The following is a 524664-nucleotide window of genomic DNA, read 5'->3' as shown; positions in this document are numbered from 1 at the left end:
CATCTGCAGCTAACAGCATAAAAAAGGAAACAAAGTAAGCTGCTAAGTGTTCAGATCATGTAACATATATTTCCACTTTAAACCTAGAATGAAGATCTGAATCAGACTTGTCATAAACACTTCTAATTTATCTGAATGCTGATGCTGTGGCTAAATGGTGTAAATGATTTTCAAAAGACAAAATGTTGCGCTCAGCCACACTGGTGCAGGTCAAACCGCTAAAAAAGGCCAGAGTTTGATTGCATTTCCTCAATCCTTTGCCCTTCTATATCACAGTTTCTCAGTTCTTTTGTTTTTCTCTCATTTTGCAGTGTTCCAGTTTCTACTTATTGTGAAGCTTTACTCAAACTTTGTTCACCACAATGTTATCAGCACAAAAAATGAAATATGCCCTCAGTGCCTCAGTTTAATGAAGTCTTTTATTTTCATTTTCTTCATAGTACGATGACGGAGAGACTTCCGTGCAACATAATATTCACTGATCCAGAGATTTCAGCAGCTTACCTTTCCCTCTCCAGTGGGCCTGGGAAGCAAATCCAATAGTCCACCATATTTCCGGTTAAATTCTGCCATCAAGGCTTTGTAGGGGTTTCGTATCATGAGGATGCTGGAGTCGAAGGCTTCGATTTCTTTCCTGCCGCTCTCATGTGTCTTAATGCATATTGTCCTCCCACTCCGCCAGTGGTCGCGCTCCCCTTTAAATCCTGTGAAACAGCCCAGAGTGACTTTATAGCATCCACGGTGGTGCATTCATGGCTGAGCGTCTGTGAATCGTGTGTCAAAAACATGCCGAGGCATACCTTTATTGTACAGGGAGCCATCAAAGTAATAGCTGCCGGTGTAGAAGCCAGTGGCGAGCTCTATAAGGTGGCGAGCCCAGGTGTTGCCAGCTCCAGGGAAACTGGCGAGGGCCACCAGCTGCTTAGCACGAGTGGGAAGGAAGTGCCGGTCCATGCACCGATTATCTGACAGTGGACAAAGATCAGCCGATTAAATGAACCTCAAAGTTTAAAATTAATACTGAAAATCAGTCACTTCCTGCGTATTTACACAGTTTGTAATAACAGAACAGAATTATTAAGTTTCAACTTTGGATGATTATTATAGAAAGAAAAAATGTCAAGGCGGGCTTGTTTTATTATATTTTTCTCCACAAAATATCACCTAATAACTTCAAACAGTCTCCCAACAACTCAAGTTGACCTGTCTGTTTCCATCCAGACTATTACACCTTTTAGATATACAACATTTGTGTTCAATTTGTAATAATTAGGGTTTGAATTATTGAGTTATGTCTCAGTCATGCAAGTGTAAAAACAATCTCCTTAAAACTTGCAACAGGATGCAACCTGTCTCCAAATATTCATGATCCAGACCAACTGCAATCTCTCTCAGACACTCTGTGAACAAAGCAACTGACTGCAAGGGGTCACAAACCAGACAACAACATCTCAGCTTCACAGCACTACTGTCTTCCCTAGTAGGGTGTAGCATTGGGCCAAAACCATGTGGTTTTTCCAACTGAAACCAGATTTAAAGCTAACACATTCAGACCTCTGACAGGTTCCCTTTTCTGGGTTCAGCTTGCCAAGAATGATCACATGAAGTTCATTTCACACAGCAGCTGATTTTTGTTTTGTTTGTTCACAGCAACCTCCATTTCTGTTTACTGCAAAGTGACTCTGCTGATCCAAGCCACATCTGTCCACTGCATTAAGGAAACACAGCCCACAACAACGCCTGGACTGAAGACAGACCTATTCTGGATTTTTGAGTTTCATAACAATATTTGGAATAACAAGAAATACAGCGATAAGCATGCATGTGTCTGGAACCCAAGATTTTACAGTCAAATCCAAGAACATTCATGATGATATGTTTTAAGTAAACGTTTTAGAGCATAAACTATTAAAAAATTGCAAATTTACAAAAAAGGAAAAAAACAAATAAAAATGTAAAGTTATAAATAATGTTCGTATGATTTGCAACATCGAGCGTGCATAATGGCACGAAAATAAGAATTTAGTGCGTGTGTGTGTGGGGTGGGGGGGGGGGGGGGGGGGTCAGGCAGAAGAACTCAGAAGTGTGACTTCCTCATATGTCACCCATCCCTTTGCTGTTCGTGTGCATGTCTGCAAACTCCAGACAATAATATCACAGCCATTTTTTTTCTTAGTGCCCTCTGCTCCTGCTTAAACTGCGTGGACACACTCGGGTGTTTTCACACTTGCATCCTGTTTGTGCGCACACAAAATGCTGAGACTTTTTTTTATTTCTGTTTATTCCCGAAATTGTTCAACATGTTGTGGTTTTAAGCTTTGTATTTATTTTTAGTTTTTCCAGCTCATAACAAGCAAAATATCTCAGTATTAGGGAAAAAGGGAGCCACAGTGGGATAATTATACCTTGTTGTGCAAACAGAAGGTTATTATTTTTACTTCATGACAGAAATGCAGAAAGAAACTAATTAAATTGGAGCCAAAGTGCTTTGGTGTATTGCATCTGGGTTTCCTAAGGTAGGGACCCTGCCCACTCCATATGAATAAGTGGTTCATGTCTTCATTCCTGTGTGTTTTTCAGGTTGGTATACCAGGAAACCATACACACACACACACACACACACACACACACACACACACACATACACACACACACACACACACACACACAACCTTTTAGCACTAGTGTAATGAGTCTTTTTAGGGACACGGCTGTTTATCTTAGTTTAGTCTGTTGCCATGGCATCTTAAGAAAAAAAAGGCAGGAGCTATGTTACAAACAACGCTTTTTTAAGCTTCATAATGTACCGATAATCTGTGTGTGTGATTTGCGTGTATTTATTTTCAATACTGCGACGCTGAACCCTTGGCATATGGCACAGTGCTGATAGTGTTAACGCTGTGACTGGGTTAAAGTTTAAAGTGTGACGCTGGAGGTTTTTTTAGTTTGTAATTCATTTGATGTTGTGAGCTCAAATGAGAACAATCATAGTTATTTAAAAGTAACTCTGAGGCTGTGATTTATGCTGTGAGATACCTGAAATATTAACTGGTTGAAAGTGAAGCCTCCTGAATGAATCTCAGTGTTGATTTGGTTTATACAGTTTTGAAACTGAGCACGAGTTACGTCTGTTGTTGACATAAAGGAAGTATAGCCAACGCTGGACACTAGAACAAAGGAACATGTGGAAATTTATAACAGGGTTTATAAGTCATGTTTATAACCAACCAACCACTTGTTACTTTGGTACAACTAGTCCTGGGACTCGTAACATTAGTTCACTGCTCTTTAGTCAATGAGTTTGCATAAATTGCAGCTTTTCCCCAATATTTGGTTTCTGGTCAAACAGGGAACTCTCCAAGCGGACCGAAGTGCGTCACTGCAAACCACACCAGAACAATCAGTCTGCTTACTGAGCACATGTGTCTGGAGAAGAAGCATAGACAACACATTTACTCCTAACATTTGTATTTATATATCTGTTTCCCTCACTTCAGTTTGCTAAAAACTGTGCACACTGCATTCTCCCTGAATGCAAAGTGTGCTTGGCAATGGGAAGGCGTGTTTATTCAGATTGTCAGCACACACCTCTTAGCCTCTGGGCTGGATCATGCTCCCACCATAAACAAACCACTATGGAGTTCCTTTGGAAGTACAACTAAAGCCACCTCCTCCAAATTAGTCTTGGTGGTCTCGTCTGTACCTGAATGTGAGAGTGCAAAGCTGACATCTATACAAATGAATCCCACCTCTTTATCCATTTCTCTTTATGTGGTTCTGAAGTCAATTATCTCTTCCTTTAGCCCAACTACTCCATGAAGTTTCCTAAAAACCGGGCTGATAGCTTTTGGATAGTGTGGAGGTACTCAAAATGTACCTGCAGCTCATAATTAGCTTAGCAGAGGAATTAAATAATTGATACTAGCGCAGGTGATATAGTTTTTATGTCAGTTGACAAAAATCCACGATAACCTTTTGGCACGTTGTAATTCAAGTGGTCTAAGAGGGAACTACACTCCTGCACCTCCTCTGGGCTCTGTTTTCAAGAGGCACTTCGACCAATCAGACGTCATTTTAGACGAGTAGCAGCTTCAAGAGTGAAGTTTCAGGACTTTGCCTACAAAATTTAAAAACATGAACTTGTCTAAATGAAGCTTACACACACGTTTAATAAGAAAGATCTGTATTCAAACATCTGTCTGCTTCTCGGATGTTTGGTAACTTATCTAAGCTTTGCATCAGTTCCCCTTTCCCACACTGTCAAGCTCTTTGCAAGATCACAAGTCCAATTGTCCTTCTGCCTGCCTTCTTCAGGCCAATCAGCCGCTACTCCATGTACTTTAAATATCACTGCGGATTTTTCATTTTCCTTTCCAGATGCCTTCATGCAACCAGCTTCCTCCCCTCTCCCATGTCAGGCTCCATCCAAGCCTCCATCTTCATCTCCATCACCAGCATCTAGATTCCGAGGGGTTTTTCCCTAATCCCTATCACTGCTGGGATTCTGCTGCGTCCAATTGACAGATCTGGATCTGATCTATAGATCCCATTCTCATCACAAGTGATGATCACTATTGTGAATTCTGGGCAGCTCAACAGAAAAGTTGGCATCTTATCTAAATGAGAGGCACATGCAAGTAGTAGAAGCTAGAAGGCCAGTGAGTAGTCCAGATGTAGCAGTGTGAGTTAATAAGGAAGACAACCACAACTTTTTTTTATTGCACATCACAGAGTGCTATAATCAGCAATGCAGTCAACATAGAAAGTAAGCAACTGTGGAGCCAGTAAATACATAAATATGAGTTGAGTTGAATTCCATGCTAGGCGCAAAACAGCACTAACTTAATATTAGAGTGTAAGATGCACGTCTGGTTGAAGGGGCTAAGAACAGATGTGGCAAAGCTGCAGGAGAAGAACTGTTGATTTTTAAATTCTGTGATTTTTGAAATGATCTTCTTCACTGCATGATCACATCTTTAATCCACCACAGATTCATGCATCTCATACGTGGAATCATCTACAGCTCAGGGTTGAACAGTCAGTGCCAAAATCATTTTGCAAACTTTGCACGACATGTAAGTTAGACAAAGTTCCGGCTCATGCTGACACTTTGCACTTGAATACCACATGTGTTATCATACTTTAAATTGAATGTGCTAAACCTCAGAGTCTGACTTGGACTTCCCACCAACAGAATGTGGCCAACTTCAACACATGTGTGGCTTTTCAGCCGCTGCCAGGAAACACTTAAATTTACCTTGAACCTGTGTCTGGTAGACGACAAAGTACTTGTCGTTTCCACAGCTTTCAAACTCTTCCCCTTGGCACCGATTGAGACACATGCCCTCGTCCTCCAGCTCATGCAGGGAGAAGAGGGGCGTTGGGAATCCGCAGTAGCATCGATCTCCAGCGAGCACAGCCAGCGATTTCTCCTGGAACACAACAGCCATTATAACACTGAAGACACACTCGCGCAGCGTACAAATCCCCAACATCCACTCACCCTCTCTGTGCACATGTCCACGCACTTATCCACAGACATGTTCTGGATGACCGCGCTGAAGGGGAGAGCCAGTGTGACATTGTCTGGCCGGTGGAAACACCCTTTGAAAATGGCACTGCCATCTGAAACAGACAAAACAAGCCAGACTGTCACTTACCAACACGAAAGAACACAGAGACCCTAAACTAACAGCAGCACTCGTGTTCCTGGGATGACTTGCAACCTCAAATCCTCTCTGTGGTCTGATGTTGGTGAAGACAACACATCACAAAAGCTGCTCTTCTCCTTCATGTGTAGGTCTTTTTTTTTTTACTTTTAATTTGTTATTGACCTTTTTTTTCCAGCCTGCTGAACCTAACTGAAAAGATAAATTAGTTTTTATTCACGATGGAAATGTTTCTCGCACTGCACCACAACTTTAAAGGGTGACACCCAGATTTAAGTCACTGCTAAAGGAAATCTAAACATCCATTTCACATTATTGCAGGCTGTCAACCTGTCAGCAGCGCCAGTATAGAGTACTTACGAAAATGTCTCTGTTGTCAACAAACTGTTAAGAATTAATGACAGAGGAGAGAAACCAAACAAGCGCTGCTTTTCACTGTGACAGACAGTGTGATGAAGACACCTTGCTTGCTCAGACATAGCCAAGTAAAATATGCAAATGGAGCTTCGTCTCTTTGGTATTCCTTCCTCTCAAAGTTTATAGTGTCACTACCAGTAAACAAGACTATTGAGCACTCGCTCCTTTCCTTTACAGGAAGTATTAGTGATCAGTGGTGTCAGACTTTAAAAAAAAGAGAATATCCCCTTTATAAATTAGTTCTAGTGCTGTGTGTGTGTGTTAAATGTTTTATTTATTTTCGACCTTGTTCTCTGACTTAAAGTTGTATTTTTAATGCCACGTTCTCTCCATGGATCCTGTTTGTGTTACCTTTCTGTGTTTTAACATGCTGCAGCTATAAATCCATCCAGCTATCACAGAAAATGAGGTCTCAATAACAAAGAGTGCATCAACGATGCATCTGTGCTCAGTTATTATAGCTTTTAAGAGCTGGGATTTACTCGGCAAAGCTTGCAAAACAGCTAGCACATCACATTTCCTCCATTTCCTCTTTGATGTTCTGAGCAGCCCTCACATGACATGAGATCGGGGTTAGAGGTGAAAATGCCGACATGAAATGCTTGCGCAGCAGTTAGATAGAAGGATTAAAAGCAGAAATGAGAATAATAACAAACAAACAGCAGAGGAACAGAGGGGTGCACTGTGAAGCAGGTTCAGCATAGCCAAACTTTCTTTGTGTCAGCTGGCTCAACAATTTCTCAAACCCCCAGTCAGAGATAACGGATATCGCCACGGTTGCTATCAACTGTCTCTGTTAATCCAGGCTTCCCGCTTCTCACATAAAAGAAGGATTCGGACGCATTATTAGACTTTTCGTCCACTCAGAATTGATCATTTGAGTGCCGCCTGCTTCAGTCAGAGACATTATGAGGAGAGCAGGTGATAGAGATTGAAAAAGAACGGGCTGTAACAATGAAACAGCAAAAGGAAGGCCTGGGGGCATTCAGGTTTTACAGTGGCCCATACCCCAAAACAGGAATGTGGAAATTACATTAGAGTGTGTCCAATTATTTCAACTGATTTATCACAGACTGGTCAAAGTCCTAATCTTTGTTTAGCAGCCATGGTTTCAGCAGAGTAAAATCAGGTCTAGGATCGCGTATAAAAGTATTCATTTTATGCATGATCTACTGAACTGTGACCATATATGGTGATTTTTGTACTGCAGTCTTCTAGCAGGTTCCTTCAGCTGTGCCAACATTTTTATTAGGTTGCATCTATAAAATGTTTTCCTTCAGGACTTGGAGCATGTTGTGATTATAACCTGCTGTGCACCAGGTTATCTGTTCAGCATAAAGCTGAATGTACCAAGGTACAGCCACCTTCGTCACAATGAGAACCTTGACTTTAAGCTTGAAATACCGCCCTAACCCAATAATCTTGCTTTGTAGTGCACACCTCTGGAGAGAGCAGTTTGAGCTATGAAAATATTCACCACATATCTGCATGGTAACTCTCTCTGATCTCACAGTATTTCCAAGAAGCAGGAGCCCAGAAAGAGAAAAAGGAAGAGTGAATGCAAAAGGAAAGGGTGGATAGAGTCACCCCACCATGTGTTCGGGACTTTTTTAGATTATAAGAAAAAAGTTCCCACAACAAAGCAACAAAGCAAGCCACAGTTTTATAACAGGTATAGCAGGAGAAATAATTTTTAGACACCCTGCTGAATTTGTTACAAAGGAAAGATTTTTCTGGATGTTTGGTTCATATTCTGTCTCTCTCAATTAAAATTCAACTAGCATACGAAATAAAGACTGTTCATTAGTTTGTAAGTGATCCAGCAGGGAATCAAAAAATTAGGCATATTCTGTACTATAAGATCATTACAACTCCTGATAATCAGCTCTTTCTCCCAAGACTGAAGTTTTCCACTGGCAGGCAGTCGGTGTTTAGGATGAAGACCACAGGCGGCTGGGCTGTGTAGGTAGAGCAGCTCTCCGGGGAAAGAGGTAAACACAACAGAGCAGCCTGCTCCCGACTGTGGCAATAAAACAAATCTTTTCCCTCAAAGTAGCCGCGGGTGTTACACTCCTGAATCAAAATTACATCTTTGTGCCTAAGTACAGACTCTCAGGACACTCATATCTAATCAGATCCATCTTAGAAAAGGGACCCAAGTTTAATATTTTATTTTCAAATATCAAATTCTATTTTTATGGCAAATCTATAATGAAATTAAACTTTTTGAAGGTTCCATTTAAAAGATTCATTTCACATTTATTTTAGACTGTGAACCTGTCAGTGTTGATATAGAGTATTTATATCAGCAGTAGTAAACACTTGACGTGTTGTGTTATTGGATATGCTGATGCCAGACTTACAGCGGCGCGCTGACTCCTGACTCAGCTCCAGCCTATAGATGGACAGTCTGTTGGGCCCTCCGCACACGTTGCTCTTCTCTCCTTTGCACTCCATGTTGCATTCGCTGTCTGAAGCATTGGGCGCCTGGATCTTATGACCACAATAGCACTCTGCGCCAAACTCCAGGCCTGCATACATATATCCCCTGGAGGGAAGAGGAAAAAAAAGGATTAGCATTGTTAGCGTAGGGAGACAGAGGGGTTTAAGTGATCGTTTTGAGCCTTCATTATGTTCCTTAATCCTCCACAGGCAAAAACAGTTCATCCTCTGGAGCAGCTGGGAGAGCTGTAATCAATGGAAACAAACCACTGATGTGGTTTGTTTCCACTGATGTGGTTTGTGCATGAAAATATTATTCAAGAATAATGCATCGCTGTGAAAACGAGAAAACTTATGTGCTTTGCAGGCGTCTTAAGCAAAGCCAATTATAAATGTGTGCAGTATACTAGAATTTATCACACAGGGCCTCTCCTCTCCGTACTGTTGCCTGATGAAGGATCTGACTCCCAGAAGGCTTTTCAGGTGCAATTAGACATCGAACATGCATACCTCACACAGGAGAAATCCCCAGGCTGTCAATCAAACCCAAACCCCTTTCCCCCCTACGATGTGTTGCCCCACATTTGTTTGTCTGCTTTTATTAACCCGCTACTCTAGCAAACGTGGCTGCAAGAGGCAAGAACTAATAGGAGAAGGAGCTGAAAACAGGCATCTCTCTCTGCTCCTATTCTCTGCTCTGTGAATCAGTCATGGGTGTAATTCAGTGCATTCGATAGAGCCATCCCTGGTACTCCACAGGGAGGGAGGAGGGAAAAAAAAAGAGGTGAGAGAAGGATGGTGAGGTATTGCGGAGAGTGAGACGGGATGAGAGGATAATGGGAAACAAATGGAGGAGAAGTGGGGGAGATGAATGGCTTGAAAACTGGAGCGCGTATTTTTACTACATGAAAACTGTGGCAGTGCAAAAAAAACCCTAAAACAAAACAGAATTTTTTTGGCAATCAGTGAAAGAATACTTGCATTATAACAAACCGACTGATGTCTTTTTTACCTTATAAAACATGATATAAATGCAAATGTAATTTAATAAACGGCCTGAGGCTTTTTGTTTTGTTTGCTTTTTAATGAATGGTCTTTAATTATAAACCAACGCCAGCGTGACTCAAAACCGCAGTTCAGTGTTTCAACAAAACAATCACATTTCTTTATAATATGCAGAACTAAAACACAGTAAAAGCTGAGCACTGCATAATCTTAGAGGCCTGAAGAGGCCGTGTCAAAATCTAGTTTTAAAGTCTTTATCACGTCGCTTGTCTCATTTCGTTTTGTACGTTGTGTTCAATGTTCTACTCAAGCACAGGAAAACTATTCACGTACACAAACAGGGAGGTTAATGGTCCGGTTAGCTCATTTTGCCCTGGGCCGCAGTAACAGATTAATGTGGCCATAGCTGAACGGAGGCCAAGGAAGGGGCAGTCCAGTTAAGTTCTTCCAGCAAGTTGTTTGTGTGCCATGACTACAATTAAATAGAAAAAGGGTATTTTTGAAACTGCAGATCCAAAGTTGGGAGGACTTGGATGCCTAAAATATCATGTGGTCTGTGGTGGAGCATTGGCTCATACTTTAGTCTATTCCAAGAGCATTTTCAAACATTTTCACACCATAAGCAAACATATTCTGTCACGTTGAGTCAAGAATGAACTTTGGAACTCAAAAAACTGTGAAGGATTTGTTATATGTGATATAAAATGTGATATGATTGGGAGCCTGTGTGCAGCCACAAATGGGCCTGGAGGTCATTTGCTTGGTCTACTGTGCATCTTTCCTCGTGAGCTTTTCTCTCTCTTTCATTTATTTATTTTTTGCTTTTTTAGCTCAGTTACGATGGGAAAGTACCTTTTGATCTCCTGCAGGTTTTTTATCTCCCCTTCAGCTCTTTTGTAGTGGAGGGTTTTTTTTAATTTCTCAGTAGGAATCAAAAGACAGCAAAAAAAAGAAGGTTAACTTGCCTAATGGATGATTTTTTTTGTTGTTTGCTACTGTCATACCTTTCTGCACAGTTGTCCTGGCAACGAAATACAGTCATTTTTTTTGTAGTCAAAAAAGGAAACTCCTCTCAGAGCTCTTTTCTGAGTGTCATCAATGTAGCAGCCGATGTACTTTGCTGAAAAAGGAAAGAAAACACAGTTGGTCGTGTGTGCAGATAAAACATAACTTATATGTACATAAGATTACATTTCTAACGTAACAGCTCATACAGAGCAATCAAAACCCTTTGTCAGAAGTGTCAGAGGTGAATTTTATCCACATTAGAGTCCTCACACACAGCGTCACGCTGTGGTGACATCGCACATGGGAGTCCAAACTGGGGCAGAAGCTTTATTTATTTATAAAGACAGATATCCCCTTCTAGTGGCCTGTAACTGTAGTGGCAGTCATCTCTCTGCATTTTTCAGAAGTGTGTGGGGGCTGGGCTCTAGTGAACCTCTGCAGAGGCATACAATGACCCTCTAACAGCTTCTTGCCTCTCATTAGAACAACGTTCTCGTGTTTAACCGGGCTACACAGACCCTACCAGCAAACCTCTCACCATCTGTGCTCTGCCATTACCCCTTTAAACCTCTGTTAATAACTAAATGGGGAAAAAGCATAGAGTCCCCTGCATTATCTTAATTGTGCTGGTCTACAGGCCTGCATTTGAGCAGCATGTTGTGCACTGCAGCGGATGGTAATCTACCTATTGTTGAGCTGGAAAATAATCTGCTTTTTGATGGAGGGAAATGCAGATTTGATGAAACAGCATCTCTTGTTTTGAATAGCACACTTCTGCTTCGCATTACACGAAGGTAAAGGATGAAACGGCAGATGCAACTGATACAATTATTGTTTTCAATCATTTTAGCATCTTCCGAAATGACCTCATTGTAGCTGGTGAATCACATTTTCCATAGTGCTCCGAGTATATCCTTTCTCCAGCCTACTCCTGTTGTCTATTTGTGCAGCATACATCTGTGCAATTGGCCCACACAGCAAAAATGTGCTTATGCGCCGTGGTCTGCATCTTATCGCAATATTCCCTTCAAATTAAATTTGGAGCCAAGGTGAATTATTACATTTGGAGTAAAAAGAGAAGGGTAGAAAAACTCTTAACCCAAACACAGCCACCTTTGGAAGACAAAAGGCTCTTAAACACTACATATTAATGAGTGGCGCTGGATGCACGAGCGCAAAAGATAGCTTTGAGGTTATTAATTACTCTATCATCACGTTCGGCTGCAATCCCGTGAGGTTAGAGTTTCAGAAAAGGGCGGCGTGGGGGTGGAGGCGTGGGGTGGCTGAGTGTACATTGTAAACATGTTTGCTTTGCTCCCTCTGAATGCAGAGGGGGCTAAAAAAAAAAGGTTATTACCACTTGTGCATTGTTTTATAGTCTAAATTTGAATTCACAGCAGGTTACTGTGCTGTGACTCAGGGATTATGACCCGCTTCACGCTTACAGATGTTGGGAGTCTTTCCCAGAGTTAAAAATCAGGAGGGAACTCTGCTGTTGTCATAGCACACATAACACAGATGGAGCAGCAGTCCCTCACACTTATGTTTCATCTTTATGGCAGTTTAGCTCTCCCACCTGGCTGTACAGCTTCTCTGGAGAAAAAAAAAAACAGGAACCAACATCACTAAAAGGTAGTTCAAACAAAATCTGTCTGTTTATTTACGCTTTTTTCAAGTGTCTATTTTAGGATTTTATAGATGATTAAATAGAAACAGCCAGATAGCATGTGCTCATTCCCAGCGAAGTTATCTCCCTGCCAGTGCGTGAAGATTATCACAGCCGGACTGAGGGTTTCTCGCTGGCTGAACGATAAGGGAATATTATTTCTTTTTTAAGCACCACTCAAAAAGTCACCTGACAATTAATCTGCTTTACAGGTTTAACACAAAGGGAATAATATTTTGAAATACAAAATAAAAGGTAAAAGAAGTTCCCACCTGTACAGCAGGTAGTTGAACTTTAATTCCACTCGACTCTGAGGAGACTTAACCCTCTAATTTCCAAGTCTACCGTGCATTTCCATCATAAAGGTGCTTTTTTCCCCATTAACAAACCTTCTCACTGCCATATAGATTCCTTTTATTTAAATAAGAGTTCAAAAGTGTAGTAACACGAGATGAGCTGTGAAGTGTAATTGAGGCACAGATGCTGAAAACATGCCACAGAGAGAGTAAAGCCTCTTCACATTTCACCAGTGAAATTGTGATATTTCTGTGTCTGGACTCCCATTGATGAGCAAATGTTTCTAGCTTTCAGTAGTGGCACCCGAGTGTTTCGAACTCATGCTGTTTTGTATTCTTCCTCCGTGGCGCTGTTGCTCTTTGAGTTTCTTGCACTTATCTAACGACTGTGGGTAAAATGTTACATGTTAACATAAGAGGGAAAAAATGGTGTTACTACTTTTTTCTTAAGGACTTAACTAGTTTATAGTTTTCTCTTGTGTTTCGCCATGAAGATAGGAGCAACACAGGGGTCGTTTTTTACTTAATAAATGCATATGGCAGAAATGTGAACTGTTGACTTCGTTTTCAAATGTTTGTGCTTCATCCGAGAGCAAAGAAAGTGATAGACACGATACGAAAATCAGAGAGGAGGAAGAGAAAACAGAGCCAGGAGCAAATTTGTCCATGTTTCATTTTAAAAGATCTTTGTCCTGTTCAAGCTCAGAGATGTCAGCTGCAGGTAGACACATTCCAGCCTTACACCAGTGTTTCCATAACACATTATGATTTAATAAGCTGGCACTGAGTTTACATGTAAACCTTTTAAGATGGGATTGTGCACATGAGCCAGATAAAGGGGTTAATCCCACAATCGTCTAATCGTTTGGTTGTTGTCATATCAGTCAAAATGTGAGCATGTGCAGAACATGTGAAGGAGCTACAGCTGAAGCACAGAGACGGGGAGATCCTTAAAGGATTTATTCCGGAGAAAAGACATAATTATAATTATCATCTCACTCCACTCTGAGGAGATCTCCCACATGACCAATTACAGCTAGTAGCGTCGAGTCATTAAGATGCAGCAGTTTGTAATTTTTGGGATCTGTTTCATTTTAGCACAAAGTGGGACAAAAGCAGCTTGTGAGTATGCCAGTGAGCTTCCATTATGACTGGGCCTGCAATAAAAAGTTCAGCATTTGTACCACTGCTGCTGCTATGTTGCCAATTTAGCATTTTTCTCTTGCAACATATTGAAAAGAGTTAAAAAATGAAGCAGTTAAATGAAAAGTGCGATAACAGCGTACCATATATGACAAATGGAGCCTCTCCCAGCTGACATAATGCATGACTCGACGTTCACCCTGGACAGGACTAACCACTGAACCATATTGTTTAAAACTGCTTAAAAGAGACATTTGCTAACTTGCTTTGAGATGTAAAAGAAACTAAAGGTTGTGGCTTATTTGGAAAACTCCCCAGCTAAAAAAAAGTGCACAACTGCAACAGCGGTTTTCACCCACCTCTTCCATCATCCAGGTCTTTGGCATTGCGTCCTTTCAGCGCGCGGTTCCAGTTGCTGGTGTAGTCTCGCCCCCTGCCCACCATCCCAAGGCCCTCCTGTCTAGTTTTCTTCATCCAAGGGGGACCGAACCTCCGTCCACTTCTCCGTTTTTCCTTAAACACCCTACTCATGAGGCCAAGTCCCCGAGTGTCCGATGAAGCCCAGCTGCCCATCTCCGAAGCTATAAGAGAGTCTCGGCCTCCTCGGGCCCCGGGACCGTTGTCCCCGACGAAGCCAGCGTGCAAAAAAACGAGGCTCCCGGCGGTCAGGTAGAGGAGGATGAGGGAGAAGAATCGCACAGGTTTCCTGCGGAAGTAGCGCTGTATCTTCAGCAGAGGCTTGGCCATGCTGGCTCTCCCAGCCACTCAGACACACTCGCCCAGTGATGAAAAATCATAAAGATGAAGAGTCAACACCACACACAGCCCCACTGGGCACCAGCTAAAGCAAAGATAAAAGTCAATGAAAAAGTCTTAGACCTGCATGAAGGTCACCCAAAAAATAACATGTCTTTTCCCTTGTGGATAAATCTCCAGTCTCATAAGGAAGGCTGCTTGCATCTGTGCTGCTCTGCCGGTTGTGAGAATCTCTTTCTGCTCCCACTGACAGACCTGCCCTGACAGCCGGCTCTGGGGCCACGTCCTGAAAGGTGAGTGGCTCCAGGTGAAAGATGATCGCTCAAACGCTGCTTTCACTTCAGTTATCAGCCTACAAAGATGCCACACCAGCACCGCAGTGGCACTTTCTCCCACACTGTGCGGAGGGAAGAGGGTTTTATTTATCAGCTGAGCTGAGATCCTTTCAGCTCTGTGCGGCCGGCTATTCACTGAGATGATCCGGGAGAGAAAGGGCGTGCCTCACCATCTGCAGTGAAGACACACACACACACACAGGGTGAATAAACATACACCTGAGTCAGTTTCATCACATGTGGAGTGGAAGAAAAAACATGTGCAGGTTACAAAAGGATAAAGAAGGCAGATCTAAAACATCTTGAAAAGCTACAAATCAATCCGAGAAAAGACACAGAAGCCGAACACTGAAGCATTTCCTTTACAATACTGTTGGTCCATGCAGTTCAACTTTGTTATGCAATGCAAGCGATCTTCATTCTTCTGTCAAACTCACAGCAAACAGAAATACCAGATGGAACAAAGACAAGCACAGAAAATTAAATAACAGGATTCAAAGCAATTACGTATCTTGGAAACGACTCTGTTTTTAACCGTTGCGCCAAACAGTCATAAAAAATTAACTCTACGAGCCTCAGAGTGCTTTATTATCTTTAATAAATTAAGCTGAGCAGAAAGGACAGGAGAAAATAAAACAAAGCTCTACCCCGCAGCATTTTCTTTAAGATCTATTGTCTGTGGGAGTTTGTGGGAATTAAAGACATTTGTGTAGATGACAAAAAAAAGCAAAAAAAAAAAGCATCTTTTAAAGAATGCAGAGGTTAAAAATCTGGAAGATTAAGGGTGGTCATCCATAAAACACATGCTTTCATGATTCTGTTTAAGATTTACTGATGGCTCCATTTTGGTTGTGTGTGTTTCGGGATGGCTGTATCCCGACTTTCCAAACTCTCTGCAGCTTCTCTCAAAGGAGTCTCTGTTCTGGGACGAGCCCCAGAGGCTACAGTCGGATGGTGTAACGCAACACTCCTCAAGGTCAGGGAATTTTCCAGAACATTTGAGGGGACACTCACCCATGTGACTTTTCTGTCTGTCTGCCTCAGGACAAATCTGCAGAAGACTTGTCACCTGAAACCTAAATGGCACCGCAGTCCCCCCCACTTCCCCTTCTTCTTTTCCCCTCGGTAGTCTAAGAAGACTCTGGGACCCTCAAGGAGAAAAAGATTACATTCATGTGCTTCAGCCTGACACAAAGACGGCCCTCATCCTGTTTGACATCTCTCAAAACTTTGCCTGGATGTGAGGATGGCTTCCATTACCGATGTCTCTCCGCATCTTGATTATTGTGTATTTTGTTCATTTTTAGGATCAGATCTCTCTTCCACAGATAAAAACACGAGACGTTCTGAGATGTTGCAGTCATGTTCACGTCAGCTTTACGAGGACACAAAAACAAACAATGGAGCTTCAAAAAATGTCCGAAAAATAACATCTTAGAAGTAAATCTCTGATGGCGCCAAGTCGCTGAGTATGAACAAACAAATTCACAAGAGATTTAAGTAACTGTTTGACATTTGGGGGAAATGCATTAATTTCCTTTGTCTGTAACCTAATTAACATCTTTATTGTTTGATCTGTACACAAACAAAAACGCCTGCTTCTGCCTGTTAATTTTTCCATCCCCTAAGAAAACAAGTACGATAATAAACTCTTCCTTTAAACGTGTCTGAAATGTCATCCTTTCATTCCCATGAAACAGCCTCTTTTCCACAATAACGCAGTTACACAGTAAGATAATTCCTCAACAGCTGTATAAACACTGTTGAAAAGTGACTCCTGCACTCCAACTCCACATTGTAGCCACAATAATTTATCATTCCTGCGTCAGTGTTTCGCTCCCGGTCGATGGAGAAAAGATATTCCTGGACGACTCGGCGACTGCTAAACAAGCTGGTGTTTGTTTCAAACCGAAAACTGTTTGCCCAGGAGACGCTGAATCATGTCGAAGCCAGGGTTATGCGGTTGAAAATCAAACTGCGTATTACATCATGCTTACTACCCCTACCTCACCGAAGACAAAAGCACAAGTCTAATAATTTGCACCGGTCCTTCCTGAGATCAGGCTGCTTGAAGGCCACGGGGGTTTTGAGTGGGGCTGTTACGTTTGCCGCAGCTTAAAATCAGCGTTCTCTTCTGAATCGTATAGTAAATGGATTTATGAGAGCAAACGGACACGTGTGACATCTAATCACTCTCCCTCTCATGAACACGACAGGACCACACACAAAGGATAATTACTGCTGTTAATAATTCATGGTCCCCCCTCCCCAGTTACCAAAGTGAAACTGAGCTCTACTTGTGGTTAATTTGCAGTAACAAAAGTGTAGATGCATGCTGCAGCTGCATGAGTCCCATGTTTAAAAAACAGGCAAGTACACACTTTACTGTGCCTCTAACTCTGCCAGTTCCAGCACAAGTTAATGTTAATATAATATATGTCTGTGTGGATTTTTTTATGGTAAAATATTCAATTTTTCACAGGAAAAGTCAAAAGGATCACTATTTAGATGCAAAATCTTTACAAAATGAGTCAGATTATAAATATTTGCTGAGATATTTCAGACAAAAGTGAAGGTCTGACTGACCAAATAACACTGGCTAACCTCCCTGACCCCAAGTATGAGCCCACCGTACTTTGCAGCTTAATTAATCACATCCTTTCTTCTGGGAGAAAATAGGAGAACAGAATTGAATAAAACAGACACACGAAGAAAAAGGAAATGCAGACAGACAAGAGACAGGAGGAGCTGTGGAGGTCTTTTTTTTTTTTGCCAGATCACCGATATTACTCCAGTGGAGTGGGCACAAACTCACTGACTGACCGTTAATTCACATTCATATTAAATGAGCCAGCAAATATTTAATCAGAGAGGATTTCAGGACGGAAACGTCAAAGTTAATCTTCGGCAAGCAGGCGGACGGCCAGCTTTGCTTTTGCTGCAGGCAAACGCCGCCACAAGTCAATCCATAAATATTCTTCCTATGGGACTCGTTGGGCAAGGAGAGGAATGAGTGTTTCACCTCTACAGTCAAGAAACAGACAACTGTCAACTAGCACGGACAAGTGGTGGCTTCAAACAAGGAGCGATGGGAAGAAATCAGTCATAAAATATCTGTGCTCTACTCTGCCTTTGTTTGCAGGTTGTTAAATGTTGATGCTGATCACCTGAAGTGCACAGATCGGGTTTGAGAGTCTTTTCATCCTCTCAGCTCAGCATCAATTTTCATGTTCCTGATGAAAGATTCAAATATTGTCCATAAACACTTTATTGCTGCAAAATGTACTGAATAAATGCACATTCACAGCTATAAACAAAACACCACCCACATGCTAAACTGACCATAAGCTGAGCAACCGCCTCTCCACATTGTTAGAATACTTTATGCAGTTAAAGACTCGTAAAAACAACCATGCTGCGACAGAGATGATACCAGCAGGAAAAAGGCTCTATTAGAGTGGTTATGCAATACTTGATTTTGCATAACTGTTCTGATTCAGGACAGGAAGAGAAAAGTTATTTCACACCCAACAAGATGTGATCTTTAGTAGATTTGGTTTTTAGACGTGTTATACTTAGTCATGACCGGGGCAGAAAAAATATCCAGTTATGTTACATGACTCTGGAGATCCTTTCCAGGTCGCCAATTTGCTTTGCTTTCGTTCTTTTCACCAGTTCGTGAAGTGCAAATCAGCTACGGAATCAGCTATGATATCCTCCCACAGTTTTTAAATGGGAAAAATACCGGAAAACAAGTGTTTGGTAAAGCGAGGTTGTGTTTGGTCCGCAGTGGGGGGAAATAAAAAGCAAGGACAGTCATTAACAATGCGTTTGCACACGAGGAAAACACACACTGCTGTGATGGAAACTAGCAATATCAACAGTGGCAGGAAGAAGAGGTTATCAGGACTCTGGTGCCAGCATTACTGGGAGGGGAAATCATTTGAGGTTTCTTCTAATGCCCTCTTTGTCCCTGTTTGTACAACTTCGAGTCCCATCCTGTAAAAGAGCCGTTCTGTGGGACGTCTTCTTTCCTTTAGCAGCAGAGGGGGTTAACAATGATAGCGGCAGCAGCCCTGACCCTCCCCTCACCCTGGGGCCCGTCCTTCCGCTCTCCTGGTGTGTTTGGCCTGCCAGTGCGCATTAGCTATGACTGTCAAATCACATCAAACTAAAGATCGCATTCCTCCCCCGGTGACATTACTAAGCATGTTTGTTTTTACACGCAGATTCTTCCATTCATCCGGCTGCAAAGTTGCCTTATTGCAGGTCTGAATGAAATGTCAAAGCAGAGGAGTTATTGAGAGCTCCTCTTTAGCATAAAGTGTGCAAATGTGTTTATTTCAACATTGGTTTTAGGTGTTTTTCAATGAAAACTTTATGGAAGACATCTGCAGTCTAGAAAAAGATCCATCTCATGTAAAAACTGAGAAAGCTCAAATAAACCACTGCCAAAGTTTTGCTGATCTGCAGAAGAGATTCAAGTGGCTTGCTCAGCACAGATGGCAACTCTTAGGAGCGCATGACCCCTGAAAACTGGAGTGTGAACATGACTGTGTCGAGTAACAACAGGATTATACTGCCAAAGCAGTTTTCTTCCTTTAGCGTTTGGCAAAAGCTGCTGTGGTATGTGCTACAGTTTTGGCTTCCCATCTTGTTGTAAGCCATTTTAATTAAAACTGTGTTTATCTCACTGTGTGTTCACATTAGTGATTGGCTTAATGCCCAATACACTTCATTAGTGGTGGCCACTCACAAGGAAACTCATCAGCAAAGATGCAAGAATCACCGCACGGCGACAAATCCCATGAAGTAAAGCACTCTGCTCACAAACGTTTTATTACGAATGGTTCAATTTTAAACTTTCTCCCAAATCCAACAACATAACTAGGAACCATCACATCCAGCAGGCTCCTGACACCTCAAAGTATCACTTAACATATCCTGTGATAAAGTTTCTAAATATAATGCTCCACTATCAGCGCTGCCTTGTAATGCATGCTGTTTATTATTGACTCGTCTGTCTAGAACCTCTGTATGTCTGGATATTTTTAAAAATGTGAACTATCTGATAAAAGTATGACAGAATTTGAGTATGTGTGATTAAAAGTGTGTTAAAACTGACTTGGGATGATGGCGTGCTTAAAAGCGAATAATGTAAGCTGTTAGATTTCGTGTGTTTAGACTTTTTCAGAATTATCTGTTTAACTTCATTTTAGGCTTGAGCAACAAACCTTCGGACACGCTGTAACGTGTAACTTAAACATTGTGATAAAAGCTCTGAAGCTCTGAGTTATAGAAGTTCCATGATGTGCAGCCGATCAGTGTATGAATGTAAACACAGACCGTAAGGTTCAGCAGAGGTTTACGTGACAGAAATAATGATGACACGACGCACATGTTAGCCAAGTTTTAAGAGGATACAAAGTTTACAAGAGGACCAGCACTACCACTTTTATTATTGAGAGCATATTTCAGGCTGACATAATCAGCATGTGTGTAAATAAATGATGATAGCAGATTAATAATCCACAAATATTTGGCTTTCATCCACCAAAGTTCAAGGTCAACTCAATGATTTATTTGTCAAATATTTACAAATATTGTCAACATATGGAATAGCACCATATAGGATTTAAAACTCCGTGAAGCGCTTATCGTGGTGGAGGGGTTTGTGTGTCCCAGGGATCCCAGGGGCTACGTTGTCTGGGGGCTTTTACCCCCTGGTAGGGTCTCCCATGGCAAATAGGTCCTGGGTGAGGGACCAGACAAACAGTGATTCAGAAGACCCTTATGCCCCGCCCTGGAGCCAGGCCCAAGGAGGGTGCCCGAGGGCGAGCGTCTTGTGGCCGGGCCTTGGTCCATGGGGCCCGGCCGGGCACAGCCAGAAAAGGGGACATGGGCCCATCCTCCCGCAGGCCCACCACCCGCAGGAGGTGCCGTAGGGGTTCGGGTGTATTGTGTGCCGGGCGGCGGCCAGGAGCGGAGGCCCTGGCGGACTGATCCCCGGCTACCAAGACTGGCAATTGTGACATGGAATGTCACCTCTCTGGTGGGAAAGGAGCCTGAGTTAGTGCGTGACGTTGAGAGGTACCGGCTAGATATAGTCGGGCTCACCTCTACGCATGGCTTGGGCTCTGGAACCAGTCTCCTGGAGAGGGGCTGGACTCTGTCTCAGTCTGGAGTTGCCCCTGGTGAGAGGCGGCGGGCTGGGGTGGGTATTCTAATATCCCCTCGGCTTGCTGCCTGTACGTTGGGGTTCTTCCCGGTGGATGAGAGGGTTTGTTCCCTGCGCCTTAGGTTCGGGGAACGGGTCCTGACTGTCACCTGCGCTTATGCGCCGAGTGGCAGTTCAGAGTACCCAGCCTTCTTAGAGTCCCTGGGTGGGGTGCTGGAAGGTGCTCCACCTGGAGACTCTGTTGTCCTGCTGGGAGACTTCAATGCTCACGTGGGTAACGACAGCGAGACCTGGAGGGGCGTAATTAGGAGGAACGGCCTCCCTGATCTGAACCTGAGCGGTGTTTTGTTATTGGACTTCTGTGCAAATCACAGTTTGGCCATAACGAACACCTTGTTCGAACATAAGAGTGTCCATAAGTGCACATGGCACCAGGACGCTCTAGGCCGCAGGTCGATGATCGATTTTGTAATCGTATCACCAGGTCTGGTGATACGATTACAAAATCGACCATATGTTCTGGACACTCGGGCAAAGAGAGGGGCTGAGCTGTCAACTGATCACCACCTGGTGGTGAGTTGGATCAGGTGGCGGGGGAGGATGCTGGACAGACCCGGTGCACCTAAACGCGTAGTGATGGTGTGTGACGCTGCTGCATTGAGCTGCGGCTGCAAGATGGTTGGTGCCTGTTGTTGTCATGATTCGGCTGTGTGGCAGGCAGGAGAGGACCCAAACGCAAACTCACGGAGACAAAACGTAAACTCAAAAACACAGCTTTAATGCTGGCAAAGGGTGAAACACAAAAACAGTACTAAACTAAACTGGGAAAGCTAAACATAAACTATACCAGGAACCACGGGGAGAATCACACACAGCATGAGGGAGACTACGACACAGAACTGAGGGAGACTCAGACAGAAATACACAGAGGGTTAACGAGGAAAGTGGGAACACACGGGGAACACAGCTGACACAGATGACCATAACGAGACAGGGCGGGGTGAACATAACACTGACGGGAGACGGGCAGAGTCAAACAGGAAGTACAGAGGTTCAGACAGGAGGAGAGAGAACGCGGGGAAAACACAGACATAACGGGCTGGGGGGAAACATGGACCAACCACAAAGGGAGACGAGGGCTCATAAATACACAGAGGGCACACAGGGGGGAGAGAGAGCACGGGGAGAACTTGGACATAACGGGCAGGGGAAACGTGGAATAAAACATAAGGAGAGACGAGGGCTCACAGATACACAGAGGGGCACACAGGGGGTAAAAGCCACGAAGGGAAAACACTTAGGGAACAACACAACAGGGCAACTCAGGAAACATGGCCTAAATAGGGAACAAAAAATACAAACATACAAGAAAACTAAGAATACTGGGCCAACATGGCCCAGGACCATGACAGTACCCCCCCCACAAGGGCTGGCTCCCGACAGCCAAAACCCGAGAACCAAGACAAAAACAGAAAACAACCCACCCAGGGCGGGAGGTGGGGGACCAGGACGGAGGGACCAGAACAGGAAACAAAAACGAACAACAGAAAACACAGGAGCACAAGACCATAGTACAAATAAAGTTCAGGGGGCCGACCCAGAGCCCACCGGCACAAAAGTCCACGGGTCGCACGGTCGGGGGGCCGACCAGGCGGGTGGCACAGGTGACAGAGCTGGTCCGGAGGCCGGCCGTGCGGAAGGCAGCGACGAAGGAGACGACGGGGCAGTTCAGGGGGCCGGCCGCGCGGAAGGCAACGGCGACGACGTGGAAACAGTTCAGGGGGCCGGCCGCGCAGAAAGCAACGGCGACGACGTGGAAACAGTTCAGGGGGCCGGCCGCGCGGAAAGCAACGGCGACGACGTGGAAACAGTTCAGGGGGCCGGCCGCGCGGAAGGCAACGGCGGCGACGAAGGAGCAGTTCAGGAGGCCGGCCGCGCGGAAGGCAGCGGCGGCGGCGAAGGAGACGACGGAGCAGTTCAGGGGGCCGGCCGCGCGGAAGGCAGCGGCGGCGGCGAAGGAGACGACGGAGCAGTTCAGGGGGCCGGCCGCGCGGAAGGCAGCGGCGGCTCTCCAGTGTTAGGCGTACTGTCCATGGCCCAGTGGGCACAGGACCAGACGAGGCAGGACCAGACGACAGCGAAGCACAGGCTGGAGCTGCGCCAGACGAGGACGAAGACTCGGACGAGGCTGGGCCGGACGAAGACTCGGACGAGGCTGGGCCGGACGAAGACTCGGACGAGGCTGGGCCGGACGAAGGCTCTGAGGCTGCAGCGGACGAAGGCTCTGAGGCTGCAGCGGACGAAGGCTCTGAGGCTGCAGCGGACGAAGGCTCTGAGGCTGCAGCGGACGAAGGCTCTGAGGCTGCAGCGGACGAAGGCTCTGAGGCTGCAGCGGACGATGGCTGGACGGGCCCCTCGGACCCTCCAGCGGAGACAGATGGCTGGACGGGCCCCTCGGACCCTCCAGCTGAGACAGGAGGCTGAACGGGCCCCTCGGACCCTCCAGCTGAGACAGGAGGCTGAACGGGCCCCTCGGACCCTCCAGCTGAGACAGGAGGCTGAACGGGCCCCTCGGACCCTCCAGCTGAGACAGGAGGCTGAACGGGCCCCTCGGACCCTCCAGCTGACGAAGCGTGAGGCTGGTGTGGTTCTCCGGAACCACCAGCTGACGAGGAAGGCTGCTGGACGGGCTCCTCGGGCCCTCCAGCTGACGTGGCATGACCAGTAGGTGCAGAGACCACCGGCTGAACAGAAGGCTGAGTGGGTGACGGAACAGATGACTGAGCTGAACAATGGGGAGCTGGCTGAGCTGCACAGTGGGCTAAGGGCTGAGTTAACGGAAGCACAGGAAAGTGTACTACAGACTGGGCTGCTAACAGCGCTAATGACTGAGCTAAAGACTGAAAGGCATGCAGTAGTGATGGCGGTGTGGATTGTAGACCGAATTCTCCTGAGCCCTTAGTAGAAACAGGGACGGGTGCAGGCACATGCCGGACACTGGCCACTCCCACCCGAGGAGTAGGTACGGGTGCGGAGACGGGCTGTATCCTGGCTGACCTCACCCTGGGGACCGGAACAGGCACCGGCAACGGCTGGGCAACTGCCCTTCCCACCCGAGGAGCTGGTACGGGTGCAGAAAGGGACAGAGCCTCAGCCGGCCTGGAAACCAGAGCGGGGACTAACTGGGCCTCAGCCTCCCCCACCCGAGGAACTGGTACGGGTGCAGAGGTACGCTGGGCCCGAGCTGCCCCGGGAGGAGAAACACGAGCAGGAAAAGGAGCAGGCTCAGAAAAAACAGTCTTAGAAACAGCAGGCTCAGGGTCGACAAAAATAGATCTGTCAAAAATGAACCCGCCGTCCACTTCATGTTTTGCAGTCTTAGTATTAGCAGTCCTTGTTTTAATAGTTTTTGAAATCCTTGGGTTAACAGTTGTAGAGTGAGCCGACTTGGGGATGACTGAACCGGACCTGACAAAACCCGAACAGACGGAACCGGAACTGAGTGTGTTTGACCTGGTAGAGTGGTTCACAGTTTTCCCTTTCACAGCATTTACAGCCTTTGGCGAGTGCTTATTGTCTGTGATTTCTCCCTGTTCAAAGGGAGCAAAATGAAAAAACTTCTCCCAGTCTATGTCGTCGTCCATCAGGGACACATCGACAGGATCAGGAGTGTGTCTATTGTTCTTAATGTCCAGAGAAGCGGAAGAAGGATAATCAGTGTAGCTCACCACCGGGAGTTGCTTAACATGGTCCATCTTATTGCGGCGTGTGCGCCGCTTCCTACGGGGAGGGGAAGCGGGCGGAGAGAATAGCTGAGCCTCCGGCGTGCAGAACGGCGACACGGAGGCTGGAGCGTGGGCAATTGAAGGGACGCGGAGAATTCCCACCTGAAGCGGCCGCGGCTTGGGTGCAAGTGAAGCGGCAGGTGGGGGCTTTCAGCAGCTCCGGGGACCACCGAGAGCCAGCCGAGTTCCTCGGAAAATCCGCCCGTAGTCAGGAGCGCGCCACGGCCTCAAGCAGAGCTCCTCCTCTAGCTCAGCAAAGGCAGCATCCTGACGCTCACGCAGCTGAGAGCGGTTTGCTGGGTCCATGTAATGGTCGTAGTCTTCTGTCATGATTCGGCTGTGTGGCAGGCAGGAGAGGACCCAAACGCAAACTCACGGAGACAAAACGTAAACTCAAAAACACAGCTTTAATGCTGGCAAAGGGTGAAACACAAAAACAGTACTAAACTAAACTGGGAAAGCTAAACATAAACTATACCAGGAACCACGGGGAGAATCACACACAGCATGAGGGAGACTACGACACAGAACTGAGGGAGACTCAGACAGAAATACACAGAGGGTTAACGAGGAAAGTGGGAACACACGGGGAACACAGCTGACACAGATGACCATAACGAGACAGGGCGGGGTGAACATAACACTGACGGGAGACGGGCAGAGTCAAACAGGAAGTACAGAGGTTCAGACAGGAGGAGAGAGAACGCGGGGAAAACACAGACATAACGGGCTGGGGGGAAACATGGACCAACCACAAAGGGAGACGAGGGCTCATAAATACACAGAGGGCACACAGGGGGGAGAGAGAGCACGGGGAGAACTTGGACATAACGGGCAGGGGAAACGTGGAATAAAACATAAGGAGAGACGAGGGCTCACAGATACACAGAGGGGCACACAGGGGGTAAAAGCCACGAAGGGAAAACACTTAGGGAACAACACAACAGGGCAACTCAGGAAACATGGCCTAAATAGGGAACAAAAAATACAAACATACAAGAAAACTAAGAATACTGGGCCAACATGGCCCAGGACCATGACAGTTGTGGTGGTAACCCCGAACCAAATGGTGGACACCAGAGGTGAGGGGGGCTTATCGGGCTTGGTTAGCCTGTGGGACTTCGGAGGCAGCTGACAGGTACTGACAGACCAAGTGGAATGCGGCTCGGGCAGAAGCAAAAACTCGGGTGTGGTAGGAGTTCGGAGAGGCCATGGAAAAAGACTTTTGGACTGCCTCGAAGAGATTCTGGCAAACCGTCAGGCGTCTCAGGAGAGGAAAGCGGTGCTCTACCTGCACTGTGTATAGTGCTGGCGGAGCGCTGCTCACTTCGACTGAGAAAACTGTCGAGCAGTGGAAGGAATACTTCGAGGACTTCCTTAATCCCACTGACACGTCTTCCGAGGAGGAAGCAGAGGCTGGGAATGAGGGGGATGACCAGCAAATTTCCGGGGGCGAGGTCACTGAGGCAGTTAAACAGAGGCACCAGAGAGCCCCTGGTGTGGATGAGGTCCGCCCCAAGTTCCTGAAGGCTCTGGACGTTGTAGGGCTGTCCTGGCTGACACGCCTCTACAATGTTGCGTGGCGATCAGGAGCAGTACACCTGGACTGGCAGACCAGGGTGGTGGTCCCCATTTTTAAGAAGGGGGACCGGAGGGTGTGTTCCAACTTCAGGGCCCACGACTCGGCCCCGGATAAAGTGGAAGAGGATGGATGGATGGATTTAAAACATCAAACTGATGATAATGTTCTGCAGAGCTTTTTAGATAGCCTTTGTTTCTTACTGCCACTGTTTGTATTGACAATACACAGGCATGTAGGGAATCATACATGAGGATGCTAAATATCATGCTACTTTCTTGTGATTTTGTTATAATATATATGAATACATGTACAAAGTTCCTGAATAAGTATAATATCTTTGGAAAACAAGATAAACGTGACCAAAAACCTTTACCAAACATGAAGGCTACACGTGTATATCTATAGCTACATAAACAAAAAATAATTATACTCAGTATCTCAAGTACATGAAAATGGGTTTCAACAGGACAAATTAACAAAATCCTGCACTGTGCACTTGTTTTTACTGCACCACAAACCTCTTAAAGTAAGTTCAATGAGAACAAATAAAAAAAATGAACACATGTAAAATACAATGCAAGTCCTTTAAATGTAAATATTGCCCAGACAGAGAGCTGCCTTGGGGGAGGTTTGTGCTTTCTCTTGTTTGTGCTTCTGCATGTTGTTTATTCAGAGAGGTACATTACGACGGAAGTTCAACACTGCCATGCTTTCTCAGGGTTAGCTGGCTTAAAAAAAAAATCCAGTTGGCAATAACCAGTGTCACATCTGTGGTTATCAACTGTTTCTGTGTGCTCGCTTAAAAAGGGGCATTTCACACCTCATATGACTCATCTTCCACACAAAATGAGTGCCGCCTACTAAATGGTAAAAAGAATCTACGAAGACTACAAAAAATATAACAGCAACCATGTTGAAGGAAGGCAGGACATGAATGCTGCAGAAAGCGTAAAATAAGTTTATTTTGAGTTAATATATTTATTCTAACGCTGAAACATTAAAGCTTACGTCCTATAGTGAAATTTATTTTATTGATTCAACAGGTATTGTTGGTGTTCTGACACATATAAAAGTATGAAAGCATTTTCTGCACATTGTCCTGCACATTCCCAGTAAAAAATCGATGCATTAGTATTAACTAGTATTAAAAGAATTGGTGAAAATGTGCCATTTTCAGCAGTTTTTAAAGTGAAACTCCTGACCATTTTTCCATTCACAATCCAACCAAATTGTGGATTTGGATCAGAGTTAGCCACCTGAATGTACAGAATATATATCACTACATCTTAAACCCACAACTGCAAGCACGTAAACATTTGGAGCACTAATCTTAGCACTGAAGAAAAGAAAGGAAACGGTAAGCCTGCTAACAAACACGACACACACACACTCACATCTTTTTTTCTCATCAGAGATAATAATTGTAAAATACGACCTTTGTCAAATCACATCCTGCCCTGGAGAAAACTCAGTCCCGACCACTGCATCACTATGAATCATCTAACTGCTTAATTATTAGTTTATCAGCATAAGTTTACGGAGAGACACTACGACAACAATCATTCATCTTCCCCAAAACAACACTGAGAAGTTAATTATTCAATTCAGGAAAAGAGCGTCTGCATGATATTTCAACATGTACGTGACATTTCTTTTTCTTTGCCAATGTTAAACAAGCAGTCGCTGTATTCCTTCGTGTTGTTATGAAATGACTGTTGTACCTGGCCCGGTTAGTTAACCTCCCCCAAAAGCCAGTGGTAATTATGAACAGCATTACATTTGTTATTGGAGAGAGCTGAATGCACCAATGAAAGGAAAACAAAGAACAACCCCCCCAAAAGCTTAAAAATTAAGCCCAGGATGGCAGGGAAAAGGCATCATTGTAATCCTGATAAAACTCCAGGTCCATTAAGCTCAGTGGTGACTTTTACTCAGAAAAAGAAGAGGTAAATTAAAGGGTCTAAAAATAATGTAATCCTCTCCTTTGACTAGCCCACAGTAGCATTAAGCTGCAGAGCTTTAATAGAGTCACTGATGATCATGAACATTTCCACCAGAGCAGAGTGATAAGCAACTTATACAGTGAAAGCAAAGTGGAAGTGATAGAATAATAGCTCTATTGTGACTGCGGACACAAAGCAGCAGAGTTCAATTAGGAACGAGCAAAAAGCCAAAATCCGGATTAGCACAAAATTTTCTGTATATTTAAAAGAATGGAGAAAATAATGAAATAAGAAAAAATAAGTTGTTTGACTCTATTTCGGGAGAGAACAGCTGGAAATGTTTTTGATGCCAACCGAATGACAGTTCTGGTATTAATGTGTCAGCAAGCTCCTAACAGAGATAAACATCCCAGATGCCTGCTGTGTGACTTTCTGACTCACCCTCGCTAGCTGCAGCACCCAGATCCCAGTTGGCCACATAGACGGGCATTTGAGAAACAATCACTTGAATTGGTTCTCTTTAATGGCTTCATAAAAGAAGTAATTATTCTGCAGCGGGAAGGCGCTGTCAATGGGAGATCAAATGATGTCTTCCACTATCCAACCTTAACAAAGCTCCTCATTCAGGACCTTACAGAGTATCTGCAGCTTTTTCTCAAAAAAGGAAAAGAGCTTGGTTTTTTGGTTTTTTTGCCCCACTTCTCTTCTCGCACCTTCACTAAGCACACAGGATCTCTGCTTTAATTAAAAGTGAATTCTCAAAGCTCAGCTCTGCTGTGAATCTCAGCGCTCTCTGCTTGAATACGCTTAAGGAGGGGATTGCGGAGGGTTTTCAGTAAATGTTTAGTTGGTGAGGAGGAAGAAGAGGAGGAGGAGGAGGAGTGTTGGAGGTAAGGAGGGGAAAAGTCGTGTGGAAAAATGGAAAGTTTCAACAGTCAACAATTAATCTAAAAGCACAAGACTGATTCGCTAGAGAAAATGTAGTTATTTATTAAGAGAGAACAAGGCAAGAGCTTAGACTTTAGAAAAGTGCAGTGCTGCAGCACTCATGAACGTGCATTTGCCTGATCTGTATTTGGTATCACTCATTATCAAACATATTAATATTTATGGGAATCTGTTTACTATTTGTGAGCTGGATTTTTGAGTACTCTTCATTTAGTGCCCACTGTTACCATCATTGTTTGTGGGAAACATATTAGCATGGCTAGGCTAATGCCGCCTAGTGGGCACAGGAAGTGATAAGTAACAAGTTTACGCAGCAGCCAGTTAGATTCCAGGACACATGGTTATACTGTTGATGTCCTTAATCAAGATTCCGTCCAGACTTCCGCTTGAAAGCATGAAATGCGCCATCGATATGGATAAAAGAGTGAGGACCACGTCATCTCTGCTCAAAGCTTTAATTCTTTTTTGTTTGGGAAAATTATACTTTGAGGGGAAATGAGCATAAATAATCTGCTAAATTGTATTCTCTGCTTAGTGCCAGAAAACAACACTAGCATCACTCAGGAGTGTGAAAAACAAGGCCAGGGACCAGAATAAGCCTGGCAAAGACCCCAATCCGGCCCACTAGTAACCTTTGGAAAATGTGATGAAGGGCATCATTTCCTGCTAAACAATTACAAATAAAAACCATGAAAGTTCCTGTTATTTTCACTATCTACCATAGAAATTATAGAAATAAAGTGGGTCCACAAAGGGGAAAAAAGGAGATTTTCTGGGCAATGAGCTGCCAGAACTTTTTCTGTAATTTTACAAATTTATTTATTTGTGCTGCATTTACTACATGACCATTTTTTATTTTATTTTTTATTCTTCTTTGTCTTATATTAAATGGGATTAAATATGTAATTAAACATCTGACACACTGACAGAAATGTGGGTTTGGTTCGGCCCACTTAAGATCAAAGTGGGGTTTATGTGGTCCACTGAGTTCTAACATGAAAGGTTTAGAGGCCTTCGTTACTTATTTATCAAAATAAAATGTTGTGTTAGTGTTAGCACTGCACTCGTCCATGATGCACATAATCCACCGTCTTTGCCAAGACAGTTGACCAAACACAATTCGGTTTTCTGCTATTCCCTCTTGCTGAGTGAAACGGCAGTGCTAGAGCTCATCTCTGATTTAAAGACCACTTAATGTAGAAACAACAAAGGGGACTTACTTAGAATCGGCTTAGCAGTTTAGTTGTATCTCGCAAAAAAAGACCTCTACATAAGTCATTGGGAGGAGGTCAGAAAGAGTGGAGGGTGTATAAAATGCGGGGTTTCAGAAGAGATGAGAGCTCTGGATCCTCAGTCCCACATGTTTTTGGCAGCAATTAGTTATAGCATATAAATGGACTACCAAAAACAGAGCTGGAAGAACAGTGACTATTGGATTTGCATTCACTAAGCGGACAGAATAAAACAACTGCCAACGCAAGCTTGTGGTTATCTAAGCTCGTGTGCATCTAAGCATATGCTCGCCATCGTGTTTTCCGTGCCGGCTTGGGTTGGCCAGGAGATGTTTTTACATGTTATTGCCCACGAGTGACCACAAAAAAATGAAAGAAATTTGACAGATGAGAAAAAAAGCTGAATTATCCCTTTACAAGTGCAAATATGCATTACTCTATTTTTTTTTTTTTAGCAGAATCACTACTGCAGATCAGAGGTTTGACCGCTTTTCGTGCTGAAAACACCAAAAGGAAGCATCTTTCGTTTGTAATGATCCGAACTGCATCCTCTCGTACTCATGGAGTACGGCTTAACTTATTCCCCGAGGAAGATGTTGACACAACTGTCCTTGTGTATCACACAGCTCCTTCTGGACCGCTAGGCAGAGTAAGAACAGAAAAACAGTCGAGTGCTTGGTGGTGCAGCAGGAGGGGAGACAGACCCTCCACTGTATGACACGCATTCAAGCTCCCATGTCAACGAGCAGCCACTCTGCTGAAGTGTCTTTAAGCAAAGAGCTGGATCCTCCAGCACTGTTGTTCTGCAGCTCTTCACTCTCACCTCCCACAGCAAGGGGAAAATGAAAGGAACACTGTTGTTATTGTTACGCAAATACAATGAACAATAGAGCAGACAGGAAATACTCGTTAAACGAAACAATCATTAACGTGGGTTTCAAACGCTCTGAAGACACTTTTGTTTTTACGCCATAGGTATTAACAAAATCTCACTTCCTGTATTCTGAAGTCTTTTCTGGTTCCTGTGAGGAATCACAGTGGTCTAAACCCTACGCAGCTGAAACTGCTGTCACTTAAAGAAATCATTTCAAATTTATTGATTAGAGTTTTTTTTTAAAATAAATTAACTTTGACGTTTGAGTGCTACATATGTCTGGAACACTCCCAACATGATTAAAGAGGTTACTCAGCAAGCTGTGTGGACTATAAAAGGTGATCCTGTCCATGGCACCACATGCTGGGATGACTTCAGCAGATATAAAATCTTGAAACTGCAAGCTGCTGTCTCAGCATGAAGCTCAACAAACAACAGGATTCTGTAAAAGACTCGAGTATGTGGTATTTTTCCACTTCATTCTGTCACTTTATGTGCTTTTTAGATTTAAAGAAAATTCTCATTCTCTTCGGCGCGAGCAAAAACTACACCAGCATGTCTGTTGCCTAACATTTCAATGCATGTGAAACGTCCCTCATTCCTATTTCTCCAAGTATCATCACACAAAATATATATGATGAATGTGATATTATTGCATTGTTATTTGCTACATTTCACCCTTCCATCTGATTAATGTAGAAGCTAATCTGCAGTGTCTGCAGAAATACATTATATTGCATTTGTTAATAATATACCTTATCTATGAAATCTGAACCTAAATAGGTGCCAGTTAGTAAAGTAAAAAGTGTGACATTTTCTGGGAAATATATAGCGGAGGAGAAGCAAATAAATGCAAAACGTACCTCAAAATCTTTTGTAAGCACTCAGCTGGAGTCCACTACATAAAAGCATACGTTTTCCCAGAAAGCGGATGAAATGATCCGTTTTGCAATTCTAAAAAGTTAAACAGCAAACATCTTGAGCTAAGTTCCTTATGAGATTGCAGTGACAGTTGAGTAGTTATATATGTTGAAATAAACCACGAAAAAAAACATCAATGTTTTCAATTTACAGTGTTTGCACAGACCGCAGCCCCAGCAGAGCAGAAGCTTATGCAGCCAAAGCATATGTTTTGAATCATGACTGAAAATTATTTTCTCACTTCACTGGAGAAATGTTCTCCTGCCGCTAGTATTGCAGAAGTCTATATTGCATTTACCACCTACACAAACAACCCACAGCAGAATCTCAAGTAACTGACACCCATACTGGTGGAGTGTCAAAACAGCAACTTATCTGCACTGAACATAACAGCAGCCTCGTACCGACTGACTTTATTTTACTTTACAAAAAAGATAATGAAAGGATAGCATGACAACAGTCTGCTCATCTGTCGTGGAGCGCTGTTGTACACAAGCTGTTTAGCAGTTTTTGATGAGCTGTTCGGTGTGAACAATTACGCAGGGCAGTGAGCTGGGTGCAGTGGTCTGGATGCATTCATCGGAGGAACATGAAGAGCGTACATATAATAGGATGCTCTGTAAGCACGCCTCGCAAAATGTGTAGTGAACCGCGCGCCTCATCAGCATCGCGCAAATCTGCGTGCAAAAGGTCGAGCAGCACCAGAGGCCTACTGTCAACATATCTTTTCCAATTAGATATGAAGATTGTTAGAGGCCTCGCTGCGTTTACGTTCTATTTTTATTCAAATGATGGTGTTGTTGATAAGTTGCTGATGTTCTGATGTCCTCGCTGTCGGTCCCGTCAGTTCAATATTCCCATGACTGAACACTGATAATAACCACAGCAATAATGTGCATGTCAAATTCACACGTATTTTAAGACTGGGGGGAACTACCGTAAGTGGGTTTTTGTGTAGGAGTATGTTAAGATATGCACTTCCTTTACTTAAGAACTTTTCATTAGTTTCTTTTTCTTTAATGTAATTTGGCAGAATATTGAACAGAATTTAGGACAAGGACTATCTGCCTTCTCTAAATTCTGCTTTGTTTTGAAAATCAAATCCTTTGAAGAAAAGGAAGAGAAAGAGAAAGCTTACACTTTGTGTGTGCATGTCTGTGTCTGTGTGTGGTAATGCAGTGTTGTGCCACACTATTTTGATGTGCAACAAAATTACCATAACATAAATTATTTAAATTTTAAGGTGACAACTTGGTAATTATGTGAAGATTTAGGTTGAGGTCAGGTTCACAGGAGTTGAGGTTTATTCGTTTTGCTAAATTGGCAGCAGGGATTTAAGAGTCTGCTGTCTCCCCAACACCCATATTTTTATATTTCCAATTATAAATCTTTGCTTCAGCTAAGAATGTTAATGTAAGTCACAAAACAATGCTTTCACAATAATCTGGTATAAGCCACGAGAAATAACTCCAAGAAACCAAAAATAAATTATGCAGGAATTTGTTTTGCATGCTTGCAAAACTGATTTTTGGCAAGAAAAAGCGTTGTTGATGCTTTGTCCCACTTTGAGTTTTCACATCTTACTTCAGCATTAACCCAAAGAATATATGTAATGCAATAACGGGGTTTGTCTTTAGAAAACCATGAAGAAAATAAATAAGTACAAAGTGCAAAATTTAAAACAAACCAAGTCAAAATCAGGTCTCCTGGTTTCTAAATAACAGAAACAGGAACTAACACAATGGAAACCAAACTAAGTAAAGCTGAAAAGAATCCATCTGACTTAAATCTGCAGATATCTTGGTTTTGCTGCATACTGACAAAATGCCAAACACTGTTTGGCCGGAAAGGAGTGGCCTGGGAAATAAAAAGAAGATCACTTCCTGTGGATGCTGTAATTATGAATCTTCACATATCCCTCAAACAAAAATATGGAAAAAAATATTTATAAAAAACCAAAATATAATCATAATAGATGTATGTGTTTCAAATAAATAGATTCAAAGTAAGCAAGTTATGCATGATAATACTGGACAAACAGAGGAAAAAAATGAAAGGACGCTTGTATGGCACCTTTGGAAGTTTGAGAAATGCTGACGCAGTGGTGCAGGGTTGTATTGTTCTGATAACAAGATGCACTGTGTATTATTGAAAGTGACAGAGCATTTCAGGGCAGTGGTATCCTATTGCATTGTTATGTAAGTGTTGTTTGAGACTAATAAAAAAGATAGAAGCTGGTATCTCCCATGCACACAGCCCTTCTGCTTCGAGGGTTGAAACAGAAGCAGGTTCATTTAAAATGAGGTTGGTAGGGGCTCGTCAGACCCATCTTCTCCCGCTGTCTCATGAATTTCACTCTGACCAGTATATCTTAGAGATTCTTGTTTTTCCCAATGGCTTATGCTACGGTAGACGTAGAAATGGCTACAGTATCTGGGGATTTCTGACAGCTGCTTGCTTTGGGCTCGCAGAAAGGAGCGTGCCTCAGTGCTGCAGCCTGTATGAATAAAATATGATGTGCACATAGAGTAGTGCTTCACTGTTGCTCTGATGCAACATGGAACAACATCTCTAAAGCAAAGGAAGAAAGAAGAGAGCTGCCTGTGTTTACAACTGAGTATGTGAGATACAGAAACGGAAGTCTATGAAGCAACTGCGTGACGACAGTGAGGTGCTCAGTAATTTTCCCAAGGAAATTCTCACATTTCAAACATGCAGTTGCATTTATTTAAATTCTCCGTTCACCTGGGCCCCAAATACACATTTACTCACTTCCTTCTCCTTCTTGTGGTGCAAAGAGCTTTGGTTTTTATCTCCACCTCCCTAAGGGACTGTGCATTAGAAGAAATAGACCCACTGAAGTCTGCGGACTAAGCTGTGAACACAGCAAAAACAAAACAAACACAAAAAACACAGAGGCGAAGATTTATCATGGAGTACTTTGGATTATGAATTCTTTAAGGTCTGGAATAAACAGAGAGCGATTAGCCCCTCTAAAAGGCCCTGTAGTTAATCCAGGAGAGTGCTGAACATTCGAGCAGTCATTTCCAGGCTGGGTTACTTCTCATGGTTTCTGCATTTACTGCTCTGCATGTGGGAAATGTTGTGGAGATGATATCTCTAAAAGAATAGACGTGATAATGCATTCATACTGTGTTAGGTCAAAAACAAATAAACAAGAGACTGCAGGAACTGATTAGAGCCTGATCTGTAGCATATTTAAGTAGTAATTGTGCAGATGACACAACAGAATTCCCATATGCTGCAAACTACTTAGCATGCAAGCAGAGAAGTCTAAATAAACAGCTGAAAGTTGTGGATAAATAGCTGAAGTGTCACAGTACGAAAGGAGAGCTTCTTGAACAATTCCAGGATGTTTTGTGTGGATTCACGAGGGCAAGTGTTTTCTTAACGAAATAACACAGAATAACTGCATAAAGTAATTTCTTCAAGAGGCCGGGAACCACTAGAGTCGAGAGCCTGACACTGAAAATAATGTGTTTTGAGCCGAGTCTGAGTGCAGCCAGATCGCGTTTAAGTTGCCAGTTGACTGAGGAGAGGGGCTGAACTGGGAGTCGGTGAGGCACCGAGTGAAAACTCGAGCTGAGTCATCCTACCACCCCCGAGCAACCTGGGAAACATCTGCACCATCACCGAGAGAGGGGAGGTGATGAGGGTTGACATGGCGTGGCGATGGGCTCGTGCTTGACCAGGCGTGGTGCAGTCACTGCGTGTGATAGCTCCCAACATCTCATCCAACCTGAGCAGCATTACTGACAGATGGAGAACATTAGCACAGAGGAGGAGTTCATGTGTGCGCGCTCTGCTCACTGCCAGATTCAGAAAAGTAGCCGATAAGGGGATAGACTTAGCCGCTTATCCTGCTTGCTGCTGGAAATTAATGGAACAACATGTAAGGCTGAGTGTAAGAATAATAAGCCCCTACTTTAGGCGTGCCGTGTATAAATAGGCGCAGCTTGGTTGCCGATGCACATCTTTCAGATGAGATCCCAGGAGATGCAATTACTGAGCAAACAACTGTGGTAAAAAAAAAAAGTGCAAGTATTTACCCTTTAATGACACACTCCCAACAGGAAATGAGTGAAAGTAGTTTATCCATTTAAAAACCCGAGTATCCTGTTATTTCACGGGCAGATGAGTGGTTTGGGGAGGAACAAAATGATGCACATTTTGATTTGCCCAAGTAGTTCATTTTACAGCAACCTGACAAATTTCTCTAGCAAGTGTGACGGCCCAATTAGGGAGCAGCATGCTGAAAGGAGATCTGAAGCCAGCGCTGACACTGACTGCACAAGTTGACAGACCCGGAGGGGGCTCCACTCCTTCAGATTCTTTATCACACCGGGGCTCCTGCTGCTGTGCTGCAGTATTGTTGGGACAGGGTTTATCAAAATCTTCTGACATCCTCTTTAAAGCACAAGCTTGTCTAATTCTTTACGGTGCAGTCTGGAAGTGGATGGATGTGTTTTTACAGACTGACTAACACTGCTTGGAGTTATGTTCCCAATGCTGAGAGAGCACCACAGGGCTGGAACATGGAAGGAACATCTTCTTTATTGACCTAATAAAACTAATCAAAGAATCCCAGTGTTTTGCTGTCATTAAATTATACTTTGTAGCCAATATCTTTAACGACACTGTAAACAAATTACGTCTTGTTATCTCAACTCCCACATTACTCAGCTTCCTTAATCGGACTATAAATAACTTTTATGTGAAAAACTCATTTAGGACTATAAAAGGCAGCTTTTTGGTTAAGGTCAAGAACATTACCCAGAGACTTGCACGCAGGCATGCGGTCAGACAGTCTTGGTCTCCGGTTCCTAAAAGCGGAGTTAGTAAACTACATTTTTTCCCCCATTTAAAGCCTCTCCTGTTGCCAGATTGGACTTCTGTTGGGGCAGCAGGTATAAAACACAGAGCCCAGCAGTTTAACACCAACAAAAGGCTTCTTGTGAAGCAGAGATCGAGTTGAAGAAAGAACAAGGAGGTCTGCTACTCAAGGTGAACAATTACAGTAGTGATGTACTAATCCCGCCGACAGGCAGAGTCTCAAGGTCAGCTGTAGACCACAGAAAATGTGTCTTTTAAAGTCACCTTTTTCTCCTTATCGTCTGCTCCTTATCTGTTTCCATTTTACCCAATTTACACTCTATTTACCCTCCCTCTCAAACACCTACAACATCACGCCATCTGACTAGACGTTAGCAATCAGACAGCTGCGAGGCAGCCTGATGGCACAGAGAACAAACAAGGAGCTCGAGACCCTGACACAACAGTAAATGTTTTGATAGTTCCAGTTCAAGGACAAAGCTTTAAAAGAGAAGAGCGTGTTTTCCACATTGGGTGAGTACCAATCTATGTAGCCAACAAAAAAATCTGTTTAATTACAATTATCTGCTGAGAAAATACACCCTGTGTTCAGAAAACTAAAGGACCTGATTGCACGGTTAAGCGCGGGGTGAATGCAATTTGACGGCAGGTGTTGCTTTTGGATTGCACGAGAGGTTGGCGGTCGCATTTCAACTTTGAACTTTAAATTTCCACAATAACTTAAGAGTAACATGCAAAAAAAAGAAATATGGTTCGTGTTCCAGAAACCAAAAAAAGGTTGCAACTGATATTTAGCTGCGCTCGAATAATTATGCACTGTGCACTTGATTAAGATATAAAAAGTATGCAATAATTACCCACTGAATGTCTTTGCCTCTGTTTAAAAACACACTCGGTCTGCCAGGATGTAAGGAGATCGACGACATGCAAGCACATAACCTTGCACTGTGACTCAGACAGATACAAACAGAGGCCTCATATTAGCCTCGGTTGGATTAAACATGTCCTCAGTAGGGTGCCTGTGTCTGTCTGAGAGAAAAGCCTGAACAGCAGGTCTCTGAGTTCAAAAATATAATTGGCTTTTACATTATATTCACTCACTGCAAACTGACTGTGAGCACTGTGAAAGGTTTTTTCACCTGATCATCAGAACAGAGACAAAACAGATCGACTTGAAGGTGGTAGACTATATCGTCTAGATGTTTCCTTTTTAACATCGAGGTTGCTTGTCTTCTTCTTCCTCAGTTTATTTGAGCCTGATAAGTGCATCTGCAAATTTAATATCTTTGGACAAAATCCCCCACACTTGACTTACAGATTAGTCTTTCGGGGTTTCCCAGCTTTGTCTGATGTCTGCCTCGCAGTATTTCCTCACCACCTGTCTAGGCTGTCATTATCTGGCTACGTCTCACAGAGGAAGTCTGCCGTTGTGAATAATCCTGGTATAAGCTGAAAATCTGGCTGAAATGTGCACACGGCGAGGGTGACCCACTCCTTCGGCCTGTGCAGCCGTAACACAGTTTTAAAGATTATCCTCTTTCTAAAATCAACTCTTTCTTCAAGGAAACTGAAAAAAATCAGTTACTGACAAACATGAAGGGACAGCGCTAGTTGTGTTTGGTATTCACATCCATGCCACTCACTGTGAAACTACTACTGTGTGTTTGAACGTCAGACACTATAAACAGTCGAAAACCAGCCAAGTATTTAATGCTAAGCTATTTTTGTACACGCTCTAATGAGGATCTTGACATCCTTTCTTGACGGTAATATATCAGGAAGGAGCGCACCATCCAGTCTAGTGGTGCTGCACCACCCTCACGTCACTGTAATGGCTTTCACAACCACGCAAACTGTGATTCCTCTGGCGATCTTCAAAGCTTGCGTCCACTGGATGCGATCCATGGCACGTCCCCGACAGGTCGCCAAGAGGATGAAGAAATAAGCGCTGGAGGAATTCAAAGCCTTCTCCCTCTGCCGCCAGTCACCAAGTCACTACACAAAGGACTTCATATGTAAGCACATTCAGGTTTCTCACAGTTAATCCTGTGTGTGAAAATCATTCACATTCAGCATCAAGTTAAAAAGAAAACATTTTTTCTTTCAGGATTTCATCTTCATGGTCACCAAGAGGATCCTGGAGATACAAAATGCGGTGACTTTGACCCTGATGATTCACTGCATCGGCAGCAGAATCTATTTGACTGCTGTACAAATATGAATTTCAGCCATCAGCATGTTTCCCTGACGTCTGTTCACTTCTGCCTGAGGGAGGACTGAGCTCGTGGGAGAGCACAGCTAATGTTAGCAACAATAAAATCTATGCGATTTTATTTTTAAACGAGCATCAGCAGGTTCCTGCCTGGCACAAATGAAACCACAACAATATTCAAATGCAGCAGAAACGCAGATTTCCAGTGGTTTCCGCTCAAATAAAGTGAAATCGAAAACGGTTAGGTAATATTTTACAGTGATGTTCACAGTATTGATCAATTCAGCTTGGACTAGATTCAGGAGCTATGAACTGAGTGCCATAACAAGCGGTCTGTCAGGCTCTATGCTTTTTATTTACTGCCATGACAAGTGCTGAAACACCAGCATGACCAATTAGTCCCATTCATCAATTGATTTTTGAGCATTGTGATCCATCTTAACAGCCACTACGCTCTTCTTCTCCCACCTCCACACTCCACAATGAGCAGTTTCTCAATACAGTGAACACCAAGGTCATCAGAAACAAGAAGGGTTACTGGAGGTCGCTCAATGTGCATAATATTCTGGTAATGCTGAGGATGAATGATTAAATATAAATTACACATTTACACTGTATTATTTTATTGTTTCTTGATGCAAAATCTCACTTGTACACTTTATAAAAGACAGTGGAAATGTTTTCAAACCGAGGTAAACCTAAAAAATATTCAGTACACTGCAAAACACTTGAGAGAAGCACTTTAAGAGAACCACATAACCTCAGGTACAGAGACAAACATCCTTGAAAATACTAAAATGGTTTCCCAAACCAAATAAATAAACGGCTATGAATACAGGCCTCTTTTCAGAGTCTCGGTTTGCAGCTCTTCAAAAAAAAAAAAATAGCAGGTGGGCTTTAATGAAACGCCAGGATCTTCACACAAATGCTGAAGGGGTTCTGACTGTGGCCACCAGACGGGCACCTGGTTAGACTGACGCATTTTTAGCGACCACTGCGCTGAGGAGACAGCAGAAGACGTTGCATTAAAAATATAAAACATTCACTTCCGCACTGGGTTAGTCTGCAACTATGTTAAGAGCAGAATAGCTTCGAAAATCTAGTTCAAATGGATATTTTTAGTACCGGCGGTTCAGTATAAGCAAATCATATGGCCAGTCTTTTCAACAAGTGACAGTCAAATTCTGCAAAAACCATTTCTGAGCTGTGGTTTTTGGTCTGAATCACTATTCCAGAGCAGCTGCACTGCGAGAACATCAGGACTTCTGCAACACCAACACTAAGCAAGCAAGCAAGCGCTGCTTTTGCAGGACATATTTCGAGCTGCTGCAGTGAAAAGGGAAAAAAACATATATATGTGTCCTGTGTGTGTGTGTGTGTGTGTGTGAGTAGTCTTCGGGCTTACCTTGAACATGAGTCAGAATAAGGCTCTCAACACAAGCTTTGGTGTTGTTGCAGTTCACAGGACGCAACTCAGCTCAGGATGGATGGTCACCCCTCGGGCTCAGACATGATTCATATCCACGATAACTCGGCCAAAAATGAAGAGCACCATACTCTCAGAAAAGCCCTATAGTGCTAATGTTAGTTTGTCAATCCCATTAGCCCGTACAGTCTCTCTGTGCTGCTCAATAATCTGCTGTAGTGCAGATGAACCGCTACGCGCTTCCAGCTCTCAGTCCGAGGAGAAAGAGGGAGTAATGTTAATGGCCTCACCAATGGACGAGCCCCTCTGAAACAGTCCGGTCTTCGCTCCGGTGGCTCCAGTCATCTGTTTGGGTCAAACAGCGAACGCATGCGGTGAGTCGACTTGTCGTTTCTGTCGCCCGTCCGATTAGAAGAGGGCTGTTTGACGCGGCGAAGAGGCAGTGCCGCCGCACCGTGTGCCCTGCGCTCCCACGCGGACCAACAGCACTGCCTGCTGTACTTAAAGAGACACAGCAGAGCACACAGAGGCGCAGCAGTCCCCGCACTCCTCCCGACGCTCAAGCTTTCCGGGCCACACAGGTGACCACTCAGCGCGGCGACGATGCGCTCCCCTGCGGATAAGCTGATAAAAAATGCGATTTTCATTCAGGATCAGGTGCAGTGTTTGCACATGCAAGCGGTCTGCGTGGGTTATATGTTCTGCGATGGATCGAGCATCCAAAAGTTTGGGTATCCTTATTTAGGATTCTCCAAAAGGCAATTTTAAGGCCTCGTTTTGTTTTGCTTTGCACATTTTCATAACTTGGAAAAGCAAAGTTTTGGAAAGCAAACACTTTCCAAAGCTTGATAAACTTCCAACATGTTGCCTAGCAGCCTGAGCAGTTTGTTAGGCGCTCAAAATGCTCACAAAACACAAACGATTTCAGGTAGATGTTTCCTCAGCTCAAGAAATAGCATGAACCTTTGAGGTTATGTTGAGGTATGAACACCAAGGAATCAGGGTGGCAAGTAAGGCAACTGTGCAGCCACGTCTGCACAATAAGACCTTTATGGAGGAGTTATCCAGGCTAAAAAAAGTCTTATGCATTTTAAGAAGAAAAAAAATCCTGTTAACTGATGAAGATAAAACTGAATTTTGGCTGTGAGTAGGATGTAGATTTTAATGAAAAGAGCACAGCGTCAGCTGCTAAGCACAAGGAAAGTTGGTCATGTTTTGGAGCCAGCAGCATGGGATAAAAATTGATTCAACTAATGCCAGAAAAATGTAGAAGCAAACGCCACACTATGTGAAAAAAATAATAATAATGATGATAAGCTGAATATGAAAACAGGACAGCTTTTAAAACAGGATCATAGTCCTAAGCACACGTCAAAAACTCACAATCGGTTTCTTCTAGAGGAAAAAACTGAAGTTTTTGTCCTGTGTTCAGTTCACCCAACCCACCCAACATTTACTGAAAATCTGTGGTCAAACCTTTGAAGTTCATACAGGAAAACCTCAAAAACTCACACAACCAGAAGCCTTTAACTTCAGAGGGGAAGTTAAGTTCTGACATGAGAGCTCAAGACTTTTGTTTTCTTGTTTGTTTGTTTTTTGAAACTCTAATAGAATAGAAATAACATAAATTCAGTGCAGTGTATATAACTCCCTGCTGCTCATCAGAGCAACTGGAAGCATGAAAAATAATAATAAAAACAGATATAGCTGGTAATAACATCAGTAACAGTGGTGGTGGTGTGTTTGTGTGTGTGAGTGGGCGGGGGGTTGTCTGCCTGCTTTGCATGCTGATTTTAATCCTTCCTGCATCGGCCTTCACAAACACACATCCAGATGTTCAGCTGTTCCTGCTCCACATAGGATTTCAAGTCCGATCGGGGTGATCATCCATTCTGCTTAACCACAAATCTCTTTGTGTGTAAACTGCACTCTTCAATCACTTTTATTGTTCTGTCCCTGACAGTCGCTGCTGTTAAATCAATGGCTTAAAGCAAGTGCATTACACAGATCCTTAGGGGTATGAACACAAATATCCACATGCAGAGACCACATGGGGTATAATATAGAAGATATACAGGGATTTTTAAAGTCTCCAGTCTACCTGTTTCTGAAATAAAGACGAGTGTCAAACTGAGGGATTAAGAGTTAAATGAATGACTACTGTGGGTTTGTCTCATCTGTGAGGTTAGTTAAAGACTGTGTAGTCCCTGTGTAGCTCCAACACCTGCTGTTTGGGCGAACCACTTACTGCAATTTTAACGCTAGTCTGTCCTTAAGGGATGATGTGCTGACACAACAGAGATGACTCTGCATATTTCAGCAGCATCAATTCAGTGGTAGGTTGTTTTCTGTAGCCCTGTCACCTGCAATTACACTCTTCTTCATGGTGACTCAGCAATGGACAAGTGTGCAGTGGTGGTATTGCTCACGATGAATCAAGCAGACAGGATGGGACAGTAGCCAAAAAAAAACGGACTCTGTTATTTCAGGATTGGTGGCTTGATTAATTCAAAGAATTTCTTCTTTTTTATTATTATTATTATTTTCAAGGATATACAGACATGCATTGGAGGTCAGGAGTGGGGTATAAATCACGTGGTGCAAGAGATAAAACTCCAGGCCAGCCAACAGCCCTCATACATCATGAGGCAGCAGTCACTGCGTTGTAAGTCTGTGTGTGTATGACAACCACTGGTTTATATCCCCCTCAGATTTCAGAAAACTGAAGTAAATAGATGATAATGGGTTCATTGTGTAAATCAACGCTCTCTCATGGGGATACGTTGGCGGGGAACTGAAAGAGGAGACAGAATTTTCCGATTGTAACCGTCTTCTGATGGCTCTCTTTCATGTCGCCATCTGACAAATGGACCAGATAGCACACAGCCCAACAAAAAGCTCAGCCGCTGTGAAACTTTTTTTGATCCCTCCATGATTCACTGAAATATTCAGATAGAAAAAAAAAACATCCCACATATCTCAAGAAAGACCATTCTTTGACAGATCATTTTAATTCATGGGCCCTCATTCAACCTCTTTGTGTTCAACTGTGTCCCACCGAAAATAGTCAGTGTAACATTTTGGACTGTTTGCAAAGCTTCGTATGATGTACTGAAGCTACGCTTTAAGAAGACCCTTACATTGCTGCTAAAAGAATGGAAGAGATTAGCTTTAGGTAAGTTGCCAACATCACATGCAACTGAAAAAAAACTCATACTGATGTCAAAATGATGTCAGCGTGTGCCGCATCACCCACAGCTTTCAATGACACTTTTGTCAGAGAGCCACTGTGACTGTTTTTAAGGCGTGTTTTGAAGCACTAAGATCCACTTAATTGTCACAAGAGATAAGAAACAACAATACAGCTGGGAATGACAGATTTGCCTCCATCACACTCAATGAATAGTCAACACTGAAACTGCAGCTCATCAACTTTGAAAGCAGCTGACATCATCTAAAGTGCACAGGCAGAAGTACGAAGTACTGAGGAAACTGTTCAGCCTGAAGATTGTTATTTCCATTAGATAGATAGATAGATAGATAGATAGATAGATAGATAGATAGATAGATAGATAGATAGATAGATAGATAGATAGATAGATAGATAGATAGATAGATAGATAGATAGATAGACTTTTCTTAAGTCAAGTGTATGAGGGTAAAAGGGCAGAAAACATTCAGAGGATTAAATTTTGTTGGGGGAAAAAGGGGGGGAGACGCCACAGGATCATAAAAAAAACTCCAATCAGGCTGAATTAAGGGTGTGCTTATGCAAAACCATGGGACACTAAAGGCTAAAAAAAATCTATCTTAGAGTTGTGCAGATGAATTTGTGTTTTTGGATAGAATAATGACCTAAGAAAATTGTTGAAGTGATAGGAGAAAGTTCAATAAGGACTAATAATTTAAAGGAACAGAACATATAACCTGGACTCCAATAAAGCTACACAGCAGAGCGGAGCCCAAGAGTGTTAGGAAGAAGAACAGGACCCCCACCCCCCATCGGAGTCTAGACACTGATGGTGGCAGAGATGAAGCAGGTGGTGACTTGGATGAGTAACTCAACTCTAACTGACCAGGGTGAAGTGTAGATGGTTAGGAGGGGGGTTGCTCTAATGAAGTTCTGAAAGGAAGAATAATAGAAAAGCACTGAGATTTAGAGCACATGCGACAGAGGCTGATGAAGGTAGAGAAGGAAATGACTGGGCCAGAGTGATGAGGACAGATTTAAGTTTGAGAGGGTGTGGAAGCGTAAATAATGTAAAGAATAGACTAGCAGCCCAAATACAGGCCGATGGGTCAAGCAGAAGTTTCATTTTCAGTGGGAGAAACGTCTCATCGGTCATCCAAGTGACTTCTTCAGTACCAGCTGACTTCAGAGTTCCCCAAAAATATGTTTGCATAATGACCTGAAACTGGCACCCCGGACTAACAATGGACTGTGAGTTCAGCTTCCTGATTATAAGGTTGGGGAATGGTTGGCTACATTTTTCTTTTATGGTTGTGTAGTATTCCTGTTATAGGTTATTGGTTATAGTGTATTCATTTATTCATTGATTTATTGCTGCTGTAATTATGCGATTAAAGTGTTTGACTAATGATCTCTTATCTGTCTTACTGCTGACTTTTTAAAAATCGAGCCAAAGTTTATTAATCACCTCTGCCCAGCCCTGAGCCTAATGGAGGTTTCTTCTTGTTAAAAGGGAGTTTTTCCTTCCCACTCTTGCCAAAATGCTTGCTCATAGGGGGTTGTCTGATTGTTGAGGTTGTTTCAATTATTGAAGGGTCTTTACCTTACAGTTTAAAGCATCTTCAGGTGAATGGTGTTGAGATTTGGTGCTACTGTATATAAACAAAATCTTATAGATGGTATTCATATGGCATATGTTGAAAAGACTGCAAATAGACTGACTAAAGCCTGCCATCTTTATAATAATGGATTGGCTTTATATAGCGCTTTTCAAGGCACCCAAAGCGCTTTACGATGCCACTATTCATTCACTCTCACATTCACACACTGGTGGAGGCAAGCTACAGTTGTAGCCACAGCTGCCCTTGGGCAGACTGACAGAAGCGAGGCTGCCATATCGCGCCATCGGCCCCTCTGGCCAACACCAGTAGGCAGTAGGGTAAAGTGTCTTGCCCAAGGACACAACAACCAAGACAGAGAGTCCAGGGATCGAACCGGCGACCTTCCAGTTACAGATACGCTTCCCAACCCCCTGAGCCACGGTTTCTATATAGATGGCCCCTGTCTTCACCATTTTCTCCTGCAATATTGCTGATTGTGCTTACATCTCAATCGGTTGATAATCGCAGGTCATGTTTATCGATTTTTTATTGTGGTGATTTTTTATCTGCCTCATGGCCACTCGATACACCCAATTCCTGCAGTGAAATCTCCTCAGTGTGATGCATTTTATTTCAGTGTCATTATCTTTCCTAACTGCTGATAAACCTCACAATTTATTTCTGAAGTATTTTTCATTTATCCGACACACAAATAACACAATCGATAAGTCCAGTGGGTGTGCACTCTGTTTGACCTTTAAACCAATAAACACTTGCCTCCACAGGCAGCGCCGTTGGACGAGCTGCAGTTACATAAGCAGGTTTTACTGACTCACGTTATGAGTAATTTCTTTGTGCGAGGGTTTACTAAGTGTTACATTTTTGTAATGTTTTTTACTGCCATTCAAGCGCGCGTGAAGCTCAGGGGCTACATGTGACACGTCGGTCACGTAGTGAATAGAGAAGCTGTTTGTGTCATTATTTTATCCATTTGCACTCTGTTATCAGTGTTGTGACGCTTATACAGTCTTTGTGTTGATAATGACAGTCTGAACACACTGTACTTTGTCGCTTACAGGAAGTTGGGCATCAAGTATCAGTGATAGGCCGTGATTTAGTTTATGCCAAAGTGCTCAATTAACACAAACAAATTCCTAGTGTTTCTGTCTATCTGGGTCAGTTATGCACCGTCCATTCTGTATTCAACCGTAGCCTTCAGCTAAAATATGCAGCACTGTGAAACCTGATTAGGGATCTTTCAGAAAGCGCAGTGGCAGCAGCATGACATACAATGTTGTAGGATAACGAGCGGTGATGAAATCTCCGGAGATAAAGTTAATGTAGTGGACGAGGGTGTAAAAGAAATTAGGTTCTGGCTGCTATGTTCTTCATAAAGGGTGAAAGGAAGGAGCAGGTGGAGCAGGAGTTAGTGAGGTAGCAGCCCTCATCTATAAAACCAAGTGATGACTGCTGGCATTAATAATTCAGCAGTCTTTCTGAAAACTACCAAAAAATAGATCCTGCATTATTTAAAGGGCACACTGAATTGATTATGCGTATCAATTGGTAATGAGATTATCTTAAGCGTTCAACTTACAGTGGCACCACGGCAATCAAATTCAGCTTTTAATATAGATTTTACACCAACAAAAACGCTCTGCTCGGAGGAGTCAAGCTGTGAAATCAGCCACACGCTGTAATTGCTATTCAGGAGGTGTCTCAATGTCGTTGCTGCAGCGCTGGGTAGTGTTTCCGAAGACCTACATCTTTCCTTCATCATGAAAAAAATCATGATTATTTCATCAAGTTACATTTGATCTTTTTGACTCTGCTGGAGATTGTATCTTATTAGATGCGTCTGACACGATTTGGGATGTTTTGCTCACCGATCCGATTTCTGTGATGCTCGGCTGTCAGCATCACAAGCACAGTGCTGCAGCTTAAACTTAATCACACTCTTGATGAAAACGCACTCTTGTGTATTATGGCTGCAACAACCGTGGCTGGAGACATGTTTTGGGGGGCTGTTATCTGTTCTACTTTTGTGAACACGTTCATGTTAACTTTAAAATGCCTGGAAGGAATTTCTACAAATAATTTGGCACCGATGTTGACTTGGACTCAAGGATAAGCTGATAACTGATCTTTTTTGATGATAGTTGTATTTTCTTTAATTTATACATACTTGTCTGACGATAATCACCTACATTTATTACAAATGTGCTTGTTTTACTAAAGCCTCTAATGACACATTCCTCCATAATAAATAGATTATACAAATGTTAGGAACAGCAACATTTCCATTTAAGCTAATTTCAACAACCTGAATAATAAACTTACATTTTTGTTTTAAGAACCAGAGACATCTAGAACATGACTAATACTTGACACATGCTTTCAAGGGGCTTTGTTATGGGCCCTCATATCTGCCAAGCTGTCTGAAAGCTCCACCTCTTCGTTGATGTCTGCACTGAGTCTTGTATTATTAATGACTACAGTGTGCACAATAAAGACAAAGGAGAGTTGCGAATGGCTATGTGTGTATGTGTTTGTGGCTGAAAGTGAAATAGTAAGAGAGATTAGGATGAGAGTGTGTCATGGAGAAAATGCTACTACAGTTTGAGTGAATAGGTAAATGTGTTTGCATACGCATTTAGAAATTTATAAGAGACAGGCTCATGTGTACAGTTAGGTCCATAATTTGATGGACATGGACATAGTTTTTGTGGTTTTGCCTCTTTACATCAGCACAGTGGCTATAAAATCAAATAATCAAGATGTGATTGAAGTTTGGACTTCAAGTTTTAAGTCTGTGGGTTTAAAATTGTTCAGCAATTACAGCTCTTTATATACAGTCCCCATTTACAGAGGCTTAGAAGTCAGAAACCACCTTCAGTTGCGGCTTGTTTGCGGGTCTTTCTGCATTCATTTAGTTTTGTCTTCAGCCAGAGAAAACCATGGTCTGTGGGGCTGAGATCAGGTGACTGACTTGGGTAGCTTTTGCAGTATGCTTTGGGTCATTATCTCTTTGCACTGTGACTGGCTGAGAGAGAGTGGAGCCCTGTACTCTTACAGTTCAACTCGTGCTTCTATCAAAAGACATAACATCAGTAAATACCACAGCTCCGATTCTACTGGCAACCATACTGCCTCTACCATGTTTACAGATAATCTGGTATGCTGGAATTCTCCATATTTCTTTCTTAAAATTATTTTGTTCATCCTGGTTTATCTGTCCAAATTTTTTTTTTTCCAGAACTCTGCAGGCTCATGTAGATGTGCTCTGCAAAAGTATAATCTAACCTTCCGACTCCTGAGTGTAACCAGTGGTTTGCACCACTTAAACACCATGTATTTACATTCATAAAGCTCTTGATTGTTGACTTTCCCAGTGATGCTCCTGAGTACTCCTTGAGAGTTGTCTTTCTACCTTTGTGGTCTTTCAGGCCTGTTAGTGTTGCTGAGCTGGTCAATGCATTCATTCTTTTAAGGATGTACCAGATTGTTGACTTGAACTTTGGTTTTTGGTCTTTCTCTGAGAGGTATTTTTTGATTTACCAGCTTAATGATGGTCTCCATCAATTGCACCGACCTCATGTTTAAAATTACAGGGAAAAGATGTAAAATAACACTTTGAATCAACCTAATGTCTGCTTCATTTGTTATAAAATAATTAGGGGACAGGCCTTGTCTGGCCATGAAACTGCATGTCAGTCAGTTAGCTAATTAACTCTGAGCCTCTGAAAATCAGGAACTGTGTACAAAAATGGCTATAATTGCCTGTAATTGTAATTGCACTTCAATTGCAATATCTGATTTAATATCCACTGTGTTACAAATGCAAAACTACAAAAATTGTGTCTTTGTCCAACAAATTATTGACCTCACTGTAGATAAAACGGCAGAATTTTAAAAATGTCTTTTAGGGATAGCAGATAAAATGATCATGAGATGAACAGCAGCTAGATTATGTTGTACATAAAATAACATCTAAAAATGCCCCATTATATGAACTTCCCTCCTAAGTATTGTCAAAGCCACTTACAGCACAATTACAAAACAGTGTTACAACATTATCCCTGTGTGTGAAAAATAATAAACCTGTAATCTTATTACAGTACTTCATGCGTTCCATCGATGCTTTCACATCCAAAGCAGTTTACTGATTTGAACATATTTGTTCATCCCAGCCGCATGCTGCATTAACCTACCTTTTTCCATTTTTTGTGCTGGTCTAGTGTTTGTATTTTAATGCCATGTGACAAAAACTCATTTCGGTATTTGGACTTCGTGACTCTTCAGGAAATTGCTAAGTGTCAAATTCTTAAGCCAGACCTGCAATGCCAGCCTTTGAGTGATAATTATAGGCCCTTAAAATCACTCTCACCCACATTACACATATTCAAATTCAAGGCAATTCAAACACAAATACACACACGCATACATTCATATCATAGTGAGGACATTCATTGACATTTTGACATTAAACCCTAACCTAATTGCAACCCTAACTCTAAATTCTTTACTGTCGAACAGCTCATTAAGTGAGGCTTGAACTGAAAGACAAACCCGTCTTTATAATGGTAAAAGTAACAACACACACACCAACTTGTACCAGTCAATATGAGATCAATGTGTGTGTGTGTGTGTGTGTGTGTGAGTTATTTGTTTGTTTAGAGCGCTTACTCTCCATGCGTATGATAAAAAATACAGATTTCAAAGCAGCTGTCAAGTGGAAGCTCAGTCGTGTCACCACCATCCATTCTGAACGTCCCCAGGAGAGCTGACCCACTTCATGGTGCAATTTGTCTCAGTGACATCCTCCTTCTCTTCTGTCTTTTTCTGCCACTGTCGCCATAAATAAGTGCAGATGACCTCAAAAAGGAAGTAAAGTTAACTTCTGTGTGTGTGTTTTTTTTCTACCCATGATGGCACTGTTCTGACAGTAAAATCAATAAGGATCAACAGGAATCCACACCTCTGTCGGCGTGACACAGTTATCCCTGCTTGGCCCCGACTCTGATCTGCTTCAATTCTTCCAGACACCTGCACAGATTCTGAACGGACCGAGAGCGACCGCAAAAAATGTGCATGAATGTTAATGCTATAAAGTGGTTTCTCTCCATAGTGGAGATAAGCTTGACGCTGATGTTAACATGTTGTTCAACTCCCCAGAAAATGTTGTATTTTGTAAATTTATGAACTCAAAGCACAACTTCAAGCCTGCTAACTAGCCACATGTATGAGTTGGAGACTTAAAGTAGTGGCTGTATGGGGAAAAAAACATTATGATATGAATAATTTTCCTGTTCTTTCATACCTTGGCTATGTAAAATGGGAGTCTCTTTTACATGTTTAATTACTGGGTGGTTGGCACAGCTCCACCAGCTCCGGTTTTAATGTTGGAGCTGGTGGAGCTGTGATACAGCTGTGATACAGATTTTTCTGTTGAAACTTGCTGTTCTCCTTTTGTTGGGTGACAGAAAAGTGGAAATATTGCACAAAACTCAGTTCTATAGATTTATTTTTTTAACACCCTCGTGGCTGCTTGGGGTGTTCCCCATGGATCAGTGCTTAGACCTTTGCTGCTTCATCAGTGTTGTGGGGGATGTTACAAGAATATAAAGCTGAACCATCTGTTGGGGACTGTTTAAATCCCTGCGAGGTATCGGCATCCACAATGTAGGATAGACTTTACTCAGTTAAAAAAAAAATTGTGCCCTTGACAGTCATCTGTATCAATGTTTTACAAGTACAGTGGATGCACAGAAGTTACATTTATTAGTGTGTCTGTGAAGGTTCTCAGTCATCCAGGTCATCGTAGTCAAAGGAGCTTGCAAAGAAAAGCGTCTGGACTTCTTTAAGTTGCTTGAAGACGTTTCACCTCGTTACACCACGTTTCACCTCAGGTTTAAATCTGGGACTCCCCACCATTTGACCTTAGAACTGAAGAAGCTTCTCGGATGAGAGGTGAAACATCTTCAAGCAACTTAAAGAAGTCCAGACGCTTTTCTTTGCAAGCTCCTTTGATTTATTAGTGTGGTAGATTTGGAGAATATATTTTTGCAATACTTGTAGAAAATTGTATCGTGTTTGGGAAAAAAAGGGGGGTATGGACTGCAGAACAAGTGAGGCTGAATTATGGAGGTGTTTCACGAAAATCTATTTAAATTGAAAAAAGGCAAAGGCACCGCCCCCTCAAGTCAAACAGAGTGCAAATTTAGACAGACAATTTAGGCATGCAGAAAAACCACAAACCTCAGGGCCATATTCAGCTCTGTCAGACTTATGAAAAAAGACCTGAATGCCTGTGCAAACTCATTAAGTTAGCATAGAAAAAGTAGTTTATTACTGCATCCAAGGAGATGGGAAAAGGGGAAATAATTGTGTTTCTTGTGGCTATGCACAGAAAATGTTGTGTGTCTTTTGCAAGGCATCTGTTTCAGCCTCGTCTAAAATCCAGTGAGTTTCTTTCCATGAGCAGAAGCACAACTCTTTTTTTCTGCCACGCTCCTGCATGAACAAAGCAATACATCCATTCTATACATGAGTTATTATGTGCATGCATATTCAGAGACACCTGCAAAGATGCAACTCTTTCCCCAGCTCACTCTCAGGACTTTTTGACAGCGTACCCTATTAATGCCCGTCTGTATATTTTATATGCGCTTCAATGCCCCGGCACATTTACCACCCAGTTACTATTTTCTATCATCCCATTAACCTGTTCTCTCCTCTCTGATTCATCCCTCCTGCACACCTGCAAATGCAACCCAGAGGAGGCGGGCGTATAGCACATTCTCAGCTCAAGCATGTCTCTTCATTTACTTCTTAATTATTAGTTGAGTTGGGAGTTATGAGTAGGCCTCTTTTAGATTTTGACTTTATTAGTTTAGTTTGCTTATATTAGTTTAGGAGAGCAGTCTGAATCAGACAGTTTCATGGTGTGGGTGGTTTGTGCTCTTCTTTCTCTTTTGCTTTTGCTGGGGCTCCTCTTCCCCTCGGGTCTTCTCCGCATCTCGTATGTTAGGGTCCTTTAAGCCATGGATTTAGGGACCATGTCACTATATCAATAACAGAATTTACTAGCCATATTCCTGTCAAGTAACTTGTACTTGTATCATGTTAATTATGTGGATCTGAAAATTCTAAATAAACTCTAATGTTGACAAAGAGTTTAGATATGGTATGTCCACAATTTCATTCACGTGGTAAAGTAGTATGGCTACAATGTCAAAGAAAATGTAATCTGTAAAAGAGCCAAACAGTAGTTCACATTTTTGACAAAGGTCAACAACTTATGCTGTGGGCTGCGGCCTTGTTATCAGCAGGAGGTGAGCTGCATTCAGCGACAGACTTTAAGCCTGAAAGAAACCACCCAAAATCTGCACAAAGCCAAGCAACAGTAGCTTCAAAAGCTTTTCTCTGCATATGGATACTCATGCACAGCCAAGATACACTAATGAGCACTATATAGAGTTAAAGTTACATAAACAAATATGCTTTTCCACGCATGGTGGACAAATTATGTCAGCGTTAATTATATACAGAAGAGGTGCTAAATGTTTGAATAGGCTGAGCATTCAAGCAACCAGCAGTTCCTGATGTTGTTTGCAGCAGTCTTACCAACGGCCACCAAAGTTTTGCTCAGTGCACATCAAATAAACCACAGCGGCAAGCAAATGAGCATTACAGATGCAGTGAAGAACAGATTTGCTTTAGAGATTTGTTTCTGCAAAATGAAAATGTGCTCAATGCAAATCAGCAGCCACACAGAAACTAGTTAAGAATGTATGCAGAGGCGTGAAATAAAACAGCACTTCAGGCCTTTATGACATTACTGTTAAAATCAGACTTGGGTTTGTGTGTACATAGTTGTATTGCTACATCGCCTATGTTATTCACAAGATTGCTCAATATATCCTTAGATATGTGTGGGTGACATCCTCCTCACAAGTATATATGTAACCTCTGAGGCAGTAGACCATATGCATAGATACTCCTGTGGCTTCCTTTGATTAAGAAACTAAGTAGTTGTAGCTGTATCATCATGACACATGTATGTCAGTTGAGTGGATAATGAGGAAAAAGTCCCCTTCTTTGATGTACTACTTTGTGTTATTCTCAGCACCACTCCTGTGACCAGTAGCAGCAGGCATATAATCAACTTTGATCTCCACTTCTTTTACTTAATCATTTTCTGTCTCACCCTCTCTCGCACACATACAGACCCACACAGAGACATGCACCCTCATTAAAATTAAACCAGATGTGATCCTCTTACTTTCTATTAGTAGTCTGCAAGTTCAAATTCAAAGTTAGATGTTGAAGTAACAGAAAACTTGTTTACGAGGAAGTGAAATTGCTAACATTTCAAGTTTCTTCTCAGGCTGTTATATTTTGAGCCAGTGGTTTTCCTGGAGCACCACACAAGCTAGCGCTACTCAAGAAAGGCAAGATAAGATCTGAAACACCTCAAGCAGGTGTATCAGTTGCTGGTTCACCTCATTTCCTGGCACATATAAATGTCTTAACACCTCCAAACATGAGTTAGACAGTGGCCCATCTTTGCCTCCATTGCCCATTCAGGCTTGCAAACACTTCCCCTTTGCTATGGATAGCCATTAATTTACTTCCCCTTGGGTCACACAGTCTATAGCTATTGATCAAACAGCCTCCCAGCACTAATTTAGTGCCTGTGACACATTCTGTCATGAGGGAAGCAGGAAGGCAGTATTGATTAACATACAGTTCTGCTAGGACCACTGCTGCAGCACTCCATGGCAAGGGCATAATTAACTTCCCAAAGCTCTTAGAGCACTGCATTCAGCTCTGCTCTCCTTTGCCTCGAGTGTTTCTGCAGCTCACTGCATTGACCACAGAGACAGTTATCAGGACCTCAGCTCACAGTGGAGTCATTAAATCTAAACATGTGTACTGGTGATACTCGTAGACAGTACAAAGAAGCGATTTACTCAGTTCCATACTAACATATGCACATAGTCCCATCAGTGCATAAAGATGTCTCACCAAATGATTGCTAAAAGCTAATAATTTTGTCACTGAGGTGATTATAACTATGCAGATATATACGTACATATATACACATATATATATATACATACATATACACACACATATATATACATACATATACACACACATATATATACATATATATACACACATATATATATATAAAAAACACCCAGCACGCCCCTGCGGGCGGTTTATCCTTCAAGCTCGGGTCCTCTACCAGAGGCCTGGGAGCTTGAGGGTCCTGCGCAGTATCTTAGCTGTTCCCAGGACTGCGCTCTTCTGGACAGAGATCTCCGATGTTATTCCCGGGATCTGCTGGAGCCACTCGCCTAGCTTGGGAGTCACCGTACCTAGTGCTCCGATTACCACGGGGACCATCGTTACCTTCACCCTCCACATCCTCTCGAGCTCTTCTCTGAGCCCTTGGTATTTCTCCAGCTTCTCGTGTTCCTTCTTCCTGATATTGCTGTCATTCGGAACCGCTACATTGATCACTACGGCCGTCTTCTTCTGTTTGTCTACCACCACTATGTCCGGTTGGTTAGCCACCACCATCCTGTCCGTCTGTATCTGGAAGTCCCACAGGATCTTAGCTCGGTCATTCTCCACCACCCTTGGGGGCATCTCCCATTTTGACCTCGGGACTTCCAGGTTATACTCGGCGCAGATGTTCCTGTACACTATGCCGGCCACCTGGTTATGGTGTTCCATGTATGCCTTGCCTGCTAGCATCTTGCACCCTGCTGTTATGTGCTGGATTGTCTCTGGGGCATCTTTACACAGCCTGCACCTGGGGTCTTGCCTGGTGTGATAGACCCCAGCCTCTATGGATCTTGTGCTCAGAGCTTGTTCTTGTGCTGCCATGATTAGTGCCTCTGTGCTGTCTTTCAGTCCAGCTTTGTCCAGCCACTGGTAGGATTTCTGGATATCAGCCACCTCCTCTATCTGCCGGTGGTACATACCGTGCAGGGGCCTGTCCTTCCATGATGGTTCCTCGTCTCCCTCCTCTTTCTTGGGTTTCTGCTGCCTGAGGTATTCACTGAGCACTCGGTCAGTTGGGGCCATCTTCCCAATGTATTCTTGGATGTTCGTTGTCTCATCCTGGACTGTGGTGCTGACACTCACCAGTCCCCGGCCCCCTTCCTTCCGCTTAGCGTACAGCCTCAGGGTGCTGGACTTGGGGTGAAACCCTCCATGCATGGTAAGGAGCTTTCTTGTCTTTATGTCAGTGGCTTCTATCTCCTCCTTTGGCCAGCCTATTACCCCAGCAGGGTACCTGATCACGGGCAGGGCGTACGTGTTGATGGCCCGGATCTTGTTCTTACCATTCAGCTGGCTCCTCAGGACTTGCCTGACCCTCTGCAGGTACTTGGTGGTTGCAGCCTTTCTAGCGGCCTCTTCATGGTTCCCATTTGCCTGCGGGATCCCCAGGTACTTGTAACTGTCCTCTATGTCTGCAATGTTGCCTTCTGGTAGTTATATATATATATATATATATATATATATATATATATATATATATATATATATATATATATATATATACATATATATATATATATATATATATATAATGCTGGCGACTTCAACCACACCAACTTAAAGACAGTCCTCCCCAGATTCCACCAACATGTCTCCTGCCATACCAGAGGAGACAAGACTCTAGACCATGTGTATTCCAACCTGGCTGGAGCCTACAAAGCCACACCCCTCCCCCACATTGGACAATCGGACCATCTCTCCCTGTTCCTCACACCTCGGTATTCACCACTCATCCAACGTGTGAAACCTGCTGTGAGGACAATTAAAGTGTGGCCAGAGGGGACAGACGCAGTGCTCCAGGACAGATTTAAAAACACAGACTGGAATATGTTCACCCACACAGACCTGGACCAGTACGCCTCATCTGTACTGGATTACATCTCCAAAACCACAGACAGTGTCACCACTCAGAAACGGATCACCATGTACCCCAACCAGAAGCCTTGGATGAACCGGGATGTTCGTCTCCTCCTGAAGGCCCGCAACACCGCCTTTAGGTCAGGAGATGCACACGCCTACAGTACAGCCAGGGCTAATCTAAAGAAGGGCATCAAAAAAGCCAAACACCATTACAAAAAGAAGGTAGAAGAACACTTCTCCAACTCCAACCCCCGACGCATGTGGCAAGGACTCCAGACCATCACAGACTACAGGACCACCAAACCCTCCCCCGCATCCTCTGATGTCTCCTTCCTCAACGAGCTCAACAACTTTTATGCTCGTTTTGAGCGAGGGAACCCCACAACCACAACCAAAGCAGACATGACGCCAGACCACCAACCTCTGACTCTCTCCCCCACCGATGTAGGAGCGGTGCTGAGCAGGATCAATGTCCACAAGGCTGCAGGCCCTGATGGCATCCCCGGGCGTGTTCTCAGAGCGTGTTCTGGGGAGCTTGCAGGAGTGCTCACAGACATATTCAATCTGTCCTTGGCCCACGCTGTGGTACCGGCCTGCTTCAAATCCACCTCCATCGTCCCGATACCCAAAAACTCCAACCCATCTTGCCTCAATGATTACCGCCCAGTAGCACTCACCCCCATCATCACTAAGTGCTTAGAGCGACTGGTCCTAGCACACTTCAAGTCCTGTCTTCCCCCCACCCTGGACCCCCACCAATTCGCATACCGCCAGAACAGGAGCACAGAGGATGCAGTCTCCATCGCAATGCACTCTGTCCTCTCACACCTGGACAACAACAACACCTACGCCAGAATGCTGTTTATAGACTTCAGTTCAGCATTCAATACAATCCACCCCTCACAACTCATCAGGAAACTGACAGACCTGGGCATCAGTTCCCTCATCTGCAAATGGTTACTGGACTTCCTGACCAACCGCCCCCAACATGTCCGGCTGGATAACCGCTGCTCATCTACCATCACAATGAACACCGGTGTACCACAAGGCTGTGTGATGAGCCCTTTCCTCTACTCCCTCTTCACCCACGACTGCAGACCTGCTGATGGTTCCAACACCATCATTAAGTTTGCAGATGACACCACGGTGATTGGCCTCATCAGTGACAACGATGAGGCCGCCTACAGGGAGGAGGTGGATCGTCTGGCTGAGTGGTGCGACAGAAACAACCTGCTGCTTAACACCGAGAAGACCAAGGAGCTCATCGTGGACTACAGGAGGAATGCTGACCCACATCCACCCATCCACATTAAGGGGACGGCTGTGGAGCGTGTGAGCAGCTTCAAGTTCCTGGGAGTCCACATCTCCGAGGATCTCACCTGGACGACCAACTGCTCCAAGCTGGTCAAGAAGGCTCACCAGCGCCTCTTCTTCTTGAGGACTCTGAGGAAGAACCACCTGTCCTCAGACATCCTGGTGAACTTCTATCGCTGCACCATCGAGAGCATCCTGACCAACTGTATAACAGTCTGGTACGGGAACTGCTCTGCCTCGGACCGGAAGACGTTGCAGAGGGTCGTGAAAACTGCCCAGCGCATCGCCGGAGCACCACTTCCTGCCATAAAAGACATCTACAGGAAGCGGTGTCTGAAAAGGGCTGGGAAAATCATCAAAGACCCCAGTCACCCATCGCATGGACTCTTCACCCTCCTGCCCTCTGGGAGGCGCCACAGGAGCCTCCGGACTAAGACCACCAGGTACCGGAACAGCTTCTTCCCCACAGCTGTCAGACTCCTGAACTCTGACTCCTGACATCTGACCCACGTTAAACTCATGGACTGAACATACACACCACAATGGACAACTGTACCCTCAAACACACAATAATAACATGGACTGAACCACCACTCACAACCACTAGCACTTTATATAGCCTCTGTAGAAACTATCTACACCCTCACTTATCTTAACTGCACTACTGTATAGCTCTGTGTAAATAATCATTCTGTACATTCGATAATCTTTAATGCCTACAACTGTTTACAACTTGCATAGTTCCCATTTCTGTATAGCTGTATATCTCAGATTCTGTAAAGTTATTTATTTCATATTCTGTATAGTTTTTCATATTTATATCCTGTTCATAGCCTGTACATAGCTTGTACTCACTACAGCCTGTACATACTTATAGTTATAGAATATTCACAACATACTTCATACCGTGTACATTATAACATACCATAATAGACCCATTTCTGTAATATACTCACATATCTATATTATTGCTAATATATATTGTAATATATCTATATCACTAAAGCACTTCTGGATGGATGCAAACTGCATTTCGTTGCCCTGTACCTGTGCATGTGCAATGACAATAAAGTTGAATTCTATTCTATTCTATTCTATTCTATATATATATATATATATATATATATATATATATATATATATATATATATATATATATATATATATATATATATCATTATGAGCACAAGTATAAATAACAAGTGCTGTATGCAGAGATTTCTCAAATCTCATCTTGCATTTTTTTTTTTTGCTGCTATGCTGCCCCCTAGTGACATTTGAGGTATTAATTCAGATAAACATTTGCACACTTCAGCTTTTTACACAGACAGCGCCCCAAAATCACAACATAGTACACATATGATTTTTTTAAGGAGGGATAAAAAAAAAAAAATTAATAAGAATGAAACCTGATATATTCAGCACATCACAACACATGGCTGCCCATCAAATATAAGCAAGACTTAAAACATTTCTGAACAAAATGATCAATTATTATTATCAATATTTTTAAGTTATTACATTAAAAGAGTTTTGCAATTTTTATGCAGGTCATATTAAAATTCCAATTAATAAAAACTGTAAACATTGACCTCTTGTGTTGACAGAATTGATATTTAATTTATAAAAACTTTGTAAAATGTATAAAACTACTGATAAAAGTCTTATCACCTTCTTTGTATTAGTTTAATTTCAGTTCATACGGTCCGTCATCATTATAGATTTGGTCTAAAAAGGCACTCTTTGAATAACTACCAAGGAATTCTGACATTCAGGCCTGTACTGTAGTGCACAAGCTTTTAGCCAATCTCATATGATGGCATCAGTGCAATATTGATGTGTGATTTACTTACCAAAAATATGTAATTTAATTTTTTCTACTTACAAAACAAGACAAAAAAATTAACCCCGTGATGTCACAGTCATTATCAGTGTTGTTGTTATTTATTTCATTTTTTAAAATTGTTCTCCCAAGTTCTGTCAATCAGGACGAAAAAGTGAACATTATAACTGACAAACCAAAATATTTTTAGCACAGAACGTCTCCAGAACACAGGACTGAACATAAGGTCATGACTGAGACCTCACAGAGTTAAATCAAGGCTTAAAGTTCCAGCACTGGCTGAACCATGTTAATTACATTTAGACTGTGCTCTAGAGACCCTGGATCAGACATTAAAAACTGTACTTTCCACTACAGTGCAATCTTAGAGATAAAGCTTAAAGATAAATTTCTAGTAAACGGAAATTTTTGGCTTCTCCTTCAAGAAAAAATAGAAATAAAAGTCATAAATTATCAGCTGTTTTGGGGTCAAAACACAACCAACTTGAGTTACCAAATAAGTCCTTCCCCACTGAAGTTATTATAGACTTGTTACCTAGATTCTGTTTATAGCACTAGCTCAAAGGCCCCACTTATAACGTCTAAACTCTTGTGGGTTGCCAGCTTCAGTTTGGTTAAAAATATAATCAAACCTTCCTCTCATGGTTAGACCAGCTTATCCTTTATAGCAGAGGTAGGCAATACATTTTCTCAAGGGGCTACAGGAGTGGGACTGTGGATGGCCACACAAAATAATTGCAAAAAAATGGCACATTTCTGCAAAATGTCCACTTCAAACAGAGTGATATTTCTACTTTGGTTGTAGTTTAATACTTCATCTTCCTTTGTCTTGATCAGTAAGATTAATCTAGTCTGTTTTGGTCTTCTCAAGTGCATTAAAGTCAGGGTCAGTGGCTGACAGTTGAGTTAGACTTCTGTCTACAAACCCCTCTGAAACCCTAACACCATAACTTTACGTGTGCCTCGCTGGAAACGTGACTAGACTTGACATCAGCACAGCTGTTGTGACTGGCCTCTTCAGTGCTGTGAATTCCTCTGCATGTGCATTTTCTGCTGCTTTTTCACCGCATTTTTTTAATTTAAATGTGAAGGACTGCCTCTTCAATGCCAAATGCAAGACCTGCATCTGAGAGCTCTGGAACGCCCTCGCCTTTCTTCATAAAACTAAAATTTCTGCTCTCAGGTCCTACATTTGTTTTAGCACTTTGCCCCGACTGAGTCACCTGACAGCTGTGGTAGCCTATGTCACCTCTCCTCCAATAGTGCAACAAACTGTCAGTGATTCAGTACTCTTGCCCTGATGAAGTTAACTATTTGAGTTAAAATATCAACAAAATGGTTAATTTTTAGCAACATCTCTTGGTGTTGTTTAAGTCAGTGCTCACCAAAATATGTTGGTGCAAAATACCACCTCAGCTCCAGCCTATCCAAGCATGGAGTTACTCCACGTGCCACTGTCATAGTCCCTTTCATTCTGTGCAGTGCTGCCAGTTCAATTTAGTTACTGTGACTTTCAGGTATTTTGTTAGCACCCTTTTTTGTCCTTCAGTGTCTCTTGCGTCAAGTTAATCTTATTTCTCTGTCCAACGTGTCTTACTTCCTGTTTTATTTTGGTAGCTATTGCTCTCTGTGTTTTATATTAATTGTAGCTTTCCTCCAGTCTGTGTTCCCAACCTATACCTTCTGTATATATTTTTTCAGTCCTCCTATGACACATTACCTGTGTGAGCTGTGTGTTCCCTCACTCTGTATATTTCTTGCCTTTTGCATTCCCCGACTCACTCTTTGGAGTTTTTGACTTTGTACATTTTCCTGATCGACCTGCATTAAATACTCATTTTTAAGTTTGACTCCTACCTCCTGCATCTTGCATTTGGGTCTGCTTCTTTTTATTATTAGGAAATATTAGCGCAGCAACTCTCCAAACTTTGCTAAAAGGCTCAGATGTCCATTCCTGCTCTGCATCAGTCATGTGCTTGTATTTGCAATTGCTTTGTAAACCTTAAACACAGCAATATGCTCTCATCAAGCAAAGCATGCAGCTTTACCTCTGACTTCAGTAAATAAATATTTACAAATCCAGGTCTCGTTAAAAAAAAACTATATTCTGCATCAAATATAATTTTTTAAAGAATATTCCTTTCAAAATAAAATTAACACATTTTGTAAAAGAAAAAACTGTAAGCCATTCTCTGTTTGTTGGATGAAATGGGACAAACTGCGTGATTTATACTTTTTCACCTTTGAATCCTAAATTCTCCTTAAACTCTCACAGGCTCGACAGGGAGAACCAAGGGGTCAAATTTGGCCTGCAGACTATATGATGTCCAGGTGTAACCTGCTAACCCGCTGACCAGATCACATCTGTCACACATCTATAGAACCTGTATTTTTCTGCTTTCATATTTGTCTTCTGTCAATAGGAGGAATATGTCTGCTTCCTGTTCATTGGACCAAGCCTTTTCAAACCCATTTCTTTTGTTGATTTAAAATTAAGTATTAAGTATTCAACTCATAAATGTAGTGACCTAAAAGGCTTGTGACTGCGTCTACGATAGATCCATTATACACTCTTTAACCCCACAGACTCACTGATGTATACAATGAACTTTACAGCATAATGAACCAATCGTTTTAAACAATTACTCGCTCCTCAGCCACTCCTACCCAAAATAAAATAATTTTAAAATTCATCTGGTGAACAAAGCCACAGATTTTAGTTGCATTCTTTGTAAAAGGTGCAATGGGTGACTTACTGTATGGTTTTGAAGTCGCCTACAGGTTAAGTGGCTCGAGTTGTTAAAGTATAAATGCAGAGTTAACAACAGCTCTTTGGATGTAACTGGGATTAGGTTCAAGGTTCTTTATTATTTGTCACATGCATAGTTATACAAGTATAACACACAGTGAAATGTAGCCACACAGTGAAATGTAGCTATGTAGCTAAATGTAGATGTAGTATCATGTAGATTATGATAGAAATGGCCCAAAGTCTGCTTATTCCAGGCCTTGTATGTGGTCACTGTGTCAGAGGTGGCACCGAACTGAGTAATTTTTCAGACGCCAGGTTGTCAAGGTTTTGTTTTTCCGGCAGGTGAGCCATAACATTCAGGTCTATTGTCGGAGTCATAGCTGTTTTCAGTCTCTGGGGATTAAAGAAGGTAAGGCTTAAGCAATCATCAGTTTGAAAGTAATGTTCAAGCAAAGATTTAAATAAATAATCAGCAAAAGGACTATCCGTAATATCTGACTGTCACTGGAGCCACTAACCCATCACCGAACACTGCCCTTTTTATCAGCATGATTCAAAAGTCAATGGCCGTGTTTGTTCACAAACATTTTACCGCACTACTGTGAAAATGTGACACTAGTTCCCAGAAGATTAGGCAGACTGGCTTTAGTCATGTTCTGATCCACCAGCAGGTCAACATTTGACCAAACATTTTAAAAAACAAATCTTTGATAATACATAAGTTTCTGTCACATCCAGGAACAAAGCAATGCCACTGGATTAGGTTTAAAGTTTGCTAATTAACATGCTAGAATAAAAAAAGTAAACATATCGAATAAATAAGCCAAAGTCTGTACAATCATATTTGCTTACCTGAAGAAGGGATCCTTTATTGTTATAGATCTCTTGTATTGCACCAAATGGGATCCATACTATAGAGACCAAAGAGACGCCCCAGCCCACCCATTCAGCCCACACTGGGTACTCGTACTTCCCATAGTGAGCAGGAGTGTACTGAATAATGCTGGAAACCAGTATGCACTATATAGAGAAATGAAGAACAGTCTTATTAACTACTTTACTGGTGGTTTTAGGTGCATTATTTAAACAGGACTCACCAGCACCAACATGGGGCAGAGCAGCAGCCAGCAGACTCGGAAGTAGATATTTGGACTTTTTCCTAGCATCCTCCTGATCATTAAGGAGATACGTGGGATACCTGAGAAAAAGAAAGAGTTTAATTATTTAACCCCTTCTTGCAAAGCGTTTTGGCAGGTGTCCACAAAAATATTAAAAATAACCCACAAAGCAAGCACAATCGAGCCAGATATGGCATGCCATCGCATAGACAAGGCCATCTATGCCAAGCCCGGCCCATATCTGGATGACATACATCTTATCATGCCAGAAGTCAACCAGCAGTGCCGGCTTGTTGCCAGATCTGGGCCAGACCTGTTTGCTATGTGGGTATGGCCTTGCCAAAGCTCGCATTGATGTGCCAGCCTGGATGAGCTGCACTACCTGAGCCAAATGTGTGGGTTGTAGACTCTGTCTCATGCTACCACTAGAGTGAAATCACCGCCAGCATTCAAAAGTGACCAAAACATCAGCCAGAAAGCGTAGGTACTGAGAAGTGGTCAGTGGTCACCACCTGCAGAACCACTCCTTTATTGGGAATGTCTTATGCTAATTGCCTATAATTTCTATTCCATTTGCACAACAGCATGTGAAATTGATTGTCAGTCAGTGCTGCTTCCTAAGTGGACAGTTTGATTTCACAAAAGTGTAACTGACTTGGAGTTACATTGTGTTGTTTAAGTGTTCCCCTTATTTTTTTTAAACATAAACGAAAAAGTGAACTTCATGTGAATTTTACCAAAGATCCAACAGATGGCAACAACCTCAAAGAAAGCCAAGAACACAAGAGAAACCACAGCAGTGTAGTGGTCCATCAGCTGAAACACGTAGATACCTCCCTGTAAGTAAAAGACAGACCTACATGACAAAACAGTGACTCTTACCACATCCCCAAATGTGTTTCCCTGAGAAGTGTCTTACATACTGTACCTTGGTAATGTGAGAAATCCCCAGTACAAAGCAAACAAAGCACACAGCCAGGACCAGCAGCTCTTCTCTCTTCAGGAAAGACAGAATTTTGACTCCAAATTCATCCTTTATGTATGTCACAGCTACCTCAACTGCGCCAAACTGCAGAACAAAAGATTTAATACAAACTTAATGGTTATCTGCAGACCTTGGAGTTTTAAATCATAATCACAGTCATTCAGATGTCGTACATGTTTCTCCTTGTTTAGCCTGTCTGTCTTACTGTCTGTGTTGTGAGTGGCAGATATGGCAAGACTCAGCCCTCAGTTCTCTAGCACTCAGCCTACCAGCTCAACTCAGACAGACGAGCATTCTCCAGGCTTCTCAGCCTGCATGCTCTATCTCTCTTGATCCATTTTAGCTTCATCTTAACACTTGTATATTTACATTCAAGCCTTTTATATTAAAGCAAAAGTAGTATGGTAATAAAATATCCAAACAGTAAAGGCAAACCACAGTGAGGGTAAGAGACCTCTTTTGATACAAGTGTACAAATGTTTCCTTTAAATTCAAAAGTGCAAAAGCTAAAGTTTGATGTAAAACATTAAGTGTACAGCGCTGCAGATGTTTAGATGTTTACCTGACTGTCCACACCCAGACACAACAGCATGATAAAGAAAAGTGGGGCCCATAGCTGAAAGACTGGCATGGTTGAAAGAACTTCAGGGTACACAACAAACACCAAACCAGCACCTGAAATATAACACAACAGAGGACTTGTTGCTATTTTACAATGCAGACATATACAAATGCAGGATATCCGTTGCTATTCCAGCTTAAGTTGGCTGTGCTGTACTGAGCTGTACTTTAAATGTGTGTTATTTGGAGCATATTTTGAGTTCTGTTAAAATATAAACTGGGATCCATTCAGTGACATGCACATATTTCTTTGCTTGGCAAGAGTTATGAGATAAATATTTAGCTTAGCTCAGTTTATAGTGAAGTAAAGGGCTCAGACATTTTTAAAATAACCCTAACTAAAGTGTAACAAAGCACAACAAGGTCCTTCATTCATGACATGAGCTCCTGAACTCCCTGGAATCATATTGCTAGACAATAATATTTCGCCTGCACGTAGAAATTAGCGGCAGCTTAAAGAAGCACACTGCAAGACTGTAGTTGGAGACTCGGGAGGACGAGAGAACAAAACTAGTGTACAGTGAAAAAATATTTGCCCCCTCTCTGATTCCTAATATGTCACTTATTTGCAACACTTGAATGTTTCAGATCATCCAATACGTTTAAACATTTGACAAAGATAACCCAACCCAAGGAGTGAGCCCAACTCCTGAAAAACATCCCCACACCACAATCCACTAACCTTTACACCGTTGTCCTGGCAACCATCAAACCCAGACTCGTCCATCAGAAACGCAAAAGCGTGATTTGTGACTCAAGCGAACATGTCGAGTGGTGCTGTGATTTACACCACGTGGGCTAAAGCTCAGGAGGTAGCACAAGTCACCTACTGACCAGAAGGTTGGTGGTTCGATCTCCATCTGCTCCAGTTTGCATGCCAAAGATACTAACCCCATGTTGCTCTATGAATGTGTATGTGTGTTAGATAAAAAGCCCTTACATAGAAAAAACCCATTTCATTGCCCCGTAGTTCTGTAGCGATGGAAAGTTAGCGACCCATTCTTTCAGTCGTGTTTGTAAAAGCAGTCTGAATGCCTAGGTGCTCGGAAGTTATTGGAATTCAATGATTTGGATGGGTGAGTGAATACTTTTGGTAATATAGTGTATCTAACCAGCACAAACTGCAATCAAGCATTCTTGTCTAAGGGGCACTTATTAAAAATTACAATTTGTGAAGAAAGTTCAACCAATTAAGAGCAAAGTGATTTTTCAAAGTGAATCAGACCTCAACATCTGATGACAGCTGACAGGAACAATTTGACATTGAGATCAGAGGATTTTATCTGAACACACGCAATCTCTGTCTTTAATAACTCACTGCTTGACTGCTGATGCTTAAATGTTGCTTAAACACTTAACAACACTTAACTAAATTAAACTACACTCTCTCACACAGGCATGTATACACAAGTTATGTACTCAAAAAGGGCACTTGAAAGATTTAGTACTGTTCATTAAGCTGAGAAAGTCTTGCAGTTTCGACTATAGTATGAAAACTGAATTTGCCATAGTGCAGTTAGATTACTTACAGCAACAGACACACAATTGTTTGTACAGGCAGTTGATGAATAGTACTCCTTATAGTGAATACAGTGAATTTTCCTTATATAATTAGTCGGGAGCCACTTTAGGAAACTGCATCCAGATGTGCACATCCTGAAATATGCCTTTATTTTCCATGGAAAGAAGAGACATGTTCCAAGGACAAGGAAAACAAACATCAGCTCTTAAAACAAGCCTGGGATCTGTCTCCAGTCTTGAACTATGATGATCTATCTCTCTTCTTTTTAAAGTCCTCAAGATAAAACAAAGCTACAAGTCTGATGTTGTTTTCAGGGACTCACCATCTGTAGCTATGTTGTCCACTGGGAGGTTATGTATATGAGACATGTAACCGACAGCTGAGAAGATCACGAAGCCAGCCAGGATACTAGTGAAAGAGTTGGCCGCTGATACAATCAGTGCATCCCTGGGAAAGAAAAAGGACAATGTCTGTGAAATGTAGTTTATTGCTCTCGTGTTATTGTCAAGCTCGCACTTTATCAGAAATGTCTGAGGCCTTCAGTGGTGCACATGCAGCATTAGCACCCCAGGATCTTTAACAGCAAAGCAAATTTTGAAGGAAAATACAATTTGTTCCATAAATAATTTAACTTTGTTCCCCACCTGCTGTGAGCAAAACAGCTATATAACCACATGCCCTCAAATCACAGGCAACCAAGACCACTGCTGTTCATCAAGGAAACTGTCAAGTTTACAGTAACATGCTGTGTCTGTATTAACTACAAGAAAGAGGGTGATATAGCATCTTTTAATTTACTGTGTATTGAAGTCAAGTGAACCCACACTGTTCTTTTTCAGCATTTTGTGTCCATCTTATTAAAAAATGACTGCTTTTTCCACTCTGTTTGAGCTTTTTTTAGACAGAGTGTTATGAATGCTTACCTGAGAATGTTGTTGTTGAACTTGTTGTAACTTGCCATTGAAATCATCGAGCCAAATGCTATTCCAAGTGAGTTAAACACCTGGGCAGCTGCATTAAGCCAAACCTGTGATATAGACAGAGGAGAGCCGAAGATTGATACGAGTATAGTTTCATTTGATTTGGATTTGAAGGCCATGGAAATGTATTTTCTTTATAAGCATCTTCCTGCAGAGGTGAACAGTCTTGAGTGAAATCAGATGAGAAATCTATACGTTGTGATTTTCAGCGAACAAAGTCATGTCAAACATCTTTGTACACTGCCTGCAGTTTAGGAGCTATTGTTGCTAATAACTAATTACAAACAATGAAACTAACCATAATACCCATTAACATGTGACCTGTTGTGGTGGTCTGTGGTGTCCTGCACTGGGGCGCTGGCAGCAGGACCCCTGATTGTTGTCTGTATGATGGACGTAGTGAAGGAGGACATGCAGAGGATTGGTGTGACAGAGGAAGATACTACAGATAAGGTGAGATAGAGGCAGATGATCCTTAAAGGACCCAGTCAAAAGAAAGAGAAGAAGAGGTATTTGTCATGGTCTTCCTATCCTCACTGATTTTCTGCCAAGATTTGTTTCTTTTTCTCTCTCTCCCAATTCTACTTTTTCTGCATAATCCATCATACAAAATGTAATCAAATGGAAAAGTCTCTTTTTAAAACTTGTTTTATTAGTTTTAATTTTTTAACTTTATGCATCAAGCAAAAATTTTATTATATGCAACATTCTCTGACTGGAAGACATTTGTTTAACATTTAAACCTATTTTCTGCACATTCCAGCACATAAAATAAAATATTTTTTGTGTTAACACTTTTGTCACTTTTTATGGAATCAAACTTAAAGTAAGGTCAGTACTTCCACGCTTTAAACGCTGCACGCTCATACTCTCTCCTGCACTCGATATATTATCCATTGTTGATCTGCACACAGCTGTTGTCAGGAAGGTAGCACTCGCTTACATCACTGTCATGAGACATTCTCGCAAAAAACTCACGGTTTTAGTAACGCAGTAAGGCAGCGTTCCTACGGGAAAGTAACGGTAATCTAATTGCAATAGTAATCCCTTATTTTACTCGTTACTTGAAAAAAGTAATCGGATTACAGTAACATGTCGCCCATCTCTGGTGGTGAGCCAGTCTGTCTGAGAGTGTTTGCTTTTAAAAATACATATTTTCCCTTCTTACAGTCATGTTGAAAACAAGGATTTCACAGGAATAACTACACCTATGATTCAATAGCTTGAAGCATCTTTAGCAGCGATAACTGAAGTAATTGTTTTCTTTTATCAATTTCTCGCATCATTGTTGCAGAATTTTTAACAATTATCATGTTAAGGAAAGACTATAGAGTTGTAGTTCTTTGGGTATTTTTTTTGCAGCAGTTTCTACTAGAGATGGACCGATCCGATATTACATATCGGTATCGGTCTGATACTGACATAAATTACTGGATCGGATATCGGAGAGAAATAAAAAATGTAATCCGATCCAGTAAATATCAAAAAAGCACCTCACAAAACTTGTGACATGGCATATCTCGGCTCATAACCGTAGCACGTCGGAGCAGTGTGCCTCACGTGATAGAGCGGCTGTGGCGTGCAAGACCTGTGCAACTGCCTCTCTCTCTCCCTCCCTCTCCTGCTGCTACTTCAATCATGAAACTGATTAATGATCAGCTGATCGGCTTTTCTGTCGTGAATCCGTCTCTCTTGTTTGTTTATCGCCCACTTCGCACCAGAAAGAGGAAACCAGAGGCTGAACAACAGCAGCACGTTTAAGCTTGATAATCTGTTGTTAGAATTTTTTTAATATTACTTTCTACACCAGGATCGTTTTTCTACGTAGCTGACGGCTGGTAACTGTGCAGGGGCGGATCTAGCAAAGTTTAGCCAGGGGGGCCGATAGGGCATGAACAGGGAAAAGGGAGCACAAAGACATACTTTTCTTTCTTATTCTCATTTAAAATGTCTAGCTTTTAATAAATAATTATCTAAATTATTCTCATTTAAAATGTCTAGCTTTTAATAAATAATTATCCGAATCTTACACCCAAAGTTTTAATCTGATGTAAAATGTATAGAAGTCCATTACTGTATATAGTAACTATTAAGTCTAATATACCCTAGTAAGCTATAGTACTTTTTCCTTTGGGAAGGTACCATCTGTGCAGTCTGCAGTTCTGTTGAAGAAAGATGTTGAATCTATTTAATTATTCTTGAAAAATAATTGATTTCTGTGCATTTTTTTTCACCCTGCATCAAATTAAAGTTGATTATGTCGATTAAGCATCATGAGGTGGAGGGTGGTTCCCTATTTATTTTTTTTTTGCTGGGAGTTTGCAACCCTATTAGTTAGGTTGCTTATTCTTTAAAATACCAGAATAGGGAGGATGGAGTAGGTTTAAGTTTATTAGATTGATCAGTTTTGCTGAACTATGAAATATTTTGGGTGCAGTGTATTTTTTGCATACAGGTATAACAGAATAGCTTTAGTGTTTGTTTGTTTTTAAACTTGAATATTATACAAAATGCAGCAAGATATTAAAAAAAAAATTTTATTGATTAAAAACACACTATATCGGATTCATATCGGTATCGGCCGATATCCAAATTTATGATATCGGTATCGGACATAAAAAAGTGGTATCGTGCCATCTCTAGTTTCTACATGCTTTTCTTTTCACATCACTGTATGTGGCCAAGGAACAATCTCAACAATCTCAACAATCTCAACGTTTAAAGAGTCCATGGCTGAAATAACCTTTTCAGGTCGGGTCTGGCATGCTTTAAGATTGACCCTTGAACAGACACAAGTTAAAAGCCTACTCTTTCAAAAGGGACACTTCAAGCTTCAAAGAAAGAAAAAGGTGGCCTGATTTGTTTTTGTACGCAGACCAGTACAAACTAGTACAAATTGGGTTTTGGTACCAATGTTTAACCAACATCTCAGAGATAAGTAGTCTCACCTTCACTTCAAACAGTTTGCTCCACACCGGTGTCACAAAATAGAGGATACCATTCTTGGCTCCAGGAAGCTGCACATTGTTGATGAGCAGGGCAAACAGGATGAAGTATGGAAACACAGCAGTGAAATATACTACCTATAGAAAAAATGGCAAAAAAAACCAAATGGTGAATGTCAACTTGAAATCCCCCTAAAAAAAACCTTCATCACAATCACCATGACACAGCAAAAGTCATTTTTCTCACCTTTCCTGTGGATTTGACTCCTTTAAATATACATAAGTACACAATAACCCAAGCAAAGACAAGACACCCAAAGAGTTCCCAACGAAGACCACCTAATTCTTCAATACCGCGAGTCTTTTCCAGAAGTCTGTTACTGTGAAAAGGAAAGAAAAACATGCGACTAAAGTATCTTCAAATACCCAGAAAATTCGAGATAACTGCGATTAGAACATATTAGTAAAGCCTGACCAGCATGCAGTACAATGCACTCACAGAGAGAAGAAAAAACTACAAAACATTTTGAGTTAAACAACAAAAACTGCTTTAAATTTGGTCAAAGACACTTTGCTAATGACTAATGACGGTTTTCAGTAACTTTAAGAAGAAGAACACAACATGATTTGAGCGAGCACTGCTTATACAGCACAATAGTGCCATACAGAGTGAGCTGCAAGGAAGTGACGTCTTCTCACTCAAAGAACTGTTGGCTAGCAGACTGCAGGTGGGTATCATTGCCAAGAAAGCCACTCGAACAGTTTCCAACAGCATTCCAGGTGTTGTTGCAGGACTTCCAAGGCAGAGTCTCCATTCCGAAGGAGTTGAATAAATAGTAAAGTGCCCAGCTCATGAGCACATTATAATACGTGCAGAAAACGAAGGAGATAACAACTGTGGCCAGACCAACACCTGCAGAGTGACACGTGGGGATAAAGAGAGTAGTGAGAGACAGCTCTACAGGAGTCATGCCAACTGTGGGAAAGAAGCTGTACGCGTTGCTTTATTCTCATACCCAAAGCATTACTGAGTGCCAAATACTTGGGCCTGATAACAATGGCATATATCTTTTGTAGAACAACCAGAGAAGAGCCAGTATCATTAATAACCTCTGCCCAGTTTCCCCAATACACAGCCACAGACGAGACAAATTCCTGGGGCCTTTGAGTAGAAATTACGCCGTGTTGTTCAGCAGGTGAATATAAAAGACTACTGAGTGAGGTGAGATCAAAGCCATTCAGCAGATGTAAATTATTCAGTCTTTTAACACCTGTGGTTCTGAGCTGCGTGTCAGGTTTCAGACTGGGGCAAGTATATGTGTAAATACCAAATGCAAGTTTCAGCCTCCTCCTCAGGGAATTCAGAACAATGACTCGGTTAAAGAGCTCCCTACTGGAACAGGTATACAGAGTCATTAATTAGCTGAAATATCAGCCCTTTTAAATACAACAAAAAAATCTGTTCATTTGCTGAGTCAGACCGTTTTATGTGTTGAGATCAATGGTTAGAAGACTATGCTGCCATCTTTCAGAATACACTTATTTGTGTGCTTTGGGAAAGTCACTTAAATGACAGCTAAAAGTCTGTAATTTAACACTCGTACAGTTGCTTTTCTTCATTTTCTAGTCTGTTTCCTAAATAGAGACTGTTGGTCATCTAAGCAGAGGTACTGAGGATTAAGAGACACAGTTTTGCACCTTGAGATTTTCAACTTTTGCACTTTTTTTGTCTGCCAGTTGTTTTTTATGGACTTTTCGTGAATTTCTGCTGTTTATGTAAGATTAAACATTCACTGGAGTATTTTTTTTAACACTTGTGTCTGTACTTCTACTTAAGTAAAAAAGCCTGTATTTCTGCCACCTCTGCACAGCTGCTGCTCATTGTCGAAAGGCTGGAATGCCACGCGCCACAGATCCATGTCTGTAAAATATACATGTCTCCATGTAGTAAAATGTGGAGGGGGAGGCAGCTGAATAACAGCTCTGAGCAAAGGAAAACCCTCTAATCTCCAGGATCAGTGCGAACCACTGCTTAGTAAGTGAGCTCTACTTCCTTTTGTTATCACCTGTTTGCCTCTTTCACACTAAATATTATTTCATATTATATTATTTCACACTGCCAAAAAATCTGAAACAGTTCAACTAAAGAAAAGCAAGGCAGAGTAATTAAAGTATTGCTAGGATTAAGGATTAGTGGATAACTCAGACATGGGTATATTTGCTATATTTGTGATATTTGTGGGCAGCTGCATCATGGATCACAGGTACATGACAGTAAACTGCACTCAAATTGCACAGGTGAGTCATTCAGAAGAATATACAAAAAAAAGACTACCTGCTTTGGGCCCCTGTTTAGCACAGACCATTAACCAGGAAGAAATGAGCGATAAATCAAGTGAAGGACCCAAACGTTTTGACCGGGTAGATAATCTCTGTCCTTAAGGAGATAAGAAAACTATGGAGAAAAATCCTCAAGTTAGAACAAGAGAGAAAGCATTGTCATTTCACACCCACAAGTAGAGATTGTTGATGGCTGGTCTCTTGTTTGATTTAGAGGGATTTGGACAGACTGTTGGTCCTCTCAGAGTCCACACTTTTCATTTTCTGGAGATGTAAAACTGTGGGAATGTCTCAGCTTCTATATATTTTTTAACAACAATCGAACTTTAAGGAATATACTGATCCACTTTATTGGCCTTTTTAATGAACTAATGCAGACTCAGAGAGAACATCTTCAGTCGCTCATGATTGACTTAATTATCACGGATTTTACTGACGTCAACTTGATGGTTTGAAAGGTTCAATCATACCTCACAAAGTTAAAATACATGCAGTCACAGAGGTTGAAAATTTGGCTAAACAAGTTCTCATCCATCAACATGAAAAAATATGAAAGAAAATAAAGCAGGATTTATTCAAACCAAAGCATTAAGACACCTGCATGCCTTCACCATGGCTAAATATGGATAAATAATTTAAATCTTTATCTGAGATCCTTTTTTACTTTACACTGAATGGTAATGTGGGCTTCATGGCTGGAGGAAAGCAGAAAATCCACACATGAGGTCTGTCATGTTTTACATAAATTATTCCCGTTTTTCATGATTGTCAAGTTTTTTAAAAAAAAACTTGCTTCTGTCAGGGTGTGGCAAGATTTCAAACCATCTCACTCTCATACATGGGTTGACTGCACTTTGTGCTTGGTTGTCATTATAAAGTGTGTTGCTGTTTGTGTTTCTTAACCCCTTTGCAGCTTTAACTCATCCTTGGCTGAAGACTTTTCTTTTTTCCATTTCTGTGTGTCGTCTGATTCATATGCTATGTTTTAATGTTGACAGCAATTATCTTTGAAATAAACACAGATATAATCTTGTGTTTTCATTGTGCTACAAATTTTAAATACATCAAGCTTGTCTGACCTCTTCTACAGTTATCTGGGTTGGTAGGGCAGTCCATTTTAGAACTCACTGTTTAGACTCTGTATTGATCAGCTGGAGTTTCTGGTGCTGTTGGCTAATAATTAAATATTTGTCTGCAAATATATGAGTTGGACTCTTGGTTTTGGATTTTGAAATCTATTATAAATACATACAAAGAAAAACCGTGTTGTAAAGGTGGTCCAACAACAAAAATAAATAAGTCCTGGATAGTAACTTACCTTTCAACAAGGGACAGATTTTGGCGAAAGCATGCACAGGCCCTAAACGAGTATACTGCCCAACAGTAAACTCCATGAAGAGCAGAGGAATGCCACACACGAGCACCATGGTAAGATAAGGAATCAGGAAGGCACCTGAAGAAAACAAAATTTAGCAGGTTTACACCTCTTCTGAATAAACCAGCTGCAGAAAATTCCAAATAAATACTGCTGCCAATGTCCAGATGACAATTGTAAGCTCACAGTGATTGTTTTATAGTAGTCATATATTTATAATAACTAAGTAAGTAACTGCTGAATATCCTCTTTAACAAAATCTAGACAGCTTCTACACTGTTTGGAAGTTAGTGTTTGTTTGTTCCTTTGCTTGCTTGTTTTGCTGATCATTTATGCAACAGAGTAAAATTTCCACTAGAGGCAGAATTTTCTTGTATAATTTTTTTGTGATGATTATCAAAAAGCATACAGCTGATGCTCAGTTTCTATTTCCTAAATGCTGGTGTCAAATATTTTATTATTATGATAAATGATTATGATATTTTATACCAGAGCAATGTCATTTCAGCCCCAGATTTAAATGTTTCTGTCACTGTGCTTAAGGAACTCACGCACATGTATGTGCCACTTTTCAAATATGTGCATGAGGAAAAATAGCAGGAGCTGTAATTGCGGGTGTAAAAGTTTGAACAAAGTGTATCTGAGCATTATTGACGAAATAATGATGAAAAATAGCATAACTGAAAACATAACTAAAAGTAGAAAGTAAATCTGAAATGTACAGAAAATGTGTTTCTTTTATGTTTGTGCCCATTTCTACTTATTTATTGAAGTAAGTATGAAATATTAAAGTCACTAAGAGTTAAACCCTTTTTATTGTCTTTGCATTTTCTCATTCAATTTTATATTACCAGTCTTTGGAAACAAATAAAAAAAATCCATAAAAAACAAATCAGTAAATAACTAAATAACCCTTGCTGACCACTTCAATGTTAATCTACTGTTTAACAGACTACACAGTCACTGTTACATAACTGAAGAATCACGATAAATGATGGAGTGCAGGTAACCAATCATATCATATGATGATGATTTTTTTCAGTCCCGCCATGCAGAAGCCTAATAAAATAAAAAATAAAAAACAGTAGCTGCTGCTATGTTTACGGTCTGCTTCGTGTTCCGTGTCTTTAGCACTCTTACCTCCACCGCTGTTGTAGCACAGGTACGGGAATCTCCAGACATTACCGAGTCCCACGGCGTAACCCACCGTGGACAGGATGAACTCCAGCCGGCCGCTCCATGTGGGTCTCTGAGCCTCTGCGTCTGCGGTCATCTCGAGATCTGCAGTACCTGATTCCCTGCTATCAGAGGTTTCCCGTGAGTTCTCCACACCAAAATCCATTGTAGCTTAGTGATGAAGGTAAAGAGGGTTTTATTAAATCAAGATGATTCGCGCTTTAATTTGGCACAACAAATAAGTTGACTAGATTTGGTGGAGTGATGTAAAGACAAGAGAAAAATGAACTTCTAGAGGGTCTGAACCAAAGATGTCTGAGGATAAAAGGGGATGATATGCGCTACCAAGACAGCAACGACATCCCAACAAGGACTCCTAACCCAGACAGGTGTCATGTATGTCAAGGCAAAGCCCACTCCTTCTTGTGTAAGCCTGCCTTTTCACCCTTTTGCAGGTGTTGCACAACACCTGGCTACTGTCAAACAAGTGTGGGTGTTTTGGATTGGCCCGTTCCCTTTCTTTCCAAAATAAAGGTCCAGAATCCCACCCTTTTCGTAATTGACAGACACATAAAAAGAACCATTAACTAAGTCTTCTGGCTGGTTTCAGCACAAAATAAATATGAATGTGATTCAAAATATTCCACATCAAATGAGGAGAAAATTTTAAACAGGGAAAAAAGGACAAGCTGCCACCCACGTGGAGTACACTAGCCCAGACAGTGGTAGATCGTCTTGCATCCCTCTTTTATTTTGAAAGGAACCCGTTAACTCTATTCCTGCCCCCGCTCCGCTTTACTGGCCTAATGCGAGTTTGAATCGTATGAATAGATCACTGGCTTTGTTCGGTGTAATATTTACCATGTAGACCAGTTTCCTTTACTGGCATAGGGGAAAACTCATAAAGAGGGATTACTCTAGCCAATACAAAGTTGAATTGAAGGTTCTTTTAAAGTGGTTTTATTTATAATCCTTTCTGCTCTTTTTACAAAATCTATATTGGATGAGTGTGTGCAGAGTTTTATTGCTTAAAAGCAAATACACTATTCTACTCTGTTCTATAGGGTTTATGTTCTGTAAACGTGTGCCACAAGCTGGTTGAACCGCATCCTTCTATACCTGACCCGAAGACTAATTTAGCTGTCAAGTAGCAGCCAATCAGAACGCTCCCTGCTTGCACGAGGAGACTGTTGGTGGTTGTTGGGAAAGGGGAATGGAAAGAGAGCATTGAAGGACTGTAGCATTGATTTATTCCTCAAAGATGATGGTGTGCTTTTGTATGTGTATGCGTGTGTGTGCATGTATGCAAGCATGCATGTTGGTAACCAGTAAGCAAATCCAAGGCATGCTTTCCATGCGCTTAACTGCTTATATTGTGTTTCTGACAACCTAGCTTTGTCCAACTTTGCAACATGTCAGTTGGTTAGAATGGCCTCATCAGATGGTTTCGTTCCTGTTTATTAGCTTGTAAATTTTGACATTAGAGCAAGTTCATATGATTTGCACAGTTTAGGCGTTGCATTGCTTTTTTGTTGCATTGTTTTGATGGACAGCAGGCAAGAACTACCGCGTAGCACCACACATTATATAGAGGCCTCCTTGTTGCGTTTGGGTTATTTGTTTTTAAAGTTGCAGTGTTAAAAATGTCATCACTAGATTTCAGTAGATTGCAGACTGCTGTCAGCTGTTCTGTTTTCTTAACCCTCACAATTCAAATACATAGTTTTTGATGGCTATCTGTGGTGAATGTAAGCTGTCAGTCCCCTGTTTACCTCGGCTGTTAGTAGACTGCAAAACTTTGTGAAAGGAGTAAATAAATGAGAAGAAATCAATTAGGAAAAAAATATAATGTTCATGCACATTTTCATGGGTCAGAGCCCTGACTTCAGTGCAAGAGATGAGGCTTGAGGTGTGTTTTCTCTTTCCTTCACGTTTTCACTTTTCTGGTGAAGAGCCGCCCAAGATATGAAGGCAAGGTCTTTCATATCTTGAGTCTGAAAGTACAGCCATGAATTAAAACGTGCTTCTGCATTATGTTTAAGTTCACTGGCAAAAAGAGAAGTTTGTGTCTAAATATGTTATATTGCATGTTTACACAGCAGATGTAAACCTAGTTTATTATGTCATTTGTTTCTTGTTACAGAACCAACACACACAGAAGGAAGACCTGAAGTGTAGCTTGCTCCTATTTTTCAATACAAGAACATCTGCTTTTTAATCACCGCCCCCTGCTGGCCACTTTTTAATGAACCAACAGAAATATACAGGGTGGGCCATTTATATGGACACACCGTAATAACATGGGAATGGTTTGTGATATTAAAGTCCTGTTTGTGGCACATTAGTATATGTGAGGGGGCAAACTCCTCAAGATGGGTGGTGACCATGGTGGCCATTTAGAAGTCGGCCATCTTGGATACAACTTTTGTTTTTTCAATAGGAAGAGGGCCATGTGACACATCAAACTTATTGGTAATGTCACAAGAAAACAATGGTGTGCTTGGTTTCAACGTAACTTTATTCTTTCATGAGTTATTTACAAGTTTCTCTTTTTTCACAGCCATTGACATGTGGAAGAGGTGAACACGCGAGGAGCGGATTGAAATTGTGTTGATATCTGGTGAACGCAGTAAGGTTCAAGGTTCAAGGTTCAAGGTTCTTTATTTGTCACATGCATAGTTATACAAGTATAACACACAGTGAAATGTAGCCTGACACGCTCCTCGACATGTGCAAAAATTGTGGGGGGGGTAGAGGAAGAACATTATATATATGTATATATATATATATAGTATATACATTGGGTGAATGTGCAGTAGTAGCAGCAAGCAGGTGAATTCTGTACATTAATATGAATAGACATCTGACTATTTTACAGGATAGACTATATAAACATATTTAAAATTAAAGGAATTTGAAATGTACATTGTTCCTTGGTTTAGTGTCTGGAAGAGTCCTGTCTCAGTCAATTATAGATGATGTGAGAGGGCGGGTGTGTGTGTTTAGGGCCCGGATGGCTTGGGGATAGAAGCTCCTCTTGAGTCTCTCTGTCCTTGCCCGGATGATGCGGAACCTTCTACCAGATTGCAGAAGTTGGAACAGTTTGTTGCCAGGATGGGACGGGTCCTTCAGTATCTGCGCTGCTCTAGTCCGGCATCTCCTGGTGTAGGTGTCCTGAAGCGGGGGGAGAGCAATCCTGCAGCAGCGTTCTGCTGTACGGATCACTCTCTGGAGAGCTTTTTGGTCCTTCACACAGCTGTTCCCAAACCACGATGTCATGTTCTGTGTGAGGATGCTCTCCACAGCGCCTGTATAGAAAATCCTGAGGATCTTTGGAGAGACCCTGAACTTCCTCAGTTGTCGTAGGTGATACAGGCGCTGCCTAGCCTTTTTGGTCTGGACCTGAATGTGGGCAGCCCATGTCAGGTCTGAGGAGATGTGGACACCAAGATACTTGAAGGACTGCACCCTCTCCACTGGAGCTCCATTGATGATAATGGGCTTGTAGTCTCTGTGCTGACCCCTTCTGAAGTCCACCACCAGCTCCTTGGTCTTGCCGACGTTCAGCTGGAGGTGGTTGTCCTGGCACCACGATGCCAGATTCTTCACTTCATCCATCGTTGTTGGAGATGGCACCCAGCACCACTGTGTCATCAGCAAACTTCACAATGGTGTTGGAGCCATGGGTGGCCACACAGTCTGAAGTGTAGAGGGAGTAGAGCAGTGGCGAGAGGACACATCCCTGAGGTGCTCCTGTGTTGATGGTGATGCTGTTGGAGAAGCACCTGCCCACCCTCACCACCTGAGTTCTGCCAGTGAGGAAGTCCAACACCCATGCACACAGACGGCTGTTAAGTCCCAGATCCCTGAGCTTTGTGAACAGTCTGCAGGGCACTATTGTGTTAAACGCTGAACTGTAATCAACATAATAGTGTTGTGTCAGGATGTGTATGGCAGCTTCATTGTAAGGTCCATCATGACTATTGCAGTGTAACAACAAATACTGCCAAATATAATGTTTACCTTGTTTAAATAACAATGAATGGGCTTTCACGCAGCTGCATTCTAAAATCAAGAGCCAAAGACTTAATAATAAGCTTATCGTGAATATCGTCCTGGCTACTGTAAACTCTCCACTCTCAGTTTATTCTACCTTATCTCAGTTTTTCTCCATTACTTTAATGCACTGTTAACAATAGCCCCATTTTCGTTAATATGCCACACAAATATTGAACCATGTCCCACGCTGCAAAACAGGAAATTAATGTTTCAGCCACAGTCAGTGAAACTGAGGAACTCATGACGCATTCATGTTCCTGCCTGTATACTGGCCCTTTTACGTAAACTGAAGATTGAAGACACAGTTCTACAATTTTCCCAGTGTTGTGTGGCTTTATTTTGAACATGTTAAAATAACATAACAAAAACAAAGAAAACAAAGAAACAAGCAGAAAAAAATCAATGTGACTGTACTGTACTGTACAATGGCTATTTCTGAAGACTACTTAAAAAATAACAAGAAAGCTTGGCTGACAGAGGCCAGGCTGTGCTGAAGAATAAATGTGGACATCAAGCTTGTTGAACTGCGCAAACTGTTTTTTGCTCATATTTCCATATATATTTGCACATGTTTCAATAAATCACTACACCTATTCCCCATTTTCCAAGCAAGACATAATGAAATGAGGTGCGGCATGAGATTTCACAGCACTGTACTAATACTGACAGATGTTACAGTGAATAAGCCACATTTTTTTTTCAATAAACAAAACTGTATAAATTTTTAAAATCTTAGTACATACCAGCATTTGTGTTGAATGCTTTGAAACTAAAGCTCATATGTGATTTAAAGGGAAACTAACTCTTTAAATTCAATCGCCTAAAGGTCAACTATGAGTCATGAATCATGTTATTGTAAAAAATGCTTGAACACACCGTCTTCTGAATTTGGAGGTGTAAATTATAAAAGAAATATTATTCTGCATGGAGCAGAGAAAAGCAAAGAAACAACACGTGCACTTTGCCAGTTTAATGTGTGCTTAAATCTTCTCATTAGGTCTAATACCCTTTCAGTAAATAACATTCATTGCTATTCTGCCTGTGTTGAAATGGTTTTAAAGAGATGATGCCTACTGATTTCAGATGCTGCAGTGAAATTATTGTTTTGCCCAGCCCAGTATTATCAGTGAGCCTTGGCTATATAACAGAAATAAAACAATTTAGAAGCACTTTAAAGGCTGACTTGTTCCTACAGTTAATCCCGTGTTTTGCATTTAAATAGGAAAAGTGCAAAACACAAATTGTAAAGCAAACCCTTACTGATGATATAGCAGTCATTTATCTTTTATAACATTTTAAAAGAATTAAATGAAATTTTAAAACAGAGATTTCTTTGATACAACTGTAGAACTTCAGGAAAGACACTTGTCTTGCGTCTTATTGTACTGTACTTACTCTATTGCTTTAAGAATGCAATAAGATCTGATGATTATATTATCCTTAATATATTATGACGTCAACACTTTGAAAGCATCCCATCGTTTTTATGTCGCGACAATAACATACAATAACGTTTCATTTCTATCCACAAAAGCCTAGCAACCACATAGCAAATCGTTGTGTAGTGCGGTGATATTGGCAGTAGATGGCGCCACTGTTTTTTCTTTCGCGTTTGGGGCCAAATCTCAGTTTTCTCCTTCTTCCAGGTGCGGAGGTTTGGCCTTTCCGCTCTCCGTACAGGAATGTGAGCACTGCATTACGTCAGTCATCCTGCCAGCGGCGAGAGAACAGCTCCGTCCAGGAGGTCTCAGCTCACTGCTTTCTCTCTCTCTCTCTCTGTGGAGGATTAAAAGGCGTTTGTGTTTTCTTCCTGCTGTGTTTAGAGGTGGGAATCTCGGACGGGGAAGAACGAAAGCGTGAAGCGACTCATGACAGCTCTCCTCTTCAGTATGAGGAGTTAGTGAAAAAACAAAAAAAGGGACCTGAATATCGACGACACTCTCGCGGAGTAGATGGAGGAACCAGGAGGTAAAGTGGTATTTCACACTGTACCTTTACATTGAAGTGATGCTACATTGCAGTGATGTAAAAGAGCACCATCTCTCTGTCTGAAGCGCTCAGCTCACGCAATGTTTTTATCTTTAAAAACTGGGCTTTTTGGAGACCGAGCGCAGCGGCGCGATTGTTCGCTCGCTCAAATCCAGATCCCAGTTAAACCAGTATTGCAATTTTCACAAGAGGTTTCTGCGCTACACCTATTTACATGGGAGGCTCGTTTCTTTCTTTGCAGATAAGTGTTACTGTGTGGGCTGTAGAGGAAAGATTCAAGACTCGTTTCAAATGAAAGTCCTCCAGGACACTTGGCACAACGCCTGCTTCAAGTAAGTGGCTGCAGACCCTGATTTTAAGGACCCTCATTACTGTCATGAGCACAGTTTTGTCACTCATACTCCGATGACTGGAGACTGTTTGTGTATAAGAAGGAGGTGTTAGCTCGCGCTGACACAGACAGTTGTTTGTGTGATTGATTTTGTGTGTGTGTTTGTAGTTTACTCTGTTTGGATCTACTTACAAATGGACCTGTGGATAATCCCAGAATTTTCTGTTCTGTCGCCTAAACACAGACTCGTGTCTGTTTTCAACTGTTCTCCATTGTTTTTGTGCACAAAATGTACTATGTAGAATGTCATTCGGCAGTCCCAGCTGACAGATCGCCTCCCCAGGAGAACTTTGCCCCTTCTGCTCTTAAGCTTAATGATTGCCGCCGTGGAGATGATGTGAGCTCTCTGGTTCGTACAGGTCACTGACCATATTTTTGTGTGCAGCAGTAAACCTGCAGTTTGATGCCAACATACTGCACATGCCAATATTATATAACACACAGAGGATTTTTCCCCATGGAGATCAGTTGAAGGTTGTTGTTTTTTTCCTCCGTGTTAAATAAGGAAGCTCAGGTTGTTTAACAGGAATGACATGCGGTATTTCAGCTTACTGCGGGATCACAGTTGCATTTGCTGGGTCGTATTTAACTAACATTATAAAACTGATCAGCCAAAGCTGGCTGACTGAATCTGTGAAATATTGCTCATTAGTGAATGTTTTTTTTTCCCTCACTCACTCTATCTCTGACTGAGAAGGCGCACCTAACACACACAAGTACACCCAAAAATGTGTTTGGTGTTTGGGAGTGGATCAGGGTTCCTCTGGCACTAAAAATAGAACGCATTTAATATTTTCTAGGTTGACTGAATCTTACAGCTGGAAAAAAAGGGACTTTTAAGCCAGTATGTATGTGGCCGTGTCCTTGCACAACCTTTGATTTCACTCTTTTAAAGCACACACTTCTCAATAACACACAAAGCCTATTTATCTCAGCAGCAAGGTTCCTGACGCAGCTGCGTTACTCACCCTTGATGCTCTCCCTCCCTTTGTTCTTTTATACCTTTTCACATTTTTGGAATTCCTGGTTATTTCTTTGTCTAATAACTTCCCTTCTTTAAAGTTTCTGCATATATGAAATATTTTGCTTGGGTGTTTGTTTTGTTTTTTTTCTAAGCACCATTGTAAGCTGATGCCATCGTCGCTCACATTCTTTGCAAGACATAACTCGTTAAGCAAACAAAAATAAAAATGTCCTTGCAGATGTGATACCCTGTGGTGTTCCCATTCTCTATTGTCAACATGCTGCCCCTCTGCCCTCCGTATACCTCCACTTTTTGTAACATTCTTGTGAGGCGGCGTCACTCTTGTTCCAGTAAACCTGGCAGTGTTATTCAGGCCTATAGGTAATGGCACGTTCAGCTCTGCAGCGTTCTGCATTCCTAGACGGCGAATCAGAGATGTGAGCTCTGTGTCTCAAACACTACAGAAGCCTTTGTGTTGTTGGCTTTTTTTTTTTTTTTAGACAAAACTATTTCCTATCTTGTTCACTGCTTTCCACCTGCATAACTGCAGATCTTATTGCATTTTTTTCTATGGTTAAAAATAGAGTCTTTCCCATACTGGGGAGAGTTGTGTAACCAAAAATAGAAGCCACAGCTAGATTTGTACAACGCTACTATTTTTCTTTTATGCCTTCATTTACATTTTGGTGTCGCCTCATACTTATATGTGCATTATAGACTTTAAATTCAGTGAAATTCAACAATTGTTTTGCTTTCAAGGAAAACAACCCCCCAAAAAGCCTGCTGCTTATGTACACCTTTACAGAGCACCGGGTGCACACGAGCATTATTTAGAAGATGTGGATGAGTGGATGTTTGCGCCTCATTTAGCCTACCTGTGAAGACATTCCATCTGGATGTGCTGTTGGAAGCAGGCCAGCCAGTGGAGGCTGTAAAGGATGCTTTGGAAAATGTGGAAAGTCTTATGTCCTTCTTGTGGAGGTTACTTAGGGTACAAGCAGCATTGCAAGTACTTCTCCTGATGGCTGTGTCCTCTATTGGCATAATAAAAGTTGAAGGTGTTGACTTGGCCTCCAAATTCTCCATATCTGAGTCCAGCCGAGCAGTTGTGGGGTGTGTCCAGGATAAACGGGTCTGATGGAGGCCCAATTTCACAACTTTGAGGACTTAAAGGAGCTGTGGTGAACTTGTTGGTGCTGATGCTGTTGCACACAGTGAAATACGCCTTTGTCAGGCTTTCAAGGCCACATGTAAAAGATCATCTCAGTGTCTATTTCTATCATTACTGCCACACTTTAACAAAGGACTCCAACGGCAATGCATATTTAAGGAAACAAGTAATGTTTACTGTGTAGTGTTTGTGCAGCCAAACGTGACTGTAACCACCTGAGTTAAGTGCACACGCCCATTCAGCACCATGTATACGAGGAATTTAGGTGTTTTTATAAGCTCACTTCCATTACTTAATGTAGATGGTAAAAGGAACAAAATGTACAATACCATACAATTTTGTATATGAATGCTTTTTGTTCAGAACAATTTTTTCTTTGTATGTTTGTTTTCTCTCCTCCACCGAGACACACAGTATGTTGTACATTCAGTATTTTTGAAGAAATACACCTTCTTTTTTTTCTTATTTGTAACTATTGTATCTAGCTGAAGGGACAATGAGAGTGTTGATACCTCCAGCCGTTGTTGGTGCTGTGCTGACATTACTTGTCTGTGTGCTACAGTTTGACAAATACTGAATGTTTCAGGCTGATGGCAATGTCTGGGTGCTACAACAATCAAACATGTATAGTGGCCTGTATTTATTTATTTATTTATTTATTTATTTATAACTTAGTCACTTTATTAGGTACATCTTGTCAGTAATAGGTTGGACCTGCTTTTGTGTTCATAACTGCCTTAAGTCTTCATGGCATAGATTCATCAAGGTCCTGGAAAATTCTTCAGAGATTATAATCCACACTGATGTGATAGCATCACGCTGTTGCTGCAGATTTCTCAGCTGCACATCCATGATGTGACTCTCCCGTTCCACCACATCCCAAGGGTGCTCTATCAGGGTGAGATCTGGAGATTGTGGAGGCCATTTGAGTACAATGAACTCATTGTGATGTTTAAGAGACCAGTTTGAGATGATTTCAGCTTTGTGATTATGGTGCGTTATTTCACGGGAAAAAGCTTTAAGACCGGGCAAAATATTAAAAGTTGGCACTGTAATTATATTGCAGCAGAAACGAGTCAATAATAATATAATGCAGCATCTGTATTTTCTCCCACTCCTAATGATGTTTGATAACGCTATTAATCATTTAATGAAAATGCCAAATTTGTGTAATATTGCGTCACACCCAGACATCAGATGTTTGGCCTTTTAGTGCAGTTGTGGCCACAGCAGCTTAGCAAGCATTACTCATGCAATCTTGACTTCAGGATAATTGTTCTGCTCTGTTACTCCTCATCACAGCACAGTGTGATACACCGGGCTGTATCTTGTGTCCTTTTCTTTTATGTTGCTTTCATGTCAGAGGAAAAAGGTTTGTTTCCTGACACAAATATGGATCTGTTTCATGTCACGTCCTCTCTGCCTCAGAGCCAGCTGTTCCCTCATTCTCCACTTTTCTCTCTGCAGCACAGACACAAACATGTGGTCTTTCCTCCAAAGGACAGCTCCTTCTTAAGTAATGCCAGAAAACTCTGAAATATCTGGAGTCTGTGCCAAAGTCAATAATCCTGGATGAACTATACCTACAGTGGAGAGAACAACGTGATACGCAGGTCTCAGCTGAAGACTGGAGCCAGCACCAAAAGAATAAAAATGCGTACGATAAGCATTTAAAATAATGTTTTTGTCTTCATCGAGAATCTGATGCTTTTCACCTAACTGGCAAAATAATCATGCTGGGAAGCACTCTAAACTGAAAGTAGTTGACTGTTTAATATTATAGACGTTCCTCTACGCAGCCAGTATATTATCTCACATCTGCTGTTAGTTTTGTGCATAAGTTCAAGATAAATCAATGCAGTGAACAGCTTTTTCTTTCCTGTTCAAGTGCAAATAGTCGACTGTCCTGACGTCTCTTTTTCACTGTGACTCATTTGTCTACTTGTCATCACCAAGACATCAGGATTCTTCTTCAGATGAATGTGTAACCAAGGTGGAGAGGGGGGAAAAAAAGCTTGAGGAATCATTTGCAAAGTCGGGCAAAAGTGGCTCCAGAGGCTTCAGTAATCCGATCTCTCATAAAGTGGCTCATCCTGGTTCGGGCCCTGGCAGTTAAATCTGCTGCCATCATTTTTGCATAACCAGTGCAGCTTGTTCAAGGAGCGCTCAGTGCCTGCAGGTGCTTCCCAGTCTGCTGGTAACTTCAGCATTCTTCACTCTGAACATTTTGTCTCAGTCTCAGGCATTAACGTCCTCTTACCTCTGCCAAATATCAGTTTCGATTAGCAGCTAGTCATTTAACAGGAGCAGCAGTCGGCACTATTTATAATAGTAGTGCTAGCTTTTACTATCACGCTTTGTTACACTGTTGAAGGAAGAGAAGTACAATGAGAGACACTCAGAAATCCTAAACCCCAGGATGGGTTTCTGAGCTAATGTGGCTAACGGCATGACTTGTTAGTATTTAATATGACCTACCTAAGAAAATGAACTGTAATCAAAAGCTGTATTATAGCCCAACTGGATAATTTGAGGACTTTGCCTCTGTAGAGTCTTATCTTGAGCCTGCTTATAGGTTGTGGTCCTGAATCCCATTAAGCACTGAATAAGGACTTGGCAGCTATACAGGCACTGCGCAGTCATCAAGTAAGAAAGGTTCTCCCAAATCCAACATCTGCTTCTTCAAAACTGGAGCATTTTTATTTAGTTAGTTACTTTTGTGATCCCTGCCTCTCTAACAGTGCAAGCCCCAGGGCATATCAGCTACAAGGTATTCGTACTGTTGTACACCTTGTAAAACAAGGCATGTTATATGTGTGGAATTGACGATTGGCAAAGCGATCAGAATTCTTGTTACAGCTTTTCTCGTGTGATGCTTTTACTCATTTATTTTATTTTAAAGACAGTTTTTGAAAAAAGAGTTCCATATTCTTGAGACATTCATTGATTAATCAAAAATTACACTGAGATCCGTTAATATTTTTTGGTACATCATCAAGTATAAATGGTATAAAACACTGATATGGCACTGTGGTGTCACCCTTCGTTTTTGGACTCCACATTTTGAAGCTAAGCTGTAGCCATGTTTTTGTTTGTTTTTTTTAAGCCAGCTGTTACCTTTATACAGTTGAAGGGTGGAGTGCGATTCAGCAAACGTGGTTCACATGCTGCATTTATAAATTGTGTGGGTGCAACACAGACACACCTATCAGCTTATTAGTTCTAAGCAGTGGATTAATGTAATCTTACTCGCCAAGCAGGAGCACAAGCTTCTAGAATGAGCCAGCGAGCACGCAGCAAGCCATATCATTAGTCAGATAATCCATTTAAAAAGCTCCAATAGCACACACAATGAAGAGGTTCAATCCAATGACCACATAATTTCCTCAGGGATTAATAAAATATTCTGATTCTGATTTCGAAGGTCTAGATGATGCTGATAACAGATAACTGAATTATATCCATGGATGAGTTATAGAAAGTTCAGCCCCTAATATGATTTTCAAAGCTGTGAAGTTTTTGTCACCCTTTTTGGCTACTTGAGGAGTTGCAGTTTTTGCTACTTCTGCATTCGCTGAATTTTTCAGTTCCAGACGTTGACCCTTGATTACAAAGGCAGAGTGAGGAGGGTCTGCCAAGTGCAACAGAGTTAATGGACGTTTCACAGGACGCAGCACGTACAAACAAAAGTCCAAAGTTTTCATTCTTTATGTTTCTTGAAATTTTAAAAACTGCTAGATTAACAAGCAAAACTGATTTTATTTATCCGTGTTTGCTTATTTTTGATTCATTTTTAACTTGTAGACATCAAAGTCACTTGTAGCACGTTTGCAACTGATTAAACTTCTGATTTAAAAACGTCAATATTTTTGCAAGAAACTGTCCATTAGTGACAGTCCACATGGCGTTATCACCACAGAGTAAAGGTTTTAAAGTCAGCAGCATCATTGAGGGGGCAGATTTCACTGGCTGACTGGCCACGTTGCAACTCTAGGTATGTGTGGCTGCCCTGACCTCACAGGTGGTTTACTGGATGAGAATTTAGGGCAGTTTGGATTTGGTTTTTTGGTTTGTTTTCTACATTGTGCATGAGAAACTGTTCAAAAAACACACCTTTTTTTTAAGAGATATTGCGGATGCTGAAGTTAAGATAAGAAACATTAGAAATATTGGAAAATCTGGGTCTTTATTATGTAAATGCTTGGCTGCTTTTGTGCACAGTCAGTATTCTCTATCAGCATCTTTGGCTGGCTTTTCCCCTGCTGTGTCTCACATGTGTTGTACATCCAACATCCATGCAGTCAAACAGGCTTTTGAGACTCTGAGCGCCTTCATGTCATCATAGACATCTGCTTCACATTTCAAAATCCATTCTGAAATCTTTTGTTCTGCCTCTGTAACCCTGAGTGTTGGTTTTTTTTCTGTCTCCTTAGATGTTCTGTGTGCTGTGACCACCTGACTAACTGGTACTATGAGAAGGACGGCAAGCTGTACTGTCGCAATCACTACTGGGAAAAGTTTGGAGAGCTCTGTCATGGTTGCTCTCTGCTCATGACTGGACCTGCGATGGTAAGTCTGCTGCTTTCATTCTTTTACTCCATTGTATGGAGGGTCTTTTGTTTTTCTTTTTTTAAGCTGTCGCTCAAAGACACTGGAATCTGAGCCAACACCTAATCAGCCCAGACTCCACTAATTTTACATCTCCAAGCACTCTATGGCCTGTAAAAACATTTAGATAACATTGTTAGTTGCTTTTGGCTGAGACAGCACATGTAAGCTTGGGTGTGGTATGTGAAATAGATGCACATCTCAGGCAGTCAGGATGCAATTAAAGGTGCGATCAGGTTGCATGTTTTTTTTTTTTGGGAGGGGGTTGTGTCTTGTAAATCCAATAGAAGTTTTTACACAACATTGGCTGGGCTTCTTTTAATGCTTACATGACACGCTGACCTGGCCTGGCACTCAGCCCTCTTGTGTTAAAGACTTGAACATAACAGAGTTATCCATACTCTGGTGTAGAATGAGAATTACAACCCGCCAGATCGGTTTTTTTGCTCTTTGCGCGTCTGGTACGTTTTGTTTTTTCTTTTGGAGACTCTCAACACTGGGTCGAGACTGTTTGACCACTGCTGTTTGCATGTGATTGCCTGGCTTTCAGCGTCTGTCTTGCCATGATCTTATAACACCAGTTGCCAACCTTTTCCCTGCCTACTTAAATAATGCCAGAAAGCCCACAGACCATGTTAGTACGCTCTGTTCCTGTTTCTGCTTACTGCTCCAGATTACCGTGCGTTAAAAGGCAGGGGGCAGTGTTTTTTTGTGGCAGTTATTACATTTACAGATGAGTGATACTTCACATGGGCTGCTGCTGGACTTAGCAGAATGCGGTCTAGACTTTACTTGTGAATTACTTTCCCCCCCTTGAGGCCCCATTATGTTCCCTCTCAGTGCAGAACTTCTCCACAGTTCTCTGTTAATGCATGCCACACTCTGCCACTCACATTATGATCCGTACTGATGGTATAAAGAACAAATGCGCCTGCTTTTTGGGGTTTGTTTCTCCACAAAGAGAAAATGTAATTAATAAAAAATATAAAGGCAAGTTGATCAAAGTAAAGAAACTGACATCCACTAAATTTAACCCAAATGTCAGGCAGCATCGATTTTTTTTAATATCTACAAATCAAAAACCTAAAACTGAGGTGGCCACAAATGGGGTCACTTCTCTAGCATGGAGCCAGGCTCAAGTTTTTCTTTTTGCCACCAAGCAACACACATAATGGAGTCCTCTATTTGGTTCTGGCATTCTGCTTCATCAGCCAGCAAAGCCAAGTGTTTTTGGCAGGGCATAGCTGGCACCGGAGCCTCTCAGCCAGAAAGAAAATCATTGTGGTCCATCAGCGGAGGAGGGTCATGCAGCGCTGCTGCTTGTTAAGTATTCAAGTCCAGAACACTATTGTTTCTGTCCTGGTCCAGCTGATTGTTAGTTCATTGATTCTTTGGAGATGTTTTTGGAATTCAGAGCACCATGTTTATGATCAGTTTATGCAATCCCGCTTTTGTTTTCCACTGTCATATTTTTCTGCCCACAGCGGGGTCACCGTTAATTGTCCCTCACTTTGATCTGGCTTTGCCAAGTTTTTACTGCTCCGCACTGCTGTCTGAGCCTCAGGCAGGTTTGTGGCTGCTCTTAGTCACTGGTGGATTTTCTGTTCCTGGCTTAAAGGCAGGGAGGTACTGACAGACTCCTGATATGTCACAATGATTTGGCTGACATCACTTTAATCTCTCTGCAGCAGCAGGGAATCCTTTCACAGCACGAAGTTTCTGACTCAGAGCTGTGGCAATAATGTGGGAAAAATACTGAGCAACTCCCCATGTGCTCATTGCAAATAGCTGAGATAACTAATCCATAGTTTTAGGACTTTTGTTTGCATCAAAGACAAACAAATATCAAAGCTTTTGATTTATTTTTTCTATTCCAAAACGGTGAGAAAATGAGTTGCTGCTCTTCTGCTGGTGCTCCCTTTAAAGGTCACCATAGCAGATTATCTTCCTCTGTCACACCAACCCTCTGCATGGCCGCCTTCATTACATCCATAGTTAAACCAAGCCCTGGCAGGGTCCGATATGTTTGATCTGGCAAACATTTTATGCCGTATACCATTCCTGACGCAACTCTCTCCATTTATCCGGGCTTGGGACCAGCACTAGGAGTACCCCCACCGCTACCAAGCTCTGCTCACAGCTTGAAAGCATTAATATTGAAATCTAAAATCCCGTCCATTCTAGCACTGTTTTGAAAAATCTGTCCACACAAAGAGGCCACATCAGGAGCATGTCGAAACAAGAGATGATGATATAACCCTAAATTTCTAGAAATGTTCTCCAATCAGAAGTGACAAATAAGAACACGGCACACAGGCTGATGGCAGAAAAAAGGGGTTAAAGGTGCACGGTTCTGAGGTTGCTTTTATTGTCCACTTGTAAACACAGAAAATCAGTTTCTCTAAATCTTTATCCTGGAAGATTTTTTTTTAATTCTCCTTTTTCAGTGACTTAGTCCATTCACAACGACCGTTTTAAGGCCAAAATGCATAAAACAAAATACCCATCCACATGTGGACAGGGCCTGAAACACATGGTTGTATTGGGCAGGTTTTGATAATTAGCGGTCTGGTCTAACAATACCAGGTGAATGTAATCTTTAAACCCTCTCAAGTCCCACTGATCCCCCCCCCATTAACTTTCAATCGCTTTCACTTTATCCTCCTCGCCGCCTCCTCCTGTTTTTTCTTGTTGGGTACAGTTTCAGCACTTACTCCCATTGTTCCCAGGTCCACTATTTCAACTAGCGGGAAAACAAAAGCGCCATCCTCTTCCTGTTTTGGTTTCACAATCAAGCCTTCATTTTTGTACCTGGTTGTAGACAAAACTGTCCAATGTGTGCAAGATTGCTAGGCAAACACTTTAAGCCCAGGCATTTTTGTGCAATCGACTTGTATTTCATCACAAGTTAAAACCAAAACTTTGTCTATTGCCTATTTAATTACATAAATAATCCTGAAATCAACATTTTACTTGTTTGCAAAGGGTAGACATGATCTCATCTTGCATGAAAGGGATGAAAACAGTGTGATGAAACTGAAGTCCTGCATGCATGTCAGAAAGGGAAATCGATGACTGATACTCAGGCAGTGTCGGTGAGAAGCAGCTGAAAGTTTCAGACCATTGAAAGGGAGAAAGCCAGTAAGACGAGTGTGTCAGATCCCCAGAGGGTGATGTCATAGCAGATTCCAGACAGGCTGAGAGTGAAGCAGGTGTTACGGCTATGTCACCGCTCACGGTGGGAGGGAGGAGGGCAGAAAACAACACGCAGCTCACAGCTCACCAGCAAAGCACAACAGAACAAGACAGCAGGCTCGTCGCATTACTTCTGAATGGAGAACTAGCCCGTTTGTTTCTGCTTCCAGGTGGCTGGAGAACATAAGTACCATCCTGAGTGTTTTGTTTGCTTGAGCTGCAAGGTGGTCATTGAAGACCGGGACACCTACGCTTTAGTCGAGAGGTCAAAACTGTATTGGTAAGTCACCTGCACTGGATTTCTTTAAAGCTGTTTGTTGAGAACTGCTTAGAGTAGCAATTGTAGGGCCTTAACGTACATGTCTTGGTATGTAGGCTGATTTTCATAGTCTTTAAGTAAAGGTTGTAAACTCATTTATACACCACTCCGACAGCCGTCCCATGAAAAATTAGCCAGGTGCTTCCAGCTAACGCCACCAGAGTGAACTGATTTTATTTTTATAGTGTCTTTAGAGTATTTAGTGAAGCCAGATACATTTTTACTTTCATGTTTAGAGTATTTTAAGTTTTTTAATTAACAATCATTTTCCCAGCATTCCTAAGCACTCGGATACACAGATATAGATAATGGGTATTTTATTGATCACACATGGGTAATTAGTGTACATAAAATAATATGTACACTATAAATCTAAGAAAAACCACAGCATAACTTCACTCATGCCTGATGCGGTTTCATCAGTGTGCCATATCTAAACTTCTATTTAACAGCCATAAGCTACACTCACGAGTGTTAAAACTTGACTATATTGGAAAATTGCTTTGATCCAGGAGTAGTCACAGCTTGGAGTCATATACTGTACCTCTTTTTGGTCAGCTGCCTGTCCCACATGATGATATGAGACTTAAAAATTTACCCAGAATGCAGTGTTTGAATTTTTATATCCAGTGAGTTATCGCAAAAATGGATAAAGCAGCCGATACACTAAAGCTTGTTTCTGTAACTCTATGGCACTGATATTAAATTGGTGCAATATTGATAATAAAGCAAAAAGACCTGTTGAGCAAAGACTAGATTTTACTTTAGGTTGCAACACTTGGTTGGTCTAAACTAAACTTGATCTTATGTGTTTTTCAACCCTGGACATTTCATGTGGTTCTTCTGCTGTGATTCAGTTTTATAGTCCTTTAATTAAAAATCCTTGTCCCCTCTTTTTCTAGAACGTCTTACATTTAATTGTACTGGCCAATGCCAGGAATGTCTTAAAAAGTTAATGTTCACCCTCAAGTATGTTTGCTCACGATTAGTTGGTCACTTCTGCATGACTTCCTGTTACTCTGTGCCCTCTGAACCAAACTTTAATAAAATGTGCTTCTGCATTCTCCTGGTGTGAACAGCGGAAAGTGCTACAAGCAGGAGGTTCTCACACCCATGTTGGAAAAACGCTCGTACGACTCGGTCCTGGACTCCCTGCCCCACACGGTGACCCTCATCTCGATGCCTTCTGCAGCCAATGGGAAGAGAGGCCTCTCTGTGTCAGTGCTGAGGGATGTCAATGGCTCAGCGAGTGTTCAGGTCAAAGAGTAAGTGGGACCTCGTGATGTCTGACTCCATGCCTGTCCTCGAGGCTCTGTGGGAACAGCATGAGTAATGCTTTACGTAACGTTGATTATAGGTTGACTAAATAGCAGGTGTGTGTAAATAAGCCACTGAAAAAAAAAGTACTTATTGACAGATTAATAATATATGGGAGTTTCTCGAGTCCTGGTGTCCTGGTGGGCAGACAGGACCGGCTGTTTTTAAACCAGCACATTTATTTCATAGTCCTCACTTACTCATGCTGCTGCTGTTTTTCAGGGTCAGAGGAATGCTTATTAGTCCAGAGGTTCGAAATGCCATCCATGTTGGAGACAGGATTCTGGAGATCAATGGCCTTCCTGTGGCGACATTGATGGAGCAGGAGGTGGGCTTACATATTATCTCTGATACTTATGGAGTCATAAGTGAAGTCATTCAGCCAAAGCCAATTAGTTTCATCGTTAATGCAATTCCTTGAGTGCACTTTTGCATAGCAATGTTGTTATACAATCGCTGCACATTTGATTTTTGACATTCTTCCCATTCCTCGATCGTTTTTACATAAGCTGGGAGACAAAGGTGTGTAATGACTGCACTTATAGGCTCATTCCCACGATCTCAGCGTTTTTGTGTTCGACTGGTTGGTTCCTTTTTAATATTTTTGTTATCGTTAAAGATAACGAAAATATCAGAACAGAATTTCACCAGAAAAATAAAATAATGCATTAATGAAAAGAAATACACAATAAAAGGAAACTCATGTTGTTGCCCAACATGAAGTAACTGACATCATCATGAGCTTATGAATAGTTTGCTGCTGTTGAATGAAGACTAACTCACAGAACTTGATTTAGCTTCTTACTTTACTCGTACCATTAGCTGGTCATCTTTACCTGTAAGACTCTGCTGTGTCAAAGGGTGAACAGAGACACTATTATAACATTGCATGAACTGGGCTTTTAGTTTCCTTCTTCCTCAAAGCACATGGTGCTCAACACTGGGATGGTTGTTCCCTTTAAACGTAAGCATATCTAGACACTCTGATCACAGTAACTTGGTCACTGCTGTCAGCATGCATGTCACACGTCCTGCAGTTTATGTGGTGGGAGTGTTACCACCTACAGTGCTGGACTTGCGTCACACAGGCTGAGCCAGTACAAAAACTATGACTGCACCTCAGATTTCACCATCAGTTGTCATTTGGATAAGCAAATACCAGACTTAAACAATTGACGTTGAACCAGGGATCTTTGACTGATGCTTTTAAGCATCAGTTTTGAATATAGTTATAAATTATACTGGTATTTATTTATTTTTGCAGTGTTGTTTAGGAAGTTTTATTACATTGCCATCAAATCATCCTAAAGGTGAAGGATGATAGTTTACAGGAAGTAATTGTGGGATTTGTTGTTAAAAAGCCTGCAAATAGTGTAATTGTGGAAAATCCATTAACCCTAGTTAATAAATATATATATATATATATATATATATATATATGTATATATGTATATGTGTGTGTATAATTTTTTTTTTTTCTAACCAGGTGGATGATCTTATTCACCGTACCAGTCACACGCTGCACCTTCTAATAGAGTATGACCCAGTCAGGCATCGTTTGGACCGGCTAAGGCTGGAATCACCAGGGAACCGGCTAGGAGTCCCAGCCACCTCCCGCATGCGCATGTCCTCACCATCTGACACGGTGCTGGAGAGGACAGATGTGGTTGACGATGGCACACTGAAAAGGAGGTCTTTAAGGTATGTTACAACAACCAACAAGCATGCAACTTCCATATTTTGGAGTCTGTAATGAAGAAGAGATCAGGGATGCGAGTTATCATTAATGAGCTATGTTGTGTTTCAGGCGCAGTAACAGTATATGCAAGTCACCGGGACCAACTTCTCCTAAAGACCATCCATTTATTACACGAGACATCGGGCGCTCGGAGTCCTTGAGATCCTCCACTAGCTGCTCTCACCGCATTTTTCGTCCATGTGATCTCATACACGGAGAGGTCTTAGGAAAAGGATTTTTTGGACAGGCGATCAAGGTGGGTCCTTTACTCTTTTACTCCTGCCATCGAGCAAGTTTTGTGAACTTCATGTAATTCATGTGTTCCTTCTGTCGCAGGTGACTCATAAAGCCACAGGCGAGGTGATGGTGATGAAGGAGCTGATCCGGTGTGATGAGGAGACCCAGAAAACGTTCCTTAAAGAGGTTGGTAATCTGCAGCAGGAGCCTCTGATTAGTCACAGACAAAGCAGAGTCCACTGTCTCTGTATGGAGCTGTTTATTAATACACACCACTAAAGGCACGGCACATGACCCAGTAGTTAACTCTTTGTATTTGTTGTTGTTGCCAGTGTCTTGTGGAAACGCATTAGCTTGACTTGTATTTTATTCAGTGCTTTTTATCCCACAGACTCTGGTGTAAATCAATTTGGGATCATCTGCTTATAATAATCTGGAGCTTTTTTCTTTTTTTTTCTGTCACACATCTAATCTTCAGGTCAAAGTAATGCGAAGCCTTGACCATCCCCACGTTCTGAAGTTTATCGGCGTGCTGTACAAAGACAAAAGGCTCAATTTGATTACTGAGTTTATTGAGGGCGGCACGCTGAAGGATTTCATCAGAGACATGGTGAGTCTAAAAAGCTGAAACACTCCTCACCCATAGTGAAGCAGAAAAACAGTGGCAGGGGTTATGTAGGGAGGGGAGGGAGGGTGGTGACCTGGAGTAAACTCTGCACTGATACAGGGCTCTGGACTCTATAATTGGCTGGGTTGCGTATCAACTGACCGGCACGTGGAGTGAGAAAAGTTATAGAAAGTGTTCTCAGGTGAAACTTGAAGCAGTCGCGCTCCGCTCCTCCCCCCCCCTACTGCCAACGCCTATTCAGCACACACCCCACTGAGGAGAGTGAGGGTGCTTTGTCCCTAATGAGGCTTAAAGCATGTGGGGGAGGACAATTTTAGATTTAGTTTATTTCATAAAGGTCTAATTTCATTTAATATAGCTGTCTCCTACTTGGTGTAAAATCATTATATTTAACGCTGTTATGGTCTCTCAGAGAGCTTCTGTTTGTCTCATTGCTTTTTCTTTTTCCTGACTAACAGGACCCGTTTCCATGGGAGCAGAGGGTGAGCTTTGCAAAGGGTATCGCGTCTGGCATGGTGAGTTGGCCTCCTGCAAAGAGCTTACTAGCTGCTACTGTCACCTGACTGTATGTGTTCAAACGTCCACATCTATTAGATATTAAGTGCCACAAATGAGACGGAGAATGAAACTAATGAATTCAAAGAAAAAATGAAGTTGAAAAACTATAACCATTAAGCTACTGTGTAACAAAATGCTTAACATAGCTGTAGATCAACCGCATGCCGTGACAAAATGCAACCCTTTTATTCATCTTGTAAAGATCTGATGAAATCCGCGTTTAGAAGATTTGAGCAAATGAATCATTTATTTTTGAATTTACTTGGGATTCTCTGTGTTTACTTGACATCACTTTCCCCTTTTCGTTTTTAGGCCTACCTCCACTCAATGAGCATCATCCACAGAGACCTAAATACTCACAACTGTCTGGTTAAACTGGTAGGTGGCATTTCATCTTAGAAGCAGTTAAACATGGTGAAGTGTGAATGGTTTTTATTTCAAGAATGAGCAAAAGCTGGGTTGTAAGATACATTAAAACTTAGCAGACTCCAAAAGAAGACCAAAGAGCATTAAACATATTTGGGATTTCTTGGCATTATAAACCCTGTTCTCTCCTATCCTGGGTAACTAGAGAAGTAAAACCCTCGCTTGTAATCATTCAACAGGACAACACTGTAGTCGTTGCTGATTTCGGACTGTCCCGACTCATAGTAGAAGAGAAAGTTAAACCTCCACCTGAAAAACCTACCAATAAGAAGCGTTATAGACGGATTGATCGAAAGAAGCGGTACACCGTTGTGGGGAATCCTTACTGGATGGCTCCAGAGATGCTAAATGGTGAGTGGACATTAAAAAGGGGGAAAAAACAGGAATGAGAGCTTAATTTGTACCCATTTTGTAATTACATTTATTTATCTGTTATTTCAGGTAAACGTTACGATGAGAAGGTGGACATTTTCTCCTTTGGAATTGTTCTCTGCGAGGTAAGACGCTGATTTTTACTCGGTTTACTCAAAGTAATGGCTTAACGAGCACATTTTGGGGTTAGATGACAGACCTTGCATGCAATTAAGCCTTTCAAAGTAAGCACTGATGCATTTATGTGTGAAAGCATTGTATGCACATCACTATCTGATTGCCTAATGTTTATCCTCCTTACTGTGATTCAGATCATTGGACAAGTCTACGCGGACCCTGAGTGCCTCCCCAGGACTTTGGACTTTGGCCTAAATGTTGGCAAGTTTGTGGAGAAGTTTCTCCCTGAAGACTGCACACCAGCCTTCTTTCCATTGGCTGTAGCCTGCTGTGACCTCACACCAGACAACCGGTGAGCCACAGCTTTTGTTTTAATGTATTACAGATTTCATTTAACTTGTTATCAAAAGTTAATGTTCTGCAGAGTTGCTGACCGGTAAGGTAAAGTTCTTAATAACCTGAAAGAGTCAAGAGATGTGGCCATATGAGAACTGTATCTGCCTTCACTCGAGACGGTATGCGGCCTTTTAATGAAACTGGTTGTAGGAGGAGGAGTGAAACAAAAACCCTTTCAGATGCCATCTCAACCTGCTCGCTGAGAGACACGCCTCTGCTACCAGATTGCTTCCTCATGTTTTCTCTCAACCTTGTCAGTCTGGTTTTAGCCTCAAACCCCTCTCTGTGCCCTCGTTGACCATTCCTTTTTCTCCCTTTTTTATTCCTCAGTCCACCTTTTCAGAAGCTTGAGGACTGGTTTGCAGCTCTGTCTCTCAATCAGGAGCTGGGAATCCCCCTGCCAGCCGAACTGGAAGAACTGCATCAGAGCCTGAGTCGACTTTATTGGCCTAAAGACGGCTCTCCAAACCAGAGCTCCGATCAGTCGTTAACCCCAGTGGCAGCCTCTCCAGATTGCTCGAGCACGACAGACAATGGCACCTAGGACTTCTACCTGTTCTGTCTGTATTTACTTTAGTGACACCTCTGACCTGCTGCACTGTGGATGTGTAAAAAGAGGAAACTTGTATTGAACCCGAGCCGTATTAAAACTGGATAACCTGAGGTAGCTGGATCAATCTGTGTTTTTGGGACTTTAACCCTGTGAATACCAGTGAACTGCAAAGATGGTGCAAAAACATTTCAGAATTACAAGTGTTTACTAATTCCTCCTGTGCCACTCATTACAAAGAAGATTGTTCACTCTGTATAAAGACAAAAGAAAAATGTCCTCCCTGGCAGAGGGAAAGACTCTTTCTTTCTAAGGCGGAGGACTTTATGCTCCCACGTGACAACAGTTTTATTTTCTGTCGGGTTTCTTTTGGCTCTGGAGTTGTTGTTGCTGTGTGTGGAATGCACAGATCGGTCCTTGCCCAACAGAGGAGTCACTTCACTTCAGCGGCAAAGAAAACAAAGATCCTTGACAGTCTAGCTCATTGGCATGCTCAAATAAACAAGGCAGGACAAAAAAAAAAAAAAAAAATAGGTGTGACCTTGGGCAGCAAAGAAAGCAAAACACACCGCTGCTGCTGAGAATTCACACATGATGGCAAAGAAATGTTCAGATTATGTTTATTCCAAGCATCACTCATCTCATTTTTGACCATGGATCTGTGTACTTTCTAGCTTAATTATTTTAATTATTTTACCAAAATGTTGAACGAACACCGTGCAGATGTTTTATTTCTGTCGGGGGAAAAAAAACGGGACAAAAGCTCTTTTGCAGTTTAGGACTGTTAATAATGATTGTCGGACATAATCATGCAAGAGCTGACTGTTTGGAAAAAGAAAAAAACTGCCTTTGTACAGGACTGGATATTTTCTCCACTGTATATAATTATGTACATATTGTAGCACTAATTTGACGTCTTGTTTTTTTTCTTCTTTTTTTAATGGGACTTCTAGATTTGTATATTTTAGACATTTCGTCAGCGAATGACATTTTGGCCTTTTTTGCTATCATCATTCAGGGTACTGACAACCAGCTGTAACCACTATTATTTATATTAATGTAGTGTTTCATAAATAAACCTTCTGAAAGTTGCATTTTTAATTATCATTAATCAGGTGCATGGCATCAAACGCTCTGAAGAGCGACAACACGGGGCGCCTAAGTTTGTGAATGCAACAACTCGAGAATGAGGCGATGTATGATTTTCAAATTCATACATAGGTGCAGCTGTGACCTCAAAGGCAAGGTCAGAGGTTAAGTTATCTAAAAAATCTTGTGAATGCAGTGACTCAAGATGGCAGTCTCCTGGGATTTTCATTTACCATACATGAATCTACTTAGGGCTGAGGGATACTGGTGGCCATCAGTATTTTATTTTATTTATTTTTTGTCTCAGAAATGTAGTTTAATAAGCTCATTATTGTCAACTTAGGTCTTTAGTTTTAAGATCTGCCACTGGTACTCCTACTCATGGCTGTTGCGTGATCTCTGGCAGTTGTCAATCCACGTGCATGGTGCTGACCTGTGAGTACAGGTCCCACTAAAGAACACCAGGTCCTCATGGAGTCTGTTTCTGACAGTTTGGTCAGAAACATACACATCATCAGCCAGCTGGAGGTCATTTTGTAAGACTCCTGTTGTGCTCCTCACGTGAAGGATTTAGATTCCGTTACCACCTGCAAGATTGTTCCCTTTCAGTGCACGTGTTGTCCCTTTTCATTTGTACCAGAGCAGGTGGAATGGATCCACAAAGGTTTAAGTTTTCTGATGTTTAACTGATTTTGTCCTATAAACAGTCAGCTAAACCTAAGCCTCAGTGTTGTGTTTAAGAACTGCCAGCAGGGGGAGCCAGTGCACAAAAACTTCCTTCCTTTGAACAAATCAGCTCTATTGTATTGTTTACTTTATTGCAATAAATGTAAGAAAGAATATAGTGAGTCCAACACACCTTATAAGTTGTACTTTTAGCTTTTTTATTTATTTCAGTCTCGGCAGTGAAAATCTGCATTCATAAAAATACAAGTTCTAAATCCAAACGCTGAACAAAAGTATTTTAAACACACTGCTACTATAAACAATGATCGCAGCCAGTGCACAGACACTTAAAATAACGGAGCAGCAGTAACTAAACATTACCAGTGATACGGATCCAGCAATAATCACAAAACAAGACGCTCTGGAGTGATTGGATCATAACAAACAACATAGTAACGCAGTGAAAACTACCATTGCAAAATCTTGATGATGTCTAACGTTTTTAATCATTCTCAAGCAGTCATTTTAGTCCTGTTTTTTTAAGACACAATAAAAGCCTCAGAAGGGGAAACGTACAACAGGCAACCATACACATGCAATCATGTTCTCGAGTGTTTTTATGTGAACACCTAAACTTTGGACTGTTTCTACTATCTACTCCATTCCTGTGTCAACTCTAAAGCATCGCAGTGCACACCTCAAAAGTGTCAATCTAATCTAGACCTCTTCAGCTACACTGCCCTGCAAAGACAGATTTTTATGTTTATTTTATTTTTTCTAAACGCGTCTGGTCTGTGTTGCGGCAGTGCTATTTCGTCTAACTACTGTCTCTCGTTCATCCTGAGAAGACTCTGGAAAATTTCCTGTCACTCCTTAACCTGTGAAAAAAAAAATAGCAAGTCTTCTTTTTCACGTCTTCCCGGGACCACCATCGATGTTTTCAAATCAAATTTACCCGTCGGCTGAACACGAAAAACAAATCTCCAGGAACATTATAAAGGAAATACATTCAGAAGTATCATGCTAAGGCAGTTTTTTGAGTTATAGACCTTCCCTTGTCTTTAGTGGGCCTGTCTTACCTCACACTCCCTCATCCTGTCTCAAGAGGGAGACTATTTTTGGACCACATCTGTATCACAAGTGTGCACGCAAGAAAAAGCGGTCTTTGTGCGCACAGGTTTCTTGTCTGTGCCTCCCCGCCAGCACAGCCAGCAGGTCACTACAAATCAAAATAAACCAGATATCCATCACATAATCAAACCTCCCTTGAAAAGCAAAAGGTTATGAACATTTTCCCCGTTCCAAACAACACCTCTTTACACACTGGTGTCATTACATATTATTATAAACACTGACTTGATATTCTTATTGTTATTTAAGAGAATAGCCCTTATTCTCTTGGCTATCAAAAGTATCAGATATGAACATTAAAGACCTCCAGACGTGCTCATTAACAACAGATCCACTGTAATGGGTTTCTAGTTGTTAAGGCTGTGTCCACTGTGTGTGAACTTATCTTGTTTGTGCCTCACGTGTTAAGAACAAATACAGAAAGGACAAAGCTTCATTCAGTTCAAGTCTCCGGAGACAACACTGCCCCCTGCTCCTTTAAAATAGACATTACTCAGGGAGGTGGAAAGGAGAAACAGGGAGATGGGAGTGCTTTGGTCCATAAAAGAAAAGAAAAATCATCAGGAACTAGATGCCCGCTCATGCTCCAGGGGTACCGGCTTGCTGGGCCATGAGAGGGTCTCCGCCATCCGCGTCGTCCTGCACGGGAGTGGTCTCATGCTCTGCTGTGATAACAATGGTGTTTTCATCTACAAGCTCACAGGTGGGATTGGAGAAAGCCGACAGGGGCAGGGTGATCCTCTGCATCTCACGCTCATAGACCCGCTGCTCGTGCTGCTTCTTCAGGTCCCGACCCCTGAAGGCAAACACAAAACATAGATCGGTTATGATATCTCTTTATATATAGTTAACCCTCAAAAGATGAATCTGCAATAACTGATTTTTCTAAATGGATTTTTGTTAATTAACAGTAGCATTTGTTCACTCTCCCTTTTAACTCTTAGCTATCATGCAAACAACCAATCACAGTCAAGTCTTGTTTTGTTTTCAGCATCATGAAAATATCTATCATTCGCATGCACTCAGAAGCCTTGTCGCTGATCCTACACACTGTATTTCTGGGCGTCACACAAGCAGCATATTCACGATAACGGTCTTCAGAGAGCATACTGTACGTAGATAACACAGCCTGTTACATGAAGCGCTGCATTGTCAGCAGTGGGACAGATGGCCAGAGGAACCCAGAACTCACAAGCTGGCAGGGAGTTTATCTACTCCAAGGCAATGCAGCGACGGGAAGCAGCACGAGGTGACCTTCTGCTGATCTGAAGCCAAAACAGGCCAATATACGCCTATCTGCCTGCTCCTGTGCTGTCTTTGCTCTGCCTTGAAACACTTTATATCACCACAAAGTCTTTAGACTTTTCACAAATTTCCATTTCTTTTTCAGGACCAGAGGGTTAGCGATACACGAGATGTAAAAAAAGATTACTTGTACTTAATGCTACAAAATGAATCAGTGCACTCCTGGAGGTAATCCAAATGGATGGTGTTTGGGGTAGAAGGGAAGCCTCGAGGGGATCGGTTTCCTTGTCAATAAGCTATCTATTCCCACTGCAGGCTGTTTCCACTGGGATATAGTGTGCAATCTTTGCCTGGAGAAGTCTGGGGTGAAATCTTTCCTCAGCTCTTCTTTTAGGTGGCATAAGATAATGCAGAGTCAGTCAAGGACAGCGAATTGCAAAGAATGTAAGCATGTCTCCCACTCATCAAACCCATTACTGGTGGTGATGCTGCCACTGTATGCTGAGGCCACTTATAAACCCTTTGACATAATATGCTTCTCCTCCTTATTAGTAATCACTTCCTAATAATAGAAAACGAGGACGGAGCAGCGCTAATCAGATAGGACAGCCCAACACAGATCCGGGAGGGCATTTTGTGTTTGCCAAAGGGAACCCGAGTCCCCTCTTTCGTAACATCGGGGCTAACGTTTTGCACGTTACATAACTGTACGCTTCCTGTCCTATTCAGCCCCTCCTGCTTAAAATAAACTGCAGGCATTTCATTTCATGCCACGTTTGCCCTCATGTTCTGTTGTGGTTTTTGTGAGAAAGCTCATAAAACTGCTGCCTTGCTTCTGAGAAGAACAACAGAGACCATCGGTAGGGAATCTGTTTAATAGTCGATGGCCTAAACTTAAGAGTACGCCGATGACACGTGATGTCGTGTGAATGAATCATTCCGGTATTCCTCCTCCACCTTTCAAAGCTATCAAAAACACTACAAGCCGGTTTAAACTGGACGATGCAACTCTGAAGGATCGCATTTTGGCTTTATCTCACATCTAAGTAGCTCACCATCCATGAACAGACAATCCTGAACATCCTCATGCACACAAATCCCTCTGATACTGAACCAGCTGGCTTGCTGTGAGTAAGATGCTCACCTCTTATAGAAGTAGCCCACTGTGATGCCCACTCCAAGGACGATTATAATCCCCATCATGATGATAGCAAGGACATATCCTGAAAAACAAAAGGAGAAGAGGAAAATGGTTAAAACAGAAGATACAGATATATAAGAAAGACTTTCAGCTCCTTTAAAAACTAAACTGTGTAATTTATAATTAAAACGTATTCAAGCTGCAGGTTTGTGCACAATGCCAGCATCATACATGTTTTTAAAGTACAAAAAAGCACAGCATACCAATAGCGCCAAGGTCCTTCTTCTTTTTTGGGCCTGTATGAACTCGCTGGCTGATCCCCATCACTGGCTGCAGAGCTGGAACATCTCCCCGCGAAGCTTTGGCTGGCTGAGCGCTCTCTGTGGAGGGAGTGGTTGCTTTTGTGCTGAGGGATTCAGTCTTTGCTGGTACGGAAGAGGTTTGTTCTAAACATACAGCAAAACAACCTTTTAGTGGTCTTTCCCCAAGTCATGTTTTGCCATATAACAGAAGTAATAGGTTGGTTTTTTGGCCATAAAAAACTTTTTAGTATACTGAGGATGCTTGCTAATCTGTGAAGGCACTATTAATGCTAAACATTGCACAGTGATGTGTAATGTAAAAGTAGTAACAGTCGTTTTGGAGAAACATATGCTGCCATTCCAGAATGTGAAGTCATTGCATGTTTGAAAAGGCAATTCCAATGAACATCCTGCACAGACTACAGCAGCATGTCTGTGTAGTAAAACACTCTGGGTCTGAACTCTGGAGACTGACCAGATGATCAGAGGCAGTCTCTGAACCTGGAGTTTTTCCATTTCCTACCTTTTATCTCTACTTTTACATGAAGTAGTTCACTTTGGCAACCCTAACCCAAGAATATGTATTTATGCTTTTAAAACCTAATATATAGTTTTATTCTTTAGTGTGTGGCGATACTTCAATTTGACCAGAAGTGCATCGTCTGGACCATGTGGTGTCCAATTACTGCTGGTCCAACAACATTACCGCTGACGCAAAAACAGCGGTAATGTTGTGGCATGACGAAAGCTCTGAGATTTTTCTCAACAAACTGTTGGGATGTAAATCAATAGGGGACTGACGAGCACGTGCCTTTTGGGTTGTTTTTTTCCAATGTAGCAGACACAAACAAGCCCAGCACAGCCAACTGCCACTCCAACAGATGACAACCTCTGCTCTTTAAATCTTTTGTTCCCCGTTTCCTCCACAGAACTTGTTTATCAACTCTGCCCCAGTTAAAGGGCAGGAAGTCATAAACTGATTCAGCCAATTAGCTGCTGTCTCCGTGGGAAAAACCTCTCCTCTGTGCCAATAAGCTTGGTGCTGGGCGTGGTCAACGACTTTCCCCAAACAGAAGTTTGAGAGGCGTGCGCTGGTGCTTTGTTATTGTATGACTTTTGTTAGCTCCCCAGAAGAGACGGAGACAAAGGTCACGCGAGATTCCTCAGAGTAACTTAACAGCGACCAGCTGACCTACTACACTCTTAAAAGCAAGTCATCACTGATCCATCTGCAATGAGACTGGAACAAGTTTTAGACATGTGCCAGATGGAAACTTTGTTTTTTAAGTGATAAGAGTTTCCAACTTGGCTGCACACTTTTTGCATTGACTAATAAGTTTTACCTCAAGCTGAGAAGCTAGAAAACATCATTATTAGCAAAAAAAAAACAACAACAAAAAAAAACCATTTCTACTGCAAGGCCAGACAGTGCAGCTTATTTTTGGCCATGTTTCTACAAATGTCGAATTTGTTGTGCAAATGGCAGTTGTACTGTGCATACAACTCGTATAGTATTAATAATTACCGCTGTGTATAGGGTTTACCAACCTTTGCATGTCTCAAGTGCACAGGATTCTCTCTGAATTGCTCCATCTGGGCCAGCAATGTAGCACCAAGGCCTCTCAGAGGCGTCTGGGTTTCGGCAGTAATTGTGATCTCCAACACCTACGGGAGGAATGATAAAAAAAAAAAAAATAGCATGTGTCTGATACCGATACCTTGTAGAAATAAAGGCCAATCTCTACGTGTCTGTCCCCACTGTGTGGATTCATTAATCATTAACACTACTTCATCACAGTACAATGAACGGCCTGGTATGAGCACAAACAAAGGAAAAGAGTAACTGGTGCATAAAATAGGCCACTTAACACCATCAACAGGCACAGATGCTGAAAATTCACATCTTTTATTGTATTTCACAGCCTTTCCTCTGATTTTGCCATGTCAGCACCTCAGCCAAGATGTTCCATGCTGTTTGTTATCCAGCACGGAAACTGTTGTGCCCAATAACATCTGTGACATTTCAAATCTGACTTCATTTTAAGGGGGGCATTAGATCTAATATATTTTTGTACCTTTTTCTGAATCTGGATGGATTGTAACATCATAGTCCCTTGTAGTATTGGTCCAGATTAGGCAGCTCAGACCTGAGGAGGAGTTCTGTTGTTCTCCTCTGTAGTCCACACCATGGGATCTCACGCAGTCTGAGCGAAACAGCAAAACAACAAGTGAGCGCAAGACATGAACTTATTTGTGCAAAGAAAACGAAAGGATAGAAAAATAATATAAACATTCACTCGGAGCACAGCTTTTAGAAAAACAAAAAAAGAAAGAGGAATTCAACACACACATACATAAAAATCAGTCTATAAAGCACAAGTTTACCTTTTTGGTCTCCATTTGATGCCCTGCTCTCCACCAGAGCCACGCTCAGGAAAACAACGTGCAAAGAGAAAAACACTTTGCAGAGCTGACGGGCTGATTTCACAGACAGCATTTTCCCTCTACACCAAAAATGTATATATATATATATATATTTCAATATATACAAAGTGTTTCCGATGGAGGACGAGCCTGTGCTGGATTCAGACACACTGCCCCTCTTGCTGCAGTCCCAGCCCTTGTTTTTGTCAAGACGAGCTCTCAGCTTACTTCGTAAACAGCCTTCTGCGGTGGAGGCGGTGGTGGTGGAGGAGGAAGAGGTGTCCTTTGCAGTGCAAACCTCAAGGTCCTAAAGCCTCACCAGATTCCTATGCAAAGCACACACACACACACAATGAACATGCACAATGAAGAGCATACCCTGAAAAATAATACGTGCAGCCTTGATAAGAGATTGTTTTGCTTAAGCTGTGAGGAGAACTTATTTCTCTCCCCCCCAACTATCGAGCCTCGATCCTGTTCCTTAACCAAGACTATTTTCCACACTTACAGCCTTTTCTCTGGTTTCCTATAAATAGCTGCTCCACTTTTCCATTTCCATGAAAAAAAAAAATTAAAAACTTTTCCATTTTTAATCCCTCTCCAACTGCAAGGTCTTATCTGGCTCTAACTACTTGGTGCATTTATCCAAACTCCCTCTTCCTGTTTCCCATGCTTCCTCTCCACCCCAGGAGGCCTTCTTTTTTTTCCCCTCCCCCCTTGTTTTGTTCTTTTTTAGGTGGATATTGTCAGAAGTTGACTCTGCTGAACCTAATAAAGCAGGGCTGCCAGTTGTCTCTTCCCGTGCACAGGGAGCTGTATGCTCAAAGCAGAGTGGAGGCCTGTGCCATTGTTGGCTGACTAATAAAGAGGGCAGCCAACCCGTGACTCAGTCAATGTTCACTCAGCCACTTTTCAAATATATGCTTACTCAGTTTTCAGGCAATCAAAAGAGCAAACAGTGAACATGTGTGCCGTACGCTCCAGTACACTCTGGCCTCTCTGGATCTAATCATTTTGTCTCATTGAGACTATCTATGTCATAAACACTTTCACTTTTTTATCAGCACGACTTTCTCCAGAAATGAGCTGCTGTAAAGAATTCTCCTAAGAAATTTCTCTCCATCGTGGTAAGGAATCAAAAAGTCAACATGACCATTCGATTATAGTTTCTCCAACCTGATGAGGAAGACTTCCTTACCTTCAGAAACGTGTCTGAGTCCTATCTGAAATCGACTAAATTATAATAAATATGCCTTGTTGGAGATTAAATGAAAGAAATCTGTGAAAACACATGTTGGCATTGTCTGCATTCATCTTTGTTCTCCTCCACAGAGACCTGCTGCGCTAAATGTTCACGTTAAAAGGCTAAACCTCCTGAAATGTTCCAGCTCATGCATATAAATGAAACTACAAAAAGCTAAGCTGAACAAGACTGATTCATCAAGATGTCAACTTTTTGTCAATTTTATTTGTTTAATTATCTGACAATACTGAGCAGTTACAGCCTAAATCTGAGTGATCTGAAGCTTTAGGCTGTGTAAGGTTGACCATTCACATTGAGAATCCAGATGCCTGTGCCTAATATTTGATGATTTAAAGGTTTGGAAAATAATAGTAAGCAGCACTAATCATATTAATGACGAACATTTTTCCAAAGTATCACCCTTAAAAAAGTTCTTGATTATATAAACTGCATAAGCTTCTTTTTTTTTTTTAAATCAAGATACAAGAAGCTGTCATTTCAGATTTCATATAAGATTTAATTCATTATAAAAAGAAAACAAAACTAATTGTGGGTATTTTCTCACTGCAAACGCAAAGATCAGCTGGGTACCTGTGGTAGAACAGTGGAAAAACATGACGTCCAAACAGTGCAGTGCACATACGTCTGTATTTATTTACACATCACATAAAAGGGGCTTCGCATACATGGTCTTGTTTCACGTTGCCATAGTTAATCATTTCATTAGCAAGGGCACGGGCTTACTGAGAACCCAGAGACTGTCAGTCACAAAGGCCGTCAGAGGCTTTTCTTGAAGCAGATGGTCATTTTCCAGTTTCATGCACACTTTGCCTCCAGGAGGAAATCTCCAACCGTCATGAGCTTAAACTCACTTCTCATACTTTGTTTTCAAGTTTAAGGGGAATAAAGGAGTGTTCAGTCAAAAAACACAATTAAAATAGCTTTTCATTAAAAGTACACTTTTATATTCAGGCATGTGAAAAAGCTTTCAAGACTTAAAATAACAAGATTATTAAAAAGTAGGAAAGTAAAGTGTGTTTAAAACTAAGGAAGGGAAGCATGGTTTTGTTTTTGTCTGCAGCTGCAAGCTGTAGGCACTATTTAAACTCTTAAAGGATTCTAGATAGAATGATTATGTTTGTCCAAATATGGCCCCCACACTTGTGTTCTCCTGCTTCCATTATTTAAAATGAGCCGGTATCAACACGGTCCACACGGTTTCCTTTGAGGCTCATGCTAATCTCACAGTACTCAGGTGTGGATTTTGCTATGGCTCATAGAAGACACATTGCGTAAGTTTAATCTACGAGCCATTAATACAAGCTTATAGTCATTACTGTTGCATAACCTAGATGCACACAAGTGCAGCGCTTCATATATGCACAGTGCAAGCACATATAGAGGTAGGTTCAGATACAAATAAACTGATAATGCTGCACTACTAATCATGTCCAATCACAGCATGTACACCCGCTTTGATGTCCCTGTTTATCTAATAACAAGGGCTGCCCATCTCAAACAAAAGCAGTGATGTAAGACTGCTCAAGTGTGCGGTCTATTGCAGGGCAACCGCCGGCTCTCAATCACATTCAAGTCCATAATCATCAGCCCTCATGTGGTTGGAAAGGGAACACTTATCCAGGCAGAAGGCCTCTAATGGAACAATAAACCATGCACTGTATTCCCCTGGTGGGTAGCAGGCAGATCATTTCTCCAGATGCTGTTGCATTACATCACTGCATCACACTGAGCCTCACTGCTGTCGATGCTCAGACACAGCAAACTTGTAGCTGGGAAACTGTTTATGGTGATCAAAGACAGACCTGCTATTCTAGTGACTGTAGCTCTACAAGAAATGAACCAACCCTCAGAAAATGTTATTAAACTTTATTAAAAGGCATTGTATCATTAACATCCCTCTAGAGATTAGGAGGAGCAGCTGTTTTCTTTTTCTTTTCTTTTCTTTTAAGCATATGTTCAGTGGGCATGAAGAGCCTGGATGGTCTCTTTTCTGTAGCACAAATATTATAATGCCCAGAAGTGGTAGCAGCTCTTACATAACCTTGTACTGCAGCATCAGGATCCGCAATACTCATTCACGCCTTGGGCCTTATAAGAGTATGCCATCATCATCATTCTTCAAGTGTCTGCAGGTAATTTTATCCACAGCCACATCAGCCAAAAAGGCTCTGCTCATTGAGCGCTCTGTCGTAGTGGCAGCTCTCCAGCCACAGCAGCTGTCAAAGCAGAAGGAAAGTGGACACCGTTCTGAGTGAGTACACTACAAACGTCCTGTAAATGCGTGTTCACGGATAAAGGATCACAAAGGTGTTGTATACAATTAGATGTTTTCAGTAGTCGGAGGAGGAAGGCAGCCCTGGTCAACAGGCCACACAGGGTGCTGTGGAAACGGGGGTCCACAAGGAGAGCCAGCCATAAGGGGGTCAATGATTCAGCTATAGAAAGAATAAATAATTGAATTATAACATTGAAAATTCACAAATATGCAAGAGTATGTATATGGCGTTTGGCATGCTAATGTGGCACCTGGCTGGACTTCTTTGCAGACTGCAAGGCCGTCTACCACCTGTGCAGCATTGTCCTGTGCCCATGAATTCAGGCTCCGTGCCAGAGAAGAGGATTGAGAGTACTTTTCAGCCATCTGTAGCAGGTAAGGCAGTACATGCACGGACATCACAGAGGGCTCTGCAAACACATTGGCCTCATCCTGCTCATACAGACTGGAACACCTGAGAGAGGAAGCAATAAGCCACACGCAGTTAATATGGTTATATGGTTACGTTTGTACAAATGCATTGATTCAGTGATGAAACGTACCCCTCCACCGAGGCCTGTCTCAGCACAGATCTGAGGTCAGACTGAGGCAGGTGACACATCAGCACCTCCAGTGTGCCAGGAGCATCCCAGCACTCCTCTAGCAGCACATCCAAGAGGAATGGCAGAGCTTGATTGACCTGCATAAGGTAGACATTCCTCTGGCTTTGGCCTCTTCTTGCATGGTGGAGCACGGAGGCGAAACAAGCCGCTTTAATCCTCACCTCCTGGCTTTGGTCCTGCAGCAAGTAAAGGCCTGTGTTGATCAACCTAGGAGGGAAGATTCAGTGTTCTGAAGTCTTGCTCATCAGAGTGCATCACCTGAAGACATGCTTTGACTTCCTTAATACCTGATCATAATGGGAACCAGAGTGCTGTATTCTTTCATTGTGTGGCTCATGAGTGGCGCTCCAGCCACACACAGAGCTTCAGCGCATGCTATCCTGAGCACTTCAGGGACGTCTGGGGCCCAAAGGCATTCCAAAATACCACACCAGCGCTGGATCATGGATATCTTTAGACTGATTGGCAAAAGAAAAGAAGAAAATTAGGACTGCAGTGAGACGTACTCCAATATGGGACTTAATAAAGAAATAAAGTGGGGCAATAAAATGTGTAAAAACCTGGATTGTGGCCAATGGGACAGCAGCAGGCTAGCAGCAGAGAAAGCCTGGGATAGAAACTCTGGCCCGCCTCTCTGGTCCTCCAGGTCCCTAAGCAGCAAATCCAGACACTCAAGCAGAACTGGCTCTTCCAGTGGGGCCAAGAGCACAACACGCTGGGATGAAGCGGTATCACCTCTGGCCATCACTGCCACCAGGGCTGCGAGGTAGCTCCTGCAGTACTCCACACTGCGGCTCAACAACGCCTCCCTTAAATTTGCCTGGAAGTGGATTTGATTGTAAGACGTTCAGGTTCTTTTTTGTCTTTTAACAGATAATTTCTCTTTATTTTCAGTTTACTGAATGCAGTGCTTATGCATTGTTACTAAATCAGATAAACAGGTAAAAAAAAAAAAACTGCTGGAAAATAAACACCAAACCACAAAAGAATCATCTTTCCCACTGTCTGCAGGTATTCAGGATCTTATCGGATCTTTTTTAAAATGGGTGAGTAACACTGGCAGGAAACAATGCAGTTGGTTGATTTAGCGATAACATAACACACAAGTGATATAAAGGGAATATATCCTCAGCACGACTGTACTAGAGTCGCCCTTTTTCCAAATTATAATAGTGTACGGGCACACCCTTTCTTTTGCCAGCTGTCAACCTCGGCTGGCATTATATTTAAGATTATCTTTGGCTCCAAGGTTTCCTCTCATTGTATTATAAGAAGGTCGTTACAAAAAAAGCTGCTCGGCTGGTTTTGGGAAAGTCTGCTTTCTTTGTGTTGCCTCAAGTGTAGGGAACAAATCACGTTTTACCTGCAGCACCCTCTGGACCACTTCTTTCAAGCCAGTCTGCCGCAAACTCTGCCCATCCAGGACCCATGCAACCAATGTGAGTCTAAGATCAGGGCTCGCTGAAGAGAAGTTCTCCCAGATTTTGCATGCCCACTGTTGATCTGCACATAGAAAGTGAATGGCTTTTTCATGGAAGGATGACACCCCAACCTGTGGAAACAGGTATAGACAGGCTCAATACAGAGCGGATTAGGCAAAAACAAAGAAAGACTTGTGGTAAAAGCAGCCGCAAATATATTTTCTGAATCAACTAGATACTGAGTGACTGAGATCAAGAGAAGAATCCTTAAAATTTTTTTAATTATATCGATAACAGTCACATTTGTGCTTATTTTATATAAAATGAAGGAGCTACATTTGCACCAGCCACATGTATCAGGCTTTGGAAGACCTTTTATGGGCCCAATAAACGGGTTAGTAGTTCACACACCTGAAGACTCTGCTGAGGTGTTTGGAGGTGACGCAGGAGTGTGCTGCTGAGATCTGAAAGGTAGGTCTCACAGCAGAATCTTCTAAGAGCATCGACCACATCGAGATAGACTGCTCTCACCAGGGGGCAGCGTTGAGCTTCAGTCACCATCCACAGCGACGCTATTATCCTGCTCAGCACCTCAAACAGGTCATCTGAAGGGGCGCTGCTAATGGAAACGCAGCAGGATTTCAAAACCCGACATTCTGATGAATGAACAAAGCCCTTTGAAAGCCTGAAAGTGTGAGATGAAAGAATAAAGAGCTCTTTTAAGTCTCACCTGTTGCCGCAGAGAGCTCTTTCTAGAATAGCTTTGATCTGCAGCAGCTGTCCATGGAGCCGGTTGTGAGAGCACTGCTGCTGTGGACTGGGAAGTTGAGATGTCAGGTTGATGAGGATGTTCATGTACTCAGAGGGAGGAGTCATGGCAACCAGAGCCTTTGAGGCCATCATTCTCACACTGTAAATCGGACTGGCAGACAGCTGGAGTAAAGGAGGCAGGAAGTCTGACAAAGTTCTGGAAGAAAGGAGGAAAGCCAGGAGATTCACTTAATTAAATATTACTCAATACAGAGATTTATTAATGTGCAACTAACATATACCAGAAATGTATAAATGAAACAAAATGCTGACCTATACAAGGAACATTTTGATGAATATACTTATTTTTATTCTTGTCAAGAATTCCAGCAAAATGAGATTGCTTCTTTCTAAATGTTTTATTCTTGCTCTCAGTAGTTATGGTAGCTAGCTATAGCTACATATTTACTGTGCAGACATGAGAGCAATATTGATTTTCTTATCTGACTTTAAGCAAAAAACCAAATGTGAAAATTTCCTAAAATGCCTTCCTTAAATCGCTGGTCTTCAGTGACATTGTAAAGTCACTGTAATGTTTCAATCTTACTTCTAATCAAACTGTTTAAGAGAAATGTAAACATTACACACTCTGCTGAGTCTTGAACACCGGGCTGGAGTTGGGCTAGCAGAGTGAGAATAGGGTAGAGCGAGGGTTTGAGATGTAGCTTGGCCTCATTGGGTGGACCCTCGAGGTCTTGTGCCGACCCTCTCAGCTCGCCCAGGAGGAAGGGCTGGAGTGCAGGATAGTGGAAGAAGAAGGCAGCAGGAGACATAGCATGCTGCGTGGGGCCAGCCTCTTCAGAGGTCGACCGCTGGCCGAGCATTCGTGTGCAGAGAGAACCTGGAAACAGAGGATATTTAGGGCTGAACTTAATAGCCGTATTCCTCAATAATCAAAATCTGTTTCTTCTTTAAAAGGAAACTGAGGTATTTCTGGTATTTGTACAAATATTTTAAAATGGAGAAAACAAAGTAACAGTCATGATGAAAAACTACAAATACATAGTAAAACTAAAACTCTAAATGAGTGAGTGTCTCACTGTAAAGTTGCAGAGCAGCGTTCCTCATGGCCCAGCAAGGAGAGCTGAGCAGAGTGAGTGACAAGATAGCTACATCTGACGCAAACTGAAGGATAGCTGCTCCCAAAGCCGTGCTCCGCACCAGAGCCTGCAGGGTGTGCACTGCACACACCTGTAAGAGGAAAGCACAATTATTCCACCACCTCTGCTGTTTTTTGTTTGGTCTTTTTTAATTACAAAAACCAACATCTTCCCTCTGTAGCTACGCACCTGTGGCAGGTCCAACGTTTGGTCCCAGTCATCATTTAGAGGAGTTCTGGCTGTTTCCAGCAAAGTTTGCATACTGTGGGCTAACAGTGGTCTTGCTTTACTCGCTTCCTCTGCAGACAAAATGCACAGGATCAGCATAGGCAACCCCGCAGCCCGCCGGGTCACAGATGTAGAACGAAGACACTGAACAACCTGCAGTCCCTGTAAACAGAAACGAGTGGAAAAACTCAGTCTAAAAGCCAACAATCCGTGTAAAGCTTTCAACCCGGGAATGCACCATCACTTACTTTTTTCAGCATTTGGGCTGGGATATCCCTGAGCTCTGGATCACTGCTGCTCAACAGAGAAGCGCAGAACTTTGTGAAACCTATACAACATCCCTCTACTGCCCCCTGGTGAGGAAAAAATATAGTTTCATAAAGTTTAGAACATCCAGACTCAGTGCCTCTCAGTGGGCTCTATAAAACTTACCCAGTGACGGCATTTGAGAAGAATATTCTTGAATATTTCTGCAGCTTTGATTAGATCCTGTTTTGTTAGAAGGCACTTGCTGGGTTGTTTGGATTGTGTAAGAATTTTCTCCACCAAAGAGCCTAAAAATATTCCTATTTCCTAATCAGAAAACAAATAATGCACATTTATCAAAGTGGTAAAAACATCTTCAACGTTCAGCAATCAGTTTGTGCATCTACATCTACAGCTATACCTTGAGGGAGACCCAGCAGCAGGTGAGAACAAGGCTGTGCTCTTCAGAGAGCAGGACACACTCCTCTCCCTCTGCCTGGCCACCTGCAGATGTTTGGGCTATCAGAGAGCTGATGGCATTTCCCATATCACAAAAGGAAGGCGGTGCATCTAGGACGAGACAGAGTAATTTCTCGAGAGGTGTAGAAATAAATCTGAACTAAGTGAGAAGTGTTTCTGCAGACTGTTCTGTTACCCTTCTCGCTGGCACATGCTTCCGGATCTCCGTAAAGAACACCGAGCAGCAGCAGAGAGATGTTCTCCAGCAGGCCCAGCACCTCCATGTTCAGACTGGGGTCAAGTGTGTCATATACACTGTTGGGTGTCTCAAGCAAACACCTCTGAAGAGCACTTAGAGCACCTGCAACCCAATTCATGACAGGATTTAAAGGACTGAAACTTTTTTTGAGGTTTATCTTAAATGTCTCTCAGTCTCACCATGTATAGGCTTTTCTCTGGCAGCAAGCATCATGTCTGCCTTGGCTGTTAGATAGTGCTCCTCGAGCTCCTTCACCAGGACTTTAACCATGCAGAAGGCCTTTGAGTTACTTTCCCTACTGTTCAGCCTGCAGCCCTCACACTGGTGTTTTGATCTACAGTGACAAAAAAACGGTAATTAATTTTCTTCCTGGTGTCCCCAGAAAAAAAAAAACGGCACAATGGATCCGATCGTCACACCACAGTGAATCTAAATAGTCCAATCAGAGTCCAAAATATACAACGAATAAATGTCATCAGTGAGAATGAAGCGGTTTTTAAGCAGTTTGTTCCAGTTTGATGTACATTACAATTATCAATGCTAAAAACAAAGCTCTGTTTTTATGTAAAACATTGCATGTCTGGTTTCATAATACTGTGTCTCCTTAGTTCATCTTACCTGTGAATACAAACAAGTATTTTCAAGCCACAAAAGTTTCTTATATAAAAGACTAAACTGCACGCCATCCTTTCTGCACTGTTCTTCAATGAGCAGTGGCAGCTCTGTTTTGAGTGAGCTGGCTCTTATTAAGCGTGAGGTGAGAACAAAGCTTCTGGTACGTCTGTAAATTTTAAAAAAAATCACATGTTCTTCTAGTGGAAATGTCTTTTTATTTTAGCAACTATATTACTAATCTGAGTTAACCCTGATTTATGTTTTTTCACAGAGTTTGGGTGTTCAGTAACTTCCCCTGCCAAAGAAATCTCACTACCTGTGAAGCATTTTCTAAAGTTCCTTTGTATTATCAGCAGGCAATGCAAACTGTTCCTTTGACTGCCAACTGCGTCTACACAATCAGGAGTTTATGGACCTACAGCATCATTTAAAGAATCTTATCATTTCAATTCTCCAAAAGCAAGAAAAGTACTGTAGCATTGGGAATGCTACAGTATTGTGCAATAGTGACATATTGCAGGGGACCAAAACACACCACTGTCTGCAACTCTTAATTAATCAACAGCTTGTGCTTTGAATCCACATGCCAAAAAAAAGAAATATGATAAGAACGACAACCTTTAGAGAGCAGTTCTTACTTCTGAAGGAGGATCTTCATCATCAGTGCTCCCATTTGGGCCTCCTGCACCCGGGGACTGCATAGAAGCTGTTTAGTTCTCGTATGCAGCACTTCAGTGAGATCATCTAGAAAACTGGGTGGAAAAAATCTCAACAATAACCCAGCAGCGAGCTCCCGAATCTGGGGGGGGGGGGGAGGAATTCCTTATATTCAGCTTCGATTGATTTAAACCAATTAAAATTTCAAGGTAAGAAACGGCATCTCTACCTCATTTGTAGAATCTTCCAAACAGCTGAGAAGTACTAGCTGTTTCGTCCTGCAGAAGAAATCCCACTGTCCTCTCTGTCTGGCACAGCTAATGAGAGAACTGATATTTGCTGCAAACATGTTCCACAGATATCATTAAAAGCCAAAAAACAATAAAAAACAGGAGGGAAAAAATCTGTTAAGTGTAGAATATCAGCAACACATTTTCCAAACGTACCCGGAGGTTGTCCCTTCTTCCTGTCTGGGCTCCAGGTGTCTGTGCAGGTCTCCAGCACTGCTGAGAGCAACAGCAATGCCGTCTTCTTTCTCTGATAACTGTGTCCTGGTGCCAGATAGGTGTATGGAAGCTGACTCAGCCATTCCACAAATCCTATATGACATATGAAAAGAAGAAGTCACTCACCTACGCACTGTTCAAACCTGTTTGAGACTGCCTATCAATCAGAAGAAGCTGGCTTAAAGGAACGATCGCCTTAAAGGGAGGAGAGTTTGTTTCATACAGAGGACCACCTGACTGCCCTGGTGTAGGTTAAATGGGGATTATTTTGAATTGTGAATCATGCAAAGCTACTCTAGTATAGTCTAAGGACAAAAATGGGGAACTAGAAAGGTCTCATTCAAAAATGATGATTTTCTCACCCATTCCCTGATCTAAGAGATCCTGTGTCCTTTCCGAGTGAGAGGATTCTCCTTTCTTTTTGCCCTTCTGTCCTCTGACATATGCCAAACAGCCATCTCTGATCCGAATCAGAAATTTCTTCACTCCAGCCTGAAAATGTTGGCGAAAAGGCGAGGAGTCGCAGTTTAGATTCTGAGGTATGAACGTCCTCATGATCGCCATCTCCTGTGGAGTTGGTGTGTCTTTGGTCTTCGGGCAGCAGCAGAGCAGATTGAGAGCAGCAAGTCGTACTTTGTCATCTGCAGATCCTAGAGCTAGCTGGAGGGTCTCTAAGGTGGAACTACCCTGAAGGGCCCAGAGGGAGTCTCCAGTTACAGCTCGATAAGAGCTCAAGATGCAGGCCCAGGCGTGGAGGTGACCTGGGGTGTATGGGTCCAGGGAGGCCAGCATGTGGTCCACAGCAGAGGGGAACACCTGGAAGGTGCAGGGTAATAACTGCGTTGCACTGTTGTTCTGTAGAAGAGGCACTTCAGATGTCAGCGCCTCATGAAGGACAGATTGCCAACGCCGTGCCCAGTGACTCGCCAGATCCAGCTCCGCGTGTGAAGAAGAGCCATCACACAGCTCTCGCCTCTGCTGCTGGATCAGACTTTTATAAAGCTCTGACCCACACGGTGCCAGGTGATTGGTAGACAAGCACTTCAGGAGATGACTGGATATTTCAGGACACTGATCCAGCAGCTGAAGACAGGAAGGGCAAAAGAAAGACAGAAAAAGTAAACAAAGACATGGCCAATAATGACTAGCTCGCAACATTAATTAACACTGTAACTGCCTTTAAATTCTCACCTTGTCAGTACCCAGATACGGCAGCAAGGCGCACAGGCGATGATACTTAGCTTTGGCTTCCCAAGGTAGCTTCATTATTCGCTCGAGCAGAGTAAGATAAAGAGCCCTCTTTGTGTCACAGAACTGTTTACAGTCCATCTCATAGAGATCCAGCAGCAGAAAAAATGCACTGCGAGCAGTTTCTGACACCCCGTCCACCTGCAAACGCACAGTACGACAACCCTGGCTGTAATATGACTTTATTGAGCAGCTAATATGACATCAACCAAGACAGAATATAAACAAATTTGATTCCAATTACAGTCTATTTTAAGTCTTTTGTCTATCAGACATAAAAATATACAAGACAAACATGGTTACTAAAGAATTATAGAGGAGAGGAGTAGAATATGATAGGATATTTTTTCTGCTCCCCTTTCCTCTGCCTATCCTACTCCTGTCCTCTGTAATTCTTTCCATATTGCCAATTTTGTCTATCGAAGAGTTTGAATACTAAAAACATCCCACTTCACTTAATAATAATAGTTCTGTTCTCACTGGGCTTTCTGCATTGGTCCAGATGAGGTGAATGAGCTGCTGCAGCAGAGTGCAGTTGTCAGGAAGAAGGCGAACACGTGTCACCTTCCACAGATCAGCCAGACATTCTTTCACCTTCTTCAGCCATAAGTTTAACACTGCAACAACACCTCAGGTTTATGTAGGCCACCGAAGTGTTGCAAAGCATGAACAAACAGCTTAGGCAGCAACTCACCTTCGAAGGCAAAGTAGTGACAATCCAGCTTCTCCTCGCACAAAGTAAACACCAGAGGAAACAAACCGTGCAGCAGCAGGCGATTCTAAAGAGAAAAGTTTGGAAATGAAAGCAAACACAACCACAATGCATGCTCTGAGGTGGACTTCAGGTAGATTTACTTCTGGGGCGTCCTCATGTGAACTGAGCAAAATGTGAGGTCGACAGCAGGTCAGGAGACCTCTGCAAACAGCCAGTCTGGCCACTCCATCCTTCTCTGCAGGGTCGCACTGCACCCGGAGAACACCGACAGCCAGCAGCCAGGGCTCTGAGAAATAACAGGAAGTGGGAGCTATTCAGCAACGAGTGTCCACACACTTACAGTGTGCTGTAGAATCTGTGATAACACATTGTGTGCATAGTTTCTGATCAATTTTTAGACATAGTGCAACATATATTACATGTATTGGCAGATGTTCGCTTGGGTAAATATCTGTTCAAATTCCAGTGCTTGATTTGCTTCTACATTCATGTCACTGCTTCCATACCCAAGTGAGAGACCTGTAGCAGACTCCAGGCTGCAGCTCCTCCAGCTCCGTTCTCTGAGGCTGTGTTGATCAGCATGGCCACGGCGGTGCCGGCAAGAAGACGAGTGTCTCTGTTGCAGCACTGCACGACAGGACGGAGTCAGCATTAAGCTGTAACAGCTGACATTTATCCCGTAAGTGAGTGATTAATTAATTCTTTAGAAACCTGTCCAAGTATTATGGCCATAAGGGTCTGCAGGATCTTTTGCACTGGGGCTCTCTGTTCCTCATCCCACACCAGAGGAGCAACATCACTGGACAACAGCTGGAATATCTGCAAACACACCTGCAGAGATTACAGTTCTCCGGTCAGTGACAGAGGTCACGCAGTAAGTTGATGGTGATCCACACTGCTCCTCGCATACCTTGACTGTAATGTAGCACAGTGGTCCATCTCTCAGGGATTCTTGCTGCAGTGCGACAGGGAGTAACTCAGACACTTTGTTCAGCATGGACATGTACGACTCTCTCCACACCTCACGGCCAACAGTGCTGTCTTCCAGGAACATACAAGCTGCAGACAGTGTGTATATATATATACGCACAGGAACAACAGTTAAACACAAGTTAAAGGTGGCAACTTACTAAAAATAAATGTAAGTTTAAATTTGTTCTGACCTCTTTGCAAATCCTCAAAACACAAAATCTGAAATGAAGACAAGGTCAAAGTTGGCTGCAGTCCTTTTATGGAAATGTGCGACAAACCAAAGCGAAGTGAGGACTCTGTACCTGGTCACTGTGGACTACGGAGTGGAAACACTCACGGGTCTCTCTAAAAACCAGCTGGTGGTCCACCTTTGCTAAATGTTGCAACATCTGTTAAGGAATAAAATAAAGGTGTAAATGTGCCTTTCTGTCTTTAAGCTGAGAACAGCCACATCGGACACAAAGTACAGCCAACCTGGTCCACTTTGCGACAAGCTGTGGAGATGCCGACCATCTGCAGCTGCGTGGATATGAGCAGCCTGACGAGAAGTGTGAGATGGTCGTTTTCTAAACCAGACAGCTGTGCTTCAGAAAGTTGTCTCAGCAGCTGGACAGCTTCCTCCAAGCAGCGCTCCTTGCATCTCTTCACGCCGCTCCTGTTCACGGAAGCGCACTTATTCAGCCAAACTTTTCAGAACAGCATGCAGTGTTTTAGAAAATAGCTATGCGTGCCTGAGGTGCAGCTGCTACCTGGACGATTCAGACAGTTTCTGAAGAAACAGCCTCAGAGTCCGGCTGACGTTCTCAGCTGCTTCATTCTCGGAGATCACACAGTCCTGCAGACTTCTCAGCAGCTCTTCAAACCCCAGCATCATCACTCCGATTCCACAGTACAGATGTGTACTGTTTCCAGACTCCCAGCGAGCACGTTGATTTACAGGTCACGTGACAAGACTCTTCTTCTACTATTTTTTAGAGCAGCTGTCATCGCAGACTTACAGCCACATGCTGCCACCTAGAGGCCGAAGTATTATTGTTGCTATCCATAGATTTTCAAATTTGAAATGTACTGGTTTGCAAAAAAAACAAATAAGCAATTAAACAAAACAACAACAACAAAAAACCAAACAAACACAAAAAAAATAGTGACAAACTTTTATTATTGGATTTTATGTGTAGTTTTGTTTTGTGACACACACAAGTGTGACACGTCTTTAATTACTGACCCTTTTGCTAAATATTATATATACTGTCCTCAAATGTTGATCTATATATTGTTAATATCTTAAGTGTTTCTAGTTGATTTTGTGATGTACTTTGTATCCACAGAATCGTGGGATGTATTGGAGAAAAATAAAATCAATCAATCAATCAATCAATCAATCAATCAATCAATCAATCAATCAATCAATCAATTATAATGTAATATTTTGGTATGCTTTTCTTCACCAGAGGCCAGTGAGGTTCTGAGTGTATAGGTATAAATCACTCCTGACCAGATGATGTCGCTCTTTCCGTTAAGCGAGATCCTCTCCGGTCTCATCGTGGGCTGTGATTGGTTAAGGACGTTGCTAGGACATCACGAACAGTTTACAAATATGTCGACTTCCTGAGGCGAACCAAATGGCTAATGTGGTCGTATTATTATATTCTTCGTTCTTTACACATGTTTTACTCTTCGCTTGCTTGGCTTACACTCAAAACATTGTCGGTAAGACCTTATATTTAATTTGCTTTGAAATAGCTGACGGTACCTTCGCAAAACCTACCTGAGAAACGAGCAGTTGCTAATTTTTTAGTGAATTTTTGTAGCTAATATGTGACATAACTGTTTTGAAAGTTTTCCAGCCTTCCTTTGTGATTACAACGGGACCAGTGGTCACTGCAGTTTTGCTGGGAAACACCTCGGGTGTCTCTCTTAGCCTGAGGACAGTTTCTCCATCCAGCACAACAGGTAAAAGCTCCAGGACACATATCTTCTTTGGTCCCCCAGCCCCCCAGCATGGTCTGGCGGTGATATTGTTGTACTAGTTTAGACACGAAAAAACAAGTGTCTTCAGGTTAACTAGTTAACTGCATTTTAAAAATTCCCAGCTTAGAAACTCGACAGAATGAGAAGAATTTAGCAGTAGTAGTGTTAATTTTGGACGCATTTGGTTGTTGTTGATGGTTTCCTTTTAACAGGAAACATTGGTTCTCCATCATGTGTAGCAGAAGAAACAAATTGGGTCCTCACAAGGGAGCAGCTGGGAAAGGTAAGAGACTTGTCCTGTCCTTTTTGTGGCATAAAATGGAGAAAATACACACCAGAGTTGTTAGAAGCATGAAGTTTATTTCAAATATTAATTAATGAATTGATCTGAGTTAAAAATGTACATATAAAGTGAGGACAGGATGATGTGGTGGCTCTCTCAAGTCAGCCTATAATAATTCATTCAATAATTCCTTGGGATGCACCATCCCAGAATAAATGAAGATTATAAGTTATATTTACAATTTCAAAGTGCTTTTAAGTTTGCTGTAGTTCAATTTACATCAGTAATGCCTGCTGTTGAATTTTTAGGATCTTTATTTATTAATTTTTAATTCTGGTCTGCTGTGATATGTGATGAATAGAAGACCTATAAATCTATAAACGAGGAGAATAATTGTGATTTTCACCAAATCACTCTCGATCAGAAAAATAAGAAGCGAAGAAATGTATTATATAGATTATACTTTTTTTTTTTTCTTTCTTTAAAATTCAAACCAGTGAAGTGATATTGCATTTGCAAAGAAGTGATATTTTCACTGGTGTTTTTTGTTTATATGACCTGCCTGAAAAAATAAGGCTAAACATACATTGGGGTTACACTCTAGTCCAAATTCTAGATAATAGTGTTTTAGACATCCACTGTCGCATTGATAAAGTCTATTTTCCTGAGTCATTATACGCTCATCTTCACTCTTTTCCTTGACCACATGAAGCTTTCCATAGTGATTAAGGAAAAGTGGTTAGGAAAAAGAGGTTGAAGGTAATTTGTTAGACTACTCAACTCCAACCTTTATCTGGTGAGGACAGTTAGCAGCCAGCTAAAGACAGATGAACAGTGAAGATATGCAACAATGATGAAGTAAGACACAAGCACCTGAGTTAATTACAACAAAAATTTAATTTCATAAAGTTGATCCTTGGACATGCATTTTCTTCATGGTCTTGTTTGTCTCATTTGGTGTCCCAGTCTGCAGTTCGAGTTCATCTAAGACTGAATCAAAGTCTGCATTTATGTGGCAACAATGATACAAACACAGACTGCTGTGAAAGAGCATTGTGCATCCTGGAAGCCCTTCAGGTGTCTGCCTGTGTGGACGGTACACCCCAGGCATCGCTGCTGATCCAGGCTAAGATACATGCCCTGTTGGTTCCTGCTAATCCTGGATCTGGTAATTCAAATGAATCTTGTGTCTCACTGTAATGTGCTTTCATTTAAAAAAATTTTTTTCAAACAACAAAAATTGAAATCTCCATTTCAGATAATAAAACAGTTATTCCAAACCAAGTGTACCAGCCCCTGGGCCCTTGTCCTTGTGACCTGACATCCGGAGCGTGTGACATACTCTGCTGTTGTGACACGGTAATATTTTTTAAAAGACAGGTGTGGATGTCAGACAAATATTTTCTTCTGTGTTGATCATCAAGTGATTAATTTGTGACTTCCCCCTCAACAGGATTGTTCCAATGAAGATTTGAAGCTGTTCTCATCCCATTGTCTGCCAGGACCCTTTGGTGGGCAGGTCTCTCCTGCTCCAGATTATCAGTGTTCTGTGCAGTCCACAGGAAATTCCCCAGATTGGTTTCCATTTTTATGTGTCAACTCTCCCCCTGAAAACAACCCTTACCTTGGTCACTTTTACAAAGGAGACACAATGTGAGAAAGGTTTAAATATATTTCAGTCTTGCAACTTATCAAGGAATTTCATGTGTCATGTTATCATCATTTGTCTTTTCACCTGTCTAGTGCACCTAAGCTTGGTCCATCATTCCAAAGTCCAGTTTTACCAGCTCCAGTCCCAGTTGATGTTTATATTCAAGGAAGTCCAATTTTCACATTAAATGGCCAATACTTCACTGTTCCTCAGGTTAGTGTTAGCGTGTACAGTGGCCCCTCGTTTATCGCGGGAGTTACGTTCTAAAAATAACCCGCGATAAGTAAAATCCACGAAGTAGCCAACTTTATTTTTTACAATTATTATAGATGTTTTAAGGCTGTAAAACCCCTCACTACACTCTTTATACACTTTTCTCAGACAGGCATGAACATTTTCACACTTTTCTGTCTTGTTCAAACACTCTCAAAGTTCAAACCTTGTAGAAAAATAAGTGCAGTATAATAGAATGAAACCAAAGGGACCCGCAGGTGATGACATTTCGTCGACATTGTTGTGTTTGTTGGGGAGAAAACTTACAAACATACAGTACAGCACTTCAGAGTCACGCTGCTAGCGATCAAAGATTTATGTAAATTTGACAAGCTGAACGCACTTTGTACTGTACAGGAGTAACGGCACGAGATTGATTGACAATGGTCAGCTAATCGGGACACAGAACACAATGCGTTGTAAAAAGACAAAAAAAGCACGCAAAATTGCACCTCAAAAAAATCCAAGAAACAGCAAGGCTGCAAAAGGTGAACCGCCATATAGCGAGGGACCAGTGTATTTAATGCCTTTTATTATAGGAATGTTTTATATGTAAGTATTCCAAAGCAGTGACAGCTAACACTTAATGTAACAACTGTTCTGTTCAACAGAAGGTCCTTGGACTTTGTGTAAACAATGCTCCTGTAGCATTTCTGAAAAATTTCAACTATGAGTGTACAACTCTGCTGCTCTCCTGTCCAACTGGATATCCTCTACAGACACTGTCAGGAAACCTAAGCATTAAAGTGAAGAATGGACAAGGAGGTAGTTTTTAAATATAATAAATTATAGAAAAGCTTTGAAGTGTTTTAAAGCTCTGAATGTCGAGCTGTTTAAAAATGGTTTTGTTTATTCCTGTATTTCAGATGATGTTGTGGTGGATGTAACTGATGAAGTGGCTGCTGATACGAGTCCATTTATTTCCATAATAGATGCAGTTGCCCCCTCAGGTATCCACATTACATTACTGCATTACTAACATAACTCAAATGTTTAATTGACCTTAATGTTGGCATGTTTGGGCATTTTTTTTCCAAAAGATGAGATGCTGGTTTGTGAAAATTTGACGTTAGCGCTGGATTACAAGTTTTACTGGAGAGAAAATGGCATCACAGGCATCACGCTGACAAGGACTATTGGGACTATCATTTTAAATAGTCGTGGTAAGTGCTATAATGCTTGGCCGTTGTTTAGCTTGACTAATGGTTCTGACTAATATTGTTTTCTTTTCCTGTAGTTTAAACTCATTTTTGGTACTCTCTTGTCTTAACAGCAACATTAACCACAAAGTATTCTGCCACATTTCTAAATGGAGAATTTTCTGGCGAGCCAAACTCGGGCAACCCAGGTAGGACCAAGAGGAGGTTTTGTATAAAATAAAGTATTTACAGTACCTGGGAATAACATGTGTACACATTTTTAATGACAGGTTACCAGGTGGGAAGGCCTGTTGTTGCTGGAATTGTGGAAGCTTTGGACAGCAACAAAGGCTTAATAAAAAGGACATCAGTTAATGTTTGGAAACCAGGTAAAACCCATAAAGATTGCTGATTAGTAGATGCTATATAAAAAAGGTTTTCACAGGACTCTGTGCATTTATGTGAAAAACTATCTCATGATTCAGGAGCATGCAGAGCCATTTTTAGTACCAAAAACTTGAAGTGATCATTTTCTTTATGACTTGATCAGTCTTTCACATCATTGTGAAAGAATTTTAGTCAAGCCTTCTGGGCTTTGTTTATACACAGCTCTCTTTAGTCCTGTCACAGCATTTCAATCAGGGTGAGGTCTGGACTTTGAATGGTGCGTTGCAGTTAATAAAAAGTCTTTGATTAGGAGCCTCTGGGTGCTATTCACCCTCTTCATTACTATGGAACTATTAAGGGGGCACTTAGTTTTCCACGGGATTTCACAGAGTCCTGTGAAAATGTTATTTTTTACTTGACTGTACGTTTCAGTCCAAACAATTTGACTTACTGTACATTGAAGATAACCAGTCATCTCCATTTTCTGATCTGGCTTCCAGTGAGTGATGGACTCTGTTCCACTGCTGGGATGAAACCAGTTCTGTTTGGAGAGAATTCAACATCAGGGTGTTTGCTGCCTGTCAGCCGGCAAAATCTAACTCAGTGTAGCCTTCTGAGGTCAGTGGCTTTGCATGATTACTTCTCTAATGTATATATGTAGATATGTGTTTTTTAATATAGTTTCTTTCCTCTTTAGAGAGACTGTTACTAACCTACAGGCAGATTTGATTGCAGCCACATATGTGGCAAAGAGTGGAAACCCAGATTTTCTAACTATGGCAGATTGGATAAACATAAGCTGTAAGTACACAGTGCAAAGAAAGAATTTCCTTTTTTTTTTTTTTTTAATTGTCTACTTTTTAATTATATTAAACTCCTTTTTGCCATTCTAGTTCTGCCATAGTGTTTTTTATGGTTCTAAATGTTTTTCACAACATATAAATTCCAGTTGTGACACTGAACTCGAGCACAGCAATGAAAAACAGCACAAGTACATGTTACGATATTCCGGCCCACCTGCATATCCATATTTGGAGTGTTATCACCAGCGTGGTAGAGGGTGTGCCTCAGAGGGAAATTCGTGCTTTGCAAGTCAGGTATGTATTAGATGCCTACAGGTTACAAAGTGTAGCTGTTATTCAGAAGGGGCTATTGATTATTGCACATAATGAGTCACTTCATATAAAGAATTCTGTTCTGTTTTAGCAATAGCCCATCTAACTGGGCGCTGGACTGTGGTGGAGGTGCTATCTCTTCATGTGTGGACCCAGAGGAGCCTCAGTTGTTCTCCATCACCTCCTCTGTCACATTTATTGACATTCCTATCAACACCAGACCACCAAAAACCAGGTGCTTAATCCAGCAGAAACAGTTTTTATACCAGATACAGATTAAAGGCCGATTAATAACTTCCTGTGTACTTTGTTTCTAACAAAGTGTTGCTTTGTTAATTAATTTTTCCCTTAGGTTTTACATAAACTTCACAGAATATGACTGTAACAGGAATGATGTGTGTTGGCCTGAACTCGCCTTTCCCATCACCAAGTATTACACAGGTGAGAATTTGTTAAATTCTAGAAACTGTGCAGTGTGCAGTGTTTTTACTCTTTCCTTTTGGACATTATTTAGTCAATTAGGAAGAGTCCTTACCCAGAGAATAATTCCTCTGTATTCTATTTGTGGTTTTAAAATAATTTTATCCATTGTTAGACCTAAAAGCTTAAACAAGAGCAACACAGGCTCTACTCCAAATTACAATGTAATATTCAGTGTAATTGTACCAAAATCAGTTCTAGATTAATAGGATTCTGGTTAAATGTATCTTTAAATGCATTAGTGAATAAAACTGATCCTGAGGTGGATAATAAAAAAAAAAACTCTCATGTGTTTCACTTTTTCCCCCTAGAAACATTTCTAAAAGTTTGGATTACTGAGACTACAGTCAGTGACCTACTTTCCCTTTATCCTTCACAGGCGAGCCATTTTCTCAGTCGCTGGCTAAGGGCATGATCTTGGTTTTCTTCTTTATCGTTGCCTCAGTTCTTGGCACCCCGTGGAGACAAATCAGACAGGCGTGGAACAATTCTGCTCACTAAAACTCAGTGATGGTTTAAAGTGTCACTGAGGATAATGACACCTTTCCCTAATAACATAGTAACTTACATGTTTATTCATATGATTGTTGTAGGAGTATAAACTGTTGTATTTGTGAACCTTTTTGCAATAAAAATATTTTTCTATTACTTTCTCGTGCATGGGACTTGATTCCTGGTTGTTGTTTTTTCAGATTTCAGTTGTTCTCACATGGCTCAGGGTCATCACCCAGAAGCAAATTATTATTTCAGCGTCACACAGACAGGCAACAGCTGTAACACAGTTACTGTTCCTTAGGATTATAGACCTGGGTTTAAAGTTATTTACTATCTTTTATAGTAAAAGTAATTTAAATTACCTCAAAGTTGATGTCACAGAGTGATACTGAAATAAATCACCAGTGCAATTTAAATTAAGAAGCAGGAATATTAATAAAAAAAGTATTTATTTGTGAGACAATGTGCTGACAGTGTTTATTAATGTGGTGTTTCATGCTGTAAGAGATAATCATCAAATCATTACTGAATGCCGCCTACAGGCCGATATTTATTGCAGCCACAGATGTGCATCAGTCAGCGTTGTTTTGCTGTTTATTGCTGCAGTGTGCACTTTGTGATGAGATGTGTCTACACAGCCACATCACTTCCTCTTTTGTTAATTTGTGTTTCCTTTCCATTTTGCACTATTTTATTTTTAGAGTAATTGTTCTTTTTCTTTTTTTTTACACTCTTTTAGTCATCACACTTATTGAATCTACATTTTATTTATTTTTACACAAACTATTCTGTGTACTATCTTCAAATATCCACTAGATACACAGTGAAAATGGAACATAGTATAAATGAACCTCTGGCGTCTTCTTTACTGCTCTGAATACACTAACAGCACAACAAAATGGAAACAGGGAAATTACACAAATGAACTCAAACAAAGGATTTGGGGCAATTAGGCTTCAGTTTGGGCTGTTAAATTACTACGTTATTCTTTTCATTTGTTTTTGGTGATATGGCTTGTACATAATCAGTGACAGCCAGTTACCAATGTACAGTATGTGCTAAGATTGCTAAAAATGCAAATGCATTGTATGAATAATGCAGTTCAATAGCCATTTTGGGGAAGTGCTGATTCAAATGTAATTTTTAAGGAGGATTTCATTCTCTCAGTTTCTCTGTTTTTTCAACAATACGTAATAAACTTAATTGTTAGGTTTTGTATAGTTGATTGTCATTTATGCTTAGAAATATTTAACCATATATGCTTAGAGGTGTATAATCAATTGTGTAGTGATAGGATGTGTGATCTTTAGCAGGCTACAAAGGCTTGGTGTGCATAATGCACACCTACATCCTGGGAGCATGGGAGAGGTCGTACCTTGTTTTATTGTTTTATGGTAGGTGGCTATATCTGTTTTAGGCGAAGTGCCTTTTGTTTAGATGAACTGTTGGACTTCCAGACCAGCAGGTTTAGGGAAGTCATTTATGGGGTCACACTCTGACCCCCCCCCCCCCCCCCACACACACACACACAACGCACAGACAAGGTACTTTTTGTTTGTATGTAGACGTCATATGTTAATGAACCTATGCATATTCATGTAACCTCAATAAAAGAGCAGTGTTACGGGGAGCGGACGAGAGCAACTGGGGTCAAGCGAAGGAACGGCGTTTGTCCGGTTCTCTCCCGTGCACGAGAAACATGAAGAACTTTGCCTACTTCGTGTCTTGCTTGCTGTGTAATTATATTGTCTTCAACGTTCCAGCGAATAGGTTCAAGCCACAAACCTATCACTAATATTTGCAGTTCACTTCAGCAGCGTCACAACCATGACTCCAAAATGGTTTTAGAAGAACCTAAATGATAAAATATAGATTTATTCTGTCTGTGAAATCAGATTTATGCGACCTATTTTACCTCCTGTAGAAGCTTGCTTCTGCCACTGAAATCCACAAGTCAAAATTTGGGGTACAGTGCCGTGAAAAAGGATTTGCTGCCTTCCTGATTATTTTTTATTTTTACTCATTTGTCACACGTGTTTCAGACCATCAAATAAAATTCAACTTTAGACAAAGAAAGTAAAAAACTTTCTTTTTCTCAAGTAAATACAAACTCTAGTTCATTCATAGAAAAAAGCTATCCAAACATACCTGGCCCAGTTCTAAATATGCCCTCAAATCTAATAACTGGCTGTGCCACGCTTGGCAGATCTTTTTTTTTTTTTCAGATCATTGTCCTGCTGCTTAATCTGAGCGCTCTTGAGCTTCAGCATAGTAACTGATGGCTGGACATTCAGAGTTCATGGTTCCATCAATTACAGCAATTTGAACACGTCCTTAAGCAGCAAAGCAGCCTCAGACCATCACACTGCCACCACCATGTTGGACTGTTGGAATGTTGCTCTTTTTTTGAAATTCTGTGTTCGTTTTAAACCAGATGCAACAGCACTCAAACCTTCCAAAAAGTTTTTGAGAAAACTTTTCTCAAAAGTCTTGGGGATCATCACCATGTTTTTTTTGGCAAATGTGAGACAAGCCTTTGTGTTCTTTTTTGGTCAGCAGTGTTTTTCTCCTCAAACTCTCCCATGCATGCCATTTTTGCCCATTCTCTTTCTTACTTTAATCATGAACCCTGACCTTAACTGAGGCAAGTGAGACCTGCAGTCCTTTAGATGTCGGTCTGGGGTCTTTTTTGACCTCGTGAGTGTGTCATCAGCACGATCTTGGAGTAATTTTGGCAGGCCAGCCACTGCTGGAAAAGTTCACCACTGTTCCATGTTTTCTCCATTTAGGGATAATGGCTTTCACTCACTTAAGTCTTACAAATGGCCTTGTAACACTTTGTAGACTGATAGATGTCAAGGACTTTGTTTCTCAGCTGTTTCTTTAGAACGTGGCATGATGTGTTGCTTTTTGAGGTCTTTTAGTGTACTTCACTTTGTCAGACAGTTGGTCTTTTTAAGTGATAACAGATTCTGCGGGTGTGGCAGTAATCAAGCATGACTATGGCTTTTTGCCATTGAATCTAGCTTTCAAAATATTGTGGTTAATCACAGTTAATTCACGATTTAACAAGTGAGGACAATTACTTTTCTCATATGGCGAGGTTTGGATTGGGTTGGGATTTTTTCACTTAATAAATAAAAGCATTATTTAAAAACTGCATTTTCTATTTACTTAATTTGTCTTTATTTATCAATATTAAAATGTGATGATCTGAAACATGTAAGTGTGAAAATTATGCAAAAATAGTAAGGAGGTGGAAAATACTTTGTCATTAATACTTTGTTATGTAAAAATGTCAACTTCCTCAGAAGTTTGAGTCTTTGCGTTTGGCTTTTTTTTTTCAGTGGTGTAAACAACCTTCCATACACTTCTTGAAAGAATCCAATGAAAAATATCTAAGAGGTCGAAGTTTTTGTCTCAGGTCATGAACCTTCAGTCAGCGTTCAGGGTTTAGCGTTATGTTGACTGTGTTGTGCGCAGACTCCAGGAGGCTGCCGTCATTGGTCAAAGGTACACTGGGTGCCGTGGAAGATGATCGCATTCAACAGTGTGAAGTGCAGTGACGTGAGTGTTACGGACGTAGGCTAAAACTTCGTAAAGTCTAAGAAGACTTTTCGCCACGTACTAGGATTTAGCGGTCGTAACACTTATTATTTCTTAGCTTCACATTCAACTTTACTGAAACATTTTTCCCCATCCAAGAGTCAACAACACGGCACTTGGCTAGCCAGTTAGCTAGCTAACAGCAATAGTGTGCTGTAACGATAGCTATGTAAATCAGGAGTTATGTAAGGGAAGTCTAGTTTTATCACCTGAGCCACATCATGACAAGGGCTACGGACTACTCGACTGAACATTGCTAACATAAAATCTGGAGAAACAGCACCGTTTAGCTTGCTAACATTAGCCCACCCGCGGAAGAGGGGAATATCAGATAGAACTGTCACGATGGCTTCTCTGCTCCGGGGTGAAGAGATGTGTTTGGCCCAGCTGTTTCTACAGTCTGGGTCCGCGTACGACTGCATCAATGAACTTGGAGAACTGGGGCTTGCAGAGTTCAGAGATGTAAGTACGAAAACAGACCGCTTTGAATCTGCTAGAAACAGTAATTCATCACTTAAAAAGTTGTAGCTGAACTTTTTGACAGTAATCTAAAAGTTCTCTACAGTCATCAAATAATGCAGTGACGTTTGCTCAGTACATAAAGTGAACGCGGAAGTCACCGGCATATGTCTTAATGCTACCATAAATGGGATCATACATAGACTTATTGCACAGTTTTTTAAGTTTATTCATGAGATATGTTCAGAGTCCTGCATGAGAAGGTGCTAACGAACATGTACTTTTCACCTGTTTCAGCTCAATCCCACTGTTAACGCATTCCAGAGAAAATATGTCAATGAGATCAAAAAATGTGAAGAAATGGAGAGGATCCTCGGTAAGCATATGTTAGTCTTTGACATTTTAATAGTTCTTGGCTGCTTATGGTGGGAAGAAGATCTCCTCACTGAAGGTAAATCGAGTCATGGGAAATGTCAGCTGGTTGTAGATTTAGTTGAATGCTTAACTCGGTTAACCAAACCCTGGATTATTAAATTAGGAAGAGAGTAGCACACTGTCAGACTTGTCTTCAATTTCAGTGTTTTTCAAAGGCTGGTCACGGTGTTTGGAAGCGGTTATGATAGTTTCATAAAGTTAAAAATCGCTTGTTGTTTATAACAGGATACCTTCTGAGGGAAATCAAGAAAGCAGATATTTCACTGCCAGAAACAGATGTGAACCCAGCAGCTCCTTTACCCAAGCATGTCATGACTATAATGGTTAGTTACTATCTTATTATTCTTTTTATCATAATCATCATTTTTAGTATTATTATTGCTGTCATGTATTGCTAAATATTGCACGTTCCTATCGTTTCTCAGGAACAGCTACAGAGGCTAGAGGTGGAATTAGGTGAAGTCACCAGGAATAAGGAGAAGCTGCAGAGGAATCTGCTGGAGTTGACAGAGTACACACACATGCTGCGCATCACACGCAACTTTGTCCAAAGAAATGCTGAGGTTAGTGTTTGTGTTGGCTCACCTCTTGAAAAACCCACATTTTCACTACGATGCCACATTGTTTTTCTTTCATGGCTCAGAAATTAGTGTGCTGGCTGATTTAATTTCAGTTGCCTTCTTTACCCTCCTGCGTCTTGTCTTCACTTATAGCGGGAGCCCTTGCAAGTACAGTATGAGGAGTTTCCCTTCCTGGAAAAAGACACATTGATGGACTACAGCAGCATGCAGAGGCTAGGAGCCAAACTGGGGTGAGGGATACAATTCTGTCAGCCTAATCAGTCAGCATTTTATTTATGTTATACAAAGTGAATGCTACACATGAATGAGGACAGATGCACATTTATTTTCTTTCTAAATAGTTTTCTGTTTCCTTTTCTGTCTGCCGCTGCTCTTCTTACTCACAGATGCACTTTATACTTAGAACACCCACAAACAAACAAGCTATTCACAAAATGCTCTGAAACTGTGAGGCAGCTGTGGCTTTTTGAAAGAACTGATTAATGAAGCAAAAATATATTTAGACTTTGTAAAAACAGAGAGATAGTGTGGTGGGGCACAGATTCAGTTGAATGTGTAGTGACAATGAGGGCTCAAAGAAAAGGTGGCTAAACTTACAGTGCTAGTGCAGTCAGGATGTACTTGGTGTCATTCGCTTTATATCGATACATTAAATTTTTATTTATATTTAATTAATTTAATTGATCTTGATAGAGGATGAGGTCTGACAGCTGCTCGTTTTGTCTTTTGCAGTTTCATTTGTGGCCTTATTCAGAGGGTGAAGATCGAGGCGTTTGAGCGAATGCTTTGGAGAGTATGTAAAGGCTACACCATCCTTAGCTATGCTGAAGTCGAAGAGTATCTGGAAGATCCTGACACGGTAGGTTAAACATGATTTGGATTCCAATTTACTTGTGTTATATTTTGTTATGTTTTACGGTGTGACGTAAAAACATGAGACAGAAAGAAACAAAAGAAGCTTCCTTTTAAAATTTTGCCTGTATCTTATTTCCTAACTAGGCTTGATTAAGGATATTTGACTTTGTACAACAAGTTAATGAACCAGGTTTATTTGATTTAAATCAAATTAACTGTAAGTTAGCTTTAATAGCACACTAAAAACTTTAGTACAAATTGATTTTAACATCTTTGTCCACATGTAATAATGAGAAAACATGCTTATATACCTAAGTGACTCTCCCGCTATGCACATTACTTTCATTTCATGGTAGAAATGGGAAATAAACTCCCGTCTCTTTGCTGTGTGCACACATGGTATTGATGTTGTTAAATATTACTGAGAACAAGTCCGTCTTGTTTTGCTGGAGATCAGAGGATGGAGGTGGGAGAGTATCGTAGAGAGTTGTGAATCATGGATTTGCTCCTCTTGGTGACCTGCATGTGTGGTTTGGCAAAGATTTTATGTAGGATGTCCTGACTTCCTGACACAACCTTCCCAGTTTATCCAGACTCGGGACCACCCAAAGCTTAAATCCCAGATTTGTTATGGGACAAAATAGTAGATGACTCTTTTGAAGCTCTTAAGTATTCTTTACTAGTTGTTGATATAAACAGTGAGTGCTGTGATGTTGTCTATTCATAGTGAGAGATACCACTAATCCACTTGGGAATTTCCTCTGCTTGACCAGAGGCATGACCTTACTAATGGAATGTCAGATGGATTTTTACTGATGGAAGATCGGAAAGGCGTGCTAACGCTCATCACTAAACTCCACAAAAAGAGAGAGAGAGTCGTGCTTTTTCAAAAATTGGGGTTTTCAAGGTCAAAGAGCTTTCAGGTCATCAGCTGTATTTCCTCTCATTTTTTTTGGTAAACAACAGCTGATTGTACAAATGCATCTAAATCAGTTTTTTGTTTTCCTTAGATTTTTATGAAAGTTACATATAGAAGTAAAACCTGAAATCCTTCTCATATTAAACTTGTATTTTTTGTGTCAGTGGTGTCTCCTTTATTTTTTTACACTTCCTTTTTCTGCAGGGTGAGCCTACCAAAAGTGTGGTGTTCCTGATTTCCTACTGGGGAGACCAAATTGGTCAGAAAGTGAAAAAGATCTGTGACTGGTAAATATTTCACAGGACTCGTTAAAAGGCTGGCATCTGTTTTAGACTCTATGCCCAATAGTAGTAAGCTCTAAATAATGGCATACTTTTTTCTCTCCACAGCTACCACTGTCACCTGTACCCCTATCCCAGTAACAACGAGGAGAGGGACGATGTTGTGGAAGGACTAAGAACTCGCATTCAGGACCTGAAAACTGTATGTCTGTTGTTTGCTTAATTAAGCAATTAAGGGGTTGGGAAGCGTATCTGTAACTGGAAGGTCGCCGGTTCGATCCCCGGGCTCTCTGTCTTGGTCGTTGTGTCCTTGGGCAAGACACTTTACCCTATCGCCTACTGGTGTTGGCCAGAGGGGCCGATGGCGCGATATGGCAGCCTCGCTTCTGTCAGCTGCCCCAGGGCAGCTGTGGCTACAACTGTAGCTCGCCTCCACCAGTGTGTGAATGTGAGAGTGAATGAATAGTGGTATTGTAAAGCGCTTTGGGTGCCTTGAAAAGCGCTATATAAATCCAATCCATTATTATTATTATTATTATTATTATCTGATCATACAAGTGTTTAGTTAAGGACAGAAAAAGTTATTATCTGTGACAAGAGAATACTCTTTCTTTATGTTATACACACGATTTCTGCTTTGAACTTCTTTTCACGGTCAAAGAACAAAATGAAATGGTTGATCTGTTTTCTGAACGATTAACCTGGCTGTTGTTCTTGTTAGCCAGTGAGCAAAACTGCACAAACAGCTCAGCTCCTAACAAGAGCATTGCACTGTGAATCCTTTGGTAGCATTAACCCACTGTGACTGAAAGATGGAATTCCACTCAGCCGCTGTAGCACATGATCAACATGAGGCCTCAGCTGAAACTGTATACATGCCACTCTCTCTTTATCTCCCCACTGCTTTGTCTTTTGCCTGTTTTATAGCTTTTTCCTCTTATATTCACACACAAACACTCACAAAGGTCTAAATTTGAACATGTTGTTCTTTTTAAATGTCACATACATCATCTTAAAATAAAAGAAAATGTTTTGTAACTTTTAATCTCTCTCTTTTAAAAAGAAATTCTTAATAATCTGAAGCTATACATCACACTAACAGTCGTGTTTACCTGTTACTGTATCCAGGTGCTTCATAGGACAGAAGACTACCTGAGACAGGTCCTGATCAAGGCTTCAGAATCTGTCTACATCTGGGTCATCCAAGTCAAGAAGATGAAGGCCATCTACTATGTTCTGAACCTGTGTAGTTTTGATGTGACCAATAAGTGTTTGATTGCAGAGGTGTGGTGTCCTGTCAGTGACATTCCTGCACTGCGGAGAGCGCTAGAAGACGGATCGGTGAGGAACTTCAGCCTGACTGGAGGCTTTTCTGTTTATTTAACCTTTGCTGTTGTTTAAAGGGCTTGGTTTTATTATGATAAAAGCAAATGCTGTGTGAGGCATCAGTCTTTGCCCCACTTTATTTAAAGAAAAACACATTTTGGGTTGCTTGGGTACTGAGGGCTCACTATTGATTCATTTTGCAGGTTGAGAAGTGTAAAAGTGTGTATTTGTGAAAAAGAACTACAAAGATGTGTTATTGTTAATACATGTTTATGTATAGATTTTAAAATACATATAAAATATAAGTTATTTAGAGCTGGCGCACTTTATAGATCTAAAAACGATACATTATACTGTCTGTACGGCTTTTTAAAAATGATTTAGAGTTCTGTATATATTTCTTATATGTACATTTGTGGAGAAAAGCTTCTTGTAACCTACTTACATGTTACATGTGTAACTTCCCATTGATGTTTCAGAGGAAAAGTGGAGCAACAGTTCCTTCCTTTGTTAATCGTATCCCCACAACTGACACTCCTCCCACCCTGATAAGGACCAACAAGTTTACCTCTGGATTTCAGAATATTGTAGATGCCTATGGAGTGGGCAGCTACAGGGAAGTAAACCCTGGTAAGTGAGATTTGTACCTGTCTGTCTGTCTATCACACACACACACACACACACACTCACTCACTCACTCACTCACTCACTCACTCACTCACTCACTATGGGCCCAACTAATGTATCAAAACCAGCACTTTATAATTCTGAATGTTTGAACGATTCTGTATTGAAAGTAAGAGCTGACGGCTACATCAGCACGCATTAAGCTAAGGGGGGCGGGTCCTGAGATACACTCTCTCAACTGACATGCCTATCAGTGAGAGCACAGGATACCAGTGATTGATACATTACACTAGGTGTCGGCAACCCTGGGCACGCGTGCCACAGTTGGCACGCAAAGGGTTAACTGATGGTGCGACCATTTGCCCGGTGGGCCGATGGTGAGTTTTCATTTTTATGGGCCGATAATTTTTATTTTATTTTATTTTTGTAACGGTATAAACAATGAAAGGTGGTGGATTGGCCAGATGCTGGCCATTGTGTAAAAATTAGTCCGTTGTTTGGTGGCGGATATGGCGGAGCTTCCCCAGGTTCAGTAACATTAGCAAGTGGTGGAGGCCAGCAGGTGGATGAGGGAAAGGGGAGGCAGGAGGAGGAGAGACCTGAGGCGGCCGCCAGTCCGACTGTCAGGTGAACTGAACTTCAGGTAAGAAGTTATGACCTGCAGTCTATCTGGGTCAGATATAAACCAAGTTTAGGTGGAGTTTATTTTCATTGTGCTGACTTTTTACAGTCAGTTACAATAACTCGTACTGTGTATTAGCTAGCATGACGGAGTTTCTATACAGCTGGGTGTGTGCTATGATGTTGCTGATAGTAAACTTTATTTTATTCATAAGGTTAGTTAGTAGAGTTGCCAACCGTCGCGTAAAAAGACGCAATCGTCTTGTATTCAGAGAAAATATCACACGTTTCCTTGTTGAGCTGAAAAGGAACAGTTTGTCCCGTACTTCAGCTAGAATGGAAAAAAGACACAAAGCTGGAGTTATTCTGTCGTTACGCTGCACAGCTGCCTCTTCTTCCCTCATTCTCTCCCGTTTCTACTTCAATCATGAAACTGATCAATGATCAGTTGATCAGCTTTTCTCTCTTGTTTGTTTGTCGTCCACTTTGTGCCAGAAAGAGGAAACCGCTGGATCTCGTGCTAAATAACAGCAGCACTTTTAAGCTTGATCAGCTGTTGTTAGAATTTATTTAATATTAATTTCTAGTATCAGCTGATGTTTGCTGGAGCCACAGCTGTAAAGCTGCTGGTCATGATATCGGTTTGGTTATCTGGTGAGAGGGAAACATGAAGATGAAACCAGGAGATGTCCTTACTGAATCATCAGAGCTGAACAGGTGATGGAGAAACAGGTTTACCTTTAGGTGACATGAATGAGTTGAAGTTATGAACTGTTTCTGAGAGACAAATAACACCAGGATCCTTTTCTATGTAGCTGACAGCTGGTAACTGTGCAGGGGCGGGTCTAGCAAAGTTTTGCCAGGGGGGCCAGGTATTAACAGGGAAAGGGGGCACAAAGAAATACTTTCTTATTCTCATTTAAAATGTCTGGCTGTTATTAAATAATTATCTGAAGCTTACAACCAAAGTTTTTATCTGACGTAAAATGTATAGAAATCATACATATACCAACAAGACTGTACATCACGGTCACAACAGCGTTTGTTTTCATTCAAAGGCTTTATGGCTTTAATACCTGGTGGGCCGGTCTCTAGTCAAAATGCCCGGGCTGATTTTTTTTGTCCCAGTCCAGCCCTGGGCACGACACGCAGTGAATTAATCTGAGGTGCATTAAAAAATAAATGGCCGGGCCAGCGGTGCACATCGCAAATAAGATCACATAGAAACATTAGTTGTGCCACTTCTTAATGACGATATCTTAGCTAACAACCCCAACTACCAGATCCAACTTGTAATTGGCTAAAAATAACTTACCTACCGGTGAGAGGGATGTTGTTAGCGTTCCATGTTCCGAAACTTCAAAAGCTTCAGGAGCTGTCCGCTCAGCACAGCATCAGCACCATGGAAATACACGGATACATCCGTAGACTTGAGACAGAATTCACAATATGTTTTTGGGACTTTCAGGTGTATGGACCAATGTTTTCTTTTCTGATCAAACCAGAAATCTTTAATGAGCAGCTGGATTTGTCTCGCATTAACTGGCTGAGTTAATGCCAGTTAATGCATCATCGAAATGCAGCTGATTGAAATGAAAACCTCGACTCTGTGGGGGTCAAAGTTTGCAGAACTACAAACGCAGCTGGAACCCACAGCTGTGCGTGTTCATGGAGCTCGCATTTTCACCTGCTGGACATCACTACCTGACAAGTTTAACTGTCTTCAGAACATTGCAGAGGCCTTATTGACAGTATTTGTTTCTACATATCTGTGTGAGCAGATTTTCTCTCACATGACTGTCCTCAGGTAGCTGTCTGAATGCTGGACACTCGGAGACCTGTGTCTGTGAGTGGGAGACCAGAGATCAGATTAACATGTGTATTAACAAACATGCCATATATCTACAAAGTTGTTCTATATAGTGTGTAACTGTTAATATAGAGCGTTATTAAATTTATTGCTAATGCAATCATATGGCACATTGACTTCTGAGGAAATTTTTAGATGGCACTCGTCATCAGAAAGGTTGCCTACCCCTGCATTACACTATTACCTAGGCAACCACAGCCTGAAATGTTCTGTGCGTGATAAGCAAATTGCTCCCTGTAACAATGCAGGCAACCTTCAGATTAGCTTTTTATGATATTTTAGCTATAGCATGATTTATCTTAACTTAGTATTAGTAGTTGAGTAGCTATTTTTCTGTTACTTTATAATAAAGAGATTTAAAAAATCCAAATGAGTAATAATTATTAAAAAAAATAAAGGTTCCAATGATCCAAAAACCATTTAATAATAGTATAATAATGTATTTGTAATACTATAGTAACCTCATTATAATAAATATCTGTACTTTATCTAGATTAAAAATGGTAGTATGGTGATAATAATAGGGTAACATGCTCATAATTATAGCATAATTAATATAGGTTAATTATTATAGGCTCCTATTAGACTAATATGTTTAAAATTGCACTAAAATTCTTGCAAGTCAAAGTTGATAACTATCATATTTTATTGCAGAAATGATTATCCTTTATGAGTGAAACATACCCTTTTGTTTCAATGTTAATATTTATATGTGTAAAAATTGGTGGAAGAGTCACAAAATTATATGTATTTATGTGTATATATGATGTGACTTCTTATGTTGAAATGCAGTTTTTACAGGTGTTTCAGTATAAATGAGGCCTTCAAAACAGTTTGTTGTAGCTGCAGTGACATTACTTTACTATCAAGTTATTACATTACAGTTATATTAATACTAATGCCTTTGTTGTCCACCCTTGTACTATCGTATTTATTTTTAAAAAGCTTTAAATGATCATTCACTGTGCTTTTTCCCCCCTTCTGCTTATTTTTAGCTCCATTCACAATCATAACTTTCCCATTCTTGTTCGCTGTGATGTTTGGTGACCTTGGTCATGGCGTTCTCATGGCTCTGTTTGCTTTCTGGATGGTTTTGTATGAAAACCACCGCAAATTTAAAAACACCAGGAATGAGGCAAGTACTCCAAAGTTTTTTGAAAATGCCCTTTCTAAAGTTTATTTGTGTTGCATGGGTAAAAGCAGTCTCTCAGAAGTATAATTAAGTGATTTTAATGTGCACGTGCAGATCTTGAACACATTCTTCGAGGGGCGTTATATCATTCTGATGATGGGACTGTTCTCTATCTACACTGGGCTGATATACAATGACTGTTTCTCAAAATCTCTCAACATCTTTGGTTCTGGATGGAGTGTGCTTGCCATGTTTAAAGAAGAGGTGTGGAAGTAAGTACCTTTTAATAAGAAGAACTTCATATAACAGGAAGTTTACAACTGTATCTTTAAAGATAAGATGAATATAAGATGAATTTTGTAAAATCAGTTTCACAATCACAGACACTACTACGGGTTTCATTTTTGCCCTACAGCAATAGTGTCCTCTATCAGAATTGCCAGCTAACTTTGGATCCAACTATTCGAGGTGTTTTTAAAGGGCCGTACCCTCTGGGAATTGACCCGGTGAGTAGACAGTTTTAAGAGCTAGCTTAAAAATATGATATCATGTCATATATATACTGATCATGCATAACATTACGAACACTCACAGGTAGAGTGCATAACAGTGATTATCTCTTCATCGTTGGACCTGTTATGTTGGTGGGATACATTAGGGTGCAAGTGAACATTTTGCCATCAAAGTAAATGTGTTAGAAGCAGGAAAATGGGTAAGCATGAGGATATGAGATGACTGGGTCAGAGCATCTCCAAAAGTGCAGCTCCTGTGGGGCTTCCCCGGTCTGCAGTGGACAGTATCTATCAAATGTGGTCCGAGAAAGGAACAGTGAGAGCAACACAGTGTTAGGCAGTTGGTCATAATGTTATGCCTGATTGGAATAATAGATTTTATCATTACTTTTTATGGTTTGGTGGTTTATAATGTGATTAATCTTAATTTTTGATATTTTGCACTTGAATGTTTTTATTGACGTGTGAAATTTAAATCCTGTTATTTAAAAAGGTTAAAGAAAATCAGTCACCGGGATGTTGTTGATACAGTAAACTGGATCAATTCCTAACTGATTAAACTCAGTCAGTTTGCTCGATAACCAATTTCACTCATACATTATCAGCCACACATTCTTCAATAAAGCAAAATTTCTGGTGTCAGGGTTGCTGTTATTGAATCACTTAGGTAAAAGTAACCTTATTAGACACGCAACAGTAATAGTCTTATAATCCTCATGTTGGTAATGTATCACAGTAATAAGCAGAGCTACTTATTCTGTTTGCTCCAGTTAATCCCTGAAGTCACCAGTAATAACATGTCACCTTTCCTTTGTAAAGATTTGGAACTTGGCAACGAACCGGCTTACATTTCTTAACTCCTATAAGATGAAGATGTCAGTGATATTCGGGGTCATACACATGAGCTTTGGGGTAATCCTCAGCACCTACAATCATCTGTAAGTACTAGTTTACTGTTTTCATTACCCTGTGAAAGCCCTTAAGAGCCAGTATTTCGCTTTGGAACAAGTTGTCATTTTAGCTGCTGGAGCTGGGAAAGAATAGAGACGTGTGTTCGCTCTTGTAGACGGCAACAGAACCTTTAGTTTTCTTGGCAAAAAATGTTTATAACTTATGCATCTTTAAGCCTACGCAAATTACATGCTGGCAAACATAGAGATGGAAGAAATTCTTGCAGTGTAAAAGGTTATTTCATGTATTGTAGGAGTATTTTCTGTGGGAGAGAATACCTCTGTCCTATGTAGACATTGAGCTGCACAAAAAAGCATGATGTCAGCTCCTTAAGTAACATGATATCGTTTTTAATAGTCTGCCTTCTTTTTGTTTGTCAAAAAAACAGATACTTCAGGAAGAAGTACAACCTGTACTTGGTGTTCATCCCTGAGCTCGTGTTTATGCTGAGTCTGTTTGGATACCTGGTGTTCATGATATTCTACAAGTGGCTCGCCTTCTCATATAAGGACTCCAAAAACGCTCCGAGCATTCTCATCCACTTCATAAACATGTTCATCATGCAGGATGATAGTTCATTGAATCCCCTTTACCCAGGACAGGTAAGCAGCTCCACTCTTTCAGCTGTGTGTTTACGTGCTTAATGAACACATTCAGTCTAATGTTATTTAAAATATCCCACAAAAGTCCCATACCTTCATTATTTAAATTATTTATTTATTTTGGCTCTTCCAGAATGGTCTGCAGATATTTCTGGTGATCATTGCTGTTCTCTCGGTGCCTGTTTTACTCCTGGGGAAACCCATCTACCTTTATTGGCTAAAAAATGGAAGTCACCGCTTGGTAATGTACAGGGTAAGGGTTTGAGATTCATGCCTGCATTTAAAAGATGTGAAAAACATCACCAAATATTTTTCCTTGGTGTAAATTTTCAAACACGCTTAGTTTGTCCGTTCGATTTTAGGGATATGAGCGTGTGCGACGCAGCAGTGATGAAGATCTCTGCCTGATGAGGGCTCATGACATGGAGGAGGGCAGCAGTCACAGTGATCTGTCTACTAGTGGAGATCACCATTCAGAGGAGGTCAGTGTTGCAAATAGGGCTGCCACAAACGATTATTTTGATAGTCGACTAGTCACCGATTATTTTTGCGATTAGTCGACTAATCAAATCCATTGGACGTAAAACGTACAGCTTATTGCACCAGCAGCATCTGCTCTTATATAACTATCATTAGCTTACAGCTTTAAGTGTTTAAGGTATGTGCTAACTAAAAATAAAGACAAGATGATAGTTTATAAAATTTTAATGAAATTTTCAGATTGTTTCGGTGAAGTTTAATAAACTCCTTGCTATCTAAAATATAACAGGACACCGGAGCATCTCACACTTCTGATAATCAGCTGTCTGCTTGACGTTTATTCAGCTGTGTAAAAACTATAACTTTAATCTCAGCCAAACCGATTTACTCAGGAACAAATAAAATACTAAAAAAGCCAAACAATAACATTTTTAAGTTATCTAAGTGACTCATATATCATGTTTAACCTGAGTAGCGAAAGACGCGATTTGCCGGGAGTCCGGTGTTCTCACGGCTCTAGTGACCTAGCCCCCGGCTAGCTATCGAGCTGGTGGGTAACAGACATCTCCGAAAACTTCGGAGCGCTTTTGAACATAGGTGGTTTGTCTTGGAAAAAACTGAGCAGCAATTTGAGTTTACAACAGCTACATCCTCGCCTGAAAATGTAAAGTTATTTTGTGACCCAGAAACGGAATAATAAGCGTCATATAAAACTTAACTAGCTTCCGCCATTGTTGGGAACCTGAAGCTGGGCGCGCTGAATTCTGGGGACACAGCTTCTTCTTCTGCGGGGTTTAACGGCAGCTGGCCGCTGTACAGCAGTGCTGCCCTCTTCACTGTTTCAGTCCGTTATTACACTCTTAAATCCTACTACTTATTCCTGCGTCTTTTGTGATCTTCCCAAGCTTCAAACGACGCGTCGACTATTAAATCAGTCGTCGACGATTTTGATAGTCGACGTAATCGTGACTAGTCGACTAATCGTGGCAGCCCTAGTTGCAAACAGCTTGGTACCTTTTCATCTCGTATTTGCTCATAAGCAAACATTTTTACCAGTTGCTACATTCATTTATCTTTTTTATACAATAGTTTGACTTTGCAGAGGAGATACTTCATCAGTCCATTCACACCATAGAGTATTGCCTGGGTTGCATCTCCAACACAGCCTCTTACCTAAGGCTCTGGGCTCTAAGCTTGGCACATGCCCGTAAGTACAAGATCATTAATAATTATTATGTGTTCTAAAACAAAGTGCTTCTTCACAATGTTACAATGGACTTTGCTCTTAATTGTTACTTAATTTTTCAGACTTTACTAGGTTAGTCAAGTATCAAGTTGTGGCCTCTATTCCAGTTCCAGTATTTCTCACATAACCTGTTTTTACATTGTCCACATTTGTCCTTTCTAACATGCAGAGAAAATGATTAAATATGCAGGCTATGAGATGGCCACTCACTAGCAGTACATTCAGCAGAATATTAGCTGCCTTGTTTCATTTGTTGTCAGAAGCTTGCATGCACTCTTCATGGGCATGAAAGGCATTGTCATTTTTGGCTGTTAATGATTTCTTTGAACTCTAATCTTTTTCAAGGTTTCATAATTGTACAGGATACATTTTTAAGGACTTAAAAAAAACAAGAATAGTTTTGAATAGTTTGAATAGTTTGGCTAATCACACAGGGTCAAAAGTATACGCAGAGGCTTAAATATATACCTACGTCGCCACTAATGTTTGGTTAAATGTCCTTAAGGAAGCTGCGACTCAGTCAGAGGCTTTTTGTAGCCGTCAACAAAATTCTGGCGTAAATCTGGCAGAATATTTGACACTTCTTGGCAGAACTGGTGGAATTCATTTAAACGGGTCGGTTTCCTGGACAGAGCTGGCTTTTAAGCATAGTCCACAAATTTTCTATAGTGTTGAGGTCGGGGCTTTGGGAAGACCATTCCAGCAGCTTTATGTTAGGCTGTTTTATCAATTCCAAAACAAGTTTTGCTGTTTTCTTGGGATTATTGACCTGTTGGAACACTCATTGGTGTCCAGGTTCACCACCCATGACCATGACATTAATGTCCATGATGAGTGAGTGTAAAAAAAATTTTCTTGACCTGTGATTTGCCAGAATTTTGTATTTCTCTAAATGGATGCTGAAGTAGATTTTATTATTTGCCATCACAGAGCTGTCAGAGGTGCTGTGGGCCATGGTCATGCGAATAGGACTAAGAATGGACACAAAACTTGGGGTTGTAGTCCTGGTGCCATTGTTTGGCCTGTTTGCTGTCCTCACTGTGTCCATCCTCTTGGTAATGGAGGGTCTCTCTGCGTTCCTTCATGCTCTTCGGCTACACTGGTAAGACAAAGCACTAAAGTACTGTGTGTGATAGGATCAATATGTTCTGAAGTATCTGTTTTTGTGTTTATAATTTCGGTTTCTCATCTTTTTATCCACAGGGTGGAGTTTCAGAATAAATTCTACAGTGGGACTGGTGTCAAGTTTTGCCCGTTTTCCTTCTCTCTCCTACCATCTTGCTTTGAGCAGGATGGGTTACTGTGAAGTGACTATTGAGAAATTGTCTTAGTTGGTACCAAAACAAGCCAACAGGGTTCTGTACTTGTGAAGACCTTTTCCAGAGGTATGATCAAATAGTTTGGATATTTATTCTCATTTTTTATTATTTACATTTCATGTAAAGAAATTTATGGCGAGATTCAGAAATTCGTGTAACTTTCGATTCTTTTGTGTCAGGATCATTAAGTTTCACTGCAGAGTGTTTTTCGGGTGAAATGTTAGCCTCAGATTTAACATGCAACTCATCAAATTTTTATAAGGTACAATTGTTAATGGTCATTGATGTCACTTGCATGGAGAGACAAATCTTCCAAATGCAGGATCAATATAGGAAAATGTAATGTATAAAATTTTAGTATTAGCCGACATTAGCAGTAATAAGAAAGCGAAGGGCCGTAACATTTGGCTACTTAGAAAACACCTTTGGGATAAATATGTTGGTAGTTTTGACCTTACTGTGGACATTTATGATCTAATAAGATGGAAGTTTATTTATCACTTTGTGTTTCCTCATTTTCTTCTTCTTTAACAAGCTTTTGTCATTCATTTCAGCATCCTGGTTTATGTGTTTATATTAACTTTTTTTCCCAAGGCGTTTTTGTTTTGGCAGATTTGGTTTCCACACAGTAGAGAGTGAGCCAACCTCTCATTTACATTGCTCGACTTTATTGCACTGACTGCCTTACCAAAATTACCACCCCACGACAGCATAATGTATCATCCTTAATGCCCAGCTTGTAGTACCAAAACAAAGCAAAGGATCCCTGACTTTTAACTTTTGAAAAGTGCTTGAGCAGGTGTGTGAAGGGATGTAAATACTTTTACAGATTAAACAAAAAAAAATTACATATATATTTTGTAATGTATCAGAATTGCAGATGAATGTTAAGGAATGTGATTATTACTTTCATGCATTCACAGTGTTGCCTTTGCACCTACTACTTACTGTATAGCTTAACATTCCTACCATGGAAAAGCTCACATCCTTTGACTCAGCTCTGCTGGTCACGAGCCTTTTACTTTCAAACATCCTTTGATGGGTGAAGATTGGAGGTATTGTACTCGTGCCAGGCACTAGTGTTTGCTTATTTTCTAAAAGTGTACTGTTTAGGATTGGTATTGGAGTTGGTAAAGGGAAGTTCTGTCAGTATGTTTTTCTTTTTCTTTTCAGTGGTTCATTGTAATGTCAAATCTTTGAGACAGAATTAGCAATCTTTGTTTTGTTGAATCAAATTGTTTCATTATTAATTGATTCGTTAAAGCTAAATTGTTAAAATATAGATTGAAGGTGTATTGTAATTTCTTATGATGCTACCCTTTTAATATCATGTATTTTCTGATCATACACTTCAGGTTCTAACTCTTTTACAACAAACGTCTGTTCTTTCTTAATGTCAATAAAATGTGTTTGAGGTTTTTTTTTTTTTCCTCTTCAAGCCCTTAAATGTCTTCCCTCCTTGGGTTTATACAAGCCTTACTGAAGGGATTCTGTCAGGTCAAGTTTCACATCCATGAGTTTTATGTAATGTGGTTACAGATCAAGGTATTGTGGCACTAACACCACTGACGTGGACCCATGGTTGGTGTGGTTCAATAGGTAGCCTTTAGGGTCTTTACTCTTTTTTTTTTTCTTTTTTTTTTTTTTTTTTTTTCACCACAAAGGAATAACGGGCGGATGGAATATTGTCGTCATTTGTGTGCATTTTCACTATTTTGCTATATAGACCAGAAATTGAAATTGACCCTTACAGTCAAAGCTCCGGGAAATAATGCCTCTCACCATGTACGCCACGAGACGTTTGGTTGCCGAGGCAACGCAAAACACCGTTTACGGTGAGTTTCAGAGCTCGAAATCGTTGCCGACATGATGACGTTAACTAATGGTAAATAGGTGGATAAAATATTGTGGAAAAATATGGTGCACGACGATTTACGAGTGGAGTGGATCCGACAGCGGGTGTCTGCTGGGTTTAATTTAAGGAAATGTCCCGACTGTTTCGATGAACTGCTGAGTCGGAGAGATGGAGAAGAAGAAGAGAAAATTATCCGTTATTTGAACTTCGTCTCCGAGGAAGACTCTCCATCGTGTCTTCTGTTTTTCAAAACTGTTAGAGAGGAAGAACGTGAAGTAGAAGTTCCCGTCGGTAAGTCCTGGTGCTTGTGCCCTCACTAGGACTATCAGTCACCCGCAGGTCAGACAGCCCAGTGTCTCTGAAAGCAAATACAAGTTTGCAAAAGTGAATAAAGTTTCGATGAACCCGTATCCTTTTACTGTGTTGCTTTTGGGTTAATGTAGGATGTTTTTACTGGTACCTTTTACCATGTTTCAGCATACTCTCAGAAAGTTTATTACTTATGTAATTTAACAACGCTGTGGACATTTGGACCGCAAGACAACATCTAACAATAATGTTTACATTACCAGAAAAGAAAACTGGAGATCCTGACCCAGGTGGGGCAGAGAACACCACCGACTTCATTACAAATGATGATAGGGAAAGTCATGTGAGATCAAACTTTAAAACTGATATAATTATTAATGCATTATTGATTGAGAGGCTCAAGATAGTTAAGAAGGTTTAACATATTTCTGGTTTGGTGATTTCAGAGGACTGAGATAAATCTGGTCTATCACACTGAGCTTCACGTAGCTGTCAACCAGTACCCACAGAGATTTTTGAAATCTCGTGTCTTCTACTTTCTCAGGAACACAAAGGGTGAGATGCCAGTTCCTCATCGTCATACTTAAACATGTTCAAGCCTACAGGATTCTTGTTTATCTTATTTACTCTCTTTAGGGGTCACCACCCTGGATCACCTGGCTCCATTTCCCCCTATCCCTAGCATCTTCCTCTGTCACACCAACCCTCTGCACATCCTCCTTCACTCCATCCACAAATCCTCCCTGTGTTTTTGCTCTTTTCCCTCTTCCTGTCAGCTCCATATTTGACATCCTTTTCAGATTAAATCCACTATTCACTCTTCAAATTCATTCTTCTGCACATGTCCAAACCATCTGAGTTTTGCTTCTCTAACTTTATTTATCCTTCTGATGTACTTATTTCTAATCTTGTCACTTCTAATGTTCCATATAAAAAAGCAATAAACAAGATACTGTGTTGTTGTATTATAAAACAGAGACTATTGTTGAACCACTGGACATGAATGAGGTCAATATCATGATGCCCTCGCTGTTTGACATCGGCATGCATTGTGGAAACCCTCTTCAGGTGCTGCAAAGCAAACTTGCCCATGTAAGAAAAATACGAAATACAACTGATCAGGAGCAACTTTTGTTAGTAGGACTGAAAGTTGATGTCACAGCAGCATACTAGCTTTTAATCTTATTATTGTATATGGAAAAACATCAGATTTTCTAATGAATATTTGACTGCATCTCCTCTCAGGTCTATATACCCATGCTTACTGCCAACCAAATGGCAGTAGCTGGAGCAGGTGATCAAAGTGAGGAAGTTTCTCATCAGGAGAAGATGAATGGGAAGAGTGAAGCAAATGAAACAAAGAGTTTAGTGAAGCCAAGTGGGCAATTTATTATTCGTGATGAGTTGCTCAACATAACGCATAAACATTTGGGACTGCTGAACACGACTCTCCAACACCTTCAGCTTGAAGGTTTGTTTAATTACTTGAACCAAGGGCTTGCTATTGTTAAAGGCAAAAACTCACCATGATTTTTAATTTTTATTAGAGTATATAGATTTGCAAGCAAATGCTTTTTCTTCTCTCAGTTTCCAAGCAAAAGTATCGACTAGTACTGATAAATATTTACAGGACATTAGTTATTTTTTATGCCCATTCACAAAAAGTGATTCAGTCTAAAAGCATTCTACATGTCACAGATGGGATTTTACTGCACATTCCTGAGCTGGAGTTGGAAGACCTGCCTTCGAATCCAGAGATGGTAGAAAGCTTGGAGCAGTGCTTGATGAACTGGCAAACGCAAATAACCATTGTTATTGAGGAGCAGAAAAACAAAAAACCACAGGTTTGTAATTGTAATTTCGTGTTCTGAGATTCAGTCCAGGAACTCAAGCAGGAGAAATAATTTTTCTGCTAAATTTATGCAATATTGTCAAGAATTTAAGAAATACCCATCGACCTAAAAGGAAAACATTCAGTTAAAGAATGTCTCAACTGCACCTGGTGACATGCAGTCGCTAGACTCAATCATTAACTCTCCATTTTCCTCCAGGCGCCTGGTCCTTTGGGTGAGATAGCACTTTGGCAGGAACGTGCGTCTGTCCTTAATGCTCTGAGTGAACAGCTTAATCATCCTGCAGTAGGGAAGATCGTGGAGGTGATGACCAAAGCAGGTGCAGGCATTGTTCTTACACTGGAGGGAGAGATTGCTGAACTTACTAAATACCGTTTGGAGTCAGATGAGAATTTACGCTTCCTCAAGACACTAGAAAGGCATTTCATGGTAAGAACATTATTGCTGACTATACAAAAAAAAAAGGTAGTTACGTGAAACTAAAAGGTTCCATGAATCTATAAATTTTTTGCAAGGACAAAAGGAAAAGGAATCAAAAGAATGATTGTGGATCTGTTGTGTTAACTTCTCCTTCACTTTTATCAAAGCTACCATTGTCTGTTTCAGAATCTGGCTACTGGAGCAAATTTTGGTGTGATCTTGGAGACCATCCCTCCTTTAATGGAGAGCCTGCAAATTGTATGGATGATCTCCTACCACTATAACACGAACGATTGTATGGTCCCCTTAATGGAGCGAATTGCCTGGCAGCTGTGTGAACGTGTGACTCAAGCCATAGATGTCCACACGCTGTTCAAGTATATGTGGATCCATTTACATATTCTGAGACTTTTTAATTTATAGTAAAACCAAATTTATTGTTCAGTAGTCAAACAGAATCATTTATTCAAATGTGATGTTTTCTTGTGTCAGTATAACAGTGTGTTGTGCCTTAAACAGAAACAACAGGGGAGTTGCCAAATCCAAGGTCTACGAAGCTAAGCAGGTTTTAAGTCAGTGGAAGACATCCTACTTTGAGAGGCGTGCTGAAATTGAGCAATTGAGCAAGGCTTCACGTTGGGAGTTTGACCGTAAGAAACTGTTTGAGAAGACTGATTACATGGCTTCTGTCTGCCAGGATCTGTACAATGTTTTGCAGGTTGGTGTGAATATTTATATGTATAAAATACATATATAATTCATAAATACTGACCTCTCACACAATATCTGAAGATTTGAATGTGTAAAATAAACTTCAGATTTTTATTTCTCATGTGTTTGTGTTGGGTAGATTTTGGAGGAGTTTTACAATATCTTTGGCCCAGAGCTATTGAGTGTGACAGGTGACACAAAACACATTGATGAAGTGCACCGCACAGTGGAAAATCTGGTTGTGCCCCTTGAGGAGGCCGTTTTTAGTCCTTTCAACATCTCTAAGATGAGCAGCTGGAAAATGATCATGCAAGACTTCAACACGGCAGTTCAGGTGGGTTTCAGATATTGCAGAAGCTGTTTGGTTGTTCTAAATGCACAAAGTAATTAAACAGCTTGGACAAATATAACTGTGCAATATTTCAAGCTGAATGCGTGTGTCTGTTTAGGCTATTGAGGCAGAAGCGATGCACTTTATTGATGAGTCTTTTAAGACACTGCACTCTTCAACTGATGCCTTTGACATGCTGCTGAAGTTTAAACACATTCGCACCAGAGAGGTCATCAGTAACCATCTGATGAAAAAGCTTGACGATATCTTGGAGCAGTACTGCAAGGAGGTAATATGCTATTGAATAAAACATGCTGGCATCTATTTAACATGAAAGTTACTGTTAAAATCATTTTGAAGCTTCAGCTGAGGAACAGTTCACCCAAGACAATGTAACTTAAGTTGGTGAGCATGTGTGTATAAAATAATGTTACAGCTAACTAAAATCTACTAACAAATGACATTTATTCTTTATACCTTTAATCTGTCAAGCTTTGGCTAACTTATCCTTATAAAATCTCGACGTAAACGTTTCATAAAGGTAAATACTAAAGTTTTGTAATTTATGTGAGTGACACGTCATTTTGTTGGTGTGGTTGTACTGTAGGTGGACAGGACACGGGAAATTTTTGAGACAATGAAAGACAAACCACCGTTAAATAAGAATGAGCCTCCTGTGGCTGGGGCAATCAGATGGGCACGATTTCTATTCCATCGCATCAAATATGCCATCCTCCCCTTCTTGAAAGTGCCGGAGATGTTGGACTGTGAAAAGAACAAAGTGGTGAGTTATTTCAAAACGCTTTATGTCACCATTAATGTTAAACTGTTTATACACTAAAATGCTTTTTAAAACAACTTTCTGTGATTTTCTTTCTTTTTCTTTTCTTTCTGCTGTAGTTTGCTCAGGCCAGAGAGAAGTATGTAGAAGTGGCAGAGCAGCTGAAGGACTATGAGGCAGCAAAATATGAAAGCTGGATGGCGGAGACAGAACATAATTTGCCTTTGCTAATGAAAAAACCCATTTTGGCCATGGTTACCAGTAAAAACTCAACTCAAACAGAACTAGTATGTGTCTTTTGCTATTTCCTCATAACTGTTGTATCTTATATTGTGTGTTTGTGAAGGTTCTCTTATATTGTGTGTTAAGACTCTCTAAAATTCCCTGCATTTTTCTCACTTTAAGGACGTCCCGCCACCTGAAAGTTGCACACCAAAGGGTTTGCGATACATTGTGAACTTTGCTCCGGAGATCAAAGAAATAATTTCTGAGGCTTACAGTCTTGAAGCCCTGGGCTACACTGTGCCTGATCTAGCTCAAAATGTTGCACTTCAGGAAAACAAATTCATCAGGTGATGAGACTCACCCATAACTGACTAGAAAACTCAAAAACCAGTACTTGATCTCCTTTCTCTCTTGAACTGTTTCGTCCTTCATCTTAGGTATGTCAGTGATCTGAGCAAGCTTCTCAACCGCTATCACTCTGCATTGGACAGTTTGAATGAAGCACATGTCGTCATGCTGGCTCCACATATAAAAGTAGTCAGAAAAGACATCAGTTTGGGATTCAAAAGACTCAATTGGAATTCCTTGGGTACTATTCATACAAAGGCTGACATCTCTGTTTATGCTTGCTGTCAGATGAAATTACTTTTGTATAAAACTGAAATCTGCTAATGTTTGGTTTTAGGCATCCCGGATTTCATCAACCAAAGCCTTCAGACTGTAACTAAGTTTGAGTTTGTCGTCAATCAGATTCATGAACATGAGAAGGCTATTGATTCTAAGTTGCAGTCCATGATGATGGCAAACTTACTGAAATTTCCATCACCAGATGCCTCAAACGACTTACCAGGTAGATGTATTAGAAGTATACTATTAGTTTACTGGAAATAAAGAATTTGTGCATACATTATTTTAATAGTTTCATATTTTTTCCTAAGCTATTAAGGGGTTCTGTGAACACATTGAGCGAGAGCGAGTCAAAACTGTGACGATGCTTGCCAAGAAGTATGCTGACATTGGAGTCCTTATAACTAGAATAGAACAGCTGAGTGTGGAAACCAGCACTGGCAGAGCCAAATGTATGGTAGATTATTACCAACACTGGGAACACAGAATACTGGACACTCTTACAAAGATGGTGCAGAGGTAATGAGTAATGGTTTTGAGCCTGTATAGATTGTGAGTGGTAATAATCACCACATTTCTAACAAGTAGAATGCTGTTAGTCTTAACCATTGCAACATCTGTCATGTTTGTTTTCATATTCAGAAACATTCAGGCCTTTAATATAGCGCTGATGGGAGATAAAGCTCTTTTTCAAATCACCGCCATCCTGTCTGCACCTAAGATTGTGTTGCAGCCCCAAAGCAACGAGATCTACCGCCTGCTCGTGCAGTGTATCACAGACTGTGTAGTTAGCACCAAGGTGGGCTCATCACAGTGTTTTGTTTAGTCTTTTTGTCGCTGCATTAAAAAAATAAATGATTTTCAATTTAACCCTAATAATATATCTTAACTTTGGATTTATTTTTGTGTTCAAGCAATTTGTGCGTTGGATGCATGGGACCTGCATTAAGTGCCCTCCACAACATGTGGGTGCTGAAGATAAGCTGGTGACATTTAATTTCTACAGTGACATGTCCCAGCTTCCTCAGATCAAGGAGAGCTGTGTAACTGTATCTCAGAACATCCAGCGTCTGCTTTTCTCCATCGATCAGTACCTTTACCACTGGAAGCGCTATCGGGTTCTTTGGGAAAAGAACAGAACCATCGTCAATGAAAAGTTTGCTGCAAGGAAGCCGTCCTTTGTCATGTATGATTATAAGCTGCAGTCCCTTGCTCGTATCAAGCAGGAAGTGATGCTCGAGCCTCAGTTTAAGAATGAGCACAGCGTATGCCTAAACCTGGAGCTTCTGGCCCACACTGTGAGCGAAATTGCTGAAGCCTGGATCAGTTCACTTGGTAGCTTACTCAACAAGCCTGCTAAAGAGGACATCTTTAACTTGAGAGATGAATTCATGGTAGTTAATCATAATACACAGTTTGTGTTTACAGTCTTTATCCTAAATATTCTTTGGCTTTTATGTGATTTATCTTTTTTGTGATTATTTTGTACAAAAGCAACTGTCTAAGAAGCTGAAACAGAGTCCTGACACTTTTGACGACCTGAAGTCTGTCCTTGGCACCATCTCAGCCATCAAGAACATGTCATTAGAAGTGGAGATGAGAATCACAGATATCCAGGAACAATACAGAACACTGGCCATGTATAAAGTGGAGGTACTGTGTCTTTTTACAGAGAGAGAGTGTGTGATCAGTTTGTCTGTCTGTTAGCAGTCTGTGCAACTCACTTTTAATTTTTTCAGTATGACTCCCTAGAATGTCACAATGATGCCATAATATTTTACAAAATCACACACTGCAGGGATATATTTTAAAATCTCAAGTTTTATAACTTATAGAAGCCAAAGACTTCAGTCAGTTCTGTTCCAATCACATGGGTGAAAATAGGAAAATGTTCAATTTTAGTATGTAATGCTTCAAGGTTATGGGTTAAAGGTCAGGGTTCTGCAAATTAGGAAAAAGTTTATTTGAGTTTGGATCATCTAGTTCTTTAAACTAAAAAACATTTATTTCAATACAACATTATATGAATTCACAATGAAAAAAAACAAAACATACTACACTAGTTTTCCATATTAATATTGATATCAGCACAAATGATCTATGAAAGCAATGCCGGTGACATTATTGGGGATTTCTATATTACCGATACTAACATCAGCATGGAGTAATAAAAAGAAAATAAAACATCAACATTTCTTTGTATAGCCCTTGCCCTTTGGGGGGAGGCTCTGAGTGCTCTTGTATAAAACCTCAAAAGTGATCTTGTTTCCCATTTTAAAAAGTTTATGTCTTATGTGCTTTAGGCAGGTGAGGATGAATGGGAGCTGGTGGCCTGCATTGGCCAGATGTGGAGTGACCTTTTCATAGAAGCCAGACAAGTAGACCGAAGTCTGAAAGACGTCAAGAAATCATTTACTGTGGTAAGATATCAATCCCATACAATGTTCTTAAACCTAAAAATAAACAGAAATGTTCTTGTCTTACATTTATGATTGCCACACTTGTCTCCCATCCACACACCCAAAGATCACAAAGGAGAATATCGAAGAGTTCAAACAGGAGTTGTCTGTGTTTGCCGAAAGCTTCAACATGCATGGTCCTGGAGCTGTAGGAGATGATTTGGAGAAAGGTACTTGGGCACTTAGATGAATGCTGCTGTTGCTGAGTAGAGAATAGTAGTGCATGGTAAATGTTGAAATGTAGTGGAGCAACAAGCCCGTGTCACTTTTATTTTTGCAGGACTGGCCATTATGGGAAAATACGAGGCAGATCTTGCAAAGATTGTAGCAGGTCAACAGGAAATAACTAATGCTGAAAAGCTGCTGGACTTGTCAGTCACCACTTTCCCAGAAGTTCTGAGCATAAAGAATGACATGAATGGCTTGAGACAGATATATGATATATATAAAGCTCAGCAGGTGGGATATGCTTGTAAAACACCAGTGCATAATACACATAAATGTGATCATTTAAAAAAATAATTATTTTTATATATATATATGCTTGTCCTGTCATCTTGCAGGATGCAAAGACACAGTGGTCTCAGACCTTGTGGATAGATTTAGACATCCAGCTGCTACAACAGGGCATTGAGGGTTTCATCAAACGCTTAAGGCTGCTGCCCAAAGAAGTGCGGGCCATGCCTGTGGCCTTTTTCCTAGACGGACGCATGAAGGAGTTCAGAGAGTCTCTGCCTCTTTTACTGGACCTGAAGAATGAGGCCCTCAGAGACAGGTCTGTCTCAAGATTGATACTAGTGAGAAACCAGAATGAATATAATACCCCCCCAAAATTTACAGTTAATAACGTAGCTGGATTTGTTTTATTGTCACTTAGGTTTTAATTTATTGCTCCTAGCGGATTGTTCTGCAATACGCATAATATTGACAATAAGTAGAGTATTAAATACTCTACTTATTTAGATGTAAACTTTTGAATTCATGTGTTCAAATTATCTATGTCCAGATAAAACAAAAAAACTGGGAATAAAAATGTCTTTATATTCAAGGCACTGGAAGGAACTGATGGAAAGGACTGGCACCAGCTTTGAGATCAACCCTGAAAGCTTCACACTGGAGAACATGTTTGCTATGGAGTTGCACAAATATGCAGATGTCATAGGCGACATTGTCACCTCGGCTGTAAAAGAGCTTGGTATTGAGAAGGCAGGTTCTCTCTTTTTTAAAAACATTCTCAAAATGGAATAATCTGCCAGTTCTATCAGTTCATCAGGGAAATGACAGTTACTTCTAAAACATGTTATCTGTATCTGGTTCCAGGGAGTAAAAGGAGTGGTAGAGACCTGGGAAAACATGAAGTTCAATGTTCAGCCCTATTTCAAAGGCACTCAGGAACGTGGCTCCATTCTGGGTGCAGTGGATGAGATCTCGCTGAATGTGGACAATGATGTCATGAACTTACAGAGCATGGCTGGCAGCCGCTTTGTTGGACCCTTCCTTGGTACCATACAGCAGTGGGAAAAAAATCTGTCTCTTATTTCTGAGACTATTGAGGTGAGTAAGACAGGCCAAATTTTCCTTCACCCTTAGGCTGATCCACAAAATACTTATAGGAAAAAAAATACGTCTTTCACAGGTCTGGTTGCTCGTGCAGAGAAAATGGATGTACTTGGAGAGCATATTTATAGGAGGAGACATTCGCTTGCAGTTACCTGAGGAAGCAAAGAAATTTGATAACATTGACAAAAGGTTTAAAGACGTAAGTGTTGCTATAATATTGGTCTTAAAAAATTAAAGTACTTTCTTCTAGACTTGTCAAAATTACATCTCTCTTTGTTTGTGTAGATAATGAATGACACAGTGAGGAATCCAAACATTAAGCGCTGTTGCCTGGTTCCCAACCGGCTAACAGACCTGCAGGCCCTGAGTGACGGTTTAGAGAGATGCCAGAAGAGTCTTAATGATTACCTGGACTCAAAGCGACATGCATTTCCTCGCTTCTTCTTCATCTCTGATGATGAACTGCTCAGCATTCTGGGGAGTAGTGACCATACCTGTGTCCAGGAACATATGATCAAGGTATTTGGCAAGTACAAGCGATGGTGGAGTGGTAGACAAGACCTTAATTTTTCAAAGTATAGATAGGGAGGCTCACTGTTTCCAATGTGTGTGTTTTCTTTTGTCTCACAAGATGTATGACAACATAGCATCTCTGAGATTTGACGTGGATAGCAATGGAGAGACAGTAGTTGGAGCCATGGTGTCTGCTGAGGGTGAGGTGATGGAACTAAGACAGCCTGTCCCAGTGGAGGGCAGGGTGGAGGAGTGGATGATGGGGGTGCTACTGGAGATGAGGAAGACTAACAGGCTCATCACAAAGGAAGCAATCTTCCACTACTGTGAAGACCGGAGTAGGTATGTGTAAATAACATGCACCAGAGAAAGAAACCGCTTGTGTTGTTAATTTTTTTTTGAATATTTTCGTACTAGCCAGGGGTTTTTCAGTCCTCATCGATCAAAATGGTTTTTTTTGAAACACACAAGGTCATTTCTGATGGTTGGCATGTCTTTGTCTTGAGCAAACTCTACAATACCAAGGTGATACTGCCCAATGTATATGCCCCCAATGTGGATAATATTGAGTGCATTTTCTCTTTATTGCCTGATCCGAGCTCATACTCTCTAATACAGGGCGGGGATCTTAACTGTTGGCTCCCAAACCCCATAACTTTAAGTAAATCTCCATCGTTTGTTCAGTCCTGTCTGTCTAATTGTGGTGTCTTTGACACCTGGCACTGTCTCAGTCCAAACTCAGTTTTCTCACAGGTCCACCATACCTATTCCAGGATTGATTATTTTATTATTGATAATCAGTGGCTTTCATTGGTCTGCTCCTGTGACTACCAGAGCATAGTGGTGTAGGATCATAATTTTTTAAAATTCAGCAAAAAAACAACAACAATCTTTTGTGTTTCAAATGAATACTACAAATGAATCTTCTAACCTGATTATTTGGGATACATGAAAGACGTTTCTGAAATAGCAAATAATTTCTTATTCAGCAAACATGAAAAGGCCAATACAGAGCAACTTGAATTACCCAACCAAATTAAAGAAATGCTGTATTTTCCCTCCACTGAGACCTGTGGGTATGTCCCCTCCTTACATGCAGAGAAGGCATTTGACTGTGTGTAGTGGGAGTATCTACTCATACAAAAGAGTGTCTAAGAGTTTGTAAGAGTATCTATTGTTACAAAAATTCTACTTTGGACCTAAATTTATTTATTGGATAAAATTGCTATATTTCTTCCCTAAAGCCTCAGTCCTTTTGAACTTCCAACGGTTACAGCCCACCAACCTCCAACAATGAACCTTGGCAAGGGTGTCCTTAAGCCCACTACTACTCTTTGATTTTGCTATAGAATCATTGGCTATCACACTCTGAAGCTATGCAGGTGCCTCAGAGATTTGGAGGAGAGGAGTTGTGCATAAAGTACATCTCTCTACGCAGATGATCTCCTGGTCTTCCTGTAAAAACCTAGTGGATCTATACCGTCTATGTTGTCAATTATCATTCAGTTTGGCCAGGACACATTTGGAACTTACATAAAAGTGAACTCTTCTGGGTAAATGGAGGAGAGTCCGGGCCAGGATACTCAAACTTACCATTTAAAATAGCAGAAAACCAATTCACATATCTGGGCAAAACTGTTACAAGGAAGTACAAATTTTCTTACTTCACTAAATAATACAAAACAGTTTCTGACACAGTGGTCCCCCCTCAGCTAAAACTCTTTAAAAATGAACGCTCTTATTCAATTAGCAATAACAGCTAATCGTTCCACCTGGTGTGGAAATATTTAACAAAAAAAAGTTCCATCGCTACTCTTTAAGTTTCAACAAGGATGGGATTCTCTCTCTCTTGCTCTCTCTCTTTAAATATATAATTTATTTATGTATGTGGATCGTCATTTATTTATATGTATATATTCTATATAATTCTATACATTCTATTCTTATTCTATATTATTTATTCTACATATATTTCTCTTTTTACGTAATCTGGCTTGAGGATGGGGTTAATTTTTGGGAAAGTTGTAGAGCATAGAATTGCACACTTTACCTTAACTATGTTACCTCAACAATAATCAAGTCTAGTTTTGTTCATTCTTAGAATTGAAGACCACTTTGCATTCAATGCTTTTTTGGATTTCTTTCTTTTTTTCCCTTCACAAGCTCTGCAATGTTGTCTTTTCTGTTGTGTTTGTTATAAATGTGTGCAAATGTTCTGTTTGGTTAAACTTAATAAAAATATCTTTGAGAAAAAAAGTTTTTGATATTCGCTTAGAGGCACAGTGATGACACGTTTGTGACCGAAAGAAGTGCCTGAGTTTTTTTGCCAATGTCTGCGTGTGCAAGTCTGGCCCTCAGGTAATCTGTCATTGCAATGTTTTACAGGGTGGATTGGATGTTGCTGTACCAGGGCATGGTTGTACTAGCTGCTAACCAAGTTTGGTGGACCTGGGAGTTAGAGGATGTCTTTAAAAATGTGAAGAAAGGAAAGAAGCATGCACTTAAGAACTATGCTGAGAAAATGCACAAACAGATTGATGAGCTGGTGTCACGCATTATTCAGCCTTTGAAGAAAAATGACAGACGAAAGCTCAACACTGTGCTCATCATTGATGTCCACGCAAGAGACATAGTGGACAGCTTTGTGCTAAAAAGGTAAACTTGACTTTTGCAGGTTTGAACATTTGTTTGTGGCAGTGTGTTTTAAATAGTGAATATAATAAAAGAACAACATTTAAAGATCAGTTTCCTTCCAGCATAATGGATGCACAAGAATTTGAATGGGAAAGCCAGCTGAGATTTTACTGGGTCCGGGAAGATGACAACTTATTTGTGCGCCAGTGCAGTGCATCTTTCTCCTATGGCTACGAATATATGGGGTTGAATGGGCGGTTGGTTATAACCCCACTGACAGACCGGATCTACCTCACTCTCACACAGGTCTGGGATATAAGCAAATTTTTAATACCTAAGCATGTACATTTTTTCGACTAAAACATGCTTGTCCATGTGTATTTGGGATGAAGGCACTGTCCATGTACTTGGGTGGAGCTCCTGCTGGACCTGCTGGTACAGGAAAGACAGAGTCTACCAAGGATCTGGCTAAGGCTTTGGGCCTGCTCTGTGTTGTTACAAACTGTGGTGAGGGCATGGACTACTTGGTAAGAAGAGCAAACAGCATCTGAAAAAAAGCTTTTCTGGGATTTAAAAAAGTGCAGTCATCCCTTGTCATCACTCTAGCTTTTTACGCGAATGTCCTCTCTCTTTGTGTCCAGGCAGTGGGCAAGATCTTGTCTGGCCTTGCACAGTGCGGAGCTTGGGGCTGCTTTGATGAGTTCAATCGTATCGATGCCTCAGTGTTGTCAGTGATCTCCTCCCAAATCCAGACTATCCGCAATGCTCTCATTCTACACCTTAACAGGTTTCATGTAAGTCTGTTTAGTTATGTGGGACTAGTAATAAATATATATTTTTCATGTATTACACCTAAACACCTTCCATCTCCCTATACGCATCAGTTTGAAGGGCAAGAGATCAACTTGGATGACCGCATAGGAATTTTCATCACTATGAACCCTGGCTACGCAGGACGTACAGAGCTGCCTGAATCCGTCAAAGCTCTCTTCAGGCCTGTGGTGGTCATTGTGCCGGACCTGCAGCAGATTTGCGAGATTATGCTCTTCTCTGAGGGTTTCCTAATGGCCAAGGTACCACATGCACCCATGAACTTGCATTTGATTTCATTTGCACATGCTGTCAGCTGTACTGCAAGAAATGCATCATAAACTATGTACATGCACAGGTTATATTGTATTACTTTATATTGTTAAATAGTACAAAAACTGCATATGAAAATAGATAACATGGAGATTTTATGGCATCTTTAACTTTTGACTGATAATAGTGTTATTAATGTGTCTCTACTTCTGTTCTTTTCAGGTGCTGGCAAAGAAAATGACCGTACTATATAAGCTGGCTCGTGAACAGCTGTCCAAGCAGTCTCATTATGACTTCGGCCTGCGCGCTCTCAAGTCTGTCCTAGTGATGGCAGGGGAGCTGAAGAGAAGCTCACCTGAGCTGAGCGAGGTACAGAAAAATAACAAATAAAACTTTTTCTTTTTCTTTTTTTTTTTTAAATTGACAGAAAACTAAGTTGCTATTTGTGACTTCTCAGGTAAAAGTTGAAGGTTGATTTATCCTAGGAATATGTTGGACATTTGTAAAGGTTACCAAATGCTCGATTTGTCCTGTATCATCCAAAATTTCTTTTTTTAAGATGACACAGAGAATGTAAGATAGAGGTGCAAATCTTATATTTGTTTATCAATAGTTTAATTCTTATTATTTTACACAAAAGTTGGAGCTGTTATTTGTACTGAAAACTGTCCTTCATTAAACTATTGTTACATAGCCCCCATGTTCAAAAAATATTTGTGTGCAACAATTTTATAGGTTCTTTTTTTTTTATTTTTTCCGTATTTTCAATACTGAAATATTATGAAGTTGATGTATAAATATGCATAAATTCTTTTTCATTCATTCCGTAGTTCAGTTCATGTATTTATGTCTATCCCTCTGACAACAGGATGTGGTGTTGATGCGGGCTCTCAGGGACATGAACCTACCCAAGTTTGTGTTTGAGGATGTCCCTCTGTTCCTCGGGCTGATCTCAGACCTGTTCCCTGGGCTTGATTGCCCCCGTGTTCGCTATCCCAACTTCAATGATGCTGTGGAACAGATCCTGGAGGACAAAAAATATGTCATACTACCCAACCAGGTGCAAAGTCTCATATTTGATGTTGTCTATCAATTTCTAGCAAAGTTTTGCTGTTTAAATGTGTCAACAGTAAACTGTTGCATCCATCTGTTGTTTCAGGTGGATAAAGTGGTGCAGATGTATGAGACAATGATGACACGGCACACTACAATGATTGTGGGTCCAACAGGTGGAGGAAAATCAGTGGTGATCAACACATTATGTCAAGCTCAGACAAAGTCAGTTTAACTTTACATCGTCTCTCTGATCTTTTGTGTGAACAGTAGTAACTTTTAATCTATCTCACCATCAGAATGGGACTGCAAACCAAACTGTATCCTCTGAACCCTAAAGCCATGAGCGTGATTGAACTTTATGGTATTCTGGACCCAGACACGCGAGACTGGACTGATGGGATTCTATCCAACATCTTCCGTGAAATTAACAAGCCTACTGACAAAAAAGACAGGAGGTAGACAATATTTTTAGAAGGCATGTAATCATCCATTTAGGATAACAAGAAATCATTTCTGTAAATCACCTGCTCTTTGACAAACAGGTACATCCTGTTTGATGGGGATGTGGATGCTCTGTGGGTCGAAAATATGAACTCAGTGATGGATGACAACAAGCTTCTGACTCTAGCCAATGGAGAAAGGATCCGTTTACAAAGTCACTGTGCTCTGCTGTTTGAGGTTTGTCTGAATTTCAAGATTTCTGTTAGTAGAATACAATTATGTGGATTGTGCCTCAAAGAAAGCTTAATGTAAGAAAACTACCCACACAGGTTGGAGATCTGCAGTATGCTTCCCCAGCTACTGTTTCCCGCTGTGGAATGGTATTTGTTGATCCTAAAAACCTGCGATATACCCCATTCTGGCAAAGATGGGTGAACAGCAGACCTGATAAGGTTTGAGAGACAAAATCACTGTTTAAAATGCATACTTCTCTAGACTTTTAAATACTGTTGTCTCTTTTTTTTTTTGTCTAGGAACAAGAAGTGCTTAATAGTCTGTTTGAGAAATATGTCCACAGCTCTATTGACATGATTGTGGATGGTGTTGTTGATGGGAAACAAGGAGAGAAACTTAAGACTGTTGTCCCCCAGACAGATCTGAATATGGTAGGTTAATCTCATCCACTGTAAATGCTCCTTTGCACTTGATTGTATTTAAATAAGAAGAAATGAATGGAATTAATGGTATAGTCTGATAACCTGAACTTGAACTAACTATGCATGATATGTGTGTTTAGGTCACTCAGTTGTGCTTAACACTGGATGCACTTCTTGAGAGTGAAAACAGCACTCCCGAAGTCCTGGAGTGTTACTTTCTGGAAGCTCTGTACTGTTCACTTGGGGCTACATTGCTGGAGAGTGGTAGGATCCAGTTTGATGAGTTCATCAAAAAGCTGTCCTGCCTACCTACAGTTCATGATGAGAAAGCCCTGGCTGGGCCTGGCGAGATCCCAGGTAAAAGGGGACGATTTCTTCTTATTTTATGGTGAAAATTACCATTCATTCTCTTGGGTTTATAGTGGATTGATTAATGATTTATGGAGAAAAAAAGAACTATGATAAACCTTTTTCACAGGTATTTGTGCCAGTTTTTAAACTGTTTTACTTAATATTGTTAACGAAGTGACTTCATCCATATAGGATACCTCCCAACCTTGTATGATTTTCACTTTGATGGAACACAGGGGAAGTGGGTTCCCTGGAATTCTCTGGTCCCCAAATACATCCACAACCCTGAAATGAAGTTCATTGATATCCTAGGTAAAGGTCTTGTCTGTATACTGTGAAAACTGGGCAACATAGGTGTAAATACATGCATCATGAATTATACATTTCTGCCTTGGTACCTTCATTCTCTCTTTAGTGCCAACTATTGACACAACAAGAACCAGTTGGATCCTGGAGCAGATGGTGAAGATAAAGAGGCCGCTGCTACTGGTTGGAGAGTCTGGCACTTCAAAGACTGCCACTATTCATAACTTTCTGAAGAATATTAATGCAGAAACAAGTGTAAGTTGTACATCTTACTGTACACACAGTATGTACATATATTTCTTTGTCATATGGGTTTAAATGTCTTTCTTTCTGTTCCCAGAGTACTCTTGTCATCAACTTCTCCTCTAGAACAACATCATTGGATCTGCAGAGAAACCTCGAAGCCAATGTGGAGAAAAGGACTAAAGAGACCTATGGACCTCCCATGGGGAAGAGACTCCTGATATTTATGGATGACATGAATATGCCAAAGGTACCTGTTTTAAGTAGTCTTTTATTCTTTAAAGTGCGATAGTGCTTACATGTTTGAAATGACTGTAATACACTTGTGCAGGTGGATAACTATGGCACACAGCAGCCTATTGCGCTTCTAAAGCTGCTTTTGGATCGAGGAGGCATATATGACAGAGGAAAGGAGCTTAACTTCAAAATCCTCAAGGATCTTGGCTTTATTGCTGCCATGGGAATGGCAGGAGGTGGGCGAAACGAGGTGGATCCTCGCTTCATCTCACTCTTCAGTGTCTTTAGCGTCCCCTTCCCTACAATGGAGTCCCTCCACCTTATCTACGGTTCTATTTTAAAAGGCCACACCAGAGTGAGTACCTCTTTCACATATAAATCAAAACATATTGAAATCTCAACCATCTGCATCACTTTAATTCTCCAATTTGCACGTGATAAAACATTTTAGCTGTTTGAGGACACCATACAGAAAGTTTGTGATCAGGTCACGTCCTGCACACTGGAGCTCTACAACACCATCATCAAAGATATGCCACCCACTCCCTCCAAATTCCACTACATCTTCAACCTGAGAGACCTGTCAAGAGTGTACAATGGACTCACCCTCACCAAACCGGACAGGTCTAATCTAGCATATTCACTCTTGTGACAGACTGACAGAGGTCTGTGATCCTAAATGTCTTTCCTTTCTCTGACTTACAGGTTTTTGACTGTAGCCCAGTTTGTACGTGTGTGGAGAAATGAGTGCTTGAGAATCTTCCATGACAGACTCATTGATGAAACTGACAAAGCTTTGGTAATATTTACTAATAATATTAGCAGATTTTTAATGTGAATTCTCCTTTTTAATGTCTAAAGGCAAAACTGTCTTTCTCCTGTTTTCCTCCACTAACCCCCAACGGGTTGTGGCAGACCTCTCCATAAGACTGGTTCTGCTTGAGGTTTCTTCCTGTTAAAAGGGAGTTTTTTTCCTTCCAACTGTTGCAAAAACACTTGCTCAAAATGGATCATGGATATTATTGTTGGGTTTTCCTCTGTTTTCTTTGTGTTATTGTAGGATCTTTAGCTTACACTATATAAATAAAATTTGTTAAACTGAATTTAATTAAAAAGGCAAATACTAAGTGGGTAATTGGTTCCATGTTGGATGTAACAATAAGACTCAAAATCTACTGATAGATACTGATACTGAAGATGTGTGTTTTTTTCCCCAAGGTCCAAAGGCACATAAACAACATGACTGAGGAGCATTTTAAGTCAGACATGGAGGCAGTTATGAGAGACCCAATTCTTTTTGGAGACTATAGGACAGCCCTCAGTGATACTGAACCAAGGGTGTATGAGGACATACAAGACTATGATGCTTCAAAAGCCCTGTTTCAGGTAAAGTTATTACCTTAACCCAAGTGGTCATATGGTTAGATTGATTTGTTTATTTGTATGTTTGTTATCAGAGTTTGTTATCAAAAGTATAAATGAGTTTGCGTGAACATTTTAGCAGAGGTGTGGCTTGGGCTAGGAGATATTTCTGTAAGGATTGTCTGCTAATGTGAGCTAGGACAATATTTAGTTTTCACGTTGTATCTTATACATACCAGGTTAAACAAATCTTGATATTTTCAAGAAAATATTACAAACTATTCTGGGGGAAAATGTTCATCTTGGTGGAGGTGTGGGGTCTCAGACAGAAAAGTGAAGTAATACTGCCGGTTTGATTCACTGGGACGAGCAGCCAACCACATGCTGCATGGTGGAGAGTGGCTGGCCCGTGTTCAAGTCTGAACTGTGGCCATTTGCTGCATTTCTCTTTCTCTCTCCCTCCACTTTCCTGTAGCTCTTCTCTGTAACTGTCTTATAAAGTCAACAAAATAAAATAATGTAAGAGTATGTTTTGGCATTTGTTATAGTTGTTATACTCCTTTAACAGATCACTGTGTTATGTAATTCTGCAGGAAATCTTAGAGGAATACAATGAGAGCAAATCGAGGATGAACCTAGTGCTCTTTGACGATGCTCTGGAACATCTGACCCGGGTTCACCGCATCATCCGTATTGATCGTGGCCATGCTCTGCTTGTTGGTGTGGGGGGCTCTGGCAAGCAGTCTCTTACCAAGCTGGCTGCCTTTGCTGCTGGCTGTGAGGTGGTAAAATTGATGATTGGTGTGGCGAAGGGCAAATGATTGTCACTAACAAGTGTCATATACACTAAAATTACATTTTAAGCAATGCAAATGAATTTTACTAACATGTCTTGGGATGTGAAAGCTGCAATCTTCTAACTGTAAGGCTACTACATGAGGGCTTTTCAATGTTAAGCAGTGCTAAACCTTCTTCACAAATACATTTCCAGCTTTAGATTTTTGGATCTGCTTTCCTCAGGTATTTGAGATAACGCTGAGCAGAGGATACAGTGAGTCTAACCTCCGTGAAGACCTAAAAACTCTGTACTTGAAGCTTGGCATTGAGAATAAGAAGACCGTGTTTCTTTTTACTGATGCTCACGTTGCTGAGGAAGGCTTCTTGGAGCTCATTAACAACATGCTTACCTCAGGTTGGATTTGACTCTATTCTCCGGACCTCCTCACTCTTTATTTATCTCTCTTAAAGGCTACAGCTGCAGTGCTCTCACCATGCACTCTATTTATAGGCATTGTTCCTGCATTGTTTCCCGATGATGAGAAAGAATCCGTTCTCAACCAGCTTCGAGACGAAGCTCTTAGAATGGGATCAGATCCCTCTAAAGACAGTGTGTGGCAGTACTTTGTCAACAAGAGTGCCAACAATCTACACGTTGTTTTAGGCATGTCTCCAGTGGGAGATACCCTGAGGACACGCTGCAGGAACTTCCCAGGTGAAATATTTGGTCAGGCTTCAATTGACTTAATATAGTTTATAAATTTGTTTTATTAACCCGACGTACTTCTTATTTCTCCCAGGACTGATGAACAACACTGTAATAGATTGGTTCCTTCCATGGCCTCCGCAGGCATTACTTGCAGTAGCTCAGTCTTTTCTTGGTGTGTAATTAAACTTACTTCTATTATATGTATTTGTCGTGGAAAATGTTTATTTTAAAACAGGTGTTTCAGTAAGACAGTTGAAATGTTATATTATTATTGTCCTTCCACAGGTGAAAGTCCGATGATACCAGATGCACACTCTGCAGCTGTTATAGATCATGTATGCATGGTCCACGGCTCTGTGGATCACTACAGCAAGCTATTCCAGCAAAAACTCAGACGCTGCAACCATGTAACTCCAAAGAACTACTTGGACTTTATTAACACCTATTCCAAACTCTTAGAGGAAAAAGACCAATTTATTCTCGGTGAGGGAATGAAACCTGTTGTAAATGCAGGGTTTCTGTTGGAGTTAGTGTGCATTAGAGACCGTTAATGTGTCTTCTTCTGTTCTAGCTCAGTGCAAGCATCTGGAGGGAGGTTTGGATAAACTGAAGGAAGCCAGTGAACAGCTGGCTGAACTGAACGTCAAGCTGGCAGATCAGAAAGTTGTCCTGGCTGAAAAGTCCACGGCATGTGAAGCCCTGCTGGACGAGATTGCCGCCAACACAACAGTAGGTTAGTAAACACTTGCCTACCGTATGGCCTTCATTAATACAGTATCCTGTAGTCTTAAAATGGAAATTAAGTGCAGTTTGTTCAAACCACTTATCAATAACTTTCTTTTCTAGCTGAGGAAAAAAAGGTTCTGGCAGAAGACAAAGCTAAAGAGATTGAGGAGCAAAATAAAGTCATAGCTGTTGAGAAGAAAGAAGCTGAGAGTTCCTTAGCTGAAGCTCTGCCAGCATTAGAGGCCGCACGTAATGCCCTGCAAGACCTGGAAAAATCTGATGTAACAGAGATCCGGTAAACTGTGCTCCTTATGAAGAACATTATTTTCATTCTGTTGTAGAAATACATTACATGTAAATTACATTTGGCTCTTGGATAACATAAACCCTGAAAAGGAATACTGGACAGTGCAGAGCGGTTCATTTTCAAGAGACCTTAATGAGTCGTCACTGATGCACAGCCATTGCTTATCATGACAATTAAGTCCTCTTTTAATCAGTGTTTTCCCTTTATCTGCTTTTTCCTGTTGGTCCAATGTGAAGATCATTTGCCAAGCCACCCAAACAGGTGCAGGTGGTTTGCGAGTGCATCCTGGTGTTGCGTGGCAACAAAGAAATCAGTTGGCAGTCAGCAAAAGGGATGATGTCAGAAGCGAACTTCCTGCGCTCCCTGATGGAGATGGATTGTGATGCGATCACTAACAACCAGGTCAGGACAGTCAAGGGTAAGTTGAATTTACGTTGAGTACAAAAGTAAAAACAAGTAATGGTGCTAGTATACTGTGCAAGAGAGTGCTAATTGAATTTGACAGATGCTCCACTTTTTGTTTTCTTCTCTTTCTGGCTAGGCTATCTAAAGAACCTCCACACAAGCTTTGAGGAAATGCAGGCCATCAGTAAGGCCGGCTCAGGAATGCTCAAGTTTGTCGAGGCAATCATGGGTTACTGTGATGTTGCCAGGGAGATAAAACCCAAAAGAGAAAAGGTTATTAAGTTTATTAAATCGCCATTGAATCTTCCTGTTTTGGACGAAACACAGCTTAAACTGATGTATTGCCTTCTTATTTTCAGGTGGCTCGCCTAGAGAGGAACTTCTTTCAGAGTAAGCGGGAGCTGGAGTGCATTCAGAATGAGCTCAGCAACATCCAGAAAGAATTGCAGACTCTTAGTGAGAAATACCAAGCTGCTATTTGCGAGAAGCAGCAGTTGCAGGAGGAGGCTGAGGTGATGGAGAGGAGACTGATAGCTGCTGACAAACTCATCTCTGGGCTGAGCTCTGAGAATGAACGGTGAGGTTGAAAAACATGCAACACTTACTAACCAACCCTTTAACAGGTTGATTTTTAATTTTAAACCCCCTGTTTTTTCTTTTCCCCCCCTGTCTCTACCAATTATTTTTCACCCCTTCTACATACTCCCAACTTAGGTGGACAAATGATTTGGAGGGATTGAAGCAGCGGCGCGTGCGTCTCCTGGGTGACTGTTTGCTTGCTGCTGCATTTCTGAGCTATGAAGGGGCATTCAGCTGGGACTTCAGGAATGAGATGGTATACCAAAAGTGGGTTAAAGATGTGCAGGAGAGAGGCATCCCCTTGAGCCAGCCTTTCAAAGTAGAAAACCTTCTTACTGATGAGGTCGAAATCAGCAGGTGAAGTTGTTGCGTAACTTGCTAATAAATGCTGTAGAATCTGACTTTTCTCTATCAAATAATGACAATTAGTATGCTAATTAATGGCCTAACTATGTGTCTACCCTGTGTTAGATGGGGCTCAGAGGGTTTGCCTCCAGATGAATTGTCCGTGCAGAATGGGATTCTCACAACCAGAGGGAGTCGATTTCCCATGTGTATTGACCCCCAGCAACAAGCCCTCAACTGGATTAAGAAGAAGGAAGAAAACAATAACCTCAAGGTACGGAAAGATTTAATGCTCATTGATGTTCTGGGATGACTGCTTTATGCAGCCTCCCATTACTGACAGCCCCTGTATCACCAGATTCGACAAACAGAGGTTTATGACTTGCAGACCTGAAAGTGTGATCATCAATTTTGTCCTAGGTCTCATCTTTCAATGATCCTGACTTCCTGAAACAACTAGAGATGGCCATCAAGTACGGGTTCCCATTCCTTTTCCAAGATGTGGATGAATACATCGACCCAGTGATTGACAATGTTCTGGAGAAGAATGTGAAAGGAGCAGAGGGAAGACAGGTCATCATGTTGGGTGACAAAGAGGTCGACTACGATCCCAATTTTAAACTCTACCTCAACACTAATTTAGCTAACCCTAAATACTCTCCATCTGTGTTTGGAAAAGCCATGGTCATTAACTATACTGGTAAGATGTTTTTGCGTACTGGTCAGATTTCATCTGTATCCTTAAACCACAGGGTCTAAATTGTATGTTTGCTTCTTCCCCATCTTTTTGCATCTTTTTACGTACAGTGACCCTTAAGGGTCTGGAAGACCAGCTGTTGAGTGTTATCATGGGGTTTGAGAAGAAGGAGCTAGAGGAGCAGCGAGACTGTTTAATCCAAGAGACAAGTAACAACAAGAAGCTGCTTAAAAACCTCGGAGACACCTTGCTCAGAGAGTTGGCCACATCTACAGGCAACATGTTGGACAACACAGAGCTCATTGAAACACTGGAAAAGACGAAGCTGAAAGCCAGTGAGGTCGGTATTGGCTTATGCATAAAGAGTAAAAGTTGTGGCAGAATATTATTTAACTGAAGTCACAAATCCCAGTTTGTTTGTTTCTTCATGTTTGACATTGTGATCATCAGGTATTTGAGAAACTAAAGTTGGCTGAGAAGACGTCCAAGGACATTGATAAACTTAGAGATGGCTACCGTCCTGCAGCCAAGCGTGGCGCTATCCTGTTCTTCGTGCTGACAGAAATGGCTGTGGTGAACAGCATGTACCAGTACTCACTTGCCTCCTACCTAGAAGTGTTTGACTTTTCACTGCGGAAATCAGTGCCAGACCCCTCCCTTCCCAACAGACTAAAGAACATCATGAACACTTTGACATACAGCGTTTATAACTATGGCTGCACAGGTAAAATATTTAAGGTGGAATAATAGTGAACCATGTGAGGGGCAGGAAAAAAGTTTCTGTTTCTAAAGGAATTTATAATTATTTTGTAGATTTTATAACCCTAACTGAGTTCTTATCCCCAGGATTGTTTGAGAGCCACAAGTTGCTCTTTTCCTTTAACATGACCATCAAGATCGAGCAGGCAGAAGGGAGGGTACCTCAGGAGGAGTTGGAGTTCTTTATAAAAGGTGAGCTATTCAGAGAAGTACAATATAGTACATACAATAGTGATCAACTATGCACACGAAAACACAATGTTCAAAGCACATTTCCATCTTGTGTATAAAGGTAATCTATCCCTGGAAAAAAGCCAGCGCAAAAAGCCGTGTGATTGGCTTGCCGATCAGGGCTGGGAAGACATTGTGAAACTTGCAGAGCTCTTTCCCGAACAGTTCAGCTCTCTGCCTGATGACATCGAGAAACATCCCACTGAATGGCAATCTGTAAGTGGCCACAGGGACAGAACTCACTACAGCCATACCTCTGAATCAACTGTGAGTGTAACTCACACTCTTTTTCTCTTCAGTGGTACGACTTGGATGGACCAGAACAGGCTCCGTTTCCCATGAAATACAAGGGGAACCTGTCTGCCTTTCAGAAGCTGCTGTTGCTGCGCTGCTTCCGGGTTGATAGAGTCTATAGAGCTGTCACTGACTATATCACTGTTATCATGGGAGAGAGGTGAAACTTTTTGTACTGTAATTTTTCATTTTTTGACTATCCTTGCTCAGAGGGAAGTAGACTGAAAAACAACAAAATCATTTATATCAAATCAGTATTTGGTGTGAACTCTTCACCCATAAAAACACCAGCTTTTACAATTTTGTTTAGTTGTTTAAGGTGCCTGGCAGGTAGTTTTTCTTTTAACTCCTACGAGAAGAGATTTTTAGGAAAGCTCAGTGCAGGGTGACACTTTGTACTTCTTGTTTCCCTGGATGGATGTCTGAGATCGCTGCAGAGTTTTAGTCACACATGTCTTTGATAACACATGGCTAAGAATCTAAAGAGCTGCAGTAAAGTTGCTAAAACTTTTGCACAGATCGTGTCATTGTGTATACAGTATATACAGTCTGTACATATAATCCACTCCTGTGAACAAAGTATAGATGACTGTGTGAATATTGAAACATCCTGCGCTTACAGATGTTTCTTATTGTATTTCTGCTCAGATATGTTCAACCCCCTGTGATCAGCTTTGATGCAATTTATGATCAGAGCACACCTTTCTCCCCCATTGTCTTCATCTTGAGCCCTGGCTCTGACCCAGCCGGTGACCTCATGAAACTAGCAGCCAGATCAGGCTTTGGAGGCAAGTTCAAGTTCCTTGCAATGGGCCAAGGCCAAGAGAAGGTACTCAATACTTTTTTTCCTATATCACGGCATATCTATATGAATATAGGGATTACCAAGTAATCACATTGAATAACATTAAAAAGGGATGAAGTTGAACATAATTGTTTTCTGTACCCGGGGTAAAGGTGGCACTAGATTTATTGGAGAAGGCAGCCTCTCGAGGTCAGTGGCTGATGCTACAGAACTGCCATCTGCTGGTAAAGTGGCTGAAGGAACTGGAAAAGGCCTTAGAGAGAATCACCAAGCCCAACCCTAACTTCCGCTTATGGATCACCACCAACCCCATTAAAGATTTTCCCATTGGCATACTTCAGAAATCTCTAAAGGTGAAACACACATTCTCTTTACCTTCAGTATAGACTTTTTCTAGATGTTTGTAAGTGGAAGGACTTCCTCACATTGGTGCTGTATTTGAATGGTTTTAACTGGGAATATGACATAACTCCATTTCCAGTAAAGTAAGGTGACAAAACAGTTACACATTCCCTTTACGTGTCAAGTATCTTTTATAGAAATTGTAGAAATTGATGTTTCATGGCAGATGAGACTGCGTTAAGAACCTATTAACATGTTAATAGTAGAATATTTCTATTGTACTGGAAAAAGAAGTCTTAAAGGACTGCTTCTAGGAAGCAGAGATGCTTCAGAAGTAACAGATGGTATGACAGTGTTTCTTCATTGTTGTGTGCAGGTAGTGACAGAGCCCCCCAATGGCCTCAAGCTTAACATGAGAGCCACATACTCTAAAATCTCCCAAGAGGCCTTGACCACATGCCCGCACCCTGCGTTCTCCAGCCTGGTGTTTGTTCTTGCCTTCTTCCATGCTGTGGTGCAAGAGAGACGGAAATATGGAAAAATTGGCTGGAATGTCCCATATGACTTCAGCGAGTCTGACTTTTCTGTAAGTTGCACATTAGTCTAAGATTATTTTGAAAGTATGTTTACACTACCGGTCAAATGTTTTAGAACACACCAATTTTTCCATTTTCTTTAATTGAAAATTATGCAGTTTAATGTCTCATTGAACTCTGATATAAAAGAATAGTACAAATAAGGAACTGGAGTTAAAAAAGAAATCATGGAATCAATTTATAGACAATAATGTATTCTAAACTTTTGACTCATCTGAGTCTCCACCTTTGGCAGATATAGCAGCTGAACACACCTTTCTTTCTACAATAGAAATCAAATATTCTTCAGAAAGTTCTCCCCATATCTGTTGCAGAAGTTGATGCAGAACAACTTTAAATTGTTAACCCATTTTATGTTCCCTGAAAAAGGCCTTTTTGTATAATTCTAAAATGTACATTATTTTTCAAATTTTAGTCACCTTACCTTTTTTTTTTTTTTTTTTTTACCTCTGGCAGTTCACCACTTACCTTTGTACCATTTCAAGCTATTCATTGGACTTGAATGACTTGAATTGCAATAAATAACTGGAAGAACTAGGTTGCTCTAAAACCTTTGACCGGTATATTTTAAATTAGTTTATGAGTGGTATAATATTTGCTGTATTTCACTTTTCAGTAGTTTAAACATAGTATCTGTGCTCTGACAGGTGTGTATGGAGATCCTGAACACCTATCTGACAAAAGCTCATGACCAAGGAGACATCAATATACCCTGGGGAAGTCTTAAATATCTTACTGGGGAGGTTAGTGGGGGTGAATTAGTTTATATTGTACATTTGAATAGTGTGCATCTGTTATACTACTACTACATGCTGTAAGTTTGGTGTAATTTATAATGTTTTGTCAGGTAATGTATGGCGGCCGAGCAATAGATAGCTTTGACCGCAGGATCTTGACTGTCTACATGGATGAGTACTTTGGAGACTTCCTCTTCTACACTTTCCGGCAGTTCCACTTCTTCAAAAACAAAGATGTAGATTACAAAATCCCTCCAACTGGACCAAAAAACGTCTATGTTGGTCAGCAGTTGTTTTCTTATTACTCAAATTCTCTCACTCATAAAAAGGGGAGGGGGGAAGTTTTCTGTCATCATTTAATGCTTTATGCTGTTAATGTGCTACAGATGAGATTGAAGCCATGCCACTGGCAAACACACCAGAGGTTATGGGTCTCCATTCCAACGCGGAGATAGGATACTACACAAATGCAGTTAAGGAGATGTGGACTCACCTGATAGACCTTCAACCTCAGACAGGTATGATTTCGCATCTTTTAGCTCATCCCTTGAAGTAATATATCCTGTTTTTCAGAAGTAGAAGCATTTATTTATTTCCATATGCTTTCTTCTTAGTGGCTGATAAATACTCTCTCATATCTCAGGTGAATCTGGTGGACACATCAGCAGGGATGAGTACATCAGCCAGGTGGCCCAGGACATTCAGAACAAGCTCCCGCAGTTATTCGACATGGATGTGATCCGGAAAAAGTTTGGCATGGACATTTCTCCGACCTCGGTGGTTCTCCTTCAGGAACTAGAGCGCTTTAACAAACTGGTGGTCCGCATGCAGCTCTCTCTGGCTGAGCTGCAGAGGGTGAGATGGAGGGGCTGAAGACCCAAGATGCTCAGTAAATTAATCTGCAGGTGTTGTATATTTGTGCTTTGCTCCGATTGGGATTTGTTTAGATTCTCCTGTGTGCTGTAGGCCTTGGCTGGTGAGGTGGGGATGAGCAGCGAGTTGGACGAGGTCGCTCGATCCCTTTTTAATGGTCACATTCCGGTCATTTGGAAGAAGCTGGCACCTGACACTCTTAAGTCTCTTGGTAACTGGATGTCCCATTTCAAGAGGCGATATGAGCAGTATAACTGTTGGGTAAGGATGACCCCATTTAATATTTTTTTTTAATAATTTTTCTACCATAACATTTTACAGTTAACAAATGACTTATGCTTTGAATATACTTTCAAGTTGGTGTATTTTGTGCTCACCAGGTGAATGAGGGCGAGCCAAAAGTTATGTGGCTGTCAGGATTACATATCCCTGAATCTTACCTCACTGCTCTGGTCCAAGCTGCGTGCAGGAAAAATGGGTGGCCTCTGGATCTCTCAACACTGTACTCAGAAGTTACCCATCATCAGAGTGAGGATGAAGTCGCCGAAAGACCCAGACAGGGTAATAATCAGAGCTCATCACTTGCAGCATGAGCAGCGAGTAGTTGTAAAGACTGACAGTCTCATTCCCTGCAGGTTGCTTTCTGTCCGGCCTGTATCTGGAAGGAGCCGACTGGGACATAGAGAAGTGCTGCTTAGTGAAGAGTAAACCAAAAGTTTTGATCGTTGAACTGCCCATCCTCAGAGTCGTCCCCATAGAGACGCGCCGCCTCAGGCTACAGGTGTGAACAGCAAGCACAACAGAACTCCACACTAATTTATAGCTCATTATTGAATGCATCTATTTAACTATATTTTTGTGTGTTTTGCACCTCAGAATACGCTGCGGACACCTGTCTACACCACTTCGTTGCGGAGGAATGCAATGGGTGTGGGCTTGGTGTTTGAGGCAGACCTGTTCACCACCATGCACCTTTCTCATTGGGTACTCCAGGGAGTCTGCTTGTGCCTCAACACTGACTAAAGACAACTGTCAACGCCACTGAGCTGATTACTTGTAGCATAGTCAGCTGAAAATGTTAGTTAACGATAGCAATGTCTGCTTCCTGCTTCATGTAGAAAAATACTTAAACATAGCCTGTGTAATACATTTTATTTTATTGTTGTTTTATAACTTTAATTATTTGCCTCACTAGATGGCAGCACATAACAGAGGCAGTAGCTTCAGGCTGATCAACATCTCTAAGGATTTGTCTTTGAAGCTACGGTTGACTAATCTGCTGAAATGTTAAGGCTGTGAATGAATAAATAAATGGTTTTTACTTGTGTCGTGTAGGCTCAGAATCCCATTCATGCTCTTAGAGGTCAGCAGATGCAAAATATTTCTGCTGATTTTGTAAAAAAAAAAAAAAAATCAGAAACTGCTGCGTGCAGTGGAAACTTTAACAGTAACCAGAGGCAACCACAAGCAACTTTTTAGCTTTTCTCTGCAGTATAGGTAACGGGGCATGTTTTATTACATCGTGCAAAGAGAAGATCCTGCACAGCACTGAGTAATCGAGGCTGCTGATGTGAGCATGCCAGCTCAGGTGAAGTAACCTCTAAAAACTCAGACGGTCCTAGAGGATGTGGCAGCTGGTGCATAATGACGTTGCAGGTGCAGAAATAAAACTTGCAACAGTTTGGAGCCATAACTCACGCAGTATACATCGTGAAGCCCCAGGTATGAGAGTGGAGCTGTAATCATAGTAAGACTAAATTGCTTAGACTGAAGTCTTTATAAGCCAAACAACCAGCAGCATGAAATTGTTTTAGTTTCTTTAGTCTCTTCCCTGAGAAGTCCCAACGTGGTACACGATTACAATGTTTGTCATTACCATATTCTGCAGCCTAAAGGGATCTCTCTAAATGACAGAGGGGCAAAGGTTGAACAGGCCCCATTCTCACCTTCAACTGACACAAAAAGAGGGAAAATCAGGACATGTTTATGACCAAACACTGGGTGGGGGCAGGAGCAATTGTGTTTCCCTTTTTGAAAAGAGGGAATGAATGTTGTGTTGTTTAATGAACCTTTACATCACTGGATGGAACTTTAGTAAAAGCAGACCTAAACAAACAATGGGCAATCTGGCTGTTTAACTTTGTACAATAAAGGGGAGGGAAATCATAAAAGTAAGAGTAACGACAGAAAAAGAAAAAAAAAGAAAATTCTCTCACTGGCACTGAACCCAGCTCGCTTCCTTAGAGGTCAAAATTATTTTCAGCTGCTCATGACTGCAGGGATTTACATTAACCCTAAACTGCTCTAGTTCCTGCTTGGCACCATTGTTTGCCCCGAGTGGCCTCGTAAAAGCGCCAAGGGTGCCCAGGAACAAATCCCCTCCCATGTGTGGTGATTGGGAGCAGGTGGGCTCATTAAGACCCAGTAAAGTCAATGCACTGTTTTCCCCATTCTCCCTGTGGCATAGTGAGGAACAGGAATTAATCCCAGTCCTCTTCTGTGACTGTGAAAGTGTTAACATTATCTTTCAGTAGTTAAGAACTTAGCACAAAACTTTAGTAGACTGTATTAACAGGTTAGATAAGCACATTTTGCTGCCTGCAGCATCTTTTGCAGCTGGCCAGACTTAAGCCCAAGGGCTGCAATCACCACAGTCACAGACATATACAACTCATGTCCTAGTTTTTGGTTGCAGTGCCAGGTGTTTACTTTGGAGAAGGACCACAGATCTGTGGCTACTGGCTGTCCCAGATGCAATGGGCAGTGGGAAATGACACTAACCTCAGTTTTCTCTAACCACTGGGTACTGATGGCTTTGACAGACTACACCTGCTGAAAACAACTCAGGGGCAAACACAGATAGATAGATAGATAGATAGATAGATAGATAGATAGATAGATAGATAGATAGATAGATAGATAGATAGATAGATAGATAGATAGATAGATAGATAGATAGATAGATAGATAGATAGATGTTGATGATGTTATAAATAGGTTAAACTAACTGCGTTATATTTTAAATAAAGAAAGATGGTTGCATAGTATTCAAAATGTTCAAAAAAAGGTTTATAAAAGATGTGATTAGCTTTAGCTGGGGGTTTAAACTCGTCATATCCAGTATTATCAAAACTTTTCGTTTCTTTTCTTTAAACATTCCGTTTTATTTGGTTTAAATGGGGGCCTAACTCTCACTAGCACCGCGCCTGTGATTTCAGAGGAGCCTTGAGAATCAGCAGCCCATAATTCATTTAGTGCAAACAGTACAATGCGTTAAGTGCCGTCGCTTTGTCCTCTGTGAGAAGTTGAAACGGGGCAGGGTAAAAAGAGACCCAGCAGGCTGTGCTTTTAAAAGACCGGAGGAGACTATAAAACTGGTTTCATACCCGCTGCTGTAAAGGATCGGCACGATATGAGCGCAGACAGACGGAGGTAGGCAGAGCACACTCAGGGAAGGGAGGACAGCACGCATTTCACACTCAGAGCATTCATGGTTCATTTTTATAAAGTCGGATCTCTGTCACAGACAAGCGTGGGTTTATGGGCTAGTTTACACTCAGCTCTATTACACATACATCGGGGTTTTTTTGTGTGTGTTTTCTACTTTAGTGAAAAGGATGAGCGTCTTCTCCAGTAGACCCGGCGCAGTTTGACACGTTTCCCGAGCTGGAGTCACTAAGCGGTCTGTTTTCCAAGCGGGGCCTCATTAAAACAGTTCTGCTCTTACTTTTGATGCCACGGAAATGGGATCGCACCAACGAGAGAGCGTGTCCGCGCTTTGCAGGAAAAGTTTGCTTTGGACAGTGCTGATACTCTGGCTGAGCGCGCTGGTTAACGGGACCTGGAAGACGGGACTTTACAAAACCTATTCAGTCGGGACGCAGCTGAACAGAGACCAGACAGCAGCCACCCACAGCTCAGTCTACCAGAAAAGGTGAGGAAAGTACGCACAGCTGTCATATTGCACACAGAATACTTATATTAAGTTTTGTTTTCTATGTTGCTGCCACTGCATGCCTCCACGGATGTACTCCCATCTCCATCCATCTACCGGGCGCTATTGTCTTCCTGACAGTTGGTTTCCCTTTTCCTGTGCTGGCAGGCAGCATGTTTTTACTCTGCTGAGTCCCATCCACACTCTTGTCCCAGCTCACACACCTCTGCTGCCCCTGTGGCGTGTTATATGCTCTCTATCCATGCAGCGCCTTTAGCCTCACACACAAAGCCCGCTCTTTTCAGCATCCCAAGAGTGAAGATTTAAAAAAAAAGAGTGTTAAACCCTAAGTTTAAGGAGTGATTGATTATTTGTATCTCTATAATAAAGCGTGAAAATGTTTATCTTAAAGGATCACTGAATGAAAAGGGGGATAATAAGGCTTCAGAAAATGATGGATCATTCTGTGTAAGGGCAATCGAGTTGACAAGGGTGTTGAAAGAGAGTCACCAGACTAAACACGAAGGCAGGAGGGCTAACCGGCTCTGCTTTCCTCCTGGACAGAGCCAAGTTTAGTTGGAGACTAGCCACTGATTAATGATGAGAGGACGTTTCCCCATCTTGCAAATATTTATGCTGTCAGCTTGTGTGTGTGGGCTGAACGTGGCTGGAGGCTGAAATCCCTTCTCTCTGATGAGGTCTTCTGGGTGTGTTCAGGTGGTTTTCAGCGCCCCTTCGGTCACTCCACTGCCTCACTTCTCTGCTCAGCTCCCCCTGCCACTCAGAGCCAGAGGTTTGTGGACATGTTTGCTAAACACAAGCAGCTGGGACTCCAGCGCAATCTGAGCTTGTTTTGGGGGAAAAAAAGCAGAGGGGGATGAGTTTACAGTCAGTTTGCTGCTGTTAGTGTAAGTGGCCGTGCAGGAAAGGCAGGACTGAAAGAGGGAAAGCTGCTGTTGGTGTGAGTCAACCACCTTGTTCAGAGGTCACCGGGTTTGCGGTGACATGAGAGGAGCTGAAAGTCTCAGTCCACCTGCTGGCTGGCTGGCCTGATCGGTGAAAGCAGCAGTTTATTGGGTGTCAACAAACAGTAACAGCGGCGGTGTGATTTCAGAGATCAACCTCGACGACGAAAGCAACCTGTCATTAGGGTTCAGGTGCTTAAAAGGAAACGCATATGACTGTTAGTGCACTGGGAAAGGGAAACCTTCACTAATACCAGCACTGTCTTCACACAGTGATTAGCACAATCAAAGGGGATTAACATCTTGTGGGTATTTTCTTTGCTGGTGCAGTCGCTCTGTGAAAGAGCTGATAAAGCATTCCTTCACCATCTCTCTTAATGACTGCATAGCTCAGTAAACTGTGGGGTCACTGAGGGAGATGCTTCTTTAGTCCCTGTCTCGCCCAGTTCTTTATCCTCCCTCGGAGGACTTGTCATGGTCTGACAGGCAGTCTGAGCCCTGTGGCAGTCCTCATTCCTCGTCCATCTTGACCATATCCATGTTCACTTTAAGCATGGGAATGAAGACAACTGAGATTCCAGGAAGCTGCACGGCTTCAAGCAGAATGGCTGTGAAACTTCAAATGATGTATATGCACAGGGAACCATTATTTGGATGGATGTCAAGAGGCAGTCACCAATTGTTCAGCTCCAATAATATCCACTGGCCGTTGATTACATTACTCAATTGAATTTGTTGCCTTTTTCTGTATTACATCACTGTCTTATCTTCTGTTTTTGGACGTGTCACTGGACAAAATATGAGATTCTTAAGACAGGATCTTGAACTCTTTTCTTCACGATTTACAGATTTTCATGTGTAATATCAGTCTTAAAACAAAGAATTAATTGTGGCAGCTCATCCTCCACAATGAGAAAAAAAACTGTTGGATTCCTGCTTATCAGATTGAATATTTGCTCATTTCTGTGGTTGTAGTCTGAGTTGCTTCAGTTTTTGGACAAAACAAGACATTGATGTCATAACTTTTAGCCGATTTTGTTTCCCGATGTCTTAGAGATTTGATACTTAGTATGAGCCTAATACCAGACTCCATATTGCATCCTGTGCACTGCAGGTGAGCAGTCCATAAAGTCAGCATCTCATTCACGGTCAGTGGAGCAGCTCAGCTCGACATGATGGTCCATTCACGCTGAGCAGTCGGGATTCGTGGCGCTGTAGGTGTGATATGAGTGAATCCTTCATTTGAGTGGAATTCCTCTTTCACTTCCAGGTTCAAACACTTGAAGATGCCACAGACTGAAAGCTCACAGGTGTCTGCACCTGAAAGCTCAAAAGAGACAAAGATAGATGAGAGTTTTCCTTGTTTATTCCATGCTGCTGTAAGGAGTCACTTAGCCCTGACCTTTAAGGCCTCGCTTCGGTGCTTTGATGCTCGTCACTGTCCGCTGCGCATGGAAAGCCCACGGCAGCTTTGAACCTGCAATATAATACCCCAGCAGCCGTAATGCTCTGAATTAATGTATAACAATTGTTCAAATACAAACTTAATACAACCTGTTTCTTTTGTTTGTCATTGAACCTGCAGGCCATGACTCTAGAGCTGCAAAGTTTTTTTTAAATTTCACCTCGACTTGTTCTTGCTGTTTTCCTCTTTGTCGTTGGTTGTGGTGCCATATTTATCTTATGTCTCCTCTCAATCCCACGGGAGCCACACTGCTTCATAATTGCCATCTCTGTCCCCACCGGAAGCTTCCTTGGATGACCTCTGCGATAAGTTGACCTTTGTCTCCTCTTTTCTCGTCTCCTTCCCGTCCTCTCCTTTGTCTGGCTATTTGCCACATCTGTCTTTTGTCCTTTGTTCTGCTCGAGTATTTTCCCACAGATAGAAATCCAGAGGAATTCCTTTTGCATTTCAAACATATCTCCGAGCGTTCAGGCCGGCTCCTACGATACGTGAATGAATGGGCGGAGGAAAGGGAGTTACTGTGGTGTTTTTAATCAGAGTCCCATCAGCGTTTTGCCCACATCAGCCTACTTGTCTGTTCACACGGCTTAACCCATACCTTCTTCATCCCGGTGCAGTATGCTGAAGTAGGCGAACCGCCTCACTAGTGTGAACACGGGAAAATGTGGACTGCATAGCGTAAAAGGTGAATTGAGGGCACATGTGGTAACGACAGCGCAGCATATAAGCGAGTTCACAAGCTTTCTGTCAGCATTTGCATACATTTAAGGATTCAGCACTTTTTTTGTTCCCCTCCAATATTTTACTGTCTTGGCGTCGGCAGCGTCGAGGAACAGATGGGCCAAAGCTGTGATTTCTCTTAACGGTTGGCTGTGGCTACATGTGACTGTGAGACATGGTTGATGATTTATTTAGCTTGGGCCCAGCATTCAGAGTGTGCCATGTGTGCTTAGAGACCTGATACTCACTGAGGGCCTGCTTGGTGTTTTTGCCAATGAAACAGCATGGTGCTGGTGGGTTTCACACTTCATAGAACAAGGGTGCCTCCAGTAAGAGGAAGGTGTTGACTACAAAGCATTTGAAATTGAAAGACTAAATGCACTTAGAACCTGCGTCCCTCATATGCATAGATAATAACACAGTTATTGTTAGGCCTCCCCAAATCTGCTTGCTGCAGTGGAAGTGTTTGTCTTGCTGCATCGCACTTGTTATATATTATATGAATCGGCTGCTTTTGTTCTTTCACTCATTTAAGGAAGAAGGGTCGGCATTTCCTCCTCGGTAATTGCATAAGAGCAATGCAAAGAGACAGGGAGACCATAAAATCCAGCGCCCCCTTCCCTCCTCGTACCCCCTGGTGAGACTCTTGTCCGTTCCCAGGTGAAGCCTCTTCTCGGCCTGGGAAACTCAGATGTTTATCTGTCGGGTCTGGCAGATAAGTGGTGGGGAGGAGTTGGGTTTACTACCCCCTCATCCCCTCCCCCTTCCTCCCAGCTCTACCTGACCACAGCTTCTTCAGTGTCTGAAATTTTCCACCAGTGATTAGAGCAATTTTTTCTGGACCAGGGAAAGCAATCATAGGGTAATCATATAGATCCACCGTCATTCTAGTAGATGTATGGCTGATGGATACGCTATGATACACGAAGGGTGGGCCTGTGTTTGAATAACATGTGGCGGAAGAATTCCTTTCCCCGCTTTACTTATGATTAATTCAAATAATGTCTTACGTTTTGCTGCGTTCCTTTGCTTTTTCCAGATGCGGTAAATAATGCAAAATCCTTTCAGTCTGCAGGCTTAAATACTTGCTACATGAATGGAAACAATCAAGATCGCTCAATAATAAAAGAGACGTTGTCGTGTGATAAGGGAAAGTCGCTGCAGCTGTAGACAAACATTTATCAGGGGTGCTCCCGTGCTCTGGCTCAGGTATGTGTGTGTGGCCATCACGACATGTGGGAACGGTTAATGGGAGCCGGTTCAGGGCTGCTTCGCATCCTCTCCCTTTGGCGGTTTTTCTTTAGTGTAAACTGTCTCTCGTGCACACAAACATATGGTCTCCCATATTGACAAACAGACTTTGGTGGGAACACCCACCCACTCTTGCACACGTTGGCAGCAGAACAAAAAAAGTGTAGTTTCATGAGCTCCCTTCCTATGCATCTATTGATAATGTTGTAAACACAGGCTGTGGTAATTGTTTCCGTGCTCCTCTTACAGCCACATGAAGGTAATGAGGATGTCTGTACACATCATTCTTAATAAAACCATTCTGATAATGTGGTCGCTCATCAGCCCGAGAGCGTCTCTTCACATTAAAGCCAACAGTTGTGTGTTTTTTCCTGTTCTGATATGTAGCAGAGAGAGAAGAAAGCTAAAGGCTTTCTCTAAAATGTTTCTCATAGCGCCTGTGCTATCAAGAACAGATCTGCTCCATTTAAAAGTGATACCGAGCTCTCGGTGAGGATTAAGCTAAACCAATTAGCTCACAGTCTCTTCAGATAAATCGCACTTCCTTTAATTTTAAGCAGTCTCACTGAGACATTGATAAAATTTCGCATTTTGCTTCTGGAGGTCGAACTCGTCTGAATGTAATAGCTGCGGAGCGTTCTCATCCTCACTATCAGATCTCAACCTCTGACCTTAGCATCGTCGATATCTCATCGCAGGCTCTCCTCAATGAGTTATGAAGGCCTTCCATTAAAGGGAGTGAACTCATGACCCAGCATTAACCCATGCTTAAATACCTTCATCTTTGTATGAGACTTTGTCTTCCTCTTTATCCCCTCCTGAGGGACTTTCGCTCCTCCAAGGTCCTATACAAATGCATGTGTATTGATAGAGGAGAGACCCCTGTGCAAATATAACCCAGTCCTGCAAACTCTGTGGCTGATTAAAACCGAGTGAACACGGTGAGGAAGTTCCCAAACAAAGGAGTTGAGGGGGGGTGGAAGGACAGAATGAAAACCCGCGGGGAGACCGCAGTGTTTTTAGTGTGACAGCACTCGTTTGAAGGTGTTTTGGAAATTCATTCTCCTGTGTTTAGTTTAAGAATCAGACTTTTTACTGAGTCTAAAAATAACAAACTGTTGAAATCCTGCTGTTGTTTTATTCTGCATTTCTGACTCTGTTTCTTTCGGCAGGAACTGGTGTCCTCATACGGTCACTAAGACTGTGACCTGCCAGGTGCAGAATGGGACAATCCTCCAGCGGGTGTACCGCACATGCCCCTGGCCACAGGGATGTGCAGGAGGCAGGTGAGAAGGCAGAGGCATCTTACCAGTACTGCTACTGTTTCACAATGCTTTTACGAAACCATTAAAAAACCAAAACTTTTTTAGTTCATGGGCCGCATACAGCACCCTATGATCTGAACTGGGTAGAAAAACTCTCATCATGAAATGTATTCAAGACGTGCAAGTTTCTGCTCAAAAATGTTCCAGTTCCCTGGAATATAAACACTTTGGAAAAACATAGAGTGGGTCTCATGGCTCTTTAGTGAGCCACATGTTTACAACTTTAAAAAGAAGAAAACAGTTGCCTGCTATCAAAGCAGAAAGCTTGGTGTAATGTTTATTTTCTGTTTTTTAATTATACTGGGATTAAAATAGCAGAATAGTTGTTGTCTGAATGCTGTTTGAATCACTTAGAGGATTAGCTTTAAAACTTGTTACTGGAGCTAATGCTCTATTAAAAATCATATTAAGTTCAATCATATTAGCATATATAGCATATATATATATATATATATATATATATATATATATATATATATATAGCATATATATATATATATATATGCTATATATATATATGCTATATATATATATATGCTATATATATATATATATATATGCTATATATATATATATATATATATATATATATATAGCATATATAGCATATATAGCAGTGGTATTCATATAGCTCTCCTATAATTAGCATAGTTCAGGATGCCACGCTGCTGCTCCATATGCTGTCTTTTAATTGAGATAAACCTAAAAGCTTTTATATAATCTGACACTTACTGATGGGGCACATTGCCTAGAAATTGCCTTTTATCATTTAATTGAGACTGTGCGAGTACAAAGACTGAAAACCTCACGATAATATCTAACCTTACCAGAGAGAGGAGATTTCCTTTCATTTTCCTTTAAAAATGTTATGTGTGTGTGCGTGCACGCGTGTGTGTGTGTGTGTGCCCATGTGCGTAACGGCTTTTGATTTTGTGTTTATTGTTCAGCTACAAGACCGTGGTCAGACCTTCCTATAAAGTGGTGTACCGCACTGTGACTTCCCTGGAGTGGAAATGCTGCCCGGGATTCAGCGGTGCTGCTTGTGAAGAAGGTGAGTGAAGACAGAGGACGCAGACACACTTCAGTTATACAACAGCTGACGGAAATGAATCAAACAGAATCGCCATCTTGCACTGAAAAATGATCGCAAGTTTGACTCGTGTCAGTACCCCCCCCCCCCCGCCACTCACCTGCCTCCAGTTTCCTCTTTATGAGTCTTTGACTCGTCACCATTCACGTCCCTCTGTTTTGCATCGCCGTCTTAAAGCCTGCGTTTCCAATATGCTTGTATGAGTGATTTCCATTAGGCTTACATAAGGCTGCTTCTGTTCTTTGAATGAAATTAAGAAATAAGATCCCCCAGCATCCCACCACTTTATTAATCACTTTTTATGTCTTCATTCCAAGAGTCGCAGTAAAGTAAGGCTTCCTTCTTTACTGCGACTTTGAATTTTATTTTGCAGATTGAACTGAGTTTTTTATCCTCTAAAGAGCTATGCAAGCGCCGTTTACATTTTTAGACCACGGTAGCTGCCCACACGCACACACACACACACACACACACACACACACACACACGCACACACACACACACACACACACACACACTCCTAGTTCATAATGACTTCCCCTGGCACCCGTCCTCAGGTTTCTGCAGTCTGGGGAGAAGGGTGGAGTGGTCTTTTTATGCTGGGAGCCAGGACTTGAATGGGTGTAACATAAATTAGTGGACCGTGCAGCACAAAGGGTTAATGCGATGGCCTTTTGTAGTGCCAAAAATAGAGGCTGTTTTTCTCTCTTATACTTTGAGACAAAAAAGGAGAATTTCTACCTGAAACTCAGTGAACAGAAAAAATGATTTTTTTTTTCAGACTGATTATGGTAAACACTTGATCTTGTCCAATAAAGTGGGTTTAAAATTATTTGTTTAATTTATTTACTCAGTAAATGGCTAGTATTCCCACTTGAAGTAATTTGGTGATCACAGTATGCAACAGTGTTGTAATGCATTACAGTTCCTCCATTCAGAAGTCAGAAAACAACACACTTGACCTCAGTTCAGATGGGAAACAAAGCAGCGGCAGTCTTCTTTTGAGGAGCATAGATTAGTAAAGGAACATCGCGATGGTAAACAGCCGGCTCTAGTTTATGTTTTTCTCATTAGGAGAGGAATTTGTGCAGATATGGGGTATAAGCGGGCTGTAATGTTACTTTATTAATTACATGACAATAACCGTGTAATATAATGTTGAAGTAATTTAAGAAGTAGGCAAAAAATTATTTTCTACAGGGAGTTAATAGGTAATGCATTTGTTGTAGTAACTGTAGTAACTGTAGTAACTAATGACTGCTCCCAGGTGCTTTCAGACCTCCAAGTGGCCTCTAGTCTGCTGTAGTGTGGCTTCTGCTGCTTGCTTGCACTTGCACACACCATCCGACCTTGGATATCACACTTGTTTCACACCCTCCCTACTGTCAAAGTCAAAAAACACATTCACAGTCAGACAACGCAGACTTTACCCAACAAAGGCAGAGGAACACACAGTGAAACGGGGAGGAAATTATCCAATTAAGTTGTTGCTGGAGGAGATTCCCCTCCGGTTGTCATGGCAGTAGGGGGCTGTCGAGCCGACGGGGATGTCGGGATTAGCCACTTATCTGAGCCTCGTTCCGGGTGGCTCAGATCACAGGCGGCGCTGAGTGGAAGTGACAGGTCCCATTCACAGGGCCTTTACTCTCCGGCACCATGGATCCTATCCAGGGCCACCAGTGCTTTGTTCTGCTCTTGCCGCGTGAGCAGAACCCCTTGCCAGCACAGAACCTGATACCCCGCTGCCGTCTGCCTCGTCCGCCCGCTCTAAGGAGAAATGCAAGCCTGCCACACGGGCAAAGCTGGTGACCGGATTGTGCTTAAAGCTGTTGCCACAGTGTTGCCAAGTGAAGTTAAAGCTGCACTAATAATTCAGTAGGTGCACGTTTCAAATCCAGGCTGTTAATACCTGCGTGCGGCTGTTTCCAGATGGCTGTGAGCACTTTTTAACTTTTAGTTGGACTGAGTTGAAAGACTCAGGCTTTAAAAAAACAACTCTAGACAAACATACTACTTTTGATCTTATTTGAGTCGCATAAAGAGCAACCAGGATGTATATACCTTTAAGGATCACTTTTGGAATTTTATTATTTGCTATACATCACTCTTACTCCTCTGCTTGTCTGCTTTTCACAGACTGTGGAAAATGTGTGTGATCCGCTCATTTACTGCCCTGCTTTTAACCTGCTTTTCCCACCAGGCCACCCCAAAAAGCCTCTAGCCATGTCTGACTCCCAAGGACGGTCTGCATTACTGCAGATCTCAACAATGTCCAAACCAAAAAGACTCTGGGGCTGGGGCTACGTTTAGGTTGAGATGCAGGAAAGTACAAAAAACACTGATAAGAATGTGACCGATATGATTGTGCTTTAAATAGGGATGAGAGAGTTGTTTTCTCTTGTGTTCCTCTGTTCTCACCCCTTGGCCTGCCAGCTGATAGGTCAACATGTATAAATCAACGGCTCGGTCCGTAGTGAAGATAACGAATTAAGTTTTGGGCTTTGCGTGTTCAAATCTACAGGCGCAAATAAATGAGAGTTCATTAAGGGAAGAGATCATGCATGCTGTCATCGAGTCATAAGCAGGCTTATGAGGATTTTTGGCATGTCGCATTAGGAGGCTCCAAAAGCAAAGCATTACATCACACCCATACGGATACACAAACGTACCCCATCAGAGTCCAGGCAGGGTAAGATAACACTGCATTAGACAGGCACCTTTCACATTTGCTGTCTTTTTCTTCCTTCCACACCCCAACCTCAGGACTTGGCTTGAATACCGGTCCAATGGTGTAATTACTGGGTCCTAATTGTTTTCTGTGAGGTTTGGGAGATATTGTCTTACTTCTTGGTCTGGAACACAATGGTCTTTATCTCTGATTGAGTCTGAGAAAGAAAAAAGAAAAAGAAGACTAAGTATTTACAGATGTAGGCACTTTCATAGGCTGCCAGAAACGGGGATTTAATGTATGCCTGGTTGGCTTTGGCATTCCAAGTAAGTAAATGCTTGTTTTTAGTTGGGATATCCCAACATATGCTACATCAAGCACAAATATCAAAATTATACCCAATTTAGAGGCAATTATGTGGTATTAGAATATCAAATTTACCCCTCAAAAGTAATATTATTACATTAGCTCTGGCTCTAATGTAATAATTATCTGAAATGCTAGTGTTGCACTGATACCACGAGGGGTGACTGTGCGCTCAGGAGCCATGGATGTAAAATTCATTGACATTTTGAGCTTTTGGCCTCGATCTGCTAATTTTGATGGAGCCTGAAAAGTGTGGAAATGACACTAAGAGACAGGCGTTGATATACTGACCCTGATTTGATTTATTGAGGAAAGGCCTTAAAAGAAAAATAGCTGTGGCTTATCGCAGGGGGGAGGCCGCTGAGGAGCACAGCATATGGGGGAATGTAGACTTGAATTAGCACGGCTGTCAAAGCTCTGCCACGGGGGTCCCCATCAAACAGTATTTCGCAGCCAAGCGGAGGCTGTGGTTTTTGGGTTGCAATTATGAGGTGGCTGGGAGGCAGAAGCCCGCCGTCTTGTAATAAGCCATAGAAATGTAATCTGTGTTTTCACAGCTCAGGGCGGCTTATCACAAGCCCGCACGCTAAACCCCGTGCTTTAAACATCAGTCGGCTGCAGCTTGCCATTAGCAGAGGAAGAGTGGGAGTGCGTGGACGCCGGTGTATGCGTCTATCTGCCTGCCAGAGTCAACGTGTGGGTGGGAGAGCGAGGCGTTGAGGATTTGTATGCAGCTGTTTGCTGTGATTAGCAGCTTTAATGGCAGCAGGCTTTTTGGAGCTGTGAGTGTAGGGACTTCAGCCTGAGGTCAGAGGGGAGGAGGCTGAGCAAGAGCAGGTGACCAAAAGGCCCCCCACCACCAGCACTATCACCCCACACACTCCCACTCCTGCTAGACCACACAGTGGAGCGCTATCAAAGTCATATCAAGCAGAGATCCCCTGCGTTTGCCTTAGCAGGTGTTACACATGTTATCCTTTACTTGCTCCAGTTCATTCACAAAAAAAAGAAAAATCCCAGACTTGATGTCAGATTTAGCTGCACTCACCCCCGCATCAGCGTTTATGCACTCAGCAGATGAGATCTACGAAGACGCATGAATCACTTGAATGTAGCGAGGCAGGCTGCAGTCAACGTGCAGAAAAGGCCACAGCAGCTGATATTCGCTGTTATGTAAATGACCAGCACACAAGTGCTGAGCATAAATTGGAAGCAGCTGACATTAAGCAAACTGGGCTGAGGCTTCCAGATGAGATTCGGCATCCAGCCCCTTTCAGCCGACACTGCTCGGCTCTGAGGAATTATCATAAAAGTGATTAAGTAGAAAGAAAAACACAATCATTAGCTTGCTTTGTATTATCTGTATGTGATTAATAGTAACAACTCTTTGGTTGCTGTTTTAAGAACTGGCCAGATGAAAATTAGCCCACAAGTATGGCTCATTTACAGTTATTTTTCTGTTGATTAATGAGCATGTATACCTTTAAAGCAAACACATATATACCTGCAAAAATGACCAATCAGCCAACTTAAATAACAAAACCAAACAGAGTAGGAAGGTCTTTTTTCTTTCCTCACGTCCTGCCTGTCTTTCCTTCCATGCTGTCTTCTCCTTATGTAACGGTGTGCTGGTATTTGCTCAAGGTTTGTGGGGAAAAAAATCCAGAAAATTATAGTTAAATCAGTTGCGGGGTTCGGTAGTTAAACTGGAATATGCACTGATAATTTTGATAATATTATTACAGCATTATTTTTTAAATGTCCCATGAAAACCACCCTCAGAACACACACACAGACACACACAGTACAACAAAATGCTTTCAGGCTGTAACAATAATAGTCACGAGAATTATAATTATAAATTCCTATGCTCTTGTTGTTTTTTTTTTCCTCTGCGTACAAAAAAGTTTTGATACAAGGCGAAAAAGACAAGCACACAATGGCGGGATATTATTTTAGGTGGATTTATTGTGCATTATATTAATCATCTAAGTGTTTTAACTATGTGAAAGCCCGTCTGCATGAAGAACCATGTTTGATTTTAATACTTTATGCTGCATTAACGACCCGTGTCTGTTGGTAAGTCTAAAAAAAAGAAAGATGGCAGTGAACTTCAAGAAATGCAGATGCACAGCTTTTGCACTGAATCTTTCATACTTACTTAGCCTTGAATCTGAGTTAAGTTTTATGTTTCTGGCTCCTGAACTGGAAATGCCTCTTCTGCTTACTGATTTATTTATTGTTTCCCAAGACTTCCCTCAGGAGTACATTGAAAACAGTTTTTCCTGCAGTCTGAAAGAAATAAAGTGGGCCGAGTCAGCAGTGCAAAGAAAAAAAAACTTTTAAGACATCAAACTAGACACACACACAAGTCTCAGCAGCTGTGATGTTCCTCTGTCGCCAATAAAGCGGAGGCATTTCCCTTCACCTGGTAGTGTGAGTGGACCGCTGTGCTGACTGAGTGACCCACAAACATGCAGGCACTTTACAGCCTGACGCGTCGCACAGTCAGCAGCGGAGAGAAGAACGACGCTCTCCTCCTTGCGTGGCTGAGATAAGACCAAGTGAACTGGAAGCAGAGCTTTTCTCGTGTAGAAAAAAACTCCCCAAACTTTAAAATCCTGCCCTTTTTAAATCCTCTTCACTAGCAGAGGTGTAGGCTCTGCCTCCTTTCGCTCTCATCTCTGATCCTCTTGGCGACTGATGTGATTAAAGCTGCATTAACCCCGTCTGCCACCCCCCCACACACCCCCACCCCGTCCTTCAACATATCTCCATCTCTCAGCTTGCAGGTATAGAGTGGAATTATGTAGGTACTGTATAACACTGTGCTACTGTGCTTAGGTAGGCTCTGAGGAGGTAATGAAACGTTTGATGTCGGCGCTTAGACAATGGCAGCATTGATGGAGCAGGTACGCTCGGGATACTGCTGGTTCCATACAGCTGTGATGAGTTCAGGGCCCCAACTGCTGCCTGCAGCACGCTCAAAGCTGATACCCTCACTGACTGTTATGGACTTGCTTTAAATCATCTGTAAACTAATGCATAAAATCCTGAATATTTGACATCCCTTTTTATTCAGCTTCGTATTTGCCAGATATTGCTTTTAGTTTCTCTGTTTTTTAGGGGTTATATTCATTAATTTCCTGGCAGATTTTGCAAGGCATCTGCGTTCCAAGCCATTTTTTATAATATGCCTGCAAGTTATAATAAAAAAAGTCCATCTTTTTAACTCTGTAAGCCCCTAAGCAATATATTTTTAAAACGTCTCCCTGAAGTGAAGAAACACCCACAGTCAGAAATGTGAGGCCAAGAATAAACAATGTTGGTGTCTCGGGAGAGTTTTTACATGCTGAGTCTCTTTGTCTTTGTATGACTCAGTAAACATTAATCTTTACCAGACCTATTATAAAAATGCAAAACTCTTAACAAATGTGATGCACCAGAAATTCGCTCCTTTTATGTGGTGAGCTTAAAAAATGGAAACAGGTCAAGTTTTAATAACAGATCACAGTAACAGGGCCTCCAGAGTGAAAGGGGATAAGGTGATTTTGAGTATGGGTGCTCTAATATGGATAATATGGGTAATTATTATCTTAAAGGAACATTATTACATTAACCAATTCATTAACGAAACAGTCAGAAATCAATCAAAGAGGCTTAAGATGATGTTTTTAATTACGTTTGCTCTGTGACCGAACACCTATCCCACAGATATTTGATTAATTTTTATATAAGGAAAACAAAAACCCTTCATGTTTAAGAAGCAGGAGCAAGAAAATGTCAACAATAAATTAGTCACACAACTTGGCGCTTTCATTTTCTTGCTGCGCTGCGCTCAGTAAAACCTGTAAAACCCAGTTTGTCTCCCCCTCGCTCTTCTCTCATCTCCCTGCATAGCGATACCCAGACCACAGGAACATAAAAGCACGGCATAAAAAAGTCGCTTTTAAGTGATGTATTCGTATTTTATGCTGCATCAGTCTGCGGTTTCCGTACACTCCCAGTAGTCCTTATAATCTAGCTGCTCATTTGTCACCGTTATAAATTCATAAACATTTACAACACCGCCACATAAGAAAACCTCGAGTGTTGTGGTGCAGACCTCCAAACATTCTCCCACTCCCACGACTGCTAAACCACAAACAGATCACCACATCACTTAGATCCTCCGCGGTGACATCATTTATGGCCTCTTGCCCTCCAACCCTTCTGGTACGGGCTCAGTTTCGTAGCCACTAAACGCTGCACACTTGAATAACACGTAGGATTTAAAAGCCATTGCCCCCGTCTGACTTTTGAGCGCTGCGCTGAGCTGGTCACTGCGTATATTTCCATTTGCTCATGGTGGTTGATACGGTGCTCAGTGGGGATGAGAAGAGCGGTGCTGATGGCTGTGATTAGTCCTGGACTGAAGACGAGGAGAGAGACGAGGTTTGGATGAACTGCACCAGCAGTTGTTCTAATTAGAGACATGCCTGGTTGGCTTTCAGAGGTCAGACCTGACAGAGGAGCAGGCATTCTCCTCGAGGAGCCAGGCATCTTGACCAAAAAGAAATTACCTCACTTCACTGGTTATGAGAGGAAAAAGTAGAGGATAACAGAACTTGCCTCTAGATATCAAATATCAGACATGTAAAGGTGAAACTATAGATGGCTGGCAAGCTGTCTTTACAGCGCAGGTCACGTGCCATCCATTATATTCTGAAGAAGGCACACATATCCAAACCTGGATGAGTAACCACGAACAAATATGCAGCTCTAAAGGCTACAGGCTCATATTTAATGTAGCAGTGATGAGCTGGACATCCATCCAGTCTGTGCCCAGCCTCTCGCCCTACGAAAGCTGGGATACGCTTCACTCCCCCCTGCAACCCTAAGCTGGATAAGTGATGAGGAAAATGGATAGGTGGATGAGTTTAAAGGCAAAACTGTGGCTTTAATGTTGTTATATTGTGAAGCACCCTGAATCGCCTTTGTTTAAAGATGTGTGCTTTTTAAGATAAACTTACTTTACATACAGTTTACTAAACCTATAGTTGTCCCTTGCAGCAAAGTTTCCATAAGTCATGCATTCACAGGTCTATCTAAACTTTAGAGCATGTCACTTTGTATTGTTTTGTAAAGAGGCCACACCTCCTCTACAGTCAGCTGCATATTTTGTTCAGTAAAAAGAATGAAAATCTACGCTGACCTTCTCCTTGTTCAATTGACCCCACCTACCTTATTGACCTCCTGGGTGCACTTTGTTTAGGAAGTATATTTAGTCCTATTTTTGTGGCTAGCGTAAGAAGTTGTGGCACTGATGCCGGGGGCTCAGAGCCAGAGAGGCCCAGCAGGGTGATCTCATTAACAACAGGACGTATCCCCGAACCTTTAAACCCAGGCCTGCATACCGTCCGCACCACTGCCCCCTGGGACTCATCCAGGGGGGCTTTAACAGCCCCGGTGTTTTCGTTGGACCCCTGCCACGAGCAGAGCGGCGCTGCACATAATGACCCTCCCCCTCTCCCCCGTCTCAATTGGGACCATAAATACAGTTGAGAGAGGATGCCTGTGTGTTCCTGCTTCCTCAGGTGTTTATGGCTCTCTCACTCGCTCACGCTGAGCTCGCAGCCAGGGCCTGGCAGCAAACACACACTCACGCCTTGCGCACATGCAGACAGGCATCAAAACCACCTGCTCTCTCCAGCTCAGACACATTTCGAGGCTCGTATGTGCAGACAGGCGCGTGACGTCCACTAAAAATTAATGTGGTCAAGTGCTGGTCAAACAAACATGAAAACAAACAAAAAACAACAAAAAACCCCATAAAAAACAGCTGAACTTACTGAGTCACTGAATATATTTGGGACAGACACACGCTGACTGTCTCAATCTGTTTCCGCAGACATACATTCTGTATATCAGTTGCATGTGTGCCTTATGACGGATGGGATGATGGGGCTGTAAATCACTGCTGCTGTGCTAGATTAAGCTCTATCGCCTACATTCGCTGACTGTAGGACAAAGGAAATAAGATGATGTCATGGCCCTTTTATTTCTCTTGGCTGCCCTCCATGTTTTCTTCCTAAAGGGCTCCATGTCACCTGATGGTGATCGGCTGTGGCCCCGTGAGACCCCGCCCAGTCAGCTTTGTGGAGACAGCTTGGCTGGCAGCCAGACGCGGCAGTCATCAAATTACTGGGAAATAACCGTAACCATGATTTAACTGTAACAGTAGTCTGTGTTAATGTGGATTTAAAAATGGATATATGATTTAACATTCACTTTAAGCTTCACTACATGTGTGGTACATTGTATTTTAATTATAGCAAAGCAAGCAGAGGCTTTGCTACGTAGGTGTGTGTTTCAGAAAAGAAGACCGCTGAGCCTTTTGTCACTTCGGTTTATGTTATCATTGCTATGGATGATCTTATTTAAGCTTTTTTTTTAGCTTTCAGTAGCTTCCTACCACTGCATGAAAAGGATGTCAGTGATGAGGTGGTACAGATGTCTAGAAGAACAGGTGTTATTTTTAGGTTTTGTTAAATACAACATGATGATATTTTGTAACTTATGGTCCTCATTGGAGTAAAAAAGGATGATACAGCAGGGTATGCTCCAGGAAAGGCGCTATTGTTTGAGCGCTCATTTTTTATCATTTCAAAGAAGTCGGATCCAGATGAGAAAAGACTTTATTGATCCCACATCTGTATTTGTGGCCGGTCTAGCTGGTTATTGAGATGGACACCCAGGTATCTGCAGACTAATACAATCTCAATCTCAGTCTCCACTCCTTGAATGTTCACAGCTGTAAACTGCGTTTCAGTCAGGTCTGTCCCTTGCAAGAAATTCAGCCAAAATATCAACGACATCCATCTTTGTGTACAGTCTATGGTCGGATATGCCTGACTCACTAGACAAAGTTCAGTTTTTGCAATGTGTGTTTGCATAAACAAAGTTACATAAGTATAGATCTGTGAGATCATAGTCATGGTGCTGTTTATTGTTTCCGTGTACAATACCCAGTGGTGCGGTACTGTTATATCTCAGAGAACACGACCCTGTTTTCTGGGATATCACACAGGCCGCAGCATGTACTGTCCTCACCACTGGGGTCAGGGCACTGTTTGAGTGGGGAAATATCTTTTCCTCATCATCTTTAGAGCTTTAAAAGATCTGTAGACCTGTTGGGAGGAACACACAACACACAAACAAGCTGTTTACACAAACTTCTGACCTACAACAAGCTGCATGCCTTTTAAAACAGATGCTTTACTTCCCTACTTGGATGGACAAACTGTTTTCAAGAACAGAAAGTGTGAAAGAAGAATTAGATTCAGTTCTTGAGGTCAGGGTGCAGCCAAAGGTGTAGGCTGCATTAAAACGGCCTGCTTGTTCCTGAAAGTAGAAAACAGTTTCATCTTTCCTGGTGGCAATAAATCCAACATTTTTGCTTTTATTGCTCGGAAAAGAAGGAGGAAAATTGTAACAAGCACACGATCAAATATTTTCACTATATTTTAAAGTTTTATAGCGTAAGTAATTAATTAAGTCCCAGATGAATCAGTCATGGAAACAATTATTAGCTGCCGCTCATTTTGTGCAGTATATATGTTACATGTTTCTTTATATTCTGTGTTCATAGGCTGTCGCTTTACTGTGTAACCCCTCTATAAATCTGGCTTTCAGGTTCACGCCTCACAGGGGCCACAAATACTGAAATATGCCTGAGGTCATAATGTAGTTTGGATAAAAATGTCTAGCAAATGGCATATGCTTCTCATTTTACGCGTCATACAACTACGAAAATAAGAGAGAACAGTAAAGGTTTAGTGCTGCTGTGAACACTCTTTGGATGCTCATTGTGTTTCTGTGTGTGTTTTTCATGTGTATACATTGTCTGGATACTTCTTTCAGTTCCTACCTGAAATTGTGTGCTATCAGATATCAGACACCATGGCTGTCTAGTTCAGAGGATCTGGTACCGAGCCACTTCCAGTACACAGATTGGCCTCTCTGAGCCTTTTCAGAGTGGTTACCCTCTTTGGACATCCCCCACTATTACATCGTATTTACAAAAGACCAAAAGGATTATTCTCAGTTAATGCTTTTTATATGAACCCTTCACTTTGCCTGTGTAAACCGAGCTACTCAAGTAAACAGAGCTCCATTGAAGCAGTGTTACTAAATCTGCAGCCAGATGGGTCCTCGACCCCAAGACAAAGTGGAGAATTACAGTTTGTCCTGAAAGTCTGAGCTCAGCTCTGACCCCCTCCCTCTGAACTGGCCTCACTCATGATGGTGGCAGTGGAAGTGGTGGTGGGGGATAATCTATTCCCTCGCTCTATCATGAAGAAAGAGATGAGTGTGTAAAATGAGAATGACTTTACTGGTGAAAGGATGGCATAGCTCCAGTGGGACACGTTTCCCCGAGTGCTGCCAGGTAGGAAAAAGCAGCAAGAGAGAGAACGGAAAAGAGGATGTGTTTTTCTTCCTCTCTTGTTGACACTTGCAAAGAAATGGGATGGCACTGTTCTTTTAAACCAGATGAAGGAAAGCTATTATAAGGGACATTGGGAGAAGAGGGAAAAGAGAGTTTTTCTTAAGTGGAAAGGCCTGTTTGTGGCGCTGTTAAAAGGACAAAGAACAGACTCGAGCACTAACCACGATGAGCAACATTCATGCTCTCTATACGAGCCATAACCACAATGTTCTTTTGAGGTAATTTATCTTTTCATAATGTTGTTGAACTAAATACAAAAAAGTATAAAATTAGATTTGTGGATGACTTGTCTTTGTATGCTCTGTCTGACCCTCTAACAGTCCACACACCACTACCCCATGGGTGCAGGCGGGTAGCCACAAGGACGCCGAAGGGGTGAAAGGATGGAGAATTGAGGGGTGAAGTGTTTGTGCTCTTCGGTGGAATAATGGCATGTGTTGTTCCTTAAAAGGCAGTGATAGGAACTGTGATAGGAAATATCTTGACATACTCATTCAGTCTCTGTCTTAGGTTTCTGAGTCACTTCAGAGCTTTATGTAGTTCGCTGGCCATGCTTTGGGAGTACAATGTATCTCTTTCTGTCCCACAGTATCAGTAAATCAAAAGAATGATTAAAGCCAACTAGTGCCTCAACCTTAAGGAGGATGATTGACTGAGATATCCAGGAAGAATTGAGTGCGCTCTTTGTTACTAACAGTCCTTTGTTCCCCTGTTTCCTCTTCATCTATGCTGTCAGGCTGAAATCTGCGGCCAGCGTGGATACCTGCCAGAGATACATCAGACTAATACTTTCACTGGGGATGTGTAATTTGCAATGGAGGCCTCACACACTCCCCGGGCTGCTCGGGGATGGGAGAGGGCACGCTGGGAGATGAATTACAAACATTGCTGAGGATCTTTCATCCATCAGAGCAGCAGTTTTTTTTGCCAAGCTGGAATTCCTTTCCTCTGGCTGCACCTGACAGTGCAGCAACCTTAGCCTGAGCTGCTGCCAATTTGCTATTTGTTCCAAAAGCGCAGCTGAGTTTGCTGGAGCTTTTCAAGAGGTTCTTAGTCAAGGCTGAGGCAGCTTCTGTCAGCAGCAAGCAGCTGCCCTCCTCTGTGGAAGTGGCTGAAAGATCAGTGTCAGGTGCCATGCAGGGAAATCATCAGCATCTTGACTAACGCTGTTCGAATACAAGTTGGGTGATAAAAAGTGCTGATTTTGCATAATATTGAATGCAAAAATGATATGAGAAATAGGCACCCAGAGGACTAGATTCATTGCATAGGATTCAATTCCTTCATTAGATAGAGACTGCACACTGTTTTTCTGTACTGTAGAAAAGAGAAGTGTTAGGTCAGATGATTGTACATCATCACCGTTCTTCACAATGTGAGTGTGGAAACAGGACAGCAGTATACACTGACAGCATGAGAACCTGAATAATGGGAAATCAGTGCAGTTTTGCTGTTTCAGTTGCGATGTATCCTGTGATATTGGTGCTGGAAGTTGATCATAGCGAAAAATACTTTCTGGTTTTAGACTGTGACCCCTCGAGTTGCTGTAAAATTGATTTGGGTTACAGTTGTCAGAAGATATGCTTGTGAGTTTAATTGCTGATTCTTAATTAGCCGTATTCTGTGTATTTGAGATATAGCAAGTCCGAAAAGGCGAAAGGGTGAACGTGTCTTGTAGGGTAGATTAGAAACACACTGCACGAATGCCGCTTCATTCCTTTTCCATATTTGAAAATGTTTGTGATTTTACCCCGTGGGACTGTCCTCACTGGGAAAGTAGCAGGACTGGATTGTTTGTTCGAATTGCCCAAAATACTCACATGTATGTTTATGTCTTATAAATTATTGCAGCAGCAAAAGCAGAAAAAGCGTGACATTGTTGAAAAAACTATCAAGAGTCAGCTTTTATAGGCAATAACAACAGTCTGACTCTGAGCTTTTAGTATTTAATGTTAGTCACGGTGGCGACAAATTAGAAAACGGTCATGTTAATCGTTTTTCCAGCTGTCATGTGTAGCTGTGTTAGAGCCACAAAGATCGAGGCAGATCAAAACAAAGTTTATATTTGGCTTTGAAAGCAACATACTCGTTTATTAAGTTTAGACCCTTTAAGTCAGGGGTGCTGAAATAAACTACAGCTAGCCTATAAAGAAAACCTTTTTGTTATTGTAAAGAAATTTAAGTACTTTATGAAAGTGTGCACATTACATGAATTCAGTTTCTAAAACTGACAAATATCCCTCAGTGTTTTCACTTTAGGCCAAGATGTTCTTTATGTAACTGAATAAAAAGATGACATGTTCTGTTAATTCAAAGAAAATTTCCTTTTTTAAAAAAACAAAGTGGAACCACATTGAATAAAATATCAAATAATCCACTGATATATTTAGGATGAAAAACCACTTAATTTATAGTTTTTTTTTGTGGTGTGTTGTACTTATTTTGTAAAGCAGGCCGCAGGTGATGTTTTTGGCAGTAAAAATGATGACGATGGTTCCTCAGTTGGGATGTGATCCATTCTTAAGCACTAAATGCTGTGAAAAGTCCTTACTTCTTTATAATTTTCACATTTTGCCAACCCATCCAGTCAGCCAGTTTGGAGCTTAGGCCATATATTTGACACCTCTGCTTCAAGGGTTTGCCTAGAAATCTATATACCTGTTGCACCAATTCTACCAGTACAGCGCTTACCATAAATCTCAGTGGTTGCACGAAGGTCCTGGAGACACAGAGCTTTCGTTTTCATGACTCAGGCGGTTCACATAAAGAAAGTTTATCACTAAACTTTTGCCGTTATGATATCAGCCCTGAATCACCCTCATAACTCTGCAGAAACAGGGATGAGGTCTTGAGTGCAAAAACAGTTTAAAGTGACTTTAATTTTCCACTTGTGTGAAGTCTTGTTATCTCACCGCTCAGTGATGTCATGTGTAATACTGAAGCTGACATAAAACCTTAAACTGAAATACTTTTTAATAGTGGTCTTTTGTGTGGTTTGATGTAGATGGGCGTATAATGAGTTCTAAAACCTGCTTTGCCCTTGTGATTTTTATAGGTTTCATAAGTAGTTTAACACTCGGTAGATAAAACAGAAACAGCCCACTAAGTCAGCACAATTAGCCCACATGTATCGTGAGTAGATGGCGGAGCTTAATCTTCAATAAGAACTTTTATAAATCAATTAAAGATGATAAATTTGCAGAGAATAGAGCGTGAGTAAGCGCTCATAGGAGGTGTCGACGGTTGCGGTTGACCGCTGTTTTACTTCAAGACAGCAGCGCTCTGGATTTAAATCCCTCCGTCTTCACTCTTGTTTTCTTCAGACACACTCTTTCCTTATCTTGAAGTCCCACAGGCTTCATGTAAGACAGCAGGGACACATTGATCCTTATTCACTGGAGCATCAAGCGTTTTGAGAGATCTGATCATAGTTACACACATTTTCATTCTAGAAACAGACTGAAAATGTATGTGAGTGGTGCGCACTGGAAACATGCACACACTCACACGGGAGACATATTAGACAAGCCAGATGTTTTATCTCAGTACGTATGTGTCAGAACACTCGGCTCCCTGTGAAGGAGGAGTGTTAAATCTCTGGAGCGGGGAGCTCGGCACGCCAAGACAGCTGCTGTGACCGGGACCGCTCTGACGAATTACACCGCACTGACCGCTGAGGGCTTCACCTGTACTTGATTTAGCTGTGAAAGTCACAAAAGACCCCTAATATCATAAGTCTTTTATAGACCCTGCGCGACTTCTCCCTCGCGACTGTCTGGAACTCGGTAATGAAACTTTATCTTCACCCGACTGTCAAAATGTTACCAATTGTCTCTGAATCACGTTTACGCTGGCGCAATGATGTTATAATTACTGAAATAACAAAGCTGCGTTCATGATGATTAATACCCTGGTGATGAGTACTGGTTGTGATTAAAAAAAATGCCAAACAATATCATGAAATATTGAAATGAGTCATTTTATTCAGTCCAGATGAGTGATGCTGTTACCACCTAAACAGACTGCGCTGGTATACAAGGCTGTAATTTGGGATTGTGGCCTGTGCATGTGCCCCCAAATCCCAACACAGCTCTGAGCCTCATTGCAGATTTACTATCTGATGTAGGATCTGACTTATTAATGATTAAATACATGTAAAATGCAGTAAGTTTACAGCATAATAATGAATTGGATTTATATGATGCTTTTCAAGGCACCCAAAGCGCTTTACAATGCCACTATTCATTCACTCTCACATTCACACACTGGTGGAGGCAAGCTACGGTTGTAGCCACAGCTGCCCTGGGGCAGACTGACAGAAGCGAGGCTGCCATATCGCGCCATCGGCCCCTCTGGCCAACACCAGTAGGCGGTAGGGTAAAGTGTCTTGCCCAAGGACACAACAACCAGGACAGAGAGCCCGGGGATTGAACCGGTGACCTTCCGGTTACAGATACGCTTCCCAACCCCCTGAACCACGGTCGCCCCGTTAATGTGCATATGTTCTGAAGTTGTGATTAGCCCATTAACTGAAAGCTTGAACTGAATACATTTATAAATAACCAAGCATTCCCCATTTACATTTTTTTTCATAACTGATGCATTATTCGATAACCTCGTAGGCTGAGGTCATCGAATCAAAACCTTTTAGTGTTCCTCCACACCCACTGCAGAACTCGTCTTTCCATGCTGTTGCACCCAGACTGTGGACAGACTGCCTCTATTTCTACAGAGTTTGGACTCTGAGGAGACTTTTAAAAAGCAGCTAAGGACTTTTAATTAGACCAGGGCTTAAATGCAATGCTCTATTACAATGCATTTCTGATTGTCTTGTGTTTTGCTTTTGTTTTATTACTTTATTTGTGAAGCACTTTGTGGCATTCGTCTGTGAAATGTGCTACATAAATAAACTTTTACTTACTTACAGAGTAACTATAGGTACAGAGTACTGTATTTTGGCTTTTTTTAAATTCACTTTTCACATTTATTCACATTTATCTTTATGTTTTTCAAATACATCTCTAATCCTCTTTTTCTTCCTGACCTTGTCTAATAACCTGTTTCTTCCTAAGCGGTTGCAGGAGCACTGGAGCATTTCCTGGCTGTCACCAGAGTTCTTATAGTTTTGTATTTTCAAATTGGTTCTTTTTATTTCGTTGTTACTTCCTGTTTTTAATTTGGTTTCGTTTGAATTAGCTTTCGTGGTAGATTTGCTCGTATCAGTTTGTTTGAAAATATTTTGTTTCTGTGTTAGTTTTAGTTTTTTTTTAAAAGTATTTTTTGTAGTTAGGGCTTGTGGCAGGTGCAGATTTAGAAAAGTCAGAATAAGTATTACACTGAAAACACAGAACTTGACTCACAGTCTTGTAGACATTCAAAGTGTCAGTAAACATGTGCATGAGGCAAGCTGCAATAACAGATTTGATTAATTTAAGTTTCAGTTAGTGCTAGATTTGAGTCTAGGTTTGTTTGTTTGTTTATTTGTTTTGCTTTTTATTTTTTAAAAAAAGAGCAGTTCTGATTCTAGTTTGGTCGTATTTATAAGTTAAAATAACAAATATGCACTGATCAGACTTCTCAAATATTAATATCTACTAATTTGGCTTTCTTTTAAAGACTTCTCTAACTTCTTCTTCTCTAGACTGATGATTTGTTTAAGCTATAATTGTATTAATATCGGCACAGAGACAGGAAAACTCTGATGGGTGTTTTCTTTGTTGTTCATGGACTAAAGAAGCAGGGCTTTGCAGCCCTAGTTTTTAGAGGCACTAATGTTTCTGAGGCAGTTTGTCATGAAGTTTTTTTTCCCTTCTTCGATCAGCAGTTTCTCACAGTGTGGGTGTGAGGGAGTGCAGGAAGGCTGTTGATGAAAAACTTTGTGAATGCCAGCAGGGAGGAGTATGAAGGAGAGCTTGTGTTCCTTTGTAATGCGCTGCTGAGATAAGGGCCGAGTCCACCGCAGTCCCCGCTGGAGTCCCCACGGGGTCAGGCGACCCCTGTTGACCTGAAGCAGTGATCACACGGTGTGATTTATTAGGTGGCAGGAGCAGTGTGACTGATGGCTCGGCACTGTCGGCTTCGAGTTTGGCCTGTTGTTTCTTAAAGTGCTGTAAAGGCCGAGATGGTTCTCCCACAGTTTGATCTGTGATCCTGTAATCTGCTTCCACTCCCTGGCACGGCTGCTTTCATCCTGGTGTGTGTGTGTCTTCACACAGTCGGCCCTCTCTGTGGGCATGTTGTATTCAAGTGCTTTTCAGAGATAAGACCCTCATTCTAGTGTGATGGCAGACGGGTTGAGGATGAAGGGAGTGAAAACACTATGAATAGGAGCGGCTCATCTTCCTCCCCCTGTTTCCTTTACTCATCTCCACTCTGATCTTTACACCTTTTTCATGTTTCCCTGCAGTTTTCTCGTGTCTCCGGCGCAAACTTCCAGCTGCGTCCGTACCACCGAGAGCAATGGAGGATGGCTGTCACATTAACTTTGAAACACTCTGTCACATAGCAGCTTTTCTGGCTTGGCAAACCGAGGCACTGAGAGAAAGAGTTGGACAAAAAATAACATTAATGTAGGAATACTGAGAGTTTTCCTGGACTGAGTCATCCAGCAGCCCCCACTGCTGTGACGAGGCCAAAAAGTGAGCACAAAACCTAAATCCCTACATCTGCTCCACACCTTGCACCATAGGTCATTCAGCAGTTAATAAATCTGTCTTTGAAGGATGAAATACTCTCAAGTAAAACTGTTAATTTTCATTTTTGGGTGCGTTTCATTTCCCCAAACTAACTTTTACACCGTCCACTGCTGCTGTACTCACTTCATAGTAGAGTAGCTGTGATACTTCATGATAGAAGAACATATACCATTCTCAAACATCCTCGTCCCAATACCTGGAATAAATTGGAACATTTCTCTTTCGATCTGCAGCTTCAGGACCTCTCTAGAAACAAAGTATAAAATAAAAGAGATCTCCCCTGCATCTGTCCTTTTGTCCTCTCCACTATCTGCTCTGGATGGCCCTCTTTAGCTTATCATTCCTTTGTAGAGCTCACAGAGCACGCGCACTTATCACCAATGGTGCAAAACACAAACAAACTTGCCCCCATGAGGGCCCACTTTATTCCCGTCTATCACATCAAGCAGACATGAGACAGGACATGATGGTGGAGTAACAATGAGCAGACCTGAGGTGTCATCAGTGGGTTTTTATAGAAGTGGGTGTGGGGGTTGGTTTTGCTCAGAGGAGAGACAGATTGTGCAGATGCAAAAGAACATCTGTGTGGAGAGTACAGAGGGTGCACGATGGGTTTTAGCCCCTGTCTGTGCTGATAGAAAAAGAGAAGGAACACAACATCGGAATAACTCGTTGCAGCTTAAGTGGCGTGCACACACAATAAACAAATTTTTGTTTGCCAACGCGTGCCTGCGGTGATTATTCTTATCTGTGGGGTTGTAAAATCCTGTGAAGGTCATTTTGTTTATTTCACAGGGAGTTTCCAAAACATGCCGTACGTGTTTGTCGTCAGGATTGAGATGCTGCAGATAACTTTGGCTATACATAGGTTCATTTTTGAAATTCCTACACGCAATAATTAGTCTCATCCTTTCACGCACCGTGTGTGTGTTTTCTTCTGTTGTTTGTGGTTTTTGTCTCTGAGGTACTGCACATGCAGCCCTAGTTTCCACTAATTTCCCTTTAGTAGCTGAGTATACTCAACGATGTACAGTTTATTTTCAGTCAGCCTAGAGGGCCTCGTCATATTAACCTTTTAAATTTGTTCCGTTTTTATCTCTGATAAAAGACCAGAACTCTTTACCATCTCTGTGTGTTTGTCTTGCTGTGGGCTATGTTGATAGTTCAAATGCTTTGCACATTGTATTGTCATAATAAAGACTTCCTCTCCTTCCTCTGTGTAGTTCCTAAATGGATTAAAGAAAAACCTCCAAACTTTTTTGAAGGGGGCAAAGGTCGTGAGCCGTACAGATCTCGTGGGGTGTTCTGAGGCCGTTGCAGATCAGCCGTCGTGTTTGTTTTGTCTGTCTTCTGTTTTCCTGGATGTAAGTTTAGCCACCGTAAAGCCTGCGCTGCTGCGCGAGAGATCAGGAGAATGAAGTCCAGATTGCTGTGCAGTCTGTCGCATACATGTTTCATTTATATCTTCCTCATGAAAGGCTCTTTATGCTGCGCAAACTGCAGGAGAAATGGGAAAACGACCGTTCGGATCTCTTGTTTGTGCATTTGTGTAACCCCCGTGAGCCGCGGCCTGGCATGCCTGCATTATTGCAGGGGTTAAAGTCTTACCTCCTGCGGGCCAGCCATCAATCACCAGAGCGGTGTTTACAACAGTTCCAGATTAGAATAGGTTTGACCCCCCACCAGGTGCGTGCAACCTGTGTCACCGTCTCACGTCGCAGCCGCGGTGTCGTGTTCCCCGGTGCCTCCCTGCGAGTCCACCTGAGCGCAGGCTCACCGTTCCACTGCTATCACCCTGAACCCAAAAAGCTCAGCCAGCTTTGATCCCACCCTGCGGCCCCTGCAAGTAAGTGGGGTCTAATCCCCAGAAAGCCTTGGAAAGACACAGAGGAATGCCTGGCACACAGCACACCATTCACCCAGGGATTAGACTGAGAGGAGCTCAGTCTTCACACAGTCATTTACTCCACTCACTCCGTGGGAGTGTATATACTGTATACAGTTGAGTTTATCTTGTGCATGTGCAAATTATGCATACACTTATGCATAAACAGGTTAGGTCAAATAATCTTACACGATTTCTAATTAACTAGGAAATCATAGTGAAACTAGTAAATAATCCTTTACAAACCATAAAAAAAGATAAATAGAAATGTTTAGTAATTATTACATATGTGATATTATATTTTTATTGATGCAATTTGTTGTTGTTTGGGTCAAACTTGTCCATCTTCTCATCAATAATAAGACAATATTAATTCCACGCTGATGATATTAGCAGAGTGAGCCTGTTTGCACACACACGCTGCCAAATACTGCTGTTTACACCAAACTGCTGATGTCTCAAAACAGAGATGTCGTCTTTTAATAATAGTGTGATGCAGCAATAGTGAGACTGGCCTCATTTCTAACTCTTCCTATTTTAGCCAAAACCACAATCTTTTCCTACGCACTCTGACCGAGTAGTTTCAGTGCCCAAATCTAACAAAAGGACTAAATAAATGCAAACAAACAACAAGCAAGAATAAAAATAACTAGTGAGTGAAAACAGACAGCTGTTTGATTTATGCCGCTGTCACCACATCTGCCTATTTACAAGCTCTTTAAATCAAGTATTACGAAAGTCAGTTTTCTTGCTTATAGCAACAATACAAATAAATAAATTTGACAGTTAGAAATTACTTCATAATTTCATTTTTTTGTCAGCAATAAATCACTGTTAATTCAAAATAAATTAGAGCGCCACGGTTATCCTGGGTTCGAATCCAATGGCTGGCTGGGATCTTTATGTCTGCACGGGCTCTCTTTGGGTTAAATTGGCTGTAGGTGTAAATGTGAGTGTGAATGGTTGTGTTGTCTTTAAGTGTTAAGCCCTATATGTGCGGGCTGTTCCCTGCACTTGCCCTCTGACAGATGGGATACACTAAAGCCTCCATGCAACTGAATGAGTGTTTAGGAAAATAAATAAATGATGATGATTGATGAAAAGTTACAACGAGGTGTTACCATGAGCCTTTTCAGACCAATGTGATTTTCTGAACCATAAAAAGCTCCAAAGAGGCCAAACGATCTGCACCAAGTCCAAAAAATTACATATGTAGTAACAGATCCATCTGTATCTTATAAAATAAATAAAATAATCAAATTGTTGTTTAGCAGAATCACTCAGTGTTTCATTACATCAGACAAAATACATGTAAACCAAAACCTTCAGTTACTCATTTATTGTTTTAGTTTTTTAACTTGTGCAATAGAAATGTTTAAAATACCACAATATGTTTACATGTTATTGAATTATAGCCCATTTTTAGGCAGTGGAAGCCAAATATGACAGGAACAATGTTTTATCGGTGAGATTACTGAGATTTAAGCTAGCTTGTGTTACTTTTCCTGTTTAATTCCTATTTCCTCATGAATTAAATACGTTTGTGTTTTTTTTGTCATTTTGGATCCTGAAGCTGTTTCATAAACATCTGTAATCCGTGTAAAACGAACAGCAGCTGATCTCCATCTGGTTTCATCCCACCACCGTTCTTCTGAAACTAAAAATGCCATCCTGCTGTCTTTAATTACAGTTTCATTTTTTCGCTTGTATGTTACAAGAAGAGCTCGCTGTAAGCATCTGATCTGTCAAAACACAGAGGACGCTGTAGCATCAGCTGAATAGCTGCGGGCCACGGACCCACACTGTCGTGGTCAGCCTCTGTCCCATGTGCGTGTGTTTTAACAGGTGCAGAACAGCGCATAAAGGTGTAGCGAGGTAAAGAGTGATGCTTAGATTTGGCATGAAGAGGAAACGGCGTGCAGCGGACTCATCAGTCTGGAGTGTGAAGGGAGGGATGTTGATCCTGGCTCCGTGCCGCTGCTTCCACATGTGTGACTGCATGTAACGGAGTGATGGCGTATCAGTTGGTGGATTTGATGCGATCTAGTGGAAAGTGTGTGTCTGATGTTTTTCCCCTTTCTCAGCTGGAACCACGAGATTTTGTGATCATTCCTTGGTTAAAGGGAGATTTCCATTTGAGGAAATGGTGCGAGGTGGCCAAATGAGGTGTTTTGAGATTCTGCTATGCCAGGTTTCTATCTGCAGGACTTGACAACATGCAACTCAATCAGGTCCACAACACACATCTTCCGACATGCACAACATGCAGCAGGTTGGACACACGGACACAGCTTTGCTTTTAAAAACCAGGCTTCCATGCCTGCTTTACCTTAAATGCTTTACCTTTTATGGCTCTGAATTATTGGAGTGCAGATTAGGTAGAGCAACATTTTATTAAAACACTGCAAAAAAATAAAAAGAAGAGTAATTTGCTTAAAACATACGTCTTACAACACATTGTCAAAAGTGTTTGTGGCTGTTGGTTGCAGCTGCAGGTTGGGTAAAAGGTTGGCTGTCATAAAACACTGAAACAAAAGAATTATCCAGATGTTTATAGCAGTACACGCTTTGTTTCAGTCTCAATCACCAAAGCCCAGTTTATATATACTTAAATTCTAATTTCTTGCCTGATAAAACATGTCTAAAGTCATTTTTGGGGGGATATTTCTGAACTAGCTTGTGGCAAAGTGCGGATATGATCCATATACAAGTGAGCATGTGAACATCTGAGTGACAAAACAGGGGCCTGGTCTGAAAATTAAATAGACAGACACTGAAATTTAAAAAAACACGCAGTTGCTTTCAGAAAGTGACAAACGTTTAGTGAGGCGAAACCTTTTCTAGAACTACAGCCAAATTTTATTCCCCGTTCAGGTGCTAAAACCATTAAAATTCTCATTGTAAACCATAATTTCACCCAACACAATTACTTTGTTTTCACAATAGTTAAAAGTAACAATAAACGGGCGCTGCTATAAACGGCAAGACTCAGACTGTTTTTATCCAACAGTTTGTCTTTCTAAACACTGTTTATATTGGCGGTCGAGCATATTTATGATGAGAAAATGATGCAAAGATGTTCTCAAAGATTCCTCTGCCTCTGTCCTGCTTTAAAGTATGTGGTGAAACAGTGGTATTTAGCTATTTCAGTGTGTTACATCTAGCATTTTTCACCCTGTCAAACCTCAGAGCGGACTCCAGTACCTCCACAGTAACATGAGCCATGCTTATGGAGGCAAAATGGAGATTAGGGTGTTACGTGAGAAATCCCAAAGGAAACTGACAAATCAAATGATTTGTTATGGTGAAGGAAGCGGACAATGCACTCTGGAAGAAGCTGAATCATGAGGAAAACTGAAACAATTGTGAAGAAAGATTTGGCCCACTTTTTACCACACATGTCTGCTGCTCTCGGTTTGTTTATAGCCCTGCAGACTGAGGCAGCTTTATGGTTTGCTATTGAAGGAGAATATCGTCCTGAGGGAAGCTGGAATATCTACAGTCTGGCAGTCGCGTCTTGGCTCTGGATGGACAAGTGCTGTCAATATCGCACAGTCATTGTGTTCAACTGGACCATTTGTATTTGGTTGTCATGGCTCCTTCTGCATGGTTGTCAGAAGAGACTCAATTGTTTTTATTGTTTACATGGGTGGTTAAGGAAAAATATCGGCTATTGAAACCTCGCTCTTAAGAAGACTTACTCTCATGTGTGCTCACACACAAATCATACCACAGCAGGGAAATTGTACTTGGCTGGTGTGGCAACAGGCCTCTGAGCCATAATAAGTGAGCTTTCAGACTAGCCTTGGACAAATAAACTGTGTGCTGGATGGGACTTGTCCTTCAAACAGAGGGCAAAGGATTTACTCACCGAGCACAGAGTGTGTACAGCAGAAGACGTGAGCCAGGACGTTTGGCTGAAGCGTTGTGGAGTAGCCTATGCTCTTCTTGGCTGTAGCTGTGGGCACAGAGCTTCTGTATTATAATGAGCAGGGTCAGAGTAGAAGGGCCTTGCGGCCAGGAATTCAGCAGTGTGTTTTTGCAGAGTGCTACAGAGTGTAAACTTTACCACTGCTCTGCTGTTATTTTAGCCATTGTTCACTTCAGCGTCTTTTATGTTTAGTCTTAATAGCCTTTGTTTGGATATATCTGCTCCTCCAAGATTTTCTGTGTTTAACATCTCATCTTGCATGAAATTGAAGCTTATTCGGTGCTAGCCACTAAGGCAGTCCATGTGAGAGACAGTGAAAAAAACAGTTAGGTCATTACATTTCATCCAACTAATGCTGCATTGCTTCAACATTTAAGAGCTCAGCCTGTATGCTGTTTCTGCAGAATGTGGACCTTAGAAAGTGTAAATGATGAGCGTACTTCTGGGTCTGAAAAGTAAAGCCAGCAGAAATGTCTTAAATCTGCATTCTTTCAGAGGCTCTGGTTTAGCTCACTGGGTTGAGTAGGTAACCCATATGTCATAGGCTAATGCAGAGGCCCAGGTTTGAATCTGTTACAAAGATATTCGTGTCTTCCCCCTGGGGTTTCTCCCCATTTTCCTGTTGCAATAAAGGCTAAAAGCACCCCAAAATCCATTTGCAAAGAGAAAGGCATTCTTCCTAGTGACCAGTAGGGGGAGACTCCCCTGGTTGCAGAAAGACTTCTGTGTATAGAAGACTTTTGTGTATAAAACAACCCTCAGCTCCTTCCTCTGTGAGCTCAGGAAACACTTTTCTGATGACTTAATGGCCTCAGTCACTATTTTTAGATCACATTGAGTTCACAACAGCTGCACTCAGTCACATTGCAGTAGCCAATAAGCATCCAGTATCCTCGGTTTCTCAGTGCAATCCATCCCTTACTAGTTTCAAAACACCAAGATGGCAAATGATGAGAAGAGTGCAGCTTTTACTTTGAAAGGTAAGAAAATTAGAGGAAAATTAGCTTTAGTGTAACATTTTTTTTTCTGTAGTAAACTGTGTTAAGTTAGGCCTCAGTCACACAGGGTTTGAGACAAGTATGCCTCCGGTCACTAGTGAAAAATGTGTATTACCTGACAGGTTTATGAAGGTTGCTGCCTGTCACTTGGTGAAATCAGCTGCAAAGGCAGTACAGCATCAAAAAACCTCCTTGTGATTCTTATGGTTGCTAGCGGGTTGCAGCACACACCCATGGAATAGAAGAGATCACCTTGTCTACAGAAACTTTACAGAATTTCCTTAGATTAATAAAGTATTCTGATTCTGATCGATTGCCATTTACTCTCCTAAGCTTTAGTGAAACCAGAAAATGTGCAACAAAAACCAGAAACGGAGACCCTGTGCCACATCACTGCAATCAGCACATTTCAAAACGGTGCAGCTTTTACTTTGAAAGGCAAACAGTCTCCCCAGTTTGTGTTGCACTTTTCACTGTTTCACAACTGCTTGGAGAGTAGTTTACAAGTGTTTGCAGACAAGTTGGTGTTTTCTATATAAATATATATAAACTGCTGGTGACTGCTGCGACCAAAACAATCACGAGGAAGTTTATGGTGGATTCTTTGTGACCAATTTCATGCCACACAGCCATCCTCTAGTGGCAGCTTGAAGAACTGCAATTTTTGCCATTTTTGTGTTGACAGCATTTCTAACTGTGAATTAGGGTTTAATGATTATAAATTGAATGAAACTTAAATAGAAAAAATAATAATAATACTGGACTTCATTGTGACGATGCTTCCACACTCTCACATCCCAGCAGTCACGTGGCTGAGCACCTTGATATCACAGCGGACAGAATCAGAGCAAAATTGCAGTAGAAGCAAGCTGTTATAGAGCTTACTGAAGCACTGATGATATTTAAAGCTTGTGTAGTCAAAAGCAGTATCTTTGAGTGAATAAGTCAGAGCTCGTGTGTGTTTGTATGTCTGACTAATTCTGTTCTTGAATATTTTCAGAGCTATGGTTTGTTGGTCTCCTCTGGCTGAGAGGAGCGGTGGGGTTTAATTGCTGTTGTGTGTCAGAAGTGTTTTTTATGGAGAGGTCACAGACAAGAGAATCAAACAGTGCTGGTGTGTAGCCATGCTGTCCTGTTTTCACTCGTTTCCCTGGTGACCGCAGAGGAGAAGAGAAAGTTTGCACATCACTGAAAGGGAGAACGTCGCCAAGCCAAAGTTTACTAAGCAGCTTTTTTTGGGTCAACAAGGATCAGGAGGGAGGAGCTGAGCTTCATCGGACTTCTGCGTTATTGTGTCTCTCTTAATAAAGCTGAAGGGTGTGAGCTGGATTGTCAGCCTGTGCCACATGCTTTTATTACACATCTGCTGCTTTCAAGTGGAAATGTTTAAAGACTGTGGGGCAGATTTGTAGTGCACCCTGTCCCGACCACATACGGTCTTAGGTCAGCATGCTGCAGTTTGACAAATGCACCCAGCACTAATTTTAGCCACTTTACACAAACCGCAGCATTGTTTGCTTTCATGGCACGGAGAAAATTGTTTCCATTGTGCCACATGGTGATGCTTTGTTTTCTTTGTTTGTGTGTGTGCATGCTACTTTTACTGCAGCAAATAATGTTTATTCCTTTTCTAAATTCATTAGAATTTTTGAGGCTTTACATAAACACCAGACCCGTTGTCTTTTTGTGGCTCTCTCTTTAAACACACGCTGCCTCTCCTGCTTTTGTGGACAATCAGGCAGCGTCTTGCAACGAGACAGCCAAGACACACTCACCCTTAAACAGGCAGTTAACAAACTGTGGAACAAGAGCTGCTCTGCTTAGTAATTAGAGGTGAACTTGGTGAGTGACTGGGAAACAAAGCTCAATTTTCCTCTAACTGGTATTTAGAAGTGCCTTGCAGGTATTCTCCAGTATCCAGTCTAAGCTGATGTGGGGCAGATAGCTGCAGGTCTCTCGTGATGGAACTTACTGGAAAATGCAAGAAGCAGGAAGCTTGATGAGAGGGAGGGAGGGAGGGAGGGAGGGGAAGTTATGCCACATCCTGTGCAGAGAGGTCTACCTCACAGCTGTCCATGCCAAGTGTGACCAGTCTCCTGTCCCAGAATGCCAATGGGAGCACATGTCTTTAGGCTAGACAAACACCTCTGTCAGCAGACCGCAGTCACCCCACCAGTCAGACCATTCAGCCCAGCACTGCTCTGTAATTACACACCTCCGCCTGCTGGGGAGGGGGGTGAGAGGGACAGCCAGACTGAGATGCAGACCCCGTCACTGACATCAGCATCACTACAGGCATGTGCTGTAAAAACAGAGAGCGATAGGGAGAGTGAGTGAGAGGGACAGTGAGGTAAAGACAGCCCTGTGTGGGACAGAGAAGTTGGCGGAGAGGCGGGAGACCCTCCTCCTTCCTGTGAAAGATTAGAGGTTTTGTGTGCAAGCACATCTGGATGGGCTGGAGGAGCTGAAAGGACTGATGTGAGAATTGGCAGAGTCACAGCCCAAAGAAAACTTCTGCTCAAACTGAGCTGCATCTGCAGTATATGTATGTGTTTGCTTACAATGCAGGACTGTTAAAGAGATATCTGTGCAGGCATGCTTTTTTTTGGGCAACTCCAAATCACATAAAGCACAATAATGGCCTTACCAAGTGAAAATGTGGTGATTTATGTATATACTTATATAAGCAGGCATCAGAGCGTCTTATAACTGCTCCCTTTCGTGTAAGGGATCAATTTGAATTGGCAAAAAACCCCAAAACAAATTAAATAAACCAGAATAAAATAAATTAGAAAAAAAATGTTTCCACAGCAGTATAGACTAGAAAAACTGCTGGAACTGGACTACCTTTTGCAAGAGAGTGAACTAAAAATTTCACAATGCAGTCTAATTTATTCTCTGTGCACAATACGACTTTAAGTTTCTTTTCCCCAACTCTAAAACAGGATGAAGTTCAAACTGCTTTAGTTTGACTTTCAGCGCAGAGCTGTGTCCTCCTACCTCTATGCAGTAAAAGTAATTACACAAACATCGCCATGCCTCACTGATTGCTTTCTTTTATTAGACTGTAATTCTGATCCTGAATGCTGAGTTTCTGTCTGGAGCATCAGAACATTTTCTTTACGCTTTTCATGGCACACAACTGAAACTCATTTCTGTTTCTACAGTTGCAGCCCTCTTCATTCTGACAAACCAACGCTACAAGTGCACCAGTGTGGAAATCTCACAGCAGAGAACAAGTTTAAATCTCTAGTACACTGTAAATTACAGAGATTTAACTCTCTAAATTTGTTTGGTAACAGGTTGAACATACAGGATGATTTATGTGTCCTGTTTAAAAACTAAACTAACTGTTGAGGACAAATGCAAAATGAAGCATCACATATTAAGTAAGGCATTTCATTTCTTTCGTTAATTCGTTAAAAACACATGTGACTAATATAAACAGAAAGCATGTCAGACTAAATGCAATCGATTATTTTCATCTTGATGGAGGTCCAGCTCTGTGGAGGGTGCGGTTAGATGCTGGGGTTCTGGTGTGCTGCCTTCCACTGCTCTGCGTTTTTGTGTCTGCACTGATTGATTATGTGAGATGTGTTTGCATGAGGCTAAAACCTTTGACCCTTCACACTCTCACCTCAGGGTCCCTGAGGCTGTAGCGTGGTTTCTTTTGCAGCGGGCCTTTCGATCATCTCAGCTAGATGTGTAAAGAGAGACCAGATGTGGGCTGGCTGCCTCCGTGTTTTCAAACTTTGCAATGTAAAAGTTTAGATCCAGTCTTGCTCTGTTTACCTCTTTTTTTGTTTTTTTCCCCCCCTGTTTTCCTCCATTGTTAGAGGCAAGGCTGCACTTCCTTCTTACCTGCAATTATGACTCAGAATTGGAGGTAGAAGACACAGAATGGCAATTCTGAAGTAAGGAAATGACGATGTGCATCCCACCTTTAAGTCAATCACCTAATAAAAGAAACCTGCCACCCTGGGAAGGCAGAGTAAACAATGGCGCTCAGACACCAGACTGGGACCTGCCAGCCTTAGCAGGGAGGGTCTCCTTTAATAGACTTAAACATAAGTTAAGACTGATTTGAGCCAAGCATCAAGAATGGATTGGGACATTTTGCTAATATGATCCTGTTACCAGTGCAGTACAATCCCAGCTGGCGAGAGATAGATAGACCCCAGACTACAAGGAACTCACTGGAACTCATTGGAATAATTTGAAGGGAGCACTGGTTTCTGTGGTACTAGACCGCAGACCACTGTGACTGAATAAATGTAGCTAAGTGTAAAAATACAGCATTTAATATTGGCAAGGACAACAAAAGTGTATTTAATGTGGATGTGTCTCCTTACAGGAAGATTAATATTAAGATTTGGATCAAATGTTTGTCTCTACTTCATATCTCTCAGTTTATAGTTTCACATTTTTGTGTCTTTTGTATATTTTTTGATGTTCAGAAGTCATAAATACTGAATATAGTTTTTTGGGGGAAAGGAGCATTAGAGGTAGTGGAAGTAGAAGAAGAGCATGAATGAATCCATATCAGATTAATGTCTCAGAATAGACAAAAGAAACTGCTTGCTCAGCAAACATATGTTCTGAGCAGCCACCTTGTTCAACTTGACTTATTTCTAGGAGTCGGTGTTCTCTGCGGGTCGATGGTGTGTGAGTGTGTTTATCTGAAGGCGGCAGTCTTCAGTCTGTCCGGGGTCAGAGACAGAGACAAACGCTTCCCCCGGCCGGCTGTCAGCGCCTGGTCACTAATGATGCTGCAGCGCTGAGCTCAGCTAATTGACCAGACAGAGATGGATCGGATCAGGACCTTGTACTCTGCTGTGTCTGCTCGCTTCAGTGTGAGCGCGTGTGTTTGCGTGTGCGTTTTGATGTTTTTTGTTCACGGCTGCCTCCACACCGTGGACTGTATCTCCTAACAGGAACGTCCAACTTTGATGCATCACAGCAGGATGCAGGGAAACAGTACGGACAACCCTTTAAAGGCTCCTCAGGCATATCTTCGTATTTTCATCCACCATCTGCTGACAAAACTGCGAATGCTTCACTCGTACGTTCATAGAGGTAGTCAGTCCGCAAACTGTGGAGAACAAATAAACCTCGGGAGGTTATGAGCTTCCAGGATCAGGCAGTCAGTGCAGCTGGGTGTGAGATGTGTGTTTAAAGGCTCTGGTTGGCAGGGCTAACTGGCCTCTTAGCATCAAGTTTATTTTCACAGGGAGAGTATCACTGAAGGAATGACCTTGGTCCATTAATAACAGAGCCCTGTGTGTGTGTCTCTTTCACACTCACACAGACAAAATGCTACATAAGAGCTCACACACACACACACACACACACACACACACACACACACACACACACACACCTTAGATCATAGAGATTCTGCTAAAGCCCTGTTCATTGTGCATTTGGCGCCGACTCAGTTTCAAGTAATAAAAATAAGTTTTTAATAAAGCTGCGACCACAAAAAAAGGTGTTACAGTAAAACAAGTTTTTAATGCTTTTCTGGGATCCAAATTGAAAAGCTGCATTCTCTTAACTTTTCAATTTTACTGAAAAACCAGTTCAGTTTCAGGTCTTTCCCCTTTTGGCCCCGTTTGCACTTGGCATACAGTAAGTGTGTCTCTACTGTTGGCTCACAAAGCAGTCTGTTACCCTGGCAAGTTCCCACTCACTCTCCTTCTGTCTGCTTCAATGTGTCTTACTTTTGTTTTAGACTATTTTAAACATACTTTCTGTCAGTAAAATCCAAATGCAGTGACCGACATATTTAAAGCACATGCATAACTAAACGTTAGTGCGTTTTGTTTCTGTTGGAGAGTTTGGATATAAGATGCAAAGAGCACAACACGATTAGTTCAGCTCCAGTGTTGTTCTTTGTTTTGTTTGTGGTGGCGTGAGGCAGAGGAAATACAAGAGGGAAAGAAAGTCTGTTAGGGTTTCAACCGATGTTTACAAGGTTGCATGTGCGGCTTGGCAGACTTATTGCCCAGATTTAAGCATGCAGTTTCAATGGTCTAGCCTTAGCCACCGGCCGCATGCTTAAATGTGTGCGCAGAATCTCCCTTTCACTTTTGGATAACTTCAGAACTCCATAATAAATGTCAGATTAGGTCGAATAACTGATTTGTTTTTCAGAACCCTCATTAAAAGTTGTAACACTTTTGCCTCGATCCTTTTGCTCGTTCTCGAAAATGCACCCTCACTTTAAAATGGGAAAAGATAACCTTCTCTTTGTGACCTTTGCTCATCTCTCCCTCATGTTCCTCGGAGATTATTGCACCAGAAGCATCAAAGAAAATCCAGAAAGGGTTTGTAAACTCACTCAACTCTGTGTGAGATTTCTGTGCAAAAGAGAGAAAAGCTTAACAAGTGCTGGCTGATGTCAACGCAGCCTCTGGTCTGCTGAATTCTCTGCAGGGGTCTTTCTCTAATGAAGAACTCTGAGTCTGTCACTGATTGGAACCCAGTGCAACACGGGGTAAAAAGATCAGATGCATTCACACATTTTTTGATCCCCCTCTCACTGGGGCAATTAGCCCAGTAAGCTCAAACAAATAGGGGATACGATGAACCGTGTCCATCAGGGGCCACTCATTAACTGTGATGAAGTTATTGTTGGCCAGCAGAGCGATGGAGGCACTCTTGGGGCATCCCAGTCATCCTCACTCTTCAGGTCCGCATGCGTGCACGCCACAGGCTTTGTAGTAAAGTGATACTGTCTGAGGGGATGCTAAAGAAAAAAAGGGGTCTTGAAGATTTCAATATTTGTTGTTGCAAGACCGAGAGACAGAGAAAGTGTGCAAGAGGTGTGTGGGAGGCTATAGTTCTTGTGCCAAAGCCGGCATAATGCTTCATACAATAGCTCGAGTGTGGGTGAGGGGATCTTGGCGCTTCAATGTTCTTTACTTTAGAGGGAAAAGACGCGCTGTCAGGAGGGGAGGAGGGAGAGCTAGATTTCTTATCCTGAGCCCCCCCCCCCCCACCCCCTACCTTTGTAATTGAATGCAGCCATCTATATGAAGTGGGCTTCACAGAGAAAAGCCTGCAGGATGTGCATGCACATAGACACGTCTCTTTGTCTCCTCTGCCTTCCTCCGTGTAGACTGAAGTACGCTGCAGAAGAGTGAAGCAGACATCGAAATGTCCTCGTCTCTGTGCAAGGTTTATGCTGTTACTGAAGCATGGAGGAGTTTTCTACAATCTGGAGGTCATGCCATAACATTACATGGTTTGAATCCATCTACACTTGTAATCCTCTGAGAAATACCCAGAACCCAAAACAGTGAAATCATGAGCACAGAGGTCGAGGAGAGGCGGGGCGGGGGTATTATTGGAGCAGTCTCACTTTACCCTAAACCATGTGCTCTGTGTACTTTTCATACTCCTCTTTTGCCCTTTCACTCTCCCCTCTTTGGGTAATATCTGAACTCATTATGCTTTTTACGTCTCAGGTTTCAAAACGTTCATTCTTCCTTCATGACAGTAAGCGCTCTATTTTCCTTTTCCGGGCCTGCAGTGCATAGAGACAGATTATGACATCTCGATGCTACAAAACGCGAAGCTGTTTAAGAAAAATGCCGTTGTCCTGCTTCACCTCTGTGCTGCAGGTGCTATTTCATGGTTTCGTTCAGTGTAGTACTTGGCGTCGACTGTGGCCGCTGGCCACTGAATGGAAAGGCATGCTTCCTGGTGGCTAATGAGGTGCTGAACCCAGCCTCTTGTTTGTATCAGGAGCACCTGGGCCAACCACAGCCAGCCCAGGCCAGACAATGGAGTCAGTCTAGCATTTCCACAAAGGTCTGCCCATTCAAATCATCTACAACCCTGGGACACAAACTCCCACACTTCATAAAATGAAGGCAAAACAGAATGCGGACTGAGACTGCCCCATTCTTTTTCAACAAGGAAACTATTGTTTGTCTTCACACGCCCTCTTTCCCAGGCCTTGCGATGCTATCCTCCTTAAAGGAACGAGGCAAAAGCAAAACAATTCGGCTGAAATGCAGCACAGTGTTTGTTCTTTGGAAATGTAACACATACAAGAGCTGCAACTGTCACTGTTAATTTCCCTTTCTGAGCTCTGTCTGGCTCACCTGGAGGACAGAAACAGCCCAGAGGTCATTTTCAATTTCATGTATGTGAAATGTCGTGATAGAACCCACAACACAGTCTGTAACTGAATTCTTGGAGTGATGACATTAGGTTAAACACAAAATTGCATACTGAATCCTACAGGTTGGCAGTGAGAATCAGAGACAAGCGTTGTCCTAGTCCAGGGTTAGACAACTCCAGGCCTCAAGCACTGGTGTCCCGCAGGTTTTAGATCTCACCCTAGGCCAACATACCTGAATCAAATGATTAGTTCATTACCAGGCCTCTGGAGAACTTCAAGAGATGGTGAGTAGGTAATTTAGCAATTTGAATCAGCCATGTTGGATCAAGGACGCATCTAAAACCTGCAGGACACCAGCACTTGAGGCCTGGAGTTGCCTAGACCTGTCTTAGTCTCTTTACTTAAACCAGATGATGATGTATGGTTTCCTTTTCTTTCCCAAGCAATCATTTTAGCTCTAATGCCACTGGTAAACTAGAAAATACACTCACTAACCACCTTTGTGCAAAGGTACTGCTTATAAGGTTGGGGAAACCTGCAGTCAGCTGAGACTGAAGAAGTCACTGGGATGAGTGGCGAAACGTTTCCCACTGAAAATGCTACGTCCAGATGAACAGAATTAACCTTTTGGGATCTAAATATTATGTTGTCAAGCTCAGGAAATTATAAAAACTTCAAATGCAAAACACTGAACTGACATTTATTCCACTTTGTCTTTTGGTTTAAACAGATGCAGGAAACCGGCTTGTAGCTCAAGAGGCATTAAGAAAACCATCTACTCTACGCCGGCCACCTGCACGCACGGGAGAAGCAATCTCCAGTAAGTAACTGTGAATACGATATTATTTTGACTAGACGGCAATTCTCATCTCAGTTTTATTCTTGTAATGCCAAACCGCAACAAAATTAATCTCAGGATGCATAACACAGTGAGGAAAAGATCTTTTAGGTACAAAGGTAGGGAGATGGTTTAAGTAAGAACTTGGTAATTTAGTTGGTAACAGAGGGAAGACAACAGCTCCCGTTTAGGAGGTGAAAACCTCACAACCAGGCCCAGGGTGGAAAACAAAGATATAACAATAACAATCAATAGCAGGGTGATGGGGTCAGCACATTGCACATGATACCTATAGAGGACAAAGAACAAACCACAGGAGAAAGAAGGCACAAAGCTAATGACATTTCATCACACGGGGAGTGAAAAGAGTAAAAGAGCGGTGCTCAGTGGATCATGTGAGGTCAACCAGCAGCTTGAGCCTTTGGAAGCATAATTGGGGATGATTCAGGGTCACCTGATCCAGCTCTCACTATAAGCTTTATCAAAGAAAAAGTTTAAGCCTAATCCTAAAAGTAGGTATGCCACATCTTTACATGTCTGATTCCTCCAACTAAAATCTGTTTTTCAGATTGTCTCAACTGCAGTCGAATCACTGCTATGAGCGACAGGCTGAACACGCTGGAGGAGAAGGTGAAGACTTTTACTTGTTCAGACGCAGCATGTGAAACGCTGAGGAACGTGACTGGCCTACATTAAACAATCGTATTGTTTTAATTACCTGCGCTTGTTTTATGTTTTCCTGCACCAGGTCCAATTACTCACAGCTCCGGCCTCCATATCGCATCGCCACCTTCAGGGTAAAGTGGGAATTGCTCCAGAGACCTCGTTACTGATGGGGGCTGTGCCCGCTCAGGGAGCTCCTGGTGAGCAGGGACCTGCAGGTAGGTGTATCCTGCTGTCACGTGTCAAGTTTAGGCATTTCCATTTAGTTCCGTCGACGTTTACGTTTAATAATTAAGTCAGAAATCATTCCTTGCAGCTTTTCCTGCTCGCTTCCTGCACACCTCTGCTCGTATCCTGTTTCACCCAATGCACACGCACTTATTTCCTTTAACAAAAGTCAGAGTGCAGCTCTCTTTCAGCTCTGTGAGCGTCCTCTCCTTTCCTGGAGTTGAGCCCAGCACTGGCTGCAGCTAAAGACGCAGTCATCAGTGTTGTTATACCATCAGCAAGAGAAAGATTTGATTTACTGGACTTTCAAATTAAAGACTTTTATTTGTCTTAAATGAGACAAACCTGGAGAAATTGAGTGCAGTTTGGTCTACCGCTCTGGCTGAGTTACTCCCCAGTGCTCATCCACTGCTCCCTGTGTCAAAGAAAAAGCTCCCTGATCCATTTGTAAATCAGAAATATAAAACATCTTTCTGAACCAGTTCCTTCTCCCCACAGGATAAACCATTTCTAAACCAGCACCCTGTGAGTTTTCCTCTGGTGCCACCTTCAGGCCAAAGTGCACTCTTATGTAATGCATAGTGAAGGCTTGGTTTAGATTTTCCTCATTCTGCCTGTTCTTCAGCACCACTATGTGTGGGGTGTTGCTTAACTGTTCTGGTGGAGGTTCTGCTGAATAAGACCTTAATTGATTCTGATTTAAATGAAATCATTTAATGTCTTTACGCTGTTCTCTGCAGGTTTTATACGACTGTTTCCAATAATGGAAGAGCTGCAAATGAAATCTGATGTGTAAAATTGCTTCCTTTTAATAAAGTATTCCCAAAATCACTACAACCAAAGCTTTACATAAACCCCAAGAGTTGGGAAATCAGTTTCCTGTGTTAGAATTAACTAGCCCTTTAAAATGTATATAAAATTGGCACTTTAAAAATGTTTTATTTTCTAGCTAAAACATTTAATGAGCCCTAATACTGACCTATAAACACAATGACACATTCTTCCTGTGACTGTTTGCACCTCATCCTTTGGTGGATTATACTTGGATTGTTTTTATCAAACCTCTCCTGTTTTAATTTCAGGTCCTCAGGGTGAAAAGGGAAGAGATGGGCTTCCTGGCAGAGATGGTAAATTGTAACTTTCAGTTGATGTAAAACTACTTAAGATGTAAACCAGTTAGGGCTTTGTGATTACTCATGGCTGTTTCCTTCTCTTAGGGAAGCCAGGGTCTCAAGGGCTGCCAGGTCCTATTGGGCCTCGAGGTGGGGCCGGGGCAAGGGGCCCGTCTGGAGCCCCTGGATCAAAAGGATCCCCTGGACCAGCAGGTAACGGTGGACTCAAGGAAAAGGTCTTTGTTAGCAGAGATAAGAGTAACAAATAAACCTCGTCCTGTTGTAAAGTTGCATGTGTGCCACTAAGAGAGAGGGTATGTCAGATCAGCTGTTTAGTTATTGCCTATCTAGTCACTATTGTCTGTGGAACAATGGCTAACAAGAGGCCAAAGGGCTATGAAAACAACAGGGGAGTATCTCCTCCTGACCTGTGATGTCCATATCCAGAGTGTTTGTCTTTCCCTCAAACCTCTCAGTCGGCGTGCAGACCCTCCAGCACTAAATGCTGGGACAATCCAACCCCCCTTGAGGCCTGCTGGTAACTTACTGGAATTTGAGTATTTTGTTGGTTGGCTTTGAAAATCATAGGTTTCTAAAAAGTGCATGCTCCAGAAGCAAAGTAGCAAAGTATTTGTTTTCTGACTGTATATAAACTCCCCAACATGTGTTGCTTTTCATGGTCGGCAGCCAGAACAGACACGGGATCATAAATCTGTTCCACAGATTCAGAGTTCAGTTGTTATGTACAAATAATAAATGACCTGCGGGGAAAAACGTAAATCCGGAGGCAGCTGTGACTTGAATAATGAATAAAGTAAATGGCGGTCTATAAGTGTGTCACAACATCTGCTCTTGCTATAAGCTGTTATTCCTCTGCTGTGGATCGTGAAGGGAGTGCCTCTCCTCTCAGGCTAACATGTGACCCCTGCTCTCTGCCTGCTGCTGGGTAAAGATGAGATTTGGAGCAAACGCTGAACTACAAACCCACCATGTGACTTCAATTGAAATGAACACAAGCGATACGTATACGAAATCCCAGAGCCTTATGATTTCCATATGCCCCTTTGGTGTTGGTGTTTTTCTATCTCCATTACTTCATAGGTATCCAAAAGCAGCGCTGTGGTTTTCTTATTTTACTGATTTTTATTTTTGTTTTTTTAACACTCAAAGAGAAAGATAAACACGGGCCTGGAATGCATCCAGTGTCATGCTAAATGTAGATAAATATCTTTCTTAAGCCAGAGGTTGTGGGAAAAATCAAAAGTGAACAGCTGTAGTTAGGAGAAGTGATGTTGTATGATATGATACGAGCCCTGATAACTTACAGGAGAGTCGTATTAAAATGTTGACTAATATTTTGCTATATCATCCCATAGTTGCTCTGGGGAACCATTATCCTAGAAGAAAAACTGAAATTGTTTTCCCTAATATGTCACAAAGGCTTTAAAGAGCTGCTTTTTCTGGCCCTCTGAACACTGTGCTGCAGCTTGCAGCTTGCGATCTTCATGAAGTAGCCAAAGCAGCTGGTTTTGCTGCTGTTTCTTTACTGCGATCAGTAAAAATGTCAAATCAGATGCAATATATTATGCTGAAAATCTGTAAATAATGAAATGTCATTTAGTATATATACAAAAAAGGTGGTGGAGGGCAAGAGGTTGTGTTCAGCATACAGCCTGACCTCAGAGGAATCCAAACAATGAGGTCAGATGTCACTGTGGTGCTTTTTTCCATCTTCAAAATAACGCTTGGGGATGACGAGGGTCCCTTTTGCTTATGCGCACTTACAGATTTGCCATTTTTGTGTATGTAGAGAGCATTTAATTTACTGTGAACCAGTCCAAGCAACACTTTGCAGAGTTTATTGTGTTTATTTGAATTTCTCATTGTAAAGATGCCAGCACCGGTAAATTAAAGACCCTCTTCTAGTTAACTACAGACAAAAGAAAGTTTATACACCTCTCCTGTTCAGTCTAGCTCCTGATCTTACTCCACATGTAGACACAGACACACACTCACTCCTAAGAGACGCTATGTTGCATCACTCAACACTTTATCTAATCTTTTTCCTCTCTGTTGTTTGTCCTCTTGTCGTCACATAAGCCACAGTCATTTATCATTCTGCCATGAGCTGTGCCTCTTCAGAGGAAACTCAGGTCTTATTTTGCTGTGACACATCCCTGCTGTACAGAATGTCTGTCACCATGGTGATTTTTCTGTCATGCCTACTCCCAGGCCCCCGTGGTCCAACAGGACTGCCAGGAGGGAGAGGTCTTCCAGGCCCGCCTGGCCCACCGGGGCCTCCGGGCCCTGCAGGTTCCCCAGCACCAGCCAGTGCCCGCATCCCAGAACCAGACCACAGTAAGACCCTGCGCAACTAAGAGCCCTCACGTAGTTATTATGACACTAATTCACTACAAACATTTAAAGTACCCATTTAGGTTTTTGATAAATCGAATCATTTCACGCTGTTAAGGAGCAAAGTTCAAATTCAGTTTAGTAGAACTAGTAAAAAAATATTTTTTTATTCTAAACTTTTTTTTACACCTTTTCGCTTAACTGCTGTTAACTGCTGTGCTACTACCTAGTAATGTAGCCATCAGCTGTCAGCCTCAAGCAAAGATGGGGATTTGGGGTACAACACTTCTATTTAACTCCATAAACCCCAATTTATTTTTTATTTTCAGTCTCTTTATTGTCAAACTAAAGCATCTCCATCTCAAAGGACGTCAGCTGTTAGGACTTTTTAAAAACAGCCCACTTCCGCTTGATTTGCTGTATATTCCATTTAAATGTGACTTTATTCCTTTTTGTTTATAAAAAATATGTTCTGCTCTTTTACTTTGGTTCCAGTTATGACTTTTCATAACCTATTATTAACGGACCTAGATGTCCAAATGGTAAATAGGTCCATGTCAGATGTCACCACCTTCTCGCATGAATTGGTGTGTTTTTGAGCCAAACCAGACACTGTTACTCCACGTCCAAACAAAATCAGCTTGTGTACGCACACAGATTCAGGCAGGGTGACATCAATTTTAAAGACTTCCAGCTTGACTCTTTAAACTAATGTTCACGTGTCTATAGCAGCCTTACAAAAGAAACAAAGAGAATAGGAAACAGGCAAGATGACGTTAATCCTTTAACTGCTACTTGCTCCTTGTTGTCTACCAGCCAAGTAGGACAGAATCAAAGAGTGTTAAATGGAGTCAGAGACAGAGAGATTGACACAGACTTCACATGCTGGGATGAGAACCTGTCCACCCCTGATGTCACTCAACAGCTTCCAGATGTAGGTCGCTCAGACAGCTGAGGGAAGAGGTGGGGGTGGAGGGGGTGACAGACAGATGGGGGCCCACACCAGCTCTTCCAAGGTCAGCACACAGGCGGGTTTTATACATGGGTTCAGTGGTAAAAACAAAATATGCAGCACACCCGTTTGCAGGCTCCGGGTTCCTGTGTGGAGACGCAGGCTTGAGGTTGGCATGATTATTTCCGAAACTGTGGGTCATTTCTTTCACATCAAAGTAACAGCAGGGAACATAAGACGGGGGTTCTGTGCAGAGCTTCCTTTGGAAAACACTGGATTATTTGGCTTCCACATCTGCATCAGGATGTTGGAATTCCCGTCTGCAGGACTGGAGAGGGTTCCTAAACCAGCGGCCAACACGTAGTACTTAAGAGCAGGATTGTTTAAAAGCATGACCTCAGTGTTTGTTAGTGGTCGAGCAGATTTTCATGTTACGTCAAGCCACAGATTCCAGTTTGTTGTAAGCAGGAAATGAAGAGTATCAGATACAAAAAAGCAGCCCTGATTTTTTTTTAGTGGTTTTAGTGGTTCAGGCAGCTGAAGGATGTTTCTGGGTTCTCCTCCTCCACCTTCTCTCTAATTCTCCTGAGGCCTCATGCTGTGATTGGACCTGTGTTTCCTGACAGTATAAAATGACCCAACAAACGTACATTTCCTCTAACATTCACACATGAACCACCCTCTTCAACTGGCCCTTCCTCTTCGAACACATGTGGCTGTGCATGCACAGTCAGTGCTGTTCAACAGTGGAAACTTTTTTGTTATGTCATGTTGAACTTTTAATACGTATCAAACTACAGTTTAGTATATTTTACTGCCCTGGCGAAGTCGTGAGATTGAGTTTGACTGTTTATTGGAGTACACTGCCCTCTAGAGGTAAGGCTGATTTGTCACACAAAAACTTAACCATCCACTAAGATGCCTAACAGGGTGCATGTAGTTGGATCAAGAAGTTCATGTTTCTTATTATGAGATATTTTGCCACAGGCTTCTTTATGAAATGTTGGTGAATGACCAATTTCTTATTTGGCACAGGCAAAATATGGCTCGCTTATCGAGCTTGGCTACCAAATTGGAACCTAATCAAAAACAACACCATATGGAAATATAACCAAAATATAATTTGTTCTGTGGAGCTCATCGGGAGGACAGATGATGTTACTCATATCACAAGTCTCCTTTTATGGAATGAAACGCATGACAAATAAATTCAACTCAGTATTATAACTGAGGAAAATAAATTAATGGTATTTTAAGAGTTTGTTTAGATGGTGAAGCTACAAAAGTGGATTTTTTTTTCTGCTTAACTTAAAGCAATTTATTTTAACTTTACCAATAGCTTCTGCTTAACTTTAAACACACGTGCATTTTCTGTTTCAACTTCCAGATCGTGGAAAAGACCCTTTCTTCACCAACACTTTCCACGACTCTCGAGGGATACCTGTTCCAGGACCTCAGGGGCCTCCCGGACCTATTGGTGAGCATTAAACACTCTTAACAGCTTTATTAAAAAATATTAAACTACAGGACTGAATTCAAAGACACCACAAAAATCAAAGTGAAAAATTCTGCAGCAGGTTAGTAGATTTTGCCAAAATATCAACAATAGTAGTTTGTATGGCCCCCCACGTGCTTGTATGCATGCCTGACAACACTGGGGCTGCTAATGAGAAGACAGACGAGGTCCTGGGGGATCTCCCCCGTCTTCTGCACCAGGGGATCACTGAGGTGCAACGTGGGACAAAAAACATTTAGGTTTAGGTCAGGCCAGTGTGCAGGGCTCAGTCAATGGTATCAGTTCTTTTATTCTTTTATCCTCTCCAAACTGCCTGCATACTTCCCCTACATAAGGTCATTGTAGTACACCAGGAGGAACCCGGGAATCACTGTGTCAGTGTAGGGTCTGACAGTGGGTCATAGGATTTCATCCTGATACCTAATGGCATTCAGGGTGTTGTTGCCTAGCCTGTAGAGGTCTGTACATCCCTCCATGGATATACCTCCTCAGCTCATCACTGAGCCACTACCAAACTGGTGCAATGTTACAGGCAGTAAATGTTTTTCATTCCTAACCAGATGTCCAGAAAAAAATAAATATCCTTCAAAAACAAGTCCACACACTGATGACTACACTTAGGTGTGGTCACAACTCTGTATACACTCTAAACAAACTCAAATATGCAAAATGAAAACAGCCCCTTTGCATGTCTTACAGTTTGAATGAACAAACATCTTGTGCAGTATCTCACTGTGTTATGATCTTTTTCTGTGTTATTATATTTTTATTGTGTACAGTTTGGACACTGACACAAGTTTTGGTTTTCTACCTGTTTTCTGAAACATTCTATAATTCTAATAATAATTCTAATTATACTTATATAATGGACACGGACAAAATGTGTAGATGCTTTCATTTCAGTTTTCTTTTAAGGGTATATGCAGCCAAAGCTCTCCATGCAGGCTGCACAAGCCATCCTTAAGATGCGAAAACAGAAAAACCTATCCGAAAAACTGCCACAATGGCAGGAGAGGCAAAATCTATAGTTTGGTACATAATGAGAAAGAGAGAAAGCACTGGTGAACTCAGCAATGCAAAAAGACCTGGACGTCCACAGAAGACAATAGTGGTGGATGATTGCAGAATTATTTGCATGGTAATGATAAACTCCTTCACAACAACCAAGTGAACAACACTATCCAGGAGGCAGACATTTTGATATCCAAGTCTACCATAAAGAGAAGACTGCACGAAGACTGCGTGACATCCAAAGCAACCCAGGAGTTTATTAAAGCAAAGAAGTGGAATATTGTTGAATGCCCAAGTCAGTCACCTGATCTTAAAGAAATTAGGCATGCATTTCATTTGTTGAAGATGAAACTTCGGACAGAAAGCCCCACAAACAAACAAACAGAAACTTAAAGCTACTGCAGTAAAGGCCTGGCAGGACATGAAAAAGGAGGAATCCCAGCATCTGGTGATGTCCATGAGTTCTAGACTTCAGGCTGTCATTGATGAATGACTGAGCTTTCAGTTATTAAATATGTCCAATTACTTTGAGCCCCTATAATGAAGGGATTGAGTTAAAAATGCTTTAGTTCCTCACATTTTTATGCAATCTTTTTATTCAACAAACTGAATTAAAGCTGGAAGTCTGCACTTTAACTGCATCTGAGTTGTTTCATTTAAAAGTCAATGATTGTCTCTGTCCATATTTTTATGGACCTAACTGTATATACTGATGCCTGTCAGTGATGCTTTTTATATTTATTGCTTTTAATATGCTTTTCATAATCTCCACTGATCTTCCGTCTCCATTTTGAAGATAAAAGCTTTGATAACATAAACTTATGAACACCTACAGGTTCTGTGTGTCACTATGTCAGGTTAAAAAGGTGTAAAACACAAAACTCTTGTGCTAATATAAATCTTTTAATCTGTTTTTCAGGTCCCCCAGGTCCTAAAGGCCCGGTAGGACCTCCTGGTCCAGCAGGACAAAATGTAAGTTTGCTCACAGCACAGCAGTGCACGATAGTCGCTGCATTAGATTTGTTTTTGTACAAATTTATTTGTGTCATTTTCAATTTCCTCTCTGCCTCAAAACAGGGAAAACCTGGAGTGCCTGGAACACAGGGCCCCGTGGGGCCAAAGGGAGAACGTGGGGAGAGAGTGAGTAAACTTTGGCTTAGATTATTGATTTGTTGGATGGAGGCACAGCGCATGTTAATTACATTTTTGAAAATATAAAAAGCTTAGCTAAAAGACAAGTTTGTAGACATATTCAGAGAAAAGTAAAAAAGCCCATGCAGTGCAGTGCGGCACAGTAAGACAATATTAGTTTATTATTAATATTTATTAACATGTTCTCAATGCAGTTAAAGAACATAATATATGCAAGACAATCAGATGATTCAATAAGCAAGTACATGTTTATTTAGATTTATATGTGCGGTGCTTAATGTCTTCAGACTTTTATATCTCATACAACGATCAACCCATAAATATGTCACTTTGTGCGTTCTTCTCTTGCAATAATAATAATAATATAAATATTAAAAACACAAAAAATTAACATTTTATCTTCATGGTTATGTGTTCCTCATCATAATCCCCATCATTCAGTAACTACTTGAACCACTTTTAGCAGTAATAACTTGAAGCAACTGTAATCAGCGTGAAGAATTTTGGCTCACTGTTATTTTGTTGATGCACAGCTCTCTTAAGGCCCCGTCACAGCATCTGAATCAGGTTTTTGACTTTGTCTGGTTCATTGCAACACAACGATTCTTTTCTCTTCCAGCCATTCTGTTTCAGATTTTCTTCGCTTCTCGGTTTTGTCTTGCTTCTGAATTTGGATTTGTTTTTGTTACATAAATGGTGATAGAATATAATCAGGACTATACAATGATGATTTTTTTCCTGCTATGCTCTAATATGTAAAAACTTAGAGGTGAGAGAGGATGTACTTTCTTTTTCACAACCATAATGTTAATGAGAACTATCGAAGGGGAAAAAGCTTTAGTTTGTTTTTTTTGGTTTTTTTAAGGGACTCTTTCGAAAGATTTAGCTGTTTTTTCTTTGTTTGACAACTTAATGACACAAGTCTTTGATTTTTCAGGGACCTTCAGGTTACCCGGGAGAGAGGGGCTTGAGAGGCGAGCCGGTAAGCCACCTCTGCATGTGGAAAAGGGGAGAATATCAACACCCTGTCATATTGGGTTATTTTAGTATAAACTACATTCACCAGCAGCACTGCAAACCACATTGACCAACAAAGCTGCAATCAGAGAGAGAATGTGCTCTTTCTTTTGATGTGAACTGCTGCATCACACCAATTTTTCTGTTAACATTTCTTCACAGGGAGCACCAGGACCAAAAGGAGAACCGGGAGAGAAGGGATTGCCGGTAAGATACCAGCTGCTGGTAGTTCACAGTTCAAATGGTGACACACAGCCTGAACAAGAAGATTGTAGTCAGGAGGTTTCAAAAGTTTTAATATTAGGCATGAAACGTATGCTTAATCCTTACATTTCTTTCACTTGTTTCTCATTTTACAAGAGCAATCCAAATGTAAGATATTTTTATTCATGTCATCATCTCTTCACTGTGTAGCCAAGTTCTCAGTTTATGCTTTGATCTGTTTGCAGTCACCATATTTGTGGTGGTGATTGACCACAAAGTGGTGATTGAGCAGCATCTTTTTTTCTCTCAGGCTCAGACTTTTCAGACTGTTGATTGTCACGTGGTCTCTGCTTTACTTTGTTGTTTATGTTTGATCATATATGACTGTAGCGTTTGATCTGTGTGTGTTTGTACGTTAACGTGTTTTTGTTTGGTCCTCGGGGTGTGCTCTGGACTGCTGTCCTCTTGACCCTAAAGCTCCCTCTGCAAGCTGCTGTCCCCATGGCTACCTTTCACAGTCATCTTTTCAGCATCTGACTTTGGCATATACATCTAAAAATACAAAAACATACCAAGAGAACAGCTCGATGCGGTCATGTCCTTTTAAAGGCAAAATTCTTTATTATTCCATGTGAATTAAAACAAACTGATTTCACAGACTATCGAATATTCAGTGACTCACAGAGGAAATGTGCGAAATGTATATGCCAAATCACTCCATATGTGTCAGTGGTGGGTGGTGTTGGTTTAGAGGTGTTGATGTGGTGTGAGTGGAGTGGATACAGCTATCCCCTTTTCTCCCCCAATGCAACCTTGCATGAATTTGTCCTAAATTGCTATACTGAATAAACTATTCTCTTATCTGGATGTGTTAATCAACTAAAAGTATATCTAATGACTAATAACAGAGTGCGGTTAAAAACAGAAAAAAGGCAAAGTAGATGTAAACTTCCAAAGAGTGTCTGTGAGGCTGCATTAAAGCCAACAAGGGCACAACAATATGTTTACTGATTTTTAGGAGGTGCGGCTTATTGATAGATTAAACTTATGACGTGATTGTGATGCAGGATGAACAGTCAGAGGATCAAGACTCATCCTGAGGGGATTTTGAAAACCTGTATCGAGCATCATGGCGATTAACCAATAATGCTAAGATATTTTACTAAAACGACAAATGCTCGCCTCCAGCTCATTCAGGAGATGATTCACAAACTAGAATTTGTTCTCTGGAGACCATCGGTGTCTTAATAACAACATCCTTTGTCCCAAATCTGACATAGTTTAATCTGAATCAGAAATGCTGCTGCCATCTCTAAAGTTACATTGTTTATAATAACTTTGCCTTTTTTCTTTAAACATAAGGTTGTATTAATTGCTGCATTTTGTAGTGGGAATCACCCAAATCATCAGCTATTGTCTGCACGCTCTCTTTTGTGATGTCTACACTTTTAGCTGTCTCTGTATGCTCTATATTTCTTTTTCATCTACTTGTGTTCTGTTTGAAGGTATGACTCGTGAATTGTTAGCTCATCCTTTAACAAAAGACAACAGACTTGAGAGTAAATCTAGTCTGGCTTCATTCTGTCAGGTGATGGTGGGTTACTGTTGTAACCACAGTGCTAAGAATGAAACTGTAGCACTAAAGCAAACATATTTTCCTGGCTGAACTGCTGCCTGACAAAAAGATGCAGATGGCATGATCAAATGCATATCCTGGAACAGTGTTATGTCACCAGCATGATGCAGGTCCATAATGTGCATGCTGATGTTGCCCAGCCCAGCATGGCAGAGACTGACTATATATGGAAGCATGCTCCGAGAATGAGGGCGGCGTAGAGACATACAGGGAATGGATAATGTCTGACAGTGCTGGGCAGATGTGTGGACTGTTTTAACCTTCTAACTGCTGGACTGTGTTGAGAAAAATGACTTGCACCTTGGCGAGCAGTTCTTTAGCTTGTGCTCCTTACCTTGACGGCTGTATCTATCTTCACAGGGGGACGGAATACATCAGATCAGAGAGGCGCTGAAGATCTTAGCCGAGAGGGTTTTAATCCTCGAGACTATGATCGGTATTCATGGTGAGTAGGAGGCCTGCGGCAGGGTCAGCTTTAGGCAGGGGTCAAAGGTGGGCGACTCAAACCCCCACTCTACCTACCGAGGGGTGGGAACAGTCACGAGCAGCCCCAGGACTCGGGCTCGTGTTTCCACACCCTCACACAGTCCCCCCCTGTCACTGCTCTCTGATAGGACATTAGCTTGCAGATGTTCCACAACTTGCAGGCAGACCTTGAGCTTCTGACTCGCAGGGTGACACTGCTGGAGGCTATCATCTGGCCAGGTAACGCTGAGACATCCTCACCCGCAGAACTGCTGGCCCCCACTTACCTTCTTTACGAGATCTAAAGTGTTAGAAGCTAAAAGCAAATTCTGATAATCAGTAACTGAACTACGAAATGTTGTTGTAGATGTGTTTTAAGAAATGCAATCCTTTAAATAAGCTGTTTTGGTACTATGACACATGTGAGCCTACAATCTTCTGCCAAGGTTTTACTTATAGATGTTTGTGGACTTTTCTCTTCTCACAACTTTAAGTTTGTTTCACTTGGTACACTTCTGAGCACCAATAATAATTAAATAATATAAATATTTACCTAATATTAAAGAATTATCAGCTTGTTTCATAGTGAAGTAGAAAGACTCAGAGGTCTACACCCTGACAATAAAATGATTGAAAATAAAAATGTGCCAAGCTGTCACTGGTTTTGGCTTTTCCAGTGTGATGAATTGGTGCTCTTCTTTTTTAAATTAGCTCATCTTTTGGACTCATTCTGGACCATTTGAAAGGTGCTGGAAAATTAAGATGGACATTTTTCCAACAAGCTTATAAGAAACACACGAAGCATATTAGTCAACAACATATTAGTCAGCTGCAGCTTGCCTAAAACAAGTTAAGAATCCACTTATAGGTTTGGATTAGGACTACAAAGTGCACACATACTGGTGGAGACGGAAGTGCCGTTCCAACTGCTGTCTTTCTTCAACAGAGCCTGATCTAGGGTCTGGGGATGGACCGTTTGGCACATCCTCCCCTAGTTTCTACAGAGATAAGCGATCAGGTTCAATTCCGCATCGACTTGCTTCTCCTCTGTCCTCCGACACCAAGGTTCGAGGAAAGTAGCCACCCCCTGGCTGACCCTGAGGATCACAGGCGGGGGGAGAGGCTTGACTTCCCCTCCTATAAGTCTCATCAACACTCAACAGAGTTAGACGTTAACTGACACCCTCTCTGGGCTGTACCATCTAATATAGGATGGGGGACACCTCAGGGAAACTCCACTGGTACTCGACAATGCCCTGCTCCATCGGGAACCTGAGAACTAGTTCGAACCCCATCCATCGCCATAACCAAACAATTTACCTTTACACAATACTTCCAGCTGCTCTTTCTGTTTTTCATTTGTTTGGCTACAGAACTCCAAGCCTCACAATTAGGATGATGAAAAAATCTGAATCTTCTGTGGTGCTCCTCGAGCTACAAACGGTCCTGGAGAATAAAGGTCATTTAGAGTAATCATGTGAAAGAGAAATCAGATGTGAGAAAAGTGACTGGATTTGAGTTTTTGTTGCTTTCACAATATAACTGCAACCTAAACAGAATTCATTATTTAAGCACATGGAGTCTGTACAGTTTGCGGGACACGACTACACAAACAAAACTCCTCCTATAGTATGTAATTTGTTATGCTTCTATCATATTGTTTAACTCAATGTTATGTAGTGCACTAAAAAGATTAAGTGATCCGTTCACTAACTGAGATAAGTGCTGATAACGGTGATTTGTACTGTTCTGGTCCCTCCCCTCCTCCTCTAAAGTATGTACTGATAAAGCGTTTCGACATTTAAACTTGGTAAACGTGCACAAACATTTGCATCTTGTTTAAGCCTCCACATATTTAGAAACAGCCATAAATGATGTTGCAATCTGGAAACATGTTGAAAGGAAAACAGACCTCACAGGATATTTCATGATCTTTAGCACACACACACACACACACACACACACATATATGGAGAAAATGGCAAAACTGTTACGTTAACTTGAATATACTTTTACCACTGTTGTGCTGGTAAACTGCTTATACTGTTATGATGAAAAGACTTTTTTTTCTGCATTTATTGTGAAACTATTTAAAATGAACTGTAGTTTATTTTGTATGCTGTTGTGTAACCATTTCATACTTTTAACTTTTTTCTTGCAAAATGTTTTACAGTGTTAATATAATCCTGTCTAGATGATCGGTGTAATAAAATAATGTCCACTGTTTTTTATTTTTTTATTTTATTTTTTTTCTCTTTTTTACATGACACCAGTATTCATTAAACACTTTGATAAATAAAATGACATCCACTCTTTCCACCATACATTTATCTTTGCATATACAGAAAATCTAAACGCTGCATCTACACTCACGGCTGTAATTGTTATCAATAAAATAGTTTTTCAATTAACCCATGGGGAACATACTGAAGCTCAGCAAAACCCAAGCATAACTTCGGTCCAGACTTGTGAGGCGAGTTAGGTGTTTGGTGGCAGCGGGCTCTTCCCCTTAGAGACCACCACAGCTTGTTCTCCGATGCTGTCTTCTATAAGCAAGGAGATGGCGCCATCTAGCTGTTTTGATGCTGCTAGAGCCACAACAGCTTTTTCTGTGGGGAAGCCCATCTTCTCCAGCTGCTGAAGACTGAGAGGAAACTTTGTGTAAGTATATATAAAGTACTGTGCAAAAGTCTTGAGCCACCACTCACGACGCTGCGCACCGTGCTAAGTTTTCAGCTAACAGCTTTTGGGAATCACCTCATTGGTGCAAAACTATTTTATATTTGTCAAACTGTGTTTTCTTAGGGAGTTTTCAAAGATTCAAGCAAAAAAATTTGAGCAAATGACAAATAATGTATTTTTGTGACAGGCTGCTAGTAACAAAGTGTCTAAACACAACCTTTTATATGTTCGAATGATTGATAGGTCGTGTTAAATGGTTTAAAAAAAAACCAAGAAAAAAGAAAAGGCATTCCTGGATTAAATAGAAAATACAGGGAAAAGCAGCCGATGTCAGAAGACCTTTAAACATTGCTCAAGACAACTTAAAAGAAAGTCTGGAAGCACACTGTAAAAAAAAAAAAGAGGGATGTCTCAAGACTTTTCCACAGTATTGTATGAGAAAATCGAGTAGTACTAGGTTTAAAAAAAAAACAAAAAAACATACATACACACACATCTGCATACTGACATAAAATTCAAGATATTAAGTTATTACTAACCGCAAAGAGGAAACCGATGATTTAGGAACCTCCACTTTTGCACCAGGATCATAGGGAGCATCTTGTAATGAGGCCAGTATCCCCGCTCTAAGCATCTGCTCCTCCAGCACCTCTGCCTCAGCAGTCACAGTAGACTCCTCCATTATCCAGGCAGGCAAAGGTTCAATCCATGAGCGGTGGTTTGAAGCAGAAGGTTGGTTCATTGGGACAGCAGCTGACTGATCTACGGGCATCGTCTGAGAAACTGGTTGAGATCTGTGACAACACACGAGGTTAAAATGTTCAGAATAAACACAGGTTAAGACCAATGAATGTTCATTGAGACTTGTGATGTGAACGAAATGAGTCACACCTGTGTGAGGTAGCGTAGCTAGGCAACCTTAACCTGGCTGTGGTGGAAACATACATCCAGTCAGGGATGAAATCCAAGACTCTGGACTCCTCCAGCTCCTGTAACATCCCGATAAAGGGCTGACGATCTGAGCGATACATTAAGTATTATATAGAAAGACTTATGAATATGGAAATGAACATCATCAAAGATTTGATCGCTTTAAACCTGGAGAAACAAATTGAGAGTTCAAGAAAAATAAGAGAAAAGTGAGCTAATAGTAAAAGTCCTAATAAGTCAAAAAACAAGTAAAATTGTTCCTCTGTAAATCACAATATAATGCTTTTAGTTTCAAACAATTGCAAAATTGGGGTAGGATACAGTTGTGCCCAATGCATATTGCACAGAAGTGAAGCAGAGCTGGTGTCCCGGGCAGCAGCAGCAGACCAATCAGCAGAAAAAGCCACGGGAGAAACCAGACAGGCAGACATCTCAGCACCCTCCTCTGCGTCACCTGTCGACACTGTGCTGTAAATAAAGCAAGCTGGACGGCAGAGAAGCCAAAGATCCGGCTCGCCTCACCCCCACCAATAAAGAGGAGCAGGGTGTAAAGAAAAGGTAGTGCGATGATTGTCAGGGTGGAGAGGACGAGTAAGGCGACTGTCCCCCAGCGGCGCTCCTGACAAGATCCAAGCAGCAGCACCAGAGCTACACTGACCAGCAGAGAGGGCAGCTCATCGTGGCTGAGAGCATACAGGAACACATCTGAGGAGGGGAAGAGGTCATGCATATGTTTTGATTTTTACCAATTCTTGTCTGTGAGATCTGAACTCAAAAAAAGGGTTACCTGTGAACCTCGGGAAGTCTCCTCCTGGACCAACACTGAGACTTGCCTGGATGCCCCCAGCATACATCAGTAGCATGAGTGTTACCAATAAAGAGGTCCCCAGGCAGAAGCCAGGACGACCTGATCCAAACCAGAACCGCACTGACGACATACAGTCCAGCATTATTCACGATCAGCTGTAGTTTCTCTACTCACTTTTTGGGGGTTTTGTTTTTTGCTATAGTGGCATAATATTGGTAAACAAACATATGCTGGTTTGCATAACACGAAAAATAGTTTGTGGCATTAAACTGAACCCATTATGGTCCTCACAGCATTAAGATAGCCCGTCAAAGATCCTTCAAACTGAGGTTAGTGCCTGCAGAAATTCCACCAAAAGACATGAAATATCTAACTAGTACGACAACCTCTAATTTCTTCTGATCGTATATAAAATAGCCATATCCCCAAAGCGTATGTGATGAAATATTTTAAGGAAAAAAAGAATAATCAAAGCATAACTATTAAAGTCCTACAATTATAAACAAATCTCCAGTGTGAAAATATTCAGAAAATGAAAGCAAACTTCCGCGTTACGTCTTTTTCTTCGCAGTAAAACAATAGCATAAAGATGCACTACCCCCACCTGCTGGACATACTGCTAGCAAGCCGTCAACCACCAGCAGGTTTTAGATTATTATTTGAATGAACTGTTTTCAAAGACATTTTTTAAGATCTGGCCAAGAGGGCAGAAGAGATGGAAACAAATATAAGAAAATTGTTCTATAAAGATTTTTTAAGTGGCCCACGAGAACTGGTCTAGTTACGATCTATTACCCAGAGTGGGTATAATCACGCTAAGTCATAAGGATACTTGAAAAACAGGTATTTATTTTACTTCTTGTATAACCCCTCCCTAAATCACGTTGACTTCCGAATATTTACAAATCAGCGTTTTTGTATGTTGTTTAAAATTTAAAAGCACAGACTATGCGGCTATTATTGTAAACGTACGTGTAGATTTGTGTATCTAATCTGATTTGTAAACCTGTAATGCTTTCGCTACAGCAGCCCCCAAACAGTATCGCGTTATGTCGCGAGATTTCGCGGTTGCCGCGAAGAGAAGTGCGTTTCTGCGGCAGCATTCTTCGTCCATTCGTCTCTTGTAGGCACACTAAAATGGCGTCTGCTTCGGGTGAGTAAAAAAAATTGCGACAATTGCTGACTTTTAAAGTAAATGTTGGTTTTCATTGAAACATTAATTTACATGAATGTATCCTAATTGTGAGTATGTTTGCATAGTTTGTCTTTTTAGCCACTTTTCTTCATTGAATAACATGAACTTAGTCGGCTCCGCGTCCGAGGCCTAGACAAGTTAGCTCGTCGAGTCTTTGCGGTATTTACTCCGGATATGTTTTTTCATTTGTGCACACTGCGTTTTTCCGCATATTACCAATTTAAAATGAATCCTGTTTAACGGGTGCGTCGATCTCTGAGTGGTTTCGTTGGCTGTGAAGTAGTGTATAGGTTTAGTGAATGGTCTAGTTGTCTCCGTTTTGAATGGCAACCTAAGAACGGGCCTGTAACGTGCGGCTCGCGCGCTAAGATCTGAGACTATTGTTTCTTGTTTTATTTTTTTAAACTAACCCTTTTTCCCATTTACAGATTACAGCTCCTACAACCAGACCGGGGCTCAACAGGGGTAAGGTTTTTCAGTTACCTTTATTAAAATGGCTTTGAGATTTTTAACCATCCAATATGACCTAATTCTTTCGAAGAAAGGAAACAAAGCGGAGATTAGGGTGGATGCAAATGTAAACCTATATATATTTTTAAAACCAATATGCAAACATGGATTACTTTTGGTCGTTTTGTAACCTTCTTTAGATCGTAGTAAACATCTTTTGGATAAAGACCATTTTAAACAGCGCACAGCATGATATTTTTTTCAGGCAGTACCCGGATTTCTGATGATCCTAAAATTTTGATGCATATGTTTACAGGTATGCTTCCTATGCTGCCCAGCCCTCACAGAATTATGGACAATCTGCTCAGGTACCATTATTGATTTAATTGTGCAGATTTGATCAAAGCATGCCTTGTGCTTAAAACATTTAATGATTGTGGGGGAAACTTGGGATGGTTATTTGTTTACTGCTGGCAGTCATATAGGTTGTTTGTGCTTTAAGCAAATGGAGCTTTTAAATAATGCTTAGTTGAGGTTTATTGTGCCTAATGGCTACTGTATTTGGTCTTTCAGCAAAGCTATGGCCAGCAGAATTATGGCTCATATACCCAACCTGCTGCAGCAGCTGCTGATAGCAGTTACAGTCAGACAACACCTGCAGCTGGAGGCTACCCCCAGCAGCAGCAACAGTATGGATCTGGATCATATGGCCAACCAGCATCAGGTCAGTTTTTGTTTTGTTTTAATTTATTTATTTTTAATTATTCTGTTGTTAAACAGTCAAATTACAATGTGAACAGGAATGAATATCAAATATCTTTTTTTTTCTCTTTGTGATATGTGATGTCTTTTGTATAGCTGGCTACCCTGCTGCCCAGTCTGCTACTCACAGCTATTCACAGTCAACCCAGGGTTACGGAGCCAGTGGTTATGACAGTACTCCTGCTGCTGCTGCTCCAGCTGCCTCCCAGTCTTATGGCTCTCAGCCAGGATACACGGCTCAGTCTGCCTACCCTGGTTATGGCCAACAGGCTGCTCCCACTGCCCCTCAGAGGTATGAACATCTCATCTGACAACAAAATAACACGTGAATTCCAGAAGAACATGCTTATCGGATTACTTACATTTTGTCTGTGCTTTGTCTCCATCAGTTACAATGCTAACAGCCAGCCGGCTACTTACAACCAGAGTAGCTACTCCCAGCCAGCAGCATATGGTCAGCAACAACCTGGTTACCAAGGCCAGCAGGCAGGCTACAGCCAGCAGCAGGGATACCAACAGCAGACCCAGCCACAGCAACAAGCTCCTCCTGCTTACCCTCCCCAGGCCGGTGGATCATATGGGCAGCCTCCAGCCAACCAGTACAACCAGCAAGGTGGACCACCCAGTTACAGTCAGTCCGGCCATTACAGTAAGCTTTGCTTTCCTCCTGCCTAAACAGCTGCTCTCTCAACTAAGCACATCTGTTCGATTCCACTGTGATCATTCTGTGATGACTGCATGTTTTGATATTGTTGTTCCTCTTGTAGACAGTTACAGGCAGGACGGGCAGGGTGGAGGTTCTGGTTATCCAGGCTCTGAGCCTACGAGGTACCCTGGAGTAGGGGACAGCAGGGGCCCTGGAAGGGACTTTGACCGTGGTGGAATGATGCATCGTGGGCGTGGAGGCATGGGGCGCGGCATGGGGTAAGTGTCTTTCTTAAGCACTTAATCTCACATTTATTCAGTCTTTGCAGGTGCCGTTGCCATTTGAGGCAGAGCTGAGACAAACTCTGCTGTAACGTCAGAATAATACAGGAAAACATAATGGCAGTCTTGTAAGGGGAATTTATTAGCATTTGATACTGATTCATCAGCAATCGGTGCTAATGAATTGCATGTATCTAGTATAATACATGCAGTGGCATATGTTGTATATTCCAGCAATAAGAATGAGTTTTGTCTCAACCCTGCCTCTCTCTTGGTCAAAGGTAAGAAGAGGAAAAAAAGTGCCGATTTTGATCAGAGACCTGTGCATAAAATTTAGGTTGGACAGTTTATATCCTAGACCACGATTTGATTACTGGGCAGTATCAACAGTATAGCATAGGAAAACGTAGTTTCAGATTTCAACGTTTGTCAGGGAACATGGTACAATCTGTAAGAATATCTACATAAAGACATACAGAATTCTAACCCTACTTTCTTTAGTTTCCCACCAGTTCAGTTTGTCAGCATGCTGAATTATTCTCTGTAGAGTGACTAACTGGAATAATACAGTTAGATGCTGGAGTCTAGTCCTGTAAGGTCATATATTACGACAGGTATTCTAAGAAATGTATAAATGGACGCTGGGCTCATGTAGCACATTAAGTTCCATTTCACATGCACGTTTGTGTTTTACTAGAGAGCAGTATTTGGGTCAGTACATTTTCTTGATAAGTTTTATTTATTATTCATTTTTTGGCAATTCATTGGTGGTTTTTCAGAGTCTCATAGGTTTCTAAAGGGCTACCGGTGACAATATGTATTTGTCCCCATTTCATTGGGTTGAGAAAATGCCAAAAAAGGCGGGAAATGGCACTTTAAATTAATCTAGATGTTTAAATGGTTGTTTAAAGAAACACCTCAAAAGTAAATGACATCAATTACAAGAAGACAGAGTAATTAACCATCTATTTTAAGAATTTTTGTCATTTGCCGCTCTGACATTACTCCCAAAAGTAGTTTCTCATTTGATGTCATCTCGTGGACCAAAATAAGTTTTTGTTTTTGTTTTAAAAAAAATAATCTCTTTCAAGGGTTACTTTGATGTTCAGATTTATTTATTTTTTTTTTTTACTAACCATTAAAGCAAAAAAACAAAACAAAGGACAGTAAGAACGGTAAGCCTATATTAATGGCAAAACACTCAGAGGGAAGTTTTAATAAATTTCAAAATCCTGGTTAATTTTCTGATACACGTGGTTATTTTCCAGCCATATACTGGCTGTTTTTTTTGGTGTTTTTGACAGCTGGAGGAAAGAAAAATGTAGGTATAGTGGTTTTTTGACGTTGAAGGCATGGGAAAACAGGGCTTATTGAAGGTATACACAGACCCATCTGTTCCAAAAAATATATAAAGATTTCTCATGGGGTGGTTAGTGTGGATGCATTCAGTCCAAAGTGGATTTTTGTTTTGTCATTAGTCAAATCTCAAAACAGCTTTTGGGTGCACTATACTTGTTTTAAGGGTCTTGTGAAAATGTATTTCTCATGATAAGGAAATTGGAACACATCCTGGACACTCTCTCTGGTACTTCCATTTAATAGACAAGAAAATTGTCTACAGATTGAGCATCGGAACAGGTTTTCTATTGTGCAGATGTGATTTTTTTTTTTTACCAAGTTAAAACGGTTACAGAGACACATTTCAGGTGTTTGAAGTTCATCAGAGGGTTGTACCGTCATGTTGTACTGCACATTTGGTTTGGTTTAGAACAGCTGTTTAAAGGTTTAAAAATACTATTTAAAATTCATACTTGCGTTATCAAGTTTTACATCAGCAGCCATTAACGTGAATATTGGTAACATGACAGGGGTTTTGTTTTTTTTTTGGTTTTGTTTTTTTTTTTTTGGTTTTTTTCCCCTTCTTTTGGGAAAGAATCCTGCCCAAAGCTTGAAGGAGCAGTTTTGTGGCAGAAATGCACGGGCATCATCGGGTGTTCATTTCAGGTGTCCATTTTAAGGTGTGTTTAGAATTTTTCATGGTTATTTTTCAGTGGCAAAAGTTTTTTTTTTTTTTTTTTTTTTGTTTTTTTTTTTTTTCCTCCTTCCTTTCCTTTTTAAGAAAGAGGGTTCTGCATGACATCTCTGGTTTTTGGTGGCGCAAATGCACACACACAGACACTGAAGTATTTCAGCAAATCTCATACAAGGCCACACTTTAAAAGTACAATATAAACAAAATAGTTCTCAGTTAGAAAGCATAAATAAAATTACATCATTGTATTTCAGATGCAGTGTAGCAGGTTTCTATCATTAAATTTGAAGATTAGCTTAGGTTTAGCTTTGCACAGGTATGTTTATATATTCTGGGGGGAGGTGGGGGGCACGTTATGTCATTCTGAAATGTTTTGAATTGTTTTTGTGGTTTGGAATACAACTGTTTGATCACTTTCTTTTGAGCACATTTTTAACATGCTTTGTCACATTTATACCGTACAGGTAACAGTGAGAGCCATTTAAAACCATCTTTTCTCTAAAAAGTATCTGTACTCAGTACAGAGCCGCCAGCTTAAGCAGCAGAAGGAGCTTTAACAAAGATTCAAGGTCTGCCATTTTTCAAGAACTGAGGATGGTGGTTTTTATGAGCATGATGGGTTCTTTAAGCGACCAAGTCTTTGTTTTTAATTTCCCTTGGTAAACTATGTTTAAGAAGAAGAAGAAAATGAAAAGTTTTGGTGTTTTGTTTGGAAACATGTATACTTGTATTTGTTTTTATTACCTGGTGAATGTAATCACCAGGCCTTCTTGTGAAATTTCAGATGCATTGTCTTATTTTACATGTGTAATATCTGCTTGTGCTGTAATTTTCCTTAGAAGTAATGTTAGTGCGGCCATAGTTTGTTTCTGGGTAAAACTGTATTCCGTCAATGCATCTGAAATCTTTTCTATCTGTGTACAAATGTTTGGGTTTTGTCACAATTTAAATACCAGTAAAAAAAAAAATGTTAGTTATTTTTTTTTTTTTTTTCATGTGTATCCTCTACTAAAAAATGTTTCTGAAGTTGTTTTTAGCTAACTAAGGAATGGCGCATAATTCCTAAACTAATACCCTCAGTTAGATTATGTATTTCTGATTATGGGGAATTTTATTATGTGAAAGTTGCTGTCCGGCTAGTTAGAATGTTTTGATTACTCCCTCAATCAAGCCACTTTGCTCGAGCCATGGAAGTGGCTGTAAAAGGGAAATCGCCTTCATATCTCCATTTATTCCCCCATAGCAGCGCTGGAGACAGAGGTGGCTTCAGTAAGCCTGGTGGTAAGTTAACGAGTATTACACTGGTTAGTCCTTTCAAAGACTTAAACTTTTTTGAGCAAATATGCCTCGAGTATTGATGTGACATACTTTGTGGTCGTCAAAATTTATTTATACAAACACATCTGAAAATATTGGAAATTTTTTTTTTCCCATTGCCTGAGACCATTTTCTCTGGGGTACTGTCTAGTTCAGTCACTGCTTATGGTTTGACACTTGAGTTTTCAAAAGGTTAATCACAAATTTCAACTCGAATGCGTTTTGTTACTGCTTTAAGAAATCTGAGCAGAATTCATGGGGTTTTTTGAGGATTTGCTACTGGTCTAAGAGGCTTTTCAAATGACACACAAATACTTGCCAAAGGGTCCAAGGTGTCCTATTTTCAATTCAATATATCACTTGTGGGAATTGTGTGTACCTTAAGGTGCTATTTTCAACTTTTCCCAATATGGCTGATGCGTCTATAAGGGAGTGTCTGGATTATGTTTTGTAGTACTCTTTAGGTGGAGTTTACTAAACAAGAGTTCTCAACACTGACTTGTCTCAATCTGTTTCTTTCCTCCTGGCTGATGGACCACAGGACCTATGGGCGACAACGAGCGTGAGATGGGTGAGTCACTAAACTCCTGTTAGGTTCCTTGAAATTGGTGTTTCATAAACTCTGTACAGCTTGTTTTTTTTGTTTTTTTTTTTGTTGTTTTTTTTTAAAAATAAGCAACTGTTTAAAAACAAAAACAAAAAATTTGTAAATGGGTTTCCTCGTAGGACGCCCAGAGGAGCAGGATGACTCAGAGAACAGCACAATTTATATCACAGGATTGACTGAGAAGGCTAACCTCGAGGAAATGGCTGAATTCTTCAAACACGTCGGTCCGATTAGGGTAAGAACACTTTATTCTAAATGTAGTTGCAAACACACCTAATTAACAATAAAGTAAATGTTTTTTTTCCTTCCCCTCTTCTTTCTACACATCAAGATTAACCGCAGACTTGGCCAGCCTGCGATTAACATATACACAGACAAGGACTCTGGAAAACCAAAGGGGGACGCCACTCTGTCCTATGAGGAGCCAATTTGTGCCAAAGCAGCTGTGGAGCATTTTGATGGTACATTTCATCGACATCAAATCTTTATTATTATTAGTAGTATTAATATTATTAGTAAACAATTTCTTCTTTCTTTAAATATTAGGAAAAGAGTTCCAAGGCAGAAGACTTAAGGTGTCCATGGCACGCCGAAAACCCATGATGGGTGGAATGAGAGGTGGTATGCCTATGCGAGATGGCATGATGGGACGTGGAGGTAAATTTTGGTAGTGATGGACTGTATTTTATGCTGTTATTGCTGTACTTGTGTAAATCTTAATTGATGGTAGTTTGAATTTAGATAAACTCACACAGGAGCCCTGTAGCGTGTTTTATGTGAACTGCATGCTAAAATAGCCTGAGTCCAGCTTCATGATTTAAAGGTGCTGTGATTTCCCTATAATATCAGGTATGATGGGCCGTGGCGGAGACCGTGGTGGTTTTGTCCCACGAGGTGGTCCACGTGGTATGGGCAGAGGTGGACCGACAGGAGGCAACATGCAGCAGAGAGCCGGTGACTGGGAGTGTCCTAATCCGTATGTATTTTTTTCATTGTGTACCATCTTGGTTTTTTGATACTTTGTTGGTTTGTCAGAACTTTTTAATTCATGTAATCTGTGCTTCCAGGGGTTGTGGCAATCAGAATTTTGCCTGGAGAATGGAGTGTAACCAGTGCAAAGCTCCCAAACCAGAAGGGTTGGGTGGTGGCCCTCCATTTCCCCATGGAGGTGACCGTGGCAGAGGTGGAATGGGAATGCGTGGTGGCAGAGGTATGGACCGTGGTGGTCCAGCAGGAGCCGGAGGGCCCGGTGGACCCGGCGGCCCTGGAGGATTCCGTGGAGGCTGGGGAGGTGACCGAGGTGGATTCAGAGGACGTGGTGGAATGGACAGGGGAGGGTTCCGTGGGGCCGGCCGTGGAGGACCACCGATGGACCGAATGGGTGGCAGAGGTGGAAGAGGAATGGGACCACCAGGGGGCAAGATGGATATGAGGTAGGGTTTAGGCTACCTGAAACGTGAACTTTAGTGCCAGTCTTATTACTCTAAGTAATTTTATGACTACCTTCTAATGCTGAATTTGGACATGGAACTGAAACTGAAGTGTTTGCTGTCCTTTCTTGGTTTTGTTTGCAGGGATCATCGTCAGGAGCGCAGAGACCGACCTTACTGAAGGAGAAGCTCTTGATCGTTTCTCTTGTGGAATTTGATTTTTAGAAGAATTTTCTTTTAATTTATGATTCCGTATTTTGATGGTTATAGAACTGCTCTCACGCAATTTGTGCAGTTACATTCATATCGTTTCCATATTTTTTTTTTCCTCGTCATTAGTTTACCCATGTTTATGCTAAATCTTGTATTGTGCATGTTTTGTTCTTCCTGTTATTGCTTTTTTCTTTTTTTTAAAGATGCAGATTAGGTTTGACTTTGTATTGTAAAATCCAGTATTTTTCATTCATTAACGAACTGTCCTTTCCCATAACTAACTATTGTATGTTGATAAATGTGGGAAATAAAATTTTACTTAATTAATGTTGAGTTTTTTTTTGCTTTTACTCAACTGTACAAATTTTAAGCACCTAAGTAATTTAAAATCATAAAGGGACCTCTGTACACATTCACACTACTTACATAAAATAACATCTCTGAACTGTACATACTCAGAATTGTTAAACCAAAGATTTTGGCACTTCAGTATTTCTTTGAGGCTCTTTCTGCTTAAGGTGTGTTTGGTATGTTCTTTGAGGAAACACGATGTTAATCTTACTCAAATATTTGATGGGGATTTATATATTTGATGAAGAAATTTATTCCAAAAAAACTGGAAGCAGTGTCGTTATTGTAAAAAAGGTATTTCCTAAGGAGCACAGATGAATGTTTTTGGTAATTGAGAGATGACATTAATGCAACTTGGTTACATTCGCATAACTTTGGAAGGCAAATTCTTCCCGTAATTATATTCACAAGTATTCAATTGAATCTTTCCCACTAAATTTTGGCGCATTGAGGCTGGTCAAGGTTTTTATGGAGTCCTTGTGCTATTGCATACTTTGTATTTCATCTGCAATGTTTTCTGAAGGGTTTTGCGCATCAGCACACACCAACCAGTTTGGGTGTCATTTGTGCCAGTTCAAAACAGGATACACAGCCTACAATTTTAATGGGTTCACCTTAAGTTGGACAACAGAAGATTTGGAGTGAGTATTAATGAGTATCCATTCTGCCTTGCATCAACAATTCAGTCTGGCAGGGGTGTAATGGTGTTAGGGATACTTTCTTGGCACACTTTGGGCCCTTTACTACCCATCAAGCATCATTTGAACACCACAGCCTGCCTGAGTCTTGTTGCTGGTCATGTCCATCTCTCCATAAACAGTGTACTCATGTTGCTGTGCCTGAAATGGCATCCAGTCACCAGAACTCAGTCCAGTAGAGCACCTTTAGGATGTGGTGGGACCGGAGATTCACATCACGAATGTGTTTCAGTGGGAACAGTGGTAACCCACTCCACCCTGCCTTCCTTTCAGCCTGTTTGCAGGCATTGGAGGGCTGGTGTCGTTCACTTTCCATCAGTGATGCTGGAAACACCTGGGCCCAGTGTGCCAGAGCTCTATAAAAGCCCTCAGAGCTTTCTGTGGCTCTCCTTCCTGAGGCATTCCTGAGCATTGCATACACAGGTTTTCCACCCTGGTACTCGTTAACACCATTGATTGTACTGACTACGTATTTGTGTGTATCTCATTTTTTGTTATGGGGAAGTTTTCATCACTCACTTTACAGTGAAATGCCTTGAACAAAAGGTGACCGAGTCAGGCTGTGAGCCCTCTGTAGGCCCATTATAGCGTTCTGTTTTGTTATTTTTCCATTAATGTAGACGATGTAGAGCAGCTGGTCTGAAAAGCCTTGCAGTTACTTTTCTTGCCAGCAGGTGGCGCAGGTTCGATTCAAACTTTGCGTGAATCAGTGCAGCTCAGAATCAGATGAGAAGTTTTACATCAGTGACAGAACTGCAGTAAAATACAGGAAGTCGTGTAAGTGTTTAAATTTTTAAAGGATGGATAATTCAAATGTACTCCTGGTCTTAATAACACTGTTACTTTAAATACTTGCTGCCATTCACGGCAATAAAATTGTAAACTCTCAGAACAAAATTCACAAAGAGCCAATGGTTAAACTATTTCTTTGCTCGTTTCTCTTTTGTCCTCAAACTTCAATGACACTCACTCTCATTACGCTGCTTGTTAAACTCAGAATCATAGCCCTGTGAGGCCTTCAGCCTAAATTAAGCAGCACTGCTAATCACAGATGTTGATCACTGGCACATTTAAAACAAAAAAGAAAAGAAAAACATCTGTGAAACATATGGCTGCTGAGTGTGTTGCTGTTTTCATTTTCATACACTGCTCATGTTACCACTGCAAACTCCTGCCTGCTGTGGTTTTAGTGTAGTTAGGATTTGATCCTCAGATCACCTCTAATACTTCTAGAACCTCTGAAGACAGAAATCATTGTGGATCTCGCAGCATGTTTAAGTCCTCATGAGTGCAGGACACAAAACCTACTTCAGCTCCTGTTGTTCTGGTTCTCATTCCAACCTTTGACCTTGTGGCCGAGTCGGGGGGGAAAAAACATTTTTTAACTACTTGATTATAAAGACCTGATATTCAGTCTCACAAGATTGTGCATCAGTAAGGATCTGGACTCGGAGTCGTGTTAAAGATAAGATACACTAATCAAGATGGTGTCTGTGTGTCTCTTTTAAACTCCGCCACTCTCAGTAGTGCCTTGGCAAAAGCAGCCACAGCTGACATCTTCAAGTCTTTCTCATTGGCTGCGGCTGGTTGTTCATGTAGATTAATTAAGTACTGAACTCTCTCTCGTTCTCTCTCTGCACTGACAGAAAAGCTGATTCATCCAGGCCCAGAAAATGATCTCATCAACCCCACCTTCTCCCTCTTTTTCTCTCGCTCTCCGTCTCTTTCTCCATCTCTCTTCCGCTCCCTCCCTTCCTTTCATTCTCGCTCTCTGTCTGTCTTTCTTAAACGGACACATCCCTCTTTTTAAATAAAAACAAGCCCTCCTTCTTGGCAGCTGGTTGCCTAAATTTAAAAAGACACACTCGAGGAGTGAAGAAGAGAGCTCAGTGTGAGTTAGTACACTGAGAAAGAGATGGTGTAGAAGAAGTAAAGGCCTGTTCAGACAGTTTTTAACTTATATGTACTTTATAGGTTAATAATTTAGGGTGTATGTAGTACTCAACAGTTTTCATGGCATTCACGACTCTTTGAGTTCTATCAGTTTTGCCATCCAGTTTCTGTTCATGTTTACCATAGTATTGTATTCCTCTTAGTTTATCCTGCCTCCCCTGTTTTCCCCGTGTCTTGTGACTCTTTGCCCAATTTGTTACTCATTTCCTGTTTTACTTACTAGTTACTAGTTAGTTCTCTCCTGTGTTTGATATTAAGGTTATGTTTTTGGTAGTGTTTATGTGTGCTATCATCATTCTGTGTGTAAACACAATAGCTCGAAACGGTGTGTGGAGCTATTTAAAACTCTGTATCTCGCTGCCGTTGTTTGTGTTGACAACAAATAGGTTATGTGGGTTACTTTGGACCTCTGACCTCTTTTTCAGGGTCCAAAAAGTTCAACATTTTATAAAATGTCTTTTATATTTAAAACTACGATTAAAAGTCTACTGCCTTTAATTGTACTGGCAACTTTTAGGGAGTTTTACTAGTACATGGGGAAGATAAATATCATATTATAGTTGGCATCCAAATGTGTCACATTTGACCTCTGACCCCACTTGAACATTCCGCATTTGCACACTGTGTGTGGTGTCCTGTTGTACTTTTTTCTTACGTTTCTGGTTTTTCCCATTTGTTCCTAGTTTTGTTTAGTATTTCAGTTTTGGTTTTACTTATGAACTTTAATCGGCCAGAATAAAAGGCTCACTTTTGGTCTGCCTTTGGGTTCACTGCAGTCATGACAGACCTGCATATCAGATATCAGATCATAATAAGAACATTCAACAGCATCAAGAAATATTAAACACTTAGTCTGAGCCTGTAGGATTTGTAACTTTTTCAAAATGTGCGCTTTAAATTTTGCCTTTAAAAAAACCATCTGCTTCTATAGTAAAAGATAAAAATCGAGCCTTTTGCACCAAAGTTTTATCCCAGTTCCAGCTCTTATGTTTAACTGGAAAGCCTTTAGTATTTAACAACAACCAAAACAATATGTGATGTGCATTACTATTCTGGGCTTAAATAGTTTGTGGTCACATGGGGATGATAAGAAGAGAACTCAAACACACTTTAGGCAGCTTTTTCCAGAGTTAATGCAACACTTAACCTAATTCAAAAGTGCCTCCTAAAAGTTCTCCACTGCCCTGCCCTGTAATCATCTACAGTAAAACCCCCACAGTGTTTCTTTCGTGCACAGAGTAAATCATGTGCTCTTTTATTGACTGCTTTGTATTTCACTCAGCTGCATGTTTGACTAGACTGATCACTCTTTTGTTATTCACCACTCTTCTCCTGTTTGACTACTTTGATTTGGGCTGTGCCTAAACAAACTGTAACCACACACTCATTGCAAAACTACAAAGCTTACAAAGCTGGCACAGGTTGACTACTTCAGGGTCATCATGAGTTGTAAGCATATATATCTTGACTGTGCAGTCAGAAGGGTCCAATATGAACGCTTTATTTGCCTTTTGGGTGATTTGAGAGAGACAAAGATTTCATTATTGAGAGATGATGATGATGGTATTTCTGAATATTTCCATTTTTGTCAGCGGTAAAAGTTTACCGCTGACAAAAGATACTGCATAGCCAAAGTACACTGGAAAATCTATTGTAAAGTTATCTAAGTATGATCATTAATATAAACAGTATTAAAAAATAAAGCACCAATTCATAAAGGGTGCACATAGCCCTTCACGATTTCTGCACTACTTATACTACTAATGCTTATGCTATGCCAAGCTTTTTAATGTAAAGTCCTATTTATTTATTTTTTACTGTTACAGCTTTTTCATTTTATTTTTTTTTTATCATGGATAATTAATAGTTCCAGTAATAATTGGTTTGTAAAAGAAAAACATATTTTTTTTCTGCCACTTCACTAATGAGACTTATATTTGCATTATTCTATCTTACTGGTTGGTTTAATTTGATTAAAAAACAAACAAACAAACATTTTATTATTATTCATATTGAAGTTATTCCATAAAGGCCGTGAAGCAGACGAGCAGAAGTCGAGAGTGGCGTGGAAATAAACCGACAGAGTAGCCTACTTAGACTACACCACTGATTTCCTTTACTGTTAAACACCACCGAGGGAAACAGGGGGTTAAGTTTTCCTCTCTTCCGTTTATCCCTCATAATGGGATGTGCCACCGAGTCGCTGTGCTGGTCTGAGCCACAGCAGGTCAACATATTCAGCGCAAGAGGCGGCGCATCATGGGCCGAGCCTGTTCGCAGTGAAATGAGTCGAGGACTGCGCGCTGCGGAGTGCGTTTCATTTCACTCTGCTCCGGCTGACCGCCTCGCACACTGATATGGCGACACGTGGATTTCTGTGGGCGCGAGGACCCACCGGCCACAGTGTGGATTGACTGGTGGTCTCGCGCGGGACTTGGCGATGCGTTCGTTAAAGGAAACAAATTCCGCAGATATCCGGAAAACGCATCCATGCGCCACGGCCGCTCCGCATCCCGATGTGCTCGTGACGATACAAAGCCTGGCTTCAAGGAGCTTTCATGGCACGTCGGCGTGGGTGCGTTCACGCGGTTGTTTTGCTCTTCTTTGCGCGTGAGGCTTCGGAGCGCAGCTGTGCAATGAGACTATCGGGAATTATCAAGTAGACTTAATTGATACATAATCCGACAATATGGCTGATCAGAGCAACATCCAATCCGCCGCATCCAAGAGTATCCGGCCCTTTAAATCCAGCGAGGAATACCTGTATGCCATGAAGGAGGATCTGGCTGAATGGCTTAACACCCTGTATGATCTGGATATCACTGCGGACACCTTTATGGAAGGGCTGGCGACGGGCTGTGTCCTCTGTCGGCACGCCAACAACGTGAACCGCGCCGCGCACGAGTTTCAGCTGGAGTATCCCGAAGCTGCACAGGCAATGAAGCTGCCATCTAAAGATGTCGTCTTCCACTTTCGCAATGTTGTCCCCGGCTCGTTTGTAGCGCGGGACAACGTGTCCAACTTCATCACCTGGTGCAGGCAGGAGCTCTGGATCAAAGACGTCCTCATGTTCGAGACCAACGACTTGGTGGAGAAATGCAACGAGAAGAATTTCGTTCTGTGTCTCCTTGAGGTGGCGCGACGTGGGTCCAAGTTCGGCATGCTGGCCCCCATGCTGATCCAGCTGGAGGAGGAGATCGAAGAGGAGATCCGGGACCAGGAGAGCCTGCGGATCGATGAAGGGGAGCCAGCTAAGCAGAGCTCGCCCAGCAGGTGTTTCAGCCGGAAGGAAAGCAGTAAGAGTGTGGAGGATGAAGAGGAGCCAGATCCAGAGCCCTTCATCTGGCAGCAGAAGAGAGTGTTATGTGACATGCGAAATCTGGATGAACTGGTGAGTTTAACAAATGAAAACCCAAAATGTGTCATAACTGCTTTATGAGGAAGGTTAAGTGCAGCCTAATGATCCCTCTGCTCAATTCCCACGCTGTTCAGTCTTAAGTGTGGAAGTGGATTTGCAGGAAAGCTTTATTCCTATTATAAATGTATAATAGAGGTTTTCCATCACGTGGCCTCGGTCTACAGCAAATATCAACCGGTCTGTTTTGACTGGTGCTAAAACAGCGTCTAACAGCTCACAGAAGACCCATTTTCTCCCACAGTAAAACACAAAAATGTGCCAAAAGTGAAATACTTGCTCTGAAAGTACCATGTCAGTGATATAAAGAACACAGGAGCCTGATAGATCACCTGTGGGGTGGGTGCCTGCAAACATCTGGGCTTGTTTTAAGACGTGCTGTTAAATTCCTTCAATTCTGGAGGGCCTGTGTGCCTTGCCCTCTCCTACAGGAAAGCGTTGAAAAGTCACAGGTCAAATCGGCTGCATTCTTCTGGAAATACCGGTCCTGCATCTCAAGAAATTCCCTGAGACTTAGTATTACTTCTTTCTTTCATTTAGCTTGACATCAACACAATATCACAAGCTTCCTGATTATGTGGCATTTCTGTATCTGCTCAATCAAGATGCCGGGAATGTCCCTCTGGGCAGTTTTGCTTCTGAAACACTCTCTCTTCTCTGCAGTCAAACCATTAACTCTTGTCATTCATTGTGCTGAACTGGTTGACCTTTGACAGAGCATGCTGCACATGAACATGTGATGGAGGCAAAGATCTTACCAGCGCAAAGCTAATGAGCACAGCCCAGCACAACGCACGCTTGTTAGGTTGTGAGTAGGGGGTAGCTGTTATATTGTCATGTTGATGTCTGTCTTTGACACCAAAAATGTGAGGGACACCAGAGAGGGAGGAGGGGAGACAGTCAGCAGCCACACTCATGCAGAGCCATTTTTAGTGTGTGACCTCCAAAGAACAAGAGAGCACGTGGAGGAAGATGTGCGCTGTCCTTATCCCTCACTCATATGACTGAGGGTTATACAAGCGGGCTACATTTTTGGGAGAGAATCATCACAGGAAAGTTACAGATGCTCATCCCCATTTTTCCGTTTTGCCGTGTTTTACACTGACAGCATCCCTCGGCTGTGATCGAGACACAGATTTGACTGTTTTTGACTGGTTTAGGGATGGAATTATCTGTTATCATCTGTGTGATGAATAAACTCTCCATCCTCTTAAAAAAATTGATCAGGGCACTTAGACCACAGGCTGCAACATTAAAATAGTACACTATCATCAAGCATGTTGTATATTGTCTGCTGAGTTGTATTTAGTAACACATCCTGTCTAATTACATCAGCTGTTGGTGGCAGACTATGTGTAATATATATTTCCACTGAATACCTCTTTATTTCCTGCACTCTGACACAGGGTGTTTACCAGGAAATAAAAATAAAACCCACATTATCATCTACATAGTTTGATCAATATCTGCTACCCAGTTCTAGCTGCAAGGCTCAAGACCTCTTCTCCCTCTATAAGCACAGTCACAAGTTTATCCACCAGGATACGTTTGTATTTACAAAAGATGAATCTAAATTCACATTGACTTAATTTTGTTTCTACATTACAAATAAATAAATACATAATTTATCAACCTCTCCACAAACCGCTTTCCTATGCATACCCAGTAGCATTATTGATAAAATATCATCAATTAATTATCAGCCTCTTATGTCATGAAAGATCCTGGTAATGTGAGCGTTCAGCTTCCATTTAGCTTCTATGTATTCTTATAGAAAATATTATTAATGTGAGGTAGTGGAAGGAGCTAATACCCACGCACAATCACTGATTAAAGTCAGGATATCATCTTTTCATGTTTACCCGTAATACTTTCAATTAAAAGCAGGAAATTGGAGCTGCGCTTTATATCTATGAAGAAATGTTTATTGTAAGGCAGCTTCACATGAGACTGGGATACAGGATATTTATTTATTGTTCAATTATGAAAGAATAGATCACACTTTCATATAAAGTCTCTGAGCTAAAAAACAGAGAAATACCCTGCCACAGTACCACACAGTGTTGGTGTGGATGACTCTCTGTGTCTGTGATGGAGCACGTCTCTCGCCCAGTATCAGTTGGGATAGGCTCAAATTATACGGTCCTGTGGGATAAGCAGTTAAGAAAAAGTATGCATGTATGGATGTTCTTCAACACATTGTTTAGTGGTTAGTCAATCAACTTAATCCTATTACTGAGACAAAGCAAGTGTGGTGGTAATAGGATTACATGTTGTTATTCTAATTAGTTAAAGTATACAGACAGGCCACGATAACTCAAACTACAGCTCCCTCTGTGGCTCTTCAGCAATCACAGAAGTGTCACAGAAGTTGTGATTTGTCCCTGACTACTTGGCTTATGCGAGAATAAAGTGACTCAGTAAACAAATGACTCGCAGTGCAGACAGTTGATGTGTCACATCAACTACATGCTCTATACAATAGGCATAAGCTGTTGACATTCCTGATTTCAACACACCCTCTCCAACAGAGTCTGCCACTAATCTGTCAATGTTAAGGTTCCGGCTGATGCTCCAGTGCTCCACTTTGATGTTGGGGAAGTAACTGACTAAGACTTCTGAGTGCAATAAATGTTCCTCTTCTCAGTCCTAAAGATGTTCAGACAGCAGCTGGCTCACACAGATGAGCTGAATATACCCACACGTACTGTTTATCCTTTGCATTAGGGGCTTTTCTGTCCTATCATCATCATACAGGGATTATGAAAAAGACATTGATTGGCTGAGGCAAAAAAACCACAAAACCCAAAACACACATTGTACCCTCACAGATATCATTTAGTCTCTTTTCCAGGTCTCTGTGCTTTTTTCTTATTTATTTTATTTAACGTTTTTTTAACCAGGCAGTCTCTTGAGATTAACATTTCCTTTTCAGGAGAGACCTGGTCAAGTAGGCACACCATCACAGCGTTACAACTTAAACATCGAAAATTACATAAAAGAAGACAAAACAAGTCAGAGTCAAAACAATACAAATTCAAGGTCCAGGTTCTGAGTAGCAGTTACACACTTCAGCTACAGAAGTCTTTATGAGAGCTCTGAATTCTTCCAGGGAGACGAAAGCATTCGGCTTTAATGCGCTCTGACCAGGATGCAAAATAGCCAAGTAGAGCACCACAAATCATAGCAGCTGTTTGAAGATGTTGAGGGTTTACACAGATATAAAAGGAAGCTGTACATAAAAATATAACAGTGAAGTTGTCTCTTTAAAACTAGCGAAGGCCAAGAAACCAGATTATAAAGTACACAGCGACAACAAATTTGATATGACACTTAAAAAAAGCTGCGAGTCTAGACGATTAAACGTAAGCAGCGTGCAGATGCCACCATAATCAACGACATTTAAGAATGTCACCTGTAGAAGTTTTTTTTGCCAACTGCTAAATTAAAATTGTCCAGATTTCAATAATAAAAACCCAATCTAACCTTCTACTTTTCACAAAGTGCCCAATATGCACTTTAAAGGAAAGTCTGTCATCCAACCAAATACCTAAATATTTATAGGATGACAGTCTTTCAGTAAAATCTCCTCCTAGGTGTTTTTCATACGCGAGTATTTGCATGTCTCAATAGTAAAATATGCTTGTTGTAGCTATACAAACTGCAATCTGTTGATTCCAAATCATTACAAATTATGGATGCTAACATGCATTGTTTACGCTACCTAAGCAGTTGCACATTGATTGAGCTTAGAAACAAAAGATTTTTTCCCTTCACTCCACATCTTTGCTTCTTTTTGCTTACTCATATAAACTGGTTCATTTCTTTTCACACCCCGGGATTCAACATTCAGTCTTCGTTCAGTTTTTACACTGAGCCCTCGCAACCCATCCCCCCACATCTGTCCCTACTGGAGATGATGAAGCAAAGAGTGGATCCGTATGTCTCATTGGGTGCATGGAAGGAGGAAATGAATAGCTACTGTTGGCAGTGAGGTAATCAAAGGCTGACATCTTGATCTTTGGATGGAAACATCAGCAGGGCAAAGGGGGAGGGTGATAAAAACATAACGTGTGTGTTATGACTACATGCATGGACACTGCTCCGTTAACCTTATGGTCTCATTCGTGCATTCCCGGTATACAAGGGGGGGGGGGCATGATAGAAAATGTGCCTAGAGTGGCTTCACTGTACACTCCGTTAAACCTGACTAGAATGGATGTGGCTCTGGGAGGGAGAGCTACAGTAGAGAGGGTGAAATGGAAAAGTAGGTCATGCTTTGCATCGGGTCACACTCAGATGCTTTGCTGAGAGAGCGAAACACCCTTCACTCTTTCTCCTTTCTTTGCTGAGTGGACTTTGCTTTTAAAGGGGTGCGCTGTTATCAGAGGTTATTTGGCACAGTAATACTTGTCGCCATCTCGTTTCTCATCGCTATTTTCCAGACAGCCCGGTGCACATGGAACAGCTGAGTCCTCAGTTTTGCATAATGCCCACTTTATGTCTTTATTGTTGTACTTGATGCTATCAGCTGATCGTTTGCATGTTTATCGCTTAACTGGGTGTCCGTCTGATCTGCCTCTTTCTGTCTGTATGAACAGTGATTCGCTGGTTATTTTCTGCACCCGCCTGCAGCCTCTACAAGCTGGTCTCAGGTGGGGATTAAACATAAATTCCCCTAACCTTGCCTGCCACAAGGAGAGCGTTGAGTGTTGTTGATCCTCATCGAGACAAACCAGCAAATCAGCCCAACCTTGGCCGGATAATTCATTTTCATGCACTGAATGATGATATTGCTCTTTGACTGGAGCAGCTGAATAATGGCGTTATTGCTCTTAGATCACATGATGCCCATCAGACTCTTATATTGCTTAAGCCTAAGTGGGTGCTTGTCATGTGGCCAAAAAAAAAGGCATTGATTTACAGAGCACGATTTCCTTAAAGCAGTAAATGATAGCTATCCTGTAGCAGGTATGATTACACTTTCACCTCTGGGCAAACATACAGTACAGTATAAAACAGCAAAAAACATCTACTGAGCTCAGCAATTAAAACATTATATGTTAAGCACATATTTCCAGTCTGTTTCATAAAGATTAACAAACAAATCCACCATGTTTATGAAGTGGAAATGCTTTTAACCAGGGCACTAAGCTAAGCCAACTAGCTGCTGCCTATAGTTTTGCATGCTTACTTTCCCACTTTGTTCCAGAGTTGTTGTTTTAATGCTGCTTTTGACAGAATACAGTACTGTATGAAACTTTAATGTTGTGCTACCAGGAAGCCAAACTTCTAACACTGACCTATAAATAGTTAAAGCATAAAAACTTAAATGATGAACCAGTGTTGTGTCTACACATAACAGACAACTCAGCGAAGAACTAAGAACTTTGAAATGGTATCTTTAGACACGTTGATACTGGCACACTAAAGTATGCCAATCTGATTTAAGTCCGGACTTTGACTACGATGCACCACCACACTGCCACGACCGTGTTTGACTGTTAGTATGAAGTTCTTTTTAATCAGATGTTTTAAACCAAATTTAAGGAAACACAAACCTTCTAAAAAAACCTTTGGTCTTGTCAGTCTACAGAATATTTTTTGTGGGGATTACTTTTTCATACAGGGCCTGACAGGTTATGATAACCTTTTCCCCTCAATAAATGAAATTGTTCTAAAAATATCATTTATCTTTGTCTAATTGTAAAATGAAACACATAAATGTGACAAATACGCAAGGAAATAAGAAATCGTGGCACTGCGGGTCAGAGATAAAAAACACTCCTAATTGTAGGCGAGCTTATCAGCAATCAGACCTCCTCAGTGGTGCCGCACTTCCAGTCCCATCCCCTAGTTCCTCCCCGGATGCAAGTGTCCACTCTGCGGTACCGCCCTGCGTCATTATCAGTTATTTTCCACAAGGAAGATAAGTGATATACAACTCAAGACTGAGAAATAAATAAACAAACACATCAGTAAACGAGTAAGTTAAAAACATAGTAAATACTAGACAATAAACAAAGAAATTAGTAGAAGAGCAAGACTGTTTTTGTGAGCCTGAGATGGAACGAAAATTACATGTAGATTTATGATATTTTCCAACATAATAGTGCTTCTAATGGTAACAGATGTAACGGAGGAGCAGTAGAAAATACAGATGTTTCTGAGTGGGTTTAAAGGTTTTGCTAGAATGTGTTGCATTTATTTACCCTCACGGCAAAACGGTATTAAAGCCTGTGTGTGTATATGCACTTTTCCTCAACAGCACAGCAGACTGCTGCCTTCAGAATGATTGTAAATGTGTTTATTCCTTTTCTCCTCCCCATGTAAGGGCATTAGGTGACCTATCTGACCCCAGGGCACTCATCCAACTGTTTTTCCATTTCTTCTCTCTGCTGGTTAGGCTAGGCTCTTACTCCAGGAGACTAACTGTGTCTGAACACTCTTTTAGTTCATTCCCCTGGGCTACAGGTCCAACATAATTAGAAAACATAATTATCATTCATTTAGCCATTCATCACCTCCCTCCACCCCCGTGTTGTTTAACGAGATCGTTTGTGCGAAAGCTGTTCCCAGTTTATGAGAAAGCGTGGTTGTCCACGGAGAAGTCATTTATACAGGCTGTCGGGGCAGCGGTTTAATAGGTGGATAGGGTTTGAAGCGCTTGCTTATGGGTGGTGAAGCAATAACCCTTCAAATTCCAAAAAATCTCCCTTACACAGCAGGAGCCTCTTGTGGCCTAGTTTTCTTGTCTCTTATCTGACGGCATGCTTGTTTCATCCCGGGAAGCTTCCAGGCTTCGGGGCATGCAGATAAGCTAAGAGAAGAGTCTTGTTCTGTCATTTGGAAACATCACCTCGGAGCCACATGCTCTTTTATTAACGCTTTTGTATCACCGAGGGCTCAAAAGTCGAAATCTAGAAACGCCCTGTAGAAAGAAATTCCTGGGAAGTGAGTTGTAATGTTCACTTTTTATTGTTGGAATTTAGCAATGAGTATCCGTCCCTTTATACTCATAAAAGGGGCCACTTACAGGAGTCCAGCACACCTATGTTTGGTGAAATGTGTGGCCATACGTGGGTGTTGACTCATGAAGGGAGCAGACCATTATTCAAATGGATCTGAGAGTACATCTGAATAAAACCCTGAGCCACAAAACCAGAAAAAAAAAATCAAACCTGGTGTTTGTGTGTTTGCATAACAACCACTGACTTCAAACCATACAGCAACAAATAGTAGAACAAAACTGGAAACCCTGGACATTCCTTTGTGATGATGACATTTTGTTCAGATGCAAAGTCAAGTCTCAGCGTTGCACGCTTGTCTTTATTTGAAATCAGCACAGAATATGCACAGAGAACAAAACCGAGACATCTTTAACTCCTCCGCTCCCATTTCCTCTGTTCACCCTTTTCTATGAGTTGGCCTTGCAGTGTTTGCAGGTCAGGAAGGAAAGGACTGAGGACACTGTTGACTCATACTGCGCAGATAGGACAAGATCTGTGCTGTGGGATTGTTAAAAAGAACACGTGATCTTAATGTTAAATTCCTCAGAGAAACAAATACAGCTTTTCAGTTCAAAGGAAGTATCACAAAACTTTCTTGAAAATATTCTTTTTTGTCTTCTTGCAAAACCATCTCTGCATTCCTATCTTAAGCTAGACGCAGGAGATTTCCAGTATTGGGGCATGCTGTGAATTGTTCCCTCATCTTCCTTTTTTTTCTCTCTCTTCCTTCTCAAACATCTGCAGCTCTCGCTGGAAGCGTCTCTCGTGAGACCAGCAGGCATCCATAATTTCTCCCCCAATTCTTCCCCAGTGTTCCAGCTCCACTTCCGCATGTTTCCCGCGTGACCCCATCTCTCGCCTCCCCTTTCATCTCACCCCCACCCCCCACCATATGCAGTGCATGCCTGTGTCCGTGCGTGTTTTAGTTTCAGTTTATCTGTCATTGTTGACACAGCGAAGACATGGGAAGTGCAAGTATTTCACAGCAAAGAATCCACTGACTAAATACTTTAAATGCAAGGGCTGCTCTTTGAATGGGTTACTATTAAAAAACACTTCAAATGTACATCCTGCTCAGTGTTTCTAATGTGACACGTTAAGAGGAAAACCTAATCTGAACAGGACCAAGGGAGAGAGACTTTACTATGGCTGCGGTGAAAAAAAAAGAAGGGAAACTGTATGGTCAGAAAGGGAAGGGTAATGCTATGTGTGCGTCTGTTGCCATAGCAGTCTTTCCATTAACACACAGACTAGGGTTTTTCCAGATAGGCCTAGTCCACCTACTGACAGAATGAAAGAGTGGGTGACTGGGCGGACAAAAAGAGAAGCAGCAAGCAGCTGTAGAAATGTAAGCAAAACCAAAAAAAAAAGAAGATAAATATAGGTCTGGTCAGGCAGTGCACGGGCTAAAAATAGAGGCTGATCTACAACAAAGCAGACGAGAGAGGTAAGAAGAAGTAAAGGAGCCTCGATACAAACAGGTGAGAGGCAGAACAGAGGCGCAGGTGAGATGTGAGGCTTAGCTCTGAGGCCTCCCTCTTTAATTAGCACGGGATAGAAGAAGGGTGCTATTTCAAGAAAATAACAAGCTGGCACCTTAATCTTCTGAATACACCATACCGGTTATGCGGTAGGTAGAGCGAGCACACACACACATACACAAACAAGCAATATTCCTTGAGCCCTGCGGATAGCATGAAAGGTGCAGTAAACAGCTAAAGCGGAGAAGCTACAATCAGGTATTTGATCAGATTAATATCTACATGCACCCCTCCCCTTGTTTTTACACCTATGAAGCAGTTATTCATCCTTCACCCTGCTTCTGTGCTCTCCTCGGTCCACTTTGCAGCTTTACTTTCTCTCCCTGCTGCGCGACAAGTGCGCACACGCCTTTGTCTGACGGAGACGCCAAGAAAAACATCAAAGTTGTCCAATCCAGCAAGAGCGGCAGGCCTGCGCAACAAAGCGAGCGATCTCACTCCACCCTCCACCCTGACTCTGCTTGCCTAATAAGCACCCGTAACCACAGCAAGGGCACCGGCTCTGACTCTCTCGATTCAAACCCCATCTGGCAGCACCGGCCTGCTGACATCATCGCCACTAGTCTGGTTTCCGTGCTCTTTTCTTCCCTCTAGTTGATGATGTCACAGAGACAAACACGGTCATGTAAAAAGCCAAGAGAGCCAGAAAGGGAGAGTATTAATTTGCACATCCAGTGTGTATTTTGTGTTTGTGTTTTTCTTGGTTTTTTTGTGACATTTAGCGGTGAACTTAATGACCAAATGTTCTGAAAAGACGAGGTGAGAAAATTCTTTTATTGTGGTGAGACAGCGGGGCGCGGTGCTTGATCACCCAGTGGGGGGGTTGGAGAGAATATTTTGGCAGGAAGATGACACACACACACTCCAACACACTCGTATACTTAGGAAGACTGCTCATTTCTCATAACATAAAACAGAGGCTTTGTGCTTTTGACACACAACACTCACATTCAGCAGCGCGTTGGTCATTGTTGCAAGTTTGTGACTAATCATGATGTCATGTTGGTAAAAACAGGAAAGGATCATTATCAGCTTCCTCTTAGGTATCCAACATCATGTGTGGCTCATCTGAATGTTAAAAATGCTTTGTTTTTGCTGCTGTAGCTCACCTGGCCTGGGTTTGATCGTGCCCCCACGGTCGCTCCCTGGTTTCCTGTTGAATAACGGTTAAAGTGCCCAAAGAATAAATAATCTAAAATCTAAAAAAATCCTTTGTTTTTGTCCTTTACAGGTTCGGGAGATTTTGGGGCAGTGTTCCTGTCCAGCTCAGTTTCCTATGATCAAGGTGTCAGAGGGGAAGTACAAAGTGGGGGACTCCAGCGCACTGATCTTTATCAGAGTAAGCCATCGCCAAGATAAACCCTAGCATCATCAGATATTTGTCACTGTGATACACATCTTTGTATGCTTTCATTTTACTTATTGTTGTGTAAGAATACCCACATTACTAGTTTTGTCATGAGAATGTAAAAAATGTTGAGAGGGCGCTTTTGACAGTCAAAAACATCACAAGTACAAGTACTCAAACCTAATGACTTACTACTCCTTTTACCTTTATGTTAATTTAATGTTTGTTAGACAGTTGTTCATTTGAATGCCATTTTATTAAAAACACACTTAGGCAAAGAAAAACTACTGTGATCAACCAAGTTTTACATAACTGTGCACAGATCCTGTCCTACAAAGGATTGCCCTCAACATTTCTGCTCTTCCCAGGAGCTTATCTCAGAATTCTGGGGTCTGTACGTAAGCAGCCTCTGTGGGCCCCCTTCCTGTCCCCATCCATCCTTTCCTATCTCTTTGTTTTGACTTTTTTAAACACATAAATAAGCCGACGACTGTCCACAACAGTTTGGGTAGCCATTGATCCTTTAGTATATAACATTTAATAAAAAAACGCTCGCCACCTGTCATTTCTTAGCATGCTGTATTCATCTTCTTGCTCACTGATACATAGATCTAAGAATGGAGTTTATAGGACTGATATTAACTACTTAACCTGCTTACAGCACAGTCCTGTTTTGAACCTTAGAGATCAGACCAGATCACCACATCACACCAGAAAAACTGTAAATAGTATAATTACCTTAATAATCCTTAATTATTATTAAGGATTAATACCTTAATTATTATTATTAAAAATAATGATGAAAATTTCAATGAGCATCCAAACTTTATTTGTGCTCACATTCAGCAGCCAACTATAACACTATAATTACAGTAGCTTAGCTAAGTAGGCCTAACAGAAGTATGTAAGAATCCATTAGATTAAATTAGGTTTATGATATGTGCAGTGACATGACATATAATAGCTGGAGATGCCATATATTGCAGTCTAATGGTCATTTGGACATGTTGGCCACTGGCTGATTTAGTAATGTTTGAAAACATTCAGAAAGGTGTACACAGGTATGTTGGTTTTTATTAAGAGCTAGCAAAAGCTAAGTAAATGCCTCCATCGGCATACAAGTGAATCTGATTTAATATCTGTCTCCTAATATTTCTGGAACCATCACTTTGTTGTCACGTTGTCAGATGTGAAAACTTCAGAAATCAGTTTCAGAAATCAGATGACTGATTTAAGTTTTATTACCAAATTACTAAAAATAAATAAATAAAAATAAAGCATGAGCAGTTATGCACCTGGATTAGGACGATTTCTTTTAAGGTTTTCAGAGCCAGGTATGTGGCATGTGTAGTTCGACAAAAACCTGCATTGAAATTTCAGCATTTTGTTATAGAAATGGTCTGATTCAGGTTTGTGGTGTAAAGAATGAAAAACTCTGTGAAGGGAATAATATGCAGCAGTTAAATGGGTTAAGGGTTGGAGTTTCTCCTGGGATGTTTGGATTTCTCTGTGAAACGAAATGTCAGCGCCTACATGTCTGTGCCCCTGCTGGTGGGAGGAGCTTATAACATAGGGGTAAGCTGCAGGGAAGAATAGTATATATTTGTATTTGTTTCAGCTGACAATACGCCCACATACTATAGAGATGTGGGACAAATTAAAAGAAAAACCTGAACCCTGGACCTCTAACATTCGGAGATCTAATAGCTCTGTTCTGCAGGGGAGGGCAAGACAGCAACGTCATCAAAAGACATAACGAGGGCGCAAACTTTTGGAAGAATGGCGCTGCTCCTGTTTCTCCTGTGCTATAGATTTGGAGAAATAATGCAAGTGGTGCATTGAAGCTGTTGATGGTCCAACATCTTACTAAGTCACCTGTTGGCTTTTCCTTTATTTTGTCACATGTGCGTGTATATTTGGCACATAGCACAGCGGGCATACAGCAATTACATGGGCCATATGGTAGCACCATATGGGATCATTTGTTGGTTCATGAAGAGCAAGATAATATCCCAGCAGAAATCCCTCAGCTGTTTGGCTGAATTAAACTGGAACAGTAATATGATTTCTCTCTCTCTCTCGTGTTTATGAACTGCCTTCATCTGGCCCACTCCCAGGATTGTACTTTTTCCATCCAGACACAAATAGAGGTTTAGGTCACTTCCTGAGTTTTCCTTATCTTGGCTGTAGCCTGTTTCTCTTGGACTGTTGGTCTCGTTTTCAGTTCAAAAGCTGCCACTAAACCCACACCAGGCCTCAGAGGACAGTGCAGGAAGGTCGTCTGATACCAAAGATTGATTTGGTGTCACTTACCTAACATGTACCACAGCCTGATAATGGACTCTTTGAACGGCTTTCCGGGTTTGCTGTAGGCGTGCCTGACTGCTCTAATGCCAGTATTTATTTATTTTCACTTTTAGAGCCACCACTTGGCCCACACTAGGAGATGTAATGTAAAATATATGATTACATTTTTGGTAAAATTATCTTTGTTTAAGAAATTGAGAATTTTTTTTATACATATTGAGTTATAGATTAAAAAAAACAAACAGCTTTCAAATGTGTTGTGTGTAATGTGTTCTGAATTTAGAGACTGTGAGGTTTGTAGTTGCTTTCCCACATACAGGTTAGGCCAGTCCTACACCAAAAGGAAAAATCAATGCAGATCCACGACTGCAAAACTGAGCTGTTGTGTTTAAAAATGGGTTGACTCTTCAGTGTTTTACAAGGCTCTTCTCAGTGTTGTAATTGTGCTCTGTGGGCATTCTCCTTGGCCTAGAAAAAAAGCCAACACCATCAACTTATATAATGAAATGTGACACATGTTTGAAAAACAAATTGTGTGATGTACGTTAGTCATTGTGACAGCCAGGAGTAACGCACCGATCGCACACTCAGAAACACCCACATACAGCTACACCTCACTCATCCGGTTTACACATTCAACATTCAACAACATCCGTAAAACGGCTCCAGCTCTCAGTTTGACAGGATAGTTACAAAGAAGACAGATGGAGGGCAGTTTTATGTAAGACAAGACGGCACCAGTCCATTCCTGGAACAAGGGGGAATGAGGCGTGGTTGTACCATGGGGGTGTTTCTGGGTTTATTTACATGTCTGCAGCAATCAGAGCTCCCTGGCTGCTACAATAAGCAAGCTTCCATTTCCAGATATGTGGACTCAGCATCAATAATCAATTTTCCAGCATTTTTGTTTGAAGATTTAAATTTTTATATAGCATTTTTCAAAAATATCATTTCCAACCTTTTTCAATCCCTGCAGCTCTGGTAGATATGAAGGATAAATGGGTTCTTTAGTCTTCATGTGAAGACACAAAAAACACTTTGTGATTACATTCAACTAACCATAACCATCAGTTGTGGGTAGGACACTCTCCTTTCTACCATTTCTGCATAGCTGTTGGCCTAGTATTGAAACCATTCATCCACGTGTCACTGGGAAAAGGACCCAAGTCCAGGACATGGAAGCAAAAAGCATTTATTCACTGACAAAGAATCTGAAAATCTGTGAGGTCCAAAAAGGTAATCCAAAACAGGTGCACCAGAAGGAATGCTATGGAGAAGTCATGGAGTACATACAAATGCAGTGTTACAGATTAATCAGCCACGGTTTTACCCTTTGCTTCTGAATCTCCAACATTAACATTTTGTCGTTAGTTGCGTGGGTCAGTATACACATATATGCAATTAATTAGTGGTTATAAAGGAGGAAACTGCCATTAGAGGCTATTACTAATTCACTGTCAGATTATAAATGTGAGTTTAATGGCATTTTAACAGAGGAATCTATTGACATTATTTGACTGGTGATAAGACACGGATGCAAAACAAGCAGACACAGGTGACAGTAATGAGATCGAGGCAAAAACATGAAGTGAGAGCTGAACGAGACAAATGAGAAAACTAACATTCAGATTAAAAAAGGAAATAACCAAAAGATAGAAGTAACAATGAAATACGATGAGTAGCACTAAACATGATGGCAGACACATGCAGAAGGCTCGGGAAGAAACAAGTAAAAACTAAAGAATGGCAGTTTTATTTATATTGTGCATTTCATTACAAGCAAACTAAATATGCTTAACACAAAAGAACCCAAGTGTAGGCCTGTGTAGTTAACAAGATTTTTAGTCTGTTTTTAACTGTATACACAGATGTAACTGATCTCAGGTCAGCAGTCAGCTTGTTCCGAAAACCATAACCTCGGTAAACAGAAGCACCGTCGCTACACTTACGTTTAATTCTAGGAAGAGTTAAAAGATCTGCACCTGATCACCTGAGAGGTCTGACTGACTAATGAATGACAGGGAGCGTGACATGAGTACTTTCAGTAACTGCTGACGTTTATTATGTCTGAGTACGGTTTATCCTTTATGTTATTTAAAAATAATTCAAATATTTATCTGTGCTTTTATCTAATAATATCATCGGTGCACTTTTTTGATTTCTGCCTTCTGCTCATCTGTTATTTAAGTCGCTTTTTTAAAAAAATGTTGTCAGATCGCTAAAATTGTAATTTTCAAATGTAATTTGAGGGTTTTTTCGGATTAGTTGAGCTAATCTGTAATAGCACCCGATGTCTACTGCATGAGTATTCCCTGGAGTATCCCTGGGTTAAGTCATTGATGTAGTCTAACCTTTTTATTCAACTCTTTCAAAAAACTTATAGTGGGATATAAAATTGAATCACCATGTTGAAGTTATTAAATTCATGCTTCTGAAAACCTTTATTGATTTTAGCTTGTTTGAAATAATTAATAATTCATGGGATGAAAACTGAAATTTTATCCTCAAAATCAGGGATGTCAAACTTAAGGCCTGGGGGCCAGAATCAACCCGGTAAAGACTCCAATCTGGCCCACTGGATTGCTTTGTAAAATGCAAAGCAGGACAAACTTAACTTATAGATTTCTGTAACTTTAAACATTTAGGTCTTACAATTTATGGCTGAAGAGTCTTGCCAGTTTCATTTCTGTAGACTGACAGAAAGGGGAGATCAAAGTGGAGTGTAGTAAATGTAGCAAATTCGATGTGAAATGAGTTTGACATCCTTGCTCGACATGCTTTTATTAGCCACTGAGAACAGTTAAAAAAAGTCACTGTCGTCTCAAAATATTAGACCTCCCCCTCCTCAAAATAGATAAAAATACACACAGTAACCTTCCCCTTTATTGACTCCGCATAATTCGAATGCAGTCCTTGAGATGGTGTGTGACGTGTTTTATAAGCAGTTTAATCAGCATAAGCATGTGTTCGCCTGTTGCAGCAGCCATTTAAAGTAACATTTAAATTTGAGAATGGGCTTTGTGTGTTCATGAGTGTGCTTTGAGCCTTTTACTTGTCAGATTGGCTGTGTGCATGCTGCTCCGCCTTCCCCCTGACGCCTATCTGGGGATGACAGAGATTACACATATGCTCAAGCAGCTACAAGTGCACCCAACACGCTTCCCTTATTCTTCTGATGGGAGGAAACGGGCAGTCGCCTTGAAAGCCAACAGACCCCTATTCAGCTGGCGAGGCTGTAAGAAGAATCTCGGGCTGAAAACAGGGAATGAAGTCCTAAAAGCGAGTGAGCAAGCCAGCCGTATGAACACGGGGGGCTCAATAAAGCATCTTTGTCCTTGAGGGAGGTTGCTCCCTAGTGGGAGGCGATACATTCACAACAGATGAAATGAAGCATGAGCTCAATTTTTTAAGTCACCAGCATGATTTAAGAAGACGCTGGTTTATCACGCCCCCGCAATGATGACAAGAAGTCTCTGTTCACTGTTGCCATAGAAACAGGGATTGGGTCTCTGTACTGGTGATACCCCTCCGTTGGTTGGGAAATCTGGCAGCTGAGCGCTCTTTTAAAGTGGAACATGGTCCCTAAACATCTATTCAGCCTCAGTTGACTCCTCAGCAGTTCTGCGGCATTCCTTTTTAAAGGGGAAATGCGTAATAACCTTACTGAATATGGAAACGAGACAAAGAGAAGTGAAATGAAAAGAACTATGTGATGCTGTAGTTTGTGCATTTGAGTAAAATGTGTAATCTCTGTAATCATGTTTCTTTTTTTTTTTATTATTATCTCTTTTATTGGGACAGCTGTTGAACATAACAGTAGTTTGCCTTTTTACATTTTCTTTGCTGTCACAAAGAAGACAGAAAAAGAAGAGAAAAGAAGAAAAAAACAAACAAAAACAAACAAAAACAACCCCCCCCCCCAAAAAAAAACCCCAAAACAACAACAAACAAACAAACAAAAAAAAAAAACTAGGGTTAGGAGGCAGCAGGGCAGGTAGGTTTACGTAGAACTCAGGGTTGTAACATCATACACAAAATCACACCTCATATGCTTAACATAGTCTGTCCATTTAGACCATATTCCGTAGAAGGTATCCCTCTGAAGTTAAAGAGAAAATGACACTTTTTCCATCGTATAGATCTCTTGTACAGAATGTATCCAGTCTTCTATCGTTGGTGGTTCAGGCTTAAGCCATCTTCTCGTAAGAGGCTTTTTACTTGCGGCCAGAAGGATATACAGGAGTCTTCTGTCGTTGGAATTCAGTTTATCCCCTGGTGCATTGCACAAAAACATGGTCTCAAAAGTTGAAGGAAAAACAAATGAAAAAACATTTTGTAAATGATCATGGATTAGAGACCAATACTGGCGAATATCTTTACAGTCCCAAAAGATGTGGAAATGGTTAGCTCCATCTCCCCCACATCTCCAACATTTATCACCAATTCCTCGATATCTTTGTTGAGCAGGGGTAATGAAAAATCTCATAATGCTTTTCCAGCAAAATTCACGCCAAACATTAGACCGAGTGGTAGCCCACTGTATCTTGCATGCGTGAGCCCAACACTTCTCTGTAATTGTCAAATTACCCTCCTTTTCCCACTTCGCTTTAATATACAGAGTGCTGTCGTTTTTACACCGCCGGATGCTGGGATATAATTTAGAAATAATTTTACTTTGCACTTCAGATTTGGTTAGTAATAAGAATGTTTCTACAAATTGTAATTCGTTTAGGTTCACTTTTAAGTTTTGATTAAAATAATTTCTGATCTGTAGATATCTAAAAAAATCATCAGATCCCAAGTCATGTTTACTCCTTAAAGATTCAAAGCTTTGAAATGCACCCTTATGGACAAATGAAGTAATAATTGGTTATACCTTTTGAAATCCAGTTTTTGAATCTATTATCATATTGATTTGGAGTAAAATCTGAATCATATGCACACCATCTTAAAACCTTAGAGGCATTTTCCAAACCACCAATTTTTATTACTTCTTTCCAAGCTGATATCATTATTTGTAGTATCGGTTTATCTGCCATATGTATTTTATTCTGCAATTTTATGTCCGATATTAAAGCTGAAACTGGTATTTCTTTTACTATTGTTCCTTCAACATCTTTCCATCCAGCGGTGTAGTTTGGACAACAGAGACAAATCAGCGGCCTTAACTGAGCTGCACAATAATATTCTCGTAGACAGGGAAGCCCACAACCTTCCTTTTCTTTGTTTAATTGAAGCGTTTTATATTTAACTCTAGCTTTTTTCCCATTCCAGATATATTTTGACAATGTTCTATCCCATACCGCAAACTGTTTTTGTGGTATGGTAATCGGTAGAGACTGAAACAAATACAGCAGTCGGGGAAGAATATTTAATCTGATTGATTCAATCCTGGAGTGTAGGTCCAGAAATGGAATAGCGTTCCATCTTTGTATATCTGATTTTATGGATTCATTTAGAGGGGCATAGTTGGCATTGAACATTTTGGTGAAGTCACGATGTATTACCACCCCTAAATACCTAATGCTATCTGCATCCCATTTCCATTTATAACGATTCTTGATTTCGACTGGTGGTTCATAATTTAAAGTTAATACCTGCGTTTTATTTATATTGACCTTATATCCCGATAAAGAACCATACTGTGATAGTGCTTCCATGAGATGGGGGAGTGCCTGTGAGGGACAAGTTAATGTTAAAAGTAAGTCGTCAGCAAATAATGCTAATTTCTGTTCCCCTCCTGGCGTTCGTACTCCTGTTATATGCTGACTCTGCCTAATCCACTGACTTAATGGTTCTATAAACAAAGCAAAAAGCAGCGGTGAAATGCAGCAACCCTGTCGTGTCCCTCGTTCCAGTATAAATGATTCGGTGAGGTCCCCATTGATTTTGATTTTAGCTGTTGGTTTGTTGTATAACTCTGAGATAATATCAATTATAGATTTATCAAAATTAAACTTCTCAAGCACTTTGTATAAAAAGGACCATCTCACTGAGTCAAACGCCTTCTTGGCATCTAAGCTTAACACTAAGGTCTCTAATTTTTGTTTGTCAACTTGCCGCAATATGTGCAAAACCTTTCTGATGTTGTCCTGGGCCTGTCTATGTTTAATAAAACCCGTTTGGTCATTATGTATTAACCTAGGTAATATCATTTCTAGTCTCTTAGAGATAATAGATGTGAACAACTTGTAGTCAATATTCAATACACTGATTGGGCGATAGTTGCTACATTCTAATTTATCTTTTCCTTCTTTTGGTATAATGGAAATTATTGCTTCCCTCCATGAAGGAGGGATAATTTGTTATCATGCCAGAGTAGCCAGAGTAATCTGTAATCATGTTTCAGCATCTCACATGATAAAATGGGGATTATCCTAAACACACAGTACCTTTCTCTTGTTAGGAGACGACAGTGAAGTTGCTTTGTGCAGAGCCTGTAAATTAATACAGCACAAATAGCATTTTTAGACCCCTAGTAATTTTCTTTGTAGTCATTATACTGCAGTACAAATTGAAATTTATTGTATGAGGCTTTTAATATCTGGTGCCATCATGAGAGCTAGTGCAGTTTTCAAAGTAAAATCAGCAAGATGCTTTTATTGGGATGTTTTTTATAAAAGACAGAAAGTTTCTCATCTCAGAATAGGAGGTAATGTACAGTAAAGAAAATTATTACTTCGAGTTATTGCAGCTAAAGGTCGCTCTACAAGCTGTTGAACCATGGGAAGTAGTTAGTTTTACACAGGATTGCGTGGAGTCCCATAAAAACTTTGTTCACATGACTGTATCAGTTTAACAAACAAGAATGTATTATGCTTAAGAAAATGACACACAGTTTTAAAAGTTGGTAAAAAAAAAGGGGGGGATAAAAGTTTCACTGTTCAAAAAATGTATATAAAGAAAGGAACAAGAAAGAGAAAGGGAGAGAATATACAGCAGAGATATTATTGTAAATTAAAACCAAGTCAAAATTTTCTTCTGCAGAATTTCCAAGAACAGTCTGTCCCTCGCTTTTTTCATCCTTCTACCTTTTTGATCTTTTTTATTGTAACTGTTAGTACTGCAGTGATGAATATGATGATATATTAAGAACATTGCGCAACCCTGCTTTTCACTGCTGGCTCGCGATGGCCTCGCAGCATCACAGAAAGCATAAACCTGTTACTGACATAAGGCCAAAGCATTGGAGAATAAGCAGTTTATGCTTCCACGTCTGATAGAGATAAGCAGATCAGCTGTTTTTACGGATTTGATGTAGTAGCGGAGCAAGGCCAATGAAATGACTTGTAGTGGATTGGCGGGGATTGTGCTGGGGAGAAGGTGGCGTCAGACTTCGTCGCACATGTCTGTGCCCTCTCTCTGACCAGGGACACGGAGATGCGATGCTGTGCAACGTGTGATTTGGTGGAAATAAACTCTGTGCCGGCTTGCACAGATTCGCCATTATGACTTTGCCCTCTGTGGCCTCAAAGACAGGGTTACAGCCTTCAAAACATGTGGCTGGCAGACTGTGTTACACAACACAAGGTAGGGGGATGCATCCACGGGGCTGTCACATCAAGCAAGCAGTGTTGCTTCGGTGAAGGCAGCTTCTGCCTGGAGGGAGTGAGACTGATCCTATGGAAGTGTGCACCTCATAGAGGAGAGGAAGGGACATATCCACCAACCCCCTCTGTGTTATGGCTCTCCTGGCCCCCTCTTCTCATTGCCCCTCTCCCTGATAACTGAAGTCTCAGCAGAGGGGGACAGCAGGGGTGAGTTATTTCCATGCAAATTCACCCTGCTACCCCCTGAAAACACGGGGAAGACAGCTGAGAGGCATGAGCGAGAAGCGGCCAAAGCACACTTCGAGCTCTTTGTTATGCTACCGTACTCTGTTTAATTGTGAGTTGGCATAGTAATGAATACCCCTCATAATGGCAGCAGCTGGGGGTGATGCTGGAGAAAGAGGAGTTGTGGGGAAAGGAGAGATGGGGACACATGCAGGGGCACATCTAGAGGTTATGTAATACTAAGGGCCAGCCAGGCAGCCTTCAGCAAGCTGCCCTGTTTGTGGAATATGTTTACTTGTGTGTGTTGGCGCAGTTTACTCAAAGGTTTAGCAATTTTTTAATGTATGAATATGCATGTGCATGTTTTTTCTCTATTGACGTCTCTTTTTTTTCCTATTTTTCCGCTACAGGTCCTTCGTACCCATGTGATGGTGCGTGTCGGAGGGGGCTGGGACACATTAGAGCACTATTTGGACAAGCATGACCCGTGCCGTTGTGCTGCTTTCGGTGAGGTCATTTCCTATTCTCCACTAGCCCCTTAGAAAACACATTTATTGTCATGGCTCGGGTTACATAAATCATGATACATTACAGATTATGATTCACATCTGATTTGCTGTGTTCCGACTACGGCAGACATTGTGGATCATTGAAAAACTGTATTTGTCATTCAAGCCCTGCGGACATAAAACCATGATATGAGAAATTCTAAATTTCGTATTTGCATCTATCAGATTTTTACTGTTTGACTTATTTTTTGAATAGTTATGTCACCCATCAACAGTCAGTCTGTGTCATACCGAACCTCGAGGCTCTGACTTTTTAATAACTCGTCTGCTACATGATCCAACAACACATCTGTACAGCAACTTTGAACTTTTTTGCTACTTTAATTAGGACACGTTCATGCCTAAAACTCTGAGAGAGTATGCATACTGATCTAAAGTAAGAGGCCATGCTGAAGATAATAGAGTTATAAGCTGTTCTAAGTGTTTTACATGACAAATCATTGTCTGATTGGCTAGTTCGACTAGTGAGTCCATCTTTGTGGGCAGCAGCTGCTGTAATTTATCTGCTAATAAAGAGCTAGATGCCACAGTTCTTAGCTGTAGTGTATTTCTTGACCACTTGATGTCTTTTATCCTTGTACAGGCTGTCTGCCAATGTTGGTTAGAAGTCTTTCCAAACCACTTGTTGACAATCTGTCTCCACAGCCCACCGCTACCATCAGGCTAAAGCTAGTGGCCAAGGTCAGGGAGCCCAGAGCAAGTCCTCGAGCGCCCACTCCTCCCGCTCCACCAGCCCGGGTCCACACTGGCGAAATGATGGCATTGCACCCTATAAACCTTCTGACAGGCGGTCCCTGGAGCCCCACTCTGCTCAGTGTGCCTCGTCATCTTCCTCTGCACGACCAGGCCGACCTCAGAACTCTTTAGAGCTCGACTCTGGCGCAGCACGTAGTCTTCTCCCAAAGCCGCCAAGAGATCGCTCAGAGCCCCGCCACTTTAATCCTCTCAGGTGAGTGCGTGTGTGTCTACCCAAGTGTGCAGGCAAGTGTGTGGATAAGTGTGATACGATGATAAGAAATGAATCTGCTATGGGTAGCCTGGGAGAAATACTCATTTTTGTGACCTGTGATTTTGTGTCTGTTGACAGGCACACACACACACACACAGACACACACACATGCACACACAAAGAGTGGCATACACACAACAAATACACCAGAAAGCCCCAGATTAGAGCAGAGCAGATTTCTCTAATCTCAGGTGACATTGCCCTGATAAATCTGTAACACACAGCCACCCTACAGCACCTCCTTGTGGCTGCAAGGTAGAGATTATAATGTTTAATCAGCTCTCTTAAGGACTTGTCAATTCCCTTTCATTTTACTAATTCGATTTCTAATCATCTATCATGGATTAGATTCTGAGGGAACTGTTGCTTTAGCCTTTTTTTTTTTTTTTTACATATAAAGGCAAACAGATGATCCGTAAAGTCAGTGTCAAATATAACCACAAACTTCTGAAGCGCCCTATCAGAGAAAGGCTGGTAATACTGAGATCTTTATCAATGGCGTTTATTATATGGATATAGAGACAATAGATAAAATAAAGTCTTCTAAGTCTTCTAAGTCTAAAATCCATGAAGCTGGAAAAATGTTCCACATACCTCTGAATATGTCAGAGTGTGTGGGTGCCTTTGTTTAACATAATTACGATCTGAATGGTGGTTTACTTTGGCTCTAAGCCAATATCCAGCTCATTTCTGTTATGAGCGATAGCTCAGACCAGACGTCAAGGCAGCAGCTCATTTCAATTAACTCTGTGTGTGTGGAGAGTCCACTTTCAAAGATAAAGACTAATCTGACAACTATCCCTGGACAACTGGTCAGCTAAGTGGAGAAGTAGGTCAACAGGTGGGCTCCATGCAGATAAATTAGTAAGCCTGAATAAACACAAATATAGTTTCTGAAGGAAAACCACAAAAGTCGAACATGACGCCCAAAAGTCTCTCTAAATCAGTAATTAAAATTCATCACAAAGGAACACAGTGGGCTGTTGTGCTGAAATGGTCTTATAGGCTTTTTAAGTTGTAATAAATAATGTGTCTGCTTTCTTTTCATGCTGCTTTTATTTTTTAAGTGAAAATTCAAGTTATGCTCAGTAAAACACGCAAATACACTTTATTAATATTATTTAAGAAACAGACTGAGTGCTGTATAGAAAATGTAAGAATGCCTGAAATCTTCCATCAAACAAATATCAAAGCCTTTGCTAGGTCTTTAAATAACCAGCAGTATGCTGTTGATCAATACTCTCCTTCCCGTAATGTGAACTTTGAGCTGATTAAACAGTTAAACCCGATGGTCCTGCTGGTGCGTGACAGTGGAGTGTGTTCTGGTCAGGAAAGCGCAGTGGTGTGTGTTGGGCTAGAAAAACTATGAGACCTCTAATCCTGCCCCCACTTGTTCTCATCTTTGCTGTAATCCCTCTGGCTGTCACTGCCCACTGTTCCAAGAAACACATGAGCCTGAGGTCGGACACGCTGTCTGTGTGCACCAGCGGCAGGTTGGAAATACTCAAAAATCCCTGCATATTACACATTATAGGTCACATGCTGGTACAAAGGAATATGGTGACTCCGAAAATCTGGGGGTGTGTTGGGGGCTGTATACTACCACAGGCGTGTAGTCTGTACCGCCTGTGGATATGAACACAAACTCAATAAGAAAATATTACTTTTATAGATGTGGTAGGTATTATAAATATAAATTAATCTGTTTCTTGCTTATGTTCCAGGAACAAGGAGACGATTACACCACTAACAAGACGTCTGTCTGGTGACAGTGACTCCTCTACGGCCTCCTCTAAGGGAGGAGGAGGAGGAAGCGGGGGGCGCCAGTCTCTTGGGGGTGCTTCACGGCGCTCGGGTGAAGAAGTAGTACTGCTTGTCAATCGTAAAGAGGGGAAACATATGATCGAGAGGCCTGTAGCCGGAAGTCAGAGCCCATCCCTGCGTCCCTCACTCCCTCGTGCACGCAGCCAGTCACGGGAACGCTCTGCACTCACACCGATACTCAAACCCAACCCACCTCAAGATTCCTCTGAAGGAGTACGGCTGCCTCGAACAGAAAGGGGCCGTTCTCTTGGAAACGAGGGCCCAAGGAGGCTTCTTGGTCCACGGTCCCACAGCCAGAGTAAGTTGACCAGCCGTACTCGGTCCAGTGATGCCAGCCCAGGACCCGCTCTCTCCTACAGAGATCCTCAGCCTCCACCTTCAGAGAGACGAGAAGATCTTCGGGCCAAACAACTGCCCCCATCCTCTCCGAGAATGGCTGCTGGGTTTTCCAAAAGGCAATCGTCCTCATGCTCTAACTCACCTATTAAAGGGGTCCAGAGTAACAATAGCAGTAGTCCCAGCAAGAAGACCATAACTACTCCTAGGCCTCCTGCCCCTCGCTCACCCTCCGTAGGAAAAGGCAGATTGTTACCACCTGTGACATCAGGGGGGCGACGTTCACCACACTCATCTCCTCGCAACTCTCATCATCATGCCGCCCGCTCCTCTCGGACCTCACAGGGCTCCCGCTCTGCTGGGAGAGGCCACCATAAGAACGCATCCGGTCTAGAATGCCAGGAACCCGAGGAGGAAGGGCTGGGCTTTGGCTTCCCGTTGCTGCCAGCGCTAGACCCCCAGAGGGAGCATGATCTTTATCGCAGCTTTGAGGCCGAGTATCTTGCCAATACACAGCAGGCTAGAGCAGTGTCTAATAAAGCTCCTGGTGGAATCACCTTGCAGCGAGCTGGGATGCATCCGGCAGCAGTACTCACTGATCTTAATGTCAATGACTCTGCCTATTCCTCTTCCAACTCATCCACCTCCTCATTGAATGTGGGGGCCAAGATGGGAACTCTTCCTGACCTCAGGGAATCCAAGAGAACTAACCCTCGTCACTTCCCACTGGAGGACTCCTTAAATTTACTTTCTGGACACAATTTTGGGGGACCACACAACTTTAGTCAAGGAGAGCCTGAACACTGGGGGGAGTGTGGAGGGGGTCACAAGAAGCTCCCAGCTATCTCCAGCTCCATGGAAGACAGAGAAATCACTTCTTCCTTGCCTGGACTTCAAGACACAGAGTCAGATAGTTTGATGAATGACATTTCCTCGCAACCTGCTTTTCAATGTGGGAATATGAATGGAGAACATGGATGTTCTCCTCCTGAAGGGGGGATGATAGATCAACAGGGTCCTCTTGGCTGGAGCACACAGCCTGAAGGAGATGTTCCACTGGAAAATCACCAGCCAGACTTACCTTATGACATGGAAAATGGTGACGGGAGTGTTGACCTCCCAGCCTCTGAGGATTGTCCATCATCTCTTCCCCTTCCCCTCTCTGAGGACTGCTCCTTCCAGGATTCCTCAAGTGAAAACTCTTCCATGTGCTTCAGCTTGAGCGAATCCCGCTCCGAGTCACCTCCACCAAATTTGCCCTTGACTAACGGGGACGCTGATGGAGAAATGATGGAGGCTAAGAAAGGGCCAAAGAGAGCAAACAGGCTTGACCCAATCCCTAAGCACAAACTGGGGACCCGATTCAGGCCCCGCACTGACAACAGGCCCGAAAACGGCCCCTCGCGCATACCCACCCCCGTCAGCTACAGAGACCTGCAGGCGAACAACACTCTTTCCCCCTGCCACACCCCACCGCTGTCTCCTCAGAGCTCCCATCCTACCAGTCGCCAAGCCACATGCAAGGGCCTGCACCAGGCCTTCGCTGATATGATCCATCCTCATCCTTGTTCCTCAACCATGGGCAACAAAGACTGCGCCTACCCTACACAGTCAGGCAGCGTGGACACTGAAGCTTGGATGTAGCACAAAACGAAACTGTGGGTAGTACACGGGAGGGGGGTTGTTGTCATGAACTTTAACTACTGTGTTTAAAAAAGAGAAAAACAAAAAAACCCAACAAGATAAAAATGGGCTACAGACAGACTGTTTTCACTGCATGTCAAACGCTCCTTTTTTTCTCCATTTAGGTTCTCCCCTGAATAACTGCAGGGCTTCACATTGCTTTTTTGCACTCAAGCCAAATTATTTATTACCAAAGGAATGGTCTTTAAGTTACTGTAATTTTTAATTTTAATGTGTGCATGGGGATGCTTTTGCCAATCTTTTTTTTTTTATATAAGTCACTAGTGAAATTCTCACGGTTGATACACAGAAATAGAAACCGAGAGCATATGTGCTGCCATGTGCCTCACCAAGGGGGCATGGTAAAGTGCCAGGGGTTGATGTAAACACTAGTCCTTGAGTCATGCAGACTGGCTCCCTCTTGTGGTTTGCCATAGCACTTCTGCTTGCCTTATAGTGAAAATACTGGCATGATGACTGTGACGTTTTCAGTCTGTCCACATTCATATATGACTCACTATACTCACATTACAATAATCAGTAACATAGACTAAGGTACACTCATCTCTGGCTCTATGAACATTATGCGCACTACCAGTTTCTGTACAGTTGTTTCATGTTATTATTTAACAATGTCAGCTTTTCATAATAATAAGCTGTTCTAGACAAGATAGATGCTTTTTGTTTGAATGCTTAATGTCTCACCGGTTTTTAAGATTATGTTTAATGCAGTAAAATTTTAAAAAGTTTAATTTAAATGCATTGAGTGTACAACAAAAATATGAGGAGCATGGGGGAAGGTTATATTACTTTATATAGTTGTCACTGACATTTGAAATGTTGAGTTCCTCCTCTGACCAAACTGTACTCTGGAATTAAATGCTAAAGAGAATGAATGTGTAAATACATGCTGAGAGTGGGTATTTTGTAAAGACAAGGCTTGGAATATACAGTCTAATGTACATATTCACTGTATTCAGTGCTGTGCAGCCTTAGCTATGCAATACTGGTGTTGAAAATGCCTTGAAAATTCCCTTTGCCTTAAACAATTTTTCACAGGTTAATTTTTTTTTGAATGTTTTTAGCTAAACATCACTAAAATCTGTTAGGTAACACTACATTGCCATCTTTAACTGTTTATAATAATTGGACAGTTTAGGGTGTGAATGTGAAGGAGAAAAAAAGCATTACCAGCCAGTTTCATTTATAAGTTATACCTGAGGTGGATGTGCAAATAATGAAAACCATATATATGATGTATTTCTTCTGAATACCCTCGGTTGTTTATCGCCTATTTAACAGATGGATTTCAATAATATGCCGCAATTTATGGTGACATCTAGTGGCAAAAAAAAGAGAGAAATGTTTTATTCAGTGGTAGAAAATGTTGTCTTGATATGATACTGAAATGTCCTGGTGCTGATTAGAGCCAATAATGGTCTGGTATGACATGGTAAGGTTTGATAGATGAAGACTGACTGGCTTTAACTCGAGTGTCTGCATGTGTGCAGGGGTGCATGAATAATGGATACTGTAACTGGAAACTGAGTCTACTTTGTGAAGCTCTCACACAATCGTCATCAATATGACAGACTCCAGCTACAGAGCCTGCATTACTAGCTTTTTTGGTATTTTGCATGTGTTGAAGGGTGTAAAGTTGGAAAGCGGTTGTACTGTTTAGTGGGCTGCAGAAACCATAGAATCTCAAGAGCTTCTGAATTTGAGTGAAGGAAAAACTGATATTAATATTTGATGATTGTTTTCCACACAATGTGGAGGCAAAGAAAAGAAAATGTTGATAAAATTGTTTTTGCTGGACACTAACAGAGCATGGCCTGGGAATGGAGAGTGTGTATATCTTTATGTACATACTGTATGGGAATATGTACAGATTTGAAGTAAAGAGGGAAGTAGTGCTGGTCTAATTTATTTATTTATGAAATCAGCTTTCATGGGCTCATATGACATCTGTTTCTCAAGTTCGAGACAACAGACAGAATCAGTGGAAATGTTGTTAGTTAAAAATGAGAGTGATTTGAAGGCAAAGTGAACTTATTTATATGGTGTCCCATCTCTTAAAGATACAGTAATTTTATCATGTGTTGACTCCTCACTGCTACAAATGATTCATGATGTATCAGTATTGTTAGAGCGACATTGATTGCAATATGTAGCCGGTGGGCAGTTTAGCGTGTATAAACACATTACACATGTACTCTTAATTCTTTTTATTTTACATTTGTTTTGGCTTGTTCGAACACCTATTTGGTGGTTTAAATGTACAGGCTAACTGAGCCATGACTTCTACGATCTTAAAACGATTGATTGTCCTAATCCGCTCTTTCTGCCTACAGAGGATTTTATGAAATGCTCATAAACATTTGGATTTTGCCCCAATCAGCAAAATCCGAATGTTTGTGATCAGATGCCATTTTCACTAAAACTTTGGTTAAATGTACAGATTGCTTGACATTGTGGAATTTGTGTGTATGAAATAGCAATACTACAATGTTTCACGGTTTTTTTCTGAATTTGAAAATGCTGTCAAGTTGTTCTTGTAATAAATCTTTTGCTCTGAAGTTTATGATGATGCTCTGGCCATTTTTTCATGTGTACCTTTTGGCACAGCAGTGACTGGATTTTCTGTGCTACAGTGCATGTCAGAGAAAAGCAAAGAAGTGCTTCTGTTATTCTTCATGCACAGTGTTACTCACTATATTTTTATACATAATAAATAATTTGTTGCATAAGTAAGGCACGACTAAATATGGCAATGCGTCCTGCAGATTTTGCTTCGTGAAGTTCAAAATGGAGTTAAAATGCTGCAGTTGTTTCTCCTCACAATGTGCTTGAAATGTTCAATTTTTATTATTATTTATTTGGATAAAATAATTCAGCTAATCCCTACATAGTCTTTTATAATTATAAGTTCAAAAATATTGTAAACTGTTGACATTTTTGTATTAAACTTTTGTTATAGCAAACCTTCCAGTGTTTAGTCAGTCTGGAAACTAGAGCCCTAGGAGCTAGAGCCCATCCCAGCTGTCATAGGGCAAGAGGCACAGATAACCATTCACACCAAGAATTTAAAATCACCAGTTAACTTGACATGTCTTTAGAATATGGTGCCCAGGGAGAGAATGTAGACCATTCAGAGATGACTGGACAGCAGGACCTTTTTGCTGTCATGCAACGGTGGACCAAAGTGCTATCTTTTTGTAGAAATTAGTATTTGGTGATCCTCATTTAACGCCTCATTTATGCACATAAACACTTGCTATCTCAATACAGTATAAACTGATACACAAAACACTGGCATAATATTATCAGTTGAAAGGTTTAGGCCATAGATTTTATTTATTGTATTTAGGTAGTGTTTTTTCTCAACTTCCCAAAAAACTACTCTGTATGTAGATTTAAGTAGCCGGATTGGAGCTGAAAAGAAAAGCGCACAGCGTTGACAGAGTTCCTGAATTTCTTTGTCTCATTATGACCAGCCCTGTATGAATGAGAGCTGACGTTGCCTGCCTGTTGTTATTTTGTTAAAAGACGGAAGTAAATCAAGTAGGAGGGGACGAAGGCCATCACAGTAACTGCTACGCTTGTCACGGTAAGATATTTGTGCTTGCTGAATTCACTGTATGGCGAGTTTAATTTTAACGCCAGAAGGTACGCTAATTCGTTGAGTAAGGTCTTAATTACCCCGACAGATTAAGAGCTTAACTATCCCGGCAAAGGCTTCCTTAAGTCCCTACTTAGAAGGTCATGTCTCAGCTTTGCTAGCCAGAGAAGTGGTCAGGCGCTAGCTGACACTGACAGGCACACTGCACCAGGCTGCTATCCTTTAGCATTAGCTTCATTCATCTACTCTAACTGCTGCAAACATGCAGGAGTGGGCAAATCAGTTATGCGTGAGTAGTGGATTGAAATGCACTTTCAAATGCGCAAATATCGGCTGCAATTTAGCTCATTTTGGGTTAACTACTCAACTACGTGTGCCTTCTTTCGTACAGACTCGAGCCAGCTATGCTAATGCTGTTCTAGCCTAATGCTAGCCAAGTAGAGAACATTTTCTCAACTCTGTGTTTTATCTAGCGGTGTAAGGACAGCTTTTGTTAAATACTTATGTTGTAAGATCAGAAGCTACGTAAGAGTACACGAGAGTTTCGGTGTCAATTTAGGGCGGTAGCAGTGTGCTTTATCGTACAAACGGATCGTAATCGGCTAACGTTTTGCTAACTACGTCGACAGTTGGGCTCGGTTTTGGTTAACTTGTGGCTAGTTAGCGACTTATCGGATGTCGACTGGTACCTGAAACCCGGTGCTCTAGTTAATGTGTTTTTCAGTACCATTAATAACAAGTTAACATGTCAGTCTAACAGGATTCATTCATAAATGTAGACGTGTGTTGAAGAGCCTAAAGGGTTATTTTGCGGAATATTGTGAAGGAATTTTCTCTCTCTTTCTGTGTTCTACCATTTGACTGAACTGAATATAAGTGGGATTAATGAAATCATTATGGGTTTGTTTATTCACTGCAGCAGTGTTTTTACATATTTGTAACACAGTAATAATAGATATTCAGTGTATAGTCAAGGAAACACTAACTTATTTCCATATCAGAAAGACTTTAAAGAGACAAATTCCACATATGTTAGTATGAACAAGCCATATATATGTTAAACATAAACTGCTGTCCAGTTAAGCTACTAGTTGTACGTGGTTGAGTTTAAATACCTGATGCCAACCTAAACATTGGCCAGTGCTTAAGAAAGGTGAAGGGGATGGTGCAGGCAGGGTGGAATGGGTGTAGTTGAGATGTCAGGGCTGATTAGTGACAGAATACAACAGAAAGAATGTATGGTGGGATTGACAAACAGACAGGAGGCCAAGCTAAAGGTGGCAGAATTAAACGTGTCTTTTCATTTAGATTGACCAGGATGGATAAGATTAGTAAAGAGTACATCAGATGGACAGCTCAGGTCGAGCAGCTTGGAGTCAAAGTTAGAAAGAAGGCTGAGGTGATGTGGATGCATTGGGAAAAGGATGTTGAATATGAAGCTTCCAGGCAGGATGAACAGACGGAGACTATAGACGAGATTTATGGATGGAGTGTGTGACAGGAGGATACTAGAGATTGGGTGAGATGGAGGCAGATGATCTGTTGTGGAGACCTCCTAAGAACGACCAGCTGTCCATAAGCCAAAAATGTTAAAATTTCATGTAAAAACACAGGTTTTATTTTTCCAATAGTATTTTAATATTTTACAATTTTCTCTGAAATGTGTCAAGCAGGCATCTTTGTACCTTAAACTTAAAAGAAAAGTAAAAATAAAATGAAATAGTGCCTTGAGGGCAACGGGATGAGGAAGTATAGCTAATGATACCCAGAAGAAAACATTTAATGTTGGCTGACAAGAGTTATTGTTGGCCCCATACGTGCTGACCAAGATGATTTTTGTAAAGAGAAGATATTAGTGTCTGATTTCTTAACAGAATCCATTGTTTTGATTTCCGACAGATCCCTACCATTTATTCAGGAGAAGACAGGAATTCCTTTTATTTCCCTGTGCTTGCATTTCTAGTATTTCCTGTTGTTCTCGTGATGCTCCAAGTTTCCAGTCAGGAAAAGATTTCGCTATCATCTTTCTCATCCTGTCATTCGTTTGCAGGAGAATCGACAATTTGGATCCAAGATGACGGACTCCAAGTACTTCACCACTACCAAGAAAGGTTTGAAACTTTGTTCTTTAGAAGATTTAACATGGTAAACTCCTTAGTGCAAGATTATAATTATTGTTGTTGGTACCTACACATTATATTTATGCGAGTGCTTTGGGATTTATTGTCATTGTGAGCTGGGTTGTGCCAAATTATTATTTTTACCAAAGGGGACCTAACCTTTTCCCAGGTTGTTAAAGTACTTAATAGATGTTTTTTTTCTCGCTGATAAAAAAAAAAAAAAAGTTCTGTAGATTCCCAGTAAAATGATTTGGCATGTATTTACTAACTTCAAGTCTATGAAACCAAGCACATTTACTTGTTTCAAGAGCAAGCATATTGTGGTAGAACCAGGAATGTTACCGAACTATAAGGTAGATTTAAGTAAGGAAAAAACAAACAAAACAAAACAGAAAATGTACCTAAAGATGTCATCTCACGGCTTTGTATCAAAGTTGTTCCCAAGAACAAGAGCTTTGGCTTTTGTATATCAGATAAGACGTAGTGAGAATTAGCTCTCAGTGAGATAACTGCTAGGCCTCCTTGTATTTCAGCAGCTCCCCTCACACAATGTTGCTCTGGGAAAGCCTAGAAGCCCTCTTTGTTCTCACACACAGGGCTTAAGAAATATAAACAGATGCTTGTAAATGATAGTGTACCAGACTCCTTGGTTTTTAAGGATTACCTGAGACATAAGAACAAGTTTCCTTCAAAATCTTCCCCCCGTTGGATCTGCCTGATGCTGTGTTGTGCAGTGTGGAGCTCACATGCAAAAGAGACTTTGAGTATTAATTTGCCTGGGAAACACTGAAGTCTGCCAATTCAAATTTAAGCTTATAATTTGCAGTTTGCTTTCAGTGTGTAGTTTGTACCCTAATTAGGCAGCTGAGTTAGACTGCAATAAAAACTAAATTAAACGTGATTCTCAAATTAAAAAAAATAAAAAATTCTGTGTACAATTCACCACAAATAGGCAAACACACTCCTTTTGTGTTTATATTTGACAGACACTGTATACACTCTGCTTTAATAACACTGTTCTTTACTAGCTTTGTGTTTACACAAAGTCCTGCGTTTCCTCATCTCTGCACATGTCTGAGATAAGCTCAATGTAGCACAGATGTGCAGGATGAAAAAGACATGTTTGATATCTTTGTGCACCCATTGTGCAGATAATGACATTAATGTAACTGTAATGTGGCTGTTGAGTTTAGTATAGTAATGTGATTACAGTGCAATGCTAATTGTAGGGCAACTGTATGAATTGGTTCCGCTAAACTGCTGAAAGGTTTACAGCAGCAACATAAGTGCTTCTGTAAACATTTGCTGATGAACTCATTCACTCTCCAATGAAAAGATTACATTTTAAACTAATTATAGTTTTAGATAATTCAAGGAAATAATTGTTAAGGAAATGGCAACCTCCCAGAAGTATTTAGATGAAAACTACAGGTCTAGGTGTTTATTCTACAACCCACTCCATTGTTCTGTCTGTGGGAGAAAAAGCTCTTGCACCGCGTTCATTATGCTTACAGCTGACAGCCAGTCAGCTTTCTGACAGAGAATTGTAAAATGTCAGCCAGTGTGTCCACTGTCTAGTTTGCACATTTTAATGTTGGCAAAGCACTTTCATCCTATTTGTGTACCAGTTGGATTACGCAATAAGATGTTTCTAATTAAGATGTTTCTAAAAGATGCCCCTCCCCCCACTGGGCTCCCAGGCCTATCAATCACACATTCGCAAAAAGAACAATTTAATTATTGCTAAATACTGTAGTTCATTTAATAATAGTTTATATTTTCTATTATACATCTACACATATCAGAAGAAGGGTGTGCTTGAAGCTTTAAAATAAATTTAGTGGAGTAAAATGGAAGTGCTTTTCAGCCAGTTTGCTTCACAGGTCACTGACCCAAACAGGACTGGTGTTGACCAATCAACTCGCCCAGCATTTTTTTTCTAGCCATGGACATTTATACCATTTCATGTTTTTAATCCCATCTCTGTCTCTTGTGTACAGGGGAGATCTTTGAGCTCAAAGCAGAGCTCAATAGTGATAAGAAAGAGAAGAAGAAGGAGGCTGTAAAGAAGGTCATTGCATCCATGACAGTGGGCAAGGATGTCAGGTGAGTTAGAGGGGAAAATATCAGTGAAAATCATGTCTACAAATGTAGAGTAGAACTGCATACATGAGCTCTCACTGTGAGTCATAAGTTGTATAACAGCTCGTCTCTCCTTCAGTGCTCTGTTCCCAGATGTTGTGAACTGCATGCAGACAGATAACCTGGAACTGAAGAAGCTGGTCTACCTCTACTTGATGAACTACGCAAAAAGCCAGCCAGACATGGCGATCATGGCTGTTAACACCTTTGTGAAGGTAAAGCTCAGTTTGTCATAAATATGTAGATGCTGTAAGAAATGATCAGCTTTTTAGGTGATCTTCGACTCCTGGTTTGTTTTTTTTTTTTTGTTTTTTTTTGTTTGTTTTTTAATTAATTAATTAATTAATTAATTAATTAATTTTTTTTGTGCCAGAAATATTGTGGACCATTTTACATGGTCAAGGATTTTGATACAAACAAGAGTTAAATCGAATTAAAAAATTGCTTGTGTAATGCAGGATTCTTTAGAAATTAATAAAATATTTGCAACAGAACTTCTGACCTCATTAAATCACCCATTAGGATTGTGAAGACCCCAACCCTCTCATCCGGGCTCTTGCTGTTCGTACCATGGGCTGCATCCGTGTGGACAAGATCACAGAGTACCTCTGTGAGCCTTTGAGAAAATGTCTGAAGGATGAAGACCCATATGTGAGGAAGACGGCTGCTGTTTGTGTAGCAAAGCTTCATGATATCAATGCCCAGTTGGTGGAGGATCAGGGCTTCCTGGACACCCTTAAAGATCTCATCTCTGACTCCAACCCTATGGTACGACTTCTTAACGAAGCCTTTTTAGCTGGCTGTTGAGCCAGCCATGTTTCTTACATGTGACAGAGCTGCCTACAAGCCATAGCTCTATCGTTCACTGATAAGCCCATTGTTGGCGTGCAGATGTTGAACATGATGTCAGTGATCTCTTTTGTAAGTGGGCATGGTTTTCTTCCTGTTAGCATTTATCTGTGGCTTTGTCTTCATTTGTAGGTTGTCGCAAATGCAGTAGCAGCGCTGTCTGAGATTGCTGAGTCTCATCCCAATAGTAATCTAATGGACCTGAACCCTCAGACCATAAACAAGTTGCTGACAGCTCTTAATGAGTGCACAGAGTGGGGACAGATATTCATCCTTGACTGTCTGGCCAATTACACACCTCGTGATGACCGGGAGTCCCAAAGGTAAGGAGACGGCTTAGTCCTTGTGCTTGTCATTAAGTTCTATTCACTGTGGATTAGTTTTAATTTTCTGCTCTTCCTTTTCCAACATTAATAACACCTGCTAGCATCTGTGAGCGTGTGACCCCACGGCTCTCGCATGCCAACTCTGCAGTGGTGTTGTCAGCGGTTAAAGTTTTAATGAAGTTCATGGAGATGCTGCCCAAAGACTTGGACTATTATGGCACTTTACTGAAGAAGCTCGCTCCTCCACTGGTTACACTCCTCTCTGCTGAGCCTGAGTTGCAGTATGTGGCGCTGAGAAACATCAATCTCATTGTCCAGAGACGGTAAGCCTGAGGAGAGGGTCTCTTTGCCACGTCTTTAATAAACTGTCATATTTCAGTTAGACTCCTTTTTTTTTTTTTTTACTTTGTAAACAAGCAATGTTTAATGTGTCATTGCAGCCCAGAGATCCTGAAGCACGAAATGAAGGTTTTCTTTGTCAAGTACAATGACCCCATCTACGTCAAACTGGAGAAGCTGGACATTATGATTCGCCTAGCATCTCAAGCCAATATTGCTCAGGTAAGAAACCCACATCTATAATGCAACATTATCTAAGGATGCTCCCAAGAATAAATCTATTTAATAGAATCCAGTGAGTGACACACATCTGTCCTGCTGTAGGTGCTGGCAGAGTTAAAGGAATATGCCACTGAGGTGGATGTGGACTTTGTGCGTAAAGCGGTCAGAGCCATTGGCCGCTGTGCCATCAAAGTTGAGGTAAGCGAAGGTGATGTCATCAGACGCTTCATTGGTTAAATATTTGTGTTAGCTACATAGTGAATGCCTAGGTTTGTGTGTTCACTTTGCTGGTAGTTGAAGATCACAGTGCTGTAAATAGTTAATCTACTTGCCACCAACCAGTAAGACGGAGTTTCAAACACAAGGTGGTGCTGTCATCATGGCATTGTTATGTGTTAGTTCCTCAGACAAGTTGAACTACAGCTTATTAATATTTCCATTTTGGGGAAGTATGAGTATCCAGCACAGGATTCAATAGAACCTGTTACCGTTGACATTTAAAATGTGGTTTCATTGTGAAGTGAAATTAATCTTCAGTAAAACCAATGAAATCATTTTCTGCGCACTACACAGATGTTATCTACCACTGTGCATCAGGAAATATTCATGACTGTTTAAAAAAAGAAACCCAAAACAAACAAAAAGCAAGTGTTGATGAACCGCTCTGCTGCTTCATGCTGTGCTAGTATGACTTGGTGGAAGTCCTGCTTTAACCACTTGCAGGCTGCAATTTCACCATAGACCCCACACTCTGTATGCTCCTGCTCTCCTCTTTCCTCTATTCTAACCCTTTCTACTCCATTGCTGATTCCACGGCTGTCAACTCGGTTCTGTTAGCACCTCGCACAGAGAGCAAACATCAAATCCTGTGTCAAACTGACTCAACCTTCATGTCAAGGATCATCACTGGTGATGAGAGCTGGGAATCTGGCTGTGACCCAGAGACCGAAGAGCAGTTTTCAGTAGAAGAGCCCCACACTGTCACAGCCTGAAGGCAGCGCATCAAGTCCAGAGTAGCATGCCAGCATATTAACATTCATAGAGTTGTACACCATGAATTTGTCTCCTGGGATCCAACTGTCAATGCAAAGTTCTGCTAAAATGACCTGAGGTGTCTGAGGGACAACTTTCAGCAGACACGAGCTGAGCTGTGGTACATAGCATTGCTCATGCAATTGTGCACCTACCAACACAGTGACCACCCACTAACCCTAACCCGAAATAAAATCTTCTTTTAAAAAATGTACTGTTTAGACACAGTGGATGAGATCCAGCATGCTAAAAGTTTAGAGTGGGACTTTCAGGGAGTAATACAAAAGTAGCAGGACTGTAGAAAGCGATGTGTCAAGGCTCAAGGAGATGTCCTTCAAGAGAATCTCATCCACATTAAAATCAAGTACAATTTTCTTTTTTTTTCTTTTTTTTTTTTTTACAAGAACACTTACTGAACTACTTAATCTGCACGCCAGTCATTTTTTCTTTCTCTCTCTCTGTTTTTTAGCAATCAGCTGAGCGCTGTGTCAGCACACTGCTAGACCTCATTCAGACTAAGGTCAACTATGTGGTGCAAGAGGCCATTGTGGTCATCAAGGACATCTTCCGCAAGTACCCTAACAAGTAGGTTTCTTCTTGGACATGTTTGTTTTCACATTTTCCACTTTACTTAAAACTCTCTCTGTGTTTATATGAATAATCCTCACATTTATCAAATGTATGACAAAGACTTATAACCCTTATTTACATATGCTGTTATGCACATGTAGACACCTCATCATTCATTTCCTCTTGATCTTTAAATAAGCAATGAAAACCTTTTGATCATAAAGACAAAGTGTTTCCCTCTAAAAACCTGCTTGTAGTCGACGGTACTTGATTGTACCTGGCTCAAAGGGTATGTTGGTTTGTCTAGAGTCCAACTTTGGCTGTGGATCCAGGGGAGTGCCTACACAGCTGCAAGGCTGTGAGCCTCTAAGGAAGCAGCTTTGCAATGTTTCCAGATCAGCATGCCTTGTGCATTGAGCGACACGAGTCACTGCCCAGGACAACCTTTGGATTTTCTATTAATTAGGCATTTGTGCTGTAGCATTTTTTTTTTTTTTTTTTTTTTTTTTTTTTTTTAATGAAAGCAATATGTAAATGGACTAAATTATTATCAAGCATTTTATGCAGATCAGAAATTCACCAACCACTGCAGAAAACTTCACAGTTTGGCATGTTGCCTGCGAAAGACAGGAAAACCAAACCAGAGCTAAAAGGAGAGTGAATAATAAATTTACATTTGTCAGGGTGCCAGAAAACACGACTCCAAAGCAGTGTTAATGTTGTTCTGTGTCTGCTGGATATGAAAGTAGGCAGTTATTTGCTACCACGTATTACAAGCCAGACATGTGGTTGTTTGATCAGATTTTATTATAGTTATTTTGGTCCATCTCGGCGACAAACAGATGAATGCTGTTTTAAGAAAATAACTGCAATTTGCATTTTGTCAGTCTTGCGTTTAAGTGTCTCTGAATCTGATGCACTGATGCTTTGTGTCACTGTTTGCAGGTACGAGAGTGTGATTGCCACTCTGTGTGAAAATCTGGACTCTCTGGATGAGCCGGAGGCGCGTGCCGCCATGATCTGGATTGTAGGAGAGTACGCTGAGCGCATCGACAATGCTGATGAGCTGCTGGAGAGCTTTTTGGAGGGTTTCCACGATGAAAGCACTCAGGTGTATTTAGGAGGGTGTGGGGAGGTTGTTATTTGAAAAAGTCAATATTTAATGGAAGCTGCAGTAATAATTTGCCATCAGTGCTGGGAGTAACAGATGCGCCCTTTCGAGCAGGAAATCATTAAAACCACTGGTTAGCTGTAGCAAAGGATGAGAAAGCATAAACCATTTTGAAAGTACCAGAGACCTTTTTTCTTTTTAGTGAGCTTGCTCAATGATTAAAATAAGAAAAAATAAAGAAACAGTGGAACAAAATTTCTTGTTACTAACCGTGATTAATGAGAAGGCTTTACAATATTTCAGTGTGTCACTTCTTATATGTGGCTCAGGGGCGTATTTGTTGAAACTCCAGCCTTTACTCTGAAGATCTTTCTGCCACAGTTCACTGTCGGATTACACAGCTTTGCTTGGTGTTAGACTCTCCCTAAGTAATTGATTGATTCCCATATTACTGCCTTGGAAATATATTCCATCCAGAAGGACATGTTAAGCGCACTTACTCATTGTGTATTCTGTGAACATTACGCAGACCTAACACAAGGGACTGTATTGTCTGAGCTAACCAGTCAGATATTAAACAATTTGTTTTTTGTGCTGTGTTGTGACAGAAATTTTGGGGCTGCAGTGCATGTGTAAAATTGTCTTAAACTATTTACTGCTAGAAAGGTGTGTCATTTATGTAAAACATATTAAAACCTCACTGCGTGTCTTAAACTGTCGCACAGTGTTAAGGTACATCTTAATGATCATTTATTCACTTGCTTTTAAAAGCAGTGCGTGAGCATTTGTAACACATTTGGTGTTCTCACTGGCCTCTAGGTGCAGTTGCAGCTCCTGACTGCAATCGTCAAATTGTTCCTGAAAAAGCCAACGGAGACCCAAGAGCTGGTGCAGCAGGTGCTAAGCCTAGCCACACAGGTGAGGGGGGGGGCGGGGGAATAAGCAGTCTACGTCATACATGCTATTTTTCCTGTCCGTGGATATTTGACAGTGCATCCTTTATTGTCTGCTTTTTGAACTTTGTTGCTTATTTCTTTATTCTTTTAGTTGTGTCATTTAAACGTTATTAAAAGGGGCTTCCTATTTCTGTTCCAAAATCCAGACCTTTTATAATCCTCTCACAGATTTACATTTATTCATTTATTTTTATTTTTCCAGTACTTGTGTATACTATTGGCAAACATGCAAAAAAGAAAATGGTAATTTCACCCCTAAGTCCAATTTTTATGCACACAAACATTTTTTTTCTTGTAAAAGGCTAGCAGAAAGCAGCAATGTAGAGACAATGTGCCTCGCAACTTCAAAGAATGAATATATTGGCTATTCACTGAAGTAACTTTTAAGCTTACTTGATTTTGTTAGAACCCTGGGAACTTTGTGCTTTTCTATGCTGAGAAAAAAAAGTACAGTGTCAGATTGCCTCATACATTATCCAAATCTTACCACTACCCTAAGGCAAACTCCGTTTTTGATATCTTTGTATAACTTCTGGGCCAAGACAGAGTCGAACATTAAGTATTTATTAAACATACAACATAAAGACATTCCTTATGACTCATCCCTTTTTCACAGGACTCTGATAACCCAGATCTAAGAGACCGAGGCTACATCTACTGGCGTCTGCTCTCCACAGACCCTGTGGCTGCCAAAGAGGTGGTTCTGGCTGAGAAGCCACTGATCTCTGAGGAGACAGATCTGATTGAGCCTACACTGCTGGAGGAACTTATCTGCCACATTGGTACTCTGGCCTCTGTCTACCACAAGCCTCCCAGTGCCTTTGTTGAGGGCAGCCGTGGAGTTCAGCACAAGAGACTCCCTGGCAGTACTGAATCGTGAGTCATAGACTTTAATTATTTTGACACTGCAGGCAGAGGGCTTAGTTTACTTGAGTGGAACTGCCCTCTTAACTATGGTGTTTTGCTTTCAAGCAAATCTGCTGAGTATAACTTGCATATAGTGCCAAGCTGTGGAGCATTTCTTTGTTTGTTCCTTCTTTCGGATGTAATTCATTACATCCATTTACCATTATTCATATGAACTCGATTGAGTTTTATCAGGAGTTTAATGACAAATTAGGGGCTTCATAATAACCAAAGTTGTCATAATGCATATGGCCTTAACATCATCCCCCCCCCTTGCTTTTACCAGTGGGGAGAGTGAGAGCCCTGACACAGCTTCTGCTGCTGCAGTTTCTGATGCCCCTCCAGCTGTCATCCCATCCCAGGGAGACCTGCTGGGAGATCTTCTCAATCTTGACCTGACACCTCCCACCACCACTGGACCACCACCACCAGCCTCTAGTGGCATGCAAATGGGTGCTATGGACCTTCTTGGAGGAGGACTTGACAGCCTGGTATGTCTTCTGAACATGATTATTTAAGTGAAATTGAAAGGCTGTTTATTTCACCCAGAGGTTTAACATTAAAGACGCCCAGTAACGATAACAGGGGGCCAAGCAGCCATGTAACATACATACAAGCCGCTTCTGGTAAACAATTGAAGTGAATGTTGGTGCACTAAATGGAGAAGTGTTGACTGATTCTTTCCACAAAGTTTTATGGCTGTGCCTCAACTGTAACCAGTGGGCTGCAGCTGAAGATCTATTTATGCGAAAAACAGTGAATCACTTTGATGAAGCCAAGTTTATCGATGCTCATGGCTACTTTTGACATACTGGATTTTAAGAAGTTTCAAAACATTTTTACAGGCCATTTTTTTTTCCAATTGGGACAGATCCAGGCACATTCTGATTTTGATATATTGCCACCAGACTTGATGTATGGACTCTCCATGTCATCTGAAAGTTGTCTGACCACTGATAGAACAACACATTAATAACAGGGGGAAAAAATTGACATGATGAGCTCAAGTTGCCATGGCGACTGCTTGGCCTCCCCCTCATCACTGCTTGCAGCTATTTTATCCTTGTATTGTGTCCTTTGGTGCCTTTTTCTTTTTTCTTTTGACTCTTGTATTTATTCCCTTTGTTCAATGCTGCACCTGCAGATGGGGGATGAGTCTGAGCCGGTAACTACGTGGAAGGGGAGGGCTTAACATTTATAAACCATATCAGGCCATTATAGAATATAAAAACAGTTTTATTATGTTGTTGTTGTTGTTTTTTTTTTGTTTTGTTTTGAGAATGTACCTAAATCTCTTCATTCATCATTATCATCTTTATTGTCCTGATATATGTCGTAAACATGATGTCAAATCCTTAAGTCCATCTCTTATCTCTGGGCTCTGTGGTGTCTCATCTTTCAATCAGCCACCCATTCCCCTGCGGATGGACACTCCTCAGTCACCTCAGCTCCCACATCAATCCCCATCGCCCCCAGATTACAGCCCCACTGAGGTTGGTCCAGGGGACCGTGCTGGACCACTAAAGGCCAGCACCAGTCTTGAACCCTTCTCTTGTCCCCTGTTGTGCCACCGTGTCCCCTCTGAATAGTCATCCCACAGTGATATTAGTCTGTTTGCACTTTGCACTGTCAGTCCCCCCCCCACCCCCACTCCCTGTAGGTGAGATTTTAATGACTCACACCTGTGTTTTTGGTCAAATTTCTTTCCGTGCACAGTAGTTTAGCTTTGTCACAGTGTGAAGTCGCAATGACAGTACACCTATTTATTGAGCAGCAGTTTAACAAAAAGCTCTTGGATTTCAACAACCAGTAGGCAGAACTTGTGGATGGTAAAAAGTGAAGTACATAAAAGGAGTCTTACTATTCTTTTATCTCTTTTTTTGCTGTTACTTGATATAATGATATAAACCCCATAGCTGTCATCATTCACCGAAAGACATTTTAGACTTCCACCCCCCACCCCTCAATCCACCTCTTTAAAGTTGTCAGAAAATAATTTAATACTGCACTAAATAACTTCAATTACTTCTGTGCTTTTTCATTCTGCTCAGCTTGGAGGAGACCTTGGTGGAAGTCCTGCTGTAAGTCATTTTTCAGAATTTTTGTTGGCCTTTGATTGTTCAGTACAAAGTGACATTGAATGTGAACATGTTGCTTTGTAACCCACAGATTGGGGCTGGTTTTGGTGCTCCCCCAGCTGCAATGCCAGCCTCTTTCAGTGCCCCTGTCAGCGGCGGTCTGGATGACCTGTTTGATCTCGGAGGGGGAGTTGGTATGCCTATGGGAGCCTACAGCGCCCCCAAAACTGTAAGTTTATATAAGCTGGGGAAAGATTAAAAAAACAGAAGAGATCCTTCAGAAAATAAATGATCTTGTCTCTGTTAAGGTTTGGCTTCCAGCTTTGAAGGCCAAGGGCTTGGAGATATCAGGCACTTTCGCCCGCCGTTCTGGGGTCATCCAAATGGAGATGACCCTCACCAATAAAGCTATGAGTGTCATGACTGATTTTGCTATACAGTTTAACAGAAACAGGTAAGACCAGCTAATAATCCGTACAGGGTTTTCACAAGATTGAAGCTTGATACTATAGACCTTGAGCAAACCCTGCAATGGATGCTCATGTTTGCCTTTTTCTCTTCTTTGTCTCGCTTAAGCTTTGGTCTCGCTCCAGCTGGTCCACTGCAGGTTCTAACTCCTCTCAGCCCAAACCAGAGTATTGAAGTGACTCTTCCCCTCAATACTGTGGGACCTGTCATGAAGATGGAGCCTCTTAACAACTTGCAGGTATAACCTTCACTTGTGTTCATTTCCCCTGAATTATTTATGACATTGCTACTTTTTGTTTTGCTTGAAATGACAGTGTTATTCTGTCCTTGCTTCTGTATTCGTTTTCCATGAATCCAAACTTGGCTGAACTTTTCAGCGTCACAGTGTGGCAGTAACATAAGCTATCAAACACATGACTGGTGTCGAGAACAAATCGGAATAAGTGGTTACATATTTCCACTGTTTTTGAATTTTCAACACTTTATCGTCCTGAAATTTGACTTTATATTATGACACCCATTGCATAGATTCAGTAAGTTTAAATGGATTTGGCATGGTTATTTAAGGTTTTTCATAATTAAACAGAAACATTACTCAGCTTAATCTGTCAAATTCTAAATTAAAGTTCACAAAATTTTAACTTATGAATCATTTAACCTGATCTATCCAGTGGACTTCACATTGTCTTTTGAGGCACTGACCCGAAGATATGACCATATGTTCTAACTGATTAGTCAAGCTATACTGCTGAATTCCCACACTGTAAACTGTAATGTGATTAAAGCGCAAAAACAGACTTCAGAGCCATAATGATTTGTTGAAAATGTTAAAAAAAACGGCAGAGCCTGTCTGTTTCTTGATTAGGGCGGCTCTTTTAACTGGCCAGCATGGTGGATGGGTGCTGTGTGCAGCTGGAGAGGGAAGATAAGAGCGCCTTAGGGGGCGATGGAGGTGGGATTGGTCATTAGCGGTCTCACAGCACATGGCTCTTTTGTTTCTCCTGGCCTCAGTAGCCTCGCTAACCTTTCTGCGGTGCTGCCTCACGGCCCCGCTTTGATGGTTACTGTTGTGGGTTTGACATCTCCTGAGATATGTGTTGTATTTTGTTGTGATGAAGGTGTCGCATAATATTCTGAGTGCTCTTTTAACTATTAACGTGTCGAAGCAGTTTGTTTCTTACACTCGTACGCTGGCAACATCTGGACACAGCAGTTAACTGAGTCTCATCCAAATAATAATAATGCTGCAGTGGAGACTTTACCTGAAAAATGGCAAGCTACTCCTGCATCTTTTTGTCCATAAAAGGGAACTTTACAGAGCTGGAAACTATTGTGCTGCCAGTAGATTAACTTGAAGGCCGTGTGATGTAATAATGTGTCAGATACTATTAGACTGGAAGTTTGTTTTTTCTTTATTTCATTTCTCTACAGTAGATGTCAGACCCGCTCATCTTGGGCATCTAACCCTTTTTAATAGACCGCTAGATCACAAATGTTCAGAATGGAGCTTTGTGGTCTTTTTGTGCTGTCCTGTGTTGCACTCAGGAATAAGATGCCCTGTAATGAATAATTCATGAGCCATTCTTCTGCCATGCTCTGTTTGAACTCGCTGTTCTTCTTTCAGCACCTCTTTGTTCAACAGCCCGATCAGTATCACTGGCTGACGCTTGTTACTTCATGTGCTCGCTTTCAACCACAAGTCGCTAGAGTGTTTCTGTGTCCTGTAGTTTTTCCTTGCATAGACTATGAATTGTCTGTTTAAAGCCTGTGGCCAACACATTTTTTTTTATAATTTTATATGTGGTTGTTGTTGTTTTGGACAGTTTTCAGATTTTATTTTTAACACTGTCTTCTGTTGTGATCTTTCTCATTTTCATGTTTATTTATATCTTGTTGTAAATCATATTTCAAGGCTGTTTGTAGACTGTTAATTTGATTATATTTAGATCTTTGGTGATAAGGTGAGGGGCCAGTTATGAACACGACTTTTAGTAATGATGTTATAAAGTGGAGTCCAAAAGTTTGTTTTTTTTTTTTCCTGTATTTCTATGTCCACCTGCCAGTAGTGGGAGTTTGGTGCTTTAGGAAATGTTCAGGTGGATGTGATGTGCTCATTAAAAGTTGAATCAAGTACATAAACTAGCAAATATTCCTTGGTTGCTATAAAAATAGCTCCTTTTCAAGTTTCCAGGCTTGTAGCATTGTGATAGTGAGAAATGTGCCTTCAGAACTAAGTGAAAGTGTCAGAAGTCAATTTGTTATTCTGAGAGATGAGAGGATTTCTCTGTGTCAAGTCATGTCTGAAAGTTTCTGAGGGGGTCGTGCATTACACTACTCTAAAACAGTGTGCGGAAACTGGATCAGTTTCATCCAAAGCATGGTGAGACGCAGCGTAAGTGAGCACACCATCACAAGATCAACAAATCAAGTTTTGTGGGGGGATTTTTGTTTGTTTTTGTTTGTTTTGTTTTTTCACTGAGAGGTAGAAAAGCAACTTCAGCACTGATGCAGAATTTCCTGAATAAAGAATAAAAGGCTTGAAAACTTGTGTCAAAACAAGGCTGTCTAGTAGTCAACTCAGATGTTTTGCAGCTTTAAAACATTTGTCAGGAAGAAAAACAAAATCAAAACACTCGGTTAGCTTAGAAATAGCAGTGGAAGGAAAAAAAATACTATTTGCTATTTACCATTTCCACATTTGTGGCTGTGACAGAGGAGTGTATGTAAACAGAGAAACCCTGTGGGCTGCATCTGTGTAGTTAAGGATTTGTACTGCTGCAGCCATAACCCACCTTAGATGTTTTCCACAGTGATCTGAAGACCAAGCAACGCTCCCCGTCCTGGACCTTCCTCCTTTGTCATGTTATGTAAACTCCTGAACATTTGCGGGGACTTGAACACTGAGGAAGCGAAGCCTCAGTGTGCTATCAAAAACGAGTCTTTGTATCATTGTCAGATCACGCTGGGATAAAATGGTTTATCCGCTTTGAGCAAATGTGTCCATTTCCAAGTGGCTCCAGGGCTGCTGTCATTAAAGTAAAAGGAGGCAAACCAATACGTGGTTATTCTGAAAATTGGAGATGGAGCTTTTCAGTAAAATTGTTAAGCTGGTATTAACATTTTGTAATGAAACATTAAGGATTAAATTTGAATCAAATTCTTAATAGGAGCAGTGGCCTCAGACTGTTGGGCTCCACCGTGTTAATACCTCCGTATTTGTGTTTTTGAATGCACAAGTTATCGTAACAACTTTAGCTGGTTATTTAGTAAACAGTGCACATAAGCAGTAATGGCCATCCTTGGAGGGCACTTGGAATGTAATTACTCACGTAATGCTTCATGCTTGTCCTCCTCTTGTCCTCCCTTCCCCCTCTTTCGATGTAATCACTCTTGCAGGTGGCTGTTAAGAACAACATTGACGTATTCTACTTCAGCTGCCAGTACCCCATCAGCATGCTGTTTGTAGAGGACGGGAAGATGGGTGAGTGTTCCTTGGCAAAATCTCTTCACTTAAAAAGGCCGAAGCCCATCTGACGTCAGCGATAGACACGTACGTCAGTGTTTGAGTGAAGGTGACTGTTCGGCGCATGTGAAGCAGTCAGTGACGTAGATGTATGCAAGTGTCCAGCTGCTTGAACTCACTCACATCTCGGGGCTGCACAGCTACTACTCCTCGATTGCACACCAGTGATATTTTCTGCCTCTTTTTTTTTTTTTTTTTTTCTTCTTTCACGTTTTGTTTCTTGATGTCATTTGATTTATTCTGTGAAAACGTGTTGGCATTTCTCCCTGTGGAGCTTTCTGATGGGGCTAGCAGCAGGACTGCAGCCAGAGGCTGAGATTTAATGCTCCAGAGCCTGAACAACAACAGGAAGTCTTGTGCTAAGCTGCTCACTCATTACTTGGACTTTTTGTTTTTTTCCCCTCTTTAATGCAGTATGTACATTTTCCTTTACAAAAAAATCGACTATGCTTTCAGATGTACATTTGATTGTGTGCTCTGACAATGCACTCATCACTAATTATATCTCTTCCTCCACAGAGCGGCAAGTTTTTCTTGCTACATGGAAAGACATTCCTAATGACAGTGAGGCCCAGTTTCAGATCAAAGACTGTCATCTCAGCTCAGGTAAGAAGGATGGTTGGAGAATGGAGAGTGCACTTGCTTAAAAAAAATCCTATCCAGACATATTCAGTAGCTTCTGTAGCCAGCACAGTGCACAGCTCAGAATCAGATCCTCGGTAATGAAGCAAATTGTATTTGATGGGAACTCATCAGCTGCAGTCCCTATTTATGTGTGATAATTTAGTTTTACACAAGTGTGAGAGCAGCTGAACTGGAGAAGAATTCCTAATGATGGCCTAATGGAGATTTTCCCCCCAAAGATTAAATTTCATCCTGATGAACATAGAGAGAGCATTTCATGTCCTGCTTGGGCACAAGAGTGAGACGATGGCTGAGGGGAAAATTCTAAACGAGTGGCTGCGTCTCTGTTGCACTGACAGCCTGGAGTGAAATTTTAAGAAATGGAAATAAAAGAAATCCGTAATGATTTGGTGCGTTTTTAATAATGGTTTTAGTCGCTGATCGTGGTAGAAGTCAGTGAGTAACTCCATATTAAGTAATCGCTTAACTAGATTAAAACTGCAATTTAACAGTGTTTCATTACGCTTCCTCTACAGATGCAGCCTCTAACAAACTGCAGGGTAGCAACATCTTCACCATAGCCAAGCGCACAGTGGACGGTCAGGACATGCTGTATCAGTCCATGAAGCTCACCAATGGCATCTGGGTGCTGACTGAGATGAGGGTGCAGGCAGGAAACCCAGTCTACACAGTGAGTACTGCTGCCCTGCTGCCTGTGCTGTGGTGCTTACTCATGACCAGGAATATGGCTCCTTTCAATATTTTGATGTTGACAGTAAATTATCACAACTGCAGCATATTCATGGGCATTTTTTTTTCTGCTAAAGATGGTTCTTGTAACCTGTTCTGGGATAACATAATAATAATAATAATAATAATAATACATTTTATTTATAGGCGCCTTTCAGACCCTCAAGGTCACCTTACAGTAGCACATAAACAATACCATAAAAAACATAAGAAAAATGTATATATAGCAAACATGGTAGATAGAATTTAGACATAAACAGTCATAAAAGTATAAAAGCAAATATAAAAACTGAGCAAGGTAAAAATGGCCTAAGGTGTATGCAATTCTAAACAGATGGGTTTTGAGTAGTGATTTAAAAGTGGTGAGACAGTGTGTGGTCCGTAGAGCAAGTGGAAGTGCATTCCAAAGTCTCGGGGCAGAACAACTAAAGGCTCTGAGTCCCATGGTAGTCAGGCGAGCAGGTGGAACAGACAGAAGGGAAGCTGAAGAAGAGCGGAGTGTACGAAGGGGTGAGTATGTATGGAGAAGATCGGATAGATATGGAGGAGCAAGGTTATGAAGCGCTTTGAAAGTGAGAAGCAGGATCTTAAAAGTAGCTTTAAGTTGGCGAAGTTCAGGTGAGTACAATGGCGCAGAGTGAGAGAAAGAAACAGTTCGAGTTGCACCAATTAAAAAATAAAAACATGTAAATTGTATGCTAAATGACCTATTTTTCTTTTTTTTCTTTTTTTTTCTTTATTATTCATACTTGTTGTCACATAATGTTTTTCAAATTTACTTTGGTTCATTTAAAAGAAGCATTTACAGATTTTAAAGAACTGCTTGTTTCATACACAGTAAGGCAGTATTATACAAGCTAATTTGACTAAAAAATAGTCCTATTCCCCAGATATTCTAAGCTTTGTTGGAAATTTGATGGTGCCGTAAATGTCCCATTTTCTAAACAAGCTCTATTATTACATTTATTCACATTAACATTATTGGGCAGCTGTAATTGATGCCCTCCATAATAACTGAAAATTCCCATTTTGTTATGTTTTGAAATATTCATAACTGATGAATCAGACAGACTTGTCTATCAGCCACATCCTGAATTCTCACAGTCATAAATAACGCCGTAAAGAGTGAAACCTCCGATTTGCACTTTTAGCAGAAATTAAAGCCCGGTTAGAAAATTAAATCAGTACGATGGAGTTAAATAATAGTGGGCACTGCATATTACAGATGGAGACAAATGACATTAATATCAGATCTGAACAAGCAGAGATGTGACGGGGATTAATGTGAAGTACTGAGCAGTTGATGTGCACTAGGGACAGGGATTGGATGGCGATGTGTGGTAGTGGGAGAAGTTTGCCTTCGGGCTTCCTGTCAGACAGCTTTTTTGCTTTTCTTTTTTTTCACTTGTAGTTTGATTTAGGTTAGGCAACAAAACCGCTCGGGCGGGTTCAGGAAAAGATTGTTTTGGGGCAAAATACACCGTTTAAAACTACGTCTGACCGACACGAGCCGGTCTGAGGGAAGGAAACTTCTCTGATGTGCGTGGAGGGCTGTGGAAAAACACTGGCTATGACTTACCCGTGGTGACTCATCTGTGTGCGCATACATGTGTTGTTGTGCAGTTGTAGGGTTAATTGTTTGTGTGCTGTGTTGTTGCATGTGTCTTGCTTTGTCAGCACGCTGCAGTCGCCACTCTTGATGGATTGTTTTTGGCTTAGAAATTCTGTATAACTCGCCTAGAACGATGACCTTGGTGTGACTCTCCTCCCTGCTCATCACTCAGTCTGCTTTCAGGTCATGTTTTATGTATAAGGTGGCATTAACTGTCTTTTTGTTTTCTTCTGTCTAGACTAGGCAATTTGTTAGTTGCGTTAAAGTCTCAGAATTTTGAGGTGGTTTTACACCTACCACGGTTAAGCCTCTTTGGTCAGATCACATCCTGATGTGATACAGGACAAAATATGACTGAAAAAGGGAAAGCAGAACAGGTTTGTTTTCTACCTTGTACCCTCTGAACTCCACATGGTTTCTCGGTGTGACTGTAAGTGCTTTTAACAAACGTATATTCAGCAACGATAGGACCAGACTTTAAAGTAAACCACACGCACAGTATGTATCCTGACGTTCGTCCCTCGGAGCGACTGCCTGCTGCACGGGCCCCGCGCTCTCTTGGCACAGAACATTAAAGCCAAGCTGCCAAAGCCTTTTGTCGGCAGCTATTTTTAGACCCGAAGAAGCAAAGCCGTAACACTGTTTTCTGGGTTCTATTGCACGTCTGAAGATGAGACATGAAACTGTTCTAATTCACTGACATTAGTAGACAACGTATGGTGACATGCTTGAGTTTTGCTGCTGCTTACACATGCAGTTTTTAAGGGTTGAACATAGCTGCCCTATTTTCCTCCTATCTTAAAAGTTGATTAGCTTCAGCTCTTCTATGACGCTGTGTCCCAATTCCACATCCCATGCTGCTTCCTGCTCGGTTTTATTCTACGCTTCACTAACAATGGAAAAGTGAGTAAATACTGGAAGCCGTGTGTGTGGAACAGTGTTTTTTACATAGTGGAACAGTGCTAAGAAGTGCTGAAGTGTCCTACACAAGCCTAGGAATGATTATGAGCACTAAAGCAAATCTACCTGCAAATTGGCAGCATTGTAAATGTAGCATTTGAGCTGAGGGTAGCACATTAAGGTGTTAATTCTTTATATGAGCAACATCACAGTCTATTGTGTGTTGTCAAATTGTTTTCAGAGTGTATTTTGCCATCTTGCCATTATGGCAGCTGTGGATTTAGGAAATTGTCTGTCGCTCCCAGATTTCATTAGCCTGGGAATCAGACAAATCTGAGAGCTCATGCTTCATTTTCTCTGGCACAGTGTGTCTCGCCCCCTCACCCGTTCACTCAGATTTCCACTCACTGTTACCAGTAATGGTGGCCTAATTATAGCCATTTTTGATAATGCGAGGTGGCTTTTATTTGATGACCAGCATCTTTGCATGCTGCATCTTGTTTGTTTTTCCATCGCCAAGTCCCGTGTCATACGTTTGGCTGCTCTCAGTGTTGTAGATTGGTCCGCTTCCTGCATTTAGGTCCGTGTTTGTTGGCAGTGCAAGTTCAAAACTGAACTGAGATTCCAAACAGGTTTGTACCTGCGTTTCTCATCCGACACCAAGCTGACGTTCTCATTTGACTCTCTCAGTTAGGCTCGTGTACACTTTACCGTATTTACAGTGGCGAATAGGGATGCTGCTCATCTTTTTGACATCACGCATGGTCTTCTCATCTGCCATGTCCTGTCCCCATGGCAACAATGTGACCAGTGTTGTGGGCTGACTTATTTATTTTTTCTTCTACCCACCACTTTAGCTGGTAAATCTGAGGGGTTTTGGTAAATAGAGAAGTCTGCTGAAAACGAAACACGTGAGCAGTTTCTCAACATAAACGTGGATGAAGAGTTTTCTTAAAAATCTCTAATCAGAATTGCAGAATCTCTAATAGAAGGGTTTGTGTATGTCACTTTGATACCATTATGGGTAGCATTATAAATCAATGCAACAGACTGCTGAATTATTTTGGAGATTTTACATGAATATTGCATCTAAAATCAAATTATTTAGATAGAATTTTATTTCAAACATGCAAAAATAACTGAAATAACAAGAGGAAAAAACTTAAAAATCATCAAGTTTTCATGTGTATATTTATGTCTACAGAATGTGTGTGCTCGAAAAGGAGTAGGATGAAGTTTACACTTTTCCTCTTCCTACCCCCTTATTTCAAATTTCATTGCTTACAAATCCATATCCAGAATTCAATTTTATTTGATCCATACATGTTTAACTATGTACAAGTCTAACACATCGAACATACACAAATAAAACCGTTTTCAGCACATAAACCAAAACGGTAACAAACTACATTTTTACATAAACTAATCACCCTGTGCTTTTGTTAAGTAGACGTCCATTTCAAAGATGAGCTCGTTTCATTATTTTATTTTTCCAATGCAAAGAACTGCTGGGCACATCTGCACATGCGTTCAGTTCATCTACATCAGAGCGTCAGTGGGGCACGGGCTGCTGGCCTGCTTTTGCTTTGAATGTTTTTGTTTTACTTGTTTCAGACTGTGAATTTGTCAATAAATACTCAGCTCACCGACTCCACTGTTAGAAAAACGGCCTCAGACATTCCCATCTCTCCTGAACCCTCAGTGCAGTCTGGTTTGGGTTTTTATTTTTCATCTCCGGCCTTTTCCCCACACAAACCTGCTACCAGCACACTGATGTAGATTAAATGGGTACATCTTGGAAAACAAAAATCCTCAGACAGTGTTTGTCTTTCTGTGCATTTTTTTCCCTATTTTCTTTGAGCTCATGAATGGCTTCCACCATGCTGTAACCTTACCTGCTGATTCTGGCCTGTGTGCTATGTTGTATCTGATCATTGTTGTTGATATCTAAAGAGAACCTTTTTTTTTCTCCTCCGTTTTATTCACACTTATGCAAATATCCAATCTGCTGCTGTTCTGTCTGGGTCTGCCTTCTGGTCTCACTCACAGTCCTCCTCTTACAGCTTTTTGATAAAAATCCATCTATGGAGGATGGATGACATTTGCAGACGTAAGAATTTCCACACATCAATTTGAAATAATCTTCTGCTGAGCTTTTTGAACCTTTGACCAAAACCCCTGCACAACAACTTGGAGTTTAAAGCCCAGTTGTTTTGTTTTTCAGCTCTTTCATATCAAAGTATTTAGACGTGAGCATTTCATACGAATTTCAAACTTAATTGCAACACAACAACAGTTTTACTTTAATGTCGTTGCCTTTGATTGAAGCGGATATGGCACAGTTTGATTAGTGTTCCATGTAAAAATCGTTTTCTTACACTCGCTGGCCAATTCATTAGGTACATCGGTTCAATTATCCATTAATGCGAATATCAATTAGCCTATCACATGACAGCGACTTGACGCATTTAGAAGTATAGATGTGGTGAAGACGACCTCCTGAGGTTCAAACTTAGCATCAGAATGAAGAAGAAAAATGATCTGAATGTGGTATGGTTGTTGGTGCCAGACAGGCTGGTTTGAATATTTCAGAAACTGCTGGTCTGCTGGGATTTTCCCACAGAAGCATCTCTGAGACTTGGCTGAAAAATATTCAGTTAGCAACAGTTCTCTGGGCAGAAATACCTTGTTGATGTCGGAGGAGAATTGCCAGACTGTTCGGAGCTGATTAGAGGGCAACAGTAACTCAAATATCCACTCGCTACAACCAAGGTATGCAGAAGAGCATCTCTGAACCTACTATGGATTATAGCAGCAGAAGAGCGCATCAGGTGCCACTCCTGTTCGCTAAGAACAGGAAACTGAGCAGGTTTGCACAGGCTCCTGAAAAATTCCACAATAACTGATGGGGGAAAAATGTTGCCTAGTTTGAGTCTCAATTTCTGCTGCAACATTCAGATGGTAGGAGTCAGAATTTGGTAGAAACAACATGAAAGTGTGGGTCCACAGTTCAGGCTGCTGCCGGTGCATTGATGTGGAGGATAGTTTCCCGGCACACGTCGAGTACCAACTGAGCGTTATTTTCAAACGGCCTCCAGAGTCATCAGATCTCAGTGCTGTAGAGCAGCTTTGGGATGTCGTGGGATCGGAGATTTGTGTCACGGATTTGCAGCAACTGTGTGACGCTGCCATGTAAATATGGATCAGAAACTCTGACGAATGTTTCCAACCTTTTGTTGAATGTTACTGTTCTTTTAACAACTGTTGCTAACAATGGATCTAACATTTAAACAGTCTCGGTTATTTTAAATAGTTCAACAGTCCACATGCTTTATGAAGACAGGGTTTTTATCATACTGTATCAGTCTGTCTTTGCTTTGCCTTATTGCAGTGCTGCTGTGCTTCATCACGGTGTAGTGGCTCCAAGGTTTTACAGCAGATCTGCATCATTTTCAGACTCATTAATTACTCCAAAAAAAGCACATCCTGCTGGTATTTATGCAGTGTTATGTAAAGCCCAAGATTGTCTTGAAGAGCGATCTCCCCCTCTCACTCAGTCCATCAATAATAGACACAAAGATGTATTTTTCTTCCATTTCCTCATCCGATAAAACAAACATTTTAGCAGCAGGCTCTTGGCTGCAGACTCGAACACTGCAGTTTCTCGCAGTTGCTCTCTAACCAGCGGCTTGTTCACAGTGGCTGGAGCTTCTGCGTTTCTTCACATCTTCCTGTTAGGAGCGTCTAAATGTTGCCAGCAGCAGCATGCATTAATAAAGAGCCTTGAGTGTACCAGTGCAGCACTGAAGGAGCTGTGCACTGTTACTGCTTCAGCTGACTGCAGCAAGCTTTCCACACTCCATCACCTGCCTTTGATATTAATATTCAGAGTCATAGAAGGGGCCTGGTGTGAAATTCCCATCAGTCACTCATCAAATTCATTACTGATCGTTTTAATTATAATAATGGTGCCAAGTGTCAAAGTGTTTGCTGTGTAGTGTTGGTGCACCAAAGAAAAAACAACGGTGAAATGATAAAATGTTAGAGAAGCTCGGGTCATCCTGTCCTTTTAGAATAAAGCACACAGATCCATTACTCGTATTCAGGTACAGATTTAAAAGCAAAATTTTAAAATGCAGGACTAATCTGGACACGACACTCCAGGATTTAATTACTTATCTTCGAGTGCCGTTTTGTATTTGTCGCTGGAAACTAGAGTCACCTGGGGTCGGCGCTTATCGTAGGCGTGCTCGCCATGTGACCTTCAGACTATTCCAGCTCCACTCTAGCGGAACAAATGTGATTCTAAGAAATGACAGTGATTAAAGCCAAAAGGCTCGCACTCTGATGATTTGTGAGCGCCGTCAGGGCAAGAAGAATGCAGGTTATTCTCTTCACTATGCCTTTTCGCAGAGACGTGGGGGTTATTAAGGGTTCCACTCGTCTTAGGAGAAAGCGCGGCTGGTTTTCACTGCGCACCAATTAATTAGCAAAACACTTTAGATTATTCAGAATCACTGTCTTTTGCAATTATTACACTTTTTTTCTTTGTGTGCGTGTGTGTCCGTCCTGCAGCTGCCTTATGCTGCCTGTAAATAGTGTATTTCTGGATCTGAGGAAGTGACATCTGCAGAGTGATTGCAGTAAGATGGGGTGGAGGGTGGGGGGGCACTTTGTGAAGCTCCATCTAATCCTAAACCTCCTCCCAGCTGAGACTGACATCAAAGAGAGAAGAAGCCTTCTCTGTTTTCTCCTGAGCGTATATGTATCTATATTTCTGTGTGTACGTCTGTCTGTGCTTTATAAGACTGAATGTGGGTGGGGGTAGGAGTGGGTGTCATCTGAAGCCTTTTTCCTTATAAGGTGGAAAATTAGGAATTTAATCTTCTATAAATATAAAAGATGAGGTCATTTATTCACCATAAATCCAGGAATCTGGAGAAATGTTATGTGAAGTTGCCCGATGAAGATATCAGCTGAACAGCAAAGATTTAAGATCAAACAATAAGTTATCGCCTTTTCTGAGGTGCTTTATATAACCCGCAGCAGGCCTTTAAAAACCTGCTTTTTGTTCATGCGTCAGTCAAAGCACTGCCTGCCAACAGACTGCTTTATAAATCAAATCATGCTCACCCTAACTTGTCTCCCTCAGGTCTCTCTGAAGTGCAGAGCTGCAGAGGTTTCCCAGTGGGTGTTCCAGAGCTACGAGGCGGTGCTGAAGAACTGAACAAACAAGCCCGTGCATCCACCCAGCCGCAGCCCTTGCAGACTACCATCTCTCTCTCTCATTCTCTCTCGCCTGACCCACGAACCACATCACAGCCTCACGCAGTGCCGGGAGCCGCTTCCCGCTGCGTTCGGTCGGGACACTGCGGTCCTCATGTTACCCAACCATTTCATCAGGATGGTTAATGGGTCTATCGGCCCTTCCTTTCTTGCTTGCTTTCTTCCTTTTTTCCCCTCCAATGCTGCAGAGAGATGTGGTTCACTCTCTTGGCTGCCCTTATCCTGTCCCCATCTTTGTTCACACCACATGCTTCAGTTTCAGGAAATCATCCCACATCCCCTGTTCTCCCCTGTCCGAGCCATCCTTAAACAATCTTTATTCGTTTCTTGGGGTGGGGGGCAGACGGCCGTGAATGTTTCTCTGCATGAGGCTCCTTTATCATTTTCAAGCCCTGCTTTTTTCTCTCGCTCTCTCTCGCTCATATATATATATATATTGGAGTCTATTTTTAGCACCTGTGATCAGCAGGTGAATCATCACTTTCACCATATTTATTTAGGGGTTAATTTCAATTAAGATGTCAGACAGGAGAGGCTTTGACTGTATTTTAGCTTCTCTCTGGATCTTAATAGAGCCACATAATTACATCTAAAAAAAACCCATTACACTATTGTTTTTGTCTTTTATAGTTTTCTTTTAGTTTCTGGTTATCAGGGGGCTCGTCGTCTGTCCCCGAAAGCAGAATGTGTGTTTCCGTGTGCATGGAAACTGTGTGTTACTGCGCGTTTAATTTTTCATCAACATCGCAACATTTTATAGACTAGCAGCAGTTGTCCTCGGACTACTCTCTTACTCGGTCATTCCATGATTAAATTTTTGTTCGTAGTCTTGTTTAGCGCACATGCTGCAAACTGGGAGAGAGGCTCAGGTGGCGAGAGTTTTATAAGTGTCGGCGCTCTCTGCGTCAGCAGCGCCGGCCACCCCGGGCTCTCTGCCACTTTGCTCTCCGTGTATCCACGTTGCAGCTCTCTCGAGGTCCACGCCTTACCTGACATGAAGGCTCAGGTGGAAAATAAAGCAAAACAGCTGATGCCATAGTTTGTAACACTTCTGAGTCACAAGCGCACATGTAGGTAGCAGGCAGCGTTCGCTAAAACAAAGCTGGATCAACATGCGGCGTCTCTGTTTGAGCTGCAGGCTCCGCTGATAAATTGGATTCCTTTTAGCGAGCTGTTACAGACTGTACCGGCTCTACAGGATCAGCACGGAGGCTGTGTATTCTGAGTGTGTGTCTTTGTGTGTGATGCAGCTGATACTTATGACATGCTGTACAAAAAAATCAGATGTTTAATCAGATGTTTGTTTTTTCATTGTGTGTACATCATTTGAAGAACCATTAAAAGTCTTGATTAATTCATGTGTGTGTGTGTGGTTGTTTTTTTTTTTTTTTTTTTAAGTAGTTGTATATTGTCACAGATTCCGTTTTAAAAATGCAGATTTTTTTTTTCCCCTTTCCTGTTGATGCTGAAGTCCCAGTGTTAAAGGATGTGAAACATTATCTCAGTTTTATTTGCCCCCCCCCCCCCCCCCGCCCTCGAGGACCTGGAAATCAATGTGCACCATTTTGACACACACGCCATAATCGTTGATGACCTTTGCGGCATTCAGCGCTTTTCTCTCTGGGCGCCACAGCTCTGCTCTGGTGTTGTTGACCGAACGGTGTCCGCAGCTTTGCACACAGAAGTCAACAGACTCAGTTGTGCTCAGCCTCAATCCAGCAGTGAAAGCTGAGGTTTATCCATCAGAGTGCACCCTCCTTTTCCTGAAAGTCCAACCTGCTTTGGAAAGCTTAACCAAGATTTCCTCTGCATGATCCAATTGTGGTCACAAGCACTTCTCAGCTCGGATCTCTGATTGCGTGAATCATAAGGTCAACAGAAATCACTAACCAGAGCAAAGTGAAGCTGTGAACAGTGTCAGACTTTCTTCTGCTGCTGTAATGAATGATCCATAATATTGATCCTGTTACTTTACTGTCTTTTAGTAAACGTCTCCTCTCTATGAGAGCACAGTCATTAACTACCAAATCACAAATGTAATTTGTGTTACTAGCAGGGAAGTAATCACAGTATTTTATCTCTTAAATAGATTTTCTGAAGTGTTGGGAGGAGAAATCCCTTCTTTTAAACTCAGTTCTTTTCTTCTTCTTTTTTCTTTTAAATGTATCCAGATCACTTCCACTATTTATGGTCAGTCCAGGAGTGTCACACTCATTTTAATGTCGTGGACTCAGTTTCAGTGAAGCTATTTGCTCTAAACTGTTCACCTTAGTTTGATTGTAAAAAAGTTTAAATAAATGTTTAATTTCTGAGCTCTCTTAAGAGATAAAGAAGTGCAATTAAAGCAGCAGGTCTTTATTTTATTTTTCTTCAATGTTATAAAGAAATCTTGCTGTGGAAAATCAAAGCAACTTGCAAGTATGGACTGACTGGGATTACACTGTAAGAAATAGAGGTCTTTATCCTAAAGTTAAAAAAACCAAAACAACTGTCACCACCAGAAAATGGTGTTAAAGATGGTGGAAAAGGAACATTTCTGTTATTAAACACTAACACCAACAACTAAAATAAACCTCCATTCACTTAATGCTTTATCTACTACTTTGGCATATGGGGTTACATCTGTCAGTAAGAAGATTGAAACAGATGAAGAGACAGTTAAAGGTATAAAATGTATGTCCTGCTTTTTAGAACTTTCCACATTTTCCAAAATGTAGCTGAGCTGAACAATGTGGCAGCTGGTTCTTATATAGCGCTTATCTACTCTGAGCACTCAGTGCTTCATACAACTTATCTCATTCTCACCCATCCATATAAGTCCTTTCTATCTAGCATTCATACAGCAGACAGCAACTTTGGTTGGTATCCTTCCAAGGATATTTGGTATGGAGTAGCCAGCGACCTGCTCCACCTCCTGATCTACAGCCACCCATTATCAGCTCTTATGTGTTCTGAGAGTAATCTCATACATTCGGCTTACTCTTTATCTTGACATTTTTCAGATTTGGCATTTATCACTCGGTGGCAGCACGTCTATATTCCTCATTTGTGATGTTTGATCATCGATTTTCTGATAAAACATGTTTGGAAAGACAAAAATATCTTTACCACCGTAACAACATACTGTAATTTATTTTAGCTTTAATCTCCTTCTTGTAACACATTTAAATGTGGATTTATTGAGCTTTTTCTTTGAAATATTCTGTTTAAATAACGTTCTTCCCTAGTGTCCTTTTTTAAGACATTTGTTCTGTGATATATTTATTTTATTCAGCCAAGTTGTTTTTCATATTTTAGCTGCTGTAACACGGTCAATTTCCAGCTTTCAGGACAAATAAAGCTTTTATTTTATGTTCATTAAAGTGACTCAAATGCTTTCTACATATTTTAGGCTGCCGAGTTGTCAAACATCTCCTTGGCTGATATTTAACCAACTTCAGCATGTGACACTTGCTTTGTTATTTTTAAAGGTCCTTTTTGTAAATACCCTTTCCAAATTTCCACTAAAACTCTCACCATCGGGTGCATTGTTACCAGTGAGTATGCAGTAAAAGCTTCTGTTCTTTTAACTTTTGATATTTCTTTTTAACTACTCCCATTTCCTCAAGAGCCTTCGCCTATTTTCCATATGTCTATGTCTTATTAGTACCTTTACACATTTCACCAGTAAAACCCTAGAAATTTTGCTCCAACTGATTTGCATTCAGACATGTGTAAGTAAAAAAAACAACCCCACCAACAATAGGTTTGGAAAACTGGATCTAAAACGCTGTTCTTGTTAATAATAAGAACTAATCTGCAGAGGTGTGAACTAAAACATGCAAACTTGAGGTGCAGAGGTGAAACGTCTTCAAGCAACTCAAAGAAGTCCAGACGCTTTTCTTTCCAAGCTCCTTAGACTACGATGACCTGGATGAGTGAGAACCTTCACAGACATAAAACATGCAACCCTTTCACAGAACAGTCTCACACTTCTCTGGAGCTCATCTCAGTTATTCTGAGGAACCATAAACTGAATTGCGTTTATTGCTCAGCTTTGTCTGTGGTGCTCCGCTGTCAGCCGTGATTGATTCGAACACACACCCCCTCGCGTGCCCCGGGACCCTGTCCGGTCATAAGTCACCTCACAGGTATGATGTTCAGTCCTGCGCCGCCTCTCCGTGACCCTGGCGCGGAGATGATGTATAGTGTGTGGCCTCTTCCACAGCTATTTGTTTGCGGCGTATGGGAGCTCAAAGCTTTCGCACGCCTTGTGCACTACGTGATCCTATTGGACGAGCGGGGCAGTGGATATTGCAAATGATGATGGAGAGAGAGGGGGGGGAGAGAGAGGGGGGGGAGAGGGGGGGAGGTGGAGAGCTCCTGTCTTTCCAACGGCAGACACGCAGCGCTCCTTAAGACTCCAGATGCCTTTACAGAATACGCGCCGCTGTTTTCTGTGCGAGTTGCCTCTCCTGTCTTAAATCGATCGTTGTGTTATCGAAAACCAGAAGATTATGGGGATCGCGTATTATGCGGGAACACGTGGAAAGCTTATGAGACGAGCGGCTGCGCGCCCGTCCTCATTGTGATGGAGGAGCGCGGTGGTGCATCGCTGGGGATGAGTGAGAGGTGCGGAGGAGATAATCAACGAAGACACTGAGAGCTGTGCGTTTGGACAAGGTCATCGGAGCCCAGCCTTGGCAGGATTATGTCCATGTGGAGGCGGCAAGGGCGGACTTTTATGCTTCCTCTCCGGGGACGAGGTTGCCTGGGGTGTCCCCTGAAAACCAAGAGTTTCTCTCCTTGCGTTGGCTCACAGAGGCGGCGAAGAGCCCATCTATTGGTGGCTGAGCTGTATTTTTGACCATCTGCGTGTCTTGGAGATAAAAGTTTCCCCGCTCTGCTCGACGGGTGGGTGCTCTATTCTCCCACCGACTCTTCTATTGAACGCAGCTGATTGAACGCAGTTAAGGTGATTTAGTGGGTGCTGGTTAAAGGGGCAGCGGCGGCGGGTGGGTTGAATTCCACCAGAGAAACAGCAAGAAAAAAAAGAAAAGAAAAAAGACAAAGATTTATTTTTTAAAAAGCGGCGGCCAGCTGTGTTTCTGGACTACCACATCTGCCGTTGTTGTCGCCGCTGTCCATGGTGCTGAACTCGGGCTCCAGGAATGGTGGAGACGCTGAGTATCGCAGTGATCGGTGCTCCCGGAGTGGGGAAAACTTCTATAATCCGCCAGTTCATCTATAACGACTTCTCGGAGGTGTACACGCCGACCAGGACCAGATATGTGTACAGACCCTCCGTCATACTGAACGGGAACATGTACGAGCTGAAGATTTTGGACGTCCCGCCGATCTCCTCTTTTCCATCAAGCTCCAGTCAGGTATCACGTCTCTGTCTCGGGAACTTTATCAGAGGAGGATTTAGACAAGCTTAGAGAGGAGGGGGTCCATTCTCTGATTGAACCCGCTTCTCATTTATTTAATCACTGCTTAATCTTACAAGTGCCCGTCTGTTCACAGCCGCTAACATCCCTCAAAGGCAAAAACACCAATTTTATTTATTTCTCTTTCAGTATCAGATGTCCCTAGTCTACTAGTTGCTATGGAGACCTGGCTGACTTAAAGCCTAAGAGCTTCACTTTGGCGTTTTTAAACTCTCTTTGTCTCTGTCTTTCAGCGCGTTTATGAAGACAATATGCAAACTTGCAATATGCAAACTTGCATATTGCAAGTTTGCATATTGTTATGTGTTAATCATAACATGTCTTCTACACACTTCTAAGAAACAGCAGTGCTGCTGCTGATATTTGTGTTGATTCTGCAGCATTGTGCTTCAGGCATGGCCACAGCACCTGGTTAAAACTCCCTTTTTAAAAATAGAGCAGACTGCCCTTTTATTCCTGACCACAGGTCAGATGCCACCCCTCATTAGATGGAGGCACATCTGGTCGCAGGATCATAGCAAGATGAAAAAGCACTGTGAATGCTGCGGCTTTGCAGTCACTTTTTTGGAGCAGATTTTTGGTTTTCTTTATTTCTTGACAAGAATCGAAGGTTCTCGAAACAGTCCTCATGTGGCCATACTGAAAGCATTATTAGATCCTCTAACTTTTTTCACCCTCCCGCCTTACAGATCCTTTGTTAAACAGTCACAACCAAGGAGGAGACCCACAGAGGCTTCAAAACACCACAGACTTCTGAACCTCTGTTTTCAAAAACACAGCCAGTAAAAAATAAGAACAAAAAACCAGAACCAAGGATGTGGGAGAGCTGCTTCACCTGCTTCTTCAGCCTCCTCTAAACACGGCCAGGGCTGCCTCTGTCCAGTAGTATCATGTGAACAAGAAGAGATGAGAGTAGAGGGGAGCTCAAGAAAACACAGAGGTGCTTATCATGCAGTGCCAAACTAAGTGATGGGCGACGAACTCTACAGCCCTGATTTTGTGTAAAAAAATACATTTTTGTGAGGCTTCAACTGTCTGAATCAGTCTAGGGGATAATCTTTTAAATCCTCTTTGTGTTATTATTCCGCTTACCTTGTGTGAATCAGACGTATTAAGCATTGTTTTAGTTGTTTTTTTACATGGAATGAGAAGTGCGTATTTTGGCCCTTAGAGTGAAATCGCATTAAATCCTCTCTTTATTGGAAAGACATCAGCTCTCCGCTTTCCCTTCCCTCTTAGTGGCCAAATGTGGAGAGTAGGATCTGTTACAGCAGCTGAAATCCTTCCAATCTACACATGAGCATGTGAGAACTGCTTTAATATCGCCTTAAAAATGTGACTCTATCCCTCGAGACAAATGATCCCCTTGTTAAAGTCCTCTTTGTCATTTTTCCCAGCCCATTAAGTTGCTGAATATAATGCGTCCCTCTCTTCGTATGCATGTGTGCGGAGCTTGAAACGGCGCATCCCACTGCAAGTCTCTGCTGACGCGAGGCACGTGTTTGACTCCTGTCCACTGTGACCTCATTGGAAAGACCGAAATCTCCAAGGTCACCACAGCAAAGCCATTGATTTGCTGCTGCTGACTGTTTCTCTCCTTCCCTCCCTGTCGGTGTCACAGATAGGCCTCCCAAGAACAGCTGCGGTTATCTACCGCCGGCGAAAGTGCCACTGAGAAAATGAGATCAAGCCAAGCAGGAGACAACAAAAGCACAACGAGAAAGAGAGACCTCCCAAAGTGCTGGTTTTCTGTGCGCTCACAAAGCTGCGGCGTTAACACAGAAAACATCTGACAGGGCAGACAAATCATCTTGTCGGAGTTATACAAAGCTTCCCTACTAGATTTAACATTTTATTGGAAGGTGTTAAGAGTTCTGCAGACTGCTTACGCTACAGATTCCTGCTGGGAAGGCACTGAGTTTCCTTTTTTCCAGCTAAAGTGCTTTGAACCCCCATTAAGCAATAAGCAGGAGCAGCTGCAGGAACAGGGGACGAGGTGCATCTCATGAGTTCAAGTGTCTCAAAGGTTGAGTCACACTTGAGGGGTTTCCTCCTCATTTGATTGTCTTTGGTTAAACATTTCATGCTAATGTCAGAGTGGTGGTGCAGGCTCTTTGTCGAAGGTATACCAGCAGAGAAATCCATTAGGTGAGTGCTGCCACAACATTTCCATCTGACAGATTTACGGTTACTCATTTGCTAAGGAACAACACCTGGAAGGCCCGCTGTGCTTTGTCTCGCTCGTTCTTGCTTCCTCTGGTGCTTCATCCTCTATTCACAGCGAGAGACACGGGGCATTTTCGAGTCACTGCCCTCATCTGCGTTTAACCCCGCGACTACAGAAATGTAACGTGGATCAGGGGCAGTTGGATGTAATGAGGAGTGAGTTGAGCCAGCACAAAGAATCCTGATTGAATTTTACTTGGTGAAGACAGCAAATTAAATAAAAGCACACTTCACTGTTAGAATACAGTCGGGGAATAAGAGAGGAACAAAGGAGAGAGGGGAGGGAGAGAGCGGGAATTTGTTTTGGTCAATTAGAAAGTTTAATGGACACCGTTGAAGCCGGGGTGACCAAATGAGGTTTTATATTGTCCTATAAAATTTGTGATGAATAAGCTGCAGAATAGAGTGAGTCAGTACGCCTCCGCGCTGATGTAGCCCGGCAATTTCTCATCAGTTCGGATTATTTTATAAGAACAGCAGTGGCGTTCTAGCAGGCGACTTGTGACCTCATTTCAACAACATACAGAGACATTAAAAAATCTTTTTTTAATGCTGGAAAGAGGCAAGATTTGTATCATTTTTCCCGTGAAGCTGGGTTGGTGTAATGATTTGTTTGCTTTGTGGTGTGTGTGTCTGTTTCTGAGAGTATTGCATTGAGAGAGCATCTGTCCTGGTGTGTCAATACGATGTGATGACAGATGGATTTAAGCGTGACAGAAGATTCAGCATGATTTTTTCTTGTTCTTTTCTTTTCACTTTCTCTTCTTTTCCCTTTTTGTTCTTGCCATAATGTATCTCCATGACTTCCTCCCACACAAAATGCTCCGTCTCCTGCTCTCTCTGGGCATTTTTCTCAGCTATCTCTGTCAATACTTTCATATATAACAGCGGGGAAACTATCGTATTTCACGCTTGCAGATGCAGCAAGAAAGATATGTGCGTCTGTGAAGTGCACATATCGGTGAAGAGTTAAGTGCTGACAGGATCTGGAAGTGAAACTGAGCACAAATGTATAATAATCATAGTGGATCATTCATTTTTAATTGCATTTCATCTTTTTTTGCTGATATATACACAAATATCATTATACTATCTGCAAAGGCACAGTTTTTGTACTTTTCCCTGTGCACACCTTCACAGTTGATTTTAAATGAAACATCCAGAGGTGATAGAAGTGCAGACTTTTAGCCTTAATTCAAAGGGTTTAACGAAAATGTTGCATTAACAGTTCAGCAGTTACGGTTTATACACAGTCCCTCATTTTCAGTGGCTCACAGTTAGTTCTACATTTGATTGACGAGCGGTTTCATGGCCGGGTGAGGCACGTTCACTTGTTATTTCATAATAAATGAAGCAGATAGAATATCTGAAGTGTTGAATTTGTATTTCGTAGCTTTTCACCGAAATTTTAAATACGAGTCTCAAATAGATGTCGGTGCAAGTGAAAGACATCGTCACTGAAACAGCAAAATTATCCTCTCAGAGAGAGAGCAAAACTCCAGGATCGGCTAAATCAGCAATCTTTTATGCCATTAAAAAATAATAAATGCTCAGAAAAAACACAGAGGATGATTGCAGAATTATTTCCATGGCTAAAGAAACAACTTTATAGCACCTAACAAAATTAAGGATACTCTTAAGGAGGTAGGAGTATTGTTATCGAGGACTACAATCAAGAAACACCTTCATGAATGGAAATACAGAGAATTTACAATAAAGTTCACACAGTTACACTGAGGAACAGGAAGGCCGGATTAGAGTTTGACAGAAAACATCTAGATGATAAAAGATGAAACCAAGATTAACCTGTACTAACATAATAGAAGGAAAAAAGGTCTTGAGGTCTTGTGACCAAGGCCTGCTGGCTGTCCGGCATACAAGGTTAAAAACTAAAGGTGACAGAGCGTTTGTATCTGTGGCTCCCAGACTCTGGAACTCTCTGCCATTGAGTTTGAGATCTGTGGACTCAGTCATTTTTTTTAAGAAGCAGTTAAAGACTTATCTTTTTAAAATTGATCCAAAGGATACCACGTAGAAACATATGCCTGGCAGGGGAACCAGGACACTTTGTTGGTGATGTGATCGCTGAGTGAAGCTGCAGGATTGACTGTGAAGTGTACGGGGCTACACTCTCTGCTCAGATTCAGACAGATGCTACAAAACCCATCGGGCAGAGTTTCACAGCACAAACGGAAAATGACCCAAAGCAAACTGTAAAAGCAACCGAGAGTTTGTCAAAGCAAAGAAATGAGATATCCTTGAATGGCAAGTCTTCACCTGATCTCAGGCCAGCTTTTCAGGTATTAAATACAAAACTCAGAGCAGAGATACTCACACACGAGCAGCAGCCAAAGGCAGCTGTAAAAAAGGCCCTGCATCTCAAGCAAAGAAAGACAGCATTTCCTGATGTCCATGGGTTCCAGACTTCAGGCTGCAAAGAATTAAACAAGTTGGAAACCCTTGTATTTGCACTTATATAAGAATAAAATTAAATCCATTATGGTTGTGTACAGTAGTGTAAAACTGTGCCCAACAAAATATGGACCAGACAAGCCTTGTAGAGATGACTCTAACAAGCTTGATCAGCAAAACACACCCTCATCCTCAGTGCTAATTACTGCCAAGTCAAATCTGAATAAAATGCTGACATTTCACTCAACAAAGCTGAAGCAAAGATTCCTTGAATGGGCTCTTAGTACAGTTAGATTTAATTAATTGTTAAGTACTCGCAAGCCATGTTATTTGTTCTAGATCAGTGATTTGAATTAGAAGTAGCCTAGCATACTAGACAGCTAGCTAACAACCAGTTGGTGTTTCCCCCTCTCATTCAACTATTCCTGTAAAAATGCAAAGTTCAAGTGGTAATAACAACACAGTTGGTGAGTTATATTAAAAATCACCTCTGGTACACTTATTATGAACCTGTACTAATGTAGCACTTTTTCGCTCAAAGCGCTTTCTTACTACAAGCCTCATTCATGCAAGTGCAATGAGAGCTAGTTAAACATTCACACTAGGGGTGGTGGTGGTGTTTGTAGCTCTGGAAGATTTGGAAAGGTTGGCGACTCCATACCTGGCTGCATGCCTAAGAATCATTGGGCAAGTAGCTGGAGCTGAGTTGCTCTCCGATGCGTGAGGAAATCGAACCACTGACCTCTTGATTAGTAGATAACCTGCTCCACCTCCTGAGACACAGTCACCCCAAAGGATGTGAAACATCAGCTACTGAGACTGTAAACCATTTTATTTAAAATTGTATTCATATTTCCATTGACAGTTAGGCCTTTAAATTGTGAGTCTAAGCAGATTAACTTGCTTTTCGAGGCCGCCTCAGTGGGCCTTCAAGTAACTGTACTTCAAGGTGCACTTCAACTGGTTTCATTTTTCAGCCATGGAGGTTGTGCCTCGGGTCAGACCCAGCAATTGGTCTTGATGTTAAGCTTCCAGCTCCTGGCTTTATCTTATTAGTATTTAACAAAGTAGGCAATCTTCTCATCTAACTCTCTGGCAGCAAACATGCAAGGATATCTGTAAGGACAAGAAAGACATAGAGCAACGTTACATATCTCTCAGTTTCCCAATCCAGTCTAATTCTTGAGAATTTCCATTTTTGACCCCTCGCCAGCATCAGCCAGAGTCTCCTTGTCACCTGAACACTGGAGACTTACAACAAAGGGCAATAAATGGTTTTGCTGGTCCAGGTCATTACTTTGAAAAAGGGACTTCCATCCCTAAGGGATGTAATGGATTTTAATTCCAACTCAACCAGCGTGACCTGTGTTTGACATATCTGTAATAGCTCAGCATTGGCCCCAGCCAGGTTACACCGGCCGCCCTCCTGCACTGGATGGAGTATTGATCCATCGCAACCACTCATTACGTTCAAGCTGCCTCCACTAATATCAGAGTCATGGCGGCTTTGCCATAGCCTGCTGAAAACTGACCACGGCCCTGCAGTTGTCAGGGAAACACGCTCTGTTTGGGTCTTGAGGAGCAAAGGACGAGCTGCTCTTTTTCCACGCTGTGGTAAGGCGACCGACTGGAGGACACAGACAGTGGCACCACACTTCACAGTCACGCTCCCGCAAGCACGTTCTCACATCCCGGCGAGCACACACAAATAAACATGCCCGCGTATCAGTGCGCTGCCTTTTCTTTACTGCTCTGTTTTGGCCTGGGCCTCGTGTTTGGGGTTTGGAGAAGTAGTATTGCTGCTTCTGTGCCGGCTCCTCCTCCACATTTAAAAACAGGACTTGGACGACAAAGAGATACGAGATGAAAACACAAGTTGCTATTTTTAGCCCCGCGGGATGTGAGGCTGCAACCACAAGCCACCGTGCGCGCCTTACGTCGTCAGCTGCCTCAGTTATCATGAGCTGTGATGACAGCGAACATCTCTGGTTTGTTCGGGAAACACAACAAATCTTGCACTGGAGCTGTACTGGACACTTTAGGATAGACTCCTGGAAGAAAATGAATTGATGGAAGAAATTAGAAATCATAAAGAAAAAAACCCACTCTTGCTGAAAACACTGTGAAAGACCAGAGAAAACTGCACTTTACAGCAGTTTTCACAACACATCGTCCCACTTACGCTTTTTACTTTTGATGGCAGTGATCTTATTGCCATCTCCGCGCCTGATTGGCTTCATTATCTTCCTGCTGATCTGTGAGGCTGTTTCTGCTCCTTGACACAAACACCCCCTCCAAAATGAATAGAGGCAAAGCGTCCCTCACTGCGTTTTATCATTACAAGTTAGGCTGATCCTCGCCTGTTCCCTCAGCCTCACCTGTCACAAATTATCAGTTCATCTTCATTGTACAGATTAGCTGGACAGCATGTTTAATTTGGATGCAAATCCCCCCCCAAACCTTGACAGCAGTGTAATTATTTTTTTTTTCTATTCACGTTTCTATTTTAGGTTACACAAGCTGTGTAAGTGCTGGAAAAAGTGTAGAGTAAACACCACACGGAAAAAATGACTTAACGCTGTACAAAATACTGTAGCAAATCCATCAACATTGCACTGCTCCACTACGGGGTCACATTAGATTGCATGCTAATTATAAGCATGCAAATTGAAATGGGGCCTGACAATCAGCACTTTGATATGTGAGCTTTCAAAGCAATATGGGCACAACAAGCACGGCTCCAAAGCAGCCAAATCATCATCAGAGCCCCGAGGTTCAGGTGCATCAGTCAAAAAGCATCAAATACATCAGAGCGGAATTTCACTGAAAATCATTGCAGCATAACATAATAAACAGCTTCAGGAGAGGCAGTGATCACATGGGGAAATTGATTTGTGTGTAAATTCTTTTAAAAATGTGTTCACAGGGATTTAAAAAAAACTGTTTTAAAAAAGAGCTCAGGAGGAGCAAATCGAACAGCAGCCACTGTGTGAAGTAAATCTACACTGAGTCTGTGGAAATGTTCCAAGGTTAAATCAGTGATCTTAACAACATAATATAAACTCACTGGCCATTTCATTAGGTATACCTTTTCAAGCGCTCTCAAATCTCTATCGGCCAATCACATGGAAGTGTGTCTATGCATGAAAACATGTTCAAAGCGAGCGTCGGATGGGGAAGAAAGGTGATTGAAGTGACTTTGAACGTGGCATGGTTGTTGCTGTCAGGGTAGTTTGAGTATCTCAGAAAATACTGATCTACTGGGATCTCTGGGGCTTACAGAGAATGGTCAAAAAAGAGAAACTACCCAATAAGCTGCAAGTCTCTGGGTGAAAATCTCTTGTCGATGCCAGAGGTCAGAGCAGGTCAGATGCAGGGAAGAGTGAAAAGTGGGTTAGAAAAGTAAACTGTGTAGTAAAAGATCCAGAGGACTGAATGACAGTAAAGGTTGCACGATCTGATATGGTCGTGTTGGTGTTGTTCCCAGATCAACATAGTAAATGTTGTTCCAGGATCAACATTGCAAGTGACCAATCAGAATGTTGTGGCGTCATACTTTTGCGACTTCAGGAAAAAACGCCGTAAAACAAAAAAACTGTACTTAAGCTGCGAGAAACCGCCTCTGTCCGCCGATCAACGGACCCAGACCCTGACCCTAACCCTTTAATAAACGCTAAGCAGAATTGATATTGTCCTTGCAACATTGGGATTTCATAAATGCACGAATGGCTTGGCGCGCCAAAGAATAACGTCACAACAATGTGATTGGTCACTTGCAACGACACCAACACGACGATATCAGATCATCCGTAAAGGTTTGACTTTTGCCACATTTCTGAGGTGAAGGAAACAAGGTTGGATGAGTTTTAAAATTCAGTTGTTGTTCAAAGATGACACCAATAATCCAAATAGCCGGAAGCTGATATCATTGCACTACCTGATGACACTTTTGAGCTTTGGGAAATATGCCGGTACTTTCCAAGCATGAGACAAATCCAACTTCCTGAAAATCTTTGCTGGTGAATGTGCCAAAACTGATTTCCGATGTTTATATTCATTTTTCCAAATGTATATCTTTGCTTATATTGGTAAATAGACTTTAGTCAACAGAATTTATTAAAGGGTTATATATAAAATTATCTTTATGACATTATTTTACCTACTTCATATCACTCTTTAAAAGTTATATATTTTTAACATCAATGACACTTTTTAGCTGGATAAAGAAAGGATATATAAAACTCACTTTCTACCTTGTGACAGGAACATTATTTGTGGCTCAGAATGATTTGATGACATTGGTTTGACATGTGCTTCACAGATTATAGGCCGACAAGTCATTTACAACAGCTTAAATGTGGGTGACCATCTTTTGGCACAACACCAGAAACTTCAAAGTGATCACAAGAAAAGAGGTCTTGGGCCACACAAGCCCCTTTTAAGATCACAACCTGTGCCGCTTTTCATTTCATTTAAAGGAATATAATAAACCTGAATGTAATGTGTTGACCGGTGAGCTCCAAATGTGGCAGAAAACAGATTTGGGTTTTTATACAGAGCCCAGCTTTCCACGCTTCCAGCATTCATGTTAAGCCAAGCTAAGCAGTTTCTAGTTCCAGCTTCATAGTCATTATTAGTCATTCTCATCCCCAGCTACTAAACTGTATTTCCCCAGATGTTAGACTACATTTGAAAGATCCTCATCACACCGTTGTCTAAAGTGCAATACCGTTTGTGCATTACAGCAGTCTGCATCTAATAAGAACGACCCTGTTTATTGCAAAGTTAATTTCCAGTGTTTGTCTGTTAAATTATATTAAATTGGATTGAATTATGTTTCACTGAACTGAACTGAGGCAGTCTCACAGAGTCTAGGCCCTTCATTAGCAGTGTGTAGGAACACCAGAGGTTATGTCTGCTCATCCCTTGATCCGCTGTTGCCTTTTTCATCTTTTCAACATTCTCCCAGGCCTGCGTTTGTGTTCTCATTTCCTTCCCTCAGTATATCTTTTTTCCCCAGCCCCTGAACTTCCTCTATTTGCCTCTCCCTCTTTTATCAGATCAAATGTTTATACATTAATTTCATGCTGTTACAGGCAGCAGGTCAGCAGTGGTGAGCCCAGTGATACACATTTGGATAGAGGGATGGTTCCTCACGTTTCTATTAAAACTAATGGCCCTCAGTAAGGTGCAAATAGACCCACGTGCACTGTGTGCTTTGATTACATTTTGAATTATGCTTTGAAAACCATTAGCATGAACAAAATGTTGCTTTTTTGCCACATCAGAGCACCACGTTCCCTTTTTTCCTCTCCTGACAGAAGGTTGTGCGTTTTCTTTTCCCCAGCCTCCGTCTTTGTCCTTGAACAGCGTGCAGTGTTTTACTGCGGGGTCATCGTGTTTTATGACTTTGTTCAAAGCTGTAAGATTCCCAGAACCATGTCTGCTCGAGGAATCCATACACTGCACTTTGTAACTGCAAAGGGAAGCAAACTGTGACAGAGCAAAGTTCTGTTACATAAAGAGGAAAAAAAAATTAAGCGAGGCTGATGGGATTATCGTTAGTCTTTTAATCTGTCATGAATCAAAGTATTGGATTGAAATTTCTCTTTGATGATGACGCTGGTGGCAAAGTCATCAGTTTGTCCTGAAGGGGAAATTAATGTCCGCACCCAATTTCACAAGAACGTATTCATGAGCCGATGAGCCATTTCACTCAGAACCACAAATAACCTCATCGTGGCATTTGAGGAAATGTCAGACTTTGACAAAGCCATTAGGACACACTGCCTGGGAACCTTACACATCTGCAAAGTCTTCCATCTAATACGTCAGCATACCCGAGAGACCATGTCAGTTCTTAAGCTTGACTAAAATGGGTCTTGGACGTACTCATATGTTTGTATATTTATGTGTTTCTCTACATATCTGTCCTTTCAGGAATGGCTGGATTTGCGCTGCAGAGGTGTTCGTAATGCCAACGCATACATCCTGGTGTATGACATCTGCTGCGTGGAGAGCTTTGAATACGTCAAAATGATCCGACAGCAGATAGTAGAGAACAGGTATGGTCACAAACACTCTCTGCTGACAAAGCAGATGTTGAACATATGGTCCAAAAGCTTCAAACCAGGACTGTCAAACTCATTGGACATCATGCATCACATACATACAGCCTGCTTTGATCTTAAGTGGGCCAGACCAGTGAAACTACATGATAAATGTATGAAATTACAGAAAAATGTTTAGTGGTAGTTAATTTACCAGACTCTCCTTCGATTTTTATTTTATTTTAAAATATTAAAGTTTTGCTAAAGTTTTGTTTTATTTTAAAATATTAAGCTTTTTTTAATTTACAAAACAGAGATTTTCCTGTAAATTAATCATTTATCTTTTTTTTGGGGGGGGGGGGGGATCTTTTTCCATTGGAAATTCTTCGTCCTGGGCCTTGTGTTTGACACCCGTGCTTTAAACCCTATATTTAATTGAAAACTGAACCACAATGACGCTGTCAAGACTCACAGGCATTACTGTTTTCTAATTTAAAAAAAAAAATCTAGGACAGGGACAACAAAAGACCAGAAATATTACGTAATGCTGAAAAAAAAAAAAAGCTGTTGGAACATCTCAGAGCTAATTAGGTTAATTAGCAACAGGTCAGTAACATAAAAGAGCATCCCACAGAGGCTGAGCCTTTCAGAACTGAGAATTAAGAGGACGGTGGGTTTACCACCCTTTTTTTTTTTAAAACAAATAAATGCATAAGAATAATGTTTAGAACATAAAAATTACAACACATTTGGGGGATTTTATCATCAAAGTACAAAATACCAAAAAATAAAGGCCCAGCATGTGAAAATGTGGAAAAGAAAGTTTTAGCTTGTAGAGCCACCTTTAGCAGCAACAACATAAAGTAATAGTTTTCTGTGGGATTTTTATACAGAGCCCAGCAGGCTCTCACTTTGACTTTTTTTTTAACTTTAGCTCCACTCTTCTTTACAACTTTGCTTCAGTTCATTGAGGTTTGTTAGCATTAGCTCTGTCAAGAGTCTACCACAGCAGTTCAATCAGGTTGAGGTCTACGCTTTGCCTGGAACATTGCAGAACTTTGTTTCTGTTCTTTTTCAGACATTCTGTTGTAAATTTGCTGCTTTGCTTGGGATCGTTGTCCTGTTGCATGGCCCAATTCCAGGCAAGCTTTAGCTGTTGGAAGACTGCATCTAGAATACTTTTCTACTGAATACTGAGTCATTGATTGCAAGGTAAAACAAGCCCAAGGTGTCACTTGACGGTTGTACTAACTAGAATTTGTCAAGGTTTCCCTGAACATTGCACAGTCTGACCTTGGAGTGAAATTGGTCAGACATACGCTCCTGGAAAGACTGTGACATTGTCTTAACAAACAGCTACATTTGACTAGCAGCACCTGGTTGTTTCTTACCATCTTAATTCCAGTGGAAGCAGTAATGATGTTTAGTTTTTCACAGAAATTCTAGTGTAGTCGAGTCATGCATAGGATTGGACTATTCAGATTGTTATCAGTGCACAGCTTAAAAAGCCAACATCCATACTGTAATCGTATAGAAGATCATTAGTGCACATGCCATAAGTAACTTACACCTTTGAAGGCTCCGTATGCACGTTTTGGAGCAACGTGTGCTGCCATCCAGAGGGGGTGTTTCTCAGGAAAGGCCTTGTTTATTTCATAAAGACAGTGCGAAACCAAATTCCACTTGTATTACGGCAACATGGCTGCATAGAAAGATAGAGGCAACAAAGTATTAAACATGCTCCTGTCTCAACCTTTTAAAAAATATGTTGCTGAAATCAAATTCAATAAAAAAAAAATTATTTCAACAATTCATGTGTTGTTTTTGTGCTGTTTTCATTTGAATATAAGTTTGAATGATTTGCATTTCATTTTTAACTAAATGTAATACAACAATCCTGCTTTTTTTGTTAAACCGCTGACACACAGCTTGTTATCCTTCACTGATGATTTGTAATGAAATCATCCCGTCACCCGTCTGAAGACAGCACACAATTTCACAGCCTGTCACAAAGCTGTACAATTACATGATGGTGACAGTGATTTTTAGGCTTCTTGTGGTGGTATCTTTCAATTTAGCGTGCGCGCTCGTCGTGATGACAGTTCACTGTCTGATGACATTTGATTCTTGTGTGATGCCTAAACCCACACTAGTAATTTAAAGGCTATGGGACAGTCGTACATTTAGTGCACAGAAGGCCCACAGATAACATACAGTAAATGCTTTCTGGATTTGCTTTGCACCTGCTGCATATGGGGCCAGAAATCCCTCGCTCTCCAGTCGTCAGCTGCATGCATATATTTACATATAGAAAGGTGCATTGGGTGGCTTCATTTGTTTGCCATGTTGTACAACACCAAACTGCCTCTCCACAGTTGATGCCCACTTTCTCGCAGCTCTGAACGTGTAACCACGAATGTTTATGATCTAAGACAGAAACCCATTATCCCCAGCAACTATGGAAGAAATGGTGAATGTGAGAGGAATAGACAATAGGGGAAAATGTGCAATCATGGAGAGTCTAACATCTGACTGGAGAAGGAAAGGAAAGGAAAGGAAAGGGAGGAGAAGGGGGCAGATACTGTAAGAGGAATCATTAATAATCGAGTTTTGGAGGAGTTTTTTTTACTCTGTGTGTCAGCTGTTGAAAAAAAAAAAGTCTATTGTTGAAATGTTCCTCAGAAGTCTTTTATTATTCTGGTTCCCACTAACAAGGAGCCTACCTTCAGTTCAGTGAGGCTTGTGACAGTGTTGTGTCCTTCCATCATTCCTACCCCCCCCATTCTCATGAAGGGATGCACGCACACCGCCTCCCACATTCAGTACACCTCATTGTGCACAAGTAGTCAAGCCCGAGCAGATATGCAAGGAGATATTTTTAAGGCTGTTATGTGAGCACAACCTGTGAAAAGGAGAAAAGTGAGATGATTGCTGCGGTGTGGTTGTTCAGCTCCCAAGTTTTGAGAACTTCGCCTCGGGGCTTGAAAATTGCACCGCTCATCTCTCTCAGGCTGCATCGCCTTCTCTTCGGCGAGCCATTTTGTCCATCTGTCGAGGCAGACGTGCAAATATGCAAAAGTATGCAAAAGTCTTTGTCATACAAAAAAAGCCATCATTCGTTCTGAGAGAAAGAGCTAAGTTGTTAAGGCAGCTGTTTAAACAGTTTATACACTTGTCTTTTCTACATGTTCTGAGTTCAACATCGGTTGTTACAGCTTTTCCTAAATAGTTTATATTCTAAGGCTTTTTTAAAATTATTATTACAAATCATTAACCCAATGACCTTGCCTCCTAAATAAGCAGCAAAATTAATATTATTGTTATCATCAACATTTCATTTTACTCTAAACTCCTGCAGCTTAATTTCCCACACTGCTGCACTAAACTTCTTTTCATTTCAACACTTCTAAACCATCACTAATCACGGTTAATTGTGGTCGACTTGAAGAGGTGCTGTATGTTTTTCATTAGTGCTGCAGGACTAATCTTTATATTTGCAGGTCTTACCTTTAATAATCTGCACGTCCTCTACAGAGAAGATAACTGTCAGTATGATGAGAAGGGCGCCTAGGTTGTTAGTGTAACATATCGGGGATATTTATATATTAGAGTAGTTTTGTAATATATTTTATTATTTATTATTGGTACTTTAACTTGTTCTTTACTGCCTTCGCGCAACTGTGACCACATAAATTCCATTGGGATTAATAAAGTATTCTGATTTTGCTTCTGAGTTAGAATTTTATAACACATCCCTCCGGCTTGCCGTACATTTTCCCACTCAATAATGCTGTAAAGCCCTCACTGCAGCATGCGGTGGGAGGCCCCTTGAGCCTGTGAGTTTTAATCCTCCAGTCCACCCCCACACACCTCAGAAGGAAGGGAAAACTATGCAGAGACAACAGCTGTGACAAACACCAACACGATGGCTTTGCTGGGTTTAAAAAAATAAATAACACAACCTTCTTTTCTCATACTCCTGCAGGGAAGGTAGCAGCAGCGAGGTGCCAATCCTGGTGGTGGGTAACAAGAGAGATCTGCAGCGTCAGCGCTTCATGCCTCGCAGGGCCGTGTCGGTTCTGGTGAAGAAGACATGGAAGTGCGGTTATGTGGAGTGCTCTGCCAAGTTTAACTGGCACGTAGTCCTGCTCTTCAAGGAGCTGCTGGGGATTGCTGTGGCACGGGGGATGCGCCAGAACCACACCTCCATTCGTTTGCAGGGGGCGCTACAGAGGAATCGCTGCACCATCATGTGACCCTCAGAGCTCCCTCCACCCCTGCCAACTCAGGAGTGGAGCGGCAGCAGAGAGAAGGACTTTCTATCAAAATGGCTGGGAAAAATAACCCCGTGGCCTCCTGCTTTACTGAGCTGATTTTTCTTAATGAGGTTTATTAGACTCGTGCGCTGTAAAAGACACTCAAATTACACACATGGTCATCCAACCACTTCCTAGTCAACTGTGTAGAAACAAGGAAGGAAATGGGAAAAAGAAAGCAGGTGACAAACAATACAAAAAGCATAGCACAGATATGTTTCTCACATCACAGGTCAACATTTCAGGCTGCGCTTCCCAATATGAAAGGTCTGTCGCTGGGCCTGACAGGGCAGAAGCTGTGTTTGTGACAGTCAAAGCGGACAGGCAGCAATATCATCCAGTCTTCCTTTTGAATTTGCCACACTCTGTAAGGTCAAAAGCAGAAGCTCACATCTAACATCACTGGATTTATTGGGATTTGTGCATGAGACCGACAGGCAAAAAGATGGAAACGATAAAAAGTGAGCGCGCTCATTTTCTGCGCAGGTTATCTCAAAAAGTACATAGATAGATATGGTTAGGTGGTGTTTAATTTTAGATTCTGAGAAGTAGCCTGCATTTTTGTTCTCTCCCCCATCCTCTATTAGAATCTTGGCCGACAGTAAAAGCTGCTTGTTCACAGAAAGGCTGTTTTAAGGTTGTCTTGCAGCAGAAAATGCTGCAGTCCCTTATCATGTACTGTAGGACTTTAATCTGCTCCCTCCCCTCACTCAGTGTCTGTTTCTGATGAATACATTAAATCCAGGGAATGGGGAACCAGCAGGAGGCTCCGGAGCCTGAAACAAGAACCTGTGTGTGGAGTGCGTGTGTGTCTGTGTGTGTGTGTGTGAGAGAGAGAGAGAGGGAGAGGCAGGTTTATAGTTGACATTCAGGCAAGCAAAGGACAGACGCGACAAGATAACAGACAGATGTTGAAGCACTGGATTAGAAAGGAGCAATAAACACACACAGGGATGTCCAGACTGACTATATGTGCCACATTATTATATTAAAAATGCCTCGCCACACACAGTCAATGTAATCCACTTGCGCTCCAGCAGAAATACACACGCAGAACTCAGTGGCTTCCGTATCAATATGTGAATACTATCTAATTGGTCATATCGTGAAATTAACAGCAACTCTTTTCATTTCATTAGGCTGAGGTATGTGAATATGCCAGCACTGAAAGCAAGCAGATCTATTGTATATACACGACTGATTCATAGACTAATTGAGTTGCATGCTTTTGTTGGTAGAGCCAACGGGTCAGGGTTTAATTGCACTGATGTGAAAATGTGATACTGTGTTTAATTTTTGTAATACATGGTTTTTTGACGCTGTAATGAGCAACTGAGTGGAGTGAATGTGGTCGTTTTTCACCGGCATGTGAGAGCACAAGCTCACGATACTCTACCAAGGTGTATTGTTGAACCCTTCAGTCAGGCCAAATGGCTGTGTTAGATTTTTTGTTTGTTTGTTTGTTTTTCTAGTTGGAAAAAAAAGAGAAATATGTAGCAGAGATAAACTAGAAAGCAACTGCGTGTAGCATGAGTTCTCATCATTTCGTTTGTGTGCATTTTCAAATAAAAAGGGCTACTGTTTTTTATCACATACATCACTTGTGTTGTGTTATTTTTACAGTGTCAGTACTGTAAGTAATTTTGTTTGGCTTTTGGTTGCTTTTTGTTTTGTTTGTTCTTTCTGACACATGATTATTAAAAGCATTTGAGAACAACAACCTTGCTCTGGTCCCTTTTTTTTCTCCATGTGTTTTTCATGGCTTCACCACATTAGGATCATTTCTACAACATTGCCATCTTGTGGTAAAGCGATGTTATCAGGAACCACATCAGAAGCATCAAACACACTTCCAGTTACTGGATTTTTGCTCGAACATGTGTCTGACGCCCCCCCCCCCACACACACACACACACTAGTTTTAACCAACTCAGTTCGTTTAAGGTGGCATTGTGATGATATATTCAGTCTAGATGGACTGAAAATTAACTGAATAAATGTTTCTGTACTTTAAAAGGAGGCCTGCTGTACTGAAAGACATGCATTTTCCAAGAGGGACCTGACTAAATACAACACATAACAATATGACAAGTAAAGAAAGACATACACCTGACATTCAGTACACACAGTTGAACACAAACATGCAAATCATATAACAGATAAATAACAGATCATTACAAAAGCAGTCACACTGACCAAAAGAGCTATTCTCTCGCTCCTTCTGTAGGATATTATTCCAGGAAACAGAGGCCACAGCTTTACAAGCCTTTCCCCTTTATTCCATTCGGACTCTGGGGACAAACATTTGTATAACATTGTGAAAGCGTAGGCTTATGCTTGTTGTACTGGTGATGGTGGGTGGAAAAAATGATTATTTGGTTCTATCTGTGGCCCTGTTTATTGTGCATATATATCACGATCCCATTTAGGTGACAGCATAATACAAACTAAAAGAATAAAATGACACAGGTTGCCCTGGGCAGTCCGGGGATTTAAGATTAAGTAATAACACAGCAAACCCCCAAAGAGCAGGCAGTAGCTCTGGGGCATGGCTTTCTTAGTCATGCGGTTTATTTGTTACTTCAAATGCAGATTGCCCTACACTCAATGTGCTTTTTCACAAGTAAAAGGGTGCCAAAAGTGTCTCAGCCTGATGTGCACCGGTACCACTGATTTATTAGGACCTGGATTAGGATTAACAACACTGATGATTAACTTGGTTTGTTTGCCCTACTCAATCTGACAGCATCAGATCTGAATTCAGGAGCCAAAACCGCATGTCAAATGTTTAGGAATGTTTAGATAACAACGTCACGTGGTGCGGGGCTGAATTATAGACTTGAATTGATAGAGTGGACACTCCCCCTCAGTGCAACCCCCTCAATGAGTGGCCGGGGTAGCGGCCGCTCTCTCCCTAAAATTGGTGCCACAAACTGTTTATCGCTGTCGTAATGTAAGTAATTTAGTTTGATGGCAGCCTTGTCAGGTTACGCTGAGACCATGTAAGGGCTCTCCCTTCTATCCAGCCCAGCTCTGTGCTCTGAATCCTCTGCAGTCTGCATCAGCAAAGTGTCTTGGCATCACTTCTCGTCCTTCCTCCGGTGTCCATTCCGGCGTCATGTGAAGGGGGTTTACGGTGGTTTATCTCGCCCTACACCGGACCCTCTTCCGTCGATCTCATTCGTCAGTGCCGAGGTCCTCGCCCTGGTGGACCATCTGGGGGTAGTGTCCCCGTCTCCGCTGCTCCCGGTTTATCCAGCACTCTGTGGCGTGCGGCGGAGCCGAGGATGAGCGAGCAAGGGAAGGGCTCGGCATCCGCCTCTGCCGCGGCCCCGGCACCTGGGTCGGATACTTACAAAGGCTGGCTTTTTAAATGGACCAACTATCTGAAAGGCTACCAGCGGCGGTGGTTTGTCCTCAGCAATGGCCTGCTGTCATATTACAGGTAAATATCGCACGCATGGCGTGTATGTTTCCTCCTCCCTCCCCCTGGAAAATGTAAACGCCACTTGTGCTCACATTTCTGTGTCGGCGCATCACTACAGCTGGCTGCCTCAGCTGTTTAGCAGCAGGCTAAAGCTAGCTGCCGGAGCTGTGACGGAGGAGAAAGTCAGGATTTTCTTTAAAAGACAGCTGGGCGCGGAGAGGCAGTGACACAGACGGGGACATATAGGGCAGCTAGTCCTTTAAATAAGTGGGAAATCATGTCACGGCAGGCACAGACGTTAGCCAGCACACCAAGCTAGCACGATAGCCTCCTGTCATCAGCTGTCAGGCGGCTGCAGATCCAGCTGTCCGCCCGGGGAGACCGACACGACAGGGTGCCCGGCCGCTTTTAACACACATTTAATAACCCTTCGCCCTGAATACTTCTTTTTATGTGACTTTCACCGTCTCAAATACCTTCGCCACATGACCACCACGTTACTTTTCAGAGTGCATTCATTCATTGCATCACGGTCACGTTACTGAGCCCAGCCACTTAGTATGATCGCCGTAACGGGATACTGTGCGAGAGAAGGTCGCTATCGTTTATCCGTCTGTCCTCGCTCCTATCGCACAGCCAGGTAGCTGCGAGCTAGTGTTAGCTGTAGTAGCACCTGTGGATCAGGTGCTTTCTCCGCGGGAGTCATGTTTCCGCAGGTGCAGGTGTTCAAGCTCATACATGAGCTCTCTGAATGGATCGTAAAGCACGCCAGCTCCTAGGCTTATTTCAGTTAGTAACGTGGATTTATACTATAGCACTTCAATTTAAAGCCAGTCAGAATCAACAAATCTCCTTGGCAACAGCAATGAGAATTACAGACTTGCTTCAGTTAAGTTTATGTTATTTTATATAAAGCCAAATCAAAAGAACAGTCGCCTCAAATCACTTTATATCATAAGCTAAAGACCCTACAATAATAGAGAGAAACGCCCCAATCATATGACCTTTTATGAGCAAACACTTGGTGACAGCGAGAAGGAAAAACCTCCTTTTGGCAGGAAGGAACATCAGGCAGAACCAGACTCTGGAACAAAGCTGTACCTGCTTTGTGTGACATAATCTTCACAGCTTTCCCCCTAAACCTCTTTGATATACTGACAAAGATGGTGGGACAGAGGCAGAAAGCCAGATCTTGAGCTGCTGTTTAGTCATGCAAAATTAGTTGATTTTCACTTTCACTGCTTGGCTGTTGCATGTTTAACCTGTTTGTTTGCTATTGCTGCTGCTTTTGTCAACACTGTAACACCCTGCATTATTTGATGTACACAGACGGTTTCAGCAGTTTGTAGGTCATACTGAGGCCTGTCATGTTACCAAAGCATTTATATCAGTGGGATCTTTTGGTCATAGTGTTTTCCAGCAACAGATGTTCGCCCTGTCTCTGACCCAGTTTCCCTAATTAAAGAGTGAAGGTGCACCTAATGGCATTAACCTTCCTCTGCTCACCGTGCTGCGAGTCAAAGCCTTGACTGTGAAGTTTAAATGCTTTCACAGTTTAGATGGCTCTAGCATGATGTGTTAATGCACTCTGTAATTGCTTGCAGCCATAAAATAATGCAAATCATAAGTTGATCCCTCTGGGTTAATGTCTTTTTCAAATGTCATCTTTAATTGGGAGGTTAGAGTGCTTGTTTAAAGGGTCCCCTGCGAACCGTCTGTGTACATCAAATAACGCGGCGAATGCTCATCAGTACGATTTTGTCTCCCCGGGCTGTGAAGCAAACTTCTGACTCACGATGTTTTCCTGCAGCTCCAAAACTAAAAATGCAGATTGAATAGGGAGCTTTCTCTACTCTGTGTGCTGGCAGAAACACGATTAAATCTCTTTTCAGACCATTTCATGCCACACTTTCTGAAACAGACTCTTTGTCTTTTAGTGCCAGTGGGGTTATTTGACGGAGGTGTGGTAGATGCGGCCCCACACCTGCCCGTGCTTGTGGTGAAAGGAAAGATGCCTGTTGCCTCTACCCTCTATTAATAGTCCATTATGTTGTAAGGTGACTGCTGTCCCCGGAGTAAAGGTAGCCCGTCGACATCTGAGCACAGAGGCAGCGAAGCGAACGAGCTGTCCCCTCCACTGCTGTCTTCCTGGCAGACCACACTGTGCGTGTCTGACTTCAGGCTTTGTGTTGCGCCTTCTCTGGCTGACTGTCTGCGCTTCTTTTGTGAGTGAAGTAAAGGGGAAACAGTCAGTCAAATGTGACAACGTGTTAGGTTAAAGTGTCTTCTGACTGTTTTTTTTGTCTTTAGGTTGAAGCATCAGAAGAAAGACGATGTCACTTTGCATCAGCGTGTTATCTGATTTAATGGAAATACAATTCACAACACATTAAACCGTGTCACACACTTTAAAGCAAAGACAACTTTCATCAAACCTCATGTAGCCTGTCCTGCATTTAATCATTTTTGCTTTGTTTATTAATTCGCAGGGTCCCCCCGCCCCCTTTAAAAAGGGTACTTTGTATTTGTGATAAATCAGTACTGACAGACGTGGCAATTAAGACTAGTCAATACCCCCAAAGGTTTCCTTTCATTCAGGCCTGCTGTTGATAAAGCAGCGGGTTGGTTCTTTGAACTGGTGCTGCGACACAACTGCTGGGTTATAAGAAACGGTTCGTGGGCTGACTGACGCACTCAGTACTTGCTCCTGGTAAATTACAATGAGTTTTATAGAGATTCAACAGGGCGGTAGTTATTGATTGGTTAAGGCTGTGACACTGCAGCTCTGTCTGGCTTTTATTTCAGCCTCAGAAATATCAGGAGATATTTCCCTTCTTTTCTCAATGAACTTCTTTAACAAAAAAAAGATGCATAATTGACTATTCCTCACAGTTTTAATACTCTCACCTCTTATAGTATATCCAGCTTGGTGTGTTAGGGAAGATTACAGGGTATTAAAGCTTTGAGTGCTATTGGAGCTGCTGTATCAGTAAATCCAGCCTTGCTCTTCATACTAGACCAGGCCTTCCATGTTTCCTTCTCAGCTGCGGGAGAGTAACTAGATAGTATCAATTTAAATGCTCGGTGGGGGGGGGCGGCACCTCTTGCGTCCCTTTGGAAAGTCAGGTTTTGGCGTTACAGCTCACACCTCTCTGCTCCTGGGAGCAGGGAGGCGGGGAGGGAGAGGGATCGGGGAAACTGGCCAACCTTCGGCCCAGCTGGAGGGTAAAGCCTGGCCTGAATCCTGTTTACTATTCCAACACATCAGCAGAGTGGCTGGAACAAGAGATGTTGCTGCGCTGATCTAATCTTGTTAATGGGCTTGTTTTCTGGTATTTGCACCAGGCTAAAGAGTGTACATCTCTTAGTGTGTGTGTTTGTTTGTGTGTTTGTGTGTTTATGTCAAGCTGAGGGCAGCACAGCGATGTTGAAGAGATCAGGGGCTCTGGCCACATTTTCATTATCTCATTGTTTTGGTTTTTCAGCAGGTCATGTCACACCATCCGTGCTGCAGTGTCATTGCTTTTGGTTTCCTTATCTTTCTTTTCTTTCATTAGCATGACATAGTCGCCGGCTTCCTCCCTGTCTTGTGATGGGCCCGCAGCCAGAATAACAAACTTGTGTACTGTGCGTTCTCATGCTCAGGGTACTCCCTTGCCTTCTTCTGTGTGCCTCTTCATGCTTACGGCCGTCTGTTCTGTGTTCTTCACTGGTTGTTGTTTTGTCATTACATGCTCCAGATCGGTGGATTTGTGTTTTATGAGGATTTGTGCGCAGGGGACCGACAGGTAAAGCACTGCATTTCTCTCCTGGCTGAGCGCAACATGCAGGACCCCTCGCTTACCCGCAGCAGCAGCAGCCCACATTCACCTTCCCCCTATCCCCTCTACTAGTGCCTTAATGCCTCCGTGGTTCTTTTCGCTCTTTCCCAGCTTCTTTTTTAGTTTCCTTGACTGTATGATTTCATGGCCTTTGCATGGCCTCACCTCCCCATAGGGCAGAAGCGATCAGTGTGGCTTCTCATCTTACTCATCAGCAGCACATTCCCTTTGTTGACCCACTTAAATCCGGCACTCTGCAGCTGAGCTTGGCTGAAATCTGGGCTGTTCAGGATCGCCGGCTGCCCCTCCGCGCTGCTTCGCATGGCCACAGTGCGGTGTTGTCTGCGCAACTGATGTGCACAGAGTGCCAGAGGAAGGGTACACTGAACCGCTTGTTCTGGACTGGCATTATAACAAGACTTGACTTCAGCCTGGAGAAGCTGTATAGGGGAAGCCACTGCCTGGCAGAACTTTTAAATACACTTCAAACTCTCACTCAACAAGGCGGCAACCACCTTGTTAGTGTCAGCTGAGGCCGGATCTGTTGGGGAGCTTAGTGCTGCTGAGAGGCAGCTGCTTGTGGCAGGGAGAGCTCACTGAGGATGGATGAAAGGATGTTAGGACCCACAGACAAATTCACATGATTGCACGGGTGCGTCAAAGGGGCCGTTTCCAAGGGTATGAGCAGGCAGACATGTGACACGGAGGGCTGAGCATCTCTTTGTTTCATTTGACACAACCTCTGCACTTCACAAGAGCGAGTGGAGCATATGATTTTGCTGATTAGTTGCTGCTCCCCGGTTGAGGCTGTTAATCGGCAAAATCAGCAGTCTGTGGTCAGCTGAAAACCTGCTTCAAAAGGCCACGAGGGTCCATCCATGCCCTGCAGTTCAGTTCACTTAACTGTGACAAAATGTCAGGCAGACAGTTTTCAAATGCAGAATGTTAAGTGCATAGTTTTTGTAGAGCTTTTTCTTTTCAGTTATTAAAAAAACTAGTTGTATTTAAACAAACCTCATTGAAATGGATTTTCCTTTTAATTCAGTTCAATTTGATTTTATTTATATAGCACCAAATCACAACAACAGTCATCTGAAGACACTTTATATTGTAAGGTAAAGACCCCAGAGAAAACGCCAACAATCAGATGACCCCCTTATTAGCAAACACTTGGCAACAGTGGGAAGGAAAAACTCCCTTTAACAGGAAGAAACCTCTGGCAGAACCAGACTCAGGGAGGGGCAGACATCTGCTGTGGTCAGCTGGGGGGTCTTCTGTATTTGCCTATTACATATTTTCATTCAGCCACACTAAAGGAAAATATCAAAACATGTAAAGGATGTATGTTTTTCAGCATAAAACTACTGAAATAACTAATGATTGCATAGATTTCTATTAAGTACATTTTTGGTTTTTTTTTTTTTTTTTTTTTGCTTTACGTATATGCAGAGCAATTGCGTTGATGTGCCCCTCTCACCCGCAAAGGCCCATTTTGAGCTAGAAACAGCCCTGCAGTACACTTTTGTCAAAGATTTACACAATACATATAGTCATCAACTCATACAACCCACTGTTCCCTTTACCCTTTGTTCTAATCTCTTGTCCTGCTGCTTTGGCTCTGTCTCCCTACTATCGCTCTGTCATTTTTACCTCCTCTCACACTCTGTTCTCTCTTTGTTCACACTGTTCTTCATTGTTTGCCTGTGTTCGCTCAGACAAAGGCCTTGTTATGCGCAACAGTTGGACTTACAGGCTACCCAGATACCCACAATTCAACACACTCGCAGCAGGGGCAGTCAGGTCACGCTGAGTGAATCAGGAGCTCCATTTGTATGCAGGTGTAATTTCATGTATGAGGTTGTGTTTGTTGAGTGAAATAATGTGAACAGTCCTGAAAACTGACTGACACGATCACCGTGGATACCTCCCTGCTTGTTCTTAGTGGCCACATGCCTCTTCCACTCTCCTACTTGCACCCCTGCTGTAATGGATATGAACATGAATTTACAGTGTTAGGATTGAATGATGTGATTGTAAGACAGGGGAAAAATAAAACAAAACAAGTTTTCAGCTTTTTCTACTTGGCGTTTTGTTTGCAGGACACAGGCAGAGATGGCCCACACGTGCCGAGGAACTATAAACCTTGCGACTGCACACATCGACACAGAGGACGCCTGCAATATTGTGCTGAGCAGCGGCGGCCGCACTTACCATCTGAAGGCCAGCACAGAAGTGGAGCGGCAGAGATGGGTCACGGCACTGGAGTTGGCCAAAGCTAAAGCCATCCGCATGATGAACGATCAGTCTGGTAAGGACAGATGTAGTAACCGGCTGCCTAAAAAAACAGAGCTCTGCAACACATAAATTGTGGGCAAGGTGGCTGTGAGCTGGTGGTGCAAGGTGTTACTGGTCAGAATCTGATAAATAACAAGCTGGACCGAGTCAGTTTGAGCAAAAAGAAAAGTGTTCCTTTGTCTTGTTTATCTCAGGTGATTTCACTATTGGTTAAGCAGAGTTCTGCACAGTTTTTAGGCCAGTCTAGAAATTTGGATATATCTGTTTTTGTTCCTGGTCCCCGGTGTCCAGTGCTATTTGATATTCATCACAGCTGTCCTGCTTCTTTAATGTCATTCACATTCCGTTATGAGCCAGGAGAGGGCAGCGCTGTCTGCTCACTCAACAAACTGGAGTATGCTAATAAGACTGTGAGAACCGAGCTTCCATTCAACCTCCTGTCAGCAGAACACTCTCCTTTCCAAGGGGACTTATTCTTGTGTGGTTGTATTAAAGGTTTCTGGTCAAAGGCTGTGGGAAAAGTCGAGGAGAGCCGTTTTTCTTCACGTTTCACCCTGGCATCGTCCCAGAGCCTCTCTGCCTGGATGTTTTGTTTTGCAGACAGGGCCTAGAGAGACTGAGACAGGCTATATATTGCTCTGGCCTCCATTTGAAAGTCAGATCACTAAATATAGACTTGGGCAGGAGGGGGATGTGAGAGCTTTTCAGCTCATCACTTCCAGTAAGCAGGACAGGAATGCTTGTATATTTGTATTTTGAAAAGGTTAGGCTATTGAACAGCTTGGCTGTGTGTGTTTGCGTGCGCGTGCATTTTTGGTGGCCAGTTCCATTATGCTGATGTCCAGCTAAAGCTTTTGTGCCACTGCAGTTTGATGTCCTTTATTTTCTTCACAGAACATGACCTTCTTTGTGTATTTAACCAGTTTTGCTCAGCTTGGTTTCCCTGGTGTCTCATTGGTAGTTCATAATCCAGAGCGGGTGACATAGACACAAAGCAGTTTCCATTTAATGGGGATTTTTGAAAAAATACTATGCAGGAAAGGTTTGTAAGACACAATGTGATTTTTATTTTTTTTATATATGAAGTTGAGACAAGCTTCGATAGGTGTGACACATTTACAATTGCAGTGTAAAGGCTGTTTTAAAGAGATATTTGTAAAACACTAGCAACGTTTTTATTTATAGGGGAATATGAAAAGTATTATTAAAAACATCCATGTAACCCTGAAGCATTTTACTACATATTTTACTCTAATGTAATTATACAAATAGTAGATTTTCTAATATAAAATGGAGGCAATCAAAATGACAGTGATGGCACATGGACTGGTTCTCACAAGGTCAAGATCCAGCAAGATCCTGAACCCCAAACTGCCCCCATGCATCCATCAGTGTGTGAGAGATGAAGCACTCACTGTATGATTATGTGCATAAATGCCATGAGTGGCTTACAGTGTTGTAAAATGTTTTGAGTAGTCTAAGACTAAGAAAGTGCCATATATTGCCAGTCCATTTTATATACACACGCACAAAATCAAAGAGGCACACACTGCGACTTTTTAATCCATAGTGTGTCCCAAACTCCTAAAATGCTGCATCCTACAGCTCCCATAGTGCAACACAGCATTCTTTTTTTGTGCCTCTTCAGCAAAGTCCTTTTAAATTCAAGCAGCCAAACAGCTCTGGTCATTTATTTGGCCAGTTATTTTTGAATTAACTTTAATTTCAACGCACATTAGGACACAAAAACTGCATATAGTCCACTTAAAAAGTTTGCTGACTTTGCCCCAAAGAAGTTTTTAAAAACGTTTGTTTCCTTCTGTAAAAACATTTTAACCACCATACACTTTAACAACACGTCTTGTTTTCACAGGCAGGCTTTAAAAGTCTCAGGTCCAAGCTGACATCACCACAAAGATCCCGTTAGCGGTTATATTTTAAGTCAAGGTCCATAGAAGGTGTTTAAATAGGCTGTGTAATAATTCAGAATGTATGCTCCTTTTAAAACATGAAGTCACAGAAAAAAGCACCTGTGTGCGCTGCAGTAGTCACTCAGGGTATGCTGTTGCTTTCATAGCACATGATGGAGAGTGAAACTGTCAGTCTGAGCCTGAAATGGTTCATATAAAATCGTAGAGCCTGAAATCTCTATTTGCTGCATAAATGCTGTTATTACCTGCCAAACATTAGACTTTGTAACTCGATGATGCAGTGAGTTTGTTTAAATTTAATTATCTGTCAACTTCTTCTGAGTGTATTCATGTCGTCTTAACTTGCTGCATGTCAGTCAGGAAAAAGTGTCAACATTATATTTGTGGTGAGTTTTGTTTCCAGCGTAATGCAGAGCATATTGTTCTTTATCCATGAGCAAACATGGATCAGTGACCAGGCGCCTGCATTTACTAACTCGCTCTTCCCTCTCTGTCTCTGCCATCGATTTCCTCGGGGGAGCCACGAGCACAACATGACTTGCGTGTCAATACGGAGCAGAACTGACAAAGTGAAATCCTTGACGTTGCCTACTGTTACTTTGCTTAGACATGCAGTGCAGTGTAATTTTTAGGCCCTTATTCTTTAGGTCTTCTGTATAATTTACTGGATTTCAAGTCTCTCTCTGTCAGCCGGCGATGAGATTGATCTAGTGTAGACCTGACCTGATCTTTCAGTCAGTTGCCTTAATGAATGCTGGTGTCACTTCTGCTGCTTTTCCATTTGGCTGACTTTTCTCGTGTGCGTATTGTCTTAATTTAGGCTGAGATTGGCTTTCTAACTGAGACTACTTGCTGAAATCTAAGGCATATGAGCTCAGCAGGTGGCAGTGTTTCCCCTCACTTCACTGTGACCTCTCTCCTGGGTTGCTCTGCCTTGTCTTCACGGCTTGTGAAAGTGGGATCACTGCCTGACACTGCCGAGCCTGTAAATTTAGCACAAGCTATTTTTTTTTTCTTGATAAATTTTAGTGGATAGTAAAATGGTGTACTGGAAGTTTAAAAAGAAGAGGAATTCACTCTTGTAGTAGTCATCTACTCGGGTGTTTCTCTGAGTGAACTCAGACAGATGCAGATCAGGTTGGCATCGGTATCAGACACCAATCCATCAGGCGTGCAAGCAGATGTGAGTCTGGAGTTTTCAAAAAGCAGTGCATTGATCTGCACTGGGTGTCTAATCTACAAGCAGTACAACTTATTGACTCTGGTGACACATAAACTGGAAGTGGATCAGTTATTTTTCTTTCTGTCCCCTGTTGCATTATCTTTAGTTGCAAAGAGAGAGCTCTGTCCAAGGTCCTGAAGCCTTCAGCATATTTTAAAAGGTGAAGAGAGCACTGATCAAGTATTGCCTTTTAAACATGCTTCTCTCAATTATTTATTTTTATCAAGATCACCTCTCCCTGCTCCTCACCTCTTGGTGTGAACTGACTACATTTGTTTTTTTGTTTGTTTGTTTTTTAACCCTCTTATATTCTCACCATCCCTCGCGCTTTCTGATTTTTCCCGCCCCGCCCCCTCTCCCTCTCTCCCTCTCTCCGTCTTTCCCGGCTCTCTCACTGAGCCGGTTGTGCTGCTTTGCATCCAGGGTTTAGGTCGGAATGGAATAACCATCATCATCTTTCTTCACCTCTCCCCTCTCCACCTGCTCTCTGTTGCTTAAATAATTGCGATTGTCCTGCCAAGTAGTGGGCGATGGTACAAGCAGCATAAGGTCTCCCTCCTGTAAGTAATGGCTTTTCTTCCATTTGTGTTGTCCTCAGGAATCTGTGTGTGTGTGCACACTCAGACTTGGATATCTGGTTAGGATGGTTTAGATCTTGTTGTGGGAAATGATTAATATATAATATATAGAAATTGAATAGAAAGCTGTGCATCATTTGACGTTTAGGGTAAATGAACCTTTTAGGGCAGGGAAGAAGACTGATTAGAGGACAGTCATAATGTGTGCAACATCAGCCTACATGGCAGTAAATCTGGACTAGTAATGAGTCTTTGCATCAATAACTTGATGATTTTGTCTAGTATATGGTTTTTATTATTATTTTTTTATTAGGAAAAGTGTTTTTCTTTCTTTCCTTTTTTTTTTTAGCTCCTATGGAAAACATTCACATTTGCTGTTATCACCATAGAGCCAAAAACTACACCTTGACATATTTGGTGAACTACAAACAAGCAGTTCTTACTTGATTTATAAAAAAAAAAAAAAAAAAAAAAAAAAAACCACACAAAAACAACAAAACAATTTCCCAATTATGCTGCAGCTGCTTCATCTGCAATGAGCTTTAGCCATGAAATGCTACTTTCTGAGCCTGTGAAGGATGTTATGAAATGACAGATGGTGTGCCTATTATCTTCATCAATTAAGTTCTCCTGTGGCTGTGCACTGAATTGCTTCCCCTTGTTTGCCTTGGATGTAGACGGGTGTGCCGGCTGAGGTTGATTTGCAAGATCAGCTCAGTCCCCAAAGACGAGGGAGATGGAGACAGAGAGATCAGAGCTACTTTCAGGCGTGTGACATAACAAACACAACTGAAACCAGGCTTCACAGCGAGCCTAAAAGCTGTGGTTGTCCAAACAGTCAACCAGGCAGAAATGATACGAGTCTGATAGTCTTTTTCTTTTCTCCTCTGTGTTTTCTGCCATATTTAACTTCCTGTTTCCTTTTCTGTCTGTAATCATTTGTAACGGTAACAGTATGAAATCAAATCTTTTACTGCCTCACGGTGGATTTAACCTTTCTGCACTCTGGCTTCCTACATAATGCCGGCCATGCTGACACATTGATTTTGGAGTTAGACGCCACCTGTCTTTTCTCCCACTGATGTGACATTCTCTTTAAGCCCCCACTTTGTGATGTGTTTTTTTTTTTTTTTTTTTTTTTTTTTTTTTTTTCTCACTGTAAACAACCTAAACTGATCGAATCCATTGTCATGCTTTGACTTAAAAATGCATGGCATTGTCTCTTCTTCCTTCCCATCTTCCTCTGCCACTGTATTTTGAAACAGTTTGCGGTAAACAGTCTCCTTTTTAGGATAATCATGCTGAACGAACTCTGAATCACCCTGCCTGTAGGTGACTGCTGTCTGGAAAGAACAGAGATGGCAATTTACTCTTCTCTTAGTCTGCAGTAAAGATAACTTTTACTGGGCAAACACGTTGCTTTGGGTCCTGACGCTAAATCAGCACGCTTGGTGTTTGAAATTGCTGCTGTTAAACTGAAGCAACCTAAGTCTTGTAAGTGTTAATTTGACACATCTGTATACCTTGTTTGTAACAAGTGGTTACTTGAGTTAATGTTGCCTTCCAAGCATTTTTGCCCAGAGAACTTCCGCTCACTGGTTTCTATTTTTTTTTTTTCTATCATTCTCTGTCATGTGGGAAAGTCGCAGGAAATCAGCACTTTATGAAATCCTTAGACCAACCCATCTGGCACCAATAACCACCTCTTCTTCCCTGACATTTATTTATTTCTATATTTTAGAAGCTCTTGAATAAAGCCATCGCCATCTTTGACGTGGGTGTAGTTGTAGTTTTCATCTATTGTGAGTTAGCCGCAGAGGCTTTGTTCACCTGTTTACACTCGACTGTAATGGTTTTACTCACTGGAAGGAATCTGTTTGCAAAATTTAGTCCTGGATATAGCTGGATTTTTTGTTTACAAATGTCATTCTTTGATAAATATGTCATTTATTTTATTTATTTATTAATATTGCATTGCATTCAGTCTCTGCCAGCTCATTAGGTTTGAAGTGCCTTTTGATCCTTACATAAATGTGTTGGATCAAGCCAACATTAGCTCTATTATTCTTGTCCTTATAAAAACATCTTTACTGAATAATGCACGTACGTTAATCATGACTACATGCAGTCAGTGAGCTGTGGAGCTTTGTTAAATAGGATCTACTCTTTATTGCTGGTATTATTGTCCTCGTCTGGCTTGCAGACTCAGTTGTGTGCTGCGTGTGGTTTAGCATGTACGCTGACCTTCTATATGCAGCATGAAACCTGGATTGGTCATTAAGCTTGCACTGTGTCCCAGTCTCTCACACATTTTCTCTCACTCACTTTTTTCACTTGCTTTTTCACTTTTTTCACTTTTTTAGTTTTTTTTGGGGGGGTGGATTTCAGTCCCATGACACATTATTTTTACTATTAAACTGAAGCTGATATATCCAAAACTAATACCTAATCATTCCAGTTGATAGAGTTGTGCTGTCAACCATCAGTTTAATCTGACCCAGTAATAAAAACCTTGTTCTTTGTGGCCACTTACAGACTACAGCTGAGCAGGGGTGACATAAAGCAGAACGGTAAATAATTTTTTTTTTTTAAGTCTTTGATTTCTTTATTTATTGATTTGGAGTTTCATTTTCAAACTTCAATCCTAAACCTAAATGATTATCATTTTTATGAATGTGAAGGTAAGCGATCTGAATGGAAAGACATCTCTGCACTCGACATGAACTCCCATTACAGCAAGCGCTATAATGAGTTATGTATTGCAGCAACATGTTGTAGCACCACAGGACACCATGACAACAACATAGACCTTCAGCAATTTGCAGTCACGAAACAAAAAGAGGAATTTTAGCACAAGTGTATTATTCACTGCACACACGCTGACTCAGTGTTTTGACAGCTTGCGACCTCTGATTTCTCTTCTTTTATTTTTTTCTGTTCTACTGGGAAATAAAGGTATCTGTTTAAAGAGATGTCAGGTCATTCAATGTGATAATAAGTCACTCAAGCTCTGAAATCAACCATTCAAAGAATCTTTTGATTGCTGAAATGTTGCCGGTTTAGAAAGAGTCCTGACCTTAAGCTGATTAAAGTGTACACACAAGACAACCCACGGATAACGCTGAACTGAAACTTTGCTTCTAATGAGCTGTGGTTTCAAAAACCTGACCTGTCAGTAGCCCTGGTCAATAGCCGTTTGACTGAGCGCTATGCTTATTAAGATGGTTCATTATTTATTCTCCGTGTCTGTGCTGGAGGAAGATCCTGGGCAGGAGTATAAAAAATATTTACATATAGATTAAATCAAACACTTAAGTCTAAAATAAGATCCCAAATCTACAGAGTATTTCAGACTTTACACACAGAGACTATCGTGTGTGTGATAGACACACTGAGATAATTACGTAGCCTCTGACAGGTTAGTCCTCTTTGGATAAGATTATCTCTTCAAAATTTTGAATGCATTTCAAGACACGTGTCAAGATATTCTTGAAATAAACCGTGCCTAAAAGTTTAAAGGCACACCATAGATGTACTTGCAGTGTCAACACTAGCATCTGCCATGCAGAGATCATACCTGGAGTTTATTGTCAGTGGGGCTGGATGATTCATTGCCCCAGCGTACCGAGAATCTGCTTTAATTTCACTCTTCTGCGTGGGCCATTCATAGCGTCTGTTTGCAACCGTTAAATCGTTAAAGTGACGTTTGGCCGTCTTACTATAAGGCAGTGCAGGCTGAGACAGGAAGCAATTAGTCTTAACTCTTACATTTGTGGTTAATTAAAGATCTTCCACCTCCTTCGGATGAGTGCATTATCATCGCTACAGGAGCCTCGGTGCATTAAGAGGCCTGCTTTTGGCTTATATTTCACTAAAGTCAAATTTTGTATTTCCGGTTCTTAAATGTAAGTGGTCTTGTTTCCCCGGTGATGGCGAGGAGGTACAGTATATCGCACAATGTGGTCCTTTATGTGGCTCAATAACATTTATGTGGCTTCTAGTGCTTCAATTAATCTCATATTCAGCATGAGACTTTTAAAATGCCATCTTACATTTTTCCCACGTTGAAACGACTCTCGCTCTTGAAATGTTTTACTGGTTTTAATGAGCTCTGCGCGTCCAGGCCGTGGAGGCTGTGTGTGTGTGTTTGGGTTACTGCTTCCTAATGCAGCAATTAGACTAATGAGACTGTTACTTATGCTCTTTAAACACCATTGTTCGCTTTAGTTTGTCTCTCAGATGCTTTGCCCTTCATCTGTGTGTCCTCCAGGAGAAAATTAAACTTTCTCAAAAGAAGATCATTTGATATTTGCACAGAATTTCTGAATGTAAAAAATCTGTTAATAATTGTAATATTTAGCAGCTATTAGTTCGATTCAGGTGCCTATATTAAAATATGTATTTATTATCGTGGATAAATTGGATCTTAGATTGATTTATATCAAGGGTGATGTCAGAAAGCTTAATACTAAGGAAAAAATGCGTTTATGAAGCTGATGCATATCACTCCAAGCCAGCAGAGGGTTCTGCTCTTTTTGCATGGCTAAACTGAACTGCAGCGAAGTAAAGAAATGATGAAGGTCAAGTGTGAAATTAATTGTAGTTTCGTGCTTCATTCCCCCCCTGAACATGCCCCAAGACACTTAGATGACATTTTTTATTTACAGTCCAACAGTCTTTCCTCGTCAGCACTTCTCTCACCTCACTTACAGCCTCTCTCCTGTTCACTGTTTGTGCTGTTACCAGATATTTCTGCAGAACATCTGCAACAAAGGTTTTACAGTAGGGACTAGTAGTGGTTTTAATCAAAGGAATAACTTAGCATAGGTCCATTTCAGGGCCTATTCTATAGAAACAATGCACATTTTTCCAATACTAGCCTGGAAAAGTAAACTCTTTGTGAGTCATTAATAACAGTTTGGGCTGTAAAAGATTTTGAACTTGTGGACTGGAGTTTCAGCTGATCGTAAAACTGCATAAAATATGATATAAATACTTTATTTGGGAGTGGTTTTATGCAAATAATCTTTGAAACAATTACAGGATACATTCATTATGTATGTATCAAAATGATAAATTTGGACCCAAGTGCACGGCTTTAATGGGATTATTGATACAACATCTGAAGTTTCACTGAGGTCTCGCCACAACAGAGGGCTCTGAATATTTGATTGGGACAGCTTTTTTTGTGTTTCCTGACCCAACCCTCTCAGAGTTTTATTGGGATCATTTGCCTGTTAGGTAAATATGTTAACCACTACAGTCTGGAGCCGTTGTTAATAGAATGGCTTGATAATTAAACTGGAATTAAATTTAAAAAGACAAGCAGTACTGAGAACAAGTAGGCATGCAAAAAGAGCACTGGGTACGTGTATGTCACTGGTAAAGAGGCTCTTAATCCTGAGTTTTCCTTATTGAATCTTTACCTGTATAGTTTGGTGTTAAAAATGTCTGTTGTTTTGGAAGTCAGATGGTGTTGGGGTGTAATTTCCCTTTTGTTCTAAATGACTATTATTATTATTGCTAAATTATATTATAAAGCTATCTGAATAAAGAAACGTTTGAAAACTGTTTGATTCTATTGTCCAGTGAGCCGCAGTCTAGGATCAACAATGTCATGATGTAATTATGGTAAAAGTAAATTGATGAATGCAGAAGCAGGATGTCGAAACTGCTTCATGTAGGTGACTTTGATGTACAGCACACTGTGACGCTCACGCTGGCAGTAATATTGCAACCTTCACCTTATTTTGAAAAGTCATGGATGAGGACAGTTATAGTAGCCGAAATCATCCTACAGCATGAATTCCTCTGTGTTGTATAGTGACACTGATAGGAGGTTAGATTTTAGAGTAACTTCATAGTCAGCTGCAAGATGAGCACTTTAATGATTCTGATAAAGGATTATGACATTAACACTGGAGGGATGCATCAATCAGTAGAAGTGGAAATGGACATTTTATTGGGATTGTTGCTTTTGACCTTTATGCCCTTGAGTGGTTTCCACAACTATGACACGTCCTTGTGTCTGATCATATGCTTTTTATTTACAAACCCAACACTGTGTTTTGCAATCTCTGCCATTAAGATTTGTGAATAATTGTTGCCTTCTGTCATCAAGCTGCCAAAGCATCAGGCAGGCAGTAACAGAGAGGAAACGGTGTATATTGGGCTCAGTTGTGTAGATGACTGCTGGCTGCCGAGTCCTATCTCCTCTCTGCTTCACTCACTCCCTCTCTCCCTCCCTCCATCTTCAGTCTGCACTGCACAGAGAGAAGCATGTGGAGGGGAATTGTAAATGTGCCGAGCTATGGGAAAGTGTGTATGCAGAGTGCACGAGTGTTTCTGAGAGACAGGGACAAGGTATAAGAAAGAGGAATTACAAGCGGGGTGCCCGCTTCGCTCCTGGCATTATTGTAATTGTGTGCTGCATGTGCGTGAGTATGCATGTAACTGTGTGCACGCTGCAATGCTGAACAGGAAAAGTTGCTGCTTCAGCCCACCCTTCTCTGGGATTATGTAGCATCCGAGGGCAACACTGCGTCTCGGGAAGCGTGGCGTGGGATCGGGCCCGCAGAGTGGGATGAAGGGCCGGCGCTGCTGGGAGCCGGGGACCATCCGCTCCTTCTGCAACTCAGGCTGCCTGAGTTCACTCAACCAGGGTCAGTACAGTTTTGGCTAAAGCTACAGCACGGCAACATAGAGCCGTCACACTCCTCGCGGTCCAACAGCAAAAGCTTCCTCATTCCGCCATCTGCTCGTCATCTTATGTTTGAAAGATAGCTGTCATTCCTCCATCCATCTCTCCCTCTCTCTGTGTCTCCTATCTGCTGTCTCGGCTCCCTACGTTCCCGCAGCCTACTTTAACAATGCAGCACCTCATGCTGTAGAAAGAGCGGTGTGTCATCTTTCTTGCCCTCTTAGCTGCATGCAGTCCTTTCTTCTCTTACCCTTCTTTCTCCTGTGCTGCTCTTACTCACATTCATTTCCTCTCTCTTCTTTGCGCCTGCTCCACCTTACATTTGCATATGGATGAGACAGAGCATGCCAGGCCTGCGTATTGGCAGTGTGTGTCTGTGTACACATATTATATGTGTAGAGTTCACTGCACCATCACAAACTGTAAACTGGGAGGTCCTGTGTATCCCAGGGTCCTAGAACCTGTTATTTACATATTGTAGTAGGATGGTGGATAATAAGTCTCTGTTATGTCTACAGATCAGTATAACTTTGTTTCCCCCATTTAACACTTATAGGAAATTATAGCTATAATATACTGGTAACAGATTTCTTGCAGAACAAATGCATGTGTAAATGACTACATGGTTATCTTTGGAGCAACAATGCTAAATGTCTCAGCCATCGCATCTCCCCTCAGTATAAAATGTGTCTATCCATTTTATACTGTCTCTTCCAGGTCTCTCACTTCATCTATTGCTTTCCTGCCCACGGCAGAGTTGGACAGTGTGGAGTTGAACAGCTGTGCTCTTAAGCCCTGGGCTCCCAGTCCCCGCGCTTTGTCTGTTTGTTCACTCAAATGAGGTTGGCATAAGTAGTGTTGCTCCTGGTGTTTTATGATCTAATACAGTGCAGTCCTTTTCATACTAGACTTCCACACACTTTCTGTAATGTGAATGCAAGTGATGAAACTGCGTAAAGAACAAGAGTCTGGATCAATGCATCACAAATATCTGGTCCAAAAGCAATAAATTGGATTCCTTCAAGGACAAACTAATAGTGCTAACAGTACTGAAAAGTGTTTAATGGAATAAATCAAAACCCTACATCAGAAACTAAATAAATTTTAAAATACAAATATAAAAATGCTTGTTGCATTGTACTTTAAATATATGGGTGTGTACTATTAGTGTCATATCTTGCAAAGCCTCAGAAGAGACAGTGTTCACTGATATTTTGAAATTTGAAACGGGGATATTAAAGAAATGAAGGTTGATGTAATGTAATGTCTGGGATTGTCTGTTTTGATGTAATATTTAATTAAATGTAGTTACTAATATACACCCACTTTTTTTTTTTTTTTTTTTTTTTTTTTTTTTAAATTTAAATGTGAAATTACCTCTGAGATGACAAAGTGTTGGACACTACAAAACAATGTACTGTACTTCAGTAAACTTATTTGACCCATGTTGACAGAAAGAGAAACCATAAAGCTGAAACTGTCCTGAAATCTGAGCATCACAGAGACTCTGATATTTATTCATTTGTATTGCAAAGACATGTTCATCCCTCCTTTTTTTTCTAGATGCACTTCTTAATTATGCCAGTGAGCTTACCAGCACATGCACTCATGACTCTTTATTAGGTACATGTTGCTGGTACCAGGTTGGATTCCTTTTTGCCTTCAGAACTGTTTTAATTCTTCAGGGTACAGATTCAATACAGTGCTGGAAACATTCCTCTGAGATTTTGATCCATATTAACATGATCGCATTGCACAGTTGCTGCAGATTTGTTGGCTGACCATCCATGATGTGAACCTGCTGTTCCACTACATCCCAAAGGTGCTCTTTTGGATTGGTATCCAGTAACTATGGAGACCCTTTGAGCCCAATGGACTCATCTTTATGTTGAAGAACCCAGTTTGAGATTATTCGTGACACTGTGCTTGAAGCGGCCATTAGAAGATAGGATAGGTACACTGTGGTCAAGTGATGGACATGGTCAACAAGAATACTCAGACAGTGGGGTTTAAATGATGCTCAGTCAGTACGAAGATGCCCAAAAGGTGCCAAAAAATATCCTCCAAACAATTACACCAGCAACAGCAGCCTGAACTCTTGATGCAAGGCAGGGTGGATCCATGCTTTTAGGTTGTTTTTGTCATATTCTGACCTAACCATCTAAAAGTTGTAGCAGAAATTCAAACTCAGCAGACCGCATTATTTTCCCAATCTTCTTTGTACAATTTTAGTGTCCCTATGCAAATGGTAGCCTCAGTTTCCTGTTCTTAGCTCACGAACAGGTGTGGTCATCTGCTGCTATAGCCCATCTGCTTCAAGGTTCTACCTGTTGTGCATTCAGAGATGCTTTTCTGCACACATGTGTTGTAACTTGTGATTATTTTAGTTACTGTTGTCTTTCTATAAGTTGGAATCAGTCCAGTCATACTTGTCTGACCTCTGACATCAACAAGGCATTTTAATCCAGAGAGCTGCTGCTCAGTGGATGTTTTCTCTTTTTCGGACCATTCACCTATAAACTATAGAGGTGGTTGTCTTGATGCATGCTTAATCATCCAGGTAAGGAAATCCCAAAAAGTCGATTCTGTTCATCTGGACATGGCGTTTTCAGTGGGAGAAATGTTGGATGTTTCATTACACATCCAAGTGACTTCTTCATTCTCAGCTGACTGCAGGTTTCCCCAACCTTATAAACAGTACATTTATATAAAGACTGAAACTAGCACCATTGAATGAACAATGGGCTGTGAGGCGAGTTTCTTGATCATTAATATACAAATTGTCATGATCAATGACCATGAGTACCATTCACAGAGATTTGGGGAATGGCCGCAATCACAGCATTGTAAGATGGTGAAAGATGTACCCTTAGGCCCCCTCCTCGATTCAGAGATGGTCTTTCCCTTTTCACATAAATGGCCTCTTTGACTCCCTGCTCAAACCAGCCTTCCTCCCTGTTCAGGATGTGTACATCCTTATCATTGAAAGAGTGTCGACTGGCCTGTAGGTGTAAATAGACTGCAGAGTCCTGGCCTGACGAGTTAGCTCTTCTGTGTTGTGCCTCCTGGCACTTAACAGTGTACAAATATAATACTCTGTTTGTGTTGGGGGACCAGATCTTTGAGGTGGACCAATTTTTAGCGCAGCGTGTTTTGGTGTTTAAAAGCCACAGATATGCAGTGTTTGGAGAAAATGCATCTCAACTGTTCCGATAATCCTGACACATAAGGGATCACTAAGGGTTTTCGCTTAGGCAATAGTTGTCCTTCTTCTTTCCTGGAACAGCTGGAGTTTTCTTTAGATGTTTTCCAAGCTTTGACAAATGTCCAGCTGGGATAACCACATTTACTCAGGGCCTTCTTGATATGATGTTCTTCTGCTTCCCTGGTTGCTGTATCTGTGTTCGGTCTGTATTGTAGTGTCCTGATGACACCCAGTTTGTGCTCCAGTAGACGATAAGAGGCAAACCTTAAACCTACGCGTGTGGATCAGTATTTACGGTACACTTCGACTTTTAAATGTGCGCCACTACTGATGGAAATCTCACACCTAAGAAGCTTGTCATTTTTCATATCATCCCTGGTGAATTCGATGTGTTGGTCCATTGAGTTACTGTCTAGAGGTGGTTCTGAGGGAAAATCCCAGCAGATCAGCAGTTTCTGAAATAGATCACTCCATCTGGCTCCAACAGCCATACCACATTTAAAGTGACATAAATCATGCTTCTTCCCTGAGGGTATCTTAACCATGCCTACATGCCCCAAATTCATGGAGTCAGTGCCATGTGATTAGCTGATACAGTAATGAGGAATATAACAGGTGTATGCAATAAAGCAGCCAGTGAGTGTATATAAAAACACACATATAGATATAAATAAACATATAAAATAAAATAATCTGAATTGTCTGTTTTTTGTTGTCAAGAAATTATAAGATTAAGAAAGTTGGCCTCCATTGGAGTCGAGCAATATAAAAACATGTTTTTAGAAGTTTTCTAAAAATTATTAAGCCATAGTTGTGGAAACCACTCGGTTCACTGTAACAGGGCATTGCTGAAACAAGCAACAAATGCGGCAGCCCGAGTAATAAGATCGTATTTTACCAATATACCACACGACCCACCTTAAACACACCACATGTGACAATCATATTTTGTTGACTGCTATGCCAGTGTCACTGTTTGTAGGACAGTTTTGCTTTTAGTTGTGAAAGGAAATGTATTCCTTATTGTAAGGATGAATTTTAATGCCAACAATGCTGGGTGTAATCTAGCGACCTCCTTATACATCTAATTTAAATGTTCATGAAGATGATTGGGAATAACAGAGAATGCCTTTTATGCCCATATCGTTTCCAAAAAAGTAACGACACTTGTGAGCCATATATTCATGAACTATTTTACCTTTTAATTGTAACATTAGTGCCTGACTGTAAGATGTCTAATGACTCAGTCAGTATTTAGGAGAGATTGTCGTCCAATAAGATTATGAAGCTTTAGAGCATGGCTGCCTCACACTGTCATCTTTGTTTCCCAGTAAGTATTTCCTCATCATATTTTAAAAACGCGAAGATGTAGTAGAAACTCCACTAATTAATGCATGATGTCACTGTGGCTACATTTTGAGTGGACCATTTCCTGTGAATCACACTTGTATCTGAAGATGCTTCACGACTAATTAGCGAGACCATTACATGAAAACATGCTGGATTTAATGAAAATCTCAACTAGTGAGTTTGTTACTGTTATGTTTAAAGTATGTATACTAGCTGTGGGTCAAACTGAAGAGCTTTCATAGACCGCCCTCCTTCTCTTCATGTAATGGCCTGAGCAGCATTTTGCATTGTCATAAATGAAGGCCTTATGCGTGGGAACATCTATTCACGAATACATCCTTTCAATTTTGCAAATATAGCACACATTAGCCTTCAAATAAATCACTGCAGACTGTTTCAAATGACAAACACAGGCTTCGCATTTTCCTATTGAGTGCCATTTTAACAGCAAACTTTTTTTTTTTTTTTTTTTTTTTTAAACTGCTGCAGTACCCTGATATCCATGTCATGTGTGACTAGACCTGCGTAGATGAGCTCAGTTTGTATTCGGAGGTTGTAGGATAATTAATGACCTCAACCTTCAGACTGTGCATGCAGTAAAGCTGGAGCTATTTAACTCTCGCAGGTCTGATGCACCAACTGGGAATTTGTCAATTGAATTTACTCAGCATACCACAATATAAACCTATAGTTTAGTAGTCAGCAGACTGATTGTTTTCTTTCTTTCTTTGTCCTAGCAGATTATGTTTGTAACTTCAAACTCGTGCACAGTTGCTGCAGTTTGGCGTTAATCGTTTCTTTTGTTTGCTGCTTTCTGAGAGGGTTCGATCGGATGCACCGCCAGGGCTGTACTGCAGAGCTCTGGGGACAGTGATGGGTTACACTGCACAGTTTCTCATTTGCTTGTGGGGCGCCATGCTACTGGTTTTAACCTGCTGTCTCCTCAGTTTATCTCCTTGTGATGTATCTCAGGGGAGGTATGGAGCCAGTTGGCAATTACTGGCCAGGATTACAGTTATCTCCCCTGGGACTCATCCTGGCTCTTTGTCTAGCTTGTTCCTTCCACCGTTTCTCATTTCTTCCTTTATTCATGCACACTCCATCAAAATACCCAACAGCAAAACTGTCATCCCTCCTTTCTCTGCTGTCTGTTCTGAAACAAACTCTTTATGATGGAAATTGAGTGGTCTCAAGTTTACACGTCTTGTGATAAGAAAGGGCGTGTTTTCAATACATATAATACAAAAATCTGGACTTTTCATTTAAAAGCAAATAATTTACAAACACGAACCTTATAACATGTAATTGCATTACTGCATGCTGTACATAGAGACAAGTAACTGATTATGGGAAAAACATGACCACTAGCTGACATCATTCGTGTCCTCTCGTGCTCGTACAGGAGAGGATGACTGCAAATCGATACAAAGTTGTTCTGAGGGATCACCTTTGCCCCATGATGAAACATTAACCTTAAGGAAGTGGACTCTTCCAGGATGACAACGCCCTAATCCATAGGATATAAGGAGTCACTGAATATTGTGACAAGTATGAAAACGATGTGAAGCAAATGCTAATGCAGATGTTGAACACCCATGTGAGCTTTTAGGCAACAACCTCTACCACCTTCATCAAAATTCCAAATGAGGGAATATCTTTTTGTAGAAAGGATGCACTGCCAGGGACTTTAATTCATTTTTCAGTTGGCCCAGTTAGTTGGTTCACCTTTAAACCCTGAGAAGGTCTTAAAAAGGTCTTAAAAAAATATAAGTGCTTTATATCATTTGAAAGCACTTTCAACTTACCCCACAAAAAACACTCAATCTAAAAAAAAAAAAAAAAAAAACAGAAAATCACTATATGTTTGTTAATATGGTTTTTTTTTTTTTTCTTCATTTAAGTCACCATCTCTAAAAGAGGCATACTTTCAGTGCTTTTCCCTATGTTCCTAAAGGAGTGTTCATGTTTCTAAAAGAGACGCGTATCCCAATTTGCTAATGTTTTCTGCAAAGTGACAGGTTTAGCTACATAAATGAAATTTATGTCAAGTCAAAACAGAAATGCAAAATAAAATAATAATAATAAAATAAATGTATTTTCCCTCTGTGGATATCTGAAACATAAAGGGCATTTATGTTGAAATAAGTGACTGTGTCAATAACCCGTTGTCCAAATGTATTGTCTCACACAACTGATTAGATATCAGGAAATTACCCTCTTTCAGCAAATATGGCTATTTTGACTGGACCTTCATTAGATCAGTATGAATAATAGAAAAAGAGTCCTGAAATATAACTTGACATTTAAAGCACGCAACAAATTCTTTAAGTGCTATGATTATTTGAATGTAAGGTAATGCCACAGCTGCCCTAAATTAACAGTACTGGTAATGACCTAAATCATTTTTCATGTTTCTGCAATAGTTAATCCTCCAGTTTGTGCAAGCTTCATATCCCAAAGTATATTTTTAATGAAAATTTCCATTTGTCATCTCCTATGTGAATTTTCAAATTTACTGTTTTAATAAAAAAGCTGAAAAAATGATAAAGCACATTATTATTTTTGATCAAAATGCCAGTTTACAGCTATTAGCTTGCATTATTGAACAGAAAATAATTGTCTTGGTGGTTAAATGTTGCACTTCATTCATTTCTGTCTAATCAGAGAAGTCTGGTGTAAAATTTTGTAGAAAAATCATGAATTTACCGAATCTCCTGTGTTTTCTTGTTTTCATAACAGGTGATCTAATACATTTGTTGAGCATGTATGTGTCAGCATGACTCTGTTTTGGAATTAAACAGTTTTCACTTCCTAATGTTGAAATGATGAATTAATTCTTTTTTATCGTCATAATAAATTTGATACATGCTGCAGGTTTCAAACCGGCCTCCACAGTCAGCTGCTCAGTTGTTATTGTGACTCGTAAACCCCCCCCCCCCAAAAAAAAAAATGGGGAAAAAAGTTGTTTTTTTCTCCTCGATAAAGCTATTTTAAAAACAAAAACAAAAAAACACTAGTGCCCCGTTGAATTAGCAGCATGTTACCATCATTAATCCAGAGGGACAGTGCATTTTTCACATTTTCTTTCTTTTTTTTTTTTTTCTTTTTCTTTTTTTTTTTTAAATATACATCTGCATATTATGCCACAGGGTAACTTCTTGACAGCCACAGGCCTGGCTCCACTGATCTGACAGCCTACCCTCAGGGACTCGCAGAGAGACGAGCCCTGACAGTGAGATAGCAAACTACTGCTCATCCAATTACATACTTCTGCTGCCTATTCTCCACCTTCCACTTCTTCCATCACTCAAAACTTGGGTGCTCGCTACAAAGATTGACAGTGGGGAATGAGTGAAGGACAGAGGAACCGTATACATATGCAGAAGCTAGCTGCTTTGTGTCCATGTAATGAAATGTTGTGATTGGACAAGCTATGACCTATACAGCAGACATGTGTGTAGCTTAGTTTATGCTAGACACAAATAATTGTTTAAATTCGGTCTGAGAAGGAGGATGAAGTAGGTAGACTTGGAGGTAGACTTACATTTGTGTTAATGCAAGGTTCTTCGAGGTAGTAGGCTGTGGGGGAGGTACTGAAGGTAGTTCGCCCTTGAAGCATGACTGGCATGGTAATGACTTTGTTCTGAGAAACCATCTATCAACATCTGCTGTTGTAAGGGAAGTGGTTAGAGATGTAAATAGGTGGGCTAGGCAGTGGCGCCAATACATAAACAACATAGGTCAGCATTTTAGTGACGTGGGTTTATTGTAAAAGCCATTACTAATTTGTTAATTGAAGTCCAAGTGATACCCACTTGGTGCCAACCCAAAGGATTTTCTTCTACAGTATTCAGTCTTCTCAAGTTGTGCTTAACGTTTTGTTTTTGCTGCATAGATCTGAAAGGATATTACAGAAAGGACATTTCTACTACTTGGGGGGGGGACAAACTTTGTTTTCTGGTTTCTGCTTAAAGGTGCAGGGTGTCAACAGAGTAGAACCCAAATCCAAAATCTGAATTAGAATGATTTTTGGTTGGAGAATTTATTTTGCAGGCGGTGTACTGTAAGCAGTCTCTTCTGCACAAATATGCTTTGGTACATGTGACAGTTTATTTTTAAGTGGCATCACTGAGAGCTGCTGAACTCTTTGGCAGAATGGGGGTAAATAATATGAGCCAGGCATCACTGCAATTTTGGATGTTTCTTTTTCCAGCCATGTATTTGAATTTAATATCAAATGGTCCCAGCTGTACATCTAATTTACCAGTGGAATGGGATCACCACCAGTTAGTGAAATCCCCCGTTATTTAAAATTTGCTCAGTGCTCTCCATGGTCATGGCCTTCTTTTTTTTTTTTTTTTTTTTCTTGTCACAGCAGCTCTCAAGTTATCCTGATATTATCCAGAGTCTATGTAATTTCACACTCTTAAACGTGGACGTGAGCATTAGTGTTTGGCTTAGTTAGTGGTGACTTTACTAGGGTGACCATATTTTGATTTCCAAAAGAGAGGACACTTGGCCCAGTCATGAAGAATTTTAATAATACTGTTTGCTTAATGTTTTTTTAAAACATATTTAAAAGATGCATTATCTGTGCGGTTAATGAATGGTGAAATTAAAAAATGTCATAAGCTTTTACAAGTCAACAAGTGCAAAAACAAACAAACAAAAAAAAACCTTAAAAACCTCTGGAATGAAAAAATGTTACAGAAATAATGCCTCATCTGTATAAGAAAAATTACCAGTGAGGTATTGTGCAATGGTTTCTGCTGTCTCATTTGGCGTTTCTAACCTCAATTAATTTTGTTTGCACGCCACCATTCTTCCAGTCTAAGTATGATTGGGAATATTTTCTCTGTTCCATGGTTACTTAAGTCTGAGAAATGCCACCGTACTGGATTTCATTAAGAGCTTCAAGAGTGACTTCCACTGAGTGTAGCACTATCACACCATTGACAATAGCTTCAGTCTTAGTGCGGGCACTGCTGAACTTTTTAGTTTGGAAATGCTTTTGATTTTTTATGGATTTTTTTTTTTTTTTTAATTTTTATTATTATTATTTTTAGTAACACACTAGTGCAATCCATGGATCTATAGCTATTGGGATGCGTCATAGTATGAAATGCCAGTGCACCCTCTGCTGCAAAAACAGCATACATACAGCAGCATCCTCGTTTTTCCCAGGTGTAACAAAGAACTCAATCAAGTTACCAGATGAAATTTCTCGCACAGCCTTTTTATGTTTTTATGTGTCTAAGTAACCTTTGTAAGACACACAAACGTCTGTGCCAGCTCTGCACACAGTGCACTACGCCTCCCATTTATTCTGACCGGAATGGTACGAGGGAAATTTCTTTTGCAGTTTGTCTGAAAAGATGCACTTGTGCTTTGGCATCTTTTGAGCGCGCCGCTGCGCGCTCTGTCCCGTCTGTAAGCGCGGAACAACACTTAACACAGCAGTTCAGGGATGACGTTGCACATATCGGTCCTCTGTAGGATTATAGGAAAACCCGGACATTTTCATCCATCTCGAAAATCCCCCCGGACGCCCTGGACAGAACGTGAAAAGTGGACATGTCCGGGGAAAAGAGGACGGTTGGTCACCAGTGGTTCTTAACCTTGTTGGAGGTACCAAACCCCACCAGTTTCATATGTGCATTCACTGAACCCCTCTTTAGTGAAAAATATGATTTTTTTTTTTTCTCTCAAATTCAAGACATAGATATGTTTTTTACTGATGCACAAAATGAGCCGTGCATGTCACGACGGAGGTTCTGCCAAACCCCTGAGACCGACTCACGGAACCCCTAGGGTTCGAGCGAACCCAGGTTAAGAACCACTGCCCTAGACTTTACCATCCCAGCAAACCTGATTTTCAATGAGAAAGGAAGTTTCATGATTTTATTTGATTTCATTGAGGCAAAGTCTCCAATGTTTTGTGCATAACCTCAATGATTTATTAAGAAACTTGAGGCCCAGATTCATCATGCTATGCTTTTAACAGACGTTCTTGAATGTTGCTGTCGGTCCACAAACTATTCTTTGTTCAGTGAAATCATAAATGTAACATTGCTGTTAAGAAATATAGGTTTTTTTTGTTAAATAAAAAACCTCTCAAACTATATAATCAAAAACAAAAGTTTTGAACATGCAGCAACTTAATTATCCAATTGCATAATTTTTGAAAATGGTGAATTGCTGCCTTGTGGGATCGAGTTCAACGCCATACCAACTCAGCCACTAACTGTTTAAATCAGTTTAGAGCTGCACTGACATAGTCATGCTTTATCAATTTAGGGCTAATTTCATTAGCCTGTCCATATCTCTCTGAAGTTGCTCTTTGGGTCTTTCAGTTCACCTTTTTCACTTTGTCCTAGTTTTGTTTGCTCTGCAGTTTTAACACACAGTCCAGTCGATTTTGTGACTTTACATCGTCAGCCTTTTCCTTTTCTTTTCTTGAGTTTCTCTGCAGTGACTTTGCTGAAATTTTGTGTAATTGGAGACCTACTGTACTGGTAATGGGGAGGATGCTGGTTTCATTTTCCAACCTAGGTTTCTATTGGGATTTGTTATCGCTGCAGGGGTGCTGGGCTGGTCTTTGACAGGACTGCTTAGGTTTTATCTCTTTTCTTTCTAATGACCAGGCAGCTGAATTTCTGAAATCCTCCTGAACATGTTTACAAAGTCCCACACGCGGTAGAGATCAGTGGCCTGTGTGTGTGTGTGTGTGTGTGTGTGCTGCATCTTACTGGATGTACTTTGGTTACCTTTGGATTAAAATGGACACCCAGGAATTCCAACATGGTGAGATTTTTATTTTATTCTGTATTCATCTTTTCTAGTTGTATTACAGTAATGTACTACAACTAGAACAGAACAGAAATTTTTCATTTTGTCTATTTAAATACTGCAGTAGTAGTTTTAAAAAAAAATGATAGCACTAATAACTAGGGGTGCAACAATACACAAAATTCACGGTTCGGTTTGATACTTTGGTGTCACGGTTCGATATTTTTACGATACAAAAAAAATGTTCATGCCTTTTTAATTTGTCATTTATTAAATTTTCACGGCACATTCCGCACCACATCTCTGTGCGTTCATCATTTGTTTGAAGCCAGCTCACCTCCTGCAACCACTTTTCCGAGAATACGCGCTTCTTTTGTGGTTCGGACTCCTTCTGACATTTCTTTGGAGGTGGAGGAACATCACAGTAATTGCTTAAAGGAGCTTCTTCGACATCTTTCTAAACAAATGTCTGTCCTCCTCCTGAAAATCTTATGTATGCAAACACGCGTTGCAACTTCTTATCTTGTGCCCGTTTTTTATTTTGACAGCGAATGCGCACCTGCGGACCACTTATGTGCAGCCCTGGTTATTTCGCTCGTCATATTGCAGCCACAGAAATTCTTTTGTCCATGAAACCATAAAGCTGCACTTTCTTTTTGCCTTATAGTCTGATTTGTCATAACTTTTCTTTGGCTGTCACTTCTTCACCCTGACCTGTCTTATTTGGCTCAGCAGAACTAAAATATTGTGGCGAGCTCAGACAAGGAGGAGACTGAGGTATCGTTTGGTCTTGCTTCCCGTGAGCTAGCCAGGGAGCACAGCCGTTTATTGACATCTGCAGAAGAACACTGCTGCTGGCTAACTGCTCAGCGCAACAGCAACAGCAGCAACAACAACAACAACGGGCGCCCTCTGACCCCGGAAGGACACACCGTCGCAGCGAGAGGGCGTCACTATGGCAACATAAACAAAACATAACTGTACAAACAGAACCCCGAACAGCCCTGACCCGCTACAATATATATCCTGCTGCTTTTACACACGCACTCACATAACGCTCAGCGATTCTCTGCGCGATCAACCTCTCACATGTTTAAGCTTGCTGCGGGAGGCTTCACTTGTCATGTTTGCATAGTAAGCTAACGATTGATAAGACGATGTCAGAGGAATTGGTGCGCAAATTATCATCACTCACCAATCAGTGCTGTCGCTCTCTATACACAGTTCACACGATTGCAAAGTGAAAGCAAAAAACAAGCGCAAATTCAAACGCGATTTCAATATGTCACATATTGACAGTGGCTCACCGATGCCAATGACATAATTACCCAGCTACATTTCCGAAAGAATGCAAAAGCATTGACATATATTTTTCCTTCCTACGATAGGCTGACGGGCAGGGCAGAGATAGATTTTGGTAGCCCGACTGGAAAAAATCGCTAGCCCCGGGACGTCGGGCTAGCGATATTGCAAGCCCTGTATCTGATTGAGGAATCACTCATCTTTGGAAAAGAGAGTTTATTACAGAGAAATGGCTCTTTCCAAAATAAAAGCTATACTATCCGCTTCTTCTGGGCTATATTCTCAGCAGCATATTAAACATATCAGGTCCCCATAAGGAGAATCATGTGCTAACAGCTGTCTAAATGACTCGGGTAAAGTTTGTAGCATGCATGCTTGTTGTTTTTGTCTGCTTCCACTTGTCTTTGCACTAGGATGATGTCGGTGTAAATGTGCAGTCATATTTGTTGTTCCCACTAGTGCTCAAGGTCAAGGTCAAGGTAACTTTATTTATACCCAAAGGCAAGGTAAATTTGCTTTACAGAAAAATGACAGCATTTGGCATCCCTTTAAAAACACACATACCTAGTAAATATATAAAGCTCACTGTGGCACATATATAGTCATTTTAATATTTCGAATCAAAAACAGTTCTTATTTAATAGGGCTGGGTATCGTCACTGATTTCTAGAATCGATTCAATTCCGATTCACAAGGTCCCGAATCGATTCGATTTAATTCGATTCGATTTGAATCTGGGAAATTTTGACAGTCAGAAATATTATAATTCAGATCAGTACATTTACATAGTTTTTGTATCAAGAAAAAGGAAGCTGACACACCAAGACGTGATCAAAGGGGTAGCGTCACAGCAGATGCCTTGTGTCAAATTGGCTGAAGATAAAACACAGAAAGAACATGAAGGTGATTTTCCTGGCCTGGGATTTTATAAAAATATTCTGCAGTACATCAAAAACGAAAGAAAACCATTAATCAACATATGAACATTACCTCTGAAGTTACAGCGGTTTTATTAGAGACACGGTTAAGCGTTTTGCATTTTGAATAATTTTAAAAAGTTTAAATTTGTTCAGTATTGAACAGCAGAAATTAGGTTTTCTTTTCGGAAGAATGTAAAAGGGAAAAAAACAGCGGCTGACAGCGCTGTAAACAACAGTAGACTTGTGCGTAACAAGCAAGCGAATAATGAAGAAAGGGAAACTGTTCTTGAAGTACAGAGAGAGAGAGAGAGCGAGAGAGAGGGGGGGGGGAGAGAGAGAGCGAGCTGTGCATCGCGGTGGAAGCAAAACGGTAAAAGTCAGAGTGAATTCATGACGATGTTTATGTGAAGCGTTTGGATCTTCTTTTGCTGCTGGTTCGGTTGGAGAGAGATCAAACTAACAGCTTTAGAATCGGCTCATAAAGGGTGTGAACACAAAGCGCGGACCCTCCGACAGATCAGAATCAGCGAGCTGTCGGCTTTCAGCCCCGACCATGAGAAAGGCGACATCTAACTGATTCTGATCCGCGGGTCGCGCTGTGTGTTTAAGTCTATGTGCAGAATCCGTGTACCTGCTCTCATTTACTGTCTTAACTGTTTGGTGGTTCTTGAAATTTTGTGAGATGTCACCAGAGATTCTGGCATTTCGGGCAAAATAATTTAAAAAAAAAAAAAAAAAATCGATTCAGGATTTTAATGAATCGATTTTACGCTATCCAAGCCAGAATCGATTTTAATCGATGAATCGATTATAAAAACCCACCCCTATTATTTAATTCAGTGACAGCAACGGGGACAAAGCTATTTTGCTGTCAGCATAAATCTCGTTGAAATGGCGTTAACGCCACAACATGGCAAATCTCCGTTAACGAGCTACCACGGATCTCCCGTGCATGGGGCTGGACGGCCAACACGTTAACGAGCTAACTGCGCTAACACACTAGCTCCCACCCATGTAATTGAGCATTGCATGGCACATCCAACATACTGTTTTACTTTAGTCCATGACGCGCTTACCTTCAGGGTCATACGTCACATGAAAACCAAAATAGTTCCAAACGCCAGATCTGAATGAGGGTGGGGGAGGTTCAATTTGCCATGTTGCAAGGAGAGCTTAACTTCTGTCTCGCTAGCTTGCCCTGCGCTCAGTGAATCTGCGTTCGACTACTCCGCCTAGGCTGCACTGTCGAGCGCAGATCCACTGAGCGCTCAACACAGACAGCATTGTCAGAAGGAAAGTTGATAAAATAAATTAAAAATTTATTTTGTATTGTTCGATACATATGCGTACCGAACCGAAAGCACTGTATCGAATGGTTCAATATCGATACGAGTATCGTTGCACCCCTACTAATAACCGTAACCACTGCAGTCACGGGAGGGACAAGCAATTAATTAGCAGTTGACTGCAGATTTCCCCAACCTTATAAACAGTACCTTTGCACAATGATGGAAACAGTTTCTTGGTCATTAATATGATCAAAGGTACTGTTTATAAGGTTGGGGAAATCTGCAGTCAACTGCTAATTAATTGCTTGTCCCTCCCTCCTGCAGTCAGCTGAGACTGAAGAAGTTACTTGGATGAGTAACGAAACATTTCTCCCACTGAAAATGCTACGTCCAGATGAACAAATTCAACTTTTGGGGATTTCTTTACCTGGATGATTGAGCATGCATCAAGACTTCTTTGTTTTTGTTTTTGTTTTAGTAACAATACAACCTAGAAAACATGTTTATTACAAAATATGTTGATAACTTCACCTGAGGAACATGAACTTCAACAACTCTCTTTTTTTTTTTTTTTTTTTTTTTTTTTTTTTACTCGTCTACTTTAATCCGTTGCTCCAGACTGCTGGGTTGTGGTTCGCTCTGCGTAGTGGATAGCTTTAGCTTTAGCCAGTTGGTCTTTGTTAGCTTCCTTAAAATACTCATATTCTGCTAGATGAAAGTGATTTAAGTGTTTTTGTGGTGGTTCATTGGCTACTTTGGTGAACTTAATGTTTTGCTCACAGTGATGAGTTTATATGCCAATGTTAGCATGTGACTGTTAGCATGTTAGCACAACTAACTAGCTGATCAGGGAAAAAATTCACAGATCCCAGTCAACTGGTGAATCTCTATTAAAAATAACATTAAGTTATTAGGTCTGAAAAATGTTGCTGTTATATAACAAGTTATTGTTATTAGTACTCAGTGCTGTATTTCACAAAAATGAGTCCAGTAGTACAGTAAATGGAGCATAGTTTTCAGGCACTGAATATGCATCTGTACTACTTTTTTTTTTTTTTTTTTTAAATCTCTGGACAATGCTGCTAGTCAAATTTGAACTCTTCAAGTAAATGATGTATGTCTGGGTCTACCAGGCTATTACAACAAAGCCCCCAGGCAGAGATCCATGTTCCATTTGTGTAGTGTAAATGGTCTTGAAAGAGGTGATAGTGTCTTTCCTTTGAAGTCACAGCCAGCTGCCATGTTCTTACGAGAAAGTGTTTCTCTTTCCACTCACCACTACTATGACAGTCTTCCCGTCAGCTGCATAATGAACCTTTTCAACGTGACAAAGCATACTCTGCAGGCTCGGGTGTAGAAGCCCGCAGAACAGCATTCTACAGACATTAGAGCATTAGAGGGTCAGCAGGGTGGATTAGAGGGTGAAAAGAATTTCTCTCCACACTCGAACTTTTAACCTCACTAATACAGGAATATATTTTCTATGTCGAGATAAGCAGTGTCCCTCTCGTCCTCATTTTCGTTGCTTTTCAGCCTGTCTTCCCCTCCTATTCCTCCTCCTTCCATCTTGTCATCTGTTTTCTTTGCTCCAGCGGCGGCAGTAATTTTAGATGCCTCTCCTCTGGTGTGCTTGTTGGGATGTTACAGCTTTTCAACATGCCATAATGTGTCAAGAACAAGGATGCTTCCACCTAAGCTGGTGCTTTGTGATTTATCCCCACCATATGGGCTTGTTTTTGATTTATGATGATAGAAACGCCCAGCACAGATGTGGGGAAGTATTCGTGTGAAATCAGATTTGGAAGTGAATATATCTTGATTTAAAAAGTTCCCTGGTGGTCTTTTAAAAATGCTTTATAGCAGAGTGTCCTGGTGATCAGAAAGTTATGGGGACATAACGCATAAACCACAAGATGAACTATTTGATAGATAAAGTACCACACAGAAAAAAAATAGGAACGTTGGGCTGTGACATACATCAAGTTATCTGTCCAGAATCGATTGTAGGCTTAAAATCCTCCAATAAAATCCTTCATAATAGAGTTTGTTCTTCATGAAGCTTGTGTATAAATCATATTTGTTCCTAAAGCTTTATGGTTCTACTTCCTTTTTTGGATTTGCTTCTTTAACGATGTTGCTAGGCTGTTTGTGGACTCGTGTTTTTGCCCCTTGGTATATTTCCGTCTTTCTGTGCGTGTCCTTCTGCTTGCGGTGCATGTGTATATGCGTGTCACACAGAGCTGACACTGCAATACTGTTCTCATATGTTTTCTTTAACCTTGAGTAACCTCTGTTTAGACATATCACAGGGTAAGGCTGCTGCTGCTTCAAAGGTTCACAGAGCTCATGGTTACAGATAAGCTGTCCACATTAAATGGCATTATAAAACTTACACTACACTTACATTTTTATTTTATTTTATTTTTTTTTAAAGAGAATGGCAAGAATTTCTTCAACTGTTTAAGGGACAGTTGTTTTCAGACTGTCACTTAAGAAAACAAAATAACTGTGAGAGCAAACTGTGGCCCAGTAACCTCACATCTTTTCTCGGTTAACACTACAGTGTCTATAAAAAGTTATCTGTGTCATAGGTTGGACAGTGAAATTCACAGAACAGTTGAGAAATCAGATATTTCTTTGATTGCACAAGTTCATTAGATATTTAGGAAAACTTAAGAAATGTATTTTTAATTAGGTATTAATTGTTCTTTTTTTTTTTTTTTTTTTTATGTGACCCCTGCCATTTAGATGACTCAGGGGACGAGGAGCCCACGTCCCAGTCAGACCGCAGCGAGATCCAGGGCACCCTGAAGATACTTATCAGCAAGCTCGATGACCTCAGCACGTGTAATGACCTGATCGCCAAGCACGGGGCGGCCCTGCAGCGCTCCCTGAGTGAACTCGAAGGCCTGAAAGTCCCTGTGGAGGGAGGAGAAAAAATCAAGGCAGTCAACGAGCGAGCCACCCTCTTCCGCATCACTTCCAATGCTATGATCAATGTAAGTAGCTGTGACAGACCGCGCTGCAAGACACGGCAGGGGTTAGCAGTGAGTGATCTGTGTCCCACATGCTTTGGTATGATCAGTATGACAGGAGTGCCAGTCCTGGTTTGTGAGCAATGAGAGATGAGATCAGTTCACAGTGTAGTGTGTTTAAAGAGACCAAGGCTGCAGGCATGGAGGTCGACCAGATCCTGATACAAAATACCCTGACTTGTGTGGGACACAAGTCAGGGTACTCCTAGTGGCAGTTCCAATCCTGCCTAAATGGGGAGGGTTATGTCAGGAAGAGCATCCAGGGCCAAATCATCAAGAATAAGATTGGTCGGATTTAAAATCATCGCCTCCGTTGCTGCTGGACATGGATGAAGGGGAAGGAGAACAAGGAGAGGGTTGTTGAAAGAAGAGGATGTTAAGATAGGGGGAGATTGAGGTAGATGATTTGTTGTATACATCATTTAAACACTAGCACCTCAAACCAAATGGGTGCCTCTGGCATACTTTCCCCCCCTCCATAAACAGATAGAAATATTGTGTACAGAAGCAAACAGAAGCTAGCCACAACCATTGATGAGTCTCTAACTGCTTTTTTGTTTGTTTGCATGTTTTTGTTTTTTTGTTCTCTTCTGTTCGCTGTTTCACAATTTTTCTCTTTTGTGCAGTGAAACCACAGCATCTTTATGTAGCAAATTGTTGTTCGCTGCTATTTAACGTTCAAAATCACATGTAGCAAAACACAGGCTCCAATATGACCAAGTTGGTCATTACTGCCAAATGTTTTTTCTGATTACGTGTATGCTCTACTGTAATCTGGCCCAGTTTCCATTTCCTTTACAGTGAATATTGTGGTTTTAGCTGTCTGTTAGTAATGGATGACAGTTCATATAGAATTGAGGTCATGCAAACGTGATACTGGATATGATAGTGGGTGGGGGTGACAGGAATAGCCCCAGCTCCCCACTCTTCTCAAAACCCTGACCCTCCCTGCTTGGTGAGGAATGTTAGAGCCTTCTGGACTACAGTTAGACTGACAGACCTGGTCTGACTAAAGACAAATCATACAAGGTTGGTCTTTCTTTCCGCTTCTACGAGTGGCTTTGATTTTGATTGCTGTTTGACTTCTAATGCATGACTTTCAGTTGAAGCTTTTTTTTGTTTCGTTTTGGTTTGTTTGGGGTTAAAATAATTTACTAAGATTAGTTGCATTTTGGGTTGCAATTAATTTGAACTTATCAACTGTTTTATAATTTAAAAATAAAAAGTTGTAACGAGGATCGCACTTAACATTGTGTAAAAGGCCAGTGCTCAAAATGATGAGCCCGTTATTGTTTTTTTTTTTTTTATTAATTGACTGGACAAGCAATAAAAAAAAGATCTTCTTGGATTGCCAAACTGATTAAAATGCCATTTGGCTTGTCAGGAATGTGCTTTTAATGAGAAATCAATGTTGGTCCAAACTCCCTTTAATGCAAGGATTTATACTGCCACATTTTTGGCGCCTACAAAGACGCATCCTAAAACTTTATTTTACCCATGTTAAAATGGTGTTGACATGTAAAGTGTGAATAAGGAACAGAGGAGAGAGAAGGTGGATTGAGGAAAGCTGGAGGCCATGATGTAAAGGTACAACTGCACGCTCTTATTAATCTGGCCTTGGGAGAGGGTTTCACTCTAGTTCGTTCAGCAGTAGCCTGACTCTAATGGCACATTTACATGCATTTACACACGTACTCTTTCAGGGTTATACAATTTACACATGAACATCAACTTTAACCAAGTTTACTTTAATCTGCGCTACATAGTTCCTTCTGCAGAGGTCACCGGGACTGTGTGACTCTTGGTGTTTAATGTCAACCCTCACTTACATACATATGTACTCCTGCTTGTTCATTCAGTTTTTTAGCCTTTATCAACCCCGTACTTAAAACACCAGAAGTCACATGCAGTCTATGTTTATAGTGGAGAGTCAGCGTTTAAAAAAGTGGAACTGTCATATTTTCTTAAGGGGGTGTTTGAGTTTCATATGATGGTTATTGTCTGGGGAAGTGGCCCACATCGTCACATGCATTTGGGACATTTAACTGACTCTAAGACATTAATATTGAAACATTTGTGCAGGGCTGTTTAGAGTAAGAGACTAACCAGGCATGGTAAGGTGATCTGATATTTCACTTCTTGTGTTATGATCATACTGCTCTACTAACATTTTGGATTAATGACTATGTGATTAGGAAATTTGATCGTCTTTAATGATCAATTTCTAGTTTAACTTATTTTAATTTAGCTTTAAAAATGTAAGTGTTTTTCCTTACTCTATATGCTTTGTTAAGATTGAGTGAGTGTTGTAAGCCTGTTAATAATAGTGTGGAATTTTTTTTTTAATTTACAAGTGTGTCTTAATAATTTTAGGCAATATCTGGTTTTTCAGTATTCTTAAAATGAAGCTCAGGAAATAATCATAATTTTGTTTTGGGGGGGTTATTAGCCTTATTCAAGAGTACAGAGTATCCTTACACAGGTGGGCATAAATCAGTAATATGACCAGGATGAAATGCATGAAAGCATACATTGCTCTGGTCAGTAGGAATGTGAAAGGCTCTATGATATGATTATGGTTGTGCATCACAGTCAACTGCAACACAATTAACTTGACTTTTTTGTAGCAAAAGTTATTTTAAAAATGTGTATTTGTAAGGAATTAAAATATTAGGCTAAATGTCTTAATGTCCCGGCCTGTTACTCTGACAAAACCAGACATCCGAAGATGTAAGTTATGAACATCTTTGGCTATTATAAGACTTTGTTGTCCAAATATGAATTGGAGCAGTGAGAAAGTAATAGTTGGTAGTTACAGCTCCCCTTAGCTTTACTGGGTATACTTGATAAATAAAATACAAAACAAAAATCTGCTGTTTGAAACTATTTACAGTACCTATACCACCACCCGGTATACGGTTAATACCACAGCTGCCCTAAGTTAATAGTGTTGGTAATTACTATTCTTTGTGTTTCTGTAATGATTAATCCACCAGTAAGCTCAAGCGCTTTAATTGAAATTGTATTTATTAATGCTAGGATATAATTGTTGTTATCCATAATTTCCAAATGTACTGTTTTACAGAAAAGCTGAAATAAATAATAAAGCATGTTGGTTTAAAAAAAAAAAAGAAAAAGAAAAAAAAAGATACAAAGTCGCAGTTGTTTGTATCCATTTCTGAAGAGAAAAATTTGTCAAATTTAGTCAAATCTGACTTCTCAGAGAAATCCAGCGTTCCGGCTTAAATTGGGTATTAAAGGTGTAAATTTACCTAAAAATAACACCATAAATTTTTAGTCTCAAATAGCTGTTTTCTTGTTTTTATGACAGGTGGTATAATACTTCTGTTGAGGGCTATATAGTCATAACTTTTTTTCTCCCAACAAAACAAAACCCAGACTGCAGTTCCATCATACTAAGAGCCCAGATGAATTGAACTGTGTGACACTTTTGCCCCGAAGGTTTTTAACCTTCAGCCACTATTTTATTTAAGTGGCTTCAGCTACCTCTCAGCAGTTCCTCTCAATCTCTTCTTGTGATGACAGTGTACCACCGAATAAAGTCAAGTCAAGACTTCCATAACATTTGATTTGTGGTTGCTTTTAAAGCCATGTTTGAAAAACAGCTGGATAACCCCACGCTGAGAGATCAGGGAGCATCACATGACATTTTTAACATGTATGGAGTCAGCTGAGAGGTGTTACTTGGGTTCATTGACCTCTGTGCTCAGTGAGCGTCAGTGGCAGCATGTGCTGACATGTAATATGTGGTGATCTGAAGTAACCTCTCTGTCTGAGCAGTAAAAGCAGAAGAGAAACAATGATACCCCCTCTTGACGCAGATATAGAGCCTTATGCAATCAGAGTGTTAAACGCAGCTCATCAGTCACTGATGTTTTCTATGTTTACAGTTTACTCCAAGGCGCATTTGCCACAGCGGGGAGACGGAGTAAATCTCGACAGACAGCTAATTAACATATTTATGATTGCTCGAAAACCTTATGATAAGCAGCCTTGATTACAACACATGACACAAATGCATTTACGGCCCTTTCCATCCAAATCTTCTTTCTCTTGTATTGTTGCCAACTGTGAGGAAAAGTGATACAGGATTTTTATCCCAACTGATTGTTTCCATTTTGTTAAAAAAGTTGTTTTTAACAATTCCCCCCTCAGGATGTGTTTTACATTGATTTATTTTTCACTCCTGTCTTCTGATTATCTGCTCGTGTGTTTCTGTTACCCAAGGCGTGTCGAGACTTTTTGGACCTAGCCGAGACTCACAGTAGGAGATGGCAGCGGGCTCTGCAGTATGAGCGAGAGCAGCGTACCCATCTAGAGGAGACCATTGAGCAGCTAGCCAAGCAGCATAACAGCCTGGAGCGAGCGTGGAGGGAAGCACCCACGCTTGTTTCCAGCGCGCCCAGTGCCCCTACCACCAACAAGGGTGAGACTGGCTGTCTGTTAGTCGCTCCTGTGGACCTTAGCATGGGACTCATACCAATAGCTAAAAGTCACACGTAGCCTTGGGTTTAGTATTATAGACTCTCCTCATGTGGAGGACAGAAGTTCTGAGCTGTGTCAGAAGATTTTAATTAGACAGCAGTTAAGATGTAAATAGTACTTATCTTAAGAGTCTCTTTGGTTAGTTTATATTCTCATGAGTTTTTGGCTGGAAGTGATCTAACTTTTAGCTATGCTCTAAAAAAGTTACACAGAAAAAGCCACAGTTTATATTTTGTAAAAACAAATTGAGCACCCATGAACTTAACCTGGGGACCCATTTCCAGCCCTCCTGTGATCTCTGTCTCTGCTGTTTATAATGAGGGTTTAAAACATAGTCCCTCTTCCTTCCTTTAACCTTAAACGCAATTGTTAATTCATACAGAGGATAATTATATTTTAATCACTTAGGCAGAACATCAGAAACACCAGGTCCTGTGGGAACCACAGTTTCTTCAAACTTTCATTACCTTTTATACTATTTTTGCCATTTGTCACTACTTGCTATCATAATGGGAGATATGAAATTTGAACCTTTAAACTAACCATTTACTGTGTTAGAGTTTTTATTATTCATACATTATACAGAGCTTCTATACAGCAAACATACTCCCTCCCCTTTCCCTCTTTTACCCATTAATTGTACTTTATATAAACATTTGTGCTTCTCACTTGGAAGCTGGTTAAAACCCATAATGGATCACTGAACACAGTGAACGTACTGAGTGCTAAATAGTCAGTACTAAATCTAAGAAGCATGCCCTGAGGTACTTGCATCATTCAGGCTAGTTACCCAACAGGAACACTGCCAATTTTACGATTAAGCTAATTATTCCCTGATTAATCACCACTGGTATGTGATTATATGCCTGTCTCTCCTGAACACTGCAGAATACAAACTCACTGTTTTTCACTGGGATGTCTGTGTGGACTCATAAATGTATATGTCCACTTGAAGGGAGTGAGAGGTCACGGAAAGAGGAGGCAAGTGATGAAGATGAGGATACTGAGTACTTTGATGCCATGGAGGATTCCCCTGCGTTTATCACAGTGACTGCCAGTGAGAGCACGCAGCACAGGTCAGTCTCACACAGGAATCCGTGCAGTCTCTGCTCTCTTTTTATGTATTCATTAAAAATGCACTGTAAGAAAAAATGGATATGAGAAATATAGTTTAACCATGCACGCTCCAAATTGTCAAAACTGTGAGTTTGACGCTGGGTGACGTCTGAGCGGGGCTCTGACGATAGCTGGTGGCATGAGAAATCGAAGAGCGGCGTGTCCTTTTCTGTCATGTGTTCACTTTCGGTTGTACAAATAAAAACCAGCCTTAGACTCTCACAGCGGTCGGTTTTCTTGCAGACAAGTTACCCAATTTTTGTGTCATGTGACATATCCGTCAACTCCAGTTTCACAGTATTCATCTGCAATACTCAGCAATCTCTCCCCTCCCTTGTGTATATTGTGTTTGCATGTGTAAAGGGGAAACAAGAGCGTGAGGGGAATTTGGCGAGATTGTGTCCTGCGTCGCTGTAGAAAATACTTTCATTTTGTTCCAGGCGATCTCAGAGTAATTTGAGCGGAGCGAGCGGAGGCCATCCCGGTGACTGGAACCAGGACGACCATGTAAGTGTCTTCCCAACATGCCTGACTAATGGCACTGACATTTGTTAAAGGAGCAAATATTTGTAATCTCAAAATAGATTCATTTCTGCTGCTGCTGCAAAGCTCACACCTCATTGATTTATTTATGTAACATCTTCACTTGCTGCTTTCACAAGTATCCTTCCCTCCCGTGCTTAAGGAAGGATGCAAGGATACGCACACAAACTTTGCCAGTGGTTTGAATCATTTAGTACTCAAACATCTGTTCTTCTTCTCCCTCAGCTCTTTCTAATATTTTTCTCTCTCTCTCTCTTACACATCTGTGTCTTCTCTCTTTTTCTCCTGTCTTTCTCTTGCTCTGTCGCTACATCTGGAGATATGCTGCCAAGCTGTCCACAAAATTGAAAGTATTGTCTCAAACTTGTATATCCACCCTCTTCTCCTCACCTAATCCCAGATGTCTCCAAGCTGTAACGATGTGTCAGGAAAGGAGCTTCAGCCGCGCAGACAAAGGCGGAGTCATATCCCAGACAAACCCAACTACTCCCTCAATTTGTGGAGCATCATGAAGAACTGCATCGGCAAGGAGCTTTCTAAAATCCCCATGCCTGTAAGTGTAGGCGTGCTCCCGATTCTTCTTGCTGGCAGGTAAATCTGTAACGATTGCATCTTATGAGTTTCTCTCCTTTATCTTCCTTTCAGGTAAACTTTAATGAGCCTCTGTCGATGCTGCAGCGCCTCACCGAGGACCTGGAGTATCACGAGCTTCTAGACAAGGCAGCCCGCTGCGACTCCTCACTAGAACAGATGTGCCTGGTCGCTGCCTTCTCTGTCTCTTCCTACTCAACAACGGTCCACCGGACAGCCAAGCCCTTCAACCCCCTCCTGGGCGAAACGTACGAGCTTGATCGCTTGGAGGAATTTGGCTACCGCTCGCTGTGTGAGCAGGTAATGGCACAGCTACAGAGAGATTTTGTTTGCATGCTTCCTGATGTGCACGCACATTTATTCAACACACACACACACACACACATGGCGGTACACAAGGTTAAACAGAGCCTTTGTGTTTCTGTGTCCTCTCAGGTGAGCCATCACCCACCTGCAGCTGCACATCATGTGATTTCCCAAAGAGGCTGGACCTTATGGCAGGAAATCACCATCGCCAGCAAGTTCCGTGGCAAATACCTCTCCATAATGCCTCTGGGTAAGACCGCTAACAAACTTCATGTGTAAATAAAGGCTCCATAATGCACACTAAAGAGCACAAGTGTTAAGGCAAGAAAGACTCCAGAGTCAGTAGCAGAGCAGTGATCTGCCGCCGTGCAATCTAAAGCTAGTGTGAAGATTAATCTGGAGGGTTTTATGTCCCTTCTGGCACACACGTAAATATGGGTACAAAAGGAGTTCTGTACTGAGAGCTCAAATAGATGTAAGCGGTCCAGATCGAGCCAAAAGGATGCAGGGGTAATTTTGACATACCCTACTTCATGTTATATGCCTGCTGTGTTGTGCTATGTAATAGAAAATCATGTAAGTATTGAAATATAAATCTTCTGAGGCTTATTTGACATTGAAACGAGGTGGAAATGCATTGCCTGTGCTCTGAGCATTAATGTGCTGGATGACAGATTCAGAAGCACAAAACCAAACAATAATGCGCAACTGCAAATTAGCAATAAAGCAGATGTGAGAATCTGTCTTTTGTCGCCGTGTGTCCCCAGGTGCCATTCACCTGCAGTTCCACGCCAGCGGGAACCACTATGTGTGGAGAAAGGTCACCTCCACAGTGCACAACATCATTGTGGGCAAGCTGTGGATTGACCAGGTCTGTTTATTATGTTTAGTTTATCGACATCATGCCTTAATACCACTGAGCTTCCTGAAAAGCCCGTAGATATTTTCTTCTAGCAGAAGTGTGTGGCAGCAGAGTAGGACTGAAGAGGGGAATCAACGTAAAGCTTTATAACAATTCAACAAGTAGCTCCACAGTCTCCGGGGATTTGTCTTTAGCTTTGATCTAAATAACAACCTCTTGTTTCTTTGAGATGCCCCAGTTATAGTGTGGAGGGAGGTTTGAGGGGCAGGCTTCACATGTGTCTATTTGGAACTATAAAACCCCATCCACCTCCACCCCCTACATTTTTTTCCCTGTCCTGCTTTCGTGTGTCACATCCATCTGTCAGTGTGCATTTGTGTTTGAATGCTCATTTTAAAGAATCCATGAAGAAGAAAAACACAGATTATATCCACTGGAATATAAGCTCCTGTGTATAATAACAAAGCGTCAACCTGTTCCTAACATGAAAAAGTAAAAGTACAAATATCCTAAATGACTGAATATTTGTAGTATTTGTTTCTTAAAGGTACTCTACAGACTTGAAATACATTCAATTTCAATTCAGTTTTTTTTTTTATATGGCACCAAATCACAGCACTCACCGTAATGTGCTTTACATTGTAAGCTAAAGACGCTACCATGATAGAGACATAACCAACCCCATGTCCCTCTATGAGCAAGCATTTAGTGAAAATTGGAAGCAAGGAAAGGAAACGATCTAAAAATAAATTACTCACATTAGGGTCTGTTTTCTGATCAAATATACAAATGCTATCAGTTTTTTTTCCTTTTGAGTGTAACAAAATCACCAGCTCTGTGTTGAGATAAATGTAGTTTTGTCATCTCTGTATTGTATTGTTCTCTTCAGTATATTCACCTTCATTCTCTTTGCCTTGTTCTGCCACTCGGCTGTCCTCCTTTGCAGAACGGGGTCACCCAAACAGCTTCATATTAACCTACAGCTACACTCTCTGTGGTTGGCTATAGTGGAGCACAATTGTCAGTAATAAAACAGCAGAAACAAGCGAGGCACTGACAAAGAATGTATTTTTACATCACAATCACACCAGCATAAACCTTCATTTTCTCCGCATGGTGGCTATTTTTAATATTTTCTTTTCATGGCTGTCATATGCTGCAAAATCAGATTAACCCTGTAACACCCAAGTGTATCTTTTTGATAGATGATTTTTCTTTTCTTTTTTTTTCTTTTTCAAAAGTTTTAATAAACCACAAATAAATAGGATTTTCTGAAACATTTTCATGGTTTGGGCTTTACAGGGTTAAGCATGAGACCTTAAAGGTACATCCCACTGCAGTGTCCAGCACTGTGCATGCACATCCTTGCAGGACAATGCAAGGAACTGCTTACCACATGTCTTGTTTGCAGTAACAAGAGTAGTAATTCTACACATAAGCACATTGTTTTAGTTTGTTTAGTGTGTGTGACAGATGGACAGGTAGAATGAAATAGTGGTGGATTTACCTTAACTGTCATTCCAAATTGAATCTTCTAAGTCCTGACTCACTGTGAAACTCGCTGTGATATGTTCACTGGCTCAAATGTCATTGTTCTCTCTTTCTTGCTCTCATTCTGTATTTTTTGCGTGTCTGTGTTTGTGCAGTCGGGAGACATTGAGATTGTGAATCACAGGACCAAGGAGACCTGCCAGCTCAAGTTCTCTCCCTACAGTTATTTCTCCAGGGATGTTCCACGCAAGGTAAACTCTTTGTTTTCCACACTCTGCTGACACCCAGCCTGGGTGTGACGTTGCGGTGTGGGGTTCATTTGTGTGATGCTGCCTCCTGCTGGACAATACCAACAAATGTATTGCTTTGTGTAATAAGCTTAGTGTATGAAGTCAGATCTCAATAACACCCTTTTGTGTTGTAACACTTACTTAAATAAAGAGCACATTTATTTGTTTGGAGCAAATTTAAATGTAGTCATGTTCTACTGATGGGACTGGGTATTTACATACCTAACATTACTTGGAAAGAGCAGCTCTGTGCTTGTGTTTCTAGCTTCTGTTTTCTCTTTTTTTTCCAGGTGACAGGTGTGGTGGCAGACAGCGGGGGCCAGGCTCACTACATCCTCTCTGGTACGTGGGATGAGAAAATGGAAAGTGCCAAGATCGTTCAGAGCAGCCGAGGAGGCAGCGGGTCAGAGGGCAAGCAGAAGATGGTCTACCAGACTCTGTCCCCCAAACTGCTGTGGAAGAAATACCCGCTCCCGTAAGCCAACAGCCATAGCTGAGTAAACAGCTGCGATGTGTGATAAATGTCATGGAACTCCACAGTGTACCTCATGCCAATTCCTTCTTGCCTTGTCAGGGAGAACGCTGAGAACATGTACTACTTCTCAGCTCTGGCACTGACCTTAAATGAGCTGGAGGATGGGGTGGCAACGACCGACAGCCGTCTGAGACCAGACCAGAGGCTGATGGAGGACGGGCGATGGGATGAAGCAAACTCCGAAAAACAGAGGCTAGAGGAGAAACAAAGAGCAGTGAGAAGGAGGAGGGAAGCAGAGGCCTCAGACGCTCTGGATGAAGGTATGAGACTGAGAACAGTGAGAGTGAGTGTGTGTCTGTCTGCGTCTAGTGATGAGAAAGGAGAAAGAAAGCAAGAGTCAGGGCATAAAGTTATTTTATGCATGTATGGTAGTAAAAGTCCCAATCATTATTAGATTAGACAATGTCAGGTGGGAGCTGGAGCATTCTTTTACTACAAATATCATTACAACAGATAAATCACTGAATTAGAAAATCCCTCAATAGAAATATTTGATTAAAAGGGATCTGTGGCATGCTGTGCTACATAATCAAGGCTGAGCTCATACCCAAGTATTAGATCAAATGATTAATAAGCAGTAACTGAATAATTTACCTAAGCTTCTTGAGCTCTATAATTTAGATGTAAGAGTTTTAAGAGTTCACGTTAAGAAAGCAGGGCTCATTAAGAAAACTAAGAAGAGATGGTTATAATAAATAAGAGTTTAAATCTTACAGGGACCTCAGCAGACACTTTTCATCCTCGTGGCATTCCTGTCTGTGTGTTGTGCGTAGGCTAGATTGTTTTTGATGTACCCATGACTTGTCTTTCTTTTCCTCCCTCTATTGATGGTCAGAGTGTGATTATGACTCTGGTGAGTGGGGGTTGCCCTGTACCCCTCCGTTGTGCATCACTCCCACATACACACACACAAACAAACAAACAAACACACAAACGCCATCCTCTGTGTTACTCTGTGTGGTCTGCCTCAGTGTTGGGAACTGCATGAAACCCTTCTCATGTCAATTTCTCCAAATAATGACTCAGGAAAAAAAAACACTTTTTCCTGCACACATGCAACATTTTCATTCAGAACTGGCCTCGGTAACATGTTGCATTTAAGAAAATGATTTAACATTACAAGTATTCTCAGTGTGCTCTGGTGAAGCCACATTAGCAAGTGATTAGATTGGATTTCTTCCTGCATTGCCATTATGCTTTTTCTTTTTTTCGATTGGACACTTTTCTGATGCACTTTTTTAGTTTTTTTTTTTTTTATATGCTTGTTTTTCGTTTTGACTGCTCTTTTTATGAAACAGATTCATTTTTTAGTTCAGGGACTTTTAAAAGTTTGAGTATAGCTCCTTCACCATGATCCTTTCAGGTTTTGGCATATTTGCACAATGTGTGCTCATTTGTTTCTTTATCACTACTATATGCATTGTATGAAGGTGAAATGATCTGAGTGTGAATAGCCTGCGAGTGTGGCTTCTCCATTAGAGGATAATCGGATCAAACCAATGGATTAATACCTGTGATTTTTTTTTTTTTTTTTTTTTCCCCCCTCACAGGTAGAGAATATGAAGGCTACCAGCCATTGTGGTTTTACCAGAGGAGGGACTCAGTTACTGGAGAGACAAGCTTTGTGTACAAGGGGGGTTACTGGGAGGCAAAGGAGAGACAGGACTGGAGCCTGTGTCCTGACATCTTCTAACCCAGGAACCTCCTCTGGGATCACACCTAACCTCATGAGACAGTGAACCGCTCCACCTCTGGTCCTTAAGCAGTGGAGCGAACGAGCACCATGTGGACCTTTTTTTTTTTTTTCTTGTTTTTGTGTGAACATGAGAATGTGTATGTTTCGCACACTCTCAGATTACACTGTACCTCCAAATGTACACTCTATGGGCGTTCCCTGAGTAGTCCTATTTGACACTATACTCAAACAGCCGTGAGATCACGTGTGGATGCGAGATAACAGAGTTGTAACACCACACAGTAAAGCTAACCCGCTCAGTCCTGATGCTCTGGTGTGCCGGAAATGCTACCCACAATGCACTTTTCTGTGTTCACTCCACTACAGAGTTTCCCAAATTGGATAGAAACCCACGTCAAAGCTGCTCATGATTATGAACTGATTAAAAAGAATAAAGAGGGACATAAAAACAGAACACACAACAACAGTATTTCAATATTTGTAAGAAAAATGTCTTCACCCTCAGTTTTATTCAGTACAACAGAGATTAACCTGGGCCTACTTTATTAATCAGCCCCCTCATTTTCTTTATGATAAACATTTTAAGTGCTCATTATTTGCCTCTTTTGATATGTTAAAGCCGGGCTTAGAGCAACCACCGGTCACAGGGAAAACGTGTGTTTATTTCCCAACCGGCTGATGAGTGATTGCTGACAGTTGCTGTGAGATCGACTGCTAAAATTCCATTCACAGGCCTAGAGACCAGTCGGTCACCACCCCTCCTCCAGGAACCACCGGTTACTAAGAAAGCGTGTATATTACGAGATCGGTTGGCAAGTGGTTGCAGGAGGTTGCAGACGCTTGCATGAAATTGGTTCATGCAAGAGGTTTTCGGTGCTGCATTGAAAACCTCTTTGTGATTGCTGCTAGCATGTGCTAGCACTTTGCCTCAGTCACCAGCAGTTTGCAAGGGGGGGTGTTGACTTTTTTGGTAACTGCTTGCCAAGTGGTAGCGAGTGAAAATTCACTGAAACCATAAAGTAAAAGTTGCACCTTGTATTGGTTGCAACCGCCAGATGCAATTTTTACTTTCACTTCTCTGGTCTGTTTTGCCCTTTTCAGTACAACTCTGAGAGGGTTTCGCTAACAGCCAAAGCAGGCACAAGGAGCCCGTGGGTATAGCATTCTCTGATTTTTACCCGACGATAGCAAGCAAGCTGGTTGAGGAATACACATTTTTCCGTAGCAACCGGCAGTTGTCAGGGGGTTGCCAAACTATGTCTGTGACTGAGGTATAGAAAGTAATGGATGAAGACTCTGAAATAGTCACAGCTTTGATTGCATGTGTTATAAACTATGGAGAGTCAACGTGTTCAGTAAATATAAAAAAAAAAACATAATTAAATACAGAGAAATGAACGTACGAATAATCACATAATTAACTACAGAAAATGTATCTAATATAACCATAAAGTGAGAAAAAGAATCAGACTAACCTCTGTATCTCGGCTTACAGGTTTTACTTTATTCAGTGTTAAATATTTTATTTATAAATAGGTTTATTTTCATCAAGAAGTCTGAGGACAAGTGGGGCAGAGCCCATGTGATTGATTTGTGATATAACGGGCTCTATAAGTCAGAATTAGCTGACAGACTCGGTGTTGTTATGGAAGAAGATGATATTCTGAGGGGAAAAGTTAAAAAAAAAAAAATTAAAAAGGTTTGGTTAAAGTGGTTTTTGTCTTAAAAGCTGCTAGAATGAAATAAAACCAGATATTAGGTTTTATGATGTATTATCTTTTTTTTTCTAAATTCATGTGTGTTTAAAATTTTTATGGTTCTGTTATACATTTTCTGTATTGGTTCGTCAGACGGATTCATTCTAAATATATTTGTATTTCATTTTCAACACATTGAGTCTCCATAATCTACAGCTGTTTGATTGATCCACTAGAGATTGGTTTATCTCAACTAATGAAATATGCATCAAGGCAGTAATCCTTTTTCCATTTGGACTGGATATTAAGTTTTCCCTTTAGGGACGTGCAATTAGTCTGTTCATGTTAGTTATATTAGAAATATGAGCTGTCTCTATGCTTCATTGGATCTCAGTCATCTTAACATTTTCCATTTGTGACTCTGATTAGGAAAAATTATATAGTAGTAGTTTGATTATAACACATTAGTGCAACTGCAGTGGTGACATTAAAACACTTGTATCACTGTCACGGGAATCTCCATCAAAGACCTGAATAAGCACGTTTCACTGTGGTTGACTAGAGGTTAGTACATATCTCTGTGTTGATGTTGAGAAAATCTCACTCTGTACATGAACACTATCTTGTCCTCTGGTGCTCTCCCGTGGCAACACTTACCATATCATCAGTGATCGTTTTAACTAGTATCATCTTCAGTGATCGTACAAAGTATTAAGTCTGCGCCCGATCACTGAGGCGTTAACAAGTAAACATTAACCCGGGAACACACCGGTTTCTTCTCACTAGTTCCACAGCATCCATCCCTCACTAGTTTGTAGTCCAGATGTTTCCAGTGGAGTTACTGAATTTGAGACTGGAGCGGGTACTCCAAGGAACCCACAGTGGCTTTAGTTGATAGGAGGTCAAAGGTTATAGAAGCAGACAGGGCTGGTTCCTGTAGTGCTCCTCTTTGCAGTCAGCTGTAGCCACAGAGGACAAGCCCGAGCGGCCACTCCAGGCTCTCTGCAGCTCATTTGCCATTTGTGGACTTGCTGATCTGGGATCAGCTCACAGAGGTACACTGAGTCTTTTGCCTTTAACTGACTGAATAAGGGAACGAGTCCCCTGACCTGTGCACTACAAGTCTACAGTGACAAGAGTTTTGAAGAAAAAAAAAAAAAAAAAAACAGTCGATATTTTTTTGTAATTATTGTTAGGAATGTAGAATTTGGAGGTATTGTATCTACCATCCAGCCTATTTGTGTGAATATTTTGTGATAAAACAATGATACTGTAAAAGAAGAATTATACTAATGTGAGTATTGAGTTCTCTGTACAGCAGAGGTTAAGGAGGGGGTAGAGGGGGGACTAAATGAGCCTGAAGATAGACACTAACTCAGAGGTGTCCTCAATTTGGCCAAAAACTGTGTTAACAGACTGAAAATAAAGGTTTTTTTATATAGTTCTTAATACTAACATGTTGTTAGCTGTGGTTCAGTTATTTCCTCTGATGTGCGGGTCATGCAAATGTAAAACACACACACACACACACACACACACACACACACACACACACACACACACACAGGGAAAAGAAATTCCTTCACACAAGGAAGAAATGCTAGGATTTAGCCGATAGAGTGAATTTTAAGTGTGATAATATGAGCTCTTATCGTTTACCTGTCTGATTCTTTAGCAGTGAACTAATGATAGTGAGAAGTGAATTCTGGCACTTTTACTCATTTACACAAAAGGTTTTCTTACAGTTTTGAGTTGTGGTTGTCATGAGCATGGTCACTTGTTAAAAGGAATAATTTAGTGTTTGAAAATTCATTTTGTTTTGAAATTTGCTGGAGTTGGATGAGAAGATGAAGCCTTCTCTTGTTGTAAATATGAAGCTACAGACGGCAGTTTAGCTTAGCTGTACTCAAAAACACTGGAAACGGGGTAGCTCGGCTCTGACCACCCATCAGTCCCTCTAAATTTCACCTCCATCTTTGCTGGAAGTTTGCCACTTTGGTGCCAGGAGGAAGTCTTGCACATAACTAAAGATGGAAGTTAAACCTAACGTACCCAAAATTTGGTACCAAAAACTGTCTTGAAAAATGAAACAAATAAGATCCATGTTAGTTTATCAGATCTCCAGCTGCTGGTAGCTTATATTCTGTTTCCAGTCCTCTTAATCCTAAAAAGTGACTGCTGCCTGTAGCCTTACAATGTGTCCTGTTGGACAGAAGGAGGCACATAAGCACATTTCCCAAAGTGTTGAGCCTTTTCTTTACATTTTCTTTCTGCTATCCTTCTTTTCTATTTCATAAATGTGTATCGAAGACTTATCATTGTACATCGGAGCGATCGCCACTTGAACATGATGAAAATGTGGAGGTTCCCTGCAGATTTACTTTAATAAATTGTGTTTGAGATTATTTTATATTTGAGAATACATATTATATTTTGAATGATAATGGAGAGCTCATCTTAGGTTTAAATCAATATATTTCCAAACAAAAAGATGACCTCAGTACTTGATGGTGACTTGCCTACTGAAGTTGTCCCTTTTAAGGGCCTGTACAGTATCGGACAGCTGTAGCAATAAAGCGGTGGAGGTGTAGATTTGTTAGTTTGTGGCTGTTGTTCGTTCAAAGACTCGTTGTCTGCCTCGTTTAGAAAGGGAAAAAACACAACCAAAGTGTAAGAGAAGAGTGTGTTGTAGACTAAATAATCCTCTTCATCTGCCTTCCCGATCTCAGAGGGTTCAAATGTAAACCCTCCCCGCCGCTGTTTATCTCATCTCATCTGAACCTGATGCTTAATTCACTACGATGTGATTCTTGGCTTTAATTTTCTTGTTTTTATTTTCTAATCTGATTTCTTCCTTCTCAATGGGTGCCATTATTCCTATATTGGTGTTTTCATACTATTTGTGTGCATAGCGGGTTTGATTTGTGTGCACGTGCAGCATTACATATCCTGCTTTTCAGTGCTGCTCAGTTTTGAGGCAGAAATAGGCTGATGCTGATGATGACGACGAAGATGGGGAGATTTTTCTTGCCTTGTCTAAACTAAACCTTGCTTCTTATTCGACAGTGACTCGCAGCTTTGTGGTGAGATTATGGTGATATTAACAATCCATACGATTGGTAGAAATTATGAGATGTTTCACAATAGCGACCTGGCACAGGATTGAGGTGACTGACCTGCCTTGATAACTCTTACTCCCAAATACACAAAGGTGTATTCAGGTGTTACTGCGTATTCAGCTGAGGTTTTTCTTTTTTCCTCCCCCTTTTTTAAAAAATAAAATTGTGTATTTTCTCCCTTAATTTATACTCGTATAACACTGTCTTTAAACAGCAAAGACAAAACGGTGAAAAAAGAAGATAATAAAGTTGTTATTGTTGACACTGGATACCAGTCTCTTCTCATTTGTTTCTTCTCTGACCAAAGGATGAGTTGAACTGGCAGAACAGAGAAATGTTTGAGTTTAAAGTCGATGTCCCACTAATGAAACATGACACTCTAAACAGTTTTTATGAAAGTGAATAAAACATTATTTGTATCATTGCTTATTCCAATCATGAAGTGCATATTCAATGTACTGTTTTCTTGGGTAGACAACAGAAGCTTTCTTTAAAATGAGAAAGGTGAGAGTTCTTTGGAGTCAATGACTGCCTGAAGTTTAGAACCCATGAACATGGACATCCATGGACTCCCTTGTGATGCTCTGCCAGGCCTTGTTTGTGGGTCTCTCTGCCTTCATTTTTGTCTTCAGTGACTGAAAAGCTCCTCTATTGGGTTATCAGGTGACTCAACCATCTATTATCCCATTTCTTTGCTTTGAGAAACTCTTGGGCTGTTTTTACTGTATGTTTTGGGTCATTATCCATTTTCACAGCGTAGCATCATCTGATCAGTTCTGCAGAATTGGAGTGAGTCTAAGCAGAGAGTAAAGCCCTGTGCACTTCACAGTTCATCCTGCTGCGTCTATTAGCAACCACATCAATAAACACTAGTGACCTGGTTCCACTTGCAGCCTTATGCCCATGCCATATACATACATATATATGAGGGAACAGACTTCCTCTGGCCATAAAACTTTATACATTTTCCAATTATTTTCCAGCCTCTGAAAAGGTGGGACAGTGCACAAAATTGTCTGTAATTCCTAAACAGTTTATGCAAAACTTTTGAAAAAACAAAACAAGACACTGATTGATTTTAAAACCACTGCAGTGGTTTACAGAGGTAAAACTACAAGAAATATTAGTATTTAGATATTTAAGTAATTGTCTTTGTTCAAATAATTATGGAATAAGTATAATTTTGACTTTCTGTTTTTAATTCCGTTTAGTTTGTTAGTTTCTAGAGTTGATTTTCTTACTTGTTTAGTTTTTATTAGTTTCATTGTTAGTCTTTATTAACTCTATTAACTATTATCGTTATATGTCAAAGGCAAGACTTAGGAAAATCTGGTATCAGATTTTTATAAAAAATGAAAACAGTAGACTCAGTCTAGGATGTCTATCAATTTATTTTTAACCAAACTAACGTACTAGAGCTAAACATACTACCTCTATATTTGTTTTTGTTTGTTGGTTTTACAAATTCAGAAAATATTTTTTATGCGAGTGAACTATTTTTAATATCCTGTTTTTAATTTAGTTTTTGTTAACTATAATAACTTCGTTTACCGCTTTTACTGCCGTAGCTCGCGCGGCTCCTCAGGGCTGTTAGCTTGCTGTATCTCGAGTTGTTTGACCGTTTCCATGGCAGCCTCAATTTCCCGTCAATCAACTCTCCCGGCAGCAGCAACAACTGTGCCAGTCAGAACCGCTGAGACATGTTCGCCATCGACTGAAAACGCCCGTCTTCTTAAAGTAAGTTAGTTCTGAGTGTTTGTCGCGGTCAGTGTGATGTTTTTTGTTTTCATTTGATAACTCAGAAACATGAACGTTTAACCAGGGAGCTTCAGACAGATTGGCCAGACGCTTTTGTGTTCAATACATCTGATTTGTGGGCTCATTCGCACTATGAAAATATCACTCTGCTTATAGGAAAGGCTCGATTGAGTCTTGGCTGCGGCTGAAAAAAAAAATAGTCCCACAAGTCGCAGCTAGATGTGACACTTTAATACTCCAGATATTTGTAAGTAACTTTCACAGCTCTTGGACTTGATTTTCAGACGGGGAGATCCGGGGATTTATCGTCAACTCAAGTCAGTTTGGCTTGCTAAGTGGTCTTGGTTTCCTGGACAACTGGGTAACATACCCCCGCCCCCCATCACCGTACTGCCACACACTCCTTATAACTTTCCTGTTAGCCCTGACTGCTAAGGGGGTGTAGTCTCCTATGTTGTCTCTCAATGCCTGCACTTTTGTCTTCACGTGCAGGACATGGCTGAGAGGAACAATAATGGAGCAGACAGACATGCAGAACACCCCCAGAAACTTCTTTACACTGGTCTGAAGGTTTAAAAGCATTATTATTGTTATTCCTAACTCTTATGTGTGCAGCCATTCATATACCCCCTTTTCTCTGCCCTCATAGATCTTAACGACAATAGCAGTGTGTTTGGATTTGACCACTGCGATCGCCTCCTGGATGCAATGGATGCTCAGCTTGAGCAATTGCAGGTTTGTGACTCTGTGATTGTCACTCTGTATGTTTGTCTCTGTGCACATGTAGGCAAATTTAAAATGATAATAAAAATGATAATAACATAAGCAAGTATGATTAATATATCCAGGTGCTGCCCCAGAAATGTGAGCTTAATTGCAGCAGTGCAGGTAATTTATATCACAATAACAGCTCTATACTAGATTTATAAGTTTGTGTTTTCCATGTAATATTATGTAATCTCTTTTTTTTCTGTGTGTGGTATTTTTCTAGCTCCTCTTGGTTGGAGTCAGTCTCTGGGCAAAGATACAGGCCTGGAAAGTACAAGTGAACAAAATGGTACCCCCATGTCTGGTCTAGATTTGATGAGCGCCCCAGTAGTGCAGCAAAGATATGGTAATATTTTAATATTAGGGCTATTCACAGGAAAAGTTTTAAATTAACAATGTTTTTAACTGAAAAGGCCTTATTTATAGTCTGAGGTAAATATCTTACAACAGTGAAAATGATTAGTACTAGTGGTGACATAATTTTTCTTTCTGCACAAGTGAAAGAAATGCAACCCTGATTTCCAAAAAAGTTGTAACTAAGTTTAAAATTGAAATATACAACAACCCAACTTTCTTGGAAATTATGTTGCTAAATGTATACATGCTTAATATGCTTAATATGAAGCTGCTTAATATGAGAGTTGGTCAGGCCCCTGTGTGTTGTCTTCATAGGTGGCCTATAATTAAATGATATATATGTAAAGTATTGTGCAAAAAATCTCAATCCAACACTCATTTCTTTAGATTATACTTCCAGACTTTCTTGGAATTGTTTTAAAATGGTCTTGGGCAATAGTTCTTTATACCTTCTGCCTTAAATGCTGTATGTATGTTTTCAGTAAATCACTGAAGCAAAATATGAAGAAATTAGAGGTGGCTTAACACTCTTGCACAGGACTGTGTGGTCTATGTTGATCACCATAATGTTAATAGAGTGGACTTTTCTTTACACCACTTCTCCTCTGCTCTACCTCAGAAAACACTGAGGGCTGCTCGAAAGATCCTGTAACTGGTGACAAAACTGAAAAGAGGTTAGACAGGAGGGACAAAGAGGAAATCGAGTCTTGTAGAGAGCAGGTCATCTGGAGGCTGGAGAGGCTACTTGGAGGCACCTGCAAGGAAGGAGGGCTGGCCGAAGAAATTGGCCTTCCTTCAGACAGTATCTGCACCGAGGACTTTGCTACACGCTTCAGAGAGGAGATGGTAGAACTGACTTTTATAGATGTCAGTATGCAAATGTCGGATAAAGCAGAAGTGACTGGGAATACAAACATCTCTGACAGCGGCGCTTACCAAAGTAAACAACATGAACGACATGTTTATGATGTTGAAAGAAGAGGTTCAGAAACGACTGGGGAAAGCAGCGATGACACACTCACTCCTCAGCATTCCCTGACAAACCAACCACGTCCAAACAAGAAGAGCTGTGTTTCTCATAGTGCTGGAGCAAATATATCACATGCTGGTGTGAAAGCAGGAGCTTCAGAGACATGCAGATTACCACAGCCTGAGGATGACAGCAGTGGTACAAGTCTGTATCTATAGAATCTTTGAAAGATAAGCTTTCAGGCATGTTTTAACTTTGCTTAGTCAAAGGGGTGAGGATTGAGAGAAAAATGATCCATCTGTCTTCCAGTTCTTTGGCCATATGTCTGTCCATCTGTGTGTTCGACATGTGATCGAAGGCACGTTCTCTACAGATGTTTGACTGTATGAAAATCATTTTGGCAAAACAAAAATGGTGCCTGAATACCATTATAGGTTGAGGAGTGTTATTACTTCTCGTCTAAAGTAGTAAGTCAAAAAATGGGCTCACATCTATGAATGGTTATAATTCATACCCAAAGCATTAAATATATCACATGCTCTCCCTCCACTCAAATACCAGAACTCTGGATTTGAGCTTTTGGACTTGAGGCCAAACTTTCAACTCAGCATGCACATAACCTAATGCAGTGGTTCCTAAAACGGGGGCAGGGAACTCAATGGCTTCAGGGAGTCACTGCATGAAGTCATGTGCGACCATGGAGAATAATGTTGAATGGATTTAAAGTTGCGCGAATGAATGAACATAAGTGCTAGTAGAGGCCTCTGATGTTAGCTTGGCTGGATTGCTAACTTTTCAAATAGAAGTATGAATGAAAAAGTTTTATAACCATTGATAGATGCAATACAGGACACCTTTACGCCTTACGTGTACTGTCAGCTGTAGTTTTTTTTATTTATTTTTTAATATATAAGTCTGTTTTCTTCCCTTTTCATTTCAGGCTTCCACAGCACAGAGTTTTTAAAAGACCCTGAAAATGTCAACAGCAGCTGTTCTCCTAAGACCAGGTGCTTGGCAGGTACCACACACGTTACACTGCATTACACTTGCATTTACAAGCACAGCCTACCACACTGATGCTTTTGGGATTCTGTTTATTTGAAATAGTGATTTTGGGCTGCTTGGTTCTTTTCCAGGAGTACCTGTGCTGAGCTTTGACACGGTGTCCATTGACAGCGACCTTGATACAGTCTGCACGGAGCAAGTCAGGCAGCACATTCACAAGTGGCCCGGTAAGAAACAGAAGATATGGAAGTGAACTAATTTATTGATATTTTGTGTCTAAACATATTTGAGTTTGAAAAGTGAAACTGAAAAATTTAAAGGGTAATGAATGATAATTACAAAATCTTTAACTATGAAGGATAATATCTACAAAAAGTATCCACTCTTGTTAGGATGGCACTCTCTCATTCGGTCTGTCACAGAAATTAATGGCCAATGTAGCAACCAGACTGACATAACAACACAAGAAAGTGAATCTCGGTCTACATCAGGTAAGAGCTGACTACTACTATTTTATTACTATAAAATACACAAAGTAGTAAAGTGTCAAAATAATTTTCTTGTCTTTATTCCCAAAGTGCAGAGATCCCCATATGGACCTGTTCGTAACTCTCAACGTAACAGGAGAACAGCATATAGGTAAAATAAATCAAAGTATGAGCTGCACCTATGTTAGTGCACACACAATAGCCTCAGGAAACTTCAATATGACAGGTAATGCACTAAGAGGACAAGCTCTGAAAGCTCTTAATACAATAAAGAGAAAATTTTAATAACTTCCAAAATCCAATTAAAATCTGCCTTTAAATATTTGGTTGTCTTTCTGCCAATTGTGCTGTAGGATAGTTGGTTGTATGGTGGGGAAGTTTGGGTTTAGAGCTCTACCCATTGGGACAAACACCCAACAGTATCTCTAACACGTAAAATTCTGCAAATATATTTTCTATGCACACAGAAAAATGCCAAAAAATGTCTGTCAAGCACACAAAATTTTTAATTACCCTAATATCAGCCCTTAAGCGTAAGAGATGAACCCAGAAGAAGAACCTTTCATGTCAGCTGGTGATGATTCTGAAGTGCTTCCTGTCAAAACCCAGTTCTGCAACAACACTGCTTTCCAAATATCAATCAGAGTAAAACAGTGCAAAGAAATCTATGTAAAACACTGGAAAGAAGAAACTTAAAAGCTACAGTAGACAAGAATGTCATCTGACCTTAAACATAGATTAAGAATTAGCAGAATAGGAAGGAACACTTACTTTAACAAATTAAATTCTATAATTCCAGATGTCAGTCACCTAAACTTAATCTCAAAATTAAAAATACTCCTAGGGCAAGTTCTCCTTGTTTTTTAAATACTTTTTCAGATTTGTGTATTCTGCTCTCATGTGTATTCAGACCTGCGAGTTATTTTAGTGACACAGATGAAGAAATGAGCTGCTGGAGCAGCAAGTCCAGGCCTGAGAGGACACTGGACAAGATGCAGTCTGAATGGGTCGAGGTGATTGGCCGACTCTCTGACCTCCGACAAGTAAGACTAAACCTCCAGGGGAAATTTATTCTATTCTGTGTCAGTTGTATAAATTCACTTGCATGCATATGTATGAGATGGTGCTTAGCTTGTTTGTGTGTGGTTTAGAAATGTGAGGAAGAGGAGGAGACGCTGTGGTTGAAGAGGGCTCAGATAAAAGATGTTGAGGTCTGCCTCTCTGAACTTAGACAACAAAGGAAGGTAAAGTCCAGCATTTTCAAATGTTTTTCAGGAGAATGTTTGCTGAAGACTCACTAACGTGTACAAGTAATGGTTCGTGCTGCAGCATGCCTTGCAGGAGTTAGAGCGACTGACTACAGAGACGGCACAGATGGAGGAGGAGAAGAGGACTTTGCAGTCTGTTCAGAGAGACAGCAGAGCAGAGAGGAAGTCTGTTGGGTATAAAATCTCCTCCTACTAACTGTCTCATTCAGAGCCATGTGCATTAACATGGCCAACATCAACATAATATTTGTCTGCATAAAGGAGTTTTCTTTATTGATAAAACATAATTTTGCTGCAGCCATGGTAGCTGGCAGCTACAGAAGATGCTGAGGCAGAAAGAATCATGTCTTCTCCAGCACAGAGACACCCAGGAAGATTTTACAGTTCAGCGTCTGTGTAAACAGACTCCAAAGGATGGATCCTGCTTCAAAGCAGTAAAAAAACAAGCCTAATCCTGTAGTTAGTGGTTCAGTCCTTGGTTTAATTTTGTTCTTATGTCATCACTTTCTCTTTTTATTGTTCAATAAACAGAACAATGTCATAATGTCGGTGCTGGAGCAGGAAGAAATGGAAAGACAGCTGGATAATGCCAAAACAGAACTGTTTGCTGAGCAGCGACGTGCCAGAGAAAAGCTGGAGTCCATACAAGAGGTATCATAGCCTGTTTATAGACTATGTAGTAACTCCAAAAATACAAAGTTATAACTAAAAATATTTTTTGGTTTAATGGGACTCATTTTTTATACATGTAAACATGAAATTACATTAAATTGTGCTTTTCTTTTTATAGTCTGCATTCACTTTACGAACAGAAATATTTATGATCTTCAACAATCCAAATGGAGAATCTAAACTTTAATCATAAAGTTGTGGATTTATCATTTTACAATTTTATTTTGGGCTTCTTTATCATTGGGATCTCAATTTCAGTGAGGGTGCTGAATGAAATTTAACAGACAGAATCCATTTTTGTTTGAGTAAAGGCAGATTTAGTGTCTGCTTTAAAATGTCTCTGAATATATTTTCCTTTTGGAGCAGAAATTGGAAGAGACTTGTGAAGAGCTCCAAAGGGCCACAGAAGCAGAGATGTCACTGAGAAACAGATGTGCTTGTTTGGAAGAAAAACAGATGCAGAAAAAGGGGCAGATTGAGGTAGCTTTTTTTTTTTTTTTTTTTTTTTTTTTACATAAATATACTGTGTGTGTGTGTGTGTGTGTGTGTGTGTGTGTTACTGTTGCTGTCTCTTTTCCTGTTAGGCACTGGAGGCTCGAGTGAGTGGGCTGCAGGGTGAGGTGGGAGAACATAAGATCAGGGTGGTAACTCTGGAGAAAATGTTGGCCCACAAAGAGCTGCAGCTCCTAGATTTCCAGGAGCAATGCAGTGCCTTACAAGCAGAACGAGATGGACTGAAGGTGGAGCAACAGCACTTGAGAATGCAGCACCACAAAGCCCTGAAGGAAGTTGAAGAGCACGCCCACAGTATAATGGTAAGTGCTACAAAGCCTTTTTTCTTGTTCTATAAGTAACTTTACTAATATGTTTATATTATTAACAGCAAGCCCAAAAGGTTTATTGTTACAGGTTACTGATTTCTCCTCAGTTTATATTCAGGCTAAAAAGAAAAAAGTATTCCTTTGAAAGTACAGACTAGAGAACTGTTTGGTGAGGGGTTGTATCTCAGGTATTCTGTAGTGTCATAAATGCATACATTTTATGTTGGGTGGCGTGCCATTGTTAAGGTTATTGCACTACATATTATACTACTAGTAAAATACTTTGTAGGGTTACTTCTAAGAGGTCGTCCTCTCTTAATTTTGTAGCTAAAAGAAGAAGAATTAATTAAGCTACAGAAATCTCTGCAACAGCAGAAGGAAGAGGTAAAGAAACATGAAGAGGAGTTGCGTGTAGTAGCATCGGAAAAGGTACACTGATAATCCTTTGACTAACATATGCAACCTTTCTAACATAATTGGATGGTATGAACAGAATGCTCTCTTTTTCCATTTAGGTGTACAAAGCAGTGAAGGAGGAGAGGAGGAAGTGGGAGGCAGAAAAAATGGAAGCTCTGGAGGTGCAGCGTGGGATACTGGAAGAGCAGAATGAAAAGCTCCTGGAAAGTTTGAGGAGCGAAATGCAGAAAGAGAAGAGTAAAGCATTAGCTCTTCAACATCAGGTCATGGAACTAAAAACAGTAAGGGATCTTCCACTTAGATAAATCTAAATACATTTTCTTTCCATGTTTGTATGATTTTGCTTTTATCTCTAAGAAACTGCAGGAGCTGGAAAAGGAAAACTGTACACAGTTGGCTGCAATTTGCAAGTCACTGAAAGAGGAGCACCAGGCGGAGCTACAGATGGCGCAGGTGCAGTGAAACCACAGAAAGCAGTCATGTTCAAACTCTAGATGTGATGTGACATCTTAGAAAAGTTGACCTGGTGTGCTCTGTAATCATGGCAGAGTCATAGGACAGTTCTGCAGCTCGAGAAGGATGTCCAGCTGGCAGTTAAAGAGGCAGACAGGCTCCGGGTGATGCTAGAAGAAAGGGAGAGCAGCCATAACCAAATCACATCTGAGATGGGGCAGCAACACCAACACTGGACTGAGCAGCTAGCAGCAGAGTGCCAGCATCTCAGCCTGTTAGTGGAGCAAAGTCGAGCCAAACAAAGTGCTGGAAAACTACCTCCCAGGTATAATTTTATGCCCAGTCTTCACAGCTTGTTTGTAATTGGCTTGTAATGCACATATCTTTGTCATTTGCAGTTTCACAGTAGCCGAGGCTTTTATGAACCTAAAAACACTACGAGAGCGGCTGAAGGCTTTTATTAGCCAACTGCACCAAAAGCTAGACTCACAGAAACAAACCAACGAGCAGCTGAGAAAAGAAAAGGTATCATTTGAACTTTACAGCACGCTAAATGTTTATATGGACATATTCAGTAAAAATCTCCCATTTTTCAGGAGCAAGAACTGAGCATCCAGAGGCAACAGCTGAGGCTGGAGAGAGATCAAGCTTTGAATTTTTTAAAGGAACGACTCATTCAGGTCTGAACCCACACGCTTAGACAAAACACACACACATAGCATTAGAGGAAATTTAACTCCCTGTGACATTTTTGCAGGAACACATTGAGGAGTTGAGCAGCTTAAAATGGGTTCACATGAGTGATGGAGGAGTTCAAGGCGGAGGAGGAGTGGCAGCATGTCTCCGCAAGCAGTTGAAGGCCAAAGACTCTGAGCTCAGGCAGGTTCAGAGGAGCATGGCTGAGTGGAAGGGACAGACCGCAGCTCGCCTGGCACTCAAGTTTGAAGAAGAGTTGACGGCTGAACTGGAACGGTAACGTGCTCAAAACAAAAATGGCATCCTCCAAACTAAACCCAGAATGCAGCCAAGTCATGTTTTTCTTTTTGTGTTGCAATAATTTCCCAAAGCTGCTGATCTTGAATCAAACAATACTGTGACATGTATACAGTTTTTGTGCTAACTTTTGTCATCCCACAGGTGCCAGGCAAAGTTGTTAAGGGGCAGGTAATTTTGTGTCTTGGTAAATCGATGTTATACTAACCAGCTGTACAAGAGCATGATCTCACCTCAACTCAATGTGATGCGATGCTTAGACCATAGATCTAACATTATACATATACAACAGATGTTCATGCAGTTATGTTATTTACCCAACAACCAACCAAATTCAGGTTTGCTTTTTCTAGGAAGGCACCAAGACCACAAGATGTTAGGCAGAGGGAGCCTGAAAGACCTGAGGAAGAAATGGTAAATGGTTTGCTCTTTCTGTGTGAAACCCAAAACTTGTGTGTCCTTACTCATTGTTTATGCTATTAAGAAAAATCCTGGTATCATTTTTCTTTTAAGGAATACCAGAAATCTCTCAGCTCTCCCTCCCTCCAAGCTCTGAACTCCCATCACAGCTCCTCAGACATGGCTTCCTTTAAGCTTATACGTTACCTCCAGAGCAAAGTGAAGCAGCTCCGTGCTGAAAATCAGGCCTACGGGTGGAGCTCACCTCCTCCCGATTTATCAGGATCCTATCTTGGAACAGTGAGTAAATTCTTCAGTATCTGGTTATTGTGAAGTGACTTTTAATGTTTCCACTTGATGAAGTTTACAGTAGTTATAAATTTCAGTACTCCAAGTACTACTTGTAATTTAAAGTCAAGTATTTTTGTGAAGGTTTTGTAATTTTTTTTCTTAATTTTCTAACCCACAAAATTATGTCTTCATTCATATTTAGTCTGACCAAAAAAATGCACAATGAAAAAATACAAAGCTTTACAGCAGTTTAAGGCTATTGATGGTGGTTCTCTGCACTCACATTTCCACAGATTATAAAATAAACCGATAAAACATTAATTCAATTCAATTCAATTTTATTTATATAGCGCCAAATCACAACAAAAGTCGCCTCAAGGTGCTTCATAGATACAGAGAAAAACCCATCATATGACCCCCTATGAGCAAGCACTTTGGCGACAGTGGGAAGGAAAAACTCCCTTTTAACAGGAAGAAACCTCCGGCAGAACCAGGCTCAGGGAGGGGCGGGGCCATCTGCTGCGACCGGTTGGGGTGAGAGAAGGAAGACAGGATAAAAGACATGCTGTGGAAGAGAGACAGAGGTTAATAACAGATATGACTCAATGCAGAGAGGTCTATTAATACATAGTGAGTGAGAAAGGTGACTGGAAAGGAAAAACTCAATGCATCATGGGAATCCCCCGGCAGCCTACGTCTATTACAGCATAGCTAAGGGAGGATTCAGGGTCACCTGGTCCAGCCCTAACTGTATGCTTTAGCAAAAAGGAAAGTTTTAAGCCTAATCTTAAAAGTAGAGATAGTGTCTGTCTCCTGAATCCAAACTGGAAGCTGGTTCCACAGAAGAGGGGCCTGAAAACTGAAGGCTCTCCCTCCCATTCTACTTTTAACACAAATAGCATGTTTCTTTAGAAGAATCTCAGAATAGTATCAGTCATGCATACAGCCATGCTACCCATGTCTGATGGGAATATTAAAAGCACTAATTGTTTTCCAAATATTGATATTAACTGCTATTATTGTTTCATTCACAGATCCCTCAGAGTACAGACACAGATGGGAGTTAAAGCAACACAAAACCTTACACTGTGTGAACGACTGCACACCAGTAATAGAATGCTCTTCAAATCAGCCTTATTTAAAGTTGTCCCATGGCAACAAATATAAATCATTCACTGTTCTAAGATAGGAGGTTAACAAGCAGGTCACAGTGACATATGGAACAACTGGAGATGTGGTCATCACATTCCTCTGTGCTAAGGCAGTAAGGTTTTTATAGCTTGCAGTGAGCTGTAAACGACAGGAGCTGACATTTCTCTGAAGACTAACGATCATGTGAGTTACCGTACATTAAATAACCTCATAAAGCTGGCAGGGCTTTAACAAAGTCCTTAGAAAATGCTTAAAAATACATTTACAGTTTCTGCAAGGCTGAAGCAAAATGTAACGTATTAAAGGCTTTTGAACCTGTCTACTTGTACTCGCTGTCCATTAATCTGAAGGGTTCAAAAATATGGCTGAATTTGGAAAGGGTGTGAAGTATGATGATCACTATTGTAAGAGTCAAACCAAATACAAACAACTATCTAAATATTTGGGTAGAGCTCCATTTACAGTATGCATGCATGGTAAATGGATTGGTACTTACAGTATTATAGCGCATTTTACTATAAGCCATGTTCACACACACAAACTTGCCTGATTCAAGCACTTTCATCCAATGAAAACTGGGCAGAATATACACATGAAAACTGTACATTTATTAAAAAACAAATATAAAGTTTATAGCACCCAATGGCTAGCTGAAGTTCTGGTCATGTGCATATGAAAATACAGTCAAACCATAAAAATCTGCATTTCCATGACTTTATAAATTCCTCCAAGCTCCCCTAATGGCATACTTGATAAGCAATAGAGATGATCTCTCCGCCAGAAGTATTACTACAAGCAGGAAGGCATGCCACAAGCAAATGTGATGCTCCACGCTGATGTTTAAGAAATATAATCATATTTACAGCACATCAGCGTAGTGCTGGCCAGGCTTTGGCAACGTAAAAGTCGTTTCACTTCTTACGGGAAACATCAATACTGCGAAGTATTATGTAAGGCTACTTGTTGACAGACCTTGGAGATTATGTCAGTTATTATGTTACAAGTGGGATCAAATGGGATTAAAGTCAGAAAACATAAATTACTGCCAAGAAAATGATGCGCTTCACAAACTTTTCAAAACTTCACAATATCCTTATAAAGACAAACTGACCAGCCTGAAGTTGTTCCACGTCTTTTTAAATCTTTACTTTGCTACGAGTCTCCAGTCTTTCACTTTGGCATCACTTTGTGGAGAAACACTATTACATTTCCATCTCCTCCTCCCCAGAGTTGTGGGCCACAGAGAAACTGTACAGAGGAGAGTGTGTGTCTGCTGGTGGACTTGAGGTGTTAAGGGGACTGGGAGATGGACATGGAGTTGGAGTCTGCCGACACACAGTCTGTTGTTTGCGCTGTTTTTGTAATGAGTCCTTAAGTCTCTGACTGAAGGGATCTTCTGGTGGCCGCCATAGCACCAGCTCCATACAGGAACGGCTCCTAAAGTGTGAGAAAGACGAAGGTGACACAAATATTAGCATCCCTAAAGGAGTGCAACTGCGCTGACTTCTTAATCAAGAAACTCTTGCCAGTTGAAAACAATATTTGGAGTCCATCTCACATCATTACTCATATTTTTGTTTTTTTTCCTTACGTTGTAAATTTCCCTGTACAGTCTATTTCTTGCTTTTTATATTAACTTTTGTGTGAATCTGCATGCTCCATCTGCCTGTCGCTTTGCTGCTAGAACACCTGAATTTCCCCAATGAGGGACAATAAAGGATATATCCATTTCTATTTATTACTTAAAAATCACCATTAAATGTTCCAATAACAAAATAAACATACACAGACTGGGCTACTGTGTGGGGGAGGATGTCACTGATGCCCTGCCGCAGGCCCTTCTTCAAACTGTCAGACAGCACCAGCACCGGGCGTCTCGGAGCTGGCTCTACATCCAGATCTTCATCCTCATCGTCCTCCAGTGTTATTCTGTGATACATCAATAGTACATTGTGGGTTGTCACTCTTTCTTGTGATGTAACCCCCAAACTCTTCCCCAACACTGAATGCCAGATTTAAGAAAAACCCCACTTTGAATGATATAAATGGAAATGTTATGTATTTACATTGTTCTTGACAATGTAAATACATACGTGAAAATACAAAACAGTCTGAAGGGTGGTCTGTGGGCCTGACATATACATTGTATGCACATTATAAACAGAGGCCTGTGCTTACAGAGGTACGTTCAGGATTGACCTCAAATACTCAGACATCAGAACTTTTTACTGGGTTACATCACTATGGTTACTTATTCTACATACCAAAACCTGCTTCGGGGCATGTACAACATACCCAGGATTATGTTTCCATTATCTGGTTTCACTTAACCCATCATTCGCAATCAGGATAATCAAGCATATGAAGCTAAATCTCTAAGCCAACCCAATGTTTCCCCTGCATGTTTACATGAAAGGGCTTGGCAACATCTGACCAATCACAAATATGGGTTGGTGAACTGGCAATAGAATCAACTCGTTTTACAAAGGAAGATAAAACTATCATGCAGAGGTTAAAGACACAATACACACCATAACACAGCTGCTGTGAACAAATAACAAGTTGTGTTTTGTTCATTTTTTTTCTCCCAAATGTTATACATTGCATACCTGTCTTCTATCTCCTGAAGTTTTCTCTGTGCGGCCTCGATCTCCATGCAGGAGCTCTCCGTCTCAAGTCGGAACAGGGAAGAAGAGGTCTGCGGCAAAGTGGTGTTATTAGATGTTGTGCAGGACTGTGGAGGCGCAGGACAGGCTTGCTGTGCAGACTGAGAAGAGCAGCTGTTTGCACCAGACCAGTCACACTCTGTGCTAGTGCTCAAATTTGAAGGAGCAACTTCTGCCTCAAACATTAACCTCCTCTTTTTGGCACTGCAACCCCTGATAAAACAATCATATAGTTTAACACTTATGTAGGGCTAAGACAAGCATTACCAAATGCTTTTATTCTTTTTTTTTTTTTTAATAATTCATCTCTCACTTACTCATCATCTGCTCTCCTCCTGTGCTTCCTGAGGCATCTAGTCTCCCAGTTGCTGTGGAATAGAGGCACAGAAAATGCCTGTGTCAGGCTCAGAAATAAAAGTATATTTCAAATTAAGCCAAAGCGTGTCTGACAAATGTGGTGAAAACAAACAAACAAATAGTGCACTGTGCATCAGTTACATACCTGTTAGAGACTGTCGCTGTCTGTACATCCTCAATCATACTTGAAGGTCCGAGGTCGAAGTCAGGAAGGCTTGTGGGGCCTGAAAAGGAATACATGGCTGGCAGGCAGCTCAGCTCACTGCTTGGGGGCGCAGGGTGATGCATGCTGGCCCAATCGATGAAATGTTTTTGAACAGCTACGCGAGTAAGCAGCTATTAACGACTCTGATCTGGAAGATCAGTATTGATACCAGTCAGTTAAGCCGATAAAGGTTTTTTTTATTTTTATTTTTTTACAAACTACATGACGCACATGTTATTTGTTTACATCGCGCTAGCTGCCTCCTATTTAGCTAGCTATAACGCTACTGCCGTTAGCATGTTAATGATAAAACTTTGTGTTATTAATAGATGAGAGGTAAACACACGACAGCCTCATCCCTGCACTGAACAGCCACTCTGCACAAGTTAAGCAAAAATATTTGGCGTTAAAGAGCGAGTTGTGCAGCTGCCCTGCCCCATTGCCGTTTTTGTTGTTGACAAATGTTGTTAGCTCGCCTCCGTTCAGAGCTTATTTATTCTCCTTTAGAGAGTTCCCATTTGCACACAAAAATAGTTTTTACAAGCTAAAGTCGTACTAACCTAATCGCATGATACCCCCGTCGAATAGAAAAAGATCCAAAATTAACTGTCACCGTGCTCTGTGGACTTCTTCTATGATAGGCTGGGTCAAACTGACGTTAGCTCCTTACTCTGAGTCGCGCTAGAACAGTCGTCAAGGTTCTAGAAAGTGCGCATGTTACGTTTAGTGGGATTGTGGGAAATGTATTTCCAGTGGATGTACTACAAACTGTAGTTTCCGAAAAAGAAAAAAAAAAACGACAAAAAAAAAACCCGTCGTGGAAATGTAAAAGTGATCTCTAGTGACAATAAGACGGTGTTGGCATTTTATTTTTTAATATTAGAGATTTTTTTCTTAATTTCCGGTCAGCTGACGTTTAAAGGGACCCTCTCGCGTTATGATTGCAAATGACCAGTCATGTGACAGTGAAATACTAGAAGCTGTTGTCCCAGCTCGTCTCGTCACTCGGCTGTGATTTTTCACTTTGGACGATCCGTGGAGGTAACACGCTACTGTTTACAGGATATGTCAAAACAACGCTTTGATTTTATAATCATGTGATACTTATTGTCTGCTGTGATGCTGGCACACAATCCATGTCACTATAAATTAGTTATTTTTATATTTATTTTCTATTACTTGTACATGCCTTCCTCAAAGATCCTTGCATTTTTATCACCCGCAGTGACTGTATATCTGTTTTACTTTTACTGTTTTTGTTTTTAACTGTTTTTAACTGTTTAGCCGAGTTGATTCATTTTCTGTGTGCCTGATTTTTGTATGTTTTAACCAGCAGGTTATCCAGAATGATAACTTTGGTGATAATCTCAGCACTGATTGGTTTTGCCTCTACCAAACCATGTGGTAAGTAGGCCGACTTTAAAAAGACCTCTTTACAAATTAATTAAAAAAAAGAAAAGAAAACTTAACTATACTAAACTTCCTAAAGCTGCACTAACTCTGAGGCAACCCAGTTTGCAAATACACTTACTGATGAGTCTGGACATTCACAGATGTTGCAATTGCGTATTTAATGAATGTGAGTGATACATTGTGTTGCTTGTTTACTTAGTGGTGTAGGATTAACAGTGAATGTGGCTCCTCTTTGGCCTTGATCTGCTGAGGGTGTTGAACGCAGTAGTGATGATTCTGTAAATTAGTCCTGCTGATGCAGCAGCTATGGTTTTGCAACACTTTCAAAAGTTCATGTAAATGTCAACAGCAGCAGAGCAGAGATACTTATAGGTTTTGTTTGTGTCAGGTGACTTTTTTTTAAACCTATAAAGTTAAATTCCAGATACAGAAGGCTCCAACACTGAGCTGCTGCTTTCACTCAACAAGAATCTCCTTCGCTCTCTGGAGAGCCAGGAGGGACTTCCTAACCCCAGTGTCCACTTGGCATTACGCCTTTCCAATAACCACAACCTGGCCAAGGAGAGCGAACACCTCAACAGACTAAAAAATGAATTGCACAATGACATTCAAAGGTACACACACACACAACACACATTTATGCACACTTAAACACTTTCTATGAAGTCCTCTTTCTCCCCAATGTTCTCTACTGAGCCTTTTTTCCTCCTCTCAGCTCTCTCTCTAACAGTCAGCCTGTGACTGGTGTGCTGGCGCTCTACAACCTGGCTTTAAAGTCCTCCTGCTATGATCTCAACACGGTCAGCTTCACTGTAAACGAGAGGAGTGAAGCACTGCTGACACACCTGAAGAACCAGATGGAGCTGGAGAAAGAGCACATTGCCTGTAAGGTTTTTGTTTGTTTGTTTGTTTGATTTTTAGTTTCTGAAGGGCAATCATTGTCATAAATTTTTTTTCAGCAATCCTCTCCTCTTTGATGTGCTACAGTATCTGACCAGAGTTTACCTAATGTAGAGGACGGGGGTCATATTTCATAGTTTGTGAATTTAGCAGGGATAGAGTAACTTTCTGTCTAATTTCATCCAGACTGAAATGCCTCATCATTTCTCAAACATTGCTGTGAAGTTGTGGTTCAGTGTAATTTGGTTTAATTTGCTTCTTCTCTCCTGCATTCAGTCAGCCACCGCCCTTTGACCAACTATTACCAGTACTCCCTGGGTGTGCTCGCTCTCTGTGCGAGCGGCATCAGGGTCAACAACCATGTGACCAACAAGCTCATCAAAGCAGCAGAACATGAGCAGTTCAAACATGGAGAGTCTGAGAGTGTGGGTGGGTGAAACATGCCTTAATGGTGTCTTTAGCTGTTAACATAAAGGTGAAATAATGATGCAGGAGTCACCCTGCTATTACCTACTAACAATCATGTGTTTAGGATAATTTAGTTTACCGCTGATGACACGATGACACATGATGGAGTAAACATATATTCACTGCCGTGTTATATTTCAGATCAAAATCCACTGAGTTTGAAGCTGAGGCCACCTGATGGATATTTAACAGGAAGCTCTACATACAGTTTAGCTTTCAGTTCTTTGTCTATGCCACAGTTTGCTCTGGCAAAGCGGTTACCTCTTGTAGTGCTAGCTTAGCTTTCACTAAACATCTACATTAGTATGCTGTGAAAATGCTAAAAGCTTTTCACTTTGTATTTTAGCTTTGAATACAGCTGTAATGATGCAGTTGTGCTAATATTTTATCCAATTTTTCTCCTCAGATACGTATGCCATGGCTGGAATGGCACTCCAGTGTGTGAAGGACTCTGGTTCTCACATGCAAAACGCTGCTGGGCTGGACACCGCTCTTAGCAAGATCAAGCAGAAGCTTCTAGCCTCCCGCAGGGCTGATGGTCATATTGGTAATGAATTCAGCACAGGCCTTGCAGTTCAAGTAAGGATCCTTTCTCTCTCTCTCTCTTCAGAGACTTCTACAGAGCAATATCTTTGCAGCTGAAGTGTGTTTATTTGATGTGTTCAAGGCCCTGTTAGCAATGGGCAGTGAGGTTGCAGAGTGTGCTGCCTCAATGGAGGCCATGAGGACAGCTGCTAGAAGCAACGCATACCACAACCCCATGGCCATCTCTCAGACTCTGCCTGCTCTCCAGCAAACATCCTACATGGCAGTTAAAAGCAAGGAGTGCCTCACTGAGGATAGTATGTGCAGCATCATTTCTACCCTCTTTGGCCACTTTAGGTTGTGTCTGTTGCCACTCTAACATTGTTATATGTGTACCTTCCTGCAGACACTCTGGTGCTTGAGCCCTTAGATCCTGTAGTGGTTTCACCAAACCAGGTCAAGGTGAATGTGATGGTGGAAGTGGTGACATCCAGCAGAGCGGCAGCACTTTACTCGGTGCGTGTGCCAAAGGGCAGCTCCCTGCTAGAGGCTCTTGAACTGCTCAAGGAGGAAAATGTTGGCTTCACGTGAGTTCATGCAATTGTATTTTACCTTGCGCGTGATTGGCTGCAGTGAGTAGTCTCTGACGATGCTGTGTGGCAGGTTTGAGAAGGAGTCCAGCCTGTGGGGACCTTTCTTAAGTGTGGTGAATGGAGAGCAGGCCAGGCAAAGTGACCGCAGATACTGGCACCTCTCCTCAGATGACACTGCACTCACTGAGGGTGAGTAGACACACACATGCATGCAAACACACTTTAGACTGTGACGCACAAACGAGGATTTCGTTGATCTGCTTTCACTGTGTCTCTCTGTCAGGTGTCGGTGATTTCAAGATCGAGGCGGCTCAAAGGATCACCATCAGAAACACGAGCTACTGATGTTCCAGCCAATCAGTGATTAGATGATCAGCACTTTAATCTTTATGAACTAATGATTACACCTAAATTGTCTCTTGGCATCATATATCAATAAATCCCACAATTACTTAACAGAATGTTTGCATTTTAAGTAGATATGAAGATTGAACAAAAGTGTAATTAAGAGCTATTTCAACAAAGTTTGTGTTGAATATTTTTACTTTGGAAAACGTTTTTATGATTATAATATAATTACTACGAAATGTCAAATAAAATGACTTTTGTGATTATGCTCTTTTGAAGACTTTTTTTTAAGGACAATCTATTTGTATGCTTTTTATATTGTTACAAACAGTATAAACCAGTGACAGTTCATCTGAATTTATTTATTTTCTATTTTTTTTGGATGGCTTTTCAAAAGTATGTAGTTTGAATAAAAATAAAATAATAAAAATGCAGAATAAAAAAAAAAAAAATGTAGTGCCTGTTTAGCGCCAAGCTTTCACACTGCGTGCTGACTGCTGAGGTAAATTATTGTCTTACAGGCTAGGTTGTTTGCACTAATAAACAGGTGCCATGAATCTTTGTTAACATGGCTGGAGTAGATGTGTCAGTGCACTAAGGTTGAAAATGGCATCTTTCATATTCATCTGGCAAAAATAATTTATAGGAAAGTTTGTATCTATTTATTAAAGATTGGTTGAAGACCCTTTGCCACATGCATTGGCTGCATATAAACATCATTATATTACAGTTTACGGCCATATGCACATCATATATTGTAGGGTATGGGCTAAATTTACTAAGAAAGCTAGTGGAGTCGTCTGCTGATTAGAGGCAACGAGCTAATTTTCGAACGCAGAAGCACGTGCTGTCCGTGGTCCTGAAACGTGACAACAACGTGAAAAATCAATGCCATTACGTTGAGTGTTTAATATATTTAAGGCGTTCTTGCGTAAAGAAATGGTGCTTTGCAACACTATGGGACGGTAAGAATTTCTGACAGGCGTTCAAGAAAATTAAAGAAGTGACTTTTGTTGGTGTTTCAGGTTATCTTTGATTTCCGCAGCAATCAGCATGCTGTTTGTCAGCAAGTGATGTGCTTTGATGGAGTCCATTTAAAAATGCATTATCAGGTTTAGTGAAACACTCTCTCTTTTAATAGCCTATACATGCATCGAGACCAATGTAACCATCTTTGTTTAGTTTGAGTTTAATGCTGGCGCCCTCATACCTCATACCATTCATGCTGATGAAATCAAACAAGTTTTTCTACAAAGGCACACGAACACAGGATACTTTATTTATTTTATAATTATCTTTAATTTTGATTTATTTATTTATTTTTGATTGTTTGTTTGTTTTACTTTATTGTAGACACGCTGAATACAAACTACCGGATTACGCTAACTGGACAGGGAATTTCTTGGCCATTTAGCGAGATTACACCAGTGCAAATCTCTCAGTACATGTAAACAGAAAACTAAGAAAACCTACAATATACATATTTAAAATAAAAACAAACCTCACAAACATGACGAATGTAAGTACCCCCACCCCCCAAAAAAACCCAACCCCCCCCCAAAAAACGCTAAGCACCGAGGTTGAAATGCGTATGAAAATTTCACTGTGTGAAAAATAAATAAAGAATAAATAAATAAACACTCGCGTTGTCACAAGAGAATGTACATTTATATACTCATTTAATATATTTAAAAAATATTTGTAATAATTAAATATAACTGTATTACTATATATAAATATATATAAAACTATATATCACACATATGCATTTATAAGTAGTCACCACCTCAAACTGTGCTGTCAGTTTACACAAACCTCGTTGTTTATGCTAAGCAAAATATTGAAATGCTTTTATTGCGAAAGTACACAACGTGAGCCGGAAGTGGTTTTCGTTGCTAACGCTACTGTTTGTAGCATGTGTAAAATAGGTACATGTGTTTTGAGCCGGTAATAGTCGTTTTTGGGGTTTTTCCCTGACCCGAATTAAACGGACGTTGACCATTAATTCAACATTATAGCGGTGTTAGCATCCACACCGCTATAACATTAGCTCTCCTGTGGTTACTGATGAACGCTCCTCGAGCTTACCTCACGTGGGGCTTCCAGCTAACGTCTGTCTTAACTTGATGCAAACTTTCATAACAGGTTCTGTAACTCATTTACCCACCGAATGACCTGCGGGTTAATGTGATTTTCCGGTATAGTTGTACTACCTGTCGGGATGTCTGCGCCTTGTCGGTACGCTCTGTTCAGCATATATAATCAGCGAGCAGGTTTCACACAGGTCAGAAGATTGACATGCATCCAGTGGAAGAGCTCTGACTCCCTGGTGAGAGGTGGATACACAGCCGTACTGAGAGCTATGGCAAATAAGAGAGGAAGCCTCACTTTATTTTCTTCGAGGTGTCTGTCAGGTTCAGCTGCGGATGCAAAAGCTCGGGTGAGGAGAGTTTCTATCGAGGGCAACATCGGTAAGAGTTTACAGATTGTCCCAGTTAGACGAATCTCCTGTTGTATGTCCCTGTGCTGATCTCCTGCATTACCTGCTTTTTAATAACAGCTGTTGGAAAATCGACCTTTGCGAAACTCCTGCAGTCAGCTTGTGCAGACTGGGAGGTGGTGGCAGAACCTGTCAGCAAGTGGCAGAACATTGAGAGTGAGACCTCAAAGGTGGGTATATTCACATCTTTCTCTTTTTTTGTTACAAAAATTAAAGGAAGGCAGGATGATACAGCTTACATTTGTCTGCTCGTGTCTTTGACAGGGCCAAGGTGTGCCCCCACAGACCACAGTCAGCAACCTGCTGCAGATGATGTACCAGGACCCTCAGCGCTGGTCATACACGTTCCAGACGTATTCCTGCATGAGCCGGCTCAGAACACAGCTGCAGCCTCCACCTGCACGCCTCCTCCAGTCAAAGGGAACACCTGTCCAGGTGTATGAGCGTTCAGTCTACAGCGATAGGTGAGTGAGTCACATTTACCAGAAGTATTTTCAACAAACTAAGCAAAATTTTGACAAGGATATAATGAAAATTAATTCTCCTGTATTATGTTTTCTCAGATATATCTTTGCTCTGAACATGTTTGAGCTGGGATGTATCAACACTACAGAATGGGCTGTCTACCAGGACTGGCATTCCCTCCTGGTGGAGCAGTTTGGACACCAGGTGGAGCTAGAGGGCATAATTTACCTCAGCGCCCCACCAGAGGTATGGCACATGAAATTCAGTATTTTGTGCTCTGAGTGGAAGGTAATTTAGTGTCACACAAACAGTTTTGCATGTCTTTTAGAAATGCATGGAGCGCCTGCAGCGTCGGGGAAGAGCAGAAGAGGAGGGCGTGAAGCTGGATTATCTGGATAAGTTGCACTCTCAACATGAGAGGTGGCTGGTTGAGAAAACGACCGAGTGAGTGAGAATAAGATTACACAGCTCTGATTATCTTTTGACTTTTTCCAGTGCTGTTGGCTGTTTTGGGGTGATACTTTAAGGTATATTTGGTCTTATAAGCCTTTTTACAGGGGGTCTCAACCCTGCAAATACCGGGGGTCAACTGTACAATGAAGAAGGGCCTGGGGCTTGGTGACATCATTTAAGGTTTAACCCCAGATTTTCTGGATTATGTGATTTATTGCCATTGTAATTTATGCGCATGCCTAACCAGAGGGGTGTACTACGAAAGAAGTTCAACAAAGCCAGGCTGTTTCAGGCATCATGTGACTCCTCTTCTACACAGAAAGAGCCCTATAAGTGGCACTTACTCCAATCACGGATGTTATCAGATGATATTCATAAAATAGTGTTACAAAAATAACAGTAAAATGCAACACTGTGACAAATAAGACAAGACTTTAATGCTGCAGAAAATCGTTAATCTGGTGAATTAACACAGTGTTAAGAATTTTTTATTTTTTAATTTGAGTTAATAGATATATGTTAATGCTGAGGGCACTCTTGTTTTTAAGGTGATCATTCAGTTTTTTTAATATAATAATAATTATAATATAATGCCAAATCACAACAGTCGTCTTGAGGCACTTTGTATTGTAAGGTAAAGACCCTACAATAATAGAGAGAAAATTTCATCAATCAGACTATGAGCAGGCACTTGGTGATGGTGGAAAGAAAAAACTTCCTTTTAACAGGAAGAAATCTCTGGCACAACCAGGCTCAGGGAAGCACGGTCATCTCCCACAAGAGGTGAGGGGAGAAAAATGGAACAAAAGACACATTAGAGCTCTGGAACATAAGGTGAAATTAATTTGGTCTATTAAATAAACATGTTCTGCGTTCTATTAGCTGCAAAAGTAAATTAGAGTCAAGCGTAAAGACAGACAAGAAAGGCATCTTTCTGGAGGATGTGGGAGAATTTGCAGTTTTATTAAAGATTGACACTTTTTCCTCACACAGATACATACAGATACATACAGATACTTGCATCCAGTTACCAGTTGTCATGCACAGTTAGCTCCACCTTGTTACTAAGGTAAAACATGTTCCCCCAGCACTCTGCATTGCACTCAAAGCTGTAAATAAACAAATAAGTGAAAATTGTGGCACTTCCAGGTGATTTTAATGAGAAACTCTGAATGTGGTATGTGCTCAGTGTAGGTTAGCATGGCGATGTAGCCAGGTAAAAAGAGACTCGCCTTTGTGATACTGAGAACTCTGACTTTAAGCTGGAGATAGCCCGCTATCCCGTTAGTCTCCCTCTCCATTATGCTTACAAGTAAAAAAGAGAAACTACACAAAGTAGTGATATCTAGCTGGTCTAAACTTTCTACTTTGAAACACAGTGGTGGCACAGTGCTTGTGTTCAGGTTCCTTGCAGCTGTTTGCTGTGAACAGCTGACGGTGCAGCAGTGTGTGGTCTGCTGTTAATGTCATAAAGTGCGTGATACAGCTTTGTTCTCTCCTTTCAGAATCCATTTTGAGAAGCTGAAGCAGATACCCGTCTTAAAACTTGATGCCAGCGTGGAATTTAAGAGTGACCCAGAGGTGCAGGAACAGTTTATCACAAAGGTGTGCTTGAATACCTACTGAATGGCATTTATTCCTAAAAGGTGCTGTGCCAGAGTTAACCACACGAGGGCACTGCTCTGATGTTGTGAATCACAATCTTCCACCCTGGGGTGGGGCATGTGAGGGTGTTTGAGCCAGTCAGCTGACATGTTTTTGTATGGATGATGTTTAATGTGTTTCTGATATGCTGTGATCCTAGTATGCCTGTTTGTCCACAGGTGAAGAACTTCTTTGATGCTTTATGAGAGGAGCCATCAGCAGCAGCACAGTGGGAAACAGATGAAACCAGTCAGACCTCCATATAAAGTCTTTATATAAATTAATACACAGACCTCTTTTTGATGAGCTTCCGGACCATATGATGTGAAACCCTGACATTTTTTTTTTGGATATGAATGTGTTACTTTAAAACCTTGTACTATTATTTCCTGGTTACTTTTGAAACACACTTTGCAGTTATGAACATTACCTCTTAAACTGTAGTTTACTGTTTATGTCTTTGGAGCTGTCTCTCTGAGTCAGCACATTTTTACAGCTTCTATAAATTATAAACTAATCCGTACTAGAACTGAAATCACACAGTGTGTGTCTGTGTACTATTTTATAAACATTTTTATAATCCTAACTCGTTGGAAGCAATTAAGACAAATGTTTCTTGCAGCTTGTTAATAAATAAAACATGTTTTTACATTTCAACATTGAGTTGTCATTTTATATTAGTCATTTTATTCTTATAAACTTTATTTGCATTAAGGAAATAGAAAGGTTCAGATTGCTGTGCAAGATTTTAATTGTTTTTAAATTGATTTCTGAAAGAACAGTTCATTTGATGGGACAATGACCTTGGATAAATGCTTTCTTCTTCTGTTTTTTCTGGCCCTCTGATGTGCTCTGATGATCAGAGGGGCTGTTCGGATGCCTGGAGTGGCTAGGGGTCATCAAAGGGCAGCTGGTGGCTATAAAAGGCCTGCCTGGAGCTCCGTCTGCTCAGAGCATCATTTGAGCCTGAGAGCAGCTGGAGTAAAGGAGGAGATCTCTGCTTCTCTCTCTTCTCATTCCGGTGTTCACTTTGTGAGTTTCAGCTGAAATGGAAGTCCTGATAGTCTTCATCTGTGCTTTTGGAGTGGTTTCTTCTGTTCGGGGCCACAGATATCACACGGGACTTGAGAGCAGTTTGGCATTCAGAAATCTGTCAACCGATCATCGCAGCGGATACCCTCTGTACATGATGCAGCTGTATCGCTCCTTCATAAGTGCTGATTCCTCCTCATCGGTAGCTGTCAGCGATGTTACTGCACAAAGCGACAGCCTGTCAGTGCACAGTTTTGATTCTGTCAAAAGCCTGATGGCCAGAGGTGAGTAAACAGCTGAATTATGTTTTTCATGTTGCTCATTGGTTGTTAAATTTGCTATTTAATGTATGAGTTGGTTTCTCTGTGCACTGAATCCTCCAGGAGCTCATTGACTGGTCGATTGTCTGTGCTATCAGACCCTCCCTTTTACGACCCAGCAAGTGTCAAAGTGCTTATTCGAACTTTAAAGGCTTGCCCTGTTTTATGTGGGGAGGTTGTATATTAGCCCTCAGACGTCCTTGCACAGGGGGGTCCAATACACATCCTGTCCTGTTCACCCTCTCACTCCAGTGTTTTGACATTTGTCCACAGATCTGGTTTGTCCAGATTCATCCCAGACTGCAGTGTGTCAATCTGAAGTCTCACTTGCGTGTCTCATTTTCAGGCTGCCATCAAGAGGGGGAAAAGTGGACCATCACATTTGACATGTCATCCATCTCTACCAGTGAGCTTGTCCAGCTGGCAGAGCTGCAGATCAGACTACCAGCTTTCTCTGCCTCTGAGCGTGCCACTGTGGATTTATATCACTCCCGGAAGCAGAGCTGTGACCTGGATGACACATCGTGCCAGGAGGAGCGTCTTTTCTTAGGGAGCTTTGGCACATCGCCCAGCAGCACAAAGTCCTCCTGGAAGGTGTTCAATGTGACTAGTCTTTTAAAATACTGGCTATACCAGGGAGACGAAGTGCAGAGCCGAGAGGCTTCGGGAGAGCCTGAGACTCAGTATGGGAGTGGTGCTGGGGATGGAGGGGAGAAAACCAGAAAGTCTCTGTTCACAACTTTAGGACTGAGGCAGAGAAAAATCCCCCATCCAACCACAAACCGGGTCATGATGGTGATCTTCTCCAAACATAAGGAGGGCCATGCAGCGTACAGTCTCATTCACACTGTGGAGAACTCCAAGTATGTGTCCATGGACAAAGAGGGCAGCGACATTCAAAGTCGGCGCCACAAAAGGAACAGAATGGAAAGGATGCGAGTAGCTGGTGTACTTGCACCTACTGTGGCTCCAGCACCATCAGCAGCAGCAGAGCAGGGCCAGAGACCGCTGTGCCGAAAGGTAGACATGTGGGTGGACTTTGACCACATCGGCTGGGATGAGTGGATTGTGCATCCAAAGCGCTACAACGCATATCGCTGTGAGGGAGAGTGCCCTACACCCCTGGACGAGTCTTTCAGTCCCACCAACCATGCATACATGCAGGTAAGGTCGCAGATTAAAGAGTTTCACTGAACTATTTCTAAACCTCAAAATAAAAAAATCCTATAGTTGCTCATTTATTCATGTAAATTGTTTCATTTTCAGAGCCTCTTGAAACATCACCACCCAGAAAGAGTGACCTGCCCGTCCTGCGTGCCAACGCGCCTCAGCCCCCTCTCCATGCTGTACTTTGAGAACGATGATTTGACTCTGCGGCATCACGAGGACATGATTGTTGAGGATTGCGGGTGCCACTGAAGCCCCCACCCCATCACCGCCCCAGCTTACACCTAAACACACAAACCTGCTTTGTTTGTGGTCTATTAACTGAACATTAACCGACCATAAACTTTAACTCAGATGTTTTTTTTAATTGCTTCGATGTACTAAAATACTAAAATATCAATGTTATTGAGATGAAAGGACTCAAAGTATATATATTTCATCCATACTGGGTGATAAACTAATGTTTTTCTATCTTTTGTGTTATTTATGCATTATCATGTAAATTCTGTACATAAAATATGAAATGTATATTAAAATTTTTTATTTTGACGGAAGTGTGCTGTTTTATGTTGTTTTAAAATATTTTTCTTCACCCGTTTGTATATATTTTTATTTATAAGGTGAACATTTTTAACAAACCCTTTATTAAGGGGCAGGGATAGCTCAGTAGGTAGAGTGGTGGCCCCATGATCGGAAGGTCGGGGTTTCGATTCCCCTGAACAGCAACCCTGAGGTACCCCTGAGCAAGGTACCATCCCTACACACTGCTCCCCGGGCGCCCAGTGGCTGCCCACTGCTTCACTGAGTGAATGGGTTAAATGCAGAGAACAATTTCCCCACGGGGATCAATAAAGTACACTTTCTTTCTTTAAACATTAAAAAAGGCTCATACACAGTCACAAAGGTTTTTTCCTAATTCAAAGTTAAATGAAAATGTATTTATTTAGTTAAAAATAAATCACGCCTAATTTATTTGTAAAATTTAAACAAATATATATCAGCACCACCAGTTTATCTGGTGTAAGCTTTAAATAGCATTTCATTTGTTGCCACTTCCATTAAATCTCCCAGCAGTAGCTACAAAGCTAAACGGGCAATGTTCCTCGGATGACAGATCTGTTTGGGTTAACAAATAAAAGGCAGAGTGTGCATCCACCTCTTAATCCGTTGCTAGCAGCCAGCAACTTAGTATATTGGCCTTTCTCACCTCCCCAATCCACATCTTGGTCCTGTTAAAGTGCACACATCATCAGAGGTCATTAGCGTCGTCCTCCCTGGCCGGGCACGCTGGGTGGAACAACACAAACCACACTGAAGGATGGACCGGTGGGTGAGAAAAGGCAGTAGTACTACTTGTTTATCCTGGTGAGGAGGGGGTTGGACAGCCAGGAAGCTGAGGTGACAAGGAGATCATTCATGGGAGGGAGTGGAAAGACCGCACCTGAAGGGTGACGCTACTGTGGAGGAAAGACAGGCCGGACTGGAAGTGATCAGCTGAAACTATTCAATCCACACATCCACCCAAGACAAGACCAGCCCGAGTAGTATTTCAGGATTTGTCCACGTGTTTTTCTTTTCTTTTCTTTCCTGTTTTTTTTTTTTGCAGAGGTAAGTTTTGCAATCAGGACCTTTTGTTTGCGCTCACTACAAATGAACCCGGAGCGCATCCATTTTTAATCCACTCAATGATTTGAGCTTTATTTATATTTATTCTAATGATGATTCTCTACAGAGCCGCTTACACCACAGGCTGAAAGTAGAAACGCATTTGTGCAGTTCCACACATGCAAGAGTATTCATAACGAAAGAGTGTTTCATTGCTACAGCGCTGTGCAAAAGTCTTGCACCACCCCTTATTTCTTCATATTTGGCGAGGACAGTGGGAAACAGTTGCAGTGATTTATGCATTTAGGCTACATGCAAACATACATAAAAATCCAGCAGCAAAAAACTGAATTCTAACGAATTTGAAAGTCAATATTAGTTATGAGCACCTTTATTCTTTGACACATCCTGAACCCTTTTTGGCAGCTTTCTTGTTATTTCTTTAAGTAGTCTTCAGGAATATCTCTCCAGGCTTCTTGAAAGACATTCAAAGCTCTTCTTTTATATTCTCTGTCGAGATCCCACACTGCTTCAGTAATATTGAGGTCTGGGCTCTGTGGTCAGTCAGTGACTGATTGTGTATCACAGTGTGTTTCTCTATATGGCATTGATTTTACTCCATAATGTATCAAAAAAATCTGACAGGACTTTTCTGTGTTCAGAATGATTTCAGTTTTGATGAGATTTCCAACACCACACATAACTCCAAAACCCATGACAGAGCCTCCACCCTGTTTCACAGATGGCTGTAGACACTCAGTGTTGGACTCTCCTGTCCTCCTTTGTACACAGTGATGACGATTTGAACCAAGAAATCTGTATTTATCACTCTGTCACCCCTGTTGACACTGATCTTCAGTCCACTTCTTGTACCACAGCCTTTCCTCCACTTCCCTTCTTAAATAATGGCTTCTTCACAGCCGCCTTCCGCTGAGATCATTCCCGATGAGGCTTCAGTGGATGGTAGATGGATTAACTGCAGGGTCAGATACATCTCTGCGTCAGGTTTTTGCTAGATTATCTATTTCTTGGGAACATTACTTTCAGATACTGTTTATTTGTTGTAAAAAAAATTTTTAGGGCTGACACTTCTTGTTTTGTCCTTCACGTGTTCAGTTTTATCAAATTTCTTTAAAGCTCTGGACACCACGCAGAGAAATACTAAATTTTCAGCTCTTTTGGAATAACTTTGTTGGTGCAAAAAAATACAATGTTAACACAGGCTGTTAAACTGTGTTATCTTTGGGATTTTTCATCGATCCAATTGAAATCTGTTTTAGTAACGAAAGCTTTTAACAAAGTGCCAAAAGACACAAATTAAAACTGGTTCTTTGTTCAGGAGCATTTTAAAACGTTATAAGAAAGTCTGGAATCAAAACTTAAAGAAATGAGTGTTGGGTTAAACTTCGCACATTACTGGATGCAAGATTTTAAAAATGTGAAACATCTTTTAGATCAAACAATGAGAAGTTCAGTGAAACACCATCTATTCCGGCACTTTTATTCATAAGCACTTCACAGTGAAGCGAGCCAGTGACAGAAGTGGAATCGTAAATGTTGAATGGAAGGAAGGAGTTCCTGCCTGATGTGTTGTACAGTTGCATATTGACCTCTCTGTAAACAGCCCACTGACTGAGGTTATCAGCCTCCTGCGAGCTCCACGTGGAATTCCTCTGAACTAGAGCGACGCAGGAGGTGCAGCAGGCTGTAAGACTTGTCACTTTGAAATGTATATTAGCTTTTCACTTAAACATCTAAACCGCTGACATGAAACGAAAGCATTATTTGAGTTCAGATGGCGCCATTCAAGTTCAAAAAAACACAACTGATTTGACAGAAAGACTCAGTGAACACATGACGCAGAGATAAAGTCTGAATGGTGTTTGCTTTAATTTCTTTTTTAAAATCACCCAAAAATAGCGAAATATCTGATTCAAAATGTCATCAACAAATTTCTGTTTTACATTCTTTACACTTCAGGTGAAGCGCTCGTTTATGAGAGCAATACTGGAAGACCGTATCTAAAGAGAGGTTGTGCGAAATGCACTGAAATAAAAGCACATCGAGTGAAAACCGTTCTGGAATGGTTAGAAATTCGGACAATTCGATTCTCATTTTCACTGACTTGTTTTATTACCGAGCGATGAGGCATTGTTGGTGTTAAGCACTTCTCAGTGTTCGTTTTAAACTCGCAGCCACTACCTGAAGGCACACTTTTTGTTACACACAAACCAGGCCGAAACCTTGAGGCAGACAGTAAAAGTGTAATTACAGATCCAAAAAATGAGGCCGTCAGAGATAAGATCCTCTGTCTACATGGAGTAGGTGGTGGTAGGGGAGGAGACGGTACCCCTGTCTTCACAGCACTTTGTTGGGCTTCACCTAGATGTCCATTTCAAACTGTGCGTCATCACCTTTGAAAAGAAAAATAAGTAAACAATAAATGTAGGGTGGAGACGGATGATGATTTGTAGGCTTCATTGCTGTATTGCTTGCATGGGTTCTACATCATAATGCAGAAAATAGATGGATGGACTTTAAGTGCAACATCCATCCTGTGATGTGTGTATAGGTGTGAACATACCAGCAGTGCTACTGTTCGGAGCAGCGGTGTTGTTGTTCAGTAGTTCTCCATTTTGAGTGTTCTTGCTGGTGTCCTTGGAGGCAGGGCTGGTCACTCCTGGAATGACTGGCAGGTTGGCAGGAGGGGTCCTGGCCAACGGAGAACTGCGACAGTCCAGCAGGAACTTGCGTTCGTAGATGATCCTGGTACCTTTTGTGTTCGCAGGTGGGAAAAATGAAGGATGATTATCAGATGCGCAGCATTGAGAGATCAAACAGAGCACTGAGGCCACACTCGCACTGACTGGGATCAGCTGCTTCATCAAATTCCTGTATTTTAACTTGACCTGTGTGCCACAGTAGACATGATTACAATATGAAAACAGGCATTTCTTCAAAATCTTGCTGTCTGTACCTGATCTTCACGCAGTAACTAGAAGGACGTTGCAGCATATATGTGGCAATGTTATTACTAATTATGCTGCTGCTCTCTTACGGCTGTTGTTATGATCTGCAACGCTTCAGCTGTTGTATATTATGTATACTGTCGCACAATGAGCCAGTCTGAATGAACACAACACACACACACCCCTTGGCAGTGATGCGATGGCTTCCAGTTGTGATAACGAACCAACTGATTTACTTTCTGCTTTAACGCAACTAAACTTGAAGAAAAGCTTCGTGACGAAAAGCTTTGTGAACAGCAAAGTGTACAGTTAATAAACACAGTTTTAACATTTGGTGCAAAAGGAACATGTGCCCTTTTTAAGGCAGTATGTTATATTTGCACATTCGCCTAACAAGTTCTCTATTTTCAGGACTGCCCAAATCATCAACATGACAGCTTCAGGTCATTCAACCAGATTCCTTACAGCTACACAGAAATCTGACCACATTACCCAGTACTGAAATCACTTCATTGGCTTCCAGTACAATATAGAATTGCTTTTTAAATCCTTCTGTTATCTCACAAATCTCTCACCGGTTCATGCCCTGCTCATCTGGTGCAGATCTTGTAACTGTTCCCAGAGTCAGACCTCAGTCTGAGGTTGCTCTCATTACTGGGGTCCTGCTCTTTGGAACAAGCTGCCTGCTGATCTGAGATCAACTACAACTGTGCACATATTCAGAATCCTCTTTATTTACCTGGGCTTACACTTAACAGGTGCTGTTGTTTTGTTTATGCTGTTTTCACTGCCATAAAGTCTCATAAACCTGCACAGGTATGATTGTGTCTTCTTTTTTTCAGCAAATGATTTATTTAATCTTGCTGTCTGCTGCTATCAGACTCTTTAACTCATCCACTTGAGTCAGATCCACACGTACTAAACCAGACTAAACATAGCTCACTGCACGCAGTCACTTTTTGTACACCACAACATATGCTTGCACACCACCTGTGTGCTTACAATACCTGTAATATGCCAGAAACATTAGTGCTAATACCTTATTTTATATGAAGTGTAGAAATATATATATAATAATATCTTTGTTAACCACATTGAGGTTACATGTAATGAAATGTGCTATATTAAAAAAAACGTTTTTGCTAAATATGCTACCTGCATTGATAATATATAGTTTTACTATACTATTCTTTATAATCTCCCTTAAAAGAAATGTGTCCTGACCAATTAAGGGAATACATCACAATATGAAAATAAATCATCGTCAGACAGACACACAGGTCCCCTGTTCCTATTCAGCAGTTTGATACTGGTTTTTAAAAATAGTTATATCCGTTTAATAATGACCCAGTGTTACTTTTATAAGGTAGTTATTAACACTGTGTGACGCACAAAACCCTGGAAAAAGGATGAAGTGACACCTTTTAGTGTAATTACACAGTGTTACTCTAACCTTTAGATTACCTTTACTGAGTTAAACCTCGTGTCTGCAGCAGGTTTAGGTGGACAGCCCTCAGAAGCAGGGACCTCTAGAGGAATTTAAATGATCTCTACAGTAAACCAAAGGTGGTTCAGCTCTGCTGGCTGACCGTGTGACAACAGTGCGTTGAACCTAAACTTTAGACTGCAGTTAAGCTACAGACAGACGCTCACTATCTTAATTAAGACCGTCATGTCTAAACAACCTGTTCCTTCATTACTTCAGAGTCCGCATTTCTTTGCATTTCCTCTTTTCAAGTAAACACTTGCTCGCTAGCTTTAGCGGTTAGCTTAGCAGAGCTACAGCAGACCTCATGGAGTTAGCCTAAGCTGCAGACAGAGAGAGCGGCTCCAAAGTGGATAAGAGTACAAGTCATGTGTGTCCGGGAGTCAGAGCAGATCTCCTCGGCACTCTTGAATGAATATGACAAATAACAACACTGCGTACCGCCGGGGGTCGTGCTGAACAGTGTCCCTCCCGGGGTGGTGGAGTAGTCGTGGGGCATGTGCTCCGCGTCGTTGATAGTCACCCTCCTGATCGACGGGATGGCCTTAGCGGTGGTCTTCTGGCAATCGGTGGACATCTTCTCCCAACTACAATAAACTAACTAACTAATTAATATCAAACAAGCACAAAGTCTTGGTTTTATAAAGCCACGCCGAGCCGGGGTTTCGGGTATGGCTTTGACTCAACTAAATGACTACTGTCGGATAAATAAAAATAAATACCTCGTTTTCATAAGTGCAAACAGTGGAAGGCTGGACCTAAAACAGTCACATTACATCAAGCACTCACACACACGAACTAGTGTCCAGGATCTTTGTTTAAAAGGACCTGAGCACACGTTCCTCCGCTCTCACTCTGCCTGCCTCAACATGCACACAAAACAACACAGCAGGCTGCAGGAGAGAAGGCTCCAGAGGTGCACAAAAAACAGCCAACTCCGCCCCCTGCTGGCACTAAAGGACTGCGCACTCTGCGATGTTCAAAACGTCATCGGCTAAAACTGTCATAATAAAAACAGCCTAATAAGACGTTTAAAAAAAAAAAGAAAGATGTTTTTTCCCCCAAAACAAGTCGAAAAGCATTATTTACAGACAATAGAAACATTAATAAGATGATAACATACCTACTGTCCTGTGCAATTCCTGGGTCAGCACTCATTTTTTTTTTATTCTCTTCTATATTTTGCTTGAAAAATTGGAAATACGTGTACTGATTTATTGAAACATGTGCAAACATGCATGGAAATGTTTTATATGAGACTAAAATAGATGTTGTGCAGTTCTGATGAGCTAATGAGTGTGAAAATCAATAAAGCGGTCTTCAGGAATAGATGCCCAAAGTAAATAATAATAATGTTGATATCTTCTCATCTTCTTGTCTTCTTTTGTTGTCCACTTGTCCAGTTTCCTCATATTCCTTAAGGAGGCATTGCGCACCATGCCAGATTATTCCATATATTTTTTAATAGGCCTTTGGGAATCACCTTGTTTGTGAAAAAATACTATTTTATTCCTGCAAAATTGTTTCTTTGCTAAGTTTCCTGTTCCCTTTAGTTAGGTGCTGTTTTATGCTTGAACAACTCATTGGTCAATGCTTAACACAAAAGACATTCTTCCAAAAATGATCTGGTAGTGAAAAAGGAGCCAGTGTCCAAAGAAAAGCTTTGAAAGACCATCAGAAAATCTGGAGAAATATGGCCATGTTAGTAAAAAACAAAATAAAAAAAAAGAACAAGAGCAAAATTTGTGGGATTGAAGGACAATTCTGAAGTAAATGCATTTTTTCTTATTTTTTAATGAGAAGAAAAGGTGTCAGCAGGTGATTCCACAACCGAGAAGCCTTAAAATTTAAACCTTTAGCTTAAAGGTTTGAGGAACCTAAGATCAGGAAGTTGCAGAACCGATCCTCTACAAGCCTCAAACGTGACCATCAAATGTCAAAATCAACTCTAATACATACTGGGAGATTTTAAAACATGTGTGATGTGTCACAAAAAGAGAAAAAAAAAGATTTATAAAATTGTTTCCACAAGCCGGTGTAAGTGTTGCTTCCATTTGTTCGTTTACTTTACTTCCTCTGTGGCGTTTCAAATGAGCATCTTCCCTTCCTCCCTTTTTTTTGTTCTTTGTAAAGATCCAGCAAGTCAAGATCATCTTCATACAGCATGCACAGCTACACACCTGAAATTTCAGCATGTTTATAAAACTGACTTTGTGATGACTGTCATGGATGACGTGCCACACAGAAAATCACACACAATATACACAAAGACATTTCATTTCTTTATTAATTTTGTAAATGTTGAGCTGGTGTACAGAGTAAATTGTCAGTAGATGTCTTCGGATTTGATTGGATTAAAAGGCTTTTACATATTTTAAATCCATGATTGACTCTCCATAACAATAAAAAAGCAGACAAAACAAGTTAAAATACCCACAAGAACCCTATTTATCCCCATTTTGCAGGCATTACCCAGAACTCAACAGTCTCTTGGTAGCTACAGCTGTATGATGCTAAAAGTACATCCATAACATAACTAGAATCCCAGTTGACAAGTAAGGGTGCATAGCATTCTAAATAAATATATATATTTATATATATATATTTTCATATATTTCATATATATATAGCCTTTTATGTTAAAAACATTTTCTGTGCATGTGCGCAGTTGCATTCCTTAGTATTGAGTAATATGCTATTGCATTTATAATGTCTTCAATCCATTCTAAAGGAATATACATGTGTTCTCTAGTTTTTGCAACAGTTAATATTTTTGCATGAACTTGGTGCATGGCATCATCTCAGTAGTCCCTCAGTGCAGTGCTTTTTTTCTGATGTAACCTCGACTCTCTCTCGCTCTCACTTAGTCGGACTCCCGTCTGACCACGTCCAAACGGTCACCACGTGGAAGTCTTAAGATTGGCTCAGTCTCATATTTGGTAAAAGGGCATAAAAATGTCAGGGGGTGGGCTGTGTTGAGGGAAAATGCATGTCATCTTGAAGACTAGCCTTCGAAGCCACCAAGCCTCCCCCATAACTCCGTCTATCGTCTTTAACCAGTTCCCGTCTGGCTCTGAGCCTGACATCAGCAGAAAACAACCTAAACATATGAGCCCTTAAAGAGCAAATCATATGCTGTGATTGATATAAGGGGGCACAACATTTTTTTTTTTTACATCTGATCTTTATTAAGCTAATAAAATAACAATAATACCTCATGAAGGGATATTTGTTAACATGTCAAAAAAAAATTTTTTTTAAAAATTCGAGGCTTCGCTCTTTAAAATCTACCACCATCTGTGCATGTTTGTGATGAAATGAGAATGAAGTCATATTTATGATAATCAACAGCAGACATTGAGCTGAAACAACAGAGTGAATACCCTATTATCTACTGAAGTATAGAGCCAACACGGATGACTACGTCATAACAAGACTCACAGTATACCAAGACTTTACATTCATCATCTCATGGCTGTGAGAAGCCATACTAAACACTTATTTATGGGTGCTTATTGCAACATTTTTGTGACTTACATATTTGTCTATAATAAAAGCATTCAATGTCTGACGCAACATTTGAAAGAAATGCATGTATTGGTTATTGATATAATGTGAGATGGCACACTTATTGAGGTAAATAAACCTTTAAAAATATGTGATTTAGAATTACACATATAGTCTTTGTCCATTTGCAATATTACTTCCTGTGATATTATCACAACTTTAACTTGTCCCAATATCCAGGACTGAGTATGTGATATTTAAATCACACCACGCGCTCACACACTCGCACACACGCAAAACACACTCAGGATTTCTTTCAAGGTGCATATGAATGTTATTAAGGTTTAAAAACAGGCTGAACACACCTACATTCCCAGATGAGTAACAAAAACAAACAGCGGGCACTTTGCAGATGCAATGGCTGGCATGGAGCCACACCAGTATACTTAAAGTTTTCTTTTCTAGAGAGGCAAAAGGATAAAATGCAGGACGCTAATGTACTGACATCATTTCTGAGTAAAGTGAGAAGTAGAATAAAGCTGAAAGTTCAGGAAGAACGCAAGCTGTGATCCTAAAATCCTCCCTCCTCTGTCACTCTCTCGCTCACACACACACACACACACACATGAATAATCCTTTCCATTTAAAGCAGTTATTGCTTCTACTTCTGGAGTACAGTTAAGACAGCAAATCGTGACAAGAAGACTAAAGAAAGGAGCGGAACAAGAGACATGCTTCTGGACGGGTCAGGCTCACAGTTACGGGTCAGTATTACAGTTTCTCATCACAGTGATTGGTGACTGTCTTTGCTACACACTGAAGAACCGCCAAGGAGACAAACATCGAAGCTCAACACGTCCTCGACCCTAAACGCAACGCACATCGCTTCATCCAGTAAAACTAGTGCTACATGATTCCGTTTCAGCTACTTTACCCTCATCGAGTGACATCTTCTGGTGGCTGTGAGATGGTCTGTAAGCGCACCTCGTGCGGTGGTGTCATATACTGTGCGATGAGGTCAAACAGACGCAGCTACTGTACGAGCTGAAGGTGGGATCCCGCATCCCAGTGGAAGGTGGACGGGACTGCTACATCTACTCTGAGAGGCTGACTGTAGAGGCTAGGGGATGAGAGATGGAGGTTGGGTGATAAGCAGAGGTATCGGGATTTTAGCTCAGACATTAACACAAACCTCACGAGGATACAGCACAGTGGGGACAAGAAAAAGGCAGAGGAGTAGGATGAAAGAGCAGGTTAATCTCTTGTGATAATCTTTCACTTGTACATATATATCTCTTTACCTTCCTCTCCACAAGGCAAGCCACTTTGATCAAAGTTTGGCGAGGCAGGTTCCTGCTGTAAACCCGCCTCCCAAAGCTGAAAAATCCCCATGGTACAGGAAATGACCTAAAGTACATCTTCCTCTACAGTCGGACATGTGGAACGCAAACAATGAAAGCGCGTGAAAATCACAACAAAACATCCGGACACACACACACGCACATACACACGCAAATCCAACGATTTAAAACAGGCAGAGCGACACAACGGTATGTTCTTTTACCCACAAAGATCTCAAGATATAGAATAATAATATATAGATTCTGAGCAAATGAAACCAAACAAGAAAAAAAAAAACAGGGAGGAATTTCTCATGTACCTGAAACAGCAGCATCAGTTGCATCGCATAGGGATCTAGTAACAGAAACAACACGCGTAACACACAGTCACGTAGAGCATTTTAGTGCATACAATATTATGTACACAACACTGATATCCTGGGGCGATAATTGTAGCTTTACTGGACTTAGAGACCACTCGGCCAGGTTTGAAACTAGTTTGTGGTGCTGATTGAGTGCAGCATGGAGGAGGAGGAGGAGGGGGTAACAGTTGCCTAGAGATGACGTAATTCTCAGTATTTTAGTGTCTCTTTTTCTTAAGTTAAACTCTTCACCACTGGGTTAGAAAATGGGCCGGTGGTAGCCTACATTGCATGCCCGTCCCATTAAGCGGTGTCTCCTCCCCATCCCGCCCCACCCTTTTAACCCGCCCCTGCATTCCCTCGGTATTTGTAGTTAAACACAGGCCATGCGGCAGCAGTCACTCATGCTGATACAGATAACAGGAAGCACGTTTTGGTTGCTAGTTTCTTTTTTTTTGTTGTTTTTGATTTTTTTTTTGTCTGTCTGGTTTTTGTTTTATACGAAATCATGCTTCTAGCCTAGTAGTAGATATTTTTTTCCCACCATTTCTTTAAAAAAAAAAAAGTAATAAAAACTACAAGAAAATCTGTATCCTTTTTCTTCTGGTGCGTGCTGATAGTTGCCATAGCCACCGTGGTTGTCATTGAGTTGGTTTCTCTTCATTTCCATCCGTTTGCCTTCTGATGTGTGGTCTTCCTCCCGTCAGCTGCTGCTGGTCATGTGTTCATGTAGGATGGTTTTGGTGAAGGGGTTGAATCCTGCGGAGAACTCTGAGGAGAGAGAGAGAGAGAACTGCAGTGATTTACAAGCCTCTCGATCGTCCTGCTACCGTGCAACACAGGTGGCATGCAAACAGCAACAAGCCAGTGCTAATGTGAGTGCCTTTGAATCCTGGTTATGCTACTATACTGCTTTATAGTGACTGAACGTTTTTCAGTTCCCTTCAGCTGATCCTCATAACGTTCAAGGACTCAACGACACGTTAGTTCTGCCAAAGATTTACACGCAAATGGGGGCCAGCAGTGGTTTAACATTCAGCAGCGAGTCACTGGAAATATCAGCAAGCTCAGGAATGTCATGGCATTTACGTTAGTGAGGGCAAGACACACACATGCACGTACGCACGCACACACATTATAGTGGCTCCATTTCTCCACACAAGATGCCTTACAGCTTTGACCTTGGGCGCTGTCATTTTACGATCTCTCTTCGCTGAGTGCACATTGCACCAGCCTTTTTACGGTGTTTCACAGCATGTCTGACAAAAGTAACTAAAGCAGTATACAGTGTGGTTGATGTACTGCCACACTAACAATCTCTTTCCATCAAACGTATGAAATAATATTTGTGTTCAATTTTTGCTTATGGACAATTTTATATATATATATATCATAGAAAGAACAGACTTGATAGGAAATTTTTAATTATTCATACATTTTACTTCATACTCTGATGTAAATACGGCAAAGTGTTTGTCAGGAGATCATTCCTTTGGTTTTTTTAAAGCTAAACTCAAGAGGTAAAAACAAATAGAAAAAAGATGACATTAAAAAGCATTATTGGATCATCAGTCATTAATATATCGATTAATTCCAAACACTAACTGTTTCTAGATAGTGCATACACTCACCGGCCACTTTATTAGATACTCCCGTTCGAATTCTTGTTAGCACAAATATCTAATGAAACAAACACATGGCAGGAATTCATGTAGGCAAGGTCGATAAAACCTAATGAATTTCAAACTGAGGATTAGAATGAGGAAGAAAGTTGATTTAAGTGACTTTGAACGTAGCATGGTTATTCATGCCAGATGTGCTGGACTGAGTTCTTCAGAAACTGCTGATCTTCCCATTCAAACATGTGTAACGTTTACAAAGTATGCTTGAAAAAATGATAGGTTCTCTGTGTGAAAATGTTTTGTTGATGCCAGAGGTCAGAGGAGAATGGCCAGACTGTTTCAAGTTCATCAGTTGTCTACAGTGTCTCACATAACCACTCGTTACAACCGAGATACGCAGAAGAGCATCTCTGAACACACAACATGTCAAACCTCAAAGCGGGTGGACTACAGCAGCAGAAGACCCCACTGGGTGCTGTAGTTTTTAGTTACTGTCAGTTAAAAACAGAAAAGTGATTCGCATTGGCTCTCTAGAGTCTAACAATAGAAGTTTGGAAAGATTTCTTGATTTCTGCAGCAGGATTTGAATGGCAGGGTAAAAAACTCCATGAAAACATAGATCCTTCTTGCCTTGTATCAATGGATCACAGTTGCTGCTGGTGGTGTAATGATGGGGGACATTTTCTTGGCACGCATTGGGCCCCATAGTATCAAATGCATTAATTAAATGCCACATCCTACCACAGTATTGTTTCTGACCATTTCCATCCCTTTATGATCACAAGGTATCCATCTTCTAAAGGCTGATAATAACAAAGCTCAGTGGAGCAGGAGATTCACATCATGGCTGAGCAATTAACAAATCTGCAGCAACTGTGAGATGCTGTCATGTCAATATGGACCAAAATCTCTGAGAAATGTTTCCAGGATCTTGTTGAATCTGTGCCCCAAAGAATTAAGGCAGTTCAGAAGGCAAAAGGGGGCCCGAGCCAGTATTAGCAAGGTGTACCTACCAAAGTATCCGGTGAGTGTACATCACCTGGATTTGTAAACTAAAACTCCAAATCTAAATCGATTGCAGTTTGTATTAGACACAGCAGACATTTGCAAGAGCTACCAAATCATTTTTCAAGCATTTAGAGTTTTCCTGACAGCACTTTTTTTTTTTCTAATGCACACACACAGAAAAATTATATCTGTATCTTTTTCCTTTTTATATGCGTTCATGTGTGTCATTTATATTTGAACTATTAAAGATTTAGGTGTCATTTAGCTGCGCCAGCGTCACACCATATGTCATAACATTAGTAATTATTGAATTAAATGTACATTCAGATGCATTTAATCCAGACAGACTGGATTAAATGGTGTTGTTCACAGGTCAGAGGAAGCACTGTGGGTCAGTCCCCTACCTGCGGGGACGCAGCACTCAGTCTGCCTCACTGCTTAACTCTCCGCAGACTGGCACATTTCACTATCTGAGCACCTTTCTTCACATCCACAGTATCGGGCTACATCAGAGGGTGGGGGAGGGGGTTGACCGCAGAAGAGGTGCGAGGATTTAGAATAAGTTGGATGACAGGAGCAGAACAAGAGGTCGAGGTAATATTAGTAAGGGAGGGTAAAACAAAGGAGAAAGGGACAGTGGCAGAGAGAGAGAGAGAGAAACAAACCCACAGAGGAGGCAGACAGTGTCACACGAAAAAAACGAGGGCATACAAACAGGGAGCACAAGACAGGAAGTGAAACAGAAATGTGAGGGACAAAAGAGGAAATAAAAAGAGGGAAAAAAAGGAAGTAATAATGTATAAACAGTCAAGCAAGGACAGAAGTGGTGGGTGGCAGATGGAAAGCCAGGTGGTGGTTCAGAGTAATGTCAGATAAAATTTGCAAAGAACTTTTTGAAAAGCGTTCTTAAGCTTCAAATGGATGGGCCAGGCCACATAACACAGCAGTTTCAGGAAATTTCACACAATCACAACAACCCTGATAATTACTGCGTCTGGTGTATTGAACCTCAACTTATTCAATGCAATTAATATTTGACCTCAACTTGGTTTTTGACTGATTAAGGCACACTTTCACAGTTAAAGGAATATGAACCTTATTCAGTTACTCAGTGAGATAACTGACAGGGAGAAAAAAAAACACTGCAAGGAACCACTATAAGTTCATTCACTCATTAATGTGCAAGAAACTCCCCCCCCCCCCAGATGAACTGCATTTGTGGTTTAGTGATGACCAAAACAGTGAAATGCTCATGAACTGATCTACTGTGAGCCTCTTAAAAAAATCAGAGCACCTGAGCAGAGTGGATCCAGTTGTTCTCTTACATGCAGATAATGAGCATGAGAGCGAAGTATATGGGTGGAGATTAATGTTATGGGAAGTCAGCAATCAGGCAATTAATCAAATACACGTCCCTCTGTCTTCTGTTGCAATGTAGTCCTGACACATAGTGGAAGATGCCTAACCTTTATTTTATAAGATCACAAACAAACTTGTGCTTATGCAGGTTAAGTTGCACAAGGACCGTTGGGGAATGCCTGGGAATCCACAGTGAGACGAAACTTTAAAACTTACTGCAGCACAGACCCCAGATACTACATGGATTTAAATGAAACAGGGTGTCATTGTATGTATCATCTGATCTAATTCAGAGCATTTAGGCTTTGCAGGCTGGCCGCACACCCGAGGTCATCACGGAAGCTCCAGGCGAGACAGAGAGCTTCGTCTGCAGATCAGAAGCCCACCTTGCTGCTGTCCCGACCCAAGACGGCGTAGCTCATGAACTGCTCAGCATCGGCGTCCAGCTCGTTGGCGTCCTGCAGCGAGCCTTCCACGCTCACCTCCTGAAACCCCTCCTCACCTGATCCCTTCCCTCTGCGCACCACCTTGCGCACGATCTATCGCAGACACACGCGCACACAGTCGCACACAGAAGGGTGGGAGAGAGTGATGGGCGAGAGCAGAGAGTGTGGAAAAGGCAGTGAGAAAGACTGGATCGGTGAAATATGCTGGGGGAAAACAAAGCGTGGATTTTACAGTGTCATGTGCGATGAACAACTTTGTCATGATTATTAGTTTAATAATCGTTCCGTAAAAAGATCCGTGAAAGTGTTGTGATGATAAAACACAACAAAAAAGTGAAAACAGAGACATCCGTGTTCAAGGATGCAATTTAAATGGCTGACCTTTTTTGTGACAATGTTTCCATGTTCATCCGTGAAATGTTCCTCGCTCACTTGCTCCCCAGGAAGATCTTCAACCTCATCACCCTGAGGACAGAGAAAAGCTTTTTTGTAACCATAAACGTTTTGAACTGTGGCAATAAAAGCAGTTAAAACAGCCGTCGCTGCAGCGCTGTTTGCATGGAGAATCAGACTAATGGCAGATAGGTGAGGAGCGGGTGAGGTTGCTTGTGAGAGAGAAAGTAAATCTAACAGTGGGGATCTTATCACTTATAGTTACAATTGATGAGGTTCATTACTACACAACAGTGTTACAGCCCCCTATAATAGCAGCATGTCTTTAGAGCTATTTATAAGTTCAAAGAAATTCCTGAAGCCGGACGCTCGGCCTAAGAACGAGTGAAGCTCGAGCATGTGGAGGCCTGTATGAAACTCTAAAATTGATCTTTATCTCAATTTATATCACACATAAAACTAAATAATAATAAAAAAAAGAAGTGACAAACCTAAAGGGTGCAAGTCCAAAGCTACAGCTTATGTAACACTTACCCATAATAAAACAATCAACGTGTAAGGAAAAGTAAATCAACTACATCTTTAACCTCGGATTTAAATACAAAGTCACCAAAAAAGAAGAAACAACCAACTATTCATGTCAAATCCAGCTATATATGAACTATTTGTATCTAGAGCATCAGTTATCATACAGAATGATTATGTTATTTCTATACAACTTTTAAGCAGTTTCAGTATGCTGTACATTTTTGGTTTAATCTGTGTAACAGATACACAATGAAATTTCATACTGGCTCCAGCCTTGGATTTTTCAGAAACATAATATCCTTTTCATTTGTATTTATTATCCCTCATTTTAAAAGCTTTCTGGATATTAAGGGGAAATTATCTATTATATGCTTTGTACATAATTTCAATTATATCATAATCCACCAAATCTCAGTGTGATTTTCAGTGTACTTAACTGAATAAATAAAAAATGTGCTGTTTTATAGAGTTTGAGATACAATAAGAAGGAAATGGCAAAGAGCCAATGAGAACTTTTTATAGAACTGGAGTCCAAACTTGTTGAGCTGAAGACAATCTATTTACAGTATATCTATAAAAGCAGAAGATATATTTAGTTGCTTTCTCAGTCATTTGATATTGTCATAGAAACAAACAAACATTGATGAAATCCCATCATTGTATGCCACGATTACTTGTGTCCATAATGCTGCACCTTCCCACTCCTCTCAGTAAAACCAGTCAAATAACTCACCACAAACCTATCCTGTATCACTTTCAACTTAAATACACTGCATCATCCAAGAGTTCAGCAGCAGTGATTCCCCCCTGCTCTTTCATTTCTTTTTTTCTCTCTTCTGCCACTAAGATCCTTTCTTCAAATTCGTGGACCTCCGTTTTGTTGTACCTTAAGAATGACTCTACGGCGGACGATTCTGGTGGTGACGTTCTCCTCTTCATCGGGTACTCCCTCGATTTCACCAAGCTCGTGGTCCAGCTGAGTGTGTATGTAGGTGAGCACCGACCGCACCGAGCCACTGGCTATGTGGAGGACATTCTGACAGCTGATCACCAGGAACGCCAGCAGCACGAAGCTAAAGAGGAGTTCGGTAACCAGGGCCCACATTGCCCCACTTTGATCCCCAGTAAATCAACACGGTTGGCACAGAGCAACGCACGACTGCAGCCTCAGTCCCGTAGCTGGTGGTGACTCCTGCTTCTCACACTTCTCTTAGCTAAGGGAGAAGGTAACAGCTGCAGCCCTCTTTTGTCACTGGTTCAGCCAAACTGGTGTTTTCATTTCATTTCTGCCCTCCGTTTGCTGGGGCCGTGGGCCCTTTTCTCCCCACGTCTCTTTCTCCTTCCTAGCGTCGAGTCACAACTATCCAGTCAAAGACACCAGATCCAACCAAAAGCAATCTTGGGAGGCTTCTATTCCCACCTCCCTCACTTTATGACCATGTGATCTGTGAGCTTTAAATACCTCCATCAGAACGGCTCTGTGCGCTGTGGTAAGAACACTAAGAAACTTCTCACACATGCTCTAACTACAGCCTACACAATAAATTTCTCCTAAAACAATCATAGAATCTATTATGCAGCTGCCACCGCCTCCAAATTACGCTAAATGTGCTTTTTGGGTATCATTATGACCCACAAGAGGCATGAAGCCCACAAAGGCTCTGAAAGGCTCTATTTTTGTTCTCTCACAGTCTCACAGCTGAGATTGTCCCATACAGTGTGATGTGTCTGTGTTGTGCCAGAAAGTTAACATGTGGGAATGACTGGGGTTGGGATCGTGTAACGCGGGTTGACGAGTGAGAGCGCTTTCTATATTTGGCTGGACACGCTGTTTGTGCCCAAATTGGGCCTAAGACCACTGTGTGTGTTCTTGGCTGTGTGTTTACGTTTGCTGTATGATTCCAGGATCGACATAACATAATTCTGATTAGTGAGGTTTTAAATGGTGACTTCTAGAAGAGGAAGTATGAAAGCAACTGCTTGTGTGTATAACACTGTAATGATTTTGCTGTATCACACTGTTTCTCCCAGGTTTACCTCTGCTGGAGCAGTTCGCCTTTTTTGTTTAAACCACAAGAATTTGCTAAATGCAGTTTAACTATAAATGCGGTTGTTCATTAATTTGGTTCAGACTAAAATGTTTGCCAGACATGGTAAAAGGAGTAATCCTACTCACTGTGACCACTTTAAATTTGCACGGGTGGTTTAACGTGCTCACCTGGCCCTTCAGGCGGACATCATCCCAGGCCCTCAGCTCTGGTACCCTGTGTGGAAAGCCCAAACCCTTCTCAAATGGTTGGGTACCTCTGAAGTGCCCCCTTAAGATCTCAGAGTGCCCCATGTCCCTCACAGGCTGAAGCAAGGCCTCCTGGGACATTCGGGAAGGGTCTCCATCCACAGCGTTACGCACTGATGACATCATGGTTTCCATGGTTTGCCTGGGTTTAGACTGATTGCCCACCCAAGCCTGAGTAGGGTCAGTGACAGGGATCCATCCCGGGCCTGTCTGCTCCTGCAGGTAAGAAAGGAAAGATCCTCCACCACCACCGTTTCCCCCATTGCCTGACCTGAAAGGAGATCAATGAATTCATTAGGAGGTGGTACATCATAAATATTTACTGATAGTGTTTTATAGCCCCAGGTTATATGACGTCACACCAACTGAGAGGCATACAGAGCTCGGACTCACCTGTCTCCATTCCGATCTGTAGCACTGCTCAGACCAGTTGACTCACTCAACCGAGCATACACCCTTTGCTGTCCTGCAACAAGAGAAAGCCCTTCCTCTGAGCCCATCCCGCCTCCTCCTCCTCCTCCAGTTCCATCACCACCAGTCGTGCTTGTGACGGCTGATGCCTCTGAACTCGCCTCTGACCCCTGACCATTGTTCAGCCCGTTAAGATTGATCCCAGCGATGGTACCCCCGAGCGAAGCTGGTGTGGTGGTGCTGAGCGAGTCAACGCCCATCTCTGAATCGTCTTCGGGCAGCTCAATGGAGCCACTCAGCACCCCACCCCCTCCGCTGGCTGCGCTGGCCTGACTGGCCGGCCGACCTAGACTTCCATACGGCAGCCCCAGCAGACCCTCCGAATCGTCAGCATTGCTGCATTCCAGCGAGGAGTCCTCCACAGCCACCAAGGAAGGGCTGTTGCCTGAGGGCCACACCTGTACATCAGACATCTCCATCAGGGTGTCTTCTTCTGTGGTGGCAATAGGTGCACAGTCCAGGCTGGAGACCTCCTGCCAGTAAGGCTCAGCACCCAGCGGGGAGGGCAGGCTGTACTGCATGGAAGCTGGTGAGAGAAGCTCTTCTTGCTGGAGCCCATAACCTGGAGCGAGACAGAGAGAGGCACACTGACACCCGGCCCCCCGCCTCGCTCCCCACCTCACCCCCCACAGCATCAGGACCCTGGGAGGGGGGGTAAGTTCCCCTGGCCAGTAGCTGGGCATTTAGGGGAGGAGTAGAGGAGGCTGAAGGGACAAATGGGAAAGGTGTGGGGATGGAGGGAGGGGAGGGCCAAGACAATAAGAGCTAGAATAAAGGTGCAAGGAGCTAAGGTCATGAGAGCAAGGGCAGCTTTTAGAAGAGAGGCTGTCAAGCTCAATCAGCCAGCGCTGACAGTAGCAGAGCAGCAGCGGTAGCAGCAGCAGACACAGCCAGCTGAACCAGTAGGCTGAGACTGGGGTTCGAGGCCGGCAGTGGCTGATGCTGCTCTGCTGGCTGCCACCTGCAGGGAGACGGAGAGGGATTATTGACACCTGTCCAGCAGGGACACACACACACACACACCCACTCTGTCTCACACCCACACCAGCACTCACATACGCTCACACTCGTATATGCATGCACTCAAACCCACTCAGAAACAGGCAGGTTAATACCGGTGTCAGGCTGGATGGCATGCTCGCAGGCAATCGCATTTTCTCGCATACACGCACGTACTCTTCACACAGCTGCTCTCTCACTGACTCATACTGTTTTTACAGTGCATTCAATATAACACAACTATGTAAAGATAAAACATAGTAGTATTCAAATTTATGCAAACAAATTACAACAGACTTCAATTTTCTTCTGCCAGGAAAGCCACAATGTTGCTGCCTCAAACAAATTTCAAGTGCAAATATATAATTTGGTAAAACTTTGTGTTAGTAATGAGCTGCGGACTCAGGCCACTCCTACAGCCGTCTTCTGAACAACCTTCGATAAAATATATATATTTTTTTTCTTTTTCTTTTTTTCTTATGAAACCAGACCTGGCACAACTGAGTACAATGTTCCAGAAAGCATTAAAAAAATATTGCAGTAGTAACTTCATGTAACATGCTAAAAATGAAAGAAAATCTAGATGAAGACTACACCTAAGGCTATTTTGCAAATATTAACATTTATATTTTCTAACCTGATTATACTAAATTTGTAAAGAGTGATAAACCTTTACAACATAAATATGTGAACAAATTGAAAAAAATGGTAATGCAGGTAAAGCAAAACATGAGTATCAGTATGACTGACCACTAAAGGACATACTATCCATATGCAGTACATAGATTACAGGAAGCAGAGGAAATGATTCTCTTTAATGTTTGACTCAGAGAGAGCGAGAGAGCGAGAGAGAGAGAGAGAGAGAGACCATGCGTATGTACTGTACAGTGGTAAGATAGCTGCAGAGTGCAGGCTGCTGTAACTTGATTCATGGCCAGCAGTAGAGTACTGCTGAGAGTGCAGGCGATATTTGAGACACCAAGCCATCGAAAAGACCCTTGTCCTACTTTCTTTTTCACATCCCAACTGCTTTCAGTTACGTACAGTTGATGATAAACTCTGACTTCTAGTTTGTGATGTAGTTCTTTGACTTATGAAGATTTAGTCTAAACCAGATACAGAACATCTATACACTGCAGGCGTTTGATTTTCACTTGCAATTAAATTTATAGTACTTCAGTGCTACTGTACGAGATTCAAACAATCATTTGGTGTTTATTTAGGTCCCACAAGATACCAGGGCATCTGCTTTAAGAGATTAAAATTTTAGAGGCTTCAATTATATTCACTTTTAGTCTTCAAATGCATATATGATTGCCTGATGCCTGAATATATGATTATTAGAATTAAGATCTAATGACAAAGAATTCAAAACCAAATCAACCAAATAAACATGACTATCTATCTATCTATCTTCCTTTTAGGATATTTTGTGTTTGTGCTTTGTGGTAAGACCAAAAAGGAGGAAATAAGAATGTGAATTTGTAACTAACTGAGTTTGTCATCCCTCTCGCTTTGTGGCAGTAGATTTGTAAATAACGAGAAAAGAAAGAGATCTGGAGAGAAAATTTGAATTAATAAAAAGTGTGAAATATGGAAAATGTGTCTGACAGATTTATGTACAGAAACATAAATATATATATAAATAAACGATACAATTTTTGCCCAGTAAACGGGCACATATATGTATGTGGAAGCCACAAAACATTTAAAAAACACGTAGAGATGCTCACACCGATACACGCACACATACACACATAGAGACATATAGACTTCACAGTAATCAATGAGCACATTTAGAAACAGTTGGAGAACAAATTCAAACTGAACATCTCAAAACTCACAGAGACATCAAAGATAGATAGTTGCACAACATAAGATGGACACGGTTTACGTAGAATTAGCGACACACAAAACGATCACAGCATTCATACATGAACAGCAGACACAGTTCACAAAAAAAGGTCTGTGGCCTTTCTGTATCCCCTTTTAAGACAGATCATTGAGGAGTAACAGAGACAGACTGTAGTCATTCTCAGTATACATGCCATGCAAAGACACATGTCTGTTTGTCAGGCAACGTTAGGCACTGATGCAGCATTTGAAGCTTTATCTCCAACAGTCCAGTCTCAGAGCGGGCCCTCATCCCGGTGTCTCCATGCAAACACGAGGGAGATGAGCAATGAGCGAAGTCTTGTTCACATGCCGACATGCAGGAGAGCAGGGAAAAAAAGGGATGGGAAAGGAGGGAAAGGAAGGAGTGGGAAACAGAGAAGAGCAGCAAGAGAGGAAGAGGAATATAAAACAGGGTGATGAACACAGACAGAAACAGTGAGAGAGAGTGAGGGTCACCTCCCCCCTCCCAGTGGGTGCTGAGTACACAGTCTGTGTGAGGGGTATCTGTCACAGAGTGGACACTTAAGAAAGGTGGGGTTTTCAAGAGTCAGGAAAAAAAAGAAAAAAAAGAAAAATGCATTTGTCGCAAAAAATAAAAGCTAAAGATGTGGGTCAGAGGTCAACATGAGGTCAAAGTTCGGAGAGGAAGTGAGAAGGAGGAAGAGTGGGGCGGCTAGGCTGCAGATGACCAGAGAAAAACAAAGAGAGGGACAGAGTCACAGGGAATGAATCAGGGCTCCCAAAAGCACATTCGGTGCACCAACGCTACCTCTAAAGACTCAAACTAAGTCCCATGCAGACACAGGCAGACAGAGGTCTAAAGGAAAAGGGGTTACTCTATTATGATCAAGTGTATGCTTTGTTTAGTAACCTGGAGTCGCTTTTGAACAAACCTTTGCTTGCTTTTTATTTCAAGTTTGAAGGAATATTTTCTGCAAACACAGTACTTTAAAAAATAGAAATCGCGTTTGTTTTTGTGGTGATGGGGAGTCTATAGCGGACCTGATTTTAAATAATCACTGACATGTTTCAATATCCCTGAATTCCCTTCCTTTTCTGTCTAAAGTGTCAGATGAGAAGATTGATGCCACACATTTCTGCAGTTAAAAAGCAGCTGGTTAGCTCATCTTAGCATAAACGTGGAGAAAAAAGCGAGGTATAGTTAGCTTCTGTCCAGATGTGAAAGCAGTTCATTAGTGGCTTTTTTAAAAAAAAACTTTGTCTAAAGTTTATAGGTCTACGCTGTGGTTTTACTGAGGTTACCTGGTTAAAAGTAGAGCCAGGGTTGCTAGCTGCTTCTTCCAGTCTCTTCTCCCTTCATGCTAAGCTAAGCTAACATGCAATGAGACATTATCTTCTCATCTAACTTCTGTGAATAAAGTAAAAACTGAAAATAATTATGTGCGCATTGTTCTTTATTTTTCACCACAATATTTTTAAATACTCTTTTCTTTTTCTTTTTTTTGTTGCTAGTTTTTACTTTTGCTAGTTTCACTCTTATTCACTGAAAAGTCATGCTGGGTGCCTCACTCTATTGATGTGACTTTAGTATGTACTGAACTAGATCGTAAATCATAAACCTCTTGATTCTTTTTTTTCACTGTAAAATAAGTCAAGTAAACAATATCCAGTTTTTGAAATCCGCCAAGTCAAAGCAGGAACGACCTTTGGGAGGCAAATAGCCAAAAAGACAGACAGACAGACAGAAAAGACAGATACAAAGTTATCAGATTCACTGCAGCTGTGATCTGAGCGTCTCCCTTTTCACGCTTTAGCCATCATGGTCACATCCGTATGCATTGTTACATCTCTCTTTATTGCTCCAGTTTTCACGGAGAGGACCTATCACCTGTCCGACTAACTCATCATCTGCACTCGAGGCAGAGAGGAGGAGCCAGTCCAGGAAGACGGGGAGCTCACAGCAGGCCAGATGTGAAAATGGAATCAATAAGATGTAGGGTATGCACGTGTGAAGGAAACCATGAGGAAAAGACTGAGGTCTGACAGTTGGTAAGAAGGCCAAATGTGCGAGGCTTTACTTATGATCTACATGGACTCATCATGTATGACAAGGTGTTTTTATAGAGAATATGTCATGCTAAATGACAGCACATTTTATAGAATTTTTTTTTTGATGCATAAAATTATTGTGAATTAGAATTGGAATTAAGCTCAGAACATCTTAACCACCAAACAAGCAAGAAAAAGACTAAACTCTGAGGATAGGAGAATGGAATAACTGCACCAATACACCATTAACCCCCTGAAGTATACCATTTAATTAAGGTTTCCTAGGTACTTCACTGCATTTCTATATTACCCTTTTTACAGTAGGAGTGTCCTGAGTCCCTCTGTGTGTTGCTGAGGTAAAATCCTGCAAAAGTTTGAGGCAGCTTTAAAACACAAGAGCATCACAGAGATTAAATAAGAAGGACATTGGGACAACAGAGTCATTTAGAGGGAAACAAACTTGACTTCATCTTCTGGGGAGTTTGGGGAAAGAGGTGCATGTTTATTGGAAAAGTGGCTGGAGATCAAGGAAATGGGACAGAAATGAGACCAGGCCATGGGATCTGGGGAGGGCGCTTACCATTGGTCATACCAGGGGACAGATGGTCTCTCTCGCTGTGTCGACGTCTGTTGAGATCACGGGATCCTTGTCTCACAGGCTGAGGTGGCTGGCCCTCCAACATGTTGATGATGTCCATGCGGTCGATGCTCTTCAGAGCTGTGTACAAACTCTCCACTGCAGTGAAAAAAAGGAGTCACAGGCATGCATGGAAGAAAGAAGAAGAGGGGTGGGTTTCTAGAAATCATAAAAGTGTAGCTTTGAGTGAAGTGAAATGGCAAATGTCTACAGCAAATTTAGATTTACTGACTCTTTGCCCTCTTGCCCTCGAGAGTGGCCCACAGGTTGAGCAGTGCGGAGCTCTGCTCCAGCAGTGAGTTTGGATTCTCCACACGAATCTTGTTAATGTCATCCACACTCAGCTGAAGCTCACGTGCCAACTCTGTTTAGAAAGTGACAGAAGGAAGATCAAGAAAGCAGGAGAAATATTTATATAATTTGGCGTATGAGTCACGCCGATGAGGCGTACACAGAAGAGAAGGAACAGTCTCTGTAAAATAGCCACGGCTCTTGGCAGAGAAAATAATTAGTTTCATTGGCTGGGCACCATGTGTTAACTTTGTTTAATCAGCAGCATGCTAGCAAACTTGTCAGACATAAGATAAACACGGATGGTTTACCGCACATAAAACAGATCCACTCACCAGCCCAGCTCAGTCCCAACTGTTCTGCAATTACAGCCATCTTTAGCTCTGTCCTTTCCATAGCACTCATTGATGCTGCAGAAAACATAAATATAAAGCTGAGATGCTTAATGATTCTAGGCTGGCTGGAAATTAAGTGCTATGATAAGACATAATGAAGCCATCATCATGTATTATACATTATTCCCTAGAAGGTAGACAGATCTAGTTACATAAAGAAGTGAGAGTGAGAGACTCATACCCATTGCAGGCTCATTTAGAGCACTGTATCTTTCTCTTAAAGCCAGCGGGGTGAGAGTTCGCCTTCGGTCTTCACTCCCAACAATCTGAAAGAAAACATCAATGCAGTCGGAAATCTCGGAAGAAATGTGAACAAATACATTGAAGGTGTCTTTTAAAGCTTTACCTTGATACATGGAGGCATAGCGATGTTGAGGTTGCAGAGCACATGCTGGCTGTCTTCATACTTGGTGGATTTGCGAAGGAAAGACAAAAATCCAGTGGGCTCTTTACTGCTGTCCCTCACCTTAGACGCAGAGGTTAAAGGTTAAAAAAAAATATGACAGATGCATGAGTAGAGAAAGACCTAATGGAGTAACAAAGAAAATAAAACTGAAGACAAGTCAAAAGGCAACACCTTAACAGAGACAGGAAGTCGATTATCTCTGAAGGCCTGGAAGCTAAAGCAGCGAGGCTGTTGGGTGGCCTTCCTCACCGGAACAAGATTCCCTGAACACTCCAGGTGAAGTGGCATTCCTTCCATAACCTGTAATCACAGAGGCATTAACACATGTACAAAGAAGTAATCCAATAAGCACAACATGGCCCAAGAACTCGATTGTCCTGTGTAAGAAGGTCTCTGAACTGACCTCTATGTCCCTGCTGCGAGCCACCTCTGTGAAGTTCTCATGCTGCTCCAGAGTTTTATCCATCTTGTCATCAGTCATGCAGTAGCAGCGCAAACGGCCCTCACGTAGCTCATTCATTTTTGCAAACACCACAAACTTGGCCATGTAAGGTACGGCCGACAGCTCCCTGTACAGCAGGTTGGCAAAGGACACAGCCTCGGCTGTCCGGGGACAGTCTGCGAGCCAGAATCTGGGAGAAAACGATCACGTTCAGTCACATGCATCTGTTCTTTGTCTCTTTATAATCACAGCCAAGCTGCTTACTGCAGTGGTTGTAGATGGCAAAGAATTTGAATAATCTTTTTTTCTGTGTTATGATGACAAATATAATTTCACTGCACATGCTGCTATCTGAACTTACCGTGCAGAAACATTGGTTGTGAAACTGGCACATTCACTAGCATAGATAAGCTTAGTAGTGCCAGTAATGTCCTCCCATTGAGCTGGGGCTGTACCACCTGGGAGTCACAGAGAATGAGAGAGAGCACACCGAGTGATCAGCAGTCATAAAGAGTAAGTCTAGTGATGGCAGCATTTTAAACCAAGTATTTTAACCAAGCCTGACTATCAGCTGCATACACAAATCTTTCTTTGCTTTGGAAGTAAACTGCTGACATTGACACAAACACCCACGTGACAGCTGTGGCATGGAGTACCTATGACAGAGCAGAGAAGACGCAGACTGGTAGTATCACCCTCCCCAGAGTCTCGAGGGCTCTCCCTCCAAGATGGAGGCAGGGGTATACGTAGGCCGATTGGTCGGTGAAACTTGCGCCTCCGAGGCTCCACCGTGACTACGGGGCTAAAGTTTGCTTGGTTACCGAGAAGCTTTGCAACCAGCTCATCTGGAACTGGCTGAGCCTGAGGTTGGGAGTCGATGATGGCAAAAGGGAGCACGCAACAGGGGGCACGGTTTTGATGAAAGGGAGATTAAATGAAAATAAATAAATATGAAGAAGGATTTTAAAAAAGATCAGGATGCCACGTGTAATGAGTTGATTGTAGGTGGATGATGAGACAACAGAAGTGGATAACAGCAAGGACAACCAAGTGGGGAAAATTAAAGATGATGAGAAAGAGAGAGAAAGAGAAATAAGGCCGCAGTGAACAAAAGACTTCAACACAGAAACAATACATCTGAAAACCAAATAGTAACACAAACTGGTTGCATGACTTTACAAGTATATTTTTTATTGTAAAATGTAACAAAGTATGTTAACAAGAAGCTTTTACAATCATTAATACAGGAGAGATATCAAGTAAAAAGGCACTGTGGCTTTTCACAAGGCTATTTATGACGCAATTACTACAACAGCATTTTAGTTAAACAGATATGTTCCTAAAATATAGCCATGTAAGAAAATACTGAACATTATATTTCACTAATATTCAGTTACATTCACTATCAGCATTGTTAGTTTGCAAAACCTATCGAGCTCAGATTGAATTCACTCGTGTGCCTAAAAGAAAAACAATTTCATCAAAACAGTAGTAGAAGGTCCACTTTTCATTTTGATTTACTGAAACATGATTTGGAGTCACACAAGCTGCTTAAGCTGCCGATCTATGTATGGAAAGAAGATTTTGAATGAGGAATTAATGCAATCAGAATCTTGAACTGGAACAAAAGAACATGCAGCAAAACAAATGGCAAAAGTCGGTATTGTTTAAGCAACCAAAATAAAAATCACATGCAAACGAAACCTTGAAATCCCAAATATGCACGTCTGAGAAACAAATAGATGCATACGGCGAAGAACTAGGAAGGCAGAAACTCGAATGAAATCAATATAGTTTTATGTCTGATGACTGGATTGTTGTTTTTAGAGAATTAATGTACAGTTTAACTGTATTTTTAAAAGTAAAATCACATTACTGAATGTATTTTAGTCTTACAGTTAACAGCCCAGTGCCATGATATGTGACTCCTTGATGTGTTGGGGACATGCAGTCCTATGTCTTATATGTCCTCTTAAAAAAAATACTGCTTTACAGAATGTGGTGCTAAAGTTGAGCTAATAATTATTTATATATTTTTTGTTTAGACAGTAAAGACACTAAAAGACTCAAAAGGCTCAAAAATAGATATAAACTTATATGGGCTTATTTTTTAGATATCTTAATTTAGTGTGTAAAATGCTAAGTACAGAGAATATGGTCAGGACAAGAATACATTAGCGAGAAAGACGTCACTGAAATCAGTCCAGTGTTATACAAAGGTGCCAAGTGCATGCAATGTGTGAAATATAAGGCAAAAAGGTCCTCCCAAAAAAAAAAGAAAAGAAAAAATGGACAAACAGACAAAAACAGTAAAGTAAATCAAAGAAACTTGGCACAAATGCTCATAAGAATACATCACTACACAATCAAAGTAAATCCAACATGCAACACAGGCATTAACGATTCTGTTTCTCCTCTCCTTCCTTCTCCACTTCGTTCCAGCTCACCTGCAGCCCCAGACGGACTCGTTTGGTGACTGCTGTCTCGGGAAACGTGGCCTGGACCATCGGCACTAGTTTACTTGTCAGGGAGCCTCCTTCCGGGCCAATCAGGTCACTTTCTTGTTGCACTCGTGACACAACGGCAAAATAAAGGGGGAAGTCGGTAGAGATGATGCGGCGGATTCGCTTCTTCCCAAGTTCTTCTTGGCTTTCTAAATCTGAAGGGAGAAGAAGTGGTTGCGTTTGTTTAACAATGACACTAGGCCGTGGCCTAATCTGAGTGTCAGCCTGAGATCAGCCTTTAAACTCTTACCCTCATCCATCCCGTTGAGGATTGTTTCTAGCACCTCGTCCCCGTAACGGTTGCGGTGTTCTTTCCAGACCGAGCCATTCTCGCTCCTCAGCACTACGAGCTCCCGGTCACCACGACCGAGAGCAGCAAAGTGGGGGATCTCCACAATCACCGGTCTGTCACACACACAGAATTACACATGAGTAGGGAAACCCTTTTCTAACAATACATAAAACACTTAAAAAAAAAAAGCTTCCTCACCCCAGAAACTGCATCCCTGCAGGACCCAGGGAAATGATTCTGCTGGCCAGCCCCTCTCCCTCCACCAGTGGAGGGGGGCTGGTCAGCTTCTGCGGCTTCACCAGGCGGCAGGTAATGCGGGTGGGTGCAGCACACGTCCGCGGAGGTATGATGACACGCAGACCATTATGCCTGCTGCCTCGCATTGAACCGCCACGCGCATCCACCATAAAACTGACCAGGAACCTGTTATCGGACAGCGATTGTGACGGTTAGTTTTCCGATCAGATTGTAAGCAGAGATGAAGTGATTCTTATGCTTGCAGTGCTGACCCCGTGTGTATGGGACTGGCGACTGGGCTGACATTGTCTGATGTCTCAGTCGCAGGGCTGCTGGGAATCAGTGAGTCCTCGTCGTATTCTTTGGGCAGTGGAAGTGGAGTGTGTTGCTACAACAGACATAAACAAATAAATGATTTAAATAACTAAAAACTTTTATTGCTTGGGATCATTGTTTTGTTGCATGACCCAGTTTGGGCCAAGCTTCAGCTGTTGGTCAGATGGCCTCACATTTAACTGTAGAATACGTTGGTATACACATGAATCGATGATGATTTCAATGACTGTAAGTTGCCCAAGGCCTGTGGCCACAAAGCAAGCCCAAATCATCACCGCTCCACCACCCGCCTGACAGGTGGATAGTCTGACCTTGAGTTGAATTTGCTGGGACGTCTATTCCTGGGAAGACTGATGAGTGTGTTGAATGTTTTCCACAGAATGACCAACTCCAAATTGTTTGGAAATAGCCTCATAACCCTTCCCAGATTGATGTTTAATGACTTTACTCCTGAATGCTAGACCAGAAAACTGCCATAACCTATGTTTTTATAGAGGTGCTCACACTTACTGATGATCAATTAATCAAGTGCATTTAATTGAAAGCACCTGGCTGCTACTTATGCTCTTAATTCCTATGGAAAATATACGTAAGGGTGTTCTTGTTGTATACCCTTAAACTTGCTTTTTCATATAGCTGTACAATGCAACTATAGGTTGATTCATACTTGATTTTAATAATTATGTTGGCTTTGAATGGGGCCATATTCAAGAGTAAATAACAGTATAACACATAAAACCTTTTTTCCCCCTGTTTTTTTCCCTTTTTTATGCAGGAGCAGAAAGAGGTAGATCAATACTAAAGAGTCTAGCTTTCTCTGCTGCTCCGATTTTGTCATCTGATGATTTTATGAAAGTGCAATAAAAGCATTTACTATTTTAGGTTTTCAGTAGCTCAGTGATACTGCTCTGTAGTACCTGATCTATCTCATGTTCTCTCAGGATAACAGGCTCTGGAGAGACACGAGGGATCCGTGGAATGGCTGGCGAATAATTTCTGTTGTAGGAAAAAAGGAAAAAAAAAAAAGAGTCAGATTTAAGACATTTCTTTGCATCTCCTCCCAAGTGTTCATCCTGGTGTTTAATGTGTGTGTGTCTATGGTGCAACCCCTACGATCCATCCACCTATTAGCTTAAGGTTACTAGCTTGGCTCTCTCCCCTGCTTCCCCGACCAGCCCCCCTTACGCTGTGCCCAGCCCTCTCTCGTACTCCAGTGATTTCTTGGGGGAGAGGAAATCGTCATCATGGTCTTTCATGTCATCCATCTTCATGTACCTGGCCCCTTCTGTCCCCAAGAGCTCCTCTCCTTCAGAGAACAACATGCCAAAGAGAGCGAACAGACCGTGGTCAGGTTGGTGAAACAGCATCAGAGAAAGAGAGAAAGAAGAGAACAGGGTTGTTAACCAGCTGTGAGAAGTGTTAGACAACATGATATCCCAGCTGATGGCTCTGCTATGTGGTGGTTAGACTGGTGAAATGAAACATCGGTGAAAATGATCTGGCCTTATAATAGCTAGTCAGCAGCACAAACACAAACATATTTTTATCCAGGATACAATAGTAGAATTAAAGCTGCACAGTTGTTCCCACTTTTTGAATAGAAAGGAGTAGATGAAACATTTTCTCCACACAAAACTGGAATTTAAGGGAAATTGTGAAAAAGATGAAATATATGACACACTAGTGGAAAAAACTAAACACAAAGGGATGTGAGAACATGGTTTGAGTGGGAATTTTTTAAAGGATCCAAAAAAGTTGCCTTTCACTGAGAATCTTCTCTTTTCTAACTTGGAGAAACACTGCTAACTGTAGCAACAGAGAAATGGATCAAGCGTTTGGAAATTTGTTCCGGAATAGGAAAAAAGGCATCCATTATTCTGACCTGATTCATTTTTATATGTTTTTGACTAAAAAGCAAAAAAAGGTTTTGTTAAGTGAACTCTAATTTTGAAATCGTCACTGAGAGTCATGAACTGATTGTATGAGATGATCATCCCATGCCTTGTTATCAGGGAGGGAAAGACAAGAACTAACTCTAAGTTGAAGGAAGTGTTTTCCATGTCAGAATCCTTTAAGCTACTCCCAACAATAACGGAGAGGAGAAATAATCTTTTATTATTAAGTACAAGTCCTGGATTTAGGACATGACAAAGAGATTGAATGCATCGCCTGACAACAGCAGCCTGTTAAGAATTGAGACCATCACTAAAACCTTTTTGTACCAGTTTGGGGAGAGCACTTAAGTGATATTCAGGAGAGGTCACTATGTGGGTAAAAGTACTGTTATCAAATAGATAAATATTTGATCAGTACAAGAATAATACGATATGCAGAAAAAGGAGAAACCTTAGATGTGGGATTTTCAAAGCCATTCTTGAGATTAAATTCCAATACTGACTTGGATAAATTGGATTATAATTAAACTAAATTAAAAATTAAAGGGTGGGTTCAGTGTTTAACCAAAAAACATCTATGGACGTAATAAATGGACAACAAACTGTTAAAAACGGGTTGTTAAAACTACAAGCATATATTCACTTATAATAAAGGGTTAGGCTATAAAATGCCTGCAGTGATCAACAATCTGCTGTTATTATCAAATAAAAACCAGTAAGCAGTAAATTCGACTTCTATTAAACAAAATTGCTACCCCTCTGGCTTTGGAATTAAAAGCTGAGTGAAAGACATCACCCACTCATCGACACCGGAGACTAATGGGATCTCTAATGGGAACGAGATGTCAGCATTTAAGTGTTTCAGATGAGAGAATACCTTTGACAGTCTAGCTGGATTGTTCATACCTTTAATATTCAAGCTCAGGGGCCTGATACAAGATTCAGCATCTGGGTTTTAAGGTGTTAATTTAAGGTGTCACAAGAATGGGGACAAGGCAAAGGGGGGAAAATGAGCAACATAATTCCTTGATGGGGTTGTGTTTATGGCTAATTGTTGGACAAAAGATGTGATGTAGGATGAAAGGAGAAAAAAATGTATTACTGGAATAAACAGTGAAGTGGCCTGAATTAAATGGAAGAAAGTTTCAGTTGTTTTTACTACCTACTATAAAAAATTATGATTTTTACAGTGGGTTCAATGTAGGAATTAAAAAAAATTGACATTCTGAGCTTTCTTACAATTTAAGCCCCAAACAGCATTTCGTTATCATGTGGAAAAACTGAGATGTATTCTTATATTAAAATATCTCAGGGTGTGGTTAAACTTCTTCACTCCTCTGACCCACAAAAGATCAGAGCGGGCTGCATGTGGCCTCCAATGTAAAATGAGTCTCACATCCTTGCTCTAACAGAACACTTCTGCTCCTATAGCTGATCAAATTGCTGGTGAGGACAATAATAATAAACCATCTTATACTATAATATGGGAAATATGGGTGGAGTCACTGCTACAGAGAGCCGATCTGAGGACATCAACAATACAGCAGGACACTGTGGGCAGCTGATTCAGATTAACTGATCTTTACTACATCTGAATAAAAAGATAAAAATGTGCTCTTGACTTTGGAAAAGTTCATAAAATCCAGCTAGAGACAACACTGTTACTGATGAGCAGAGGGTGCATCAGAGCACGGAGCAGCATAATTTAATTTCTAACATTTTAGACAGCCGCTGCTTCAGAGAGTGATGGTGGAGGCGATTTGCTCTAAAAGAAATGAACACAAACACAGAGACAAGCAGAACAACAGAATTTCACTACACCTATAACACCAACAGTGCAAGTTGCTCTCTGCTGTCCTTAGAACAAAGCACATATCTAGAAGTGAATTGAGGTGCTCTTCAGTTACTTACCCCCCAAAGCAGGCGATAATGTTAAAGTGTTAATCAGCATCAAAAGGAAATCTTCCCCGTGTGCGTGAATTAGTGACTGCAGCAGCCTGTGTGTCTGCATGAGGTCCCAGAGCCACAGTGATGTCGTAGTTATCATTACACCACGTTTGACTCCATGAGTGCGCTACCCACAGGTTCACAAGTTAGCTCATGTCCTGCGTATCCTCTGTCTTGTGTGCCATGCATGTGTTGAGTAGGCGAAGCAGTCTGCTAATATCAGTTTACCAATCCGGATGTGAGATGTGTCTTTAAGACGGCGACTCAGCTACTTTCTATATTTAGAGCCACACTGACAAACTGTTGGTTGAATTATCAGGGGCCTAAAAATATCAAGACATGATATCCCATGACATTATTGTCAGCGGTATTGTAAACTTCAGGCGTTAAACCTGAGAAACCTTAAACCTGTCATAAGTGATTTTTTTTGGGCCACACGGGGGCAGCAGAAAATAGCTGTGACCTGACCAACGGTTCATCTGTGACACGACACAACCATAGCATTTGTTTTATCCTGCTTTTCTTTTTACTCCGCTCATAATTCTACGTCCTCTGCTTAATCATGCGCGTAAATGTCTTTTTGTTTAATAGCTCCGTAGCTTTTAACAGTATTCTGCAAAAGTGTCAAGCTATCTCTCATTTCCTTATATTCTGCTTCCAAGTTTCTAAAGTGGTCTTGAACAGTAGTTAGGAGTAGGAACTTTATTTGATTCTATTTTTTAAGCCACTGATGTGGGGTGGAAGAAGTGGAGGACAAGCCTAAAAAACTACCTATAGGAGTGAAGAGTAGCTGAAAGTCATGTCCTTAAGTGACATGAAAAGATCCAGCAAAGAGCTGACACAAGACCTGAGAGATGCATCTGACCCTTCAGGTCAGGGGTGTCAAACTCAAATACACAGTGGGCCAAAATTCAAAACTGGAACAAAGTCGTGGGCTAACGTTAATATTTATTGAAATATATTTATTGAAATATATTTATTCCTCCAGATATAAGAATGAATCTTTTCTTATGGACTCAAACACGTTTTGCTGAAAAACTGAATATGGAACAAGCAAAGCTTAATACTAAACAATATATATATTAGCTGTATAATACCAGTAGCCCAGCTCTGATAGTAATTTGGTATGGCTTCGCGGGCCAAATGTAAGTAGGCTGCGGGCCAAATTTGGCCCGCGGGCCAGAGTTTGACACCTATGCTTCAGGTGATTCATCTACTGTTCACCTGAACAACACGTCATATGGAGTGATGATTTTTTGGGCTCTATAAATGTACGGAAGACAGGAGATATGATCCTGAGTGTCTGCATCCATCCGTAAAACACGGTGGAGGCTTTGTCATGGTTTGGGGCTGCATTTCAGGTAGTAGTGTTAGTCAACAGAAAAGTACCATCAAATTTTGATCCACTATGCAGTACTCTCTGAAAACACCTGATTTTCAGCATGACAATGATCTAAAACACAGAAGTGAAAAAAAGGCAGCCAACATCCAAAATAAGAGTTTTGAATGTCCTAGTTAGAGATATGACAAGGGAGCTGCTTATGAGAGTTCAGGCTGTGTCAACGAATAAAGGTGGTAATACCAAATACTGAGCAATTGTAACAAGCTTGGAAAATCAAACTCTGTTTTTGCCTCATATACCGTATATTACACATACAACAAGCTGGCAAAGCAAACCATTAGCTGAAAGTGACTCTAACCATGAGGGCAACAGTGGTGTGATAATTATAAGCAACTCCTATTAGAACCTGGTCATGTGACATATTATTAATGCTAATAGACCTTTGAGCATTTCTAAGAAATGCTCAAAGTCCCCAACCCAACAACCAATCAGCCAGCAAACACAGGTCACATGACAGAAACACAAGACAGTAATAAACGATGCAATACATAGAGGCAGATTCACATGGCGATACGGTTACAGTCACACATGTTTCAAATGAATATTAAATATATATATATATATATATATATATATATGACACTAAAATCTAAGTTATTAAAACTCACAAAGAAGGTTTTTTTTGTGTTTTCCTAACTAAAGATTTATATTTGATTTAATATTATTAACAATGAAGGGCTTATGTCAAAGACACCTGGAGAGTCAGAGAATGAGCGTGTTAGAACTGGGACATATCGAGGTTACAGACATGGGTGCTATGGGTGCATGCCAGTGAGAAACCAGAGCCACCACCACAGAGGGGAACGAAGGAGAGAGAGAAAAGCAGTGGCACAAAGATGGCGTGAGTCTGAAATGGAGCCACACACGTAAGAAACAGACATTCATACCTAATGTTAGCTGTGCAATTCCTAAAAAAACAAAAAAGAGCAAAAGGCAAAAAAATGAGTCGTGAGGGGAAAAATGTTTACATCATCAATCAGTTACAGTGTTCCTGCTGTTTTATTTCAGTGATAATAATGATAATACCTTCATCCTCAGACACATCCAGTATTTCATCCACTGTCTCTGGGAAACTCATGCGATGTTTCTCTGTGGTCGTCTTTTGGGCATGGAGAAAAGAAAACAGTTACCGACAACAGCAAAAGGGAAGGTTCAACTTTTCATACAATATGTTCCCATGTGATTATCACCACCCCTTTTCTGAACATCTCACCATGGAAACTGTCTCCTCAGTGACAAGTTTTAGGACGTCGATCACCGAGATGTAGCCTAACCTCTTCGCGATAGCCAGAGCTGACGTGCCATGCTAAAAGAGAGAGAGTGGGACATTGATGAACACCAAACTTTATGAATGAGGATGACGAAGAGATAATCGCACTCACTGTAGTGGTCTCATTGGGCTGGGCGCCATGCTTCAGCAACAGTGTCACAATATCCGTGTGTCCCTGTTGGGCTGCCTGATGCAGAGGAGTGTAACCAAGCTGTGAGAGAAAAAATACACAAAAGTGTAAAACTCTGTCTAAACACTAGAATTTCTGTGAGATTTCTAAAGTCCACGTTCACGGTAGTCAACAAAAGCTAAACTAAGCCAGATGTGAAAAAACACAGACTTATGAACCAAACGGAAATAAAATAAAACTTACATACGTACATACAAAACTAATAAAAATAAAATCAAAATATTGTAGGAATGTTTTGTCAGTTTGCTTAAATTTGTGATGAGCCTTGATGCCTGAGTTTACTGAGACTGAGACATTACTGTAAGTGATGTAAAAGAAAAATACCCACTACATTATATTAAAAGTAAAAGCTTAACATTTTAAGCAAAAATAGACTGCAACGAGCAACCAACTGAGAAAAAAAACAAAGAATGTCATATGTGAAAAAGCTGATTAGTCAGTTCATTGCAGCCCTACAGTACATCCCACCTTTTCTTATAGTTGCTTTTTTCCTCTAGCATCTTCATATGAATATGGATAAACGCACACCAGCTTGAAACAGTTACTCTATGTATTACAGCAAACCATGTTTTCAAACATTTATTCCCTTATGAGCAAAAAACTCCTCTATGTCCTATTAAATCATTTTACACTAACAGCTGGGAAACCCTGCCATCACGAGCTGTGTGTTAACACACTGTAACCGTGGTTACTGACAGACTGTACTGAAGCTCTATGACTCATTCCCATCCGGCTTTAGCTGTAGTTTTCGTCCAGAGCCAGAGGGAGGCACTCACCCTTGTTTTGCTGTTCACGTTGGCCTGTTGCTGCAGGAGGAACTTCACCATCTTGATGTTGCCATAGTGACAAGCTACATGGAGTGGGGTGTAGCCCATCTGAAAGTGGAGAAAACACAGTGAAGGTCGTAACCGGGATCGTAATGATCCCACATGGAGGTTGAGTGTTTTATGAAAAATGTTTTAGAACTGCATACTATGTTTTTGAAATGGTTAAAGTGTTTCAAAAAAAGAAGATTGATTCAAAAATTGATACAAAAAAAAATTATTTTAGGAATTAACAAACAGCGATTGGACCAAAATATAACCAGACAAATCAAAGCTACTCAGACATTTTCTCTTTCAGCTCAAAGACAAAACACCGCGTGACGAAAAGGTCTTACCCGTGTTGCGGCATAGACTGACGCGCCCTGCTTCACCAAGATATCAGCGATTCCAACGTGTCCTTCCTGTGCCACCAGGTGGAGGGGTGTTAACCCACTCTGTTTGTCAGAGTGAAAAGACAAAGGTCAAAAACAGCAAAAACAACATAGACTATAGTTTATTTTACAGTAACATTTCTTTCATTTTTTAAATTTTATCTGTCTTTGCCTTGTTGCCGAGGTTGACGTTGGCCTGTTTGGAGATGAGCAGGGACACCATGTCAGGCCTTCCTTCCTGTGAGGCCAGGTGGAGAGGTGTGACACCCTGTAGTGACTCAGCATTGGCTGATGCTCCATACTGCAGCAGGCTGTTGGCCACCTCCACCTGGTTCTGCTTGGATGCTATATGTAGGGCAGTGTAGCCATTCTAGAAAACAGATGTGGTTTTCTTTTAGAATGACATGAATTCATACACAATACTAAACCATCTGGCTTGAAAAATGCCTGACCTTATGTCTATATACGTGTATTTTTAATTTGATTTACCCTGGCTGCACTGTGTGGTGATCCTCCTTTGCTAACAAGAAGGTTAACAACATCCAGGTTGTTGTGATGTACAGCAACGTGCAGCGGAGTGAGACCATTCTGTAGAAAGGGATTCAAACATTAATCAGACTGTGGTAGTTCAAACAAGGATTTATTTAGTTCTTCTTCCAAACAGTCAAGCCCATTATGATTTCCTCACTTTTCCGGCAGCATTTGGGTTGGCTCCTCTTTCCAGAAGCAGCTCTGCTACGTCCACCTTCCCATACTTGGAGGCCACATGGAGTGGAGTGAAGCCTTTCTGCAGACGCACCAACAGGAAAGTGTATAAAACATCAGTTAGGGGTTTTTAGCATTTGGGCAGACAGTTTAAAAAAGGCAAATTTCACAGCAGAAGGTTGAGCAGGAAGTCTTTACCTTGGTCATCTTAGTCTGTTGAGCCTCCATGTCCAGGAGGATGCGTACAGTTTGCACATGACCTTCCCGGGCAGCGATATGCAGAGGTGTGTGTCCTGCTGTGGTGGTGGAGTTGGGGTTGGCCTTTTGCTCCAGCAGAAGCTTCACTAGCTCCTTGTGGCCCATTCGAGCTGCACAGTGCAGGGGTGTCTGGTCATCCTGTACAGGAGGGAAATTAGCACGTGGATGCAAAGCTCGGTCAGCTTCATCTGCCGGTATTCGTGTATCACATTTATTTACAGGACGTTTATGCTTCGGTGTGTAACATCTCTACCTTGGCTTTGGCGTCCACTGGGGCTCCATTCTGCAATAAAAACTCTGCCACCTCATAGTGTCCTGCCCGGGATGCCATATGGAGAGGTGTTTCCACTTTCTGTTCACACACAAACCAAAGAGTCAAATCAATACTGCTCTCAGGAATATGAATTGGTTATTTGAGTTGGACTTGAAATTTCAGTTAGGTACCCACCACATTAGAAGCACTGGGAGAAGCGCCTTTCTGCAGCAGGATCTTCACAATGTTGAGATGACCCATAAATGATGCTACGTGCAAAGGGGTTAAGCCGGACTATAAAAAAGGGAGCACAGGATTACAAGAATTAGAAATGATCTTGGGGATTTATTAAATCATCTATATAACTTCACATCTATCTATTTGAACTGTTCTTACCTCAGTCACAGCCTCTAATGACGCCGAGTGTTTGAGCAGGAGATCCATCACACGCATGTGGTTCTTTTTACAAGCAATATGCAAAGGGGTAAAGCCGTTCTGTGAAAGCAAACAGTTATCATTACTACCAAGGTAAAGAGCAACTTTGACCCGTATGACTTAATAAGCTGATCTGGCCTTATTAGAGTATGTTTGTCACTAACCAGAGCCCGAGAGTTGGGTTTGGCCCCTTTGTCCAGCAATACTTTGGCCATACGGTGGTGACCGCAGTGTGCCGCCACATGCAGAGGGGTGAGGTGGTCCAGTGTGATGTCATCAATCTCTGCGTTGTACTGTAGAAGCTGTTTGACGCAGTCCATGTGGTCGCCCTGCGCTGCCATGTGGATTGGAGACAGGCCATTCTGCAAAATAAATAAATAGATAGATAAATAAATATGTTGATTTTTTATTATCTCCCATGGCAGGAAGAAAATTTTCAGATTAAAAACAGAAAATTAAAAAAAAGAAAGCTCCCAGATTTGTACTTATGACCAAACGAAAGAGTGAAATTCAGAAACACTGTAAGTCACGCTGAAGCAACAGCTTCTCAAACCAAAGCAGGTATGTTGGGCACACATGTCCTCTCTCTTCACATTTCATTTACAAATATAAAAGGCAAGACCACAACCATTACCCCACTCATCAAAATACATCAATTTAGATAGTATGCCACAGTAAGCCAAAGGATTGAGTCTTTCACAATCAGTTGAAAAGATGACGGTTTTTGAATTCTTTCCTGTCTTACTGTTAAAAATAAAACCTTTAAGAGACTTAAAGAATTTTCTTGACGCCTGTAGGGGTTTACCTTAGTCTTTGCATTAATGGGGGCTCCATGGTCCAGCAGGATTTCTATAATCCTAACATGGCCATTTCTTGCTGCACAGTGCAGAGGAGTCAGCTCATCCTAGAGGGGAGTGATTGTTAGTGATTTAGTTAATGAACCATCTAAGTAGGACAATACAGTCAGAGCTTTGGAAACACTAAAGCTTTGAGATGAGAGCTTTGGAAACCTTGGTCTTGGCATCAATCTGAGCCCCTCTGTCCAGGAGGAGTCGGACCATGATCACGTTACCCCGTCTGGATGCAATGTGCAGAGGGGTGATACCGTTCTGTAGAACAGACACAGATGAGCTTAGACAAAAAACTAAAAGAACAGAGAGCAAGTCATGTGACTGACCTTCAGTGACAATTAGTTTTCCCCTACCTTTGGGGTGAAGTTGACATTGGCTCCTCTATTGAGCAGCAGTTGAGCTACGTTCAAGTTTTCATAGTGCGCAGCAATGTGGAGGGGTGTGAATCCAGTCTGCAGGGACACATAAGGTTAACACCATGCTACTTTCATTCCCTTTGCATTTAAGAAACAGCAAAAACACACCAATTACAGACATTCCTGTTCCATTCTGTATACACACACACCTTGCTTAGCACATCAGGATTGGGGTCGTTCTGCAGAAGCACTGCGGCTGTGCGTGTATCATCGTTACGTGCTGCAATGTGCAGCGCAGGGAGGCGGACCTTTCCTTTGGTGCCATAGTTGATGAGCAGGGCTACAACATTTTCATGCCCCTGCTGAAGAGCCACGGCGAGAGGAGTGAATCCATCCTGCAACACACCGGAGAGAACCAGAAGAGAGGTTGACTCATGGAAGGAAAATGAGAGCGATGTAAGGAGAGAGGCTAATGAGAACAAAAACGGAATGAAAACACAGCGGGTGTGGATCAGCAGAGATAGGACTGAGCAATTTGGGAGATAACTCTTCAAAAATGTCTCTCAGCTTAGTGGTACCTCAGTTGGAATGCTCTGATTGGCTCCGTTCTCCAGAAGAAACTTCACAACCTCTAGATGGTTTTCTTGTGCAGCCATGTAGAGTGGAGTGAAACCCTTCTGTCTCAGAAAGACACAACAGGCACGCACACACCCACAACAGCAGCAGAGCAGACACACAAGCACAGCAACAGAGAGACAGTCACAGATGCACACACAGAGATGTAGACAGAGAGGGAACAGCAACACACAGAAATATTGGAACAGAGACACATGTTAACAGATGGAATTGCAATAGTTACTACAGTGGTTTCACAATAGTTAGCCTGAAGAGAAGCCTCTGTGGATTCAGTGACGACTGCTTTGAAAGGCAGCTCTGTCTCACCTGCGACTGAGCGTTGACATTGGCCCCATAGTTAACCAGCTCTTGGACCACCTGCTCCTGCCCTGCCAGGGCTGCGATGTGCAGGGCCGTGTTCCCTTTCTGGTAAAACACAGAAACATGAGAACACAAGTAAACATTTACACAAAATATTACAGGTGAATTCAAAGTGCAAAGTGTTTTTTGTTTTTTTTGAGAACTGGCAGCATTACAAGGTGTTAAGTTATCTGTATTGGTGTTGTTCCTGCATCATCACAATAATGTTGCATCAGCATTGCAACTGACCAGTCACGCTGTTGTGATGTCATAGCTTCGCAGTGTGTTAAAAAAAAAAAAAAGCAAAGAAAAACATTTCTTTAATTTTATAAAATTCTCTTCCAGAACAAATGGTAAGCATTTGTTCTTTATTACTTTGTACAACATAAAAAGAAATATTATCAAGTTAGGTTTGCTGTTTACCAAATTTTGGTTACTAAGTTTGGTTTGCTTGTGGTAGTATTTCATAGCATTAGCTAACTTCTTGGTTAATGCTAACTAAACTAATCAGACAGTGTTATTGGTTGGTTGGGTTGCAGTGTTGATCCTGGGCCAACGTTATGATGATGATGCAGGAATAACATAAATGCATGGATGTCAGCTTGTGCTCATTACGACTATAAAAGATCAGACATTGAAACATTTTTTGACAGGAGCAGCACGTTCCTGCAGTCCTAGCTGGTTCATCGTCAACCTCACAGCAGCAAATGACTCAAGGAAGAGTCTTCTTGTCTCAAAACATTAGGCATGTTTCCGAGAAATGTATCTGATATTGAAGCATCTATGATTTTTTTCTTTTTTCCCCACAAGTGATTTTTGAGGGGTTAAGGTTGCAACACTTATTTTTACCTTCGTGGTGGTTTCCAGTACGATCCCATTATGGAGTAGCTCCAGCACCATTTTGACGTGGCCTTCTTTTGAGGCCAGATGAAGCCCATTGAGCCCATTCTGAATGAAAGGGAGAGAAGAGTAGACCTCACACTGAAGGGTCCTACACACACTAAGAGCAGTTTCCTCTAATGGAAAAAAATAAACCAAACAGACAGTATATATATATATACACACAAACACTTGGAGACCATGCCAACTGACACTGTTATCACAGTGACTGAATCACTCACAAACCATAGCATGCACATACTTACACTGGACACCATGCATGCGGTACTCTCAGAATCAGAGTGGCCATTAGCAAAAACACTGTCTACAGGGATGAAAATCAAGATGAAAAATCTTTCATTTGATTAATGATCATGAAAGGAGGAGGGTGACGGGAGGGAGATGGCAGGCCGCTGGTCTCGTGGCCGGGAAGAATACGAGCCGTGTGGGATAGGTCTGACCTCACACAGCCTTCCTTCAGCCGCACAGGACATGTGAGGTTGGACCTTTCCCACACCACTGATATTATTCCTCTGAGTGGAGAGACCACAGCACACCATCACTCTACTGCAGACAAAGGAGGGAAGAAAAGGGGGGAGGTAGGTAAAAAAGGTAAAAAAAAAATCAAGACAAAAAGGAGGCGAGTTAGAAAACAGTAGATAAACAGGCAAAGAGAGATGGCAGTGGAGGATCAGTTAGACTGAGAGGGACAGGGAGGGAAGAAAATATAGTGAGGGAGGGGCTGGAGTGAGGCAGCGTGCTGGCGAGTGAGCCATGGCAGAGGTATCCACACAAAGAAGGAACAGTTAAGCCTCCACCTGGCCAAACTCCCACCATACTGACTCAAACTGTCACACAACCACTGAGGTTTAAGGGACAATCTACAGCTTTTGCCAGATAGCCTGTCGCTCTGTGCATGTTCCAGCAATAACTGCAATGGCAATACACATAAAAATAATAATAGCTTACATTTGGTCGAAGCTATTGGTGTAAGCCATGTGAAGTAAAAGACTAGGTTTGCTTGGTTTTTATCCAAAAAACAATGTAAAATGGTTTAAAATAAGACACAAAGCAGAAATCAGTTCTTCCAATATGTCATGAATAAATTCCACATTTAGGGACCGTAACTGTAAGTGAAACAGGAATGCTGTAGATTATCTCTGTAGGTCAAAAACATTTAATGCCAAACAGTAAAAAGACAAAACAACTTCGTGTTGAGTATCTACAACACAATGAAATGAAAGTGTGTCATTCAGGAAAACACATCTACCAAGGTATCGTAGTTTATCTGCATGTACATAGTCACATTTTTAATCAGTGGGGTGTATCCCTTTGTCATTGTAGAGCAGTTTTCCAGTGATGGTCGGGACAGTGCCATTTTATACAAATAAACCTGTCATTATGTGGGGTCCGTTGCGGTGATGGTGAATAGGGCTCACAGAAATCCTGACAGGAGCATTACCGCCAAATAATTAGAAAGTGCTGAGGGCACCATACAGTAAGCGAATGGAAGGGAAACCATGACTAAGTTAGATTAATGAGCCATAGTATTCTCTCGTGCGCACATACAGGTTTTGGCCAAGTTTCTGTAGCCTGAGGGCCTCACTCCTAGCCCACTAACACTATCTCTTCCTGGACGCTGTCAGCATAAAGGAGGATGGAAATGGGGCGAAGGAAAAGCCCCTGCCCCATTTATTACCTCCTCTGGAGACCCTTTAAAACCCGACCTGTCACCTTCAGCCACTGATTAACAGTCTAACCGAGCGTACACATACAGTGCACTGGATGGCACACAAATTTAGTAGTCAGTTTAGAGACTTCATGCACACTGAACATAACACACATAAGCAGTAAACATTGGTAACACAGAGAAAATCTGAGGAGAACATAATTGGGTTAGGGATTTTATTTTAAATGGCGCCACGTACTCGTTGTATCTATCCCACTGTAACCTATAGGAGAAACTTAAAAGTACTGCAGGTACTACTCAGTGCAGAGCTACAAAAATACCTAATTTTATTTCATTTTTGGAGACACTGCTACTACACCATCCATTCACACTTTTTTATAGTGAGCAGTCCACCAATATCCTAAAAATTTAATTTAATGAGTTAGAAAGCAGATAGTGAGCCAGGAGACTAAAACCCTGGCAGGATTTGACTGTGGGCACATGAAAAGTAATAAATAAAGTTCGGTTTCTACTTTTGTGCACTACAGCACAATATGTTTAAAGACCAGGTTTGCTGATAAGCAAAATTACATAACGTGAATTAAGAACCAAGAAAACCACGTGCAGTCTGAATAAAAGTGACTGGCAGGTAGTTAGATATGCACGCCAGTCTAGATATTTAATCTGGTGAATGAGTTCTCTCACCTGATTGGCTGTATTTATATCAATGCCATTTTTGATGTGTTCCAAGGCCTTGTCCAGGTTGCCAGAACGGGCTGCTCGGAGAAAACTGTTGCCAGCATCTGCCTGCAACAGAAACAGGGAGAGAGGAGGAAAGAGGGGGATAAAGGGGTACAAGAGAAAGTGAGAGACGCATAAAAGTAGAGGACAAGAGAGGGAAAATGGAGAGAGAGAGAGACAGTGTTTGGTTATTTTTGGGAAAAATGCATTATAAGGACTGAGAGCGATAGCATGATGGCAGTCGTCCATCAGTTTTCCTCTCATTTCACTCCTCCCTTGGGTATTTTGGACAGTGCAGTTTGAAAATCTACATCGTGAATCTACATCTATGGGTGTGTTAGAGGGTTTGTTGGGCATGTAGGCAAATGTATTAGAAAATATTGTCCACAAGTCTTTCTTTCACTCAGGTGATAAGGCAAGTGTGATGACACCAGTAGTCTGTGGTGTATTTGTGATGCCAGCAGATTGTTGGCTCTCTGTTGGGAGTCTGTGTGTGTGTGTGTGTGAATGAAAGAGACAAAGGTAAAAGGAGAAAGGACAGAGAGAAGAGAGTGTGTGAGGCTTTGGTGAGCTCTGGCTCACAGGCCGGCACATGGCATGTTCTCTGTTTTTGTCTGTGTTGTTTTTTTCTGTGTCTGAGGGCTTCATGCCTCTTCCAGGCAGGAAGGCAGGCAGGGGTGCCGCTGAAACAGGATCACTCATGTGGCACGGGGGGGAAGCAAGGGAGAGGAACAGAAGCAGGAGCATGAGCGACCGAGGGAGAACCACAGGGAGAAAGTCGACTGCAGCAAAGCCCCACACCTTTTTATTTCATTTACATAATCTCCTCTCTTGGCTATCCCTTCCCTACATCCTCTTCCCATCTGAATGGACATCTCAACATGCTGGTCAGGAAGAATAAACAGCCGTTCACTGTATGCATTTGCATAAACACAAATAATAAAGTTATTGACTGTACAAATCCCTCGTTTTTTTGTTCCAAAAGAAAAACACCAAATGCTGCTGCGCACTACAAAAGATGGTTTCCTCAGTGCTTTATGCTGTGTTGACTATTGTAGTGACAGGGTTGTTGGTCCTCTTTTGACACAGAGAGAGCAGGCCGGGGTATAAAAGAGAAAGGATCCACATGCCTGAAGTAGAGGCATAGCAACAAATGACACCACACACCCTCAGCATGACACCAATGGCACAGCGCTGCGCAAAGAGAGAGGTCACTTTAAAACAAAAAAGAAAAAAGAGGAGAAACGACAATGGAAGGGAAACAGAAAACCTTTAAAGGAAAAGCTGCTTCCAGCTGACTGTGGCAGCAAAACAACAGTCCCGAGTATCAGAGATTGAATCTACTCAGTGGCAAAGTTTCCACTTATCAGATGAACCTCGTGCAGCAAGCAGCACCCTGAGCGTGAAGTATTAAACACTGGGCTTCTGAGTACACCCACTCCTCCAGAGCCATTTGCTCTGGAGTTGCAGTACAACTTCTCTGAGTCATATACATGTGTGTTTTAAAAGGGATAGTGCCAGTTAGATAGTCCCACAATAAAAGAAAACAAATCATGGATGTACCAGAAAGCAAACTGAATTATAAATACATGATATGATATCTAGATCTTAATTCATGGCAGTTATATTTACTGAAACAATATCAAAAAGACATCAAAAAGCAATAAAAATAAACATAATACACTAATAATTAGGAATAAATCATTAGTTATAGGTGACTGCTTTAATACTCACAGATCCTAAGTTAACTTGGTTCACCATCTTCCTGCTGAGTTACTCCAAGACTTTCTCATCCTCTTTCACTTTGAAGAAGATAACAACCCACAAACCCCTCCCTCTACACAGCTGCGATCAGACTGACCTCCACACACAAACACCTGTCACTGGAGTTCTGATCACCACACTCTAAACACACGTGCATACCTCCCTTTATTCATTTCATTAATGTAATTCAAATAGAGGTTGTACGTTTAATAATTGCCCATATCTCATTTAGTTAAACTTGCGCATGTCTATGCAACAGCTAAATATAAATATCAGACAGCACAAAATTTATATAATGCAACAGAGTGCATGTGAGGTTTCTGTTGCATGCGAGGTTTGCAGACCATGGTGACACACAGAGACACTCTCATCAAAGTAAAGGCAAATACAGCTGATGCAAACACACACCCAACACAATATACATGGTCTCACAGCAAATGGTAACACCATAGTGACCCCGGCTGAGGCCCCTCTACAGTTGTCCAACCCATCTGCCACCCACCCCATTGCTTCTCTTTAAGGTGAGGCTTTCCTAGTCCTGCAGGCTCATATGTGTCTGTATGTTTCTCTAACTATCTGCTTGCGTCAAGAAGTGAGTGTGTGGTGTGCTAAGATAAAGATGCAGGGTAACCGCACCCATCTGCCAAACTCAGAGACAAGCAGGTACAGAGCTCATACACAGAGCAGAGAAAACACATGCAGTCTAAAAGCTGCTGTGTGGTTTTTCTCGTGTTGCACTCTGCTGGATCGTGTTACGAGTTAGATGAATGAATCCCTCCACGATTATTCCCAAAGAGAATGGACGAGCTTACGACTCCTGGGCTGCGCAGAAATGAGCAGACACATTAATCATACTGCTTGAAGCAAACGACGCAGACAATAACCTGTTCAGAAGCTCCACGGTTAACATTAGCAGTATCAACGCACGGTGTCATGCAGTGTGCATGCAGCTGTCCTCGGGCTGAGACAGTGCAAGGCTCGTTATAATGAAGCTCAAAATTACCAAGTAAAATTATTCCCCTATCATCACTCATCACAGAAAATCCTCTTCCCTGAGCTCCCCTACTCGCCCTGCCCCTATCTCGGCTTTTCTTTCCTGTTGCTTTCTTTCCCTCCTCTACCCCCTGCTCCTTACCCGTCTATCCCCCCCCCCCCCTCGCTTGCCTCCTCTGCTGGTTTTGCAGCAGACAGGATGACATCATCCCCTCGCCAGTGGACTGCAGTGTTCAAAGACTCAAAGTGTGCATATGTGCTTGTATGCACGTGTCGGATATTAATTTCCTGTCCCATCGACTGAGGCCCTAAAACTCACCTGAACATTCACTATTTTCTTTTTGCAGCTATTTCACATTAAAGGATTTTTATGACCAGTCTGGATGAAGTCAGACTGAATGGGGAAGTAAAAACAATGCAAGGCATGAATGGGAAGTCTGCCTGCTGGAGAGTACCAGATACTTCTAATAGAAATCTAACAGCATAATTCAGGAAAACAGCCATTGTGACCCCTTAAAGGTTAGTCTGTATCTGCCAAAAACTTTTATTGCACCCTTTTTTTCCTTTTTGATGCCTTTAGTGGTGGATCTTATTTATTTTAGGAATCACTGATTCTAGACTGGTTAGCCCGAGTCTGGCCTAGTCTCAATGCTGCGCAAAAAAACAAGAAAGAACTCAGAATATTTTACGAGTACAATCAACAGACAAATCCTGAATCTCTTCCACGGGATGTCAACAAAATAATCAGACTTATAACCAGTTTCAGAAAATCTCAATATTTCTATCAAAATTAGCACAAAATTTACAAAACAGACACAATCCCCTTCCTCTCAAACACGCTAACACACGCATACACACACTTACACACAGGTATGCAAACAGCACAGTATGAATCTGCAGACACAGCACCAGGTGCAAATCATAAATATTTTAAGTGCCACCACAGCTATTTGTGCTACCAGCAGAAAGGTGAAAATAAGGTGCCTGCGTATGTTCAGTGTGTCACAAGTACTGCTTTTCTTGCAATAATAATTTTCTGAACTTTAAACAACGTGAACTGTGTAAGCACACCAAACTCTAGATGATGTCTAGTGTTTTTCCCTTCCTAAACTCAGTGCCTCGATGTGTTTGGGCTAACACTGGAATCTGGGAGTTTCTGTACATTTTCAGGGGACACTGAAAAACAGATATGGAAATTCCAAGCAAAATGCTTAAACAGCAATTTCAGCAGTATTTTCTGCTGACTTGCATTTGCTCAGAAAATCTTTTTTTCCCCCTCTGTCCCTTTTTCTGTGCTCTCCCTCTTTGCCTTTAGATCTCAGGCTGCCTGGAGTGCTTGAGCAGGCAGCAGGTTGTTTCTGTCTGAAGAGATGTAGCAAGTGCAGAGTCTGTCAGATGGAGACCCTCAGGACTGCTGGGTTCTGGACACATTAACAGGAAACGAATGAGAGGGGCACAACTGGGATGAAGCTGTTACATTCCCCAACTCAGCTCTGTCTGTCTGCATGTAAATGTGCCCCCCTGTCCAATCATTTGTCTCTCTGCGGATATTCCTTGTATGTGACAAAGTGTATTGTCCCATTTTTACTATTTACTTTCTCACACTCCGAGCCCCCCCTCCCACTCTACAGCCCACTGTTTGTCCCTGCCAAACTCGATGATTGTCTCTTTATATTTGGGCCTGCTGAAGCCTCTGCATTTGTAGATGAGATTGTCATGGTTATTATTGCCATGGTTATTGTGATGTTTTTGACAGAGGACAAAGGGATTGAAAGCCATAGGATGACAATAGATTTTGCAACTGATTGCGAACACACACTCTCACGCACACACACACACACATATATATAGATATTATATCTATCTATCTATCTATCTATCGATATAGATATAGATATATATATATATATATAGAGATATATATATATATATATATATATATATATATATATATATATATATATATATATATATATATATTATATCTATATTTATTTATTTTTAAATCTACCACTGTAGAAATGCCTTTGTATAAATCTTTGTTGTACACTGAGTATTGCTTCAGTATTGCAGCTTAATCAATCGCTACAGAAACCCAGTAAACCTCATGTTGTAGGTTTTTTGTTTTGTTTTTTTGCTGGGCTTTTACACTTTTTTTTTTTATTACATTTACATTACAACTCCTAATTTTTTTTAACTGGAAACATTGTATTTTTCTTTCTTGACCACATTTATATGACTGTAATAGTAACTACTGCCCTTTCCCTGAATTTACCTATAAAATATGCAATAATTTTATATGGACTTCATGTTTTTCTCATAAATTAAACTACTGATGCGCAAAACCACACATTTTTAACATCTTAACCAGCTGCTGCATTAAAATGCTTCCTAGATGTTAAAAATAGCAGTTAGAGATAGCAAGAAATGGGTCTTCTTCATAATTCATTTTTAAAAATATAGAGTACTTTTAGCTAAGTAAAATATCAAACTTGTAAGTAAACATAGCCTTACCCCTAATGATATATTATATTATATTATATTATATTATATTATAAAGAAAAATAAAGTGACTTTTGGAATATAATCAAACAGTTTTCTAACTAAAACACGTCAGTTAAAATTCATCTATGTTTGCTCCCTTATTGCCAAGACTCCACAAATTTTATATTCAGATCAGGGTTTCTTTTCATCATTGATGAAGACTTGGATCTCAGAGAGGATAAAAGCCCAACTTTACTTTATATATTTACCCTTTATTAGTTACTTTTTCTATTTGGCAATTCACTTTGGAAGGTATAATTGTGCAGACACTAATAGAAGTGAAAAAAAAAAAAAACCCTCCAGACAGTGGATGGTTCTGAGAAGCTTAAACTTCACTGACTGCATGGTGACTATATCTGTAGTTCATCCTCACGCCAATAAACTACACATAGAAGCTGCATCGTCAAGAGTAAACTCTTACAATCACCTCTTCTTTTACTGCAGATAAACTCCAGGAAACACAAAAAAGCACACGAACTCAAGTAGTAAGGCCTTGTGAGTCTGTGCCCTGTGTTTCCATTACCTGCACTGGGTGAGCACATGAAAGCCACACTTAAAGCTCTCATTAACCGACCCTCTAATCAGTTTTACCGACCTCTGGTTTACTTACCGCAGCTAATCCTGGTACAATCTGAACATCAAACAGACAAATTAAGTCAAAAACAAGATTAAGGTTGGAAACAGAACATGACACACACTCACATGTATACGCACTTACACTAATCTTGGGTGCACATGCATGACAATTCTCAAAGATACTCCCAAGCAACCAAACTCACTCCCACGTCTAAATAGGCTGTTTTTCTAGCACTCAATCACCTCTATAGATGTTTGATTAAAACCGCATGAAGCTGGTGTGTAGTCCATAAAGAACAGATCAGATTCTCAATGAGCAGAATCAATGTTTACTCCTCCAGGACTTGTGTTACTTTTTCTCTTCTTAAAAACAAGGCCCTGTTCAGGACTGAAAAGGAGAGGCAGTGAAAGCAGCGCTGAAGACAACGTTCCCAAACAGTTAATGTGGACAGACAGAGAATAAGAATGGCACTTTGCAAACAGACAGCCAACAGAAAGAGCCGTGTGCTGAATAAAATGAGCTGAAACAAATACCAATACATCAATATTCATGTGTGAGATAAAGAAAATATGAAAGGAAAGGATTTAAAACAGGGAGCAAAGCCAGCCAGAAAAAGGTACTGGACCATCACAGTGTGATGTAGAAAGGTTAAGACAGGGAACGCTGGCAGGTGCATTACAGCTGAGAAAATGCAATGATTTTACAGTAGAGCAAAATGCTATTAAAAAAGACAGCAGAATGAGTATTAGAGAGACATACAGTCATATGAAGAGACAGGAATAGTTACAGGACAAGAGATACAGTACGAGTGCAGCAAGAAGAAGGTGAGACAGAGAACAGCAGAGTCTGTGTACTCACTCCAAAAGTGACGCTCTTGACTGGCATGCCTGTTGGCCCTCCACTCTCTCTTTCTTACGTTTTCTGTTTCTCTCAAACACACAGCTGTCTTTTCTGTTGCCCCCTGCAAGTGCTGCGGTACAGGGCACGTAGACCCCCATCCAACGTAAACACGAAAACCACTCACACACACACACACACATATACACACGCCCAGACACACACACTTGAGTAAGCATGGTGGGTGGAGATATTGGGTAGGGTGGGGGTTGAGGGGATGGGGGGCCCAGGGGTTTATCTCTGGAGGAATGCTGCCTGTATCTAAGGACACACATTTCACACGCAGTCGAAAACAAATGGGCACCCCCACACTCTGCCTGTGGATTTCCTGCCTCCATCCGTGTTCCTTCTCGGCTCCATTTCCACTCATATTTTGAACTATCCTTACTTTTCTCATGTACCCCACCCGTTTCGTGCCCTTTTTCGGTCTTCCATCACACTCTGCTCTGCTGTCCACCTCTTCTGTCCCCTCCACCTTTCACATTTGTTGCACCCCGACACTCTGTGTCACCCCAACTTTATCCCTCCTTTCTCCTGTCCCTGCTTGCCCGCATGTCACGCCCATCGCTGTGTCTCCTGTATGTTTTGTGACAGCCAGACAATCAATTTTTTTCTAAGACCAGGCAGAATACCAGAATAGTGCAGAGTTACTGTGGCGAATGGGTGTGTTTTTTCCGAGTGGGTCCGTTTCAGTCTGCGAGGTGACTTACAGTGACAAAGCGCCCGGTGGGGGGGTTGCTGCCACCGCCCAGTGACAATGGGGCCAGACACATGGGGTGGAGGGGTGGGGGGGAGCACGGAGGGGCCAGGCTCTCAAAAGGCCCTGCCTCTTTTAATAAAGCGTCCGTCATTCCTCGCTTGAAAGGACCTCCTTTTCTCTCCCTCTCCCCTCCTCTCTCCCTCTCCTGGCTAAATGCTGGGAAAAGCACATCGCTGCCAAAACCATGCAGAGAGATAAATGCTAGTAGGAGAGATGAAGGAGGGGGCATGGCAGAAAGGAGGCTATACACTACTCAGTACCACTGGACCGTGACCTGGGCAAAAACATCACGTGGGACTTCTGTGCTGTCCACAGAATTGAGTTTGGACAGTGACGAGAGCTCCAGTGAAAAAGAATGTTGAGGCAATGGACAACGAGTACTAATGCCCATGAAGACATGACAAATTATCCCATGCTTCTCCAAGAAAAGGGACTGCAACTCTAACATCAGCGTACTCTTGCCAAGCCAGCAGAGAGTAACGCAAATTATACGAGGGGAAGAATGATAACCTCTCAGATCCTTGTTGATAAGACTTTTTCCCCAAAGGTGTGGCAGAATTAAGTGAGTGATGAAACCCACCTGAGTTTTTCTCAGCAGGTGCAGTCAGCTTAAAAGTGTCATTGTTACTCATGACACAGTAAGACAATCAAGTAGTCAATAGTTTATGAGGTATTATAGTAGGATTTTTGATTGTGGTGCTTTGCAGGCTTTCCTGCAAGACTTTTCTTCCTTTTTAAGACAACTGTGTGACAGATGTTGTGGGTCAGAACTCATCTGTTCTGATTACTAACCATACAGCTTAAATCTGTAAGAGCACTCTTGCAGGTGGCCTCATAGCGAACTAGTGGCCGACCAACTTTTCTTGTCCCTTCAGCCAGCTGCCCATTTATCAGGGTTTGATTGGCCAGTCATCATCCATGCGGCAAACATGGCCCATCCAATATAGGTGATTTCCAAACAATTTGATCTTTATGTCCTCTACGCTGGCATTTTCTAGGACTTCCTTATTTTAGACAAAATGATCCCATTTGATTCGTCACATAGACCTCAACCTTTAAAAGCTAATAACACATGAAGGATTCAACAAGGATAAATATATGTAAAGCATTGCTGTGCTTTATTTCTAACACAGGTGAGAGTTTTTAAAGCTGTGTTATTGATCATTTAGTCCCCATCTAGGCTGTAACTCTTACACCCTTGCACAAAGATGTATTCTTATTTATTCTCTTAAAGAGGTAGAGATCTAACTGAGAGTGATTTCAGGTCATTATCGAGCTCAGGCCACACTGCTGTTTTGTAACAGGGTTGATTTAAGTTGGAGACAGACATGCCCTCTGCACCCTGTGTCACGCTCCTCTTGTTTGCAGGATAAAGGGTTGCGACTGTCCACGTGTGGTGCTTGTGGTGGTTTATTGCCCGTGTCCTGATGCTTCAGAGAACAGTGATCAGAGAGAAAAAAAACTGTAAAGAAAAAAAGTCACACACTGTAGTCTGTACCTATTCTCACTATTTCACACCACAGACCTAAAGTTAGCATTTTAGGATCAAACATATGAAGTAGCAATAGCAGTAGGAACTATACTGGTGGAAACCGGAGAGGATTCATTTGGAAAAAAAGAAGAAAAAAAAATCTCTAAGTAAAAATAACAAAATGCATTCTCTGAAGGCAACATTTTCAAAGCAGAAAACAAGTACATTATCAGTCATAATGAAAAACTCTATACCATATTCTCTTTGAATTCCAACATAATGCTATTTCTATGTAAGGTTGTACAGGTTCAGAATGCTGTAATGCCCCTCTAGTGGCAGCACAATGCTCTGCAGCTTTGGCCAGTAGCAGCTTCATATCAGGGATGGGGTGGGTTGGGCTGATACTGCAGCCTTGGCAAAAACCTTACAGTCTCTCTCTCTCATACGCACCCACAAGTACACACACAAAACACACACATTCAGTGGCTTATCCTGTACTTCAGCACCTCCACACATTAAGCTTGCCTGGCTTCTGAACTGAGAAAAGAGCTATTTAATTCAGCATAGGTAGCTCACGCTCATATACATACATAGTCAGGCGTACGGCCACCTGAACAAACGCACATGCACCTCAATGTGACAAAGCCAGACTGACCTGTGGAAGACAAAAAACAGGAAGTTAGAAATACTCAAGGAAGGATAGCAGAAAAGATGAAAGCAATAGAGAAGAATGACAGCCGCAATATGTCAGCACAGGACCGGGCTCCTATTAATCTTCATAAGTGGACAAGTAGAGTCAGGGAAATACAGAGGGAGGATGTGCACGAGGCGAGAGAAAGAGAATCACTGTGGAGAGAATATGTCTTCACAACTCTCCATGTCTCCCTCTCTTGTTTTGTATGTACGCAGTGCCGGAGCTCTTGCTGAGAAAATAAAGCATCTTGACCATCACTCACTACTGGGTTTGAGTCAGCCTCAGACAGAATCCGAGCAGCCAGACCATAATTCAATCAGTCTGATTAATAGACATAGAGGTGAAGTGGCCTGAGTTTTTAGACTCTATTCAGAACTAATGTACTGTCCTGAAACTACAAGATACGAACCCCACCAGGACGACGAGTTCACCTGCCAATGCTGATTTAACTCAATTTGAGTTGGGCATAACGCAATAAGATTGTAAGACCCTGAAGAATATAAACTCCATTGTTCCTCTGAGAAAGAGAAGCAGAGCAAGAAGTAAAACACTACATAACATTTTATTGTTACTTAGCTTCTGTCTTTAATGTCTAATTATTTTAGAGCTTTCTTGATGAAGGTTACAATGTGTCAATAAGATTTTCATTTTTCTTTTATGTAGGCAAACTAAACTAAAGCCATTTTTAAAATAATAAAAACAATAATAAGAGGGCAATTTCTTGTTATTAATCAGCTAACTCATACAAAGACATAAATACCGTTCAAATCAGCAGGTTACTTTTCAGAAATTTATCTTTAACAAACTTTGTATATTGTTTATGTGGTAACTGCATAGTTACTACACTGTTGTGACAGCTACCTAGCTAGATTGTTACTGCAATATCTTCTTCTGTTTTCCATTTAATTTCCTGGTATGTCAGATGGTTACATAACAAAAGGACCAAACTCAGCCAAATGAGTTCAGTTAATGTATGACTGAAAAAAGTAGAATTACAAAATAATTTATTAATACACTTTAAAAAGGATTATATGCAAATGGAGGCACACAGTGACTGCCCGTGTCTTTCTGCACTGGGGTATGTTTTAAACCGGTCTAGGTCTTGTAGCATGTCATTAACATTTGTACAGGGACAGTGACATTTCCAAACATTCGTTTTCGGTTTGCCTTGCACCATCAGTCCCATTCCTCACCCCAGAGAGAGCAAGCAGCAAAGAATCCAAAGATGAAAGAGGAGATGGGTGGAAAGAGCAAGAGGTGCGCAACAAAGCGGAAACAAAGGGGTCCGGTGATAAATAAACACGCCTTGGGAGCGTCAGTGAGTCTGTGCTGCAGTGGATTTGTGCACAACATCTTCATTTGTTGCACAGTCTTGTTGACAGTATGACAGCATAATCTGCATTGCTTTGCTGAGTCAGACACCCACAACTCTATATGCATAAACTTCCTGTCATTATGTTATTGAAACTAAACTGGTGGAGCGACTGCCAACAGCAGTAAATGACCCATTCATACCCAAATACACAGGCTGCTCTTGATTAAAAAATGAATACATATTTGATGTGTCTATCATGTCGTTTTCCACTTCAGCATTTAATATCTTGCCTCAGGGGACAGATGTTGCAATTAAGGGAGACGCTCTTATCAATCAGTGCAAGTGGAGTCCAAAGAAGTCTTTTAAAGCTGGAGTCAATCACTCAGCTGCCTCTACTCAACAACTTTAGCACTGCCTTACATCTACAGATCCAAACACTCACACACTCATAGAAATACCTGCATTAATTAACACCACACACACACACACACACACACACACACACACACACACACACACACACACACACACACACACACACTTTCACCCACAGCGCATTACATGCAGGTGCATAACGCACACCCTTTTCATTCAGCACACACACATACCCCAATCAACCACAACATTAAAACCACCACCTGCCTAATATTGTGTCAGCCCCCATCATACTGCCAAAACGGGTCCACAGGACCTCTGGGGGTGTCTGCTGTGCCAGGCACTGGGATGTTGGCAGCTGATCATTCGGATCCTGTGGGTTATGGGTTGTGGCCTTTTTGTATTCGGCTTGTTCTGACGTTCCTGGGGATAATTAGTTGGATTAGGATCTCAGAAGCTTGAAGCTAGGTCAATACTTGGGGTTCTCGGTCCTAACTTTAATTCCTGTTCATTTTTAGGCTGCGGCAGAGGTCAGCGTTCTGCTGGGAAATGCTGCTGCCATTGCCATATGGGCTCTGCTTGGTACAAGTGGACAGTTGGTGGCATATATTTAAGTAAGATCTGCATAAAAGCAAAAGGAGACGCATTTTCCCGAAACTGAAGTATTGATATTTCTTTCTCCTGTCAGTAGCTTTAATGTTGTGGCTGAGGGGTGTACGTAGCTCACAGCAACCTTCCATAATGCAAGCATTCAATTCGGGCAGCGGTATACTCAAACTGAACAATGTTGTGCAACGTATCATCAAACAATGTTTGTAGGGAAGTTTAGATGTTTATATATATTCTTACAACATTTGGGGGTGTTGAGAGATGCTGGTAATTAAAGCAGGGTGAGTGCATTTAAACCTGGATGTACAATCAAATGTGGCAGATATACAACTCTGCCCAAACCATTAGGGGCCCAAGGCAGACACAAATTTCCATCAAGCTCCTTTTGCCTTTTTCTGAAGAACCAGGTTGAGGTGGCCATAAACATCAGAAATGAGTCAGAAATCAGAACTTATACTTCAGAACTTGTACTTATAAACAACTTTATTCTGAAACTTAAACCAGATATCTGTAAGTCAAATCACTTTTTTTTGGCTCTTTAATTTGAACTTCTGGTAGAGTTGGCCTAAACTAAAATACAGGAAGAGACTGTTTTACAATAACAGGAACTGATTTAATGACACAATCTACTGTGTTTATTAAGATATTTTTATGGTGATGAATGAATGAAAATAAAATGCTGCATAACAAAATGCACTTAGAGTGTCTGAATTTGTTTGAGCATCTTATTTACTTCCTTGTGATTAAAAGCTGTCGAGGTATAGCTATAGCCTGTTTTACCTGTTTGTAAATTCAAATGAAACCATATGAAAATGACTGAATATCACTGGTGTAGAGAGCAGAGAGACTGGATTTCCTCCCCTGGTCTGCGCTGAACATTAACGGGGTTCACGTGAAAATGTCAAACAGGGAGATTCTGTCTGTGAAACGCTGAGGCGATGTATCCTGGCCATTGTTAACGTATATATATGTATTTCACTTTTTCACTTTTTATTTCAGTCTTTCTCTGCTGGAACTATTTTTAGGCAGGTCACCAGGTCTTCATCACTGATAATGCAGACAGCGTGGAAGTAAGAATATGGGTACATGTTGAGGACGGGGAAGCTGTGCCCACCATTACACCTCCTGTGTATAAAAGCATATCTAACAAACTGTTGAATTCAGAGGGCTTTCAGCGGGCATTTTCTTTTTGGAGTATACTTCCACCTTTAACCATGCACTCTGCGCATTCATCTTAAACACATGCACATGCACGCATGCATGCACATTAATTGTTGCTCACATTCTCTCTTTCTCACTGTCTTTTTGTCAGGTAATAATACATATAAATAGTGATGATGATATCTAAGATGCCTTTGGGTTTAAATGGACACAAACAAAAACAAATAGTGCAGTTGGAAAGTCCAACCAATGTAAAAAAAAAGTATTAAAAAGAAGTAGTGGGTAAAGGTATTTGAGTTATGGAAGTCATCATTTGAAGGCAAATAATCCCATAAACAGAGGAGTGTAATATTGTGGGGTTAAGCTAAAAAAAAGTTTTAAAAAACGTGTGAGCAGAAAGAGACATCTGGTCCTGGCTTCATTAAATCTTTAAAAGTTCAGCCTTAAGGTTATCCTGTCAGAAATGTATATTTACACTTACGTAGAATGGAAACAACATTTTGATTTATAAAAGATTGGATGAGGGACATACATATTCAGTAGTGACCTAGCTTAGTATGGCTCCACTGAAAGTATTCTTTACAGGCCAGATTGCTCCCGTGAGGGATCTCACTATAGCAAAAAGCCAGAAATGATCAGTTCCTAATGGGTCAGCAAGACGAGGAGAGTCCTGCTCTCCTGTCTCCTCTTTAACGTTGGGCTGAGGCCAACTGAGACATTACACGACTTCTGCAGTCTGGCACAATAGCAGTAAACCTTTAATCTGAATTCTGTGAAGCTGGTATCAGTAACCCTGGGACAAAAACCAGAGTTACAATATTTGAATGCGCCATGGCCTTTCACATGTAAATTACACTTTGCCCCCCTAGCCGAAACAAATTACAGCCAACTGCTGGTGGCTGGATATGAATGGGCTTCCTAATGTAGTCTACATCTACAGTGGGCCAGGGAGCAGCTGGAAAAAAGAAACTGAGACGGAGGAGAATTTATGTGACAGAGCAGGGTGTGATAGTTTGCTTTATTTCATATTAAATCTACAATGCAGCCGTACTGTGACGAATGGGGCTTGGCTCTCTGAGCATCTGTCTCCAAGGACTCACTGAGGGGTAATTAGAGCTGTGGGATGATAAGGGATATTCTCCAGCCCGGCCCAGCCCTATCAATGGTGGCACAAGGGTTGGGGCTTTACACAGACCTTTGACATTTCACAAATCTGTGTACAGGAGGGGGCAGGGTAGGGTGGAGCACTGGATGAAGGGCTGGATTTTTTGTAAATTACATCAGCTCAGGGTAAGAGTCATGGTTTGTGGGACCTGTCTGAGTTTTATATCACCAAGCCAATCTGCATGATGCTGCTTAATGCTTTTGGACTTATTTGGGGTGACAGCTATGAACAAAACTAGCTGGAGTGAGCTTGCAGCAATATACAATGTAGGTTCATTCATTTTTGTAGCTTTGGTTCTACTGATTAAACATGTGCTAAAACTATGTCTGACCAGGTCATAAAACAAAGTTACTATGATTTTAATATATGACACACATCCAGTTCACTGCTAATTGTGAAGTATTTGCATAAAAGAAGCAGTTATTCTGGTTCACCCAGAATGTAAAAAGTCTTTACATTTCATTGGCTGGTTGTTCAGTTGCAAGAATTATTTTTACACACCAGCAAAGCTTTACAAAAACAAAATTGGGGGGGAAAAAGAAGCTGCTTGTAGCCAAACTGTGAGAAAGGCTTTATGTCATGTTTAACACTAAACAAGTTAACCTATTGTAGCTGTGAGTCTTGCTTTTGTAGCTCAAAAGTGAATTCTGATTTCTCTTCTTTGCATTTATGTTTAAGACAGTTTTTCAAATGTCCTCCAAACGTGACTCAGACCGATGTTATAAGGCCCAACATAACAGCAGAAATGTGTTTACAGTTTGGCCTTTTTTTACAGGCTTAAAATTCATTCTTAAAGTGTGCAATAATAGATGAGTGGCTGTTCTGACAAACACGCAGATGCTAGCAAAGATGACTGAAGCTGTGAGGCTTCTGATAGGTTTCTTCACTAACTAACTATGGAATCGCTGAACTGGACCTTTTCAAGGTTTTGGTGTCTTTTAGTGCCTTTTGATGCAATGACCTGGCCAGATTTATTGCTTGCTATATCTTTAATTGCACATGAGTGCTCCACTTTTGGCTAGTGAAATTTTATTATTATATTTGGATGTTTATTTGTATATATTTTTGTCTGTGTGATGATCATCACATGCAGTTACAAGATCTATATGGATGCAAATCGCTAATAAAGCTTTATGTGTTAGCTTGCCAGAATTCCTGACTCCTAAAAATCATCATAGCAGTGGCCAAGATGCAAAAATGAGTTTTTTCTATTGGACTTTTATGTATATTGTCTATGATTAAAACAAACTAGTTGTTTAGAACCTGAATAATCAAAATCCTCACATTTGTTGCTTTGTTAGATTTTGTCAGTTTTATTACATTTTCAGATCTACAGTGTTAGAGACTGATAAGTGGGAAGCAGACATCTTTTTGCAGGAGTTTGGTTTATGCCACTACTGCTTTCCTCTGATGCAATAGCTAAGGGCACGTGAGAAGACTTTTACTCAGGTAACAGGTGCTTAAATGTTCATGCTTACAGCCAGCAATCACACTAACCCTTCCCAAAAAGACTTAGGAACTCTTTATTGTACAACCCACTTGATGATTATTATGTTTACGTAAGCCAGGTTTTTCCAAAGTGGTAATATTTATAACCAGATAAACGCAACGCTATATGGACAATGACTACGAACCTAACAATATATTTCTAGCTGTGACAGAGAGAAATAAATAAATAAAATATCAGCTTTCACACATTCAAACAAAAGATAAAAGAACATTCAAAACAATAAAGGAAAAATACAACTGGCCAGTGCACACGCATTCAAGAGCATAACCAAGGGAAGGACTCCATATTGTTGTATGCTGGGCTGCTTTTCATGATGGTGTGTTTTCTTGACGGTGTTCAATGTGCTCAGCTCACCTTGTTTTTTTTTAAATATATTTGTTCTTAAGTCGCTGCACTTCCAAATGGTTTACGTACTTAACTGTGTAAGATGAGAAAAGTTTAACTGGGTTTCTGTGAAGGGTAACCCAATAGTGCTCCAAAGTGTTTGGGAGCAATATGGAGGTAAGGAGAATAGCTTTAGGAATTTCACACGGGAGCAAGGGGGAGCTAGGATCTGAGGGGAAATCATCAGGGGCAAGAGTCGTCTGGAGCAAGTTTCCCAGCAGCCTTATTGCACTTAGATGATCTTTCCTCCAACAAGTGACAACGGATTCAAGATCATCTACTAGATGTGGTGCAATAACACCTTGGGCAAACCTATCCCAGACTGTTTAAACAGATAAAAACAGACAAAACACAGGAACAGCACATGACAAACATAGTGACACATAAAATACGCACAGACACAATACACATCACTGACACATCAAAGGCACGGGCAAAGGCAGGCAACCAGGCAAGACCACAACACTGACAGCACTTAACAGGAACATCACAGGACAGACATTCAGACTTTCTTCTAATACACAGATCGAAGCCATGCAAGGACGGAAAAGCATGCACACAAACTCACAGAACAAAGAGATCAACTCCCGACCAAAGCACATCCCCGCACTCTCGCTCTCACACACACCCACACGAACTTTAAACTAACCCTAAACACGAACACAGAATGACACAAGCATATTTTAGAAATCAGAAGAACCCACAGGAAAAATACTTGGACTGTTGTCTGTTATCTCTACTGTGAACTGTTGTGCAAAGTACTTTTTTTTCATAGCAGGAAGCGCATACCTATTTGTAACTCGTATGAAGCATTTGAAAAGTACATCAAAGCTATATTTTCCCCGTGGACTCTTGTCTTGTAATATGCTGCTTGAGAACATTAATTTCAGAGAAATCACAGAGACGATATCCAGATTAATATCCACACAAATACACACTAAGGTTATATGTATTACGTTTAACTGAAAAGAAGGAACGCAAAAACAATAACAAACCAAATCAAATAAATTAGGAACAGCACGTTAGTACGATACGTCAAGCAAAGACAGGAACAAAGAAAAAGCTCCAGCCTGATCCCACGACACCTGACTGAATCAGCTCACATCACAACGGCAACACTAGAAAGTCAAAGGAATCAGAACTACAGTACCATAAAGCAACACATCACAAAAAGAAACAAGAGAGATAAAGATAAAAAACAACAACAACAGCAGAGCAACAACAGTGACACAAACTTTAAGTGACAGATACAACAGTTGTCATAAATACATAATATATATAAATACATATAAATATAAAGAAAGAGGAAAAGCCAGATATACGTGTTGCAGATATTTACTTCATCATCATAGTGCCATACTCCTTGGCCATCCGGCATCTCAGAGCTCACACTACTGTCCTGATCGATTAGCCAGCGATGCACGGCGTGGGCCTAAAAGGACATACGACATAAAGACAGAGCCCGGTTAATCGCAGCAGTGAGAAGCAGAGATGGAGAGACAGAAAGGAAGAGGGAGGGCAGAGGAGGAGAAGCAGCACGGACAGAAAACAATGACAAGGAAATGATCAAAAGATTCAGGAGGAGGAACAGGTGAACATCAAATTGAGACACGGAGAGAAAACTAGGTGGAGCGAGAGGAGGACGAGGAAACCAACCCCACCCTGCCCCAACCTATCCCATCCCACCTTGCTTGTCAAACCCCACCCCAACCCCAGGAAAGAACTCCCCTGTGGGAAACAGGCCAGGTTACAATGAGTGGTATGAGCGAGATGTAGCACGACACGAGGTGGGAGGTAGGCAACACCGCTATGATGGCGATGGAGGTGGGTCTGGTGTTGGTGGTTTTTGGCTCACAGATGGATCGAGTGCGTCACTGTGGGAGAGCTGCAACTTACACACCGGAGTGAGTCGGGATTCCTTCATATCACACTTGTGCGAGTGGCACCGGGACAAAACTGCAGTGTACTTACCCTGAATGTTCATATAGAAATGCGTAACCACACAGAGTATGTGCCGTACAACACAACACCACAGGAAAAGACACCGAGCAATCTTAAGCACAGAAAGAAAAATAACATAAAGACACCAATGACAGTGTGAGCGCCCCCACATTAACACAGATACATCAGTAAATCCACAAAGGTGTGAAACAGCAAGAGTGGCTCAGCCAAAAGTAATTTAGGAAAACAGCCAACAAAACTGCATGAACTCTTGACCAGATAATCAGATAACATTTGTTTTTTTTTCCAGGACAACTGTCTGCTCCTCTCAGAGAATCAAAGTACAATAAGAGAGACAGTGTCCCAAACTTCTCCAGACAGACAGACAGCGAGACGTCTGCTCAGACTCCTTCAGCTAACATTTAAATCAAGCACATACTGCAGCCGGTCTAGTCCCGGTCACCCTGAAACACACATACAGGATCTCATACGCATGCACCAAACCCCATCTGTTACCCTCGACTGTTGTCGTGTCAGCACCAAAAACAACCGAACACAGCTCCTTTCGCGAGGCTTGCTGCCCCGTGTGGCAGAAATACTTGTCAAAATATGCAATGGGGTGAAATCGCAGAATGCAGGGATTAATTACCCTGTCATAGCTGCTACTGCACATTTACTATTTACTTTACGCAAGCAACTTTACAGTTTTTAAGATGCAGTGATGCAGGCTGTCATACCAATGGGCATTTAGCACATAAACTGTCGGCTGTCGGCATAAACTGCCTTTAATACTGAACGCAGAGAGGGAGAGTGAGGGTGTTACATAACCACATACGAGGGTACACACAAAATACACTCCCGGGCGGCTGTCTTGTTTAAGCCTTCAACAAACCCATTTGACTTCCAAGAGATCTGTAGCCTAACCACGTAGACTGGCTCCTGCAAATCTCGCCCCAGTGCAAACTTGACTTTAAATACAAAATCAAAACACAGTCCAAATGTATTTTATACTGTAACTTGGTGTTAACCATGATTATAATTTAAACCCATATTCTAGCATGCGAAAAAATCCCTTTAAAGGATAAAACCTGTTTGTTTTTCCTCATGCGTCATATTTGTAAGGAATATTTGACACGAGAAGCAAACAGACACAGAGGGGTCAGGACCTTCTCCATCAGGTTTTGTGACTGCAATGACAGATACTGTTAAACACATAGCAGGGAAGAGGAGGGCACCACACAGGAATAGACAGAGCCAGCTCAAGGGTATAGTGAATCAAACGGTGACAGCAGAGGCCAAAGCCTCTGTTAGGACACCTGAAAATAGACAAAAACTAGCAGAAAAAGGCAGCCAGAAGGCACTGTAATTTTCGCTTTGCTTGAGCCAGCTATAAAATATAACTGCCGTAACGGGGCTTGGTCTCAGGCCATACATGGGAAAGCAGGTGTGGAGGAGATTGCTTGCATATGTGTTAATGTCTGTGTGTGTGTACATGTGTGGATTTGATGCACAGGGGCGTCAAGAGTTTGTGGTGAGTTACTGAGCGTGTCAGCTTAGAAGAATAATTGGATTAAGTAGCAGACGGCTAGTGATGACAGCGAGAGGGGAGTTGAAGGAGTTGAGGGGGAAGAAGAGGAGGAGTAGGGTAGACAGACTGAGGCAGAGGGGGGAGAGAGGTACTGATAAGTAAGTATAACAGGCCACTTGCTGTGGAGCCTCTGGGAGCCACGGGACAGTGAACAGACACGCAGAGGGAGCTCAAACCGTTACGCTGAAGATTAGAGCAATAAAGGAACAACACTCATAGTCTCTGAACAACTAACTAGCAGCCTCTCGGGATTTAGCATGCTTTACATCAAACTCCAAGACCAGAAGAAGACAACCGATTTGAGTCATGAAAGAGAAAGTCGATATTTATTTGCTTTCTATATGATAAAGAGTACTGGAGCAGAGTCGTTCTGGAGGCTGTTACCCTTCCACATTTGCAGATTGTCCTCCACAGTGTCAGCTGGCGAGGCAGCACTGATCATACAATTTATGACCACAGCCAAAGGAAAAGGACTGTGAGTCCAAGAAAGCGTTGTATTAAAGAGAAGATAAGTATGGAAACCGTGAATCTACTCGTTAAATCCACAGACACTGCAAACATAATTCAAAATTCCCTGTATGATTGTTTTGTTTGTTACCAAAGGTGATTTGTAACCGTAGGTTACTGAGGTACAACGTCTTACAGTCAGATGACAAAATGACACCATTAAATGAACAAGACAAAGATATAGACTACATCTGCTAAACGATGGCTAGTCAGCTGTTCATGGACTTACATGATGCAGATGATGACAATCAATCACAGATTGGTCCACTGCACTTCCAGTTACTTTCCCACACAGGCTCTTACAGAGTCAGCATCTCGTGAACTGGAAGAGGTTTTAAATATACAACAATTCATAAAAAAATGTCAACTGTTTATGCAGTCGGATGACTGCTTAAGTGAACTGCACTGTCACTGTTTTTTGCTTCACCAACCAGTTAAGGCATCAGTCACGCAAGCCTACTGGTGACCGATCAGAGACACCATGGTAACCACCAGTTGCTAGGGGAAAGTTAATATCCACTGACCAGTTGTTAGGTGAAACCAGTGGAAAAGTGGTATGTGGCGCTGCACCTAAAACGTCCTTGTGATTGCTTTGGCTGTTTGCTTTCATTGGCTGTAGTTTCTATGAAAGACGCCAACTTGTCTGCAAACATTTGCATACCACTTGCTAACTGGTAGTGAAAACTGTGAAGAGCACAGCACAGATTGGAAACTGAGACAGCTTACCTTCACGGTAAAAGCTGTGTGTTCTGAAACATTTTAAGAACAACTGTCACTCTGAAGGTAAACGTTCTCCATCTCAGGTTTTCCCTAGCGACAGGAGGTTGAGATTTAAACCTTTGAATCAAATGAAATCACTTAAATTTTCTCACAATCTGCAGATAAATTCTCGAGTTTAGCCCAAAAACCTGAATTGTGAAGTCACAGTGATAATAAAGCATGAATTCTTCTTGTACTTTTTAGTACAAGACGATACAAAAACGTGCTGTTTATTGCCCATGTTCAATTTTTTTTCACTCACATCTTGGTAACTGTGACTTCACAATGAGTCTTAATGATGAAAGTCTCAAAATAAAGAAAACCGAAGAAACATTTAACTCAAAAGTTCAAAGATGAACTTTTCTTTAACTTCATGATCTCAATGGCTTGTGTACTAAAGCTTGGAAACAAAAACAGAAGCAAATTAATCATTATACTCGTAAAGAAAAAAACCAGGTTGCTTGTACTATAACGGCATTTTCTCAGATTCCCCGATTTCAAAAAATAATGAAATCAAAATCAAGTCAAGGTCAAACATAAGCAGCCAGTCTCATTATTAGCATATTTGAAATGCTATATAACTGACTGAGCTTGAGACTCAGCAGAGAATTGGTGTGCACAAAGCTTTGCTCCATTTTAATAAGCATGCTACACATAAAGAGCTGATCTCTGGTGCTCAGTGAATCTGCACAGCTTCAGTATCTCTTTGTGAAAATAGTCCATATGAGAAAATTACCGACTCATTAGGAAGCAAGTACCTTTCTCAAAAGAGCTACTCATTGTTCCCGTTTGTTTTGGTCCTGAAGTGCAGCGGCTTCTCTCTTGATCGTCCACCTTCCTGCCCATTATCCTCGAGTACAGAATAAATGTCAAGTAATCAAGCTCTTAATGTCACGGGTCAAAGTAGGCCAAGAGTTCCTTGTGAAAGGCTGACACAGTATCTAAACTAAATGGATCTCTACTAAATAATTCAAACAATCAAGCAAAGTTATAACAAGAGCACATTTTCATTGAGGTGGCGGATGGCAGAGCGCTTCTAGGAATCCCGTAAGACACCTGATTTATCTGGTCGCCGATTCTGGTTTCAACACGATCTAAACAACCACAGCAGGAAAGCATAGGGGACATGAGATGTGATAAACAACACAGGTGATTAAAGAGGAGAAATTGGTGTGTGGAGCTCAACGGAGAGTAGAGAAGTGGGAACAAACAAACAGGAAACCTTAGAAAATGCACTGAAAAGGTTAAGCAGATTTAGAATCACTTTCTTTCTGCAGCTATTTCCAGTAAGGCTGGCTGATAAAATACAAAATTTTTGCATACAGTGGCCACATGAATCAATGCAAATATGCTCCTTTAAAATCAATCAGCCATATCACCAATTTGTCTGTGTTCCTATTAAAGAGGGAAAGGCATGCTTAACAATGTCATAAAATGATCCAATTATTATTTTACTTATGGTCTCAGAACTCACACTCGCAAATCCCTTGTTATCTAGAACCAGCTGCTCTTAAATATTCCCAGATCCAGGTTTCATGTATAATTGTTGTTGTTAGTGGCTGTAATACATATAGTATATTTTGTATCGCGTGGACACCAGTTTGGTCACCTGAAGCTGTTTAAAATGTGCTATACAAATAAACTTTAACTTGACTACATATATATGTTGCGCTGTCCTTACAAAACAACTTAATCCTCAAGTGATGCAATGCTGTCATTAGATTTTTTTTTGCTGCTCTATAAAAAAAGGACAATCTTATAATCCCCTCCAAACAAATAAATAAAACATTGCTGCTTGAAAGAGCCGGGCAAGAGGTTTTACATGTTAGCAAGCATAAATGAGTGCAGATATAGAAGAGGAGTCTTCCAGAGTAAGAGAGTAAAAAGTCCATCGAGAAAGAGCGAGAGAGGAGGAACAGGAGAGTGCTGCAGATCTCAGCCTGATTAATAATGCATCGCAGGGAACTGCCAGCTCTGTGCCCAGCAGCAACTAGCCTGAGCTCCATCAGCAGAAGAGAGGCACTTTCTGGAGGGACACAGGTGGAACTGCCAGGTGGGATGAAAGGAAAGGTTGGTGCAGTCCCCTCCACCTTTCACCTCTATCCTCACTTTCTATCTAGCGCTCCATCTGGGTTCATATTCTGTCTGTGTTTGGTGCACACTGGTGTGTGAGCATGATCAAAGTCACTCTCTAAATCCTTTAGCCCCCATTTCAACTTTTAACTCACACATTCAGATTTCACAAAGATGAAAAAAGAGCAAATACTGGAGAGTAAGACAGACACAAACACAGCTCAGGAATCAGTAATGCTGTTGGATTTTTAAAAAAGCAGAGGTTTATGATTGTGACTGATTATCGACCTCATAAGGTGAAATTATATCAGTGTTGTGTGCAACCCAAGTGTTAAAAAAAGGCTTTATTGCATGTTTAAGAAAAGGTCCCCAGCTACCCATGTGCTGTAGCTGTGTTTTCCTGGTTTGACCTAGCCTTCACTGTCACATTTAATTGCACTGGATTGCATTACACACTAAGAAGGTCTCCCTTTCTGTCCACACCTTCTCAATTCCTCCTCTCCTCCCGTCTGCTTCTGTCCCTATGGAGGTCAGAGGTCATCAAAGCAAAAAGATTACAAAAGATTAAGAAAGAAAGATCACAGCACACAGACTCCAGACTGCTTTGATGTCCTCTGCAGAAGAAACAAAGTGCACCATCTTCTGATCTTCTGTTTTATTTCCTAATTTTCTTTTTTCTCTGGGGATTGTTGAGGCGGTTAGTAGAAGCTTCTGTTGTAACAAGAAACAACCTTTTGAGCACTCGTACGTGTGACAGCGCCATTTCTAATGTAAATAATTATATTGGTGCAGCAGTGGTAATGAATACTGTAATATTTTAAGTTCTGTTAAAGTAAGAAGGTATAAAAACAAAGAAGACACAAAATTGAATAATGGGAGGGTAAGGGAAGCTATTTTAAATGAGATTATGGGTTTTATCAATGACATGACATACCCCTCCCCTTCTATTTTTTCCTCTTCTCACTGAAAGCCGTTGCTCGTCCATCACATATTCTTTATATCCAACATTTCATTACCATAATAGAAAACATGCATGGAAAAAAAAGATAAATTCAAAGAGACAGCGCAGCCAAAATCCTGGATTTGAGGGGCTTATTTTCATCTTTCTTTCTTGTCTTCTATTCTTTTATGTTGCTCTTTTCTTTTCGCTCACAGAAATGGAAAGAGACATGCCTTTTCTTCCAGCCTGTGCCTCATTATGATGCTTTTCAGGTCTGCTCTTTTGTATGGGGCCAGCCCAGAGCCATGCACATGCATAGCGGAGCAGCCGGTGGATTACCCAGGCTCACGTCAACACTTCAACAGAACCACCTACCACTCCAGCGAACGCCGCTGCCAAGTGTACCATGAATGTTATATGCTTTAATAAGTGTAGCCAAAAAGCGATGCCAAGACTAAACCAACGGGAGCTGCAGCTGTACCACAGACATCAGCATGGACAATAGATCTAGGTCTTTAAACCAGGGCACAGCCGTCACAATGCCGGACAGAATGCATCACAGTTCAGCGATGGTCTAGTCACACGGAGCATCTAACAGTCTCTAACTGAATGCCAATAAGATTGGATTTTTTTTTTCGTTACTGAAAAGCCTGAGGTCATTGTCAGCTTTGAAGCTTTCAGCTTATAATCAAACATTATTCATCAAATGTGGTCAAATGATGCATTTTAATAGAAAAGTCTGGAGGCAACGCAAAGCAAAAGAAATGATAGACGATAAAAAAGAAATATGATAAATACAGGTGGTCGGTGTAAAGTTAAAAATTGCTGTAAAAAGCAAAGAAAAAGACAAAAAAAAAAATCCTGCTACGTTTTCCAGCACTGAGACGCATAACTCTGGATTTATCTGTGTCAGCAATTTTTCACGTGGTTACAAGAGCAGCTACTCACATTATGAGGTGCTTTCAGGCAAAGATATCCCCGCATAAAGCTGTATATCCCTGTGCAAAGGAGAAGCTGTAAAACCAGTGGCATGCTAACAAAGAGAAAATATCACCAACTAGCTGGTGAATGCAGAGATTCATTTAGTGGCAAAAGAGCTCTATAATATGCTTGAAGCAAAACAGAGGAAAAACTAACTTAATGAAAGTTTAATATGCAAAAATGACACATTTTGCTCTCACACGCTGGTACAGGAAGAAATACTAGGCTGCAATTTTCTAAGAGTATGTGTGTATGTTCTTATTCATGTGTGCATATATTTTACGTGTGTACACCTGTGCTCAGCAGTTATCCAAACAGAGCAGGAGGATTTGGCGCTCATTTGTCACACCTGCACTATCACCTTCTGTGGCTTCCTCCTGGGACAGAGAGACGGATGCTCTCTCTATCGCTGCTACATGTAACGCTTGTTAAACCCCTTAGCTGTAGCAAGTCGCCCTTTCTCCATCTCACGACTGTATTTTTTTGTTTCAGCACGCACGCATAGACTACACAGACAAAGTAAATCCATGCATGTAAACACACATATGGTCACTGCACAAATAGAATATTTAATATGTTTTGAACCCACAGTTTTGAGGAACTTTTTTAAGTGTTTCAAACATTCAGACTCATCATTATTAAAGAGAACTGCACCTGTTTTGCTCTGCACATCTAAGCCTGACTCCAGGAAATCATCACTTGAGGTAAATGATCAGATATCACACATCTCCCTCAGGAGCCACAAAGGTTTCATGCAGACATGCTGTAGCTCTGTCTTTTACCAAACACAACTTAAATGCACCTAAAGTAAATCCTGGCATCTGGAATTTTCAACACTCCTGAGACTGTTCATATAATACGAGTGCAGGCAAAAAGCTGACATAGATGGCCGCCGCAGTGCTCTTAAGATGAAACTTTATTGTGAGCATCCTTGATTAGATTCACACTGGGGAAATTGAATCTGAAGGGTAATATTCTCAGGAGGGAAAACGGACAAAAACTGCAGCCAGTGAGCTATGAGGGTGAGAGACAAAGCATTAAGTCTGTCACACCCCACAGAAAAACTGATTTGTCTTCCAAACTTTCAAAGAAAGAAAAGCCTACAAACCGAGCTCTCACATCAGAAACTGTGACAGGGAAAGAAAATTACATTCAGAAAGCTTTAATGTGACACCTACAAGTTTGACGGAAAGCTTTCGCCATTTGAATTGTTGTGTTTGTCTGTATGGTTCATTCATAAGATAAAAAATATAGCAGTGAATTATCACAAATACTCTTCCTGACAGCTTTATCATCAACTGTGTACTTTTACTCACTGATTGGATTCCCACAAAGCTGGTAACTAGCTTTCTTGTTAACAATTTAATATAGATTTAAAAAGACATAATTACCTGTTCAAGATGAAAATCAAAGTCAAAAATAAGCATCAGAATGGGGAAGAAAAGTGATTGAAGTGACTCTGAATGTGGCGATGGTTGTTGGTGACAGATAAGCTGGTCTGAGTATTTCACAAGCTACTGATTTACTGGGATTTTTCAGACAGCCATCTCTAGGGTTTACAGAGAGTGGTCCAAAAAAGATAAAATATCCAGGTGCAGCTGGGTGAAAATGCCACAGACTGCAACAAAGGTATGTAAAAGAACAGTTCTAGATGCATAAGAGGTGGACCCTTTAAGCAGAAACCCACACCGGGTGTCACGCCTGTCCGCTCAAAACAGGAAAATGAGACTACAGTTTGCATAGGAACACCAAAATTGAACCACAGTCGAATGAGTCTCAATTTCTGCTGTTTCTACATTTGAATGGTGGGGTCAGAATTTGGAGTAAACGACATGAAAATATCCATCCATGCCCCCCTGCATCAATGGTTCAGACTGCTGGTGGATGTTTAATAGCATGGGGCACATTTTCTTCCTTAGTAACAACTGGGCATCGTTTAAATGCCACAGCCTACCTGAGTATAACTGCTGCCCGTGTCCATTAGGGCTGTACCATATCATATCGTGCACAATAATATTGATATAAAAGGTACTTGAAAGGCGTACCTAATAAAGTGTCTATTGAGTGTAGAAACACTATTTTGAAAAGGAAAGGAGAGAAATATTCTGTAGACGTACTGAGGTGAGACAAAAGTTGTCCCTCCTGCTGTTACCAGTCTGACTTTAGAGAGACTCCTCCATGTGCCAACTCCTGCTTTATGTCTGTGAGGCTGCAGTACTGCTGCCACTGGTAAAGGTTTCTGTGCTTCTCTGCATGTGTGAGAGCAAGGATATGAACACACAGGGAGTCATGATGAAAACGCACAATGTTACATTAGAAATATCATCAAGCTGTAAAAGAGTCTGAGAGGAGGACACAACAAAATCACCCAAAAAATGGCCCACATTTCTGCAGCTCAGGGCGATGCCACAGCTGTGACAGCCATACAAAGCTAGTGCATTTATTACTTCTAGTAGACCTCTGCCCATGTGAAAGAGTCTAAGTGCACAATATTAGGCGATATATGATGGGTTTGAAATGATGGGCAATAAAGATTTTTGGGGATTCGCATGCAGCCAAATTCTTTAGAGGAAATCGAGACAGATTAATAGAAGATAACAACAAAGGTATGCAAAAGAGCAGCTCGTAACTGAATCGGCAGGAGGTATGTGTTTGAAAGACGTCATTGGATTGCTTTACTGATCAGCTGGTGAAGATGAAAAACAGATCAAAGGGTGGCAATCTGTTTTTGAAACTAATTTGAATAAATCATGACTGTTTTGTTTGTTTTCTGTGGCAAAGAGAATAAAAAGAGTTTTACATTCAAAACATGTAAAACTGAACATAGCAAGTAACACAACAAACAGTCGGTACTTTGGGGAGTGACTGGTTCATTTTAGTGGTAGTTTCAGCATCACAAATATCAAGTCAACTGTCATTTAAGTAATTTAAGCAGTTGTACAAGTACTGCAAGTCTGTATTTTTTTTCTTTAAAATAAAATGTACTCTGACTCACTGTATAAGGACCACAATTGTACTGCATGTACACCTCTCTTTGATTTCTCGCCTTTTACGGTGCATCACTCTTACACTCTTTCTGCAGTCTTTTTTCACATATCTATCTGCAGTATTGACACACACACACCGATGAGCTGTTGCAAAGCCGTTCATGAAGAGGGCACGTTGAGCTCCTCACTGCAGTTCTTCCCTGACTCTGTAGTCAGCACAAACGGCACGTGGCTTAAATCCACACCCATGTGAGAAACACAGGCACACTCTCATACCTTCACATTCAACTTAACAGTGCTGCAGCCACGCACGAGCCTGCACAGATTACCTGCGTGTAAATCAGCGTCCTCGTAAAGAAACGTCTAATTGCTCACATGCAGTCACACACAGCGAGCAAGCTGAATGCATCTAAAAATAGCAATCCACTGGCACCCCCACCATCATCACTATTCTATTCATCATCCCTTATCAGCAGTGTGGGGCTCAGTTGTTGGACAGTCAAACCGCTTTCATGGAGCTTTCCTAGTCTCTCCATTGGCACAGACAGTGATATCACCATACCCTCTTTTCAATTCTTGTCCTCCATCTCTTCTCTCTGATATTTCCGTCTTGTATCCCTAAGCCCCTTCCCTTTTCTTTCCCCTCATCCTCTCTTTTTCTTTCTCTGGATTCTTAGTGGGAATGACATTCACTAAAGTGCAGAAAGAAAGATGAGGGAGAACAGGAGGTGACATCCCAGAGGACAACTTTTACCTTGGATGAGTAGACCTATAGAGACAGAAGATGTCATAACTACTACTAACATAACAGATAAAAGCAGATGCATCAAAGAGATGAATAAGGGAGTCCTTTTTTTTGGAGAACCAACCCTGAGAAGAACAGCTGATTTCTGTAATGGAGTAATCTGCTTATATCAAGTGATTAATCTTTACAGTAAGTCTGAATTATCAGGAAACGCTAAAAAAAAAAAAAAAAAAAAAAAAAAAAAAAGGACTGAGATGACATTTTGGTATTGTTTGATGAACAGCTACAACTGAAAAGTGTTAGGTATACTGACACAACATGTATCAAATGCTCAGTATTGAGAAGCATTTTTCATCCACTTTCCCAGTTCCAGGTGGCGGGCAGGGGGACTGGAGGCTGTCCCATCTGTCACAGGGCGAAAGGCAGGGTACACCCCTAAAGGTCAGCAGTAACACTGAGTTACTTCTGACAATTTACCTTCAGAGTGCCTGAATTATTATAATCAATACCCAAGAACATCATCTCCTGGTCAAAATGGTTGTGCTATGATTCCCAAAACTGAACCAGATACGGACGAATGATGATGTTGTTTCATCTGAGAATAAACATGTAGTAAAAATGACTCTTACAAAGTGAGAAACATGGTTCAGATTAATGCAAAGAAAAGGTTATATGCATTTGTGTTTGTTCTTTTTCATTTGTTGTACAGTGACGTTAACACACTGCCACTTTCTGGCTGTAATATCAGCATCATAAACTCAGGGATGCTATCTAAGGTTGGGCGATTGGACGAATATATTGACTATTGATGATAGGCTTTCACTGATCATTTTCACAAGGGCAATTTATTTAATTATGTATTTATAATACATGCATTTCTATTACATGTCCAAAGACATGCAGTTAGTGGGGATAGGCTAATTGATCAATCTAAATTGTATAGGTGTGAATGCGGGAGTGAATGTGAGCACGAATGGTTGTCGGTCACTGTGTGTTGGCCCTGCGACAGACTGACAACCTGCCCAGAGTGTACCCCGCCTCTCGCCCAATGACAGCTGTCATAGGCTCCAGCGTCCCCTGCAACCCTGAAAAGGATAAGTGGAAGCGAATGTATGGATGTATTTATTTGCCCATGAGTACGTTTGCTAAAAATGTTGGGTGAAGCTCAGAGAAGCAGCCAACGGAAAAAATAATAGCGCTCTTCCAGCTGTGAGCAAATGCACCCTCCCCAGATGGCGCCCAAATGTAGCGATTCATTTGCTCAAACTCATGACAGACGGAAAGAAAGGCAGTAGCCCATGTTCAGAAAAAAAATGTATTTAAATTTAAAAAAAAAAACAACATAATGGTGGGGAGGGAATCAAAGAGAACTGTGCTTACAGGCCGATCCAGTGTTTGTCTGTCTTACACACTTGACCACACAACAAATACAAAATAAAACAAAAAGCAAGTTAAAAATCCAAATGTCTCTTCCAGCGAACATAAAAAAAATCTCAGACGTAAAGTTAGGTCTTTTGTGCAATCTCAAATAAGTAAATAAATAAGTAAATAAATAAATAAATGAATAATCCAAAAAGTAATTAATCCTGAAACAAACAAAGAAGATAAAATATTCCCTCCAAACAAAACATTTTGCAACCATGACTAGACATAGAAAAAAGACCAAGTCGATGGTCATTTGATGTCAAAATGTTTGCTCTGTACTGATTGATTTCTTTTGTCAGTTCACTACTCTGACAAGATACAAGTCCTCTGCAAAAGTGTTATCTAAAAAAAAAAAAATCCAAAAAAAATCCAATTCCACACCCAGACTTAAAAGATTATTCATCACACATTGTTCAGCTCCACAACATGTTTCACAAAATGCGGCGGGAAAAATGTTCTTCCTGGCTGACAAGCGCAAACAAAACAGAAATAACCGGAAAATGAAAAATACCTCATCGGAGTAACAGCGGGTTATAAAAAATAGTCTTTGCTTTAAAGTTATGCAGAATCGAATAGTTATAAGACTAATATATCACTTGATTTGGTGGGTTGCCTACAAAATGCAAATATGATTTCAAAATACAATTTACTTGTTACACAAGATTGATGCTTATAAAATAGAGCAATGATGATACCGCAGTTGCACCTGGAAGAAAAGAAACTGGAAAAAGGAAAAGAAAAGAAAAAAACAAGTCTGAGTCACTTTATAATAGCCAGAAATGATGCATGATGTTGGCTGCAGGTGTGAATCGGCTCCAAAAGTAGGTTAATAAACCTAATGGTGAAAAACGACGTGACAATAAACTAATTGGCTGACAGAGCTCTTTTGAAGAAGTTTATACTTCCACTAAAATGAGGCGCATCCATTTTAAGCTGTCAGATTAGCAGTCTGAAGAGTCTGAAGTTCCAGCAAACTCTGCATCTTATGAGCCTTTTTTTTTCTCTGCAGTACCGTCTTCTCAGTTTTTGGACATCATCTACGTGCAGATCCTTTGCATGGTGGCCTTGAGAAATGAAACGGGCCAATGTGGACCTCAAAGTAAAAAATGACTTCAACAAACCCGTGACGATCCTTTTTGGGGGATCAAATAGTTCATCTAAATGAATATCACCGTTTCTACAGATCCCTTTGTGTTACACCGACAGTGAACTCACAAACCCCTGTCACTCAGTATCTAAATTAACTTCCCTCTCACACTATTTGAACAAGAAAACACACATACAATAAGCTCTCTCCACTGATGCACACCTGTGGCCTGAGAAGAAAAATACATTTCTGTTCTCACAAAGCATGTTTTCCCCTTTTAAAGGAGACACATACCGACCACAAAGAAGTCCCTAACCCTCAGCAGGACCCACTGAAACAGGAAGAGAGCACTTGAGTTGGGATTTTTCGGGTAAGTGTGGCTTAAGGGGGTTGTCCACACTGAAGACGTATAAAGAGGCGCACATGGAAAGGCTGGGGTCAGTTCAAGGGCTAAAGAGAAAGAAAAGCAGCAGAGAGTAAAAAAAGATTTGAGCATCTTAGAAACTGGAGAGCTGCGAAGAAACAGGGGGAAAAGTACAAAGGAGAGGGGAGAGAGCAGTAGGTTTTTGGATGTGATGAGAGTGCACATTGTAAGTGAAGCTGTACACGATAAGAGGGGTCAAGAGGGAGAAAAACAGCGAAAAGCGAAAAGGTGATATACTGTTGGCCCTACAGAGGCGGCATGTTTTCACTGGGAAACACAATGTGTGGGAAAATACTCTGAAAAAAAATTATCATCAGTGAGAGGTGGGATACCAGGTACAAATATTTTGGATCAAAGTAAGTGAACTGGCAAATCAGCAATTAGTTCTGTAATTCAAAATGAGAAAGGAAACAGCGTGCTCTGAAACAGCTCGCGAGCTTCTGTTGGAAATATCTAAGACATGGTACGACAGAGCAACATCACAGGAGTGTCCTGCTCAGTGAAGATAATACACAGCAGTGCTAACAGATTAAAATTCACAGGAAATATCGAGATTTAAAATATCAAACTGTTCTTTTATTGCAGAGCTTTTAAACTGGGTAGAATAACAAAAGCTCCCAACACTGTGCAACAACTTTGACTGCACTCTTCTTAGCAGGCTTAAACACAATACCTTTAAATAGTGATAACCTTAGACAGGATGAAAATGTAAATAAATAGAGCGTTCAGGTTGAAGTGTCACAGTTTGGCGTTTGTGTGAATTAGTAGAGGATAATGCTGGAAGCAGCAGGTTAACATGATCAAGACAATCACAGGGAGGGAAGCTCAAAGTAAGACACACGAAGCCACTAATTATGAAGTAAAACAGGAAATAACAAGAGAACCCAAATAAAAACACTGAGGAGGCAATAATGATAATAACCTGAAAGCAAAAACCAAAATATAATGTCATAAAAACAAGAGTAATAAAAATAAGAATAATCAAATCGGTGAAGTAAAATAAAAACAAATCAACCTTAAATAGAATCAAAACTTAAAATACTAAGACATAGAAAAAAAAAACCTCGTACATTAACTAATTGAAAAATATGTGTTCTTGATCCAATTTATAAATTGAAACATCACTGTGAACATATCCAGGATGGACTTCTTTACACTAAGAGAAATCAAACCAGAACTAGACTTCTGTAGTAGCTCGTCTGGTTTACGATCCATCAGACTTCACAGACCTGTCACTGACCTCGACCTGTGCGCAAGTTTCACTAAAATCTGACCAATACCCCGGAAGAAATGGTGATTCTTATAAACTGTCTTCATCACTCCTTCAGCCAAATGAGCTAAAAATGTAGAGACTTGAGATCACTTTGAGTTCTGTGTTGGCCATGAATTAATATGATTTTGATAACACTGATCTGTATACTGTATACATACAGATTATTTGAATAAGGTGTAAATAGGAGTAGCATACTGTCAGCGCTCTGCTGGTCAAACTATGTAATGACGCCTCATAACGCACGATTTGAGCAAATGGGTACATTCACTCTGTGTTTTTGTTTTTTGCTCAGATAACTGATATTTCTTTGAATGATCAAATTATCATTGAACAAAAATTTATGAAACTTAAACCAGTTATAACAACAATAAACTGATTCATCACCAAAAACTAATACCAACTGTGATGAGTTGGTATTATTCCTTCTTACTTGCTTCAGTGCAGATAAATCTGTGGCAATCAAAACAAGCATCCTTTACTGAATTATATTAAACACTCGGCGGACACTTTATTCAAATGGCTGTTTGCACAAATACACAATCAGACAATCACATGGCAGCTACATGCATACATGGTCGACAACACCTGCTGAAGTTCAAACCAAGCACCAAAATAACAGGTGCAATTTCCGTCCATTAAGAACAAAGTGAAAGTGAAGCTAAAATTCACACAGGCTCACCAAAATTGGTCAACGATTTCGGTTTCGGTTTACAGATGGCAGCACGAGAATTTGGAGTGATCGACATGAAAGCATGGGTCAGCAAGCGTCAGACAATTGATGGTGATGATGTAAAGCTTCTTAGTAGCAACTGAACATCATTTAAATGCCGCAGCAGGCGCATGCCAATATCAACAGATTAAATAAGGAGGTCTATATATCCGTCAGCATCTCTCCGGATCATAAATGCCTGTATGCATCTGCAGAGGCAAAGGACGAAACTTACCTCTCCTCCCATTAAATCATTCATGACCCCGCAGTGCTGTGGACCACACAGTGCCAGACCTGCCTCCACTAATCTGTCTCCACTTTGACAGTAAGCGCACACACCATTAGACTCACTGTTTTAAGCTCTGCAGTGAAATACGGCTTCTTGGACAGCAATTACAAATGCTCATCCAAGCAGGTAGATTTTCAGAAAACTCTCAGGCCGTCAGTGTTTATTTGTGTCTTCCTGCTCCGGCTCCATACACCTGTATCCTCCGCTCACCTCCCTGGCAGTATCCCTCTATAAAATGTCTAAATCTGCTCCTTGCTCTGATAGTCTCTTTCACTGCCTGGCACATCCCTCACTATCAATCAGTCACACATGTCCATATTCATGAGGTCTGCAGAACATCTAGAAGGGCACACAGGGTACCAATCCATGGATGTTCCCTTAAATACCGTCCTTCTATTTCTGTTAGGTTGTCCTTTCCTGACCATCTCCTAAGAGCAAATGAACCTTCAAACCCCTGCTGTCCTTAACTAGCTGCTCAAAGACATTTTTTAATTCTGTATTTAAAACAAGAAACAACCCAGAGGAGAACCTTTACTTACAAAAAGCCATCACCACTCTGTCCTAAATAATATACTGTGGTTATTTATAGGATGCACCCAAGTTGTATATGCAGAAAAGATGAAGCCACGGGTTGAGTTGCATAGAAATAGCGATGATTTACTAACAGTGAGGCAACTTTTGCACCATATGACAAATAAGTCACATCATTTAGATCATATACTGTCAAAATATCCACTGGTTTAAAGTCATTTATACGTATTAGAATCAGTCATCATTCCATTTAAAAAGTTTTACAGAATAACTCACTAAATATTCCATTTTGCTGAGGTTTTGGGGAAATTATATGAATTTTTAACTTCTTTACCCTTCCATCTTCCTGTCTATCAAGCCCATGACTGAACGAGTGCAGAAATCTTTAATGAATAATTGATGACTCTGCGTAACAGTATTGCAGAACAGCGTTGAATTGCTGCACTGGATCAGAGGGAGAGGCGGGTGTGAACACAGCTTGTGTGTGTACTGCACGCTCTGCTGGTATCTGGGGCAATGTGTGACACCGTGTGTGTCGGATAAAGATGGAGTCCTCCAGGCATCCTACGCAACACAACACAACGCAATCGCAAGGAAGGAAGTGCGAGTCCTTCACACTTCCTGTCCTCTCGCCGCATTTCGAAGATGATCTCTGACCCGGCTGAGAGCGAGTGACTGCATCACGCTGTGCTGTCAGACTGCTTTAGATCCCGACCAAGTCATAGTGAAGCTGAATGTAAACGAGCTCTGACCTCGCTCTGACCAGCAGAGGGAGCTAAGACCAGCTCATGCCCGCTATTAATCCATCCTCAAGGAATGAAATACGTCAATCCTGATAATCCAAATCACACACGCGCATTAGATGCAGTTTCTTCAGGCAATCAAGGACAAACATCTGGATGGCTCGCCAGACTTATAGCGCCGCATCTCAGTTGTGACACCACATTCATTTCAGCACACATCTCCCTCCAACTTCTATTGTTCTCAGACTCATCCATGCAGCACCATCTGAAAATGCAACTAAGAATATTTCTCATTAATCTTACTACAGATGTCTAAATTGCTGTGCTGAGCCGTATCTTTGGTGGCAGCGCATATATTCATCCTTACTTGCAGCCATACAGTCGGTTATTGTTGCACCCACATCAGTTCTGGTGTATGCAGGTAAAGAAGCTGAATTTGGTTGACAGTTTTAATCTTCCAGTGGTTCAATACGCTTCAGTTTTACAATAAATAACTTTGCTGTGGACAATATATATTTTCATCAGGTTTACTAAAGTTTAGAAAAACAAAACTTAAAACAGATAAATATGACACCGGTGCTGTCAGCTCACAACAAACAAACAAACAAAAAAACCCAAACCCTGCCTAACATTACAGAGTTATTTGGGATTAAAACAGTTTAAGCCACACAGAAAGGATTTTCACTCAGCAGAACTGCTTGCTGCACACCGAGGAGATTTTCACACTCACGCATACACCTCTGCTAAGTAGTGAGGTATTCTGAGCACATTACACAACAGCAGGGCTGAAGTTCAAGGATGTTACAAGCGTGTAAAAAAACTAGCATGCGAATCCCGAAAATAAGCACACAGAGGAAATGCTGAATCTAGTTCATATTTGGACATTTGGTTCAAATAAGTGAAAGTAAACACTTAAAGCTCAAGTTGAGAATTTAACTGGTTTAGCCCAGCTGCATGCTGTGAGGTTTACTATATCGTGCAGTCTGGCACATTAATATTCAGCTCGATGTGACGCATGAGATAAAACAGGAATCCTGTTAAATATAAATAAGTTATCGAGATAGAAAAGGTTTGAAGAATACTGAGAAAAATGAAAGATCGAAAAAAGGGTGATGGGGGAAATGGAGCAGTGAAAACAAGGGAGTAAGTGTTGCAATAGATTCAGTTTCATCGACTCAGCAAAATGCAGAACCGACTGGGATGAAGTGACGGTGCGGGATGTGGGGCAGGAAAACTGGTGAATGATGGGAGAACAGCAAGTCTGTGAGGGAAGTTTTTTATGATAACCTTCAGCTTCCTGAGCGAGGACAAACACAAGAGATGAAGGATAACATGAGAGGGACATGGATGCATTTTGCATTTTAAACTGAAAGTTTAAAAAATTTCACAGTCAATAAATAAAAATAATAAATGCTGAGTCTCATTTAAAGTACTAAACACTACCTACACAAAAACCAAACTAAAGTGACGTCAGATATCTGGTTTATTCAACCAGCTGGCTTAGCCTCAGTAATATCAGCGATCATCCTATTTTTTTTTTTACACCATGCCAAATTTACCACTAATAACTCTATTTGGGAATCACAAATACTCTGATGTAGAACTTATTTTGGCATTTATTGTAGATTCAAACCTTTGATTAAAGAGAACAATTGATGTGTTTTGTGACAAGCTGGTAGTAACACTGGCACTAAGTAACCTTTGGTTCTTAGCCAAGCTGTCTGCTATGTGCAGACACAACACCAGTTTATCCCCTTGAGTTAGGTGGGGGTTTTTTAATGCTTGAATGATTCATAGGAGAGTCTTAATTGGTTTAACAAATGAACAAAAAAAACCATTCCCCTGAATGCCCTTTGAGGGACGTTCGGAAAGCCTGGAGAATTATTGTTCAGTACGGCTTCGACAGATCACAAGAAAGTCTGGCTTCTTGGAACGGTATTGGCTCAAGACTTTTGCACAGTACTGTCTCTGTATGTATCTGTCTGTTGAAGATGGGGTTTTGCATTATGTAAGTGAGTGCATGTTTGAGCAACTCTAAGTAAATATGTATCTGTGTAAGTGAATGCATGTTTGCATATATAAATTATACGCATGTACGCAGGTATGAATGCACATGTGGGACAGGTTGTTTGAAAGGAACGACTCCGTAAATGACTGTTGTCATTTACTAATAGAGAGGAAGACGTAGACCTATACAAGTTTATAGCTCTTCCCTTTCAAGTATAAAATTTGATTACATATACAATATCACCTTTTCCCCTAACAAATATGAATTACATTTTGTTCTTTTAAATATTCTGAATAAACTTTATATATTAGGTTTATAGTAGAAGACTGAACTGTACAGCTGGCTCATTCGATTAAGTCATGAAATTGTCTTAGATTCATTTTGTCCATCAGCTTATGAGTGAATCATTTGATCTCTGAGGAGAACTGCTCCCATGGAAAGGCAGCTCTACACACACAGTTTTTATATTGTTTATCTAAAGCTCACGAGTTAAAGCGCTTACAGCAGTAACACCAGACTTTGTATACCCATCTTAACCATTACAAACATTTACCAAAGATGTCAGTCATATGTGTTCAGGAGATACAGACATGAGCTCCATGAGCTTTTTATTCCATGACTATCTGCCACACGCTCTACACTTGGAAAGAATATACAACATGCTCACTCTCATACTTTCTCAAGCCTTTTACCAATATGTAGCAATTAAAGGTCTGTGCCTAAGGAAGTGCTGAGGCCAAATTCAAAGTGCTCTATACTCTGACAAACATTTTCTCCATTACCACCACACTAACTGTCCTGCACTGCTTAAGGCTACACTATATTCTGCCTTAGTTAAGACTCTGTAAGGGAGGAAAGGATGAAAAGAATAGTGGCTGCAGAAGTGAGGCAGTCTATGAGTAGACTAAAAAAGGAGCGGAAAAGGAGATGGGGACACGATGAATGTAGCGTCGTCTGTATCTAACTCCAGCCATCAATAAAAATTAGCAAGAGTTCTTTATGGATCTGTCAGGCTCTTTGCATGCCGGTGAACAAACCAGATTTTCAGTGCTGCATGCAGTTGTAATGGCACTCTAATATGGATGTGTGGCTGAGAGCATGTAATGTTACTGTGCAGGCAACATTTAGAGGACTGCGTTTCTGTGTTTCTGACAGACATAATTAGATCCGTCACTGGGCCAGCTGTTGCCGTTCAGCAGGGTCAGGATCATGCACACACACACACACACACACACACACACACACACCCAGAGTAGCAGAGCGATCAAGAGAAGGCAGATCAAACTATCACTGAGAGCAGAAGTTTAGCTTTACTTTCCTTTTAAGGACTTTATTCACAAATAGCTTGAAAAGGATTCTTGAAAAAGACTCTTATGGATACGGGCATTTTTAAAATCATGATTTATTAAGAAGAAGTGAGCTGTAGAAGTGGGAATCCAGAAATTATCTGAGGAACACAAAGTGAATGAGATATCATCTTTTCTATCATGATTAGAAAGTCTCTACATTAACACTAGGTGGCGACGTCCAACTCCATTACAGAGCAGCCGGCACTGTGCTGACTAAGGGCTGGCTGACAGTAGATTGTGTGTGTGTGTGTGTGTGTGTGTGTGTGTGTGTGTGTGTGTGTGTGTGTGTGTGTGTGTGTGTGTGTGTGTGTGTGTGTGTGTCTCGAGTCTACAAACATGTGTGCTTACATGTGATCAAGTACGAGGTGCTGCTGACCTTGTAAGGATGCTGCACACATGCAGATTCTCCTTCACCCTGAGCTGATACCAGTACAGTGTCCAAGGACTCACCGCCCTCCTCCTCAGCCCAAGCCGTAATTAACACAGTGTACTTTTGAGGATGGGTTAAAGGCAGCTTAAACAATATAACATATAAGATCTAAAGTTTTACAAATGTGTGTTGTGGGAGTCGATTATTCCCCGTCTACACACACCACACTTCCGTTTTCCTGCTGACAGAAAACACCAGGCTGTCGTTACAGTAAAAGTGACTCCATCCCTCCCTCCTTCTTCTCACTGTTGCTCACTTAATCTCCCTCGCTTCACTCTCTCTCTCTTTCTCTTAATGTGGATCTATAGAGTTTAGCGCAATCTCAGAAACTGAGAGAGAAGAGGGAGCTGTTAGGAATCGAATCCATGATCTTGCAGTGTTGCAAAATGCTGCAAGCAACTGTGGCAGAGAGCGGGGAAGAGGGTAGGGGTAGTGGTCTGCACTAAAAGGGGGGAAACGGTAATGGGATGGATGGAGGAATTTACTCTAGCAGGGACGAAGAAGAGAAAGGGGGTGGACACCTTGCTCTGCATTTACTCAAGAAAAATCTCTGGGGTCAGCCAATTAGAGGCCGGGTGACACCGCTATCCTCCCAGCTAGCCTGTAAATCCTGCGCCACAAGACAACCCACGTGCCTCTGTTCAGTGAACACATGGCCTCATAAAGAGACGCACGAGCAAGAAAACAATTAAACACATAGACATAAAAATTTTTTATTTTTTTTTAAATCAATTCTAAGTAAATAATGAAATCACAGAAATATGGCCAAATATGAATTCAAGTCAACATTTAATAGGATCACTACCATAGCTGCCCAAACCTGCCACAGTACTATGGATGACTGTATGTAGTCCTTCAAGTATCTTGGTGTCCACATCTCCTCAGACCTGACATGGGCTGCCCACATTCAGGTCCAGACCAAAAAGGCTAGGCAGCGCCTGTATCACCTACGACAACTGAGGAAGTTCAGGGTCTCTCCAAAGATCCTCAGGATTTTCTATACAGGCGCTGTGGAGAGCATCCTCACACAGAACATGACATCGTGGTTTGGGAACAGCTGTGTGAAGGACCAAAAAGCTCTCCAGAGAGTGATCCGTACAGCAGAACGCTGCTGCAGGATTGCTCTCCCCCCGCTTCAGGACACCTACACCAGGAGATGCCGGACTAGAGCAGCGCAGATACTGAAGGACCCGTCCCATCCTGGCAACAAACTGTTCCAACTTCTGTAATCTGGTAGAAGGTTCCGCATCTTCCGGGCAAGGACAGAGAGACTCAAGAGGAGCTTCTATCCCCAAGCCATCCGGGCCCTAAACACACACACCCGCCCTCTCACATCATCTATAATTGACTGAGACAGGACTCTTCCAGACACTAAACCAAGGAACAATGTACATTTCAAATTCCTTTAATTTTAAATATGTTTATATTGTCTATCCTGTAAAATAGTCAGATGTCTATTCATATTAATGTACAGAATTCACCTGCTTGCTGCTACTACTGCACATTCACCCAATGTATATACTATCTATATATATACATATATACATACATACATACAGTTCTTCCTCTACCCCCCCCCATTTTTGCACATGTCGAGGAGCGTGTCAGGCTACATTTCACTGTGTGTTATACTTGTATAACTATGCATGTGACAAATAAAGAACCTTGAACCTTGAATATGACTGTGACGTGTGTTTACATGAAAATAGTGCATTTGAAAACTAGACAATGACAAGCAAAAGTTATTTTAAGAATATTTTGCACATTTATAGGAAAATAATAAAATAATATCACATTTTTACTACTAATCAGACTCTTCACTAAAGTCATTGCTAAAGTAGACTTGGCAGCTATGACTGTTTTTCTTGGGAATGATCACACAAGCTTGCACTCTTCTGTTTCAAGTTTGCGTCATTCACCTTGAACTGCTCATGCTTGAAGGGGTTGAGCACAGGTGTCGGTGTACAGACATTTTTCAGTCTCTCAGGAAATGATGCCGGGCGTAAACCACTCCATATGTGTTTTACTTGTGGTCATTGTCTTGTTGAATATAAACCTTCACAGCTGTCTGACATACCTACCTCTTCACAAAAAGATCGTCAATAAGGAATTATGTATATTTTTCCTTCTGTCCTCACTAGTCTCCTGACCCCGTTGCAGAAAAGCATCCCCACAACGCGATGCTGCCACTGCTGTGCTTGGAGGCAGGGATCGTATTGATGAAGTGATGTTTGGTGCCAGGTTTCCTCAACACACAGATGTCTGCAGGCTCCCAGCAGCGTGTCATGTGCCATTTTGTTAGCGATAGCGTCCTTTTATCCACTCTACGTGCCCTGATGATTCTATAAGGGTCTCCCATCTCCACAAAGGGTATGCGCAGTCATACCTTGGTTTTGGTTTCCTGTCTTGCCTGATTTATCAGTTTGGCTGGGCAGCAATAGAAAGACTGATGGTTCCTATTTATCTCTTATTTGCAAATAACAGAGGACTACCTTTCAATACAATCCTGTCTTCAATCAACAATCAACTGTGACTGTGAGAGATTTCTTTCTTTCTTAACTATGTGCATTAAAATCATTTAGTTACAGGTGTCTGTAAGTTACAGAAGTATCATAAAGACCATTAATAAAAATAGGATTATGATTATATGAGGATTATTTTCAATGAATATATCTAAAAACATCAAGAAGGTATTTTAGTTTTTTCTGTTTTAAAATAAGTTTAGGGGGGGGGTTTAAAATGACTGAATGCAGTGTGGATATATATCTCTAATTGGATACATTTGTTTGTGTTTGCCAGCATTTTGATATGTAAATGTTGGAGGTTTCTGCACCATTTCACACCATTAACATGTGTTGTACTGACACCGTAACTCTACTGTGAGTGGCGATGATTAGAGCTAGTGCTTACCAAAGAAATATTCCCTTAGAGAAAAATGCATAAATATTTCATCACAAACGTTAACTTAGTTCTTTTAGAGTTTTTAATCACATGAAATAATCTTCCCTAGTAGATTGAAATGCTTAAGTGGAAGTGTAAACATCTGTTTACAATGCTTAAATGTAAACAGATGTTTTCAATTTTTTATCATCCAAGGATGATTGTGTTATAAACCAAAAAAACTCCAGGGTGTTAAATTGACCTTATGTTAGAATTTATTAAAAAAAAAATTGTTTCTTTGGTAGCTCCGATCAATATTTTACAGGCTTGTAAATTACCCAGAGTAATCACTGTACTCGAATGGAAGTAAAAATATTTGCTGTTTCGAAGGTCAAAAATATTCTTATTCTCAAACTTTTACCAGTCAGTTTATGAATATCAGGAAAATGTGGGCTATAATAATAAGAGCTTTTAATACCATTTTTGGATACAAGAAACGTGGTGCTAAATCCAAAATGGAGTTTGCTTTGCGATCCAAATGCTCGTGTCTGATCAAACAAAAACACTTCCCTTTCAGTGTAAAACTGTGGCGCTAGCGTTTTAGCATCAACACATTTGTACCTTGTACACAAGTGTGAGACTGATTAGTGAATAGAAATAACACCATGGCCAAATGGATCGTCTGTGCTTTAACACTGAGTTTTTGAGTATTTGAAGAAGTTTCTTTTCTTTCGGTACTCTCTGGTTTCTTTAGGTTTTGTTTGCCTGTAGTTTTATTTACTGATAGGTTATACTTGAGTCCTAGTTACTGTTTCCATGTGTGGAGATTTTTAGTGCTTTGTGTGTTTCCCTCTGTGTCTTCCTCCTGTGTCTTTCTGCTTAATTTACGTTACTCACGAGTCTGTGTTTCCTTATTTACTTCCTCTTTTAGTTTGAAGTTATTTGTTTCTTGCATTCCCCTTTATTTCCCATCTTGTCTCCTTGTAATGGATTGCAGTCACCTGTGTGATTACCCTCATCTGTGTCTCATTCCCCTGGATAGTTCCACTTCCCTGATTACCCCTTGTGTATAAATAGTCCCGTCTTTCCTCTCAGTCTCGTCACAGAGTCCGTTTCCCCCTCCTCTGTGTTTTCCTGCATTACTCCAGCATTTCTGAGAATTTACCTTTGTTTTTTTGACTATTACATCAGCCAAATAAACAACTTGCTTTCTGTTCATCCCATCATCCCTCCTGAGTGTCTGCATTTGTCTCTCACTCTACATATGAGATCATCCATATAAACATAAGAATTATAAAAGAACTGTTACAGACTCAGCAAAGAAAAAAGTACAGATGCTGCATGCCTAAGTAAGTCTGAATGAAGGTTATTATGGCTGTGCCGTGTGTCACGTTTTGCTCTCAGATTGATCAGTGTCCATTCTCCTGGAGAGGAGAGCAAAACTGTGCATGCTGGGTGGGGTGAGAATTAAAGAGCAACAAATCAAAGTGACACCACTTTCCCTCCAGGGGATTCAGATGAAGAGGGTTACGAATGGCTAAGCTTTTAATAACAGGTCCATGATGCTACAACGCCGCAATGACACACGAGGATCAGATGACTCAAGAAATCTGCACTCCACTCAGTAAGATTTGTCATAAGGGAGCATACGGCGATACTCTGAGACACCAGCCAAGGCCTGGTCTTGTACCATCTTCATATCTAACTCCAAAAGAACACTTACTAAAAGAAAACCTTGAGCCCTTGTTGGGCTTTTTTACCATACTACATTTTATACCACCTGCAGGTTTAATCCAGTCAGAAAATTCAGAACCCAAAATTCAGAACTCAATCTTCTCCTGCTCATCTTATTAAATGAACCAGACATTCTCTATTGTCCGCACTCAGAGAACGGGAACAGAGAATTATAGCTGGGAAGCTATGCCGCTGTAATGACCTAGTGTACCTCTGTGTTTTGAATTGAATTATTTCTCTTCCCTCCGGTCGACAGAAAAAAACAAGAATCATCATATCAATTGGGTAAATAAGACACCAGCCATCCAATCCAGAGGAAAAAGGTGCAGAGTCACCCTGGGGTCACCCACAGTCCTCTGATATTTCACTCCTTTTTTGCTTTCACTATCCTTTTCTCCGGCTCTAACCCTTGGCTATATTCCTTCAGTTTTATCACTCATCTTCACACCAAACATTCACAAACAGTCAGACACATATGGTGCTTCCCACACACGCAAAGCAATTTGACATGTTTACCATAAACAGACAAACACACATCTTTTAGCTAAAGTCTAAAAACTGCATGCTTACAATGACAATCTAAGATGCTGATGCTAACGCTGTATGATGTTTACAACATTGGCCATGTTAGTTTGGTATTAAAGCATGCTAGCACTGCTAACAAGAGTAAGTTGCATACTTAACTGAAGTTTACACCAAAATAAATTCCATCAGTATATATATTCTTAAATAAAAACTATAAACATCAGATTGCCACTAGAGAAAAAGTCAGTAATTACTGTCCTCATGTGAACATGAACTGCAAACTTCATTTACAAAACAGATGAAGTTGCATTAAACTGCATTAAATTAAATTACACATGGCTAGTTTTGTAAAACTCAAACATGCAGGACGAATAAAATCTTTTTCTACTCGACAAAGTAAAACAAATCAATATTGTAAATGATAGGCTGCACATTGCAGAGGCTCTCATACATCTCACTGTATGAGATGCTGCAGAGTCTGAGGATATAAAGGCAGGAATCCGAGTACCTGGACATGAAACCGCACTAAGCTCCCTATCCCACCCCCTGTCCTTTCCTCTCTCCTCTCCCTCATCAGCAAGAAGGAGCTTAAAGGGAAAGAGCCTGGGTTGGGTAGCGGGCACTGAAAGCTTTCCCTTTTCCACAACAAGCTGTCCAGCAATGACTATCACATTCCTCTCCGAGGGTATCACCTCATTCTTTCTCTCTCTCTCTTTCTCACTCTCTCTCTTATTTGGGAATGATGAGGATCCATTTCAATAACCCCGATCTCTCAATTCCTGTTTCAGGCAGTTACGTAACGGCTGCACTATCAGAATAACAATTGAGAGAAGAGATTAGCGCAATCGGCCAAGGAGAGTGATAGAGAGAAGATGGAGGGGGGGGGGGCTGAGAGGAAAATCTAAGGAAGCCCCTCTCAATATGACACATCACTTCATGTGCAGAGGGAGCATAAGCACACAGAGATGCTGCTGCTCGTAATTTTGGAGGTTTACACACACCTCTGTTGGAGACAAATGCTTTTCTGAAAGCACTGCAATCCTACGTGTCAGCTCAGCTTCATTTACAATCATCAGCCAGGCAACACACCAATAAATGGTCTCTGCCTCCCAGGCTTATGGTGATTATCAAAAACATGCATCAAGCTTTTGTTTCTTACAGCAGGTGCAGATGATTGTGTCATCCTTTTTTTTTTTTACCCAAATGAAAGAATGAATCACGGCAGTGAGGTTGAAGCTGGCAACACTGTGAGAAATCTTGATCCCTCATCAACAATTTAAAAATATCCACGGGCTTTGGAGTTTGAGGGAAGCCGAACTCCTGCAGGGATGAGTGCCTGCTGGATGCTTGATGCTATTTTACTCGTGTTCACTCAATTATTTTTTTCTATTTTAACAAAGAATGGATGCCATCTTTTTTGTGTAGGGGAGCTTTCCTCTCTAATGAACCTGAAAGAGTGTGCTTGGGTATTTGCTTTAAGAGTCACTTAGTCTCTGCTAGGTCATAAATAAATTTCATCACGTTAAAGGGGGAGAAAGGGGGAAGCAGAAGGCATTACTTGGTGAATTGGCATCACGTGCCCCATTCCTGCTTTAATTAAAGGAAAGTAGGTTGCGGCTCCTGGCCACCCTGCCCCAGCAGTACTTGCTGTATAGCTGAGAGCTGGACTCAGTCAGGCTCATTCCAAGGCTCCATCAACATGACTGAGTGCCTCAGACTCGGCCTGCTGAGTCATCTGTCTGAGGGGTTCCACAGGGTCACCCGGGCCACGCACGCACGCACGCACACACACACGCACGCACACACACACACACACACACACATTATACTGGATTAACACACATACAGACATGCCTGAAATTTGAGTTTCATGGTCTAATACAATGATACCATAAAGCAGTTCCCTGTCGCGACCGGTTGGGTATGACACGAGGAAGAAAGGACATAAGACTCGCTATTGAAGAGAGCCAGAGATTAATAAAAACTAATGATTAAATGCAGATTATAGGTATGTAAACACATGGTGAGTGAAAAAGGTGAGTGAAGAAGACACACTCAGTGCATCATGGGAATCTTCCAGCCTTTTACACGTATTGCAGTGTTATTATTGCAACTAAGGAAGGATTAAGGGTCACCTGATCCAGCCGTAACTTTCAGCTTTGCCAAAAAGGAAGGTTTTAAACCTAATCTTGAAGTATTTAGACTCCAAACTGGGAACTGGTTTCACAGAAGAGGGGCTTGAAGGCTGAAGGCTCTCCCTCCCATTCTGTTTTGGAATAAAACCAGCAGAGAAGAGCTCTATTGGGGTAGTACTAGGTGGTCTTTAAGATAAGAATGGGCCTGATTATTCAAGATCTTATATCTGAGGAGTAGGATTTTAAATTATTTTCTGGATTTAAAATATTGGAGTATTTTTTAAACTGCTCATCTCCTTAGCCTTCTCAAACACTGGGCTAAAATGGCTTGTTGATTAGAGAGGTCAGAGGAGGATGGCCATACTAATTGCAGGTGGAAGAAAAGTGACAGAATTACATCTACAGGAAAACACAACAAAAGTTTACAAAGTGCCTTGCAGAAATTAGTCAATAAATAACAGTTTTTGTTTGTGACTGTCAGGTAGGAAAAAAGATACAAAGTTTAAGATTTTAAAGTGGACCATTTGGGATACGTTCCCCAATAGGTGTACCAGGCTATGACAGTCACACAATCAGGTTCTTTTACTCTGGCTGCAAACTTTGATTTTCTAGCTTCAAACATCTGACATGAAAGCAATAAGTCGTCTGCTTCAGAATAAGTACATTTCGGTTTATCACAATAACTTCACTTTGATCACAGCAGCTGTGGTAAAGGCACACAGGGATGATCAGCAAACAGGTGCTAGACCTGGTACTGATGGGTTTAGTTGCTTCTGCAGCACCTCTGCCTCTGCACGTCTGCCACACATAAACCTCATCAAGGGCTCTGCTTTCTCTTGAGGTGGGGAGGGTAAGAGATTTTGGAGGGCAGACAGAGACAGGGCTGGAATGCTGATCTACTGCTGCCTTTTCTGTTTTACACAAAAATTGTAGCATGAACATGGGGCACCGAGGTAGCACTTTCAACACTGCAGTACTCCCAGGCAGCCATATCAGCTGCACAAGTGCTGCATTTTGAAGAACTCTACGCTGCAGAATTTTAGCCCTAGGACTGCCGATGAGCTGCTACAATAGAAATCTGCAACCAAGACAGTGTTAGACTATATACATGACAAAAAAGCCATACATTTTGACCACACCTTTTTACCCATGTCTGAGCAGCAGCACTACAAGGTAAACGGATGATGGGTCAATCCTCAGCTCCTCTGGACTATGAGAGCTATAAAAGCCATATGTGAACACCGGTGATGTTGCTGGTGGGGCGAGTGTTTGTTCTTGTTTTATGTCAGAAATAAATACAACTTGGGGTTTTGAACTGTTGGTTTAAACAAAGACATCTGATAGCCAGCGCATACTCTTGGCACCTTACTTGATCTATAAATGTCCAGTTAAGCAATGATAGCTTAGATATTTCTCTGATTTATAGAGATTTACAATCAGTGATGTGATAAACAGTTACTCGCAGTAAATGTTGATTCAGACATTAAGAAGCTGACTTCTGTTGTAATTTTTCTTTCCGTTCCTGGTATGCAAAGGTAAATTTTGAAGTTTTGATTTGACTTCTATGACAATAAACTAAATAAGTGAAGTGACTCATAATAACACATAATAACTAACAGTGCTTAAAAGCAACGAGGAACAAGGAAAATGGATTTCAATGCACAGGGTTACAGCTCTAAAAATCATCCTGAATGGATCCAGTGGGTACATTAACCATTTGAGAATTAATAAGTGATCCCATAACGTCGAAAATTACTAAGTAAATCAACAAATTATCAGAAAGAGTCCAACTTCAATTCGCTTAGTTGATCTTTTTGTTAGGAAACTACAATTACAGTAGATGTTACATTTTTAATCTTCTCATAAATGCAAGAATACTTTATGATAATTATTATCAAAAGTGTAATATCAAAACTGATTCAATCTTTGAGCACTTAAGACTGTTTTTGATCAGGATGCTGTTAAAGCAGAGATACTAAAATGAAAAGATAAAAACAAAAATTGCATTTACAGGAAAAAGCTTTTACTCATCTGCTACTACAATTAAGCTGAAAATATATTTTCCATGCAAGGGAAAATAAGGCTAATAACTATAAATGAATAAATAAAAGGACGTTTTATCTTTAATACCCATTTAGATATACACTAAATTTCCAGTGTTTTTTTCCAGTGAACTTGGAGCAGTCCTTAAACTCTAGAAAAGTAAACAGCCCACGCTAAATGCACCGTCTGGTGTCCAAGCAATGCAACAAACCCCTATTTCATACTTCAGGGCCACTGTCACCAGTTCAGCCACTTCACATTAAAGCAGGTATAAATGTAGATACAAACGCACACATTGAATGAGGTGAAAAGAGGTGCTGACTGGGACAATGGGGCTTTGTTCACATCCTGACAATGCTCATTTTTCAAGAGGAGCAAACTCATCAATAAAAGTAATTTGAGGACAACATTATAAACTGCTCAGCAACTGACCAGTTCTGCATAATGCCACTACACTGAGAAGCCAGTTAAAAATGCACTTTCACCCTTTAATGATGAGGACAGATCATTGTGTCCTCACTGGGACACGGTGGGAGCAATCATTAAGGTCAACGTACGTCAAACCACCCAAAACATCTAAAAATTGAACCAACACGGAAGATAAATATAACAGTTAGCAAATCAAGTTATGTTTTTAAAGACAAATAAATAAATGTTGCTAAAAACTGATGCAATTATACTCAGTAGACTCAAAATGTACCCAAAGAGCAGTGAACACTGCCTCCCTTTCAGAGCTTTGTACTCCGTCTATTAAAGTAAAAATACCCAAAAAACAAGAAATGATCCTTTACACCATAAACTGAATCACTCCTTAATCAAAGAAGCTAAGAGTGATTTTTCATACAAACAAATGTTTGATTAAATTGCCCCCAAACTCTTGCTTAAAGGCAGCCGGAAAAATATGATGATCATTCATGAGTGTTAAATGTTCAGAAATAAAAAATGCAGTCCTGCCACAAAGAGTTGACCTTCTGTACAAAGCAAGGATAGAAGCACTCCTGAGCCACCAAAAAAAAGAACAGGTGTTGGCTGTTTTCTTTGTTAGCTACAAAGTGGGATAAGGAATAACACTCACTGTATTACAGAGTGCAGAAACTGAAGAGGTAGCTACACGCATCAGAAAGGAAACAAAGGAAGATGAAGGGAGAAGAGAATTTCCCCAGTGTTAACATCTGTTCCAGAAACCAGGAATGCTATAAGCCGGTGTTTAAAAAAGGAAGATTGAGAGGGGAGGTGGAAAGGAGTGAGGAAGCTTATTTGAAAGACTTAAGCTGCATGGTTACGTAAGTGATATGGGATCCTCTGGAACTACACTCTTTCAGTCAAAGTTATTCTGCATTAGCACCGTCAGACATCTCGTCCATGTTTCGTCCAACGGTTAGAGCTGCAGGCTCTCTCTTCTTAAACCTCCTTCCAGACATGCATACGCTGCACTCACTCACACACATACACATACTAGACATGCACAAAGGCATCTGTGCACTGGCATTCACCCTCTGGTTGTAATGTCCGTGTGTAGCTATTAAGTACGAAGGCTGTGTAAATATACACATGTAGCCCTGTGTTGTATCGGGTCTTGATGAGTTAAACAGGTGAAGAATGTGATGAAACTTTAACTCCAGAGTCATTCCTTTGCATCAGTCACTGCAGGCTACGCGGTGCCGTGTGTGTCTGTGCAACGAGTCTGACTCTCCAACAAAAACAGTTAAATAGCGAGCCCCTGCTGACAGAAAACCACCCAGGTGTATCTGAGTCATACCACCTTCCATTCACCTAAAGCTCTCTCTGTTTTCCTCTGTGTCTTTTTCTCAAATACACCTAATAACCTTGTCACCCTACCTGTATAGAACACACAAAAAAAAGAAAGAAAAATCGGATCCGTATATCAGCCTTACAGTCCTGTCTTCCTTCTGTGGGAGAGTGGAAGCTGTACTGTGTTCCTGTCTCTACTGCATCAGCATCAGATTGGTTTACAGCCAGCCTGGCACAGAGCTGGCTCACAGGGCGGCTGGACTCTGTTACCGAGGACCAATTTGCCATCAATACACAATCTGCGGATGACTCATTTGCATTAATGAGTTTGAGCAAAAGGCGACAAGCAACCAGAGGCATAAAGTAGACTGGATGATATTTCTCTGCAGTCGGTGACTGGCGGAGCAAAGATTTATTGTTTACAACGAACCTTGCCAGCTCTGCCTGGTACTTCTCAGTCAGAAGCCTGCAAGTACTGCTCTGCAGTAATTACAGTGCCACACAGAGAAAATAATGGACAGAAAACAAGAACATGCTTTTGGAAAAACAGGCAGGTTATGGTCCTCATGGAAGATCAGCACTTTAGTCAGATTTTTGCTCACTAATACCTTACTGCAGTGTAAAAAAAAAACAAAGAAAAAAAGAAGAGACGGAGCACAAGACAGAAATGTGAAGAGGGACTGTCACACAGTGAGAGATAGAGTACTACTCTGCCTTATCAGACGGCTCAGACAGGACAGTCAATAAAGCAGGTATAAAGCAGTCCAGAGGAGTAGGAAAGCATGCAGTGTGTTATACCGTTTCCCCGTGTCTGTATGCACAGGACATACATGTGTGCAGGGAGACTGTGTACACACAGTAGAAACACGCTCATCACCAGGTTTCCATGTGTGCCCCAGCACCCCTGACCATAGCATGACAGAAGAACAAGAAGAAGTGAGGGGGGCGTCTCAACCTTCCTGCCCCCTTCTCCAGGCTACACCTCCCTTCCTCACGCCAACCCCATCGCCCCACCCCACCCCTGACTACCCCACCTGTGAATATCCCAGTACCTTGCGCTTTTTATCCCGTGACCGACTCCTCTTTTTGGCCCTCTCCTCCTCCTTCTCTTTGCGCTCCTGCTCTGCTAGAGCTTCTAAATCCTTGTTCTTACGAAGATGTTTGGCCGCTTGTGCCATGGCGTTGGTAGTCGGGGTCTCGGTGGCGTTGGCGTTGGCGTGTCCAGATCTTACAGCAGTGGTTTGCGGGTCGACGGCACTGGCACTTTACCTGGCGTGGGCCAACACTAGCGCTGCCGCTGTGTGCTCCTCTATGGCCCTGCAAAGTGTGCGAGCGTGCTCACCCTCTGCCTCCTCCTCCTCTTCAGCAGTGCAGTCACACACACACAAACACACCGGCAGTCCTCATCCGTCTGCTGTGGGATGCTACTGCAGCGCAGCTCTCTTTCGCTCTCCCTCCCTCTCTCTCTCTCCCTCCTGCTTTGATGCTTGCACTCTCCTGCTCTCTCACTTCTTCCGTTCAATTCCTCTGCTCTCCTCCTTTCTGGTCTCCATTCGTTTCTGTGGAGAAGAAAAGGATAACAGCAAACAAACAGGTTTTCCTTCTTTTTCAGTTGTTTTCCTTCCCTACATCTCTCTTCTGTTCACTGCTTTAATGTATTGTGAAACTGCTTCGACCCACCCACCCTGACACACACACACACACACACACACACTAACATGCGCGCGTCAACAAAGATTAAAAAGGGATGAACTGACAGTCAGTTAAGAAATAGCTTGAGCCGCTTTAAATCAAAGTCAGCTCTTCCTCCTCACATTGCATTGATTTCGTTTCCTTTTCCAGCATTTAATTTCTCAGTATCTCCTGGTCCTGCTGCGTATCCATCTGTGTAGGATCACCAGGTTGCACAGCGAACCCGTCGTCCCCACAGCCAATCACACCATCACTCATAAACATACACACAGTCCACGAAACCAGAGAAAGGAAAAGAAAAAACAAAAAAACTAAAACATGCATGAGGGAAAAGCTGCCTCTTACTTGTTTACCTCTCTCTCTCTCTCCCTCTCTCTCTCTCTCTCTCTCTCTCTCTCTGCTCCCTCCTCCCTCTCCACTGTTCAGGCGCTGCAGCAGACAGAATTGGTACCCAAGCAAGGATGTTGGTGCAGTATGCTTTTGTATATAAGAATGATGCTGGGAGCATTAAATGTCTAAATTCCCCATCATTGCTTGACTGGCTATTGTGAGTTCCTGATTCCCTCTCCTTGAATCTCCTCTCACAGTTTTGCATACAATAAAAGACAAAGGGCACTATATTTACTGTAGTAAAAACAGCTTCTCATGTACACTGTGAGAGCGAGCATGGAGCTGGCACCTGTTTACTGATATTGCTCTCTCCCTCTTCCTCTCTTGGTTTCTCCTCTCCCTCTCTCTCTCCCCCTCATCTTTCCTCCACCCCACAAAACTGCTGACGCAGGCAGAAACGATCATTTAACATCTCTCTTTGCCCAGCTTGCTATACATCACACATACAGTTCACACTGATATTGTAGACACACAAACACAGCACACACATGCCACCACATGTGCTTCAGTGCCCCCCCCCCACACACACACACACAGGAGAGGGACAGCTGGTGAATGGTGTTTTTTTGTTTTGTTTTGTTTTTTTGCAGCCAGCTCTTAATTTTTGGCTTATTTTATTATCCGTCATTAGTTATTTCAAAACAAGTCATTACAAAACACATAAAACAGCCAAGATATCATTGCACACTTCTTTAATCATATTTCCTATTTTTACATTTCTTATCAGCTTCTTATTTAAGGAGTGACTTGTATACACTGATTATCTTTGAAAATAACACCAATTTGTGAGGCATTTTGGCTGCCCCCAGTCCACATCTCTGCACTTGCTAAGATTTATCCATAACTATGTTTTTCTCTGCTCTCCAGCCATGGCTTTCCCTGATCTGATAGCAGCTTGCTCTCTCTCCACACTGCAGCATGCTAATGAATAGGAGTGGTGATATTCTCCTCTGTCTGCAATGCTACTAAACAAATCACTTGCTCGTGTGCCCTAGCTATGAAACAAACACAAACACAGACAGGCTGACAGCTTTGTGACAAGAGATCCATCACAATACTGAACCCCTGGGGAATGTGTCTGAATGAGTCACCAGCAGGACTGACTGCCCTGATAATAAGGAGGGATTTTTTTTGCTTGGGCAGCCAGACTGGTATTGTTAACCACTTGTCGAGTGAATGGATGGGCAGTTTTACATTGGACTTCAACACACCTACTGTGACCAGTTATAGTTGTATTACCATTCAATGCAGTGCCTAGTCAAAACCTGTGTACAAGAGGGCATCCCATACCCATGAAATATGGAAAATCTTCCTGATTAACAAACAGTGTTTCATATTAGACAAAAGGTTCTGACAGAGTGCAGTTTCACAGGACACATGTAACTGCTTTATGCTTAAATCAGTAGAAACCAACAGCAAACAGATCAATCTAAATACACACGGCCTGCTTTAGAAAGTAAAATAAGGTACTTATGGTTATAAGATAATCAACCAATCACGGCAGGTTTATGATCTGAGGTTGCTTCAGCTAGTCAAAGGTACAGCAACGTTATGTGCCAAAAAATGGGGTCACCTGACTACCTGACTAATCAGAATGATCACGTTTTGTTCCCTGATTGCACGGGCATGTTCAAAGATGATGATGTCAGAATTCACTTGACTCAAATTGTGAAAGAGCGGTGCAGGGAGTGTAAGACATCGTTTATCAACAGTCTCCAGACCTTAAACCCACTGAGAGTCTTTGGAAGAGTTCACGCAATGGTCCAACTCTACATCATCAACACAAGATCTTGGTGACAAATTAATGCAACTCTGGATGGAAATAAATGCAGTGACATAGAATAAGCTCACTGAAACAATGCCAAAGTGAATGCTTGCTGTCATCAAAGCTAAAGGCGACCCAGTGAAATATGAGAGTGTGAGACTTTTTTTTTTTGGCTGGGAATTGCATTTTTCAACACAAATGATTTTGTGGTTTCAGCTGTATACAAACACACTTTCGAGTTGACAAATATGATGAATATGGGTATAAGGTGCAGACTTTAAGGATTCTATGAAAAATATTACAATAATCACTAATTAATCGTAACCATTTATCCACATTTTCCTATTTTTGGATAATTGCACAATTCTTTCGAAAGCTGTTTCATGGCCAAATGGGAGCCGTTTCTTAAATATTTCTTCATAAATTTAGAAAGGTCTGTAGTTGTTTCAAAGTGTGGCATTTCCATTTGGAAGCTGTTGAACCCACAAATATGCAGCAAAAGAGCTCAAACAGGAGATCTCTTGGCCACACAAACACAAAGAAAACTGTCAGATAGGTGGGGCATTATGAGGGGCTGCATCAACAGTTCTGTACATTTTGGCGGAAGATTGAAGGAACCTCTTCACAACATCTATCCAAGCGGTTGAACCTGTACTGGAATGTTAGGTAGAGAAAAATAAAGAAAAGGCTTGGATCTCTTTATTATTTGAACTACTAATACATCACCTTTAGGAGGCAGTGTGATGTATGGGTATGTATTGTTTCCAATGGCGCTGGGTCACTGGTGTTTATTGATTATGTGACACAAGACAAAAGCAGTCAGATGGATTGTGAAATGTACATTCCTCGGATTCAGCCATATGCAGTAAAGTAATTGCATGGCACCTCACAGTGCAGATGGACAACGGCCTGAAGCATACTGCGACAGCACGCTGTGAGTTTTAAAGGTAAAGAAGTGAATTATTAACAATGCTCGGGGTCTATTAGCTGGTATGACCCTACTTGTTTCACTTCGTGCATCAAAAACTCAATACAGAAACACCAAAAAAACAAATAACTGAAGACAGGCAGGATTCTTAAGGGTTAAATCTAAAACTTTAAATAAACACTGTTATATAGTGTCCAGTTAGATTTAAAAAAAAAAATAGGGAACTGTGTAGAAAAATTTACTATAATTCCTGATTAGTTATGCAGTATTTGTCATGGTCCTCGAGTCCTCCTATGTGTCTCCGCCATTTCTCTCTTTACCCTTTGTTTTCCGTGTCTCTCTCTCTGTATTTGTGCTTTCTGCTCTGTGTGTAGGTGCGTTGACCTACTTTACAGGGGTGGGATCCTCCTGGGATCTCCACCCTCTTCTGGACGCGCCTGTGCATCCCTATGATGCAGTGCTTCCGGCTCCAAAGGACCTGCCCCGGAAGAGCCTGGGACCCCAAACTTGGATTGACCATGGAGAATAACCGATGCAGCTCTGTTGTACCGATCTCTCCTTGCTAGAATGCCTGAGATGCAGGTGAGTGCCCCTAGTGACCCATTTAATTAACATGCATCTTTGTCGGCCAAAAAAGAGCCCCCGGCAGTGACAGTATGGATACTGGTGGGCAAAACTGAAAATAATTCATCCCTACTTGATTTGCTTGTCTTTGCTAAGCTCTCCTTCCAGTCTCTTTCACGCCCCCTGCAGGCTCTTATTAACTCCATGCTTGAGCAAAGCTTCCAGGATGGGGCTCTGACTGCAGAACTCAGCCTCCCCCTCAAGCATTACCTGAACCTCTTCATGTTTCCTCCCTTGATGGCACCCGTCGCCCAGATATCAGTCATCGCATACTCCCTGTAAATCATCTTGTCTGGTAACCATAACGAACACATTCAGCTATACATTTCTGAAGCACCTAATAATCCACTCATCCTTGGACACCCATGGCTCAGCAAACATAACCCCCAAATTGACTGGGAAAAGAATGCCATCATGGGATAGTGTCTGTCTTGTCACCAGTTTTGTTTCAAGTCTGCTTTTCCTTCTACGGCCCCGCCAGAAAACTACCCGAGCCGCCTGACCTTTCTGTGGTGCCTTTGCTTACCATATCTTGCAAAGGTATTCCGCAAAGACCGTCTCTTCACCTCATCAGTTGTACAACTACGCCATAGATTTTTTTTCCCAGGAACACCACTTCTAACAAGTAGGTTAGTCTTTTCAAACCTGAAGTTTCCAAACCTGAAGCTATGCATCACTAGCTCACTGGCATTATCCGTCCAGCATCCTCTCTTCTTGGGGCAGGGCCTTCCTTTGAAGTAAAGGACAAAACTCTATGTACATTGATTTTTGAGGACTTGATGACATCGCTGCTAAAAAATAAATGCCCTTTGCCATTTCTCAATTCTCCCTTTGTGTTATTACAGGGAGCTACTGTGTTCAACAAGTTGGATCTTCAGAATGTCTATCATCTGGTACGGATCCAAGAAGGCGATGAGTGGAAAATTCGGTCTAACACCCACTTAGGGCATTCCTGTATAGTTGGTTAACTTACCTGGCAGAGTGAGTCCCTGTTCCGGAACACCCAGCAGGATGAACCCTGGCAGCAGTCCTGCTAACTGGCTGCTCACTCCTTTGGCTGAAAAGTTGTTAGCTCTCCTGTTAGACTCTTTCGACCACTACCCACACCTGGATGTCTCTGGCCTCATGGCTCCCTGATCTTCATCATTGGCCTTCCACCAGCTGCAGGTAACACAGTCATTTTAAACACTGTAGAACGATTCTCTAAAGCAGCACACTTCATTACCCTTCCCAAGCTTCTGTTTGGAGACAGCCCAACTCATCACAGACCACATGTTTCGGCTTCATGGGATCCTGGTGATAGTTTCTGATCGGGGTCCATAGTTTACTTGTCACATGTGGAAGGAGTTCTGCTGTTCGCTCGGAGCCTGTCACTGTCATGGTCCTCCTGGACGAACCTGCAGATCGTCTGGCAATCAGCTGTCTGCCATTTAAGCTGGGGTCTGACCTTCAGTCTTTACCTGAGCGTTATCTAACTGCGGTAGTCTTCACCTCACCTCTCCGTAAGTCTGTTTCAGTTTGGTCACTGAAGATTTCTGTGTTTCTTCCTGTGACTAGGACGGCCCAGCAGATTTCTGAGTATTTGTTGCTTGGTGGCGTTAGGACAGGGGTGGGCAATCTCAGTCCACGAGGGCCGGTGTCCCTGCAGGTTTTAGATCTCACCTTGGGTCAACACACCTGAATCACATGATTAGTTCGTTACCAGGCCTCTGGAGAACTTCAGGACATGTTGAGGAGCTAATTTAGCAATTTAAATCAGCTGTGTTGGTTCGAGGACACATCTAAAGGAACCTTTAGAAGGAACCTTTAGAAATCTCCTAACGGTTAGGAGATTCTGTTCGGGAGACTCAGAGGATCGGGGAATGGGATTCATAGAACCTTCCTTCTACGGCAAGTCATATTTTATGATCTTTGCCACATAGCCATGGAATTTTGACATGCTCGAACCATTTTTCCTGAGTGTATATAGAAGGCAGGAAAAGGTGGTTAAAATAACTGAGGAACATGGGAATTTGACACCAAGCAACTGTTTCACAAAAACAATCAAACTTTAGGATACCAGCTGTAATGCCATGCTCTACAAACATGATGGACCACTTCCAAACGTGCACGAATGTAAGTCATATTTTTTCGTTAATATGCTCTGTATTAATATGCCTGAAGAGTGTAAAAACACAAGAATAAGGCTTTTTTTTTTGAAAAGGCATTTTTTGTGCTTCTGAGTGCACCCAGTGAATAAGGACTGCCCCCGGGGGTGGTCCTGCCTAAGACACAAAGGGACAGGTTGTGTGGACCTAGGGATAGAAAGAAACACACAGCTACTGCCCAAGCTCCCTTCAGTGTGACGGCCAGCACCCGCCAGCACATTACCCGCTCCACTGCTCCTCTAAAAACAGTGTACGGGACCCGGCAGAGGCACATACACACAAACTCACTACAGTGAAAAGAGACAGAAGAGAGAGCCTATTCAACACATGGAAGCATACTGTATATAACCTTGCTATGCAACGCAGGAAGTCAGTCAAGTATTTTGGACATGTGACATGTCTGAACTTAAAACTTGACCCCTAATTATTTGCTGGAAGCAGGTGAAACTATACGGCAGGTCAAAAGGTACAATTAAAAAGTGAGAAGACAGTCCTCAGACTGAGCTTTCTTCCCACTCATGCTTCAGAGACACAGCGCTACACTCATTTCTACAGTCATGCTACAGGTGAAACTCTTGGGACAAAATTCTAATTTCCTGCTCTAATTTAGTCTCTCTCAACTGGGACAAGTCACAGAGCCGTTTTTCAAACAAAGGCTTCATCAGATCAAACATGGCAGCAATGACAGGGAAGCTAATAATGTTGTTTATTGCTTTGCATCAGTCATATTCAGGGTCATTGATAGCAACAGCAGCTCATGTACAGATACAGCTAACTGTGCTGCTGGTTTTCAATATGCTGCTCGTGTTGAATCCACCTCAACAGTTCTAATACGGAGAGTCTCCAGTGTGTTTGCTGGCAGCGGTCCACAGCCTACAGTGAGAAACAGTATTCTGCGAGCCTGTGCCATCCTCTGCACCATCGACTGTGGAGTTATTTTAGCAGCAGGGTTAGTCACTTTCAGCCAAAATAAGATGAGGAGATGAACCAAACAGCTGCTGTGCTTGTGCTAAAACAATATGGGTGAATACTGAGGACCATTTTGTGATTTCAAGCAGATCAAAGGATCATAATGCTGTCCTTTTAGCCATGTGAAACAGCTTACGGCTGGTAGTGAATTGAAAAGGCAACATATATAGAAGTTAAACAGCACCCTCTATTGATGAGTAGGTAGCACTGCAGTAGACAAAGATGTAAGACCCTGTTACAAACCTGCTGTGCATTTTTTTTTATCATGAGGGGGATTTAAAAACAACATACTTTAATATAATAACATTTAAAAGAATGAATTTGACTGAAATTTTAAAGAAACAACAGTGGAACCACTGCTGAGGCAGAGATATCAAGTATGGCAGAAATGGGAGTAATCCATAAAACTACACCACGGCTCATAGTGCCCCCCGTAGGAGACTTTTACAATAGTGTGAGGAAGCTCAACACTGCACTGCAGTACACAGAGCCACAACATGGGACTGCACGGGTCAGCACTGCACTGATGGGAGAAGACATCTTTCAGATATAATCACAAGACCAAATGAGCAGGTTGAATTCTATCTAAATGTAATAACAATGATAAAAAATGCTTTACAGTTTGAATAAAAGGAACACATTAAAGCAAAGCCAGTTTATTTATATAGCACCTTTCAAACACTTGCTTTACAAGATAAAATTAAAACCAAAAATAAATGAGGTAATAAAGGCAGAAATAATACGAGTAGTAGTAACAGCAACAACAATAAAAAGAACAAAAATAAAAATATTATTATATTTCCCCGTACAGCTATCTGTTTAGTTTAAACCACTTGTGAATCAAGCTGTTTTTAGCTTCTTTTTTAAAAAAGTAGTTGAGTTGTTGTAGAGGTGGTTCCAGCTGTGGGCAGCATAGCAGCTAAATGCCTTATTACCCTGTTTAGTTTCAGATCTGTGCACTACTACATGACCTTAACGTCCTACTGGGTCTGTATCCATTAAACATCCCAAATATATTTTTAGAACTCAGGTCATGTAACGATGCATAAACCGTCACTAATACTTTAAATTCAGCTCAGTATTTTACTTGGAGCTGAGAACTGGAGTGATATTTTCTCTCTCCTCCTTTCAAGTAACTTAAAGAAGTCCAGACACCTTTCTTTGCAAGCTCCTTTGACTACGATGACCTGGATGACTGAGAACCTTCACAGACATCTCTCCTCCTTGTTTTTGTTCTAGCTTTAAAGATAAGTACATGCCTTCCAACATACAGACACATAAGCAACAGTCACACACTCATTCCAACATATACACTTCCATGCATGCAGATAGATCCAAACTAGAATATTGGTTAACATCACGCTGACAATTTCACTGAAGTAACACTTTCAACTGATTTCAAATGCATGAGCACACGTTGCTTTTGACTGGTAAATATTCTCTACAATATAAAACATTTTTCTTTTTTCGTCTGTTTGTGTGAATGTGAGTAATGAAAATGAAAGGAAGCCAAAGTGCATTCTTATGGGAGTCTTCTTCCTCTTAAGTATTCTCCTTTTTATCTCAATAACCTTTAAATAGCAACTTATTAACTTTTATTTCAGTTGCTCTTTTGACTAGTAATCATTTGGGTTTCAGTGGAGAGGCATTCATCAACGGGCACATCTCGATGTTTTTGTGAGTTTCAAATAACTGAAAACATGAAGAAAACCTTTCATCTGCTTCACTCGGTTATTAAATGTTTTCCTTTCTTTATTGGAGTTGCTTTGTTGTCATTTCCATCATATTCTCCTGAAATGCGGCACATAACGAAGAACACCTTGTCCCTCTAACTGTATGAGTAAAACAAAATTCAGTTATTGCTGTTTAAACACTGAAGTTCTGCGTGTCTTTATAAGCAAGTCTACATTTTCAAGTGAGGTGAGCAGGGTTACAACGTACAATAAATCAAGTGATGTGCGACACCAGCACAGCCTAAGGTGTCAAAGAAAGACTGAAATGAATCAGAAAATTTGTTCATTGAACTGATATACACTCATGCTGTTAGGTACACCTTATCAACTGCTTGTAAGAGCAAATATCTAATCAGCCAATCACAAGACAGTAGCTCAATACATGTCGGCATGTAGACACAGTCAAGACGAGCTGCTGAAGGTCAAATGGGGAAGAAAGGTGGTTTAAGGGATTCTCCAATACAACAATCTTGGCTCATTCTCAGTAAAAACAAATATCCTGTGAGTGGCAGATCTCTGAGTAAAAATGGCTTGTTGATGCTAGAGGTCAGAGGAGAAATTGCTTTGGGCTAATAGAAAGGAAACAGTAACAGTATCAGAACATCTCTGAGATCACAACACATTAAACATTGAAGCAGATGGACTACAGCAGCAGAAGACCACACCAGGTGTAACTCCTGTCAGCTAAGACCAGGAAACTGAGGCTACAGTTCACTAAAGCTGGACCACAGAAGACTGAAAAAATGTCGCCTGGTCTGATGGGTAACACTAGAGTCTTAGATTCAATAGAGAGAAGTCGCTTGCTTTGTGCACACTGCTGAGAAAAAGACATCTAGCTAAGTTCATATCTGCTCTGTTTCATCAAAATCCCAGTTTCAATGGCTGGGCCCACATCCTCATTTTAGGTTTGACAGTGTTTCAGAAGGTAAAAGTGAACGCTTTGACATGAATTGAGCTGTGGTTTGGGGAAGGGGAAGGGATTGGCAATGGCTCCCGGGCCTGGCAGATCCCCATGTACTAAATACAAATTAAGAAGTTAAAGAATTGAGAACAAGGAGGGAGGGAGGGAGGGAGGGTGGGGCACGTAAACGAGAATGAGCAGCTTGCAGAACTGGAGGAACCTATATAGATGACAACCGGAAGGAGCGTGTTTGGAGGCGTGGTCCTGCTCCTGAAATTCCGATACATAATCTCCAAATTGCTGAGGAACAGAAACAAGTGAGTCTGGGCTCTGAACACTCAACATGAGGAATCCAAGTCAGTTGCACTCATTCTGACAACATCTCCTCATCTGATTGCAAATAAACACCCCTAAAAGCAACTATCACAACCGCAACAGCCATTTTTTTTCAGCATGAAACTTAGTAAATTGTGCTGATAAATTGCATTTGTGTGATTCATTTGAATGTCCTTCTCTTGAAAGGGAAGTCCTGCAAATACATATAAGGTAAGGCCAGTATAGTGTGGCGAAGTAAGATGTGTGATTTGTAGTCCATCTTCTGCACGTTGTAGTTTCAGCACCCCAAACACCTGGTGTCACATTGTTAAGGACACTAATGTAAAGTTGTCCTTTTCTAATTCTTTATCAGTTTTCTTATAGGCCTTTCCTTGACCTCAATGACCTTTTTATTGAGGTCAAGGAATCTAATTTTTTAGATTTATTTCATCCACATAATCCAAATACCTTAATCCTAAATGGATCCCAAGCAACTGCTAATGACATTAATGTTTAGAGTGTTTTGCTTGTCCCCAGCAGTTGTTATGGCTGGTGGAGCATGAAGAGAAGTTTAATCCAGTTAATTCAGAAATCTGAAACTTTGCTTTGAAAAATCTCTCTCTCACATACACACAATGTGTCTCTCCTTTTCTCTCCTCTCTACTGGATCTGTACCAGCAGAAATAGCACTGATTTGGAGAGCCATATGGCAGGCAACAAAGCGAGGGTAGGCTTCATGTCCACACTGTGCTGTTGCTCGGGCATCCTGCCACCTCATCTAAAGGGCTCATCGGACTTGGCTCAGCATTTGAGGGAAGTATGCAGACCAGGGATCAGTGTAAATACGCCACGAGTGACACTGACATAGCAGTGTCACCAGCTCGGTGGTGAGAACAGCAGTTCAGAGCAGTCGTAGAGTTTCACAGTGGGAAGTGAATATCGCAGTCTCACCGAATGGGAATACACGGCTTGTGCTGACTGAGAACCACCACTGTTGTGTGCTGTGAGCTCAGCAGCGTGCAGGCAACACAATACTGTGCTGTTCCCAGCTGTTTGGCCTCGTCTGGTGATTAAAACAATTACATTGTGTTCGCTAGCATTTTATTATTCAGGGGGGAAATTTAGAATTGTATTGCGAAAAATAGCTTACAGAGACTTTCTTAGTTTTTGTGGGTTATTTTAGTGAAGGTCTGACTGAACAAACAACAGCAGCTGTGGAAAAAGTGGTACAACAGAAGAAGAGTGACACTGTTTTGTCTTCCATGGTATATTTAATAAGGGATTAAAGTCTAATAACAAACTTTTCCAATAAACTTTTTGTCAAAGTTACTCTCTGACTGTTCTGTATTCAGCGCCCTGAAATGCAACAATCAGCAACAGGGGGCGCTTGTGCACAGGAAAGCGCACTATATCAATACACATGGTCCATGTGGATAAATTCAGAACATTTTTTTTTAATACTTGTTTTAAAAGACACTTAAAATAGTCTTTTTTGTCTCTATTTTGTTTGGTGTTTGTTTGGCAGACACCTGAGCTTCTGAGCAGACATTAAAGGCTGCAGGAACTTCTGCAGGAACTTCTTTCCTTCTAGTTTCCAGCAAAAAGACGTTTTTTAGTACAACCATGCTCTGTTTCTTCCTTACACGCAAAAACCAATCCACGGGCCTCTGTAGTGCACTATGCACCAACCACAGGAGCTGTTAGCCTTGGGGTTTCTGCCCCTGTTTTCACTGTTCTGTAGCATTTTCAGAGTCTTCCTCTATCGTCATTATGTTTATGTACAGAGACATCCACTTTCACATCATTTAACAAGCTAGTGCAGTGATTAATGTGACTTCCCTGGCACTGCCTGACACAGAATTTGAGGAAAAGACTTCAGAAGAACACTGAACAAACAAACTTTCTTAGGAATTAGGCTCTCTGTCTTTAAAACATCAGAAGAACAGCTCCACAGAAAGACTAAAGAATTGTACCACTGTGTATTTTTCAAAAGACTGATTGGAGCATTTTTCACATAGGTCTTGTCTACTGAATAAACACTGGGAACATAAAAGACAGTTGGCAGGCTTGTGTGATACTTTAAATCACAGTTACAACTGCTGAATGGCTTACTTCTGCCATCTAGTGGCAGATGAGCAGTATATATAACAAAGCTATGGTTAAGATTGTTGAGTGATGCTGTCTGAACTTCGGACTGAAACACCAATGTTATGATCAGGGGCAGGCTATCAGCTGTGTAATTGAACAAAAGCCTTCTGCTAGTATTAGGATCTACAATTTATGTAACGCAACACCAATTCCAAAAAAGTTTGTACAGGGTCATGTTTACCACTCTGCCTTTAACAAGTCTGTAAACATCTGGGAATTGCAGAGACCAGCTGCTGGACTGTTGTGAGAGGAATGTTGTCCCATTCTTGTCTGATATGGATTCTAACTTCTCAACAGTCTTTTGTCAGCTTTGCTGTATTTTTCATTTCATGATCGATCAGATTGAACCTGTTGGCAGGCAGATCAGTTCAGCACTCTTGTCTAAATCCCTGCTGTTGTAATCAATGCAGTATGCAATTTCGCATTGCTTTGCTGAATTATACAAGTTCTTCCCTCAAAAACACATCTGAATGGGAGTATATGTTGTTGTAAAAACGATGTACCTTTCAGGATTTTGAGATGTGCTACCTGTCAATTGCATAGGTATTAATGCACCCCCATGTGATCAGACATGCAGGCTTTTGAACTGAGCAGTAATAACAATCCAGATGGTCCCTCTCCTCTTTAGTTCAGAGGATGAAATTTTGATTTCTTGCCTTCAAATCTTGGCCACAAGATCAGCCACTGTTTTAGTTTCTGCTAGCATGGGGTGGCAATCAGCTTGCCCACACTATCATATCATTCACAATAATACCACCATAATTTTTTACGTGACATGAAAGTGCCAGTAAGATAATATCAATGATATAGCTACAGCACGCAATTATATTTCCTTGCCTGCACAACAACGAAACAAACCCAGACATGTTTGACAGCAAGAGCTGCATGTCAGCCTCTGACAATTTAGTAACAAGGGCACTACATCAACAAACTCAAACAAAACACAACGATTTGCAAAATACACAGGAAAATTGTTTCCATTAAAGCTAGAAAAAACAGCAAACTTACTCATTGCAGTTTGCTGCATTGAGTACAACTGGGCTAAAAAGGAGGAGATACTAGCAGCTGGTGATTGTATACCAAAAGTAAATAAATGACGCAACCAAACATTGCTGGAACACTTGCTAGCTGCACTCCATACGACATGAGGAGCAAACGGTGGATGGAAATTACTGATGTGGTTACATGGTGGTAAATGAGGGCTTTAAGCAGCTGGTTAAAAAGCCTGGTTTAAGATACATGTAGAGAATAATTTTCAGTGTTATTATGAAAAATATTGTGCAGACTTCTGAGGAGTTACAAGATTAGTTATTGTTATTTTGAGAGTTAATAAGTTCTATTTTTACTTAAAGGTTAAGAGAGAATATTTGCAACCTGATGTCACGGTAAAGCGTGTAATGCACACGCCGGTCCACTGTTTCTGCATGTGTGTCCATTTCACGCTTTGGAGAGACAAAGCATGAAACAGACAAACATGCAGAAGTTACAGTACCTTGTTTCAACAGTCTCACATTTATAATTAGACAATCTCTCATCAATGACAGGAACTCATTGGAGGAGAAGGATGGAAAACATCATTCATTTTGTTTGCACTATTAAATTTTGCTCCTTGCAAGATGAAGTAACTAAAAAAAAATAGTGTTCAGAAACATCTCTGAACTATTGTGAGATAGTTTTATAGCTATATCGCCCACCCCTACTTGAAACCAGCTTAAGATCAATTATTTACATTTTATCTACACTAATCTTTATCATATCTGTGATAACGTCCTGTATTGCTTACTAGTGATATTGTACAAAATAAAATTAAACCACAGAAATGTTTTATAACTGCCTATGCCTGCCACTGACAGGTCCATAAGATTTTACAATATGACATATTTTTGTATTTTTGCCTGTACATCGCCACACCAGATTTTAAATCAGTTGCTCTCCAAAAACCTATGAACATAACTGTAACTTTATGTTTGTGCCCATAGATTTTTATTACAAATGTGTCATCAAAACAACATCAGCAATAAAAAAAAAGAATCTAACCACAGATATTTCTAGAAGGAGAAGAAGAAATCTAGCTACAATGAATATTTCATCGGCTCATTTGATCATCAACTTGAACATATTTATTGAACTGGCTTTTCCCTCTCACTGGTTCAGTTAACAGAGTTTGACTGACCGGACTGGAGACGCTGGAGGGGTAAAGAGGGAGTATTAAGAGAAGGAAGGAAATAGAACAGGAAATGCAAAGAAGGAGGAGGGCCGGAGGCTGGTGTTGCCCCAGCAGTAGAGACCGGTCCCCCGGAGTCCAATTCCCTTCCTCTTATTTTTCCAGTCCTGTCATTTCTCATCTCATCGTGTACCCTATCGCTTTACCTATGTGTATTTTTGTTTTCCTTACACATGCCTTCTACACATGCCTTCTGTGGACCCACTCCATCCTCTTCACAGCTCCATCCATCTTATTGCTCACAGGTGGTGAACTAACACTATAAAAACAGTCCCTGCTTGCATGCTCTCTCTGTAGTCGGAGCTCGCTTGCCTCTTGAACTTGTTGAAATGAATCTGTTGCTGTAACAAATAGTGGACATATCCTTCTAGTTTGAGTCACATTAAAGCCAAACAAAACAACATCTGCTGGTACTATTTAAAACCCCCGACACCTCAGAATACAGGAAGAGCCTCTGTGGAACGTTAGAGAGTAATTACTGGATATCTTTTACAAGGTGTAACTAGAGCCAAAATAGACAGTGCCCGTGACACCCAGCTAGTCCTCACTTTGTCCCAATCTGTTCTTTTCGATGTACAGCCCGCCTCCTCCCACCTGTCTCCCATTATTCTTTTCTAATCAGGCGTCCATGCCAATCAATTTTATCGCCATGACAACATTTTGCATGACGCCCCCTCCAAACACCGCTGCCACAGCCACCGCACACCCCTATAAACAAAAACAAAACAAAATTTAAAAAAAAACAGAAGCTGGATTCCGACAGCTCAGGATTGATGAGGGGGAGTCCTGTCAAAGGCCAGAGATTAGATTAGGAGTGAAGGAAACACACACACACACACACACACACACACACACACACACCACAGCTCAGAGGCAGCAGGTGCTTTTGGTTAAACCTTAATTACATGATCTCTGATTTCTCTAATTGATATGGTAATGACTATGTAATTAATGCAAAAGCAGAAATACCAGCAGCTCACCTAATGAATGGATTTATTTGATTAGATATCCTTCTGCATATTTATGCATGCTGGTAAACAGAGGACACCAAAATACAGAAAATGGTTATTTGGGGCGGTTGTGATAGTGTTGCTACTGATGAGAAGCCACTGCTACAACACTGATAGAATTTACACAGGTAGAAATTTGAGCACAAATGAAACTGCTAAAAAAGAAAAAAAAAAAAGAGTAAAACTTTAACTAAATACATTTGCTGCTTTGAACTGTAGCTCAAAGCAGCTGTAGCTGTAGACTAACTAGCACAAAGACTGTTTAAAAGAAGAGCAAAGGAGGCAAAGGAAGAGGAACTCCAGCCCTGTTCTCTCACAGGTAGGTGGTGCTATGGGGCTACCTCACACTCACAGTTTATGAGCCACAGTTTGCATAAATGAAGATGATCATGAATGGTGCTGATGAGCACTCTCCAGTCTTCAAATCACCAAATATATGTGTCTGAATACATATTTTTTTATTCAAAGTCTACACGCTGCTCCAATAAATCCCAAAGCTCACAGACTCTGATGCCTTCACCCTTTCGTAGGCGTATACACACTCAACTATAACTTCACCGTGACATCTAGATGTGACCCAGCTGCATTTACTCTCTGCTTTAGCAGCAAACCTCACAGGGAGGGAGGAGACCGGATATTTGGGGAAAGATTCCAGTATGAAAAGTCACCTTCTGGGGATGAGAAATCATCTCTCCCGCTTACATCCAAACGCCCGCACTGCTCGCTGACTTTAAAATATGTCTCCATATATCTTCTCTTCATGTGAGATATCTGGGGGTCTGCTGCATGGGGTGGGGGGCAGGAAGAGGTCAAGTGAAAGCACATGTGGGCCCAGGCCAGGTCTGAAGAACGGAGACCTCGTGGTTCTCCATTTTTGTGTATAAGGTATAACCACACAACCCAGACACTCCTCTGGACGCTATTACACCTGTGTGTTTTTTTATATTAACAACAATAATAATAATATTCATTCATATAGTACTGTTTGATTGCATTCATATTTTTTCTAAGAAGTTAGAAGTACTAGAATAATAATAAGTAAACTAAATAAATCATAAAAGTGCGGTGAAACTGCTTTGGGTTTTTTCATCAAATTAGCAACTTAGATGATAAAACACTGGAACAAATGCTAAAAACTGGCGTGTTCTGCTGTTTCCTTTGGGTCTAGAAACCTCAGCTTCTGTACTTGTATAAGTTTTCGGGGAACAATCTATTAAAACAACAACGACCACACAAAATAACATTTTACACTAGCTTAGCTTTGATTGCGCATGCCTCCAGTGCTGTAGCGCACGACGCGCTGGTTTGCTGAGACAGACAAGAGAGGACCTAATACCATTAATGAACGGTGGAGCGCTAGTTGGTTAACTAACTTACCTCTGAATAATGTGTTTCTTACGGGGCCACTCGGGCCACGGTTGATGGATGGCCTTACAGAAGCCGGGTCAATTAGCCAGGCTGGATTTCCCTGCATGTCGGCTGTAGACAGCACCGGGAGAGCTCCCAGCTCTGTCACGCGGGCCTGGCTGTAATTAATCACCAGCTTGGGGCCTTCTCACCTCACACAGGCGCGCGCAAAAGCAGCCAATACATACGTTTGGTCCAAATTACATCCCCACTCTTCTAATCTGGCTAATTGTCAATAACGCACCCAGAGGAGACGAGGGATCGTTACATAAAACAGAGTCCGACTATCAAACGCGGACCATCCCCAACAACACTGAACAATGTACAGTAAGAAAGAAAAAAGAAACCACGTTTTATTGTAGCAATAGCTGCTTTAGTTAGTTTATATTTGCTCAACAGTCTGCAGTAAAACTTCTCTGCTTTAATTACCTGAAGATACAGTCTGTGGGACAACCAGGTTGGGACACTGGTATCAAAATTCAGTAACAGAACATCAAACACACCAACAACAGCGTTGTTTAAACCTTTAAAATGTATTCAAAACTGAATATTTTCTTAAATCAGGACCAGGAGCTCAGTGTCAGCATGACAGGAGGGACATGTAATCACTTTTGAATTGAAAATTGTCTTGGAAATGTCATTTTAGCTACAGCTCTCATCCCAAAAAGCTGTTTCTCTCTCTCTCTCCCTCTCACACACACACACACACACAGGTAGACAGAGCACAGATTGAGAGGCAGGGACAGAGACGTCACTCGGTGTTCACAGCATAAACTCCTGTGGTCCGGACAAAAGCAGCAGGCTGGCAGATGAGGTTTGTGTCTGGGGGCAGGGGAGCAGTGTAGCACTGCTGCTGTGCTTTGTGTGTGTCTGTGCACAGTGTGCGTGTTGTTCTTATGAATTTGTGCATGTGTGTATGTCTGAGCGCGCGTGTGTGTGTGTGTGCATGCATTTATGTGTGTACCTATATGTGAATGCACACGTGTGTGTATTTTGTTGGGGGGGGGGGTGTTGGTCTCATGGGGCAGCTCTGTGTCTGTCCCATCTGCCACCCCACTCTACTGACACCCAAGGGAATGGCAGAAGGGGTGGGGGATTCATTTTGGAAAAAGAAATCGGGGTCCAGTGGTCTAATGGGCAACAATGCTGGTTTTACTGATGGGCCAAAGGCAAAGGACACTGACTGGGTGTGTGGAAGCCAATCTACCCATCTATTTGACAAAACAGTGGGCCACCCCTGTCAAGCGCTGCCTCAGCCTGCCTAATAAGGCACGCACACCCATGAAATTATGCCTTATATGAGAAAGGGGTGTATATTTTACACACATGCACACATAGACCTGGGGCTAATGTCAGCCCTAATGCATGGCCACGCTGTGGCCAGAGGGCTAATTGGGTATATAAACACAAACACATCCCTTGAGAGGGAAGAAGGCAAGGGTGCATTTTGTGCTCACTCTTTTGTGAGGGTGACAGTACTTTAACTAAAACAGCAGTATCTATAATAAAAGATGACGCAGTTGCCCTCTAGCAGTTATGCTCATTTGAAGCTGTGCTCTGAGTGTAATGTGGAATGACTTGGTGGCAGGTGGCATCTCATCCCGTCTTTATCCAAATTGTGATCAGGAAACAGTAAATGGTGCTGCCGCACTTGCATCAGCAGCAGCAACAACATAACAGTCTCGTGGAAGAGCAGCATATGGCTCCTGCACCACTGGACAGAAGGAGCACTCAGCAAGATGAATGCTGAGGTGCTGGCAACAAAGCTGACTTTAACTTGTCAAATTAACAGCATATCAAAGGAGAGACAGCAACAGGGAGCGATGATGAGGAAGAGGCAGCTGCAAGTGCTACTTGATGGTGACAAAGACTGCATGGTGACTTGCAGAAACATCGACTCGCTGCTGAGGTCAGTGTCAGATGTTTGAAGTCGGCGTGTCGCTCACTGTCACCGAACAGAGTTTTTGAAACGCAGTTCGACCATATGTGCTCAGTACAAACACACACGGCACATGCAGACATGCATGCGCCGGGTGCTACCCTACCCCCTCACTGCTTTGAGGGCTATGTTAATGAAACAGTTGCTGTTTCCTGGCATAACATTAATTACCCGATCAAAATAGAGTGGGTAATTAACTGCCCTTCTTTACCAGTGCTAATTACATTAACAGAGAAGGGCCATTTGAGGGAGCAAAAGAAAGGGGAGAAGGAAAGTAGAAATACAGCGGTACCACGCAGAGGCTGAAAAACAAGACAGTGAGGCAAACGCTTGTATGTATGTTTTAAGAGAGAGAAAGAGACAGAGAGGAGGAGGAGGAGGCCTCGTTGGAGGGAGACTCATGTGGTTCTCACTTGGGCCCCCAGAGGCTTGGTCCTCAGAGAAAAGCAGGCTTATTGGAGAGAAGAGAGATGGAGAGAGGGGGGTGTTGTTTATCTTGACATGCTCTACTCAGTCTTTAACGCTCGCATCACAATTAAGATGCTGCGGCTCATCAGCTATGTATACAAAACAGTGTAACAAGCTGCACGGGCACACAGGTGACGGGCGCAGTCAAAAATAGATTCAGCACAACCTTGAGTTGTGGAGCACTGTGGTAAAATCTTAATGTCCAGTAAACTGTCTGACAATCCAGTGTGTGTGAAAATGAATGCCAAGACAGTTTACAATTTAACGCAGGGCAAGAAACAAAGCAGCTTGTATCAACATCACACTTTTTTTTTTCAGTATCCATTTTATTTGGAGCACAAAATATAATTACACCTTGAGATATACAAATCACATTTGCAACTATTTTTTGTATCATTTCAAAGAAAGATGGCTTCAAAAACATAATATTAAATTGCTAATAATTTTTAAATAAATAAAATTAACCAAACTCTAAAAACAATTTTGCAAGAGTCATCTGTTCTTTGTGTTCTTTGTTTTTCGAGTCCTGAGAATGCAGTTTGTGTCATACTGAAAAAAATGTAAGTAAGGAAGTACAAGTAAAAACAGAATGATGAGGGTCAGTGAACATCTAATACGCCCGCTTCTTTTCTTTCTTTTTGAGCATTTGTGCTTTTATTTACCGTACTGCATAGTGACTAGAGACCTGTACAGGGCTGAGACATTTAACATGGATGTGTAAAATGTAAAAGTCACAGTCGTATATATTTAAATTTGTAACGTGAAGTGAAAAAGTACCAGGGCATCGGTGTAAGAGAGCATGCATTTAAAGTGAAATTAAAAAGGGATAAGGCTAACTAACATTTCCTTTACACAAGGAGAATCACC

At 41.3% G+C, this 524664-nt stretch overlaps 21 protein-coding genes, 1 long non-coding RNA gene and 1 pseudogene across 64 annotated transcripts; 14 read left to right on the top strand and 9 right to left on the bottom strand.

The window, feature by feature from the left end:
- Window positions 1–427: 427 nt before the first annotated feature.
- On the bottom strand, window positions 428–41176 carry LOC120726214 (annotated as a pseudogene).
- Window positions 41177–60414: 19238 nt separating this feature from the next.
- si:ch211-225b11.1 (uncharacterized protein LOC561694 homolog) lies at window positions 60415–75829 on the bottom strand. The gene is made up of 14 exons (XM_040019626.1): window positions 75360–75829; window positions 74163–74297; window positions 71204–71417; window positions 70752–70884; window positions 70508–70642; window positions 67503–67606; window positions 66902–67026; window positions 64999–65111; window positions 64380–64520; window positions 64189–64288; window positions 63431–63531; window positions 63186–63353; window positions 62555–62726; window positions 60415–62432 (listed from the first exon to the last, which is right to left on the bottom strand). The coding sequence occupies exons 1-13, from the start codon at window positions 75559–75561 to the stop codon at window positions 62601–62603; spliced, it is 1797 nt and encodes a 598-aa protein (XP_039875560.1). The 5' UTR covers window positions 75562–75829; the 3' UTR covers window positions 60415–62432; window positions 62555–62600.
- Window positions 75830–81146: 5317 nt separating this feature from the next.
- Window positions 81147–99523, top strand: limk2 (LIM domain kinase 2). The gene is made up of 16 exons (XM_040019625.1): window positions 81147–81422; window positions 81685–81775; window positions 88403–88538; window positions 91943–92052; window positions 93171–93356; window positions 93631–93736; window positions 94895–95109; window positions 95216–95402; window positions 95483–95569; window positions 95862–95993; window positions 96470–96526; window positions 96882–96947; window positions 97175–97346; window positions 97437–97492; window positions 97679–97836; window positions 98211–99523. The coding sequence occupies exons 1-16, from the start codon at window positions 81407–81409 to the stop codon at window positions 98422–98424; spliced, it is 1989 nt and encodes a 662-aa protein (XP_039875559.1). The 5' UTR covers window positions 81147–81406; the 3' UTR covers window positions 98425–99523.
- Window positions 99524–100382: 859 nt separating this feature from the next.
- On the bottom strand, window positions 100383–107109 carry pik3ip1 (phosphoinositide-3-kinase interacting protein 1). Its single transcript, XM_040019627.1, has 7 exons — window positions 106937–107109; window positions 106390–106754; window positions 106080–106208; window positions 105553–105669; window positions 103966–104148; window positions 103706–103784; window positions 100383–102112 (listed from the first exon to the last, which is right to left on the bottom strand). Exons 2-7 carry the CDS (start codon window positions 106499–106501, stop codon window positions 101896–101898), a joined length of 837 nt encoding a protein of 278 aa, XP_039875561.1. The 5' UTR covers window positions 106502–106754; window positions 106937–107109; the 3' UTR covers window positions 100383–101895.
- Window positions 107110–108302: 1193 nt separating this feature from the next.
- On the bottom strand, window positions 108303–120789 carry si:ch211-225b11.4 (thyroid adenoma-associated protein homolog). Of its 4 annotated transcripts, XM_040019621.1 has the most exons (32): window positions 120555–120787; window positions 120280–120460; window positions 120108–120194; window positions 119997–120024; window positions 119744–119892; window positions 119545–119664; window positions 119340–119460; window positions 118974–119119; window positions 118813–118897; window positions 118599–118735; window positions 118062–118259; window positions 117233–117953; window positions 116811–116963; window positions 116594–116703; window positions 116346–116506; window positions 115272–115426; window positions 115030–115194; window positions 114796–114944; window positions 114561–114701; window positions 114377–114481; window positions 114090–114290; window positions 113841–113991; window positions 113389–113641; window positions 112721–112957; window positions 112402–112609; window positions 111933–112121; window positions 111130–111389; window positions 110857–111027; window positions 110510–110776; window positions 110219–110421; window positions 110011–110127; window positions 108303–109908 (listed from the first exon to the last, which is right to left on the bottom strand). In XM_040019621.1, exons 1-32 carry the CDS (start codon window positions 120677–120679, stop codon window positions 109865–109867), a joined length of 5538 nt encoding a protein of 1845 aa, XP_039875555.1. In that variant the 5' UTR covers window positions 120680–120787; the 3' UTR covers window positions 108303–109864. The 4 variants fall into 4 exon arrangements, with proteins under 4 accessions (XP_039875555.1, XP_039875553.1, XP_039875554.1 ...); XM_040019619.1 differs by having other exon boundaries at window positions 108303–110127; XM_040019620.1 differs by having other exon boundaries at window positions 108303–110127; window positions 112402–112606.
- Window positions 120790–121364: 575 nt separating this feature from the next.
- On the top strand, window positions 121365–127752 carry tctn2 (tectonic family member 2). The gene is made up of 18 exons (XM_040019624.1): window positions 121365–121515; window positions 121645–121758; window positions 121989–122059; window positions 123026–123227; window positions 123318–123418; window positions 123513–123712; window positions 123803–123923; window positions 124595–124748; window positions 124850–124933; window positions 125024–125146; window positions 125257–125331; window positions 125413–125511; window positions 126010–126127; window positions 126207–126310; window positions 126459–126606; window positions 126716–126859; window positions 126977–127065; window positions 127484–127752. Exons 1-18 carry the CDS (start codon window positions 121428–121430, stop codon window positions 127603–127605), a joined length of 2157 nt encoding a protein of 718 aa, XP_039875558.1. The 5' UTR covers window positions 121365–121427; the 3' UTR covers window positions 127606–127752.
- A 3354-nt stretch (window positions 127753–131106) lies between these two features.
- atp6v0a2b (ATPase H+ transporting V0 subunit a2b) lies at window positions 131107–146176 on the top strand. The gene is made up of 20 exons (XM_040019392.1): window positions 131107–131667; window positions 131962–132040; window positions 132325–132422; window positions 132525–132662; window positions 132813–132910; window positions 133413–133539; window positions 134659–134741; window positions 134844–134937; window positions 135864–136076; window positions 136541–136691; window positions 140175–140314; window positions 140426–140583; window positions 140727–140817; window positions 141643–141761; window positions 142163–142376; window positions 142510–142629; window positions 142739–142858; window positions 143946–144063; window positions 145033–145204; window positions 145306–146176. The coding sequence occupies exons 1-20, from the start codon at window positions 131551–131553 to the stop codon at window positions 145406–145408; spliced, it is 2553 nt and encodes an 850-aa protein (XP_039875326.1). The 5' UTR covers window positions 131107–131550; the 3' UTR covers window positions 145409–146176.
- Window positions 146177–147071: 895 nt separating this feature from the next.
- On the top strand, window positions 147072–175947 carry dnah10 (dynein axonemal heavy chain 10). Its single transcript, XM_040019391.1, has 78 exons — window positions 147072–147567; window positions 147849–147928; window positions 148032–148140; window positions 148562–148677; window positions 148831–149056; window positions 149284–149429; window positions 149637–149867; window positions 150045–150235; window positions 150378–150576; window positions 150709–150903; window positions 151019–151189; window positions 151508–151684; window positions 151801–151968; window positions 152087–152253; window positions 152344–152495; window positions 152592–152756; window positions 152845–153052; window positions 153176–153332; window positions 153448–153927; window positions 154028–154186; window positions 154837–154953; window positions 155060–155162; window positions 155273–155451; window positions 155556–155767; window positions 156042–156198; window positions 156313–156546; window positions 156629–156751; window positions 156838–157071; window positions 157184–157407; window positions 159451–159720; window positions 159822–160005; window positions 160092–160226; window positions 160341–160493; window positions 160584–160772; window positions 161005–161151; window positions 161651–161842; window positions 161942–162060; window positions 162135–162293; window positions 162381–162516; window positions 162609–162731; window positions 162813–162944; window positions 163076–163292; window positions 163479–163598; window positions 163702–163847; window positions 163933–164085; window positions 164167–164427; window positions 164524–164696; window positions 164778–164871; window positions 165291–165458; window positions 166028–166216; window positions 166455–166626; window positions 166723–166926; window positions 167012–167092; window positions 167206–167403; window positions 167492–167653; window positions 167767–167941; window positions 168190–168371; window positions 168495–168631; window positions 168718–168935; window positions 169073–169294; window positions 169409–169556; window positions 169703–169982; window positions 170090–170319; window positions 170430–170703; window positions 170826–170930; window positions 171031–171185; window positions 171269–171423; window positions 171912–172092; window positions 172221–172421; window positions 172787–172996; window positions 173654–173749; window positions 173854–174025; window positions 174130–174261; window positions 174387–174598; window positions 174710–174877; window positions 174997–175177; window positions 175252–175397; window positions 175493–175947. The coding sequence occupies exons 1-78, from the start codon at window positions 147339–147341 to the stop codon at window positions 175637–175639; spliced, it is 13713 nt and encodes a 4570-aa protein (XP_039875325.1). The 5' UTR covers window positions 147072–147338; the 3' UTR covers window positions 175640–175947.
- A 1750-nt stretch (window positions 175948–177697) lies between these two features.
- On the top strand, window positions 177698–233126 carry emid1 (EMI domain containing 1). 3 transcript variants are annotated; one of them, XM_040019254.1, is made up of 17 exons: window positions 177698–178048; window positions 178226–178550; window positions 184124–184237; window positions 185224–185327; window positions 219259–219348; window positions 219935–219996; window positions 220115–220247; window positions 221340–221384; window positions 221475–221582; window positions 223602–223727; window positions 226064–226153; window positions 228123–228175; window positions 228281–228343; window positions 229293–229337; window positions 229535–229579; window positions 231827–231917; window positions 232624–233126. In XM_040019254.1, the coding sequence occupies exons 2-17, from the start codon at window positions 178360–178362 to the stop codon at window positions 232755–232757; spliced, it is 1494 nt and encodes a 497-aa protein (XP_039875188.1). In that variant the 5' UTR covers window positions 177698–178048; window positions 178226–178359; the 3' UTR covers window positions 232758–233126. The 3 variants fall into 3 exon arrangements, with proteins under 3 accessions (XP_039875188.1, XP_039875187.1, XP_039875189.1); XM_040019253.1 differs by lacking the exon at window positions 177698–178048 and having other exon boundaries at window positions 178057–178550; XM_040019255.1 differs by lacking the exons at window positions 177698–178048; window positions 231827–231917 and adding an exon at window positions 231573–231657 and having other exon boundaries at window positions 178057–178550.
- Window positions 233127–233250: 124 nt separating this feature from the next.
- On the bottom strand, window positions 233251–237086 carry rhbdd3 (rhomboid domain containing 3). The gene is made up of 5 exons (XM_040019259.1): window positions 236077–237086; window positions 235611–235994; window positions 235251–235377; window positions 234899–235153; window positions 233251–234321 (listed from the first exon to the last, which is right to left on the bottom strand). Exons 1-5 carry the CDS (start codon window positions 236237–236239, stop codon window positions 234156–234158), a joined length of 1095 nt encoding a protein of 364 aa, XP_039875193.1. The 5' UTR covers window positions 236240–237086; the 3' UTR covers window positions 233251–234155.
- Window positions 237087–237219: 133 nt separating this feature from the next.
- Window positions 237220–245357, top strand: LOC120726028 (RNA-binding protein EWS-like). 2 transcript variants are annotated; one of them, XM_040019251.1, is made up of 15 exons: window positions 237220–237250; window positions 237721–237757; window positions 238059–238110; window positions 238316–238466; window positions 238601–238796; window positions 238894–239153; window positions 239272–239428; window positions 242710–242744; window positions 243322–243351; window positions 243507–243622; window positions 243719–243848; window positions 243934–244044; window positions 244237–244363; window positions 244455–244820; window positions 244962–245357. In XM_040019251.1, exons 1-15 carry the CDS (start codon window positions 237235–237237, stop codon window positions 244996–244998), a joined length of 1821 nt encoding a protein of 606 aa, XP_039875185.1. In that variant the 5' UTR covers window positions 237220–237234; the 3' UTR covers window positions 244999–245357. The 2 variants fall into 2 exon arrangements, with proteins under 2 accessions (XP_039875185.1, XP_039875184.1); XM_040019250.1 differs by having other exon boundaries at window positions 242707–242744.
- Window positions 245358–250231: 4874 nt separating this feature from the next.
- gas2l1 (growth arrest-specific 2 like 1) lies at window positions 250232–279433 on the top strand. Its single transcript, XM_040019241.1, has 5 exons — window positions 250232–251423; window positions 261230–261337; window positions 271839–271935; window positions 272643–272946; window positions 274731–279433. The coding sequence occupies exons 1-5, from the start codon at window positions 250722–250724 to the stop codon at window positions 276808–276810; spliced, it is 3291 nt and encodes a 1096-aa protein (XP_039875175.1). The 5' UTR covers window positions 250232–250721; the 3' UTR covers window positions 276811–279433.
- A 901-nt stretch (window positions 279434–280334) lies between these two features.
- Window positions 280335–307643, top strand: ap1b1 (adaptor related protein complex 1 subunit beta 1). Of its 5 annotated transcripts, none has more exons than XM_040019245.1 (24): window positions 280335–280459; window positions 282522–282582; window positions 284592–284697; window positions 284813–284948; window positions 285256–285501; window positions 285715–285905; window positions 286010–286231; window positions 286349–286469; window positions 286572–286667; window positions 287971–288086; window positions 289017–289182; window positions 290002–290100; window positions 290755–291014; window positions 291331–291535; window positions 292189–292209; window positions 292451–292537; window positions 293096–293125; window positions 293214–293351; window positions 293431–293576; window positions 293699–293828; window positions 296987–297071; window positions 297633–297719; window positions 298274–298428; window positions 306152–307643. In XM_040019245.1, the coding sequence occupies exons 2-24, from the start codon at window positions 282546–282548 to the stop codon at window positions 306224–306226; spliced, it is 2955 nt and encodes a 984-aa protein (XP_039875179.1). In that variant the 5' UTR covers window positions 280335–280459; window positions 282522–282545; the 3' UTR covers window positions 306227–307643. The 5 variants fall into 5 exon arrangements, with proteins under 5 accessions (XP_039875179.1, XP_039875176.1, XP_039875178.1 ...); XM_040019242.1 differs by lacking the exon at window positions 280335–280459 and adding an exon at window positions 280546–280760; XM_040019244.1 differs by lacking the exons at window positions 280335–280459; window positions 292189–292209 and adding an exon at window positions 280546–280760.
- A 2999-nt stretch (window positions 307644–310642) lies between these two features.
- On the top strand, window positions 310643–327989 carry rasl10a (RAS-like, family 10, member A). Its single transcript, XM_040019265.1, has 3 exons — window positions 310643–311651; window positions 322293–322417; window positions 326388–327989. The coding sequence occupies exons 1-3, from the start codon at window positions 311436–311438 to the stop codon at window positions 326656–326658; spliced, it is 612 nt and encodes a 203-aa protein (XP_039875199.1). The 5' UTR covers window positions 310643–311435; the 3' UTR covers window positions 326659–327989.
- LOC120726034 lies at window positions 317328–319927 on the bottom strand. Its single transcript, XR_005694273.1, has 2 exons — window positions 318535–319927; window positions 317328–317468 (listed from the first exon to the last, which is right to left on the bottom strand). It is a non-coding gene; the product is annotated as an uncharacterized LOC120726034 (long non-coding RNA).
- Window positions 327990–329599: 1610 nt separating the features above from the next.
- On the top strand, window positions 329600–379729 carry osbp2b (oxysterol binding protein 2b). Of its 2 annotated transcripts, none has more exons than XM_040019248.1 (14): window positions 329600–330163; window positions 336066–336274; window positions 364296–364546; window positions 368831–369029; window positions 370044–370164; window positions 370645–370711; window positions 371148–371300; window positions 371393–371638; window positions 371774–371894; window positions 372412–372515; window positions 374153–374248; window positions 374578–374762; window positions 374862–375082; window positions 376373–379729. In XM_040019248.1, exons 1-14 carry the CDS (start codon window positions 330006–330008, stop codon window positions 376513–376515), a joined length of 2274 nt encoding a protein of 757 aa, XP_039875182.1. In that variant the 5' UTR covers window positions 329600–330005; the 3' UTR covers window positions 376516–379729. The 2 variants fall into 2 exon arrangements, with proteins under 2 accessions (XP_039875182.1, XP_039875183.1); XM_040019249.1 differs by lacking the exon at window positions 376373–379729 and adding an exon at window positions 375658–376356 and having other exon boundaries at window positions 329763–330163.
- Window positions 379730–382530: 2801 nt separating this feature from the next.
- On the top strand, window positions 382531–394008 carry si:ch211-102c2.8 (trichohyalin). Of its 8 annotated transcripts, none has more exons than XM_040019238.1 (28): window positions 382962–383071; window positions 383377–383453; window positions 383585–383654; window positions 383742–383827; window positions 383941–383980; window positions 384084–384206; window positions 384837–385391; window positions 386128–386205; window positions 386324–386419; window positions 386585–386683; window positions 386771–386831; window positions 387591–387723; window positions 387832–387924; window positions 388010–388122; window positions 388247–388382; window positions 388480–388599; window positions 388987–389100; window positions 389205–389435; window positions 389769–389870; window positions 389957–390139; window positions 390216–390311; window positions 390407–390636; window positions 390710–390836; window positions 390908–390991; window positions 391069–391283; window positions 391658–391718; window positions 391818–392003; window positions 393029–394008. In XM_040019238.1, the coding sequence occupies exons 3-28, from the start codon at window positions 383588–383590 to the stop codon at window positions 393059–393061; spliced, it is 3462 nt and encodes a 1153-aa protein (XP_039875172.1). In that variant the 5' UTR covers window positions 382962–383071; window positions 383377–383453; window positions 383585–383587; the 3' UTR covers window positions 393062–394008. The 8 variants fall into 8 exon arrangements, 7 of the variants coding, with proteins under 7 accessions (XP_039875169.1, XP_039875171.1, XP_039875170.1 ...); XM_040019240.1 differs by having other exon boundaries at window positions 382965–383071; window positions 383357–383453; XM_040019235.1 differs by lacking the exon at window positions 383377–383453 and having other exon boundaries at window positions 382533–383071; window positions 390225–390311.
- Window positions 393734–400406, bottom strand: ccdc117 (coiled-coil domain containing 117). Of its 4 annotated transcripts, none has more exons than XM_040019264.1 (6): window positions 400293–400406; window positions 396315–396393; window positions 396130–396180; window positions 395756–396025; window positions 394932–395075; window positions 393734–394583 (listed from the first exon to the last, which is right to left on the bottom strand). In XM_040019264.1, exons 2-6 carry the CDS (start codon window positions 396350–396352, stop codon window positions 394349–394351), a joined length of 738 nt encoding a protein of 245 aa, XP_039875198.1. In that variant the 5' UTR covers window positions 396353–396393; window positions 400293–400406; the 3' UTR covers window positions 393734–394348. The 4 variants fall into 4 exon arrangements, with proteins under 4 accessions (XP_039875198.1, XP_039875195.1, XP_039875196.1 ...); XM_040019261.1 differs by lacking the exon at window positions 400293–400406 and adding an exon at window positions 396935–397212 and having other exon boundaries at window positions 396315–396522; XM_040019262.1 differs by lacking the exon at window positions 400293–400406 and adding an exon at window positions 396935–397212.
- On the top strand, window positions 397324–400729 carry tcn2 (transcobalamin II). Of its 2 annotated transcripts, none has more exons than XM_040019256.1 (10): window positions 397324–397415; window positions 397708–397778; window positions 398212–398401; window positions 398503–398672; window positions 398964–399116; window positions 399562–399734; window positions 399823–399997; window positions 400087–400267; window positions 400344–400462; window positions 400557–400729. In XM_040019256.1, exons 2-10 carry the CDS (start codon window positions 397721–397723, stop codon window positions 400616–400618), a joined length of 1281 nt encoding a protein of 426 aa, XP_039875190.1. In that variant the 5' UTR covers window positions 397324–397415; window positions 397708–397720; the 3' UTR covers window positions 400619–400729. The 2 variants fall into 2 exon arrangements, with proteins under 2 accessions (XP_039875190.1, XP_039875191.1); XM_040019257.1 differs by having other exon boundaries at window positions 397348–397415; window positions 397711–397778.
- A 1767-nt stretch (window positions 400730–402496) lies between these two features.
- Window positions 402497–406342, top strand: dguok (deoxyguanosine kinase). Its single transcript, XM_040019639.1, has 7 exons — window positions 402497–403092; window positions 403182–403291; window positions 403386–403585; window positions 403685–403832; window positions 403915–404030; window positions 405545–405644; window positions 405863–406342. Exons 1-7 carry the CDS (start codon window positions 402843–402845, stop codon window positions 405887–405889), a joined length of 951 nt encoding a protein of 316 aa, XP_039875573.1. The 5' UTR covers window positions 402497–402842; the 3' UTR covers window positions 405890–406342.
- An 88-nt stretch (window positions 406343–406430) lies between these two features.
- On the top strand, window positions 406431–408895 carry spaw (southpaw). Its single transcript, XM_040019640.1, has 3 exons — window positions 406431–406999; window positions 407382–408199; window positions 408302–408895. The coding sequence occupies exons 1-3, from the start codon at window positions 406732–406734 to the stop codon at window positions 408452–408454; spliced, it is 1239 nt and encodes a 412-aa protein (XP_039875574.1). The 5' UTR covers window positions 406431–406731; the 3' UTR covers window positions 408455–408895.
- Window positions 408896–411294: 2399 nt separating this feature from the next.
- Window positions 411295–415158, bottom strand: LOC120726186 (eukaryotic translation initiation factor 4E-binding protein 2-like). Of its 3 annotated transcripts, none has more exons than XM_040019581.1 (4): window positions 414985–415158; window positions 414704–414867; window positions 412392–412580; window positions 411295–412221 (listed from the first exon to the last, which is right to left on the bottom strand). In XM_040019581.1, the coding sequence occupies exons 2-4, from the start codon at window positions 414837–414839 to the stop codon at window positions 412190–412192; spliced, it is 357 nt and encodes a 118-aa protein (XP_039875515.1). In that variant the 5' UTR covers window positions 414840–414867; window positions 414985–415158; the 3' UTR covers window positions 411295–412189. The 3 variants fall into 3 exon arrangements, with proteins under 3 accessions (XP_039875515.1, XP_039875516.1, XP_039875514.1); XM_040019582.1 differs by having other exon boundaries at window positions 414704–414859; XM_040019580.1 differs by having other exon boundaries at window positions 414704–414849.
- A 1373-nt stretch (window positions 415159–416531) lies between these two features.
- ank1a (ankyrin 1, erythrocytic a) lies at window positions 416532–505150 on the bottom strand. 19 transcript variants are annotated; one of them, XM_040019563.1, is made up of 46 exons: window positions 504952–505150; window positions 504190–504696; window positions 470619–470711; window positions 453025–453126; window positions 450621–450719; window positions 449739–449837; window positions 449375–449473; window positions 449006–449191; window positions 448794–448892; window positions 448600–448698; window positions 448395–448493; window positions 447754–447951; window positions 447551–447649; window positions 447350–447448; window positions 447155–447253; window positions 446842–447039; window positions 446627–446725; window positions 446428–446526; window positions 446111–446308; window positions 445903–446001; window positions 445520–445618; window positions 444666–444764; window positions 444497–444589; window positions 444310–444382; window positions 444171–444191; window positions 439249–439345; window positions 438957–439035; window positions 437976–438091; window positions 437665–437889; window positions 437425–437579; window positions 437118–437329; window positions 435327–435531; window positions 435032–435128; window positions 434632–434860; window positions 434400–434528; window positions 434169–434288; window positions 434004–434088; window positions 433763–433837; window positions 433369–433500; window positions 433080–433235; window positions 427517–428156; window positions 427046–427394; window positions 424288–424371; window positions 423847–423999; window positions 422506–422604; window positions 416532–420242 (listed from the first exon to the last, which is right to left on the bottom strand). In XM_040019563.1, the coding sequence occupies exons 2-45, from the start codon at window positions 504313–504315 to the stop codon at window positions 422533–422535; spliced, it is 6084 nt and encodes a 2027-aa protein (XP_039875497.1). In that variant the 5' UTR covers window positions 504316–504696; window positions 504952–505150; the 3' UTR covers window positions 416532–420242; window positions 422506–422532. The 19 variants fall into 19 exon arrangements, with proteins under 19 accessions (XP_039875497.1, XP_039875493.1, XP_039875499.1 ...); XM_040019559.1 differs by having other exon boundaries at window positions 439225–439345; window positions 504952–505149; XM_040019565.1 differs by having other exon boundaries at window positions 439315–439345; window positions 504952–505149.
- Between the last annotated feature and the right edge of the window lie 19514 nt (window positions 505151–524664).

The sequence above is a fragment of the Simochromis diagramma genome, unplaced genomic scaffold (genome assembly GCF_900408965.1).
Source record: "Simochromis diagramma unplaced genomic scaffold, fSimDia1.1 OVJJ01000822.1, whole genome shotgun sequence".
Lineage (NCBI taxonomy): Eukaryota > Metazoa > Chordata > Actinopteri > Cichliformes > Cichlidae > Simochromis > Simochromis diagramma.
This window is presented reverse-complemented; position numbering and strand designations above follow the sequence as displayed.

What these genes read in the sequence shown, in the direction of transcription:
- si:ch211-225b11.1 (XM_040019626.1), bottom strand. Translation starts at nt 75,561, where the DNA reads ATGGATTTTGGTGTGGAGAACTCACGGGAAACCTCTGATAGCAGGGAA. An exon ending in GCAAACTGTTTGAAGTGAAG is followed by an intron (nt 67,607 to 70,507) that starts GTGAGACTACTT and finishes TCTATATCACAG; the next exon opens with GTTTGGCTTAATGCAGCTGC. An exon ending in ATAAAGGATCCCTTCTTCAG is followed by an intron (nt 62,727 to 63,185) that starts GTAAGCAAATAT and finishes TTTAATCCCCAG; the next exon opens with AGACTGAAAACAGCTATGAC.
- limk2 (XM_040019625.1), top strand. An exon ending in CGACATTGATGGAGCAGGAG is followed by an intron (nt 93,737 to 94,894) that starts GTGGGCTTACAT and finishes TTTTCTAACCAG; the next exon opens with GTGGATGATCTTATTCACCG. An exon ending in TTGGAATTGTTCTCTGCGAG is followed by an intron (nt 97,493 to 97,678) that starts GTAAGACGCTGA and finishes ACTGTGATTCAG; the next exon opens with ATCATTGGACAAGTCTACGC.
- pik3ip1 (XM_040019627.1), bottom strand. Translation starts at nt 106,501, where the DNA reads ATGCTGTCTGTGAAATCAGCCCGTCAGCTCTGCAAAGTGTTTTTCTCT. An exon ending in CCATCCAGATTCAGAAAAAG is followed by an intron (nt 105,670 to 106,079) that starts GTACAAAAATAT and finishes TTCCTCCCGTAG; the next exon opens with GTGTTGGAGATCACAATTAC. An exon ending in GAAGGACCTTGGCGCTATTG is followed by an intron (nt 103,785 to 103,965) that starts GTATGCTGTGCT and finishes TTTGTTTTTCAG; the next exon opens with GATATGTCCTTGCTATCATC.
- si:ch211-225b11.4 (XM_040019619.1), bottom strand. Translation starts at nt 120,679, where the DNA reads ATGATGCTGGGGTTTGAAGAGCTGCTGAGAAGTCTGCAGGACTGTGTG. An exon ending in TTTTGAGGATTTGCAAAGAG is followed by an intron (nt 119,893 to 119,996) that starts GTCAGAACAAAT and finishes CACTGTCTGCAG; the next exon opens with CTTGTATGTTCCTGGAAGAC. An exon ending in CAGAGAAAAGCCTATACATG is followed by an intron (nt 115,195 to 115,271) that starts GTGAGACTGAGA and finishes ATTGGGTTGCAG; the next exon opens with GTGCTCTAAGTGCTCTTCAG.
- tctn2 (XM_040019624.1), top strand. Translation starts at nt 121,428, where the DNA reads ATGGCTAATGTGGTCGTATTATTATATTCTTCGTTCTTTACACATGTT. An exon ending in AGTGAAGAATGGACAAGGAG is followed by an intron (nt 124,749 to 124,849) that starts GTAGTTTTTAAA and finishes CCTGTATTTCAG; the next exon opens with ATGATGTTGTGGTGGATGTA. An exon ending in TATCATTTTAAATAGTCGTG is followed by an intron (nt 125,147 to 125,256) that starts GTAAGTGCTATA and finishes TTGTCTTAACAG; the next exon opens with CAACATTAACCACAAAGTAT.
- atp6v0a2b (XM_040019392.1), top strand. Translation starts at nt 131,551, where the DNA reads ATGGCTTCTCTGCTCCGGGGTGAAGAGATGTGTTTGGCCCAGCTGTTT. An exon ending in ATCTGGAAGATCCTGACACG is followed by an intron (nt 133,540 to 134,658) that starts GTAGGTTAAACA and finishes CTTTTTCTGCAG; the next exon opens with GGTGAGCCTACCAAAAGTGT. An exon ending in ACCGCTTGGTAATGTACAGG is followed by an intron (nt 142,630 to 142,738) that starts GTAAGGGTTTGA and finishes GTTCGATTTTAG; the next exon opens with GGATATGAGCGTGTGCGACG.
- dnah10 (XM_040019391.1), top strand. Translation starts at nt 147,339, where the DNA reads ATGGTGCACGACGATTTACGAGTGGAGTGGATCCGACAGCGGGTGTCT. An exon ending in TCTGATGTAACAGAGATCCG is followed by an intron (nt 167,942 to 168,189) that starts GTAAACTGTGCT and finishes TCCAATGTGAAG; the next exon opens with ATCATTTGCCAAGCCACCCA. An exon ending in ACCAAAAAACGTCTATGTTG is followed by an intron (nt 174,026 to 174,129) that starts GTCAGCAGTTGT and finishes AATGTGCTACAG; the next exon opens with ATGAGATTGAAGCCATGCCA.
- emid1 (XM_040019254.1), top strand. Translation starts at nt 178,360, where the DNA reads ATGGGATCGCACCAACGAGAGAGCGTGTCCGCGCTTTGCAGGAAAAGT. An exon ending in AGCTCAGTCTACCAGAAAAG is followed by an intron (nt 178,551 to 184,123) that starts GTGAGGAAAGTA and finishes TTCTTTCGGCAG; the next exon opens with GAACTGGTGTCCTCATACGG. An exon ending in GGAGGCTATCATCTGGCCAG is followed by an intron (nt 231,918 to 232,623) that starts GTAACGCTGAGA and finishes TTTCTTCAACAG; the next exon opens with AGCCTGATCTAGGGTCTGGG.
- rhbdd3 (XM_040019259.1), bottom strand. Translation starts at nt 236,239, where the DNA reads ATGCTGGACTGTATGTCGTCAGTGCGGTTCTGGTTTGGATCAGGTCGT. An exon ending in AGACTTCCCGAGGTTCACAG is followed by an intron (nt 235,995 to 236,076) that starts GTAACCCTTTTT and finishes TCCCCTCCTCAG; the next exon opens with ATGTGTTCCTGTATGCTCTC. An exon ending in TCATCGGTTTCCTCTTTGCG is followed by an intron (nt 234,322 to 234,898) that starts GTTAGTAATAAC and finishes GTTTCCTCTCAG; the next exon opens with TCTTCAGCAGCTGGAGAAGA.
- LOC120726028 (XM_040019250.1), top strand. An exon ending in GCTCCCACTGCCCCTCAGAG is followed by an intron (nt 238,797 to 238,893) that starts GTATGAACATCT and finishes TGTCTCCATCAG; the next exon opens with TTACAATGCTAACAGCCAGC. An exon ending in TGGCATGATGGGACGTGGAG is followed by an intron (nt 244,045 to 244,236) that starts GTAAATTTTGGT and finishes CTATAATATCAG; the next exon opens with GTATGATGGGCCGTGGCGGA.
- gas2l1 (XM_040019241.1), top strand. Translation starts at nt 250,722, where the DNA reads ATGGCTGATCAGAGCAACATCCAATCCGCCGCATCCAAGAGTATCCGG. An exon ending in TGCGAAATCTGGATGAACTG is followed by an intron (nt 251,424 to 261,229) that starts GTGAGTTTAACA and finishes TGTCCTTTACAG; the next exon opens with GTTCGGGAGATTTTGGGGCA. An exon ending in CGCCACTTTAATCCTCTCAG is followed by an intron (nt 272,947 to 274,730) that starts GTGAGTGCGTGT and finishes CTTATGTTCCAG; the next exon opens with GAACAAGGAGACGATTACAC.
- ap1b1 (XM_040019242.1), top strand. Translation starts at nt 280,734, where the DNA reads ATGCAGGAGTGGGCAAATCAGTTATGC. An exon ending in TCTCTGACTCCAACCCTATG is followed by an intron (nt 285,502 to 285,714) that starts GTACGACTTCTT and finishes CTTCATTTGTAG; the next exon opens with GTTGTCGCAAATGCAGTAGC. An exon ending in CTCCCTGGCAGTACTGAATC is followed by an intron (nt 291,015 to 291,330) that starts GTGAGTCATAGA and finishes TGCTTTTACCAG; the next exon opens with TGGGGAGAGTGAGAGCCCTG.
- rasl10a (XM_040019265.1), top strand. Translation starts at nt 311,436, where the DNA reads ATGGTGGAGACGCTGAGTATCGCAGTGATCGGTGCTCCCGGAGTGGGG. An exon ending in TTCCATCAAGCTCCAGTCAG is followed by an intron (nt 311,652 to 322,292) that starts GTATCACGTCTC and finishes CTGTCCTTTCAG; the next exon opens with GAATGGCTGGATTTGCGCTG. An exon ending in CAGCAGATAGTAGAGAACAG is followed by an intron (nt 322,418 to 326,387) that starts GTATGGTCACAA and finishes ATACTCCTGCAG; the next exon opens with GGAAGGTAGCAGCAGCGAGG.
- osbp2b (XM_040019249.1), top strand. Translation starts at nt 330,006, where the DNA reads ATGAGCGAGCAAGGGAAGGGCTCGGCATCCGCCTCTGCCGCGGCCCCG. An exon ending in CATGATGAACGATCAGTCTG is followed by an intron (nt 336,275 to 364,295) that starts GTAAGGACAGAT and finishes CCTGCCATTTAG; the next exon opens with ATGACTCAGGGGACGAGGAG. An exon ending in CTTCCAATGCTATGATCAAT is followed by an intron (nt 364,547 to 368,830) that starts GTAAGTAGCTGT and finishes CTGTTACCCAAG; the next exon opens with GCGTGTCGAGACTTTTTGGA.
- si:ch211-102c2.8 (XM_040019234.1), top strand. Translation starts at nt 382,961, where the DNA reads ATGGCAGCCTCAATTTCCCGTCAATCAACTCTCCCGGCAGCAGCAACA. An exon ending in GGATGACAGCAGTGGTACAA is followed by an intron (nt 385,392 to 386,127) that starts GTCTGTATCTAT and finishes TTTTCATTTCAG; the next exon opens with GCTTCCACAGCACAGAGTTT. An exon ending in TGAATCTCGGTCTACATCAG is followed by an intron (nt 386,684 to 386,770) that starts GTAAGAGCTGAC and finishes TTATTCCCAAAG; the next exon opens with TGCAGAGATCCCCATATGGA.
- ccdc117 (XM_040019260.1), bottom strand. Translation starts at nt 396,457, where the DNA reads ATGCATCACCCTGCGCCCCCAAGCAGTGAGCTGAGCTGCCTGCCAGCC. An exon ending in ACAGCGACAGTCTCTAACAG is followed by an intron (nt 396,181 to 396,314) that starts GTATGTAACTGA and finishes TCTATTCCACAG; the next exon opens with CAACTGGGAGACTAGATGCC. An exon ending in CTTCAGGAGATAGAAGACAG is followed by an intron (nt 395,076 to 395,755) that starts GTATGCAATGTA and finishes GATGTATCACAG; the next exon opens with AATAACACTGGAGGACGATG.
- tcn2 (XM_040019256.1), top strand. Translation starts at nt 397,721, where the DNA reads ATGATAACTTTGGTGATAATCTCAGCACTGATTGGTTTTGCCTCTACC. An exon ending in TGGAGAGTCTGAGAGTGTGG is followed by an intron (nt 399,117 to 399,561) that starts GTGGGTGAAACA and finishes TTTTCTCCTCAG; the next exon opens with ATACGTATGCCATGGCTGGA. An exon ending in GCACAGGCCTTGCAGTTCAA is followed by an intron (nt 399,735 to 399,822) that starts GTAAGGATCCTT and finishes GATGTGTTCAAG; the next exon opens with GCCCTGTTAGCAATGGGCAG.
- dguok (XM_040019639.1), top strand. Translation starts at nt 402,843, where the DNA reads ATGTCTGCGCCTTGTCGGTACGCTCTGTTCAGCATATATAATCAGCGA. An exon ending in TTCTATCGAGGGCAACATCG is followed by an intron (nt 403,093 to 403,181) that starts GTAAGAGTTTAC and finishes TTTTAATAACAG; the next exon opens with CTGTTGGAAAATCGACCTTT. An exon ending in AGGAACAGTTTATCACAAAG is followed by an intron (nt 405,645 to 405,862) that starts GTGTGCTTGAAT and finishes GTTTGTCCACAG; the next exon opens with GTGAAGAACTTCTTTGATGC.
- spaw (XM_040019640.1), top strand. Translation starts at nt 406,732, where the DNA reads ATGGAAGTCCTGATAGTCTTCATCTGTGCTTTTGGAGTGGTTTCTTCT. An exon ending in CAAAAGCCTGATGGCCAGAG is followed by an intron (nt 407,000 to 407,381) that starts GTGAGTAAACAG and finishes TCTCATTTTCAG; the next exon opens with GCTGCCATCAAGAGGGGGAA. An exon ending in CCAACCATGCATACATGCAG is followed by an intron (nt 408,200 to 408,301) that starts GTAAGGTCGCAG and finishes TTTCATTTTCAG; the next exon opens with AGCCTCTTGAAACATCACCA.
- LOC120726186 (XM_040019580.1), bottom strand. An exon ending in GTTCAGCACGACCCCCGGCG is followed by an intron (nt 412,581 to 414,703) that starts GTACGCAGTGTT and finishes CGAACACAAAAG; the next exon opens with GTACCAGGATCATCTACGAA. An exon ending in TCCGAACAGTAGCACTGCTG is followed by an intron (nt 412,222 to 412,391) that starts GTATGTTCACAC and finishes TTCTTTTCAAAG; the next exon opens with GTGATGACGCACAGTTTGAA.
- ank1a (XM_040019559.1), bottom strand. Translation starts at nt 504,315, where the DNA reads ATGGCACAAGCGGCCAAACATCTTCGTAAGAACAAGGATTTAGAAGCT. An exon ending in AGATTGATGCCAAGACCAAG is followed by an intron (nt 448,494 to 448,599) that starts GTTTCCAAAGCT and finishes ACTCCCCTCTAG; the next exon opens with GATGAGCTGACTCCTCTGCA. An exon ending in ACAACCAATGTTTCTGCACG is followed by an intron (nt 434,861 to 435,031) that starts GTAAGTTCAGAT and finishes GTTTTCTCCCAG; the next exon opens with ATTCTGGCTCGCAGACTGTC.